The sequence below is a fragment of the Synchiropus splendidus genome, chromosome 5, assembly GCF_027744825.2.
Source record: "Synchiropus splendidus isolate RoL2022-P1 chromosome 5, RoL_Sspl_1.0, whole genome shotgun sequence".
NCBI classification, from domain to species: Eukaryota; Metazoa; Chordata; class Actinopteri; order Syngnathiformes; family Callionymidae; genus Synchiropus; species Synchiropus splendidus.
In genome coordinates, this window is record NC_071338.1 from 25785908 (window position 1) to 26362623 (window position 576716).

At 41.9% G+C, this 576716-nt stretch overlaps 18 protein-coding genes across 39 annotated transcripts; 4 read left to right on the forward strand and 14 right to left on the reverse strand.

Moving 5' to 3' along the window:
* Window positions 1-494: 494 nt before the first annotated feature.
* lmo1 (LIM domain only 1) lies at window positions 495-27130 on the reverse strand. The gene is made up of 4 exons (XM_053866642.1): window positions 26576-27130; window positions 10448-10661; window positions 4263-4388; window positions 495-1311 (listed from the first exon to the last, which is right to left on the reverse strand). Exons 1-4 carry the CDS (start codon window positions 26595-26597, stop codon window positions 1206-1208), a joined length of 468 nt encoding a protein of 155 aa, XP_053722617.1. The 5' UTR covers window positions 26598-27130; the 3' UTR covers window positions 495-1205.
* A 132559-nt stretch (window positions 27131-159689) lies between these two features.
* stk33 (serine/threonine kinase 33) lies at window positions 159690-174281 on the reverse strand. Its single transcript, XM_053866034.1, has 14 exons — window positions 174185-174281; window positions 167434-167550; window positions 166946-167059; window positions 166788-166892; window positions 166585-166723; window positions 164749-164834; window positions 164379-164466; window positions 164125-164200; window positions 163943-164055; window positions 163797-163882; window positions 163649-163721; window positions 161341-161498; window positions 160894-160962; window positions 159690-160206 (listed from the first exon to the last, which is right to left on the reverse strand). Exons 2-14 carry the CDS (start codon window positions 167512-167514, stop codon window positions 160075-160077), a joined length of 1320 nt encoding a protein of 439 aa, XP_053722009.1. The 5' UTR covers window positions 167515-167550; window positions 174185-174281; the 3' UTR covers window positions 159690-160074.
* Window positions 174282-175199: 918 nt separating this feature from the next.
* trim66 (tripartite motif containing 66) lies at window positions 175200-192608 on the reverse strand. Of its 6 annotated transcripts, XM_053864315.1 has the most exons (19): window positions 192378-192606; window positions 188475-188627; window positions 187770-187932; window positions 185234-185264; window positions 185135-185167; window positions 184828-184944; window positions 184618-184732; window positions 184159-184305; window positions 183777-183894; window positions 182772-183484; window positions 180757-180963; window positions 178927-179053; window positions 178809-178854; window positions 178588-178747; window positions 177723-178489; window positions 177547-177658; window positions 177404-177478; window positions 177163-177315; window positions 175200-176146 (listed from the first exon to the last, which is right to left on the reverse strand). In XM_053864315.1, the coding sequence occupies exons 2-19, from the start codon at window positions 188481-188483 to the stop codon at window positions 175910-175912; spliced, it is 3330 nt and encodes a 1109-aa protein (XP_053720290.1). In that variant the 5' UTR covers window positions 188484-188627; window positions 192378-192606; the 3' UTR covers window positions 175200-175909. The 6 variants fall into 6 exon arrangements, with proteins under 6 accessions (XP_053720290.1, XP_053720289.1, XP_053720292.1 ...); XM_053864314.1 differs by having other exon boundaries at window positions 185135-185264; window positions 192378-192605; XM_053864317.1 differs by lacking the exon at window positions 180757-180963 and having other exon boundaries at window positions 185135-185264; window positions 192378-192608.
* Window positions 192609-194310: 1702 nt separating this feature from the next.
* dennd2b (DENN domain containing 2B) lies at window positions 194311-230487 on the reverse strand. 2 transcript variants are annotated; one of them, XM_053864322.1, is made up of 20 exons: window positions 229716-230487; window positions 218095-218190; window positions 214040-215272; window positions 213298-213443; window positions 210680-210801; window positions 209575-209778; window positions 209125-209221; window positions 208982-209026; window positions 208458-208642; window positions 207953-208062; window positions 207392-207461; window positions 205784-205861; window positions 204759-204899; window positions 204479-204627; window positions 197234-197411; window positions 197024-197065; window positions 196824-196935; window positions 195230-195469; window positions 195027-195113; window positions 194311-194661 (listed from the first exon to the last, which is right to left on the reverse strand). In XM_053864322.1, exons 2-20 carry the CDS (start codon window positions 218166-218168, stop codon window positions 194627-194629), a joined length of 3348 nt encoding a protein of 1115 aa, XP_053720297.1. In that variant the 5' UTR covers window positions 218169-218190; window positions 229716-230487; the 3' UTR covers window positions 194311-194626. The 2 variants fall into 2 exon arrangements, with proteins under 2 accessions (XP_053720297.1, XP_053720296.1); XM_053864321.1 differs by lacking the exon at window positions 229716-230487 and adding an exon at window positions 226488-226681.
* A 242-nt stretch (window positions 230488-230729) lies between these two features.
* Window positions 230730-235028, reverse strand: tmem9b (TMEM9 domain family, member B). Its single transcript, XM_053864323.1, has 5 exons — window positions 234833-235028; window positions 234375-234466; window positions 234189-234297; window positions 233695-233829; window positions 230730-231406 (listed from the first exon to the last, which is right to left on the reverse strand). The coding sequence occupies exons 1-5, from the start codon at window positions 234902-234904 to the stop codon at window positions 231251-231253; spliced, it is 564 nt and encodes a 187-aa protein (XP_053720298.1). The 5' UTR covers window positions 234905-235028; the 3' UTR covers window positions 230730-231250.
* Window positions 235029-235556: 528 nt separating this feature from the next.
* Window positions 235557-253102, reverse strand: scube2 (signal peptide, CUB domain, EGF-like 2). Of its 4 annotated transcripts, none has more exons than XM_053866066.1 (23): window positions 253017-253102; window positions 251710-251826; window positions 251498-251623; window positions 251280-251414; window positions 250829-250954; window positions 250607-250723; window positions 250094-250183; window positions 249568-249684; window positions 248493-248615; window positions 246969-247085; window positions 246732-246854; window positions 246383-246499; window positions 245512-245601; window positions 245285-245398; window positions 244470-244637; window positions 243972-244178; window positions 240315-240485; window positions 239458-239625; window positions 238669-238830; window positions 238395-238592; window positions 238175-238327; window positions 238028-238107; window positions 235557-236599 (listed from the first exon to the last, which is right to left on the reverse strand). In XM_053866066.1, the coding sequence occupies exons 1-23, from the start codon at window positions 253030-253032 to the stop codon at window positions 236453-236455; spliced, it is 2982 nt and encodes a 993-aa protein (XP_053722041.1). In that variant the 5' UTR covers window positions 253033-253102; the 3' UTR covers window positions 235557-236452. The 4 variants fall into 4 exon arrangements, with proteins under 4 accessions (XP_053722041.1, XP_053722040.1, XP_053722039.1 ...); XM_053866065.1 differs by lacking the exon at window positions 253017-253102 and adding an exon at window positions 252162-252502 and having other exon boundaries at window positions 243972-244175; XM_053866064.1 differs by lacking the exon at window positions 253017-253102 and adding an exon at window positions 252162-252501.
* An 87-nt stretch (window positions 253103-253189) lies between these two features.
* On the reverse strand, window positions 253190-257104 carry sinhcafl (SIN3-HDAC complex associated factor, like). Of its 2 annotated transcripts, none has more exons than XM_053865512.1 (6): window positions 256972-257104; window positions 255848-256006; window positions 255670-255769; window positions 255468-255582; window positions 255177-255327; window positions 253190-255111 (listed from the first exon to the last, which is right to left on the reverse strand). In XM_053865512.1, the coding sequence occupies exons 2-6, from the start codon at window positions 255973-255975 to the stop codon at window positions 254940-254942; spliced, it is 666 nt and encodes a 221-aa protein (XP_053721487.1). In that variant the 5' UTR covers window positions 255976-256006; window positions 256972-257104; the 3' UTR covers window positions 253190-254939. The 2 variants fall into 2 exon arrangements, with proteins under 2 accessions (XP_053721487.1, XP_053721486.1); XM_053865511.1 differs by having other exon boundaries at window positions 255177-255330.
* A 478-nt stretch (window positions 257105-257582) lies between these two features.
* dennd5a (DENN/MADD domain containing 5A) lies at window positions 257583-283691 on the reverse strand. 4 transcript variants are annotated; one of them, XM_053865128.1, is made up of 24 exons: window positions 283453-283691; window positions 275670-275741; window positions 274836-274945; window positions 272918-273602; window positions 269265-269452; window positions 268263-268577; window positions 266920-267135; window positions 266595-266829; window positions 266382-266532; window positions 266209-266302; window positions 265908-266012; window positions 265300-265431; window positions 264292-264444; window positions 264141-264228; window positions 263976-264063; window positions 262864-262992; window positions 262448-262569; window positions 262225-262370; window positions 260743-260861; window positions 260487-260668; window positions 260303-260385; window positions 259407-259530; window positions 259152-259320; window positions 257583-259055 (listed from the first exon to the last, which is right to left on the reverse strand). In XM_053865128.1, exons 1-24 carry the CDS (start codon window positions 283550-283552, stop codon window positions 258872-258874), a joined length of 3990 nt encoding a protein of 1329 aa, XP_053721103.1. In that variant the 5' UTR covers window positions 283553-283691; the 3' UTR covers window positions 257583-258871. The 4 variants fall into 4 exon arrangements, with proteins under 4 accessions (XP_053721103.1, XP_053721104.1, XP_053721105.1 ...); XM_053865129.1 differs by lacking the exon at window positions 275670-275741; XM_053865130.1 differs by lacking the exon at window positions 265908-266012.
* Window positions 283692-285374: 1683 nt separating this feature from the next.
* On the reverse strand, window positions 285375-289446 carry tmem41b (transmembrane protein 41B). Of its 2 annotated transcripts, none has more exons than XM_053865445.1 (7): window positions 289200-289446; window positions 288032-288149; window positions 287721-287849; window positions 287407-287500; window positions 287069-287173; window positions 286719-286857; window positions 285375-286638 (listed from the first exon to the last, which is right to left on the reverse strand). In XM_053865445.1, exons 1-7 carry the CDS (start codon window positions 289318-289320, stop codon window positions 286469-286471), a joined length of 876 nt encoding a protein of 291 aa, XP_053721420.1. In that variant the 5' UTR covers window positions 289321-289446; the 3' UTR covers window positions 285375-286468. The 2 variants fall into 2 exon arrangements, with proteins under 2 accessions (XP_053721420.1, XP_053721421.1); XM_053865446.1 differs by lacking the exon at window positions 289200-289446 and adding an exon at window positions 288879-289187.
* Window positions 289447-290878: 1432 nt separating this feature from the next.
* ipo7 (importin 7) lies at window positions 290879-302819 on the forward strand. Its single transcript, XM_053866384.1, has 25 exons — window positions 290879-291074; window positions 292587-292668; window positions 294172-294325; window positions 294408-294566; window positions 294643-294799; window positions 294885-294974; window positions 295063-295157; window positions 295229-295313; window positions 295426-295560; window positions 295716-295815; window positions 295891-295967; window positions 296139-296255; window positions 296334-296423; window positions 296750-296915; window positions 296987-297147; window positions 297235-297363; window positions 298887-298953; window positions 299081-299206; window positions 299366-299463; window positions 299527-299622; window positions 299697-299917; window positions 300004-300212; window positions 300296-300502; window positions 300572-300688; window positions 301752-302819. Exons 1-25 carry the CDS (start codon window positions 290991-290993, stop codon window positions 301847-301849), a joined length of 3120 nt encoding a protein of 1039 aa, XP_053722359.1. The 5' UTR covers window positions 290879-290990; the 3' UTR covers window positions 301850-302819.
* A 4949-nt stretch (window positions 302820-307768) lies between these two features.
* sbf2 (SET binding factor 2) lies at window positions 307769-372490 on the reverse strand. Of its 2 annotated transcripts, XM_053864730.1 has the most exons (42): window positions 372160-372490; window positions 365344-365429; window positions 352344-352481; window positions 349542-349670; window positions 349186-349296; window positions 348749-348854; window positions 347214-347346; window positions 346647-346755; window positions 346407-346520; window positions 346064-346141; window positions 345815-345928; window positions 345081-345209; window positions 344843-344941; window positions 344557-344761; window positions 344374-344483; window positions 343539-343688; window positions 339630-339698; window positions 333427-333594; window positions 332897-333165; window positions 329958-330130; window positions 329721-329794; window positions 327943-328138; window positions 327649-327776; window positions 326477-326652; window positions 326266-326399; window positions 325975-326176; window positions 325495-325691; window positions 325271-325411; window positions 323377-323460; window positions 320302-320376; window positions 319260-319432; window positions 318819-318995; window positions 318401-318502; window positions 314877-315062; window positions 313892-314018; window positions 313423-313550; window positions 311169-311393; window positions 311002-311109; window positions 310749-310939; window positions 309170-309257; window positions 308966-309097; window positions 307769-308898 (listed from the first exon to the last, which is right to left on the reverse strand). In XM_053864730.1, exons 1-42 carry the CDS (start codon window positions 372212-372214, stop codon window positions 308800-308802), a joined length of 5688 nt encoding a protein of 1895 aa, XP_053720705.1. In that variant the 5' UTR covers window positions 372215-372490; the 3' UTR covers window positions 307769-308799. The 2 variants fall into 2 exon arrangements, with proteins under 2 accessions (XP_053720705.1, XP_053720707.1); XM_053864732.1 differs by lacking the exon at window positions 320302-320376.
* Window positions 372491-375928: 3438 nt separating this feature from the next.
* Window positions 375929-378165, forward strand: adma (adrenomedullin a). 2 transcript variants are annotated; one of them, XM_053865703.1, is made up of 4 exons: window positions 375929-376047; window positions 376593-376695; window positions 376811-376936; window positions 377024-378165. In XM_053865703.1, the coding sequence occupies exons 2-4, from the start codon at window positions 376601-376603 to the stop codon at window positions 377331-377333; spliced, it is 531 nt and encodes a 176-aa protein (XP_053721678.1). In that variant the 5' UTR covers window positions 375929-376047; window positions 376593-376600; the 3' UTR covers window positions 377334-378165. The 2 variants fall into 2 exon arrangements, with proteins under 2 accessions (XP_053721678.1, XP_053721679.1); XM_053865704.1 differs by having other exon boundaries at window positions 377027-378165.
* A 6886-nt stretch (window positions 378166-385051) lies between these two features.
* ampd3a (adenosine monophosphate deaminase 3a) lies at window positions 385052-390906 on the forward strand. The gene is made up of 15 exons (XM_053866538.1): window positions 385052-385118; window positions 385493-385731; window positions 385802-385979; window positions 386282-386444; window positions 386515-386734; window positions 386811-386940; window positions 387128-387322; window positions 387395-387526; window positions 387598-387761; window positions 387832-387958; window positions 388706-388869; window positions 388950-389070; window positions 389316-389489; window positions 389581-389691; window positions 389761-390906. The coding sequence occupies exons 2-15, from the start codon at window positions 385517-385519 to the stop codon at window positions 389926-389928; spliced, it is 2262 nt and encodes a 753-aa protein (XP_053722513.1). The 5' UTR covers window positions 385052-385118; window positions 385493-385516; the 3' UTR covers window positions 389929-390906.
* On the reverse strand, window positions 390711-392499 carry lyve1a (lymphatic vessel endothelial hyaluronic receptor 1a). 2 transcript variants are annotated; one of them, XM_053866540.1, is made up of 6 exons: window positions 392332-392499; window positions 392082-392265; window positions 391871-392010; window positions 391341-391475; window positions 391196-391268; window positions 390711-391104 (listed from the first exon to the last, which is right to left on the reverse strand). In XM_053866540.1, the coding sequence occupies exons 1-6, from the start codon at window positions 392411-392413 to the stop codon at window positions 391059-391061; spliced, it is 660 nt and encodes a 219-aa protein (XP_053722515.1). In that variant the 5' UTR covers window positions 392414-392499; the 3' UTR covers window positions 390711-391058. The 2 variants fall into 2 exon arrangements, with proteins under 2 accessions (XP_053722515.1, XP_053722514.1); XM_053866539.1 differs by having other exon boundaries at window positions 390711-391107.
* Window positions 392500-396152: 3653 nt separating this feature from the next.
* mrvi1 (murine retrovirus integration site 1 homolog) lies at window positions 396153-418746 on the reverse strand. Of its 4 annotated transcripts, XM_053865535.1 has the most exons (40): window positions 418725-418746; window positions 418137-418243; window positions 417763-417802; window positions 417568-417684; window positions 417315-417495; window positions 416943-416992; window positions 416814-416874; window positions 416571-416729; window positions 415919-416036; window positions 415805-415855; window positions 415650-415727; window positions 415529-415585; window positions 415401-415460; window positions 415218-415273; window positions 414451-414544; window positions 414253-414384; window positions 414096-414175; window positions 413125-413833; window positions 412458-412614; window positions 411205-411233; window positions 408562-408768; window positions 407348-407448; window positions 407211-407272; window positions 406721-406894; window positions 405721-405795; window positions 405616-405653; window positions 405174-405230; window positions 403889-404332; window positions 403726-403804; window positions 403135-403270; window positions 403032-403062; window positions 400615-400755; window positions 400353-400484; window positions 399866-400019; window positions 398982-399028; window positions 398713-398889; window positions 397737-397798; window positions 397217-397327; window positions 396975-397103; window positions 396153-396898 (listed from the first exon to the last, which is right to left on the reverse strand). In XM_053865535.1, the coding sequence occupies exons 3-40, from the start codon at window positions 417779-417781 to the stop codon at window positions 396736-396738; spliced, it is 4728 nt and encodes a 1575-aa protein (XP_053721510.1). In that variant the 5' UTR covers window positions 417782-417802; window positions 418137-418243; window positions 418725-418746; the 3' UTR covers window positions 396153-396735. The 4 variants fall into 4 exon arrangements, with proteins under 4 accessions (XP_053721510.1, XP_053721511.1, XP_053721512.1 ...); XM_053865536.1 differs by lacking the exon at window positions 418725-418746 and having other exon boundaries at window positions 412458-412616; window positions 413136-413833; window positions 418137-418370; XM_053865537.1 differs by lacking the exon at window positions 418725-418746 and having other exon boundaries at window positions 403135-403255; window positions 418137-418370.
* Window positions 418747-418761: 15 nt separating this feature from the next.
* ctr9 (CTR9 homolog, Paf1/RNA polymerase II complex component) lies at window positions 418762-427119 on the forward strand. Its single transcript, XM_053865539.1, has 23 exons — window positions 418762-418952; window positions 419520-419618; window positions 419792-420031; window positions 420113-420230; window positions 420305-420394; window positions 420671-420927; window positions 421007-421114; window positions 421265-421501; window positions 421583-421801; window positions 421875-422058; window positions 422124-422212; window positions 423027-423212; window positions 423289-423376; window positions 423442-423590; window positions 423657-423773; window positions 423847-423992; window positions 424101-424172; window positions 424968-425103; window positions 425184-425348; window positions 425430-425575; window positions 425647-425743; window positions 425831-425943; window positions 426012-427119. The coding sequence occupies exons 1-23, from the start codon at window positions 418908-418910 to the stop codon at window positions 426367-426369; spliced, it is 3459 nt and encodes a 1152-aa protein (XP_053721514.1). The 5' UTR covers window positions 418762-418907; the 3' UTR covers window positions 426370-427119.
* Window positions 427120-428271: 1152 nt separating this feature from the next.
* On the reverse strand, window positions 428272-433822 carry eif4g2a (eukaryotic translation initiation factor 4, gamma 2a). 2 transcript variants are annotated; one of them, XM_053866348.1, is made up of 20 exons: window positions 433717-433822; window positions 433542-433598; window positions 433083-433202; window positions 432889-432991; window positions 432685-432813; window positions 432552-432618; window positions 432326-432477; window positions 432138-432248; window positions 431884-432066; window positions 431542-431680; window positions 431299-431462; window positions 431110-431217; window positions 430939-431034; window positions 430760-430864; window positions 430479-430694; window positions 430141-430399; window positions 429858-430062; window positions 429577-429785; window positions 429387-429508; window positions 428272-429265 (listed from the first exon to the last, which is right to left on the reverse strand). In XM_053866348.1, the coding sequence occupies exons 7-20, from the start codon at window positions 432407-432409 to the stop codon at window positions 429200-429202; spliced, it is 2067 nt and encodes a 688-aa protein (XP_053722323.1). In that variant the 5' UTR covers window positions 432410-432477; window positions 432552-432618; window positions 432685-432813; window positions 432889-432991; window positions 433083-433202; window positions 433542-433598; window positions 433717-433822; the 3' UTR covers window positions 428272-429199. The 2 variants fall into 2 exon arrangements, with proteins under 2 accessions (XP_053722323.1, XP_053722324.1); XM_053866349.1 differs by lacking the exon at window positions 433542-433598 and having other exon boundaries at window positions 433717-433821.
* A 30888-nt stretch (window positions 433823-464710) lies between these two features.
* Window positions 464711-534227, reverse strand: galnt18b (UDP-N-acetyl-alpha-D-galactosamine:polypeptide N-acetylgalactosaminyltransferase 18b). The gene is made up of 11 exons (XM_053865283.1): window positions 533734-534227; window positions 508581-508776; window positions 508117-508283; window positions 503122-503305; window positions 501980-502177; window positions 501360-501474; window positions 478034-478219; window positions 475108-475245; window positions 470734-470829; window positions 468795-468959; window positions 464711-465355 (listed from the first exon to the last, which is right to left on the reverse strand). Exons 1-11 carry the CDS (start codon window positions 533972-533974, stop codon window positions 465209-465211), a joined length of 1833 nt encoding a protein of 610 aa, XP_053721258.1. The 5' UTR covers window positions 533975-534227; the 3' UTR covers window positions 464711-465208.
* Between the last annotated feature and the right edge of the window lie 42489 nt (window positions 534228-576716).

The following is a 576716-nucleotide window of genomic DNA, read 5'->3' on the forward strand; positions in this document are numbered from 1 at the left end:
CACGGCACACTTACCAGTGTCAATGAAGTTTTCAAGGAAGACTTCAACTCAGCTGTTAGCTCTGCAGGACAGATAGTCTTTGTCGTTGTGGTTCCGACGAGGATCACTCCCTCATTTTGTCATGAAGTGTTGTGTGTGTGGTCAAGTTAGAGGCACATTAGGTTTAAAAAAAAACAAAAAAAAAAACTCTTGTTGCGCATTTGAGCAGCTTCTTCGCTTCGAATCTATTTGATCTCGCGTTGGTACAGTAGATGGTCAACACATTCTAACTGTTCATGTTTTAATGTCATCATATCGTCCACCTCTATCTCCGGACAAGTGAGGTGAAGCTGGATCATGCAGGGAGACACTGCAACTCCTCAGCAAATGCAATTGAACTTGATGGTTTATTTGATCACGCACACAGTCACAGATGACTTGTCACTGCATGTATAGACTCTCTGGCGAATCTGCCGTTTCACCATCAAGTCAGGAATCGGTGAAGCCCGCCAAGTTCACGAGACAGTTTGGAGAAGCATTCTTTTATTCCAAATAAAATGATCATGACTTCATTTTAAACAGCATTTCTAATTCCATCAGAGCTTTGTAAAATGTAATAAAACTGGTTTTGTTGCATCACGTTTGAAAGACGGACTTCAAATATACTTTCTCTTGCAAGGCGATTGACAGCGTTGCAGTCTCGGAGACATGATTACACATCAACCGGTGGGTCGACCTCTCCAACAACTTTGGTTTCGGTACAAGAGAGAAACTCAATATCAACATTTAAGAATCTTTAATTCACACTAGTAATAAAATTGCATTACATTTGATAAAATAAATGTTCCAGTTTATATATACAGAGAAACGAGACTGTACATACCCTCCGATGAACCATTTCCAAAAGGAAAATTAAAAAACAAATTCCACAAAAACATACAAGCAATACAGTGCTCAGCTAAGCAGGCACGACTGTACACAAATTCGTAACTGCTCAGTGTTGGGGTGTGGAAGCGGCAAAAAAATACATTTACAATGGAGTCCTCAGGGACCAATAAAGGGGTCTCAAAAAGTATTGCAGGCAAGCAGACAGACGCTTGTCTTTTTCCAAGTGCAGAACATCCATCTTTAGTGTGTGTGTGTGTTGGTGTGGGTGTGTGTGTTTTTTTATTTTTATTTTTATTTTTTTCTTTGTGGACCCGATTGTGTCTGCCGCGAGGTTCCGACTATTGGACCTGTGTCTCGAAGCTCCCGTTCAGCTGACCCTCCTCATAGTCCATTTGACACAAAATCATGTTGTTTTTCAGGAAAAACTTGTCTCCCACACAAAACCTGGTGGAGGAAAGAGAGACATGGTCAAAATCATAAAGAACAAAGTGACAGACACTGACACTCGGCTATTTCTAGGTTGTGACCCCCAGACCAGATACTGATTCTTGCAACTTGCTCAATGTGGCTGTGTTCTGCTTCAGACGTGGGGAATCCTGATCCAACTCCCCGGATGATTAATATTGAAAACTTGAGTTAATAATATTGTGGTGAGCAAAACCGTCAAACAACACTCCTCTATTTCACACAGTGCCACCACCAGGAGACAATGTTTATTACAGAAAACTTTGACACGCCCCCTTTTATCTGCATCCCCACAACCCTCAACCAACAGGTGAAAACATTCTTCACAGGATTACAACCTCTGCTAGTTTAGATGACCATCATTTGTTTGTGAGCAACATATCTGAAAAGTGACAGGTTTTGATGTAATTCTCAGGACATGTCAGACACGAGAGCTGCTTGAGCTCATTGTTTATTGGATTCGCCGTCTCTGATGCGTCAAACGCCATCTGAGGATGTTTCACAGCATCTCAGTGTGACAGAAGTGACCTGTTTCAATGCTGCTCTTTTTGTTTTGAAGGACAGTTGCGACGGTAGTAGCTGCCTTGTGTAATCTGTTCATCCTGGTCAGTAGGAATTCATAAGACATAGAATAGAGTCTGAGGAGAAGTTTCAAACTTCAGTTTCTGACAGTTCAGTCCAGGTTTTATGTTGACAGAGGTCTGCACTCTCCATGTGCTTCTAGTATATCTGAGGTTTAATTGCAGTAGGACCTTAAATGCTCTGCTTCATTGTTAGATGACACACTCGTGACCTCTGTTCAGGTGTGTACTGTAACTCTACCTTCCTCCTTGCCCTTCATTGAGCTGAGAAAACCAGCTAAAGAATGGAATTGTTTATGAGTTAACAGAGCATTTACTGTAAAAACTTGTACACTCACACTTTCACCCCCTCTTAATTCATGCTCTAAACCTTTCGCGTACATGTCATACTATCTGCTCTGCTCCGCCGGGTAGTTTTAGAACAAAGAAGTGACCTTTGCATTGAATGACATCAGCAAACCCAATGGCTGCTGTCACTACTCAAGTCTTAAAAGGGTATTTCAAGTATCTATATATTTCTTCTATTTCTGAAAATGGACACGGAATTGTGTGTCCAAATCGAGTTAGATTATATCGATTTCCAAAGAAAGCAGACGTGAGTGTCTGCTAGCTTCACTTACTGTGGAAAAAAACACGAACCTTGCAGCAAGTTTCCCTCAAACTTCCCTGACTTTTCACCAGTAATCTCCTCCTCTGATGTGATTCATGTGGAAAATGGAACGTGGCAGCGTCTTCACTTATGTTTGTGCTAAAGACTGCTCCATAATGAGATTGAAGACCGGCTCAGATAAGAGCAGTTTGGTCTCAGTCATGCGCCAGGCTGGTTTAAAAGACACGGTCACAGCAGTGCAGCTCCAGGTTAGACCATGTCGGCCAACGGAGGAGAGAGATGGCCCTTATAATTCCCTTACAGCAGCTGTTCACTATGGTAACTGAATCTGGTCTGCAGAAGGTTAATGGGCTTCTGCTGTGTCGAAGAACAAGGTCACAGCACCCCTGACAAGCATGCAAAGGACGCTCCGCTTCGAAAAACCAGCACCTTTGCCAACAGTATTAACGAGAAAAAGACTAAATTTGGGCTGGGCTTATTAAATGTTAATGAAATATCATTCCTGAGGTCATGTGGCCAATCCAATTTTTAATAGCTTTGGACTAATGAGACACCATTTTACTGAGGCATCCCTTTGCAACGTTTCACTTTTGCTCTACGCAGTGAACACCATGTCACTTTCTGTTCTTTGAGATTTAAGCTCAACAAAACATTCTATTCTTTGGATAGAAATGTAGACTGACAGCAGGGGGAGGAAGTCTGGCTCTTGAACTTGTCTGCATTAAAAAAAAAAAAAACAGCCCATCTTTTTGTTGGTGACACTAAGCTCTTTCATGTGGCCGCTGCTTGAAATGAAAAGACTAATCCTCTGAATGTCCAGAGAAAATGGAGTTTGGGACTTGGAAAAAAAAGTTATATAGAGTTTACATTATAGATCTGCGTCCCTCGGTTTGTCACTTTAAATTCGATTTGCTTAGCGGTTGGAAAGTTATGATTCCACAAAGGGGTTAATAAAAAGATGATGGCTCCAGTTCAAATAAGTCTCCACATTTCTCGGCATTATTCTTCTTATTTATAAGCTTGGCTGCTTGTGTTTGCCCAGGTGATTTTGTTTTGTTGGTGTTGTATTTTGTGGTACAGTCTTGACTGATGGTCGTGAGCCCACAATCTGAGTACTGTTCAGTAGTCGCGGTAGTAGTATTGATATGATGATGTGTCAGTATTGAAGGGCAGATGAGGTTTCATGTAACTGTGTCCTAACTTTCACTAGATGGTGCACGTATCTTAGAAATGGCACCTAGTTTTATTGAAATAATTGCTCAAAACCAACCATCAAACAGCAGACAGTGCCATCTAGTGGCCTCTGAAAACTGGGCCGGTGTGTCATGATGCCTCATCAACACTGCTCTGTTCACGACTGGAGCTGAATGGCCAAGCGAGGTGGCTTCACTGAGCCGACGTCCCGCCCTGTTTAGTTCGCGTCTACTTGTCATCTCTATTTCCCGAGACTCAGAAACGGTGTGCCAGGGGAAGATGCTTATTATAGTAGGGACAGTGAAACTCTCGTTGACATGTTAATGGTAAGGAAAGCTGTGGATCGCCACCTACTGTCCTCGGGAAAGATGTGACTTCCACCGAATTTATGTCCACAATCACAGGAGATCAGTTACTACAGTCTCCGCGCAGCTTGTCTTTGCCACTCGCAGGTTTACTTGGTGAAACCAGAGGAGGATGTTTTCACAAAGCACAGCGCCGAAACAAACCAGCGAAATTATTTGAGAAGCGATTCCGATTCTTACCTCTGATTACAAAGCTGACAGGCAAAACAGTCCAAATGGTAAACATTATCTCTGGCTCTCATCACCATTTCAAAGGCTGGGATCAGCTTACTGCAGGCTGCGCAGTTCCCCGTCGTACCAAAGAGCCTGAAAGACAGAGGCAGAGATTAACTCACCTTCTCTTTACCTTGATGCAATAAATGAGCACACACAAACGTACTGACAGCTCAGGCCTCAGCAGACAGAAATGCTACAGAGGGACGAAGCAGTGGAAGAAGTGTATTTCCCAACCATTTTTTACAAACACATCTTAATTCTTGGCTAATGATCGAATTCAAAACGATCACATGGCTTTAATCTGCCAGGAATTTCTCCCAAGTTCAGTCCAACAACAACAACAACAACAATCTGAGCTAAACTAGTTGACCTGTTGATTTATTTTTGCACTTAATTTGCACCTCTCAGACTCCCTCCCAGCTGGATTACACACACAGGCGAGGTAACTACTTTAATGAGGTCAGTCATCCAAGGTTTTGCTGCTCAGTGAAACTACATGAAAAGTTGTTTGCAGGGCTGCACAGATCGCCATTTATTTTGGCCGATTTTTCAATTTTCCCAAAAAGCAGATACTGGTTTTGCTCACCTAAATCACACACAAAAGTCACAGTGAACAACACTGCACAGAAAACATAGCAACTTTTCAAGCAAATAAACAATAAAAAGGCAAATGTTTGATTCTCTTTTCAATGAACAATGAACAGACCAAACCCATAATGTAAACTTCACTTGTTAAATACTGGAATGTTGCCTTATAACCCGACAGACTGCTCCTCCTTTCATCGACTACTTGTCCTGGGAATAAATAGCTGTGGCCAGTGCGCACTATTAGTTGCGAAAATCGGGTGCTTCTCCAAAACAGTAAACTCCATTAGCATTTGTTTGGCCTGCGGTTAGCATTCGTCCATTAGCCTCTTGGTAGTACATGATTTCAGCTTGGCGATTTGAGGCCATGTGTCCTGTTTTAAGGCTGTGTCTGAGTCTGTGGGTGACACGTTGCAAAGTGCAAGTTGGTGGTCATTTTTCTTGACAGAGAAGTATTGCCAAAACGGCTGCCATCTTGGCTAGCGGCTTTGTTTTGCCATTTTTTCATTGTGATGTACAATTTTAAAGAGTAATAACTTTTCACATAATGTATGAAGATAAATGGTATCCTAAAAAAAACAAAATATAATAAATATAAATAAATAAATCGGCGTTAGATTTGCCATTTGATCGGCCAATCGTGATGAAGGCCCATATCGGCACAGATGAATCGGCCGGTCATCATCAATGCAGCGCATGTTGGTCATATCAGACTTGCAGGTGTGGCACGTATTGTCTGTTGGCATTGAGCACCAACTCATCAACGTGTAATTTTTGGAATTCAAAGACTTAAAATGAACATAAGTTCATTATGTGCGCCGCCATGTTCTGCATGTGTCTGTGTTCCTAACAGCCTTTAAGTGACTCCACCGAGGCAGTGTTGCTTCTCTCTCAGGTTTCTGACAGTGGAGATTAATGCAAAAGAAAAAAGGTCAGCCTCAGAGCAAAGAGTCACTGGGGTAGATCTCCAAACACTTCTCCAAGTCTCATTTACATTTTCATTTTTCCGACTGCCTGACTCCATGTTTAATTTGGAGATTCTGAATCAGAGATAGGTTTAAAATATTTTGCAGAAGGAGAACTTTTCATATCTCTGAAAGATTGGATAAGGAGCCGGGAGATTGTCACGTATAACTTTCTTCCTCCAACTTTTTTTTTTTTTTTCCGTTCGGACAAACGAGTCAGTGGATGTTCTGCACTGTAGCTTCTTGTCTTGTTCAAGCGGTTGAAACTGCTGCTTTAATTAGAACCACTGCGTGAGTGAGTGACAGAAAGCGATGGAAGAATTATGAGCAATTAGACCCAGAAATTCAGCGACTGGTAAATATATGTGTAAATAAAAGTGCTGAAATGTTCTGCAGAGAACTCCTTGAGATTTTTCAACAAACATCTTTCCTCCGCATCTCACTTGATTCCATTATCTCTCCAGTAATTCAGTCAGTCGCAGAGTGCTTTGGTGTCAAGTTTGTTGTTGCAGTTTTACTTCCAACAATGTCAATTCAAGCTTTAAATGAATGATTCCATCAAAGATCTGAAGGGACTCTTGAGTCATGGGCAGACGGCACCGAGCAATTTAACAGCTCCACTGGACCTAAAACACTGCAGTGTTGTTTTTACAGAGGGAGGTGGTCATGTTTAGGGACAGTTATCAGAATCGTCCAGGGTCAGTATCGGTTTCGATCAAGGCACAAATGACAGGATCCACGTGTGAGTGAAGCGTGTCCCGATACTTGTGTCCCAATGATCCCTTCAAACTGAGGGGGGCTCTGAAGCTGAAGCTGAAATGGGAAGATGAAGTGCGGGTAGATCCCCAGGATACCAAAGTGTGAAGTGAACAGCATTTTAGTAACAAGGACTACGCTTCCTTTGTTTACTTTCTCTGCATATTACACGTTACAATACAACATCAAGTATGTTGTATTGTTGTTATTTCTTCTTAAACAACAGTTGGTTAGCATTCAGGCTTAAGTAAACGTTGACATGCCTCTGTACGGAGCTCTGTGCTGGAGCCTCCATATACTGTAGACAAAACACACCACGGCAGCCAATGATGCCGACGTTGTCTTAACACGTGATGTAAGTAAAGTCATAAAGTGCTGTCCCAAATCTAGTCACATGAAAGGAATGAACCAAACAAAAGTGTAGGTTTGTTTTAAATCAGGGAGGATGAAGGTAATTGGCAACACCAACCCAAAGATGTGTCACCATGTTTATGATTTTCGGTTGCCACCTGAAACCTGTGAATCTCGGAAACGCCAAGGGAAATGGAGTTCCGCTGCCAGAAGAGCGTGCCTGACTATAGCCACGTATTGGAACTCAGAACAAACTGACTTCTAACTATCAGAGCTGGACAGAAATACGGGTTCTATGAAGCTAAAGCTACACACCATTCTCATCCCACTGGGGAGACGACATAAAAGATGTGACTGACAAAAGAGCAACTAATTGATTTCCCCATCAAATACATATGTTTTTCAGCCATCTATTCATTTGTTGCATCTTCATTTCATCATGTGGCCTTGCTAATGGTTAGATATCTCCATTAGTGTATGAAGTCTGTGAGTTTGAAGTATATTTTGCATTCAGGTGACACATTTTGCTGTTCAAACTAGGATGTCAAATACTTTCTTTTGAGTTTTAGTAGTTATTTCAGATCTGTATCATTTGTTTATTATAAATGTTCCACTCTAAACAGACATTTTGATGATTAATCTTAGAACGTTTGCAGTCAAGTCTCATTCCTAATTCACTGTGTGTGCAGGACTGAGCTGCTAACTTTATTTATAAAGCAGCCATCTTGAGGCATGAGTCACAGGGAGCTTTATAGTGACATTAAAATAGGAAAGAAAGTTCTAAGATGTGATAAAACATGACCAAATTTGATAAAAGATCTTCATGAAAAACGTTGGTCCATCTATAATTTCTGCAGATTCATCTGTGTAGTGAGGGATCTTCATACTAAATATGTCACGTCAACCTTTTTTTGAATTGACTGAAATGAAAAATGACTAATATCGCTGGTTCACTTGCAGCTGGTCACCTGACCATGCCTATGTATTAACAAAAATATATTGGACAGCCAATAATCCAGATTAACCAACAGAACACCACCACAGTAAAATCAATTCTGTCTTAACCTGTTTCCAATCAACCCATATTATTTCATTTTAGAGTTTTCCATGCATAAATAAACACATTTTTGACCGGTAACTGATAAACTCTGGCACTCTGCGACTAGTAAGGGTAATTCCAGCGTGTTAAAAAGAATGCTTTCTCCATAACTGTGACCTGTTTGGACGTCCTTCTCAGCAGAACCAGACTCTTTCACATCCAAACAATAATCAACCCGACATTTATGTAAATACGCAACATTAAAAACGCGTCCCGTGTTGATTTTCCTCCTCGGCGCCCCCTACCTCCCCCACACTGGCGTGTGACGGCAAGGCTTTTTAAAATATTACATTTCACCTTGATGTGTGTCTTATTCAAGGTGTGCTCACAGTTGCGTGTGTGAGTGCGTTCAGCAACTTTGCAATGCCACTCAAGTGCAATCACAGATGGGGCTTCTATAATAATTAATGTGAGCATGGCTCGGTTCCAAACCCGCAGAAATAACCAAAGTGTGTTTGATCCACCCGCTGCTCTTTAATGAAGTGCGAAAAGCTAATTCAGCCCTGAGATTTAACTCCATTACTGCAGGTGAGGGACTGTTCACATCTTACTACAGAGACCAGGGATGAAATGGGAAAAGAAAAAGGGCCTCCAAATACTTGGAAACTCTCATCTCTAGACTGCCTCTTCTCTTGAAGGGTTTTTTTTTTTAATTTGATACATAGCAGTATTCAAAGCTTTTCCACTGCTACCAGACAACATTTTAGCTCCTATTTTACAATTAAGATTTTTTTTATTTCGTAGACCACAGACTGTTTTTCATCCACTAAATGACCTCACTGTCTTACTGGACTAATGGGTGAAAAAGCTCTTTCCCATCTCCATCGCTGTGCCAGTTAAGAGCTTATGGCTTGGGGGTTGGGGGTTCATGTCCTTTCCCTAGATGTATTTTACCAATCTGAGCTTCATCGTTTTGCCTTTTCTTAGTCATTTCCCCATTTATTATTACCTCATGTGCACCATCCGCCCCTTCTAGAGGCGACTTTAGGTCTTGGTGGACTTCTCGGTGCATCTTAAAAGCATTAACTGTGGGTGGGAACTGATGGATGGTAATGGTCTATCTCGACGCAGCATCCCTTAGCGCCTCTGAAGTGAGCTGCAGGCGTCTTGTGGGTCAGCACTGGGATGCAAGGGAAATGTCATTGAGATCCTGGAGTTAAGAAATAAAAAAATATACGTGTTGATCAAGGTTCTCTTTTACTTTGAGTCCATGGTTTGATCTGGATTCATGTCTGAGTAATGAACTAATCACAAGCCAGAGGCAGAAGACATCAGTGGACGGGTGAAGAGGAAGAGAGAGACGAGCCGCAAAATGAGGGGAGGGGTTCTGAATGCAGGAGAGGGTCTTTAAAAAGGGGGGCTCATGGGCACAGGGATCTCTAAGTCGGCCCCCGGGGGATTCCCTCTTGGATAAATGCTAGGATCTCATTGGGAATGTGACTTAACACCCAGAAATGTTCATGTTTAATTCAGCTGGCAGATGGCTGGGCCGTCTGAGGGGGTCTGAGTCAAAGACACCAGTAAAGCAACAAGCCTGCCTGAAGGTTCCTCACTGCCTCTGACACAAGATATTCCCCGTTCATGTAAACACAACCAAAACCCACTCGACAATAACAAAGCTTTAAAGTGACAAGCTTTAAAGTTCTGAGGGAATAGAACCAAAGTCTAGGTGAACATCGACAATGTTCCTCACTTGAGTTCACATGGATTGATACGGTAACTAACTAACTGGTAACTAAGGACAAACAGGCGCCAGCTATACACTTCCCCCTTCACTGTAGTAGTGCAATTCATCATTTTATTTATTTACCCAACACCACATTAAAGTCAAAATCCAAAAGTATATATTTAAGTATAAAAAATATATAATAAATAAGGTTACTTACAAACACCTTGCATGCAAACCTAATTAGCTCAATCCATTAAAATGATAAACAAAATAGTCCATCCAACAAAAACATATGTATTTAAAATGCATGCAATGTGAAATGTGAATTATATATTTTAATTTAATGTAATGCTGCCATAACAGCAGCAACTATACTGCCCCATTACCTGTGATGGATGGACAATGTAAATTGAATTTTGAAATCATTAAAAAAAAATAAAACTCAATCTGGAGTGCTATAACTAATTATTATTTTTTGTTTTGTTTTGTTTGTTAATGGTAATTTTGAGTAGAGAACCAGAGGGTTGAGAATATCCAGGTGACACAGTACGCAGATTTAGATCCTAAAAGTGACTTGGAAATGTGCTAATTCATTAGAAAACAATATATTCCCCAGTCTATCTAAGGTCTGGAGCGGAGTATTGGCTAGCTAGCTTCTACGTGACTTGGCTTTTCAGTTCTTGACCCGCCCATGTCACTCATGCATGCTTTGGATCTTTCTTGCCTCAGGTAGTCCCTGCGACAGAGGATGAGGTTGGCTTTCGTGTAGAGGGTGGAGCCCACTTCCCCTAGGCGGCAGTCGCAGCAGGCACATTTGAGACAGTCCTCATGCCAGTATTTGTCCAGCGCCTTGAGCAGGTAGCGGTCTTTAATCTTTCGGTTGCAGCCAGCACACCCCTTCTGCTTCCCTTTAGGTTGGACAGAGAGCATCGGCACACCTGTAGAGATAAGGAGACAAACAGCCATGCATGATTTACGGAGCAGGAACACGGGTGACTTTTCTCTTTTTTGATAAGCCTGTCCCTTCTCCGGGCGCGCGACTCTGGCCGCAAACATCCCGGGCTGCTTCATATGCATTAAAGAAAACATTGTTCCATGTAGATAGGCACGGGTCACATTGGACCGTACAGCTTTGACGGTGGAGCATCCAGCAGCGGCGCTGATACATGACCACCTGCAGCAGGTGACACAGTTAAGACTCCGCCGCAACACACACTGCTCCTTCTGCTTACTGTGGTATTTACAGCCGGCCCTCTAGTATGTTACTTACCTTCCATTTCATCAGAGCCCATTTCACTCAACTGTCCACAGCTGTAAAAGCTCCTCATGGGCTTTGTTTGGTATAGATTAACATTAACCTTTTAAAAAGCCTCTGACCACAAAAACGTTGCTACCAGACCCCAGTGAGAGATGTTATGGCCTAAGTGCCTTTTAGCATTCACTCGCTCCCTGTTTTATACATACACACATTTGGACACACTCAGCTACGCACACAAGTGCACACAACAGCCACAAACACACCCACACGGCACACTCAAAGCATTACAGCCTTACCTCCTTTTACACTTATCTGTACTCATGTGTCTGCAATGAGCAGGCCTAAGTTACCAAACTCGCAAATTGCCCTGCTGTCACGCAGGTCCCCTTTAAGTGCGGCTTTTAGCCTCCTAAAGGACAAATAAAGTCCATTTAATAACTGCACTAAACACTAATAGTCTATGTGCGGTTGACATTTGTGTTTGTACTAAGAGCCCCCCTCAGGCCACTGCTGGAACAGAGGCAGGGGTGAGCGGCTCCCCTCTGTAGCACTAACAGGTCTGCCACAGCTGAAAGCACAAGACAACAGCTCTTAAGACACTCTCACACACTGAGATATTGATCCGTCTAAAAGAACACACAGTGGACGCCACTTGCGCCTCTCTGTCAAAACACATTTCTCTATCTCGCTGTGAAAAAAAAAAAAAAAAATTAAATGAATTGGCCACTCCACATCACAGGGGGTAGGCCAGCATTTTGTACGTGTCACTATCAATAAAGATCCATTTTAAAAAGACGTTCCACTGGATTTTAGATTAAATGCCGCCGTCTCGGGGGAATATTTTTGGCCTTTGGAAGTGGAGCCCACTGATCAAGTGTTTATTCTATACTGTATATAGTAGCATGCTCACGCTATAGCTGAACGTATCTTTAAGTGCGGGTGCGCCTGACCAACTTGTTTCAGTTTTCCAAAGAAAAAAAAGTTAAGACAAAAGAAGTTTCCTCCACATTTCATGTTATGTAACTGCATGACTCTGTCAACAACTGCTTGGTAGCTTATTGTTAAATATCCTCATCTTTCCTCAAACATTTAAAGCATTTTTGAAACAGAACAAGTTGGATAGCGACTTAACTTTGTTCGCACAAACACGACACCATGAATCAACACAAACACTCCATAAATGACTCACTTAAACACGAAAACTTTGCTTTCTCCCTGGGAGTTACAGACGTATGAAAAGCCTCAGGTGATTTTTGAAAAATGAAAATAACACATCTTTGTCTCGGTGTAGGTGTTTCAGTCAAGGCCTTGACAGAGTTATTGGAAAGTAAATTCAGATTTAGTCAGCAGATAACAAAGTTAACTTGACGTTAAGATATAAACAATGAACAATAAGGAAATATTCATCAAACAAAGCAATGGAACTGAGAATATAAATGCTCAGTAGTTAATAACAAGGTAAGAATTGTTTTGCTTGGATGTGTTTACAGAGAACAAAACATAAAAGCTGATAGATAATGACCATCAAAAACAAGTGGTTTCATCTACAAAACAGCAAATATTTCCAAGTTTAATGCATATTTTCTGTTTGGATGACTTACCATCTTCAAGGGCAGATGTGAAGGTGATTCACGCGTTGAAACCGGGGTCATTACATACACAGTATATTTCGCATTCCATCTCGCCTCCACTGCACACATGCATGAACTCGCAAAGTACCTTATTGGATCTATATTTTCCCTGCAATTTCTGTCCATTCCACTCATCAATAATTCCATAAATGTACTATAATTAGCATTTCTCCGCTCAAAAAAAAAGCAGTGGGAGAAAAAGCACGGCTTGTTAGTCAAATTTATGGCTTTGGTTTATATGTCAGTAAGTGCTCTCGCAGCCTCGACCTGTCTTACTTCTTTATCAGAAGAAGAAAGAAAAGGCTAATTGGTCCAGTTCTGGTGATGGGAGCCATCAATTAGCGGCCGACCTGCCCTGCAGCTCCTTCACCTCTCTGCCTCCCAAAACAAACCCAGTCAAGACCCAGATCAGAAAACCGGCTATAAATACCAATAGTCCTGTTAATGAAACAAGAAAGCCTTCAGATTCCCGCCACAGAGGCGAAGGGCGCCCGCTCTACCTGCGTTCCACGGCTTGTTAGGGGACTTCTCTGCAGGTACGCCAACAGAGCTCAGCTGACAACCTCAACGGCACGACACAGCGCTCATAATGAGGACTCTGTGTATGTGCCGCAGCGCCCGTGCAGAGACAAATGAAAGCTTTCCTATCATTCCCAGAAGGTTCACAAAAATCTCTAATTTGCCTTTTATGACATCAAATTAGTTATTCCAGGAAAATTCTTTGCTTTAACCAAGAGAACTAATTATAGGAAAAGGTCGTACTTCCTGTAGCAGAGAAGGGCTCCTAATTGGTTGAAAGCCCCATGTTCTCCTTTACCGTTCCACTGACATGTTCTACATCAGGTTTGAAAAGGCCAGCGCTTAACCCACCACGGTAGCTTCTTCGAGATGCTCGCTACCGTTGAGCTAGAACACAGTCTTGTAGCTTTGGTCGCAAAAACGGCTCAGGATATTTGCTGAAATTACAAAATGAATAAGAATTATTAACTACCACTCATTTAAGCTGTGGTGGTAGCCACCATGCGTTCAGAAAAATGCTCTTTATTTTCTCACGTGATCAATTGTATTAAGTTGTGCAGGCTTTTAGCTAGGAGGGCGTCTGGGCGTCTACAAAACATAAAAAAAATGGACGCCCAATTCTAACTACACTAAGGCCAAACTACAGTCGAGAATCTGGCATCCATTTTTTAATGTTTTCCAGACGCCCTCCTAGCTAAAAGCCTGAAACATTGTAACATGTAATGCATCATGGAGATGGACACATATTGCAATACTGTAAGTTCAGCAATGAACTATGTATACTACGATGTATACTATGTATGCTACGATATACTATATACAAGAACCATCATTTTAAGGGTGAAAATTAGCTCAGTCACAGTCCAGTACATTGCATTTCTATTAGGTTTTCAAACAGGAAGTTTCTAGCCCAGAGTAGCTTCAGAAGACAAACTGATGTGTTGTGTGTTGAAAGGGGGGGAAATAACAATATAAACTAATATTTTAAAACCTAGAAAATCAGTTTTTCAAGGATCAAGAAACCAGAACATGCCAATAACATACGAATGAGCGGATTTAATTCCTTTATATTTCCAAACTGCTTACTATACAACTATATTTCACCAACAGATGATTCCATCTATCAGAGTGATAAGAGTCGAGCAGAAGAGCGACGAAAATGAGAACATTCAAAATGGTCTTGCCACAAAATTGCTGTCACCGCATTATCTATTTCTCCTTCAAATAAGCTACGATGCGTGTTTACATTGAACATCCTGATCAGCATCACTGTAAAGCCGTGACTCAGAATGGAGCAACCTTCGTGGGAGCTGACGTCTCTGAGGAAGTGGCTCCCAGTGAAGCGCTTCGGCGGCGGCCCGGTGAACGCGCCGTAAATGCACTAAACAAAAAGGAGTGACAGAAAAAATGATTGTGTAAAGTAAATGTCTTCCCAATTCTCTTAATACCGGGAGACATTTTCTTGCACCTGTCACCACTCCTGGCGCTACATATAAGTAGAGTGGAACAGAACCTGCCGTGCTCACCACCTCAAGCTGCATAATGAAAGGAAGTCGCAGACAAGGAGGCAGCCTCCACTTAATCCAACCCATTTAACACACACAAGTGCCGGTGACCTTCCAGTGTCATTTGATGTCACCAAAAGTATGCCTGTCTACATCACAATTCATTCTCCAAAAAGGGATGCATTTTCCCCCCTCGGAGTGAAGAGGCAGCACTTGCCCTGCCAAATATCCTTCCTGAGCAGGAATTTAATTTGCCATTAGTGGTGTGTTCAAAGGCCTGTCATCCCCCCTTCTTCAATCCATCTCCTTTCTTTAAGATGGTATCTATCAGGAATATGCACAGTTACTTAGCCCCGGCAGTCTGTCAGAGCATGCATTTCCATTACAGAGATAACATCCAATTTCTGTCACACTATCTTCCTTATCGGCTAACCTTTATTTTTAAATGAAAATGTGCTGTTTAAAGCACTCCAGGAAACCAGAAGGATGTCATTTTTACACAGATGTCAGCCTGACTCAAAACTCAGCAGATCAATGAACAGGTGCACATATATGGAGCACATGGATTTCCTTTAAAGATGGGCGTGGCCAAGGCTTTAAGCTGTCATGCAGAACGCACATGGGTCGCTGTTGAATTAACAGATGGATATTGTCTTTTCAGAGCTCTTGTTCTTAGGCAGTAGTGACCAGACAGCTTTCGATCACTGTCACAAACAATATGTTTAATGTTTATGTAAGGCACCAAAGTTTATCCTGAGCACTTTGATCTTTACGTCTTCAACAAAAACTGAAAATGGACTCACAGTAATCGGAATACGCTCCCAGCGGAGCAGCTGCTCTCGTAGTCACTCAACCTTGACAGCAGAAAGGACAGTTGACTCTGAATTTGTGTTTCGTTAAATGCCTTTTTGATCAATTAAAAGCACCAATATTGTGATGCCAGACTTGCTGGTTCACAGGCAGGTTGCGGGTCTTTGATGAGAATCGGTCGGCCCCAGGGAGGGGGACTGAAGGTGCATCCAGGAGCAGCGAGGTCCAGCCATCTGGGAGACAGTAAGTGCTTAGCCAAAGATACGCAGGGAGACATGAAATGGTGCTGTCACAGTGATGTGCAGCCACTAGTTTTTGATTTGTTGACACAAGGAATAGAAACTGGAAGCGGCGCGAACTACAGATATGGGAGACTTGGCTGTAGCGTAGGGCTTTTATTCGTATAGTTTGGCATAATAAAACGCAGAGGAGTCATTGACGAAGAACAAGAAGCCAATATAAAATTCGAATATATGCGCAAGTGCAACATTTGAGTAGGGTCGACGTCAAAACCTGTGTGTCGATGCGTCGAGTTGCTGTTGGTGTAAACACAAACCGGCATTGAGAACTGGCTGTTATTGAGAATCCGTGAGAAATTATCACCTTCTCTGGACTCATTAAGATATGTTAATTTCTGTTCCTATAAGTGGTTCCCGACTGTGGTCCGACTCCAACTGGCCGCTGTCGCTGCGCGCCCCAGGCTCCGCGTCACCACCTCCGACTGACCGCCTCAGTCACAGTCACGGAGGAGTTTGAGCGGCGACGGGTCTTGTGTTCAAAAGTGTGGCTTTGTTTTGTTTGTGAAGATGACGCATCTTAAGGATGAACGAACCCCTTTGACACCATGAATGATGAAAGAGTGTTCCGTGTTTGGTCTGTGACGCCACTCACCCACGAGCTAACAGCTAGCATGTCGGTTAGCACGGAGCTAACTTTAGCTGTAGTGAACTGTCCTTGGTCTCTCCTCCACTTAATAATAACCAGAACTGAACTATGAAGCTACACTGAACATATCATTTTACATTATTATTCAAATAAGACCTTTTGATGCGGATGTTTATCAGCATCATATGAGATACATATATGAACATTGATGATTTTAAATTCTTCTCAAGGACCAACAAAGACCTCCGTTTTACAGAACTGCAGCTCTCTGTCAACTGTTTTATGCTTCATGCTTCACAGGTCAATACATGTCTCTGGATTATGTGTCATGATTTTAATTTACTTGTTCAATATTCTATGGTGTCTCAGTATCACAGTGAGACGATTTAAGCAACTTTAGGTTAAACAGAAATTCAAAATGGGTCCAAACAAAGGTCAATCAGGATTATATGACTTATTGAAAAAATTATGAATAGATCAGTGGACAACTATAACAATTGTGAGTTGCAGCCCTACATTTGAGTCCCCCATCACCCCACTATATGTCCTCTGAAAGGAGGCAGCTTCTCTCAGTAGAATTACGTTTGTGCTTCCCGGTATTTGTTCTCAGTGGGGAAGTGTACAGCATGTTACACTTCCAGATGGCGGCGTATGAATGCCGGGGTCTGTGAGGTGATTTCAGGGACTGTATGCATGCTATGATTACGACACCATTAACACCCAGAGTAAGTGGGAGAGAGCAGCCAGCGCCGCTGCAGATGAGGAGGGGACTGTTCATTAACAAGATGCACTCGCTCAAACTTGGCCGCTAATAAGCCCCGGTGAAACAGAGCCGAGCCGTCCCTAGCATTGACCCTGGCACTGCCTGGGATAAGGCAAGGTTTTGTCTCCTGGAATAATTGCTCTTTTCACATGTTACAAGTGTCCTGACCCGCGTGGTCGGCAGCCACTTTCCCCACCATAATTACTCCTGATCCGCTCCAAATGAGTCGGCTGCAGTAGGGCTGCAATAACACTGGCCCGCCTTCCACAGCGGCATGGGGAGTCTCAGCAGAGCCGCCTGGAACAGGGCTGCCTTTTCTGCGGGGCTACGGTCATTTCCATCACGTCAGAGGAGCATATCTCACACTTGAAGTCAGCGGCGAGGCCCCGGGCCTCTTACAGGAGACGTTGTTGGCTCCCTCCGCTCACTTCGTGCTGTGGTTTGGCTGCAAACGACACCCAATTAACGGAAAACTTCATTAGGCTGTTTTTTTTTTTTTTCACCCTCACTTTTCAGACCCCTATTATTTTTAATTTATTCACATGGGGTTAATTAAAATGAATGTATCATGGAGATATGCAACAGCTTTCTAATTAAATTCATTGCTGATTTTTTTTTTTTTTAAGACACACAAAACTGAGTTTGAAAATTATTATAGAGGGCGACTTGTTTCTGCACTTACTTTTGAATAGTCATAGCTAATGGTTCTTTCTGCACTGTAACTTTCAGCAGCTACTGGAGACACGATTGAGGGAAATACAACTTTAAAAAGTTGTTTTGACCCTATGGCACTAATGGACAGATTTTTAAGTACCACACAAGTTTTCTGTATAGGACGAGCTCACGGCTTGACCTCTTCACCTCAGCGCAATTCCTGCCTCTTAACTATAATCATACAAAATGAAAAGTGACACTCCATGATCTCTCTATCCTAACACTTTTTAATTGATAGCCACTGGGTGAAAACGCATCCACGCTCCCACGTAGCAGGGTCCTCACTTTTGGATGTACATTAATGCACTGCCCGGGCAAAAAAAAAAGAAAATATTTGACCACTGACGTTACCCGACGTACCTGATGTTCCCAGTCGGAAAGAGGGAGAATCGTCACCATCCCGAGTACGCAATCCAAAATGATTCCCCAGAATGTAAACAGGAAGTTTTGAATCAATGAAGTACGCAGAGAGAAACATATTCTGTGTATTTGTGTTTCCTCTTCATCCGACGGGTTTTCTGACAGTGTTCAGCAAGAAGACTCTCATATCTATGTCACTTACTTGACATCCACAATATCTGACAATGGATTCAAATAGAGCATCACACTGCGCTAAAAACATTGTTATTGGGCTGGAAATGCAACAAAGCTTTTCCAATTGTCCTCCCCTTATCCTTTCAAGAGCAGTTAGCACTGCACAGAAAGCTATAATAGCATCGCCCGGCAAGACGCTAATTTCAAAATGGTTGATAGAAAATACAGTGGTGCCTCGATTTTGGAACGTCTCGGAATTCGAACGTCAACAACAAAAGTTTCTAGATTTTTTTGCTTTGGATTTCGAACGAAAATCCAGAAGTTGAACGCCCCCGAAAAAAGACGGAAAAAACATAACGTGCGCGGACCGATCAGCTGACCCATGAGGCGCTTTGTTATTGTGTATAACGCAGCCTCTGTATGCAGACGTGTCCCGTTAGCTACATTTACTGACTGTTTTTTCTTCATATTGAGGTGTAAAACCTTTCCTGTCTCCGCACTGGACCGTGGTAGAGTGTCACAGGGGAGGTGCTCACTCTCCACACCTCCGAGGCTGGAGCGCTCACTCCAGGGTTTGATGTCCTGTTGTGGGCTGGAGCTGGGACAGGGATGAGGCGAGTCTGGGACAGAGCGTGACTTGGTTTATGACTTTGTCACAGCCAAACTGCACAGAAGCGCACATTCAGAGCTGGACACGCACCGGGCACCTCTTCACTTCTGGAGAGACGTCACTCACTCGGCAACCCCTCCCACATGCAGCGGCCACACACATAGAGGAACAGCGCACCTGCAGCAGACACTCTACATTCACTCCTACAAAAGCCTATTTTAAGGCTTGGAACGCATTATTTCTTTTTCCTTTCATTGTAATGGGAAAAATCGATTCCGATTTCGAACAAATCGCTTCTCGAACGGCCGTCTCGGACAGATTGTGGTCGAGAACCGAGGTACCACTGTAGTTCTGAATGCATGTGTTGTATAAACATAATATTACAAGAAGCAATAATACATGCCCTTTTTAATCAAATGTAAATGAAATAAAAGTTCACATCTCTCGAGCTATTTCAACATGTACATCTCAATAGCATTTGCTTTACTATTAGAATCTTATGCACATTCATGTATGTAAAAAACTGTTCACCAAATCATTTACTTCAAAAAAAAAAGGAGAAATATATAATATATAATACATTGCATATTATATATATATATCACAACAGAGTCACATTCTTGATGCTCATTTTCTCTCTTGAGCAAAACATTTGTGCTAGTGGACTCGTACCTACCACCATCTGATGTCTGGCTAAGTGACTGTTGAACCATTAATCCTGTCACAGCCCCCTTCCTTCGGTCGCTACAGAATAATGCACAACTTCTTTTTAGTGCCCATTAAAAATGCATTTAGAAAAGAAGGAATGTAGCCTTCCAAGGTGTGTGTCACTCACAAGGTCAGGAAGTTGTGCACAAATTGTCCGCACTCTGCTGCAATTACCACGCACTTATTATTTGAAAGGATATGGTAGGAGACAGGTGTGCCATTCACGGTTCTCCGTGTGTCAGAAACGGAGGGGGAAGAAGGGACGCCATTCTGCGGCGAACTGCGTGAAGCTCTTTCTTCTTAAATAATGCAAATTCCCAACAGGGGGCAGATATTTAGCAGCGAGGGCCTGTTATGCCAGTCAAACACCAATCCTCACACCTCATAGCGTAAATGATTTGGCTGGCTGGGTGAACATTAGCTGGACTCACCGGATGTTGTCGGCAGGTTTAAGCCTGACATTCGCTGCCTAATTCCGCTATCTGATGGATTCTACTTCAGCTGAGACAAAGCCACAGATTTGTTTTGAACGACAAGTGTACCTGAAAATAACTTCTTCTGAGCTAGTGAGATGGTGGCGGAGTGTGGGAACAGTATATTTCTTTGTCATTAATTCACAAAACATGACAAGTGATATGTTCCGCTAACAGCAGGCTGTGTGATTTATCCTGCAGAGATCTGAACACTTGAAAATCAAAACAGTTTATGAGATCATGAATCACGCACTGGCATTTGTGTTTGGCTGGATGTGAGCGAAGCACAAACAGCAGTTAATCAGCCTGCTCCGTGGCTGTCTGATTTGTAAAACATGTTCTTTTCTTGCCTTGTAATGTTGGATAAAACTCCGCCAGCGATGAACAGCAAATAGCGCCTGCCTCGGTGTCTATGCTTTCAAGGATGCGGTCCAAGTTTGGATCTCTAAGGGTCATCAAAGTAGTTATTATAATGCTATCTATTATAATTTAGTCCAGCTATTTGCCATTTCTATTTAGAACATACCTGTTGAGAATGTTTTATAAAGAGCTACACACACTTCTTAAGAAGCTGTGGTTGCCAAGATCTGGCACAACGATCAATACTTTCTATTCCGAGTGTGTTAGGGTTCATTTTGAAGTTTTGTCTGATTAGAAATACCATTGAAGGAGCAGTATGTTACTAATAAACTATTGAGTAAAAATATAAAAGTTTTATGCCACACATGTTCCTAAGTAACTACGAATAACAGCTGATACAATAAACCTGATTCAAGGTCTCCTACTTACTGAGCTGTTATAGAGTAGCAGACTTGTGTGACATGGTCGGTCAGGTAAAAGATTATACCACCACAGTTTCGACACTTGCTGGGCCCTGAATATTAAAAACAAGGTCCAACAGTGTCCCTGTTAATTAACTTCTGATGTTCAACAGTTCATAGACGCCACAACGGGCTGCTGAAGTTGATTTGGGAAGGTACTTTTACCCACCGCGTCAACATGCAGCGTAGAAGACTGAGTTCTGCATCACTCTTCGATGCTGAAATCCTCTTGAAAATAGTGGCTACTTGACATCTTGGGCGTGAGAATGTATTAGAGGTGGATTGACCCCTCCCACCTGCAGGACGTATCAATGACATCAGTATCCGGCACCAATAGAAACGTTGCTGTAGTGGAGACCACCTAACCTGAGACTGAGTTGAGACTGAGACCAAACTGGATCCAGAACAAACTACTTTTGTTTGTTCCATAAAACCATTTTCAGTTGTTGATGTACTGACACACTATGAATAGGAGACAGGATTCTGTCCTCAGTTTTGCTGTCGGGCTCGACTCGGTCTCTGGTCCTCGAAGTCCTGGACTTCGTCTCTGAATCGGGTCAGATTTTCTCGACTGCAACACTTCTATGGGGTGATATCACTTCACCACCATATTCATGCGGGATAATAATGTCAGTGATTCGTGCCGCAGGTAGGAGGAGTCAATCCGGTTCAACACATTCTCGCGTCCACAATGTCAAATAGCCACTATTTTCAAATAGACTTCAGCGTCGAAGAGTGATGCAGAAGTCAGTCGTATGCGTTGCATGTTGATGTGTTGGGTGTTCAATTGAAGTATGTACCACCCCACGCAGCATTTCTGATGCCGTAGCCAGTGTGTCATGCTAAAGAAAGACACAGGTTACAGGTTAGGGTTAAGCTTATGCCATTAGGTGGCGCTCCTGACTTCTTTGATGTGTTTCCCGCTCCCACACTGCATTCTCCCTCTGCCAATATATTTGTATGATGTTGTAAACATGGGCACCTGCACTACTTCCTGAAGTCGCTGCCAAACAAAAAACATTGATGAGAGGTAAAAGGACATTCTCTGTTCAACTTGTTGGGGGACATTGTCTCTAATTTTTGGTTTAAGATTTTCAAGAAATGACAAAGAATTTCAGCATTATTAGAAAATACATTGTTTTCTGCTGGTCGATTAGCACTCAAGTTAGCATCAGCTAAATGGTTTTAGAGGCAACTGACTCTGCACACTCAAACTGTGGTAACAGCCTTTGACTTGAGCCCCCATCCCTAGATAAAACTATCCCCCGACAATCCAAAAATTGCCTGTCATTTCTCGTATGCTCAAGACTCCTTGCTCACTAACACACTTGAAGAAGTAACAGCTCTTTGTCAGTAGTTGATCAACAATAATTTTAACACTAGAAAACTAGAAAAGCATTGAGAGAGCGCAAACCTCCCCCAAGCAGCTTCAGTACACCCTCACCCACAAAGTATCCTACACGAGAAAAATCCTGGATCCAAATGGTGATCAGATCAGATCGTGAAAATCACTTACTCCCCATCCATATCACGTATTTCCGGAAAATTTTATCTAAATCCATCAGTAACTCAAATTATTTTGAACGCACAAACAAACTGACGCATCAAAAGCATAACCTCTATAGCAGAGGTAAAAAGAGATTTACAATAGACTTATTATTTAAATCAAAATAAAACAGTCTCTGGGGTCTGCAACGTCTCCTCAACTCCATGAAAACAAAAGTGTCTTTTAGCGACGACCAAGGCTTCCATCCTCAGAGCCAAACAGTGACAAAGCAACACATTCAAGAAACTCTCAGCAACAACACTTAATGGGCTGTAAGAACCAGAGTGATGCAGGTTGTAGGAACTGCTTGGAAATGAATCAGCGCACAGGAAATGTGAAACATTTTTGCTGCTGCTAGCTGCATTTTCAATTGAAAGGCAGTGTGCTACTTTGACCACTAAAATAACAAAACAAAAACTCATCTCTGTGTGGTCCATTCATTTTACAGAGACCCAAGTATCCAAGTTGTAGAAGTATCTTATTATTATAATATATACTTACATCTTCAGTTAACGCCACTGTGCACCCCCTTCTTATTATAAAATATTATATGACAATAACACTGGTCACTTTAAAATCGGTAGTAACCATAACAGTGTCGCATCATGTGCTCACAAGTCCCAAGACCGAGTTGCTATTTAATAATTTTCAGAAAAGCATAGGCAAACCACTTCACTTCACTTCACAAAAATATATTTTTTCTTCTTGTCCATATTCCAGAGTCGCTAGAGGAGGGTATATCCTACGTCAGTAAGAAAGGTGGAACGGACAAATTATCACAGAATTTTCGAATATTTCTTTTAGGCTGTTTAGATTTGAGCTCAGCTATAACCTTCTAGGTTTCTATAAACTCCTCACCAACAACCACATGCAGTCTCATAAATTGGGATTATTAACAAACAGTGAATTGCAAATCGCTTTTCTTATTTTTATTTTTTTCTCATTTTAAGCCCTTGTAAAGAAATAAAGTGCAGGCAGAAGCACCCCTTCTTTCATGGTAAAAGGAATAAATGCAATAAAGTTGTAATATTTCTCAGAGCCCAGAGCTTAAAAAAAATGCAATTTCAATATTGGTAATGAGGCAAGTTTAATTTTGAAGTGGGAGCAAACCAATAATACGAGAAAATGGCAAATACAAGGGAGTAAATTGCATTCCTGCGGAGACAGTGAAAAGACTTAAGGAACACATAAAAGCAATCTCCAACTGGAAATTAGAAATCAACCCTCAGAAACCAAATAACAGAAAAGAAATATTACTGTCCACTTTCTAAATCAATATTACACCGCTACAAGACAGTATTACCATGGAAACGCCGCTAAAGAATGAAGCAATTTTTTTTATTATTTCAAAATAAAAATCGCAGCCCGAAGCGGCTGGTTTTATTACAGCAGCTGACAGATCAGCAGTCTGTGTTCATGTGAGGAGACGCTTTTCAATCACATGCTTTATGAATTTACACATTTCTGGGGTCGGGACAATAGCGCCGGCCGTAGATTAGCCAGGAAAGGTGACTTGGAATCCAGGGTTGCAGCTATTCGTCTTTAGATTAAGTTATGGATGAAATGCTGCCATTTGTTTGTTTGTTTTTTTTGTCATTTTGCGTCCAACTCACTCAGACTGGGAGGTTAAAGGCTCAGATCTTTGGAGTCCCTCTTTATTTTCTGTGATGAGAAAACTATAGGGTCCCATGTGTGCAAGTCAAATTGTGCACTTCATTTAGATTTTTCATTCTGCCTCTCTGTCAAGAATCTGACAGGAAGTACACCATGAAATCAATTGACTAACTGAATAATCATGTAACAGACTTGCATCTCACATTCCAAATGGTTTCAATGGGCCAATAAAGAGCAGTGTGCAACTGAAGAGTGGTGAGAATCCACATGTGAAACCCGCATAAATCTTAGTTTCTGTCCACATTTTAGTGTGCTATTTCGCCTCCTTGATAAAACACCACTTTATACTCCATCTTTTCAGTCTCATTAGACACCGTTCCTGGTGAGAAACTTCATTTCCATCAACCGTTCTTTTAATCATGAGTGAATAACAGTGTTTTTCTGCTTAATACAAATAAGTTGGCTCAGTCAAAATGACTTTAGAGCTGCCTTTCGGAGTCTGGATGTGAGTTTTGGCTCCGAGTTTGTGCGCACGTTTTGTCGTTCAGGTCGAAAACAAAGCTGCGATGTAAAACAACAGACGCAATACTGAAAGATATGTGAGGAACGTCCAACTCTGCAGCCTAACTTCCATCGCACAGCTTCCTCTCCAAATCCGCTGATGATCTGTTTAACAGGCCAGAAAGGACTCAAGACTTAAACAGCCCACACAGTGATTCAATCAAGACAAACACATCATAATCATGCACTTATGCGGCCACCCAAAACACAGACCCGCACCTCTCTTTCCTCCTGCATTTATTCGTGCGGGCGGTAAATGGATACATTAGACGAGAGGCTTGAATTGACAAGCCTATAACTTTGGAGCCAATAAACGTTAAGAGGCACCACAGTGAGTGAGACCAGAGCCCGGGCAGCTCCGCTGACAACCTGGCCCAACTGTGGGAGCTGCTGGCTGGCTCCAGCAAATAAAGGGTGAAGCTTTTAGGCAATGAGCAGCAGGTGATCTCAGCTTTTCTGCAAGTCCTAATGCTTCTAAAAGCCACTCTCCCTGCTTCTGTAATTGGGCATCAGTAGTTAATGTAGTATTGACTGCATTACATGCTCTTGTGCATCCTTCCCCACTAATGCCATTTGCATCACCTTGTACATTTACCATATTGCTTAGCCAATAACTGTTAAAAGCAATATGAATCATGAATCACAGGGAGGAAAACTTTTAGCTGGACAGACATTCAAAGCGGACAATTTACAGTTGAGTTAATTTGGGTACATTAGCGGATGATTCAGCCGGACAGAAGAATTTACGTCTCGGCCACAGAGCCCATTGGTTTGGAAAAACAAGAGTGCTCTGCTGAGAGCGATGTAACATCAATTTCCAAGCATTAATAGCATCGCTTGCATCGGTTTTGGAGGGCAAGCCTTCAAATTTGAGCTGGGTGTCTGAGGCTCCGGGGCTTATGATAAATAACACTGCTAATAAACAGGTGGTCGATCATTTATACGCGGAACAGCAACTTTTTTTTTTCCCTTTAAACCGTTTGAAAGTCAGCTGTTGACCTATGGTTTTCAATATACTGCATTTATTTTCCATCTCACTGAGGAAACATTTCATTCATATTTAAAAAAAAAAACCCTCAGACGCTGATAAAAGCAGCATTGATGTTTCCACTTGTGGTGTAAACATGCAGTTAAACTTAAAGTAATCATAAAATATTTTTTTTGTGAGGAAATAGATCAGGAGTATTAACACGTTGGTGATGGCTTGTTTGGCATGGTTGATCATAAAGTGGCTTTGATGGATCAAGCCTGAATGTCTATATGTAATATATAAAACATACTGTCGATGTTTGTATTTGTGTGTCAAAAGCATCGCCCTCACACTTGTTGTCCGGCTTTATGAGTCTGCAAATGTATCACAGTGTCCCGCCAATAAGTCACTCTGCATTAATACGTCTTGAATATAATGAAGACTTGGATGTTGGATCTCCATCCAATGTGGGACGCCATTAGGGGAGAGTTTGATTTAAATTAAAATTAATTAGATTGCCTCACCCATTAACCTAAATACATTGAAATAGATAGTTAATGCAAGGAGGCCTATTTGGCTGGGAAGGCAGTGCGCAGCATTATCCATAATTTGCAATCAAGTTAAAAGCACTCTGCTGTCATCTCCCATCCCGTGGAGATGTCAAAGGCTGCCTCGCTAACTTCAGCAGCGCAAGAAGCACTTAAGAGCGGGAGGAGGAGGAGAGAAGGGGAGCGGAGGAGGAGAGGAGCCAGCGTCTGGATGCGCTCAAAGTCCGCGGGAAAGACACCACGTTCAGTCCAGATCAACCCAAGTGTCCGTAACTTCACTCTCACTGAGAAACCACGGCGGATGCGAAGTCAACAGAAGCGATGGACGAGCTGTTCAAGCGCAGCTCCGGGGGTGAGGGGGGAGGAGAGAGACACTACTCACCCTCTTCCTTGTCCAACACCATGGTCCTGAGGAACGAGGAGTCCTTCCCCGGCCGATCCGTCCTTGGCTCCAGCAGGATGCTCGCTCCGCTCGGAGGAAAGAAGAAAAAAAAAACCGCTTCAAAACCGCGCGGTGCTCGTGAACGCACCACAACCACGAGAGAAAAGAAAAAAAAACCTCGAAAATATCTACCGCTCGCTTTTGCTGCCAAGAACAATTCAGACGCCCGAAAATCCGTCCAGTTGCGGCGTGAATGAATCAAACAGCGTCGCCCGATAAAATTCCATGCGAGTGTCTAAGAGGGAAATGTCAAAGGAAAAAAAGAAAAACAACGCAGAAGCTAGTGTCGTCGCGGAGCGATCTCGCAGCTCCTCGGTGTGGACGCGCGCTCTCTCTCGCCTTGTCCTTCTCGTTTGCTCCGGAGCGGCAACTCTCTGGTCCAACACATCCCACTGCAAACGTGACAAGTGCTGGAGGGGAAAGTCTCGCCGCCTCTCCGTGCGTCCGACTGCCGCGCCGCCGCCGCCGCCGCCGAATAAATGCGCGCCGCTCGCACACACTCCAGGATTCCCCTGTTAATTAAATCAATTCATTATGCTCAGATCTGATTAGCAGCCCTCCCCCCGCCCCCCCCTCTGAATCAATTATTCAATACACAAACATAATTGCTTGTGCCAGAGGTGTCTAACTATGAGCTTATTTAACTCCAAGGACACTAATTACCCCGAGGGCACGGGAACTTTTCTCATTAATTCTGACAAAACACAAAAGCACAGCGAAGGGAAAGGTGCGCGCGCACGCCGCCGATGGGGCGAGTGGGGCTCGCGCGTGATGGGGCTGGTGATGCTCGCGCGCGCGCACGCGGATGAGAGTGAGAGAGAGAGAGAGACAGAAAGAGAGAGAGAGAGAGAGAGACAGAAAGAGAGAGAGAGAGAGATGGCGCGGTGCTGGAGACGTTCACATCCTTCACAAGGTACTCGGTTCAAAACTCACTTGTGGAGCGAGGTGGTCTTTGAAAGTGTGGGTGTCCTGTTGTCTCCTGTTTTTTTACATTTTTTTTTTCTAACGCCCGTCTAAACAGGTGGATTTGTTTGACAAAGATGTTTCATCCACAGGGTTTCGTTCAGGTCCCTGACATGGAGTTGAACTCTCGTCTTTAAGGTGCAAACATTTCCACAGATCCTTTATTCAAACGCGACAATCCAAGAGATTCTCTCGCCAGAGTGAGATTCACATTTATGGAAGCTCAGAGCTGCCAGTGATGGAAAAATGTTTTTGGATTGGTATCACATTATTTCGTGATATGTACCACGTTACTTCATGATACGTACCACGTTATTTCATGTTACGTACCATGTTATTTCATGATACGTACCACGTTATTTCATGATACGTACCACGTTATTTCATGATACGTACCACGTTATTTCACGATACGTACCACGTTGCTTCACGATATGTACCACGTTATTTCATGATACGTACCAGTTATTTCATGATACGTACCACGTTATTTCATGATACGTACCACGTTATTTCACGATACGTACCGCGTTATTTCACGATACGTACCACATTGTTTCACGATATGTACCACGTTATGTACCACGTTATGTACCACGTTATTTCATGATACGTACCGCATTATTTTATGATACGTACCACGTTATTTCATGATACGTACCATTTTATTTTATGATACGTACCACATTATTTCATGATACATCCACGTTATTTCGCAATACATACCACGTTATTTCACGATACGTACCACGTTATTTCACAATATGTACCCCGTTATTTCACGATACGTACCACGTTATTTCACGATACGTACCACGTTATTTTACGATACGTACCACGTTATTTCATGATACCTACCACGTTATTTCATGATATGTACCATGTTATTTCATGATACATATCACATTGTTTCATGATATTTATATCTATTTATGTTATTATAAATAACATGATAAATATGATGAAATAACACCATACTATCGTGAAATAATGTGATAAAAATCATGAAATAACGTCATACTATCGTGAAATAGCATGTTACGTATCATGAAATAACGTGATATTGATCCAAAAATATTTTTCCATTACTGGCAGCTCTGTGCTTCTGTAAAAACTAAAGTAGCCTCTACCAAGCATTTACTTCATATTAGTGGGGTCGATATTCCAGATGTTTACTGTGAGCATGGGCTGTGCCATATTTTTTGTTCGTCGCTGACAAAATCGGTGCAGTATGTGCGCTACAGAAAATAAAACAAATAACAATATGAAATATTATTGATGGCAAATGAACAGCAGGTGGCATTAGTATTCCAGAACACGCTCACACAACACACACAACTGGAGACAGCATGCACTGCTTCGGTCGCTGAGGGAGCGATGGATCCTTCAAAAGATTCCTGGTTCCAGATGGTAATCCTGATCAGAACCAAAAATATAATCATCAGACAGAGCGACAAATAAGTGCTGATGAGCATTTTACCTCACGGGCATCAGAAAGAAACAACATATATATTTTAATTTACATGTATAATTAAAACATGACACACAAACACACACAATTCCAAACAGCGCTCTGAAATGAATGTCTTGTTTATGATGCGCTCAGCATTACATCATCTGAAACAGGCTTGCGAGGAGATACGCCCATCTGAATGTCATATACCAGGATCATAAATTAAAGACTCAAGGAACTGACAGCTAATAATCTGGAGAAGTCAAGAGGTAGCGTCACATCTCTACAGTACAATGAAGGCAACTCATCACTTCTTTCTACAGTTCTACCATAAGGGATTTTCTCGCTGCTTGGAGTGGCGTTGTAGTCCTTTTTTTGGTAAGAAGACTTCGAAGCGCTGGTCCTCATCCCTGCCACATCATACCGAGAGGCACCAGGATGCTGTATCACTTACTTTGAGAGGCAGAGTTACTGCTATTTAGGGGCTGTTGAATGGATAAAGATGACCTCGGTATTTATGGTCCATGGCCCAACCACACAAAGTCCTTGTAAACCAAAACACCAATGCTAGAGTGCTGGGCATTACACGGTTATTCAATGAAATAAGTTCAACACATCCTCCAATGGCGCCAACTGACTTCAAGAGATGTCAGTGAAAAGTGATGTGAGACATCAGTGGGCAACTGTACAACGGAGAAGACATCATTTATATAAATAGACCGACGATGTGATGACTCGTCCTGAGAGAACCATTCCTCTCCCACATGGCAGCAACTTTGTTTTCCTGAAACAAAGGCTGGAATACCTTCCTGGTGCGTATGTCTTGCCTTTCTTCTGCAAAAATAAAAAAGGCACAACTTCTAATTGAGCAGTTAATTAGTGTCCAGGCACAGTTTCGTTTACCCTGCAAGATAAACAGCCTTTCAAAAAAAAAAGAAAAAAAAAATGAGACGACACAACAGATGGGCTGTGTTTTTGATTAGCGGCTAGATGGAATGCTCACTTCTCAAATCTGGTAATATAATTGTTGGCCGTTATTGCCGAGATGAAAGTGTTGCCGTTTCGTGGTGAAGCCTTAAATAGCAGCGCTCTCACTTGCCCTGCGGAGACTGTTAACCAATTACGGGCCAGATCCAAGAAAGATTAGCCATTTAGGAGCGAGACGCAGAGTTTAGCTTCAATAATGTGGGCTCGTCTGCAGCCAGCAGGCCGTCCATGGTGCGAGGCTGCTCAGTCTGTCCTTGCCGTCTGTTGCAGCAGATACTTCAAACTCCCAGCCATCCCATTAACCCTATTATCATTAGCCATTCTGCAATGAAGTCTTGCGCCCACCACAAGCATTTTTCGCCCGATAATTAAAAGTATTAGCTGGGCTTTTCTTGCCGTGTGTGGGCTTGTGAAGCTTCAAAATTGCCCGTCAGAGGTTAGAACAAAAATACAAACGCAATGAGATCTTGAAATTTTGGTGCCATTCTGAAACATCAACTCCTCACCGTTCACAGGACCGAGCTCTCCACCAGCCTTGTTAATGAGTGGCTACAAGTCAAATGTATACTGGCTCACTGTACATCGCCTGTAGGGGCAATTTCAGCCCTTCGGTCAGCAGGCTGTGGTGAGATTGGCTTGGCCCTGAAATCAATGGTCTGATCCCTCTCTGTCCTGCTTCCTGCCTGACATGCCTGACTTTTCATCTTCACGGTCACATAGATTGATGACTTATGACGGAGTGTGTATGTTTGCTGACCTCTAGCAAAGTGAGTGACACACAATTAATCCAATCACGCAGAAAAATGGCTAGAAATGGGGAAAGAGTCATTCGGTGCAATCAGCCCTCGACTTCAAATAGCCATCAAGATTGAATCTGGAAGGAAAACAACTGGAGGTAATGTGGTGTGGTGCATGATGGCCAGGAGCAGTCGGGCACGACACCAATTTCATTTTACGTCAATACCGATCATGGATATCGGCCGATATTAAACTGTTGACACCAATACGGTGGGACTAGTTAATAGTAATAGAACTTGCTTTTGTTTTAGCTGTGGTTGGGTCACGGGGGCAGCAGCCCTAGTCAAGACAGCTAGACTTCTCTGGCCTCCAGTTCATCGCCTTCTTTCTTTTCATCCAGCTACCACCCAAGATACTTGGCCTCTATCACTGTCGCATTTTCAAGACACAGTTTTAAAAAGTCTGTGTTGGTCATGTGACTGTTAGTCGTCCACGATATGGTTCTTTTTTGATGAGAAATGTCAGTATATTTGAAGCATCTTCTCCTTATTTTATAAACGGTGCTTATTGTATCTCCTCACTTGTGACAGACAGGCCCTGACCGAATGACAACAGAGGACAATATTTATCTCAAAATCACAGTGATCTATTGATAAGTTTCGTCTGTCTAGTCAACATGTTACGATTCATCATTTGAAAAATACATAACAGCAGTTTTAGGAAGTAGCTGTAAATGCTCTCCCCTTCCCTGGTTTGCTATGTGTTGTGGGACAAAGCTTCATGTTTGTGTTTGGATATTGTACAGTTTTTCCCTTCACTTTCATTCGGACACATTTACGTGACTGGTGTTCCAGCTGGGGATTGGAGGCTGCTTGTCATGTCAGAGAAGATATTGAATCTATTTCTGAACTTCATTGAACTGTGAATCTGACTTTACACCATCATTTCTTGTGTTGTGGAACAAAGCTTCTTCCATGTTTGTGTTTGGATATTGTACAGTATTTCCCTTCACTTTAATTCGGACGCATTTACGTGACTGGTGTTCCAGCTGAGTATTGGAGGCTGCTTGTCATGTCAAAGAAGATATTGAATGTATTCCTGAATCTCACTGACATTTCAGGAGAGTGACATTTGAAGTCTATTGCATCAGAGACCATGTATCTTGCGCCAACCTCTTTTTCAACTGAGATCAGACGTGGATCGGTGCCTGGGTGGCTATCAGTCACTATAGTTGTCATCATTATAAATTACCTATTACCTTTGTGTTAAGCCCTAACACTCTGTCTTCGACACATGACTCACGTTGGCCCCCTCTCTTTGTCTTGAGTCCACGGCAGTCGCTTTCCCCACTTCACATCCATCTGTGGGGTCAGAACAAGCGAGAAGCAGACATCTAAGTGGGACTCTCTGATACGTAGTTAATTAAAATTCACTGCCGAACGTGCATTAGCGACGGCGGCGTGTTTATGGCGGCCCTCAAATGAAGCCACTACAAAACAGTGCCCTGTAATTAACCCCTTATCAGATAGCACCCCAGTGTTGTGTTGGTCCTGAGGCTCACAGCCATTGGACGGGGAGACGGGGGGGGGGGTTCCGAGAGAGAGGATGAGGCCCGCTCTATAGTTCAGAATAGCTAAGCAGATTAAAACCTCATATCAAACATGATATTTACAGAGGAGGCTCAGTGGAGAGTGCTCCTTTTATGTGGGATGGAAAGAGGCTGCGGGGCTGAGCTTTTAAAGCCATGTCCCTTAATTGTATTCTGGCTAAGTGGGATGAACGGTGCTTTTTAATCAGACCACTGACGGGGCTCTGTGTTGTGAAAGTACAGAGATGACGTTTGATAGTTAGGATGTTGAGTGATATGCTTTTAGCCGGGGGTTTCATCAGCTGCTGGCAATATTCTAATGCATCCTTACATTAAACTGACATTCATGATGGTGTTGTTTTCACGTCCAAATAATTGGAGTGGAAAAAAAAAAAAAAAGCTCCTTACTGAACTGCTTCTCTTTGCATTTAGCTTGATCTCTACAATAGTTTGCCAGTTATTGTGCATTATATGCGGTCTGCGTGAGGACATCAATACCATACTGAACAGATCTGCCTTGCTTCACTGAGATTCACAGCTCCTCCTAGTGGTTTGTCTTTGCAACTATTCTCTCCATCTTGACACAAATGGAACTTCACAAGTCACACTTTTTTTTTTGCTTCCAAATCTTACCGCTGAGTGTACGGCTTGTTTAGAGTTTAGTCGATCAAGATCACGCCAAAAAAAAAATAAAAAAATGTCCAAGTCATTCCACTTCATTTAAAATTCATGACCAACCAAATGCAGACAAGGTGTCATTCGGCGGGGAGGAAATAAGGGCGAGTGAATCCCTTTCCCAAACAGTTAATCCAACTTTAATCCTCGTCATTAGGAATTAGACATGCGGAGCCGTCCGTCCGTGCCTCTAAATTACAATCAAACGCTTACCAATTACACAAATTATTGATGGTGGATTCTCTTTTCAGCTGCAAATGAAGGCTATTAAGCAAGGCTCCTTTTTCATGCAAAAGTGACTCATTAACCAGCGGACGGGAAATCTGCTGCCCAGATATCAAAAAAGTTCCCGGCACACATTGCAGGAACACAAGGGATCCAATTAGTTTAATTATCAAAACAGCTAATTAAAATTGCACAGTTCCTAATTAGTTCTTTGCTTTTGCCTCTAATTGACAGCATGGAGATAAATGGGCTGCCGATGAAAATGGGGAGAGCTGGAAAACAGGGGAAACTTTGGCGGAATATTTATGCTGACTTTATCTCCGTCTGTGTGGCAGCCCTTGAAAGTGGAAAATTAATGACCTTAATTCCCAAACTGTTTTTCCTCTAACCGTGCTCCCCTCTGCGCTCCTGATGCACCCTCCTTTGTATGGGCCTGCCACCCTGCCAACTGCTGGAATGGGAAAAAGGGGGTACTTGGGGGCGGGTTGGAGCCACGATTCTCCTCCTAATGTGACAGCTCCCACCTAACAATGGGAAAAGATGAAAGAATGGAGCAGATGTAACCGCTGGGAGTGTTGCATCATGGGACGGAGGCTCTGTTGGACTTTTTTTGCGAGCACTTCTGTCATGTAGAAAGGCAACTGTTGTCTTCAGAAAGCCTGGACGTCATTGAATAACACCCAGATTGTACGTATTTGCTGTTGACCTCTTATCTACACATCCAGTAGAACGTAGAAATGAAAGGTTGCTATACAATAACTTACTCTTGTTTGTCTGCATTTACTCCCTCCTCACTAAGAAGGCATCCGGTTTGTGGCAGTGACCTCGGTTACATGCAGAGTAGCCCAACTGAGGCAATAACTCGGTCAGAATGCGTCACGTACTTCTGGTTTACATGTACTTGTGAGAGAAGCAAGCTACTGAGTAATGTCTCCTCCGTGACGGGGGGTGGCGTCAAGTTAGAGGAACATGGAGCTGACAGGTAGCGAGGAGACGTTTCAGACTGTTATACTGTACTGTGCTCTGTACACAGCGATCATACTGGCTGATTGACTGAGCTAGTTTAACTAACACCGTCCCCTTCATGGAGCTGTCATCATCATCAACACGCTTCCTTTGGCCTCCTGTACAAAATTAAATATTGACTCTGTTTCCTTTGTATTGCAGGAATGATAGATGTCGAGTATCGATAGCACAGAGTTGAGCTACAGATCATTTCCGTGCCATGACTTACTTACTAAGCCCTGACTTACTTAGCTCCCGTGCTAACGGTTAAAGATCAAAACGACCTTCGAGGTGGTTGAACATAAATCTATGCATCAAATCTGCAGACTGGCATCATCGTGACAACACAGCTGAGACAGCATGTGATGTGTTCGCCACAGACATCGACGAAGATTGCGGACCACTGTCGACTGTCTACTACATGTCTGAGGAGCAGTTTGTTAACTTCCATTGCCCGTCACCTAGTCCGATCAGAGTGGAGCTAAACGGCTACATACAGACTTAGTCAAACCATGAGCCATTACCCAGGTCGTGTAGTCCGACTACGTGAATTTGAATGTCTCTCCCATAGTCAGACTAAGCTGTTTACATACATTTAAATAGTCAGAATGTAGCCAGACTAAGGCAGTATTCAGTTTTCGGAGCCGCTGTGTGTAGCTGTAGCTGTGGTCAGTAGTCTCCACCCCATGTATCGGTTGGTCTCCTTCCAAAGCCTAAAATCTTACTGCGTTTTTTCTGTCGTCAATGTGAGAATTTCGCATTAATGACAGTGTGAAGTGGCAGGACATCCATCCACAAGATTCACCAATGGTCTTCTGTACGTCACGTACGGCAAGCCCACTGCAGACTGGGACCAAGCTCAAAAATTTGGGACGTCAACAGAGTTTGGCTCAAGTCCATCCCCATAAGGCCGGTGAATTGGTCCCTGAGTGGTGGACCATAATCGGTGTCAGATGTGATGCCCAAAAAAAAGCATACAACATAGCCCCTGACGTAAGCAACCTGACTCAAACAATGTTAGGTGCTACTTATCAGTATTTGGGTGGATGCCAAAATACAAAAACAGCTTGACAAAACACACCTCAACACTGGAGTTTTCAGCCACATCAGCAGGATTTGGCATAGAATAGTTCATTGGTTTGTTTATCAGATACAATGATTCTGCGTATACTGCCTCCAGCTGGGCGGAATGAGTACTGAACGAAATCAGACAGCCCGGAAAATAGTTTCACAGGGCGAAGTCGCTGTAATTTCTCTTTTTCAGTATGTTTACCTGGGAAAATAAAATGGTCGTTCGGCCCGAGATAATGCCACTGGGAAGACAAAATCTAATTTTGTAGTTGACCAAAATTTTAACCTTACGCTGGACAAGATAAGATAAAATATGATATGCTTCATGAGGACATCACCCAAATGTTGAAACACGGATGAAGGAGTATCCTGGATGGAGCCCCTTTGTGGCCACAGTTTTGATACAAGAGGTTTCGGCAATGTCTGGAAATTTTCTTTGTCAGTATTTGTTAGGGTTATTGTTCTCATTGCCTGCAAAATAGGAAGACTAAAATCCAGTGTACTGGCGCTTCATTAAAACGAACTTTCCAAGGGAACCTTGTGCTCTCATTGTAGAACAGATGGCAACAGTTTAGGAGCAGTAGTAAAACCAAATGTGAAGGTCTTTGAAAATACTACATGTCCCTTGTCATGTAGGAACAAAACTCCATTGTTTTCCTTAATAATTCATTGGACACACGAAGTCACACTTGTTTATGTCATGATACACATGAGAAATATACATGTTCAAATGTTGTATATTTGATCATGTTGTTCATGTTTGTCCCAGCATGTGATCTGTCACTTCCCCTGCATGCATGTGACGTGCAGGTGCTCTTGGCAAGATGGGTATCAACTAATGTATTTACTTAGGGGCTCTGTTTACATGTAAATCTCATTAATTTCCAAATGATGCGTCCAACAACACAAGGCAGACCAGACCATAGGACTCAAATGCACGGCTCATTCAGTTAGCGGCTTGGACGTGCAGTGTTGATGGACTATGGTTTCCCAGCTCTGGTTCTACTCAGGCGTTCCACGTCTCCTTCTTTGTGTCGGTGAGCCTGGTCAAGCTTTGAAGGGCAGAGGGAAGGAAAACTCCTTGCAAAGCTTCATTCATTGTCCCAGTCATCTGCAAAAGCTTCATACTTGGAGCTCATTTCAATAATCTCCTGAACCTCTGCTTTGAAATACATATCAATTTCCCAATGAGCAGGAAACGGTGGCCTCCAGTGCTTTGGGAAACATTCTAAATGTGATTTATCTGAACCTTCAATCCGCTCTAAAATAACACCCCGAAGTGGAAAGTCTGTTGCAAAGCCATGGCCTGGAGGAGCATGCCGCCCATGACTAACAAACACACGTCTACCTCTAATTGATTGTCTTCTGCTTTATTTATGGCGCAGTAGTAATTAGTGGACAGCATAATGTAAGCCATTCATTAGCACCTGGCTGCCGCTATGGATTTCACTGCTTTGTCTCAGATGCACACATCATTAGGGAGAAACAAAGACGGGAATTTATTAGCGCAGCTTCCTATAAAGTTAAAGTCAGTGTCCTTTTACAGAGGAGCAGGAGCCCGAGAAAGTTTTGTCAGCGTTTGCTCACGGATTCCATTTGCAGCGGAATATGTTAAGGAAGGAGCAGTATAAATTTAATTTTAATTGTTTTGTACACACGCCAGTGGAAAGGAACTGATTGGATACAGTTCAGAGACAGTGTATTAATACGTTATTTTCATATGTTAATTGGTTTGCATAATCTCTTCCTGGGCCGGGTTTGGAAGTACCTAGCATCCAGACGAGACGGAAGAGAATAGAAGACTTCAATTTACATAAAACCGGCTCCTTTGAACATTAAAAAATAATGCATCTGCAAGCTGAAGGTGTGTTCAGTTAGCAGAAAGCACATCTATATAATTTATAGTCCAGCTGTTTCGCTGCTTTCGAGTCAATTTTCCTCCCCGCCTGCTTTTAATGAAATCTTGTTACTGGAGAATTGACTGGAGTGAATTGAGATTTTAATCCCATTGACGCTCCACCGTTGAAACGCACACTGGTGGGAACTCTAATGGTGGGCCCTCTAATCACACGACACTTGTATCCCGCTTCCAACAATAATGAATCTCATCGAATGGCGAAGCCCGGGCTGCGCGTGAGAGGCTCAAATTTCAAGGTTTTTTGACCATCCCCATTCGAGAAATTCCTCGGGGAGTGTGTGATTACTCAAGTTTAGCAGTTTATTGCCTCATCTTTCAATAGTCACTGAAGCACAAAATTCTCATCTTGGTTGCTCTTTTTTTCTCGGCACTTGAAGAACAGGCCAATATGGAGTGCAGAGCTGCTGCTCACATCCCGAGGAAGTGCTCTTGGCACTGCAGTGTGATTAGCTGCCACCGTCATTGTCCACTCGCTCTGTCATTTAAAACATTATTCCATTCATAAAGTCATTGATGCGGTTTTAATGGTAAACACTGTTTCATACATTACTTATACAGTCAATTATTCCATAATGGTTGGAGGTTCATCAAGCAATGTAAACGCAACACATTCCCTGTCGTGGCCATTTAGCAGCACAAACTTATACTTCTTTTTTTTTCATTTGTCTTCTTACGTGTATTAACCACACCAACAACACTGAACAGAGCATTGTCTCTGTGTCTCCTGCTCTCACTCCGAATTTCCTTCTCCTCCATGACAGGTGGATTATGTGCATATTTATTGTCCATTTCCTCCAGACTTTGTCACAGATCATTTAGATTCAAAACCAGAGCCTACCAAGACAGCGACAAGACTTTGAGGGGTCTGGGATCATGTCAAGACCAAAAACCAAGAGGTTGACACCAAGTCCATAACTGAGACTGAACTGAATAAAGAACGTTTGGCTATTAAAAGAATTTAGAAGCCGGCGATAGGTGGCATGTTTATACTGTAGTGTGCGACAGCTTTTTGAAAAATAACATCCTTGCGTTCCATGCTCAACAGTGTAGATAGTGTATCCACGAGGAGATGTGCTGAAGCTCTGCTCACTGAATCACACTTGATGTCAGTTGCTATTCATAACCCCATACGTGGCTCACCTGCTTAGTGACGGTACTGAAGGTCACTGTAAAACGCACGATGGGCTTTAAATAGCAATTGACACGTTATTAAACATAGAATGACTGGAGCGCCGTCCCACTGTTTACCGAGCCCCAACCTCCATCTTTTTTTCACGTGTCGCACTGCCAGTGCGTCAACATGCAATTGCATTTTTAAGCCGGGTGTACCACTGATCTTTCTACAGCGCAGACAGCCCCGTTGCACCCGTAGCTTATAGACCGGTGCGGGTCATGTATGAACAAGGTCTACTTTCCTTCTTATTCAGTGGCCGTGGCTCATATACTGGTGCGCTCTATAGTTCAGAAATTATAGTAATTGATTGCATTTTAACTTGCGGCTTCCGCAGCAGCTGAGTTTTCGACTTGTTTCGATACATAAGTCTTTAGTAGAGCCCGTAACAGGATGTAGTATGAATTTAATTAGCTGAATTGAAGGGCATTTATTGCCAGCTATTGTGAAGAAAGTTACATTTATGAATACATGCAAGTACAGATATAATACAAATACTAGTATTTGTATTATATTTTTTTGCCGAAGTGAAAGACACTTGAACACAGGTCACGTTTCCAACATGCGATAGGATAGATGTCATGGATACGTTTTGTCGCGTGTATTGAGACAGAGAGTTCCACGAAATACGACAAAACATTTTCTTCTGCAAAGGCAGGAAATATAGAAATGGTTTGGACACCATGCGGCTCGTAACACAGAGCTCCTACCGATGGTCCCATTACACATACACACAATGGCAAGGAACAAGTATTATTCAGACCAGAACACCATCCCCCTTGTCCTGGTCCCTACCTCGGTTCACCAACTGCTGATGTAAGAGGTTCAACCATAGCAACAAAGGAGGAGCTTACAAAACCCACTAATGGGTCTGATGGTCATAATGTTATGGCCGAATGGGGCACATTCATCAAGATCATAATTTTGAGAAATAAGTAGCCGAAAGTAGCTGGTCTTTGTGGTGGCACTGTTGCTTTTTCCATTTTATACGTGTCTGTCTAAATGTGACCTTTGAGATAAAAGGAGGTGTCGCTTCATGGGGGGCTGAAGAGGATCCCCACTGTTGTGAAGCTTGTGTCTCTTTGATCCGTCTGTAATGAGTCTAACCAGGCGCTCTGGTCACTGAACACACTGACACACCGCTGAAACTCTCAGGTGTGTGTGTGTGTGTGTGTGTTTCTATGTGTGTCCGATGCCTGACGTGAGCTATTTCCATCTTGAGTGATTCTGTTCTGTGAAGTCAATTCAGTAAGAAAGTCATGTTTGACTCAAATGTATTTGTACAGTGTTATGTTGCTGCCCAAGGCCAGATGTTCTGTGCAACCTGACTCGACCAGTATCTTCTTAACAGTGAAGTCACTGGCCAAGATTATTCAATATTTTCGCTCAAATTGCCGTCTTCCTGTTTAAAAAGTATTTGTTTTCCGCAGTCTCCCGCCGGTGTGATGACCGATATTGAAATCTCAGACTTGACTAGACTTGACTGCAAAAACCTGTGTCTCGGACATCTTCAAAGATTTACGGAGGATCAATTTTGGCCGGGCCTGTCCCCAAGAGGCCCTTGGTAACAGTTACTGATTGCTTTCTGCCGTCCAGGCCATCATGCGAAGCCCGGCACTGGGCTACTGGACAACACTTAACAATCAATCTGAGGGCGCCGACACTCGTCGCTGCAACACGCTCCCTCCTCTGCATCCCCTGCAAACAATAATTCAGGTGCAGACAAGTGACACTCCAGAATCACAGACCACACGTCGCCGCTGATTTATGTGTCCAAGACTGTTTTAGAGTAGAGTCAGAGACTTCAAGACGTAAATTTTCCATTTTTGAGCCATTACCGTTGAAACACTAGTCAGCTGGAAGCAGTTACTTCGTCTCCCGGCGTTTGAACTTTTTGGCTTGGAGTCGTGTCTGGGGTGCTGCCGTACATAGTCACTCCATCAATCACATCGGAGGTTTATTTATATATTTATTGAATGGTGCTTCTGACTGTGAAGGAAAGGGGTCTCAAACAAAATCTCAGTCAGTTATTCAGGACAGATTTTTATTGATATCTGTTTTTCTGTTTTTGTTTTTACACCCCACTATTTTTGCCTTACTACTTCCCTACACTTCCACGTTTTCCTTATCACCAGGGCCTTTTCTTCAGACCATACATCATCCTCTCTTCTCTGATATTAGCACACATGACTCCTGTAACTGTCTATATGAGGGCGCAGGTCACATGCTTGCCTGAAGACTGACGCACCCCGTGAGAATTCCTTTTAAGCTTGTGCCCTAAATAAACATGGAAAATATGTGAGCATGTGTTGCCACTTTAATGAAATCTATGCTTTTTGACACTAAAACACCAACATATTTTACTTTTCCTCAAATCTATTTTGGACCAGCATGTTCTATGGACAGGCCACCACTGACATCTTCCAGAATTATAGACCAACACAGTGATGTCCTTGTTCTCGCATGGTCATCCAACATTTCTGGGTTTCCTTCATCCATGTTAGAACAAGATTCATATTAGATCTGTGGAAGCAAAAACAAGATAAATAAATAGAATAAAACCTTGCCTTAAAACAAAAGCTTGTAACTAGTCCTATAAGGTACAAACGTCTAAATAAGAAAATATAATACCGTATATGAAATATGTATACAATTAATCAAATTGAAATGAAAAAATAAAGCTAGTAAATAAAATAAAAAATTAGAAAAAAGAAAAAAAAAATCTTTTTCTGCCACAGATATCACTATTATTAATAATAATAATTGTAATTTCTGCGTATATTTTTGACACATATTTCAAAATGCGACTGATTTTCTAAATACTTATAGTTCTGAAATAATACTTATTAAAGTACTAAAAGGCCTGTAAGTGAAGCGTGCAGTGCTCTCTGCTTGGTCTGTGTAACTAGATATATTTGCAGCAGAAAGTTTCCCTATTGATTAAGGATTCCATTGACTTAATGAACCTTCAACCCTCCATCGGACGACTAGCCAATATATGTTCTAATCTCTAAAACGAATGTCTGGCCGTGGTTCCTTTTAAATGAATTGATCCACTCAGCTCTGCCCAAATGGGGAAATGGGCAAGTATTGATATGATTCTTGACTCGGTGATGGATGTGTGTGACGGCGGAACACGAGCCGCGAGGCTGGCCGGCAGTAGAATTAGCTGAGATCCAGCCTCACTGGAGCTCCTCAAAGACAAAGCAATAGCATTTGTGTCACTCTCAATACCACCTGTTTGGTCCAAAGTGTACTTACAAAAGAAAATGAAGCTTGATCAGTAGAAGTCCTCCTTTCCTTCTTAAACCTTTTACCGTTTTCATGTCAAGGCTAATTATGTGCATTTTTGAGATTATTTGAGATGGCTGCTTTTATCTTTTATTGATTTTTTTAAAATTGATTTTCATTCCACTTTCAGTTGCGTATTACGTTTTAGAGTTTAGCAAAGTGGGGATATTTGAAGCAAAAGTCACTTGAAGGATAACAACTATCTCTGCAGTGAAGTAAAGGAGGCACTGTGAACGTCACAATTGTTTTCTTCATCGCTCTGACTGCTTGACAAATCTTTATCAAGCGATGTTGCGCCCAGGAGGGAGACGTCTTTATTTATGCAGCTTTTTGCTGAGGTTACACAAATACATGTGTCGAGTGTTTTAGCAGCGCTTCAAAGATTTGAGTTGACACTTTCCAAATTGTAAGCGTGCACGGTAGTTTAAGGCAGTGATTCTTCCTATGGTTGGGCCGTGAGCGCCTCCTAGAGGGCTGCTAGAAGTTTTTTTTGTTTTACACCTTTGGGCCGTGAGGGCGAGATGCTTAGATTTAACTTAGATTTAGATTAGATTTAACACATGAGCCACGTATGTTGGCAGTAGTGAGTCACTGAATTGGCTTGACAGTTCCAAATCTGTAATAGTTACCTACTAAAAAGAAGTTTTTGAAAAGAAAAAAAAAAATGCTAAAGAAGGTGATGCCGCCCCAACAGTAAAAACTGTTCATGAAATCACCTTTCTGTTGTGACTTTAAGAATAAGGACAGAGACAATAAGTCAAAATGAGTTGGACTGATGGCAAAGATGGGTTCACTCCAAATAGTGCGCATGTGCTACCCACCCGTTCTCACTCCCGAAATCACCATGACTGAAATGCGGGTCGGTTGAGACGCTTTATATACCAAGTGACACATTATGATGCCCAGAGCAAAAGCAGCACCATCCCATGACAAACCTTAACACTTATCTCCAACTCTCTTTTGCACGATGTGCTAGCACTCGGAGTCAGGATATGGCTAGGAATGTGGAATGCTTCATTCATTTTATTTGACTCCTTGGGTGTCAGAATGTGTTGCGACAGTCCTGCAACTGGCACCGAATCCCAGCGTCCAAAGTTTCTTCCTGTGCCTCCCAAGTCCAGTTCAAAAGTAATCTGATAAGAGTGGCGCTATCACCTTGGTGAGTCGTGAATCACAACAGTCAGTAATGATCAGCTTCTCAGCCATTTGGCTGATGAATTTTCCCTCCCCGCATATTTGACCTCTCTTATTGGTTTATGTGATGTGACTTGTCTCAACTTTAGCAATTGTGGCCAAGAATGTTATATACTACGTTTCAAGACACAGTCACAGTAGTAGTAGCTATCTACGCCCGTGTTAAGGAGGGTATGGTGTCTTGCCCTGGGACACCATGACAGCGGATGGGACAGAGCGAACTGCCAACCCTCAGTTTACAGGAGCTGCTCAACTACCTTAGCTTTATAGGTACGGTGATCCATCCAAGAGAGACTGGGTGTAGGACCACTGTTCCTCCACATCAAGAGGAGTTCTGGTGATTATTTTTAGAAGACCTCCTTGTACCATCCTGGTGAGGTATTCCGTGCATGTCCAACCTGAAGGAAGACCTGGGTCAGATCTAGTGCAGGACATGCTGGACAGATTAAGTCCCTCTGTCAGCCTGGGAATAAGACGTAGTTTCTGGGGTGAGGAAAGTCTGGGCCTCTTTGCTGTGGCTGCTGACCTCATGACCTGACTTCAGATAATCCGTTGAGGATGGATGGACGGATGTTTGAATCTATAGTTTCAGCTGTAGATTGACATGTCCCCTCAGACAGAATGTCAATTTCTCTATAAATGTTACTATTTAAAAGTAAAAATTGGCACAATCCTTGACTCCTTCACCTTTAGCCACTTCCCAGAGCAGATGCATTGAGAAAGTGTAACTGCATCAGAAAGGTAAAAATATTGAAAAACCGAGGCAGTGAATCGGCTCTTATGGAGGCTCACTGGCTCCATTCCGTGAGAGTGCCAGATTAAAGGCCACTGGAAGTGTAAAACTCACTCAAACCCAGTGTGAGGAGAGAGAGAGTTGCCGTGAAGTTTCAGTTTATACATCACTGTAGCTTCTCGTTGCCCCTGACAAAACCCCTTAAAGGACTAGGAGAGGTTGCGAACTTGCAAAAATTAAAATTGCCACCGCAAGCAAATAGTGCAGCTATTCGAATGTCTTCTTTCACCCCAAAACCACTAATGTCAATGACTTCGCAGTGCAACTTGAATTTCAAAGTTGCTGTGTGTGTCAAATCCAGCAGGATGGAATGGTGCACTATATTTAAATGATACGTTCAATCTGCTTTTCAAAAACAATTTATACCTCCAAAGCAATGTATGTAATTTATCTCTGAGTCTTTCTTTGTCTCTGTAGAACAGTAAGCAAAGTGGTCAGTGAGGACCGGACTTGGTCGTGCTGCAATATATTCAGTGATTTTACCTGACGCCAGACTATGTGGAGCTATGCCACGATATTCTTTCGGTTTGTTTACGTGGATTTTTGGTTTTGGTTTCATATAAGTGTAATTAAAAACCCAACAAAATGGTGATATAAAAATATATACATATATATATATATATAAAAAGTGACCTATTGTGTGTATTTATGTGACTGTGTGTTTACAGTGAGGGTCCGGTGGTACACGTCGTGTTCACAGTGATGTCACGCAGCCTCTCTGCAGACCGGCTGAGTAAGAGGAACAACAGAATTTCAACTGGAGAGATCAATTATAGATAGAAGAAAATGAATGGGAGAAGTAATTTAATAAATTATTGACTTGATGTCTTATATCATGAACAAAGCAAATGAAAAATTAGATTGTGCATTTGGATGAAGTCACATTTAAAGAGCTTCAGAATTATATTTAATTAGACAAAAGGAAAAAACTGTGTCATGGGCGTATGGAGTTTCACTGGGGAGGGCAAATAAATGATTGCATTTGTGGAAGACAAAAAAGAAGATGATTTATGAACTGGTGTGTCAACACATTTCACACACCAGACTAGTCCGCCATAATGTGCTCCTGCCGGAATAAATGTTGGTTTAGCACCACTTTTCAGTCCATTCCAAAGGTCCTTGCAAGGTCTTTGACCTGAATAAATAGCGTGAAAATGCAAAAAATTCAGAGGCAAATTTTTATAGCACATTGTGAGCGATGCGATTAAATACATAACATTCGCAGCACGCAAGTCATTCTAATACTAGGGCCCTAAGATCTCCGTCATCAGGGAATCACAGACGTAATCGTGGAATTGGTTGCTTATGGAATTTACATGGAATGTTGCCGGTGGGAGGGATGCTTGCATTTATCCACCCTTTAGTGCCGACCCAATACTCTGTACAACGGTGCCAGTTCATCAGAATGAGCTTGACTATACACCTCCAAAAGTCGTCTTTCTAACCCTTGTCTTTCTACCTTTTACTGTATGTGTTTTGTCGTAAAGAACTGGGTAGACTGAATAGTGTGAAGAAAGGCCGTTTCGATTGGTTGGATATGTGCTTGCCCCAAGTGAAACTTTGGGGCAAGCAGTCAGAAAAATAAAAATAATTTATCAGCAAAATAACTGTGATGTGCAAGAATTGCAAAACAGAAGGTTTGAAAAAATAAATATTCATATTGAATAAACCTGTCTGGTGTGCAAGAAGCATAAGGGATAAAAAGGAAAAACAAATGTGATCCAATCCTGGAGGACGATGGGTTATGGGTGTTTGCCTGCGATATCATGTCAAAATTTCTGTTTAGTCCTACAATTTCCATGATGCACTGCAATAGTTTTTAATACAGTCATTGTCTGAAGAGAAAAGTGAGGTGATTTTAAGAAAATGCTGTGCTCACGATTTTGACTTGCGTTGATCCCCTATGTAATGAAGTTTCACACTCCCGTGGTCGGAAGTGCCAACACTATCAGAACAGCTTGTATTCTTTCAGATCCAAGGCACATATTTCCAGGCAAAATGTTTTGGCTCCTACACTCAATGCATTTGGATTTAATCTGATCCTTTACATTGCCACCACAGTCTTTAACCAACTTACTGCTAATGTAAACAAACATTATTTGCAGTAGCCTAGTGTGACAATTCGCCAATGTAGTTTTTATTGTATTATTTATTTTATTTTATCTATATAGTCTTTATGGACTGAAATGTATTAAAAGGCTCAGTTGTGTTGTGTGCACTTTTTTTACAGTACATTTTTGTCATGATCAAGCCTGAATTAAACATCAAGATCAAGGCATTTTAAGCAGATTTGCTGGCTCTTTCTTGGGCCCGAGGAAAGTAAATACACATCCACTTTTTTAATTAGCAGAAAAACTTTCACTCTCTCCTTTGCATGAACTGATGAAGCCATGGGACAAATATGGGGGAGCAGCGGGAGGAGGGTGAGACAGCAGAGGGAATTAAAAAAAAAAAAATCATGTTCACTGCTATTGGAGCAACGTGAAATCCTCGAAATGAACTTGGGTTTTGAAAAGAACACAGATGGCGCCACATTGGAGGAGAGGTTGAAAACGGTCTCTTGTCTGTGTTGTGACCCTGTTACACCGTCATGAAACACGTCCTGTGTGCGATGCTGGGCCCCTGGGAGCTGCGCCAAACCAGCTTCCCAAGTGTTGTGTTATTTGGGCAAAACTACGTTCGCGTCCCACTCTTTAAAAGATGAAAGACCATCTTCAGGGAACGTCAGAATTTGTTTTTTTTCCCCCCACCAATTAATTTGTGAGTGTAGTTGCACGCTCCGTGCATGGATTCCCAAGTGGATTCGTTTGTGTTGTGTATTTGCTCAACAGTCAACCTGTCATAGCCCCACTGTTTAGCAGCTTTTTTTCTAAAATGAACCTGCTTTGAACGGAAAAGATCACCAGCAGTGATCAGTACACATTGCATGCATTAAACCAATGACATCATTTCTCCTCAACACTTTCTTCTACATCCTGACTTTTGCAACAGGGTCACCTGTGGGTCAGTCAGGTGGCCCAAATAAATCGTTGGTGTCTGGCTTTTGAGTAAAGTTAGGCTGGTGTGGGATAATGCCCTCTTATTGAGAGCGAAAGAGTCGAACTGGAGGATTTCTGAACCATCCAAGAGTTTGAGCTTCTTTGTCCAAAACATTCTAACACTGTACAGTGGTACCTCGGTTTTCGAACGTCCCGGAATTCGAACAAATCGGAGTTCAAACAAAAATTTCAAGATTTTTTTGCTTCAGATGTTGAACAAAAATCCAGAACTTGAACGCCCCCGAAGAAAGCTGGAAAAACCATAACGTGCGCGGACCGATCAGCTGACCCACGACACGCTTTGTTATTGTGTATAACGCAGCCTCTGTATGCAGACGTGCACTCCAGGGTTTGATGTCCTGTTGTGGGCTGGATCTGGGACAGGGATGAGGCAAGTCTGGGTCAGAGCGTGACTTGGTTTATGACTTTGTCACAGCCAAACTGCACAGAAGCGCACATTCAGAGCTGGACACGCACCGGGCACCTCTTCACTTCTGGAGAGACGTCACTCACTCAGCAACCCCTCCCACATGCAGCAGCCACACACATAGAGGAACAGCGCACCTGCAGCAGACACTCTACATTCACTCCTGCAAAAGTCTATTTTAAGGCTTGGAACACATTATTTCTTTTCCCATTCATTGTAATGGGAAAAATCGATTCAGATTTCGAACAATTCGCTTCTGGAACGGATTGTGGTCGAGAACCGAGGTTCCACTGTATTTGTATGTGCTTCACTGAATATGCTTTAAATTACTGATCCACCATCTCGCTTCCTCTTGGGGGCGGGACAACAACAAACCGGCCAGTTAGAAAGGTTCAGATGATCAGCAAATGCTGCATGTGTTTCAGGTGATGATGATGATGTTTGAGAAGTTAATCTTAAGCAACAGCTAAATGGGTTTCCAACATAATTTAGCCAGATGTTTTGGGCTATTTTTGTCTGTGAAAAAAAAAAAAAAAAAACGACAGTTATTCTAAATGGTGAAGAGAACAATGAATACATTCCACTTCTTAGTCTCTTAAATTCATATACAGTACTTTTTATTATGCCCACACTAATTAGAGAAGTTTAGTTCTTAAATTTGGCGTCTCAGTGGGAAAGTGGGGGGGAAGCTGCATGCCCCCCCAGGCGTTCCTTCAGCCCTGGAACAGAATAAGACGCTAATAAAAAATGTGTGACTCCGCTAATGAAGCCGATTCTGCAACTCAAGCACTTAATTATCATAAGGCATTCACTAATGTGCTCATTCAAATGGGCAACACTTTGCTTGGAATAAACTGTACGGCTTAATGACTTGAGGAAGGAGCATGACAAAGTCCTGCTCGCTTATCAACACTTGCTGCAGACCAGCACGGACTCTGAGCGGACCCCAGGATCAAACAGCCCTGAGGAGGAAACACAACCGCCGCCTGCGTTTCACATTAGAAGAAAAAAAGGATTTGACTCAACATCAGTCAACGGCACGAGGGTAAAATGAGTGAAGAAATGATTAGTTGTTTCATTCCGAAAGGTTCAAATCTGCTCCCTGTATTGCAGGATAGATAGAGGTGCTCGACTGGTGACTTGAAGTAAAGCCAGAGCAGCACCACAGTCGAGGCTGTTTGTCACCCAGGTGCTAGTTAGAATGAGCCAAGGTGATGGTGTTCAACTGTTTCTTGAGAGTAAACATATAGCTGTTTTATCAGAATCAGAAAAATGTTATTAATCCCAAGGGAAATTATGTTCATAACATGCCCTGTATTCAACATATCACAATAAATTAAAAAGAAATGATATGATAAAGTGCAAAAAAGCTATACTAAAGAGCTTAGAAACCATGTGAACAATGTGCAAAGAAATGCAGTTCAAGAAGAATCCTTCATTGTGAGATGAATTGTACGTTTTTATTGCCACAGGGAGAAAGGACCTCCTGCAGCGCTCAGTCTTTGAGTTGGGTAGTCTCAGTCTGTTGGTCCATGTGCTTCTGTAGTGGACCAGGAGCTCATGGAGGGGGTGGGTGGTGTTGTCCAGGATGCTCCTTAGTTTCAGGAGCATCCTTCTCTCCATAATCGTCTCCAAGGAGTCCCCCACCACATCACCAGCTTTGCGGATGAGTCTGTGGAGCAGTTAACTGAGAGAACATGTATGAAATGAAACAAGTCTGAGATACATTTTAATGATAAATGAACTTACACGAATGTCATATTCCTCTACCGTTTGTGTCAGCAATATCATGTGGACGCCATTGTTGGTTTTGTAATTGTTGTTGCTTCAGCATATTAACAAGCTTCAAATTCATGTGTACCCCACCCAAACAAATGGATACAAAACTGGCAGAAAAGTGACTTCACCACACTGCTACAACCCTGTGCTGCTCTTCATCATGTCGGAAGAATTAAACAAATATTATGCACACAGTATACATGAAACACAAAGAGGCAACAGAATGCACAATTAAACGTATTGAATAAATAAATAAATATTTGACTATGACCAATGAATTTTATCTGAGCTGTGACAAGTTGAATTTCCCCCACCTGTTAGAGGACTTGAGAATGACTGCGGGAACATGCAGAGCGTAGGCCGACTAAGGCAATAGCTCGATTAAACCGCTGAGTCCCATGGCGTCTTGTTATGCCGGTGAAATGCCGCACATGCCCCAGTCTGGTCATAGACATGCTACTTGGCTACATGCTAGCTTAGTCCAGCTATGAACCGCGTTATCCAGGTCATGTAGTCCGACTAAGATAAATTCTTTCTCCCCAGTAGCTGCTTACATGCATTTTAGAAGTCTGAACTTAGGTGGACTGACACAATAACTGTGCCGTCATGTGACCGCAGTCAAAAAAGACAGATCAAAGTACGTATAAAACTCAAGGCTGACAGGCTGAATCTGGCCCCAAATTTGTTATTATATGGCCCATAAGAGAACAGAATGTGTATGGTTGGATTCTAAAGTGATTTTGTGCAGGCATTGGCCAACAATAAATTCTACGGAAGTTTTTGTGCTATCTATTGTTGAACCGTCAAGAATGGAATCCAAAATGTCCAAAAAGAAAAATAGATTACACTGAAGGAAAAAGATGGGAAAATATTTTATTTAGTTTAGTTTATGCCTCATCGAGGAAAAGCATCGTGTCATCTGCGTTTTGAGAGTGATGGCGGTGAAAGAGTTCTATTTACAAGGAGAGAGACGTAAGCTAATGCAAGGAAGTGGCGCTCTCAGCTGAGTTTCATACACTGTTCAATAAAAATGAATTTTGTTAAGGCTCACAAAGGACTTGCTCCCCTCTGTGACCGACTTTAACACCCCCGTATTAATGAGACCAAATGGCTTCAGCAGAGCTGGGCGTCCTTTAAGCCCTGCAGCGACTGCACCCACACCTGGCTGCCACGGTGTCATCAGCTGAAGTCGCGGTGCTTCACACATCCTTGGGAAAGCTTTTCTTTCAACTTTAGCTGGTATTAATTGCACTTGAGCATGTGCAGAGTGTGTGTGTGAAGTGTATTGGTGTTTGCCCACGCGCTCTCTCACACAGCCTGTTCAGAGAAGCAAAATTAAATCCATCAGTGCAGACACATGTAGATGATGTGCTTCACTGGCCTGGCGACTCTTTGCACCATTGTAATTGAATATTCGGCAGAAAAGTCATCACATTTCCACTTTCCCCACTCTCCCGCTCTGTGTGTTACATGTGAAAAGTCCTCTTGTAACTACCTGGGAGAGCAACCCATCAGCAGCTGTTAGAGCTGACTTGAAGGTTAAATATTAGGAAGGAATCCAATTTCTCTTGTCTATTCAGCTCAGCGGTGTGTTAGATTGCAGCCGGACTGTGCTTACGGAGTGTGGGATATGAAGTGGGCTAATCAATCCCCTCTGCTTCATTCTCAAATTCCTCTCATATCAGGTCCCTGCCCCCCGGGCAGGCCTTCTGCTTTCCGAAAGCCAATTCCACACGAAATAAGAACTGTGACCTGCAGCTAGAGGGTGAAGTTGAGTTTTCCCTTCATGATTAATCTCTTCTTGGGTGGTTTTCAGAAAAAGGAAAGGGGGGAGGGGGGGGGAGGATAGAGCATGAGGGTGGAAAAAAAAAAAATAAGAAAACATGCAAGTCGCTGCCTTGTGACCTGCAAGTTTTTCCTCTGAATGAGCCCGGTGCACTGGAGCCTGCTTATCTCCCCGGAGAAAGGCAGAATTCATTTTTTGACAAGGTTTTATATTGACACTGAGAAAATGAACTAGCAGATCTATGATTAAACCTCAGCGGCCATAATTGTCGAGTATTTTATTCATGGAATCTAGTTGGAAGATCTCTTCAAATATGATCCTGTTTCATTCCTTTTTTAAAAAAAACAGGATTCTGAAGAGTTGGAAGAAAATGCCAGGGGTTTTTCTGTTAAGTCTTGGCGTTTAGACGTCGTCTGTGAGTGAGAGAAGATAAATAAGCTCTGTTTGGAGGACAGGCACCACGTTTCATTTTAGCAAAAACATCTGGAAAACCAAATCGCTGCTGCTATGATCCGTTAACTCGGCGAGAGTTAACTGGATACGGCTGACGTTTTCCTCCTATGTTGACGCTGAAGCCAACCTTCCATGTTGCGTTCTGCCACATCAGGGTTATCAGTTGAGTCAAATGTTACCTCGCCTGACCTTTAAAAATGATGTCCAGTCTCAGGATGTGGATATGGGTTATCAATCATTCGCTCTCATTTGCTCATACAAGGTATACAAACCAAGAAACGTCAATCCAACTATAACAATCACAGATTATGATTGTCAGTCGCTGTTCTCATCTTATTACGCTGAAGTCCGCCTTCCATGTTGCACGTAGATGCATTGGAATTTCAACAGTAAAATCTTTCCCCTGTTGTAAGACGTTCCAAAGGGTGAGACTGGAATAAGCTGTCATCACTGCTTTAGTGTTGTTACTTGCGACATTTTGTGCCTTGCTCATGGTGTCTCCCAGAAGGATCCCTAAAAGCCCATTTATGCTCAACGTTACATACGGATCCGAATACGGACTGAGCCTTCTGTCTGTGCTCTGCGTTTCCTCAAAGCTTAGGGACACGGTCCAAATGGAGCACTACCACCAGAAACCGTGGGGGGCAGTGTTGCTGTTACTACCCGATATGTACATGTATAACATTGGTATTGCTGTTCACCAACATATCCACCAGGGGCAGCAGCCCAGAGTCAACACCAAAACCAACATGTAGACTCTGGAAGAAGTATTGATAATGTACCTCTAGCACTAAAGGGGATCGGTTCCCGACCAACCGGTCATAAGTCAGATTGGACATAAGTGGAATGCCATTCAAAATAGCCGACGCGAGGGTGATAGGTACTACTGTAGTGGTAGATCGCTGTATGAGAGTGAGATGCTGGGATACTGTGCTGCCGTAACTGTCGTACGCGTTGTCAGGCTGCTACGTGCCGCGGTGCCAGACATAGAATAAAACATTTTTAAAAAAGCATCTGCTGGCTGTGGTCGTAAGTACGAGTGGACGTAAGTCGAGAGTCAAGTCGGACTTGTATTGCAACTGGAAGGCGGAGAATTTTCACCATTCTTAAGTCTTCTTCATGTCTCATTAGAAGTATGTATCGGAACTAGCAACTGCAAAACTGCCCCACAGTTTTTCTTGTGGTACTGCTCCGTTTGGCCGGTATCCGTAAGCTTTGTGGACATGAGAACACGGACAGAAGCCTCCATCCATATCCCTATGTAACGTTGAGTATAAAAGGGCCTTTAATGTGACTTCAGTCTGGGGAAAGTCGTAACTGTTCTGTTCATATTGTGTTTTACCACTCACATAAAGAGCCATTTTTGGCTTAGGCGAATATGTTGGACATGATCTGTTTGTGACCTGCAACAAGGGAGGGCACACGTACGCTCGAGCAGATGGCCAGGTCGTTAAAGAGTAAACTGATATAACCTTAAAGCACCAGTATCACATTTTGCAGGTTGAAATGGCAGCTGTCACTGAGCGAGGAGCCATCACCAACGGTTTGCTAATGTGCTCCCTCGTGCCTCAGCTCTGCTTCCTGACACAGGTTATGCCCATTTTAAAAGAGTTTAAAAGCATCGAGTGAGACTGTGCTGCCATTTGCGCGCCGCAGTTGTCTGCTGTTTGATGTTCCTCTGCTTGCTTATCCTCTTTGTTACAGAAATCTCCCCGGAGAGCAGTTATGACTTGAGTGCTAAATGGTCAAAATTGAAAGCATCAATGTTGAAGAAATGCGTTCGCACAGGGACGGAAAGTGTTTCCATTTTTAATGTCATAATGATGATCCCACGTTCAATGTACATGTTCTCCTCACCCATCCTGTAAATATTTAACATGCGTAAAACACTTCTTTTGGGAAAAGCGTCCATTTGCCCACTACCACCTACCAAACAAATTGGCTCAGAACAACAAAGTTCAATCTACGTATGAATATTTCTTTGTTTGTGTGTGTTCCCTCTTCGGTGGGGCACTTATAAAAGTGTTCTTTTGCATCAGAGATAAGGTAGGCTGGCCCACTGGGAAGTAAGTGAAAGTGGATTTCAGAATATGTGGGAGACAAAATTCTTACTGTGGGAAGTACCTCTGCGACAAGCTAAACAGTGGGCCCGGGTCCTGACACACGCCGTAATGGAAGATTGAAGTAGCGTTGAGTGTTGAAGTGCAGATTTGGGGAGCGGTAAACAAGCCTCTGCCATCTTCTGGTCCAAGCGCACGTAAGTTATTCATTAAAGGTATGTTGGTGCAGGACTTTAGTGAATCCCTCAGAAACTCCCGTCTTTTACGCCGAGCAAAGTCATAAAAATGGCATCAGCGTTGGTATTCGCAGGTTAAACAGGATCTTAGTCATTCCAAATGTGTCCGAAATTAGGGATATGAGCAAGAACTGCATATTTACGACATGTTTTAGGAAAAGGTAATAGTTTAAATCACAACGGAATAATAGGACTTAAACTGGCATTCAGATGCTGATGTTCAGTTGCAGCCAAAACGTTTTAGAAGCTCATTCACAATAAATATATATATATATATTTATAAGAATTATGACATCACCTCCAGCTTTTTAACACACAGGTCCACCCTTCTTAAATGCAGCTTCAGCTAAATGCTCCAAGGTTCTGTCTCCAATCAAGTTTCCTGAAGACAAAAACCGTACAAACCAATATTGATCAATTTCACCCAAATCAAAACCACCAAATACTATTGCATCTAAACTGTTATCAACTAGGGCTGCCAATAGATCCATTTTTAAAATCTCAGTTAGTCAAACTGAGTTTACTTAATGGCAGATAGAAGCCAATAATGTTTACAATGTTATACTTTGAGTACGTTTCTGCGCCTCTTCAGAGCCTCTGAGCTTATTCTAAACAATGTTCTTGTCGGTATCTGTTATGCTGGGTTGGTGGAGTAAACAAATGTTTGCATGAGGAATGACTTAATAGCCACTCTGGAGTTGACAACATCTTCCTCTAAGTTTCATTTACAACAGATACAAAATGTGATTTTAATTTGCCACTCATCACAAGTTAACTCGATTCATTGAGATTAAAATTGTCATCTATTGAGAGCACTACTATTAACCCTTTTGACTTCATGAAGCACTCACATTCCTGGCCTGAAAATGTACCACTGATCCATAGTTGCACTGAGAACGTTGATAGAAGGTCAATGAAGCTTTGGACCTTTGTTGCTGTGAGGGTTGCGCAGGACAAGTATGAGGACAGTGAGAGGGGGGGCTTCAAGGTGAGACTAGGATTACTTCAGTGATCGGGTCTTTTTGTTTGCTATGATAATGGACAGACTGACATATTCGGGTGGAGAAGACACTTCTCTATGGACCAGCATCTTGCTGATATACTGGTCCGTCAAGAGTTAGCGGGAAGTTGAGGTCAGAAGTGGAATCTGAAGTAGGTTGAAATATTATTTCAGAGAATATCAAAGGGATGGAGGCAAAGTATGGAGTCCAAGTGAGGGAGGCCAGACTCAGAGGGTTTGTGTTAGCGGTGAGGAGACAGTGGATGTGTCGGGCAAAAATGTTGGTGATGAAGATCCCAAGCGAAAGGAGAAGAAGAAAAGAACCAATGAGGCTTTTTGATGTGGGGTCCACGCATTGATATACAGTACTGTAATGCTTCCTCGATAAACCCAACTATCCACAACAAATGGCCAAACTCAACCAGTTCTCTCAACCAAACTGAAACCCAATTAGACTGATCTAGTTTCTCTGAAGTTTTAATCCTCAAATTGAGGCTTGAACTATATAAAGGTGCTAAAGAATAGGTCTGCACACACACACACGTTTGTCTTCCTATCTTAGTGAGGACCGTCATTGACATACATTGACATAACCCTTTCCCCAGCCTCTCACCCTAAACCAAACCATCTAAAACAAATGGCTAAACTCAAGCTTTACTCTGAACCAAACTAAAACCCTATGATAAAAACCTAGGTATTTTGTAGTTTTAACCCTCAGAATGAGACTTGACAAAGGCAGGACCAGCCAAAAATGATTAAAAACCCGTACAGGTCCTCACAAAAACAGTGCCAGAACACACACATGCGCTTGACCATTTATGCGTAAGCAGCGTAAAAGTTAAGTTGCAAACCCTGATGAGGGCAGTGATGATGAGGAAGAGTGACATGTTGTCAGTAGCTTTCACAGTGAGGACGAGGTTGCCGGGTGTGAAACAGCACCTGAGTTCCTTTCTCCTCATTGTCCTTTTGCAGCCGGGAGTGTTGATGCCCTCTCGCTGCACCGCGAACAACTGTCATCTCAGACCTCCGCAGCACTTAGTGCCCATTTGCTTTTAAGGATGTCTGACAGGACAGCAGCTTCATATGATCAAACTTTACTTTCAGCCTGCACTTGTGACAGTTCATGGAGAGCCGCTCTAATGTGCCGTCAGCATTGCTCTCCACTCAGCTGCCTTGATTTACCTTCCCCATCTGTCCCAGTAAAACTGCACTTAGTGGGAAATGATAAGAGGCAAGATGGCATGTTAATTTTGGGTTCCCCGGGGCTCAAAGTAAGGCGGCGGATCCATCCCACTGCTCTCATGGTGTTGTCTTCCTCTACCTCTGATCCCAAACATTTAAAATACGAGGTCGCACCCCTTGCACGTCGCGGTGGAGACAAGTGGAACTGCATCAGAGGCGCCTCAGAATGACCTCTGTCGTGCCATGTTTGAAGACTACATCCCTTCCACGATGATCATGAAAACATCCCACTTACCAACCATTAAAAAAAGAGAAACATTTTTGAACCAGCCGCATGTATAGACCCTTGTAAGTAATTACTGACATAATAAATCACTGCCCTTGATGAACTCCACCGCAGATGGAGTCGCTCCTTCTCCGCCTCGGCTTGTTGAAGTGCTCATCAAAAGTGCGTCACTCCTCTTTTGATTCCGAGGTCTTCATTTGGCGTCTTCTTATGGCGTCTTCTTATGGCTAAAGCAGCATTTTTTTTTAGAAGAGGCTACATTTACACGCTGTAATACAAGTCTCTTCAAGGCCCAATAAATATGAAACTGAATAAGATTCCCTTCTCTGGCTGTCTCCGTGCCTGCTTTGATCACGCAGCCCCATGACATATCCATCGCCGGCTTCTTCTCTCCTCCAGGAGTAGGCCCGGCCTAATTGGAGCCACGAGGAATAAATCAAAGCAGGAAACAGCGCTACTTCCAAACTGGGCTCATAATGCACTAAAGAACGATCATGTTTCCTGCGACTGTCCAGTGAGTCTACACGTCACCCCTTGTAATATTTTTCCGATAGCACCCCGGCTGATATATGGCCGATGAATGGGCTGTGGTTCGACATCGCACATCAATCCATGTGAGGTAGCGTCGCCGCTCTCTTGCTCTTTATTCTAATCTTATTTAACAGTCTCAGCCTGACACGCAATTCAATGCAGGCTCCAAGATTGGAGAGTTTCCAAACAATCCTGAGCTCACCCAAGCTTGGAATTGGTTTTCTGTGGAACATCTCCCTCCTCCCTTTGGGCACTTTACCAATTTGACCAAATTTGTTCCATCACTGGCTCTAAGTACCAGAAGTGTTTTCTGCTCACACTTGGACTGGTTTCTCCAATTTGCACATTCTTTGCAGAACATTAACAGCTTTGTCAGGGGCTGAGCTACCGGCTGCTGTGTTTTTGGGACCCCTGTTTCAAGAGTCCTGAAATTATCACAAAGAATTAGCAGCAGTGCAAAGATATATTGATTGTTTTATTTTCAGCCCGTCTACCGTGACTGCACCTTGGGGATAGCCTGCTGGTTGGTCGCACATTCACGTGAGATGCTACTTTGTTTTTGTTTACTCATTCTGTCTCATGAATCTTACTGAGTTTATTGAAGCTTTTTAGAACAACATTTTGAAGCTCTATATGTTTAATCTTGTGCAAGAAACTGGGGACACCCTCGACTCGGGGTCGGGAACCTTTATCACTAGGACAGCCAAAAAAACTCACATATTTTAAGTAAAATATGTTATTTAGAGGCATATATATATACATATAATTAGAGAATTTGTGATGAATTAATCTCAATTAATCGCAGCTCAATGGTGTAAGAATATTTGCCACAAGAAACCACATTTTTCAATTTCAATGAATTTGGTATATTACTGAATTGAATGATGGACCCATACATACATTTAAACAACAAAATATTGTTTATTTTGCATCAGTTTGACAATAAATGATGAATAACGATGGTGACTATATTCAAGTTTTTATATCACCTTATTTAAACTAAAGCCCTTTTAATGTCTTGAAAATATTTGAATAAGAATTTCAGTGTTATAAGAATTTCAAGTACATTCAGAGTAGTGGAAACCCTGGCCATTGTGGAGGGAAAAACATCCCTGAACAAAAGCAGACAGATGCTTTTGTTTGCTTTTGTTCAGGGATTCCTCCATGTTTGTTGTTGTTGTTATCATCCTAGCTCCCACCACTAATATATATACAAGCACTGAATGCAATGAAATTGTGGGCTCGATTAGCGATACTGAATGGTTCTGTGAAATAGTGACAAAAAAATAACTGTGTGTCGTCCCTGACTACAGCACAGCATATCCAACCAACTGCCCTCAACAATTTAACACAGGGCAGAGCAGCACTGGTCTTTCGCTCTCAATTGCAAACTCAGTTATGGTGACCTACACAGTTCCCATGATGCTTTGCAGTCCAGTCAACCAATCACAGTGGTTTATCGCAACAATATGGCTCCACCTCCACAGCTGGTCAGCTGAGCAGTGCAGCGATCCGGGAACAGAAGACAAGTGGGAAGAAGAAATAGAAATACATCGGGATGAAAACGGCTCATTTTAGCACTTTAATATTAATAAAACGCATGTAATTCAGTTGGTTTGATGTGACAAGGCTCAGTCTTAGCAGCATGAAGATCATTTGCCTGCAAAATTCCATATAATAGTGATCAATGACTGTGATTGGTTGACTGGTCTGCATCATGGGAAATCACTGCTACTAAGCTTCATGTCGAGGGTGATGGCACCGCACGTGCTATGTCTTTTGTTGTAGTGGCCCAACAGGGTGGCTAAATTTGAAAAGAACTCAGAGAAACTGCGGTTAGTTGTGACAATATTCTAATGTCAGAGGGCTGTTGAAAGAGCCACGTCTGGCCCACAGGCCATAGGTTTCCAACCCCTGCTCTGCTCTATCTTATTGCAAGACACTGGTCCAGTCTTTTGTGGAAACAGCTCAGAGGAGGAGTGGGGGGCGGATCTGCAGCGGACTGCACCGGGCACCAGTCCCCACCAAAAGTGGAGCGCTTGTTTTTCAATTCACTCATTCACTCAAGGATTGCTGCTGTTTTTTCAGGCATTGTCTCCATATGAATGGATGAATGATGCAGTACAGAATGGGCCGACTCTCCACCTCCAAACGGCACAGCTCATCATCATTTCAAGTGAGGCGCTCTGTGCGGGTGGCTGGAGCCACGCGCGCTGGTTATCACATAATCTTTATCATGCCCTTTCACATGTGAATTCAGTCGACACATTGTGCTTCGTATTGAAAACATTTCCGCGACTGATTTCCCGTCTGAACGATCCACCCTTCTTCAACTTGAAGTGGTTGTATAAAAATGGGACAGCTGTGCATTCAACCCGCTCTCCCTCCCAAGGCGTCAAATGGCAACTAATTGCAAGTGGACTTGTGCGTTCCAAGAGGAGAGGATGGGCCAAGCAGTTGCAGGGGGGGCTGTTCGGGGGCTCTCAACGGTGTTATGACTTGGTTGTCACTTGGTATATGTAGCACCTTGTCTGACTGACGGTGACTCCCAGAAGGAACCGTGACTAAAGCACATGGTCAGTTGAGTTAAATATAAAAAGAAATAAATAAATGAAATAAACATTTGTTTTTGCGTCATGAAATAACCTCAGCATTTTTTAAGCCTGTGGCAGAAATAGCTTGCTGCAGGCTCAGATTGAAAATAGTGGTTCACCTTTAGGTTTGTCTTCAATATTAGGACTTCATTACATTACAAACATAAATTTTCATCATCATTCATTGTGGTGTGAGTTGTGCTTAAGCATTCATGAGGTGATTATTTCCATTTTTCACAGCAGTCAGAGTAATTAAAGTATATTTCAGAGAGTTACGTTTTGAATCGCTGGATGGTGCAGAAGAAGGCCATTGATGTTTCTTGTAGAACCAAGAATACTTGCGCATTGTGACAAATGATAGCAAGTTGTATCTTATGAATTTCTATCTTCAGTGGCCACTAACTTTCATGTATACAATGGAGCAGTACTATGAGTATAGATGGTCTCTCTGTAGCTAAATTGTTTTAACCAGGTACAGTAAACTGGTTAGCCTCACCAGCATCAAGTCACCAAGAGGTGACCAAGAAGAAGTACTGTGTTCACATTCTGTTTGTACAAAAAGGCATTGAAATTTTGTTTACATATTCCATAAATTAAACTGTGCTGCAAAGCTCGAGCCTGCAAACCAGGCGCCATCTTGTTACGTTACCGGAAAAGTTAAGTCTGTAAACCAGTGCGCGTGAGTGCACGGAAGCGGAGGAAGTCGTGAGCAAAGTCAGCAAAGATGTGGTCGATTGTCAGCAGTTTTTGAGGAAGAAGAGCAGGTTAATGTCAACAATTGACTATTTTTTATTCAGCTCACGCCGATCTGGAAGCAATGACTCACGGTTGTCAGGAGGATGAAGGGTCTGACGCTGCGCAGTCAGTTAGTCAGACATCTGTCGGCTCAAAACCAGTGAACTGTCATGTAAAAATATTAAACGTTATACTCACTCAAGAAGGGTCAGCAGTACACAACTCTCAGGCCAAAGCTTCCCGCAAAGTACGCAGAGTACCAACAACGCTGATGGTTGCCACTTGGGCCTCGTTCTTTTAAGTTGTTTCACCCATTGACGCTATTCATCTGTTGGTCAGAAGAACAGACAGCCGCCGCACAGCAGCACAGGATCTCTTCTCTGATCCTCAAGCTCAAGAGCTTGTTTACCTGCACCTTATGGATGCGTCGGCAGCTGCTGACTGTCTTAACATTGTCATTTCCAGTTCCCTACTTAGTGCAAAGAATTTGATTTTCATCTTTGCACTTATGTACGATCATTTCGTACTGCATATTTATGCACGGCTCAAGAGTCATATGGGTGACTCTCTGACAACGGCGATGATGTGCTGCTGGACCTCCAGTTTGTGTTATTAATAATATGTTGGATTCTGTTCAACTTACTGAGTCAAGACAAAGATATTTGTGTTCATCGCTGATCGGATTATATTTAAACATCTGCATTTTACTCCCTCAATTGATCTTTGTTTATATTTAGTTGTCTCTTCCACTGCTTTTTTATTTATTTTAACTGTTACCAAAGTACAACGCAGCTATGCGATCACGTCTGAGGTTGTGATAAGGCCGGAATGCTCCATAAAACACTGCTTCAAAGTTGGGTGATAAGTGCTTGAATTATAAGTCGGCTAATGTGACAGAGTGACTGTAAACTTTCAAGCTGTTCGGCGGCTCTCGTCAACTGCTTCAGGCTCCAAATGTAATTAACAGAAAGACGTAAAATAATTTGAGCTAATTCTCGTCTTGCTATCTAGCGGGAAAATGATGCATTACTGTATATGTTGATTATGAAAACGCTTTTATCTGTGGAGTGAATACCTAATGCTGAGCTTGCCTCTTGGAAGAGGGGCTTCAGGGGGAAACACACACACTCACACACACGTACCAAGTAAAGTCACTCGCTTTACCTTCAGTTTTGTGGGTCTTGAGATCTCTCCATTCTATTCAGCTCACGCTCTTGTACAGAACAGCCTCCCATGAACGTGTTTAAACTTGTCTACATCGCAAGTCCTCATTTCTGTATCAGAAAATGGCTCCTTTTGTGTACTCCAGTTGTTGATACATAAAAAAGCCAGATAGTTTTACATATGTGACATGAATCGCCCCAACGTCTGGCACAAAGACGGACTCTGTTGACAGCCAAAAGATGATTCGTATTTTTCCTCATTCCCTGAAAAGCTGTGGATTTCACAGTTGTAAGTGAGTGACTGTCCCAACTCTCATGTTAGGGACCTGAAATGAAAGTCTTCTTCCATCCAACAGTTTTTGCCGTTCTTAAAGAAGTTGTTTGTGCAACTGCAGTGACGTTGCGTGAACTCAGTTTTACTTATCATTCCCGCCCCCTCTGGCCTGATGTGCGGTTGGCCTCATTTGCTATCTTTTAATGGGCTCAACATCACTTTATCTGTCTGTCTGCATTACAGCGTCCCAAATAGCCGCATAAGCTACAGTATACGTATAAGTGTGTCTGCAAGGCAGCTTCCAAAAACAGCTGCTGCCTGTGTCGGGCAACTTTGACTATAAATATATGTAAATGCGTTTATTTAAATATATATTTTCAGATACATATCACAAGGAGCGCTGCAATGATTTTGTTGTACTAAAAAAAACTTGAATTGTACTGAACATATTTCAACTACATGTTCAAAAATGTTGACAAAGATTGAAGCACACACATATTTACATAGAACCTGGTTTTGCTCATTGGTATTCTGTCTTTAATTATAATATGAACTGCTTAAACATCCCTATTTGCCTTTTCCATGAGGAGAGCGATGACTAAAATGTGTCTTATTAACTTTCAATGTCTGAACCCTGTGCCTATACTGTGGTATGAGGCTGCCGTCTCTTAAGCAAACAGTGGTATATCATTTTGGTGCAAGACCTGTGTAATGATGGACATATACTGTGCGATTTTTGGCCCATTTTGACACCATTTTTCGCTTCGACTGTTTTGGGATTTGGGCCGACTTTTGGCTCAATCGTGCGTCTCACATTGTGTTGTACACATGGTGTAACAATAAGCGATTTACCACCTCCCGATCAGTCGGATGAAAACCAAACCTGAAGCAGTGTCACAAGTCGGTTTTACGTCAACTGTCACACTACACATGCACTAACACATGTAGCTATGGAAGTAATATGTAATTCAGCCGTTGCTGCTTATCTCCAGCTCTCGTTGGAGATCTGACAAGGCCTTACTCCAGGAATTCCAGTTCATGTAAATGCTCGTGGCGCAGCAATGAAAGCTGCCATGCCTTCAGAATTATGACCTATATTTAAAAGATGAGAAGTCACGTGATCACACTTAATAAAACAAAGTGGAAACATTGAAAGAAGCGGAAAACACATCACACTTTATGGAGGTATAATGAAAAAATCTCCAAATAAAACATCATAATGACTAAATGACAGGAGCAGGTCCTTGCAGAGTAAAGTGTAAAGCATCCCGCCCGGACTGACACTAAAAACATTCGTTTTTCCAAGGTATGTCAAAACTTCCGGCTTCTTCTTCTACGTTGCACTTCCGGACATGAGAGTCCGATGTGTTGGATATGGATGAGATCGATTCCGAGCATCGGATAGTGTAGTGTGTGAACAAGAGTCGTGAGCTGTGAACTGTAATTCACTCGTACAGTATGAGCAGCAGCTGAATAAGTATTTTGCTCTGCACCTGAAACCACAGACACGGCAGCTGGTTGGTTAAACTTCAGCTACTTCACATTCCACTCTGCTTTCAGTTAGCGGTTTACATGCATGACAGTCAAAACGGCAGCATTTTGAAATATCAGTAAAAGACATCAACATTGCAAATGAGACCTGTGTTTGCGTTTTGGGAAGGACTTTGGGGCAAACAAGCAGGGGAGAGGGGCACTAGGGAAGGCGAAACAGCCTGGCTCTTGCAGGCAGATGGCCTTCCTCCTATTCCACATCATCCCCATGCTGCCTCTTTCCACCACGTTTTGGGGCTTCACTCCCACTCATATTGTTTTGTATGAAGGCCAACGTTCTTATTTATGATTTTTTTTCCTTCCCAATGTGCTCGCTCAGAGAATAGTGTGGTGGTGAAGTTGCCATGACTTTCATTAAAGCCGAGGCCAAATGAAATATGGATGCGGAGGGAGTGAATTAGAGTGATGGAATGGGCCAAATATTGCTGTCCTGGTGTCTCAGAAATACAGTCTTCAGGGGGAAGATGTTCAGGCCTGTGAAAACTAAGTTTAGCTGGCTCATCAGCAGGGCAGGCTGGTCGCTTTTGCCACACTTTTAATTCATGTTGCGCGAGGACGCGTTTCGATTTTAAATGACAGCATCTGTGGTCATTTAATTTATCACTTTCCTCTTGAACATTGTTCACCTTATTTTTGTTTTTTTACTCCATACATGTGTTTCTCATCCTGTATGTGTGGATATGATGTGGGTCACTACTGAAAAAAAAAAAATACTCGACCTCTATGCACGATTGATTTCATTTGACTTTCGTTATGACACGAAAATTGAAATAATAAAAATAAAACAAAATAATGGCTCATTGTTTTATTATTCATTTCATAAACGAATTCCATTCCAACAAACAACAAGTCGTTTTTTGTGCAGAGGCGTTTGTGCTGAAAACAGAATAACAAAAACGAAAATACTGTGGGGAAGGGTCACTTGAATTGAATAGTTGGTTCTTTTCCTTTGAAGACATCTCCGTGCACCTCATAGCGCCCCTTCATTGTTAGCATGGCGATGTCAGTTGCCTCGGTTGTCAGGAAATACTGCCACGTTGTTGTCATCAGTGATGTACATGCTATGAGTGTCAAGCTGATCAATGTAAAAAATAACCGGTGGTAGTTCATGTTAGAAAAATAGTGATGCGCCTGCTTTCTCAGAACCGCACGAACCGCTCCAAGTTCACCGTTGACACTTGTTGTGTTTGTGTTTCTGCTTGTTGTGTGGTTCCCTTCCGGTTCAAACGACTGTGTTAAAAAACAACTGTTCAATACAAATGACCCATCCCAATAGTATTTTTGTTTCTGTTATTCTGTTTTCAGAACAAGATCCACTGCACGAAAAACGACTTGTTTGTTGTTTTATCGGATTCGTTTCTAAAACGAATAATAAAAAAGAGCCATTATTTGGTTTTATTTGTATCTTTTCAATTTTTGTTTCACACCGAAAATTGAATGAATGAAGCATACACAAACCAGTGATGGAGAAGTCCGGTGTCTGCTTTGCATTCCATTGTAGCATGTTTTGTCTTGCCGTCAACCACATAAAGAAAGATGGAGGATGAAGTTCATCTATTGGTGTTAGTGTCACTTGGTATATATGGTATATATGGCACCACAAACGGCCATGTGTTTGACTCAGCCCCTGCAACTGCCTTCACGTGGGAGAGAGAACATCTGGCTAACTGTGCAAGGCTAACTACAGGGTCAACATTGGACACAAAAGTCCACTAAATTATAGTCACTTTGTGACGCCATGGGAGCGAGAGTGTGTTGTTACAAACAGTTTCCTTGTTGTTAGTCCTTAACTTGCGACATTCAAATTGGCATTGTTTTCTTATATTTCAAAACATGCGGGTCATTTGAAAAGGTCATCTTTCTTTTCTTTTTTTTTACCTACCGTCACCTACTTATTTCATCAACAGCAGTCACTTTCCTGGCGAGACAATATTTTTATTAGTGCGGGTCTTGCACAGATCAGAAACACCCCAATTCGGAAGATGCCATACAGCAGTCATGAGCTGTTTGGGACATTTTTTTGTAAAACAAAAAGTTATTACTGATGATGCAGATTTCATTTATTACGTCTGAATGACTAAGTTATAATTTGAAATAGACAGATGTGATTCAGACAAACACATCTGGTCAGGGAGCTGCCCACTAAACTTGCACTGCATGTTTTGTATGTATGAACAATCACTGTGGTCAGAGGCCAATTTGTTTTACATGATAAGCCAACTGCAGTGTGTCCAGTCGCTGATGTCGCAGTTTGGCTGGGGGGGTCCCAGCTACTGATCCACAGTGCTCTTTTCCAACCTCTCTTTTCACAGTCTTTGTGACTCAAAACTGGACAGATCCACCAGTTTAGTCATATTGCATTACTACACAAAATTACACAAAGTCAAAACCTTTAAGTCACATGCTTGCCTGACGTTCAAGTCTATTTACTTCCTGTAGAAGTGGAACCATTTTAATTCCTCAAATTGTATTAAAAGATTGTTTTCATTATTGTGGCGGGATCTATTAAATAACAATACTTTAAATAGAATACTATATATTTTTCCCCATATTTTGACGCTTGTTCACTGAAACGGTGATGACCTGAAACCAAGTGAATTTTAAAACACATTGCATCATACATTCCACTTTTAGAAAGGTTAATACAAAAGCAACTTTCTTCTCATTGAGCTATCTTTTGTATAAAACCTTTAGTTGTATATTTTCTCAGTTCAAACAGTTAAGACAATTAAAATCACTTGTCAAAGACACGAGCTGGCCTCATCTCTGCGCGCGCGCACGTGTACATGGACAGACTCAATATGTGCGCTAAATCAAAAAGTATATTATCATAGTGTTGCTGATGTGGGGAAGGGAGGCTGAAGTGGGAAAAGAAAGCTTAATTGAACAAACTAATGAGTGCTTGGTATTTCCATTGGGAATGTGCCAGTGAGATTGTTTGACAGTTTATCTGTGATAAATAAATGCTTTAGGAGCTAATTAGCTTTGGGGGCCTCGGGGGATGGCAGCATGTTGAGTGTCCGAGTGTGTGTGTGTGTGTGTGTGTGTGTGTGTGTGTGTGTGTGTGTGTGTGTGTGTGTGTGTGTGTGTGTGAGAACAGAAAGTTAAGTCTCTAAATTGCTATATCTTCAAGTCAACACTGGGCAACTTCCTGTTTCCTTTTCGCTCCACACATTTACTCCCACATAGTTTGCTCCGCCGCTACAAGAAACAAAGGCGTTTAGCTTAACCCTTTATGTCTTACCAACCGGCTGGAGAGCCCCGTATTTGCTGCATCGTAAGTCGAGTTTAAGGTTGTGTATCTTGACCTTCTTGAGTCCTCTGAAGACCTTTTTGGCTTTCTTACACTCTTTAAGCCTCTATAAATTTGTTACCCATTTGTGTGCTGTATTTTGCGCCAGATTTTATTCATGTTTTTCGCGACCCATCCTCATCCCCAAGGCCTAATATATTGGTGTTGGGAAAGTGAACTTGTCCTATTCTGACGAAAAAGGCAGCTTTGGGTGTAGCATGTTGACACGTACGCATAGGTGTTTCAATGGACTAAAAAACCTTCCAGTGTAGCCTTCCAGGTGGGGCAGTGTGGATTGTGCGTTGGGGGAGAGAAAAACATAACTTTCACGGATGTTTATCTGATCCGCTGGCGATTCTCTTCCATATCTCTCAAGCCACTTTGATGATACCCAAACATTGTTGTTGAACACCACAGCAGCCTCCACAACTTTATGCAATGTGTTTTCTCCTGCAGTTTCGACCCTGTCTGCCACTATTTAAGCATTTTTTTTTCACAGCCCCAGTATCTCCGTCACTGTTTTGACTGTGCCTTCACCAAGCCCCTGGACACAATGAAGCACTGTCACCACACTGCTTCTGCTTTCCACTGTACGGTCTTCATCAGAGTGTAAATATTCCTCTTCAGAATCTGCGTCACTCAAACTTGCTCTCCAACCTCCTTCCTCTCCTCAAATGGGGCCAGTTTTCAAACTTCACTTTACTCAAAAACTTGACATAAAATGTAATTGAATTGTATAGCTGTAACTACATCAGGTTTAAACCTCGCCTGTCGCGACAATGGCGCTTGAAGGGTTCTGAAATGTGTTTTTTCTTGCTCGTGACCAATGATTCTAAACTGGACTTTGCCTTATTTTGAAGGGATTAGTATTATAATTGTATACATCCATATCGCCAGGCCATCACACCACACACAGCATTCACGCACGTATGCACATCACGGAGGCATGTCTTTGGACTGTGGAAGAAAACCCGGAGAAAACCCATGTACGCGGAAGGAGAACATGCAAACTCCACCCGGTAAGGCCCACAGCTAGATCCGAACCCTGAATCTTCTTGCAGTGCCAACCATTGTTCCACTATGTCGCCCTATAATAGCTTTGAATGCAGGGTGATGGCTGAGCTCAACTATGGAGAAAAGAGACAGGAACATAAAATGCCATTCTGATACGTGGAAGTGTATTTATTATAGAGGTATAAGTACTACAGAAGAACTGTTGGTTTATGAAATTAATAGAAAAGGTGACCAGTCAGCCCTTCAATGGCTTCGAGCAGATTATCTAAAACACTGGCTCTGACAGAATCTGCACCGCAGAGACTGCTTAGCAGTTCTTACAGGACTATATCTGTGGAAGTGTTGGGAGACGTGTATAGCAGCCTTGCTTGATAAGGCCCTATCTGCATGCTGGGACCACCCTAAAGACCACGAGGTTAGTTTTATCTTAACCTTTTGGTGCGAGTCCTCTCTTGGCACGAGGGTCACTGGTCCCCCGGGTGATGGATGTAAGGCACGATCAAACCATCACTTCTTCAATGACAAATGACCGGCTGAGACAGTTGATGTAGTTCTCATGTGGCCTCATGATGTCCTTGAACTGGAACTTTCACTGTAAATGAACATTGCTTTAATGCATGTTTGAATCTGACTACAAACTGAACTTATTTATATTCATTTTTGTAAACCACTTTACATGAATTCAATGAAATAAACATAGCGTCATTCGGGCGAACTTGTGGGACATAGAAGACTACTGTTAGAGGTGTTCCGTCTCCATATATCGACCAGAAACTACACAAAGAAGGCCGAGTTTGTATTCAGCTTGCGAGAGAGCTGAGCCAAATAAGCTAGTAAAACAGAGTGTGCATGATAATTACAGTGTCAGTGTTGCTGACGTTCGTCAGCCCAGAACTTCCTTCAACAAACGGTGAGAAATAAACAGAGAACATTCTTCTGTTGTGAAGGAGTGTAATCCTCTTGCCTCTCCCTGCTCCTTTCTTTTCTACTGACAATGATAATTACGGTTTTTGTTGGACGGCTTTCAAGGATTTATCTCCTTTTTGTATTAATGGATTTCCGAGGCTTTTAAATCCAAAAGTTTAATTTGTTGCTTTATGGTAGCTCTTGTGAGTTTTCAATTTCCACGGCTTTTGGAAGTTGTGATGTTTCGGTCACCTTGATGTGTTTTTCTTTATATTAAATTGATAGAGATTCTTTGAAATTCAAGACCATAATTCCAGTTTTGGGGTGGACAGGGCATCTCTCTATACTAACGTCCAGATCTACGACTTGTGTCTGTCACCTTCTTTAACCCAAGATTTCTCAAATGTGAAGCTCTTGATGCTTTGTCGCCCTGAACGATAAAGTTTTCACACCAGCTGCTTGTCTCTGTTTTCTCCGCCTCATACTTAATGCAAGGAAATCTGGTCCACTTGAAGACATGGATATTCCAGGATACAAAAGTGAGATATGTGCGACCTGAATCCTGACCTCAGAGTGTTATGGTAATAGAGGCATGTGTAAACAGCTTTGTTTATATTCTGAGTCAAATGATAAAAAGATCAGGTTGTTTTAGTCAATTCTGTGGTGGAGAAATCTTCTACAACTAGAACTGTATGTACAGTAATGGGGGGGTGAGCATGAGGGGAGGGGTTCAGTGGCACTCGAGCACCAGCCCTTTTGCCTGGCATGAGAAATGTGCCCCTTCCGTACCCAATTTTTTTTTTTTACCCCCTTCATTCTTATATTCTTGAGGAGAAAAAGTGACTCATCAGTTTCACCAAATGCATTTTTGGGATCTGATGGGGAATTTATTTAAGTTCCTCCTCCTCATAGGAGGTGGTCCAGTTTACTGACCCCCTTCTGCTGGAGTATTAAGGCTTCTTATTTGGATCTTTCTGCCCAACAAATTTGTGGGTTGTTAAAACCCAGTGATATTTTTGAGCTAATGTTAGCTCACTATACAATGTATTACATCTAAAAGTCCATGAAAGGTCATGAACCAGCAACCTCATGTATATCAGGGATGTCCTCTGACCTCTATGCCAAGTTGTAGACATATATAATAGACACGGGCTAGATATTCTGTCACTGTGGCGCATTGAAATGGATCATTTCAGTGATCTTGTGTTGTCCTATATAATGTCAAATTTTAGAATCCAAATGACCCATGTGGTGGGTGCCATTTTTTCCTGTTTTGTCTGGGCACATGACTGGTTTCTTGTGTTTCAGGCAAATTAGTTGGTGCCAAAAAAAACATTGGTACATTATAAAACAAGGTAAAACTTGCAGTATGACAGTTCCAGTGCTACAGCTTAGCTAGGGGATGAAACGCAGTGTATGCAGTCTCGCCCATCTGAACAAAAACTATGAACGGGAGTCAATAGAGAGATGAAATATGAGCTCTCACCTATGATGTCTGTGAATTGGCAGCAAAAGTTACTTTTGAGTTTTCTGTGATATGCAGGAGGGAACTACAATGCTGGTCGCAGATAGTCAGTCGAGTGAGAGCGAACATGAAGAACAAGCTATACTCGGTCACGGTAAGTGTTCAACAATGTTTGCTCGCTTTCTGCCTTAGCGGAGGAGCAGTCGAATTGTGCTGTCAAAGATGCGACATCAAGCGTGCCATGTTTGATGTGTAGTCCAACTAATTGATAAATAAATCAGAAATGACACAACCAACATAGTGGAAACTCCCATCATTATTGATCATTTCAAGTGAGGTACAGCATGTGTGTGATGCAGTGATGCATGAGGCAAAGCGGACCAGAAAATAACTTTGATCTTCCCATGGATTTCCATTCATCTTTTTCCCCGATGTTAGGTCCCATGGACCGACCGGAAGGGGCGGCGAGCGAGGCCCCCTATTGGCACACATCATAGTTGGGTTTGTTCTGAAAGGAAACTCAAATCAAAGTCCATACCCGGCAACAAAGGCTTGATGGGCAAGCTTTCAAAACAGCCTTGCTTTTGCATTTTCAAACAATGACTGACAGACAGACAGACCACAGTGTGAATCCCCCTAATCTAAGCGTATGTCTTAGAAGCAAGCGGGGTTTTAATCTGACCGAGCCACCTGTAAGGCCCGTCAGAACTTGAGCCCACGGGGCCTGTGATGGGCTTCATTACATAGTCTCTGGTTCGGGCCCAGTCCCTCCTCTTCCTCTATCTCCCAGCCTCTGTTCTCCAGTATCTTCCAGGCATGGTGCAGAAATGAGAGCCGGCTGCTCGCTTCCCCACATCACTCCGTGCCCGCAATTTGTCATTTTTCACACAAGACGAAGCCTTTTATGAAATGAAATGAGTTTCCACAAAATGAAGCGCCACAAAAGCTCCGTGATTAATTTGCTTGTTAGGCTATTGCAGCTGTCACCTGTGGAAGACATCTGGACAGCAGACTGACTGATGCCAGGAGCGGGGCCGGAACATGCCGCTCCCTCTCTCCCCTCCTGCAACACTCTGCCTTTCAGTGGGCTTTTCAAGCCACCACGCCGTTTGAAATAGCCCCTTTCTTAACCAGCCATTAATAAGCATTACTCGTGATTGACATGGTAATTAGCTGCATTAATGTAGTCATAAGAAGCTTTGTGTGTGGGGGGGGAGGGAGGGGGGGGAGTGTGGGCAGCGTCGCCAGTGAAAGAGCAGCGCAACATTATTTCAAATCTAATTTGCTATGTGCCAGCAATGGGCAACATGAGCAATAGAATAATGACCCCGATCAAGATCAACACGACGTCGATCAAGGTTCACTTCGGGGTCACGATCAGTAACACGTTACTATTTCAAACAAAGTAATCAAATTCAAGTTACTTATCTCAGTCACAGTGCGTTACTATTGTTGCCGTTGTCGGGAAGCAAACTATTATCATTCGCTTTCTGCAACTGCGTCTTTGAGCATGACGTCATGTGCGGGACACGCCAGCCACGTTGTCAAGCTGCCGGCTACACGGCAGTAAATAACAGGCGTGAGGAGAGAGATGCACGTTTCTAGCTGAAAATACAGCCACTACTTTGAATTAGCGTCTGCTATAGATGACAGGTTCCACCAATGCGCAGAAAACACTGGTTAAAGAGAGCGAAATAAAGTAGCCTTGCAAATGTGTCGAAAGTGCAGACTCAACAAACTATGCACCAGTTTTTAAAAATTCTCTCGACAGGCGAAGTTAAACGACATTTATGATAGATTTTTAGACTTTTGCAGATTGTGTTTTCTTTGGTGCAGGAAGAAACGCTACTGATGTGATGTACTGATGTTGGATTTTCTCTCGAAAGTCCGGAATAAAATGAAGCTCTGGCGCGACGGTGCGTAGAGGCGACTAACAGCAGCCACTTAAGTGCAAATACTGCCTCCAGGTGGCCATCCCGAGCATGACATACTGACGCTTAAACTTCTGTCTTGTAGTTAAAGAAAAAGCAAAAAAGTAAAATAATAATAAAAATAATGGGGCATTCCCTACATTTTATTATATAAATGACAATATATCACTTTGTTTTGTTTTGCATTCTTGTTGCTTTTTGTGTGTGGTTTTCGCTCCAATGGTTGCAGTGTGTCAAAGCAAAACATTGACTGTACATTCATATCACTGAGACTGTGCTAAACAAAACACCCCCAAGAACTCCAACCTCAAAATTGACATATTGTTTAGGCAATGACAGCTGTAGTCGGCTGCCAAATGTCACTTGACAAGTAACTTGTAATCTAACTTAGTTACTTTTAAATTCAAGTAATCAGTAAAGTAATTAAGTTACTCTTTGAGGGAGTAATCAGTGGTCGGATTACTTTTTCAAAGTAATTGTGGCAACACTGGTCACTATAGGGGTCAGCCTCCTCCGACTATCTTGAGCGACTTCCTTAAGTCTGGAGTCTTTGTCTCTCTCACTACTCCGTCCAACATGTCTACCGTCTTTCCTGGCCACACGCCCCAAACATTTGCGCTTTGTACCACTGTAACCAGAATGAAAACATTTTGTTTATTGTTGTTTTGTTCTGAAAAAAAGATTTTGAATTGTTGGCACGAGGACTGGGTGAGATTGTGACCTATGCCAGGAAGGTGCAAGTCATCTAGCAGTGACCAATCTATACCTTTTACCTCGACATTTGCTTGAGCAGCAGATGAGAGACCTCTGTTTTTTTTTCTTCTTTTAAGCTGAGCCTTCAGTAATTTAACTTATTTTAAAATACATTTCATTTCATCTAGTGAAAGGATTGCTTAAGAACTGTCCACCATTTTACATTTTCTTGAAGCAAGCGACACAAACACGGAGAAGTTGTAGCGGAGCGTGTTTGTTCACCTTGGCTGTTAATTACTTCCACAGGCTTCAGAAACTTGGAGGCACTGATGCCAATCTGAAAGTCCACATCAGCATCAATGGCATTGATTTGGGTCTCCCTCGGGTGATTCCATTCAGACAACTTTTTTTTTTTTTTTTTTTTGTGATGTTGTAGATGCATGCGTTTTACACTTGTGCAGCGCCACCTCTGTTGTCTACAGCTCAAAGAGACTTGTTGTTGATCATACATTCTCAATGCAGGTTAAGAGCGGATGGGTTTTCTCATTTTACTACAAACCACATTTCTTTGTGTGAAAAGTGTGGACCACTTCACCCTCCAGACTCTTCCCCAGCTCATCCCTCACTGGGGTGGAGGCGCTACAGCTTGTTAAATGCTGTTGACCTTGTGCTGGTCTCTACCTTTGCAACTGTTACTTGGATTCAGGTCGAAGCTATAGTTTTATAATGGACAAGAAAATAAAGGGAAAGGGGAAAAAAAGCAAGATGTTAAAGGGGGGGTGCACAACTTTTGATCAGTTGAAAACAATGGTGTATGCATGCCAGTCCTGTAGATGGCGCTGTATAATCCTCCTGAACAATAGCAAAAACGGAGCCATGATGGACAAGCCTTTGCTGTATAGAACCTTGTTGTGGTCTGCTGTTTATACAGGGTGAAATTGTGGATGTATCATTGAATTCAAGGCTTTGAAAAACATATTTAGCTCTTTATTTTGGTTGAGTTGAGTGTGTTTCTCAAGTCAGCCATGACACTTTCATGAGCATGTTTCTATATTAGGATCAGAGATTGTTGCCCACTGAAACAAAAGCAGTGCCGAAGATGTCGAGATGAAAAGATCAGCATCTGTTGCTGTTGTTGTGATGGGATGGTTTTCAGAGGAGGCTATCAAGGTTCTTGGAGGCCTTTATTGTCAAGGTGGTGACAGAGATCCAAATTTACAGCGACAAAAAGTGATCAAATTCTGATTCCCAACTATGAAAAAATGCAAACAATACACTGTGCAACAATTATAATGGGGTCCGATTGCTATAGATGAGGCTAAATATTTCCCTTGATCCATGGACCTGACATGGGCAGTATTCGTTTTGGAATTTTTGCTTTTCAGTGTCTAACAACGGATCATGTCCGGTGTATGCAGAACCTCGATCCAGTTTTACTTGTATTCAGTTCCAGATTTTAGAGAGAAGAAGCAGCTCCCAAGATCCTGTGATTTCCAATTATAGCGCCACATAGGGGTGGACGATATTTGATAGTGAACGATTCAAACATGTTGACAATCTGCCAAATTCAGGAGATGGTTTGTTGTCTGTCTCCTATCGATGAGCAATAGATCTATGCAAATGTGCCGCCCAGACTCTCTGCGTTCTTGTCACCAGCGCACTTGGTCCTGCCACACTCGCTGTTGGACCAAACCACTTGGTCAAAAACGTGACTTTGCCTGCTTTTATCTTTAACCTGATGCGACTCTAACTCGACTACGCACCGTCACGGCAGAACGATGGAGTGTTCCGTGTCTGACCCGCAACGCTCTGCGATGCAGAGCTAACGGAGCTCACGGCTAATGTGGTGTTTATAAACACTCATTACTGTTATGAAGCAATGTGAGCGAATTAATGTGAAAGATTGATCCGTAAACTCAACGAAACTAGAATAAAATGTTGCAAAAGAAGCTAAATAAGTGAGATAAAATTGACCAAATGGTTTTCCTGGCTAACAATCTGTGATCGGAATCTGACTGCTTGGTTGAACATGAAAATATCTGAAATAGCAATATGTTCTAAAGCAGCTGAAAATGACGTGTTGAAGGAAGCAAATAGCCATGTTTTCACAGATATTATATTAAGTTACATGTTTATTGGAAGCCATCTTTAATGTTGCAGTAGTGTTGGTGCTTACCTTTTGTTATATTCCGGTTCTTTTCAATGGTGGCCAAAATCTGTGCCGTTCCCCTTTTAGGTCTGTTTCTCATAGAGAAATATATTTTTGCAATATGGATCACCCCAAGAGCCACAGGACCTGGTAGTAAGATATGATTGACACCCCGCTCTGTGATGTTGCACTCAAGACAATCCTGATTTTGGAGGCGCAACTGCCTCTTACGATCAAACATGGCAGCGGCGACTCACAGTGTAGCGGGTGATGATGCAATTTTTCCATGTGACAACCCTTTCGCTGACACCCACTCATTTAAACTGTGTTAGTCAACCGTCGCAGCAAAGCAGAGCCGCGGTGGTTGTGCATTGATGAAACCAATAACGCTCATTCTTCAGAGCGGCAGCATTGCATTAAAGTGACAAATTGCCGAAACCTAAAACGCTAAAAAGCTGCATCAGTGAGATTATGGATGGACACGTCCTTCCCAGGAAAGTTTCTCAGAGTGATCCAGAGTTGTTGTTTTTTTTCACCTCTTTCACCGATTATCCACAGCTGTCTATTGTTTCCTGGAGGAAAAAAAAACAAAAGAAATGAAGTGGGCATAAACAAAGTCAGGAGCAGAGTCACAGCAGGGTGCGCGCTGAACACAGCAGGCCGGAGTCATAATTAGCGCACCTCACCTGACCTTGTTAAATATAACTCCTCATTACCTTAAAAACAGGAGGCTCTCATTCATGGCCAGAGCCGCAAATCTGTTCCTCTTCATGACACAGAAAAAGAGCTGCAATTATTTTTGAGACGTCCCTCGCTTTCGCAGTCGCTCATGGGATGACATCACCAAACATAAGATATTCCAGAAGAAAAACAGGTTAAAACAGGAATGAAAGCACTTCATTTGATTTCCATAATTCCAGCACTGCAACACAAACAGCCAGTGTCCTCCAGCGCTCTGTTATTCTTTCATATACTTCATATTTAAGATAACAATCCAAACACTTTTCGTTCCCCGCGCTGTGTGAGGTTTAGCAGCCTTTGAAAACCTTGCAGTTGTGTGATGGTGAGCGGCGGCTTATTTTTTAATTATTGAGGAATTAGCGTGAGCACGGGTTTATTTGTGTGTCATGGGTAACAAGGAAATATTTCCTCTCATTTTTTTTCCTTAAGTTGGGGATTTGTTGGCATAACTTGTGTTTGGTAAATTCAAAAACACAGCTGCATACTCTTCCTATCAGATGAGCCGTTCCATAAGAGTCAAGAGAGCAGTGGGAGAATGTGATGGTGAATAGTGTTATGTCAATACATGTGTTTTTTTTCCCATCCAATATTGTAATAATGATGTTATTATTGAAAGTTGAAAACCAATTAAACTGTTGATGAAGTTGGTCATAGTGTGCATTTTTTTTATTTTATTTTATTTTTTAACCAGTGATTTATTAGTTACATAGCATAAAATCACTTTTTTAAGTTCAAGGAATTTTTTAAAATTAAATGTATTTAACAAGAGAATTTGGCGATTTTTGTTTTGATGTTGATACTATTGAGTTCATTGGGGTGAACAGAACATTTACTTATGGAATTAATGAATAATGTCAAAATGATATATTACTTTGATCCAGTGAATAAAAACAAGCAAATATTGCTCTTGAGTATATTGTTTTTCCATGTATTACACTTAAACCAAAACAAAACAGTGCTCCTAATCCCATTCTTTGAAAAAGTACAAATGTAATTTGGTAGTTTATTTAGAAGAAGAAGACATAAGAAGTACTAAACTGTTAGGAAGACACACATGTACTCGCGGCTGTCGCGGGGCTATTGCGATAAGCCAAGTGTCTGTCTTTAATGGCCGGAGCCCAACAGGAAATGATCAGCAAATGAAATGAAGCAGTGGGTTATTACGTACCACTCTGGTGTCGGTCCGCTTCTCCCGCCATTAATTTTATTGTAACTCATTTTTGCAGCCAGAGTGAAGCAGGATTTAATGTTTCTGTTCCCTCTCTCCTGTTCTGCATGACAGATTGTTTTAATAAACACACTGGCTCATAATAAAGCAATAATAATCCGACCAGTCACCTTATATCACTGCGGTTAAATTTTCCCACAAGCCAACACTGCTCACAGTGACAATTACCGAGGAGCCCGTCCTCAGCAAAGCAAACACAATCGACAGATTTAATAAAGTTTGCAAATATGATGAGTGTAGTGCCACCGTATGAGGTTTAGTATTTATACTTCACTTTGGGCCTTTTTCTTCCAGGGGGCAGGTTCAACATTAAATAAAGCTCTTATTTTCTTCCCGCTCACTCTCTTCTTGCAGAATGTCTCCCCTGCCTCGGCGCCTAATGAAAAAAATTGTTGACCGTTAATATTCCACGGATCAATCACCATTTTTAATTTTGCAGATAAATGTGCTCGTGCTAAACACAAGAAGGTTTGTGTGTGCCTTCGCGCACGCCTTGTGTGTCAGAGGTTCCGTTACTTACTGAAGAGCGAAGATATGTTTCTCATAATGGCCACTGGTTATTTGCTCAAGCAATTTTGTGCTACATTTCAATTACAGACTGAATTTCCGTTGCGGCTCCTGGAGTTATTGCCTCGACGTCACGCGGCGACGCAGCAGAGATGTTAAACGGCAGATTACAGGGAAATGCACACTTGGTGAGGCAGGCTGTCCGAGACACATCCAGCGTGAGGGTTAGGAAGTAGTGGTGGAATTACAACAAAAAAATCCTGTTAAAATATTTTAATTACATTTAATCGTTTTAATTTAATTTAATGTAACAGTTTGCTCACCAGACAACAGGGAACCTTTGTAAGTGCAGAGTTCCTGGTCCACTGATCACACTGATGCACAAGACAGGTGGCAGCTAGGATGATAACAACAACAACAAACATGGAGGAATCCCTGAACAAAAGCAAATAAAAGCATCTGTTTGCTTTCGTTCAGGGATGGTTTTCACTACACAATGGCCAGGGTTTCCACTACTAAAATTGAAATTCTGATACAAATATTTTCAAGACATTAAAAGACCTTTAGTTTAAATAAGGTGATATAAAAACTTGAATACAGCCATCGTGGTTTATTTTGCTACTGTCACACTGTTGTTTAAATGTATGTATGGGTCCATCATTCGATTTAGTAATATACCGAATTCATTCAAATTGAAAAATGTGGCTTAATGTAGTGAATATTCTTATAGCATTAAACTGCGATTAAATGAGATTAATTGATCACAAATTCTCCAATTAATTTGATATTTTTTTTTTTATTGAGTCCCAAGTATAATATAGAAGCATCTTAAAATCTTTTGGACAACAATGGATTCATTTATCCGATCATTGAAAGGTGACTGTTTTCCAAGCAAACTGTTCATTTCGTATTGATAGAGAGTGAATTCAAATTGTTTCCATCAAACACGTCGCAGTCGTCTGGCGTTGAAAACCTGCTACTTCTTCATTGAAAGGCAGAATAAAGCCGACACTTCCCGCCTAATGTGCAGGACTCGAGCATCTTGACATTCATGGTGAGAAGTGGAGCGGTGAGACTTTAGAGACCTCCCAGAAGGGCAGGTATGAGGAGAGGCAACCAGAGATGATAATGTCGCGGTGTAAGAGGCCTGTACGAGTGCTTGAAGCAGAGGAGAATCTCATTTCGGAAGCAATCCTCAGCCAGTCCTCTCCCCTTACGACTCAATACCGAGGAGCCGTGTGTCTCCGTGCCGCACTCTTTGTTACTCTTCATTATCAATCCAGCAAATTGGACGCAGCCGTAATCCCTCACCCCAAAATGACACCGCAGCGAGGGTCCTCTTTGTGTTAGAGCGCTTGCTTGCAGCATGTTGGAACACGGCTGCACTGTTTTTCCTGTTAGTTTTAGTCTCATCTCAGCTAATTATTATTTTTGCTTATAGCGCCTAGGCTTCCCGTGGGAGGCGCCTTAATTAATCATTTATAAATCTACACAGCCTCCCAGTTTATTAGTTTCTGCCTTTGGTGTTGGCTGACTGCATTGGGATACCGCAAATGATTAGTTACAGGAATGAAGGCTTCACCCGCCCCCCACTTCCATCCTCCTTTGCATGGCTAGGAGAGGAGGGGGCCCTTTCTTTCCGACATGTTATTCACCTTCTCTCCTCTGTGAACTTTTGCTCTTAGTTTCAACTATCTCAACTCAAATTTACACGTGGTCTTTTGCTAAATTCTGACATCATGCCGTGATTGAATCAGAAGTTAACTGCTGCCGTACGAAACAATTCAACTTTGAACAAGAGAGTTGGAGGAATGTGTGCTTGGACTGGTGATGACTGACCAGGCTTTAACAGCTGAAGAGTTTGAGTTTGATCTAATTGCGTGTGAACAATTACGCTTCACAGAAATGTCAGCTTCACAAAAAGCATTTGGCTTCATGAACAATCGCAGTATTGGTTGTAGGCAACACTTCACCTACAAAGTAAACACCGAGAAACAAGGTGTTTACTTTTAACATGCCTCTCCAGCCTACCTTCCGGGAAAAATCTAGTTTTCAGAGAGTGTTGTTTTCAGAAATGTATACACAACAAGACATTTATGGACGGCATGGAGCTCCAAGTCTTCATTCACTGCAGATCTTCACTCCCATGGACGTGTTGATGTTGGGAAAATGGACTTTTGCGTCGCTTACTGATGAGTTAGGTGTTTCAATGGACACATAGAATGAATGGAGCGCCATCCCATGGCTTGCCTAACCCCACCTCCGTCTGTTATGTGTCGCACTGCTGCAGAAGGCAGGACATGTGTTTCAATTGAAAATCGAATAATTTGAAGGCTGAAGGCTGCCTTCTGCGTCAGTATTGGACCTTGTTTTTCTGCATCACTGCTTGTGTATTTTGAGTCCAACCTCAAGTTAAATGCAACATACTTACGTATCCAGTGTATGTGATAACATAATCAAGTGACTCAGATGGGACTCCCAAGGTAGGCCTGAAGTCTGATACACAACATTTCATTTCACCGCAAAGTACAAGCCGTTCTACATGCAGTAGAAAAAAAAGTAAATTCAGATCAAATAACTGGCTTTTCACACCGCAGACTCTGTCTTGAGACAAAGTATGTACGGGTCAAAAGTCTGACGTGAACATAAGCGAACCGGGTTTTGGCCGCGGACTTGAACCCGTCTGGACAGCTGCACCTCGTCCCGGGAAGCTCTCCACGGGGGTGATCTGACTTTATGGACAGACAAATTTACTAAATAAATAATTTTGGGATCTATCTGACGATGACTCGGAGCGACTCGTAGTGAAGTGACCGAGAAATAAGGTGGTCAAGCCGATGGCTGTGAATAGGTTCGGGCTAGTGACCCGACCGTCGCCCGGCTGATGACGACTTCCTTGAGACGTGCTTCATCGTGGGTCACAAACCAACTATTTTGCACAGAGCACCACCAGCTGAGATGGAAAAAAAGGACATCGCCTGAGGCGTAGAGGTGCGAGGCTGCACAGCAGGGGGCGAATCAAACTTGGGCCACCCAAGACAGAATCTGCAGTGTGAAAGGCCTCCAGTGGATTTTTTAAAACTCAGACAAAAGTTGTGCATTGCACTCCAGGCCCCGCCGTAGACACACCGATTTCACTTGTGTCGCCGTTTGTGCCCTGGTTTTCCCTCTATGCGCTGACATAGCTTCATTTCTGTGGGTTGTCCTCTGACTAAACTGAACAGGAAGGATGTTATTACGACGAATGATATTGCTCCAACACAGGCTGCCTCTGGGTCGGGTCTGTCTTTGGTCACTCATTTACAATCAGGCAAAGGTCAGCAGTAGAAAAGCCATGGCCAAGCACCGGAGCTGTCAGCCTTTTATTGGAAATGAGGCAGTATTTCCATCAGTGTGAGAGAAAATGAATCCACTGAATGCAGCATGGGCGGTTTCCTTCATATTTTCCGGCTCCAGGAAGGAGCGACACAGCAGTTCCCCCTTGTTACGTCTTTAATTCCAACATGATCATTCGTATTGCACATAGTGAGTTGTCAGAGTTTCATCTATACAACTTTTGAAATGTCAAATACAAAAAAATCTCTCATTTCTCCTCCTCACTGATGTTTTTGTTCTGGCAGCTATTTAAATTCACACGCCGGCGAACCCTCGGCCTCATCACGGAGTTATTTGTTAATCAACACAAGGGCAGACTTTTTTCACCGATAACGTGAGCAGAGGGAAGAAAAAAAACCACACAATCGTGAAGATCTGGGAGGCAGATTGAAATAGGGGCCTGACAGCGCAGGTAATTAAATTGCCATTTGTATACAGAGAGATGGTGAGTGTTTTTGTGTGAGGAGCAGTTGAAATGTGCCTGTCTTTCCTGTTTTTTTTCCCCTCAATATGGTCGGGTATGCTAGGAATGTGTAATTCACATGTAACAGAAAAAAATAATGGAAACATATTCATCACCATGAAAGCAATCAATTAGTCATTCATCATCTTTCGCTTTTTTTGCTTCTCATAACTGCGATATTGGAGCTTATCCCAGGTAGCTGGTGTAAAGGGCCGTGGACAACGCTATCAAGGTTCTGTCTCACTGTGAGACTGCAGTCCTTCAGCAGTCCTTCTTTCACGGAGACCTATACTTTAAGTGGCTTTTGTAAAATGATATTGGACCCTTATGTAACACTACTTCCATATGAAAGTGTATAAGCCCCGCCCACCGAAAACACTGATCTGAAATTCTGTTTTCTCACACGCCCACTCCACTGTGACTGGTCAAGAGCCATGGGCAGTTTCTACAGTACTGAGGAAACCCCCACTCTGCCTCAGGTTAAAAGTGCAGGCAGGAGCGTTTCTGTCATGGCCGTCTATGGGATCAGACCCAGTTGCTGAATTGTTGAGGACTGGCAGATGGCTGGAGAGATTGACGGTAGATTTAACAAGGTTTATTAACAACATCAATTAACAAACAAACAAAAAGAAAAACAGGAACGATGAACCAAGGACACCTGTTGACGCCGACCTGAAACAACCTGAAACAGAAAAGAGGCAAATTATAATAAAGCCTAACTAACGGGGACAACACAAACGCACTCAGAATTTACTCATGAGGCCCAATAAACAGAAAGCGCTCGGTGGTGGAATTTAACACACACATATATGAGGAATAACAATGACGTGAAGAAAAACAAAGGGTGAGTTAAACCAAGCACTCACACACAATCTAATCGAGAGATGCGAGAGTGTAGAAAATGGAGCGAAGAGAACCAACTCAGGAGGCGGCAGAAAGAGGATCTAGCACGCACGGAATTTAGAAATATCAAACAAGAGCACGAGAAGGGTCAAGAGAGGGTTTACCGTGAGGACGTGAAGCAACCATCTGGCAGCGCAGGTTGGAACCCAGGTGTAGAAATCAGTCGAGTCTGATCAGCAGAATGGGATCCAGCTGCGCTGCTGTGAAGCTGAGGAAAGAGAAGGAAAAGGAAACGACACACAGGAACACAGGAAGTAACAAAATAAGAGCACATGATAAACAAAACATGACAGTTTCCGATATGAAAACATAACATTTTTTTCTTTTCAAAAACAGTACCATACACCATAGGAATCCTACTCCACACATGGTACGCGCTCTCTTGCGCTTGGCATTTAATGAGCCGATTCAGGTTCATAGGGAGGGAAGTGGCTGACACTCTGGAGACGTTGGTATTCCAGCATTGGGCACATACAGTAGACCACACATCTATATTGAATTACAGTAGAAGCCCTCATGAAACCTCCGTTTGTTTCTGAAACAAATCAGGTTCACTCCAATCCAAGGCTCAAGCTGCATTCTGAGATTATTTCCGTGAAGCTTCTGCAGTTACAGTCAAGACACAATGCTTCCAAAACCAAAAGAAAATGTAGGAACAGTTTTCTTTTGACAACTAGCTTGGCCTGTAATCGTCCGTTTTAATCCAACATAGGCCCACGACACGAGTCGGCTTTTCCATGCGTGTGAGTTGGAACCAGACAGTTTCACATCAGAGTTTCATTGAGGCTGTATCATTTCTGGATTGAAAGCTGTCCTCTGCTTCGCTGCTGTATCGCAATTCTGCAAGTTGTGAGATTCTCCCTGACAATGGAGCATATTTGAATTGAGACGGAAGAGAATTGAAGGTCATGCCGGTCATCGGTCTAATTCAATGTGCCACAGTAGGAGTCAGAATAGCAGATCCATGTATTGACCAGAGTTCATTTAGCAAGTACGTCCATACTTGCACATTTCGGAATTTCATTTATTGAACTTTATGCGTAATTACACTGCAGTGCGTCTGTGCCGAAAGGTTCCTTTGTGTACAAAGCCAAATCAAGAGTGCCAATGAAAGGCAGAGGGAAAGCCTCGGAAATGTAAGTGGGGAGTGTTGGCCTCGCTTGCTCCGTCAGGCGTGTTCTTAAATGATGCCCGTGTGTTTAAGGCCACAGATTAGAAGCTTACGTGAAGCACAGAGAATGAAGAATGAGAGTCACTTGGGCTTCATGCTGACAAAGTAGTGCCACAGTTTTTTTTGCCTGAGCTTTGCTTTTGGTATCTTCAGTTAGGTTTTATCAATGAATGCTGCAATTGATCTGAGAGCAGTTGCTGACACATTCAGTCTGACATTAAAATGGTTGATGTTTTTGGGAGTGAGTTCAAACTGAAAACCTAAATCATACTCTTTCTGTGTTTTAGTTGAGAATATATTTTAACTTTGCTATTTTAACTTAAGCTTTGTTTGTTTTTGTGTTTGTTTTGTTTGTTTTTGTTTCACTTCAAGTCAAAACAGAATTTATTTATTTTCTGCCCCTTATTGCACACTTTCTATGATGACAAAAATAATCATATTTTCTTCGCATTTATTTCTAGCGTTTGGGTAATACCTTTTCACATGAAGGCCACATAAATACAAGGGCCACACTTATTCTCCAAATGTACTCTGACTTTACAAAAGCTGCATGTGGCATCATGACACCTTAATAACATTATTAGTCTTAGTTGTAATATCTAATGCACATTTGCGACTATAAGTGTATTTCTCTGTGAATATTGCTTGTCGTCAGTATGAAAACACCATCAGTACCTCTTGAGCGCCACCTTGTTCAGCGCTCTGTTTAGACGTCACCACGAGTCGAGCAAGATTCCTAGAAGCTCTCCACATCATCTTCCCTGAGTTATGCTCAACAGAATTTCCCTTCATCACATTCTGCTTCTTGAGCACTTGAAATATTCAGTCACTGACATGTAACGGTCCTTTAATCCGTTGCTTGTGTCTCATCTTCACCATCCAGTAGGTGGAAACACTCAAGGTGAAATGTCCCAACACCAGAGGAGTAAACTTGCATGCGGACATTTACTTGACCACTGCAACGTCCACACAGTCAGCTGTTGACCTTGAAATGTATTTGAAGGATTCCTCTTCATCCTCGCATCTATAAAACCCAGTACTAGATGTTTCTGGAAATGGTCATTTGGTAAATTCAAACATATTAGTAAAGTTATGAACAAAAGAGTTAAGATTATGAATCAGAATTCCCGTGTTATATGTGGAGCTACCTCTCAAGCTGAAAGAGAATGGGATACTAAACAGCCAGATATCAGCGTTACCTTTGAGACTTACGAACTTGATCAGATTTTACAGAATCAGTTGCACCGGTGAACGTTTCCAGACTGATATACTGTCCGGAGGAACGAATAGCGGGTAAATGTCAGGCCAGTCATTCCATTTGGCCGACGGCTACACGGAATGGAGGGATCGACTTTAAAGCAGAGGATTTGTGACATGATGTCCACTGCTTTTGTCCTAATCTGCTCTAATAGAATCCTGATTTGTTTCACTCAGAGAAGGAAGTTGCGGCGATACATTTCACAGACGTCCTCAGAGGTCACGACCGTCTCATGCCGCTCCACAGGAAGGAGTGTGTGACGTTTGTCAACCCCGCAGATCTGATGTGCTGTTTGGTTGGAGGTTGTCCTCACAGGTCGTGAAGAACAGATGAAAGTGACGAGAAATATTTGAATAAAATATGTGGCAGAAAAGGGAATAACAAGAAATGAATTATTTCTGCCCACTAAGAAATATGACTTCATTTAACATGACTCACTTGCAACTGACGAGAAATGAGAAATGAATTCACATTTGAAATAGAAGGTCTAATGAGCAACATGTTATTTTTCATTGAAGACATTGAAACTTTTTCTGCCTTATTTGCATAGATTCGTGACTAGTTCTTGAAACTTCACGACAACTCAAATGTTTTACTTTTACTAACTTGAAATTTGTAATTGTCCAAGCTAACTGGCCATAGCTGCCAATGGTGTTGAGTCTTGTGGGGTATTTATACGGTGACAAAGTTCCCGCACCAGACCAGAGTTGCAGTCGAGACTGAGCCAAGACCATCGCATACAGAGACCAAGACAAAGACATACTGTAGTCGCGGCCAAGACCAAAGTGGAGGGTAAGAACAAGACAGAGACCAGACTGAATGAGTCCAGACAACCTGCGAAGAAAAGTAAATTGGGGTCTTTCAACACTCTCTTAAGATCGTGCTCGAAGGTGAGGGTACTTTACTTTGCTCACTACTTAGAAACCCCCAATATGAATAAAAAAATATACGTATATTTGGGATGCACCAATTCCCATTTTTTCCACAAAAATGAGTCATGTACAAGTACTTGCATTTGAGTACTCACCAATACTGTTTTTCTTGAATATGTACATGTGTGACGGTCACAAGTTTCTCTGCAGTACAAACACAAATTTTACACAATTGTCATAAACTGAGATTCAAATACCGCACGCTGCCATACAGTGGTGTCGGTGGCCATTCATGACTACAATACTCAATACGGGTACCAGTTCATGATCACATCTTTATTTGTGACAAAGTTTACTTATATATTTACTTGTTTTGAGGGGAAGACAGAAAATAAAGTGGTTTTATGTGTTGACAATGACATTGTTTATTCATTATTATAAGAGGAACGCATTCACGAGAATGCATTGTTTTGCAGTTCCAGAGTTCAATAAATAACACAGTGTTGATAGTGGGTTTTTTTTCCAACCAGAGGTTGTAAGGGGGCAATGGGGTGCAAAAACACGGCACCTCGCTGATAAAAGGTTGAGAGCCACTGCTTAAAGGGTTAAAGTTCATGTGTTTATCTGCAAGAATTTTCACCTCACAAACACACAGAAGTAAGTGTGTCGCAGAACTAAATACAGTCTCCATTTTTCATGTCTTAATACATATATCTAGAGCTTCCTGCTGGAGCCATTGAGTCATGAAGTTCAGCATGTCAACCTACATGCCTACTAAAGGATGCTCCTCGGAAAATGTAAAAACAGCCCTTGTACATGTGTCTCTACCTTTCCTTTTTTGTTACAAAGTACGTCAGGACAAGAGATGAATGAATATTTGAGATGACTACTAAATTATGCATTTAAAAGGATGGCGAACCATTGTATACTGAAAGCTTCTCGGTGTAAAACCGTAGCGTTTCACCAGACCTTCACAGGTGTCACCGCGGACCATTACAGTGAATCAGGTCATTTTGATAATGGAATTCAATTAGTGCCCTCAGTTGAAAGAATCACAGATTATCTGTATTCAAACTCAACTAATGTATTCTGTCCTCACCAGGATAAAAGAGCTGAGCGTCGCTTCAGCACTGTCCTCATCGGTTCATCAGTGACACTGGCGAACACACACACACACGCCTCGACGCCAATGACATCAGAGGAAGTAACACAGCTGAGAGTCATTTTTTGACTCGGGAGGAACAAGTATACAGACATTGGTGAATAATAACCAGGATATTTTGGTTTTCCCTCCATAAAATAACAACAATCTGTCTCACCAGTCGCGCAAATGCACTCGTGACCATTTTAACTGAACCTGCAATGTTGCTGGACAGTGTGTCGACTTGAGGTCAGCTTGGATGCACATAAATAACGTAGCGCTGCGTGTAGAATGAGGTAAGTGTGTCGTTGCTAATTACGATTGTACTAGCTAACTGTCCAACATCTCAGACCCTAAAGTTGTGATTGGTATGCCGCTTTTGTTGAGCATCTTTGCCGATCTCTTTTGAGCTATTGTGTAGTTTGGCTTCGTTCAGCAACTCATTCTATCGGACACCTCCATCCCAATGGACAAAGACTTTACTCTCTCCCATAAAACCCAGGTCCACAGTGGGAGGATTGAGCTTTATGATGTAACCTGGGGTGCCCCATCATTTTTGGAGATTAAAGTGTATCACGTTATTATTTGCGATTCTCTATTTCATCTGTATTTTCATGCATAAGAGAATAATGAAGAAAACGTTTCCAAAGTCAGCTAAAATTGCCAGCCACTTGTCTCCACCCCTCACTGCAGAAAGCTGGTCTCACGGCGGGTGAGGGGAAATGGCAACTAATGAAATAAAAGAGCCAATAACATGACTTGCGTCTCTTGAGCAGCACACAGGCGTATCTGAATGTGAACGCTGTTTACTCACCTGCTCAAAGACTAACACTGATTTGGCACCTATGTCCAGATTGAACTGGAAAATGACTTGCTAATCTGTTTAGGTATTTGGAGTAATTGGGTCTGGAGCCAGCGAGGGGGATTTCCTTGACTGTTGAAAGTCTCTGCCAGTAGTCCATTCCCAGCTCCTTGGTATAATTACTCTGACAGAGCTGTGGCCACAGGGCCTGTGAACAGGGCTGCTTTTTAAACTGTAAATTATGAAGGATTAGCATTTATGAATTTTAAATCAGGACGGTGGTAGGAGACACTAAAGCAGCTTAGTGATTGCAAACGGCAGCGTCTAAGCGGGCGGCTCTACACCCCTCGTTCGCCAAGCTGTTCACAGTGTCTGTGTCATTCAAAGGTGGCACTACATAAGCAGAAATGTTCGGTCTGGTCTCCCACACTCTTTGCCAACAGGCACCAGCGCAGCCGTACCTCACCCTCAGCCATATTTGAGCCGACGGTGTGTGTGTGTGTGTGTGTGTGATGAACCTCTGGGTGTGGTCGCTTCCAGTGCTCTTCCTTCATTCTTCCTCTGTCCGGGGTTCAAGTCCTGACTAGCGCCTCGCACCATGCCGAATGAGCCATTATGCTAATGTGGGACTTGATCCATGTTAAATTATGCATAATGGATTGATGTGACACAAAGTCATCAATTAGACAGATATCTGCACAAGGAGTGTGACTCAGCATATCATTGTTCCTCTCAGATAGTTTGGTTCTGTAGGGATCATTTAAAGTCAACATTGGCGAGGACGTGCTGGGGAGATGTCTGCACACCGTGGTCAGAAAAAAAATCATTCTATTATGTGTCTATAAGTTCAGTGTCTATCGAGAAATGTAGAAGCAACAGACCAGGGGTGGCCAACCAGTCACATTGTTTTACAGTGTTGCTGAAAAGAGCCGGCGCATGTGTCTTGTGCATGTTTTTTTTTTTTTTTTTTAATTCAGACATTTACCGTGATCCTCCTGGAAATATCAAGCAGCGTAGATAGAAAATGTGCCTGAGCGACGCTGCAGAATGGAACGTATCAACTTCACGCCACTGAATTAAACGGACTTCACCACTTCAACGAATTATTCAACAATAATTCGCTGAATTCAACGAATGAATTATAGGTGAAACACATGCCATACCTTAAGTTTAGGGAACGACAAAGTGAAACATGGAACTGAGTCATGTAAATCGTGTTGATCGTCGATCTAATGACCGTCCAAGTCTTAGGACGGCGACTCACATCGGCATTGAACGTGCGGCGAGGTTTGTTTATGTTCAACGCAAGTCTTTATCGTCTTTGTCTTTTCCTGTATAAATGGTCATCTCAACAGCAACTTGACCAAAATCGCAGACAGTTCAGCGGCTCATTTGGTGAAGAGCCGCATGAAACTGGGGAAAGAGCCACATGCAGCTCAGGGGCTGCGGGTTAGCCAGGCCAGCAATAGAGGGAAGTTTACTGTTGTGTAGGTCCAACATGTTGAAAAACATGGAGAGGAGAGTGAGCAGTAAATTCCATTGTTATACTTCTATTTCTAAATGAATGGCAATTATGAGGGTTGATCTAGCAAAGTATGATGAATATATAACCGAGGAGTCAAGTTCACTGCATGGTTGAGAAGCGAAGATCAAAATAATAGCCCTGCTTCATAAAAACAGATTTAAAAACATTGCGGATGAAAGTATTGGAGGCCACAGGACGTTTCCATGAAACCAATCCTAGCAAAGGCAAATGAACGTGTGTAAACTAGGAGCACATGAGGCTCCTCTCAGAGCATTTGAGCAAGTCTCAGGTGTCACCTTCTTCTCTGGACATCTTTTGTCGATCTCCTTTCAAGCCAGATGTCATTGATCTTTGCTGCGAACATGGCTGACGGACAAGGAGCAGCAGCTCAGTGTGCCACCGCAGGGTGCCGGCCTTCATTTCACCGCTAGGCTGCACGGCCCCACATCCCTTCCTCCACCCCCCCCATCCCCCTCCCAAATTAAACAGAGAGCTTTATAATTATTAATCAATACCATGCAATCATCGCGGATCAATTGGTGCGACTGCTTTTCAAACATCATGAAAAGCACTGCATCAATAAACTTGTGAAAGTGGATCGTGATCTTTTCCATTATGCTGTGAGTAAAGATGAGCAGGTTCTTATGGAAGAGCCAGGGTGGATTTTTAGGATCTGCTGGTTTCTCTCAGTGCACCAAAGTTGAGTAGATCATAAATATATGTTTAAAAATAGAGCATTTAAATCTCACTTATTGCATTATTGCATGCAGTACTGCATGTTCTAAGGCTATGATTGTTCTGTCATGAAGGTTTTAGCAGCAGATTTAGTGACAATAACCTTGAGTCAAGTGACTTAAGAGACTTACCGGACATGTGGCTCCTAGTCTCTGGCCGAACCTCTCTGAAGAAGATGCCAACCACGATGTCAGTTTCAGGGACTCCGATATACAAGTAATATACGACTTACGACCTGCTCGACTTATGTCCCCCGGTACTTACAACCACGGCCAGCAGATGCTATTTTTTTTTTTTAATTCAATGTCTGGCACCGCAGCTCGTAGCAGCCCGGCAACGCCTACGACAGTTACGCCAGCACAGTATCCCAGCATCTCACTCTCACACAGCCATCTACTACTACAGTAGTACCTATAACCCTTGCGTCGGCCATTTTGAATGGCATTCGATTTACGTCCAATCTGATCGATCCCGGTCGTAAGTCGGATGTTACTTGTAACTGTAGTTCAAACTAATCCGACAAGTTTCAACACCCACTTACCGCCATGCAAAACGATTTCTGAACAAATTCAGCAAGCGTTTTGCTAATACTGTTTCCAGAGAAAAGCTCGAGTCACCCTGGTTATTTAGGAGTTTGGACAAGTCTGACCTGGAGCAGTGGGATCTCAGCGCTGCCGAACAGAAGAGTGCTTGAGTAAAGGCAAACAGTATCCGAGCTGAGAGGCCATCTCATCCGCGGCCATTAATCAAGCTCTTAAACAGGACACCTCATCTTATCATCACATCACTTCACACTGGCAGAAGAGGGCAGACCTCTTCCTGGGGCCAGGAGCACCGCCCGCCTCCTCAGAGGACACTTCTCACTGGAAATTACACTGCTCCTCATCACTCCCAAGGTTTTAAAGCCTCTGATTCATTGGGCTTCAAGGGCCTTGTGTTGAACCCATGGAACCTTAAGCTTCTGTTTTTTGCTCCTATGTGTCTTCCATGTGCGTCACGTCAACCCAGATGAGGCGATTCTCCATCTGAAATTATTAGCTGGTTACGCACAATGCAATCTAATTTCCAACCAACGCATTCAACCACTCTAGACTCAGAGTAGCAAGTGGGGTAAATACGAATGCAGCTGTCAAAATGAATGAAGGCTTAGAGAGGAAATTCCGTGCCTGAAATTTATGAAATTATCAAAACATCACCTGCCGTTACGTGTCGGTTTAAGAGCCGCAAGCCAACGTGGTGATATTGAATTTGGCAGAGTGCAAGAAGACAAGCGAACGTGATGCAAGAGAAGCATAATGAGATTCCCATTTCATCCTCTCTCTTTTTGTTGGAGGTGGAATTGGATTATAAGGTACTTATTTGTATGTGATATTGAGCACTGCAAAATAAATTCTCACCTATTCAAATTGAAATCAGAGCTAGGTGCATCAGATAATCCTTTTGAAGATTGCATGAACTGACAGTCCAAGCCCACACACTTGGAAAGAAATAATCTCTCCCAGAACAAAACAGATATATAACCAACCTTGCCAACAGCATTCCACATTTTCTTTCTGACAAATATTTTCCAGTCAAGTATGTGCTTGATTTTTGTTTCTCCTTGAGGCATAAACAGATGCATCCATATTCATAGAGAATTTGAGCCTGTCTCTGAATCATCATGTTACAAAGAGTCTTAGCGAAAGCCCCTTTTCCAAAGGCTCAGTTTGTCGCCCATATGATTTTGTTTGGAATCGCGGAGCTTTTGGAAGATGTCAGGCAGAAGAAGTCTGTGATGGCGTCTCCAGCTGCTCATGAAGCTTTTTTTTTTTTTTTTTTTTTTGAGATGGCTTATTTTTTGTGAAGGAATATGGAGACGTAAGCCTGAGAGAAGGACAAGGTTTAGTGTGAAGATGAGCGGTGTGCGGCTGCCGCGAGGCTGTGATGTGCTGCTGCTGGTGTCAGTGGTTGTGTTGAAGCTGTGAGAGGCTCAAATGTGAGAAGGGATGAAAAAGCGGAAGGGAGGGTGGGTGTTGGTAGCGGGCGAGTGGGTGTAATGCAACCTTGATATGAACCCCAAATGTAACTTTCTGACACATCTCACTGAATGCTGAGGGCATTTGAATGAGCTTTTGGACAGTCATTTCGAATTCCTCAGCACTATTGTGTATATTTTTTTCTTCAGAAATCAAACCTCATGTACTAATGGATTAGAAGACACATTTTCAAAATGGCCACTTCCATCAAAAAGCTCTGTCCTACTGTAATAGATCAACAAGGACTACAAAAATGGCCGATGTGCTGTGTCACAAAAAAAACGTAACCATCACAAAAACATTCTAAAGAGATTAAATGGATTGGGTAGTCAATAAAAACAAAATTGTTTGTCATCTTGGCAAGACGTCAGTTGTTAGCACAGCGTCAAAACTATGTGATAAACATTGTGTTTCTGTTCCGATGTTCTCTCTTCCTGAGCATTGTTAATTATTACGGAAAATCAGAGTCTTTTGACGAAAAAACTTTTATGTTTCGGTGTTATTTTAGTCACCTGAAATAGTTTTTGGTCAAATATTAATTGACAAAATATATAAGTTTCCAGTCACGGGAAATGCTTACCTGTTTACATGCTTGTCAAGTACAAGCAAGAAAGATGTACAGTAATATGTGGCATCTAATTTTGCTTTTTTTATTATAGTGATAAAAAAAGAAAATAAAGCGAAACTATACTAAAATAACTATACTCAAGTATTTTGTTGCTGCTTGTCATAATCCCTATCCACACAAAAACACTGCTCACACAACACAGATAATAATAATAAAATACACTTAAGTGACAAAAATGTTATTAGAATCAATTAAATATAATATGGCCTAAGATTTTTGATCAAGAGTGAATGGTTCCCTGCCAAGCTGTATATGTGTTGAGAAATGTTTGCAGCATACAGTGAGGGGAGTGTGGTACATCCTGGCTGCATCTCGACTCTGAAACTTAATCCACTGAGCCTTCGTAGCGGAGTCTTAAGGAAAGAAAAAAATATATGTCTCTTTCTCTCACAGTGAAAACACGACTGTCACAAAAACATACAACTGCTATAAAGAGTTTGCTTCATGAAGTCTGTGCTGTGGTGGAGGTGTTTAAACAGTGTGGTGGGTCACTGATCCTACAGTATGCGCCTTTGTGGGTCACCAGATGAATGTGGTAAAACATGACTACTACAACTGTGTAGACTTATTACTGCCTCATATATGTCATGGCACCGTTTCATCTGGCAAATTCTTACCGACATGGAAAAGCATCATAGGGATGTTTCTGCCCTTGTTCTCTGGTTTGGTTTTAGATGAGGATGATCGATGCTATTGGCACAGACTGAGTGGGTCATTGAGTAAATGGTGGTTTTTCTTTGTCTAATAATGTTGCTGTCAGCCAAATGGAAACCAGACGCAGGTTCGTAAATGCATACATGCAACACAGGGGTCCGTTTTGGGTCGAAACCCGAAATAATAATGTTTCAAATCCATCTTTTTGGTCTGTATTGGGCATCACGCTGGTTTAGAAGTCCCAGATGACCTTGGCAACAACTGCTTTGTCCAGCCAAAATAAACAAAGGAAGCTCTTGTATAGCATTATCTTCTTCAATTCAAGACCTTGTTTGTGACACGTACAGTGGAAGGAAGTTGTAAGATTTAGAGCCGCACACATTACAGTCCACTTCAGAGGATCAGTGATACACAGAAGTCAAAGATGAATGCCACTAAAAAGTCGGTGTAATCACATGGTGACGCTGGTGAGAAACACTGACTTGGGCGCTTGATGCTGATGGAGATGGTACTAGTCAGTAACGACCCCGTATAAAGGTGCAGGATCATCCTTTATTCACTATCAGGTGACAGCCCACATTGTCGAATTGGGAGCCTTTCCAGGGGTTTGGACAGGGCACTCTCTCAAACCCCCAATCTGATGGCCACCTTTCCACGGCTTGCTTTACACATCCCGGGGGTCAAAGAGCCAAACGATGGCAGTGTCCTTTTCAAACTTTAGGAGTTTGACATACGGTCATCAGGTGGTCCGTCTATCGTCGCACAGGGAGAAGAAACTTCAGCCAGAGCCAACTCGACAGGCTGTCTTTCTCCGTTACCAAGTGTCCCACTTTGGTGCCACAGCAAATGACCTCAGTGATACGGAGACTCTCAACCGTGGAGTCAAAATAATGTCGAGTGTTCCTCGAATCAAAAGAGACGAATCCTCGAGAGCCATCTGCCCAGACCACGATCCAGTTGAGAGTATCTTCCAAGCACTTTAAAGAGCTCACACTGTCAGAGAAAAAGTTATTCGGCTTGTAATGAGTGACCTTTTGGGGACGAAGACAACGTGCATTTTGATGTCGGGGCATAAACAGCTGAGCTACATAACAATTAAGGTAACCTTTCTCTTTGAATAAGAGGCAGTTGCTCAGAGAAGTGAAATAACATGAATGATAAATTATTTTGGTATGTGGCGAGATGCATAAGAGGAATACGGAACAATGAAGGGGGGAAGGAGCAGCGCGCGGTGTCTTGTCTCAATTGCAAGCCCCAGTTATAATGCCTCGTTAAAAAGATTTGGAAAAGCGAAACAGAAGCAGACACAGTCTCTTTCTTAAAGGTAGACAGGTCTCGGTGGGATTCATTAATGTGTGTCCCGGTGGTAGTCTACCTCTTACAGCACAATCGCCTGGGTTAGCAGCAATCCAGAAATTACACCTAATTGGACAATTACTCAAACTCAGAAAGCTGCTGCAATAAGGCAACAAGGCACCTAATAAACACCTTGTCTTCTAATAAAAACAAGGAAGTCATTTGCGTCACCCGAGGGGCCCGATGCTTTGGTGCTGAATTTATTTTTGAGAAATAATTGCTCCTTCTATGAATGAGAATATTAAAAATGTAGCTAAGACAGTGGAGGAAGCGCTTGTGAGGGAGGAAGGTGGCGGTGTTGCCGGGCGGTGGGGGGCGAGAGGGGGGTGCAGCAATGCAAACCCTACCTTAGGCCCAGTCTGCTCTCCCGGGGAAGAGCTCATTTGTTCCACAGATAAGCTCACTGCACACTGCATGACTGTAATATTATTGCTGTCATGCTATAATGAAATAATTACTGTTTTGTGTCCCTTTCAACCAAGTCCACCTCCTTACTCATCCCTTCGGTTCCCCTTCCCGCCTTATAATGAAATATTTCCGTCCCACACACGACGCAACATCATAAAAGAACTGAAATCTGCAGCTTCCCAGTCTCCATCAGTGTCGCAGACCATTATTTTAACAGGAAAATGTCTTAAAGGGGAGCAGCTGTCCATTTTTTTTCTTTCAGTAGCCAAATCTCTCATGTGAATACAATAGTTTGCATTTATATTGCAAAATATCTGCCTCAAATGAAAAACTCAAGTGCATTGAATGTGTTATGTTTTGAGTCATTGTGTTCTTTTATTTTGTCACTTCCTGTGTTCCGGTTCCTTGTTTCCTGTATGTATCTCACTCCCTCCAGCGTAATGGCAGCGCAGCTGGTTCTCATTCCGCTCAAAGCCAAGGATTTCTATCCACGAGTTCCAGTCTGATCTGCCAGATGGTCACTTCGTGTCCCTTTGCTCTCTTGTGACTCTGCTTATATCTCCGTTCTCCCTGTACGCTTCATTGATTTCTATATTGCTTGTCTAGTTTCTCTCTTCGCTGGTTCAGTTTTAGTTTCCTCGATTCGAGTGTGAGTGTGTCGCCTTTTCTATTTTACCGTGTGGTATTTATTTGTGTGTGTGTGTGTGTGTGTGTGTGTGTGTGTGTGTGTGTGTGTGTGTGTGTGTGTGTGTGTGTGTGTGTGTGTGTGTGTGTGTGTGTGTGTGTGTGTGTGTGTGTGTGTGTGTGTGTGTGTGTGTGTGTGTGTGTGTGTGTGTGTGTGTGTTGAACAGCTACAGAGCCCTTTGTGTTTACTGTAGCCTCGTGAGTAGTGTTTTCCGAGCGTGTTTTCAGTTGTCCCAGTTTTCAGGTTTGTACTCATTCGCCTGCTCTTCTGTGTCAAGTTTTACCCCTTCCCTTCGTGTTTGTTCTCCCCGCTCTGCATCCAGTGTCGTGAACTGCTAACCTTGTTGTCCGAGTCGCTTGTATCTTGACAATGACCCTGCACTTGGCTCAGACTCTCTGAGCAAACATGACAGAATGACCGACAAGGATAACAAAGCCTGAGTCTGCTCTGGTTTCAACTGAAGACAAATATCCCCAAAGCAGTTTAAACAAACCTGTTGGCCCGCGTGAAATAGCGACACTCACCAAGTGGCTTTTGTGTCCTATGTTGACGCGGAGTCAGCGTTGCATCTTGACGCATTAGCACGTTCCACTTACTGCGGCATGTCCTGACGCCAGGGCGGCATGTCTGCATTATGAAAGACGGTGGTGGGGATCCGCCATAGGATGGTACTTCAATGTGCCACTTGTTATATAAAACACCTCAAACTACAATTGCCGACACAGTCAGTTATGAGGAAAGCCACATGCCACACAACAAGCTATATATACACCAAATGACATGAGCTTCTATCTCGTCACTAACTTTTGTTTTCCCTCTATTGTAACGTCCGAGGCTCCATTCACTATCAGTATAGAAGACTTTTTTTTAGGGTTCGAGCGTTGTCCTCAAGAGGCCACCAAGTGGAGGAGATAAATATCAGGAATTAATCCAGCAAACTCTAGTCTGCTGTGCTGCGACTCAGTGACAATTCATGTGTTTTGAAGCTAACCACACACAAGTCATGCTAAAATGCCTTCAGTAGTCAAAATGGCCTCAGAGATCAGCTTCTATTCCGACTACTGCGATGCACTGGCAACCCATCCACAGTGTCCCCCTGCTTCTCAACCCAGTTAGCATGGCTAGGCTCCCCTCTGAAGAAAACAAGCAGAAGAATGAATGTTCTTCAGTTGAAAGGGATCATTTCTTGGGTCCAGTCTGATGTACCAGAACTGCCGAATCCATTTTATGAGCTTTTAAAAGCTCATAAAAGAGAACTAAGCAAAACAGTGGCACTCAAATCTGGCCAGTTGCATGGCAATTTGTAAAGATGCACAACCATAAACTGCACACGTAATTCAGCAAAAATGATAAAAATGAAAGTAAAATCACAACACATTTATTCTGCTAGATATAGGAGCAGAGGAGAGCTGTGGCCAGGGATGATAATCTGTAAATATGCTGAATATTCATCTGAATGATCAGATGTGGGACAAGTTAGTTTACTAGAATATTGTGTCCTGCACAATGTTACAGTACAAGGTTTTGCATGAATTGACTGGCTATGGCAACTGTCTTGGCTCTTAATGCCTACAGTCTGATCACAAACCGTTTTGACTGTTGACATTGACTGTAAATGTTTGCGACATATCTGCGATGGTGACGTAAAAGTCCTGTGTTCCTCTGCATGACTAGTGAAGCTAGATACACAGCCGCTAAAAGAGCGCTCACTGCGGACGCAACAGTAATGAGAGTGCAGTAAGACGTGAGAAATAATTAGTCAGTCTGCTCCACTATATTTATTCACTTAATTATTTGTAGTGTTACTCTTGTCATCCCCTGGCTGCTTGTGTTGTTGTTTGTTCCACACCATTTATCTCCGTCCATCTCTCGTGGAGCCTCAGGAAAGTGGTGATCCAGAGAGCCTTCACCGCTGAAGGTGTTAGACCACTGGCCCTGTTTGTGTGAAGGCAAGCTCGATTATTTATTCATCTCCATTTGTCCGACGCTGGTGACGAGATGTGTAAATGGTCGCTATTTATCTGGTGTGGCGGAGTCACACCAGGGTCACGATGGGAACCAGTCAGTTTGTCGGCAGGTTCTCTGGGGGTCAAGGAATGCGGCAGAGGCCTTTTGTAGTTCAGATGCAAGGTCATCCCTGCAGCTACAGCAAGTACACCTGCTCCGTCAAGGTATAACATTCGGCAACTTTGTTTGATGTTACACACCTCGACAGGTACTGCGTGATTACTGCCATGGAAAATCTATCCATCCATTCTCATCCATGGGTGAAGCATCTTGAAAAGGTCACACCGAACGCCCTTCTCCCAGGCAACATCCACCAGCTCTGGCTGAGGGATCCCAAGATGCTCCCAGGCCAGTGTAGAGATATAATCCCTCCACCTGGTCCTGGGTCGACCCCTCGGTCTCCTCCCAGCTGGCCCTGCCTGAAACACCTCCAAAGCCTCCAGGGGACATCCTCATAAGAACCACCTCAGCTGACTCCGCTCAACGCGGAGAAGCTCTACTCTGAGTCTCTCCCGAGTGACAGAACTCCTCACCTTATCTCTAAGGGAGATGCCTGCCACCCGTTGGAGAAAACGCATTTCAGCCGCTTGGATCTGCGATCTCCTTCCCACAGCTCATGACCATAGATGAGTGTTGGGATGAAGACTGATCTTTGCCTTTTGGCTCAGCTCTCTCTTACACACAACAGTGCGGTAGAGCGACTGCAATAATTCTCAGACCAATCACCAACTCCCTTACCACCTCACTTGAGAACAGGACCCCAAGATACTAACTTCTCCACTTGAGGCAGGAACTCATTCCTCACCCGGAGAGAGCAAGCCATTCTTTTCTGGTTGAGAACCATGGCTTCAGACTTAGAGGTGCTGATCCCAGCTGCCTCACATTCACAATGGGTTAGAAATCACAAAAAAATGACGCCTTACCCTGTAAGTAGTCTGATAATTTAACTTGCTTGTTGTTGTTCAGGACCCAGAATTTATATTTGGAATTTTATATAAAATATATATAATAACAGCTTTGGTTATAGACTGGCTTTCTGAACTATTGCGTTGCGTGAACTAGCATATTTTCCTGTTCTAATAATAATACATTATTATAATAAGCAGCACCTCGTGGCGCTTGTGACATACAGGGGCAAATAGGTGCCTGCAACAGTGGAACGTTCCCAGCACTGTGGACACCTTGGCGTGATAATGGTCATTACAGAGTCCTCAGCTAGTTCATCCAACATCAGAGTAAAGCAGCAGTCTGAGGGTGAACTGGTGAACCTTCTCACACAAGGACATTTCCTCAATCACCCGCCAGCGAGTGGCTAATGACAGCAGCTGGGAGACAGACATGCTCCACTTCCAAGCTGATTTAAGTTGAACGAGCCACTCAAGAGTGCTATTGATTCAAATCTATATTCGCCGGAATACACTGGGAGCATATATTACATGGATTCAAAGGCGACTTGGACACACGCTTGTCTGGAAATGGAAGTTAGGGTGTTACGTGATTAGTTCAAATGTTCAACCCTCCCTCTGCTGTTCGATTTTAACAGACATGTCAAGGTGCCTCGGCTCCTGTGTGGGTCAGCGTCCGACCTCTTTTGCTGAGGATGATGTGTATCTACAGCAGTAGAAACGACTACTGGAGCGGTTTGGAGCCGACTGCCGGAGACCTGGTTCTGAGTCTAATGGGTTGGAGGCATCGCTCCGGGTTGGAAACGACTTCCCAGTGGAAGAGGTCTCGTCTTGTCTGCAGGTCTTGTTTACAAGTAAGCGAAAAATGGAACATGACACTCAAAGACGGATTGCTGCAGCGTCTGCGGTAATGAGGATGCTGTATCCTTAGCGTGCCGCGGGAAGTCGGAATTCCTACCTTCACTTAGGGTATCCGGCGTTGGCTGTGCCAGAGATGACAACTGTGACCTTGATAAGCTTCCCATGCACTCTGTTGGAGTCGGGTGTGAGAAGCGTGTTCATCCAGGAGGATCTGGGAGAGACAGACAGAAGGCCACCGTAAAGAAGCCTGGATGGATATTGTTTCATCAGTAATAAGAGACCAGGAAAATAGCTGAAACGGAATTGAATTACAGGCAAAAGCATGAGAGAAGCAGAACGCACCGTGATGTGAATTCCCTGATCCGAGTGAGACAGCTTTGAGCTGCAGTGGAAGCATCCTAATTTTCCATCTGTATCCTAGTTGTTATGATCTTTGAAACACTTTCCCCCTCATGTTAAGCCATGTGAAACTAAATTAAAAATGTCTTCTTGATTATGTGCACTTTTTGAAGTAGGGATAACAAATATTTTCATAATTCACCATGAGTTAGAATCTGTTTTCCCCACCGAACCCACTGACAGCTTCCTAATGCTGCCACATTAAAGTGGTTTTCCAGCGTGTGTGATGCAGCTTTAACTAGGTCCCGGGGGCATTGTTAGTTATCATTGCCTACTGCTGGAGTGAGCCCCTCGGAAAGCAATTTTAGCTTCCCTCCTAATCAGTGGTGCAACATGAGAGATGGCCAACGAGAACAAACGCTCGCTTCAACACTCTCCTCTGCCGATCTTATCTGAAACGCTGCTCCTGTCCCGAAAGGGGGCAACAGCCCCAGCCCCTACCTTAAAAGAGACATGAGATGATTTGCCCCAGGCTCCTCCAATTCATGCAGATACTGGTAAATTAGACTCATAGAAATGGACCAAAACGTCCTCGGAGGGTATTAGACATGAGCACTTATGCCGCAGAATATGTGAGAGGCTTTGCTGGAAGTGCACGGGGCCTGATCAAAATACATGAAAACGCCATGATAAAGTCTCACCACAGCGGAGGGCTCGCATGCATCTGGCTCGGCCGGTCGTGCACGTTCTACACTCAACCCAGGGGCAAGGTAAATTCAAATCAAAGCCATTGATTTTCCTACCTGCTGTCTGTGATGTATTTATTTAATACAGAGAGAGAATCTGCGCTCCGACACATCAGAACATTTTCTCTCACCACACGTAGGAGGCTCTTCCCTAAATCTCCTCTCACACAGTTTAGCATTAACTGGCTAATGTATTTGATCTGTCTACACTGGGTGTTCAGGTTATAGCCGCTTGCAAGATACTCAACAAAACTTGCTGCTACAAATGATGTCATAATGATAAATGATGTCGCCCTGACGGCGCTGGGCAGCACCTCCAGTGGCAGGCTGATCCACCCTCGCTGCACCAAGGAGCCATTTCCACGCTCCTTTCTGCCCCGTGCTGTCAGGTTTTACTGTAAAACCTGACAGACTATTGTTGGTCATTTATTATCAATCTATTTCTAGATATATATTTGTATTTATATAATTTATTCTGATCTATGTATTATCTATTTACTTATTTGTTAATATATTATGGGTATTTATTTATCTAGAAAGAGGTGAAGAAGCGGGTGCAGGCAGGATGGAACAATTGGAGAAAAGTGTCAGGTGTGATGTGTGACAAAAGGGTGTCGGCAAGGATGAAAGGGTAGGTGTCCAAAAGGGTGGTGAGGCCAGCGATGTTGTATGGTTTGGAAACAGTGGCACTGAGGAAAAGACAGGAGGCAGAGCTGGAGGTAGCAGAGATGAAGACGCTGAGGTTCTCAGCTCAGGGAGTGAGCAGGATGGATAGGATCAGGAAGCAGTAGATCAGAGGGACAGCACATGTGCTCAGGTGTTTAGGAGACAAAGTCAGAGAGGCTAGATGGAGATGGTTTGGACATGTACAGAGGAGAGAGAGCCAGTACATTGGTAGATGAAGATGTTGAGGTTGGAACTGCCAGGCAGAAGGTGGAGAGGAAGGTCAAAGAGGAGATTGATGGAGGTGGTGAAGGAGGACATGAGGTTTGTAGGTTTGAGAGAAGAGGAAGCAGAGGACAGGGTGAGATGGAGGAAGGTGATCCGCTGTGGCCACCCCTGAAGGGAGCAGCCGGAAGAAAAAAAAAAAGATCTTGATGCTTTGTGGACATCTTTGACGTTTGTTGTGTATCTTTAATGTCTTTGGTATGTGTCAGTGTCTTTGTTGTCACTAGCTGCTGTGACATATATTTTGAGGTGTGACTTGTTGAACTATGGTTAATGGATCCAGTTTTTTTATTTTTTTCAAATCTGAGGCAACAGGTTTAGTTCAGTGTTCTGTATTGTTGTTGCTCAGTAATTTGTGTATACTGTTTTCTTGTGACTGGACTTCAAAACCTCCCAGGCTTCAGTTACAGGTTGACTGCTGCAGAGTCGGACTCGGGAGGTGGGAATCTGTTGGTGGTCCATGACTTAAGCCTCATTCACATCAGATGCATATGTGTTACGGCAGTTTCACAGAGCTTTTACTCAACATGACAACTCACACCAGCTCTGTTGCCGATCCGTCTCAAACTTGAGTCGCAGTTGTGCAAACTATGTTCATCTGACCAGCTGACATGACCCAACAGCGCCACATTTGGTGGAAATTGGGTTTGGACTGTGGCCAGATGGGAGGCAAATGTATCTGTTGGGCTTCAGCTAAGCAACAAAAGAGGGAGTAGAGGGACTAGCTGATGCTAACAGTGTAATATATTGATATATATTTCTACTAATTTCCAGTTTTTAGTGAAGGTTATTTCTGTGTGTATTGGTTGAATATGCTATTATTATGGTGCTTTATAATTGTGTGGGTGCGTACATGAGGTTAGAGTCTCCATCTCCGAGCCAGAAAAACTGAACCTGAAGCTATTTCAAATAACCAATGTGATAAAAGAGGTGTTTCCAAAATGCTGTTAGTGCTGAGTAGGGTGATGGCAGTCACTGCTTCCGGAGATTTGAGTATATGTTTAGCTTAAATTGTGCATCTGAAGAAAAAATCAATTTTTGCCACAGTGTGTCGTCGTTGCGTGGCGCTTGCTGATTAAGACGGAAACACGTCGCGCACGGAAGCAAATGACCCGCCGCTGCAATGGGATGGCACCGCGATTAATCCTGGCTGAATCGCAGAAATGTAAAGTCAAGATAATGACTGAATCACCGGCAGGATACATCGCTCTGATAGATTTCTGTTGCTCACTCTCATTGCTGCGAGATATAAGGCATTAAATGGATTAAATCACAGCATTTTCAGATGGATTACAACTGCTTTTAAATAACCGCGAGAGCAATTTCATCAGCGCCACAATTCGAGGAGCCACTGACAGACACTGCGTGATTCAAATTGAACTTGCTTCTCATCATTTTAATAAAGTGCTTCAGTCATCACCCCCAGCAGGGACAGAATTGTCACACACACACACACACACACACACACACACGTACACACGCATTTAAGTGTACGTGAACGGGAGCCGCTGTCAGAACACGTATATTTAAACCATATGCAATGAATAGAAGAGATACATTCACAAAAAAACTCTCTATTGTTTGGAATTTTGGAGCTGAGGATGGAACTGTTTAGCCATCTATTGATGCACATCCTATATCCACATGCCACAGCATATGAGTCAAGTTTCATTTGGTTTGTTTGAAGGAGGAGAGTAAAAAAAATTTACAGTAAATAATGTCCGAGCAATCAAAGGCATGTGATGAGAGATTTCACACACGGTTATCTGCAGGTCTTCACAGCCAGTTCTCTGTGTGCTGGGAGATTGGAGAAAGCTCGGCCTGCCAAGTGCTGAGGGCTGCAGCAGCGACCGCTCTGTTTTAAAACCATGCTGGCACCGAGCCTCATCGCCAAGCCAAGGCCCGACTCTGCTTGCATCCATTGTGGCATCAATTCGAATAAACATCGCAACCTCCCCAAGCTCCCATTGCTTTTAAGTCCTATTTGACAAGGCCACATCCAAACTGCAGAAAGAGAGGAGTGCCCACATGTTATTGCATTTATTTATTCATTTGTTGGCGGACTTTTTTTTTCTTTTTCTTCCAACTGTTTTAACATGGAGGGCTTTGAATGTTGCTGTCCAAGTATTGGGCTCTCTACGGGGAAACTGGCAACATTTTCAACAAAGAATGGAAGTGAGCCTAATTGCTAATCTGTGCTGCTTTTATTTGCATGGATGGAACAGAATAAAGTGCAGTTGTGTTGACAAATGGAGCCTACTCATCATAATTCATATTTTTTTATCTGTTTCTGGATGACAGGGAAGAACAATTTCATGAAGGAGACTCAACTTCTCTCAGACAGACCTCACTGACCTCAACATGTTGCCCTTGTGTTGACGCTCTCCTAAGTATCTGGTGCATGACTATAGCTGCCTTCTAATGCGCTAGCAACTTGTTAACATAAATAACTGAGGAACCAAACTATGACTCAAGAATAACTAGGACTATGACTCTGGTACCTTGGTTTTCGAACGTCCCGGACTTCGAACAACAATTTAGAGATTTTTTTGGCTTCTGATTTCGAACAAAAATCCAGAACTCGAGCGCCCCGAAAAAAGCCGGAAAAAGCATAACGTGCGCGGACCGATCAGCTGACCCACGACGTGCTTTATTTTGTATAACGCAACATCTGTATCCAGACGTGTCCCGTTAGTTACATTTACTGACTGTTTTTCCTTCATATTGAGGTGTAAAACCTTTCCTGTCTCCGCACTGGACCGTGGTAGAGTGTCACAGGGGAGGTGCTCGCTCTCCACACCTCCGAGGCTCCACTCCAGGGTTTGATGTCCTGTTGTGGGCTGGAGCTGGGACAGGGATGAGGCGAGTCTGGGACAGAGCGTGACTTGGTTTATGACTTTGTCACAGCCAAACTGCACAGAAGCGCACATTCAGAGCTGGACACACACCGGGCACCTCTTCACTTCTGGAGAGACGTCACTCACTCTTCAACCCCTCCCACATGCAGCGGCCACACACATAGAGGAACAGCGCACCTGCAGCAGACACTCTACATTCACTCCTACAAAAGCCTATTTTAAGGCTTGGAGCACATTATTTCTTTTTCCATTCATTGTAATGGGAAAAATTGATTCAGATTTCGAAAAATTCGCTTCTCGAACGGCCGTCTGGAACGGATTGTGGTCGAGAATCGAGGTACCACTATATATATATATATATATATATATATATATATATATATATATATATATATAAATAAATGACACATATAATTATTGCATATATTATATTACGCAGTTGGCCCCTCTCAATAGGCTTTTTACAGTATGACACTGAGGCATCTTGGGAGTTCTACAGACATAAGCAACATATTACTCCATCATAGATTAATTTGCTCTGCTCCTGCTAATGAGAGAAAATAGATGCGCTGAACTTGCGCTGCAGAATCGCTACCTATTTCATTTGCATCTGTTGTAATGAAGAACGAATATTTTAATTCAAATGAATGAATGCCTTTTATCTGCACGCAATTAATGAAATTGTGTTGTGTGTCTGTGAGTGTGGCTGCATCATAATAAGAGCAATTATTGGATGCATAATGATTGAGGAAACTGTTTCAGATATGCCAGTCTTTATACTTCATTAGAAGTATATGTCATAGCTGATGCACAACTGATGCTGTTGATGCAGCACACAATAGGAATCAATACAAATGAGCTGATGGTGAAGAGTCTAGCATTTCCATTAGCAATGCAAATTGTTGTACTCTATTATTCTCTGTGGCCAGAGACGGATACAAAGCGTACTCGGATGTAATTTAGCGAACAAAGCGAACTTCCAGGGTTAACAAACCCACTCTTAAGGACGAGGGGAGACTGTTTCTGCTTTAGACTTGGATTTACTCCACGGCATTTGTGTTCACCACATTGTTAGAGACAGATGAATTTGATCCTGATCTGTGGTTTGGAATGCAAAGAGGTCACGTTCATAAAGTGGAGCAAGCAGTTTGAGAAATGTGTCTCTCCGCTGCGGCCGCCCTGCCAAAACAAAGACTGTGTGGGTCGAACAGGAACAAAAAAAAAAAGAGACAAGGAGAGAGCCAACGTCACAATAGCCATAATGGAAGTAAATTCAAAACAGCAGTGGCCAGGAAGAAATATCAATTCACGTTTGTTTCTCCATTTGCTGCGTGGAAGCAGCAAAGCGTGTCTATCGTGTGGCTGTTCTTCACCAGAGCAGTGCTACTTTCTAACTAGGCCAACTGTCCTGACACTTTGAGCGGTTTGAACATCTCACATAAATGAAATTCAGATGATCGTTCCAATGATATGATACACAAAAGCAAGTGTCAACAGGCTGTCACGCCTGCCTTGATCCCCTTTGGTGTGGAGTCACTCGCTGTTGGCTGAATGGACTCTTTCAACTCCCCTGCTTCCACACAGACGGGCAGCTGACTTACAGGGACAGGGGACATCTATGGAGATACAAGTTAAGGGGCGATCAAGAGCAAATACATCCAAAACATTTTTTTTTTTTGGGAGCTACAAAGTCAGCAAGACTTGACATACAAATACTCGTCTTAACCCTTTAGGCGGTAAGGCTTCCCAATGAAATATTCAACTTCGATATCACAATTTCAAAAGTGTGCGGCGTGAAAATAGTTTGGGATAGTTTGTGTATGATGGCATCACCAGACGGCAGCCATCGTTTTACAGATGTCTATCTGATCCTACGGAGATTCTCTGACTCACTTTTTGTTAATGGTAGGGCTTAGAAAAACTTTGCTACTGGCCCACTATTCACAATGTATGTTTTCCCACAGCTTCTGCTGCTATTTCTGCATTTTTGGGGGGTTTTTTTTCTTTCGCAGAACCACCATGTTGACCATATCACCACCTTGACACAGGAAAAACACTCGCTGTCACTACACGCTGAAGAAGCGCTGCTTCACCTTCTGTCTCACTGTACGATCTTAATCACAAAGTGAATATTCTTCATCAGATTCTCATCAAATTTGGTCTCCGGGCCTCACTTTTCTCTGCAACCTGAGGGCTGTTTTCAAACACTATTTACTACAAAACTTTGATAGAAACACGTCCACAACTGTTGCTCTGACTGAGGTCACAGGTGTCCGCCATCTGCTTGTGTAAAGCAGTAACTACATCAGGCTCTATATTTGCAGCTAGGCTTCTTTAAATGCTTGCTATTTTACATTTTCTGCAATTAAAACGGTTAATACTGTTGCTATACTCGTCCAACTGTACCACTCACTGAATTTCTAGCGTCTTTCTGGCATGTTCTAGAGCAGTGTTTTTCAATCGCTGTGCCACAAGAGAGTTTCAGGTGGGAAATGATCCAGTTTCACCTTAGAACATGTTGGTGATCTACCAACGTATGGACTCGTTCACATTCTTTCTATACACTATAGGTCTATGCTGCGGCGTTGATTTGTTCATCGGTCGCAGCTCAGCTACACATGGTGCTCCTCAAAGCAAAGAAGCTAACCGAGCTAATGGCTAATGTGACGTCTCACTTCAAACCTTTATTGACACTCGTAGGTCTTCAATGTTTGCTTTGTGGTTTAGAAGTTGGCTAAAAGCCAAGTGCAGAACCAAATAAATGCGCTCCAAAATGTGAAGATAAGAAGAAGATTGTTGTTGTTACGAAGCTGAGGCAAAGAATGTGGAAGATTTGTCTGGAAATTCCTCAAACTAGAGTAAAATCATGCAAAACAGAATGTGATGAAATCCAATTTTAAAGTAGAGTAATAAATCCTGACATATTTTTGCCAATCTAGACCACCTCTTTCTGGAGACGTTTTTAAACAAATTCCAGCAAATCCCATGCCAAAATAGCTGAGTGTCAGTCGCTATAATTTTTCACAAATTAAAAGGGATTTTCTCCAGGACGTTCCACTGAGCACAATTGCATATTGGCCGAGGTTCCTCTGGTGGTGTGACTCTGGATGTTTTTCCATGAAGGAAGTGTGCCGTGGCTGCTGTTGAGGCCTTGATCCTCAGCTCTATGAAAAGAATGATCTCATTTCCCCCTGTACTTTTTATGTTTAATACCAGGAGAGTGTCGAAGGGTAGAACAACTTTCGCTCCCCTCTGCCGTTCTCCGGTGAAAAAGCTGAGCTTATCTGAGCCCTGCCATCTGACGGAAGGTTTTAGAGGCGACGGGGGATGTGGTTCTGGATGACAGATTTTAATTACAGGAACACAGGCTAGTGACAGTTGAATGGCCAGTCACAGCTCACCATCAGCCAATCGCCACTGATAAGCAGATGATGAGCGCGGAGGGATCAATTAGCTGTGAAAGGGCAGCAGTGCCATGTTTACCTGACACGGGACACATAGGAATCTAAACTTCCATGGATCTTGTCAGGAGACTCCATCTTTTTGTTTCCTCATACGTGGGGTCAATTTATTTACTTGCTGTCTGAGATGTTTCGACCGTAAACCACGCTGTTTCAAATGGTTTGAGTCAACCAGAACAACAAGTCAAGTGCAAATGGTCAAAGCGATGCATCGGCTAATGTGGTCCCCTTGGTGTTTTGGGCAAGGTGAGGAGAGTGAAGGGAGATAGGGGGATCTCTCACTCTGACATTTTTTACCTGCTATGACCTGAGCAAGTGTAGGTGCTTCGGTGACATTATTTATACGCTCGTGTTGAGCTGTGATATTCTCCGTGAAACACTCTCCAAATAGCTGATACCATGGACGTTGTTGCCACATCTCTGTTTTCAGGGATCAAGACGAGTTTTGCACCTCAAAAATAAAACACTTTGACTCACAAAATAGCTGTGATTCTACAAAATTATCCCCCATCTTTTCCAATACGTACCTGATAAACAGAGCTGTCTACTTGTAGTTGTAGCTTACAGGTTTGAGGTGCTGAAAGCTTCAATGACCAAAACGCCCCTTCCAAAGTAGAGGTTATAAGAGGTTAAATTCATGCTCTGTTATTCTCAAAAACGCTGTTTTGGCTAACTATAAACGGGTGATTCTTTTTACGAAATATAAGTGAAATGGGATTCCTGAATACTGTCTGCACAAGTGAGATGTCACTTGCAATTCACTTGCAAGCCACACACAAATTTAAGGTTGAGGAAATAGTTTAGGCCTCAGTTCTGTTTCTGAAGTGATAGTTTTAATAGATTATAGAATTATGTCCTCTTATTTATTGTATCTATATATACAGATTTATATATATATTGTACCTCCAATGCAGGACCAAGTGCATTTACTTCTTGTATGATTAAAAAACTGGATAAAACTTTTTAAACGTTTTAAATGAACTAAAAAGTCAGACTTGGGTAGCAACAGATGGAGTAAAATCCAAATATTGCTAGTGGAAAGGAAACTCAGCACCTGTTCCGAGGCACATCAAAGTAGAACGGAATCGTAAGTCTGTATTTTCTTTCAAAGCTGGTTTTCTTTCCGAGCAAATGGCTCCAAGTTAATGGAATATTTTAGCGAGAATTTTCCCGTAGACGTCGCGGTCTCACGGCTTGGTTGTTCATGGGTTCATTTTTGGAGATATTTACCGTGCAGCAGCAGCTGGTGCTGTTCAGGTAGAGGCTGCGGAGTCTTCCCGTTCATGCAGTCGCAGCCCACTGGTTTGTCTGTACACAAGTGTTCGGGCCAGTGGCTGCGAGATGTAACACGGACACGGGACAAATTACAAGGAGCGCACGGAGGAAGCGCTCCCCCGCTGAGCGGCGGTGGCATCACAGTGGTGGAAAATGACAATCCGTTGAAAAGGTCATACAAGACGCCTGCGCCGTGATACGAGGCGATCTGACAATCTTAATTCAAATCATGACATTCCCCCCCAAAAGTGGAACGTTTTCATCTCCCCATGTCAGAGCAGCCGTCTGACCTTTAGCATGGAAGAACTTCAGCGAGTTTTAACAAATGCTAATCAGAGCCCTTCATTAATGGATCATGTTCCCGTTTCACAGACTGACCCGTCTGCCATCTTCACATCTCGCACGCAGATTCAAGAGTAATAGGATTTCTGTGATATTCTGGAACACGCCCAGATCATTTATGAATTGATCCATCTAAAATGAAATAATAGCATTTGCTGTGATACAATAGGTCACCAGGAAATGAGGAAGCCTTTTGTCACACGCTGACATTTCTTTTTTTCTGACTGAGACTCTTGAGTGATCCTGCTTTTTTTCTCCTTCTATTCTTCTGCGCATTGAGGTTTTTCAAGACTATCAAGTTGCATTTCTATGGAAAGAAAACGATTTCCCCAAACTTTATTTGGCTGTTTCTCAATTGTTGTTTAACTTTGTTTTATTTACCAAAAGCTTTAGCCGACCGTTCATCTCTTTATCTACATTTCTGTCCGTCTCTCCGCTGCCCTGCGTAGGCTTAAAGTAAATATGCTTCCTAATCCATTTGACTGTCAACCTAAACTTCTCAAATAACGGACAATTTATTCGGGCCTGAGCTCTGATCGTTGTTGCAGGGAGGCGATGACGGGCCCGCGATGAAATCCAAACACGGACATGGAGCTCCTGTGTGGACCAGAGGAGATACGACGCGCCGTCGCCTCACAGCTGGCTGCTCAGATTAATAGCTAAGATAGATTTCATGGATTTGTTTACTCATCACTCTGATTGCAACAGTCCGCAAAGGAGGCTTTTGTTTGAAGCGGTCAGGATTCCAGACCTGCTTATGCCTGGCTAAAACACCGAAGGACCTCCGTCTCCTCTGAATATTTCAAGAATCCTCACGATTTCTCTGCACTCCAGAGAAAAACACAGACAGGTCTGTGTGAGATGCCAAGACTGTGGTGTCAGTGGCTAAGCACAGCCTTTACACGGCGATGCTCTTTAAGATTTGACCCAGTGACACAAATATCCACTGTCTCATTGTAGCATTTCTTTAGCCGGGGGTTAATGAGCTCGACATCTGGTGACCTCAGTCTTGTCAGCAGAGGCTTTTCAAGACTCCGTCCTCCAAGAGCTCTATAATCAGCCAGTGCCGACACGTATATCAGAAAAAAATGCCTCAGCCTGGAATATCTTTCTTTTTTTTGTCTTATTCTGTAAAGTAGGAGTTAGTTAGGAGCCATTATCTGTCCAACAGTCTGAATGAATGATAGTCAGAATTATTCATTGCATGTTGATAGTTTTCTTCCTGAATTATTATTATCTTTACTATTCGAGCTGGTCCTCCACTAGGACACTGTTGTCTGACTAGTAGTGTGAACAAACCCTCAGAATATTGTACAGTAAGGTCGATGACGGATAAGTCAGACTGTGGACTTTTACTGACACACAAAGACATTGGGAATTAACTGTCTTCAGATATCTGGCGGAAAATATAGGGAACATTAATGACTATAATTTTTAGTGACCTTTCTTCTTTTTCGTTAACTGCCACCTCCACACATGCATTTATTTTTAGCTGTTGACAATTACGTGAGAAGTGAGTGCAGCAGTCGGGTGTAGGAATTAAATTGTCAGATCGACAACTTCACATACGGGAGCTGCGATTTTGCTGTTTTTTATTTTTTATTGAGGGAAGGAATCTTCAAATGAAGGATTCGATGGGACATTCTGCTACAGGGAAAACACTTATAATAGCAAAAGACCATAGTTGTCAAGCAGATCCGCTTGACAAGCATGTGACGATCAAAGCATTGTTGTTGAATGTGCCGCATCGTAGCCACAGACTCATTTCTTAAGGGTGAAAAGCCAAACCATTCTCACTCCCATGGCGTAATATAATGTTGTAGTCAAGACCTCACCAGCTGAGAGCAAGGCATCTTCGAGACTGGAGAATATTGAGAGCGAGACAAGACCAAGACAGTCGATATAAGGAGTTAACCAATCAGGTGACAGCTGAAACAAGCAGTACCAGTCTGACTAACATCAGTCTTCAGACTCCTTACTGGTGTTTGGGTCTCCTCCTGGTTAGTTAGAAACTAAAACATGCTCCCACTGTGGCCCTCTAGAGGATCATTTGAGACCCATGATCTCCATCTTTTTTCAGATGATGCACTGCCCACTGCATTTGCATATGCTATAGAAGGAGGAACATGTGCTTCAGCTGAAAACCTATTGCGTCAACATGCAACGCTGAAGGCTGCCTTTGGCTTCAGTATGGGACGCAAAAGTCCACTTTTCTGACGTCAATATATTACGCCACGGCAGTGAGGCTGGGTTTCAGCTTATTCATTCAATCGCATGTTGATTTTTATTTTTGTGTGATATTGAATAAAAGCAATGACCCGTATCACAAGGTGTTCCGTTTGGCAAATGACCTGCTTGATGAATATCATCTTTGGCCGATAAATGTTACGGTACGTGGTGGAAAGCGCCATCAAATCATTTGAAGTTACTCGTCAAAAAGTCAAATAGCGACTGCCGAACATTCCACAAAGACACATTTTACACCTACTGCACACCAGTAATCCTTAAGGATGAATGGGAATGAATATACAACTCCATCTCAGTGTCTACATCTGAACTCTTTTACATAACACAGGGAATGTTTGTGACCCCTTTTTTCCCCCAAATCTTCCATCTCAGTGTGTCCCTAACAAATGAATGTCCCGTTCTCTCAGGGCAATTAATAACCATTCGAAACATTTCTTTCATTGTATGATTTAATGATGAGCAAACAGAAGCCCATTGAGAAGACCAACCTTCAAAACTGTGGCCTCATGCATTTTTAATTGAACACGATTGTAGCATTAACGGTCGAATATGCAGCCGCTCTTTTCCTCACACTTGCCTCAGCCTTAAGTGAAAGCGCCTTAAATTAAAAGGCTATAGAAATCAATATAAGTGGCATCCGCTGGAGCGACTGTCTGCCTCCTAATGCATCGCTCACCACATGCTCCCCACCTGTGGCTAAAAGCACTTAATGTGCGATAAGAACCTGCCCACCTCAGATGTTGTTAAAAACTAAGGACGTCTCGACTGAAAAAGCTCTAAAGTTTCTCTAATGCTGCATAGTGGATTATGTTTTGCTGACTGGGTTTGACTGGTGGAAGCACAAAATGTATTCAACAGCAGTAAGCTCAATGAAAGGTAAAGGCAATACAAGCTTTAGAAATGTATTCCCTTTAAAATCATGTTGTTTTAAGCTTATTGTGCTCCAAATATTTTTTATAGAACGCTCAGAATATTGTGAGGCTTGTAATCTTAGGTCGAGATGTTAGTTGCAAAGACGATCTAGGCCATGTTTAACCTGGAATACGAACTCTAATCCTTAGACTTGGACTACCTTTAATTGTCATTGCACAATGAAACACAGCAGTGAGACCTTGGCAACGAAATGTTGTTGCTTGGCAGTCCGGATCAAATAATAATAAAATACTAATGAGTGCAAAACTGTTATTATAAGTGCAAAGAAAGTGCAAGTAAGGTGCCAAACAGAAAACAGAATAACCAAATGACCAATATGTAAACTACAAACAAAAAACATGTAAGGTTAGCTAATGCATCCTAGGACTTGTCGTGTTAGCATGTTACTGTCTGGCCATTAAGAGTCAACACATCCTCGCTCCCATGGCGTGATACGTCATCATGTCAACCAACATCCACATAGATATTCGGGATATCGGGAGAGTGGACTTATGCGTCCTATAGTGACACCAAAGGCAGCCTTCTGAGTTGCATGTTGACGCATTAGTGTATTGTCTTGTGCAATGACAATAGTCTAAGTCTAAGTGGACGTCTAAGTCTGCCTACCGCGGCATCGCCTGACACTGTGGGCAGCACGTCACATAAAAGAAAGATGGAGATTGGGTGCGCCATGGGATGGCGCTGCTTTCATTCTACATTTCATTTGACAACAACGTGACTATTGCTATTTAAAGACCCTCAAGTGGCCATGTGTTTCTGTCATGGTGCATCAGGTTGACCAGTGTTGATGTCGCTAAAGACTCCTATAGGAGGAGAGCTACATGGAAGGCTGCCCTTGTCTTGGGATGAGTTGAACTGGGAGAAAGCTTGGGACATGAAGTGTTATTTTCTGGTCCAAATGTGGGCCTCAGGCCTTGGCTTTGACGTCTTGATGGAAGTTTTTAGGCAAGGTTGAGGCCCTTCCTTCTCACAAAACCAAGACATACACTTCATCACCTTGAGATTATTGAAGGTTCATTCCAACCTTTCCGTCTATCACAAGCTTTGTGCAACACCTTTTCTTCGAGCCTACAGATTTGTCGGAACAAAAGAGTGAAGCTGCTGCACCGTTTTTAGAAGGCAGCGTGAAGAAAAAAAAAAAAAATCTCTCACATGAAGTGGCTCCTCCGTGCTTTGACATGATTTCTAATTAAATGGGAGGCTGTTGTCATACAACACTTTTCCTAATTGCCACTGCGAGTGCGTACCCTGCACACGCCCTCCTTCCTTAGTGAAACCTAAAAAATGGATGAGATCTTTGTCACTCAAATGGCTGTAGGTTTCTTAAGTGCAGTCAGCGTAGGGATGAGGCCGACATGCATTATGGAAGACGTTCCTCAGCAAGCGCCCGGGCTCGCTGCCTGGTCCGACGGTACAACGCCGTCTAATGGAGTCGAGCACTCATTTCTGTGGCTAGCTAAGACTCCACAATATTATCTCAAGTTGGAAGCTAATTAATCTCAGCGGTATATCACCGGCTTAAGATTTCCGTCTGCAGTTGTTAATTCCTTTCATCTGGGATGCTGAGAAACATAAATGGGAATTTACCAGATTAGGCCCAGACATGGGATCTTCAAAGGAAGTTGCTTGTTCACCACAGATTGGAGATCTGTCACCTTTCGCCGGGCATTGTGGGCGATATTCCTATCACCCCCTATTGTGCGCTCCAGTCAGCGGGTCCACTCGCCGGCTAAAAATGTTAAGGTTTTGTTATTTATGTAATCCATATTTCCAATTACAGACTTGATAAAGGCTGCACTCTTTTAGTGGAAGATATGAATCTGGCTGAATTAAAGCGTCTGGTTATTGCCACCACAGTTGATCTAGGGTGTTTCTAAATTAGAACACACTGACGGCTCATGGCAGATTTTAGTGAATATATTTAAGAATTATGCGATGTTGTGCCGTGGGCTTGTTCTTTGAAGGTCATCTGCTTAGTTTATGGAGCGAAAGCACAGGAAATAGACTTCTGTTTACTTACTTCACTGATCAGGCTATTATCCCTGCAATATTACATTTGACAAATTGTTTTCCTTCCTTATTATTAGTGTTGGAACAAACTAAAGCACAGGTCAGGTAGGTTTCATGGCCATTCTTTTTGAGCAAGTAGCGAATCGTGAGCGTTTTTATGGAGCGTTTCCTTTCCTGATATCGGACGATGAGAGGAGAATGTGACAGCTACTGCCATCGTGAAGCATCAGCGCAGGCTTCAGGGGAAAACTCTCCTCCCCTGCAGATGCACCTCCAGCCCACCGGGGTCTCCTCCTTCTCTTTGTTCTCCACATCTGTTCAGCGTCTGGTGACAACAGCGATCATCCTCACACGGGGTCTTAATAAGACAACAAGGGGACAAAAAGACAAACACCAGCTCACCCGGCAACAAGATTTCATGCTCACATTACCTGACTGTGGACCGTGCTGTTTGCTTTCAGCTCTTATTATAGGAGTGAATGTGGACTAAAAGCCATTGTTCACCTCAGCCTGACACTGTACATCTGTGTTCACACTGAACAGACACTTCTAAGTTGACTCAACATAATAAATAATTTGCACTTAATTCATTTATTTCATCAAAGGAACTTCGTCCAAGTCGCACTTCTAGAACAAGTAATTTGGCCTATTACACGCAATACACAATAGAAAGCACAATACAAATGGTATAACAAACGGTGTGTAAGAAGAATCACTTAGAGTTCATAAATATTACAGTCGAGTCAGAAATTGAAGCCTCAGTCATGGCTTCATTTAATACTGGCTAAGTATTTAATATTATACGTTTTTATATTACGATTCATCACATCCTTATCTTACCAGGGGTTGGTTTTAGGGACAGCGTCTCCTTCAGTCGAGATACAAAACCACAAGGTTTTTTTCTTTCATTGTAGTCAAAATATATGGGAGTCTGGGGTAGGCGATGACATTTCCTGAAAGGATCAGGGCTCAGCAAACTGTTCCAGAAAGGGCCACAGTGAAAACATTGAAACCACCCACACCCACAGTGGCCCTTTCTGGAATACTTTAGTGACCCCTACTCTAAATTATAAACCGTGGCTGTTGTGAGGGACAAAAGAATTATAAAGAGAGTTAAGGACATTATAAAGAGTGTGTTCATGTTACTGGTTTTTATTAGAACTATAAAACAAGGGCAATATCATTATACGACTTGAAGGTTAGTTGGTAATATTTAATTTTTAACACATTTCATACTAAGATTGTCTGTGTAAGTCATGTGCATATTGCATGATTCTTTTAAGAGGTGAATATCTTGTTAACAATGTTATGTCACACGTATGCCACTATGATATAAATGCAGTTTATTGCAAGGTGTTTTTGAGCTGTCACAAAAGAATCTGCTTGAACTCAACATTTCAATATGATTAATAATAGCTATGGGAGGAAGAAAACTAAACTATGTGATCAAATTGTAATGAAAGATGAGGACAAGCATAGTTTCTTTTGTAGTTTTGCTATGACCCCTGAAAGCTGCCTTTACGCAGGCAAGGCCTCTCATGCGGGCTGCACTTTGTCCACGCCTGTCCTTCAAGTTATCATCCTCAACCTGATGAATTTTCCGAATTTATTCTCATACAAGTTCCCGCCTGGCCTTCTGGCTCCACACCAAGAACCAAAATGGATTTGAGCCACCAATAAGTTTAGTTAAAACTAGGTGCTTGGTCATTTTTAACATCCATCAGGCTGGTGTTCATAGTTTAGTGGTCCATGAATTCTTAAAATGCAGCAATTTCGGGCCCGATAATTATGCTTTTTCATAGTAAAATGAATATTTCAGATGCATAGTTTCTGGCGTCTGACCGAGGATGCAAATCCCCGCGGTGCGGAGGAGAAATAAACATTTCAGTGTTGTTTTTAGTCACACAGTTGCGAGTGGGTGTGCAGGTTTAGCTTTCTGCAGGGCTGCGGTGAACTTTTCCTCCTCGTCTTCCTCACTGCCTCCTGGCGGATGCTCCTCACTCTGATATGTGTGTCCCAGCCCACCTGTTCGGGCCTCATTACTGTCAAGCCTGTGTTAATAAATATCCAGGTGTAGAGCGCTGCAGTGTGCCTGTAGTTCATCACCAGAAGCTGAGGCTGCCGGGCGCACCTTCCTCTCCTGCAGCAATGCTGACAGGAACCATGATTACACTGTAAGCACTGTAGTTATTCACCTTCTGCCCAAACTCCGACTCCGCACTCCATCTTGCGCCCTGGCATGTACACACACGGCTAATGCACATGCATCAACATCCCACCGGTGTCCCACACACACACCTACACACACAGGCAAACAAACACTCGTAGATATTTGTGCTCTCACTCGCATTATTTTTCCCGTCACTGCAACCATGGCCGTGCAGGCAACATGTTCCACGCGTCGCCATTTTCACTCCAGCAATATCCTGACAGCAATGTGGTTCAAGTTTTCTCACTCTCACATTACTCAAGTGGGGGTCCTTAATATTTAACCATACACATCAAGCTGCACTTACTTTAGACTTTAGATTTATGGATCCAAGAGGAAGAATGCAGCCAGAAAAGCAGCAACAAGTGCGACAGAAAAAAAATATTTACCGTATTTTTCGGACTGCATGGCACACTATTTTTTATTTTCCCCTCCAAAAATATTGGTGCGCCATATAATCCGGTGCGCCTTATGTATTCATAATGCTTACTGACCATGTCACTTCTGGATGAATTTCCAGACTTTTTTTCTTCTTTTCTTTACAGCGCTGCAGCTAAAGCGACATTCATGCTCCCTTTGCATACAAAACTCTGATCCATCCATTTAAAGTGATGTTATTGTCACTGATCACATGCTTCATGCATTCTTTACGGAGGTATTGCTGTTCACTAATATATCCACTAGGGGGAGCAGCCCAGAGTCAAACGTTTATGAGAGCAAGAAAACCAAAACCAACATGGCAACTGTGGATGAGGTATTGATGATGTGCCCCTTGCTCAAAAGACAAAAAAGAGGCAGCGTTGTAGGAAGCGGAGGTCAGTGAGGCCGTTAAAAATATCGCGACCTAAGGACCGAGAATTTTCTTCTTCGTGTCTCATTAAAGCTACATATTGGGTGGTAATCCGGATCCGGATTCATGGGGAACGTTGGGTCTTTAAATGGGCCTTTAATAAGCTTCATGATACCAAGCGCCCCACGCGGTTGAAAAAAATAGAACACTAAGACCTTTACTGTAAACAAAATACCTGCTTTAATGTTCTGATTTACTCTTTTGCTCTCAGCATTTTCCGTCTGGGTCTGCAATGACTCATTGACTGCATTGGCACCATGATGTGTGTTCAGAACATGCCAAGTTTGTTTTGTTCATCGGTCTTGATGTTCAGCTTCATTTTCAAAACTGGTTCAGAAGTTATCCTCACACATCTTAAAGCCGGTACACAGAAATCGCTGATATTTCTATGGGGTGGACTGCACCGCTGCACCTGCTGCCTGTAGCCCGGTGCTGCTTATTTGTGTACAAAACCCATTTTGTTTTTAAACTTGGGTGGGTGTGGCTTATATTTCAGTGCAGAGTCTATAGTCCGGGTATGATACTGATTTATCACCTAGTTTAATGTGTTGACGTCATGTTTCTATCAACCAAATCACACTAATGTACTTGACTCATACAAACATAAGAAACAGAAATTCAAAAAAGCAGAGAAAAGTACATTTCAAATGGGAACTGCAGCTCTTTTGACTGTTTATTGGCCAGCATTTTAATTCATTTGCGTCAATTTCATTTGCTCTTCGCTTTGCCCCAAACCATGACGCACTCACTCAGTGTTTCCGACACTTGTCACAGTTTTAATTTCCCCATCTTGTCTGTATTCAGCTTCAAGCGCAACACCAGTTTAAAAATTTGAACTGCCCTGGGAATAAACAGAAACTTCAGGTGTCGCTTCAGCTCAATCATGCTGGTGTTTGTAGTCTCATCCATGGAACTTCCTATCTGTAAGCGGTCAGTGTCATTTGCGTGGGAGGGTGGTTGACCCGGGCCTCTGCAAGAGCTCTTATGTCAGCAGCTCCAAACCGGCTGAGTGGCAGCAGAACCGGCCAAGGAAATGACGGGGAGGACACAAGCACTCGACTCTTGAGAAGCAATCAGACACTATGGGGTTTAATGCACTGCCTCTGGGTCGGAGCCACAGCAATCGGTTTTGATAGCCGTGTCATTATGAGAGGAGGACGTCTGGAGGGCTTCACTGGCCGGGGATTATAGCAGAGGAAGGGGATGTAGAGACGAGGAAAGTAAAGAGTGGGTGGTGGGAAAATCTGCATCCGCCACTTTGGACAGACCTGTCTTCATCCCGCCTCAGAAATGGCAGTGATGCTTGTTAGAGGTCACATTCGCAATGTGTTTTTTTAAAATTCATGCACCTGAGTTGGGCTTTATTCTGCACTTATTTGGTCTCAATATGAGTGAATATCATGGTAGAAAGGTGAAAAACACAGGATTACACTTGGGATTGTTCATCTTGAATCTGGATGAGCTGTTTGGAAATCTGCCAAAAGTGAAAAGTAATTTTGCATAAACTCCAACTGGACAGACAGTTGATTCTTAATGACTACATTTTTTTTAGCATCAAACTACACAAACACTCACTGTCCCCTCTGCTACTGTAGCAGGTATTTCACTCAGTGATACATGGAACGAGAAAGGTTGATGCAGAGTTTGTCAAACAGGAATCAGCTTGCTGGAGGTTCCTTGGAAGAACATTGATGAAAAGCAACTGGACTCGGACTTAAGGACTGAAAAAACAACTAGAGAGCTGAGAGCCCTGTCAGCTCCAAAGATAAAAGAGGTGATCTGTGTTTGAATCCTCCCAATAAACCCCTCTGTTTTCCATGTTTTAAGTCACTCTGAACCTCAACCAAATGTGTCTTAGATCAGGAGAAGCTTCACGAATGCGAGCGTGTAGCCAAGAGAACAAAGAGTCGGTGGCAGATGCTTGAACACCCCGCAACACAACAATGAAAATATATAAATTAATCAGGTAAATAAATAAATAATGTGGAGCTAATTAAATGTGTTTATTCCTGTTATCATATGCTGCCCTCATTTCCCCGACTTGAAGTCATGAATCATTAAGTGGCTGCTAAATTGGTCTCTGGGGCCGTCCTGGTGGCAGGGGGCGGTCAGATGCTGTCTGGCAGAAGGCAGGTGTGCGGCGGCGGACGGACGGACGGCCCGTGCTCTCGCCGTCCTCGGACAGCGGCGGCTGACAGAGGGGAAGCAGGAGTCACGCTGGGAGGCCAGCGGCCGGAGGAGAGGCGGAGGCAGAGCGGCTGACAAGAGCGCCCGTCACCACGCAGACTCCCCTTTGATTAATGAGGGCATTTGAAAGACAATTAGCGGGAGCAGATTTGCCTTCAACTACCTTATCAATCAGAAGTCTTTTAATTCATTGTGCAGCACCCTCAGCGCTGCAATAAGAGTGTTTCAGCCAGGAAACAGCCTGCTGCTCAATAAGGGCTGAAGAGAGGGGGCCTGTCTGGGAAGATCTTTTTCATCCTCGCTGAGATAATAACTGGTAATAAGCCGGAGATAAGCCCCGAGAAGTGACACGTAAAACACCTTTTCTCTCTATTTTGGAATTAAAGCTAAGGAGTCTGTGTTTCATGAATTTCATTTAGAGTCCTCCACAAGGGAGTGAGTGTGAAAACACTACAAGTGTTAAACAATGGCAGCAGGAGAAAAGAAAGAAAGTTTTGTGGACAACATTGTGAGGAAATTGTAGGCTCCAATATGCCGGGTGTGAAAACACTTCCCATTACATTGAATTTCTTTGTATGTGGGGTAAAACCGCATTGATTGTTCATGTGTGAGTTTAGCACCAGACTTGTTCTCACTGTCTTCTTCTTTGCTGCAGAACGTCAAATGTTGCCTGACCTTCATGGTTGGGTCAATTTGGGCCGCTGCAAGTATTTCTCTTCTTCAGCTGACTGTTTCCTTGTCACCTCTAGCTTTGCACATTAGGGTTGAAATGGTCATGGATCATATTTAACATCCACATAAGGCAGAATATAACTGTAGTAATGGTTAGCAGAGTTGCTTCTCAGCAAAGAGGTTCAGGGTTCGAATCCAGCTCTGGACGTTTCTGGTTGGGGTTTGCGTGTTCTCCCTGTGCCTGCTTGGTTTTTCTGGGGATACTCAGATTTCCTCCCACAACCCAAAGCTCACTCGGTTAATTGGACACTCTAAAATTGCCCATAGGTGTGTGTGTGCGTGTGTGTGTGTGTGTGTGTGTCCTGCGATGGACCTGTCCAGGTATGAGAATTGTATCAAATGTCCTGGTAATGTATGCTAAAATATCAAACAGAATTATCTGGGGGCTAAACCGCAGTGTTGATGGTCATTCACAGAGAGGTGCCAGCGTACTTAAGAGAGGAAATATGTGTTTTCATAAAGCTGAGAACAAGTGAGAGGAGAAGTGTGTCTATTGATCCTCTGCCTGTAAATAAAACAGGGGCAATGGACAACGAGAAACAAACAACTCTGCCAAAGAGAACACGGGGAAAGAAAATCGATAGATTTCCTCAGTTGTGGGTCTTGTCTGGTCAGACAATTCTCTCAGGGTTATGTTGTCTGCCGACTGCAAAAAAAGTCAGGCGAACTGCATTATATCCCTATTTCGTTTTTTCTGCCTCATGCACCATTTAGCCCATAAATGTCCAGACTTCTCAAAGTGCCCTTCATAAAGTTCTGATGTAGAACCACCTGAATCTTGACCCACAAGTGAAATGCATTATATTGGTGTTCCCTTATGTCTTTGTTTGACGCTACGGTAACGCTAGTGCTTGATTTATCGGGTGGTTGACTGTGGCAAATGACTGACTAAACCGATAATAAACAATATGGGAGTCGATTCCCCAACAATAGACTGATCAAAGTCCAAACTTGAAAGACCAATTTTGTCATAGTGCTGGATTTAGTTTCCTGTTTCTGTAAGTCAATGAAACACGACCAAATGTGCTGTGGAACTTTTATTTTCAGGCAGGTGATCAAGTGAACCAGTTTTTGCCATTGCTGGCGTCTTCTGCCAGCTGGTCTGCTTCCTCCATGTCAACTCCAGTGACGTCAAGCCGTCAGGTGCAGACTTGACTCGTGGTTGTTTCCAACCCCTCGAATTTTAGGATCGCTCTTGTTGGTTGGTCGGGGGGAAGGCAGAGTACATGGCCGGGCCAGCGGGTGCGACGTTGTGCACCCAAGGTAGATGGTCTGGGCTGGAGCGTGCAGACTCTTCTTGCAGCCGGAGTCTTGTTTTGGAGCCACTTTTCTGGAAGTTGGAGAGTAAATCCGGAGCATCGTCTTGAGAGGGATGATCTGGTGTTGCAGAGGGACTGTAGGGCTGATGCAGCCAGGGTTCGTCTGCGGTTCTCTGGGTTTAGGTCCCCATTGTATGTCATTATGGGTTTCTAGACCGGCTCTACAGTGTCAATGTCAAGGCACAAGAACAGTGCCGTGAAAAAAGGAAAATGTCCGACATCTAGTAGCTCATAACCAAAGAAAGTGTTGTCCATAAGTCAAAACCAATATTTTTACAATTCATTCAGACAGTTTTAAAATGCTGGGAATGAGTAATGGATCTTGGCGCCACTCATTGTTTTGTGAATTGCCTTGTTTGCTTGGAAAGATCAGGGTCTGACCTTACGAAGGCGTCCACATCGTCCCAGCTTGAGCCAGCTGGGATCTTGCCCTCTAGTGACCTTTGTTCAAATAACACAATTTCCGATAATGGACAAAACAATAAAAGTGGCTGACAACTGTCACATGGCAACATCAAATACATCTGGAACCTGACCCACTTCTGAGGCTGCAAGGTGAATGTGTCTTCAGTCTGGTTGAAATTGGTCCAAATGTGGACATTGAGTAGCTCAGCACGCCTGCTCCACTAGTTCCAGCTTAGCAGGCAGCGAGAGGAACGCTGCCCGCTGGCCTCCATTTCCCATTAGCTGTTTTATTTCATGGAAAATTTGCTTCCTGCTTGCTGTAATTGGTATGCAGGCACCTTCTGATTTGGGAATTAGGATTTTTAATACAATCTTTTACACAGGTGAGAGTGTGCATATATTACCCTTTTAGCTGCACATTATTTGATTGTCATTCACAATTATTTGCCTGTTCTCCGTGTGAAACTAAATTAAAGATTGTGACTAATGCCATTAGTGCAGTGCGAGTCAGCAGAACTTTGTTGTCACACGCTTGTGCACACAGGTTTGCACATTACACCCATACAGAATGAGCTGCTTTTATGTTTTATGGTCTAATGCCAGTCTCTTTCATTCACTGCTCACTTACATCTAGAGGACAACTATCTACAGCACTACTATGAACAACCACACTAGCACATGCTTCTGCTAAGCGAATAGAAATAGGAGGCAGAGAACTAATAAATTAATCTTTTTAACATACAAGTAAGTCACACTTCTTCAATATGCATTATATATGGAGTATATCTTCTTGTTTTTCTTCCGGCTTCTCCCTTCAGGGGTGGCAACAGCGGATCATCTTCCTCCATCTCACCCTGTCCTCTGCTTCCTCTTCTCTCAAACCTACAAATCTCATGTCCTCCTTCACCACCTCTGGCAGTTCCAACCTCAACATCTTCATCTACCAATGTACTGCCTCTCTCTCCTCTGTACATGTCCGAACCATCTCAGTCTAGCCTCTCTGACTTTGTCTCCTAAACACCTGAGCACATGTGCTGTCCCTCTGATCTACTGCTTCCTGATCCTATCCATCCTGCTCACTCCCAGAGAGAAGCTCAGCATCTTCATCTCTGCTACCTCCAGCTCTGCCTCCTGTCTTTTCCTCAGTGCCACTGTTTCCAAACCATACAACATTGCTGACCTGGCCATATATATATATATATATATATATATATATATATATATATATATATATATATGGTACAGTAGCATCATTCCTAGCTACATATCACAGCTGTTCTTTCGCATGATGGTCAGGTCTTCAGAAGGGCTACCACACACTCCTGCTCAGCAACACTGAGAAAGCTATCCTGCAAAACAATATCCCGATCAAAGTCATGTCTTTCAAGGACATGGGGAAGATCACGTCCAGTCCCAGGAGCAGCTTTGCTTTGTCTTCATGTTCCGTGCGTGTTCTGTGTGTGATAGAGATGCACGTCCATTTGCAGTTGCACACATTGAATGTATGAGGGTTTTTTTGTTTCTGATCAAAATATTTGTCCAACATGCACACAAGCATTACTTGACCTATCTTTTCAGCTGGAAGGAAAACCAGCCCATGTCAAGCCAAGAAAGGTATAAAGCCGAGAGGTAAGAAAATGGGCACTTTTGCTTTGGCTTTTTCATGTGTATTTCTGAAGCTTAGTCAACTGCACGAGCATGTTTTGTGTCCAAAATGTCCATTCCAAGCAGGAGACTGTTGTGCTTTCATTCGGTATATAGCTGCAGGTCACTGGCTTGTTCACAATGGAGGACACATGCAGCTGTGAATGGCAAGAACTGAGCTGGAAGTGGGTGGTCAAAAATGATGTCCACTTTCAAACAGGAGGCCATTCTAATGGGCAATTAAGCCGATCAAGTCAGCCAAGATGCACGTGAAGACGTGCGCGCTGGTGCCAGCGCTGGCTTGTCCTCTGTCTGGGGCTCCTTCACGCACCGGTCGAGGCTTTGTCTCCTGCGTGTGCACAAGTAGCAGGGGAAGGGGAAGGAGAGGAGCCGCTCCAAAAGCACAATATAATTGAACTTTCCACATTATTTCTCCCTAATATGTGCTGCCACTTGCTCTCATTAGTGGAATGATGTGCTCTGCCATTCTGGAATGAACTCTTTGCCCAAGTAATTAAGGCTCCTAAAGTTTGGAGTCCTTTGTTTAAAGAATTCGTCCTTGTGCTCTCCATGCCCCATCAGCTGCCTAATTAGCAGGGCCTTTGTGTGATTAAAAATTCTCACAGAGATTCTGTCGGATATTTTCCTCTGTTAATGAGTGTTTGTGGACAGCTGGGAGCGGACACGGGCTCCCTCCTCGCTGGACCTCCTGCGCGTCCGGCGGACCTGTGTCAGGGCCCGAGAGTGAGAGCTGTCATTCCCGTAATGGGGATGGAAATTGCTCAAACCCCACAAAGGTCCCTGCTGGAATGGAAATGCCTTGAAATATAAATGAGGATGAATATTCATATATCTGCCACTTCAATGGGAAAGTGCTGAGTATTCACGTCCGTGTCTGTCACTTTTAAGCGGCAGCAGGAACTTATTGCGGCGTGTCTGCCCATTAACGCCGCCCACTGCTTCATTTACTATTATCCTCAGGTTCTTCTCCTTCCTGGAGTTGGGGTCACCCTCTCCACTGAGAATCACACAGCCAAGGCTTTTCTCTTTCTTACTGTTCTCCCACTTAGTGGGCGCTTCTGAACAAGAGAGACAGACTGAGCGGAAGAGCCAGAAATACATTTAATGAAAGCGACTCGGAAGTAAGGTAAGCAGAGGTCAACGCCGAATGAAACAGGGATTCCTGCTAAGTGTGCAGTTGGAAGGCCGTGGAAATCCAGCGGGAGAGAACAAGAGCTTGGAGAATACGTGATATGCCCAAATAGGAACTAGTTCAGATTGTGTCAATGTTAAGGTGTTGCATTTCATTTGTCTGCTGCAAGGGTGCAGCCTCCGACGTGTTCACATGTGTTTCTTATTTAAATGTCCCCTAACATTCGGAGCTTTCCTGCACTCCACAGAAGCACAGCTAAAATCTCATCATCTTCTCACAGTGATTTTCAGGTCTTCCCATGGACACGCCAAAGTTCGGCAAGTGTGCGAGACTGCCAGCAAATTCAAGTCGTTGTCATTGCCATTTTGCATTGAGGACATCCAGAGATGACATCACACAGAGCCCTTTCACATCAACATCCTTCTGGTTCAGGAACCGGCGTCGATTGGGATTCTCAGACCCCCGGTGCTTTCTATCGAACCAGCCCACGTTCATAAGAGATTAAGGGGAACTAAAGAGGGAGGGCACTAAAAAGTGTCACTCAAGCAGAAGTATACAACACACAGGCGATATGTTGTGCAGACATAACAGAGTTCATGTTTCAGTCTCACCTCAGAGTGTACAAAACACACATTTAATTCATCATTTCCCGCACGTTCTCTGTAAGGGATTTTTCAACCTTCTTCTTGCCATGGCACCCTAGGTTCATTGACAAAATCCCGAGGCACACCAAAGGAACCTGGCCAAAGAGCACTTGTGCTTAAAGTCCTATAGAAAATCCCTATTCGTTTGTGAAAAACTGCAGAAAATATATTTGTTTCAAATGTGTCCAGAAAGGGGTGGGCAATATGGCAAAGTATTTCAGGATTTTTTTTTTTTTTACATACTTTAAATAACTGTTTCAATTTTATCACTTCCCTTTTGCATGATTTTATTGTTGTTTTGAGTTTCTAGACAAATCCTTAGCATTCTTTCCTTGAACTTGCTTCATAAAACACATCATTCTTTCTATCTTCACATTTTGGAGCGAATTCATTTTAGTTTTTCGCTAACTTTTAAACCACAAAGCAAACTTTGACAGTCCATGAGTATCAATAAAGTTTTGAAGTGAGATGTCACGTTAGCTCTGTTAGCTCTGCGGTGCAGACAGTCTTTGGTGTCGCGGGTCCGACAAGGGTCCCTCCCTCCATGGTTCTATGGTGAAAGTGTGTGGTCAAATTAGGGGCGCATCAGGTTTAAAAACAGCTGGAAGTTGCGCATTTGACCGGCTTCTGCGCTGTGAGTTTGTGGGAAGAGGGGCGCCGTGCACCACAGCAGCGCTGATATAGAGCAACTGATGCTGCTCTACATAAAACATGTTCAAAATTCTATGCAGACCTCTTGCATTTTCAAATGAAACCAGGCTTGTAGAGTGTGATTAAAAGCGCCTCTGAACCTGGACAGCGGTCAACTCCATCACAGGAACAATCCCTAAGAACTGGCTTCCATTTGTATGGAGGTAAATTTCTGGGATGCGTGGAGCTGTGGGTAAGTTGTTTGTTTTTAATTAAAATCTAATGTCGCCTTCTGAAGGCCAGGCAACTCTGCAGCTCTGCCCTGTGACTAGGGGATATTTAATAAGCCGCCGTGCTGAAAGTTGTTTCATTAGGTGTGAAAAGGGGCTGATAACTCAATAGCCAACAGCCAAACATCCTTTCTGTGTTGGTTTCCTGCCTCTTTAATCTGTTTTTCATTCAGCCTGGCACGGCGCAGCAGTACTTTGGACAAAAGCGGAGAAAACATTCATCTGCACCGGGCCTCCTGGAAACCAGGGTGACCGGCCGAACAGGCCGCTAGCTTCCGAAGAGGGAAAGTGATTTCAATGTAATGAATGAATGGCTGAATACTTCCTCCACTTTGAAGAGTCCTCACATGTCTTTCTGCTTTGAATTGCCCATTGTCCGGCAGAAACTTCATCAGCAGTGCTTTCAAAGTGAACCCAACGAGTTTACCAATTAGTTAAAAGGCACAGTCAGGAGTGTAGAGTTTTAAATATTCAACGGCGATAACTCATGACACAGAGTCCCATAAATCAAAGTAGTGAGGCGAAAACAAGTTATGTTTTTTAATGCTAATCTGAAGTGTTCTTGTTACACAGCAACAATGTTCGGAAAAGGACACGCCCTTCAGTGAATATCCCTGGCAAGAGCTACTCAATGTGTGGCATTTTATATGACACAGTTGTGTATTTACTACAATTATAGTCCTTTTTTGCATCAACACAAATGTGCATGTCTGTATTTACAAGTAATATTTAGATAAAGTTTTCAGAATGGCTTACTGTTTCCGTAACCAGAGGTTATTGGTGTTTCAGTACATGGCTAGTTCTTCAGGAAAATGCATGTGTGTCCCCCTCACAGTCACATGCTTACTCATCTTTCAGGTAAATATTGAACATAACCCCATAAAGAAGTCTGTCTGTTAGGTTCATCGGTGCAGTGGTGGAGGTGTTTACACAGTACTGTGCATCATCGATACAGTAACTCGGTAGATCACTCAGAAAACACTGAAGAGCACAGAGGGGCCCTCGTAAGTGCAGTTTTTTTTATTCTAAATACGGCTCTATTTAGAATACAGGCAGCACAACTTTGTTTAAAAGATGCATTTATATTGGAAAGTATGGGCGGATATATAAAAATATTCTGTCATTACATGTGTCAGGTGAGAGTAATGGGAGATCACATTTGATGGTTGGAATACATATACATTCATGGGAGTTGTCTGGTATATTGGAAATATATTTTTGTTGGTAAAATAAAAATGTTCAATTTAAAAAATATGAAAAGAAAACTAACTTTATTCAAATCAGCAACTATAAACCAAAAAAAAACTAGCATGCATATTGCTGGCAACTGCAAACTGAAAAGCTAGCATCTATGCTGCTAGCAACTGCAAACTGGGAAAATAGCATGTGCTTCTAGCAACTGCAAACTGGGAAAATAGCATGTGCTTCTAGCAACTGCAAACTGGGAAAATAGCATGTGCTTCTAGCAACTGCAAGCCGGGAAAATAGCGTGTATGTTGCCAGCATCTGCAAAATGAAAATCTACAATGTATGTTACTAGCAACTGCGAACTGAAAAACTAGCATCTATGTTGCTAGCAACAGCAAACTGGAAAAATAGTGTGTGTTTCCAGCAACTACAAACCAAAAAACTCGCATGTATGTTGCTAGCAACTGCAAACTGGGAAAATAGCATGTATTTCTAGCAAATACAAACCAAAAAAATAGCATGTATGTTGCTAGCAACCGCAAGCTGAAAAACTAGCATCTATGCAGCTAGCAACTGCAAACTGAAAAGCTAGCATCTATGCTGCTAGCAACTGCAAACTGAAAAACTAGCATCTATGCTGCTACCAACTGCAAACTGAAAAGCTAGCATCTATGCTGCTAGCAACTACAAACTGAAAAACTAGCATATATGCTGCTAGCAACTACAAACTGAAAAACTAGCATATATGCTGCTAGCAACTGCAAACTGAAAAGCTAGCATCTATGCTGCTAGCAACTACAAACTGGAAAAACTAGCATCTATGCTGCTAGCAACTGCAAACTGGGAAAATAGCATGTGTTTCTACCAACAACAAACCAAAAAAAATAGCATGTATGTTGCCAGCATCTGCAAAATGAAAATCTAGCATGTATGTTGCTAGCAACTGCAAGCTGAAAAACTAGCATCTATGTTGCTAGCAACTGCAAACTGGGAAATTAGCGTGTGTTTCCAGCAACTACAAACCAAAAAACTAGCATGTATGTTGCTAGCATCTGCAAACTGAAAATCTGTCATGTATGTTGTTTGCAACTGCAAATCGGTAAACTAGCATCATACACACCAATTCCCCAAATACCAACAAGCGCTATTAAAACTAGATATGTGTTTACAGGGGCAGATCTTACAAGCACAGAGAGGACCCATGATCGACTCTAATCCTACATATATTCGTATGTAACGCAAAACAGTTTACAATGCTATTTCTGACCTTTATTTTGGGGTGTCCCTGATGGAAAAGAGCTCAATTTGAGGCACCCACTTAAGTACATAAATGGTGCACTGGTCCTTTTACAGCCTTAAGAGAAGCGAACTCCTGGAAGATAATAAATACATTTGGCGTCAACTGAAATGTCACTGAAATATTTCGTACACTCCTGAGAAAGATCCCTTGTTCCTCTGATTTATTTCTTGTTTGTTGGTTTCAATGATTCTAATAGAAATCTAATAGCAAATGCGGAGTGTGTCATTTCATCTTCCTTCCACAACGAAGCGACAGTTTCTAATTTGCTGCCCGGGCCTTCGAGGCCCTCCCTCCCCTGCGTCTTCCTGAAAAAAAAAATCACAAGCTCTTACTGTAATAAGGTGACAAGTATTCCTTCATGTGTGGAACGACATCATGCTCACTAATCCTTGTAGATTGAAGCCGCCCACTGATTTAGATTGTCATTATGTGTTTCATAAACGTTCCACTGAGAGGTTTTATATTCAAAAATTGTGGAGGGCTGTGGGTGAAATAGACGGTGCAAATGGTCTTTTCATTACTGCTCATCCCTCTGTGTGTGGAGCTTAAACAGGGCAGCACTCACTAGCTTTGTTCCACCTGAGATGATGGGCTATTTACACCCGCCCGCGATGGTGGTGGTGATGATGGTGATGATGATGATGATGATGGTGGTGGTGGTGGAGGGAGCCGCTGATGTTTCCCAGCCCGTTGTCATTTGACAAGCTTTGTGGAGCACATTGTTCAAGCTCTGCAGACATTGTGACCATCACGCATAATTGATCAGAGGCACTTGCTCTAAAGTGAGACATGAGTTGAACAACAGTCGACCACTTTGGCCAAATACAATGAGCAATGAGGACGTTAATGCTCACCGGGCTCGGCTCGTATCGATCACTTCATCTTACAGGGAGAATATTTGAGGGCTAGTATTTAAAAAAATAAACTTGTTCACTCTTTCAATAGTCAATACTCGATAAATATGTGTCAGGAACAGCTGTCTGCTGTCATGACAGAAGTTTGCTAAAGATGCATTGGAGGAATTGGACTGACACTGTTGGGTTTCAATAACCGTAAAGAAGGTGAAATAAATTTAAAATTGATATCCCTTAAGATTTTTGGATTTTTTTTCCTTTTGGATTTAGAGCTTCATGAACAGTCCTTTTTGTTTGTGGATTATTTATTTATTAGTTACTTCTATCATTATTGTTTTATTGTTATTTTATTTTTTGTTTATTTATTTATTTTGTTCATTATTGCACATTGTTCCAAAGCACTTTTCTAGTTGGTGGAATCCTCACTGACCTTGGCAATAAAGCTGATGCTGATTCTGAAATACTCCTCTATAAACAACAATAATAATACAATAATTACAATAATTAGGACATAAATGCGTTTTTTTTCATATTCTTAGTGATGGTAGGCTTCATACTGAACGGAGTCTGGCTCTGCAGATATGAGCATAACAGACTTCTAAACTGCGTAACTTTCTCTGGACGACCCGGCAACGGGCATGACCTGAGAATGATGCCACAGAGATAAGTTACGGCAGCAAAGCAAAGTCAAACGTCATTGACGGGTCCAAGAAGAGAAACAGCTACATCCCCCTGGCCATCAGACTGTTAAATACAAAATGGATGTAACTACTAACTACTATTCGTGCAACAACCCCCCCAGCTGCTACAATGTTTCTGTTGTTGTTTGCACAGTTGACATACGGGTCATTCTGTTATTCTGTTTTCTGTCTCACACTTTACTTACTTACGCTTACTTTGCACTCAGTAGTATTAGTTTTTGTAAGTATTATTATTGGAACCGGAAGCCAAGCAACCACATTTTGTTGCCGAGGTCTTACTGCTGCGTTTTCTTGTGCAATGACAATAACAGTTTGAAACACGCTGAGTCGTGATGTAATAAAGCTGGGCCGGAAGTAAAGGTGCACCTTCTTTCTTTATTATTCTATGTTCGCGTTCTTTTGTTTGTGAAGCAATTTATGAACGACGTTCTGAAACGTGCAGCCGAAATAAAGTTGTATTTATCTCTCGCTGGATCCTGGCTCTCCTCACTGGCTGAATGACGGAGTTCAATTCCTGATGTTGAATGACAGATGTTTCTCTTTGCAAGTATTTGCTTGACACTGTCGTGTATGTTGCAAACTGTGATTACGTTTTTTGTTGTTTCGCCACGGTCTTTCCTCATAAACAAATGTGGGATTGGGGGAGGGCGGGATCAAGAAGCTCGAACACAGTTAGCAATTACACTGTTTTAACAACAGCGCCGCCAAACACAAATATCCTTAAACTATGCAATGTTACTTTAAGGAACAAATATCTGAGAGGGAAAGAAAGAGTTAGACAGGTAATGATGATAATGTGGCCACTGCAGTCAAATTGAAATCACTTTCAGAACGATTGAAAAGTAAGACTGCCATCACTAGCCATGAGCCAGACTGAAGGGGGCAACGTTTGAACATCCAGGTTGATTGTCCCGAATAGGGCAGGAAAAAAAAGGTCTAAAAATGACCCGAATTCTGGATCAGTCACCAGGAGCCCAGCGGCGAGCGATTTTGAGACACTCCATTCAGCAGCCATCACAACCAGCTGGCTGGATGGTGACGTTGACAATTGTGGTTATTTCTGACCCGATCAATAACCACATTGATTCCATGCATGTAGCAAATGCCATTCCATTGATATGTCTCAAAGCCAAAACCACAAAAAAAAACACTTTCTGCCTCTGCTGAATGGTTTGGAATGAAAAGCCCGTGTGTTACTGGAAGATGGGGAGAAGACGGACATAAGTAAAAGCTTCGTGCCACAGCTGTGTAGTTTGAATTGTTTATATTTTAATGTTTATTTTTTGGTTTTCAACATTTTGTTAAGCCATATAATGGAGTGAATCTCAAGTTTTGCATGTCAGTTTATAAGCTAATTAAAACCAACTCAATTGGACCGGAAGAAAACTGTTAAGCCAGAGGGAACACTTTTTTTATTTCTTGTTTCATGCCACGTTGATAAGTCGATCGCTGATAAGTCTTATTCATTTCAATAAGAAGGGCCAATTAAAAATTAAGCTTTATCTTTGTAATAGTTGGGATTAATTTGCAAGAGTTTAGAATGAAAACGTTCTGTTAATGGTGTGGCTTAATTTGATTTTACACTTTTTAGAGGAATATTGGATTAAAAAGGATTGATACGTCTCAAGTCCTGTGGGTATTTAATTATCCATGCAGAAATGTGGATGAAGAGAAACCCCAGAAAATAAATGAATAATCAACATTTCTTATGATGCCAATAATAGTGACAGAGCGTGTGAGAAAGTGTTTGTGACTGCAGATTAAAACTGCTCCACAGCAGAAATGTGAAAAAGGAAATTGAGAACAGGCTACAGTTTTTCATGAATAAGGTCAAGGACTGCAATGTGACCAAGTTCCCGTCATCAATTCAATGAGAGTGTGAAACAGTGTGTGGGGGGGATCCGTGGGGTCATTCCTTTGTAATACACCCCTGGGCTTTTTTTTATTATGACTTCATTTCCCGGTGTAATGTCGGAGCGTCTCTATAATTGTAAAAGTGTAATAGACTCTAATATAATTTCATTTTGAAACCTGAATGGTCCACGCCATCTCTGCTCAATTTGAGTAGAATAATGATTTTTAATGTCCACACATGGCTTCCTGTGACCTTATTCAATCTCGTGGCTGATCAGGAAATATATTGATTCAATTACAGTGCTGATGACAAGCGAACAGTGCGGAGGAGAGAAAAAAGGTCAGCACATATTTGAAAATGTAAATCTTAACAATGTCTTTTGGGTTTCCTGAGGGGGGGAAAAAAGGCCATTATCAAATGCCTCTTGGCTGCAGTGGCGTCCAGTCCGGGGCCTGTTTTCTGCCGGGGATAGTTTGAATATTTAACATTTCCTCACTTTACTTTTCTCAGCATGTCGACACGTTCTACCGCTATTTCCGATGATTAGCCGAGGCATAATGGCAGACATTATTTCTTTGGTGAAACGTGTCCACCGGCGGCCTTGTTATGACTCGGTAAAGACCTTAAGGTAATGGCTTTCTGATGTGTTTGTTTGCGGCTCGCTCTCCTTCGGCTGCACGTAAATTAGCTTGTTGGTGCTCAAACACTGAACAAAGCTCTTAAATTCATTCCTCCCCAAATGACACACTCACATACACACGCGCCACACCGGGCTCTCTCCACTAATTATTTGTTTGGTCATTAAAAACTCATTAAATTCAAATTGTTCATTTGCATATCGCAGTGTGTTGCATTATAAATTATTAATTGAAGATAAATAAATGAATTCAATTAGGGAAAAATAAGTAACGCAACACATGAACTGGCAGGGATTTTGTTCCCCGGTTTTATTTTGACATTGAGGCTTTTTCCCTCTGAAAAATGAACCGCAGTGGTCCTCATCTCAAATCTATGTATTCATGATGCTAAAATACACACACAACTATAACAATACCAATCGTTCATTGTAGGGAAACTACTTGTCCTTTGTAATGCTATAGACCGACAGCAGTATAACATGGTTCATCCACACAATGGTTTTAGTTTAGACTTCGATTTGCTTACAGTATCTCTAGAAGGCAAATGATCAAGACAAGCGGAATCATAGTTATTGAGTTCAAAATAAATGATATGGAAAAATAATCTCAAACGTACGCCTCTGCAGTTCATACAACTAGCAGCAACACATCCTCACTCCCATGGCATCATGTATTGTCGTGGATTTTGTGTCCTATTCTGACACCAAAGTCTACGGAAGCTCACAACTGCCATCGCGATTGAAACATTTTTGACTGAGATTTCTCGTTCGAACTACAAAACATGTGGGAGCGCAAGCTAAATGCTACAAACAGTACCCTTTCCAATAATGCCGCATAGTGTAGGCATGCACAGTTGCGACAAAATTGGATATTGTGCATGTAGCGGAGTGCCTCAACCGCTGTATTACTGGAGTAGCTAAAGGTATTCATTCATTGCTGTTTTTTTAACATTATCATGATCATTCATTCTGTTTGGTCTGAGTCTCATGACGTCAAAACAACGTCCCTTACTTGTTGAGCACAATGGCGGCTGCCCATTACCGAGGCAGCATGTCGCACAGGTTTTGTGGTACGTTAAAATGAGTTTGCATCACGTTCGAACGAGACAGCCCAGTCAAAAATGTCTGAGCTTCTGGAGAAGGCTGCCTTCAGCCTTCACAAAAGGCCTTCAATTGAAGCATGTGTCTCACCTCCTGCAGAATATCCTGAACCCATTGGGCAGCACTCGAGACAGAGGTTGAGGTGAGGTAAGTGTGACGTGACATGCTCAATTCATACATGAAACAATGTCCCGACTGCAAATTAAAGCCCCTACAACGTCTATGTATTTCAGTCGCAGTGACTTTCACACCGTCAATGAGGAGGAGAGCCACAAAAGTGGATATAAATAGCAACTGTCATTGAGGGTGACTCTGAAAAAGAAAGTTTCTAACCTTTCCCTGTGTCCAATGCCCCTCACTTCCTGCCTACACAGGAAGCAAGACATTTTTTACTTCATTGAAACGCCTATGCGTCAACATGCCACGTGGATTGCTGCCTTTGTCGTCGGTATAGGACGCAACAGTCCCCAACGTCAACATACCACACCATGGGAGTGTGGCTGGGTTGCTAGCAGACGTGATAGTAATAGAATTATTGCTGTCCCAAACCCAATAATTATTAAGTGTTAGAAGTAAAAAAAAAGAAAAGACTTGGACGCCACCGTCTCTGCGATCCTTCAAAGTTGCTGTCGGCTCGGTGAGTTGTGAAGGCCACAACCACTTCTATTTTTCTTCTTGTTGATTATTTTTTTTCACTGTATACATCACAGTAAAATCTAGGCTCTGATCGGTCAACTGTAATGCTGCTTTTGGCTGTGTAGAGACAAAAGAAACAAAAACGGCATCAACTTGCAAAGGACCACTGTATACTAGTCCCCAAAGGCAGGTTGCATGAGTTGAGACGTGCAAAAAGGAGGCACGTCTGACTACTCAAGTCGACAGGTCTCAACTGACAAATCATCTCGCGCCAACTAGTGACAACCACTAAACACAACACAATAAGAAGTCTTCACATTTCGGTTGTTGCCCAACGCCCCACAGTCTGTCGCTGCAGATCAGATTTTTCAACTTGAGTGTCCCATACTACAGATTCACAGCCGTCCACCGTCCTGTTTTCAGTTTCAAAACTTGTGACTTACGACATGACAGTTTCAGATTCATTTATTTATTTTGGTACAGACTAAGGGCACTACAGGGTACGCACATATCTTCTTTATGTGGGTGCAAACGGTGCGAATGTGTAATTGTGTATACATGGATGCTAGGGATGGGCGATAACTTATCGTACACAATATACCGCCAAACACAATCTCCACGATGACAATTCTGCATCTCACGATAAATTCGATAAACACGTGACACACTCTCGGCATTGGACTTGCACACGTGAACATGATGAGACCGTGATGGCGAGCCACCCTCTCCAGCTCTGCGGTGTTTGACAGCTGACACCAGCGTGTGACAGCTGTGGAGAGTGTGGTGGACTCTCATTTTAAATACAGGGAACCTTTGATATTGACACTTGTCGACTCTGAGTCTCTGGATCAGTGTTTATTTTATTAGATGATGTGGTCCTCATAGGTTCTCTGACGCGGTCGTCTGCCTTGGGTCACATCAACACATGCACGTCTCCTGCTGTGCTGGCGCCTCGGCGAAACATCGTGGTGAAAATAGTTCGACGGACATCTGCTCCAGTATTGGCGGCGTTCTGCGTCCCCATTAGGGTTCACTGATCTCGAACACACTCTCACAGGCAGCGCTAATGCTATGACCCGGCATCAGTTCTCAATTCTAAAATGGTAAAAGTATGAGTGAACTCTTCAATAAGGCAATGGAAAACAACCATTTTAGGAGAGAGAATTGTGAAAAGGTCTTTCATCACACAAGACAAAGGACTGACAGTTTGTATAATGATCATTTATTCACATTTTTGCTAATATTTCTTCAATAGCATCTAGGAAATGTGTCCAGACTGGTCCATAGTTAAAGTCAACTGTTGAGAGACATGAGATACAGCAGACAGACGGCTCAATTTAACCCCTAAATAAAACTGGCAGAGCAGTCTGTCAGACACCAGCGGCTTCTACCAGAGATGTGAAACATTGAATTTCTCATCTCTGCACTTAGTTAACTATTATATTCAAACATGAACAAATACTGATGTTGGAGACAAACTCCACTGATAGGTTTCATCATAAAACAGTTTCAAGAGATACTGTAGTGTGTCCAACACGTGATAAGTATAGTTATCGCCGAAATTACAACTTTTATCGCGGTAACTTTTTTCGCCCATCCCTAATGGCTGCAAGCGCCAGTCTGTTGTGTCTAGTGTGTTCCACAGTTACCAACGCTGTGAGGTTAGAGACCCCATTCTTAAGACTCGCCCTCCCGTTCAGAGTCTTTGTTTTCCAGGTTTCCTCCATTATATTGCTCGATGCCGAATGCTTCCTAGTTACCGGAGGTTGGTAAATGTTCAGCCGTTCCCCATTCACGTCATTAATCAAATGAAATTGAGGAAGGTTCTGAGCTAATGGATTAGACAAAGGCAGGTTGGTTCAGGCCCTTCACCAGAGGTCACATTTCATTTGCTGCCTATGTCAAGCGACCAGCGCCGGGGCCTCAGAGGCAATCTAATCAATGTCTGCGTGCTGTAGCCCTGAATGAATCCATTAAAGTTATGTGGATGCATCCTGCACAGAGAGGAGAGGAAGTCTCCTGATACCTCTGTTAGAAATTAGCCGTGAATTAGACGAGAGGCTGGGCTCCTTCTGGACTCAGGCCAAGGCAGAATTAATAGGCCATCACAGCCTCTTGTGCGATAAATCCCATTTGTTCACCCTGTGGTACATTAAAGCTCCTCCTCTGTTGCTGGTGGCCTGGCGTGAGACCCCCGAACACCCACCGCAAACTTCACACATTAAATAAAGTTGTGGGAGGAGACGAGGCAGGGAGGGCTGCGGACAGAGGAAGGAGCTGTAATTGAGGCTATTCTGAAATGGGTCTGAGATTACATTGGAGGTTTGCATAAATCCAATCGGAGTCCAGGAACTGTCTAAGAGGAATTAAGCAGGACACGGGGAGAAAGCTTTTCATGAAGCCCTCTTCAAATATAACTCAACAGTGTCCTATAATCCCTCAAATTGATCCTCAGTGGTTCTGTGTTTAAGTGGAGAAAAAAAAAAAAGCTTGGACCAAATCCTTCCGGAGAGGACGTCTGAAATGCCCAAACCTGTCAGCGGCAGAAGTCTCACTAATGAAACATTTCCAGCTCAAGATCAATTTTTTTTTTTTTTTTTTTTTGCCTGAAGAGACAGCGTTCCAAAAGATAATTACCAAACACACATGTTGCTCAGAAAGTTGCAGCTTCTGTTGTTTAAGACAAGAGGCGGGATTCTTGTCAAATCACTTTGGCTGTTTGGTGGAGGAGCCGCATCTGCCCACATTGTTTTTGATCAGTTTGTTTGCTCTGTTCGATGTTAACAGCTTGCGGTGTCTGGTTTGACTCAAATGTTTTGTTTGTTTGCCAACAGCAGAACTCAAAAAGTTGTAAATCAGTTTCCATGAAACTTTCATCAAGTGGGCAAAGATCTTCTGCAGTTCCATGTCTATTTCGGAAGGTTGCAGGTCGCTCACTCACTTGTACAGGAGTCACAAGCCGAGCTCTGTTGCGAACTGGCGAAATTTCATCAAACTTAACTTTATAAATCACAATAGAAACATCTTCCATGTGATAACTATCATGGCTTGTCAAGGATGTGGAACCCAGCAACTGGATTGGTGCAGGTTTACAGAAGACTCGGGAGCGCAAGAATAAATTTACAATTTGTTAATATAAATAATATAAACTCAAAGATATAAACCAAGAGCGTCAATCACCAAACGCTCAGTGAGGAAACATGAACGGGGGAAGGAGAAACCTGAAACAGAAAACAGGCCATCAACAAAAAGCCTGACTAAGGGGGACAACACAAGACGCACTCGGAAGTTACTCACAAGGCCCATGTAACAAACAGTGGTGGATCTAAATCACACACACACAAGGAAAAACTCCAACGCGCGGAAACGGAAAAAGTGTGTCTAATCAAAACACTCACACGCACAACAGCAGCAAGAAGTAAACAAAGATGGAGGAACGAGACTAACTAAAGAGGCGGCTGAGAAAAGACGTCAAGCACCCACAGAATTTGGAACGACAGGGGAACGAGAGGCGCAAGGGTCGAAGGAGTTTTACCGTGCGGACGCGATGCAACCATCTGGCGACACGAGCTGGGACAGAGGTATTGAAATCCATGTGAGGTGGATTCGCAAATGACTCCCAGCTGTGTTGCTCTGGAAGCTGGAAACAAAGAAGGAACGAACAGGCAACAACAAAATTAATGCAGAAAACACGCGCATGACAGCAGCATTGTTTGTTCGACAACATGTTTTACAGCAGATGGAAACATCTTGCATGACAGCAGTCATGAGACACCATCCAAGTCTTCATTCCCGTCTGCTACATTGACGTCTCACGACACATAGATTGTTGCACTGGGCCTTTAACCTCATCCACTTGGTCTCAGTAACTGTTTCCATGCAATCCATTTCTCACTTTCTTCATTAAGTAATGATGGTCAACCAATACTATATAGCTCTATCGCAAACCCAGCGTTCCCATCTCTATCTACCAGTAAACACACAAGTTTGCTGTCGCACACAAGAGGTTTCAAAAGGTCCCGAAACATCCTGTTCCATTGTTGTGTTTTCATGCATCTATATCTAAACCCTTTTTAAGTCAATTCATTTCCATAATTTCATATAACATATGCTGTTACTTTGTAGTGACCAGCTAATGAAAAATATAACTTTTCTCTTGAGCAAGTACTTACAAACGTGCTGGGAAGTTGGTGAGTCTAAAAACAGACTCACCTTGAGGAAATCATCAATAACTCCAGCATGAACTCGTCCTATCCAAATTAATCATTCAAGCAAAAATGAAAAAGCTGTTCGGCTTAAAAGACACAGCTGAAACCTCAGTGAAGTTTGCATACCGAAGCCACTGGGGGGCCATTACAGCTCAAGCGTCCTCTTCACTGCGCCGATAAACAACAATTCCCAGAGTCCCACAGTCCAAATTTACATGACATCGAGGGGCTTCTTGTTGGAGGTCAAAGCAGGAGCGTGCACACGTGTTCCAGCAAAATAATTTTGAAGCTTCCGCCATAAGCAGAATTTAATGAGACACTAAAGAGCATCCTTGAATGATCTTGATGTTTTCGGATGAAAAGGAATCGATGTAGTAGGCACAAGGAGTCATGCATTTTTTAGGCGTTAAACCAGGGGTGTCTTGTTTTTGTTCTAACCAACCAAGTTCTCACACACACGTTTGTATTTATATCTTTGAGGGGATTGGTCATTGACATAATGCGTTCCCCAGCCTCTCACCCTAAACCTAACCATCCAAAACACATGGCTCACCTTAACTAGGACTCTGAAGCAAACTACAACCTTTTTATAATGCCCAGTTATTTTGAAGTCTTCGTCCTCGAATTAAGCTTGTGGGGTCCAGCCAAACGTCCCCACAAAGTCATACGGTCATCACACCCCTGACTTAGACCAACACATTTCCTGATAGTAAAAAGAATTTTGATTTCTCAAGGTCTCACTTTTCAGCTTGTGTCCAAGAAATAGGCTGAAGAGGTCAATAAAAAATAGTGGGATCTCCTTCTTCCTCGTCCATCACTTCTTCTTTCAGCCACCAGGCTTTGCCACATGAAGTCTGCCATTGCCACTTTAACCTAACCTGACTTTAACCACGAACCATTTGATGTCTTTTCTCATTTATACCTGGAGTCATCATCTGAACATCTTCACTCTGTCACCTCACCATGAGACTAACACCATCTGAGTCTGGCCTCTCTAACTCTGCCTCTTAACTTCTCCACAAGTTGTGGTTGTGATTAGATTATTGTTGAGGGTGACCTTACTTCGTGTGGATGTTGAGTTATGAAGCTGTCAGGGATTCCACTAACACTGCAACTATTTTCTCACTTGACTAGTCAGTGACTAGTCAGCTTCTGACGCGTACGGGTGGACAAACATGCCGACGTCTGACTGTAGTGCAGAAAATAATAATAAAAGAAGAAATAAAGATAGGTAAAAATTGAACCCCAAATGTTGTTTTGAAACTTGTTCTTTTTGGGGGGGGAGGGGTTCCGCGTTTTGGGTGGCAGGCATTTCTCTTCCTACTATGGCTTGTGCTAAATCACACAAGCTCATAAAAGAGAGTCATGACGTCACTATTTGCAGACTAAACGGTGGATTACAGTGACAACCCTGGAAGCCACAGACAAAAGAAGCAAGTGCAACACCTGAATGGACTTCAGTAAGTGGAAGCCTGTCTTAAAAATATCAATGGAAATCCTGATATAAATTCATCTCCTTGTTTGCAGTCAATTTTTTTCTCCCAATTTTGTGGTGCGTCATCACATGATCATCCATATATATATATAGTGCTTTTCATCTGTTGTCCATCAATGTTGGAGGTCCCCATACCCCAGTCAAGTGAGGTCACATGCTAAATGATTATCCAGAACTTTAAAGGCTTTTCGTTCTTGAAAGTGTCACGGTAAACCTCCTAGAACAAGGACAGTTGCTGTTTGGACTCACAATGTTTCACACTGTACAGTGACTTAGGCACAGTTCCAGACAGACCATATGCAAATGAGATCTAAAATGCCTCTCATGCTCGCCCTCTTCCCCCGGTGCCAGAGTCACGCATCATTGTCAGCAGCCGGCAAAACAAGATGAAATAAAATTCTAAGCCGTCCTGGCAGTCAAGGACACCATTCCCTCACCGTAATAGCCTGTATCGCCTCGCTACTCCATGTGTAGCTTTTCTCCACTGCTCTGGGCTTTTATTCCTGGCAATAAGCTCTTTATCACTCCTCAACACAATTCATTTAAAACCACCGTCAAGAAGCAATCAAACCTTAAGTAAGAGGATTCAAAGTCAGTGTGTTATTGTTAAGCAAAGTAGCATTCCTTCATTTCCATAATGCACACGGACTGGGATCCAAAATAGGTAGTCAGAAAGAGCAGTTGGAAAGAAAATAAACTGTTAATTTTCTCTTCCTCAGATCCTTTTTTTTTTGGGTCACTGAATTTAAATCCTGATCCGTCTTTGTCGTTTCCTGCTTTCTCCTCTGCCTTCAGAATGACTTTGTGTTTGGGTTACTCGCTGTCTTGGACACCTATGATTTAGCAATTCTTGACAAATCTATTACGCCTCGCAGACTGGCTGCTCTCTGTCTCTGTGTGTGTCCCGCCGTCCTATCGTAATGACATATACCCTTCCATTTTTCCTCCGCTCACGGCTTCAGCGGGATCTAATTTCAGCTGCGACCCCACACTACTTACTGCGTTTATCGAAGAGGCATCAAACCTGACAAGTCTTTTCTTTTATAGTGTCTCAAAAAAAAAGCAACATTTCCAATTCTCCCTGACGTGATATTGATGTTCCCACTATATAATTTCCTCCCTGTATGATCTTGTTTTTAAAGGTTGAAAAATGCTTCACTTCAACATAATATATATGGTTTTATGCTGATTGCTACGTAGAAGCGCTTTTCTCCTCTCTGGCTGAGGTGTAATCAGTTTTATGGCAGTGAAAAAAAAGAGCCAATGTCATCGTCTCCTTGATCTTTATACTTATACTGGATTTGAACTTGATTCTGTTGTCTATTTTCTTCCTGAAAGAGATTCCTAACTGGTGGCCTTGAAACGTCTTCAATGGCATCTGCCATATAAAAGCAATATCAAATGCCACATTCTTTGTGCCACATATTTCGTAAATGATTCAATTGGTAGCGTTTTTGTAAATATCCAGGCAGTGATGTTAAATGTCTGTGCATGGGTTGATTTCCTGCTGATCCTTGAAATAGCTTTAAGAAGCAAACAACATCCAGAACACTCAGGAATCTTTACTCAAAAGTTGAATTCACGTTGAAAAAGATGCAAGCCGTGGAAACCACGATCTCTCTCTCTCTTTTGTCCCCCATTGTTGTCGATGAACTGAAGCTCATGCTATTGTTGTATGAGATGCACGTTTTCAGACGGAAGCATCCACCACAGCTTTGAACGTACATCAGCATCTGTGGCTGCAAGTGAAGCCACTTCTACTCACGTCTATCTTTTAGAATTGTCTGTGCAGATCATCCAAAGCTAACCCTGTGCCAAGCATGGCAAGGTTGTCGAAAGGTTGTCCCCAATCTCCTGCGGTGCTGAAACTGACTGAAGTGCGTAAAATGAAAGATCAGACAAACAAAGGAGTATGTTCTTGCATCCACTGCAGTGTAGCAGCAACTGCTTTTATAGACCAAACCCGAGTCCGAGTTGATACCGAGGATGGGTGAGGCAACGACCGAATCGGATACGGAACAAACTAGTCGTTTGCTCATATGAAAGCATTTTAGTTTTTGATTTAATTTTAATGACTACAGTTTCCTTGGCAGTAAGAGAAAAGTGTGTGTGTTCATATGACTAACAGCCTTCTGTATGCTGTAAACGGTTTGGTCTCAGTCTTGGTCTTGGTCTCGACACTCATTGACCTAATCCAACATTAATCCATTACCTTCTAAATGTTAACTTCACATCATCATTGCTTCTAAAATCCAATACATTTTGGTACTGTAGACCTGTGTTTTTCAACCGGCTTTTCAACCTCATGTGTCTGGAGATAGAGGTGTGTGAATGTGTTGACAGTCTACCAACATGAGGAGATCACATGGATTCGCTCACATTCTTCCTATACACTATAGATCTATGCTGATGCATTGATTCGTTCATCACTTGCTGCTGGGCTCCTCTTCCCACACACAGTTGTTTTTAATCCTGATGAGATTCTAACTTGACCACACACACTAAATTCAGGGCCAAATAAATGTGTTTCACAATGTGAAGAGTGAAAGAATTGTATTAAAGCTGAGGCAAAGAGTGTTCCCCATAAATCCCCCAAACTACAATAAAATCATGCACAAGAGATTGAACATGTATTTAAAATAAATAAATATATGATATATTTTGCCATATTGCCTATCCGTTTCAGGAGGGCTTTTCTACAGGACTTTCAGCTAAGCACAAATGCACGTAGGCCGAGGTTCCTTCGGTGGTGTGACTCAGGAGTCACTCAAGTGTGCCACCGCTTAAAAAGGTTGAAAAACACTGACAATGTTTGTCAGCGACAACAACTGAAAATGAAGCTCAAGAGGGGGTCTTGGGTGACCAAAACATTGCCGATACAAGAGGCCAAAATGAGTTTCTCTGCTGGGAAGCCAGTGAAGTCCGTCTGCATAGTTATTTATCATAGTTATCAAAGAGATCCAATTACTGGAGCTGGGAACATCCAGCAGCATCCACTAACACAGCTGCTGGTTCACTATATTCAGGGAAGATAATATTTGCACTATTACAATTTTGGCCATCATCACCACATCATAGAACAAAGGTAAAACAATGTGGCACAGTTTGCCTCGTGAGCAAATCCCCAAATTAAGTGGATTTTCCATCTGTTGGAGCCTCAGTTTTCGTAATAAACCAATAAATAACAGTGGCATGTTCAACTCTGTCCACTCCTCTCTCCCTCCCATGACTTCTATTAATACACCAACCTCATCACTGGGGAGATTAACACTAATGCCTAAAAGAGCAAAGCCCCAAATTGAAAAGAATTAAGTGTAATTAGCATGCTAACAAATGGCTAATTTGTGTTCTGATTGGAATATTTCTGTTAAATAACCTGTAATCCTGCGCTTGACGGCCTCCTTTTAAATGATGCCAGACCTCGCCAGGGTTATTTATTTATTTTTATTTGACTTAGTCTGCTGAAATGATTCCTTTCTGATGCTGCCTTCAGTGAACAGCCTCGGATGTGTGGAGGTCAGCGTCTGCTGTCTTCTGAAGTGAATCCGGTTCATTGAGCGTTCAGAAGTGTTTTCAGTGCACATACACCGGTCAGAATCACGTTCATTTTTCATGTGCATAATCTAGTTCAGTGGATCTGATCAGAGTTTGTAAACAGTCATGGGGACATCCTCAATCAAATTGTCAGCCCCACATAGGAATCAGATTTGCTCATTTCCTTCGCACCAGATCCAGGTACCAGACGTATATGCACTGCGGAATTGACTTTGGCCATATTTAGTCTGGGCCGTATGTCGCCTGGATACGGTACATTATTAACTCAATTTTCCTACTTCAGGACTCATCTGTTGCAGCTCCGTTCAGGATGCGGTCCATTGTTCAAATGGTATGTGGCCCGGTTCCGAGACCTTTGCCACCAGGGTCTTTCATGGCTGAAGTACGGCAATATTCCAGCAGCAATATGCAGGTGTGAGTTGCTCAAAAATGTTGACCGGGTTTAACTTCCACATCCGCCTTGACATTGAATTTTAAGAACTCAAATCTGGGGGGAAGATTCCAATTCTTTACATACAACAATGAAACTACTTTATTGTGTTGGCTTTCATTGACTTGTCTGGACAGCCTCTCCGCACTTCCACACCCGAGGCATCAACTGGTCACCATTTTCAAATGCTCTCACTGTGAGTGACGCTGTAGTCAGGCTTCTGCATTCCATGTTGCTGTATTAGACTTTCCCTACATACCCCCTGTATTTCCACTCTGGCCCTTTGAGAAGAATATCTACATTGTAATTGTACAAACACGTTTATTCCAAACCATCCTTCAAGACTATAAAGTCTGACACATACCTAAATATACAATATTAATAATAGATGATGCTTTTCCATGAACGGGCAAATCTCCTGCACTGTTCTTTTTGGATTTAATTCCTGTGATATGAAACGTAGCAACACAAAGATGACTACTCAGGCTCCGACAATTCACCTCCTGTTGGTGTGTGTTGCATCTCTTGATGTAAACAATGTAATAATCATGAGCCAATTTTCACAAAGAGAGACGATAATGTGGGAACAGATATATTAGCTTTGATAGTTATTACACTGCCTGTTGTTTTTTTTTCCCCTTCGCCATGTCCACTGTCTGGTTGCTGCTTCTGCGGCAATCGTCTTGTCACTGCGGCAATAATGACAATAATAACAATAATGATAAGAATAGCGCTTCAATCTCACTTTCAGTGATTACATTGTTCCAGCCGTTTCCGTTTCTGCTTAAATTATATTTAACTTCATCAGCTGTGGTTTGCAAACAGGATTACTGGTACTTATCTGAAATGAAAGTGCATTTTTAACGCAGTTTAATAACAAGAGTGGAAAATCCTGTCCGTGGCAATAAACCTGAAACTAATTCATTTCAATGCCTGTCGGCGTAAAACCGCTCCGATTCCACCGCGCGTGCAGTTTGGGCGCGAGCGGCGGTGGCGAAGGGATGCGAGCGTGAGACTCTTTATCTGATCCTAAAGGTCCTCTTAAGGCCAACTTTTCTGACGCGTGTGGAAGGCGCAGAGGTGGACGACTGGGATCGGGCAGACAGGAACTTGGGCACGTCCTCCTGCATCTTAAGTGGTCAGCACTTTCGGTCTGCTCCGTGCCTCTTGTTCCATTATGGAATAGTAGCGCGGCAGCCTGTTTGCTCGGCAAACACAATTAACAAGGTTTCTGCCGCACATCAATACTGCTATTTGCATAGAGTATTGATCGGCGCTCCTTATAATCACAAAATGTTAATTGCACCAATTAATTCTCAATCTGCTTGTGCCCTTGCCTGGCCACATCGAGCCCTGAAGGTCAGTGTGAAAATGAACTGCTCTTTGATTCTCCTCCAGGAAAAGATTTTTCCCCAAGACAACACACTTTGCTACTCCAAAATCAAAAGGCCCCTCCATCCTTTATCATAATTATCATTCCCAGTGAGTAGCGGCTAATAGGTTTGAAATCTTGTGATCTGATTTGTCCTTTTAAAAAAAGCTTTTCTTCTTGTCTCCTTCATTAACTGCTGCCGCCTCCTCCTCCTCCTCCTCCTCTCTGTGGAGCAAGACTATTTACACCTCAAAGACACCCCTTTTTATATTGACTAATAAGTCATTTTCCGGGACAATGAAGTGGCTGTTTGATTCATGACCTGATCCCATTGTCTGCGAGTTTCCTTCTGTCTCTGGTCGTGCCACAGCGGCGTGTTATTACATGCAGTAGCATGACCTCCTGTTTTACTGTCTGTTGGAAATGATCGAGATCATAAGTCAGAGCTGTCGAACGCTGCGACGCCGACCTGCTTCCTTGGTTGTCGAACTGTTAGCACGCCACGCCGGTGTTTCATTAAATCAAGTGTCTAGTGTGACATTCATCCTTCATTTATTTTCACGCTCTGTACATTGGCAACGCACCTTTGATCAACTGTCTGAGTTTGACCTGAGGAGGTGCAAGATGAGGCAAACGCAGTCCCAAAGGAGGCCAAAACAAAATAGGATGATCTGCCCATGTTTCATGTGGAATACACGTTTCACTTGGGGTTGATGTGCAGGCTCTCATTGTGGAGACTTCTTGTGTTTTCTATAAGGGTGGTGACTAAATATTTACTGCGTACCACATAGGAACACATATCAAGCACGACTTTGTCAAGTGAAACAACAAGCTGTTTCCTGCATACCCAGAAAAAGAGGACAGAAGAAAAAACATGGCGATGAAAGGGCCCAATACAATACAACAGAAAGAAATTTGGTGGTCAAATGCTGGGGAAAGGGAGAGGAAATAAGGATGGACAAAAAAAACACATCCTCACTCCCATAGCATGATATTGTATATTGACGTTGGGAAAGTGGACTTTTGCGTCCTGTTCTCGCGAAAAAGGCAGCCTTCAGCGTTGCATGTTGACGTATATTCCTAGGCGTGTCAATGACCTAAAAGAATGTTGTCATTGTGTGGCGTTCCATGCGGGACGGCATGGAGCACTGGTGAGAAAAAAAAGAACATGTTTTGGTTCCATATAACTCCTGGCGGGGATCACAGAGCGACGTACTGAAGCACTCTTTGGCTGATTCACACTGGATGTCAGTTGTTATTTATGACCCCGTACATGGTTCTCCTCCTTAGTGACGATACTGAAAGTCACCGTGACTAACACGCACACGTTTGATGGCCTTTAAATAGAAATTGATACGATGCTAAACATAGAATGAAAGGAGCCACCTCATAGCTTAACCCTAGCTTTTTTTTTTCGTGTGTCCCACTGCCTAAGCATCAACAGGCAGACGCCTTTTTTGTCAGTACAAGTAACCGGGATTGGTTCCGACCAACCGGTCGTAAGTCGGATTGGACGTAAGTGGAATGCCATTCCAAATGGCTGACACGAGGGTTATAGGTGCTACTGTCGCGGTAGATCGCTGTGTGAGATGCTGGGATACTGTGCTGCCGTAACTGTTGTACGTGATTCCAGGCTGCAACGTGCTGCGGAGCCAGACATTGAATAAAAAATAAATAAATAAGCATCTGCCGGTCGTGGTCATAAGTACCGGTGGATGTAAGTCGAGCAGGTCGATGTTATAGGATGCAAAAGTCCACTTTCCTAACGTCAGTATATTACGCCACGGGAGTGAGGAGGGTTTGTGGGGACATTGTCAAATAGAACCGCTGTCTGCGATCAATCTAGCTTTCCCTATAGCATAGCTTTTTATCCGCGTCAAAGGGAATCAATCCACTTCGGATTCACAAAATGCACTACACTGCTATGTCACAGTTGACGAATTTGCGAGGTCATTGTTCTGCCGTTCATTTGCCGGGACATGGACGATCTTCCTGATCATCCTGGAAACAGATGAATACAGAATCCTGAGAAGGATGAATTACAGTCACACCTGCCGGGACAGTGCCATCGACAATAATCTAGAAATGCACGTCTTAAACGCATAAAACCACTTCCACGGCTAATGCATTACCTCGCGGCCAAATAAATAATTTTATTCTGCTCCTCAACCTGCGACCTTATGATCCGCTCGAGCCTTCTCCAACCGCCCTGAAAGTTTTATTGAAGCACGCCAGTCGATCTCCCGGAGTTATTCTGAGCAGACGCCCTGGTACATGAGCAGCGCCACCCGGGTATTACCCGGGAGGTAATAAAAGCTTTCACTCGCTTAATGAAGTAGTAGTCCAGAATCTTATATATAAACAGGTATCTCAGCCGACAACATCAAAAGTAATACCGAGCCAATTATTTTCCTACACCAGCTGTATTTACCGCTATTGATCGGAGTCAGCGTTAATTGCTTTTTCCCCTCATCTTGATACAATCACCGACAGGAACACAATTATAGGTTTTCGGCGTGTGTTTCTGGCCCTGACAGCCGAGCGCGTCAGCGGAGGAGGACTCCCCGTCTCCGTCACCCATGCCTGAGCACAGCCAAATGACAAATGAGCCACAGCGTGTGAAAGATGAATTTCAATCCACTACACCTGTGCCACAGCGCCACATGAAAGGACGGCTGGCCTCCAGTTGCATATTTAAAAGACTTCATTCCTCCATTAAGAAACCTATTTACATGAATTAGGGACAATTAGCATTTTCAAACCCACTTCAACTTTGTGCGCTCTCGTCCATTAACATTTAAAAGTGTCGGCTGGCAGACACCAGAGAAGCCCTCCATCTGATTTGTGTTGACCTCCCGCGACGGCTGTCTGGAGGAGCTGCTTTATATTGCTCCCACCTCACGGAAGGAAGGGTCCGACCCCAGGTCTGAAGGAAGTCACCTCATTACGCTTCATCAACACAGGCAGGGAAGCAAAGAAAACAGAGTGAAGGTCCGGGTGGAGTCAAGTGGGCACCATTAGCTGCGGCTCTCAGACCACCTTCAATATTCTGTTGTGTTTATTCAGGAAACACGCCTGATATTTGACTGCGTTCTGTGCTGTGGGGACCCCTGCAGGTCTGGAGTGTCATTCCCTCTGCACTGCATTTGTTGACAAGCTGAAGGAGCTTGACAGGTCCAAACATACTTGCATATATATCTTCAGTTAACTTAGTCCTGGTCAGGGTTGCGGGCAGTGCTGGAGCCTATGTCTGCAGTCATTAGGTGAGAGGCAGGAATACACCCTAGGCCCTGTTGAATTTGTCATCAGTCTTTGTTGTTTGTGGGTTTTATTTTTATTTTTATTTTCGCTTATTTTCGCTTTTTATTTTGTTCATGACAGCACTTTATTCCAAAGCACTTTCCTAGTCGGTGGGATCCCCACTGACCATGGCAATAAAGTTGATTCTGATTCACAGGGCACAGGGGCAACTGTGTCCTTTGGAGGGTGGGAGGAAACCAGAGTACCCCGAGAAAACCCACGTGGGCACAGGGAGAACATGCAAAATCCACCCAGAAAGGTCCAGAGCTGGAGTCTTGCCGAGAGTCAGCAGGGGTTCAAACATGATCGTCATTTCAGACTAAAGTATTGAGATTATTTATGAAAGATGATGCAGCTCCTGGTTCAGATATTGAGCCGTCTGAGATCAATCGTCAATAATTGTTATTTTAAAAAAATAGAGCACTGAGACTGGAACTTTTTTACTTCACAAAGGTGGAAAGGTGCATTTGAAGTCAACCTTTTTGTTCTCATTATGTTAACTGAGCTTCAACTCTGAGTCCTTCTCCAGTTTGAAATACAAATCTAATCTTTTCTGTCATCTTAGAAAAGTTTTGTTTTTAAAAGAAAATAAAAACAAAAAAGGATTGTTTTTGAAATGGCAAATATTCTTCACTTATAATCGGTGTATTTGATACTGGTGACAGACGGTGAACTGACTCCTCCGTCTTGTCTCTCTCTCCTGAACAATGCAGCTTGACAAACAGACTGTATGAAATAGTTCTATTACTATGATGATTGAGTTATTGATAAAACATAACTCACTTTGTCTGATTATGATCACAATTTAACATTGACTTTCGGCGTGAGATGAATTCAGCCCCCTCGGTGTCATTCTTGTTGACTCGTATGATCTATGACTGGTCAATACCATCGATCATCCCAAAGTTCATCCAAAACGCTCAATAGCGCCACATCAGTATTTTACATAAAGGAGATGGAGGGGAGGCAATCTGCATGTCAGCGAAATGTCACCGTAATTGAGCGCGGCTCATGTTATTGTCCTTTAACGAACTTCGGACTGTTTTATAAACAGGGCTGGGACAGCAGGCGCCGGTCACCAGGGAGACTGTTAACATCAGCAAGGACAACAAAAGAGGGGGCGGAGCACTTGCTCCGTCCATCACTTGTCAGGTGACACTTGAAGGGGTTATTAGGAGCGCTCTTGTTTTTATGCTAGCACCAGCTTTGGCCTCTCCTGCTGTAGCGCTTCAGCCTTCTGTCTTATAGTAAATGAAACTATGTCTGGGGTGGATGTTTGGGATGCAGCAATGACTGGAAAAGCACTCGGAGAGTGAAGACGTCTGCCAAGCTGCTCATCTTCACCCAATCTCATTGTCCAACATGTATTTTATGTGTATAGTGACATCACCAACTGTGAAATTAAATTGCGCTGATTTGGACAGCAGGTGGCAGCAGCCTCCAGGAACCCCTGCACAGTAACCCATTTTTACTCATGAAGAAGTATGTTGGCTCAGCGCAGCGATGAATTGTTCAAAAGATCAGTGGGTCTAGATCAGTGTTTTTCAACCTTTTTCTAACCGCGGCACCCTGTGTTCATTGAAAAAATCCTGAGACACACCACCAAAGGAACCTCAGCCAAATCGCACTTTGTTTAAAGTCCTATAGAAAATCCCTATTCATTTGTGACAAACTGTAGCTACTGACACTCGGTTGTTATGTTGTCAGGCTATTTGCTGAAACAAATGGCAGAAAATGTATTTTTTTTTCAAATGTGTCCAAAAGGGGCGGGGAATATGGCAAAATATATCATGGTTTATTTCTTTATTTACTTACTTTAAATAACTGTTTCGATTTTGTCCCTTCTCTTTTGTATGATTTTATTGTAGTTTTGAGTTTCCAGACAAATCCTCAACATTCTTTGCCTGAACTTACTTCATAAAAACAATGATTCTTTCTCTCTTCATATTTTGGAGCACATTTATTTTGTTGTGCATTTAGTTTTTCGGCAACTTTTAAACCACAAAGCAAACTTTGACAGTCCATGAGTATCAAGTGAGACGTCGCGTTAACCGTTAGCTCTGTTAGCTCTTAGCTCTTCGACAGTCTTTGGCGTGGCGGCTCTGACAAGGATCCCTCCCTCCATGGTTCTGTGGTGAAAGTGTGTGGCCAAGTTAGAGGCGCATCAGGTTTAAAAACAGCTGGAAGTTGTTGAAGCGTGTGAGCGGCTCCTTGGCTGTAAGCGTGTGGGAAGAGGAGCGCTGTGCACCACAGCAGCGCTGCTTTGACTTTTGACGGACAGATCAGCGCGTCAACACACTGTAGCTCTACAGTAGAGTGGAGAGAAAGAATGTCAGTGAATCCATGTGATCTCCTCACCTTGGTTGCTCTTCGACACCTTCTAATTGTCATGATTTAATGTCATCATATCGTCCACCTCTATCTCTGGACAAAAGAGGTGAAACTGGATCATTTTCCCATGACACACCTGACAGTCTCCCACTTGCGTGCCGTAGCAGCCCAGTTGAAAAACACTGGTCTCGATGGTCATACAGAAGCAAAATGTAAACATTGGTTCCTTCCACCGTTATCAAGGCTCCTCCCATTTAAATGCATCTACTGTAAGTCATTGTTTTCTCTTATGACGGCTGGTGTGTCCAAGGCTGTTGAAATAGTGTTGCCACTGCAAGATCCTCCTCCCTGGTCACACCTTCTCATGTCCTCCTTTATCACGTCCATGAATCTCTGTAGTCGCCTTCCTCCTCTTTTGTTGCCTGGTACCTCCATGTCTACACGTCCGAATCATCTGAAGCTGGTCTCCTGAACTTGTCTACATCAGCCTTCTCTCTGTACAGGTTTCCAGGCTTGTCCCTCCCAGTCGCTCTCCGTGAGAAGCTGAGCGTCTTCAACTCTTGACACTTCTTCTTCTTCGTGTCAGAGCTCCCTCCTGTCAATTAATCTGCTGTGACTTCTGAATATTTTTACATTCTCGGTTTGACTATATTCATGGCAGAGGACATATGAAATGTGTTCAGGGGCTTGAAAAGGTGATGTTTGGCAAATTACATTTTGTGCGGCAGATTTATTATTTTGTGACCATTGGAAATGATCCATTTATGTCGCGTAACATTTGGTAATGGGTCATAGCAACTTTACCTTGAACTTTCAAAGTAGGTAGAACTGCAGAATTGTGTAGTCAAATGAAACACACAGCTTCATACAAACATACAAATCTGAACCATTATAAAATGAAGTTGTAGCTTAAGTGCACTACACAGTCATGACATAGATACATTTTTTACCTATGGATTTATGGTCTTCCAGCACATAGGGGTTGTTCTTTCTCTCCTGAAAGGTGTGCCCCTGATCGGTAACAGCCAGTGCAGGTGTGAACACACATGCAGTCTTGTTGTTTGTGTGTGAACCTGCCAGTGACAGCGTGCTGCCCTCACAGGTCTCTGGACATCCAGTGTAAATCCAACACATTGGAGCTGTGGGGAGAAAAGGCCAATAATATGTTATTGCAGCCCTGGTCCCCCTGTCGCAGCTCCATCAGAGCAACACTGTCACCTCACACATGGACCCGGGTGTGATAATGGACAATAACGCCGAGTTGCTCCGAGTGAGGAGGCCGGTCTGACTCCTGAGTGGCGAAGGGCCGCTGCATAAGAGCTCCCGACTCCAGAGCCAAGCCTGGTGCTGATAACTGAAGGGAGGGAGTTAGACTCATGAAGAAAAGACACTAGTTAGTGTTGAGTTTTCTGTTTCATTTTGCGTCTCTATGTATTTTATATTGAGGCATTTTCTCCTAAGAAAGCAAGTCAGTTATATGAAGTAATAACCCTTGTTGTCAGTGGTGGAGACAGGCAGTGTGATTTTAGCCATTTCCACATGAACAGCAGAAGGATTTTAATGTTGGAGCCCAAAAATAAAGGAACCAGTTACAACCCAAGGCAGGAAGAATAAATACTTTTTGTACTGGTGCGCACACAGCAGGGAGGTCCTTGGGTTTGTTTGTTTCTAAATGCCACCAGTTCAGCCATCATTTTTGCTTTGCAATGCCAGCGTCCAGACGGCAGTGATTTTGATGTCTAAATAAATGTAGTAAATTGAATTCGACTGCTTCGATCAACCTTTATTTACGAAGCGGTTCGTCTGCAGACATGCGGCTCCGAGTGCTCCCAGCAAATAAAACGCCTCAATTTAAAACTGATCCAAAAAATGACCGAAAAAAGAGAAACAGAAAAAAGTTGCAGAAGCATAACTCAAATTATTTTCATGATATTTCAGGATGAGTGAGGAACTTGGTTAGAAGTGGCGAGATTTTGGTGCTGTTCTGTGGGTCCTTGTGGATCTAGGAAGGTCTCGAAGGTCTTGTGTTGACTTGCACAGCGACTCACCGCTGCTGCATGCTATATTTATATTATATTTTGATACACTCTATTAGGATGTAACAACTGATTACTGAAGAGAAAAACACATGATGGGCCCTTTAAAAACTGGATTAGGCTTCTATGCAACTATTTAGCTTGACTAAGATTGGACCAGGTGATCCGCGCCTCTGCAGGCAGCCACCAGTTACATTATGTACAATACAGACCTACTGTATATTATATTATCAATTGTATAATTAATTAGTTGCTCTCTATCACACACATACGTGTCTTTGTGTGGACCTCTCATTGCCATAACCCTTTACCCAGCCTCTCCCCCTAAACCAGAGGTGGGCAATTAAATTTCACAAAAAGGACCACACTAGAAACTGTAATGGCTGTGAAGGGCCAACATGAACAAAAGAAAGACAGTGATCACTACAAAACATGATGGAAAAATATCCTAAATATATACTTACGTAACAAGGACAAAATGGGCCTAAGAAGATGAAATTGCCATTAAGGATATCGAGAAGTGTGAATATGCCGTGAAACCTATTGAAATAGTTCATTTTATATGCATTTAATTTGAACATGAATCAACAATACATTTTCAATATTCCTTCAATGTACTTTGAGGAACAAGAAAGACGCACAAAAATGGCCAATAAAACAATTGATCTTAAAACAAGAACATGCTGTATTTACTGCTGAAGTGGTGGTGGTGACTGAAAGAGACAGAACAAAAAACAAGGCAGAAAAATTCCAACATATTATAGTGTTAGTCTGCCGTCAAAAGGGCCATAAAAATACAGGCATGGGCCGCATATGGCCCCCGGGCCACACTTTCCCCAGCCCCTCCTCTTAAACCTAACTATCCAAAGCAAATTGCTAAACTTAACCAGGACTTGGAATTGTGGGGTGCAGCCAAATGGTCCACACCTTAGCATGAGATCCACACAGGGATAGTGTGAGGATCAACCAGAAACACACACACACACACACACGCTATTCATTGAAATGTCCTTTGATCTATGATGGTAATACAGCAGATGCTTCAAGGAAGGCCAAGCGCTTATGTTGCCGTGCTTCTCTTGAATCATACGCTGCTTGACACACGCTCTCAATTCGCTGGAGCTCACGTTATGCTAACACGCAATTGACATGTCGGCCAATAAAGACCTGTTGATAGAACATCCTGGTAGTCATTGTGACTGTATCCACTAGACGGCAATCAAGGTCACTCTTTAACAATGACGTAACGTGAAATACATGCTTTTGAACGTTCAGGATGCTAACGTACTGTTAGCGTGGTTGCAGGTCCTAGGGATTATTCAATCTGGACATCACTTGACGTCACTTTCAGCCAACGTTTGGCCAGTGGATGATATGTGTGTTACAAGTAGGAGCGTCTCCAAGGAGGGAACAATATCTACATACATTCTATACCCTTTTAATCCTTCCAAAGGGAAGGGAGAGAATGGTGACAGAATCCTCTCTGAATAATTTGTTTCATTCCGAAACCTGCAAGTTCATGTCAGTCGATGCTCCCTCTAGAGTTGGGACTACTGACAGGTGCGCCAGAAAGACTCAAAAGGACACGGCACCAACCTCGGTCACGTAGACAACATCACTCAATAATTCGGTTCACTTGTCGCTGCGTGTAAACCGGGACCACCCACTGTAACCCGGCCTCAGCGGCTTAACCCAGCTATGGGCCGCAGCCCTGGTGGTGGAGCGCTGGTCATGACACTGGTTCAGAACCTTGTCCAGGAACAGCCAACGCAATTCTTGAATCTTGGACATCATTCTGTGTATTTGCTTGTAACTGCATGCTGTTTTAACAGCATCTACTGTTCCAGTACTGCAGCTCACTGGCTGGAGGATAAACCATGAGAAGTAAAGGAGAAAAATGAAGGGGAAAGTGGAACTTGAATATCCAGACATTAGCCACCTCAGTCCTCTGCGAGGCCAGAAGAATAGATCTGGTCCTTTGGGTCACAACCTGTTCGTGAAGGCGGAAAATTGACTGGAGTCAAAATCGACAGAGTCATAACCGAGTCCTCCAGTGGCAGCGTGAGGGAACCATCCAAGTTGTGACGTGAATTTGCATCTTGATTTCATTTAGATTGATGCTGTTTATGACTAGTTTATTATTTCAGAGAAGCTCTCAGCCGCCCTCCGCTCTAATTGTAGTCACTGTGATGTTAAGAGGTCGCAGGAGGCATTTTATTTTCTGTCAGAAGATTGGATTTCTGCCCTTCTTCCATGATGACTTGTATTTTGGTGCGTGACCACCGCCTTTGTGTTTTCTTTTTTCTCCAGCCTCGTGGGAGCAATTCCCATTATTTACTTGACTGCGACCCCGTATCATGACCTGGCAAGTTTCTCATCCTCCACTTTTAAAGTGCCCATCTTCACTGGAGAGTGCTGCGCTGCGCCGCCTGCTAAAGGTGGTGGAGGGGATTTTTGCCGTGGTGGCGGAGGTGACTGGATCCTTGTCCCTGTCTTGTCTCCAGGCTTCCCCACAGATCACCAGTCAGCAGTCTCCACCTGCTCTGATGCTGATGTCCCCACTCTGGCTCTGGTGCGCCGACAGAGTGACTGCACCAGAATTAACTGCTCCAAATAAATGAATTCATTCTGGCAGAGATGTGTCACATGACCTTTCCGCCGCTCATTACACATGGAACAAATTACAGCGGAGAATTGCTCCTGTTGTCGGTGCTCTTTTGTTTCCCTCGCCCGCCCCGTCTCGTGACAAGGGGGATGGCAATTAATTGAAATCATTTTCGCGTGTATTGACGCGGAGATGTGGTCTCGCTGGGCGTGTCGGCGGATCGATGGATATTTGGAGAGTGTACTGGAGTCAGGTGATAAGCACTGCAGGCAGACTGTGTTAAATGATTGCTGCTTAAGACTGTGCAGCAGCAGCAGCAGCAGAGTGAGGACATGTCGGACGTGCGGTCGGAGACAGGCAGGTTTGACTGGCCAACTCAAGGCTCGTGGGCCTCACATGGCCGGCGGCCCTACTTCCTGGCTAGACAGGAAGGATATGTTTGGCTGTGCAAAATAAGCCACTACTCATTCCACTCGGAATCTTGATCGCCACCTGCCGTCCCCCGAATGTTGGCGCGATGTGAAGGTGGGCCGCAGCGACTCGCTGGTGACTGGAGGCTGAAGAATGAAGGGGATCAGGAACATCAGCGTGGGCGATGAGCTCCCGCAGATAACGTCTCCACAACATTTCCATGACATTGTAGCCGCGTCGGCTCATTACCACAATGTCACCGCCGCGGCGCCAGGATGTTTGGGGTTCAGCTGCAGGTATCAGGCTTCCGCAGATGAGCTGATTAATTAAAGGCAGCTCAATTAAGGTTATTGAAATGCACCCCCCTCACCCACCTCCCGTGCCTCTCAGTGGATAAAGACGGATGGATCGGAGGGGGGCCGGGAGAGGGGAAGCACTTTCACATCTTTGACATTAGCCTGGGTGCAACCACTTTACACACCCTGCTAGTCTCGCCACAAGTGCCCCCCTCCTCCCCATCTCTGCAGCGGTGACACTCTCTTCAGGCTCCAAAACAGGGCCTTGGAGTTTTAATCCCTGCAGCCCGACAAACCCTCCCACCCGTCCTTCCATCTGTCAGAAGCACCGCTGGAGGTGTGTGTGTGTGTGTGTGTGTGTGGAGAGTGAGAGTGAGGGGGTGCATCTCTTGTTCCATCCCAACGAATTTTCTAATTTCCTTTTGCCTCCATGCTTTGTCCCAAATTCACGCCCCTAACCTATCCACCATACAGGCAGGGCCCGTTCTGCCTCTCTTCCTGCACATATCCCCCTTTTTTTCTCTTTTTTTTTGCCGGTCAAAAGAGGGGAGAAAGTGAAACTTGTGGTTCTGGTTGGTCGGCACCACTTTATCAACTTTTTCCATTTGACTACAGATTCTTCTGTGTTTGGGCAGCGCTGGTCAAATGTCTTACCTTCGCAAATCGATGTGGTCTTTTTCTTCTTCTTTACTCTGTAATGAATCCCCCGGAGCCGCGGGACAGTGACCGCCATATGTGAAGTGGCACCATCACCCGGCTGACAGCAGGTGCCAGGTGCTCACACGGGGTCAATGCAAGAGGCAGGTATCATCACTCATAAGAGGGTGGCCTCACCCCAGTGGAACAACAACACAGAGACACGTGATGTCACTATTTACTTTCCGTCCGACTGTGATGGAAGTGATGGAACATCATATTAATCAGCGACAACTTTCATGGACATCGGCGCTATAATGGGCAGCAACTCGAGCAATCACTTCTAATTACACATCTTCACGCGCAGAGGCAGGTAGTGAGCAGCAGGGAGAGGTTCTGCTGTCAATTCCATCTGCTCACCACGTCCTTTCAACTGAACTGATGCTAGTTTGACAGCGGCAGCACCTTTGGATCTCATATTTACCCGATTGCCTTTTTTTTTTTTTTTTTTTGGGCCGATACGTATTGCCGATATTTTGAAAGTCCCAACAGGCCAATACAGATTTTTGGTCACATTGCAATTTTTAAAGCAAAATAACTGACAAATAAACAACACAAAAGGCAAAGTACTTAATATAAAATAAATTTCCTTTTCAATGAGCAATAAACAGATGAAACCCACAATGTAAACTTCACTTGTTCAATACCGGAATGTTGCCTTATAACCTGACACAGGGCTCCTCTTTTCATCGGCTACATGTCCAGGGAATGAGTATCCGGGGTCCAGGTGCACTACTAGCTGCTGATATTGCATCTCTGGTCTTCAACAACAGAACTTAGCTGCTCATCCAAAACAATTAGCTCTATTAACATTGGCTTAGCCTGCAGTTTGCGTCGGTTAGCTTTTGTTCCTTAGCCTCTTGGTAGCACTCAGTTTCCAGTCTTGTTTTAAGGCGGACATGTTGCTAACCGCCTTTCCATTGTCATTTTCCTTGATGAAGAAGTATCATGGCTGGCTCCCTGTCTGCAGGTCTGTAGGTGGGGCTGCAGCTTCACAACTAGCAGTGTGATTTCCCAGAAAAATGCCTGCTTTGTTTTCTCATTTTTACAACCTGATGTCATTTTTTTAATGGCAATACTATTGCTGTCATTTGACCAGCCAATCGTGATGACATCATAAACAGCTATATCTGCAGCATATATCGGCCGACCAACCACCCTATATATGACCTGAAATATTGGCAGACCTCAGTTCATTGCTATAGTTGACAAAAATAAGATAAAAAAAAAAGTTGTTAACCATGGGACCACAATTTTGTTGTCTTGTTCCATTTGTGGTTGATGTATGCGAAGACAAAGAACAAGATAAAGAACTGAAATCTCATTTTAGCCAAGAGCGTTCACTCAGGAAGCTGCCTAAAGCTGTGTCTCTTTATGTGACAACATTGCTGAAATTCAGGAACTCCGGTTCCCTCCTACTCTACTGAAACACAAGTGGCAGATTTAGTTGAGGAAAATATGCCCCTGTTTGCTCTTGCTGCTGACCTGATGGACAAGTTGGTCCAGCTGAAAACACCTGCTGTAGTCTTGGCTCTCTGCTCGAAACATCGTCTTCTGGGAAACATGGTTCCTTTTAAGCTGAAATGGGTCGCACATCTTGCCAGTGTGTGACCTCTGCTGAGGCTCGCCATCATGGACGGAGGACCCAGAATGCACTGGGCAGGTCCTTCTCTCTTGGTCTCAGGAAGACCTCAGCATTTAAATGACGAGTGACAGACTCACGCCGTGTCGTGTCAACAACCCGTTTCGCACTCTTGAGTTTGAGCAGGAACACAGGGGCCCATTGTTGCCGCTTATTCACTTCCAGATGCAAATTGGTGGATTTGAAATTCACCCTGTGTGTGTTATGCTTGACTATTTAATATTGTATCTTTGCTGGGGATTATTCGCTCTCCAGTGGAAAAAAAAAGAGCTTGAAAGGCAGCACTCTAAAGTAGCTTCTTCTGCTTTCAATGGCTTCCAAACCAGATTAGACCCGCGGCTGCCCTCTGTCCCAATCCTCTGCATTCAGATGGAGCGTAACCAGCCAGTGTGACAGTTTCTCTGTTTTGACAGCGAGTGGGTGCAGCCGCTGCCGTGTACTGGTCGGGTCGGAATTGAGAGGTCAGTACAGACAGAGGAAAAGCAAATCCCCAATCGTTCGCTGAGATGTTAGGAGCCTGTGTTCAGGGACATCTTTGGATGAACGCTCAATATTCAACTTGAAAAGTATAAAAGTTGAAATGGATATGCAGCTGAGAGTTATGAAAAATAATGATAATAACCACCAGAAAACTCAAAGCTAATCATGTAATTCCCCATAAAACCTTCCGTCTTAAAATGCTAACAAAGAAAGTCTAATTGAACCTTGTTTTCAGACCACTCCCGATGGTTTGTGTGCTCACACATTGATACAAAACAATTTAATCTAAATATGCAGGTGTAATTATCATTTCTATACGTCTGTATTTTTTTTAATTTATATTTATTTATATAATATATATTTATATATATTTTGTGTTGCCAGGTATAAAATGAATTTTGCTTATTTTGTAAAATATTACATTTCTCTTTGTATATTTTTTTTATCAATTTCTTGACTGAAAAAACATTATTTTATTTTATTATATAAATTATTTCCTGACAATTTATAATTATAATTTAATGAGGTCTATTGAATACAGTTTTCATGAGTCACTGTAGCTTCTACCTCACGGAACACGTACCTCACCTTACCTGTTTTCAAAGGGCATGACTCAGCGACTGTGGCTCCTGAAGCTCTGAGGACGCCAAGTCCAATGCTTGACCCCATCACGTAAATGAAGAGGGGGAGTTGATATGGTGAGTTCATTCATTTCATTTCATTTGCACATTTATTTACCAAGACATTTGGCATCACACTAAAATCGGCTTCACTGGCAGCAGAAATAAAGGATGAATTCCACCATTCATCTCCCCATTCCATAGCAATGGTTTTATTAAGCTCAAAACACGTTCACAGTTTCTACAAGAGGCTGATAGGTAAAGCAGCGGGTAACAAGCTTCAGATTCAGAAGAACATTCCACAAAAAACGTCCCCAACTGAAGGAGATGTTTGGCACAAACAAGTGGATGCTGACGGACAGACAGTGTTCGCTCCATCCCGGGAGGTTTTGGCAGCAAACATGGTTCAACTTCAGTGGTTCCCTGCGCCTCCGTTGTCACAGTGCATATTTGACACAGTGTTTACATTCACAACCTGCTTCATCACAGTGTCACCAAAATTACAGTACCTCTAACAATATACCATAAGTGTATTTGTACAGCAGTTTTACTCACCACCTCCACCTCCTGATTTAACATGTCATATCAGACTTCTGTTGTTCAGTGGTGGCTCAGTGGAAACCAGTCTTGTTTTGGGGAGACGGTCCGAGGTCGTCTGCTCTGCTGAGATAAGACACTCTCTCATCCTGAGGTTGGGAGATGTTTGCAGTGGACAGCCTGCACAGTTTCACACCATCCTGGCCCTGTAGGGTTAAGCAGACTCTATAATACAGAAAGCAACCTAAAGTGAAGGCTTTAAAGCAGCCCTGCAGGACACAGCTTTAATAGAATTTGGCGCCATCTTGTGGTCTTTCAGGGAAAACTGACCAGACTCCTCCATTAAAAACGCGGTCATTTCGCCCTCAAGCTACGGGCAAGCCAAACCATTACATTGTGTTCGCTCAATATTATCATGTTTTTCAAGCCACATCAATCTACATTGAATTTTTCAAACGTATGTGCTTTGACTGCACTCATATTGGAGACAAGGCTTGCTGTCCTTTCAGTGTTTTTTTGTACGATACAGTATTGTGTTTTCATACAGAAGGTTTACTAAACCATTTTGATATGGAATTGCTACTTTGCTACTCATAAAGCAATTTCTCCCATTTAAATAGTCATATGCAGCAAATAAACCACTTTATATTTTTAATCTTTTAAATAACATACATTTCTTTTCATACACTTAAATGTGGTTAGATACTGGTTGCAAGAGTAAATAAAAGATATCATATTATTGGTCTCAAATCTTTTGACAATTTATCATTTCAATCATTTATAAAGGACGACCCTTATTTTAGTAGCTCAGAGTGGATGTAGAGAAATCCAAAAATCTCCATCTATCTTGAAAAGGCGCCATAAGAAGGAAATTCTTGGTCGGTCATGCTCACCTGTGCAGACGTGGTGCGAGGTAGAGACCCGTTTTTAATTTTGGTGGCGCCGTTCTGGTCACTGCTTTCCTAAGTGTCCAAAACGACAAACAAAGAAACATGAGAAATCTCTACCAGGATAACGTGACCATACATAATAGATAAAGGCCAACTTCCAGATCACCTTGAAGGAATTCAGCTCTGGTTTCTACCTGAACAACACACGGATCCCATTTTAAATATGTATTTCGTGTATTTAAATATGTATAATATGTATTACGTGTCATAAATCCAACTGTCTTTTACGTGAGCCTGGCTTTCAGAAACTGTTTTATTGTTGCTGGCTGCTTCTTGTCTTCATGAGGCTGATTCTTTTCTGGGTAAAAATATGAACAGAACTAAAGAGACAAAAGATTATACAACAACATCCAAAGTTGTTGAAGTCCCATCAGGTCACCATCCACGTACCAGTTTAGCTGCTGCTTCACAGAGGCCGTTCATTTTTGCGGGACAGATCTCAGCATCTTCCTGACACGTGCGGGTCGCGATAGTTGAGATGCTAGAGAGTGGTTTGTCCACAGCGTCCGCAGCAGATGTGATCCATTCATCCTTCTGGTTTTGTGAATCTGACGTGGCGATCACATAAAAAAAAAAAGAGTTGAAGTAAAGTTCAACGCATCCACACAGACTAAAGTGACAAGCTCAAACCTTGGCTAACAAAAATACCAGTGCTGGATATATTACTTCATCTCCAGCAGCTATAATATTATTGATATTTTTATAATTGTTTTGTCCGATAGGAGTATGCATGGTTCTCATGATGAGTATTGATGTTTTTTAAATTACAATTTCCTGTGTTAGGAGATGAATAAAAACTATAAATATGCTGTCAGTGGATATAGGGTCAAAGAAAGTGAAGGACAATAAATGTTTAATAAAACAATCAGAGTTAATATTTGTTAATGCTGTGACAGTCAGTGAGAGGAAAGAAGAGGTGGAGGTTCGAGCTGGAGAGGAGAGGAATGAACATGTGTGTGAAGTATATGGAGTCAGCCATGTGCAGTGATGGACAGGAGAGTGTGGGCAGAGTGGAGCGGGCGGAGACGACTGTCAGGTGTGAACTGCAATAGAGGCTCTGTAGGACAGTCGTGAGACCTGCCATGATGCAGGGTTTAGGGCAATGTTTTTCAACCGTGAGAGAGTGTCAGGTGCGCAGTGGAAAATGATCCAGTTTCACCTCATTTGTCTAGAGATAGAGGTGGGTGACATGATGACTACCAACATGAGAAGATCACTTGGATCCTTTCTATACACTACAGATCTATGCTGAAGCATTGAGACTCTCTCCATCACCCGCAGCAGCGCTGCCATGGTGCTTCACTGCAAAATGTGAAGAGAGAAAGAATTGTTGTTATGAAGCTGGGGCAAAGAATGTGAAAGATTTGTCTGGAAATCCTCCAAACTACAATCAAATCATGCAAAAGACATCATGATGAAATGAATAAATAAATCCATGATATATTTTGCAATATTGCCCAGCGCTTTCTGGAGACATTTTTTAAACTCATACATTTTCAGCTATTTGTTTCTGCAAATACTGTATCATGCCAAAATTAAAAGGGATTTCCTACAGGACTTTCCACTAAGCACAGCTGCGCTTTGGCCAGGGTTCCTTTGGTGCTGTGGCGTGGGATTTTTTTTTCAATTTACAAAGTGTGTCCTGGCTTAAAAAAGGAGGAAAAACACTGGTTTAGAGACAGTCGCTCTGAGTGGAAGATGCTGATGTTTTCATTGAGAGGAATGAGGAAGGTTGAGATTAGAAACTTTTCTTTTTTATTCAGATCCTGAATGTCTTCGGGACTGTATTAAATCTGCATTACAAAGATCATATTTGGATGTAGAAATAAAGCTGCATGCATGGCGGCAGAGACCCCATGAGAGGGAGAAGCGCAGAAAAAAAAACAACTACATCGCTCTGCGCCCTCCCTGTCTGCTGTGCCTACAGTTCACACATGGACCAATCTTTGTTTTGATAAACTAGAATGTTTTCAACCCAGAGAAAATATCAGAAGCTTCTATATTATCTGACTTTTTTGACAAAACATTTTTTTATTTATTTTCTCTCCTCTCTCTCTCGCTCAATCTATCTATCTAACTATATATATATGTGCGTGTATATATCTATATATCTATATCTATATATATATATATATATATATATATATATATATATATATATATATATATAGAGAGAGAGAGAGAGAGATAGATATATATATATAGATATATATATATATATATATATATATATATATATATATAGATTGATAGATAGATATAGATATAGATATATAGATATATATATTTTCATCTTAAGCCACCTGTTCCAACAGGGTTCAAGGATGTAGTTAGTGAGGGCAGGCGGAGGAGTGACTCAGGGAGAAAGGTTAAAATAGACTGAGGCGGAGGAGAGTGAATTGCTGTGGCGACCCCAGAGAGGAAATGTGGAGAGCAGACGTGACAATAAAGCTCTTGATACTTCAATGAAATTTACAAAAATAATTCAAATCAAAAGGGTAAAGAAAGAGAAAGGAGGAAAAATGAATGACACATGATGATAAATGGCTTTCAATAATGTTGAAGATGAGAATTTTCAACGGCAGGACCATTGAACAAGGCAGCTGTCAGCGCACAAGCCGCAGAAGCTTCTGTGTTGGTGCCACACAAATAATGAATAACAATGAAGCAATAAGGTAGATAAGGATGATCATCTTACTTTCCTCCTGTTCCAGGTAGTGATGCATCAACTCAAGCACATTGGTCGGAAGTGCGGGACCATTCATATCACCCTGATGGAGGACCAAAAAAATCCTGTGGTTTAACAAAGAAGTGTACTGTTATTTTGCTTGGTGTGAGGGTGTTACAGTGATCCAGGGGTTTTCCAGAAGCTGACTGGCCGACATGCGGTAGCCAGGATCCACCTTCAGGAGACAGGAGAGGAGCTCTTTGGCTGTTCAGAGACATTAAAGTTTATTGTGACTGGAATGACAGTGGATCGCAATAGCCTCACCTGAACGGCTGACTGTGCTCCACACGGGTCCGTCGTATTTGACTTCTCCCTTCATGATCACCTCCAGTAAAGTTGTCTTTGTTTTGCACAGGAACGGAGGTTCCCCGCAGAGTCTGGGGACACGGCCGACTCTTTGAAACGGTGCGTGTGATTGTGTGCCAGCCAGTGTGTACCGTACTCACAGTGTGTGCATGATAACACCCACACTCCACACGTCACACAGATGGCTGTAACCTCGCCCGCTCATCATCTCAGGAGCTGAGTCCACAAACACACGAGGATTTAAGGTGAGGTGTCATAGAAGGAGTCATTTCAGCGCATCAAAAACCATACAGACAGATAGAGCTTGTCATTGCTGTTCAAAATAATGTGAGCTTGAAAACAGCCCAGGAATAATCCAGAGGTCACGCACTGGGAGCAGAACCAGGTATCATACCCATGTAGGTCAGAGTCCCGCATGCGTCCCGCATCATGTTTTCAATCCCCACACCGCCTGTCTTGATGGCTAATCCGAAGTCTGTCACCTGGGAAACAGTAAGTTACATTCACTGTAGCACACTGGTGATGATACAGACCTCAAACTCCTCCTGACAGTAGTTTGTTTGTGTGAGCACTAACTGGAGCCTGCTGACGCAGCGCTTTGTTTCGCCGCCATCGACCACAGCACAGAGCGCCACTGACTATTTGCTTTAAGATACTTCTTTACCGTTGAAAGCCCAGAGGGAATCCATCTTAACGATTCTCTGACAGGTATCAGTTGAGCGCAGACAAGATCTCAGTTTCACAGCGATGCACAACAGTCTTACCTTGATGTTAATTCTGCTTCGATCGTCTTCGTTCAGAGAGTTTTTCACAAGGATGTTCTCAAGTTTCAGGTCTCGGTGAACGATGTCTGGGGACGGAAAATAGATACGTTTACAAGGGTGGAGTTATAGTTATGCAAAGTACCAATCTCTCAGGAGAGATGCATGAATTTTGTCGAGGAATTGCATCCATCACACATATTAACTTTCCTGTCAGATGAATGGATGCTAGAATCTTCCAGCTTATTCCCCGTCATGTATTTTTATCAATATAATTTGTACGTACAATCTACCCAATAGGACTGGAGGTGACAGTGGCACTACAGCAGCGATGACTCAGCGATCCACATTCAAAACCTGGGTAAACTTTTTTAGTTTCAGTGATCTGACTGTGTAGCGTTTTGTTCAGTCATGTTATGGTTATGTGCATTTTTCAGTCACAAAAACAAAGGAGAGCTTTTGGGAAAGTGTCAAAATTCAAAACGCACCAACAGAACTCCACCGAAATAAATAAAATAACTTTCAAATCACAGTTTTATGGAAATGTGTTTGCTTATTTTATAGTTGTTCAGGTCACAAACAAACAAACCACCATGATCAGTGCTGTATGAAGGATGTTGCCTCTCGGTTGCCAGACTTTTAGATCAGGATTAGACCCATAGTCCAGGACTGAATGAATAAATAAACATATTGTGGGTCTGTGTTACTCACAATACAGAAATACTAAAAGTTTTCTCCGAAGTTAGCGCTACTGGAATCACAGTCACACATGCTCCGACCAGCTACGGCAACTCTGGAGGGACCAAATTCTCCGATACACTAGTTCGCTATTATGATCATTAAAAGGGAGAATGTTCAGAATGTTCAGAGTCAGATTTATTGCCATGGTCAGTGGGGATCCCACCAACTAGGAAAGTGCTTTGGAATAAAATAAAATAAAATAAAATAAAGGCTTTTCACGAATTCAACAGTCTGACGGCCGAGGGGAAGAAGCTGTTCCTGTGACGGGAGGTTCTGGTCTGGATCGGGCGAAGGTTATTTGGCCAGCAGGACCTCACATATACGTCTCTTTCTTTTCACCAACCAGCGTTCAGGGAGTGTCGAGTGTCGAGTGACAATGTCAGTGTCTCTCCCTGCATTGATCATGTGGTTTCAGAGTAAAATGTAAATATATTTTTTCACTTGGTTGACTCTGTAGCACATTTCTTTTGGAGTTCTAATAACTATATTACAACTATATACAGATATATTTTTAAACATTAAAAGAGTTGAGTTTTATTTAATTTTACACTATACAGGAAGAACACAACATTTCCTGTGTACAGCAATGCTTAATACATTTATAAGTTGACCCACACATGGACTTCTGTTTTTTTTTTTGTTTGCGTTCAGTTGTTTTATTAGGTCGTTTCTAAATTTTATATGATACATTTTCCGGCTCGAAAGAGTTTTTCTCAGGCAACAAAGGTAACAAAATGGCCGGGCCACATCTCAACCAACGGTGAGTACCATAAAGACGGATGGCTAGTGGCACAGACACCAGCCACATTAGTACTGCAACCGGCCTTCTGTGGACTTCAATATGTCTAATTTCGAAAAAGCAGAGGTCTGAAAGTGATCCATAAAGGTGCCGCAGTGGGTGCGGGTCTTTGTTCCAACCCATCAAGCATGCACTGCTAAACCAATCAGGTGTCAGCTGAAACAAGCTGCACATGACTGACGTTCCACTACAGTCTTCAAACACCTGACTGGTGAAAAGGTCACCCACTGTGGCCCTTAGAGGACCGGTTTGAGCCCCTTGATCTCTCACTGAGACGAATTGGTGCTGATACGACACACCTCTCTTGTGCAGGTAGACGATGGCGTGGGCTAAGCTGCCGATGATCTGCCGGGCCTCGTCCTCAGTGAAGAGTTTTTTCCTCTGCAGCAGGTGCCTCAGCTCACCTCCGACACACAGCTCAGTGACCAAGTAAATCTTCTAGAAATCAAGAACATCCATCTCAGCGGCAGCTCTGCATATACGCGACATACACGTCACTCACTTTGGCTGTTTCATAGACCTCCTTCAGATGAATGATGTGAGGGTGGTTCACTTGTTTGAGGATTTTGATTTCCTGCTCCAGGAGTTTGACCTTTGAACTCCCAGGCTGTGGCAGGAAATAATTAGCGGCAATATTTACGGTGAACAACTTGAACTCACCTCTGGTCTGCGGACCTCCTTAATGGCCCATTGTGTTCTTGTCTCGTTGTGTGTGGCTTCGTAAACAACCCCAAAGCTTCCTTGACCCAGTTTCCTCCCGTAGGTGTAGAGATTCTTCAGCAACAATAAACATCACAGAAGCAGCGCTTTAAGTCAGTTATCGGCTTTTTTATTGAAAGAATCATCATGTGTAATCGCACTGGAATGCGTCTTAATTTCAAGGCCTCTGGAGTGGCAGGATATATTTTTAACCAGGTTACAAATGATGAAGTTGCTGCCGCGGCTCGTTCAATCTCAGGTCTAATTAACTTGATCATTATCCGTGTGCATGCAAGGCTGAGCACTGGCTGCTCCGGATTGAACAAAGGCAGGCGTGAAACCCCCGGATGATGAGGCCACTCGGCAGCAGCTTCTTCTTTGGTGAAAGTTTGTGAGTTCTTAAGTGCCAATTACCCAGCGGAGACTTTGGACGGCGCTTGAGTCTGTACCTTCAGGTCGGCGTCAGTCCCGAGGCGAACGTGAGGAACCTCCCTTCCCGCCGGTTCCACGGTGGTCCGCAGGGACTCCATGATCCGGCCTCATGCAATCACGACAGCTGGAATCATCTGAAGAGAAGAAGACGGCAATTATCTCCGTGAACTTCTTCATCAAACTGGAGTAACTGTGTCCCTTTGTCTAGTCAAGTCACTTTTGTGTCTGAAAATGAATTATCGTGACGAAGAGACGGCTACTATTAAAGACGATTGAAATCCTTTATGCAATCGTGACTTTTTGCCTGAAGTCGATATCCATTTATGTTGCTGCCTTCTTTGGGGCTTTTCACACGATAGGTTCTGTCTCAGGACTCCGATTCGCCCCCTGCTGTGCAGCCTCGCACCTCTGCGCCTCAGGTGATGCCCCTTTTTCCTGCTCAGCTGGCGGCACTCTGCAGAAAGTAGCTGGTTTGTCGACAACCTATTTAGCACCATCGGCTAGACCACCTTATGCGCTACGAGACGTCGCCACCTCAGATATGATGGACGAAACTAAACATGAAAGAGTCTTGTCATGTTTATTTTACAAGCAAATAGCGTAAACAAACGTAATACGGTGCGTCTTGATTGATCCACGCTGCTCTCACAACACCAAGCAGCGTCTTTCCTCCTCGCAGTCCTCCTCATGCAGACAGCTGCGCTGCAGCCACATCGCAGCAGTTAGAACAGTTACTGTAGAGCGCAGCATTATTCATTTAATCAAATCTGTCGGTCAATAAAATCTAGTGTTTATCAGGCTAATAAAGGCGAAAACACATGACTTATCAAACACCCGCACACATCGCGAGTCCCGGACCACTGCGCTCCCGTTCCCAAGCACAATTTTCCTGCAGCTCCCAGCACCACATGTCAGTGTTCTGGGAGTTTGCAAAGTTGTTTTTGAACGATGTTGTCTGCCCTTACAGTGATCTGACCCTTTGCTGCCCAGCATCTATCATGTTTGTGTGGACTTGCGCTGTACACATAGTTTCTGGCATCTAGCGCAGAGTCGCCTGAGGCGAGAAGCTCACCACCGACTGAGAGTTTCCAGAGACAAAGTGCAGCTCTCCAGCCAGGATCAAGTACGTGGCCAGAACCCAACTCACTTGTGTTCACATCTCGGACTTGTGAGCCGGAAGAGCTTTGTCTCGAGACAGAACACACAGTGTGCCCTTTGTCATGTTATGCATGGAAACCGTCCGATCATTTCTCTCACACCACACGTCTTTTATCATGACGGCGAATCAAACCTTTGCAAATGGCATCCCATCATCATGAACCTCATGATGAATTAAATGAAATAAACCCACCAGCGTTCAGACATTAATCCGAGGCCTCATATTCATCACCACTTCAAGATATCGCTCCCCTGAACTTATATTAACTTTGAGCTCAATTTACCAAGGTCTGAAAAAAAAGAAACTCTCTTCAAATTAAATGTAAAGCAATTATCAAGTGATGACTGGGAGCGCTGAAGTGGATCCACCACACGCACAGCAATGACTTATTCAGGAGGAAGCCGCGTCTTTAACCCCTTGGCTCTGATGCATTGTTTTAGCAGCGGCGGGCCCCTCATAACAGGCCTGTCTCTCAAATTATTTCCCTTCCAATTTCACATCAAAATGATTGTGACAGCCTCGGGAAATTCCAATCACCTCAATCATGGCTCATTTGTGCGCGACAGACGAGTGTGATGAGTGTATCACTGTTGTTGTGCTGAGGTGTCTGTCTCCAGTCCTCAACCCGTGATGAACAGGAAATGAGATACCGGGGTCAGGTGAGGGTGAGAGGCTTCACGGCTAGAAATGGATTTCATTTTTAGGCTATTGACTGTTGTTTTAATAGCTTGGATAAAAACATGATGAAGTAAAAAAAAATGTGAACTACTGCAAGATTGCGGGGGGGATTGTATATACAGCCTGGAGGTGGCAGTTTGATGAGAGACAAACTTGGTCATAGGTCTTGAGACTACTGCCCACTTGAAAGTTTGATGATCAAATTCTATTCCATTATTTTCTTGTTCACTTCCTGTAGTTTAGAAGCATTCTTGTTTCTGGGTTTAGACAGTCTTAATGCACACATACGGAATCATGCTATCCCATCCCATGGTGTAATATATTAGCATTGGAAAAGTTGAGTCCTAAACTGACGAAAAAGGCAGCATTCAGCGTTGACGCATTGAAAGTGTGACACATAAAAAAGACCATTCATTCAATGTTTGATAACATGTCAATTGCGATTTAAAGTCCATCAAACAGCCGTGCATTTCAGTCATGGTAACAGCAACTGACATCCAGTGTGATTCAGTGAGCAAAGCTTCAACATGCAATGCTGAAGGCTGCCTTTTTCGTCAGTTTAGGACGCAAAAGTCCACTTTCACAACGTCAAATTATGACGCCAAGAGAGTGAGGATGTGTTGTGCTATTAATGGTCGCAAGAATTATTGTCATTTTTTTAATAACTACGTGATTGTTATGTTGTTATGTAATACCTTGAGGTCTAACTGAAATCTTCGATATAAATAAGCCTGGTGACACATGGAAATATTAACATTTTGTGGAGTAGATTAGAATTGGGGGCTTGGAGAGCAGCACTCATATCATCGCTAACTTGGTCTCCGATAATTCATAAAGTCCAATTGAGATAGACAAATAGATAAGGATGAAGTTGGAACTGAGTGGTATACGAACGATCAAAAACATGGATTTTTTTTCATATACCACTACTAAGGATTCAATGGTACAGCCACTCGGACCGTACCATTTTGGTCCCGGGTCTCCCAGATGAAAACTCTTCTAGTGAAACACAAACAAATATCCCTCGCAACCAGTGCCCTACTTCCTCAATACTCCAAATGAGCTGACGCATACTGTCCGGTCCCCAAGCTTTCAACACTGTTGTTTACTTTGATATGAGCAAACACAGTGCTCCTGCTTGGGCGAGTCGCAGAAGAGGGTGCTCATGACGTCCCCGTCTCTGGATCGCTGGGGACTCGAAAAAAACTTATAAGTGTGGGAGGAGACAGCAGTGTTTATGTCCTCTGCATTACTGGACTCTGTCTCTGAACCATTTCACCTACGTGCAGTTCTATGTATTCGCTCACTCGTGCTCACATGTTAATGAAGATGATAACAGTGTGAAAAGCTGAACTCACTTCACACTTTACATCGCACATCTGCTCCCTTGCAAACACGTAATGATAGGCTCATAGCATCATGGAGAGGGAAGACATCAACATTTGGAACTTATGAGTAAGACACATCGAACCTGTAGGAAAGGTCTCCTTTAAGTCACCTGGAATTGGTCAAAATGTGGGCTGAGACGGAGCAGAAGTGGGTTGAGAGTTCACTGACTGGACACAGCGCTGCTGCTCATGATCAGGACAGACAGAAAGTGAAAACACAACGCACTGAAAGGCCGAGGAAAGGGAGGAAAAAAGTGTCAAGTCTGGACACGTTTCAGTGTAGGACTGAGTGTTGACTATGAAAGTCAATATAGCGTACAGTAGTCACCTGGATGTGACTTCAGTTCTGAGAATGCACGTGACCAAATCACGTTGGACAAATAACAAAAAGTATTTGTATTTATTAAGCATTTATTAAAGATACTAATCACTTCATTGAAGAAAAGTTTGTTTTTTTTACATATGCACCAAACCTGACATCTGTGTCAGCGCCTTCAAAATGAGAACAGTCCAACCAACATGATTCAGCCCTTTTGACGTTTCTTTTCTTTTTTTTTTTTATTTGTTCACACCACCTCAGAGAAATACTTGAACTACATGGCCTGAATTATTGGAGGCTGAATTATTGGGGACCCACATTATAGTCTGGCTGGAAGACAAGCACACCCTTCAAATCAAAACACACAGCCGGAGCTCCACCTTTCTTCACTCCTCAGTTTCCTCATCTCCAGTTTCTGCAGAAAGCAATTAGAGCCAGTGGTTCATCACAAGTCAATTCCTCTGCCTCCCCATCATCCTGTCAGACTCCTATTTCTGTTTATTTAGACTGGTGTGTTAAAAAAAAAAAAAAAGCACAGGCCCCATTGACTGTCAGAGTGGACGCATTATCTAAGCACGGAAATCAATGTCACCGCGGATCAAAGAGAACAAACAAGGTCAAACCTTTCTAGCAGATGAATATTTTGGAGGTCCACATTCCACTTAATCCACATTTACTTTGAGAGAAAATACAAGTGGAACAGTGAGGAGACTCAGGTTTCAAACATCGGAGTGTTTCAATTTCTGCTTATGGAGATATAAATAGGAATAAAAAGCGGATATTCAAGAATTAATAAAGTGGATCACATCTCCATCTTAACTTGAGCACCAACAAAGTGACCACTCCACTTGTGGAAAATTAATATATAATCGATTTTTTTTTATTTATGTCTTTTTACTTAGAAAATGTAGTGATAAATGAAAGTATCAAAAGGATGAGATGAAGCAGCTCCCTCTGAGAACCAACACTTGCTCTTAAAACTGCAATATCCTGTTCAATGACCTTATTAGCATATTTTTATAGAAGTCAGTTTATCGCAAATCATCATTTTAATTAATGCACGGGGTCATTAGCAGCCTTTAATGAGTTATGTAGGATACAAATTGGTTTATCCGGCTCTCAGGCTGAAATCTAAGTCAGACATAAACAAGATCTCGTCTGCGGGAATCCGAATGTCGGCGCTGGCGGCTTGAACTGGAGCACAAATATTACATTTTCCTCATGTGAAACTTAATCATTTATTGACAGCTTGCCTTTGATGACAAATGATAAACTTCACAGTCCTAATGAAGCGTGGAATTACATTACCTGATGAGGCAGGAAATTGCATGTTTAGAATGCAAATACAGGGCTCATCTGCTCCACTAAGTTAGAAGGTGAATCCTAATATTATGCAGGGAGATTATCAAAGCGCCGCTGCTAAATGTGGTATAATATTATCGGCGAAAATCTAAATGAAAATGGACTCTTTCGAGCGACCGACGGACCAGAGGACTGTCGGTGTTTGCATTCCTGCAGCCACAACACAAGAAATGCATGTCGAGTTTCCAGTAAACAAACATTTAAAGCCCCCTTGAAGAATCCCCTCTGTCTTCAGTGGTCATGTTTGATAAGTGTCAATTGGAATGAAAACATGTTTTTTTTTTTTTTTTTTTTTCGCCAAAAGCGAGCAAAAGATCAAATTGTGCCATTTGCTCTGAGCACTCCACATGTTGCTGGGAGATAAGAGGCAACAAATTCAAATTTTTCTCATTGGTTTAATCCTGGTTCAAGCTAATCTCTGCCCTTGCTGGTCTCAGCCTTGGGAGTCTACAAGAGCAAACGTTTAAAAAGAGAAATGTGGGCCAAAGCAGGAACAAGAAATGAAACATTTTAATTGACAGCCAGAGAGAGCGGCTTTCAGCGTCAGATATAAATGCTCACCGGTTGTAAAGTTGACAAGTAAAGAAGCCGCTAATGAACTTTAAAAACATATTGACTGGTTTTCCTCCGGCCACACACCAAGGGATGATGTCTCCCATTTTTTGCATAAATACTGCCTGGGAACAAGTCAGTTTTATCACCACGTCATGATGCCAGATTATGTACTTAGTGCACCCAGTTTCCATTTAAAGTCCAAAAATGTAATGAGGAACAAAAGAAGAGACAAAGAAACGTCTGATGGTGTAAAACTATACAGTATGTTACAAACAAAATGGAAGATCAAATAACAAAAAGGCAAATCGTACTTTTCATGCCTTTGCACATCAACACTTCATAAAACCATTCGATATATTTTCAATTTCATGTGAGGTGCAATGAGTCCGACCTTGTTCACACTAGTATTATTAAGGACACTTTGGCAACCAGAGATTTTTTTTTTTCCTGTGAGACTAGTAAGGAAGCTTTATTTGCTTTATTTGCTGGTGGATTTTTCATTTTAAGGTCATGACATTTTATATATTAGCGGCTCTGGGAGGTAATCTTCCTTTAGACACTACTTTAGACACAGCGATTCAGTTCAATAAATAAAATTCTGTAATAAAATAAGGCTGTCTCAAACAGGCACTCAATATAGCCATTCAAAAATGAATAATAGAAGTATAACACGCTTCTAAATGAGGCAAAATGAAGAACCGTTGAGATGTAGATGTTGAGATGTATATATATATATATATATATATATATATATATATATATATATATATATATATATATATATATATATATACACACACACACAGAGATGCACATTGTTCAAAATATATGGTCTTGTTTATTGTATTTGATGGGCATTATTCAGCAAAACAAGCATCAAAACCTATATAAGATTGCAAATTTACAATAACTGTTCCACCAAGACGAAAACAAACATCTTCTAGCAAGATTTCTTGCTGCATCTTCATGTTTGTATCTTTCTTTTCTCTCTGTCTTTAACACTTCATCTTACGTTACACTAAACATTCGAAAACCAAATTAAACTCTTTCAACTGTGCACGTCATATGGCGAGACCATCAGTATTTGAAAGCAATTTCAGAGTCGTTTCTTCTCTGTTAAGACCTAAAAAAAAACTTCAGAGACTCCAGTAAATCCTTTTACAAGGCTGTAAGTGGAGCATTAGCCACGGCACGCGTCGCCATGGCAACCGAACCAGACGCCGCAAAAACTAGAAAGTAGTTTCTCCGTAGTCGCGACAAACGCATCCTTAAAATAAAAGGAGCCGTTCAAGACTAAAGAGTCTTACCTTCCGGACGGAGCCATGTGGTATTTGCCTGTGAGCCTCTGCTTTAGATTTGAACTTTTCAAGCTTGTGGACACAAGCAGTCCCCCGGCTTTCTTCTTCTCTGTTTGCGATCTGCAGCGCCCCCAGTGGCTGTGACTGTAACGGTCCGGGCAGTGACTCCTCTTTCCGTGGTTGAGCTCGGCGATGGGGTTGAATATTCTCTGGTTAGAGGGCTCCATCTAGTGGACAGTCTTGTTATTGCACAATGACAAATTGTCCCATAAGTTTAATGCGTTTTTGTACTGTAAAATTGTGCAATATTCATGTTTATTAACTGTGTGCGTGGCACTTAATAGCTGAGGTCAAAGGTCACACATGACATTTTCAGTGTTTCATCACAGACTTCCCAGATTCAAACATTAAATGACACACCTTGCGCGTGTGTTGCACATTCTTTGAGTTTCAGTCTACACTTTATGAAAATAGGATGTTTGTGACCTACGTTTCTCTTCCGTAGGTTATTAAAGTGAATTATCGATCATCTACACGCCAACTCTTGAAGGACTTTGATGTGTAGCTGAGTGATTTTGGCCAAAGTATGAAATATGATGTGTCATCACTTTTGAAACATATACTTAAAAAAGGTTTAAAATGCGAATGATGTTTTAAATTCGTAAAAACCTGTATATTTCTAACATGAATAAAAGTTATTGATTTTCAAGTTCTGTTGAAAATGTTAGAAAACAATTTCTTCTAAATAACTAATAAAAAGTTTGATTTTTTTTCAAATTCGTATTGAATGAATATTTTCAAATTCTAAACTCGATGGTAGAATTACCCCACCATCGATCTTCACTAGCATTGGATTGAATTTTTTGCCAGCTCCATTCCTTTTGAGAGTCAAAAAGGTCGTGTCAAATTTCTCAAATTTTCAGGACCAGACTCGGCCCCGGGACCTTGAGTTTGACACATGGGTGCTACATCTTCCATGAGTGTTTGTATCCAGCTATAAAATGCACCGCAGCTTTGCCACCTTTCTTCAGTCATCTTTATTGACATAATGCATATTTAAATCTATCCAGATAAAAATGATGACAGAAATAATGCCCCAAACATTCAAAGAATAACAACATTAGATACAAACAACACTGAGGCAAATCTTATCAACTGTTGCCAACTTAAAGACGGAAGCTACAAGCCAAGTGCACTGCACTAAGAAAGTCTGAACCATAAAGCAACAGGCAGTTACAGCAGTATGATACTTATCAAAACAATATAAAGTACTCCTGAGTATATTTAAACATCATCTCTCAATACTGGTTGCACAAACATGAACATTCAGCAAAACAATATTTGGCCTAAAATACAAACATTTTTGATTATGAGTCATACAAAATCAGGGAAGACCTCTTGACCTTACATCTTAAAATATTGTACTTACATCAGCTGGTCCTGTCGCATTCACTGATACTGGTACATATTATGGCATGTGCTTATCATGATAAGAAAAAGGCATATGCAATAATAGAGTATAACAAACACTGACATATATCTGACGTGATCAGCTACAGAGCATGACACAATAATCCTTCTAGTACAGGAAGCAACGGTACAGCATGTGATCGCCAGCTTTCACAATTGTTCCTAGGAAGCCCAAAGCATGTTGTTTATATCCCAAATGATCAAAGTCTAACATGCAGAATATGTTTTTTAGTATTAAATATTGAACAACAACTGCAAGGGGCTTCAGAAGTGATGCCTCCTTGACCTCAGCGAGTGCCTCCTCTTCCTCTTCCGGTAGGACTGCTCTCTCCTCTCCGGCCAGGGAAAGCCGCCGTCGGCCGTCCGACACGCTTCGTCGTACTCGTCGCTCTCACTCTCTGAGCGCGAGGAAGGGAAATCTCTGTCTGGGAAAACGTCTGCCAGTTTGGAGGTGAAGAAGACGGCCAGGCTGCGCCCTGCCTGCGCCACCTCCGAGTCGGGCTGCGGGGGAGAACACGTGAGAGCAGAGGTGGGTTTGTGGGATATAAAAGAAGGAGTATTTAAATACACACGAGTTTCAACACAGCTTTAGTTTTAGTTAAATTACATTCAAGGGTCACATGTCCAGGGGTCATCCAGCGAGGGCCGGACTAGATCCAGGCACTGGGCACAAACTCTATGAGTGAGCTCATCAGTTATGAGCTGTTCTATAACTAACTTATTTATATCTGTATGAAAGTCAGATCCTGTTTTGCTCATACAGATACAAACGTCGAGGGGCCACAGAGCCTTAATATTTAAGACAGTATAAATACGACTGTGAAATTCATCTACTGTAATTTCCAGACTATAGAGGGCACCGGAATATTAGCTGCACACACTATATTTAAGGAGGAAAATAGAGCTTGTTCGTACATAAACAACAGGTTCAGTGGCGCTGTCTGCGCTGTAGACATCTTTTATTCACATTAAAGCCCTCAAAGTGTGCTGTTTTCGCCCGCGTGCCCAACGTTCCAACACCACTGCCGGTCTCAGCTGCTGCTTCTCGATTCCCAACCTCCAGGAGATCGACTCTGTTAACAGAGCTGTGGACATGTGGGCAAAAACAGCACATTTTGAGCACTTTAAGGGTAAATAAAAATCCTCTGATGTCATTAATTTCATCGCCTCTGATTTAATCTAGTTTCAGCCGTGCTGTTATATAAGCAGCAGGGTCAGACTGCGAGAAAAAGTTTTTCTTTTACTGTAAATTTACTGTATTTTTATTCAGATTTCAGCATAAATGTGAGGTAAACAGCCCTCGGTTTTGACACGACCTGACAGCTTTATTGGGGAGGGACATTACACACCTCCAACTCTGTCATCCATCTTGACTGCGTACAATACAATTTCTCTCAGGTCATTGAAGGAAAGGCACATTTTTGGACAGAATTATGACTGTGAACGTTTCAGAACAGTTCAACAGTTTCAAAACCAAACCTCAGTTTCAGTCTGGCACTGACTAATATGTCACTCACGTAGTTGAACTTTGCACAGTTGTGGAACATGAGGTGGACGTCAGCAACGAACTGCTCGGCCGAGTGATAGTGGTGGGGATTTTTCTTGTGGAGCTTGGCTCGTATCACAGACAGGTCCATGGGCTTCTTTATGATCTGGTAGTAATGGCGGGCCTGCAGTGACATTAAGGAGGTTTCCATTATCAACATGCTGATGCTCGCTGCCGTGAGGGAGAGAGTCTACGTTGTATTCGCAGCTCACCAGCGGACTGACAGGCTCGTGGAACGGTGCGCTCAGGATGTTGCTCAGGATCAGCAGCGTCAGCCGCTCGCATTTCTAGAAAAGACAAACGTCCTTTAGACGAACCAAAGGCTGTGATGGTGAGGGCTGGTGGGCCGACGTACTCGCTGGTCACACGCAGACAGGCCACTCCTCGAGGAAGGTTGGCTCTTGTCGCAGTCGTACTCCACCTCTGGCTGCTCCACGTCTCTGCACAAGCTGCACAGCCAGTCGCCTCTGAGAAGCAGAGCAGACTGGGTCAGCTTTAGTTGGATGGCTGAGTCTGGAGAAGGGAACTTACGAAGGGAAGGTCCTCAGCGGTGGGACGTGACAGGACAGATGGAAGACCTTCGGGCAGCGATCGCAACACAACAGGTCCCCGCCGATCATGCACACCGCGCAGAAGTCTTCGCTCTCGTTCTCTGGGTTGTCTTGCTCACAACTCTGGCTCTCGGTGACCCACTGCGCCACAGGGTTGGCGATGAGAAGAGGCCGCTGACCGGGTCCGAACGGGGAATCGTCCTCATGGTCGGAGCGCAGCGGTTGTGGCTCGTCATTGGCGGCTTCTTCAGCATCTGAGCCCATATCCAGTTCAGATTCTTGAGCGTTTGGAGAGTCCTGACGTGGGTTTGATGAAATGTCTGAGTCCGGCTGGACTTCTGACTCCTGACCTCGACCGTCGTCTGACTCTGAAGCTGACTCATATTCCAGACTTGGCTCGGAGTCTCTTCGCGGCTCCGGATCCTCGCAGGGCCGCTTCCCTGCAGACTTCTCTTCCGCAGGAGTCTCTGCCTCTGATAAGGAGTCTGCATTTGGGTCAGATTCTGATGCAGATGCATCTGTGTCCAGCTGCGCATCAACCACTGGGCCCCGCTGAGAAGCAACCACCAACACAGACCCGGAGTCTGGGTCCGAGTCCAGCTCAACTTCCGGGGCATCAGCAGAGGGACGTGGCGATGAATGAATGGACCCAAACCTTCCACAGTGAGTCGACTGTGTGGAGGTGTTTCTCTCGGCTGACGATTCCACTGGTGGTGTTCTCCTCGGAGACACCCAGGGAGACCGTTCCTACAGATGACATATAACTGTCAGGCCTCCATGCTCTTCTGCACTGCACTGCTCTGCATGACTCAAACAGTCTGGTGTGTTTACAGCCCAACTTTTACCTCTTGGCAAGTTTTCTGGTTCTTCTCTGCCGAGCTGGCAGACGAGGGGTCACTCTGCCGTCGACCGTGAGGGGGCAGCTGAGACACCAGGATTTTCAGTCGCTCCAAGCACACCACCGGGACTCGCTGTCTGCCGGCGTCTTTCCCACTTTCTCTGATGCTTCACACCACAAAGTAGGAATCAGATTGTTTTTGTTTCATCCAAAACTCCTCCAACTTACATCGGACTCCTTCTCGACGCCCTGCCTCCTTCCGTGGCCTCAAAATCTGTCAGAGAATCAGAAGGTGAATAGTTAAACACTGCCATGTGTGATTCAACATTCAGGATGACTTCAGTACCTGGCTCTGTTTTATACGACAGCAGAGGAGATCGACTCCCCCTGGTGGCGACACTGTCAGAGGCAGGTTGGGTGACGCAGAGGACACCATCAGATGCTCTCCTCCTGCTTTGATCCACACCAGCACACTTAAAAAAAAAACAACAATAAAGAGACCGGATTGCAGTGAGGGACAAGCCAGACTGGATGGTACAAGGACGTGCAGTCGGGGTGAACTGGGGTGCACATTTTCACACTTTTTAGACGTTAATTGGCACAGGAGTGTTTCCTGCATTTGTCCTCCGCAGGCATGGGGATGATCACGACACGTTTCTGAGGCACGAAAAAGCAATTCCCACTTCAAAAAGAGAACAATCCTTTCCCAAAGAGGTGAAAGTTAATTGACTGTGGGTCGTCTTTGCAGTGTCTGGAAAACTGAACTTGAGCTAAACTGAAAAGGCCATGAAGCTTAAAACGGCTCTGACTAGAATATGCAGACGCTCAGAGACGTGGTGAAGAGCCCGTGGACTGTTGACCAGTGTTTTTCAACCTTTTTCTAGCCACGCCACCCTTGGTTCATTGAAAAAAAACCAGGACACACCACCAAAGGAACCTTGGTCAAAGCCCACTTGTGCTTAAAGTCCTATAGAAAATCCCTATTCATTTGTGACAAACTGTAGCTACTGACACTTGTTGTATGTTGGTTGTAATGTTGTAATGTTGTCAGGCTATTTGCAGAAACAAATGGCAGAAAATGTATTTGTTTCAAATGTGTCCAGAAAGGGGTGGGAATCATGGCAAAATATTATTTATTTATTACTTACTTACAAATAATTTTGGATTTTATTACTTCTCTTTTGCATGATTTTATTGTAGTTTTGAGTTTCCAGACAAATCCTTAGCATTCTTTGCCTGATCTTTCTCTCTTTACATTTTGGAGCACATTTATTTTTTTGTGCATTTAATATTTTGCCATTTGCCCTGGTCTCTCTTCATTGTTCCCACAGTAAGAGTCAAAACATACTGAGAAACCTCTTCCACGGTGAGAGCAGCAGAGAGAGCTGATGTTCTTAAACTGAATTTAAGAGTCATGTTCAAGCAAGGAACTTTTTTTCATTTGACCTTTTATGGTGCTTTGGAAACTGAACTTTCTGAGAGAACATGTCATCTTCATGCCTCTACATACACGGCAAACTGCCCTAATGTTTTGTATTTTGTTTATTTATTCTCTAGCCACAATTTTTTTTGACATCACTCTTGTTACCAAACTTGGTGACGCCCAGCCTGGGACACCATCCGGAGCCATGGATGCCACGATTACCCCATGATTTGACCCCACAAATTGTGTGGAATAATCAAAGTGAAATATAGTTAAAGTTTTATTCAAAATGAAAGAGGATGCTGAAGATAGGCAAAGGCAGAGGAGCCTTGTTTGCAGTGGAAGCCTCAGATAAGAAGGCTGAACGACAGCAAAGAAGAATATAGAACAGGGGCATCAAACTGATCCATGGGTTTTGTTCCATCCCTGCAAGCCCTTATAGTTCAGGTGTCAGATGAAACAAGCAACAGCAGACACCTGGTTGGAGAGAAGGTGTCTTCTTGATTGATGGAACAAAAGTCCCCTACTGTAAAAGTGAAACCTGTCACAGTAGCTTCTGTCCCAGGCAGTGTTCTCAGAAGCAGAGGTCCAGTTCACAAGTAGATCTACAACTGACTGTATTGAACTTTCAGAAAATGACTATGTTTCATTTAATTTGCGTGGTTTCAATTCCCTTGAAACTCTGATCCTTCGGAGCAGGATGAAGTTAGGAAGATAAAGAGTAACGTTCAGTGGTGGATCAAGATGTTTTACCTTCTTTTCCGCTCCAGCCAGTGGGGCTTGTGTGTGACCCGCGGGTTTCTCCGGATCAAGACTAATGGAAGCGGCTGCCAGCTCTGAAGGGATGCTGAGCGAGCGCTGCTTCCTCCTCGCACAGGCGGAGGTGAGGCTGGCCCTGTTTCTCTGCACATCAGCTCCACTCCTGCAGTCTGTCAGCGACACCTCCAGGGATGTGGATCTCTGTCAGAACCACAAGGAATGCTGTAAGAGACCCATCACACGCACAGATGCACCTGCTCATGTGCTCAGCGGCGTGATGTGAGTGCTCCTGCTCTCAAGTCACCTCTTCTCCAGTTGCTCTTCAGATAAAGGAAAAGGGCATCTCTCCACTCTTCACTCCTTCCTCCTCAACAGCCCTCCTTACTTTAGCGCGCCGTCATGCATATTCAGGTGGCGCTGACAGTGAGCACATGCTCCGCGGAATCATGCGATTAAAACAACTTACCTGGCACGTCCCCCTGCAGGAGGTGCGCAGGAATAAAGTGGAACATAATCCCTCTCACTCCAGCAATGGGGGATGGAGGAGTTTATCTCAGGGTATGAACCAGGACTCAAATCAAACTGGCAGCTTCTGCTATTCCCTCAGTGACTCATTAACGGCGTGTTTCATTACATAAACGACCGCACCCCACTAGTCCCGGTGTCGCTATCTGACGGCATCCAAGTACAGAACAATGTCGAGAGGAGAGGTGATCACATGTCAAGTGAGAATTCTGGCATCCGGTCGCTTTATGTCGTGTGCGTCCTGTGAAGCGCCAAACTTAAATTTAGCTGTGTTTCCCTGTCATCTGTTCCACTTTAAGGCAGACCATCTGTTTCCAGACCTGCTGTCGTCCCGAGGAAGTGATGCCACTACTTACATCTCTAAAGTTGTGCTATACAGCACATTAGGTAAAGCTTCATCGTCAGAGACGCCGCGCTTTTGAGTGGATTATCTTGTGCGCGCTGAAGGTCTTTTGGTTTCTTCGCTTTAGCGAGTGATCTGACACAGGAAATGGCTCGATGTGTTGTGGTTTTGATACCTTTTTTTTATGCATGTTCGACTCAGGGGAGTTAAAAAAAAAAACACGAGCTTTTCAAAGCCAGCTGTGTTAACCTCAGAACATAAAGAGGACCGGGACTTGTAAAGCAGGACACATTAAAGTTAGATTTAAGGAGCAAATGTAAGGATCAACTGGCACGAGATAATAGACAACTGGCTTCCTTTGATACACTTGGCTGTATAGCTGAATATTGAGGGCAGACAAGCAACTGTTCTGCTAACATTAAAGTGTTCGTAAACGCATCAGAATACAATGATGTCATTTTACCACTGTAGAGTTTGACCTCTGCTCTGTTACGTAACAATAGAATAAGAAGTCATATTTATTTTACAAAAAAATGTGCAGATTTTGTTTCCTTTTTTGCACTTTATTTATTAGTTTCTCAGTTCTCTTTCAAATACTAAGGTTTTTATGATGACTAAAATTGAAATAAAGGTCTAGAAGAGTTTACATGTTGAAATGTATCTTGCTCTGACTGACTAGTTTCTCTTATGATATTCACGGGATTTGAGGTTTTTTGTTTTGTTTTTGAAACTATTTTCATTCTCATTCATATATGCATGTTTACAGCCACTCCTGTAACCTGTTTTTCACAAAAATTGTTCCATTAAATCATTTTTTATTATTTTCATTCACTTTTTCTAACCCAATTGGCCTTTTATAATTTCTTATTCACCATATTTGATCATTTGTATTCAGAAATGTTATTTAAAAAATCATTCATTTTCTTCCTCTTATTCCCTCAACAGGTGCAAAGAGGCGTGGAGCTGGGGCTCCAGCGATAAAGGGACACCCTGGACAGACGACAACTCACATGCACTCACACCTTTGGACTATCTTCAGACACCCATTTTTGGACAACGGGAGGACAAGCATAGGAACGTAGGTTGGCTCCAAGCTGGAGTCAAACCTGCATCCTCTAACCACAACAAGCACTTGACTTACCCGTCCATCTCTGTGCCCTCTGCTCGGCGCTTTAGTTCCCTCCTTCAACTCCAGCATGTGCTGCTGCGGTCTGATTGGGCTTTTATCCCCTCGACGCGGCTCTTCATCCTGAGAATCTTCATGTTCAACACTCTCTCCACTCCGCTCCTCTGCTCTCTCCTCCCAGTGCCTCTCTGCTGTCACTTCCTGGCCTGCAGCAGAGTCGGCGGCCAACTTCCCCTGACTGTGGACGAGAGCTTGGTTCTGGTTCAGTCCGAGATGCTCCGCGGCGAGCAGAGAGTGACTGTCGGGAAATTCCTGGTGGCAGAGATGATGTTTGGCCTGCGACTGGACAGTGGCAGATCGGGTTCCGCGCAGAGGCAACGGTGACACCGAGCCTGGACAGTGTGAGGACGTCTGTAACGATGAGGAGGTGTTCTGATCCCAGCACCTCTGCAGAGACGAAGGGAGGAGAGAAGGCTGGAGGCAGCTGGAGCTGTACAGTGCTGCCCCCTGCTGGCCCTTCTCCACGGCCGAATGGTCCAGTTGGGAGGGGAAACCATGGAGGCAACAGATCTGAGGCTCGCAGCATGTCTGGTACCCACAGCCAGACTCTCGCGGCCGGTGACACCCGGGCGGCAGAGACAGGCAGGTGAGTGGCTGAGGCCTCAGAATGGTAGAGGAGGGCAAACCCTGCGGGCGGGAGCAGTTTCCCCCTTCAACAGTGAGCAGACCTGCAGTGCAACAGACACACCTCAGTCGGGACCTCTTGAACAACTACAGCCACTTCTATCTGTCTTATTTTAACAACTCCTTTGCCTTTTGACTTACTTTTTTCCATAGAAATTGTTCCATTAAACCATGTTTTCACACACTATTGGCCTTCTATGATTTCTTGTCCCACATATTTTGGGATGAATATCTGAAATCTCTTTTTTTTTTTTTAAGGACAGACTTGACCTTAATTTCGTCAGCGCACGGTGAGTCAAGTCAGAACTTCTTCCTATGACCACTGTTCTTTCATACCTAAATCAGAAATCTGCTTCGTCCAGTAACTTGCATCCCAGTTGAACTTGATCTTCACAGGATTCCAGGAGTCCTGATGGAGCGAGGACTCCAGCAGGTGCTGCATCTGGAGCGAAATCTGAAGAAGAAGTAGTTTTCAGTATGTATTCTGGATCGAGGGGACGAGTTCAACTTTGGAGGTCCACCCAAGACCGCATTGATTTCCTTCAGAAACAATTGAAATCTGTGAGAAAGTGAGTTCAGCACGAGAGCTGGAAGAACACACACATCCCTGAGTAAAAAAAATGGAAGCTGGGATTCCAAGAAAAACTCCAATATGGAAATCTCCAATATGGTCCTGTTAAAGTCAGACAGTTTACATGTCCGAGGAGGAGGGGGTTACCAGCGTCCTGCTGAAGATCAGGGGTCCTCGGCAGTGGTGGGTGGTTGCCCAGGTGATGAACTTTTGCACGTGGTCCAGCTGGCCGCACGTCTCTATCGCCCTCTGCAGCTGCTCCTCCAGACGCTGCTGGAAGTCCTCGGAGATTTTCTGCAAACAAGTCATGCATAATGCACTTTGGGCAGCATTTTGAGGGGAGCTCACACGCGTGCAGCCTGACAGGAGGTTATTCAAATGAGCGGTCACTGAGGCAGCAGACAGACCGTCATGTGACTGAGAACGGATCTGCAAAACGGAAGAGCGCTTGCTTGGACCTGAGAGCTGAGGAGCCGTTGACTGAAACGTTTCCTTTTCCAGCATGGAACGCACATTTGTGCTGCCTATTGGGTGTGAATGGTGAATGAGTGGATTCTCTTGCTCCAACTGTCACGGTGTCTGAACAGCGAGTAGGAAAGTGATTACCTCCAGTTGCTCTATTAATAGGTTCGCTCGCTTGTTAAGCTCGTTCATCATAATCATCTTCGCCATTTTAATCTGGTTCTCCGCCTTCCTGTGTGCGACTTTCACCCCGTGAACCCTGCAGACAGAAGCCGTGCTTTCAGAGAGAAGAACCTGTGCGTCCGTTTCTCAGCCGCGTTATTTTTAGCGGCTTTAAAAAGCAGCAGCGACTACCTGTCCTCGATCTGCTTGGCGTTGCTCTCCACCGCCGCTCTTCTTTCCTCCACCTGCAACATCAAGTTCTGGAGCAGCCATCGCTGATCGTGCAGCGCCGTCCCGACCTGCACCACCCTGCACACAGGAGAGCTGCAGCATCAGCAGGCAGGAAGTTCACTCATTTAATCCTTGAGTGAACCAAACCAAAATTAGACTGGACGCAGGTGAGCAAGAGAAAACAAAAGGGTATGAATACTAAACGCCAGAGGAAGTTTTGAACGCGAAGTTGGCTCCGGTCTGCTGTGTCCTTGTTCTGAGGACTGACCTGTGGTTTTTGTGGGAGGACAGGTGACAGATGCTGCAGCACAGAAGGTCACATGATTCACAAAACAGCTCCAAGGGCTCCTGTCTGTGAGAGTGGCACCTGAGCAGGGAGCAAGGATACGACCCCGGGCCTAAAAAAACAAGCAGACAAACACAGGAAGGGAGGGATGAGTCGGACACGGAGACAAACTTAAGAGAGGCTGCCAAAACACACACTCTAAAGCTATCAAAGCATCACACTATTTTAAGCCTTCTTGATGATGTGAATAAAGCTGCTTCCACAGATTTAGACGCTTGGCAACTGATATTTATAAGAGCATCTATCAGCTGCAAATATGTCAAGGACAGGTCAATACATAAAAATAAAATAGAGAAAAGGCAAAAGACTGAAGATGTTTTCATTTCAGGTGCAATGTCAAAATTCTAATCCAGTGATCCGACTACAGTCGATTGAAAGACATTATTGTTGCGTATAATGGGGTGTCAGTTCAGTGAGCAGAAGGTCACGACATTGAAAGACTCTCATCCAACCTTTCTTGATCTTCTTCATTTACCTGGTGGCCCAACGTTCTTCCTCCACCTCTCTCTCCACGCAACCAACCCCCTGAACCTCCCCAACTTGGTCTCCAAACTTGGTCTAAAGTTGAGCTGAGTTGTCTTGAGTTGTCTCTCCCTTCATCTGACGGATATCTAACTCTGCTTCTTGTCTTCACACCAGAACCATACACCACAGAAGGTCTCACTATTGTCCTGCAGAGCTCCCGCATTCATATTTGAATCCTTTCTAATTGATAACTGGTGAGCTGGACACAAGCCCGAAACATCAAAGAATTCAGCACTACAAAGGAGAAAAGTGTGAGGTCCCTCAACTAAAGATGTAAAATACAATCCGGATGGAATCAACAAAAGCTAGAAAATATCTAAATATTAAAATAATAATATATCCAAAAATGTCATGACAATACGACGAGACCCTACATTCACAAGCAGGGATACGTTACTAACTAACTTACTTAGTCACTTCGTATTTTGTTACACTCATATAACCACGTTTCAGATTAAAGTTCCTTATCTCAGTCACCGTGCATTACCATTGTTGCCATCGTCAGGAAGTGAAATATTAATATTTGCTTTCTTCAACAGCATCTTTGGGCATGACGTCACGAGCGGGACACAGCAGTCACGTTTTCAGCGCACCGGCACTTCACGCGTCGAGCTGCCGGTGACATGGCAGTAAATATCAGAGGAGTGGAGAGAGTTAAACAAGACTCGTGACAGATTTTTTTGTCTGTTGTAGGTTATTTTTTGATTCGGTGCAGGAAGAAGCGGTACTGATGTGATGTTCTGCTTTCTACACAAGTCACTATAGTAAGCAAAATAGTAATAAATTCAGTAGACCTTCCCTCATAAGGTGGAATCCAAAAACGGTCAAAAACTGAGTCATGTTGCTTCCCGATCCTATCCATCCTGCTCACTCCCAGAGAGAAGCTCAGCATCTTCATCTCTGCTACCTCCAGCTCTGCCTCCTGTCTTTTCCTCAGTGCCACTGTTTCCAAACCATACAATATTGCTGGCCTCACCACCCTTTTGGACACTTTCCCTTTCATCCTTGCCAACACCCTTTTGTCACACATCACACCTGACACTTTTCTCCAATTGTTCCATCCTGCCTGCACCCGCTTCCTCACCTCTTTCTCACACTCTCCATCGCCCTGGACAGTTGAGCCTCAGGACTTAAAATCCTCCACCTTCTTGATCTCTACATCCTGTAACTTCACCTGTCCACTTGGGTCTCTCTCATCCACACACATGTATTCTGTCTTACTGCGGCTAACCTTCATTCCTCTCCTTTCTAAGACAAACCTCCACTTATCTTCCACTTGCTCCCTGTTCTCACCTCAGATAACAATGTCATCTGCAAACATCATCGTCCAAGGGGCTTCTTGTCGAACCTCATCTGTCAACCTGTCCATCACCATGGCAAACAAGAAGGGCCCCAGAGCTGAGCCTTGGTGCAGTCCCACCTCCACCTTGAACACCTGGTTTACATGTCCTGCACCACTCCAACATACTCCAGACTTTCTCATACAATACCACAACTCTTCTCTTGGCACTTGTCAATTCATGTTTAGACGATAAGAAGCAGTAATTGTGAACAAATGTGACCTGTGGGCCGCAGCAAAATAACAATCGAAATACATCTTCTCCAGGAAGATGATACATCCATTTCTTCCGTTCTAGAATCAGAAGCAGGAAACTGGGTCAGATCTCAGTCTGGTTGAAGAAGGTGTGTGAAAGCTCTCGCACACTGTTACCAGCAAGCTCATGACAAATTTGAGCGAACAACAGCCTGACTCACCTTAGCAACTCGGGCCTGCCTGTTCACACTGTGGTCTGTGGCCAGCAGCGCTGTGCATCAGCTTGTATGCATGAACCCCACTGACCACATCCTGTCATTCATCTCTGGAGTAAACACACTTTCTTCTTGACTGTGAAGATCCAACGCTCACACGCGTCCTCACACACTCTTTAAATAGCCTCACGCTAATATTAGCAATCAAACCTTTGGAGAACTTTGAATCTGGGACAGCTGCTCGCAGCAGGCCTGTGAATGTAGCAGGGAAAAACATGCTCGCCTTGTCCAGGAGGAAGAGAGTTGGCTCCGGCGCCGGACACCTGCGCCTCATGGAGGTCGGCGTACTGGTGCTGATGCAGATCTGTGCACTGGTAGCACAGCCACTTGTTGCAGAGTGTGCAGAGACTCTGTGCAAGCGTCGTCTCGGAGCACTCGGAGCAGCTCTGACAGACAAAGCAGATCCTCGTGAGACTCACACGCGCCGACACACACACACGCTCATGTGGTGACACATGTCAGGGTGGAAGACAAGTCTCCACAGAGTCAGATGTGCCACAGTGTGTTTCCATCCAGCCAACAAGCTCGCATGCATGTCACCATGTGGGAAGCACTTTCAAATGCACTTTAGTGGCTCCAGGAGTTCAGTAGCTTCTTCTGCGGTGGACTGACATCTGTGCAGTAGCAGAAACAACAGTGCGAAACTGAAAGAGCGGTGAAGCACAGGTTGTTATGCTCTCGACGCAGGGCTCTGTCCGGAGTGACAGCGGTAAAAGGCGATAATAATGCGTCTCCCTTTAAATCCACCGTCGCAAGAGTGAAGCACAAAGCGTTGAACAAACTGCATAACAGGTATCTTTAGTGGTTGAAGCCACCTCAAGCACAGAGAGGAGCAGAAACCACAAACAGACTTGAGTTTCATTCCCAGCAGCAAAAGTACCAACAGCAGAGAAAGAAGACTGGTCGAGGACACAAAGAAAGCACATACCTTCTCCATCGCGCTGCTTTGCCGAGTCAGAAGGGAGAGAGGAAGAGCAGTTGGGTGTCTACTGAGGCAGGAAGCAGATCGACGCACCCAGAGGAGCCGACTTAGAGGACAGCCTCGCCGTGCTCGCCCCTGTCGGGGACCCGCTTCCTCTGCCTTCAAATTCACAGGGTGGGAGACACAAAACCGGGAGAATCTAATCACCTTTTATGAAGTGAGCCTCCGCATTATAATTGGAAACGAAAGAGACGAGATAATTATAATTTGTAGGACAAAATATCCCCCCAAGCCTGATCCAAAAAAAATGGCGACGGAAATGACCTCCAGTGAGAGGGAGAGAAGGTAAGTGGATCTGCAGCAGGATGGCAGGCTTGTTCTGGACCGACCGGCCTTTTTCGTCCTCCTATTGTCGGCGTGAGGAAGGGACGGGTCCCAGCGGGGACGCACACCAACGGAACTCACCGAAAGAAACCGGGTCAGGCTCCAGATGAGGCCGAGATCCACTGGCTCCGACACGGTGAAATCAATTAACAGTTAAATGGTCAGACGGGAGAGGACTGGTGTGGCTCAGAGGCCGGCGGATTATGTGTCCGCCACATAAAACCTCTGCATAAGAACAGGAAGCTGAGAGTCCCGTACTTCCAAACTGATAGAACAATCTGATAGCCCCATCTGCTGAGCCGTCAGTTTTAGTCTGCCCGACAACAACCCCCGGCACCATGACCCACAAATGGGACAGGGTTCTTATTCCTGGGTGCTCCAGCCCCAAGGACTCCCATCCCCTGTAGAGACGCTGGAGACCCACTTTAGAGCACAGAGACAGCAGCTGCCTCCTGGTGGATTCAATCCAGCTGAAAACTCATGGACCTTAACGTGAGAAACTTAAACGCTTTGCAGAGATGTGAGGAGCCACTGTGTGGAAGCAACTCATATCCATGTGGAAAACAGTACTCACATCACTGTGCGCTGTTAAACTTGTACCACCAAGACAGTTGAGACAGAAAACATGAAAATATTTTTACATAGTTAAATAGTGGCTTTACGATTGAGTCATACACATATTATTGAGGTCCAATTTTTACGGATGTTTCCATATTATTATGTTATTATAATTTAATATAATAACAATATGTTACAATATGTAACACAATTAAAATATGAATTTGCTGTTTGCACTCACTCTCACTCTTGTTTTTCTCTGCTGGGAATCACATATAAAAATCACACCATATAACTAACCCATTTATTTCATTTATGTTTGTACAAAGAATTACTAAAAACTAATAATGCCATTAAAGATTACAATGAACTGTAAAATATCCATTTCTCATCAGAGATTTTTTTCCTTTTTGCTTACTTTATATTTTTGCTGCTGCTATTTGAATGGCCATGAAGTATTGTGTGATTTTTCCAAATGTATCTTGAGATTATTTTATTTCCAATATCTGCATGGAAAGTACGATTTTTAAAGCTTTTTTGTGTGTTTTGAAAAATGGGGCTGTGAATTGGATCATATATCTGAAGTCTTTTCACACCAAACTAGTAGGTGTCATCTTTTTAATTTTTTTCAGCATCGTGTGTCATCTAAAGTGATGTTGGCCCTATTGAACGCATCACTATGTGTCTGTTGGATTTGAAATATTTACAATAGAAAATGTGAATGAGCCCCAGCCACGCCAACTCTGCTGTGATTAGTCAGGAGAGAACCTTCAGCCCGCCTCTGCTCACAGGTGCTGTCCATGAAGCAGCACATTTGGAAGTGAAAATCTCTCGCAGCCAAAGCCCCACGTGCTCATCAGTCCCAACAAGCTGACGGCCACCGTCCAGTCCACACTTCAGAGATGAACATACACAGAGCTTCTGCAGTAGTGGGGGAAGTCAGGGGGAGGGATCTAGTATCACCTACGAGGGTATGTGTTGTTCCTGCGCACACAAAGTACACGCAGTACGAACTTGAATCCCACATTTCATCTCTGAAAAACAAGCTCTGTGGTCTGTGTGTCCACAATGATGCCAAACTCCAGCCTTTAGAGGACGTAGCTAGATGGAGCTGCTTACATTAATTTTATTTACATGTTATTTTATTTTTATTTTCATTTTTAACTGTTTTCCTTCTCACTAGTTTTTCTATTTTTTTTATTAATCTTTATTTTTTTACCTGATTACATGAATTATATGATAATTATTTTAATATTTTGTTTTTTTATTCACTTATTTTTATTTAAAAAATCTGTTTGCTTTATATCGTGACTTTTAATCTAATCTCATTTTGAATAAAAATCACAAATTTTCAAGGATTAATTTTCATTATTTTTTCTGCATTTAAATGATTTTTTAAAAACTTAATTTTCATTTGACTAGGTTAACTTATTAAAATTTCTTTTACGTATTTTTCATTTTCTTTCATGATTTTGATTTTTTTATTATGCAAATCATTCTTTATCCTAGTATTTTATTCGATTCTTATCAATTAAATTATAATTTTATTTAAGATTTTTTCCTTTTCAGGTAGCTTTACTTTGATCACCTTTTTTGATGGCTATTTTAAAATTTGGATTGAGCACTTTTTTTTCCCTTGATTTTTTCGTTATTTTTGTGAGAAAAAAATCTCCTTATCTTTTCCACTTTTTATATAAATATAATATATTATATAAACTTATATTCTAGTGATAGAAAACTTGCATGAATAACTTTTTTAGGTTAGTCTATTTTTCTTTTTTTTTTTTTTTTTTTTTTTACTTATTTGTTGTTTTGTTCTTAAATTAATTTTATTCCATTACTTACTTACTGTTCAGCTTAGGCACTATTTTGCTTATTGAAATTTCTTTTTTTAGTTTAGCTTCACTTGACCTTCATGCATATTTTTACTTGACTTATTTTATTTTTTTATTTTTCCATTTCCATACATTTTTTAACTTTATTACCTTCCTTACTGGATTCCTTTTTTTATTCGACTATTTTCACAGTCAAATATTTAGGGTCAATTTGTATATATTTATTACACAATTAATTCATTAATTTCACTTACATTTAATCAAATTATTTTCATCATATTTTTAGTCAACTTCGTATCATTTTTGTCTCGTTTATTTTAGGTTTATCTGATTTAATTACTACATTTGTTTTTATCAGTTACTTGAACTCAACCTCTTTGTATTCAGTTACTATTTTTAATCACTTTTCTCTCCTACTTCAGTATTTTTGCTACAGATTTCCTTTTTTCCTCACTCAAACAAAGAATTTTTCCCACAGTTGAGTGTGTGTGTTTTTTTGTTCAGGTCTAGCAAAAGTAAAAACAGACAACTTGACTTAAAAAAAAAAAAAAAACATTCAAACGAACTGACAGGTTGAATTATACTGGTTTTTCCTGTGAGTCATTGCTTACAAAGACACAAGACTTTGACTTTTTAAGTCAAGTCTCCTGGCTTCCGGCGGGTATTTGGAGCACAGAAAGAAGATGTGAACTCTCGTCCACTCACGGTCACTTCGTTGCTTGGACTCATTTCGAGCGCCACTAACCACCGCAGGCCAGCAACAAGGGGCTGCGCAGACGACACCAGGACACAGAACACAGTGCTGTCTCAGTGTTATAACACTCGTGGATGTACGTGGTGGATCCATCATGAGGGTAAACGGAATGGCGCGCGTGCGGTGCGCGTGCCATCAGGCAGATATTCCGGGGGACGATGCCTCGCGCGCTGCCTGAGTTGCAGCATCCAGCAGCAGCATCCTCGGTGTTTTTAAAAGTGCGCCAGAGCTTCCGCCCAGCCGCGGCACCGCAACACCACCAGGGCCGAGCACAAAGTCACGCAAGCGCAGCCCGCAGGCGGCAACATCCCAAACTACGGAGGCGCGACCTGCTACAGAGTCTTGTCCCCCCCTCCAAAACAACAAACACGTACACACCTCCGGCGCTGGCGCTCCGTCACGGGCGACTCTCAGCCGCCCTCCGCAACTCTTCCCCGGCTGAGGCTCCGGCCGCAGCCGCGCGGCTCTTCCGTTGTTCACAGCTGGAGGGTCGCGTCGCTGGCGAAAGGTTTCCCAACATCTGCGAGCGGTGACGCTCCGACATCGGATGACGCTCCAGCGAGAAATTTGGGGGGATCACAAGTCTCGCAGTTAATCGTGAGATTTGATATGAACTCTCTTGGTGACGGCGTTCTCGCACGTCAGGTGCGCAGACGAGGAGACGACGAACTCGCACGTGGGCTGATGAGCGCGCGGGGCTTCAGTCTCACTTAGTTGGACTCATTCATTGTTGTGTTTTCATGTGTCACTGAGCTCAGGTGAAAAGACTGGACATCCTCAAACGCGAGGTTTCGCTTACTGTTTTCTCGAGGGGCCACGACTGTTTTTATATTTTAAATAATGACGACATTAATAAATGCATGTTTGTATTTCAACAGCCCAGTTATATAGTCCATCAGAAATGATATTTATATGAAGATTACAAACATCCCTACTCTCATTTTTTTTACATTACATTTTTAAAATGACATTTATCTTTTGATTCTTTGTCCCTTATTCTTATTTGTCTATATTCACAATCCAAAGGTAAAATGTATATTTTGTCTATTTACACCAGTAGTTCTGTTTTTTTCTGTTGACTTTTTCCGCTTCTGTCGCCTTATTTTCTTCATTGCTTTATACAAATAATTGTCTCATCCTATTCAATATGGTAATTTCTGTAAAATAAATGAGACATTTCTGAGGTTTTATTGCATCAATATCTCTTGTGATTTGTATCACAACTCTTTTACATTTCATCACACCGACTTGGACTCAGACCTAAAGTCAGCTGTTGAAGTGAAGAAGGATCTGAGCCTCTGGATTTTGCTGGTCGATCTCAAGTCACACCTTTGCTTGTGCTTATAATTGTTACCGAGTGTCAGTAGCTCGTCCATCCGGGAGAAGCTCACAACTTCTCTTTGACCTGACCACGGCCCACCACAGAAAGGGAAGAAATGGATACTTTCATGGTCATCATCAATGAACATGAGCTGAATGAGACATGATGTCCCACCATAAACCATGAGCCATGTAATGCCAGACACTGAGACTGATAAATCAAAAAGTTACAAACTGACTCAAGGATTAAAAAAAAAAAAAAAAAAAATAGCAACAGATGTGGAACTGTTTAAAAACGGCACGGAATCCTCCTCAAGTTAGAGGCCATCTTTGTTGTGTTGAAGGTGCGTAAGAGAGGGACCTTCCAATAGCCTTCAGTTAACGGGAGAATTGCTGTTCAATTTCAGATCGACTTGTGTTGTTTTGGGGAAAAAAAGATTCAGAAAGCTTACAAAGATGTCGACATGCTAATTTAAATGAACAACTTCACAATCTTCAGGAAAAAAAATGTCACTTCCGGTGTCAAAACATGTTATATTGCTGTGAAATCCAGTGAAGACACGGATCCCAGAGCAGCTGGAGAGCAGGGAGTCCAGTTCAGGACCTGTCAACGTTGTTCTAAAGGCCACCAAGAGGCTGACAGTGTGGACAGTGAGAAGAGTGAGCAGGACGACTGGCAGAGACGGCCACCACAGAGATGCGCGGCGACATAATTAGGTTAAGGGCAGCATGTGGTCGTGGTGCCAGACCAGCCAGCCAGCCAGCGGGGAGAAGACGGCTCGCTGCAAGAGTGAGCGAGAGGTAGAAACAGATGACGGAGCGGACTCTCTTCATGTCACAGTATCAATGGAGGTGAGGACAAACTGCAGCCAGATGACCTCTCTGTGTTCACACGGCCCTGGTGAATCCAGGGGGACGCAACTGAGGAAGAAATATTTTAATGTTTTGTGAAAAAAAAAAAAGGCCAAGCACAGTTTATTTTTTGGTTTATTTTATTAAAAGACTGTAAAAGTTCTTCATAGTTCTGGCTGTTCAGTTGACTGTGGTGAAGAATACAAACTGTACAACAACAACAACAACAACAACAACAACGCTCATCTCTCGACACAGGTCACACGTTTAAGGAACATCAGTGGTTACTTTTCGGCTCACACATCATGTACCCATTATTATTATTATCGTCATTATTATTTTGCCAAGTCCTATAAACAAACAAAAAAAAAAAGAAGAAATAGCTGTGAATTATGTACAAGATTACGATGAAAGGGATCAGTGACAGCGTCCGGCTGCTGGCGGCAGGATTTCCCTTAGTTCTTTTTGTGCAGAAACTTCATTTTATTTCCTGGAAAACAGTAAAAAGATTTATTGTCTCAAAGCAAGATGCAACAGAATTTCGTTTAAAACTTCATTAAAGACAGAATGTCCTTCAACATTTTGAAAAAAATCCTTTTGAGTTGTAAGTGCACACATCAAAGTACTAAAAGACACAAATCATTTTGTTCAACTTTTCAGAAAGGAGCGGAGCTGTAGATGAACTGCCTGACATCCATCACCAGGAGCCAGGACTTCATGGGCTAAAATGCAGTGACTTCAATACGTGCTGCCCTTTCCACACACATACGCACGTCTGACTTTTTTAAAAAGGCTGTGAATGTGGAGTTTGACACACGTAAGGATTCATTGTTTAAATAGAAGCCTCAAACTCACCAAGACCTTTGAGGAACTTGTTGACACCGCTCTGCTCTGTGTCCGGTAGCTCCTCAAGATACTGTTCCACCCGCTGCTCGAAAAGACCTGAAGAGAATTGAAGTGAAAAAAAACTTTGGGTTAGGTCCAGCCACTAGAGGGCAGTGTGGCTACAAAGTCGACATGGGAACCAGGACTATGACGCTTTTTTGGCACTGACTGACCTTTGGCCCGAGTCTTCCTCAGCTCACGGTCTTGAATGAAGCCTGCAAACATCTGGGACTCCATGAAGACCCCCAGGAACCGGCGGATGCTCTTGGATGCCACCGACTTGCGGAAAGCCTCTCTTTGGAAAACACGTTCGCCACGTTCATTCTGAGTGATGAACAAGGAGTAGTGACCGATGGTCTCCAGGAAGAAGCGGATGAACGCCTCCGACACCAAACTGTTCAAGGAGTTGTACTCTGAAGACCAGAAAACACAAAGAAAAATGATCAAATAGCATTACACATATTTAGAGATCAAATTAAGTTTCTTTTTCAAATGAAAACAGCCCAACTTTCTTCAATAATAAAGACAAAAATAATGGAAATCAGATTTGCAAATGACAATTCTTTTTCCAATGCTTATTCCTGCATGGCAGAGTAAAATATATTTATGATTATTATTGTAAGGAGGAGACTGGAAAACCTCAGAACTTTCCCAAATAAAATACTCTTTTGAAAAAGGGGGAAAATGCAACGGCAATAAAATCCAAAGTCAAAATGAAAGCGGCTGCACAACAGAGCAGTAAAAAATAAAAATGAAATCATGAGGCAAAGACATTTCCCCAAACCTTTTTCCATAATTTCATCAGCAAAAAAATGACTGAAGGAATCAGAGAGAGATCAAGCTAGAGGTGTAAGAGAATAACACATGAATAAATCTGTAATTTAAAAAATAAATATCACGTCATACTTCGCAATTTTCCCATCAATTGATCCATAACAGAATAAAAGTGTTCCAACTGCAAAAATAGATCAGCTAATTCCGATGACAGGAGTGAAACAGATGTTCAGTCTGGTCAACCAGAAAAACCAAGCGGAGCTCTGCAGAAACCTTGGATACACAAAGTGTCAGACAACAATGAAAGCAAAGCTGAGCGTCTGTGCTGCTCTTAGAATCTGGCTTATTCACGGAAAATATTTGGACTTCTGTATTAACCATGTTTATGGAACCTAAAAATAAAACAGGGGCTGACAGTATTTTTGTTAACAAGCGTTTCTTCACCGGCTATTGTTCAGTGCTTCCCATCTGAGTTGTATTTACACAGTACAAAACTGACCTCACAAAAATGTCTATAAAAATAGCTTTCTTTTAAAAGTAATGAAGTAATATTATATTACATCTTTTTCAAAGGAGCAGCTCTCATATTTGCAACCTATTAAATGGAAACAGGAAGGGGTGGGAGGGGCCTGCCGACCTCCAACACCTCACATCTCGTGTTTTTCACCACATATCAAAGCTGAATCCAAGTCTGTTTGCACATGTCTCCATGGAGAAAGTCCTTGAACTCACAATGTTGACTTGACTCCCCAAATTAGTATAGTAAAATGAGATGACCTCTGATTCCTTTTAGCACTTGTGTGTGTGTTTTTAAATAAAAAAATGATAGAAACGACTGTAGTGGAGTAGCTCCATTTGACCCGATTTGTTGGTGACTAACGGTCATGAGAGCAGCACCACAGAAACTATGACCATGTTTCAGTCGAAGACTGTTGCTCAAGAATATTCCATCCAAACAGCCGGCGTGTTGGGACGAGCGGCTCATTACTTCACCTTCGTCTGACTCGCTGTCTGAGTCCTGATTGATGATGTCATTCCGTTGCTCCAGGGCTTGCTCAAGAGCGGCTTGAAGTTTCCGTGGCAACAGCGAGGCCTCGTCGTCCATCTGTAAACAAAGGCGCACTCAGCAGTTATAAACACGTGACAAGCCTGAGCGGAGCAACATTTGGGAGTCATGGATTTAAAGGCCAAACCTGTTTGATGAAGCGGTCTGTTCCCAGGTCCACCATTAACGCCTGTCAGAAGAAGAGCAACACACATGAACAGTGAGAGGACTAAAGAGAAGAAAATGACATGGCAACAATAGGACACAAACCGTCTCCACCTCCACACAGCAGTCGCATTCACAGATCAGTGCTGTCTGGCTGCTACTAAAAACACGGGCAGAGGTCGGGAGGACTCACTTCTTCAACAGGCAACTCTTTGATTTTCGGCAATGAACTGGAGAGCAGCCCGACGAGGAAAGGGGTGGGACAACAGACGATGTCCAGCATGGACCCGGGCAGGACGGGGATGAAGGTGTGCTGCCAGGAGAAAGGGTAGAGCAGCGCCACCACCGCATGCATGCAGCTGGACAAGGTACTGTTGAGCACAAGCACAAAACAAAAGCTGAAATGCAGTATTAAACAGCGAAAAATATTAAATGGAACAAACAAATTGAACATCATTATTGTAGGTCATTTAAAAAGACCTGAGAGCAGTGGAAAAAAGGATCACTAATTCACTAATTGTGAATCACTTAGTACGCAATTTGGTCATTTTTCAGATTTTTTAGGGCCAAGTCAATGGTAATATTAAGCTATTCAGGGTGTCACAGGTAGTATGATGATGTCACACAGTTGTTTCATGAATAGGCTGGTGAATGCAGAGGAAGAGGAAGGTAGTGATACTTGCCTTTTTTTTACACAGTAAGAGAATAAAGTTCATGGAAAAGTGAAGAAGAGGGTGCAGGATGGGAACAGTGAGCAGCAGCAGTGAGTTCAGTTGAAAGAAGACCTGAAAGACTCAAAGAGAAGGAAGACTCTGTCATGAGCTGAAGAAGGAGGAAGTCCTGTACTTGAGGAGACATTCTCAAGAACAATGTAAGCGGAACAGAAATGATGTTAGAGAAGGAGAAGAAGCAGGAAAGAGGTTTTTCTAACACAGAGGTGGGCAAAGTGTGGCCTGGGGGCCACGTGGGTCTCCTGCCTGAATTCATGCTGCCCTCATGAGGTCAGAGTAATGCCACAGTTACGCTTCAAAAACCAAATATAACACAGTCCGAATTAGATCATTTTAACAAGTAATGCTCGCTTAAAAAGTACTTTCTTTCCGACAAAAGACGTTTCATAAAATACCTTGCAATAAGTTCTGTTGCCAAGAAATGCAAGATCTTCTCATTTTTATGATTTAAAGTGAAGATCTCTGAATAAAATGTACATAAAATAAATATACAATCAAAAAACTTTTTTCTTCCTCCCTTCTGCATTTTGGCTTAATGGCCCCTCAGGGAACATAGTGTGGCCCCACAGGAAAATGACTTGTCCACCCCTGATCTAAGTCATTGGAATACAACACAATGTGCAAAAGAGCAATGAAAAGGTGAAGTAACAGGAGTTTCATACAAGTCCCATCTTCATTTAGCCTAAAATTCCACGCAGCGCTAAGGACGACTTCTTATGTTGCTAATGTTTAACTCGAGGTTTGTTGACAGAATACAGAGGAGCAACATCTCTGTTTCAATTTGGCAGCCGCGGTTTAACATCCACATCCCAAATAGCAGCCCGTCGTTCTCACGATCCGTCACTTGTTGACACTAGCTGACCCTCCTCTCCCTCATCTGCCCTCCACATACTGATCCGTCCATGTACAGAAAAAGAGTAGAAAAAAAATAAACACAGTTCAATCACACACTCGCACAGAGACCCACACAAACAGTGGAGCACTTGATCTGAGCGGATCAAGGACAAGAGCGGGGATCAGACATGGTATGCTAGCTCACCCCCACGTGAAATACATAACTGCCTGATGAGGGACGCTGTCATTATCGACAAAGGCAAAACGCTCAAGTAAACAAAAGCAGCTGTATTTATGTGCCTACGTTCACACAGTAAAGTCGCAGCACTTTGAAGAACAAAAGGAGTCGAAATGATTTCTGAATACATTTCCTGTGAAACTCTCCGATGTTTCTCTTTGCTGAATCTGCATGTTTGCCATGGATCGTTTCAATTCAACATCCCACGAGAGCAATTGCTAAAAAAGATAAAAAGCGTTTTCACGAGAGTAAAAGGACACCAGTAAAACCCAAAATGCAGAAGTAAACCACAGCATTCTTTTAGAGCCTCTTCGATTCACTCATGACATAAAGCACTTGCAGTTTTGCTTTTTGGATTCCATTTGCCCGAGGAGGCTCGGTAATTCCTTGCAGATCCCAAGACTGCTTTTGCACGTTCCAACAAGGAATGATGGGGCACAGATCTCCGAGAAACCTTTGCCACGGGCTACACAAAGACCCACACATCACTGATACCATAAGGATCTATTACACTCAACCTCAGACCGCACACTCTGGGGAAAAGACGAACTTGCTATGAAAACACTCTGCGCTACCAGAGGTTGCCACTCAACCCTAAAAAGAGAGAGAGGGACATTCCCATTCAATTCAGCCCACGACCACAAGAATACATGTGTCACAGTACAAGCCAAACCGAAGTCAACTGGCTGAGAGTTTAGAAACTAACACAACAATAACTCTTGCTTCTCACATGAAGACGGCGTGTCAGACTTCATTTCTGCAAGACATTTTCCGATTAGTTGGATTTGGTTGTTGGCTCAGAATCCAACATTACGGGCAGATAAATCTGATTTCAACTGTCTTGGGTTGGTGTCCCAAATCCCATGCTTTACGTCAGCTCCTTTCATTTATAATACCTTAAATACATTCATGTAATTTGCCCATACTTTTAGAATCTCCTCAATACAGCACTGAAATTTCATAACTGGTGACTCAGGAGCTGACTTGTTATGGCAACCAATGATGGGAAATGGCACACGCTTCTTCTTCTAATATCTGTTCCCAGTGAGAAATCGAAAAACCAAGCATGAAGAAATGTTTTGAATGTTTTGAATTTTGAAGTGTACATATTCATATTGACTATTATTGACAACTGACAAACTGAAATATTGTATTTTATGCTGTTGTTTTAATCAGATAATCCTGTATTAACCGTGTTTAAAATGTCCCATCACATTAATGCAGGGGTTGGCAGTTCAGCATCCCAAGGGGCCACATTATCATACTGTGACTTTGGAGACGGGCTGACAAGCCCTCAGGACAGAAGAAAGAGTTCTTAACGCTTAACTGTAACTTAAATTTGGTTACATAAATATCCCAAAATAGGAAAAAAAGTAGTTCATAAATCATCATATAAATCAGATCAGATCTTGTTCATACATGACACTGGTCTATAAGCTGCGGGTGTGGTGGCGATGTCCTCGCCATAGAAAGGTTAGTGGTGCACCCGGCTTAAAAATGCATGAGGATCAATTCTGAACTAGTTTTGAAAATGGGGTCCTGCATCCAGACTGACTCAAGAAACAAACTCAGCAGAATTTGAATCATTAACTCCTCACATTAAAGTGCTCAAAATGCCTAATATAAGTTCCGACACCACAGCCGGTCTCAGCTGCTGCTTCTCATCTCCAGTCCTCCGGGTGATCGGCTCTGTTGGCAGAGCTGCGGGCAAAAACAGGGCATTTTGAGCGCTTTAAAGTCAATAAAACACCAGTGATTTCATTGTTTTGATGTGATGAGGCTCAATATTTTGGCAGCATGACGATCTTTAACCTGTAAAAATCCATATATTAGGGGCTGCATTTTGCCTGTCTCTGCATTAATGCCTTCTTTCCAGCAGTCCCTGAACTAAAGGTTCTCTGCCAGAAATGTGTAAGAGTAAGAAAGTCTCTACCTATAAGACCACACCTCATGTCAAGTTTATTTCCCAAGAAAACTCCAGCCATTTCAACCTCTTACGTCCATCCTACTGAGGACTGTTTGTAAATAGGATTTCAGTGAAGAAGTCAGTCAAACGTTGGGTTCCAGCATCGCGCCTGTGTGAGGTCTACACAAAACCACACTCCTGACATATTCGAAGAATTGGAAAGCTTTATACTGTGTGGCTAATCAGAGCACACACTCAAGGAAACACGGCTTGTGGAGCACAGTATGTGGAACACAAGTGAGACAAACGCCTGAGTCACCACATGCTTTTCGTAATTCAGGACAAATGAAACCACAGCGCTCCGTCACTCTGGATGTGCCGCAAATCTCCGAAAAGCCCTCCTTAAACGTTCGCTCCAGTCCAAGGCTTTAAATAAGGCTTGAGCCAATATACAGGGCATTAGAGAACACGTAGGCCCATGGAACTCCACGTCATATTTCTTTCACCAGCCATGTCTGCCATATTGTTTTCTTTCTCACTTCCTGTCTAAAATAGTCTCCAGATCCACAGAAGACTGAAAGACTCGTGAGACTTCTCACAAATAAATGACTTCCTGGTGGAAAAACCCATAAATGTTCGTATAAGAGCCACAATAAAATCGGGGTTTGATCAAAGCAATGGAGGGAGCAGCTGAATATGTGCAGGTGCTGAGTGTCTGTATGAGTGTGAGGTTGTCTTCAGTCAAGTGTTACACCTCCACAAGAGCCACTGATGGTAAAATCAGCTGTCCAAGGCTGTGCTAGCTGCCAAGCTCTGTTCCCTCACCGTCAAAAACAGAAACATTTCACATGTTTTCAGCGTGTGGTTTTCACTACCTTTGAGTTAAATACCACATGGGAAACAGGTTACGTTGTTAAAAGCGGTCATGGCCCACTGCCAGCAGGAAGATATAAACACTGCATTGTTGGAACAGAAGCTGAAATACAGCGCCATGTGACTATTTCCATTAAAAGAATTCTATTTAAACTATTATCAAAGTATCAGACACAAACTGAAGAAATGAGTTTCTTTGACCTGGCGCCTTATCTCTCCCTTGTTCTTTCATATAATTCACCATTACTTGATCAATCGCTTTCATCTCCCTTTCTTCCTAAAAGTGAACACACTTCTCTTGTAACTATGGATGTTTCTGTCCACCTACTGTAGCCCTTAAAAGCAGACAGGAAATTGACTTCATTTCATGTTGGCTCCCTGTTCCGAAATGGAGACAACCGCAGTTGTACAAAGACAAATACACTTCCTTAGAAAAGAGAACTGAGCGAACAAGTTCAATCTGCTGGTTGATCAAAGTGTCTATCCTCACCCACGCTCACAAGCTTTCAGTAGAAACCATAAGTGGTCGACATCAGTTTCCTCCACAGGATGTCTGGACTGTGGAGCCTTGTTATCGCGGAGAAGACAATACCTCTGCCCTTAAAACTGATGTCATTTTAGATAGCTCTCATGAGTAGTTAGATGCCTTCTGTGTTCATGTCCTGTCCTGGTGGGAGGAGGCCCTGGGGCACTTCCATGACATCTCACATGGCATCAGCCTTCAAGGGGACCAAGAGGAGGTTTCTGAGGAGGGAGAAACCTGGGCCTGCTAACACAACTGACACTACGACCTGACCTCCGCCATGGATGGATGGCATTCAGGCGTCTACCTAGAGGGACATGTTCAGCAGGACGGCCTAAATTTCCGATCATTAGTGCCTGTACAGTTCCCTAAACGTAGTTCCATCATACTAGTTTCCATGAAAAGTTGTTACCTGAGAATAACTGTGAACCGGAGAAAAAAAAGTCACCATGAAAAAAAGTGTAATTTAACAAAGTTAACAGACAAAACTCTTGAATGACATACACAAAAAATATCCCTCAACGTGTCAGTTTTGGACAAGCCAAGTTATGTCCACAGAGTAATCTGTCGAGAGAATTAAATCTGGGGCAAGTGCCAAGAAGCAACTTTTTTTTTTCAGGAGAAAATGTGCAAAAGTGAGCTGCAGCCGTAAACGCAACACAAACTCACCCAGAGCCTGAAATGCTGCTACAACAGGTGCAAATTCTGAGGTTATGTGGTATGTGCGTGAAAAATGACTTCCTAAGTCCCAACTTGTCAAGTTCTTGGGCGTTATCGCTCTTACTCTTATACAAACATTTGTTGGGATTTCTCTTAAGAAAATGCTCTCACGGTCACATATAGGCCTCTGAAATGCATTCTTGTTCCCAGACCGCTACAGAACATAACAGCCATAACGTTTCCTGCCAAGAATGGAATCATGATTTGGGTTGTATTAAGAGCCACATGTCTTGTCTGTTGTGCAAGCCTTTCAATACCAAAACCTGTTCAATATTGTGATGTTAGTTTGAAGTAAATAGTGACATCTATCAGGCATCTCAACCTGTTTTTTTCTGGCTACAAACATGAATAGTAATAAAAATAAGTAGCGACTTGTCGATCAATATCCTTGAAAATATATCACTGACTGTGCCATTAAGTATTGCTCTCCATTCAACGTCACTGTAGTCACCAAAGTTTTGTCCCTGCACCGTCAGGAACACCAGGAACAAACGGTACTTCAAACCTCTACTACCATCAATGACAGAAGTGAAGGCAATCACCAGTGAGACAAATGACAGGAGAACATGGAGAGAATTATTGCCTAACTTGGCCTTTCCTGTCTGGGGTATATATTTCCAAGAAGAAAACATACATCATGTTCAGCTGAGAATGTATTTTGGGAGAAGTGTATCTGGCGCAGGAGGCTGAACTGCAGCAGCAAGGTCCCCTCAAGAGGTGTCGAATTAAGCAAATGATTTCTGCATGTTTAAATGTTTTACACATACTTATATTCAACACTTCTTTTATATGGTATAAAACATTCATCATTCTGAAGTAGGCTCCAGGAACAGTTTGAATGTTATATATACATTTGCTTCTACTCATTATGTTTCCTATCAAAGCTCTTATTTATTCGAAAAGAACACTGAAGCGCTACTGCAAACAAATCTCCATATCTGTGACAGCTGAACCGAAGATCACACAGCACTGAGTCGCACACAGGAAATGCATTCCGTCCCCTCTCTGTCACTGACCCTAGTGATGTTTATATAATTGGGCCCTGATACGTGAAGAGATTAATTCTTAGGTCAAATCTCCTCCCATCCAGTGATACCCTCCTGCAAATCTCGCCTTTCCTCTAACGCACAGACTGGATCCTCAGAGACTTTGTGATCATTGCCTCCACCCTGAGTGTCCTCTTCAGGGGGACTTTTACAGCGGTGGCTAACTTTGCACTCATTGCCAGAAATAAGTTCCCATAAAGATTCACTTTGATCACCGGTAGTCCTTTTTGAGTGCACAAATAACTTGTTATTATGTGGCTTGTTGCTGGCAGTAGGACAATTACATTTCTTTACGGGCCATCGTGTCTAAAAAAGGGGGAAAATTGAGGAGTAATTGTTGTGTACAAAAGGTTGTGAGGTTACATGTTGGTATTAATATTGTCCACTCAACTTGGCGCCAGCTGCCAAACTGAGGTCATTACAGAGGTTTGGTCAAAGACTTAGATACTTGGCGAACAGATGTAATTGTCAACTCCTCACACAAACAACATTTGTAAGCGTTCAGATTAGACTGGTTTGCTTTGAGGCAGTTTTATGTATGTGTATGTGGTAATAACATTGCCTTACCTGAGTTTATCAGCCACAAAAATGACTCTGCGTTCCAGCAGCAGAGAGGCAAACACCCGAATGACCTGACGTACACTGAGACAACTAAACAGACTGTCAAAGTCAACATGTTCCAGTCTGGAGTCAGTGGGTCTCCGCAGTTCAATGATCTGAAGAGACAAAAAGAAGTGGCAACATAAACTTTGAGACTGTTTTACCACCAGGTATTTTCACATCAGAGCTACCAGGAAAAAAAAAAAAACAATGGTCACGGAATCAAAATCATGAGTCCAGCACTCGCCTCGTTTCCAGCACCAGGCAGGAAGGTCTTGACTTTGATGATCTTCCCCGGAGCAGGGAAGGGTGACTCCATCAGACTCCTCATGAAGGGATAAACCAGAGCGGCTGAAATGCCCCGCCGCCGCTCCACTTCATCCAGAATCTAAACAAGAGAAGAACAGAGTGTAGTTTTACAGACTCACCTGAACAGCACATAGGCAGAAGTACTTTCACACACTTCATCATTAGAAACATTATATGGGACCAAGTTCTCCAACACGCATGCTGAAAATTGGAGCTTGTTTTTGTTTGTATCCAAGCATCAATTTTCTGAGTAATTTAAAAATTCCATCCACTCTGTTTTCAGCCTGTTTTGGTTACAGCTTTCCACTGAGTGGAAAGTTGATTAGAGAATCAATTGTTTTTATGATATACACATTTCTGGTGTTCTCTATTCCCTACTGTGTCTCAAAAACAAGACATTCAATGTTACTTATTCACGCTATTTTGAACTTTTCATTCTACATAAAAAAAAAAAATCATTATGAATAATTTTGCAGTGTAAAACTGAACTGAATGGATGGACTAATACAGTTATTTTTCATAATATACACACGTAAGAAGCGATTTGTTCCAAAGGTCTGGACTCAGTCTCTCAGTGCCCGATAAGACATAAACAGCAAAAATCTCTGCCTGCTCTGTTTCATGTTTGCAGTTCTGACACCACAGAGAAGGAAATTATCACTTGGGAAATTATACTGACGGAAGCCTGAGAAAACTCAAACACATGAAGCCAGAAAAGTAACAGTTTCCAGGCTTGTGAATCTTCCACACGCTTGCATTTCTACTTTTCAGAAAAAAAATGTGTTCGAAAAATGCAAATATTGTAGATCATGTCTTTTGTTTCACATACTTGATATCAATAACATTTTTGTTTAACAATCAAATCAATATCTTTTCAAGAAGCAGCATAACACTGGCGGAGATCAGACCACTCAACAATACATGCCCCTGGACTTATTTGTGAAAGCAGATGACTCAATATACCGTTGAGAACAGGTTAAAGCAGCCCAGCCTGCTGATGACGCAGTAAACTTCAGGAAGACGTGCTCCTTTCCCACTCGGCTGCAAGAGAACATTTGGGAGGTTAATACGACCGTGTTGACAGACTTATCTGCTCATCAGTAGAAACACCAGCTCATCAATGTTCCGATTCCGAAATTGGGAAAACAGAAGCGAAACCACAGACCTCACTTGATATAAATATAGGACTAGCACGAAGTTTAAATATTATAGCTGGAGCATTTAATCTTGTCTGTCATTTGAGGTAGAAGTCTTTCATGTGGATACCAACTTCCTAAACACAGGTGGTTTATCTGCTTCTGAGATCCTATCTTCCTTCCTCTGTTTACTCAGAGGCTATTATGTGCTTCTAGACACCGAGGGTACACTCACTCAAACAGAGACAAATGAACACAAGCGCTTAAGAAACACCAAACCACTTGTCCATATTAGGTATACAATTTTCTCCTCTTGTTTCTCCTCCGCTTTTCCAAATGGATGATTAAATCAACTATGTGCAGCTTGATTCAAGTCCTCAGGAATGCTCAGTTACTGCCAACTGCTGGACGGGAGCAAACAAAAGGCACAGAAAGAGAGCCACTCTCTTTCTCTTCTGTTTTCTATAAATGTGCCTCTATCTGGACCAAGATGGTTCATCAGAAGTGATGATATAGCAACAGCCTTAGCCACAAACGTCTTCATTGGATGTCATGTCTAAACAGGAGCTACTGAAACTGTAAGGTCATCCATATGTGAGGGCAGGACGTGTGACAATATGAGGTTACAGTAGAATAATAACAGTAGTGAAAATAATAAAATAGTAATATTAATATAATTTTAATATTAACAGCTAACTTTATTTGACTTTAATCACACAAACAAAATAGTGTTCTCTTTCACACAAAGAAGTCTTCAGCTGAATTAAAATTGTTAATGTGAAGTTGATGTCCGCTAAGATGTTTCTCTGCTAAACCACTTGTGTGGGAAATAGGGACTAGGGGGAGTCTTTGGTAATTCTAGTCGCACATGAGTTTCTCCCTTGGAATTTTCACTTAGGTGGTCCCACATTTTTCATCCACGACTCGAGAGGAATAACTAGAATTTATAATGTCGTTGCAAGTAATGACACTTGACATTGTTAGATAATTCATTGTGTTTTTTAAAATATATTTTTAAAACTAAATGGGGGCCATCACAGATCAAGTGAAAACATATCCCAATCTCTTCACGTGTCTAAAAACAAAGGAAAACAAAGAAAACAAAACAAACACCAAGAATCTTTGAAAGTGCCGTGGAGCACAAAAAAAACAGAGCACAGCCAATCATACTGGTTATCAATTACTAGCAATATGCTGAAAACAAAGGTGGACCATCTGTAGATGTTAAAAAAAATTGCACATGACTCATCTGTTATCTGAATACTTGCCAATAACACACTGTTTTTTTTAGTCTGTTATCTTTACATTGCCATTGTTGATGCTCATCCACTGCAATGTCATGGCCTCAGGGAAAAATAAATCACATTACATGTTTAAAGGAAGACTGTAATAACAAACAACACAGCAGGGTGTGAACAGAGAGAAGAGGGCTCACCAGAAGCCGCCTGCAGTAGCCAAACCTCCTGCTGCCGTCCTCTCCAGTCAACATGAAGGAAAACGTCTCACTGTGACATGGAATAATTATACAAATTAAAGTTCATAAAACCAGTGGTGTGCACTTGAATTATGTATCTTACTATTGCAAATATATTTTATGTTGACATGAAAATAAACAAAGAGCTCAGCTGTGTAAATAAAGGTTTTATCTTCATGCCCACAGTGAGGGTGGAGTTGTTTTCAGGATTGTCACACTGATAAGCTGTGGTGACGAACATCGCTGTGCAAAATCGACTGTGTCCCACACAAAACGTGGAGTAAGAATATTCTGCATTTTCACATCTGAAAGTGGGATTTTTTTTTTTTCGGTATGAAACAAAGCTTTAAGTTAATAGGAGAATCGCTGTTGCATAAATCTAAGACGAAAAATATACCTTTAGACTTCTGCCCCAGCGCAAATAAATAATAAAGGTGTAACAATAACAATCACGCCCCTTTATGTTTTGCCAAAAAAAAAGGGGAGGGAGGACAGACAGGAAGACAGAGAAGTACTACGTACCTGGAATAGTCAGATACCGGACTCCAGTCTTTGGCATCAGGAAAGCAGAACTGTGGTATTGCTTTGAGTCGCTGTTCTGCCTCCCTGATCTGCTTGGTGTGTCTCTCTAGCTGTGAAGTATTGTAGGGAAGAAATGGTGTTAGAATTAGCCCTGGAAAAACGCAATCAAGACAATAGTGATACCCAAGTCATAATTGTTCCAGAGATAAACCATTCTATGATTCTCCAAACAAGACTTCCACTGCAACTACTGTCGAGTGTGTAAACACTAATGCTGACCAGGGGCAGTCTTTTACAAGTGGCTGAGGTTTTATTAGCTTCTGTGCTAGCATCGCAAAGCACATGCAAAGGCACTTAGGTCGTGTTTACAGACATTATACACATTCCTGTTCAGCAGCATCAGGAGTGAAACTACTGTTTACTTTTAGAGTTATGTTGAGCATGTTTAGTAGGTTATATTTAATGCAGTGATCATTTCAATTCAAAATAAAAACAGTGTTTTTACCTTGGGGAACTGATAGGTCACTTCAGGCACGTAGGAATTTTTGCTGGGTTTCTTTTTCAAAGACACGACCACAAAGTACTCGAAAAGTTCTCGCTCCTGCCACTCAATTAGCTGAAGCTCCAGCGTACGATAGCTCGGGGCCCGGCGAAGGAAGGACTGCAGTTTCAACAACCTCTGGGTGTGAGCTGAGGAAGGAAGACAGTAACGTGTGAAAGTTGCTCTCAGTCAATGCTGAAGTTTAGCTCAGTTTTAAGGGGTTTATTATGCAACATGTCCAGTGACATTTTAAGTGACAGAGGCACGAATAGAGGAATCCACCTGACAGCCATTTAGCTGCAATTCTTATTTTTAAATCATGGTCTCAGGTGAGTAAAATTGCAGAATTCAAACCACCACTGGTATTCCACACCCACTCACTCCTAACCCACCTACTTATCTAAAGCACCCATCTAATTTTCAACCTGCTCTCGAGTCCTGTTTCATTCTCGCAATGACATACGACGAAACAAAAATATCCTACTCACCTTTAAACCTGTCGTCCGAGTCACTTTCACTTTCACTGTTATCATCTAAAGGCAAAATGAGAAACTTGATGTTTTAAACAGCCCAAGACACAAGTGGGACACAGAAATTGACGTGGGAGGGAAAAAGAAAGCAGAGCACTTACCTCTCAAAGATGCCGTCTCAAGATTGGTCATGGAGAGCTTTTTAAGTCTTTTCTTTCCTCGTTTAGTGCAGTAAATGGAATTGATCCTCTGAACCAGCTGAAGAAGAGGAACATATTTTCATTTTGGAAATATCTTACCGTTTATACACATTTAAAAGGAAGTACTGTGGTAGCGACTGCCAAGAACTACAGTTATAAATCCGGTGCGTGTGGCTTGAGAGGTGAAGAAAAATACAGTTGAATGTCTTTAAAAAGGGTTGAAAATCAAACAGTGATTACATGCACAGAGGTGCGGTGGTAAAAATACAAATCTTGCTAAACCAGAGCTTTGACAAGATCCAGGACAGCTCTGACAGAAAGGTAACAGAAACCTGAGCTGCAAGTCACAGAAAGCTAGTCGGGGATCAGTGAGGACTTTGAGGTGTTTGTTTAGGATCGCGGCATGTGTACCTTAGGGATCCTCCAGTGCCTGTGTGAGGCCATGGTATCAGTAGTGGCACAGATGCTTTCATCCAGCAGACCACACTGTAACGGAGAAACACCCAACAGCATTTCATCATGGCTGTGGCGTTTAGGTAAATGTGACAGTCGTGGGGTTTTTCTGTCGCTGGAACCGGAAAGGCGAAGAGACTGGCTGCTGGGTTTGGATGGCAACTGCACGAGGAAGAAAGAAGAGGAAGGACTGAGATGTTTTATCTGGCTTGGTTCCGCTTCACTTGACTTTTATTGCATGCCAGTGGAAATGTTTCGTTTCAAAGGGGAAATTAGCAGCAAGACGATGGACCATCTGCATTTTGCAGATTTTATTTTCTTCTCAAAAGCTGGTGTTTGTACCTTTAGAGTCACATTTAGAGACAAAACACTTTCACCATGACTGTGGAAAGGACCAGAAAAACATCTGCATATTAACATCCAACGTGCCATAGACATTCCATTGTAGATGACACAGTTATTTGGCTCGTCATTGATGTATGCTACGAAGGGACACAAGATTACTGACTGCAGTAATTCAGTTAAGCTATTCTAAAATAAAATAGAACAACATGCTACTCTCATGCACTGCTTCACGTTACATGTTTATCATACACACAATGTCTGTTTTGGGCAGGTCTTGGGATTTAATGTATCCAAGAAACAAAAAGAATTGTTTGCATGGAACCAAATCAGCACTTTCTCTGCTCTGTTTTAAACTAGGCCCAGTGCAACAAGTCTCAAATGAAAAGGAAAAAGAACACATTAATGAGCAGATATATGATGTACTTAAGACTTGCTGGTGCTCTTCTGAGGGCAGTTTGTGTGTCTTATGAAAATACCATCCCTGTCGCTGGTTAGTTAAAGTCGGTTGAGGTGGAGCTGGGGATGCTCAAATGACATTTCTTATGGTAACATTAGAAACACATACATAGAAGTAGAACTGAACTAATTACAATCTTATGACATTATTTGTTTATAAATATTTGTTGTTGTTTTTTATTGCTGTTTTCATACGGAAAGAAAACATCACAGAATGAGAAAACATTAATCCTGAGGATGAGGATTCAGACCTCTGACATACCTGAGGTGGAGAGTTTAATTTCCGCTCTTTTGCCGACCACGACCTGTTGCTCTCTAAATGGTTAGTCTTCCGACCAAAGCTTCTCCTCTTAAGGTCTACATCCTCATATGGGTTCTCCTTCTCTGTAAAGATAAGGTGGGCATTTTGTCAACTTTTTCATAATTGTAAGGGAGGTGTTGCTGATGATGGATAGATGATGGAAGGTTTTGGCAGTGGCAAACATCCGGTACAAGTGTTTCCCGTGTTTTTTTTCTTTGAAAAGAAAAGAGTCACGGGGTAAGTCAAAGGTTGCTCATTGCTTGATGAAGCAACAGTTTCTGCTGGCAGAAGGCCCCATCCATCCCAGTGGACTGAGCTGAAACTGTGAGATGTAGTACTGCCGGTGAGTCACTGTCCAGGCATGTGAACTGTCTGCTCTCACTAAGGAAGAAGAAGGTCATCTTTTACCGCAGCGTTTCACCAAACAAATGGTTCAAAACTTTAGCTTTAGTGCAGATATGAACAGAAAAAAACCCTCTTTAAAATTCAAAAAAGTTAAAATGAGCATTAGCTGTCAGTATAGTGAGCAAAAGTCAGTTTCGCTTCTGAGTGGAAACTTTATTTTTGCAGCAAATAGTTCATTTGTTTATAAAATTCCCTCTTTTTTTTGGCAAAAGTATGTTTTTTTTAGGGGTAAAACTCGTAAAATGGAGCACATAAAACCAGTCCAGCAGCTAATGACGCAGATAGTGCCAAAAGGCTGTTATTTCCTTCTGGTTTTCATAAACAATTTTGAAACCTCTAGCATTCAGGGATCTTGTTTTCGCATGCAGTTTGTTTAAATAGTAAGAATAAAACGTTTTCTAAGCAGGACTGCTCTAGATAGGACTCTGTCAATATATGATGAATAATCTCTCGCAGAGTTCCATGGAGGACTCAGTGACGTCACCTGGCAGAGGCCCTAGTTCAATAACAAAAAAAAAACAGATCATGTCTTTTCATACTGAGAACACATTTTTGGCAAGGTCTGAGGGTAGTTATGAGAAAATGAAGGAACCACACTGAAGGGCTACGACAGAGCCAGCTTATGTCCAATGAGCCATTTGTAAGAAGGAAAAAAGAACAGTGCAGCCTGATCTATACAAATTGAAAGCGACCAGACCTCTGCGTTAAAACAAACCAAGGCAGACAAACCCAGGATGTCAAACACTTAATGCATCACTTGTGTGTTAAAATTTGTTCAAGGTTAATGGTAAACCTGTCGCAGGTGAATACACAAACCCTGTTTTGTGTCACACAGGACTTAGGGTTTAAAGAGAATGATGAGACTTGGAAGCGGGATAAAAGGGTTTCGTCGTTCCCCACCATCCACCGCTCTTCAAGCAGAAGCGGCGCTGTAATTGGAGCCTGCTGGGAAATGATATGCTTGTAAACCGGCTTATGTACTACGGGGTACTAATCAACTCCTCCGATTGCAAACATCAGGGCATTGCAGGGAGTGGACACACCTCAACTGTACACTGTTATTCTGAAGTCTCAGACAATGGGAGCTTGAGGCCAGGAAAAATCCCAGAATGCACTATATTGCTATATAAAAACTATATAAAAAAATGTGTTGGTAGAATTCTTAGAAATGTTAGACTCAGGGATTAAACACATAAATCAAATAAAATAATAAAATAAAATAAAATAATAGTATTCTACACTGAGTGAAAGTCAACCTAAACCTGAAAGAAAACCAACACATGAAATAGAACACAGAAAACATATTGCAATAATTAATAGGTGGAGTGGGTTGAAAAGAAGTAAGTAAAAGTAAGTAAAAGTATAAAAGTAAAAAAAATTTCAATTTGTGTGACAATCAAAACTTTTCCTACAATGTTCGATGAGTGCTTCAACTGACTCAACAGTCAAGAAAAAGAGGAGTTTCCAGAAAAAGCCCAGTGACACATGAGCTCCTGAGAAGCCAGAACAAAGAACTTGCATATTAGATCAACAGTGTAAAACTACATGAGTCACCAATCCACTGTTTCACAGTCCTTTTGCATCAACGTGGAAATGAATCATTCATTGACTCAATGTGAACCAGCTGATTCGTCTGCTTAAGACGACATCCTTCAAGTGAACAAAAATGCGAAATCTCATTCTTTTATTAAATGTTGTAAAAATGGAATGCAATGCTTGTGCCTCTTTGAATTAGATGCTCAGCAACAGAAAGTTTCAAATGGTGTGTTTGGTTTTTCTAAGCGCCATTACAGAATTGGGATTTTTTTTTTTTTCCACATAGCCAAACTACACACCCACTGACACACATATCCACCACAGTGAATCTTCAGGGACTGGTAATTTCACTGGGCAGAAGGCCTGGGGTCATTTGCTAGTGGAAAGGAATTTGGCTTCAACATGTCCAACATTTCATATACACATTATCTCAGAGGCCAATTGAGCCAATCATGCTTGAACAGAGATCCAATTTGCCTGCGATACTGAGGCAGTAAGTTCTCCTCCCTCATTCAAAGCACCACTTATTGTTTAAAAAAAAGTAGTTAAAATATTGGTTTAGCTTTGAGGAACATGACCTGCATAACAGAGACCCTATATAAACATACCTTCCAAGATGTAAAACGCAGTGTTCTTACCTATAATGTCCTCGTAGGCATTCTCTTCTAAAGTGCTTTTGAAACTGGATCGATTTTGGACGTCTGTGGTCAGTTTTCCATTGTCTGTCGGGGAGGACGGATATGAGGAAAGCAGACTTCCAGCATCTTCTGATTCACAGGAATCTCTAAAGATGAACAAAATTTAAAGTGAAGAAAAGCAAAAATAGAATGTGAAGTCAGCCAAGGACAAAGGTTTTACAGCCAGAAAAAACACGTATCGAAAATCGATGAGTACAGGAGTTAGTCCTCCAAGAAAGTTCTATTCCAACTCGCAAGTGTTTAGTAATTACCCATAACTGAAAACAATAATCCTGCCAGTAGATGTTAAAATTGACACCTCGGACATTGTGGAAAGCCCAGCAAATCAAATCCTTGACATTTATAACAAAATTGGAGAGTTTTAGTTTTGCAGCCAGAGTGTTGAACATGAGTGGTGGTGGCCACCTGAATGCTGGTGCATTAATGCAGGCATTTGTGGCATGTTGGTTTCCAGAACAGCATGCGGTTTAAACCACAGTAATGTCAAACAAAGAGTCAATATGGAAATGGATGTTTAGGGTTTTTCAAACTGCTTTTAGATTCAAAGGATTAAGTCTGATTTTGGACACACTGAAACAGAAGAGGGATGGCACAAACTGAAGGCTCATCAGTCTGATTCAGTCTCTGTTTTGAGATCTACATCCCAATGTAACAAGATAATAGAGCAGAACTGGTCTCTTACCTGTCTCGAATTCTGATGGGCATGCTCCCTGTTGATTTTTTCAGACAGGGTGCGGGAGTGGAGGGTAGAGGTGGAGGTGACTCCAGGGCTGGAGGTAGTCCATTTGCTGGTGAAGCCTGCTTCTCTTCTCGTTTGGCATCATACTCAAAAGTGCGTTTAGGCTTGGGTAGGGGGTTAACTGGCGTGCTAATAGCAATCTGTAGGCACTGTGGTTCTGGGCTTTCAGACCTTGCTGAACTCAGACTTAACCTTTGTCTGACTTTAGAAAGCTTCTCTGACACCAAAGCAGTGTCTGGTTCGGTGGCCACGGAGCAGATGCTGCTGCGTTTGCTGGTGCATGTGCTGTTAAAGTCCTCACCGATCACAAAAGACTTTTGTCTCAATTTGTCTTGTGCGTAGCAGTTACTCAAATAACGTGGAGGTGGTGGGCTCGGGTTCTCCTTTAGGGCTTGTTCTATCTTTTGAATCCTGTTCAGGACTGCGGAAGTCTCCTTCCGGGCAGATAGAGAACGCACATATATTCCAGAAGAATCTGTTTTATTGATTCTTTTTTGGAAGCGACCGAGTCCATCCTTGCTGGCGACCCTCTCTTCTTCTTCTGTGTAGGAGCATTCTGAAAACGCAGTGCTCATCCTGCGAACCCCCTGAAAGTCAAAGGCCTTCTCACTGCAGGGAGAAGAGAGCAAACTCGGGCAACCCTCACTGCCCCCGACCCGCTCAGTTCCTAGTCTCTTATCCACACACAAACTCATCCTAGGGAGAACCACTTTCCTGCATTCCCATTCTGAGATTTTCTTGCGGATCGTATCCGGTGGAACGCCGGTGACGGAGCGGTTGAGGGAGAAGGTACGTTTGTGTCCTTGATGTAAGGGAGGTCCGAGGGAAAGAGTGCTGGTACTTAAGCGCCGTCCATTGATCCCTTTGCTTTTAGAAAGGTCCTCTTGGTTTTCTTTCTGTTCCTGGTTTTCTTTACTTGTCTCACACACCTTGGCTTGAGTTGGGGGCTTGTAAATAGAGAGCCTGTTGTCCAGACAACTGATGCTCTTGGACTTTATAAGACGTCCACACTCAGTGTCCCGTCTAGTGCTTTGGAGGTCGGCACGCACCAAGAACCTGCCGTCTGTCCGAGCGTACTTGCTCTGTTTTTTGGAGTTTTCGCCGTCACTGAGAATGAACTGCGAACTCTGACCCTGACACACAGATAGTACAGGACAGGGGGACGTAGAACGGCACCTAAAATAGAAAAAATGTGTATCTATAAAAACAATCCTTTCAAGACACATCTGTCCAAAATATAGTTTTGAAGAGAAAGGGCGGACAATTTCAACCATCAACCAGGCTACATCAAACGAAACTCAATAGTTTAAAAAAAAAAAAAGGGGGGGAAAAGGAATAAAATTTATAATTCTGTCACAGATCAAAGAGAAAAAAAGGGGGAACTGAGCCACATTCAAGAGCAAGAACAGGAGAGTGCAATGTCTTTGGCAGCAAAGGATTAGAATTTAAGCCAAAGGAAACACAGACAAAATTAAAGCGCCACCGTGGTTATATGCAACGCTCGGAAAAAAAGATTCTCACAGTGGACCTCACACAGTAAACTACGCACTTGGAAGGATTTAGTGGTGTGGTCTTACCTGTAAAGGTCTCTCTCTCTCTCTCTCTCAAAGTTTCATGTCTGAAGGCTCTTTGCAATCCCTTCAGCTAAGTGATACTCTGTTCTAGTTCCTGACTCGCCACTGGCTGTACATTCGTCAGCACACGTGTGTCCCCTTCTCACGGTGCTCGACTCATTAAATAGTTTTCACAGAGCAACCAGCTTTCCTTGTAGATCCCCGACACCTTGCAACTAATATTCGTTCAGGAACTTAGTGACGACTGGAAGCGGAGAAAGTGTTGCAAAAAGGAGGCGTTTAGAGATCTGATGTCACAGCACCGGTTAGAATAACAAGCTCAATAGCTGGAGGAAGCTGACGGCTGCGGACATGGATCCTATGTTGCAAGTCGGGACAGATCTTTGTGCCCTTCCCTATTTTCATGAGTTGTGCTCTAAGGTACTAAGACTTAAATGACGCATCAAAAACCTGCAAGCCTGCACAATAGATGATGCCAAATTTTATTCCCGAAGCAGTTGCTCTGCTGTAAATATTTTATCTGGTGGTTCGCATAAGGCTGTTTGACACCACTCACTCTAAAAAATACTATATGAAAGTAGACGCCTATGTTGGTGTGACTTTAAACATGCATCCCACCACACAAAAAAAGCTTTGTTGTTGGAATAAGATATAAAATAGTTGGGAAAATGTGTTTCTCAGTATATATTAGATTAGTTGGCCTTTATTCGTATTGTTCAAACAACAATGTTCAAAAAAGTAGTATCAAAAGTATCAAAAAAGCAGTTGAATTGAATCTAATAAAGCATGTTTTTGCCAATGAAGTGTCAGACTTTTAACAAGTCCCTTGAGTTCCATACGAGACGATGTGAAACTTGGGCGAGTTCAGCGGACTTCAGCTGGGATGGCCACACATACAGATCTACAGGGGGAGCTGTTGCCAGTGGCATGGTCTGCTTCAGGCATCAACGCAGCAGAAAGAACCACAAACCAATTCCTGGCCCTGACCAGGATGGAGACTCCAAATTCTAAAAGAAGCATTTCTGCTCTGTTGTCATTCTTTACAGCTTTCTTTTCCCTCCTCTAATTTCAAAAAAGTATGTCTAGGATTACGTGCCTAAATGCAGTGTTTCACGCTTGTATATACTCTTCCAACCGCTCTTTTTTTGTATTTGTACCGTATATTTGAAATGCTTATTTTAACATTCAATATGACCCAAAACCCCACTGTTTTTCGGTGGGGGTTTTGCAGGGCAAAACAGAGGAAAGAGCAAGGTCATCCACCTGCAACTTGGATCTCAATCAATCTGCCTTGTGCCACTCATTGCCCCAACAGTGAGTCACCCCAGTGAAACTGGCTTAGTTTCATCTGCCCTTGACCCTGAGATTCCAGGAAACTTTTGTCCGAGTAACTGGAGAAAGTGGGTGCAGATCCGCAGAAACACGTGTTCGAATAATTCCACTTGTCTTTTCATCTATCCCCACGTACTGAGACAAACAACTTGTTAACAGACAAAGGCTTTACACGCTACCTCTTTCAAACCACCAACATACTCCTCCAAGGCCAACCACAATAGAGCAGCAATCCTTTCCAGCCATGGGCCAGTACTGAACCTGAACTCATTTAAAACTGGCTTTTTATAGAGACGTATTAAGACCTATAAGTATGTTTGATTTTACTGGGTTTTTTTTGCATGTGTTTGTCTTATTCTTCATGTGACACCACACTAAATACACAACTTAAATGAGAATAACGGTCCACAACTTATGTACACCTAAACATGGCAGGGATGTGGGACAGAAGTTGTTTTGAACTAAACATTTAGAACATGCATCATCTCAATGATAATGACAAAAACGCAGTATTCTGGAAATATCAAGGAGAAGCACTTTCCTCCAACAGCAGACGTTAATGCGCAGGTAATCGCACACTAATAACTGAATTCATGGAGATTTCAGGCACGCATGAATAAAGAGCTCTGAATGTAGGTCAATATGCTCTCGTGAGGCTTGTTGGTTTCTAATACACTAGAAAGACAAATACATTTATCAAGAGAAACAGACCTTAAGTGCACAATCATCACGGGAAAAGAATGTATTGAGTTCTTCTCACATCTATATTCACACCTTTATCTTGGGAATAACTGTAAGCAACGATACTCCAGGAGGGGCATGCTGATTGAAAAACTGCTGTGTAGCAGAAGAATCCTTTTAAAAGTTCATAGTAGATCACAGGAAACAAAGGGCAACGCGAGGGATTTGAGCAGTGTATACCATTCACGCATCACAATGGGCTGTCATGGAAGTGCAAGTTTGACTTCTCCTCAGATCAAAGAGGGCAAAGAGTTTGAAAATGGGAACAACAAACACATCCTCCCGAGTCATACCAAGCCGTATTAACAATAATAGGCAAGATAAAAAGGGTTTGACTGAAATGTTTCTGACCTGTCAGGTATGTCCCGTGGAACTTTACCCCCTCCTGCACGGGGCACAGCCTTTGAACTTTTGTTGGCAGTCATGATCCTCAGTCCACCGACTCGCCTGAAGAGCAAACAGAGCAAGTAAAATATTACTTTTCTTAAACAAACACTCTCAGCAGACAAATTGGGTTTTGAAAAACAGGAGATTCCCTTCCATATCAGTTACTGTTCCAACAGAAAAGCTAATGAACAGTGACGTAAGTGACGTAATAGCACATCACGAAACTAGCGCTTTAAAAATTTGGCATCAGACAAGAACTCCATCCGGATGCCTCGATTGCTATCTGCAGTTAAAGGGAAATATGAATGAGATTCATAAATTATTGGGCTAAATGAAACTTGTTTTACCCTTATATTTATAGCAGTTATGATAATCTTTCATGCAGTTTGCGAAGCATAAAACCCAGCCGTGTACAATACTTAACAACCCGATTTTAGCACAATAATGTTGACAAAACATTGACTTAAAGCAATAAATGAAAATGAAGTTTGACCCCTTTATTTCAGGGTTGATCAAGTACAATGTGTTTGAGTTTATGTCTATTGGATTCTAAAATAGACAGAGGAAGCAACAATGGAGTTGAACGCTATTCCTGATGTAGATTAAAACATTTGAGCTTTTGATATAGGAGCAACTCTTGAGATGGTGCAGTGTCTCCTGCTAGAAGTTAGTTGAGGCCGACACACAGACTTCAGCACTACGGCCCATTAAAAGCTGCAACATTAACCCTCTCAGAAGAGCTTCAAAAGGTCAAAAGGGGATCCCTAGAGATCAGAGGTGGAGAATGGGAGCATGCGCTGCTGCAAAGCTTGTTTACAGGAAGTTGTTGTATGAAAAAGGCAGCCACCCAGTGCTCCAGCTGACTGCTATGGAGACAAATGAGGAGAGAGAGGGAGCATTCCTGCTGTCAGCTATTTCCTGTGGACATCAGGCGTCATGATTCTCCAAGAAGCACATGGAATCATCGTGTGGTGCTGTTCAGGAAATGGAGCCTGTAAACTTCATTACGCAGTAAGCTTTTCTTTCAGCATTTTAAGATGATCAAAATACATTCTGATCACAAGATATCTGTAGCCACCACGATGAAGTTCACCCAAGCCAGAGTGCTCAGTTCACACAGTATAAATTAGTTGTTCAAGTACTTATTTGTAAGGGAATGTCAAATTTCTGGCTGAAGTATACGACACAAACGCCAGTAATGACTGACCGTAGAAAGCTGTGGAGAAAAGCAAAAACCAATAGACTCAATTTGAAGTTTTCTGGCTGGATTACAACAGAAATGAGTGTCCTTTAAAGGTGTCCTTAAAACCCTTATCACAAACCTATAAGCACCAACAGAGTTAAGTTGGGGCATAAACTATAGCTTTAGCTGATAGAGACAAAACGAGATTTTCAGGATTTCCTCATTTTCCCAAAGCTACATCATAGAAATGGGTCAGAGAGGCCCACTTCGGGCCTAGCAGTGTAAACACCAAGGCGTTAGCTAGCTGACTTCCTGAGGTCTGATACCATCTCCTGACGCAAAATAACGCAGTATAAACAAGTACAAAGGAAATACTATATCCCAAAGTTGCACTAGACAAGATTGGCTTCTATAGACTAGTGGTCCACATGCTAACAAAAAGCATGCAGGAACAAGGACAAGTGTGTTTTTCAGTTGACAGATACATGGCAAAACGGCATGGACACAATCGAAGCAGGTCAGTATACAGCAAGAATGCATTTCCGAAATATGTTCTTAGAGGGGCAGTCAACAAGGTTAAAAAAAAGTCATGCCAAGTCAGTTTTATACTACATTCACTCTACAATTCCATCAACCACGTAGCCGTAAGGCAATGAAAAGGTGAGAGGTGAGAAAATTATGAAAAGGTTGGAGAAAGGACTGACAGTTTGCATAATGATTTTGAGAATAAAATATAAAAATTGATCATTTATTCACATTATTTCTAATATTTCTTCAATAGCATCTAGGAAATGTGTCCAGACTGGTCCATAGTTGAAGTCAACTGTTGAGAGACATGAGATACAGCAGACAGACGGCTCAATTTAACCCCTAAATAAAGCTGGCAGAGCAGTCTGTCAGACACCAGCGGGACGTGAAACATTGAATTTCTCATATCTACACTTAGTTAACTATTGTATTTAAACATAAACAAATAATGATGTTGGAGACAAACTCAACAAATAAGTTTCGTCATAAAACAGTTTCAAGAGAGACTGTAGTGTGTCCAACACATGATCCAAGTTATTGCCAAAATGACAACATTTTTGTCATTATTTTTTTCGTCCATATCCCCAGCTGACAGATATGAGCATTTCTGTGTCTGACAGAGAGCGACCAATGCTGCAAAATGAGAAAATGCTTGTATATTTTACCAGTCTCAGTTTTACCTCTAGTATATGCCCAAATAAAGAAAACCACACAATCAGGTTTATTGCTTTCCTTTCTCGGTTGTGGCTAAACAGGTAATAATTATGTAGTTAAAGAGCGGACTGTCATTTCCTCCAACAGGGGATGTCTGGTGAATTATGTTTTATTAGTCCTATGCATTATACAATCGTAAAGAAACGCCACTCAGGTGGTTATAACGGGATGCCATATTGGAAAAAGACATTGACCCCTATTATGCAGCTAAATAAAAAAATGTAGGTCACCTTTTTAGATAGCAGTCTTTAATCCTTGAATCCTAATTTCACCAACATCTTCAAAGAAGCTATAATTTCACTCATGTGACTGTTTTTCTCTCGAGCCAGAGAAACACAACACCGCCCAGCTGCCTCATCGTTTTTTATCATAACATGCTTTGTCATGATCCTGTCCAGGAGCTCTATTAATGAGACATTTTCCTCAGAAACAAGAGCATATTCATGAAGGAGTACAGCAGAGTCTCGCATCAGCTACTGGAGATGGAATAAAGAAGCCTTTGTGCTTGGCATGTCCTTGAAAAAGAGAGAGCTGTGGTTAAAGAGTAAGTCCTCACCCAGGTGGCTGCGAGGGCTGTGTGTGTTTGGGAGGGTGCGGGTGTGTACACATTATACTTAATTGGGTGAAAAGTGCTTCAAAGAGCGCACCCACGTCCTTGACCGTGTCAGTAAACTCGCGGATATGCCGCTCTCTTGACACCCAGCAAGAATCTAGCACCGTCTGCTCGGCCCGTCCGTCGTCCACACTCACGCTACTATGAAGGGGTGGCGGCTTTGAAATGAAAGGAACACACCTGGACTGAGTCTTAGGAGCTTTTTCAGAATTCAACTCAGACAATTACGCTCACACCCACCATTCTGAGGTTGACACAATGGAAGATGTGAAGCTTCCATAATGACCAAACCTCTACTGACCTCAATCGGGATGTATTTTTTAATCACGTAACGCCGAAGAAAATGGGGTGAAGCTTAAATGAAGTATATCCTGCACTCAACTTCCCTGCTAAACACAACTCCAGCACCCCGTCGTAAAGGTTTTTTAAATCACTGACCCAGATTATACGCTGCCAAGAAACAGTGATGACAAGTTGATACTTTAAATCTCTAAAAATTCATCCATTACTCACATTCTTAATCCCCACAGACTCACACGGACCAGCCTGCGCATACACACAGATTCTCAAGACAAACCAGTTCTGCTCACCATGGTGAGACAGTCTTAACAATTATGAGTGTCTTCTAATAACTCATTCATCTGAGGTCATCCTCGTTTCATGATGGAATTCGATACACAATGGCCTTTAAACCTCAAAATGTCAAAGTGAAATTCATGCTGTTATGCACTGATATTTCAGGGTGGAGAAACGCATAACTGTGTCCACACGATGAGCCTCCTCGACTTGCTTAAACAGAGTGAGAAAACATTTGGACTAGACCAAAGCAGACTGTTCTTGAGTCGTGATGGAACAGCATGTCAATATGTCCTGACTGGCGGGAGTAGAATGCAGACACACCTCACGCTTTTATCACTCACTGAAGCCGTGCAGACACCAGTGGAAGACAAGAAATTGCCCCCTTAAACTCCAGCAAAATAAAATGTTTAGTATTTTCTAATGATACAAGAAGTAAAACATTCAAAAAGACAAGCTCTAGAATGAAGATTGTTTAATTTTCATTGTTGGAGCTTCAGCTGTAACAACAGCTTCAACTGTTGCAGCGCACGATGGGATTCACAGGAAGATTAGTGGGGATTCTTTTGTAGCCCAGCCTTGTGTTATGGTCAGCACAACACAAGTGAACACACTGCTCTGCCCCAAAACCACATTAAAATGTATAGACAAGTGAGGGATGCTATGTGTCCTTGAACAGGGATCCAGTAAAGAGAAGAATGTTCAGCTCATCGTGTAGCAGTAAAGGTTTCACGCAGTGCTAAATTGCATGCAGTCTGTAACAACACGTGTCATCTAAAATAGAATACTGTTTTGTTGAAAGTCTATTTTTGACATCTTGAATCTCTGACAATTTTGATATAAAGCACACCCAGATCGGCTGGTGCTCCTGGCAGTCGAATAGAGTCATACCTATATAATTACAAATGCAAATGCCTAAATAGCCTGCGTGCATGCCAGAGTGTGGTCTGTCGAGTGGAACCGTTTCCTCCCTCAAGTCCATTTTTTTAGGAAAGCCCTTCTGTGCAAGTCTGATATGAGTGTGCACAGCTGTTGAAGCAGGCATGTGGAAAACTGGCTAACATCCATCTGAGTAGCAGCAGGGGGGTAGAGATTGCGACCGAGTTGACCTCCGACCTCTTGGACTTTGCCAGGAGCCGAAAAACCCACACTGTTGTGTGTCATGAAATACAGCCCTTTAGAGTTGGAAAAAGAAATGGCATTGAATCTTAAAGAAGAAAATGAAGTTTCTCTGCAAAATTAAAACCTGTGCGCTTCAATTTGTGAGGCAACAGCACCACTATGCTATGAACCAGCGGCATGTCACTGTTACAAAATCATTAAGCCACTGTTTTTAGGAACTGGCTTGTCAAGAATAGAACATGACATCATCCTGTCATGGGTGCGCCACTCTTACAATCAACCTGTCCCAACAAGCGCTGAGGGATTAACAGAGCCGACTTTGTTTGCCGTCACAAAGATCAAATGTTGGGTGGAGAGCAAACACGGAGCGTTTAGCTGGAGATGACGTGCAAAAGAGTATTTGAACTCATCTTCATCCTGCAGCACTGACTGACAAATGTGTGTAATGCTACTTCATTCTCCTTTCAGTCTTTTAAAACAATCAAACAAGAAATCATAGAAACAACTCTACAAATATATGATTTGAACATACAATAACTGTCTTAATGTGCCGTATAAAACATAACCAAGGTGTGATTTCTGCTTGAATAAAATGTAACGGTGAGAACTTGCTGAATGGAACTGCAACTCTACACTAGAGAAATGAATGAAAACATGGCTTTTATCATGCAATATTTTTTCACACTGTATCCTTGTTTTCACAAGCTCTACTTCAATATGCGTTCTCCTCTTTATTTCAGAATAAGATTACGTCCTTTATATGAAATAATGGGTGTGATTTGAATAATATATTTGAATATAATCAGACTTTGTGAGACAGACAGAGACAGAGTGGGTATTTTTTGCCTGTTTATCTCTCCTTGCAGGTGTCCTTTTTTTTAGATCTGGTGTTTCATGAATGAGGCAAAACAGCTCACCCTCGTGCGTATAGATGATTAAACGAAAAGTAGTGGAGGACATTAAAAATGAATTACAAGACACTGAAATCACTTTTGTCTTCAAAAACAAACCTGACCCAATTATGGTTTAAACAGGATTTATTACGGCACTCGGAGTAAGCTTGAGAGGAGGTTGCCAAAGTCATTGAGACTTGATCTTATCTGCCTCCTGAGATATTTCAGTCTAGGCCCAAAAGACAAACAAAGAGAATATGCTTCCATTCCAGGAATACGAGAAGTCACAAGGCTGAACATCCCATACCCAAAATCTCCACTTGGAAAATGCTAGATTTGAAAAAGAAAACAGTAATAATAATTAATAGTTAGGTAAATAATTGTAGGTCAAGCAAAAGAACATCAGTGTCTGATTTAAATATATATTATGTAAGGTACTATCAAGTCAATAATAAGAGGTAATAACCCAGGTTTAACTGATTAAAACTCAAGCTCAGGAAGAATCACGGCAGTTTTAATTAAGATTCCACCCCATATTGAATGAAGAAACAAACTCTTTCTGTGAGGCTGCGTGAACAACGGTCTCTTTGAAAGAGCCTGTTGACATGAGCGTCTGTCTCTGTTGCAGCCAACAGAACAGAAGGGAATCTGTTCAATAGCTTTGTCCGGCCGAAAGGAACTTGCTATTGTTTGATCGGCACAATAGAAAGTCTTTATGGAAATAGACCCTTGCCATGTTAGCACTACGCAGAACATAAATCTGTCGGCGTAAAGTCCGTCGGTTAGCTTGTATATAATGAGCGCAACGTTGGTCAAATCGTTTACATTCATTTCAGGAGTAGAACTACGTTGTAGCAGCTTGTTTACAGCTCATGCTAAAGACATTAACTGGACATCTTAATGACCGACACAGCTGTAGCAGCAGTGGGCCCTATGAATACACTATGTTTGGAAGGTTTAACTGTAAATCAAGTATTCATTTATACGAGGTAATGACATTACATGGCACGACATTCATAATACATATTGTGACGTACAAGTAAAACCCATCTTGAAAGATGATGATGATATCCAGGCACGTTATCTTGGCAGCTTAAATCGTGTTCGGAGTGCAACAAACCTGCCGAGCATTTCTCTTCTCCCCTGTATAACAGTAGATAATGGACTGAGGGGATATTGGGAAAGTATATTACAAATTCAGTTGCATTCAATAGTCACAATACTCACCTACGAAACATTATTGAACATGCATTGAAGTCATCTAAAACAGCTTCATTTCATGAGAAACAGGTGGAATTATCTTTGGACAACAACCCTGACTGGTCAGATATTAAAGTCAGGTTACTGCCTTTCTTATTGAGCTGACAAGATATTAACTATCGCTTCCAACCAGGAACCATCTGCTTGCAATTACTGCTGCTTCTCTCTTCTAAGTAACTGCTTCATGCCTGAACAGTGAGCTCTCGGTCCACTTTCTTGACTAGCTACTTGTTCAGGTCCCACCCCAAATCTCTAGCAACAACCCAATAACTGGCCACTTTTTAAATTTCAGTGGCCTGTTGTTATAGCCAGGCAGAACTCCTAAAGTGAAAGAAAAGATGTGACAGAAACTTTCTTTAAATGACCGTTGACTGATAAAAATGAAAATCTGATTTTGTTCCCTTTTGAATAATAGAGCAGGACACAATTCAAAAACCACAACTTATACTGGAAAGTCTTCTAAAGATGCTCGTAAAAACTATATTTTTGCTTTTCAACTTGTCTATTTTCCATCACAACCTGTCAGGATGTGTTCCACTTGTCCTCAGCGCTGGGTGCTCTTATAATCTCAGCACTTGCTTCCATTTTTGTTGGTAGTGTGTATGTTTGTTTACTTTATTTAAAAAATAAACTTTGAAGACAACATTTGAACACATTTTCTTGCAGGGCTGTAACATAAATGGGAGTCATTGAGCTGTGAATGCTTCATATGCTGTAAAGAAAATTAATAGATAGGTACTAACAATTTTTAAAACCAGAAAAATATATGTATAACTTACACAAGTACTTCAATAAAACCAACTTTGTTTCCTATTGTAGTTGTTATTTGGGATGGTGGCAAGCGACATTCATTCTCATTAGGTTTGTGTCCACATAAAATGACTGTCGACCCATTAAGCGTTTGGGAATACACCTCTAAACTGATGTCACTTTTAAGGTAAATCACATGGCAAGAACACAGAGAGATGAACATATTATCTGAATCATTTTACAACCTGAAGAAAAGGTCTGTTTGTGTGCTCATCTTTACATCAAGGTGATTCAGCATATTTTACAGTCTACATATTTCCATAAGTTACTGGTCAAAGTAAGAAGAAATTGCCAATTTAAATCAATCTAATGTGTTGCACTACTTGTCTTTATCGACCAGTTATGTAAACAAGAGGGACAGAAGCACGTACAGTATGTGTGTTATCTCTTCAGAATAGAAAGAAATGACCTAGAAGTACAAACCCAGTCTGGTGTTAGCACTAGCATGTTGCTGCTCATCTTAGTGAAAACAAGTCGATGACCAAATATGGTCACGTGAGTTCTAAATCGCTTCACGCGAATTTGAAAGTATTTTGCAGAATAGTTGAGCATTCCTTCTATTAAATATCACGTATGCCCTGGTGATTTCACCACTGTTTTCGATGGTTCCCCACAGCAAACATGGAGAACTTCCCTGTCAAAAGTGTAGCGGTTTTACCTGAAGATTTCCCCTCTCATCCATGGCGGAGGTCATTTTGCCGGATTATAATCCCAGTGCGACGCCTCAATCCTCTCTCTCTACACTGAGAAGAAGTTTGGCCGAATACCTGCCCTCCTCACTAGGTTCAGAGTCATGTCTTTCCAAGCCAAGCCGACATGTGAAGGGGGGAAAAGAGAGCGCCCTCCTGCTCGTGCGGTTCCAGCCTACTGCTGAGTGTCGGAGGCTGGACTTGTTGCCATGGTGACGGGTTGTTTGCCCCCCACTTTTGTCAAGCTCTGGCCCCATGTCCTCTGCTTGCCAGCCATTCCCTGCATGGTTTATTGTGGCCGAGGAGTGCGGATGAATATTCAGGAGTGAGCGTTGGTTTCACTCCTGTCACTGAATAGAGTTATTTGACAAAGATCTGGCGCTTATGGCTCATGGACCGTGATGGATTACCGCCTCAATGCCTTGTAATTTCTGTGTAATGTGTTCGAAGGAGAAACACTGCATGCATGATAATCGGTATGAGGACTAATTCCATATCAGTCAAAGCCTCATGAGAGTCAGATCTAAACAGTTTCACCATAGAGTTCATATCAGTCATTTATTTCTTTTTATTTTTAATTTTCTGTTTTTTTTCATGCTTTTGTTGCTTAAAACAGAAGAGAATGGAAAGTAAATCATGCAGTATTTTCAAGACTAAAATTCATTATCCTTAGTTTTAGGGTACCTTAATATACATATACTGTAGAGCAATTGTTCATATTGAAAATTAAAAAAAATGTACTAAATTTTATAACGAAATAAAAGTCAAAACTCACAGCCTTTCAGACTGTTTATCCAGCTGCCTGTTGGTCGTGGTTTGCTTTCAAATGACGCAGGAGTTATAAACGTGCTTTACTACCCCATGGTAGCAGTATATCACCATAATTAATAAGAATCTGATATGATTTTATGCATATGAAAGTCATAAATCCTTCTCTGCTCTCTCCAAAATACCCCCCCCCCCAAAAAAAAAACAAAAAAACAGAGCATTTTGAGGCTTCCACTCAGCTGGAAACCTTTAGTTCGACTTTTCTCACAGACGCTTCAATGTCTCATAAAGATTGTCCTTCCTGAAGACATGTGACGTATCCTCCTCCGAACAAAACAAGAGAACACAGCGAGCATTTGTCGACTCAAATCTTAAACTTGTGGGAGTCTTTTCACCACCATGTGTATCTGGAATTCTACTAAAAACCCACTTCCTTCACTTCTGCAAATATCCACCCACCATCCAGCAAGTTAAATCCTAACATCTGTGTTGTGGATTCTCCATTAAAACCTCAAAACAAAGTCAGGATCTGAGTCTCGTCATTATACACCTGCTAACGCTTCACTCATGAAAGAGAGAACAATAACGGTCTCAGAAAACATCACAGAAAGTGTTTGTCTAGGATTCACTCAAGAGCTGAAATACCTCCAACATTTATGGGGGGATTATTGTTCTGAGACGCCAGGAGCTTCTGCCACCTACACTCCAAAAATGTGGCTCAAATCCTCACTCAGGGCCTGTAGACATTCCCAGGACCAGGAGGTTAAGAGAAAGTGTGAACACATAAACGGAAAGCAGCCTGAGGCGACTCTTAAACTGCTGCTCGGTGGTTTTTAGGATGCTCAGGTTTTAGCTGTGTCACGTGGGGAGATGAGGACTACACTAACTACTTTCCTGAACTTAAATGATCTACTCATAGCAAGACAAACACTACTCTATAAATATTCTGTAAAAATGAATACATTCTATTTATTATTGTTATTGTTGTCACTGTTGTGTGTTATGCTGTTCTTTTTTTCTCCCATACTTTTTTACTTTAAAACAAAGTGTTAGAATTAAAGAGTTTACTGCAATTCTTGAGAGAAAATTGGTTATTAATAATGGCACTACAAGTAACTAGGGGTGTTAAATATAACAAACCTTACAAGTGAGGTAGATTGGAGTAAAAGAACAAAAGCAGATTCATGTTTCAAAATGATAGAAGTAAACATCAAAGCCAGTAACAAAAGAATAATGATATGACGGCAGATAATCTTATTATATACCACATTAACAACTAAGAAACAAATGAAGGAAAACAATGCCAGTCTATAAGCAGTAAGAAAAAGTATTTGTGGAAGTTATAAATGAGTCCCAAAACTAAAAATAGCACCAGCTCTGGCAGGATATGATGCAAAGTTGACACGAAAAACTTCATTGCACAGTTCGCAAACATTTCCAATGCTCTGAACACTGCGCATAAAATTCTCATTTAAAAATGACATTTACATTCATGCTTGCATTTGTTATTATAACTACCTGTTGTGAACTGCATTTATTCTGTCAGTCTTTAGGTAGCATAGTAAACTGCTAAGCAGTACTTGAAAGAAGAATAAACGTCTACCTTTAAACAGCTTAATTTGGCGAAGAGCAGGGTTTCTGTCTGCTGAAAAGATAGGAAGCCACCAAGAAGTCGTGAGGAAGAAAATATTTTTTGACAAAAACAGCTGCGGATAGACTTTTACATGACAGTTTCCTTGTGCATAATGTGTGGTTTATGTGGCAGCTTTCACATCTAAACCCACCTAAGGCACAGATAAACTTGTCAAGCCAGTTGTTCACATGTTCTAATACAGGATTGTACATGTATCACATTTGCTTTCAGACAGGAAAACATCCAAACTCTGTTGAGGTAAGGGATGAGTCCACATTTTCTCAAAGTGTTAAATGTCATTATTAGCTGACGATGAACTTGAATTTATCCACCTGAAGTGATGCCAGAAAGCGACATGTTAACAACTGCGTTCTTCACAAGGACGTTCATTTATCTCTATCATGGTGGACAGACTCAACATCCCGAAGGTCAGCGACCTCAAAGAAAGAACAGAAACCCAGCACAGAACGATGCGGTAAACAATAGACTGAGCCTTATTCGAAGACTGGGACGCCCCCTCTCGGTCAAGACGCGAGACTGCAACTGAAACCCGTCACACTAAAACATCAGGAGATCAGTACAAACATTAAAAACGTTTTTTGTAATGAACGAATACTTCAAAACCGAGAGCATCTTTGCGAGTATTCGCTGACAAACAAGAGTGGAGGTCACATGGGACACTCCTCCGCCGCGCTGCCACATCTGTCACCAACTCTCCTCAAAACGCATCGGAAGACAAAGTGACTTGGTTTTTACCGTCTCGATCGGCGAAGAGCTGAAGGAAAAAGACGTTTACCTCTCGCTTTTGTGCGTGCGCGGACCCTTTAGTGGTCCATTCTTGAGCAGACGGGCTGTGCAGCCAGGAAACTTGTTCTACTGCAGAGGGAAAGTTCTCAGTATCACTGCGAAGAGGGAAAAAAGGGAAAAGTGGAAAAGTGAACTGCACAGGAAACAGTGACGCAGCAGTGATTTCACTGGATAAAAAGACTGAGAAGGTCTTTTCAGAGTGGCTTCCTTCAGCAGATCAATAACTGTGGGCAGACACTCGCTTCACGGTGCCTCAGACTTGGTCATCTCAGGTGTCTGTCTGCAGTGGTCAGTGACTGACCACTCTTAACTGAGCAAAGGCAAAGTGAAAAAGTGCAGAGAGCCAGTGTTGACCGAACTGTTATGATGGCTGTCAGTCATCTATGACTCAAACTGAGGATCAAAACGTTCTGAAATTACTACAGGAGTAAATTAAAGAGCAAAAAACATTCTTTTTCCCACAAAAAAAATTGAGAACATCAGTAATTGTTCAATAAACATGCATTCTGTTGAGTCTGCAGCACTGCAGATGTCTTGGCCTCTGACTTCCCTTTCCAATTCAATAAAGTTTATTTTTCTGCAGACCACATGAGGCACTAGCCATGAAGTTGAGGCTCATCAGTAGGGAAAACGGGAGAATAGGTTAAAGAAGGCACCACATCACATCACACACAAGTGGATTTTCACAATGGGCACTTACCTGGAGACCAACAACATGCAGTGAGGGCCCCTCCTGAAAGTAACATATGGTTGACATACATCATGATGTGTGAAAAAAAAAAAAGAGGTATGTGAAGTGCACCCCAAATTCAGCTCCTCATGACCCTGGCTAGGTGCGACAGCTTGTCACCTGTGGCAGACGCGGATAACAGAAATAGTGACAACAAAAGCTTCATTTGCTGCAAAGATTCTACAGTGACAAAAACACGCACGTACCACAGACCTTTCATGAGCAGACAGTTCACAAGCATTTATAATAAATATTTATTAAGACAGTTAACGGTTTCATGATCAAGATTTGTAACAGTAACTTTCATCTACTACTACATTGATCTCGGAGGGAACTGATTGGTTAGCAAACACAGACTTGACCTTAGAAGGTGAACTTCAAAAGTATGTTACACACAAGCTCTTCCAGTCACCATGCAGCGGACAAAACCGATGGAAGATTATGGTGTCGTGTTAAAGTCACTGTCCACGAAAACCACTACACTGAAAACAGCCATGATCAACATAACATCTGAAAATATTTTTGAAACATTTATTGGTCCCTACCTTCATTTTCCTGGAAAAAAAAAAAAGTCGCATAACTTGGCACACCTGCGAACGATTTAGCTGACAGAGAGTTCTCCTTCTCAGCACCCAACTTGTGCAAAATGTACTCACAGTAATAGTGTGCTGTAGTTGGACTTGAGTTCAGTTTTGATCATTGAAAAGAATACAAGCCACAAATCATAAACAAGTAACAGAGACAGATATTGGGCGAGGATCACAGTGGCGTGTGTGTTTCTACTGCATGAAGCTCTAGCTGAGGACAACATGGCGGTCGAACACAGACTTCCTCTGCTCCTGGACCTGCCTCCTCCAGCGCTGCTGAGCATGTTCCACTTTGTTGAGCATGTTGGGCCGTGAGTGCGACCGAGACAGGACGTTATGAGCGTTTGCAAACGGCTGCTGGTCCTGGGAGACGACAAAACGATAGTAAGACTGAAGCACCGTCATCAAGGGCAAGAAACGTGGCTACAAAACAAGATTACACTCACAATGTTATAAGCTAATGATTTGCTTATCTAATGTCAACAATAAGTATGGCGTTCTATACAGTGAATTTGTGACCAATGCAGGGCAAACGACATCTGGCTGAACAAGTTGTAAAACAGCATTTTATTTATTGTAATAGGGCATATGTTCCCTTAAAAAAAGTCTAATACAAGAAGTAACATGAGCCCATACAGAGAAAAGAGAAAGAGCCACTCTTGCTGTTGGAAATGTCTAAAGAGGAAACAAAAATTCCAAGTACATAATTTAGTTTTTAATGAGGATTTTAGATGGTAAGTTTTAAAAGAAAACAAATTGCACCAATAAATGCCTGAATACATGTTGAAATCTGGGACAGCTAATGCAGCAACAGATCCTGGGTCCAGTCATCCGTAGTTATAAATAGTGCAGTTAATTAACATGTTTGAAATCGGTGTGACAAAGTTATGATGTGTTTTAATTGGGATGATATGATGTGGTCGTAGTAAAACCTGTGCCGAGGGAAGAAGCCATTGTAAGGGACTCCCACATGTAAGATGGAAGAACATTTCACACACTAAACGGTTTCAGTTCTCTGGAGACAGTCTGGCCACGATTTGTGAGCTCTACTTGTCTCTACAGTGTCCAAATAACTTTGCAGCTCTATTTATCTGTGTGACCAAGTTATGATTATTTATTTAAGTATTTTTCATTTCACACCATGGGTGCTCCAAAGGAATGAGGGCCTTGTGGGACTAATATGGAAAAGATGGGCGTGGGACTAAAACACTCAATGGCAAAACCATGAAAGGCCACTTCCGTAGCACATCCTACGACAGACATCAGAGTTTTAAAAAAGTTTTGTGTTGACTATATATTTGCCGTTGCGTAGAAATGTTTAGGGATGTAACAAAAATTCGGCTGACTAACTTTTTTGGGGCATTTTCAGTGTTCAGCTGCACCAAAAAACACACAGTGATGACGCAAGCAAAACTGCCAGTGCTTGTGACTGTACAGATGCAGCCAACATGTCTGCGGTGTGAGGGTTTTTCTGAGAAAGTCCGGTGAACAGCGGCATGTAAGATGAGTAAAATAGAAATTACAAGCGTGAGTGCATCAGCAAAGCATTTGTCTGCGTTGCACTTATTGGATACAGGAAATCATTGGTGCTCAAATGCTGGTCTTAGAGGTAGTGCTGTAGGTGAGGCCCCATGACTGTAACATCGCGACAGTGGATCTTAATAGAGAACATTATCTCTGTCCAAAATCGCATCCCTCTCTGCATCCTTGTTGTCTCCTACACCTACAGTTCACATACGTGTCATGGCAATCTTTGTTTTGAATTGTTGTTTTCGACCAACAGAGCAGCTGTCAAGGTAATCCTATAAGTAAATACATGTAAGAAATGCACACAGCTTGAATGACCTCCGTTTTTATGAGTGAACAAGTTTTATTTTACAATCTTCAGTTAGAAGCCTGTAGATGATTCATGGGTGGGTTAAAGTTTGACAGCAAAAAGTTTTGTGTTCAATTACATTTAATTTGATATTGTTGTTGACGTGTCAGTGTTACAGAAATATTTCCATAATTGTGTTGTTATTGATTTATTATGTGGACCTTGACCACGACATCATGCATTCATTTTTGAGAGTTAAGCACAAAGTGGAATTAATAATTGGCAGAAGACTACTGTTGGCGTTTCAGTTTTCAGCCTTGGATACCTCATTTTTGAATTTTTATTTTGGTGCATCCCTATAATGCAATAATAAATGTGTATGTTTATATTGACAGGCAACCTCTCTATTGCATAGTTCTCGGGAGTCAAAAAAATGGGAAAAAAAGATTTGTCAAAAGAACTTGGATGCTAGTTATAAAATAGTCTTAAAACTCCATCTTTCACCTGACTTTTTCCCTGACTTAGTTAAATCTACCACAATTTGAAAATTTGAAAAAAACAAAACAAAACCAAAAACTTATCTTATCCTGATTTGATGTTTCGCTGTTACGGTAGCCATATTCCATTTTGCCAATTTTTGGTTTGAATGTATTTATTATATAGGTTTTGACTGTGCATACCTTCACCTGCAGTCACATAAGAGTTGCACAAGACCTCTGAGGCAACATCGTAAGGTTTCTTACAAGGTCATGTAAATACTTGTTAAACTTAACCCCAGTGAAGCTCTTTTCTAATAATAATTTACAAAGGCACTGAAAGAAATGATGACACATACCCCGCCATCGTCCTCATTCTGGATGAGCTGCGAGTGTCCAAACAGCCGTCTTTTCAATATGGGCTCCAGCAGGGTCAGGTAGACCATGTAGAGAAGCAGCAGCCCCAAAATGGAGAGGTACATTATGATTGTAAACTGAAAGGACAAGAGACATGTTTCAAGATCAATATCACATCAAGCAATAGATACTCTTACTGAATGTTGAATTACATTTCCCTTGTTTACCAACTCATCATTGTGTTCTGCTGATAAGCAATGTCTAATGTTTACCACTCACTTCTGTCTTAAGGCAATGTTCTAGACAAGGCACGAATGAATTTCCATAATGTGTATTATTTGCAGGTGCCGTTAACCACAGAAAGATTAAACTTGAATTTTAATATAAACGTCAAAATTGACGACACATATTTTCGCCAGATTACAAGAGTAGAACTGACATTAACTTCAAGTAAGTAGCTTCACATAGAAATAAAGTTATTCTCAGCCGTTCTCACCTTAATAGTTCCAGAACTTCTCTCTTCATATTTGCACTCACAGCGCAAACAATATGCCTCTACATCTTTCCCTTCCACTGGCATTGGTTCAACAACATGGAGACAGTTGCTGTAACAAACAAGAGGCAGTGATACAGTGTATCATGGGCAAACATAGCTCATAAGAATGTAGGTGTGTAGACATACCAGTCTTTAAGTGACACGTTTTGTTTGTATATTTGTCCTTCGATGTCCTTGTATGGAGGGCAGATGCATTTACAGCGGTTGTCCTCTGAATTCTGTTTTAAAAGAATAGTGTATCATAGGATCAAAATTTGCTAATGGAAGATAGCACGAATACTGAACTGTGTACTCAGAACGTGGAACATAACACTCATAAGAGTAACTACAATAACAGTTTTATCATTCGTTCTCTGTTTGCTACTTTAAAAAAAAAGGAAAAGACGGTGGAACCGGTTCGTAATGTTTACGCAGCAACCAACTGTGGGATTCTACTGCCGTATGCCTTATTCCAGACGACTGGAAAGTATAAATGTTTAAGGACATGATCATTTAAGCAACGCTCTCACGACCGTAAATACACCAAATGGTTTGTTTGTTAGTGATGCTATCCACCTTAACAGACAAGCTAGCGTTAGCCTTACCTTCGCTGTGACATGGCTCAACAGCGTCAGGCATGAAAGCAAAACGATATTCACCAAGAGTGTGGGCTTCATTGTTGCGGTCTTACAAAACAAATAAAAAATAAACACACATATACCGCACGCCAGTCAATAATTAAAGGTGACGCGACGCAGGGACTCGACAGTAGCCATGAGAGGATAAACAGAGAGTCAGCTGACTTCCGTTCACTATGGCGCTCCGCTTCCGGTGTGGTGGTCATCGACGAAGCTAACCGTAATTACTGGCGTCATTTTTTCCGCTGTTATATGTTTATCCGTTTCATTTTAATTATCATTTATTAATTGAAATGCACGTTTTATTTATTTTTACTCACGAGTTACTTGCGTCGACCAAAAGCACATTCGTCGATGAAGTTCAAAAGTTTATTTTCCTGAATTAAGAAATGCGGAAATTCATTTTTCTCTCAAAATGTAGGCATCTACTTTGATGGAGGAGTAGACTCTTCTTGTTCGGTCGTTCCAAGAAGCTGATTATTCAGTATTATTCCTCCTCCTTATATTTCTTTTTAACTAGAATCGCTTCTATGTTATGTCACCATAAACATATCTGTATCCCTGACGATATTTTTTTCCAATTCGATTCATCTTTAGCCTCACAATGTCCTCTTATAATAAAGAAATGACCATATTGTTAAACAGAGATGTAAACACCAGCAGCACACGAACCATTCTATCTTTATTTACAGCATATCTGATGTACAAAACCATAAAAAATATACATTTATGTAATGCTAGAACATGGAAAAAATCTCTAAAATATTTTACAAAACGTCTTTTTATTCTGAACGTATAACATTTTACATTTATCGTAACGCTCGATTCCCAGAAGTCTTTGGTTGATGGGTCAAAATCTCTGACAAAACACGTGCATTGGCCTCATTCAATGTGTACATATAAAAGGAAACAGTACTGTTTTTCAATCATCTTTTTGCCTCTCAGATTCATCAAAAAAGTTTTTATTGCCGAACATGTGATTCCGCCCATATATCAGTTTTGCATCAAACCTTTTTACATGTCTTCATTTTTCCTCCCCTTTTTTTCCAACTCAGCTAGATAGGGTGAGGTTGTCGGGACACCCTGGAAAGGTCAATATTTTTTACATCATATACAAAATATCTCTCAGAATAATTGCTTTCTGGTCCTACTATTTTCTTAGTAGTAGCATTGTGCTATCGTGTTTTGGCACCTCTCAGTCTCTACTTGTAAAAGTAGCCTATGTTAAAACTAGATGCACTCTATATACAAGTTAAGTATATATTCCCTAGGCTGCAGTGCATTCCAGACTTCTGATAATGTACCATTAAAACTCCTCAGCTGGTCATGAAAGAAATTTAAAGGTCATCACGGGACTTTTCATTTGAATTCTGATTTGAATTCTTATGGTTTGTAGTCAACGTCCAAACATGAATTACTTCGGCACTTCATTTTCAAATTAGCTCTAGTTTAGAGTCCATTCCTTTTTCAAATTCGTCTTTGGATCCCATCGTTCATCCACCTGTGGAGTTGTCCGTGCAGTTCAAAAACTATGACTCAGAACTATGAATATTCATATGCATGTACCACCTAGTCCAACGCTACGTCTTAAGGGCGCAAGAATCTCAGAACTTTGGAGCGCAGGAAGCGGATGAAAGACTTTGGAAACATTTCTCTGGATTCTTGCGCTGTGTAGTTGAAGAAGTTCTGGGGGTGGGCCAGCACGTCGAACAAGGCCTTCATCAGCTTCTTGTCCTGGTTGGAAAACAGATGCGAAACACAGCATTAGAAACAGTCATTTAAGGTGTTACCTGTGGGGGGCGTCACCTTAAATGGAACGTGAGAATTCATTGGTGTTCTGGACAGTGACACTAGGTGCAGTAACATGCAGTTATATTGTTGATTATGCCCATTCAAAAATAGTTGTCTTTTTGAATTCCCCTGTGTCTCGCCATAGTATAAGGTCTCTCAGCAACCCTCTACTGAATTTACATAACAACTGCACACTGTTAATAGGTGTACATTTTTTCAAATTATTTTTAGCGTCTACTTGTTATGTGATTTACACTGAAAATATTTTTGCTTTTATTACCATTACTTTTATTATTGTTTTATCATTTATTATGATTGTTGTTTTTATGACTTCAAATGCCCCTCTGCTTAACGTACAGGGTTTTTACATATAGAACTTGGCACTTTAACTATCGCAGTAAGGACATTATTCGGTATAATTTGTTTTAATATATATATTTTTTATGCTTTTATACTGGTTTTGTTTCGTCTGACCACTTCCTGTTCTCTCCCACCCGTGTTTCTGCGAGCTTTCCAGTTAATGGTTCGTGGCTGGAACCCATCAACCAATCACTGTGCTGCGTGCTGTACACAAGCTCCAGGACAGTGAGTCTGTGAGGTTCTTTTGACAGGTCATTCAGTTTCCTCTCATCGCTTTGTTTGCTTTGACCTCCACATGGTGTTTGCTATCCTTAGATGTTCTGTTTTCTCAGTGTTATTGTCTGTTCAATGAATAAGTATAAATGAAGAAGCCATGTGATGTAAAAATTGCAGAATTGTCATATAACTCATGTTAAACCTTGAAATAACCATTGGATCATTCAATATTTCTCCTCTGACTAATCCACTGAACGCTGTGTGCTTTTGTTTCTTGTGTCTTTCCCATTCCTTTTTTTCCATATATCAGATCTACTCTCTCTTCCGTTCCGAGTGTTTCCCTCCCGGTTCATTGACGTCCTCTCTTCTCCTTCAGGTTTGTCACTGCCACTGTGTACTTGTGGTTCAATAAACGTCCCACAGAACCATTGTTGGCCAAGTCTGTCAGCTGCTGGTTCACAACAGACTCTGTCCTTTACATCGGATGTGCTCTGTTGGGTTGAGCTGGCAGCTAAAGGGTTAAACATTGACTGGCGACTCTCTGTTGTTCAGCCACTCCCATCTGTCATCAGGCGAGAGGGAGTGAGTGACCAGGACATTTAAGGTTCCATAATAATCATTCACAGAGCTTGGGAGTAAATTGGAGTGCTTAGAAAAACAACAGGAGGATGTGGCGAGGGAAAGACTTGAACCAGCTGCAGCTCTCCATTGAGTGACGCCGGCCATGGTCTCAAGTGATGGCATTTTAAATTACCCCATGATCAATGCTTTTACTCCATCTAAGCTCAAACTTACCTTCAGAATTTCCTGATGATTCTCCGAAGCATACAACCGGCCATCTCTGACAATGTCTTCTATTAGTTCTTGATAGTCCTCTGCAGTTGAGAAATAGTTGTTAAATGAAGCTCGCGCTCATGTACCTCCAACAACTCAACTTCTTACCGTCATATGTGACATAAGGGACCTGGAATCCCTTTCCGCTGTTGCCCTCATTGGACCGGAACTGAATCCAAAGCCTCTTGGAGCGAGATGTGAACGCTATGGGCCGTTCGTACGTCTGACAGGTCTCATAGGTGGTGACAGAGTTCGAAAGAGCTGTGAGGTACGAAGACTGTGTGATTAAAAACAGACAAATGTGACAGAGGTATTCGTTCAGACTCACAGCTTTTCCGCATCACCAAATAGTCGCCGCACTCATCCTCAATTGGCAGGAAGATCTCAGGGACGACGATGAGGATCCTGCGTTTAGGTGGAGGGTTAATGGTCCAAGTGCATTCGATGTTGGCAGGATAGTTCCCAGGGTAGTTAGGGGACTCGATGTAGCCGGTGAAGTCTCCCAACTCTCCCCCACAGTGCCGATCTGTGAAAGAACATTTGCATCATGTAACAAAAAGTCACAAACAAACCCCTTTGAGTTGAACACTCCCAGCACTTACTCTTGCACTGCATGATGTTAGTGGAGCCATCAAAGTCTGTGGTGGTGTTTCCAGGACAGGCGATGCAATAGTTCTGTCCAAACTCCACCTGATAGGTTCCCATGGGGCAGCGGATGCAGCGGTGGGTGCTGGTGTTGTAGTAGTGTCCGGGCGAACACTGGACTGGAGGAGGGAGAGAGCACCAGCCAAGAAGCATCGTATGAGAGACAAACGTGTGTGACAATATTAATGCATTGGTCTTGAACATACGGGATAAGATGAGGCAAATGTACTGAAGATCGGAAGAATAAATATTTAATCAATAAATGTTCTAAAGATGATACCATTTCAGAGGACACTCAGAATAAGTGAAATTAAACAACGTTTTAAAGATAGAACAAGACATTGGCCGTTACGGCGTAACTGTTTTAAATGGCCTACAGATGGCAGCAGAGTTCGCAACTACACACAAACCATCTGCTTCTACAAACATAAGTTCGAGCTTTCAAACGCTCTCTTCAAATTGCATGCTAAAGTGACCAATATACGCAACCAGCAGGGGGCAGCACAGTTCGAATGAATACAGTCCATAAGATTATAGTCCCGTCGAACAAAAACAACCTAAAAAGAAACCCTGAAAGAGTCAGCGATTTCTTAAACCAGTTATCAAGACGCTTTAATCTCATGAAAGCTTGAGCTTCCCCTACCGTCAGAGAACCTACTTAGAGCAACAGTAAACTACAATTTTTGGAGTAAAACGGAGGTTGATTATACTGTATGGGTTAAAGGAGTCATAACAAAGCGCCACACCTTTCGTCTCACACTCCTGAAAGGTAACAGCTCCGGTGTGCTTGGTGACCAGGTTTCCTCCGCAAGTGAAGCAAGAGGTGCGTCCCACATCGGGCTGGTAGGATCCCAGTGGGCACGGCACGCAGGGGACGAAGCCATCGTGGGAATACTGTCCAGGGGAGCACTGACCTGAGCACATACATGTGTCGGACCATCAACATAATTCAGTCTTTCAAAGACTGTGTCCATCAAGAGGACCAAAGAAAACGGCAAACATTCATAAACACTGCTTGTTCATTGAAACCTCTGGGTGACTAATAGAAAACTGGGCGCCGCTGCGGCTCTGCTGATACGTCTTCTTGTTTAGTCTGTCAGAGGAGATGGGATTTGGGATTAAGCCACAGAGTGACTGAGATAACAGCAGAGGGGAAGACCAAAACATGGTGGCTCCTTTTGCTTTTGTGCCGCACTGAAAGGCGCCAAGCTCACCTTTTCATTTCTCGTTCATTCAAACACCAATCTTTGACGTGACACAAAGAGCAAAATTGAAAAGAGCGAGATATTTATCAAAGCTTCCTGCCTGGCTGAAATTTTGACAATGGCTTTTTACTTATCTTTTCTTCTTTCACTTGTTGATCCACGGCATATTTCAATTGGATGTTTGTCAGATTAAACAAAGGCTGAGCATTTAAAAATATTTTTGTAACTGTGTATATATATATATATATATATACACACACAATGGCTTTTGACAGTCAATTGACCCACTTCATAAAGAACATTTTGTTTAATCTGCAGATCACTAATGCATCTTGTTCATGATCCAAAGCACCTTACATTATACCCCTTATTTGACATGAATATGAACATGAATTTACCTCCACACTCCGAGACGTTTCGTGCTCCGACCACTTTGGAGACTTCTCTCCCTTCGGGCCCCGGACAGACCTCACAGGACATCTGACCCTCCTCGTCCTGATAGGTCCCAGCTGGGCACAGCGCACAGCGTCCCTGATCACCGTCAAAGAAGGTCCCAGTACTGCAGCTCACTGACAGAAGAAAGAGCCAGAATGTGTTGTTTGAAAGACTCACGAGAAAGAAGCAAAAATATTTGCATAGTTTTCCTCGCTTTCTCTTTGTTCATGTGATCATAACATGTTTAGAATTACTACATGTTGTAAAATGATAAGCATTATTTGGAATTGTACAAGGGAGCGACAGGAAATTCAGGAGCAGTCTATATGGCCACATGAAATATTTGACTCGATGAGACTCAATATTCTTTCCACTAGTTGAGACAGTTTTGACACAAGCTGACAAACACAAAATAGACTGTGGGTACTTAACAGATAACACTCAGGTAAACACAGGATTCATCCTGAGAATTACTGTAATTACTACTATAAATAAAACTGTTGCCACAGGGATTACATTTGACTGTAAATGCCTTCAATAAATCAATGAATGAAACACGTTTGTTTATTGTAATATGTCATAATGTTTGGGGATTTTAAACCATACTGTCACTTTCATTCCATTCATCAAAAGAGCAAAAAAAAGTTTTTTCCCCCAATCTTTCTTTTTTAAGATACATGATACTTTCACCAGTTAAGTAATGTACTTGAAAATACAGTAGTTCTTTTTCATATCCATTTTTCAAAGACTTATTTTTTATTCCTTAATTGCAGCAAAAAAACTCCTGACTTTGATTTGCTTTACCTCTCCTGACAACTGAATATTATCTTGTATATTCATTCATGAGTTCTTGAGACAGTTACACGTCCACTCTCCTCAGATAACCACTCTACAGTTCACTAATCCAAACTGAGAGCTAAAGCTCGCCAAGCTCTACACTAGTCTGAAGGAAGTTGTGCAATGCAGAAGACTCCTACACACAGTATAAACCACTGTCACATTGTATAAACAACTTTAAATGTAAAACACTGCAACACCTCTTTGCTAACAGGAGCAACGTAATACAATTGAAGAGACAAAGGAAGGCCACAGTCGACTGACACTTAAAGAAACACGGCTTTGAAACAGGAAGCTTCTTTTAATTCCACCATAAGCACCCTAGTCTCTTTAAAAAGCAAACACAGAGGTAAATCAAAGAGAGCCCTTTCCTCTTATCTCCGAAAAGTGCCTTGATTAAAGGGACCAAACCACTGTTCTCCTACCACTCACAGAGATGCCTGTAATTAATTTGAGAATTACCACGTCTGTCTGATACTCTTAAGAAGTGGAGTTGAAAACTGAAGCTGATCTCATCCAAGAATAAATCATTTAAATCGCCGGGCGGCTTCTTTGAGCCTCTGAGTTGCCCGTCAGCAAAGTTTCCTGTGCAGTTTGATTTTCCTCCAAACAAATAAAATGTAATTCTCTCAAGAGCGGTTCAATTTTTTTTTTGAAGCCCATTGTTTACTCTGAAAGACCATGAGGATAGCATCATAGCATTGTCCTCAAACAGCTTTTATTTGACAGAGGGAAGCAGAGAGAGAAGAGACACAGTGAAAGTGAAAGAAAGAAAAAACCTTGAAGCCTTTCAAATGCAAAGAACGCTTCTATAGAGTCCTCGAATTGATGGCCCCAAAGAGGTTTAAAAGACCTTTCACCCCTATTCAACTCCTCAGTCTTTGCCTACTTGATGACATAGGAAAACAGTACGGTATCACAGTGGTAAGGAGCTGAACCCAATAAAAGGGGTCAGGTTTCTGAATCCCCCCATTCTGTTTGGCCCAATCGCTGCTCGCGCCCATCAACTAGAGGCCCAAACAGCTGATGCTAATTGATTCCCATGGTGTGGCTGAAGTCAATTCTCTTCAGCAGTTTAGTGGCTGGGGGTCATGCAAAGTGGCCCCGGCTTGGGGGGAAAAAAGAGGGGGTCACAACACTCAAACTGCCAGCCTGAATCAACAGCACTTCCTAAACATCTTCAACATTAAAACAAACAGGAAAACAACTTAAACCCCAAACACTTGAGTCCGCTCTGTTAAATCAACGTCTGGAGCCGTTTACTCACGCCGGCTCATCATCAATCAGCAACCTCATCGACGGGATCCCAAAACAATAACAAGGGTTTCAAAAAGTAAATATTTACAAAGCGAACATACATCATCAATAAACCCGCAGAGAAAAGTGCACAGAAAGGCAGATTTCCTCAAAGGCAGTGGCAGCTGTGCAGTCTTCTTCTGAGGCATGAGCCCAAATGGGTTTTTTCAATGGAGTGGGCAAACTGAAAAGGACCAAACTGCAGCTCTAAGCCAGAGCGGGAGGTGGGGGAGGAGGGAAAAATATAGCTCCTTTAAAAGCTGGAGGTTAAGAATGGCTGTCGGCTCCCCCTTGCTTTGCCCAAATTACATGACTGCACCCCTGCGATGTCCAACAGACCCCTTAAAGTTAAACCCAACAGTCGAGCTGTTAATGGTTTATATTTGCCAAATATATTTGATGTAAAAACGTTGCGCACTCTTGCATCATTGGCTCACTGAACTACAGTCATGTTCTAGCAACATTAGACTCATTATGGAACATACTTTATTTATCTAGGAGGCAATGTTTCCGAACACCCTGGTGACCATGTTACGAAGACAAGTCAGAGGCAGAGACCTTGTGCGAACCAGACTCAGTGAAACCAGAGTTTCAGTCTCTCCAGCTATTGTTTTTGAAAACGGTTGTGTCAGACCTTTGTTTTGTTTTGATCATCCTAGCTTCGCTGACCAACTCGTCCATGAGACTCCGATTGTGAAGTCAAATATTGTTTCACAAAGACACAAGAACAATTCACGACGACACGACAATTCAAGAACAATACGACGACTGACATGACTAACTGTCATTGAGTTTGAGAGATTAAGAGAGATTTCAATAAAACAATTAAGCAGCTCTTTATAGAGGAAGCTGCTGAAACTGAATGAGAGATTTCAAGGTGAAAAAATATGATTTCACATCACCTTGTCTTGCATAAGTGTCGGCAAAAACAAACAGGAACTTGGCATGTCTTTATCTAGTAAACTTGTCCTGTAAGTGGAGGAACGCACTCCAGTGAAAGTTGGTGTTTCTGAGACAAAAGCAAAGCACAGTTGAGAAGTTGTCATTTTGAAACTGACTGTGAGGCCTGAAACCAGGGGCGCCCGTCTGCAACAGCCAGAGAAAACACATGCCAGGCTTCAGCGCGGCAACCCTGAGAGCGTGCGGTTTCTTTTAATGAACATTTGTGCTGTGCACATTGTATATAAAACCCAACCGAGTGGCACCAGTCACCCCCTTACGCTCCATTTGGATCCGCGCGAGATGGAAGATCTCACAGTTTGGAGACCCAACAACAGTTTCTCTGTTCTTCATTGCAAACTCCCGCTCCCTTCCAACCAGCTCATTACAGCACATCTGCGAGCCAAGCATGGCACTCATCTGGCACACACCTGCGCCAAATTCAATTACTCAACCAGCGCCTGTTAATATATTGCACTTGCATGAAGTATTGAATTTATGGTTCGCCATGTGGCCATGCGTTTGCTCCGTGTGCGTAGACAACTTACCACATTTTCTGCCCACCAGTATCTGTCCTGCCAAACATGGTCCATGTGGTTCTGCCGCCTGGACCAGGCTTTTCGCAAGTTCATAGTCAGACCCAGCGAAGTGAAGATGGAACTGCTCCCGGTTGATGGACTTCCTCAGGGTCCTGATGGTCTTCCTCAGCCTCTTTTCGGACCGACGACGCACACAGTTCAGGTCACAGGTCCCTGCTGATTGAAGATAGAAAAAACTGTCTCCAGAGAAGAATCGTCCAGCAACATCCTTTACTTGCATGCACACACTTTTAAAATGGCTCATCAAGATGAGAAGCGAGAACATTGTCAGCCAACACACAAAAGACTTCAGAACCCCACTCCTCAAAGCAGCCCACCACCGAATTAAAGTCAAAACAGGAGATACTTTAAAGGTTTGGTTTTGTTGGATGACAGACAGCAGCCGAAGAAAAAGACAGAGGACAATGAGAGAAGGTTGCAGGCAGACAGAAGCACAGCGAGACCAACCTGTTACCTCCTCTAGATTCACATCCAGCTCAAACTCAGCTGTGATGGATGAGCCGTCCTCCTCGCCGGCTTTCCTGCCGTGGCGGCTTCGCGTACGCTGTCCAGACGAGGAGCAGTGGAGGCTGACGTAACTAAACTGGACATTTTCAGTGAAGAGAAACCTGCTATCTGTGGGCATGGGAGACAACCATCCCCGGACAGTCACACCACACCCAGCAGACAACAACACAAACATAATGGTTAGCTATATCACAACAGGATGTTTTGTTTTCAATGATCATCATATCAACACACAGTTGAGGTAAAACCTCTTCAGTTGCAATTCACCCACAACCCACCTCCACCTCAACCGCTGATGGGCTCCACAATGTTACTTGTGAGGTTTGTGAAATAATGTCTTCACTACTCTCCATGACTCAGACTCTTAAGTACCATTTCGTTGTCAGTGAGGGATGTGAAGGTCATGCCAAGACAGGCAACGCAACACTCCAACGGGAAACAGGCTTGACTGATGGCTGGGTCGGACACAAGTGAAAAGCATGCTATGGCTAATTACATCCTCTCCTGTCACCGCCAGACAAAGTGCTGCACTGAGACGTTCAAGAGCCTCAAAACCACATCACTTTCACCACAAATGTCTTTCACGTTTGCCACTTAAGTTCTGATTTGCTGTGGAGCAACCTGCAGGTCTGTTTTATCTTCCACATGCTGTGGCTTACATGACTTTTTTTTCCAACATACAGAACTGTTCATTGTTTATGTGAAACCAAAGTCTTTAACTTTCAGTTATGCTTCCTGTGTGGCAGCCTCTGTACCTGAAGCTGCTGCGTTCAGGCTCTCCTTCAGTCGCTCCTGGCTTCGCTTTAAGTTGCACTTTGAAGATCCCGACTTGAAAGTTGCGGTGGTTTTAATGCGTGGAGTCAACAGTTCTGAAGAAGAAAAGAGAACCCAATGGTTCCCGAATAACTAAACGCTGCTCTCCAGCTACTGTTATGTACAGCAGACAGGCAAACAAGAGGACGGAGATGTGCTTTGTACTTGCCGATGCAATGCGAGCCGCTGTTGTTCTTTTGTGCGTCACCCATGCAGGGCAGAGGCATTCCACAGGTCACGGTGTAGGAATCCTCTGTCCCTGAAAGCACACAAGAGGCCGTGACATGCAGACCAACGCAGACAAACCACACAAAAGCGAAATCAGAGAGAGCAAACAAACGGCGTGTAGGAACACGACAGGCTCCGCTGCGGACTGATGGCAACAACTGTTGACACAACTGAAGGTTGACTTACAGACTCAATTATGTTTACAATCATTGCTTTATGGCATTTACTTGTTCGCAACTCCTTCGCAAAGTCCGATATGGCGTGAAATATACAAATATATTTGAAACATCAGTTTCACTCAATGTGCTTAATATGTGGCCCCTATCGTTGATATACTAACCCAGGAGGAAACTTACTGCTAATGCAGAGGGGTCACTCGGCAAAGCACCAAAATCCTTCATGGGAAAATGGTTAAAATGAAGACGTCTAGAGGACACTGTCTGCTATTGTGTTAGCAAGACGAAAAAGCACATACAAATGTGTTTTATCTTTGAACTGTCTCCATGTGCAAACAACCCCTCAAAACTGCCATAGATCTGATTCGCAGAAATAGACCTTGAAAACACCACGTTGCTTAATCAGTGGCGAAAGTTGAGTTGTTTGTTCTTGTCAAGGACGAATGAAGGGCACAACACTGTTGACTTCTTTTACAACTTTTTCAGTTCAGTACAGGTCTCCTTTTCAGGTACTCGCAAACTTAATTTCAAGCTATTTACATTGAAGTGCTATTGTTTCATAGTTTCATAGCTGCAGTTCAGACGCTGACAGTGAATATGAAGGATGAATATGAAGCAGACTGAACTTCAACTCACCACTGCTGATGTGAACTTGGGACTGGCAGGTCAGGTAACAGCGGTCCCCTCCCTCCTGTTTACTGCAGTTCAATGTTGGTTTGGAGGTGCGTTTTGCGGGTAGCGAACCCTCAGCCTCTAGATGAAAATCACAAAGCTCCAAGGTGAAGGCAAACACTTGATGGTGTAACACTATCCTCATCCTTACGCACAAAGGTGTGACAGGTGGTAAAAGAGGAAAGAGAACAGTGTATCCAAAGTATCTCCTGTTTTTGTCCCCTTTGCTTTTTGTCCCAAAAGTAGCAATGACAAATTTGCCTCACACTTTCCCGAACAAGGAGCTTCTCATGCAGAAGGAACCCTGGCTTACCAATACAGTCCTTTTTATTCCAGTGGAGCTTATAACCAGGATGGCAAAAGCATTCGTATCCACCCATGGTGTTCTCACAACCCTGCTGGCAACCTCCATTGTTCACACTGCATTCATTAATATCTAGGGGAAAAGAGGAAAGTCAATATTCCCACCTCCAGTTGGAGCGGCTTCAAAAAGCCCGGCAATCCATTTTTTTTTTATGTGCCACATTAAAACTACTCAACTCTGTCTCACCTCCACAGTGGGCCAGTCCATACATGGTGTACCCTTTGTTGCAGAGACACTGAAAACCACCGGGGGAGTTCACACACGTGTGATCACATGTCCGTTCAAAAAAACACTCATCTATATCTGTAATCAGAATCAGACGGATGATATAATAGCAGTGGTTAGTCGCTGGGCTCATCGAGAGGGACTTCCCGCACAACTGATCTCTTCACTAACTTAAACATGTCAGAGTACAGAGCTTCCACTCTCATAGTAATTACAGACGTGAAAACCTCAGTGAGATGGATGTTCGTCTAGTTATTGCAACAGGCTTGAAACAGACAGCTATGTCTTTATAGCTGGGGCTCATTGCTATTAGTAGGCTATAACTGTTGAAGATACTCTCACAGAGTTTTGTTTGAACTCAGGTGTACTTTGGATTTGTATCCCATTATTATTTATTGTAAGAAATTAAGACAACAATTAAGAGTCTTTTTCTGTTTTATTATAGTCTTCAGTCATCAACAAGTAAGTAGTGTGTGTTGTTTACAAACAGTTACTCTAAAAAAAGCTAGCAAACAGATATCATAGACCTGGAGTGACATCCAGGCAACTACTATTCTTTTTATACATACCCATTTTGCTAAAACTCAATTCGGGCGACCAAACTATGGTTTGTATTGATGCCCCTTTGATACACAAATGAAACACTAAAACTACTCTTTTTTTTGAGTGGGATAGAGATTCTGGTCCGAGCACAGTGGAAGTAACCTGACCACTCTGTCACCACATTTTGGATCTTCAGGTAAAGCGACAGGGCTGGTAGAATCTCGAAGTTCAAGGTCATGGTTAAAAGCAATGAATTAATGTTCATCACTCTTCAGACAGAACACTGCTTTTCTTTGAATTGATAGCGACAATGGGTTCAAGTAAAAACTGCTGTGGTCAGAATGTAGCGCAGCATCACTCTGGCTTAAGCAATTACGCAAAGTAGTTGTTTAGAATAGGCTTATTTTGATTAGATGGAGAATCAAACAAAAGATGTGTTTAATGGTAAATTACTCACACATTTTGTATCTTTTCTAAATGTAACTTAAAGGAAGACTGACTCAACACTAGAGTGGCCAAAAATGTTTACAATGTTGTACTATCGGTACGTTCTTTTAACCTCTTCAGTACCTCTGAAGTTATTCTAAAGAATGTTCCTGACAGTATCTGTCATGTTGGGTTTGGAGGAAAGTATCATTGGCCACTCTGGTGTTGATAACATGTTCCTGTAAGTTACATTTAGAACAGATACAAAATGTGTGATTGATTTGCGTTAACTCAGCTTTAGTGCGATTAATTGATATTAAAATAGTAATCTATTGACAGCCATACTGTGGAGCAGGAGCTCTGACGATAAATACAGCATGATTGTAATATTCAATATAGATAAGTAGGACGTTGCATCAAAGCACTGAGATCGTTGAAACTCTTTAAGAGTCAATATATGTTCAGAACATGCCACTGCTGCATGTCACCGTCTCTAAACACCATTACGGCGTCTACCTTGGCACGAGCGCTCATCGGTCAGCAGCTTGAATCCTTTTCTGCAGTTGCACTCGAAGCTGCCGATGGTGTTCCTGCAGAAGTGTTCACAGCCCCCGTTATGATGTTCACACTCATCGATGTCTGCAAACGAAGAACACGCTGTCTCAGAATATCATTCAATAATATAAATTGGGAACATCATTATTATTTATACAGCACAGATCAGACTCACAAGTGTCAAGTGCTTCACATAGTGTTTTTCAACTGCTGTGCCATGGCACACTGGTGTATCGTGAGAGAGTGTCAGGTGTGCTGTGATAAATTATGTAGTTTCATAGAGGTGAGTGATATGATGACATTAAATCATGAACAATTAGAACGTGTTGACAGTCTACCAACGTGAGGAGATCACATGGATACAGTCACATTCTTTCTATACAGTACAGATCTATGCTGATGTGTTGTGACCCTTTCCATCACTTGCAGCTGAGCTGCCATGGTGCAAAGTTCTCCTCTTCCCACACACACTCACAGCGAAGAAGCCGGCCAAATGCGCAACATACAAATGATTTTAAACCCGATGGGCCTCTAACTTGACCCCACGACAGAAAGATGGAGAGTTCCCTGTCGCTCCCATAGTATCTGCAGCGCAGATCTAAGAGAGCTAACGGCTAACTTCAAAACTTTATTGACGCTCATATACTATAAGTTTGCTACGTGGTTTTGAAGTTGACGAAAAACTAAATGCAGACCCAACTAAAATGCGCTCCAATATGGATAGAGATAAAGAATCAGTGCTGTTCTGAAGCTGAGGCAAAGAATGTGAAAGATTTTTCTTGCAATTCGCCAAACTACAGTTATTTAAAATAAATAAATCATGGCCTGTGTTTGCCATATTGCTCAGCCCTTTCTGGAGACATTATCAAACAAATACATGGTGTCGTGACGTCAGATTGTTTTTCAATGAACCAAGTGTGCCGTGGCTTAAAAAAGGTTAAAAAAAAACACTGCATGAAATAGCCTGGATGGAATGAAATACAGTGTCACTTATGTGGCAGATCATGCTGAGAATTTTTAATGAAAACTGACCAACCTTTGCATGTTTTGCCATCCGGCTGCAGCGTGAAGCCGACTGGGCAGCTGCAGCGCACTCCTGTAGATGTGTCTTTGCAAGTGCAGTCACATCCACCGTTGTTTACCGCACAGGTTTCTGCAACGAAAAGTTATCCACAGATCACACAGAGCCCGTCTGTTTCACATCACACAGAACAATAAATCACTCCATCCGAAACAACCCCAAAATCACCTTTATTAAATGCTTACGGCACAAAAAAAGATTCACACGCGGCTCCCCGCAAATGGAAGTCTAACGTGAAATGTACCACACTGCTACAAATGCATATTTTTCGCCGGGGAAAGTGGAGGCGAGTGTGGTGGGGCTGAGTCATTTCACAGTTTGACTAAAAGAAGCAGGAATGCAATGGTTTACTTCACATTACTTCTCTCTTCTGTTTGACACCTCAGAGGTTTCTGGCAGCTCAACACGTCATCTCAGACAAAACAAAGTCGCCGATGCTTCGGCCCTCGGTGACCCCTCTCAAGGGAGGAAATCTGCGTACCCATTAGAAGCCTCCTCTTAACTCGCTTGTCCACTTCAGCGAAGGATGTGGCGTTATGGTCGGCCGAATCCGTGGTGGCTTCGTCTCTTTCTGCAAAACACCACATGGAGCGATTACATGAAAGCAATCCAAGGTTCGCCAAAGTGGTCGTGAAGGTCACCACGCCGAAGTGGTGTCTACACCAGTGGGGTTTTCAGATGAGTCTGCAAATCAGGAAAGTGAATGGAAAACAAGTCTGGTTTTATCTCACGGACCTCACACGCGCTGCTGCTGAGAAAAGAGAAACGTAAAGAGTTTAGATCACTATCTTTCCAAAACACGACAGACGCAGGAACACGCTCTCAGTTTTCGCTCAGGTTGTTGACTATCAACAACCTGATCTCATCTTATGAAATCTAGTCCGAACTGTAAGCAAATATCACAAGAGAACAACTCACTTTGGAAGATTTAAGGACGGGAATTCTCTTGGAAATAATTTGGGACTAGTAAAAGACCAAAGGGCTGAAGACTCACCGACGCACGACCTCCTGTCGGGCTGCAATGTGTACCTCATGTGACACTTGCATATCGGACCGTTCTCCGTGTCTTCGCAGGTGTGCTGGCAGCCTCCGTTGCCATGGTTACAGGTCACTGCCAGATAAACAACAACTGAGCTAAACCGGCTGCTTCTGAGCAACCTCACGTGTGTGTTTGTGTGTGTGTGTGTGTGTGTGTGTGTGTGTGTGTGACACATACAGATACAGTCTCTCTGGTTTCTGGCCAGCTCAAATCCTGGACGACATTCGCACGACACGCCCCCCTTGGGTGTTTCTCTGCAGATGTGGGCGCAGCCGTGCTCCTTATTCATACAGTTGAGGCCCTCTGGGACAGAGAGAGGTACACAATGAAGCTCTCCTACAGTGACTGAGCGGCTACACACAAAGGCACTCATTCTGGGAGATTAGTGTGGCAGAGAGCCTGATTGTTCTCACACTTCAAACAATCCACGACATCAACCACCGTGTGGTTTCTGGCACCTCGAGTGAATATTTTAAGCAAAAGCCATTTAAAGGAAAAAGCCTTGATCTTATGAAGCCTCAGTGTGTTACACTCTTATGTTGATAGGTCGCACAACTTATTCAGTTGGGGGGGGGTGAAGAGAAGAGGTTCAGAGGTCTGATCACTGAAGACCTGGTTATACACTCACCCACAGAGCGATGGATGCATGTGTGCTGGTTGTCACTGAGGAAGAAGCCATGTTTACATCGGCATTCGTAGCTGCCGACGGTATTGACGCAAGTGTGCTGGCACCCACCATTATTGAAATTACATTCATCAACGTCTGCAGGGAAGAGAAATGTGTTATTATCGGTGGGACTTCATTTCCAGCAGTGGCTGCTCATGAGAATGATTCATCCAACGTACCGAGACAGTTGTGTCCATCGTGAGCCAAGTTGAAGCCATCATAGCAAGTGCAGCGATAATTCCCAGGTATATTGTTGCACTCATGCACACAACCACCGTTGAACTCGAAGTCACACTCGTCCACGTCTGTCAGAGAAGATTGAAAAGAACACCTCATCAGTTTAGTGAGTTTCATGAGGAAAGGTTAGTTAAAATAAAGAAGTGAGAAATACCCTCGCAGTGAGTCCCATCGCCTTTAAAACCAGCCCTACAGGAGCACTTGTAAGACCCAGGTGTAGACTGACAAATAGCATCAATGTGACATCCATCACTCCCATCCGCACATGGATCTGCGGCAGAAGAATACAACTGTACACATGAGTATCAACAAAAAAAACTCGTCTGATCGACTCATGCAAGGCATTTGTATGGATTATAAAGTTACCGGCCACTGAAGAGAACGCTTAAGCACGCAAAGTAAGAAAAAAATAAATAATTAAATTATTGTTTATGGGTTAAAGAAACCCAGAAGACCGTTTGCGGAGCAACATAACGGAAAGGTTGAAGACAGTGGATGTGAAAGTATCTTCCGTAGTAACAACAAGAGCGCACTCTTGAAAGCGTGCGCCAAGTCTGGAAAACACACGGACGCTTACACACTCGCTCACACACGCTAAAGTCCCACCTCGAATCTCAGGAAGCGCAGCGCCTTGGCGACTATTTAACAAGAGCAAAAACAAACAAAAGTCCCTCGCAGCCCAAATAGCTCCCATGGTGATAGGATCCAAGTTTAGAGGTCTCCTCAAAAGGACGCGTACGCACTGAAGTCGTGACCGAGCGTCCGCCTCATTTTCATTCTAGCCTGTCAATCTGCCTCACAAGGGCCTTTTGAAAGAGAAAGGAGTGAGTAATAGTGGATGTGTGTGTGTGTGTATGTGTGTGTGTGTCGGTGTGTGTGTTTGGGAACGGGTGCGTGTGCGCGTGCACTTGAGTTTGAAGCGGAGCTGTGTCAAGTTATCTATAAGGTAGCACGATAGGCCGGAAGTTGGAAAACAACAGCCTAGCGGAGCATTTCAAAAGCGTATGTTGGGCTCTTATTCTGGAAGATAGTTGTAGGTCTTAGCGCGAACACTTTTGTAAGTCTCACTACAATTAAATACCCAAGCTAGGACTTCATGAAATTCATAAAATTAAAGGCAATCATTAATCACAGCGGAACAGCCGTTTGTCACCATGAAACATAACAAAATATATTTTCACAATGCGTCTCATAGGTATTTTCCATCAGCTTTTTTTCATGTACGCACCCAACTTTCTGGGGTCCTGAAAATGCTATTCAAGAGATTTAAAGTCAGAAACTAGACCAGTCGCGCCATTTTTGTTTTTGGAGCAAACCATTTCCGATCATCCCCGGGGGGTTATAGGCGCGTCCATTCTGAGGCTTTTCAACGGTACTTGGCTAAATGTTTGACCGGAGTAGCAATAAAGAGTGCCAGACTGAAAATACATTCTAATTTGAAAACATCGTCCTATAACTCACCAATTACCATTTTCATGGCAGCAGTCCCGTTTTTTAAATAATATAGACAAAACGCGATGATCGAAATCCCAACCGTCAGTTCACCTGTGCACCAGGCACGACGATTGTAATGGCTTTGTTCTTGAGCACCACCTAGTGGCCGGGATCAGTAATCCATCCACACTGCTTTTCATTCTTTTTTATTACAAGTCATATCTACTTTGTGTTACAGTATAAAATGCATTAAAAAAAACCATTTACATTGCATGTTTGAAAGAAGTGCACAAATTCAGAGTCTAGAAAACTACACCAGGTTTGTCCTCAAAATGTCAGTTGTTTCCTCAAAAGTTTGCAATAAATAATATAAATTAAAAAGAAAAAAAGACAAGGTCAGGGAATTAAGGCACATTTTATATCTCACAATGTACCTTGAAAAAAATATGGCAACTCCCTAAGAACAAAAAAAAACAAGCTTATTTTCGATCAGGAGGCAACAGTATCTCCTTTCAATACAAATCATAAAACACGCTTAGTATTCAACTACCCTGCCGTATAAAGTGTATATATTAAGCAACTTTACAAAGCATAGCCTGTCAATACAGTAACTTTGAGATGGTTTACAGTAACATGCCTAAAAAGCATTGTCACTGCAGAATAAAATTTGAGACAGCATGCACCATGGCTTTAACTGTGCAATCTGAGCATTAGATAACATGACACACATTAAAAAATATATTGACATTTTGGAGGTCTGACAGAGAAAATGGTTTGATATTGCTAAACCAAAAAAAACTATGGAGTTATTATTATGTAAATTTGGTTGACACCAGACACTTGCATAAGTGCCATATAGCCCGGGAGCATTACTCACATTCAAAACGTCTGCATAGTTTGTATTTTGGCAAGAGAATTTGGAGGAAAAAAAGTTTTTTTTTTAAGTTTTCATGTATCTTGGTTTTGAAACCCTTGGAAATGAATGACATTGGCAATTAAACATGATGCATTTTACTGCTCACCAACGCTGCAATGAAGCGCCTACTTTTCCCTGCAGTCTGTACATTTCTGTACCAAATTTAACCAATAGGCCACAGCATTGCATGCGACTGGAATAATGTGTTGGGGAAAATGGGCTTGTGAAAGTGAGGGAACACAGTTACAAAGAAACTACTCTGGTTTAAAGTCTTCCAGAAACACCTTGTGTACAAAAATCATAGATCGTTCAAGTCCTTTATAGACCGAATGGCTATTTACAACAACGTTAAGAAACTTGCTTTACAACATGCAACTGTCAATTGATTTGTGTCTGTACAAATGAAATAAATACAAAATGTGACACCCCCCCAAAAAAAGTATGGAATGTACTTCATGCACAGTATTTGCCTACCCAGATTACATAGGGACTGTCTTGTGTTTGTGTAAAAGTACAACAGATATCCAACTGCGGTAAAATGCCCTGGCAGAGGCTGAACCGTTGTACTTTCTGCTCAAATAATCCTCAACGAAAGACACAAAACATTGAAGCAACATATGGAGTAATTTAAGCACACAAAAGGAAGATGTTAGAAAAAAAGCTGGTGACTTTCATATGCACTTACAAACAATAAACCATGAACAAAAACGATATGTCTTCAGATAACAAAAATATTTACACAAAACCTGATAACTTTGTACAAAAAAAGCCCAGAAACTGAGGCTGAGAATCCTATAAATAACACTAACGGCCATAAGGTTTTTTTTCCTCTTTTTTTCTTATATGAAAAAAAAAAAATCATAAAAATAGAATAAACTATACAAAAGATTTTTAAAAAATAGACATATAAAAAGTATTAAGGTAAAAAAAGGAACATTTTACTGGTCTAACAAAAGGAGGTGGAAATAGGAAGTCTACCACTGGAGACAAATCCAAGTGGATGTCGTGGATAAACCAGCGGGGAATTAAAGCAATCACCAGCTTTCTTTCATGTCTTCTTGGATCTGAGGCGGAAGTGTTTCTGGCAGACATGTGGCCACTTGTGACTTCTGTTTTTTGGAGCTGCAGCAGGGCTTGAAGAGTCGCGGGTCAATAATGACTTCTCCAAATCGGCCTTTGTAGACGATTCCGCAGCACACCTTTTGCCTGGGGACGGACGAGAGGGTGAGGTTGAGGGTCAGCCAAAGAGGCCGAGTGACAAATGTCATTACCTTTTCCAGTAGGAACGATCCAAGAAAGAAAAGATGGAGGGAGTTGGGCGTCTCTGTTTGGACTCTATGTCGGAGCCGTCGTCAGACTGGTGGCTGTAAGAGGGCGACTGGGCGGGAGACACGCTGGAGGTGGTGCTGTGGGCATCAGAATCTACTTCGAAAAAGAAGAAATAAATATTTAAAACCAGACTAGACAATACCCTGCAATATGTGAACAGCCTCTCAGGTTTGAAAATAAATCAAGCTACAATTTATAGAGAAACAAACACAGTGAGCGTCAGTACAACTTACTTTGCCTCTTTAACTTATGAAGCTTCTTTAGTTTACTTTTCTTCTTTCCATCACTGTTTTTCATCTTCTTTGGTTTTGTCACCTTGAAGCCTGGACCAGCCCTGGCATCCACCACCTGCCATGGAAAGAACAATACATCACCCTGGTTCTGCCTGAGATGAGAAACAGAGTACAAGTAGATGAACTTGTAAGCAACACTTACATGATTCCAGTTCTTCTTTGACCCATTTGGAAGCTTCTTCCACCGCTTCACCAGTAAGACACAAGCATTGCATATGTCTCCAACTCGGTCCTCGGAGAGACTGGACAGGCAAACACAAACAGATTTAAGAAAAAAGGAAACTTGACCCAGATTATGAGAAGGAATGAATGAAACGAACCCAAAACACAGTCGGAACGTCTCCTCGTAGCGACTGCTGTCTGTGAACCGAGAACTGGAGGACTTGGTTTTGCAGATGCAACAGCCGTCATTACTCCGGTAGATCTTTGACTTGTGAAAGCCAAACATATTCTCTCAGTCGGTCAATGTTAAAAACAACCTGGAATGGTAAAACAAAATGAGCAATCGTCCCATTCAGTCTCCCATCAAAGAAGCGCGGCGATGTCTGCAGACAGTCTACTCCACAGAAGGGGGCGGTCCCCGCGCGCAGCGCACGCCACTTCACAAACCAACAACTCTCGACTCATTTCGGACACTTTTCCACCAAAAACATTGAATATACACGGCATTAACATGGACTGAAGCATGCAACGGACAAACCTACAATAAACGCGTCAATAAAATTGGAATCACGTCGACACGCGATAGTTGTAGCAAAAACAAAACGAAAACCAAAGCCTTAAATTGAAAAAAAAATCAAAATCAAACTGTTAAGGGGCCTCACCATAACGCATAAAGTTACTTAGAAAGTGACTTTACAATACGCACGGTTAACAACTACGCAGACACATCGCGGCATCAACAGACAACGGCGACACTTTAATAACGCCCAAGACGCGATCAAGAACTTTATTTTTACACGTTAAATGAAAGCGTTTCGGTGTTAGTGGCGACCCCGTTTCAGTCGTCGCATAACAGCGGGAGGAAAGTCGAAACAAAAAGCGGGCAACAGAAGCGGTCTACGGAGGGAAGACACAAAAAGCTACTCGGCTATTCGGTGAATTCAAGCAAACATTACAAGTTTGATATAGCACAGACATCGAGTTTGTGCAACTCCTGGTGTCGCCAAAAGAATTCGCTAAGTAACGCGAAACGTCGCGATGAAAGGCCTCTTCCCTTTAAATTCAAACTTTAGCCCGCTAAAGCGCCAAACATGGCTCATTGTTGTTAGCCGTTAGCAGCAAGCTAACCCGCACCGCCATGCTGCCGTTCACTTCCACGTTATTCCATTGTCGGCTGCTCTTTGTGCATCCAGCGAGCAGGCGCAGCACACGCACACGTCAAGTCAATAAATGCACAAAGTCGCGTGGCTTCAAGAAAACGAGCGGGGTTTCGCAAACCTACCTTTAACACCAGAGAAATGCGCGAGTACTTGCTGAACAAAAACTTTGAATCTTGTCCGCTTTGATATCCTCCACTGCGCATGCTCTTACTACAAGCGCATACAGCTGGCCATTAAAATGTCATTTGCATAAAATGCCGGAATGAAAGGAGACGAGCGTAGCATGTCCATATAAGGACTGAGCCCATACAATTTGAACCGAGAGTCAGCCAATCACAATCGTCTTAGCAGAAAGGCATGCCGGGATATGCAGTAGGTAAGTGGCAAACAGCCGAGGCGTCCTTCCGTAACGGTTCTCTTTTAAACTCGACATCCCGTCAGCCATCTCGGGCGACGACTCCAAGATAAACAGATGGTTGATGTGGCGCGAAACGATCTTGTTTACATTTTTCCGTTGCGAGAGCGTCTTAGTTAAAAAAAACACATTTTCAAATGTCTTTGCGCAAATAGTTGAACATGAAGATCTTGTGTAAGGAAGGCGAATTCTTTGTAGATTGTCGGAGTTGTATAATTTTGAGAACACAAACGATCACACATGGTTAGCTGTCTTACTTTTTAAATAAAACTGAAGTGAATACAAGTATAAGATCGTGGGTACAACTGAATTACGAAGACATTCACCATAATACATTGCAGACGCTTTATTCTTCAGATATTTTTACACTGTACATGTTTCACTTCATAAACACTACATTATACACCTATGTCAACAAATGTACAACAGAATTGGAAAAAAAATATATAGATTTTTTTTCCTCCAGTATTCTCATGTGGGAGTTGTACACAAATTCCAGATGTTGGCACAGAAATAAGTCGCTCATATGTCAATCTTTCCACATTGATAAGTCAAATGGATCATTCAATGAGAGACTAGATGAAACTTGCAGGGTTAAAATGTTTAACTTGGGTATTGCATAGCAAGAAACCATGACAACAAAAAAATAGAGAAAATAGTCCTTTGCTTCTTATGTGGCGGTTAGAGAGAGAGAGGTCACTGTTAAGCATGAGGAGGCAACAGATACGGTATCGTACACATATAGTGTAAGGAGCATGATGATGGTCGAAAGAGGGTTGGATTAGGGCTATTTACATAAAGGCCGTCATTGCAAACAGCTTTGTTCAGAGGACAGAGCCACATATTCTCTTGAAGAGCTGGAGCAAAAACAACTTGTTATATTCAAAAAGAATACTAGAGTGTGATCACCGGGAACCAGCTAGAATCTCTCATTCTCAAAATCATGCAAAAACAGTCATGTTCACGAGAAGTATGAAACTATTTCATGTAAAATATTTTCCAGGAGAAGGCAGACGTGTCGTAGCCTCTGCCTCAGCTCCCCGATCGTACACATACTTATAAAGCATACCACCTTTGCTTCAAGCTCTGCGATATGACACTGGTTTCTGAGTTGACGACAGAGCAAGTGAGCAACAGAATTTACAAAATAATATTGATTTTCTTTAATAAAATATATGAACAGTTTTGATCCCCAGTGTTGCTTTGAGTATCACCACAGTCAGCAGTTCACTGTCACAAAGAAAATATCAAGCTTTCAATAAAACGTCAGCACAACTTTTTGTGGCTTTTAGGATCAGTCGTAATAATAATAATAATAATAAATCATATTTAAACACCTAATGGCAACATCTTTGAGAATAAAAATAGTAACATATCTTGAAGGCTCATTGCACTTTATATATATATATATATATATATATATATATATATATATATATATATATATATATATATATATATATATACATGTACAGTATATATGGCAAAGTAACAGTAGCTTTAATGTAAGCCAAAAGATTCCTCAGATGAATGCCTGCTTCCTCATACAAAGTGTCACTTTCCTTCCTGGTCTGGAGAGCATTTCCTCTTCCTCTGTTTCATTTGGTTCAGATCCCAACACCTTTGACAAGAGACGCCTCCAGAGTGATGTTGAACTCCTGCAGAGTCTGAAGTACTCTGATCAGAGAGTTCACCAGTGAGCGGTCCTTCATGAGCGCGGCTTCCTCGTACATCTGAGTCGTGATCGGACAGTCTGCGAGCAGAGCAATCCAGTGGTGCAGCAAATGATCCCTAGGAGGAAGAGGACAAAAAGAACAGTGTAACAAAACCATACAATTTATGAAGACAAATGAATATTGAAACGTCCAGAAAGCTTTTCACCCCTACCTTGCTCCGAGGCAGATGAGCATCTGAAACTTTCCATCCTTGCCAATGTTTCTTGACGTGTTGTTTATGGCTCGCATGAAGCGGCAGAAGTGTCTCACTCGGCTTTGCCAGTTTTCGTCCGGCACCACCTCGCGCTGCTCCGCACTTTCAAAGTACACTTGTGCCTTCTCTGTGCAATGTAAAACAAACCAAAAGAAAGGGCCATCAGATCAAGATATACAGAAACACATATTCGCATATGTTGCACGTGATTACCCAAGAAGTCCCAGATGAAGACATTCTTGAAGAGGCGAGGGGATTTGAACCCGTGCTGGAAAACCTGCTCCAGAGCCCAGACAAGGCCGTACTCCCCGCAGAGGAGGAGAGTCAAACTGCCTCTCTGAGAATGACATGTAACAGATAAGCACCATTTACAACTGAACTGAGCTCGATGAAGATCACAAGCCGTAGCAGATGTTTTAGTGTCCTCGTATTATATATGAAGATGTGACAGGAGACAGCAGACTTTACACATGGATCATCCTAAAAGCCTCACTACACACGCAGGTTCTGAACACCTAATCCGTACGGGGGGATTCCCCTGTTAAAACGGTCTTTGAAATCAAAACAAACCAGTCCAAGAAAGCTGTAATTATAGCACAGATAGAAACAGCCGTCTATACTTAGCCATTGGCAAATTCACATTAAGTAATATACCTAATATGAATTCATCAATCATGCTAACATTGTTGACCTTTACAGATAATTGTTCGCAGCACCAATTCTTCAGAATTTGACCAACTCAAATTAAAAGTCAAGTGCAGCTAAACTCTGATATTAATAATAAGAGATAAAATGTCATGTCTATACTCACAAGTTTGGACGATACAGAAGCTAAATAATATGCAGTGAGGTCTTTAAAGACAAACCTGGCCACAAACAAAAGTGTACTTGAACTTATTCAGGCCTTAAAAAGTCACAGCTCAACAACTATGCTGTTGCAGTCTGAAACACACAATTTGGTAAATAAGATAAAAAGGACAGAAAATAATCATGAATGAATTTAACACTTCACACAGCAGATTCTGAGCTGAGGAGAAAAGCTGCTTTTGTACATGTGTGTTAAATAATACAGGTCCATGATGGGGCCTGTCTAGACGGCCGTCTCTCACCTCCTTTTCAGGCTTGTGAAAGTGCTTCACTATTCCATTGATGGCTTCTCCCACTCCCTCCTGGATTTGACCTGTATTTAACTCTGTAAATGGAGAAAGAGAAACTCATTCAAACCCAGAGGAAATAACAACACAGCCTTCCAAAGGCACATTTCCAGTCCAGTGTCTTGATTATGTGACTCACTTGGCTTGCTGTTTGGCGAAATGGTCACAAAGCGCCTCATCATTCCCGGGGACTGCTGCATCGGAGGCGTTCGACACATCCTCTCATCGTTCTCTGCACTTGGCGTCATCAGCTCTCCGACCAGGATCCTCTCCAAGCTGCCGTCGTCAACGCCTTTGCCCAACCACCGGCCGCAAGGAAACCTGGTCACCAAACCCTCGAGTTATCGTACCGCAACGCTGAGATGCTCAACTGGGAATTGGGAAGACTTGCCCACCTGTATGTGTGACCTGTGATCTCGTTGCGGACAATAACACACTCCACCAACCACTTTGCATAGAGTCCGGTGTTGTCATGACCCATCTGGACTGTGGTCAGTTTTCCGAGGTTCTGGCACTAGAAACACAAGGATGCAGCAATGGTTAAGGAAGGTCAATAGTGCAACACCATCAGTGGAAAAACAGCAAAGTAAGGCCAAAATACAAGCAAGTAAATGCAAAATACAGATTTGTTCCTTCTGTTAGAGGTCACCAACACATGTCCATTAGCAATACAAATCTGTTTCTAGCTCTATCTCTCTATCTATTAATTGTTAGCATGGTGATTTAGATTTAGATGCAGCACCCCAGAGCATTACCCACCCACTTCTACTTCCTAAAACTCAGGGGATACTTAAGACCAGTGGTTCTTAAACATAGGGCACCGGCCCACGGTTGGGCCGCGAGTGGCCCTTAGATGGCCACTAAAAGTTTTTTTATTTCACGCATGTGGGCCATGAGACGTTCAGATTTAATACACGGCCCCAGCATTTCGCTGTGGATATGTGCCATACTAGTATCAAGGAAGTCATCATTAGCTGGGCGACACTAGGGTCGCCTTCTTAACACTACGAGTCGTCGTCGCCTCAGATATTAACTGATGACGGACCTCCGCCACGGCTGTAATAGAATGTGGTGTTTCAAAGCCAAAAGAAGACACAAAAGAGAGCTATGGTGTTTATTTTACAAGGAAATAGGGGAAACAAGCTGTGTAATGCGGAGCGTCTTTAGTCATCCACACTACCCTCACTTCAAGTTGAACAAAATGAGAGAGATCACCGACGATCAAAAAGATTTTTATCAGTGAAGTACAAATCTATACGCCAAAAATGAGCAATGAATTGCCTGATAATATTCAATAATTTAAGCAAACCAGCGACAGCTGTGCAGCTGCAGGATCACAGCAGTGAAAACACTGAGAGCCCAGCATTATTCATTTAAGTAAATGAGGACTTGCATTTAAGAAGGTACATTTCTGTCAATAAAATCAGATGTTTATCAGCCAAACAAAGGCCAAAACATGTGAGTTATCAACCCGCACACATCGCGAATCCCATACTGCTGCACTCAGTCTCCCGCAGCAGCTCTCCTGGCAGGATCAAGTCCGCAGACAAAACCCGGTTTGCTTGCTCGGAATTCTGAGCCAAACAGTCTTGTACCGAATGTGTGAAAAGCCCCTTATATCTTCTTACAGTTTAAAAACAAACAATATATTACATTTATTGTATGATATTTAGATCTTAGATTAGATAGACTCTTTTCGTTTTTCTTATATATATGTATATATGACTTGATCCTGGTTCTGCTGCTGGTTGGAGTTTAAGTGTAAGCAGATTAAATACGATGACTGAATACGAGTGAACTCAAGCACAACATAAGGAATTCAGATGTATTACTTCTTCTTCTGGAGGTGGGCCACATGTAAAGAATAAGATTCAAACCTCAAAAGTGATATCCTGAGTATTCCTGGGGACTTGCAGAACCCCTGTTTCTGCCAGCTCGCCCGAGACACACACCCAAGGATTGGCTGTGAACATGGAGCCACCAAGCTTCTTACTGGGAACCACCACTACATGGTAGGGGATCACTGGAGAAGGAACAAATAGAAACATGATGAGCAGTTATTTCAGACTGGTGGGGGGATTATTGATCAAACTAACTCACTAATGGTGGTGAAAACGTTGGTAAAGCAGAAATAATCCACAGCGTTGAAAGACAAAAGATGGTAGAGGAACTGCTCCTTCTCATCGTCACATCGCAGGAAGGCGTACCGCTTGTACAGTTTCCTGTAATCAAAGTAGCCAACGCATTGTTGGAAAAAGGTAACAACAGAAACCCCCCATGACCCAGTTACCCTTCAGATATTAATAATAAAGAAGCATGTGAATTATTTATGCACTGGTGGATGACCATATGATTCTGGCAATTTCAAAAGAGCATATGTAATATTTAACAGAAGCTCAGACGTCATGTTGAGCCAGACATTCCTCAAGGAACAATAACATGTGTATAAAACATACATATAAAGAACACAGTCAGAAATATACAATGAGAGATTCAAGGTTTCCATTTTTGCTCACTTTGTAAGCTCAAGATCAGACAACAGCTGCTTCAGGTGTCTGGAGAGAAGCTTCTTCTCCATGGAGAGGCGGACCCACGCCCTGGCCTTGCCCACATCCGTCTTGATTTCGCTTATATTCTGAATATGTCTGTGAATTAGATCATGAAGATTAGAGAGGCACTTTAGAGAGGTCACAATGTGACGATAAACAGAGCATCAATGTACAACTCAGATGGAAAACAACTCCAAACTTGACTTTAATCATTATTAACAGCTCACTTTTCCAGAGGACTGAACTGAACCACAGTGGTTTTCTCCAACTGCAAGAGTTGCTGCTGTGGCTGGTAGGATGGTTCCCTCCCTGCGGTGGCATTTCAGACCAGACTCTGTGTGTGTGACGAGTCAGTCGCATGTCGTCCCTCCGAGCCACTATCATGCCTGCACTGTCCAGACACATTCCCTTCCACTCCACCTGTGCCATAAGCTTGTCTGCTTCAAGTGAACGTCTCCTCTCTCCCCACCATCCCCCTCCCTGTCTCCACCCTTCACAACCACCCAGAGTAACCCAGTTTTCCATCCTCCTACAAAAGCTATGCAAAACATGAGCCAGCTAATTAACCCAAACCCAAATCAATAAACTCACTTGTATAATAAGCTACTTGATGCGCGGCTTTGATGAATGCATTAATTGCTGTTAACTTCAGAAGGGATCAGGGCTCCATACACAGTAGTGCTGAGCGGCCATGACCTGAGTTGACCCCCTTCCTCTGTTTACAGTGAAGCCTGTGGGGGTCCAATAACTAGAGTGGAAGTAATGTGCAGTTACACCCCATCTCTTTCTTCATGCCCTGACTCCTCAACCCCTGTTTTTCACTCTTGACATTGTTAAATTGAGGCTGCCATCAAACATACAAGCAAACATTAAGCGCCAACACAAACATGGATATGTAAGCCCATGAACATCACGTTCCCATTGTCTCTTCATTTCACCCATTCACTGTTATCTGTCTGCTAACACGGCTGTGTCGCATTATAATTTTTGGCATGTTGCAGGGTTATACTACTCTGTTTATAATTTCAACCTGAATCATTTATCAAAAGAATCAAAAGAAAAATAATGCAAGCTCTCACCTCATGTCCTGTATGAGGGAGATTTTCAGAGGAGGCATGGCCGATCCACCGCCGTCAGATTTTCGTCTTTCAGGATCATGAATAAAGCCTGAAGGTACAAAAAAGAGAGTTATAGCTTAACAAATACATTTTGGGTTAGGATTAGGTTTGACATGTTCACTTTACCTGGGGGACCAAGACCAGAAGGAGTTGCATTTTTCTTTTCTTTGCTCTCCTGATAGTGCAGCAAGTGGGACCATAAGGCGGATTTGCCCTAGAAAACAAAGAGAGAGGATGTTTAGTCCATTTTTTTTCAGAGGAGATGTTGGTTTCTTACCTGTTTAACTTGCAGCCCATGACTCCAGATTCGCTCCAACAGGTCGCACAAACTAGCGATCAGAGTGTTCTCCTCCACACCAGTGATGCTGACCTCTCCGTGACCCAGCTCCACCGCCTCTCGCCCCATTTTCTCCACGAGCATACGCTTCGTCTACACACAAGAGGTTGTTTGAATTAGTATTACTAATATTAGCATTCAGCAATAACTGAATATCTACAGTGAAAGAGGATGCACTGCTTTAGTGCCAAGTTACAGGTAAGTGAAGATATGGCCTGAGGACTCATCAGACCATAACAGAAATAAGAAATGAATCCCTGAGTGATAGCCACATGGGCTTTAGAAAGTTGGAATGCCCATCAGCTTGGCAGAATACTGGAACACAGAGTTTTATGACTCAAGTCTGATGAGCAGAGCTTTAGGCAGCTGGACTGATGTGCCAGGAAAGTGTCTTGGTGGAGGAGTTAGATCCATTCAGGGCTATTGGAACGCAGGTAAAAAGAAAAGTGCTTTATCTTCAGTATCTGTGAAGAACTGCGGCCTGACAGCGATCAGTCAGACATCCTCTGGCAAGCGTGAAAATAAGTCCTTTGTTTACATTAACCTTCTTCCATAAAAAAACCCCAGACAAATCGCTCATTACTAGCTGATATTGCACTCCGCACCGGTGTTTACAGTTGAATACTTCAGTTCCACCACAAGATGGCGGTAGCGTTTGACCCGCGAGCAAGAACCTTGTCAGAATCATAATGTCATATCCTGTGGTGTATGGAAAGGGAATTTCATTGATATTTTTTTTGGTATAAACAGAATGAAAACACAGTATTTCTTCCTTCGAACTAATCTATTGGTTGAATTGATGTTGGTGTAACTTAATAAAAAAAGAATCATCTTAAAATGACCAAAATAATTGGGTACAGTGGCACCTCTGATGTCAATCCAACATGATAATAACATGATATATATAAATAAGCGCAACTGTTAGTTTAAAAAAACATTGGCAATTACCTTGTTCCTGCACTCCTTCAGCAGACCTTCAACAAATTTCCAGTTGGTCTGAGCGATAACAGATGGCGACAGGTTGGACAGTTTGGGCTGTCTGATGGTTGTGCCCAGGTTTCTGGCTTCTTGGATGTATTTCTGAATAAATATACAAGTGATTTAGAACCCGAATGACCAGCAGACAACGACTAATACCTAGAGTCCATCATCACCAATTAAAAGCGTAGAAGTTTGAGAGTTACATGACTCTTATAAATCAAGCACTGAATTCAATTGAGGAATGATAAACAAATAATGTAACAACATAGCATTATTAAAAAAAAGTATTTTCAATAGACAACTAAACACAATTATGACTGCTCCCTTTAATTGAAAGATTCAAAAATAGTATGAAACATCAACACACAACTGAGCAATTACTTATGCAAAAGTGAAACAAGGCTTCCATAGAGATATAATTACACTCAGTTAAAACTAGATTTTCATGACACTAGTGCATCACCAGTTAGTGATTAAAGCACATGGTTAGTTCAGCTGGAGGCAGAGATGGCTAAAGAGAGCTAATGACAGAGGTGGGGAAATGTCATGCGGTGGCAGTTGCACAGAAAACATACCACATCCACAGTCACCGACTTTAAACAGGGGCTGAAGGACTGCGAGAACCAGTAGTAGTCTAGAAAGAGCAGGAGCTGCAGCTCCCGAAACATGCAATCTACATGCTGAATGTGAGTGTGAGTGAGACAGGCAGACACAAAAGAGAAGAGAAAGTAACGAAAACAAAAAAAAAAAAATCAAACAAATCAGATAAAAGCAGAAACAGTCATGCAATTAAGTCATGTAAATAATAAATATCCAAAAGAAAGAGGAAACTGAAAAAAAGAAAAAAATGAGTACTATAAATATGGGACTGCAAACCTCTCTCTGGTCATTGTCAAGACAAAGGTGCTCTGTGTGCTGCTTTTGCCGATCCCGCTTCCTCCACTGAGCAGGAGCGCTTCTTTTGGTCCATCTGTGACACAGGCAAAAGAACAATTCATGTGGTGTGGTTTTCACTTGGTGCTGTGACTCAGAATAATGAGGAAACACACTTATTGCTAATGGGTCCAGTGGACAGAACATCCGACTGCAGTCGTGGGAAGAAACCTTGCTCGTATCGTCCCTGACCGATCTTCATGTCCAGCAGGTGGGGGTGCAGAGCTGTGTGGTCAATCTTGGCCACCCTCATCTCAATGGCTTTCTCTGCAAAATGCCATGCCATGTTTTACTGTGCTTCATGAAAGATCACTTGTTTGCCTGTTTACCTGAGTCTTCAATGTTTGTGCACTTCTGGTACATGGAAGTCCTCAGAGTGGGGGTGCGGACGTTTAACATGCGGATCTTATCCACACGGGTGTCAAAGACTCTCAATGAATTCTCACGCTCCTCATCATCATGACAGAGGATCTTGCTGTCAATGAAGGACGCAAACATCTGTGTTTCCAGAAAGCGTGACAGAAAAGGCAGGTAGGGCTCGGGCTGGTCAGACAGGAAAGATGCCTGCAACAGGACACGCACAGAAAATGAACATGACAGAATCACAGAGAGGAGTTCAGTCCTAAGTGAAATATAATAACATATGATGAATACCTTGTCAAAGTTCTGCATCTGATCCCGATTAGTGAACCAGGACTCTTTGTCTTGACTAGGCTGGATGACAAACACCTCATAGTCGGCGAACATCTGCGTGAAGCGGTTCGCGAACACCTCGCGTACATGGATGTTGATGCGGTGCATTTTCAGCTCTTCTTCATCACACTGGAACCGAATGTCTTTATTGCTGCTGGCATCTTCCCGAACTTCCAACTGCAGGTGAAAAAAGAAGACGCCCACAGCTAAGCGTCAAGTCATTATGACCACCTTATGGCTTTACTCCTAATACAGTTAGCTTTTGCCAAATATAAGATTTAATACCCAACTACTTACACACACATTCAGCTGCAGTAAGAAACATCTTACTCATAAAATGACCTTATTTTGGAAAGTAATGAATAAGCGAGAAAATGCTGTGAAAGAAAGATTATATAACTAGACTAAGCAGGGAACATATGACATGTTATCTCATCCCAGCTGTTGTCAAAAGAGGAATCGAGGAGAAGTTATGGCCCCAGGCAGGGGTACGGAAAGGAAACCTTTCTCTTTCAAATGTCACTCAGTCCACTTAAGACACTTAACAGTTGCACGCCATTGTCAGGTTGACAGTAACAAGATGCTTTACAACAGAATAAATTATTTCCTTTTTAAAATAAATTACATTGTCTAAGCACTGTCACATCTAAAAAATAGTGGATGCAGAGTGCCCATATCTTTAATAACAAGCTCTTTAATGAAGAAAAAGCCTATAGAAATCTACCAAGAAACACAATAAAGCAGAACCATAAACCTAAGATAAAACGGTCAGTGGAGCTTCTCTATTGCTGAAGCTAAGAGCTTCACCAATTCCTGCACAGAATAATGAACGGCATCAAGGTGTGTGTGATGGCTCCCCCTTGTGTTAGATAGAAGACAGAGTACTTGTCTTTGGAATTTAACTAGCCCTTTAAATATATATAACATTTTTTTACAGTCATGAGAATCATTTGATGTTCTCCCAGTTATTTTAATAATAAAAAAAACACCTGCAACATCTGAGCACTGCTGAAGTCAAATGCATCTACTCTGAAATTGAATATAGAAACCAATAAGAAGACAGGGTCAAATAATGGGAAAAACTTATTCACACAAAAACAACATGCTTACGAAACTCTTGAGGCTAAATGACAGAAAAAATATGTAATCGAGCTCAAATTGAAAATCGATCGAGTGTGTGGAGTTTTTGCCTGTGATTGTCTCCAACATGTGAAAAGTAAAGAAGGTAAGAATCAGGACAGTCAAAGAAGTCCTTGAAACCTGCCAAATGTTTTGATAGAATAACACCACCGTCGTGTTCCTACCGTCTCAATGCCAGACAGCCCCGTCCTCTTGACAATAGCCTGCAGTCTGGCGATAGTTTCATTTTCCCTCAATAGGAAGGAGTTGACTGGAGGAGCCAGGTTTCCATTGCGCTTGTCAGACACCATGTCAACCGATCGGAAACCTCTGTACTTGGCCTGGTTGTCGCTGGAGGCAACGTTTCCGTCCGGAGGCACACCGAAGGACATGAGCACCTCTGAGATCTCCTGGATAAACTCGAGCTTGTTGGGGAACTGGGGCAACTCCTCTGGCAGCTCAATGAAATGGTTATCGATGTCTACAAAACATAAGTTTGCCTGGGGAAAAACAGGTTACAGGAAGTGAGGATGTTGTTTTCAATTAGTGCAGATTTACTTCTCAGATAATGTGAGCACAGACACTGCTAGATTGACGCATTCACAAACAATAGCCATTTTCCACTGCTCCCACTGGTTCATCAGTTTTCCATGTGTTTATATTTCTAAATGTTTTACTATAGCTATCACAGCAATGAGATCACTATAGTAAATTTAAAAGTTAGTTGCTCAGTTGACACATTCTGTTAGCTCGTGGCTAAACACTGACACGGACTTATCCACTCCATTGTTGGGAGTGCTTCAATTGTAAACAAACATACCTGCTGGCACTTTACCAGCAACCAACCCTACAACAAGCTCCTATTTGAAGACCAAAGCTCAGAATATGTGGAATAACTTGTTGCTCAAAAAGACCTTGGAAGGAATGTAACGAAAGACTGATGAAGGCTTGGACATCAGGTGTGTCTCCAACTCAACAAAGAAGTTACACACAAAGACTGTCAGAACAGATTTTGTGCAGCCATTAAAAAAAATCCAGCAAGTTGCTGAATAGTTTGTGCAGCGTGCTATTTTTACTGACAACCCTTTCCTTTCGGTAAGAGTTTGTCATAATGCATGGATTATTAAACAGTACCATTCGTGCCAACTCCAATTTTAGAAAGAGCACTGTCAAATTTGGTTGTGTACCTCTTGCGGGAGCTCGAGTTTTGTGCGGTCGTCCTGTCCATTAGAGTGCAGGCCCATTAGGTACGGCACAGGTGCATCCAGGAAGTGGAGAAGTGAGGCGGGGAGGATGGGAACGTAGACGTGCTGCCACTGGAACGGGAACATTAAGGCTGTGATGCTCTCCGCTACCGTCATCAGCCTCTGGTAGTCTGCCATGAGAGAAACAACATTCACTATTGAAGGTGACCTTCAAATACAAAATTGAAGTGATCAGATTAGATCAGTTTGTCTTATTGTAATTGCTGCTTTTTATTTTTCAGAATGACAAAATTTTAAATTTTATATATTATATTTTATATTTAAGTTTAGACACGTGCGCTCACTTTTGTTTCACATTTGAGGACAGGCCAAAATGTCCTCACAAAGGAAAATGTCCTCACAAGAATGGGTTGTCAAGACTATATGGAAAAACATCCCCACATACATGCGCACACACACGTCATTGGCATAATGCTTTCCCAGCCTCTCACCCAAAACCTAAGCATCCAAAACAAATGGCCAACCTTAACCAGGACTCTGAACCAACCTTTAACCCAATTACAATGAGATTGTTATTTTGAAGCCATCATTCTCAAATTGAGGTTTAACTTTGTATGGTCACGCAAAAAAGCCCCACAAATGCCGTTGTTTTAAAAAGATTTAACCGTTACCAAGAGAATGTCACGAACACCAGAGAATGTCAAGGACCCCAGTTCCATATGCAAAAAGAGTCATGGGTTTTGACCATCTGACTTGATACAGGAGGGTGGTAGCCTGTCACACTGTTTAAATTCAGCTACTATTTGATCAGTTTTATTCAATTTTATTCTGCACCATTTCATCTGGAAATGTGGATCTCTTTTTTTGCTGAGGCCCAATTCTCCTTTATGCATCCTTTAGTCTTAGTTTCACAATGTTTCCTCATGATATCATCGTCCACAGGGTCTTCAAAATGGACACTGCTGTGTCACACAGCAAAACTTCCAGCTCATTGACCTACAGCAGCTCTCCCTCAAATATGCGGCTACACACTTCAAGCCAAATGCCTGTCGACATATGGCTCCTCCTTCTCCTCAACTGCATTCCTGTACTATCATAACCTCTGCATTCACCCGACTCCCCTTCACTCCTGATATGGTTCCAAAAAACACCATCACTTTCTTTGGTCATCTGTTTGCACATGAGAGCAGACAAACAACTTCCTGACACCTTTTATCGTCTGACAACGCTTTGCTCATGTTAAGGTCTCGGGGAAACTATTAACAAGTGAACTATTTTAGGTACTGACTTATGGAATATTGTCATGTTTGCGGTAAACACAGTATTGTACGAAGAGTGCTTCACGATGAGATCACTCAAGCATTCCCGGACAAACAAAGTTTCCACACTAACTAGGTAGGCTATGTCTCATGGACTGAATTGGCTGGGGAGAGAGATTGATGACATAAAAGACGGTGCAACATCTGTTTCAAGATTGTAAAAATATCATATTTTTACAACAACTTCATATCATGTTAATCGTGTTGAACAAATCTCTGTTTGACCCCCTTGAAATTTCACCATCCCTTCCTTCCTGTGTGCCTCCTGATTTAAATGTTTGCAGCAGGACATGCTACAAAAGCAGGTCACACAGTCTGACTGACCCATTGCAGTGGTTGTGGTCTGAGACCCTGTATATCATGAGCCATATTGGTGCTCGTTGTTTATAAATCAGCCCTGACTTACGTGGCTATTTATAACTTGACACTGATTCCTTTAATTGTAGTATTCGACCTACTCGGGGCGAGAAGCTGTTCTCAACAATCCATCATTCCCTCCCATTGGACGATCGCCCGTGCTTAAATCTACACAACCTTCACACGTTCTGCAGTGTTAAGTCTCAGGAGAGGAGGGGGGGGATCAATGGCATGATGTCACTTCCAACCAATGATCCTCATCCTGCATCATTTGTGTGCTACCGCTCGTCTCCTGGTTGCCTAGCAACACCAGGGCATTCTCCCTGAAGAGGTTCTCCCACAGCTCTGGAGATTTAGCAAACCATTAGCCCTCTCCAGCTATTGTAATGGATCCAAACATTACACCAGCGTTGGCTTCCTTAAATCACTAGACTCTTTGTTTTTGCATGCACACACACACACAGACACACAACATATCTGGGTTGCAAATACCAATCTGTTTTTTTTTTCCAATTAAAGAGCAAATGAGAAAAATTAACACCAATTAAAATGCATTAACCTGATGCTAGCTGTTCTAGAATAAATTACATTTACCAAAATGAAACTTCTGTCTGAAGAGAAGTTGGAGGACACAAACAGGAACTTCTCTTGAATGAGAAAAATACCCCCAGCGTTTTTAAAATGTCCAAAGAAGGAGCATTTACATAGCAACTGAAGGAAACTCCCATAGACAACAAAGGCCTGTGTACATGAGTCCCAGCACAAGCAGTGGCCTGTGATGGGTTGGGGGACCGACGTTTACACAAGCTGGTACACACTGCATCAGTTAAATGGAAGCCTGCAACAGGTTACGTAATCCTTTGGGTAGTGGTTCCACCATGCATATCAAACATGTTCTCTAGCCTCAGGTTACACTTTCAGAAGACATTCTAAGTCCAAAGGTTTTTGAAGAGGGACGTAAAAGAAATCTGACGCTGCGCCAGACAGTACAACATTCTGGGTTTGCACAGTTCTCCATAAATCAATGTTCGAGCACAGGACTGATGCTGCCAAGACATGACAGCTTTACTCCCGACACAGCTTAAGGCGGCTCATTTTCACTGCTGCTGAAGAATGGTCTGATTCAGGAAGTGTTTGTTGTGCTGCGAACAAAAAAAAGAAATTGCAACAAATCCTTCCTGCAGTTGAACTCTTAACTCTAAGGCCACAACAATGTGACGTGATTGAGGAAAGGCAAGATAGTCATACAGACTCTCAACATTCACACAGTAATTTTAAGACAGTTATAATCATGAATCAATCAAGACAGCAAGAGAAAAACACTTCAGATTGGTCAATAGAAGTTGAGATAAATCAGCTAATAACCAAGGAAAATAGTGTCAATGTTCAACTGAAAACAAGTGTCTGGCACTTAAAAAGTCAAATGAGCAATCACTGCTGGCAAAGCAGAAGCGGATAACATGAAGTAACCAACAAATATTTACTGGAAACATCATTAACAAAATTACAGCTACAACTTCTTATGAATAAAGACATGTATCTGTGTTTGTAGCTTCGATGGAATTATTGGTGGAGCCAATAATTACATGACAATGTACTCTGCAACATTTGTCTACAAAAGTATACCCTCATTTAGACTTAAACAATGGGGCCAAGTCAGGGTTGGCAAAAACCTTGACATATTTATCCACTAATAGAAAGTGCCTCCGATCCAAAACCTGCTCATGCTGACTCAGTGTGCATGTGTGGCTTACCTCCGGACAATCCAGTTCTTCCAAACAGTTCAACATTCACACTGAAAGTAAACAGTAACTGTCTGTCACAGCGACTAATCGCCTGTTATGTTGGCATGTCTGTCTTAAAGTGATCTATGCATACGATTACAGGTGTATTCGACACACAGACATAGGTTTTAGTCAAGGGTTTCACCATATTAAATGTGTCAGATGAGCTACTTACGCTGTGAGTAGAGCAGGATCTGCATCTCAAGCAGGGCGCAGGTGAAAAGCTGAAGAACGTTCTCCACCCCCAGCAGGTTAAACATCTCGCTGATGGCAAAGTCAAAGAGCGGCAGCTCTGCTGTGCTCGGCCTTTGGCAGACAACAGGCCCGTAGACGCCTGAGAACTTAAGGGAGCGTCCAGATGGAGGCAAGGGAACCTCATAGAGGATGTTAAATATGTAGCTCTCAAGGGGAAGCGGTGGAGGCTGGGGTGAGCTGACAGCCTGGTGGAGTTGCTGCAGCACCTTCCTGCAGGCCTGAGCAAAGGCCATCGGGGTTATGAGGCAGATGCATTTGGAGACGTAAAGAGTGTCACGACTGATGTCGTAAGAGTTGAAGCGCTGCAGACGGGAGATTGCAGGAGCAGCATGGAGCACTGGACGAGTATGCAGGTGTTTCTGCCGCAGCTCCTCCGGTCTGTGAGGCGAGGTGGGGGTGTGCAGGATGTCGTACTGCTCTGCATTGTGCATATGGTAGAGAGTCTGCATGGCACTGCAGATCTGCTTACTTGTCACCTCTTCAAAGAATGTGAGAGCAAACCCGTAGGTCCGAGAGCCGTCCTCTCTGGTGATGATGAACGAGTGGAACTGGGGCTCCCGAGAATCCACCTGTGTTCGGAAGGATAATCCCTTTGGCATACAAAGCTGTGGGTGGATACAAAGAGGCACTATGAGACATAATCAAAACTGACATCATTGGAGAGGTAAGACCGAGGCTTTGAAAAGTTTTGGTCAAAGCAGCAGGCGACTAGACAAAATTTCCAACTGTCACCAAGTGCTAGAGAAATGTTTATCCCGAATTAAAACAAAAAGTGATTGAAAGCCTTTTAATAAAATAACCGTACTCGATTTTGCTAGAGAGTATCAGCAAATGCAAGGGAACCGGCATCGAGAATGAAGCCAAGTCAAGGTGCATTACAAGAGCAAAGGATGACAATCTAAATGATTGAGGCAACAAACAACAAACAATTTATTGTAAGGCGTGTACAAAAATATGAATATGCTTAAATAATGTGCAATATCGTATTGATATTTTTGCTAAAATATTGCAGTACTCGATTGTGTGATATTGTCTTGATACTTTTAGTAGGCAAGATCAATATTATATACAAAGATATTTAGATATGCTGCTGCATTTGTGACATGTAATAATAATATTTCTTTCGTAAATTGGAGTTATTTTGTTGATTAAGGGAGTGAGTCATTCCTCCGCTTGAAGCACAAATTTTAACTGAAAGTCTAACTGGACTGACTTCAAGATAATCAGCTTGTTTTCATGCACATTATATTGTACTTCATTATGTGATTTATATTGCTGATCTGATCTGATCTGATGACAGTATTGCAATGCATCGCAATGTATCATATCACCACTCCTGTATCGGTATACGTATCGTATCACAAGATACCTGTCAATACACAACCCTAATTGATAGTATGACACTGAAAATGATGAATAAAAAAGACAAGCTTGTGACATTCCTATTAACAGAACACAAATCACAAGACAGACTTGAAAGGTTTAGCAAACAGGAGGTTAGAAGGGGTGAAAGCTCATCACATCCATCTTGTGCGGAAAGAATTATCAACTCTTTCTTTTCATGATGGAAAAAAAAATTGTTTTGGTCACAGTTTTTGGTCACATTCAACACATCAGTCCCTTGGACACAAAAACTACTAATACGGTATCATATAATCATTGAAAGGAGTCAGCGTACTGACTACTTTAATTTAAATTATATATGATGAATATATGATGAGCAATTCTTCTCAACTGGTCAGAGCTTTCCCATGTTCCTTGACAAAATCAACCCCAATGCTTTACCCCACCCTGACATTGATTCATGGGTAACAGCACAAGTTTAAAGTTCATCTTACCATGCCAACTGCATCTTGGTCAAATGGATTCCACTCCACATTGTCTGGATAGTGAGCTAGAACCTTGGATTTAAAGGTTCTCCGAAGTGGACTCTGCTCAAAATTCTCACCTAAAATGTTTGAAAGGGTAAGAACAGAGAGGGGACAGTCAGAGCCACACTAGAAGGAACTCGGGGAGAGTCTGGGCAAAAGCAAGACGCCCCAGACACAATTCAATAAAAGAAAAAAAAGCACATCAGCATGTTTGTCTCAAAGAGAAGACTGCAATACAACAAATAAAGCTGCCATCTGCAAGGAAAAACAATTTTAGATGGATTTGATTGAGCATAACAAACATGTTCTGGATTGAGAAGAAGCAAGCTGTAGAGACGGTGGTAGAATTGGACAGCTTTAATGGAAATACAAAGAAACACAGAACATAATCGGAACATATTGAGTTGATTTGAACCCAGAGTGAAGCAGAAGTGATGCACGCACCAAAGCAGGACTAAAAAGTTCATTCAGAGTGTAGGGAGAGAGTAAACATTGACCAAGCGACACCAGGGCAAGCAGCACTGGTTTTGAGTGTGTGTGCGTGGAAACAGAAGCGGTGATTGTCAAACATTAGCATGTAGTTCAGCTGCTGCCCAAGGATGTGAGGGGGGGAAACCAAAAAGGAAAAATTAGAAATCAGAGAAGGCAGGTTCCCAAACCAGTGCAGAAAATATGAGAATTGGACGCAAACAAAAGAAGGCTGTTGAGGATATTTTGGAAGGTTTCGCCGGGTTAAAGGTGGAAGGATTTCTGTGAAGCGCAGGAGAAATGAGGGGAGGGTACGGTGGGTTGGGGGGTTACCTTCGTTTGCACTCGCCAATTTTCCTCTGGCCCCATCTCTGAATTTAGTAGCTTCTATATACTGGCATAAAGCTACACAACAAATGAAGCAAAAAAAAAAAGAATCACAAGTTTGGTTCTGGATGGGTAGCGCATCACTTCTCAGGTTAACTTGCTCTGGGAGATCCAACAGCGTCTGAAGTGTTGACGAATGAAGTACATTTTATTGCATCAAGACAAAAATAAATGTGGTTTCCTCTGCTGCTGTGGATAAGACAAGTAAACTTCACAGACACAGAATTCATCCAAACCACACGTAGCGTGAACAAGTGGTGAACAGAACCAAGCATTGCTTTACAGGAACCTGGTTACAAATACATTGAGCTAGTGCTTGAAACTGTCGCCTCTAGAAATATAACTATCTGTTTCCTGTTTTTATTGATCGTAAAACACAGTGGCGTGAAACACTTTGATCTCTTCCACTATTCAGAAAAAAATCAAAGTTCATCTTCTTCATGCATAGCGAGTTCATTTCTGTAACTCTGGGACTAGGAGGCAGGGGTTAAAAGCACAATTGAAATAAAAAAATTTTCATATTTTTGGTGGCAACATCAGATGGACAAACGTCACAAATATGAATCGAAACCTTCTAAAAACAAATTCCTCTTGAGGGCAACAGAGAGGTGAATTTGTCCCGAGGTGAGCAAGACAGTGCGTGACATTAAAGTATTCCTGCTCAAATCTTAAATGCGACAAATGTCTGCCAAACAAAACTCAGTCGATCAAGCAGACAAATATTTAAAGATTCTTATATCAAATATGGTTGGAAAATATACTTGCTTTAAGGAAAAAGAACTATTTGAAAATACAACATGTCAGAGGACAGCTACAGTTTCTGCTCTCACAGGACACAGAAACAAAGGTAGCACAGTTACAACTAACCCAGCAATTGCTTACGCTTTAGATTGAGGGACATTTATTACCACAAATAAACCACTTACTCATATTTGTATTCGCAGCATATAATTATAATAGTAATTATTAAGTATTGATTAGTGTCTTGCTCCGATTGCATTTTTTTTACTGGGGACAGTCAACAGAAGTTCACTCTAAACAACTCCATCATCCATCATGACTGAGTATAAACAGTAAATAAGCAAATGTTGTTCCCCAATCTGAAGTGCTACTGTTAGTTCTCAAAGTGGAGACACCAGGGATCATGGGGATGAAAGTTCACATGATTAAGGACAGTGGCTTCCTGCTTTCATGGGAAAGCTCAACATTGGCTACTGAATTTATCCAACTGCAGTTTTCATCCTTTGTTTCAGAAAGAACATCCGTCGTACTTGTTCGCTGAAAGACTGAGCTGTTGATGTGTTGTGAGTTATCAGAGTAACTCAACAGTTTGATAAGGCGACCGCATCCTACCATTCAATACTTATTTTTGAGTAAATTACTTAAATATTACAATTTCTTAACTAATATTCAATATGAGCAAAAACGATTCAAAAACACAAAAAATATTTTTGGATTACATTTTTAAGAAAAAAAATATCTGCATTTAAATGGCTGGGACGAATAGACTTCAAGGTTATCAATCAGGATTTTTTCATGTAGAACTATAATTGTATGTTTGGAATCACCTCTCACACAAAATGAAATATAAAAGTATGACTTTTTCATTTAATAAATCATTTTGTGTATCTCACAAGAGAATTTAAACAATAATAAAGAGTAAAAAACAAACTTATCCAAACACTGAACTTGGCCATACAGTGAAATAACCCGGTCAAGGGAATGAGGTTTTAAGGATTAAAGAGTTTAATCTGTTGATCAGATTCACTTCGAAACGGCCCACAGAGAAGAAAGTAGGCCGGCATCAAAAGTGTAAAAACGTCACTAACCACAGACCTGGGTCAAGCGGGGAAATTGTTGTCATAAGGAGACAGAAAGAAACTGTTAAGTTCATTCATTTTTACTCATGGTATCATCCCGATGACCTAATAAGCTGTAGGGCAAAGTGAACTCTTGGGTCACCTTTCTTAAATGAATGTTTGCGTACTGATTGTTAAGATCATATAACGTTCGATGGAGGTCTCTAAACATGCTACAAGGCCCAGAATCCTGCTACACCAGCATATGAGCGAGGACTTAAACATTGAGGATGATAGTCCAAGTTACTCACTCTAAACCAGAACATCTTCTCTGGATCCATATTTCAAGTACAAGCATTAGATTTTGCAAACACACTTAAATATCTGGACCAATTTAGTTTCTTGGAGGAGTGACTTTTTTAAGTTGCTAAAGCTTTTCTCAACTACAGCTTTATTTAAGATATAAATAAGATATCAAAGTATTCAGGATCGTTCCATCATTTAAATTACATACTACTTTAATTATCACTGTATTAAGAAAATAATTTCAACAGAAATATAAAACAATTCTTATGAGAAGAAAATCCTTGAATACTTTATGCTTCTGTATATTTCATTTCTGGTGATTTATTTATTATTTTAAATAGAGTTACTCAAGACGTTTATTATACAGTTTGGCATGAAGGGACTGCTGTCAAATAAACAACAAGAGCGTGGAGCGGAAGCAGTAGGAGTAATGCATCAGCAAGTTTCTCATCTGCCAGTGACCACCCACGGATCTGCCTCCTGCTGAGTGAACACTCTGAGCGAAACACTTTCAGTCTTTCAGCCTGCAAATGCCTAGACGTCAAGGCATCGTTCTATCCTTTTAAACAACCAAAACGTTCATTCACAATGCGATTTAGATTACTGAGGCACATTCGGTCCAAAGTTGAAATATCATAACAGCTAGTTCATCCAGCGTAGCATGACCGCTCGCTTTCATGTCTTTAATGTCTATTATCGCATAATACATCTAGTTATCAAAACTAATGTCAGAACTTTTTACTGCTTGTCACGACAGGGTGTAAACCCAACAAAGCAGGTTGAGAGAGGATGTACAGGAGATTTGGACAAAACAACATCTAAGTGAGGAGGGGGCATCTGCATTTTTTCTGCAGCTTTAAAGTGAAAGATGTATAACATTTATACATCCTCATATGTCACAATGAAGGGATTCACTCTATACCATGATTGAAGCACGCGTCCAACACACCATAACTATTTCTGCTTTTTTCTCTTATATTTCAAGCACAGAATGGCTACAATGTAACAAAAGAATGTAAAGCTGGCTGTATCTGCAGCTCTCCATTTCAACCTGTCGAACAAGAGTGGATGATGTTTTTACAAGAACAATTCAGAAGGCCAAACATCTGTTCAGGGTTGTGTTTAAAGGTCCAGCCCAGAGAAAGCAGACTAGCAGCTGGGAATGTGCAGGTCTAATTGCTTTGGTCTGATGGGAAAGAATGTGTTCACTTAACAAGTGGGTCTCAGCAAATCTTAGATGTTTGACCATCACACGGTGGAGAGCCTCCAACTCCAGGGGCTTGGCTTTGGTCCACCTCAAGGCTTTAGGTGGCCCAATGCTATTCTTTTAGTAAAAGATTGGAAACAATAAGAAGCATATCACCAACCTAAACAACCAAATTACCAATGACGAAAAGGAAAGGTCGAATCCATCCAGTGAAGAAGAAAAAGTCACTAGCACACGCTGTATGAATCATACGTAGCAAATCTCACCTTATCTGACCTTACACAGTACATTATTTTAAGAGACACACAATGGAATTATTAAGGCAATATACATTAGTCATTGCATTCATTTGCAAAACATGTTTCTCTATCAAAACAAAGTCATTGCTAATTGCAAATAATAGCTTCATAACAAATTCAATGTTCAAGCTTTGGCTTTCGGCAATGTTAAAAAAAGTAACCTTAACGCTGCCAAGATTTGTATATGTGTAAAACTATAAAACCCTCAATGTATCTAAATGGCCATGTAAAGCCTTTCATCCACATTTGTTTGCTGAGTAGGATCGAGTGAGAGGTTTCCTGACAAACTCAACAGGATATTTAGCATTTGAATAAACAGCCGTTGTGTCGATGTGTGTTTGTGTAAGAGAGAGCGAGTGTGTGCACTAGTGTACCCTGAACTTGCTGTGTTTCAGTGTCTAGTGGGATGCGAATGGTCATAAATATGCAAATTAGGTATTTACTGGACACATAGGGTTATTTCATTGCTCGCCACTATGCAGCGGCCCCCCAAGTGTGTCCTGCACTATGTTCTGCGGCCTTTTTTATGCGCACATAATAATCTTTCGTTTCCTACTCATCTTCCTGATTCAATATGTCATTATGTATTACATATGCATTATGTATACGGACCTTATGGTGCATTTCCACCAAGTGGTCAGGGTTAGCACACGTCGGTACAGTTCCCATTTGTCCCTGGAACCCTTTTTCTACTCTATTTATTTTATTTGATTTTATTTATTAACAGCACTTTATGTTGACGCACTTTCCTAATTGGTGGGACCCCCACTGACCATGGCAATAAATTCTATTCTGATTCTGGTAAGTGATATGTTTTGTGGGATAACACCTACACCTTTGAATGGTGTAGAGATTAACGTAAATGAATATGGAAGCGTGTGAGTAAGTAGTGAACTTCAAGCATTCTTTGGATAACCTAACTGTGGACAAGAAGTATATACCTAAGAAACTAGTAGTGCACAGATGGCATAGATTTCCACTACATGCAAACCATTGTGGTGCTCCGCCACGGCTTAAATGAGAGACGCTCTGCCTTCAGAAAAATTATCTCTGTAAAGTTTAAATCTCACGTCAGACTCTCTGAAAGTAAGAAACATCACATGCACATGATTAGGGTGGTTTTCTTCATATTCAGAATGAAAAAAAAAACAGAGAGAGATGTCCGTTGCTCATGAACTTAAGACGTGCACTGTGGCCGGACATATAAAGACAAGGATTGCATGAGGAAGGCTGAAGATTGGAGAGAGATTTACTTCTCATATGGGTGTGCCTGTGGCCTCGATACTTGTGTTCATTGACTTTTATTTGGGGGTCATATATAGTGGCAGGGTGACACAATAACTGAGAATGAATAAGCATGTCTGATTACAATGAGATATTCGTGGCTTCCCGTCGGCTAACAATTTTTTTTTTCAGATAGTCATGGTAGGAAGCAGTTTTGTCATGGCGGCGTGTGTGTTTATGTTTACATTTCGGGGTCTTAAAAATGGAAAAAAAATCTTGACAACCAGTGTTGGTGTGCAAGATCCAGATCTTCATTTTCAGCAGCATTCTTCAGAGAAATATTTCCAAATTAGTCTGAAAGTATGGTGGGGAGACTTAATAAGAGAGCAGTTTTCACATGCATGTCTTTGGTTTTAATATTTGGTTTTGTTGACCCAAGGTTTATCCCCTAATACGGCAGCTGAGAGGCTCAGAAATACCCACTTGACCACCCCTCCCAATCCTTTTAGGAGCTACCTGGCACATTTTCAGCCTTTTCTGATTTAAAAGCCAAACAACTGGCATGTCAACCAGAAGCAGATGTTCGACACATTTTTAGTAAACGCCGCCACAAAGGAATTTCCAGCCCATTTTCACGAAACTGATTCGGCAAACCCCAGATAGCGATATGACTTGTAGTAACAAAAACCCACGCAGTGACCACAAAAGAGCGACATTCATTCAACTTAAAATTACAGTTTGATAGTGTGAAAATCGCTGGGTGTTTTTGGGACAGTAACTACTGGATAAAGGAACTGTCAGATGAGTCTGTTCAGAAAATCATCATCATATAAGTGTATGTGCGTGTAATGCATTGCTAAAACAATATTAGAATATTTGCGAGGAATAAAATTTTGAATATTTGTGAGGCTCGGTTTAACAACTTTAATACAGATACAGCATCTCGTTCCAATTTGAGTGAGGATCAGCCATCAACCGGCTTTGGCAGCTTGTGCTCTACGTGTCAGTTTATGGCTTCACCAATCCTCTCTTTCCATATACAACTGCAGACCAGCGGTGATGTTTGGATGGCAAATATAGGACTTTACACTATTACACTATTTACACTACAGTAGTCAAGTTACGGCTGGTGTTCTTGTTATTGCAAAAACAAAACTGAGCACCAGAAACAAAAACACCAAGTGTTGAAATTACCCGCATGTGTTTGTTAAATGACTATTAAATCACAGTTTCTTAACACTTTCTCTGATGTGCCCCCACATCATGAATCACAAGTGAATTTGAAGTAAACAGGAAGTTTCGTAGAACGAGGAAAAAGGAAGTTAAATTATGACAATACGAAAACATCTGACTAAGGTGTACAAGAAATGCTGATGACGACCGAAAATAGTGGTTCTTAACCCTTTAAGGCTGAACAAAGGCCAAATGTCAGGTAACAAATAATGGCATAACATTGATTGCTACCATCCATGTGTACATTGATCGGAAAACGAAGAATTTACATTCAACTAAGACGTTAAAGAGCCGATGAAACCTCTGATGAACCACCTGAAGACTTCTGTCACCTGTCATCAAAGCCTTAGCTATTTAAAACGGTTACAGCCGCAGTTCAAGTCTGTGTGGGTGATGGATATGATGCGGAAAAGAAGATTACCCTTGCAGTGACCTGGTCACAGACAGATTAAACACCTTGGGATTGTGAATCAAACAGGACTGAAGATTGTGTGACTCTGGGTTTACATTAAATAGATGCTGCCCACAGCTTAACCACAAACACTTTCACAAGTCATTTCAAGGAACCGACAGTGAGACAAAATGACCAAGAGGAGTTTCCTCCATAGTCTCATTTTTTACTTTGACAACTGTGGAAAAACCCTGACATTATTCATTTGAGTAACAGTACACTTTGGCTGGCAATGAAATCGAGCTACTACTACAATACAAATTCCCCTAGATGTCTTTTTATGTCAACATAGTTTCAGGTAAAAAAGAAAAAGAACAAAACGAAATTGAAGAAAATTAAGAACATTTTAAGACCCAACAAATACACAACGAATAATGAACATATAAGGTACTTTTGTTTTGATGACAATGAGCTTACAAAAACAGACATATATTTATATATAATGCTGGCTGCTACATTCTTATTGGCCAATCACAACAGTTGCTTTATCATCTTCAGCAGAAAGGGTTTATCTTAAATTAACGTTGTCAGACTGTTATCAACAGGAAACAATAGTAACGGGCAAAAGCGACTCATTTGTCTTTACAATATTATCCAACCAAGAAATTCATGGAACTTCAAATTTTTACTGGGACTTTTTTTTTTATTACGAACACTTCCATTAAACACTACCTCGTTCACCCATGGACCATGTTAGTTAGTTATAAGTCAATATCATTCGGTTATTTCTAAACTTTGGAAGGGTTCATTTCTTTCACGAAACACCACAAAAGAGCCAAAAGAACCACGTGACGTTCCCGAGGGTTCATAACGTCTAATAACGCATAAAAGCCAACTGTATGTTGTTGTTTACAAAGGCCGTATTGAAGTACGAATTGAATCATTTTAAAAAACGTCGATCTGGACGCTCTCATTTTTTTGGATTTAGTACCGAGTTGTGTGGATTGTAAAATATCTCTTGAGGCTTTAAATAGAGAGCAGTGTCATGGTTTAATAACGACTCAATAATCCTCTTCGACGAGCAACCAAACAAACTGGCAACGTTAGCCGGGCCTAGCTTCAATGGTACACACACCATGGAACACCAAGGAAAACACACACACCATACATCAAATGGATGTCATTTATAAGCGTAACGCCAACACTTCAGCTGTGGTTTGCTGTTTTTCTTCTTGCTCTAGCATCATTGCGCGGAGGCTAATATGCTTACCGGACAGTTCGTCGGGTTCCAGCCCGCTTTCGGTGTCGAGCCCGCAGATCACAAAATAATCTGCGAACCGGCAAGAGGCAGAGCTGAAGCCGGTGGTCATGGTGTGAAAGGTCCGGTGGCGCTCTGCTTTCCTCCACAGGGAGCATATTAGACCAAGTCGGAGGCGTGATTTCTCTCTGCCATCACGGATGCTTCGTTACAGTGAAGCTCGACAATCACATCCGACCAGCGCTACCCTGTTAGCGTCAACCAGTGCTGGTGCACTTCCGCTCTGCACCCTTCACAATAACACTCTATCACGACTAATTCCGTGGCGAGCGGAGCCGCTGTGAATTCATTTAATGAGACAACGTAAAGGTAAGGAGTTGGAATTAAAATACATTAATTTCACATTATGTAGTATTCAAGTCTCGTATGGAAAACTGAAAAGTACAGAATTCAGAACCGGAGCTCTTAATTTCACACAATTTTCTGACTTATTTCACAAGGAGAAGGTAGTAACAGTCAAGATGTGGATTGTAACATTCCCAAATTCTTTTTTACCATTGTTGTGTGTTTGTGTGCTCGATTATCAAGTCAATAATTCCAAAACAGCTTGAGGGCTCCTTGGATACAGAGGATTTTAGCTGATTTCATTTTGCAGGTTTGTGTGGATGTATCAGAATCAGAATCAGAATCAGAATAGAATTTATTGCCATGGTCAGTGGGGGTTCCACCAACTAGGAAAGTGCTTCGAAATAAGGTGCTGTTAAAAAATAAAATAAAATAAAATAAAATAAAATAAATGTACAAACATATCCCAATGCATTTTCAGGACAGATGGAACATGCAGTCACATGACCAGATCTGTTGAAAACAGGCTGAAAACAAGGCAATTTAATAATTCATTATATTACACTCATTCACATCAGTGGCATAAATCAATTCTCACGTATTTGTCATGATACAGTGAGGATTACTTTCATCCCAAGTAGAGCTCTGTCTTCTTCACGTCTCTCATGTCTTACCAAAACTCTGTCGTGCTACTGCCATCTGCTGTCTGTTAGTGCTCATAACACTCGTATTTATTTTTACATCACATATTGATAGGTGAATGCTGGAAGTAAATGAGTATCTTGGCGAGTGCTCTGCTAGTTTATCATCATTTTTTGTTTACACGCACAATAGCGGCTACACGTGTACATGAATTGACAATTACAGTATAATGATTTGTTTTAACAGTGAGTGGAATGATTTTCACATGACCCTCGAACATCCATCCATACATTTATTTCACTCTGTCTCATAGAGTAGAATTCCTCTTTTAAATGGCTGGGAGGCGTCGTCAAGACTCAGAACCATGATTTAGAGCCTGCGCTAAAATGTTTGTTATCTGTTGATAGGGGATCGATCTTTACTGTTCACATCGATATAATTACCCAAAACGATTTAAGTCGTGTCATCATATTATGTTTCTTTCCCGCTGATATACAGCTGGAGATGCTTTTAAATCTTTTAGTTACAGAGTTGATTTGCTTTAATTCTTTTCAGAGACCAATATCACCTGCACCCTTTTTATTTTACTTTATTATCTTTCCATCACTGTGTAGTGGGACAACAGTGATTCTCTGGAGGAATATCATTCTTCTTGCCACTAACGTTCTTACTGAAACCAATAACTACGAGTTGCCAATATCTCGCAGTGCTTGATAAGTCATTTTAATTTGGCATGATTGTTACTAGGATAGTATGTCGACAAATGGAGGTAATTGACCAGAAATGATCGAAAACTCAATATTATTTATCACAATAGTTATGACAGTGATAGAAACGTATGGCTGGGCAGACATGCCTCCTCACCCTGGAAAAGAGGTGACAAAGTACATCCTCACTAGAACAATTTTTGTTACATCAGCCTTCTAAACAAAAGAAAACACAAGTCGTAGCTTTTTAAAATGTATTTCATATAGAACTTAAAAGGTATACATGAAGGTAGCTGGTTAACAGTCAGGACTTTTATCCTTACATTAAGACATCAGAAAAAATAAAAAGATTTGGCAAAACTCCTTCGTGAATGTTAAACAGAAAAGGTTCAGGGAGTGAATGTTAAGACCAACAACACTTCAAATTACTGTTGATGAGCTAAGAGGATTTAGTTATCTTAAACAGTTAATAAATTAGGCAGATTTATTTAAAATCAATAAACTGTGATATATTCAACTTTTCTAAAAATAGCTCAGCCCTCATTGTGATTTGGCCCATAAACAATCTGAAGTACTAAGACGATGTGAAAGTTATTTAAAATGGCTATGAGATGGTCGGCAGTGAATTCAGTCTGAGGCAAGCAGCGGCTCCTTTTTCAACAATTATAACCCGCAAAATAAAATGAATACATTTGCTTGTAAGAAACGTGATCAAAAAATAAAAATGTGGAAAGAAGGCGCATCTAAGTGGTTACCTTCTTTACGTAACTGTACCAGAGATGCAAACACTTGCGTTTATACATCGTGTTTTCTAAAATAATCCTACTCACTAGCAGAAAATGCGTTTTGACAATCAGAAACTCTAACCACAGCTAGACCCTTCGATTGATTACACCAAATGAAATAAGAAAACTAAATTGCAACTTTTGTTAGGACATCATTTAAAACCCATATAAAAGCTGAACCCAATCCATTCATGCAAGCTAATGGTAGCACCTCTTCAGTCCCTAAATATAATAGCATTGTTTTATTTTAAATAAGATCATATGAATATTTCCTTCACAGTATGTGCCAAAACAACATTTTTGACAGACATAAATAGGCAAAAAAAAACAGTTGGAGGCTGCAGCCAGTCAACACCTCAGTTCAGTTACAACCCACTGCTGCACGCTCTTAAGGTCACCGCTCACTGCGACTCCGCAAGGACAATATTTCGACAACACAGCAGTCTGACGCAGAGCAGCGTGACTGAAGATACCCGTTCCTGAGATGATGAAAGTGTAGGATCTGTCCCCAGGTGAGGGTGGAAGGTGAGGGAAGGAGGTCCAGTGACTTTATTCCAGTTTGTGTTTCAGCTTTTTTTGATAGCAGACCGGCAAGATGGCGATAACAGCGAAGACGCCGAGAATAGCCAGGGAGAACCAGGACACGGCCTCGCCGGCTGTTGTGAGCTGATACAGTGTGGTTCCAGCCTTGATCGCCACAAAAGATGGGGGCGCCACTCCTGACAACACAACGGAGAATTGGTAAGAGAGGGAGGGGGAAAATGCCTGAAAATACCACTGCCTTAACAAGGCATCTCACCAAGGAAGGTCCCGATGAAGAAGACTCCCAGAGGCACGTTTATTACAGGCGAGGTGATGTTGATAAACCAGTTAGGAAGAAAGGGTGTTATCCTCAGAAAGATGATGTAGTTGATCAAATGGTCTCTGTTATTTTCAACCTGCACAGAAGACAGTTAACCACAGTCATTCCATCCATCAGTTTTTTTTTTAAACCAAATCTTCAACATCATTTTTGTAACTTTTGTAAACAATATATATATATATATATATATATATATATATATATATATATATATTCAACCCTACTGAGTCACACTTTGCAAGAGTACAGCAGAACTTCCTGTTTTAGCAGATGCAAAGAACTCCTACCTGCTGCGACCACTTCTGTGCTTTCTCCGAGAGATATTTGTAGACCATGGGCCGGCCCACCAGGTATGACAGCAGGTAGCAAAATGAAGCACCCAGACCGGAGCACTATCAATAAATGAGACAATAAAACACAAGAAACAGGAATTATGACATAAAAAAAACTATTTCAGTCACTTTGCTATAGCAAACCGAACTGAATGTTCAAGTAAAAAAACATGAATTTTAAACAAAGCTCAAGCTTTATCAAATAGATATAAAATTATGTGACATACACAACTCAGACATTCAACTTTTAATTATGTTTTCGAAATGCAACCTGAGTGGCGTCGACGACTTACCAAGCAGACCAAGAACAAGGCCAAGGGGAAAGGGTAGAGATAGCCAGAGAGGATGCTGAGGAAGATGGAGCCGGGGATTGCAAATGTTTGTAGACTGTTTGCAGAATTAAGGAAATTATCACGACAAACAGCAGAATTTGAAAGGACAATTCAACATGACTGTAATTCTTTTACACATGCTATCTGGAATTGAGTCAAAAGACATCAAATAATATGCACTTGCTTCTTCAGACAGGACAAAAAAATTAAAATAAATATTTATGAACCTATGAAAAACAACAACAAATGAAGAAAAAGATTTTCTTTGAGGATACAAGATGTATGTGGCAAAGTATGCCACTAACACTTGGGCGTAGTATGTGTCTTTGTATTTTGACAACACAGTTCCCAAAGCTTTGGCATCTTCCATGTCCCTGGGAATCTTGATTTTCTCCATTTCATCTCTAAGAACAACATTAGAATGTGCAATTAGGGTGATCCCACAGCTGTAGATAGGTTTAATAGCATGATCAACAACAAGTTACTCCATAAAGCACCTTTGCGTTTACCTATTAGTGAAACTTCATTGTGCTCCTTGTCTGCTGTAAATGTATGTACAGTATCTAGTCAACCATTCCATACTTACTCAGAAAGCTCTGGGAAATTCCTGTAGACAAGATACATGAAAGAGGCAGAGCAGGTAAAGATGGCCAGCAGTATCAGTATTGACACACGAGCTGAGCCACCTGCCGCATGTGGAGTCTCTGTGAAGATGAAAACAGGCAAAACCCGGTTTTAACAAGAGCAAAAGGTAATTCAATATTCCATGGGGCGAGGATCTAACATTCAGTGAGATTAGCGAGGTGGATACCAAATCAGACACACCATCAAGTAAAAGAAAGAGATATTAAGCCTGACAAAGAACATTGCAAGTCCCCTTGGTTTTTCTGTTTCAATTGGTGTCAGATTGTCCTTAAATCATTTGCTGACTTTAGCCAACTGAACCTACTGCCATGGGAAATAAGAGAAGTCAATCATTATAGTGAGGTAAAGCTTTCCTTGTGAATGTATCAGTCAACAGAGACAAACGTTTACGTCGTAAGTACAAAATCCACAAATAACAAAGACAAAGACCCTTGAGGACTTAATGTGAGGTTATTTCTTTTGTGCACTAGATCTGAGATTTATTATGTATTTTGTAAGTATTTTATATGAATAGGAATTGCGTCATTTAAAGTCATTTAAACAATCGGCAAAAACTACTGTAAAAGAAAGAAAGTAAATGTGGACAACTTATCTTGAATAACAGTTTAGAGAAGCAGCTGTTGTTTTTGCTGGTACGTTTCTGGGTTCAATTACAAACAGTATTTCTATTTCAGGCAACCGAGACCTCTCTCAACTATCTGTTCAAGCAGCGACAAGGCCAACATTTCTTTCTCTGTTTAAAAGCCATCCTGTATTTTGAACTATTATCAAAACATATACACAATTACCTGGGACAGCGCGTTTATTTAGTCGCATTGCCGATCTTTTTTACACAATTTACAATCGGTTAACAGGGTTGATGGTCGATTGTTGAATATGCTCTACATTGCTGTGAGCCCGTGAATATCAACATTCTCTGCTAAAGGCTAGTTAAATTAGCTTGGCTTATAGATGTCATAGAAGTCGAGCATTTTCAGACTAAAGACAGCAGTTGCTCGCTAACTCTTGCTTTAGTAGACAAGACAGTCAAAACCACTCATGTGCTGCCACAGCCTTTGGTGAATCACTCCTTTTGTATTTGTTATTGTCCGTGTCAAATCTGAACGTACCTTTCGAAACTGACGAGTCACTGTTATCTTTATTTACCAGGCCGTCAGTATCTCGTCCTTCCCTCCGCTTCTGGACCGTTTTTTGAGACGACTGGGCGACGTTACGCTGTATGGAAGGCATGTTTTCAATATACTAATAAACTTTAACTACATATAAAAGTTCGGAAGTGTCAGACCATTTTTACACCTCCCTGCTCTTTTACTCGGTTAGCTAGCCCCACAGTCACAAGACAGCGACAGCGCACGCGTGCCGGTAGTTGTCTGATTGGTTGAAACAACCCTTACGTTTACATTCACCATTCGTCCCCATCAAAGCGTGTGAACTACTCAGGACGTAATCAGTTTTGCACTTTCAACTTCGTCCACCAACCACGAGCCAATACAAACCACGAGATTATTTAAAAAACAAAAAAACGCCTTGTCGTGTAGTAAGGTGTTTCAGATGGAAAAACATATCTCCTGATTAATGTCCTTACCAAAGAAATATTGCAAGCTTGCTTCGAAACGTTTTATTGAAGGAGTAATAACAAAAGGAAATTTGTTTTTGTTAAAAAAAAAAAAAAGAATGTCCTTATTCATGGACAGTGCTGTTATTATTAAGGTTGGGATAATTTTGTACGACTTACTGTATTCATACTCAACATGTCAATAGCATTGTTTATCTTGTTGTTTGTTTTCTTTCAGGAGCCGTTGCATTTCATTCACCTTTTTGTTGTCATATCAATACAAGATGCTGTGGGCAGTTTCCCTAAATGTGGCCAGTATCAAGAGGAAAGTACCACGGTGCTGAAAGACAAAAATGTAATCTCCATGGAAGGGGGAACAAGGAGGACAAAAGAGAGTGTGGTTCATGTTCAAATCTGACATCTGTCACTACTGGAATTTGGGGCTTAGTAAATGATGGCAATGCACCTTTCTTGGAAAATCAGGAGGGCTTCTATTTCTATCTTTTGTTTATTTATGCTTTTTTCCACTCACACATCAAATCTTCTTCCACTCAATGCCCTTCCGGGGCCACAGGGTAAGCAACCTTTGATAGCTATGTGGGACAAGAGGTGGAGGTGGTGGTGGGGCAGCCTTGACACTGTTGCCTGAGACTGAACATTGAAATATACTGTATCATTCCAGATATTAGGGCAGAGAATTTGCGGCAAGTTCTCTAAGAGCAGCCGGTCAACATGGATCCTTCTTGAATGCAAAATGTTGTTTATGTAAACTGTGAAATTATTATGTAAAAATTATTTTAAAAAACTCAACATTTCTGGACACAACAGCCTTTGAATTGTGGATTGTTTACATTGACCACATTTTGTTTACACTTTCGTTTACAACACTTAAATGTAAAATACTCACCAAATTAATTTGCTCAGTTACTCACAGTGTATAATTGTTTGCTAGTACTCTATCAAGCTGGGAGTTCTTGGTTGAAGTGGATGGAAATGTATAAACGTATTACAATAATTTGCTTTGGTACTTGTTCTACTCATCAACCAAAACACAAGCTCCACAAAAATAAGATTAAATATTTCATAGTTTTTTTCTATAGGAACAGTAACAATAATAATAACAACAACAGTTAGAGTCATAACAATCTGGAAAAACTACATTTCCCAAACGTACCGAGGCAGCCGGATGTTGGTGTTGCACAAATTTGGCGCTGATCTATCCGGGTACTTCATTCACTGCTTCCTTTCGCGCCGGGTAACCGGAGAGCTGTGCGTCCATGTGCGCAGTGACTGGAAATTGTTAAAGCCTGAGCGTTAAATCCGAGCTGTAAGCAGAGTTTTCAGAATGGATCCCGAGTCTTTGGTCGAGGCCCTTCGGGGCACGATGGACCCGAACCTGAGGGAGGCCGCGGAGCGACAGCTGAATGAGGTAAAAGTGGAGCTGCTCTGCTCATGGGTGATGGTTGTGGCGCGGTCTCTGTCCGGGCCTCACAACATCAAGATGGTGCGCTCACGCAGCCCGTGCTCGTGATCGATTAGCGCTCTATAGTTATGATTCAGACAGTGACCTGTTGTTCTAGCCTCACACGGGTCATGCCCCGTCACCAGAAAGCAAAAAAGTGAAAGTGCTTTCCCCCTTTTCGAAGTCGTTAGCTTCTTCTCTGAGCCAGCTGTGTTGCTAATGCTAAGAAAGCTAACTTTGTAGCGTGTGAGCCGAAGTGGGAAGTGTTGTGTACCGGACTAAACCCCTGTCAATTGTTGTCACATAGCGACAGTGCATACGTACATGAGCAACTGCAATTGTGTCAGTTTTCATTTGTTTAGAGGTGACTTTGTATCCGGCTATCGGGACTGAGCTAACTGGCTAGTGACTACAGTGTGCTACATAGCCGCTGCTCACGTGTCACTGTCAAACCGAGAAGTGATGACATCCTTCTGCAGAAGCTGCCTTATCAAGACAAATAAAACAATCGCTGTTCGTTGATCTGTCGTAAGCTCGAGGGGTTTCGTCCTCGCAGATCAAGTTTTCGAGTCGGACTTGGCTGAAATTTGCTGACAAACAGAGGCTCCATGTCGCTATTTAACTCTTAAATGTTTTCCACACAGAGTTTTACCATTTTTTTATTAGGACTAGTTCACGAAGAATCTAAGACGGGTGTGAACCCAACGCTCCATTTGGTTACTCGTTTGAGTGGCAGTGTCTGGAATGTGTATCTGTAGGAAAATATAATTGTCACTGTAGCATAAATGTCACGTGGCAAAAGTGCATCACGGTTATTGTTTTATATCAAAATCCATGCGTCATAATTGTACTGTTAACCAATTAATGTGGTTAGTTTATCATGTCGATGTAGTTAAATATGATGTATACTGTTATGGGATGGACCTTATAATTGAAGGAGTATAAGTGCATGCATCTAAACCTCTCATGGAAGATGCATATATGTTTTTTAAGGGAGAAATCCTAATAGATAAACGAGTATGATGATGTAGATTTATCATCACACGTGCAATATATAGATTTCTCAGCGGTTATTGACATGACAGTACAAAAGGTTCTTCTTGTCTCTTTTTTCTTAAACCCACGCATTGAGCGAGTGATGATTCACGTGAATACCACTGTGAATGTTTTGTTCACACAGTACATGCGGGAGGTATCAATCCTGTACAATGACTTAAGGCATGTATCATGGGGGAGGACAGAGTCATTCCTTTGGAGTGCTCTTTCTAAATCCAGCCCAATGCTTAGTCATGAACTCTCGCTGGTTAGTGTTTTAATGCAGGATGGCCAGCACAAGATGGAACTGAGTTCAACCCAATATCAAATGTAACCAACAGAACGGAAATATGCTTGCTGCCTTATTTATTTTTTTCCTTTGTAGTGCTTCTCTTATGTTGAAGTAACAGTGCTGTACTGAGCTGTTTCTAATTGTCATTACAGGGTCACACCCAGGTAAACTTTGTGTCCACTCTGCTTCGTGTCACCATGTCTGATCAGCTGGATTTGCCTGTCAGACAAGCGGGTAAGTCTCGCCCTTGACTCGAAGTGTAAAAGTCAGCTTCCATTACAAAACAAACAAATATGAACACTTTATTATTGTTTTATGTTTTCCATACTGCACGCCACATTCCTCCATCCACATAACCTGTTGGTAAAATTTGAGGAAATCTGCATTTTAAGGTCATAGTGAGGATGTAATGTGTTTTGGGCTTTTGTATATTCTGTATATTTTTTCTGTTATATAGTTTATAATTGTGTATTCTCACTGCATGTTTCAAGTGAAACACACGTGTCAAATATATTTGACTAGGATAAGTTTGTGGTAGACAGTTGCTTTTATATTTGGCTAAAGCGTGTTGTGTTCTACTTATCTAGTTCCTTGTTATTGGACGTCTTAACTTTCCAAGACATGACGTACTTGTTCTTGGTTTGTTCAAGAGAATTTTTTTTTATACACTTCATGTGTAAGATGATTGCAGAAGGCATGCCTTGCTGTTTATGAGAGTAATTTCAAGCTCAGATTTGGTTTATTAAAATGTAGCTCCAGACAGCTCAGTATGAAGTAGCTGTAAGTGCACTTTGATTGATGGTGAATTTTTGTATGTTTATCTGTTAGACTTGATGCATTTAAGTCCAGCCTTGTTTTCTCCTTAGATTTCTTACTGCATAGGCTGTTGACTATTGTCATTGTAATGACTTTTTATGGAACGTTTTAACTACTTTGTTATGGTTATTGTGTGGAGGTTTTGTTGCTGGTTAAGCAGTGATTGGTGAGATTACGATTGCCCAAACAGCAGTGACGATGTATGTGTCAGCAGTCTCTCCTGTCCCCTGGCAGATGTCACAACTGAGCCCCGTGTTGCTGGTGTCAGAGCATCTATTTCCTACTGCAGCTGTGCACTATAGACATGGAGTATGGTCCAGAGACACTTGCTCCGACACAAACACAAGAAGCAAAGTTAGAAGTGTCAGGGTTGAAGGTGCTCAGGGTTGCATTGTGAGTGACTTGCAAGGACAAGATTAGAAACCAGCAAAGCACAGGGACAGCGAATGGTGCTGGAGACAAGGGAGTTATAAATGGAAGTAAGGGAAGAGGAAGACCACCAGTGAGTTTCATGAAAAGGGAGGATGGGAAGTGGATAGCTGTGACTTGGGAGGAATAGCAAGATGGACGGATGGTGGAGATGCCTGACTTGCTGTGGTATCCCTGTTGCTGAGAGGCAAAGACTCATGAAAAAACTGTACTGACCTTTGTTGAGGATAGGGAATTATCTGTTTATTTTCGGTTGTCATGGGATTCAGCGACATTAAATTTGATTTCATTTTGTAAAACAATTTTAGCCCAAGTAGATCCTCAAAAATTCCCAAAGTCATAATGGGTCACTTGACGCTTGGTTTACTGGCTGCCTGTGTGTAGTCTTCTTCCCCGGGGAAGTGGCTTGATTTTAGAGATTAGATATTCCTGCAGTTGTGTGATTGTAAGTCATGCATTGCATGAGAGTAATGAGTTCTCTTATTCACCCAGGCGTTATTTACCTAAAGAACATGATAACCCAGCACTGGAATGAAGGGGAGTGTTCAGGCTCTGAGCCACCTGTCAATAACATCCCTGAGGAAGACAGGCAGTTCATACGGGACAACATAGTGGAGGCTATTATTCACTCTCCAGAGCGCATCAGGTGAGCACGTCTGGTCTGTATTTTTCTACCTTTCACTGAACCTGTGCCTTCATTTTGATCACCTTGCTTCCAACCCTTCCAGGGTCCAGCTGACAACATGTATCCACCACATGATCAAGCACGACTACCCTGGCAAGTGGACCACTATCGTGGACAAGATTGGTTTTTATCTTCAGTCCGACAACAGTGCAGGCTGGCTCGGCATTCTGCTCTGCCTTTATCAGCTGGTCAAAAATTATGAGTCAGTGTCACAACCCTTTCACTCGCATTGAAGCCGCCCCGGCCCTCGTGTTGACTGTTTACTCTGCATTCAACAGATACAAGAAACCTGAGGAGCGTCAGCCATTGGTGGCAGCCATGCACATATTCATGCCTATGTTGAAGGATCGTTTCATCCAGCTTCTTCCCGACCACTCCAGCGACTCTGTCCTGATACAGAAACAAATCTTTAAAATTCTTTACGCCCTCTTTCAGGTACTTTTGCTAAAAGAGCAGCTGTGCTGGTTGCTGTGTCGCAGCTCTGTTTATAGTTCTAAGCTGTGCTCTCCGCTCTCGACAGTATAACCTCCCACTGGAGCTCATCAACAGACAGAACCTAACAGAGTGGATGGAGATACTCAAGACAGTTGTTGATAGAGACGTTCCCCTGGTGAGAAGGCCTTTTGGTCCGGCCTCATAATTAACTGACTTGTTCGTCAGAAGTCAAACTAAAATCTCACTGGGATGGATCTTTTTAGGAAACCTTGCAAATTGATGAGGATGAGCGGCCTGAGCTGCCATGGTGGAAATGCAAAAAGTGGGCTCTGCACATTTTGGCCCGGCTGTTTGAAAGGTATTTTCTAAAGTTCAACACGCTCCATGAGGTCATCAGTATTTGTTAGAAATAATGTATGTCACCTCAAGGTATGGCAGCCCTGGAAACACGACCAAAGAGTATGCAGAGTTCGCTGAACTTTTCCTCAAGGACTACGCTGTTCCTGCTCAGCAGGTAAGAAATTCAGTCAACATGGATGCCTGCTAATATCATTGTTTGGCCTCAATATTCTTTTTTACTTACTTGCGTACCTGTACTTACTTACTTTCTTGTGTCATTATTTTAGGTGCTGCTGAAAGTCTTGTATCAGTACAAGGAAAAGCAATACGTTGCTCCAAGGGTGCTTCAACAGACACTGAACTACATCAACCAGGGGATCGCACACGCTCTGACGTGGAAAAACCTCAAACAACACATTCAGGTATTGTTCCCAAGCTCCGTATGATTTTTAACTGCTGCACTGAATCTGGGATATTTTTTTTTTCCAACTTTGTTTATCATATAAAATGAAATAGCAAGTCCTCCTTGTTCATCCATGCAGCCACTGGTGACCATGATTTGTCTTTTCCTCCACAGGGCATCATCCAGGATGTGGTTTTCCCGCTCATGTGTTACACGGACAGCGACGAGGAGCTGTGGCAGGAGGATCCCTATGAGTACATCCGCATGAAATTTGGTAACTTGGAAAAAGTGAAAGCAAAATGAAGTCAGGACTCGGATGTGCATGACTGACCCCTACTTTCCCCTGTAGATGTTTTTGAGGACTTCATTTCTCCCACAACAGCCGCCCAGACTCTTCTCTTCACTGCCTGCAACAAACGGAAAGAGGTGATTCTTATCTTTAAGCTGCCACTTCACTTTTCGCTTCATAAGGGAATCCCCTTTTTTATTTATTTTTTTTTAAACCCTGTATGAACCAATTCATCCCTGAAGATTAGGCACTCACTATCTGGTCTGTACTGCAGGTATTTCATCTTTGACCTTGACTCTCCCCACCAGGTTTTGCAAAAGACAATGGGCTTCTGCTACCAGATTCTCACTGACATAGCCTCGGACCCGAGGAAGAAGGACGGCGCTCTTCACATGATCGGCTCTCTGGCTGAGATCCTGCTTAAGGTAAACTGGTGCCAGATCATTGCACCTTCAGACAGTTTTTTAGTGATATACAACTTTTTTTTTTTTACCTTCTTACAGAAAAAGATTTACAAGGACCAGATGGAGTTCATGCTGCAGAATCACGTGTTCCCTCTCTTCCGCAGCGAACTGGGCTACATGAGGGCAAGAGTGAGTGACCTGTGAATTTCAAACTCTGGTTCAGACTATAAGTAAGAAGCACTGTTTGGATTTAAGTCATGTATAATTTGTGGGGCAGCCAGAGAAAATATTTGTTGAGAATTGGCTTATGTTATGTACAGTTTTGTGTTTTTGATGCTGTATATAAAGGTCTGAAGTGACTTGGGGATACTAACAGAACTAGCAGATATAGTTTCCGTCAGGGAGTTAAGCTGATGGAAACTTGAGTCACAGCAAAGAGACGACTGCAGTTTTATAGTTATATTTTTTTCAACTGCGATTTAGTTTAAATGTGTGCTCTGTTTGTTGCAACACAGGCCTGCTGGGTTCTGCATTACTTCTCCGAAGTGAGGTTCAAAAGTGACCAGAACCTGCAGACGGCCCTTGAGCTGACCCGCCTTTGTTTAATCAACGACAATGAAATGCCGGTGAAGGTGGAGGCCGCAATCGCGCTGCAGGTTCTCATCAGCAATCAGGAAAAAGGTAAGGCTCTAGTCTGTTTTTAAGGACGGAGAAAATGGATTGGTTGTTCAACCGTTACCTTCCTTACTCAGCCAAAGAGTACATCACCCCCTACATCCGGCCGGTGATGCAGGCACTGCTGCACATCGTCAGGGAAACGGAGAACGATGACCTCACCAATGTCATCCAGAAGATGATCTGCGAATACAGCGAGGAAGTGGCTCCAATTGCAGTGGAGATGACACAGCACTTGGTGAGTAGAGGCTTGTGTTATCTGTCTTGACTATGGCTCCAGTGAGCGCCAGTTTTTATGAATCTTTTATGGTTGTTTCCCCGACAGGCGATGACGTTCAACCAGGTGATTCAGACAGGACCTGACGAGGAGGGAGGCGACGACAAGGCTGTGACAGCCATGGGCATCCTCAATACTATCGACACGCTGCTGAGTGTGGTGGAGGACCACAAAGAGGTGAGTAACGTGTCCAGCGAACACGCCTCCCACACGCAGCTCAGCACTCATCTGTCACTTCCTCTCTCGTGGTCCGTCTGCCAACACGCTGCAGCCTCCCACCAACTCCTTGGAACATGCGCTCATCCCAGCGTGTTTGAAATGACTCAGAGGCTGAGGCAGGAGCTAGAAATAGTGCGAGGACATGAAGTCATTTGCTCTGACCAAGTGTTGCTCTCCAGGAATAATGGTTGATTTCTGGGACGCAGTTGGTCGTGCAAGAAGCCCACACACACGTTGGTTCAATTAATTCACAGCATAGAAATCACTCAGTGGCTCTTATTCAGCTGCACAATTCGTGTTTGTAGGAGGAGGAAAGGAAGAATGCTCAATAAAATCTACAGTTCCCTTAAACTAAAATACAAAATGTTGTAGAAGGATTGCAGAAAAAAACATTGATTTTGCAGGGAAAGCAAGATGTTGTCATGGATGACCTAAATTAAATACTTAATTTTCCACGGACCGATGCAAACCGGCGGCAACAGGGCCCGCTCTATCCGGTACATTCAATATCTGTCATTGAGTTTTAAGAACCACCATGAATACAAGATAAACGCCAATTGCATTGGCATTCGAGCCTTTGGTTTTCTCCTCACATTGTGACACTTCTCTCTTTAACACCCAAAGTCACACAAAACGTACTGCGTGAAAGATTTATTATTATTTTACAAATGATGCACAGACCTGAGGGATAGGGGCAATGCTTTTGCCAATTCAGGCTTGGTGCTGACCTTTGACGTTAATGGAAGGTTATTTTTCTTAAGAGGATTCATCATCAAAAAGAGCCCCCTGTTTTTAAATCTTGGGGTTCATGAGGGCCACAACTGTGAGACATTACAGATACGCATTCAAAGTATGGTTCTTTTCAGTTGCAAACAAATGAAGCGCGTGTGTGGCTGGTGTGTGGCTGGCTGGGTTCTGTTTATACTCGAGGTGTTTCCATGTTCAAAATGTTGTCGATTATTTTCCAAGCGTCTCGTGCTGTCCTGAACTGACCTGGGTGGCAGTTCAAAGTGTTCGATTGAGCAGCAGTGCGACCTGTTCATCTCTGTCTTTTGTTTACCTTGTTTACGAGGGATATGCAGCTTCAGAAATGACAAAAGTTTGTTCATTGGCTTTGCAGTGGCCCTTTTAACGGTGAACTTGCTGTTGACATTCACTTCAGCAGGTCACAGGGCCTCTTCAGATTTTAGTCCAGCTTGTATTACCATGTAGGTTGCATGATGAAGCTTTCATCTGTTGGTAATTTCAATAGAACAGTCATTTATATTTTATTAATTGGGTAATATTTAATGTGATTTTCACCTCTTACTTTATATCATTGTTAAAGGACGGCACTATTATTTGACATCACGAGCAATAAAGTTTATTCTTAAATTTGATATATTTGTCAATTTCTCCTTATACTGAGCGCTTGACAATAGTAATTTTCCTGTAATGTTTTTTTCCTTGATTTTCCACTAAAAATGCATTTCCTCTTTCAGATTACGCAGCAACTTGAAGGCATCTGTCTGCAGGTGATCGGCACTGTGTTGCAACAACACGTACTGGGTGAGCGTCTGCTTCCATCCGGCGCTGCCACATTCCACCTGCCACTTTAAAAGAGATCACCATTTGCCCATAAAGGCGTCTATATTTAGCAGCAGCAGTTACTCAGCGTTGTTTTCGCTCTACCCAGAATTTTACGAGGAGATCCTGTCGTTGGCTCACAGCCTGACCTGCCAGCAGGTTTCACCACAAATGTGGCAGCTGCTTCCACTTGTATACGAAGTCTTCCAGCAGGATGGATTTGACTACTTTACAGGTGTGTATGGAGCTGCACGCTTGTTTACTACTTATATATAGGAAATAGTATCTTGTGGTGAAAGAATGTTTCAGTTCAGCCCCTAACATTGTTTGATGGAACGTTTGGGTCAGAACAATCATGGTTCATGCTTTGACTGGGCTAATGTTTGGGTTTCAGATATGATGCCTCTTCTTCATAACTATGTAACCGTCGACACGGACACCCTCCTGTCTGACACCAAATATCTGGAAATCATCTACAGCATGTGCAAGAAGGTGAACAAATACGTGAGCTGTGTGTGGCTCTTGATGGTGTTTGACACCGTTTCTTCTCAAAAGGTGCTCACAGGTGATCCAGGTGAAGATCCCGAATGCCATGCGGCGAAGCTACTGGAGGTCATCATTCTGCAGTGCAAAGGTCGTGGCATTGACCAGGTCAGGATGGAAAGTGTGGGGTTGTCACTGCCGTCGGGAGTTGGACAGGAAATGACTGTGGTGTTGTTGTTAAGGTTGTGCCTTTGTTTGTGGCTGCGGCGCTGGAGCGTCTGACGCGGGAGGTGAAGACCAGTGAGCTGCGCACCATGTGTCTGCAGGTGGCCATTGCTGCACTTTATTACAGCCCGCCGCTTCTCCTCAACACTCTGGAGAATCTGCGCTTTCCTAACAACACTGAGCCAATCACAAACCACTTCATTTCCCAATGGCTTAAAGATGTCGACTGCTTCCTGGGGTGAGAGCCACAGCCGCCGTGTCGAGAGTCGCTCGCGCCGCCGTCTCCTGAGCCAAACGCTTGTCCTGTCTTTCCTCTGAAAACAGCCTGCACGACCGAAAGATGTGCATCCTGGGCCTGTGCGCCCTCATCGACCTGGAGCACCGGCCCCCGGCCATCAACCAGGTCGCCAACCAGCTTCTTCCCGCCGCCATATTGCTTTTCAGCGGCCTGAAAAGAGCGTACGCCTTTCGAGCGGAACACGACAACGATGAGGACGACGACGATGAAGACGGCGAAGAGGACGAGGACAACGGTGAGGCACTGATCGAGTCTTGCTGCCTGAAGCCATGTGACTGTTTTAAGTTAGATGTGCAACTCCCTTGACCCTAAATTCAGCCGAGCTGGGCAGCGACGAGGACGACATTGACGAGGAAGGCCAGGAGTACCTGGAAATGCTGGCCAAGCAGGCGGGAGAGGACGGAGACGACGAGGACTGGGAGGAGGACGATGCCGAGGAGACGGCGCTGGAAGGCTTCACCACGGCTGTCGACGACGAAGACAACTTGGTAGACGAGTATCAGATCTTCAAAGCCATACTACAGAGTAAGAACCCAGACGGCCCTCGTCCTGAGCCTGAAGAGCAGGGGAATCTGAGCTGCGCTTGTCCTGCAGATATTCAGAGTCGTGACCCCGGGTGGTATCAAGCACTAACACAGACCCTCGACGAGGAGCAAGGCAAACAGCTTCAGGACATCGGCACACTGGCAGACCAGAGGCGGGCAGCACACGGTGAGGACCGCACTCTCGTCTCCTCACTTGCTTCTCAGAAGAGGGAAGGTGTGTGGTGCTCTGTGTGAGACCTGAGAGCAGGAAAGTTCGATGTGTAGCGCACTGAAGAAGGTTGGCTTGCTGACGATTAAATAGATTTACAGATGCCTTTGTCATTTCTGCCCAATATTGCAGTGAAAATGGTGTAAGAAGGAGCACTCGCTCAAGGATTCACAAAAGCTTCACTGTCGGAGCCCCGATAATCTTTACGCAGCACACCACAGCAGCACCACACCACATGTAAGCCATGGTGCAGCACCGCCATGGCTTAAACAAGAGCCGCCTCACAGTCAGAATTTTTTTTTATTCTTTAAATAAAATCTCACGTGATCAAACATTAAAACAAAGTGGAAACATCGAAACAAACTGATAAGGTATAGTGACTCATGTAGATGGAGTTGAATATGACCAATCCCAAAAGAAACACCGTACTGACTGAAGTCCCTCGGTCGTGGAACTCAAGTCGCACATCCAGCTGGACGTGTGAAGAGATGGATCGCTGCTGACTGCACAGAGATTTACTTCTCATGATTAAAAACTAGTGTTTTTATTGTCACCATTCATTGTTACTCTACTGGTTCTTGGTCAGCTCCATTCCATTCCATTTTCTTTAAATTTAATTTAAATTTTTTTTTCTTGGTGGGGCTCGGGGCTGTGTTATTTCCAAAAGTCTTGGCTGAAATTCTGCATGCACATGCAGAGACCTCAGCCCAACCATCAGCTTGTCCTCCAAGCCAGAAGTCCACCGTGATCATGTGTTCAAACAAAGTGGAATACACAACACACACCATGGAAGTGGACACGATGATGTCCAGGTGTTTTTTTTTTTTTTTTTTTTTTGGGGGGGGGGGGGGGGGGACAGAAAACCCCCATAAACGTTAGTAACTGACAAACACTCTTGTTATCCCTATTCGCAGCTGATAATCGGCACAAAAAATATCCCGATTATCGGCAAATGTCTGCAGCTGCTACGGTTGTCTTGCCCTCTCCATTAATTTCTTCACGTTTGTGTGTGTGTGTCCAGAATCGAAGATGATCGAGAAGCACGGCGGCTACAAGTTCACAGCGCCAGTGGTGCCACCGACCTTCAACTTCGGAGGCACCGCTCCGGGAATGAATTGAGTCGTCGCGTTCTACTTTTTATTACTCTGTGACTGATTGTAGTGAAGTGAAAAAAGCTTGTGTTCTTCCCTTAAGTAGTGGTTCCAGAACTGGTTCTTCTCAGTCATTCTCCAATCTGTCAAGTGGAAAAATAGCAGCAGGCGACGCGGGAAAGCAACCAAAATGCAACCAATGGCTGGGGAAAACAAACCAAGAACTTGAGCATGATGCAAGAGAGGAAGCTCCGAACTATGGTGTCTTTTGGAGTCCGCTGTGGAGATAAAAGATGGCAACTCTTTTGTTTGTTTCCCGATTAAACAAAAACAAAATACAGGTAGAAATTGATAATGGGACTAAATATTGCATTATCACCGTCGGCCGACTGGCTGTCATAGGATGATACCTCTGGTAGTGCTGATGTCTGTTTTATTCTCTGCATAAACATGTGTTTATGTCCAAACAAGCCAAGGTCATTGAGTTTTTTTCCAGAGCCTTGGCACGAACTGACCAGAGGTGTTTGTAAGGCGTCGACAACTGTATTCATATGTAGCATATTGGATACTTCATAGTACTATGTGATGCCTGATCGCTGTAAATTAATGACTAGCACTTTCATATTGTTCAGGTCTTCTAGCCTTCTGTATCAGACTGCAATTTTTTAAAAAATTGAAGACGATATAAATGAACACCGCCGTAACTTTAACCGTTACCGGGCGAGCGGCCGCCGGAGGGCCCAGGCGTCCGGCGCCGGATCAGGGGGAACCTCGGAAACTTGGATTTTCAGGAAAACTAAAAAGAGAATGCTCTCCGTGTTCAGGTCGACGTGGCTGCAGGACGTGTTTGCGAGCGCTGAAAGTACAATTGAATACATCAGTGATGCATGTACAATTGGACTTGTCGTGAAGGTCTCAAGCTTTTGGTTGGTGTATGGATGAACCATCGATATATACACAACATATTAAAAAAAAAAAGCTAAGGGAAAGCATGACGAGTGTGTGTTTTATTCATCGGAATGTTGCGTGTCACTGACTTGCAGCTGCTTTTCTGTTCTGTGATGGTATTTTTAGATGATATCTACATGTATTTTTTTTAGTTCATCCACAGAATAAGATGACTTGGGCTGCTGAAGGGTGATTTTTTTTTGGTTGCATCAAGTCGAGTCTGAAAACTTCAGATGTGAGGAGCAGTGTGAGGTGTCATTTAAGCTGAGTCTGAGGAGAACAATGCTGGAATCGCAGTCACCAGTCAGGACATTGAAATGTGTTCTTAAATTGTGTGGGTTTCCTCTGTTGCTCCTTCCCCTGTCCCAAAACAAAAGTAGCTTGGCGTCATTGTGAACCTGTTGAGTGAATCAGCAGGAGAAATCAACAAGTACACGCAGCTGCAGTTTCAAAAATATTGAGACAAATTTGCTCATGAAACGTCCTTGTCTGTCCACTGCATCGCCGTTCTCCCTTTGAATTCTGGTCGCACCAGGTGAACTTTGACCTGGATTTTTTTACAAACAAGTGGAGGCGCTTGTGACTGTTTCCAAATGTTTAAATTACACCTTGACTTTCTTAAAGGTTTAAACTGACCGACCTAAGACACTTCTTCCATTTCCGCCTTTAGAGAAAGATTCAAACATATTTGAAGGAAGGAAAAAAAAAGGTCAATTTGATTGTGTTCATTTTCAGTTCTGGAACTTATTTGGTGATGATAGACGAAAAATCCTTGAGTAAATACTGCCGTTATTGGACAAATGAAATAAAAACAGGATGAACGGACAGTTGTTCCCACGGCAACATACTGGCAGCTACTGTCACATACTTTTTTTTTTTTTCGTATTTCTGAAATGATGCGTCTGTTTTTGACATGACAACATCTAAGTGTCCAACAATAGAGGGATTTGATTTCCTTGACCGTATTTTTTGGTCAATTGAAATGGCTTTACAGCACTAAATGACCCTTTCATTTAAATGTGATTTTGACACCTTTTTCCCTCCTAAATTCTACTATCAACCATGTTCTATGTGACAAAACAACATGATAGATTTAAGCCACTGACCCGCAGCAGAGGTCTTGTGTGTCCGGTAACACTGGGCTTCATGAGTGAACTCTTATGAACAACTTTCATATTTCTCACGGAAAAAACGCCTTTCTAAGGCAAAACAACTAGCAGTGACTCATCCATCTGACTGTTGATGTCACGATGTTTCCACTAGATGGCGCAATAGTTCGGGTAATCGGACGTGAGACGCTCACGAGGAACAGGATCTTTTTTGACGACGGACGTTCCCCTCTTGTCAGACATTCCTTCCGCGTTTCCGGTGAGAAGTTTGAAAATAATTTAAAATGAAAACACATTTCCACTTATTTATGAATCATTACCCAGTTAAATTAAAGATTATTTTTGTAAATTAAGCAATAAAAATGAAGCTTCGCTAAAAAAAAAAAGCTTTGCGGAGACAATATAAGTAGTTTGAGGATGTCCATCGCATTCTTTGTCACTTCGCTCATGTGGAGTCACGGGGGCAGCACATGACTTGAAGAGGGCCAGACCTCCCACTCGTTCAAGTCTTAACAGCTGCTGCTGGTGGAACTATTCAGGTGGAGGAGCTGCCACGTCCCGTTGTGACAAAATCAATATGGAGGAGCAAGTCTCTGTGCCGACTGCGAAACCCCACCTCACCGTGTCCCTGAAGAGACTCGCCACATCCTGAAGGGAGTGAAACGCCTCGCGTCTGCCTCCAGTTCCACTTCCCTGCTGCTCGATGCGCCACGTTTTCCCACATTTGATCCATGAGATGGTCAAGCGTCCAACAATTCTGAGAAAATATTTGTTTTGCAACATTGGAAGACTCTAATCTTCCCCAATTCCCATGCTCTGGTCCCTCGGAAGACCGTCCTTGCCACATGTCTGCCTCCTGTCAATCCTCGTGAAATCCACATCCACCCTCGCGGGGTCCGAGCCGCATTCCTGGGGGATCATCTGCCGCTTTGGGCAGACGTCCGAGTGGCTCACATGGTGGACTGGGCTCAGCAATGTGAGGGTCAGTGTGATATCAAGAGTGAGACTCAGCCAGACCAGTGACATCAGCATCTCACGAGAGGAGTCACTTGGGTCAGGACTGGATCGAAAGCAGCTCCTTCCTGTTTGGGACACCCAGGAAATGGGAACTTCCACGCTTCCTGATCCTCCCAACGGCTGCAGGATTGAGAGCAGAGATAAAAGAAATGTTTTCCACACGTTCCTGTGCAAATCCTCGGCACAGTGGTCATAATGAAAAGACAGGTTTTTATGTGCGATACCAAACATCGCTGAACTCTCAAGGAGACGCTGGTGTGAAGGACCCTCGGATGATCCGGACGGCTGCAACTTTCAGCTTCAAATCTCGACCACGATCTAGAGAGGAGCCGATGAAGGTCTCCATATCTCCAGCTGGGTGAGGGTGGTCGCCATATTTCCAGCTCTGACTGAGAGCAGTCTCCCTGATGCCGATGATGAAATGCATCCACTTGAAGAAGACAGAAAAAGGAGGTTGACTTTCACGCCGGTGTTGCGTCTCTCTTGGACTTCACTCTGTGAGTGTTATGGTTCTCCGCTGGGTCCACACACTCACCACCCCTGTTCCTGCCACCTCTTTGAAGGCTCTTGAACACCTCATCATCGCCTGCAGCTCTGCTGAGTTCTTTCCGAGTCATGACACGTTCTTCCAGTCCCAGAATCCTCAGGTTTGCAGGTCTCTCTGGAAGCTATTTGTGACCTCATCCTCTTCCGGCCGGAGCAGCTGAATCTGTCGATCCCTTCTCTCAGTCGGCACTGGGGTCAAGACTTCTGCCTTCTGGAAGAAGTCACAGAGATGTTTTCGCTATGTCACTCTCCCGAAGTGCCAGCGATGCAGCTTCATTGTCAAAGCACTGGTGTCACGCTTATATAACACAAAAGTCGAATTACAAAAAAAAAAAAAAACAACAGAATCTCTCATTCCAGGTCAGTTGAAGACAACTGGCTATTGAGTGGCATGAATTCCTCAGCTTCCCACTCCACATTCACTAGCAAACCTTCCTCCTCTTCGTGGCTTCCTGTCCTAATCTCTGTCCCCACAGGGGCCCGAGGCTAAATATGGACCCACGCTCCAGATGTTGACCTCCTGCAGCACCTGACATCAGTTTAAAACAGAGACTCTTTATTGTTCCGCAGACATGGCAGAGCCTTCGATGACATCCTGCTGTTGTAATGCAGCCAGGAATTCTTCACCAACTGCTCATGTGGCTTCTCCTCGCACTTGTGTTCACAGCAGAGCTCCACCAGAGAGCCTTCTGTGATGAAGCTGAACTGGCCACAGGAGGAAGAATGAGAGAGAAGTGGGGCAGGAGAGGCTGGTGAGGTGCTGTGCCTCGATGCTGGAGGTGGGTTTACACTGGCTGAACTTCAGGGAGCCTCCGCGATGGATCGAGTCCAGGTACTACAGATGTTCACTCCTCACATATTGACTCTGCACACTTTCCATTAAATGCTTCCCCTCCAGTGGCCTTTTGTGGTGTTAAAAAAATAAAAAAATAAAACAGTTGGGGTGAGGACCAGGGGGAGACTAGCATGATACGTGGTACAACACACAGAGTGAGAAGGTGATGCAGGTACCGGCAGCTCAGGCTTAGTTCCAATGTGCTGAATATTGAGGTCAGAAATCACATCCATGTCTGCGCCATCCAAAGGAACCTCGGCCAAAGAGCTTAGACCAAAGTCCAAAAGTTCTGTAGAAAACCCTTCTAGTGTGTAGCTACTGACGCTATTTTGGCATATTTACAGGAACAAATTGCAGAAAATGTATTTGTTTAAAAATGTCTCCAGAAACTGGTGGGCAATGTAGCAAAAATATATATGATTCATATGTATTAAGTAACTATAAGTTAACTTTTATAACTGTTTGGTTTCATCAGAATCTGTTCTGCATGACTTTATTATTATAGTTTGGGGAATTTCCAGACAAATCGTTAAAAGTTCTTTGCCGCAGCTTCATAACAACGATTCTTTATCTCTGTATGAAATGAATTCATTTAACGCGTCAATGAAAATGAAATGTCACTTGTACAATGCAAGTAACTGCAAAAACACTCTCATATCATTTGAACAGACATGAATTGCAATTCCTCCTTCAATCTTCAGTCTTAGTTCTTTTAACCAAGTGTTATGGACGGTGTGTAGCTCGCTTTCTTCGCCACTTTGGACACCATTTTTTGTTGGCTGAAATTACGCAAAGCATTGTGGGTAGTCTGTGTATTCCTCAATCCTAAAGTAGGAGCAGACGATTGTTAAAAATCGAGGGAGATACAGTGGTACCTCGGTTTTCGAACGTCCCAGAATTCGAACAAATCGGAGTACGAACAAATATTTAAAGATATTTTTGCTTCGGATTTCGAACAAAAGTCCAGAACTCGAATGCCCCCGAAAAAAGCTGGAAAAACCATAACTTGGTTTATGACTTTGCACAGCCAAACTGCACAGAAGCGCACATTCAGAGCTGGACACGCACCGGGCACCTCTTCACTTCTGGAGAGACGTCACTCACTCGGCAACCCCTCCCACATGCAGCGGCCACACACATAGAGGAACAGCCACCTGCAGCAGACACTCTACATTCACTCCTACAAAAGCCTATTTTAAGGCTTGGAACGCATTATTTCTTTTTCCATTCATTGTAATGGGAAAAATCGATTCAGATTTCGAACAAATCGCTTCCGGAACGGCCATCTGGAACGTTGTGGTCGAGAACCGAGGTTCCACTGTACTTTCCTCAACGTTGCTACTCAACCTACTGACTCATTGAATCCCACACTTCGGTCCCCTGAGGCGGAAGTAGATGGGCGTGACTTCCCATTTGCCCCGCCCCTCTTTGCTCTCACAATGAGAAAAATCCACTCCCATGACTCAAAACAGTTGGAGCTTTTAAACAACCTTTCGGTCAGATTTTAAAGTTGGTTTCAAGTATGTTTGATTTATTTTGACAAAATTAGTATCACGACCAAACATGGCACAGAGGTACATGAACAAAAAGCGTCTTTGATAGTGTCCTTTTTGCTATTGAGTTTGCTTCGTGAAGACACACATCAGTTCGTCCACAACACACACATGGGAACAGGCCACTCAGGTATTTGCACCATAAAAGGTTTAAGAAAAAAAAAAAAAAACAACAATAGAAAGAGGGTTAGAAAAGTCAAGTTCAGAACAGACAGGATATAAAATGAAATGTCACACTTGTATTTACAGGAGAACGACAAGCCACAGCACGAGTAAAGGTCAAATAAAAAATAATAATTTACACGAGACAAGCTTTTAACGCCGATAAACATTCAACAAGAAAGTATTTAAATATAGAAAAAACACTTCTGACCTCGCTGTGCAAATGGTGTTTCTGTCGTTTGAATCTTGGAGGAAACGCGGTCACATGGCGGTGCACTGTGGGCGTGGCGCCTGCGACCTCGCTGTGCCATATCGACGCTTGGATTGGAGTGCAGACGTTGCAGTGCAAACAAGATGCCTTTCTATGTTGTGCATTAAAATCTCTGAGCTTTTGGTTCATAAGCAGCAATAACCGTTCCTCGTAGCAAAATAGAATCATTTCAAGGCTAAAATCCTATAGTTTATCGTCTGGAATTGAACCCACAGTTTGCCTGGCCAGTGATATTGCTTTCATCTATTTACAGCGTAAGTAGGACAACATTGACTCGGTAGTGCTTGGTTTGCCAGCTTATATCAGCAGCTCCCTGTCTGACACACCGACCTGACAGCAGGCACAAGTCGCCCGCCGACTCCGACTGACCTGTCAGGCGAGTCATGTGAGGGGCTGATAAGTGTTGACCCGCCGCTGCCAGGCACTTTGTTCACAGTGGTCCCACTTCAGATCAGTGGGGAGCCTCTTGTCACACCTCGGCCTCCAGCTGCTCTCCGACACCTCCGCAGTAGGCCACATGACGTGATAATCTCCACGTCATGCGTCAGAGATGCAGCTCTGGATCTTGTCCATCCACAGCTGAGCGCTGGGAGCGTCTGAGGCGCAGAAGTTGTAGACGCGCTTACTGGTCTTCAGCTGGAATGGAAAGAGAAGAGCAGAGTCAAGTCTCTGTTGCTGGAATCTTCACCGGTTCAAAACTCACGTCAAAGAAAGCTTTTTCGCTGATGTGCTTGGGCGCTCCGATGGTGGGCGCTGTGATCACCACCGACTCCACCTCGGCCAGATCGATATGTCCGCGGCAGTTGGTGTCCTCGCCCGTGTCGTAGTACCTCAGCTGTGGTGAAACAAATAGGTCAGCGTCCCACCCTGGTCACAGCTGGACTGACTGGCGTGTTTGGCAGTTCACCTGGTGTTTGGTGATGTCCAACACAAACCAGCGAGGCTTCCATCCTTTCAGCAGCGCTCCACGTTTGTACAGGATCCCCTCGTACGACCTTGGAGACAGTCACGTTTCTATTAAGGAATCTTGGTTGTCAACTAGAGTCAACTCATCGATAACGTCGACAACAAAAATTTGTCAACGGCAAAATCTGTGTCGATGTGTTGTGTTGCTATTGGTGTGAACACACACGGGGCGCAGGATGGTCATCGAGAACTGGTTGTTCTTAAGAAACAGTGAGAAATCACCTTCTCTGGGATGTTAATTTATGTTCCTTTCATTGGTTCCTGACTGAGGTCCGACTCCAACTGACCACCCAGGCTCTGCGTCACCACCTCCGATTGACCACCTCAGTCACAGTCACGGAGGAGTTCAAGCGGCGACGGGTCGTAGTGTTCAAAAGTGTGGCTTCGTTTTGTTTGTGAAGATGACGCATCTTAAGGATGAGCTAGCCCCTTCAACACCATGGTAGAATGATGAAAGAGTGTTCCGTGTTTGGTCTGTGACGCCACACACCCACGAGCTAACAGCTAGCATGTCGGTTAGCACAAAGCTAACCTTTAAGAGGAGATAGATTTGTTTTCAATGATGTCACACACATCACATCTGCGCTACTGGAGTGATTCGTTTTTTTTTACAGTGATGAAGTTAAGTGTCCTCAGTGTCTCTCCTCCTAACAATAATAACCAGAACTGAAGGAGGAAGCTACACTGAGCACATCATTTTGGATTATTATTGAAATAAGACCGTTTGTTGTGGATGTTGATCAGATATTTTATATGAGTTACACGTCTGTATAGTGATGATTTTAAATTCTTCTCAAGGGCCAACAAAGACCTCTGTTTTAAAGAACTGCAGCTCTCTGCCAACAGTTTGATGCTTCATGCTTCACAGGTCAATACATGTTCCAGGATTATGTGTCATTATTTTAATTTACTTGTTCAATATTCTATGGTGTCTCAGTATCACAGTGAGATGATTTAAGCAACTTTAGGTTAAACAGAAATTCAAAATGGGCTCAAACAAAGGTCATCGCGATTAGTCGAAAAAATAATGAATAGACTATTCGACAACGAAAATAATTGTTAGTTGCAGCCCTATTGTCAACCATCACACTGACAAACAAAGGCCAGATGGCTCTAAACATAAAGGCTGTGGGATTTATTCTTCACACTTCTCACTCTGATTTGGTTCATTTCTGGATGGTGTCCTACATAACTATCATTTGAAGACATCAACTAATATTAGCGTGATCACCTGGGAGGATTTTAAGAATGTTGTTCAGCGTTTGTGGAGGAATCTCAGGTTTATTTTCATGACAATAAGTGTTGCAACTCTCCGTGTCTGTCCAGGGTTTTTATCATTCCCGGGAAAACAACCCTCCCAGTAATTGTAAAATCCCGCCGCCAGGATTTAACGCAGTCCAGGCCGCCCGCATGACCTCAGCGTGCCGCTGCGCTGACTCATCCGCGCCGAACAAGTCTCCCCGCAGCTCCAGTGAGTGCATCACATGTGGACTTATTGGTTCCAGAAGTTCATGACCCACCTGTTCTCCTCGCTCTTGGGGGTGAACTGGTTGTAAAGTGTTGCAGCGCGCCGGTTGATTCCGTTGGAGACCGTGTTGCTGCGGTCTTCGCCCAGTGTGCTGTCTGGCAGGTGCAGCATGGAGCGCCGCTGGAAGGCCTGCAGGCTTGACGTCGGGATCAGGCCGGAGATGGAAAGGGACTGCTTATTAAGCTGTGAAAACACAGAACAGTAAGTTCAGGACACGGAGGTCCCCACGTGTTGCCGTCCTTTACGTTTCCCTCCTGCTTGAGGTCTTCCTGAATGCTGATGCGGACTCGGTCCAAAGTGGTTTGCCACCGGTCGACGGTCTGGCTGAGCTCTCCATCCAGTCTCTCAATATCCTGCGGGTGAAGAACTGTGGTCAGCAGAAGCACTGAAGAAGCGGCGGAGGAGCTCTTACAGCCAGCAGCTTGGTGATGGCGTCAGGCTGAGCGCGGCTCACGCTGCTGTAGCACGGCCACACGATCCTCCGCTTGCTGTTGGACAGGGTTTCAGCATCCTCCGAGTTGTCTGCTCGGGCCGCCATCATCCTCCAGTCGTAGCAGGGGCCTGTCGACAGTGTCTCCTCCGTGAAGAGGTCCCACTTACTCAGGCAGGGGATGCTGACGGACGGCTTCAGGACCGCCTGCAGAACAGAGACACACTTTGGGGGGGATTTCTTTTTCTTCTCATCAGACAATACATGACTCATTTGTTCTGTTGTATCCAATGACTTGAGCAGGTAGTAAATTGGACCAGTGCCTCAGGATGAGGAGGATTAAATGAGCAAAGGGAGTCACATTTCTGAACAGAAACCGCAGAGGCAGTGGGAGAAAAGCCGTAAGACAAGCTCATAAAGTCGTAACAGGAGAGCAGTAGCTAAAACAGTCACAGCTTCATGAACTCAGCTCGACATTTATACTGAGGATTAAGTGAGTTAATCTAAAGACCAGTTCTGAACTGGTGCACCAACTGACCTCTGGGAAATGTGTGGTGTGCTTGGCAAACAGAAGTCAACTTTAGAAGTGAGTCATCGGATGTTGGAAGAAGAACAAAGAGTTTTGTGAATCTATTGAAGTTGCATCAGGGCGAGTGATATAACAAGGGCTGCTGCAAGAACTCGCTTGAGTTGACCCTCCGAGTTTTTTTTCAAACAAATATTTAATTTAGATATCATTTTTTAATGTGATCCACAGAAGACATTCTTCCTCATCTCTGAAGCAACAACGCAGATGACGACGATGGCTGGGCATCATCCTCTATTACTTTCACTGCTATTTCTGTTTCACAGTTTCATTGTTTTGTACAGGAGCGTCACATAAAAGCTGTCTACATCTAGTCTGCACCGTGCTGTTTGAGCTCTCTTGCTCTCTGCCTATGGGCGATAGGGACAAAAAAAGTTATCACGATAAATGTAATTTTGGCGATAACGATAATTATCACAATAGATACATTTTCATTCTATGTTGGACACACTAAGTCTCTCTTGAAACTGTTTTGTGATGAAACTTAATAGTGGAGTTTGTCTTCAACATCATTATTTGTTTGTGTTTAAATATAATAGTTAACTAAGTGTAGAGGTGAGAAATTCAATGTTTCACGTCTCTGGTAGAAGCCGCTGGTGTCTGACAGACTGCTCTGCCAGTTTTATTTAGGGGTTAAATTGAGCCGTCTGTCTACTGCATCTCATGTCTGACTTTAACTATGGACCAGTCTGGACACATTTCCTAGACGCTATTGAAGAATATTAGAAATAATGTGAATAAATGATCATTTAGTCATATTCTATTCTCCAAATCAATATAGAAACTGTCAGTCCTTTGTCTAGTGTGATGAAAAAGCTTTTCACAATTCACTCTCCTAAAATGGTCGTTTTCCATTGCCTTATTGAAGATTTGGCTAATACGTTGACCGCTTTAGAATTTGTTGATGCTCCCTAACTGACGTAGCATTAGCGCTGCCTGTGAGAGTGAACGATCAGTGAACCCTAATGGGGACGCGGAAGAGGATCCCGCCGCCAATACCAGAGCGGAGGTCCGTCCAATATCCAACACTTTTCACCAGGGTGTTTGGCCGAGGCGCCAGCACGGCGGGAGACCTGCATGTGTTGATGTGACCCAAGGCAGATGACCGCGTCAGAGAACCAATGAGGACTATGCCATCTAATAAAATAAACAGATCCAGAGACCTAGAGTCGACCAGCGTCATTATCACTGTATTAAAAATAAGTTTAAAACTACGATTGTGAACCAAAGTCCACCACACTCTACACAACTGCCACACGCTGGTGTTGGCTGTCAAATACTGCAGAGCTGGAGAGCAAGACAGGTTCAATGCAGCAAGTGCGCTGCGTGTTTATCGAAGTTGTGGTGAGATGCAGAATTGTCAATATGGAGATTGTGTATGGCGGTATATTGTGGACGATAAGTTATCGCCCATCACTACTGCCTACCAAGTAATTCAGCCTGCCTTGTCTCCATCTATTTACTCCAAAACTGTGATAGAAACACGCCTTCAAATGTTGCTCAGATTGAGGTTACAGGTGTCAAATTTGCAGCTGGGCTTCTTTTCTTGCTGTTTTGATACTTTTTGGTGCCCAAAGGGTTACATTGGTGACACTTCCATCATGGATTCTTGGTTTAACTGTCCCTGAAAGACCTGAAAGGCAAACTCACGTCATTCTCCGAGGGGCTGAAGAGATAGTTGTAGAAGATGGGACTCCTGCGGTGCATCCTGCTGATGCACTCCCAGATGCAGATTCCTTTCCGCGCCTGTTTGTCACCCTTGTCCTCAAACAACAAGCCTGCAGAGAAGCAACAGTCAGAGGAATCTGAAAACCTCTTTTCGATGTGAGGGAAGGATCTTGTTATCGCCTCAGACGTGTTTACAGTGGAGTGTTCTGGAGTTGCTGGCACGCGTAGCAGCTCGGCGCTCTGGGTCCTTTCATATTGAAAGCTATTACGGTACATTAACATTTTTTTGCTGCCTGTACATTTATTTTGGAACAAAAAGGATTGCAATCATTAGTCTTGGCTGACAACAAATATTTAAACTAAGCAGATCAGCAGTGAAAATCAAGTATTCCCCGACAAGCGAAGAGGAAAATTGAAAAACAACCCCTGCTGGACTGTGGGGAGCACTGACCGTGTTCCAAGCGCTCGTAGTCTGAGTCCAACAGGAAGTTCTTGAAGCGGTTGGAGATGTGATGATAGGCCAGGAACTTCAGATAGTACTGATTAAACTCAAACTCCAGAGGATGTTGCTCCAAAACCTGCAAGGACACGAAAAGATTTTGGGGGGGAGGGTCTTTGTGACAGCTGCATAGCATCCTTTGATTTTTATAGCACCAACAGAAAGGACTCATTAGGAACAGGAAGACGCTCTTTGGTCCTCGTGGGGCCGACGTTCGTATCGAGTGATATCATCACAGCCAGACACCATCTCGGCTGAGCGACAGGGAAGCAGCCCCATTGTTCCTCTCCAGTGGTGTCAAGTGGTCAATGAAAGCGAAGCTGAATATCTGAGGCCACCTGGGTCCACTGGCAAAAACAACAGCTGCTTTGGAGATGAGACTCTGCTATTTTCAGCTCCTCTCCAACACTGTTCTCTCTGTTTATAGCCCTCCAGACCCCAAACCCTCGCCTAGCCCTCCTTCGCAGCCAAGAGTTCATTTTCAAAAGACAGATGCTGAAACTATGTGTTGATGCAAGTGTCTGGGCGTGGGTCGGCGAGTCTCTGGAGAGGAGCACAGGACGTTCACGGAATTTTCAGCATTTCAACCATAATCTGAAGCGGGGATACGAGTCCCAGCCACCCCCGCCCCCCTGCAACAGACCTCATCCATTACTGAGCATTTACATGTCGGCCTCTACACGCGCTGAAACATAAAGAAGTGCTGAGACGCCGGGGAAAACAGATGAAACAATCATCTCAAACATCTGGGCAGCACTTGCTTCGCTGCATGTTCTTCCTTTCGACAAGAACAAATTTACACAGAACGAAGTGACAGCTTAGTTTAGCCCCTTAAAACCACTTTTGTGGGCCGTTTTATTGCCACTCAAAGAAGGTAAGCTCAGGTCAGCGAGATGAATAAGAAGGGAGGCAGAAAGAAGAGGAGTTGATATGTCACCTGGTGAACACAGTCCAGGAACTGCAGGAAGATGGGTGTGAAGCCGCTGCCCTGGCTGCTGGGACTCAGGTTGGAACGCTGGCTGAACTTGTGGCCAAACGACAGCCACTCTTTCTCCAGAAGCACCTGAAAGCCTTCCAGTGTTCGGTAGAACGGGTCGCTGAGCAGCTGCACCAAAGACACCAGCTGTGGAGAGAATAATGGCAAAGATTAGAGACAGAATCGCTGAGAGACTCTCTCACTTCACATCAACATCCAAATGAGCTTTGGTACTTGGTGAGGACAACATCAGCCACATCCCCACACCTCCAGAGAGAAAACACTCGTGCGTCATTTAACCATCTGCTCTCTTCGTACACTATCTCTCGCGTCCCTCACACCAAGGGACAATTAAACCAGAGGCTCCACGATACACATGGAACACAGCCGGTTTTCATGGCCTAACAATCCCACTCCTGTCACCATTTGTCACAGTGAGGAGAACAACCAAAACAGATCGGCATGAGTAAAACATTCCTAGTAGAATCAAGGAATGTTAGTGATTGACACCACCCAGTCTATGATCCGGAGAATACAGATTTGGGAAAGACTAACCGATTTTTTTTTTCACGGTTGATTGTGATGATGTCATAATAACCCAAAAATTTAACTATAACTAGACTCATTTTTTCACTCATAAATAAGCAGGTAATATGAAGAAATATTCACGCAATGGCCATAAATAATACCTTTTCATCCGAGGTGAATCATGAAGTTATCAGAGGGAGCATCCATAACAAATTCATTTTTATCTGCCTTGTCACCATTTAAAATAGGAGGATGTATTCCTACCTACTATGAGCCTGCAAGGTTTTATCAGCATATGATCACTTTTTCAAGTGGCTTCTCTATCAAAGATAAAATCAATGACGTCATCACAAATGGACTGTGAATGATCCTTATTCAACGAAAGGTTGTTAAATATGTAATAGGCTATTGATATCTTTGTATAATAACCTAGTGAAATACATTCAAGGTTAATTCCACGCAATATCAGTCACAAGAATAGTGACAATAGCAGTACAGTCTGGGCCGACTTGCTGCCCCTGTGAAGTTTGTAGCTCGCCTCCCGGCTTTTCAAGAGGGAGCTGAGGCAAAGAACAGCTGTGGGGATGTCACATTGAGGTGCGGGTGTAAAGACGACAATTCCAAGACATTCAAGTGGGAGTGATGCACGAGCCATGAGGAGTCAAGACATGTGGAGCCCATTTGCGGCCTGATCAGAAGATGGCATGACAGAGCAGTGGCTCGTGGATGAAGACGCTGCAAGCTTAGCACGTGCCTGGCACAAGGGGCCCTGAAAATTACACACTTAAACAGCAGCCCAGGGCTTTTCAAACCCTGTAAACACTTGGAGAGACAACACACCCGCAACACAAAAACTTTACCAGGTCAACATGGAAAATGTGAGGAATTAGGGCCGGGACCAAGAAACACAGCCGATATCAGATAAGAATTGAGGAAGACAATTCATTTATCGGCCTCAAAATCAAAACCACAACACTTCGTGACTGAAAGCAGTGACATAAGGCTGCATGACTCCAATTCTTTTCTTTTTTTTTTTTGTTATTCATTTCTGCGCATTTGCTGTGCGGAGCGGCTGATTAGATAAAAGCAGTGTGTCAGATTGATGAGTCACACATGGCCCCCTCGCACCAGGATCTACTCCGATAGCGGCTAATCACTGTTGAAATAAAAAGATCAAATTTAATAAATATGCTTGGGAGTTTGTTGGAGACATGAGGCGATCCAGATCATTCATCATAGATCTGCACACGCATAGGCTGAATTTGTAAGGGGTGATCAAGGTCAGAAACAAAACATCACTGAACTAATCATTAGAGTCATATATTCATATGGATTTTAGTAATATACCTGCTATGTACTGGACAATGAGGTGGGGCCGTGTGGTCAAGGTGCCGCTGCTACTTGTCAAGCAGCTTCCATAGGGGCACTAACTGTCATGAGCTCAGGATTGTGCTGCTTTTATGGCTTGTGTTGCAGGATATTGTTGACCTAAAAACACAAGCAGGGACGACTTGTTCTCTCGCTATTGGATCAATGCTGCATAAGGATTTTAAAGGGGACCACAAATGGTAACCCATGAGTTATCAAGATGAAACTTCACCTTAACTCAGTCCTTCTTAAATAGTTGGGCGCGACGCCCGGGGGGGGTTTGGGGGAGTAATTATTGTAAGTTGCTCTATATTGCTTCCTTTTTTTCTTTTCTTTAATGTTAACAAGGATACAATGTTAAGGAGAGGTGGTGGAGAGTTGGGGGGCGCAAAACATTCACTCCTTGCTGGGGGGGCAACAGAAACTAATTGAGAAGCAGTGCCTTAACTGATAGTGTCAGTGTTTTAAACTATGTTCATCCATTTGTAAGTAATTTAGTTATGTAAACATATTGGTACAAAATGTTCCATTCGAACCTTCACGTCAAGCTGCTTGACGTCACTAAGCACGTTCATGTGACCCGGAAAGAATCATGGAATCCTCTGTGCTCGCTGCAAACTTCACGGAGCATTGTCTTGAAAGATGAAGAAGTGTGTTTGAACTGAGAGGAGGAGGAGGAGGAACATGCACGTGCCATTCCTAAACACAGAAGCTCCGTTAATAAGACCGTGCTGCTGCAGTGGAGCCTCTCACCAAGCAGCTGGGACAGCGCATTGAACTCCGATGTCAGAATCTGAGAATCTCTTCACTGTATCTGCTGTCACTGCAGTGAGCACTATGACTTTGTCATGAACTGAAACACCAATAAACTCCACTTGGATAAATCAAACTTTGTGAACGGAAGATTAACATTGTAACAAATGACCTCCCTTTTATTAGTAAGAGACTGTTACACACGCTTAACTTAAAGGAACAGGTGAATGAAAAGTGGCTGAGGAGACGACATAGAAACCACAAATCCTCATGTGTCTATATTAAATCAACAATTGAATGATCAGCTAAATAATGAAACCAGTCAAATGAGGAAGTAAGTGTTATAAGGAAAGCATCTGTTTAACACCTTAAACTGGGCAACAAGCACTTTCTGTGCAAGCACAGCTGCAACTGCAAACAGGTATGACAGATGACTGTCCCTAGACACTGGGGTCAATTGTGCTCACATGGTCTTCATTGGTGCTGGACGACTCCTGGGATCACAGAGACAGTCTCCCCGCTTTTATTATTAGCCGTGTGTAGCGTCAGTGATGGAGTCAAATATTTGTGTGTCTGCACTAAATCAGGTGATTTCATCCCATTTCATGGGCAATAAGATTCAGGCCTTCCATATTTATTGCCCAGCAATCAACCCGTCAGGCTAGGTGACAAAACATAGCCACACCTTGTTGAACTTGGCTTTTTTTATCAGCTAAAGAGCAACCGCTACATCACTGCTTGCTACAGACAGTATAACCAAAGTCACCACACAGCAGTCCACCTAAATAAGCTAGAAGTCACTGCATGTGACTGGAGTGTTGCCATTTTAAACTCACTTGTGTTGTAATGTCCCAGCCGTCCTCCAGGCTGAGGAGAACGGACGAGCCGCTGTCCAGAAGCTCCACCGCAATCAGAGCCAGCTGTAGGATCTTGTGAAGCTGTGGGAGATCAGATGTGAATTTAGAGATGCAGACACGCACGCTCAATTAATCTTCTTCCCGCATGCAGGCCGTGTTTGTTCTGCTTTCATTTGACATGTACAATCTACAGGCGCAGGTTGCAGATGGTCAGCCAGATTACCGGCAGATAAGATGCCATCCATGGGAAGCCCTTCCTCTGGGGAGCGCGGCTTCAAACTGGATGTATGCATTATTTGATTTGAGGGTTGACTGGAGGGTCGTTCTTAGACAGGGACTAGAGCTGTGAAATTACTCCCTAATAATGTTCTTAAAGTCTGGGACTGTGTTTGTTCACCTGCAGGATCCATTCCGAGTCTTCTAGGGCTTTGAGGAAGGAGTCTTCTGAGTCGGAGGAGGTAGAGCTGGGAGCACAGGCCCGCAGCAGCTTCTTAAAGGAGGCTTTAACCTGCCGTGTGTCCACAAAGTCCACCGGCACTAGTTCACAGTTCAGAGAGGCGTCGACTCTGAGGCCCTGGCCACAGACACAGAGAGTCAAACCAACAGGGCTGGAATGGGTAAACAATGCATGTTCAGGTAAGAGGCCATCCATGGACAAGCAGGGGACACACTGGTGAGTTGCCTGTCCATCACAGGGCACATATAGAAGACAACCACTCACACACACACACTCACAACTATGTACAATTTAGAGTCATCTCTGAGTGATTTCGGGCCATGGGAGGAAACCAGAGTTCCCACAGGACTTATGTTCCTCACAGAAATGATAACTAATTACCCTCAAATGTGACTTTTCTCCAAAGATGTAGAGGGCAGCTTGGTGCTTCAGAAACTGGGCGTGCAAACTCCCTGCAGGGGGCGCCACATTATTCCCTGCTAGCCTGGCGCCAACATCTGTCGAGGAGTGGTGCTGGCTGAGCCTGCTGCTGGAGCGCAAGCTGGCCCACATGCCTGCAGACACAGACACAAACAAAAGTGACAGTGAGACGACGGCCGCTGCGTCTGATGTCCACACGATGTCAAACAAACAAACGTCGGAATGATGCACAACGCATGACATGCAGCCCGTGCTCACATGCACTACACCCACATTATTACACCTCCAGTCCAGCAGCAGCCTCTCTGGAAATCAAGTGGCAAGATATTAGAAGCAGAATTTCCTGGAATGTTTTTAGTAACATGACTACAAGTTATTTGTCTACTAGGACTCAAACAGCTGCGGGGAAGTACATGGATGCTTTCTGGTCGCTGTCAACAGCAACAACAGGAAGTTTTTGGACGTGATGTCTCTTACACACGTCTTTAGAAATGCCTGATAGTCATAGTTAGAGCTTAAGAGCAATAGGGATACGAACACGCTGTAGTATTGTTCTTTTTTTTCCAGAACCAAACTGGAATAATTCACTTCAGTTACATTCGAGCCATTGTCCTTGCTGTAAGACTGACCACATGCCATCGGGAGAGTCTCCGAAGTCCTACGACTCCGTTCAGGGAATAAGCTATAATGAATGAGTTAGTAGAATGAGATTTGCTTGATTCAAGACTGGTCTGCTATGACGAATATATTCCCCTTCTCAGTCTGGACCCGGCGCTCAAGCGCCCGCAGTCTCTCTGAGACGACACATTAATGATAGAAAAGGCCACATTACGGCAGCTGCCTTGGTTTGTGCAACCACAATTCCCAGAAGAGCGGCCCATTAAGTCAGTCATGATTAGTGCGGTGCAGAGTAGTACGTGACCTGGTTAGTCCGCAGCCAGTGAGGAAAATGTGCAGTTAGAAACAGGCGAAGCTGAAGGAGGAAGTGGTGTCTCCACGATACCTTGGTGCTGGATTTTCTCCTTAGTGGCAGGTTTTTGGTGTGAATGAGTGAAAAGTTTATCTCTGTACTCAAGAACTTGAGTGGTGGAGGTGTGGGGGGGATGGAGGAGAGATTGATCAGAGCATGGAGAAGAGACAATAACATTACACAACATTCTGAACCCTGTCGCACAGCTGAGGAGGTTTATATGAAGATGGAAGCTGAACATGGAGATGAAATTATCATTCCCGTTGACAGATGGAGATAGTTACGTATGTTAAGTATGAGCAGTGAGTTTGACACGATGGATTGACATTTTGCATGTTGTAGCCTCAAAACAGGCACAGGTGAGGAGAGGAATATATATCTATTATACTATAATAGATAGATTATATTTTAATCTAAACTGCTGGATTTCAGATTTCTCATTTTAAATTTCATATACGTAAAAACGAACACAAAATATTAAAATAAAAATGTAAAGCACACCAGTGCACTATCAGAAGCTTTGAATTGCTGACTTCAGAACAACTTATTGAAAATAAATTTAACAACTACAACAAACGGAATCACTCAGAAGTAATCACTCAGCATACTCAGGTTTGGTGCTACGACCATGTCACATTTCTACTCCTCTATTTAAGTCAATTTCGGTTCGTTTATTTTAAAATTGAGTGTCCCACAAATATATCAAAACAAGAAAATGAACTGCCCAACAATCATCGTCCACTTTCCCAGGACGAATAAAACCACAATGACTAGGCCACATTTGGGGGATAAAAACTGCTGTCATTTTTAAAATTGTGGAGTAACTAAATGACTAACTCTTCATGCATCCATCAACACGTAGCGCACAAAGGCAAAACAAATCAGACATTCTTGGTCCACCGGTCACAATGTGGAGTGAGTCAGACGTGTAACTTAAACTGACTCTTACACTGATTTATTTGACATAAAAAGGGACTTTAGTTTTTAACCATATAAAAAGGCATCTGTCAAGCCAAGAAATCCTTTAACATTTTCCATTGAGGAGGCAGGCCCAAAAAAGACTGTTGTTTTATGGAAGCGATGCCGTCACACAGAACTTCAGTTATAGTGAACCATGTTTATCGCAGTCTAACAAATTGTTAATTTTCTGCATCACATTGTCTCTTTTAGATTATAGATTACATAAAAAAATGGAGAAGGCGTTCAACCGTGTCCCTCGCGGTGTCCTGTGGGGGGTGCTACGGGAATATGGGGTGCGGGGCCCTCTGCTAGGGGCTGTCCGGTCCCTGTATGACCGGAGCAGGAGCATGGTTCGCATCACCGGCAGAAAATCAGACTTGTTCCCGGTGCATGTTGGCCTCCGCCAGGGCTGCCCTTTGTCACCGTTTCTGTTCATTACCTTCATGGACAGAATTTCTAGGCGCAGCCAGGGGTCGGAGGGGATCCGGTTCGGGAACCACAGAATTTCATCTCTGCTATTTGTGGACGATGTTGTTCTGCTGGCCTCATCGGACCGGGACATTCAGCCTGCACTGGGGCGGTTTACAGCCGAGTGTGAAGCGGTCGGGATGAGGATCAGCACCTTCAAGTCTGAGGCTATGGTTCTCTACCGGAATAAGGTGGTTTGCTCTCTCCGGGTCGGTGGAGAGTTCTTGCCCCAAGTGGTGGAGTTTAAGTATCTCGGGGTCTTGTTCTCGAGTGAGGGAAAAGGGGAGCGTGAGATTGATAGACAGGTTGGTGCAGCGGCAGCAGTGATGCAGTCGCTGTATCGGACCGTCGTGGTGAAGAGGGAGCTGAGTCACAAGACGAAGCACTCGATTTACCGATCGATCTACGTTCCCACCCTCACCTATGGTCACGAGCTTTGGGTAATGACTGAAAGGATGAGATCGCGGATACAAGCAGCTGAGATGAGTTTCCTCCGCAGGGTGGCTGGGCGCACCCTTAGAGATAAGGTGAGGAGTTCGGTCATCCAGGAGGAACTCGGGTTGGAGCCGCTGCTCCGCCACATCGAGAGGAACCAGCTGAGGTGGCTCGGGCATCTGATCCGGATGCCTCCCGGACGCCTCCCTGGGGAAGTGTTCCGGACATGTCCTACCGGGAGGAGACCCCGGGGAAGACCCAGGACTCGCTGGAGAGATTATGTCTCCAGTCTGGCCTGGGAACGCCCCGGGATCCCCTGGGGAGAGCTGGAGGAGGTTTGTGTGGATCGGGAAGTTTGGGCTTCCTTGCTCCGAATGCTGCCTACCCCGGATAAGCGGCAGAAGAAGGTGAAGGTGAAGGTAAAAAAATGCATTTAAGGGAAGGAAACTCATCAAGAAGCAAGCCAGGAGACTCATCATGAGTCTTAAGGCCCGAGTCAAGGTCCAAAAGGATTAAGCTGGTGCTTTGGACACCAAATTAGCAGCCATTTTCCCATTACCCAGTGACTGGCGTGGGTTGATGCTAGGAAAAGCAATTTTCCAACAGCAAATGAAAGCAAACAATTTTTTTCCTGTCTGTGAGTTCATCAGAATCTCTAAAGAAACTAAGTACACCGGTTTAACTGGATACTACAGTTAACTATATTCGTACAACAGACGCCTGCTATTGACAAAAATCTTTCAGGGTTCTTTGTTAAGGCATGACAGTGTCCATTAATTTACTAACATGATGACAGTTGAGAATTAAATAAATGTCCTGGTATTATCAGTTGATCCCTCATCTGCTCACAATTTTAATCAGAAAAAATGTCTCTCTCACATCAATAAGGTGAGACTTTGATAACAAACCACAGCTCCACGCGTGGTGAAGTCAAAAATGTTTGGCGAGAGACTTTGGTTTAACGCAGTGCATCAGAACTGACTCCGATCAAGACCTCCTCCATGTGTTTTTGAGGTTTGATATCAACATGTTCTCTCTGATAAAAGCCAAACCTCACACAAGCGGACTCATTTCATTTTCCGGGTCTCCTTTGCTTCACCTTTGTTTAGTCAATAGATAGAATAACAATAGATGTTAATTTATCAGGTTTTTGTGCAACAAACTTGGGATCCCTATCAATGAAGTCAAGCTCCTCCTGTGTCACAACTGATACAGGATCATATTTTCAGTGGAAGAGACACTCACCTCCTCTGGTGAAGCTGTTAGCAAACGGAAGATCCAGATGAACAGGCGCCATCTTTGGTATCCTGGACGTCCTCCTTTCAGTGGCTGGCGAGAAAACACAGACACGCAGACAATAAGAGAGTTGAGTTAGCATTTTGTGGACAAATACACTACTTCATCAACAATAGAGCGTGGTGAGAAATTTCATTTAGACCAGCCCTTTTTTTTTTAATTAAGGTTCAATGTAAAGATGTTTTTAAAAACTTCAGACATTTGAAATATCATCCCTGGAATGCACCTAAAACTTCCTGGACAATCCAACAATGAGAGTCTTCAGTTGGGTCAGAATCACGCCAAGTTTGTGAAGATGGATGACTTGGTCAGTAACCTCAGATTGTCTTGTGGTTCTTACATAACCTTTTTTATTGTCCACATTTCCTGCCAAATGTTACTAAATAACTGATACAGTGTCTCCCACACAGGCACGCGCACATACATCCAAGTGCTCCAGACACAAACAGTTACGTGGGCGGGAAAAAAAATCTGATGACTGGGTCAAGAGACAAAAGAGAATGACTGGCAACAAAACAGGTCTGCTGAGACCAAAAATAATTCTGGAGAGTGCAAGTCTGCAGTTTGTGTTGTTGTCGAAAGGAATAAACTTGACACGACCTTCAGTCACAGGCAAGCGAACCAGAGTTTTTTCCCACGACACACAAGTCCAAAGTGAAATTCAGGTCAGGCACAAGCAGTCAGGTGACAGTGATTTAGATCTGGGAGAAGTCAACTGTGACGAAACTGAATATGTCAGAGTAACTGGACTACCTAACTGCAAAAATCCCTTTATATCAAAAAAACGCATGCTCCACAGGAGTCCATTTTGTGAACCATGAGTCAATGATATGATCTGTTCAACTGCCACATACGAAATGACGCGTCATCTGATTACATTAGACATGATAAAATAACATACTATTATGCACTACTTAATGAGAAAAAATTACACATTACAAAATATTGTGAGTTTCATGTGAAAAAGAAGACCAATGTCAAACAAAGCACACAAATGTTCTGATTGATCAGAACTGTGTAGGACAACTTGTAGCAGGAGTTGTAAAATTTAAGTGGTGGAATTAATGCATTAACAAAGAGAGGTGTGACTGGTAACATTATAGGCTGTGGTAAGTTATTTGAATGATGAACTCCATTAAATTATGAAAGTTATCATGAGCTTATGTAGTTCAGCAAACACTTGTCCTTTAGCTACAGAAAGTAAAAATGATCGCATTAAATCCTCCACTTAGAAAGTCGTGTAAACCTTGCTATAATGACTATATACAATTATAAACCTTCATAATGTCCTCTATAATGCCATATCAATGTATTACAGAGGGTGATCAAAAAGTTGAATGCAAAAATAATAATTAGGAAATAAATGTAAACAATATTTTGTGCATAGCTTGTAGCAAAATCTTCGCCAATGTAACTTAACTAATTATTTTTGCATCAGCACAATAAATGAAATTAACGCTGGTAAATGATGATAGAATTTCCCTACAAGACGCTCAACAAACACCTATACAGTCAAGACAAGTACGAGTTTGAAACGAATGGTTCAAGGTGTCAGACGGACGGATGAGATAAACAACAACTCCTGTTACCAACTGACTCGACTGAAAGAAATCAATATGACTAATAAAGAAGACGGTTCAAAAAAAGGGGAACTTATTTTCCCAGCATAACTGACCACTGAGAAGCAATAATGGTGTGTGTGCAACTTCAAGTTTAAATTTAGAAGTGTATCTTTCGACACCACCGGTAAACCAGTATTTGTGAAATTCATTAATTGTGTAAAGCGTGTTTGCTGTTCCACATTTGAACATAATAGAGAGAGAGAGTCAAATGATCGTCCAACCTGGTGAGAGTCCAATGAGAGAGCGGTTGGTGAGGGTGTTGTGTCCGTTCATCTTGAAGTAAATGGGGATGGAGTCGAGGATGGCTTGGAGGTACTTCTCTTGTTCAAGACTGCTGGATGAATCTGAAGACGATGCAGGGGCTGGGACGACAATGTCAAAACAAGATCAGCTGTTACTTACAAAAAGAAAAAAATCCTCACGCTCCTGTCCTGAGTGCACACACCTGATGAAGACTGGTTTTGTGACTTGAACAGTCCCACAACACTCTTGCCGTGAAATCCTCCAGAGCGCAGCAGCACAGCTTTAGTGCGTGGGTGTTTCCAGCACACGACAGGCAGACGATTGTGCCTGTAGCAACGTGCAACTTTGTGTAAACTGCTGTCCTGCACAGCCTGTGGGACCACCAGCAGCCCTGGGTAACTGCAGCACAATAGGGGAGCAGTGAAGCACAGAAGGAAAAGCCAACTGAACAAAACAAAAACATGGAAAACTTGTGGATATTTTGTCTTGGAATTGGATTTTTAAGATAATAAATCAGTTGTGATAAATTAGAATCATCAACTTGGAGGTCATAGCCTCATACAGAATACATCTTTGAAGCCAGCATCTTTCTCTGAATTACTATTACAAACAGGAAGTCCTAAAACTGACACTACATCATGCTGGGTTAGCGCGATGCAGCCAAAGAATAAAGGTGACGTACCTGCGACAGAGCGAGTACAGTCGGTTTACCGCAGTGATTCTGAACTGATCCCCCGACTTGGAGCGAGACGAGCTGGCTGTGATGGTGCCAAGACCGAGCCTCTGGTAGTCACGGAAACAGGACTGCTCCACCAGCTGCTCCATAGTGGACTTTTCAGATGTTCGCAAAGTGCTGCTCGGCGGGGGCTCGCCATCATCTGAGACTAATAATCACACAGTTGGAATGTCACTCACAGTGATAACAACACATGGATCCAGCACAACATTCCAAAGGCAGAACCGCTTGTCCTACTTGAGATGTCATCATCCTCATTCCAGGTCATCCGGGAGCTGCGGTCATTCTTCTTCAGTGTTGACTGGCTACCCCGACCCATTGTGATTTTTCCAGCTCTCCTTGCTCCCTTGACAATTGTTTTGGACAGAGTTCTGCGAAAAAAAAAAAAAATCAGATCAACAATTTGGACTCCAGAACATAAAAGTTTGTGGAGCAGTGTAGAGCAAACCTAAATCCTGTGTTCCTCTCTTTTTGCTTGGGAAGAATCAACTGGGGAACTGTTTGCCCTGCTGCAAAGGCAAAAGACGTGAAGATGGACTGAGGGTAGCGGATCCTCTGGAGGTGTTTCCTGAAGATCTCCACCATCTCTGAGCTCACTTCTTCATCGAAAGCCACCTTTATTAACTGAACAAAGAAAGTCCAGTTATAGTAGTATATAGTATGTCAGTCGCGACATGTCGGACTAACATTTATAACACACCAACTGTAAAAATGGGCCAAGAAAACACATCTACCATCACCGTTCCTGACCATAAAACACTTGCTGAAGCACAGTATAAACATTCCTCTCCAAAATAGACAGCGTTTAGTTTCTAAACACACCACATACCTATTAAAACAAACCCAAGGCGAAGCAACACAATGTGGAGTCCCGTCACGTGTCAGATAGTAACATGATTTAAAAACTTTTTTTGCCTTTTTTTCATTGCACAATGTGCCAGAGCACTTTCCTAATTGGTGGGATCTTCAATGACATTGGCAAGAAAGCTGATTCTGATTCTGGTGATGGAATACATGCATAACTGGCTTTTTGATCAACTCAAAACCAGAGCTAATTAAGAAATGATTCTAAGAAGCGCTCTTATGCAACCCAACTTCGTGCTGCATGGTTGTTAAATGTGACCACATTCAGCATGAGTAACTGAATTCCATCAGTTTAACAAAATGTGTTATGAAATGTGAAGCATATGAAAAACTGTAGTCACACATGGAGCGACAAAGGAAGTAATATATTTCTGATCCACTATCAATTTGTTAAAAACACAGTTTAAGTTTATGCAGTGTGGTGAAAGCCAGAATTAAAAATTTTAATCGATGTTATTAAAAAAGTTCCTATTTAGGAAATAAGACTTTGATGCTTTATTCAGAACTCTGTTAACTTATGGGGAGAAAATGATCAGCCTAATACCTAAAATATTCAATACTACTGCTAAACATGTGACACTTGTAACGTCTTGCACACAAAGAACCCGAGTTAACAAAGTTCATTCGTCATAGCTGCAACACTTGGGTCACGCTTCAGACTTAGGTTGATTAGATTCACAGCGCAAGCGTTACACACATTTTCAGGTTCAGTTCTGGTTAAACTCAAAGTTCTGTGAGGAGGGTTTCATATTTAACCTGGAAGGAAGCGGAGCGAAGCTGCAGTCCTTCCTGCATATTCTGCTGGAGCTGGTTCTGGACGCTGATCTTCTTCTCTTTGGTTAATGTAGACACTGGGAAAGCTCTAACCACGGTCTGCTCACCCACTAAACACAGACAGAAACAAAGAATCAGCTTTATGTCTCAGTGAGATGTGAAAAGGGATGAAAGGCCATTGAAGAAAAGCATTCATAGGTTTGAAAAGAGAATCATTGTTCGGAATTAGATGACTGCTTGCAATGAACCAACAAAATGAATCCTTAATAAAATTACCCAGTGGGTCAAGTGGAATGCCTTTGAAGATGATACGGTATGTAGTGAGAAAGAGTGCTCCCTCTGCTGGCAGGATGTGTGGCCCCCCGAGAAGCCCCCCTGTCGCCTCCTCTCTGCCATCAGGATCCAGCAGCACCCTGAGGCCCTCTGACACAAACTCCTCTCCAGGAAGCAGCACTGGGCTCAGAATCTTCGGCTGATGGGAACACACGAGAAAACAACAAACAAATCAAAGTTGACGGTCGCTGCTTACGCACAAACTGAGCTGCTATTTTGTCACAGACTGTCCAGCACTAATGTCTGAATGGAGAGCTTTTAAGAGGCCGGGACACACAAATCACTGCACACGGATAAATCATGGAAACATTTGAGTAACTGAAAGCCACAAAGCTGTATCTAAGGCCCACTCGCCAACAAAAACAACTCCATGCATTCTTTGGAGAACAATTATGCATGTCATTGCTCAGCTCTGGACTTAAGTACTGTCCCTTTGTGTTGATTTGTGGACGACTGACTCATGTTTCTTTACAGTGGGAACAGCTCACATCTCAAAACGCGGGGTTCTATGACATTTTAATTACTTTGCTAAATTTCTTGAAAGAGTCATTTATAGCTTAATGAAAAGGACAGAGTGAAGCCAAGGAAAGTGGACGTGGGAGAGTCATCTGGACGCATATCTAAATAGCTGTGAGGTCGTGTCATTACCACAACTGGTTGCTCATGAGGAAGGCCAATAAACCCATCATTGCCAACAGAGTCACTCACTGGACGATGAACTGTGGTCCACTCAGTGACATGACCCTTATTTTCATGGAGCAGATATTAAAACAGAGAAGGACTCTCCAGAAGGAGTAGCTTTTGAATCACACTGAAATCGAGAAAATTCGTAGTTGAAACAAGGCCCGTTTCCTAACTTTCCGAAAACAACTTCAATGATGGTTAAGTCGTTTACAGAAATGTTTTCACAGAATCGATACTCTAACAGTAGTGAAGCTGGAAGCCGGATTGTTATTGTAGTAAACGTGATCGTTGACATGCTGCTTGCAGTGAGTCAGCAATCCCCGTCAGTATCGTGAGCCAAAACATAAACCAGTCCAAAGTTAACCACAAGATCCAGCCGAGGGCTCACCAGACTGTCCGGGTTGCTCCCAGTGTTGTTCTAGACTGTAGTTGGTCTGTGTGTGCGAGTGTGTCAGAGGACCAAGGGAAAAAAAACTGAGATGCAAAATAACGGACTTTAAGGCCCAAACTCAAGCAATCGGAGATTCAAGGCAGAACTATGATTGTAAATACGAATATTGTGTGACATTGGAGAGTTAAACACTAAAAAAGCTCAAGCTAACAAAGGTTTGGAACTAGCTGCTCGCTGTACGTCACCTAAAACATTTAGTTACCAGATGCTGAGCTACAGAAAATGGAAATCAGACAAAGATAATGATGTCATTGAACATCCTTTCTAGTTTGAAAAAGTGCAGACATTTCGATTTGAGGTTGAGCATGAGAAGGTATTTTAGATCTTGACACTACAGCAGAGCCAGGTAAAGAAAGTAAATGAAACTCGATTTGTACAAAACGCTCAGAGAATCTTTATCAGAAAATAACTTGGTGAACTCAGAGATGACTCGCACTGTCTCTGGTTGAATTCTAAATTATCTTTGTGAGTAAGGTCATGTGACATAATGGTTCTTCTGACATTCTTGCAGGATTACTATCAAGGAATTTGATGAATGTTGGCTGCAGTCAAATGGAAGAACAGAGACACATTTCTGAACACCCACCTTCTGAATTGGCGGTAACCTCCGGCTCTCCCTGTGAACAGCCTCGAGCGCCTCCATCTGCATAGCAACGATGCCTGTTGGTGAGAAAAGGAGACGCCATCTATCCATACCCAAGTGCAACACGTGTGTCTCCCCACATTCTTCAGAATGGAGAGCCAATTCAAGATTGACCTGCCGTTTAACATGTCAGGTGTTAATGAGCTCAGTAGCAGTGTGAATGACGAGAGGCTAGTCTACCTGGGATCATGCTGTGGAGGCTCTTGATATGCTCCTGGGTTACCCCACTTTCTGTGCAGACCTTATCAATGAAGCGGGCAACAAATCTGACCACAGAGTTGGCTGTGTCGCTGGTCTCGGAGTCCTCAAAACCACTTTCTGTGTCGAAACTCTCAGCCACACTCCCGGCAATACTGAAAAACATAGGAAGACACATTTATGAGATAAGAGGGACTGAACTTGAGTGCTGCAGCCGGTAATAAAAAACAGGCAGACAACTTGGCTCCCTCAAGGTTTCAACAGCCCGAACCAAGCCAAACTGTTGAAACCTGAATCAATCTTTCAAGCTCATTCAGCCGAGAATGAATGTTACTCATGAGACCGGGACAGAAAGTGGAATACCAAAGAGTGACAGATGAGATCTAAATGTCTTCTCAATTAAATAAACAAATCTGGGATAGAAATTAGAAAAACTTTCCTTACAAACAAATTCTTGGCTGTCCTCATTTAACTTGTAATTCATCTGAATTACTAGTTAAATATTAACACAGTGTTCTTGAGGTATTTGAGCAGCTCAATGATTAGTGTGGCAGCCACACAAAACCCACTGTCCAGGGGTCGGTTCTGTTACGTGGACTGGAGTCTCCAAGTTTGACTTCACTCGGAAATTGAGTTTGTACTGCGGTTTGCTGACATTAGGTGACATACTGTACACAGAATGAAGCCATGGACCTTTTCACACAACCAAGACTTCAGAGGTTGGCCCTGAGCAGACATGTGACTGGTCCGGCATCAGGTGTGTAGGCCATCACTTCCTGGCACACATCCTTAGGTGATATATATATTCAGCCCCAGGGCAAGCATCTCTCATTTGTAAACCAGGGTTGAAGCATAACCCCAGTGTCTGTAACTCTTCCAGTTTTTGCTGGTACTCAAGTGTCCAGCCACTCCAGAAACGTACATTAAAGGGAACATCTTCATTAGCCTCACACACTGGAGGAAGGAATTGAATGATTCTATGAACATGTAATTTGTGATTTTAACAAAAACAATATTTTTGAGATAATATGAAGCCCAATGTTTTCATTCGCTGTTGCAACAGAGCACAAAGAAACCATTTTTACAGCATTATGTTTGGTTTGGGAGGGTGAAGTTCAGGTCCATTTAAGAGCTCTTCAAGAGTTTTAAATTCCATACACGCTATCATAGCAATAAAGAAACAAACCCCAAAAGGACAAGGACTGACTGGGATACAAAAGCAATCTTAAGAATTGGCTAAAGTAGACAGAGCCATTTATCAGAGAGTGTGCTACAGAAACCTCCTGAACTACTCATCACTACAATATATTGGGGGATACATAACTACTCTAAGTCACTTCTTTAAAAGCAAGGAGAAAACATCTAACACAAGCTTTTTCATCATAAAATCACATTTACTTCAGAAAGACTTGAACATTCTTAAACAGTCCCTGTCCCTAGTCTGCACGTGTCAGAATGTCCATAACTTTCAACCTCTCCATATGAGCTCTCGCTTTGACATCCTCCTTTCTGATTTTGTCCCCCCCAAGTCCCTCCCAAATACAGCCAAAGCATCTGTGGCTTTGAGACTAATAACGGAAGTGACAGCAAACATTTTCAATAGAGCTATTGCTTTCTTCAACACATTTTCTGAAAGGGACCCTATTGTGCAATCTTTTTTTCAGTAATCAAATCACACATAGTTATACAGCAGCTAACAAATAAAAAAAAGTAAATGCATGTCAATTTTAAATTTAACAAAATGACTGCCTCACTCGAAACTCTCCATTAGCACTGCATGTTTGAGTACAAACATGGACAATGAGTTGTGCCCACATCATTAAATGAAAGCAAAACGGAAGTCTTGGCAAGACGTTATACTGTATTAATTGAGTGTAACACTAACATCATGTGATGTCACACTATCAACTGAGACGCTGATTTGAGGAGAGCTGTTCCAGTTGATGTGCTCTCTTCCTACCTCTGTTCATGTTTGTCCTCATTCTTTATGTGCAAACCATAAAGTTCACTGTTTTATTCATTTTCAAAGGAGTTTAAACTCATGTCTCCACTTCAGCATCAGCAGTTAGAGAGGGCATGGTCTGACTCCATTCTTTGGACTCCTCTAAGACAAGAATGTGTCTCTGACAAAGCGCATCAGTGGTTTTCCATGAGATCTGTAATGAAACGGGTCATGTCTGTGAAGCCATCTGCAGTGAAGCGCATCATGTCTTGAATGACAAACAATCTACAGCATGCCTCTGTCGCAGAGTTTTTAGGTAAGGCAAATACATGTTCCTCTCCCTCACAGTCAAAAACACCCATCTTTCAAGGCAATAGTTGCAGTTACTTATCCAGTGAGGTGCACCATCAATCCCATCATCAGTTGTGGGTCATATGATTGAGCTTTCGTGATGTCAGTTCAGTTGTTACAAACTGAAACTGTAAGCAAAGGAATAGCCAAAACGGTGAGCTTAGTATAGGCACCATATTATGTATTTTCAAAAGGACAGGGAAAAACATAATTCCTTCACACTTCAGTATATGATATTTTTTCATGTGAAACACAGAGGACCATCTTCCTCCATCTCACCCTGTTCTCTGCTTCCTCTTCTCTCAAACCTACAAACCTCATGTCCTCCTTCACCACCTCCATAAACCTCCTCTTTGGCCTTCCTCTCCACCTTCAGCCTGGCAGTTCCAACCTCAACATCTTCATCTACCAATGTACTGGCTCTCTCTCCTCTGTACATGTCCAAACCATCTCCATCTAGCCTCTCTGACTTTGTCCCCTTTTCCTCAGTGCCACTGTTTCCAAACCATGCAACATTGCTTGCCTGACCATAAGGTATACAGAATGAATTTGTGTTTGCTGCCATAATCAGTTTGATGGAACAAAAAGCATGTAAGAGGAAACCACACAACGCAGTGACTGAGCAAACCTGTTTGTGACGATGCTGTTGCTGCCACTCTCCCAGTCAGCAGTGGGCGTGCTGCGCAGCAGCTTGTTCTTGCTGGTATCCAGAGGAACCAAAAGGTAGACCATGAGGCTTGCATAGTGGATGGCTTGGCTGAACACAGTGCTCTCCTCGTTTTTCACAAGTTCATGCTGCTTCTCCTTCGTCAGTAGAGGCCATGCGTGAAGCTGTTCAGCCCCCAAATCCATTGCAGTCTTTTCCTCATCATTTCCCGCAGGTGTCTGGCCAGCATCCTGCTCAAAGGAGGTCAAGAAAACATACAGTGCAAATTGAAGACAGGTCAAGGTAATCTAGTAAGATTACAAATGGGCCACTTGACCATGACAACGTGTTCCATCTGATCAAAGTTTAACTGATAGTTACGGCAGAGAAAGAATGGTCCCTCAAAACATATTCAAGCAAAGGCCAGAGAGCTAGGGAGCAAATACAAAAACCAATACATGGGGATATATGAAGTGAAAAGAATTGAAGCAGCCATTTTTTGTGCAGTTTACCTTTGACTTGGCAGTGATGTTGCCCTTATCTGGAGTGTTAAGATACAGCGCTCGAATCTGGCCTTGGACTTCGCTATAGAAAGTAGCTTCCCAAAATTGCTGGTTGGTCCAAATGGGGTGGTCCTGTATGCAGGTGTAGGCATACTGGTTCACACCTGCAACCAGTTTCTGTGAAGCACAGGTAAAATGAGGAATTAGAATGGAAAAACAGTCTAAGTAATTTGGTGAAGGAAGCTGTATGATGAAGCAGACCACGCAATAAACTATACATTTCAAATGGCTGCGTCCCACTATGGACAATATTTGGGGCAAATCTGTCTTACACCTGTCATTATAAAAGCGCCTCAATGTGACAGATGAACTGTTAAACATTATGAGCATTTGTAAATGGTGAGGGTTTATTATAGGGTTATCAAAACATAAAAGAATTCATAAGAAGTCAGAGTTTATGATTTAAGTCCAGTTAACTCATGTACACTTGTTGCTCTTCATATAGAGAAGAATTCAAACCAGATGTTGTATTTTCGTCAATGTTAAAATCTGTTTCTTCAGGAGCAAAGCAATAATGTACACACTAGCACCTGGGGATATAAATCAGTGATGTGCCGGACGTTTAATTTTAATTTTTTAACTTCCCCAAAGTTGCAATTCCTTCCACTGTACATCCCAAATATGTCTCCATTACCCACAAGACAGAAGGGAACAAGACCATGAATGAAGAGCAAGAACAACATATGAATGTATGGAAACCATTGCTGAACGAAAAGGATAAGAATCTCACCCAAAATATAATCAAGATGAATTTTTATCATCCAAAATATTAAGAGCAATAAATTAACAACCCAGACAAGCTTCCAGTTGTAAATCTGTTGGTCAGCATATAGGAGCATGTAATGGTGTAAAAGACCACCCCTCACAAGTTTGCAGGGTTTTTAGAAACGTAATGTTGTTGTTCCCTCATGTGGCGTGGAGCATTAAGCACCTGCTGTTTGCAAAAACAACCTCAGACGGGAATGTGCCACGCTCAGCTTAAAGAATTACAGTTCACTGATACATACAGTGAAATTCCAGAGAGTCATGGGGGGGAACCATGAAAGAATTTGGTTTGAAACACAACTGCCACGAGTGTCAAAGCAATTGTTTATGACTGTCTATCGTCATGGTGAGGTTCATTTACATCTCACACCAGTAATTGGAGCAGCGTCCCGAGCCTGACACGACGCAGCATATTCTTTTATTACCTCATATGTAAGCCACGCTGGACAAGAACCAGAGGAGTTAATTGTAACAGCCAGAACCAAACAAATCTATTTCTAGCTTGATGGAACAAATGCCAAAAGCACAGATAACGGAAAGGACGGGGTGAGAACAAACGGTGATCCCTCCAGCAGGTCGGCCTTTTTATTAAGGGCTGATTCAATTCAAAATCTCAATAGAATTCTGAATACAAAATATTCAAATTGAGTCTATGAAGAAATGAATAATGAATTACAGTACAATAGTTAGAATACCGCGGTTTTTGTCTGGTCCCTCACTAGACGTGTTTTTCATAGGATACCTTATGCAAGGCTTACAAGCCTCTGACTGAGTTTTACACACCTGGCTTAAAGTGTTGTGAAATACTTGAACATAGAGTCATGTTTTTTTGTTTGTTTGTCAACACAGAGGTGTATAATAATGGACAGATAACTTCTTAAGTTTAAAATGAATGCTAAATTGACTGACCAGTCAAACAAGGAAACGTAACATGAGTTATGTGATGGTTGCCTATGTGTGTGTACTTCTATGTGTGTAAAACCTGGCATAAGGTTTTAACCTACAGCATTATAGCAATGATGGTCCTCACTACAATAGAAAGACAAATGTGTGCGTTTGTTCGTCACTGCATTAAACACTTGATCATTTTTTTGTTTTTGTGGCTGTTAAGTTATGCCCAGGTCACTGTGACCCAGGGCAGTACTTTCCAAACTGATATACAGCAGGGATACAAGGAAACTGATGAAAGATCAAGAGGGAAGCAGGAAGGGAAATAAGAAAGTAATGAGGTGGGAGGGAGTATTTCGCTTTTAGGCTCATCAGTGTGTGGCTAGTGAGGAGAAAGTATGCAGGATTGCAAAAGAAGGGCTTTGGAAGAGAAGCAAAAAACAAGTGCAGTGCTGTGAGGTCAAAAACCCAAGTGTTACTCTTTAGATCGCAAGGTGCCTGTCAGAATGACCGCCGTCTGCGGAATCAGCTGGCCCTCGCAAATGTCATTTTTCTGACGGATGCCTCGTCTGTCTGTCTCTTCAGAAAGTTCCAGCATCTGATTTATTTTCAGAAATTCGGCTGCAACAATTTTGGAAGAATTCTGAGCATTCCACAATTGTTGATCCAGACACAGTCATTAATCCTGGACTTGTCATTTGTGAGAGAAAGTGCGTCTTACTTGCACGCATCCATCTTCCTTTTTTTAGTCAGGCAATGGTGAGGAAGATGTCGACGTTTTGATCAAAGCATTCACTGAGCAAAACATGATGTGCAAGTCACAAAAATGTCCAAAATCAAAGTAAACACAGCTACAGAGTCAAGCCCTGGACATTTCCGAGATATTCCGGGGTCAGCTAGTACGTCACTGGATGAACAACAACATAGCAAACAGCATTTTGACAAAGCAAGATACAACCCCCTCCACCGTGCAGGCTTACATAAACTATCACAGAAAGAATGCTAACAGTTCCCAGCTCTTGATGAACAAGTCATTGACATTCGTGTTGTGTGATGTTTCCATCACTGCCATTGCAGAGAGGAATTTAACAATAGAAAATGACTCCCTGTCTCACTCTGAATAACACACAGGTCATCGAAAAAGCAACGGCGATAACCTTCCAAAGATCATGTACATCATTATTTATATTGTGTACTTATTCTGTATTTATGTATTAATATGTGAATGTAAAAATCTTTCTTTAATATGACCCAACAAGCTTGTGGTATGTGGATGCTGACATTTGTGCATTCATCAAGATGATCTGCATTTCGTATAGAAATTAATCCGAGTTGGTATCAAATGTCCGCAAAGATACGAAAGCAACCTTGTGTCCATATTTATGAATTATTCATGGAAGCAGAGTGCAGGAGGAGTGGAATTAGAGTGGACTGCCCCGGCCTCAAATCCCCAGTTACACATGACTCAGAATACAGTAATGGTTCTTAAGGACTTGCTCATTTGAGAGTGACGAACATTACACATAAAACATGACCCTTGTTTAGTTAGGAACATAATGCAGAACTAACTAACTTGTGTGGATCACTGATCTGATCCAGGTGAGACAACCGTGTCTGAAAAGACAGGCCAGAGTGAACAGACCCACAACTTGATCTAAAAAAAACCTAACAGACTCAGAGTCTAAGTAACTATTAGTCTCTAGTACAAAAAAAGTAGTGGTGTCAAGCAAAAAAAAAACTTTTTTTTTTTGAAGATTTGAACAGTTGGTGCTCCAAACATTAACATATAGCACCAGGGAGAATATTAATAAGGCACCTCATCTTGATGTAGTGATCTCGGTTGTGGAAGTGGTGGCCATGCATTGACCGGAAAGTTTTTATTAGATTTGCCACAATCACTTAACACTGAGCCAGTGCTGAGAGCACCGTGGAGTATATTTCTGAATTAACTCGTCCGAAATGTGTGAGTGAGTTATGGAAGCCTCACACTGCAAAATGTATTTTTTTTTTTTTTATGACAATAGAGTGCATTATCTTAAATGACCTTTATTAGTTAACAGTGACATTGAGAGGCATTATAGACTTAGAATACTGAGAATTTCTATTCTTTATAACCAGGCCAATATAACTTCAATGTTTTGTTGTAATTACATGAAGCATAGCAATTTTTTTCTAAAATCTCAAAGTAATTCAACAATAATGACATTAACAATAATAATTTATTATGATGATTTCAGTAATAATGAATCTTGAGACAAAACAAAAAACTACAACTCTATATAGTTTGCCAATTCAACAGGCTGTAAGCAATTCATCTAACTATTCTCATATTACGTGGGAACAGACTGTTATATAAAGATGTGGCTTCCCGTGCTCCCCGCCAAGAAGTCCGGACGACCAAAGGGACAGGATTATTTGTTGCATGAATGCAGAAGGAGTTCGCCAAAGTTTATGAATGCCAGCCGTGTCATGACAGAAGTTTTCATATGCATTGTTTCAAGATAAATTCCGTTTTGCTTTGTCCCTCTGATGAGAACTAAGTCTCAGGCTCATCGTTTCATGAAGTAGGTCATGTTTTTGGTCTGTAAATGATTGGATTCTTCAGTCATATATTTACTTTTCCACCAAAAATCTTAATCTATTTTTCAATAACAAGGTGAATGCAACTGATGAAAATCGTTTAAAATAGTATTCATTATTGGAATAAAATGGTCAGAAACAAGTGCTTCTCACCAAATTGATTGAAATAAATATCACTTGAACAATCTTGTTGTGGAGCAGTATGACACAAATTGGCAAGAAATTCAGAGTTTCTTGGCAATAATCCAGACTTAACTAATTGTAGCATTGCTAAATTTGACATTGACGGTTGCAGTCATTGGCTCTGTTTGGCCTGACATGTCAGCTATACTCAAGTTTACAAGAAACCATGTCAGACCAGTCCATGTGGTCTGGTTTTTGTAGAGCCTTTCAATCCACATCAAGAATGGCAGCTGCTGGGAGTTAACCACAGGGTGCTCCAGATGTAAACATTATTGCTGCCTCATTTATGTCATTTAATTCTTATAAATTGGGTAAAAACACTTCTGTGAAGTACAAATTACATTCTAAATATGATGTGTTTTGTGGTGACATTTTACCTGAAAGGTTCCATCCTATCGTGCATTTTAATGGGAAATGAAACTGAAAATTGGAACAAGCACAGATATTGTACAATGAAACCAGTAAGGGGAAATGACTGAATGTCCTGTAGAGGTTTTGAATGCAGTTTAGATCTGAAATACAGTCTTCCATATTAGCAATGAGCATGTGAACTCAACTAGTCATGCACCAGCAGGCAGGGTCCCAGAGCACCCCCTCACAGGAGGGCAATGATACCCAACAAGCTGCCCATGCTGACATTGTGTCTGTCACCATAGCAACAAAAAATGGTGGGAAAATAGTTGTGGCTAGCATTACGTCTAAAGTGGCTTGGATAGCTGACCACATCCAGTCAGACTGAAGAACAGCCAAAGGTCGTCTGTTCACTAGCAGAAACTCAACAACAATTGCATATTTTCAGGAATGTCATGTTGCTTTTATCATAGTAGAAACATTGTTCTTTTTTTGTGTGTATTTTATCGAGGACATTTACTGCTATCTAAATGGGCATGGAATTGGATTTGTCTGCACCATTGAAATATTTAAACCTGACCTTAACTGAGATAGATGATTATATAAACATACATACGTGAAGTGTATTAATATGGTTTTCATAAATGATGCTCGGGGCATTACATCACTCAGTCTTCAGCTAGGCTGAATCGAAGCGGGCATTTTCCTTTTCTTCAAGGACAGAGTGTGCAGGCCTTGATTAGACGTGGCACTGAGAGGGTTGTTTTCACCAGATGGGAATGAGGCATTTTCTGAGTCTTGTCTGGACAAAATTAACAGTGGAATTCAAAACTATTCTCAGGACAGAATCATTACCAAACTGATTTGAATTTATATGCCGTAAAGAATGCCCGTGACAAGTGCATTGATGTTTCATCACGTACAGTTGCCTTTGTATTGGAGAAAAATGTCTATTAAACACAACACGACTGACGCGAAACGTAATGCGAAAATTGTTGCCTTGTTTTTATTTATTTTTTTGATGCTGGCATCAAAACTACTACATTTCACTCGCTCCCTTTCTTCAAACAACTACAACTGGAAGAATTCAAAGAGCTTCAAAGCAACAATTATCTGCTCAAATAGGCGAACAACTCTGGTACTCATGCGATCCGGATAGCACGATCCATCTTACATAACCTTGCCCAAAGTGTGAAGAGTAGACTTTTCAATTGGGGGAAGAGATATAGTTGGATTGGAATTGCTTTTTAAACTATTTGTCTGTTTTCAGGAGGTGTGAATGGCTATTGTTGTGCACTTGCTAGCTCACCATAGGATGGCTCTTAACCCTGCACCCCTCACATGTACATTTCAACATAATACAAAAAACAAGATGGGGTTCTTACCCTGTAAAAAGCTGTTGACAGGGGCAGCAGTGCAGAAGCAACAGTATATTCTTCTGAACTGGAACAGTCCTGTGGGTCAAACAACAGGGGGACGTGTAAGAGCGGCACAAAAGTAGCGGGGGGTGTGTTACAAAGCTTTAAAAACACCTATTTTACCGGAGGCCCAAAACAAGCAGCACAGACTCCCAACAGAGAGGTCATACATACCAGGGCCACAGGGAAAGACATCCGTTTTTATAACACTTTTTTGGAACATGTTCTGAACCACCAACTGAGGACTATCATGGGGACTATCAGTTAGACTATCAGACAAAAGGGAGGAATTTAATGCAAACAGTGAAATCTGGCACAAATCCTTGATCCAAATGCGAACCAAACCGATGAAATCTTTACAGACATATGCTTTCAATAGTCTTATATAATCTTTTGTTGACATGATTATCGATGACAGCAGCCTTCGACTTTGTTTGTTTCGCATTCCTGAACTGCAGACAAAGTGCAGGTTACATGAAATTGATTAAACCTAATAAAACATGTTCATTTTATGCTCTAAATATTCAAAGTACAACCATGTCGACAAATACTGGAAGATGCACTGTCTTTGGGAACATTTTGAGGTCAAAGAGGAAACCATTAGCAGGGCATTCAGAAGACCTCTGTTCAGATGAATTGCACATTAAGAGGCTTACAACATGAAGCTTAGGGGCCCAAACAAAACTTAGAGATCAAGCACAATGATGAGAACAGAAGTAAAGGATCAGAGTTGGGACTCAAAAGTACTTCATTCACAGGAAATTGGTACTTACCTGTGCTTTTTTTCTTTTTTTTAATGGCCTGAGGAAGCTTTTTAAAATCATGTACAACCAACCAGCATTCGCTCCACAGCATACTCAACATGTTAACTTTTTTCACTGAAAACATAAACTACAGTACTCTACAATCAGCTTTAAGGTCTTAGCATAAGCAGCTTTCTAACATCAGTCTGTAATAGAAACTGTGCTGTTCCTATTCCTAGAGAGAAGGAAAAAAAATAACAGGACAGAAAATACACAACACGAGGTCTGCAGGCATACATGAAAGTCTGCCCCCCACGGACTGAGCAATGTACTTGGTGCTGGTGTTTTTCTTCATAGTTATTTGCGCTGCTGTAAAATGTTCCCATTTGAAGCAACAAAGCATTGTTTACTGGCATCCTTAACAATGAAGCGGGTCACAAGAGTTTCTGGAAACGAGTCATAACAGAAAGACAGAGATAAAAGCATAAGTATTTAACATAAACACAAAAATCGAGTGGTGCATGTTATCCATGTTTACTGAAGAAATATTTCAGCGTTTTCACTCAGTTTCGCCATCCTGGAATATGTGAGGAATCATGAGGGGGGAAAAAAAATCACCAGAAACTCTTGTGTCAACAACAACAATAATAATAAAAAATAATAAATAAATAACAAAATAAAAAGATAACACAATAATAAAAGAGAAACCACAATATTTGATCGTTGTGTGTTTACAAGGCTATAGAAACACTGTTTGCGCTTCCTTTTTCCACCTTAATGGATAATATCTGCGATATCAAAATGCTGGATGATACATCATAATAATAGTAAATAAATGGGATATTTCTGATCACACCAAGTTAGTGTCTAACGTGAAAACACACTTGGCTAATGGTGTGAGCAGCAATAGAAATAGCAATGGAATGAAAAGCCTCCAGAGTCCTTCTTAAGCGCTAGCGCTGTCCAAAAAGTGACTGTTACTTTGGATGAATATCGGGACTTCAAGTCTTCACGTATAGTCTGTCAATTCCAATTGAAATACAATCCAATTATGTAACAGAAGATGGGAGCTTGACAAAGGGTGTCTGCATCGTATGGAGCATGATTGAGAGGGACATTTAACTGGGCCTTTTGAGGATTCTTGTGAGCAGATATCTGGACATGGTAGTGCACTCAGCTTTGCTACATAAATACACTCTCCTCGCCTAAAAACCAGCTGTGAACCTGACCTGTTATGTAAGCGAGTCATTGAAGAAAGCACATGCTCACATAATGTAAAAATGAATGTTAAATTTAAAGACAATCAATGATGCTTGGTGGACATAAACGCAGAACACGTTCGTAGCTGCAACATGGACAGTATGGAAAACCAGTAGTCCATATGTTCCTGGAACTTTTGTGATTAAATCCAGAAACAAGATTGAATGTTCTTTCACACTGTTCCAACATCAGAAAGTCAAACTCATGTGGAACTTATGGACACCATGCTGCACGCTTCCCATGAAACTCCCCCCTCTAATCCCGTCTCCTAGTAAACTGCCATCAAGAGTGTGTTACTGAGCACCATCATGAGGCCCTTAGCCAGAAGAGCGCGGAGCGCAGAGGGCTCATAATCCTATCTGGCAGGAAATTGTTGGGATGCCAGGAGACATCCGCAGCAGGACACATTCCCCCACATGGTTTTTTGCAATGTTCACCACAGTCGTGACCAGTGTGCCCTCACGGACAAACAAATAAATGTGCAATTAGCTCACATGTCTTAATGACATTCTTGACATGATTCATTCATGACTGCGCTTATTATAATTGCTTCAGTCTAAACAGGAAGAATGTGTCACAATAAACCTTGACAAACTAACACAATCCAGAGAGCATATCAACATTTATTCTAGATTTATTTACAGCTTTTGATCAATAATGTTTTATGCTAAATTATGAGAAAAAGTCTGGTACTGCACCAATAATTTTAGTATGACAACATGTACATATGTTGGGATTTGGAAAAAAAAAGAATAATAATTGCATGCAAAAAGTGCTTTAATGAGGGCTACATATTTGAAACACTGCTGTTTGTCATTATATCGAGGGATCAGGCTGACATTATTGAAAGAAGATGAATAATAATGCAATGGCGCACACACACGCAACAGCACACATTATGTTCATTCAACTATCATAAAGGTGCATTTTTTTATCTGTTGAATATTCATGCTATTCACTCCCAAAATCAGGCACAGAAATGAAACTAGAGACATGCTCTCTCTGAATCTGGGACATGCACAAGTATATTTCTTTAAAACCAACACTAAAATGCAAGTCATTACTTTGGCGACAGTCATTCAGGTGAAAACATGTTTGGTGTTCTGCATCAGGTGAATCCGGATTTAGGTTAGATAACTTAAGAAAGTGACTGTGTTTCCAGTCTGGCAGACATACTTAACTTTCCATCAAAGGAAACAACGAATAACAGGATTTTAGTAAACTACGCGAATACAGCACTTGGTTCAGACATCTTGTAATGATTAAAATCTCTGGTAAAGGCGGATTTGAGGCTGTAAAACATGAAGCACTACTTATGAAAGCCTGGCTCCATTGGCTAAGGGACGGCTCAGTGACTTTTTATGAGCTTCACTCAAAAAAAAAAATCAATTATGAGGGAAAGAGGAAAAGTATATGATATATTTAGGTGATTGTGATGTGAAAAGGAAAGGAAGCAGCGAAATATGGGTGCAAGTAGGGGTTTTTAAAATGACATTTACTCCCTCAAAATACAAAATTGCACTCAGAATAACGTTTGTAAAGTCAGTAAAATCACGCTTGCATCAGTCCTTCCCTGCTGTTGTTTCCAGTGTCAGGCAATAATTTAGTTTTGGTTTCAGTTTCTGCCCAAACGACTTAAGCAGTGCTTAGTACATTTCTCTCAGTGTTGCATCATGGAGGAACTTTGAAACAGATGTGAGGTACTTTTGAACAGAGTTGAAATTGTAAATGCCATGCTTTCATTGACATTCATCAAGTAAAAATCCTTTTTATTAACTAAAGAATCTCACACAACAAAGGCCAATCTTAAATGTACTGTAGACTAAAAAATATAGAGAAATTGTCATATCTTAAGTATATTTAAAAAAATTACCTGCAGTGCACAATTCATCATGCGTATGATGTAGTCGAACTGCTGGTGATCCAGAATGGCACGATTTTGCTGGACATGAAGACTCAGCTCCTCAGTGAGACACTGGCGAGCTGCTTTGCCTTTCAGGGCTCGCAATGCAGCTGGAAGAGACTGTTTAAATAAAGGGATGAGCTAAACATATTTGACACAGAATTGAGACCTTTCTGAAACTTCCAATATTATCAGCCTCATAATGATGGCCTATCTAATGATCAGCTGCATGTTACTCAATTATGAATTGCATATTCAATGAAAAATTGAAGACCATTGTCCTTTGTAATAAAGCTAGATGCCAAAAATGTTAAGGACTGTTGAATAAAATATAACTTGTTAACTGACTAAAAGGCCCATTGTAACCCATGTAACCCACACCATATATTAACGTAGTGTTGAGGTCAATAATCGATTTAGGTCAATTTAAACTACAAACCAACAGTTTCAAACATGATTTTTTACTCCAACATAGAAATTCAGAAGGAAGAAGAAATGATTCACATCAAGATTATAAGTAATATATGGCGGGACTCACTTAATTGAAATTAATCTCTTCAAGTGCATTCACAGTGAAAACACAGTTTACCTGGTATGTGTAGTATAATCATATATTAAATACTTAATATATTAACATCTGTTAATATATTAATACTTGTTAAATACTTATTAAGTACTCTAGACTACAAAAAAATAAGAAACTGCAATATCTTAAATATGTGTTCTGATTGAAGTATATTTACGAAATGTAAAAGTAGTTGTATGCAGCACATAACAAACTCATAAGAACAGCATTCAGGTTTACCTTTTCCGTCTCCAGGGTTTTGTTGTCAAAGATAAAGGAGATGCAGCTCCTCACCACCTCCAGCCGACGAGCGCTGTTGAAAACTGAGCATGTCTTCCCGGTGATAGACACTGGATTAGGAAAAACAGACAAGAGATTAACAACAATAAGAAACTGTATTGGGTCTTGTTGTTTAAATCTTACCAACAGGTGGCCCAGCAGGTACCACACATTTCTTGTCTAATCTCAAAGTTGAAGGTGCAACATTGTGCTTGGCCACAGCCTCCTGCAGTAGATTCTCCACCTTGTCGTCATCAAGCAGGGGAAAGGGAACAAGGTGAACCCGCAAGTGGGATCCTTCAGATGGTCGAGGCACTTTCTGGAATGCCATGTGAGGATTTGGATTTTCCTGCACGACGAGCACATAAGTGACACAAGTCACCACTTTGAAGGCAGATGCAGACAACTTATTTCTTATAAATCACCGTACGTTTCGGTATAGCTGCTCTGATATGTTCCTGATGCGCTTCAGTAGCTTGGCCGTGTTGACATCTTCTTCCCGAAAGCTTTCAATGTCTAAGGCCACCAGCTTGAAATCACAAATTTGAGGGAACGCAGTGAAATATCTGAGTAATAACACCACTTAATGTGACAAGAAGAGTTGTGTAACAAAACATCTCCATTTTTCACACGCAGGGTTGCTGGAATGACATTTTTTGGTGCAGTACCTCATCAAAGAGATCGCAGGCTCTGTAAGGCGGACCTCTTTCTGAGACAAAGCCAGCGAAGGCCATGCCATCCAAAACCTTTGTCAGGAAATCATTCTCAATGAGGCCTCGCTGACCGAGAAAGGCAGTCTGGAAAATGTCAGATGTAGAGAGGTAGAGAGTGTCAGATAGAGTTAAGCCATCATGTTGTTGTAGGGATTCATTGTACATAGTTTACATCAGTCATCAAGGTTATATTCGGAACAACAACCACAAGGGACCGTCGGACAATTAAATTAATAATAACCCCAAAGCGCTTTAACGTGCAAATAAATGATCTGACCTCATCAAAGAGCTTAAATATCTTTTATCTGTTCATAATCATTGTCTTGTGGAGTAGAGATGACACAGAGTTCATTGGAGCCTTCACCATGTTGGAATTCCCGCTGTATAAACTGCGCATTTGTCAATAATAGAATCCATGTGGGGTACTATGAAGATGACGGGTTACCAGAGAGACAGCACAGACACGAACAAACAAAAACCCTGGCACAAAACTGAGATGTAAACCTGATACATTTCATATGGTGCACTGGTGGCTTTGCTCGAGGTTAGAGGATTCAGGGCAGAAAATAACGCATTACGAAAAAATGTGGAGCTTATACAACCAAACACAAACACATATGCAGAAGGATTTTATCACTTAACTTTTTAAATACCAGAGTGTGTTTTTTTTGTTAATGGCGGTAACTTGCCTTGTGGAAGTGAATAACAGGTTCAGTGTGGATGCGAATGAGCTGCAGACATGACCTGTAGCCCTGGAAGAGTTGTGCAAACAGTCTGAGGAAGACAGCCCTCGCCTCCTTGTCCTGGAAGACACAATTGCACAAGAAAACCATCACAAACACATCACCAGTGACTAATGTCTAATATAAGAAGAAGCTTCTGTATCTTCAAAGTTCAAAGTTCAAATCAACTATAGTTAAGGATATGTGAATACTCACCATCAACTTGAGATTAGAGGGTGCATTTCGAAGAGGAGGGAAAGCATTATCTGCTATCTCCAGGTCTGGATTCAGCACCTTAAGGGAGAATGGGACAGCAGCATTGAAGTTTTCAATGTAAAAGACTCTCTAGTTAACATGTCCGAGAGATGAGTGAGGCAAAGCTTCTCCTGCATTTAAGGTTCACTTTCGATTGTAGAGTGAATAGAACATGTAAACAAAATGACTGTCTGAAGCATGATCTCAGTGCCTCTGGTGAGTCAGAAGACAAGAGTAAGAATGTGTTGGTAAAGACGGCAGTATGCATCACACCTGAGGAGAGAAAAGAACTGTGCTTCCTTACCAGAGACAGAGCAGTCTGTGTTTGATGTAACAGCGGTTCAGGGAGCAACGACAAGTGGATGCATTCTGGGATTTTGATTGTTCCACCATCCAGGTCGGCGATAATAACATCTAACTGTTGTGTAAACATACACAGGCATTTGAATAATGATATATATATGAAATATTGTAATTTACAGCACAAAAACATTTATCTAATTTAAAACATGACCATCTTTATGTGCTAGGATGATGCACCCACCAGATCTTGGATTTCTGTCTGAAACATGGAGTGCACTCCAATGATGAAGGGAGTCGGGGAGCTCAACACCTCCAGGAGCCGCGATGGCAGGATGGGGATGTAAGGATAACTGCACACACAGAAACACTTGTTTACTTCTTGTAAAGCATGTGACCTGCCTCGTTCTAGGAAGTGATAGAACAGTTGTTTCGCGAGTGCTGAAGAAAATAGATCATTCCAAACAGGTGGAAAGATGAATTCCTGTAATGGGAAGACAAAAAAAAAATCCCAAAATTGCAGCTGAAGTTGTTTACGTTTATCAGTGATCAGAGAAGGCAAACAAACACCCACCGTCTAAGTTTAGGACTGAGTCTGATCACAGGAAAAAAACTTATGAGAGCTAGTAATTCTTATTGGGTTTATTAGGTTAAGTTTATTTGGTTAGTGTGTGAATATAAGACAAAAAAAAACGTAGGAAAAAACAGACAAACCCAGTCGGAATGTGTTATTAAAAACACCTGGGATTATTTGTTCACAAATAGAGTAATTCAGTGACCTGAATAACAGATAGACAACAAATATACTTACCTGTATTTAAGGGGAAACATAAGGGCTTCCAGGGCTCGACAAGCTTCTCCAAGCCTTTGGTAGCTCGTGGAGTGGAATAAAACTTTGTGCTCTGTCAGAACTGCACAAAACAAGCTTAGGACATTTTGGATTCCTGGAATAGATGAAAAAAAAAAAAAAATAAACAAAAAATAATGAGGAACTTGTTGAAAAAATGATAACATGATGTGGCCTTTCTTTGCAATTGCAAGTGTAAATTACATTTGAACTAAATTCCTCTCGATATTAACTTTGGTGAAGGAATTCTGAGTTCACAGTTCCTGTTATTGTTTCCTATCAAGCCACCGACAGATCCATTAATCAGACATTGGAGTGATAAAGAGTACCGGCAGGCAAATGTGAATGTAAGCACTTCAACAATAAGCAGGGAATTGGATTCAAAATAAATCTACGACTAAATAACAACCATCAACAAGGCAATGTCAAATTTGCTTATTTAATTCCAAAAATGGTTCTTAACAATTTTCTGATGCTGAAGCATCATATCCTTTACTCAGGTGTTTTCATGCCTTGCGGAAGCAGTTGCACATTTCCGAGCTCTCATTCAAACCTGCAGCCCTGGACAACAACCAAGAAAAAACAAAGGCAACAAACAACAAACAGCAAAACTGGTGATAGCCGGTTTTATCTCAACTCCTCCGGGAATGTACTTCCTGTGCTGCCTGACATGTATTGTGCACATTCTTCTTGTATGACGAGTGTCTCGTGGACAGTCACTAGATCTTCTATTTTCGAGTTTTTTCCAGGCAGTTTGTTCTGATATTTAACAGCAGCAGTTCAAGGATTTGAAAAATAAGGTTGTTTTATTTTTTGTATTCTTTTTTTACACCATCCGAACTTACAGTCCTGAAGTGTGGTGACGATTGATGTGAGGAATTATCTGTTTAGTCTTTGCTTCGTAAATCATTGCTTACAGCTGACTTCCACACGACTGTTATCATACGCGTATCGTGCATGGACCCCCTTGTGTAGTCAATCCAAATAAACAAAGGCTGGTGTTAATTCACACAGGAAATAAAATCAAATCTGTTTTCAAGCAAATTCCTCTCATCAAATGAAGCTAACTGAGAGCCAGATTTCCACTGCAAATCAAAATTGGTCTGACTACATGTCACCCCAAGCACTTTAAGCGTTACAGCAAAATTCCTCGTTTCTTGTCAGAGGTTTTCACAAGTTTAAATGCAATGGCTGCATTTTTAATCTTTGCCAAATGGGCTTTTTCAAAAAGAGTTTTCAATGGCCAATCTTCTGAGTTGTGTGCACCTATAACACATTGATGACTAAGGAAGTGTCGCAAACACAGCAAGTGCAAGCCAGTAAATTGCATCTTCATCAAAGTTTGGTGAAGTGCTATCTTAACAAATTAAAAACCACACAAGCCTGATGCAAGTTGGTCATGACTCATTGATGAAGTATCGCATTCGGGGAATTAACATGTGGCAATCACACAAAAAACTCTGAGCACTCTGAGCATGTTGGAAAAGCCATGAACTGACCGAGCTGCTGGAAGAGCAAAGCAACGCTCTTTCCTGTGACGGGCAAAGTGTCATTCAGTGGTGTTTGTATGAGCTGTCGGTCCCCTGCTCCCAGACTGAAAAGCTTCTGTTAAGATGGAAAAAAAAAAGAAAACTTACAGAATCACAGAAATACAACATGTATACGGGACATTTTCTTGAGTATATGATCCTACATGTTCACAACTAAAACATACCAGCATAGACAACAGAATTTCGGATTGGAACATTGTTCCTGTAGGCCATCCAGAAACATGTACTGTTGAATCAGCACCAGATCAAAGTATGTAGCTTGAACCCATAGGAAATTGTCTGTGCCATTATCAAACATCATATACTGTTGCAGCTAAATGACAACTTCCAAATACAAGCCAAAGACATGTAACTAAGGTAACAAAATGTAAGAGTATTCAAACAACCTGTGATCCACCGGCAACTGGAACTTGAAATGAAAAGAGATTGGCCACCAGGCCTTCCAAGGGAAAACACAGGCTGTCAATGTAGACGGTGTAGATCAGTCCCAAGCATCCCTGTTGAGAAGAATGTCACATCAAAATGGACATTAAAGGTGTGCCAAAATCAACCAAAGGGGAAAAATCATTTCAGGTCCCCTGTTATGAGGACACTGCTTTCATTATGTATTCACATTTAAGGTTATAAAACTTAAATTTCAAACATCTGAGTCAGGAGGATAATCGTATTTCATTAAAACTGTGACCAAGATAAATCATTGGGACCCTTTCAAATCAATGTTGATCATGTGGTGTCCATTTACCCTGAATATTTCCGGATAATCCAGCCTGGATACAAGAATGAGACTCTTTGGGGCAAACACTTGAGCTGGTTGGATCAGGCCATCTTCTTCTTCCTCTTCATCTTCATCAGCTTCGATATTCTTTGAACCCTGAATTTAACACAGATGTGTGCTCATGTTTAAACAAATGTCACCGACAGCAGTCCACCAATGTTGCAGCAGTCACCACAGAGCATGTGTCTTCTTATTAAGGGCTTCTTATATTGTAATAACTGGGTCCTTTAATATGTATGATGAAAGAGCACTTGTGATTCTAAAATGCTCTTTCCGTTTTTAAATAATAAACTGCAAGAAAGGAATATTCTCAGAAACCTAAAATATTTCATTTTAAATTGAAAAACCTCTCAAAAGTTGTCGTATCCTTCCTGCAGCCTCTCACGTGAACCCTCCATCATGACACTGACACATCAACTTCTTGTGCTCATTCTGAACTAAAGCTCTTATCACGTCTGGTATATTTCCATAGTCAGAGAAAACATGCCAAAATTGCTTCAGTATCTCTAGCCAGAGGAGCATGGGATGAAAATAATTCCTGCAGATGGGGGTTACATTTCATCATTATTCTTAGGATTTACTCCAATTATTTGACAAAATACATTCCTCCTTCAACTGTCTGGACCCTTCGTGGAATCCAATAATGCAGATAAGAGTGTCAGATGAGACAGTAAAGACTGTTCAAACACCCTCACGTTTCAAGAGTATCTTAAATGCCGTAGTCTGAATTCAGGAATGTGTTTGTTTTATTTTAATACACACTGTGAACACGTCCAAATATAGAAGGATTTCCTGATTAACACAAGGAGGTCAGAAGATATTGTGGTGACAGAGCGTGGCCAGATCACGTATTCAGAGGTAGAAGAACATAGTTAACTGATTCTCTTGTGGGCAAATTAAGAAATAGATGAATTATTGTGACGGCTTTCTCAGGTGGCGAGATACTGCTAAATGTGCTACCCTTTTATATTTATAAAATAATCCACGATGAATGTACTATTATTATAATTATATTATTATTATTATTATTATACACAATAACTAGACATACATTTATATATCTTTTTACGTCAGAAAGTTTAAAAAAACGTCATAATCAAGATACTTATATTTAAGTAGTAAATAAAAATTTGTGTTATACAGGTGGTATATATTGATTTTTGAGGGACTCAACAGTATATAGTCAATGTCAAAAGCAGTGTGTCCCTAAATCAATGAAATCTGTATCTGGGTAATCACAATTGAAAAAAAAAGAACACACAGCTAAAAAAACAAACCCCACAAACACCTTACTTTAATGGGGCTTAAGAATGGTTAACCACATCTGCATTCAGCAGCATGGTAATGGGATCGGTCTGTCACCTTTTCCTTCCAAAAAGTACCCCATTTCCAGTTAATAGCAGGGATTTTTTTTGGGATGCTTTCAGCCTTTGATGAGGAACTTTGCCCTAAATTCTTCCTTTGTTGTTGAAGCAATGAGGAAAAATCTGCCCAGTAAAAATAACCCCTGAATGCAAGCAATAATGGCCTGATTCATGTCCCACGTTTAAAGATGCTGATACAAAACATTTCCAGTAAGCGGTCTGCCAAATACTTAAAAGCTGATATTGATTTCTTATACACGACTGCATCTCAACAAGGACCTTGAACTGGTCCGATTGATTGAGCAACCACATAATAGACGACTGCCTTCCACATGTGTAAGGATGTTAAATCAATGGGCAGAGGGACAAGAGTCATTTACAGGCCCCCTATAAAGACGAACACAGTGAAACAATTAGTTAGGTATTCTGTGTGCTGTTGATTCCGAGTCATTAACAAACGCGTTCACTAGAATCAAACAATTATGGCCAGACAAATCACAAATGATTAATTCTCAAGAATGAAGCCAGAAATATGCAGTCACACTGGTTTTCGTCAGAAAACTAAATGTGCTCAGGGCACTTGTAGTACGACGATCATCATTTTAATGGCACGCTCCTCGAGCCAGTTCACTTTTATTAGGCTCGCGTGTACACGCTTTTGTTTTTCTCTTTATGAAGTCAAAATTTTGGACGACAGCCCTGCGACAAAAATAAATAAATAAAAAAGAAGAAGAAGCGTCAAACGAGAAACAAGCTTAAATTGGGAGGAAGAAAAATAAGAAACATAACGTCCTGACTGTGATAACCCCTGCTACTTCTGAGGGGAGAGGAACAACACAGACGGAGACCTGAAACTCATCATGAGTATGTACCGAAAAATGTGATGACCTTAAAAGGGGGTGTGGCCTGAGCTGTTGATGCAGCACGTGTGGAATGAATTCCCTGCAACAGCAATTCATGTATTGTGGGCTTCCGCTTTGTACTGCCACATAAAAATGTTTGCTATATCTTAAGCTCAAGTTAAGTCAACTGCAGGAGACAGGGAGGCTGCTGCTATCACACAATGAACTACTTTGCTTATCTTGTAATATTATTGTAGATCCATGAGCAAAGGTGACTGAATTAATTTAAGTTTATTGCAATTAATATCAGATGAAATGGAACAAAAGCTTTTCATTTTATATTCCAGGCTTATTCTTGCCAAAAAACAGTGTTTTGATGGTTTCTCAGTTTTGCACCATAGATGTCTAAACATATAAAACACAGAGAGGCATCAATGAAATTGTCCAGGAGACAGTTCATTACTTAAATGACAAATACGTGGACATGTTATTCCAAGATCCAGGACAGAGTAGGTGAACAGGAAAAAAGCATAGCACGAATAAGTGATGGTGTTGAATCTTACCTGAAGATTGATCTCAGCCTCATAAAAAGTGAGGCAGGAGCAGTAGTGTCGGTCCGAATCAATATCCGTCAGAATAACTGTGAAGAAAGTAGGTGCTCTCCGCTCCCTTGACAGCCTCCAACCTCCAGGCTGGCAAAACTGTAAGGGACGACATTAAACAGTTGATATCACGATTTGACGCAACAGCTGATAACAAACATGATTCACATGTAAAAACAAGATCCAATCGTGGGTGCATTTAATCCATAACTCAACAAATCTTGACTGATTTTCTCTCAGAATTTCTGAGGTAAATTACACATCATGCAGTCAGACTTGTACTGTTGCTGGACGTGTGTGTCGCACCAAAGTCCAAAAACATTGTAACAACTAGAATATATTTGTGCATTTCAGTCTGCATATATCACAAAAGCTCAGGAACTGTGACTTATGTTTATTGTAAAATATAGACAAGAGATACAAGAGTCTTCATAAAGCATTGCATAACAGCTGTTATGTTTAGACTGTTTAGAAAATGTCAAGTAGCCTCTGTTTTTGTGTTTCAAGAATGACTTTAATTTAGAGGTTTGAGAAACAGCTCCAACTACTCAGCCTACACACATTATGGAACATGAAAATTAGATTGGGAAAAAGACATTGAGTCACTGAGAGTGTGGTTTAATTTCCATCTGAATCACGATTCGAATGATGGTATTTAAAAAAAAAAAAAACGGGATGACTACAAATACAAAACGCGAAGTGACAAGTTCTGGGAGCGTGACACAATGGTTTGCAGGAAACCTCTCAAGCCTCCTCAGCCGAGTATGAGACTGTGTGTGTGCTCACGTACACAATGAAGGCAGAAAAGATCCAAGGACAGGCGCAGATAACTGTCCAAAAGTATTCCAACTATGCCATTGAATAGTGTCTAGCAAAGACACAAACACCTTTGGGACAGCATACCTGAGAAGATCACAGGCGATACAACATCCTCTGTGTCTTTGGGGGTGTGAATGTCTACGTCTACGAGTGTGTTTGCAAACTATGTGGAAAATACATATTGGGAAAATATTTTTGTGGTTGAAATTACCTCATTAAATAATGCTACCTAATCAAATTGAGTTTAATATTGTGCAAATCTAAATGAAACCATGTGCAGAAAAGACTATCTTACCATTAAATATTTCCACACATTTTTATTCACTTATGACATTGCGTAAGGAGCCAAAAACATTTTTGAAAACATTTTAAAAATACAATCAGATGTGCTTCTTCAATCTGCAACAGAGCTGTTTCTGGGCTGTTACCAGACAATTCGGCTCGAGTGTTGACAAAAAGCTGCTGACAATTTTTACATCAAGGTGGTGGAGTTAGGAAGAAACTGTGAGCTAAAATAGAAAAACAAAAGTAAACAAACCAAATAATAACCTAATCTAAATGGGCACCTAAAGAAATTGCTTGTCTCCTATTAACTATCATAATAAGACATTTTTCCAGTCTGTAAATATTCATTATGTGACAGTACCTGACCCAGCTTCAGATTTATGCCCTATATACAATATTAAATGTCACCCAGAAGTAAATGGAAAACTTACCCTCATTCTTTAAATGAGGTTAACATGTATAAACCTCATTTGCACTCAGAATGTTGACAATCACCGTTTAAGGTAATCACAACCAGCAGTGGGCCAAGGAGGAGGAGCGGGTGTTTTTCCTCTCCCTGCCTTTCAAGGTTCGGTTGACACATTTATTAAAAGCTATCTAATATTATCTCTTGGTCACTGCCCACTGCCATACACATAAGCAAAGTCATATAGTTGACAATGCATCAAAAGGAACACGAGTTCAAAACTCAACCAGTGCTAAGATTAACTTTCAGGAAACCTTGCTTTTAAGCAAGAGCTTAAAGGACAAATTCCCAAATTAGACGACAGTCAAGTGACAAAGGAACTCTGGGACACATCTGCTGTTGATGTAAAAGTGGGTAACTCGTGCCCTCCAGCCTTGCATTTACTTATCACATCATGTGCTAAAGCTGTGACTTGCTCACACCCAACTCCACTATTCCACAGTGACATAAGATCTCTCGTCTGACCTGCTAAGCATCATCAAGTGCATGAGGCAGCAGCAGTAAAAGTGAAGAGTACAGCCCTCATGCGTGGTCGCCCTGTCCGGTTAGGACAGCGCTGCATTCTCACACAGCCACAAATGAAAAGGCCGAGTCAGGCTAGCCCGGGCAAAATGTGACTGATGCCGTTCTTTTTTAGGATGACTCGTCATGAGCAGCTTTCTGGTTTCTATGCAGCAGCAGGACACAATCGGAAATCGTTTTTAGTGATACGCTACATATTCGCATAGAATAGAATTGAACTTTATTGTCATTAATGATAAATCTGACGGTCTGAGGGTTGGGACTGCTGCACTTGTCACCAAGACGTTTCCAGTCGGGACAAGATTTCAACTACTAGATATTTCAGGGTCTCTTCACTGCTGCAGTGATCTGCACCATGGTGATCAACAGTGTTGTTGTCATTGTAGAAAGCTCAGTTTGTTTTCCACTTTAGGGGAACAATATATAGTCATTCCCATGGAGGCTGCATTTTTTTTAAAAAAGCAACTGTAATGGTGAAAACAAGTTATGAAACCAAAAAAGGGTTTTGAAGTCAGGAGCAGCTTCAACTTTGCAAAAATGAAATCTAATATGTTTAAACTCCAGTGACTGTATTGTACACATTTTTTCAGCTTTTATTCTTGCTCAATGTGAGGTGACATGTCAAGTATGTTTACATGGCCATGGAAATAAATATTTAACAAGGTACTCTCGCTACATGTGATTTTCTAACATTAACACAAGTGACATCATAGGATTCGAATTGAATCGAAACTGAATCAGGCCGCAATCTAAAGAATCGAAAAAGGCTGAAAGAGGGGATGTTTATCTTCATGCACTTTTTATGCAAAGACAAACATTTAAAAAAAAAAAAAAAAAAAAAAACACCCACTTTATTATAAACATATTGTTAAATGGGTCTTTTCATTACTCAAAAAAAACATTCGCAAAGCAAAAAAGTTGAGTTTTTTAAACTATTAAAAACGATTCATTACCATTACCATTAGTTTACTGGTAAATTGTTACGGTATTAGCAGATAAAAGGTGAGCACAAATGTGTTCCCTGAGGCAGGTAGCTGGTATTTCCAAAAGAAAGAAAAAGGTGTTGGTCAGTGTGATGAGTGATAAGTGCGGTTTAGGCTGTTATTATATGGTGCAATTACACTGAGGTTTGTGAAGCAGCCTCAAGGTAGCACCACCTTCTTTTGTGTATTGACTTCCCAGAGCTGCTTCAATTTCCTCCAACTATTATTTTGTTTTAAACAACAATGTGCACCTAGGTCAATTAACAAATATTTGATATATTGACAGGTGTTTGTGTGTACATACTGCAGGTGTAGTTGTCATATGGGAACGTGACTGTGTCGATTAATATAAAACAATTGTTCAACAATGACAGCAGTTTTTAGATGTTTGACAGACCAACTGAGCCCTCTCCCCTAATACTGCTCAAATAAATAAGGGGTTATTTCAATTGTCAACATTTACTCAAATGATGATTTAGGATGATGGATTCAGACAGTATGAACCATTATGAGTTACACCATCTGAAGAATAGTTTTGAAATGAAAACCAGATCAGTGCATCCTTTAGGGGATTTAGAAAACAAATGAAATGTAATTGCATTCCAGAGTATAAAACAACGACAACACCGGAAAATCAAATGTGATGATAAAAACAAAACGTGCATTTGAGAATGCCAGCAACAAAGTGTTGGGATATCCAAGTAGTGGAGCAAGAGGTAGACCATGGGCCACTGAGGTCAACTGCAAAAAAACCCCATGACTTTCTGAAATCCATCGGCATAGTTCCTCAAACACTAAACCGGAAGGCCAAATGATTCACCCCTCTTTATCAGAGTTGTACCTATGTAATGCGTCAAGAAAAAGATACACTTGATGCCTCCTTTACTAATACAAGTTACATGACAGTTAAGAGTGTGATCAATTATTTTGCACCTCAATTATTACATTCACAGTAAATCCCAGTCTTGCAAAGGGCAATGTTTTAACAAAGCTTCATTTCCAGTCATGAACAAGTTGAACGAAAGGTTAAATATCGAAAAGCCAAATGAAAAATGCAATAAAGAGAAAAGACAAGCATGCAAAATTCCCCTTCATCAAAAAATCCCTTTCACAATTCATGACAGCTCCAAGGATTGTACCACTTTGAGAGGAAAATCAGGTAGTAAAATTAATACTTAACAACATGAGACATTGTAAAACATTCCTAATCCTATAAATTTTCTACTGCACGATTGGAATCTGTCAGAGGCTGAAGCTTGAATAGCTGTGGGATCAGCTTGATGACGTGAGCAACAAAACCACCTCCGATAAAAGAATGATCTGTGCTTTCATGTGCAAGCATGCCTGCTAAAGCTACCGAATTAATCACAGTCTGTCATAGCACTGTATTTTTTGGACGGCCGGAACGTCTTTTCAAAGATGGTTAATAAGTGCAGAGTTCCACAACTATGTGAAGTGTCTTATATATTAAACAGGGATCTGGCTAAGCCGCCCTGCTGCCCTTCCAGAGTAAACTATTGTGAATTTCTGAGCTTCTAGTAGATAAGTGACAGTCCAAACATGTGGCACATGAAGACAAACTTAAGGTATAACATAGCTATGACAGACAGAGCCAAAGAAACTGATTACATCAGCAATAAATTGTCCATCACAGCTGTTGAAATTCTAGTATGTATCATGACATGCAAAACCAAGAGGCAAATGTTGCTCGATGAACAACAGGCTCAAGCCAGTAAGTTGGGTTGCACTTCCTCTATTTTCAAGTGAACAAATTAATCCATTTATTGAAAAGAAATGCACATCACCGCCAAGGTTCTCATTGCACAACACAGCATGCAATCAAATGAATAGAACAAAATTCATTTCATTATTATATAGTCGCGCTTATTCACCACAACATTTGTTTGCTCACATCAAAAAAAGAAGTACCCTAACAGGGAATTGAATTTGGAAAGTAATATTTTCTATTGATTTTGTAAGCTCTGAAGGTCTTGTGTTTAAAACATACAGACCGTGTTCTGTCGGCTTTGTTTTGGGCATATATATATATATATATATATATATATATATATATATATATATATATATATATATATATATATATATATATATATATATATATATATATATATATATAAAATGATTGACATGAAGCCAGTCCTTGACAGCTTGAATACACCAAAACTTCTCTTAAAACTTCAGAAAATCAAAACTTGAGCACGTGTTGGAACGAATGAAAGAAGAAGTGTAAACAGGGTTATCCTGGCCTTGTAGACTAGCACAATGGTCGCTGTGCGTCAGACTTGATAGCCACTGATAATAACCAGGCACAGAAAGAGCAGGTGCTTCCTCAAGTCACTTGGTCTCCTGCAGCTAATCGTCTCAGTTTCACACAGCAATAGGTTTTCAAAATGTAAACATTGGAATGTTTTCCAAACAAACCTTGAGGAATGCAGTATACTTCTGAAGATGACGAGTCAAGCTGTTATGATGCAGGACTAGCAAAAACAGAAAGTGTTATTCTAATTTAAATAATGTAAAAACATACCGAGTCAAAGCAATTAAACTTAGAGGCCAAGGTTGATGAGCATTAGCATAAACAATTCTTCAACTGCAACAGACCCTCGGAACATTTGAAAATAAAACAAAACTGAGCTTCAGACGAGTGTGTGTGAGCATGTGTATGTGTCAACTGTATGAGTAAATCATCTTGTAACAATTTGTAAATTGGACAAAAACTGAATCCAAATTTAAACCTGAAAGAACAGCATATTCCCTTCAGTAATCAACATATTTATTCCAATAACATTTATTATTTAATTTAAACTGTAACCTTGAAGACAAGAGCGTTCAAAGCATGCTTAACTTGCAGACTTTAAATATTTTATATTTCTTTTTGTCTTTCATTCTGCTGAGTAATATGTAAAACCACTTAGATTAGAAAAATACTTTGTATTCCATGAGCTGTCTTCATGTCATCCTGTGTATTCCCATTTCCTGCTGAGCTCATTGTGCTTTTCAACATGGAAAGTCCTGCTTGCCGGCTCCAAAGTCGTTTCCTGATTTGTTTAGCTCTACTGGCGCGCTGACCATTGATTACTCATGTGTGGATCTTCCTGACAAACACATGATCCATTCGGTGACAGGCTGGAACGGCATCCTGCTAATGGAATGCAGTGTTTAGCGTATTTGTAGAAGTTTTGCAAACATTTTGAGAGAGACGTGCCATGCGACATGTCATGTTATGTCGTCGCCTCATCCAAGCAACAATTGGGGACACGTCTTATGTGACTTATGCGACTGTGGCAGAAAGCCAAGAAGTGAATAATGCTGTTTTAGTGAAGATGAGCAATGCCGGTCGTGACATTTGCTCATATACTGCTTTGAGGCAGAATAAAGCACAAGCTCAAATGAGCCAGACCTTTTTAATTGTGCAAGCTCAAATCATGACACTGACTAAGGTTAGTCATCCAAACAAATAGTCAGAATACCTTCCTGCAAAAGGCGGAGCATCAGTCAACACATTTTCTGAATACCACAAGCATCCTTCCTGTAAGTGTGGGACACGTTCCTCATTACAGCGAGGTATAATGGAGGAGGGGTCGGGTTCATGTTCTATACTAGAGACATGACATATGTTTACAGTCTGGTCGTGTCAGGTCAAATTCCATTGTCAGACAAAAATTAGCCCTCAGACTATAACATTTTTTTACCCAGAGGTAAACAACAATGGGTTGTTTTTCATGTACATACTTCATGCATTTTCACTTGTACCTTGTAAACTTAACCTTCCGTGCAATTAACGGTAAACCAATAATATCTTCAAAGCATTGCCAAACAGATTAATTTTAATAATTCCCAAGGGGAAATTACTCATTGTCACAGGCTCCAACTTGTTCAGGTCAACCGGCAACAGTTCATCCGTTAAATCCTTAAATTTGTAAATTTTCTATGAAGAGCTTGAAATACACATTTTAAAAAGTTCATCCGTCAGAGTGTAATGCTGCATTCAGGCTGTCATGAACTGGCGAAAGAAAATGTTACCCTTGTCACACAAGTATTAAAACATTTACAGAACTGACATTTTTAGATGAAAACAAAAAAAAAACAACAAACATGAAATACGAGAAACCCTAACTTTTAAGGGTCTATGGCAGTAGAAACAGCAGGAAAGAATTTGCAGTCAGACTTGTGTCTGGCGGCTAGTTTACTGAACGATGAACCCCCATGTTCTACGTTGAACTGAGTAGCAGAGTGGAATGTTTTTGACCCTTCAGACAGATGACAGAGCATTTCTCTTCATCTCATCTAACACACACCAACACCGGCAGGCAGTGAAGTACAATCCAAGCATAAGCATAAACAACAATATGTTTCCATGGCAGAATACAAGTGCAATGACATTATTTTTAAACAGAATTTGACCACCAGGAACAGCTGCATATTTGACTGTTGAATGCCCTGTTGACAGTTCACAGTATTTAGTAAACATTATTGTCACCATACCTGGTACAGTAAGTATGCAATGAACATTCTCCTAACAAGAACAATGATAATTCTTCTTGTTAGTTCCTGATACCTCAAAAAAAAAAAAGACTTTAGGAAAACGGAGCACAACAGCTTTGCATTCATTTTTCTGCCAATACAGTAGGAACAAAGACTTCCATCGTAGCATTACACAAAACACATGCTTCTGCCATTTTGGGAGCTTCACCATATAGTAACTACGAATATAAACGGCAAAGACATCACACCTGTCACACGAATGTTTGAGCCCCGTATGAATTCACCATGCTTGATATATGTGTTCAATTATGTTTGACTTCGTTGTGGGAGCCAAAACATGTACGCATCGTGACCAGACACATCATACAAAATATGACTATAGGTGAAAATTACATACAGTACATTTCTTTTCTGCCAGTATTTTTAGGTAGGGGATAGAAGAATCCAATTAATAAATAAAAAAGCAGCAACAATTATTAGAGCATGACATGTTTTTTTTTTTTTTTTTGCAAAAGGAAAATGTAGAAGTTCTTGGATGGCCAAGGCAGTAATCTGTTTAGTTTGTCGCCCTGGTAGTGAAGTAATACAACTTATTTTAGGGTGGAAAGTGAGTCACTGAAAGCTGGTATATTATCTGCTTTTTCCTAAACCTTGCTGACAAGTGCAATGACTTAATAACGACATAATTTAATCTGGTTTCATTTCAACACAATTTTTCAATTAAAACATTTGCCATGTCAATAAAAAAACATTCCAAACAACTATGTGTATTTCATGGATGGTCATCATCATTATCATGAACCAACACATAATTAGAAAGAAGAACTACTGGGTTTTCATTCAGTGTATACAAACAACTAAATCGAATGCTGTTTGCAGATACGGCCATAAATTGCATTGGGATTGCGCCAAGGTTCACATAGGTCATGGGTCAAACGCCAGTGCGCTATGCTCTGAAGCAGTGGAAGTGGTGGCTAAATCGGCGAATAATGAGGGATTGTTCAATGGTTTTGGGGTTTTTTTTCCCTCCAGTGACATCACAAAGTTAACTTAGAAGTAGATTTACACTTGTTTAGCATATATATTTTTAGCATAACATAAACAACTTTATAGACAATATATGATCATTTCATACTGAATATTAATGCATTGTTACATGTGTCTGCGACACTTCAAGCATCTCTCAAGAGGGTCAGTCCATAGCACCTTGGAGTAAAGCCTGTAGTCTACCTGCTCAGTGAGATCTTCACACATGTGACTCCAGCGCTACATCATTCTCTATTTTGGGTACAAACCTGCAACAATCTACAGCAAATGAGTATGAGCAGGTGTGTAAACAACTTAAGATGAATTGGATAAAAGAGATAGAAATCATAACAGTTTGGCAAACATTACATTGACACAGAGTCTAGTCAGTCATATAAAAAATTTTGGGAGCATTTTTAAACAAGGAAATAGGCAAATCGAAAAATATTTTGAACATTAGTTCTGGGACCAAACATCAACTTTCGGTCAACATCATCCTTTATGTCACTGATGTATTTACTTACAACCGAAACTACAGTACATTTGTTCTGCAAGCAAGTTGTCCTTTCATGTGTTTTTCCAGCATTCCTCACTCACTCAGCGGCACACGCACTTGTCTTCTTGTCACTCGTTTGTAAAATCTGTTTTATAAATATGGCTAAATGTTTTGCTCAGGTTTAGAAGAAAAACCATGTTATGTCACAGAAACCACATGCACATTAGTCATGGGAAACATGCAAGTTGTTCTTGTCTTCTTTCACAGATTGGCTCAAGCTGAAAACAGCCAACAGAATAATCTAACACATACTGAACGAATGTCTAATTCCATACACATTACTTTTGAGTGAAATGAAGCAAGATTTTGTGCCTGCTGAAAAACAAACAAGAGACAAACCTCAAGTAGAAAAAATGGAATCTGCAATAATAAGGTAGAAAACTGTGAAAAATGGACCTCAAAAAAGCAAGTTTACAAATTAAGGGCGCCAAACTTCACACGAGAAAGTAGCATTAACAGCTCATAAATTATAAGACCAATCGTGTGCAACTACAACACGTGGTCCTATTTCAAGTTGCTCTTTCACTGTTCAGTACTAACATTTCTCACTTTTGTTAATTGTGTAATTGCACTTTAAAACTTCTAAAAACGTCCTAGACATCCTGCCTGGTCTCAGAAAAATATTGAAGGTATAAAAACTCCCAAGAGAGCAACTGCGCTCCAATTGCACGTGGATGACTAACCTCTTTCACCCATTCCTAATCCAAGATGAATTCCATCATCAATACAAAGATATTTTGAACATATTGAACCTTTTCAGTCAATAATACCCATTTACAAATCAATGAACATTCTTCTTTCTCAACTTCTGAACTCAGCAAACTTAGATTCTTGTGGCTTTTTTTTGGGATGACTATTAAACTCCTGATGACAAGGAGATGGAGAACCATTCAAGCTCTCTGTCTGTCTTATTTCAGCTTCTTGGATTCACAGCCATTCACATGTACTAAATTGGCTCCCGATACGTGCTGGGCTCAATGGTTTTCCGTCAATAAAATATAAAGAAGTAGGAGGGTAACGTCAGCTCAATTTCAACTGTACACAAAACAGACATCGCAATACCATATTGAAAATAGGTCAGTGCAAGTTGTTTGAAAAGACAAACAAGTTTGTTTACTACGAAAGTTCTCCACCGACTCTTTGTGTTATTAATTAGTCTTGCAAACTGTTTGTGTTTATTTCATAAACAATGTTCCTGTATACGATGAGACTTGATAAGCGCAAGGCGGTGGAAATGTACTAGATATGCAGTGCAGTGACCTCCATCTACAAATCTGGCTCATCCGTAACAGATGAGGACTTGAGCTGGTTCCTATCATGATCACTTGCCTGAAAAGATTGGAAACACATTTTTTTGCGCGCACAAGTTGTAAACGCTTTTTAAAGTACATTCCTCATCTGTGGTTGTTTAGTTTGCTGGGGGCCTGTTGTAACCACAACATGCTTTTCGTGCTCAGCCCATCCACTGTTTTTTTCGACGGATGTGTGTTTATAAATGAGTCATTTTCTTTTTCATGGAGTCAGAAAAATCTGCAAATAATAAAGGTTTACATACCAGCACGAAACGGAGCCAAATGCTAATTGCTTAGTGGATCTGTAAAACACTATGGTGTACCTTCATTAAAGCATCAAAGATACATTTATTTGGCTGGCAACCAACAACCAGTTGTTGCGAAGTGACAAGTTACTATAGAACTCCACCTAGCTGTTTTTTTTCTGTTACATTAGGGAACACCTGTCTGAAACGCATGTTTAGAATACTATATGAATTTAGTTTGGGGTGCGCATATGGTGCCCTAAAATGGTATTACATGTTTGAAGAGTCACCTACAGTGTAAGCAAGATGAAAGGTCACCAACAGATTTCTTAGCGTCATTAGTCCTGAAGTCATCTTATACACTTTTTGAAAGAGCCATCCGCATTGGAACAATTGGAAAAAAAAATCTGAAAATAAAATGTGTTCGGCGTGTCACATATTTCTCACCAAAATAATTTTGGCACAAATATATCAGGAACTCACGAGATTCAGAATCAAGACAATGTTGTAATGCAACTTAAAAACTGCCACTTTTGACAAACAACACAAAGCAATCGTCAAAAATAGCTAATAAAAATGATATGAAACAAATCCCTAAAAGACATTCTCCTTAGTCTGGCTTTGGCCATCTTCAAATAAACAAGAAACATGCCTTATGCTCTCATAGCCCACAGGGGATTGTAGTATGTCTCAATTTAAGTCAGTTTGACACGCTATGATAAAAACTTGGTGCGCATCCCTTTAGGAGGATGGAACTGTTAAATTTACACACAAGAACACTGGGATGAGATGGTATGCAAGTCCTCAATGACATCTGGAAACACTAAGGTTGTAGACTGTGTTGAACTTGTGCAAGTTTCTAAATATAAACTCCAGGAAAGCATGACAGGGTGTTTAACAGATGATGCTCAGTGATTAGAAACATCCAGGTTTCGCCCAAAAGAGTCAGCAAGAGGCTGGAGGTCCGTACTGGATTTCCTCATCGTACAACAGAATTTTTTTGTACAATGAGAAGTACATACTGCAGCATTCTTTGAGTATTTTTAGTTCAGTAAATGAGGTTGATCATTACTCTGTAGACAACAGTCCAATACTTTTCTCTCAGAGTACATACATAAAAAAACACATTAGGCCTCACAGTATTTTGCTAAAAAATATTTCATTCATATTTCATTTTTTTGTAGCTGAACTTGTTATACTTAACAGATAGAATGAGTAACAAATCCTCACAAACACTGCAGGTTTATTTACTTACGCAGTATTTACACCTCATATTTACCAAATAAAACTGACTTCTGAAACACGTTTGCCTTGATAGACATTAAAACAGATATTAACAGCTTGATTTCAGTGTGCAGAAAGTCTGCGAAACAAAGGTTGAATTGTTTTGTAGAGAAATACAGTTATTAGACATTTAGTTTTTATTTCAATAACTCTTGCATATAACATAAATTATCATCAGCAAATCAACTTAAAGACAATAAATGGAATGTGTTCTTCTAACTGGAAATCTGCAGCATACAGTTGAACTTGAACTTATTTAGTGACCATCAGGGAAGTTTTAAAAAAAGAATTTGATTTTATAATGTTAATGTTGTTAATTACTGTCATTTATTAGGGTTCTGTTTGTTTGTCTGTTTGTAAGCCCAATAACTCCAAAGCTAACAAGCATATTTTAATAAAACCATTGTTGGAAAATGGGCGTACTTGATGTTTGGTGGTGCTCTGTAGGCTTTCTTCAAGAGATGAGGACTGCAGTATAATTATTGTATCTATAACCGGCAAAGAGCTAGCAAAGAATTTTGTCACAGACGTTATTTCATTAATTTAATTGTATGCAGTGCTTTTATAGACAGATGATATGGCACTAGTATGTGCTGTACCAGAGCTTTCCTCGTCAGGTATCTGCTCAGTTTGACACCCTGCTTCTCATCTGCAATATAACTCCCAGACACAGACTTGTATCTGCACAGAAAATCGGCCGCATGCCGCAGAGTCAACTAAACTGAGTTTATTTGAATGAATACATTGCTGGGGCATTCATATTGGGCAATTGCAAACACAAGCCACAGTGAATCTGGACTGGAATACAAATACTTTAACATTAAGATCACCATTTCATCCGGGAATTATTAGTGTTTGGACTTATTGTTGGTAAACTAGGTTAAAAAAAAACATGGTCAAGTGTTTGCGAAGCTCACATCAACTGAAAATGTGTGAAAAAAATAAAAATAAAAAAGACATTTTAGTCTGTCACTCACCATTTCGACTCCCTGAGGAAAAGCCGTTCCCTCCCAGTCCTTTTTGGGAAACCTTTGAATAATCTTTCCACATCCTTCTCCTGATCCTGTATAGAAAGAGAAGAAATGAAGAGTCAATGAGCACTACATGTAAAGATGTTTCTGACAGAGCTGAATGCCCATGACCCGTTTGACTGAATTGAAAGGTGAGATTATCCAGTGTGCTGGCTATTATCTGTGTCGCAAACTTTTCATTTCTTATAAGCATTTAAGGAGCTAGATACTCCACACGACATTCATCTTATTTATACAGACTGACTAGGAGGAAGAAAAATCTACAGGTGACATTTTGACAGCTAGCGGAACCCAGAAAGAATCAACAACAGTATGTAGGGCAACACATCTCACTTACGCTCCAATGTAGGTCTGAGCGTGCTAGGAGGCAGACATGCTTTCCATTTTAGTGGGACAGTACGACTATAAAATATACAGAAAACAAAACCGCAGCTGTGGAATAAGGCTTGTAAGTCGAGCTTTGCCCTAAAACCAAATCGACATTTGAAAATGTTGTTTACTAACAGATGTCCATGTTCAAAAAAATGCAATTTGATCGCAGTCAAATTCTGTTATTTCAGGTTGACATGCCTGCATGCCTAATTGTCTGTAATTAAGAATGCAAACAGAAAGCAAATGTAACACGAATCATGTTTTGAGATTCATAGCACGAGAAATGCATCGATTTGGCAAACTATTAAAAGAAAATCGAATCTAGTTAGAGAAAACACATTTATCAGGCTGCCAAAAACAACGTATTTTCCGTTCCACAATATGTAATGTGTCACAGTGCTGTGTTTGACCCAATGACTTCACCTCACTGTTATTTTAAACTCTTCCACATTTTGACAGTTAAAACGGACAATTTATCAGTCGGAACTAAGGAATTGATCTCATATGCTTGATGTTTGGTATTTGCTCTTTCCATGAGACAAGAGGTGAGCAAATGTTCGACACTTAGATACCATCATGTAATGAACTCACAAGATGTCAGAATGAGCTCACACTAACATTTTCAAGTCAGAGGTGAAATAAACTTCTCGGCATGTGTACAGTCCAGCCAGACATCACAGCAGAAGTTTTAGCGCTTGAAAATACCAGCACGGCAAACTGATCACTCCTAATTATGAGTTTATTGTGTGTACATGGTGACAGTCTCTTGTTGCTGGGGAATCAATGTGCAGTCATTCACTTCATGATTAGAGTGCACAAATCATACTGTTCTACGGTTTGGACTCATCCTGTCTCATGACTCACCATTCTGGAGAAGTGGCTGCAAAGACAGCCGTCTTCTCTGGAGACAAATATGTACTGCAGAGTAATTTCACTGTTGCCACATTTATTTAATTTTGGTAAAACAGTTTAGAAACAGAGTTGTGTATTCCCTGTAATATAATAAAGAGTTCTATTCCAGGTACTGTATCGCAAGAATCCTGGCAACCTCTCTCACAGAAAACGCAGTGCAGTATATCAGGAATTATGAATCTCACAAGCGTGTCACAATAAACAATAATTCAATTCATTGAACGATAATAAAAAATGAAAAATTTGCAGGCCTCGATTCATTGCCATGTGTATCCTGTGTTGTTTGATTTCCTCATCTCCCGTGTCGACTGCTGCTTCCACCTATCTTTGCACGCTGACCGGAGGAATCACAGCATCGGTTTTAGACGCATCCCCGGCACATTTGTAATACCGCAAAATGAACAAAGTGAACCCTCTTGGCAGTCATGTCATGAGTTAAGGCAGCAAGTAAGCAGTAAGTAGTGAGGGTCTGGAGGAGAAACACATGACAATGTCGTAGAAATAAAGCAAAGAAAAAGAATGTGGGAATATTTTGGCTTCAAACCTACTGAGCAATGTGAGCCCAACAACGTGGACAAGCTAGTTTGTCGAATCTGTTCTCGTGCGGTGCCAACAAATAACACATCAGACAGACATGTCCACAGAGCTGTTGAACTAAATGTCAGTTTGTTAAAAAAAGATTATGATTTTTTTTAATTGTGGTTGATTATTTTCATTATTTTAACAGTGGTAAAAATACTGATAAATAAAAAAAACAGTCAAAAAGTGTGCCTGTCTTATCACTGATACATTAAGTTAGTGATTACTTCAGTCGAAAAACATTATACAATATATATGACAATAATCTTTTTTCTGCAACAATTTGTGTGACAATTAATAGACCAGTAAAATTCAAAAGTTAAAAGTGAAACATTTATACTCTTACAAGACTGTAGGTTTAACTTGAGGTATGACGTTAATTCTTCCACAAACGGCATCACCACCGTGTTTGTCAGAATCACTTCGCCATGCATGACATCTGGATTTTCAAGGTCACTTGGAAGTTTGTGGACGTGTGAGAATGCATCGAGTCCTGACTGTTAGATGGCTTCAGGTCCTTCTTTCCAATTTAATTGAAATCACATGGTTACACTCACAAGTTGTAATTTTCAACCGTGGATGAAAATAAATGACAGAATTCCTCACATTCCACAGAGCTCCTCTCTAATATTAAAACAAGCTGGGCCTTTAAACACTGCCTCCCTAATAACTATAAAGAACCCCAGCAAGGATAATTGAACCCAGGCCTAAAACAGGAACATGGTCATTTCAGCATCTGTCAAAACACAATGCAGATTCTAATCAGAAATACTTCATTTAACTTTTGAGGTTTTGCCAACATGTATGCTTATTGATGATGCGTGCTAAGACATGCTGGGGAACGCACATGTTTAGCACTGTAACTACAGTTTTTCTTCTATTCTGGCATTGAATTTGAACACCTTAATACAAGAGATGATGGACTGAGGTGATAAATGTAACCATTGGCCAATTCTACATATTCATAATTCGAACCTCTCATTCATGGAACTTTATTATTCTGTTGTCTGGTGGGTCTACAATATTAACAAGCTATTGAATATATTGCAACTTCACAATACAGTATACAGTACAACAAGTATCAGTAGTATTTGTTTGAGCTCATATGGACCCACTGAGACTAAAAGAGGTTTTTAGTCTTGATTCACCAACTTTGTGTCCAGAAGCCAATCTGCTGACAGGACAGTGGCGATGGAACATGAGTTCATGCAACCACCACAACAAAAACACCTATGACAAACATTTGATGGAAGTTTTTTCGATAAAAAAATAAATAAAAATGAAGCAGTAAAACACATGTAAAACAGCACAACTTCCATCTTTCATCATCTGTGTTTGGTGACACAGCGCACTAACAAAGTTGAGTATGTGTGATTCCACAACAACCACTTCCAAAAACACACCAAATAGAACCAAGAAACACTGGCTGACTCATTCAGCAGACAGGAACCAAAAACTGAAAAAAAAACGAACATTGACAAAAAATAACTGATGCAGCAACAAACAGTAATATCATGGTGACGATGCCATTTAACTAAATGAAAGTCGCTTGGTTACTGTTAGAAAGGGATTTTTGAATTAATGTTGAGTTGACAGTTCATTGCCAACTGCCATTTTTTACTTCATAAACTCATTGGAAGCTAGTTTGCACTTTGAATTGAGTAACTTCCTATGAATATTACAAAACCTATTGACTCGTTGACAAGCCCATCTGCTATTAAGTTTCATAAATCAAACACAATAAGTCAGTCAATTATAATGAATCATAAAAAAAAAATGCACTTGACCCATTATCTGAGCTCAGAATAAATGGGCAACTTAGAAAATGCCAAATTTGTTGAGGGCTGATCCGCTGTTCCCAGCCGACAAATGCACATACATAAACTGTGGGGCATCCAAAGGCTGCAGTAAATCACACGTTAATTTAAATAGAACAACAATGGATGAAAAGGGCTAGAATGACCTTTGTAAGCCCTCAGAATCTTTTCTTATGTAAAATATCTGTTTCAAATTATGTAGTTTCAAGGATTCAAAAGAAGGCAGCCATTACCAAAGGCCAAGGAATGAAGCCGTGCACTTCATAAAGTCAAAGGCAGAAAAGTGTGTTGAGATTTATTTGAGTCACAACTTGTAATTTCTTCATTTAGCTCAGATCACAGTATGAGGAACACAGGTTTTAACAATTACAGGGGTAATTGAAAAATTGTAAATTAAACAAAATTTTAAGTTACACAAAATTCTCAAATGATACAATTTTAGAATTGTGAAAAGATCACATTTTTGCCATGTCTCTTTGCTTGTGGGAGTAAAGCAGTGGACAAACACATCTTTCTTTGAGGAGTTCTAACAGAGACTCAATTGACAAAAGGCTGAAACGATAAACCCAGCACAGATGCACGAGTTCCACAAAGAGGCAATAGCTAAGCTGTACTTTAAACATTGAAACTTCTCTAACTCTGGAGCATTAAAGAAAAACATACATTTTAGGGAACATGTATGAATTAAAATGCACATGGAAGCATTTTTGCCAAAAGTCAGTGCATTTCCTTTTTGTTTTGTGCATGATTGCAACCTGTTACATAAGCCTTTTTCTAAATTCAGACCAGATACTCTAGACTATAAAGTTGCAAAAAGATGGAACTCTGTTAAGCACATTCCACAACTGTTCGAATCAATAAAGAGACATGAATGGTGTGGAAAACAGACGGCGAAAGGCATCATTTTTAATGTGGCAATAGTTTATGGAGAAAAACATACATGAATGAACATCTGTTGAAATACTAGGATTTCATTGTCCCAGTTTAACACATGGAAAGACGGTTCACATAGACTCTGAGACAGCTCAACCACCTTTCATACCCCAATAGCCTAGTACTTTTTGAAACAAATTTTGCTGTCTAATCTATATTAGATTATATTTGATTATATTAGATTCAGTTCACAGAACTTATCTTGGACTGATCTCTGAGTGGACATCTACACACCATCTTATATTCAACATAAGAACTATACAATGGTGGAATGGAATTTACTGTGTGGTCATGGCAGGGAAACTTTTTTGTTCAGTCATATGTTTACTTTGATAATTGATACCAACAATGTTGAGAACTGACATATGGAAACTGTCAAGAACATTTTTGCTAGCTTTTGCTAAAAAGTTTTTGTAGTTTGTAGTTTTTGTAACAAAATATTGTTTGTACTTGTGCATGTCTGTATAATGCAGCCAGACCTTTTAAACACAAAAATTGTTCCAATATTTTTCATAATATTTGAGATTGTGTCTGCAAAGAACCTTGGTATGATACCTAACTGACAACTCTTCCTGACAGTCAATGGCTGCTGTTTATGCAGCACACTATCAGACACATCGATGCAGGAGGTCGAATTGTCAGCTACACGCTGAACATTATAAAAAAAGGTTTGCTTCAAAATGAAGCAAGTATGCACTGTCGAATTGGCTCAAATCTACGTCGCAGATCTACTGTTTTTAAATGTTTAAAGTAAATTGTAGAGGATTTCAACAACACATGGTTTATCCAGCATACAGATGCATCAAGTGCGAGAGCTGATTTATAATAGAATTTAATTTAATTAAAAAAAAATATATATATATATGTTTCTGGGACCAAGTTGTTAAATTCAAAAATGGAAATACATTTACAACTCTGCATTGATGCACACAAATGTTTCAGATTATTTAGAAGTACATCGAGAAATTCGCAATCGCAAACCACGCTAAAATTTGGAACAAAATAAGGTTTGGAAATTCGTAAAGATTGAAAGTTTTCATTGAATTTCACCGTCAATTGTATAGGAATACATGACAGCATTTTCTAGTGGGGCCTGTAAAAAGTGGGACTTTAAAGCACCTGCTGTAAGTGGAGGTTTGTGGTTGCAACAAAGGCAAACATGAGGGCACTTTTCAACACTTCTCAAGTTTTTTCTGTACTATGTGATGAAAGTAACTGCGAGTGCACAAGTTCTGACAACAGGGTAAGAAATGATAAGGCGAGTCACTAACTGGACACTATATGTTATTGGAATAATGTTATCCTACCTAAGAGTTGTTTCTACTCTTTGGACACCTGTGTCCAATAATTGATGTTCTGGTATCAAAGATGAGAGGCACAGACAATGTAGATGTTGACACCCTGTGCATGACAGTATAAACAAAAGTTGCGGGGAATGAATGTGAAAACGAACATGTGGCTCAAAGTGAGAGTGGACACCAGGACAACTTCCTGTTCATTCAATAGTGGAAGGTGGGCCGTGGTTCTCAGAATCACAAGTGGGGCCGTCTTTCGCTGCAGCTGCTAAGAAACGCCCATTACGGCACACAAAAAAATCTGAGAAGTCTTCCGCTACAAACAACAACACATCAAATCAATGACAAGTGCATCTCCAGGAGTAAAAATAGTCCGGAGCTGGACACACCAGCGACTGACATTGCGCAACTAGCGTGAAGACGAGGTCGCGAACCGTGTCTTTTTCACTCACTTTGACACGTTTTACGAACAGTTGCATTCATTTGCTTGTTTAAAAAGATGAATTAGGGGCGCCTTCATGCGCGGTTATCCTCTGGAGAGTGAAAGCTATCGCGTCAGTGGGATGATCAACAGGGACAGGATGTGGCACACTTTGAATCCATGAAAAGTTTCGGTTGTTCCAAGGCATAATTATGGCCAACCCAAAATATTTTTGTAACCAAAGCATATCTAAATTGAAATTACATCCCACCAGGAGACAGAAGCACATCACACGGTACTATTTTATAGGCGGAATGAAAAGATGTTCCCAGCCTTCCCTTCTAGCTGTGTGGCTAAGCTAAAGCTGCTAAGCATCAACATCAACACACACAAGCGGCCTCGGCACAACTGTCCGTTTCAAACTCTTACTTACCGGCCTTTTCATGGTCGTATCCCACGACAATAAAATAGTCAGCAAATCTGGCCATATCCGATGCTTTTCCCGAGCTTTATCAGCACAAATCAGCATTTTTCCTGCTTCCAAAGCTCAGCCATTTTTTGACAGAAGGAGTGTCACTGCGCCTGCGTGTGGGAGCTGGAGCTCTCCATATGGGCGTGGGTCCGCCAGTTTACAAATAAAGCTCTGTTGCCCACACTACGAGTATTTTAGGACTGTGGGGATCAGCTCCTATGACACATCAACAACACCCCAGTTTGGCGAAATTCCATTCACCGATGCTTTCTGTCATGCTTTGTGGTCCCTTTGGCCCGATCAACTCACGTTATTAATTTGAATATGTAAACAATTGAACTGCGAGACAAATTGTGCAACAGAAATGTATATAAAATTCACCTTTATTGTCAAGAATTTCCATACAAGTCATGTGACACTTTAAGTGGGAGATCAAGGATGACTTGAGAATTGTCAGTAAGAAAAAACTCAGAGTCAGAATCAGAATCAGGATCAGAATCAGAATAGAATTTATTGCCAGGGTCAGTGGGGGTTCCACCAACTTGGAAAGTGCTCAGAGATAAAGGGCTGTTAATAGATAAAATAAAATAAAATAAAATAAAATAAAATAGCAAAGGCTGATCACAAATTTAACAGTCTGATGGCTGAGGGGAAGAAGTTATTCCTGTGTTGGGTATTATGCTTTTTTATGTCTGTTTTGTCTCCTGACAACCCTGTTGCATGTAAACTGATACAAACAGCATTTACCAGCCAATTTGATTTTTCAAACAGAGGGCTTAAGTGATGTCCACAACTCAAAGACACGAGAGTTCCAATCCCACTTCTCACGTCTTGATGATGCTATTCATTTACTTGTCTTTTTCAGAGTCCAAAGGCAAATGAAAATGAATAGTATGACTTAATAGAGGTAAACAAACATTGTCTCACAAAAGCATGAAAGGTACAGCAGTCTTTGCTCACCAATGCTGACAATGCTGAGATCACTTTTCCACATCCCATCCATCCTCATCTGCTTATCGGTTGCCCCCTTTTCCAGGGTTTTGTGCCCACCTTCTTTTCCAGGCTTTTACTGTGATAATACTGCAATTAAGGTGTATATCAAATGACATCACCTTGGAGTTGCAAAGCTCTTATGAGTTTAAACAAAAATGCCATGGCATATTTAAACAAATATTAATATTAAAACTAAAACAGGTTCCTTATCTGATCATTTACAACTTTACATCTCAACTGTTTTGTTTTCCGTTACTACTGAGACCAATTCCTTTTCACTGAAAACAAGAGTGTTTATAATGCAGCACAATTTATATTAACATTGACGAACAAGTAAATAAACTGAAACAAAACTCTACTTTTGTAGAGTACAGGAATCAAAGAGTTAAAAATAACACGAATACCTACTGAAACACCTTCACAAACATGTAGGCATCAGATACATATACTCAAAATAATTGATCCAGCCGAACAAAATCTCTAAAGTAAAACTCATTAACTGAAGCTGCCAACTCAGATTTCTGAGAAATGTGTTGACAAGTTTTCATCAGATCTGCTTAACTGAAAATGTGCGGACGTCACCTGATGTATTATTTTCTGTTATAACAGACTAACCAGCAACCAGTCAGGCACGTGCTTTAAAAACACATTGTAATACTTTCCTTCATAGAAAATAGGAAAGAATCTGATCTGATGACAACTATCTTTGCCCTGTCTTTTATGGCTCCCGTCTCTCTATGAGATAGTCACTGTCAAATAGCACGATCAGAGCCAAAGCGTGTAAAAATAACAGGAAATAACACGACCCCCAGCATCTCGCATTTCCTCAAATTCTTTTGACTCCTGCAATTACCTGGGTTTGACACACTTGTTTTCCTGGAAGAGATGAGCGTCAGGTTTCCTGCCCCACGTACAAGTCAGTGCTCCGAGGCGGCACATGTGTAATGTCATAGAGGACATGCCCAAGGTTCCTAATGTGAGGACCCAATGAGAAAGCAACATGTTTTGTTGCCTGGATTGCACAATATCCTATGGTGCGCTCTTGTCAAGGGGATTACTCGCCTGCCCGAGGCAATTATCATAACAAAGTGCTTACAAAACAGTTGTTGGTTTACAGCACATGTGTTGAACATTTATGAGCCTTTTTAAAATAAATAAATAAACAAAACTTAAAACCATATGTGGAATGAAGTCACATGATGTGAATAAAAGAATGATAACTATAAGATTATTATTATTCCCTGAGATGATAGATTGAATTATACATCTGTTGAATTCTGAGAATCATTTTTAAAACATTTGTCTTATTATAGTTGAGTCTGATTTCGGTTCGCCCTTCCAAACCTCGGCTCATCAACGTGCCAAACACTGAGGACAAGTATCAGCATGTCTCCTAATTAGGTCTTATTCGATTCACTCTAGGAAGTGAAAGAACACTCTAATCACACTCTGGTATTCGATGGCAGGACACTTCAAAATATTGTAAATGATACCCTAAATAATTAGCTTTATTTGCGTAAATTAGAACTTTGTCATTTTGGAACTCAGTGTTGTCATGGCGATTCAGTGATGAACCTTACTTGTGTTGCCTTCGCCGGCATGTCCTTTAAACACATGATGAATGAATTTCTGAAACATGTTTGTTTTTGTTTTCCATGGCCTATATGATTTGCCAATTTTGCGTTTTCTTTAACCCATTAAACAACACCAGCGTACATCATCCCAGTCAGAGGAGATGAAATTGTGGGCTGCACGTGAACTTAGACACGCTTATAAATGGAGCCAACTCAGGAAAAGTTCATTCAAATAAAGACAACACATTGAATTCCAAAAATGTCTGAGAAAACATGAAGACATGTCATGGATTGTTTGGAGAATTATTTTTAGGTAATTGTAAAATTCCATTTGCACCTAGCCATCTAAAAGAAATTACACAGCCGGGCTGAAGTCAAATATTTGCCCAGGACAAATAAATATGGAGTGAATGGGTTTCAACTCTATTTCTAATAAGTTACCTAATACTGTCTCTTTCTAAAGGCCCAATTCATCATCCTGTTTTTTTTTTAATGTTCGCATGTGTCAAGGAGTGTCTCCAGGCGAGTAGACATGAACAAACACTCCTCGCTCACTGTATGAACAAGCGATTGTCGAGAAAAGGGACAGGGATGAAATGTGATCATAACAAAAGTAATGATTCATCCTTGGGAGGAGGACAGATGCTGCCTGAGCATTAGGACCATTGTCAACTCGCCACCCATGACTCTTTTTCTTTTGATTTGCTCAACACTTCACCGTGAAAGAATTTTATTTCAAATGTGATTTTGGTCATCCAGATTCCATCGGCGTCACTGGCAGCTGTGACGCTGCATCTCAGTTCTGAGTCTGTCTTAGAGAAGATCCCTTTGAGTGCCACTATAATAACATTTCCAACAGAGAAGAATGTCTGTTCTGTTCTGTTCTGTTTTACTTTAACCCCTTTACGCATTGGAATCATCTGAAGATTTCTTTAAGTAGTAATGTATGATTCTAATACAAGAATGATGCACAAAGTTATTTGTTTAAGTATAGAAAATACTCCCAAAGATGCTTGAAACTTTGCATGATGCTGCACATTCGTAACGTATGAGCAACAGCACGCTGAAAAAGTAGTGGATGGGGAGGGGGAGAGGATGAGAGAATCTGTGAGTCTGTCAATGAGTCCCCTCCCACCTCCTGTATAAAGGCAGCCTGTCTGGAGTGTAAAAGCTATTAGCAGAGTGACACAGCTGCCTCACAGAACCAGAGTCCAAGTAGAAGAAACCTGTGGAATACACTTTTGTAAAAGAGACCTCGCAGCGACTCAACAGACAACTCCAGGTATGTACACTTCCATGACAGCATACAGTAGAGCTCCTCTCCTGGCTGATGCCATTACCCTTGGTTTTTGAGGTCAAGGCAAGTGTGTAGAACAGGTTATCTGTCTGGTTATATAAGTCCTTCAGCTTTTCGTGTGTGCCTCTGGGAGGACAGCGCTCATTGTTCTGGAAACCCCATGTTTCTTTAGATATTAAAAATCACTCCAGTAAACCAGGCAACTCAGTTTTAGTTCTGTTGACTTTGTCTATTACGGACCCCTCACTGCTAGATAGCGTCCTTCACACTGTTGGCCAGGCGCCCAAAGCATGGTTGTAGGTTTACTTAGCCCAGCAAAATGTGACCTTAGCTTAACTTCTTAAATAAATGAATGATTACATTTAAAATAACTTGGCTTTTGGACTCTTGAGCAAGCGAGCTCAAGTGAATTTCTTGAAGAGAAATAATTTAGGAAAGTTGAAGAGCCATAGAATTGAAAATCATGGAATGTTGTGTATTGATTTTTTGGGGGGGCTGAATCAATAACTTCATGTTTTGTCCTTCCACAGATTGTAAAATGAAACTGATCATCCACTCAGTCCTGTATTGCTGTCTACTGGCAACAGTAGCGCACTGTGCTGAACTTGAAGACAAGTCAAAGCTGAGAAAAAGGTGAGTCATTCACTTAATAATTGTTTTTTATAAACAAGTGTCAGACCGGAGGGCTGTTGGCAGGCCTCACCTGTCTCCTGAGTTAGCACTAATGGATCCGCTCCTATTTTTCCAGGTTGAGTATATGGCCAGGGAGCAGATTCAGACGGAATGTAGACACAGTTTCTGCTGAGACATCTGCAAACCCTGAGAGCCTAGTCAGACAAGAAGACACCAGGGACATCATGCTGCCACAATCCAGGTACTTAGGGGAGAAAAAAGAAGCATTTTAGTTATTATTTCCCAGGCCTACAATAGAAACTCACTTAAAATCTTCTTTGTCATCCAGCAGTAAAACCAACATCAGATCCAAGAGGTCTAAAAATACTGTCAACCAGACAAGATGGCAAGGTTGTTCCCTGGGCACCTGCACCGTCCACGATCTGGCTCATCGACTGCACCAACTCAGCAACACCAACAGCAAATTGAAAAATGCCCCTGCTAACAAGATGAGCCCTCAGGGATACGGCCGGAGACGTCGAAGATCTCTTCCAGCACACCGAGTCATGTTGAAGTTGGAAGAGGGAAGACTCAGAGCCGTGTGGAGGAAAACTGACTCTCAAGTCCACAAGCTGGAAGCACTCCTCCGGCAGACATGAGCAGGACTTCACAACTGAGAGCAAAAGCAGAAGAGTAAATCAGAACTTTTCATTGCTCTGTTCTGAAACGCTCAAAAATGGTCTGCCAAGCATTCTCCAGCACAACGTCGTAGGCGTGAAGACTCAGTAAGCCACGGAGGGAAGAAGTCCACGCAACTGCTGCTGGCACTGACTGAAACATTTAGGAGCGGCTACAGGTGCTGATCTCTGCTTGGAAGAAGGAACGGAAGAGTTCCTCTTCCAGGCAATATAAGTGGACTAGTCTGTTGGTCTGAATAGGAACCTGTGAATGTCTTTCGCTGGTCCGGGACTTTGAAAAAAGCTATGCTGAAAGGATTATTCCACTTTCATCAGTCTGTGTATGCACTTTTTCATCGGGACTAGAAGTCAAAGTAATCATCAGGAAAATATATCTTGTCCACAATACCTTCTGAGGAGATAGGAAACAAGTCATACTCATAAGTTTTGGACACTGTATAAAGGAAAAAAGCCTTTGTGAGATTTGTAACAATCCGAGACGGATTGAAATATACTTGAAATGTTTGTAAAAAGAAAAAAAAAGCATGTGCAATCTATATTATTTTTTTACCGCAATTATTTGTATATATGAGCTTTTTTATTTAAATATGATATGAGGTTTCATTAAAGTACTTACAGATTGAAATATTTTTGTACAGGAAGATTTATATATGTGTGTGTGTGTGTATATATGGGCATTGTACCTTTTGTCATTTTTCTTTTACAAGCTGTGGTAAGAGGATATGTGGTTATTATATATTTGTATACTATTTTATTTGTGTTGAAGCTATAACTGTGTCATTTAATAAACCATTTGCATACAAAACAAATCCTTGTCTGGACTTTTCCTACTTGAAAGTGGTTTTCGATCGCCTCAGTTCAGGAGGACATGAAGCACCTGGTCTCTGTTTAGTGACAAGTCTCCTGGCTATTATTCCTCACCCTTAAATAAAGTACTACAGACAGGGTGCCAGGCAAATTCCTGCTCTATTCAGTGCGTATTTGTTGGCTCTATCTTAACCGCAGAGGAGCCCTAAAGCTATCTGCCGAAGCTTTGACTCCATCTGTATTTAATGTTTGATGGTCAGGACACATGGAAACAATGCAGGGGGGCTACAGTCTGACATTCCACTGAGAGCATCCTATTAACCACAATGAAATGATCAGAAAATATTTGGAAAAAGAAAAGTTTTATGAGGATGTTCATCACAAAGCCAAGCCATTTCCACTGCTCTACTCATTGCAGGGTTTTGTTTACTTCATATTAGAGGAGGAAAATGACAAGATGAATATAGAATGACATTTGGACAAGATTACAATCGTCCCTATGCTCTAAAAATAACAACTGGCAATGACCTATTTTGAAAAGGTCGACGATTGAAAATCAGTTGCAAGTCCTCTGTTGCCATCTAGTGAGCGGATAATGTTGTTGGCGGCTGTTGCACTTCGTTTGTGGCTAGTGTGATTTCTACGCTCAACACAATGCGACTGTTTATTTGTCATGATGAATACATGGCATCTAATGTATTTATCTTTTGAAGGTTCGTTATGTAGTGCAGTAAGAGCATAGAGAAAACTGCATGTACTGTATAAAATAAAGGGACATGTATAAAGGAACAGTGATGAAATTGAATCACAATAAAAAAAAACAAACAAACTAGAAAATCCCTCAGAGAGCACAGACCTCCGCCAAGCAGCTTGATCCACCCCCAACACAATCTCCAAATGACAAAGTATTCTTTAAATTAACCATGGTTCTTCGTCATAGTTCCTTTATTACAACATATTCTTTATTAGAATTAGCACAATCAACTCAACAAGTTGCTTGATCGATGGTGGTCCAAAGCAGACAAAAAGTGAGTTTCACTAAAGCGGGTTTCATGTTTTTTTTTAAGTTATATTGAACTGAAAAGATGTAATAAGCCTGTGTCGCAGATGCTTTTATAGAAGCCTAAACTAAAGCGATACCCATAATAATCCTTGTCCCCACCACTACTCAAAACAAACTGATGCCCTTGCTATCTCCTAATGTTAGAAAAATCCTTGCCCAGGAGTCAGTGGGTGTCCATGGTGGACACAGGTCTGCTATGGACTGTGAGAGATGGAAGAGCTGGGTTTCCTGAATCCAACAATCATCTTCACAGTCGTGAGCATGCGGAGGATCCAGCTCCACCTGTGATGGACTTCTGGCAGGTTAACACCCGGAGTTCAAAGGAGTTCATTGCTACAGACGTCAGAGCGACTGGTCTGTAGTCATTTAGTCCTGTGATGAAAAAGTAGGGGATGGGGAGAGGATGAGAGAACCTATCAGTCCATCAATGAGTCCCTCCCACCTCTTGCATAAAGACTGCCCATCTACAGCGTCAACGCTGCCAACAGAGTGACACAGGTGCCACATAGAACCAGGAGAAAGTTGAAGAAACCAGTGGAATACACGTTTGTGGAAGAGGCCTCGCAGCGACTCACCAGACAACTCCAGGTATAGACGTACAGTAGAGCTCTTCTCCCGGTCGATGACATTACCCTTTGTTTTTGAGGTGCGTAGAACAGGTAACCTGTCTGGTTGTATGATCCCTCTTGTGTGTGACTGCGTTTATTAGAGTCTTGATATATTAAATACCTTCCTATTAAACCAGGCAACTTGGTTTTAGTTTGGTTGACCTTGTCTATCATGGAGCCCTCAGTGGTGGATAGTGTCCTTCACACTATTGATCAGGTGCCCAAAGCATGGTTGTGGGTTTACTCAGCCAAGCAAAATGTGACCTTAGCTTTTACGACATTGATGTTTAAATATAAACTAACTTGGCTTTTGGACTGTGAGCTGTTTGAGCAAACAAAAACTATGCAGAAGTTGAAGATCCATAGGATTTAAATTGAAATTATAGAAACTTGTTACTTGTCGATTTTTTTTGTTCCAGAATCAATAACTTCATGTTTTGTCCCTCCACAGATTGTAAAATGAAACTGATCATCCACTCTGTCCTGTGTTGCTGTCTACTGGCAACAGTAGCACACAGTGCTGAACTTGAAGTCAATCGTGAGTCATTCGTTTAATAGTAATTGGTTTTAATAAATACGGCTGTTGGCAGGCCGCACCTGTCTCACTAATAAATCCGCTCAAATTTTTCCAGGTTGAGTATATGGCCAGGGAGCAGATTCAGACGGAATGTAGACGCAGTTCCTGCAGAGACATCTACAAACCTTGAGAGCCTAGTCAGACAGGAAGACACCAGGGACATCATGCTGCCACAATCCAGGTACTTAGACTTAACATAGAACTAGGTACAGCACCAGCCTTGTAGTTATTATTTCCTAGGGATACAATAGAAACTCACCTAAAATCTTCTTTGTCATCCAGCAGTAAAACCAACGTCAAGAGAGCAAAAGATTCTGACCCATCAAGATGGCATGGTTGTTCCCTGGGCACCTGCACCGTCCACGATCTGGCTCATCGACTGCACCAACTCAGCAACAACAAATTGAAAAATGCCCCTGCTAACTAGATTTCCAGTAAAACATCATAGAAATGCAAGCCCAAATATGCAACATGATACATTAAATAAAGAAATAAATTATGTACCTTAAATTGGAAATGAAGTGAAGAATTTCTGATATCCAAGTTATCAGTGTTCATTTTATTGATGTTACTGTCAGCTGGTGTTTTTGACAAAACCTTACTGAATAGAAAATATTAGTCATTCACAACCTCATTTAGGCTTTGTAAAGATGGGATCATGTTGATTCGGTTTTTGATTCGGAGGCACAACATTCGCCCTGTGAAGCATCCACCTAGCTTGTGTGAGAACTTCCCTCCAACAGGTCTTTAAAAAACGTTGCATTCCCTTCGATTAAATGAGACGATACAATAAAGGGCACGTCGAATTCGTCAGGAAGCAAAGAGATTAAAAAAACAAAACAAAACAAGCCATCTACTGGAGGATGAAGTGGGGATAAAGGCTTCTTAATGGAGAAATGAATAAGGTTCTCTATTAAACAGGTAATCAAACACAAAGTAACATCTGAATACAGGGCGTCAGCGAAAAGCACTTTCCATGTCAGTTGCGTTGCACCAACCCAGCAGAACATGAACCTCTTACCATTTTTAAAACTTCTGCAGCAATTCTGTTTTGCGATCTTGTGTCATGGCTCCGCTTCCAGGCTCCGAGTCCTGGTTTTGCTTCTCTCCCTCTGTTCCTTTGGCACACGGCTGGAGCCGATTATCCCCTGATTACGGTCTTCAAGAACACCTGGGCTCCAGCAACGTGTGCCAGATCGTCGTGTGTTTGTTTCCTGCCACTTCTCGTAGTCCCTGTGTGTTTTCCACGTTCCCTGTGATGTTTCCTCTGACTCCGGTGTTTTTTGGACTTCTCGTTCCCTGTGGTAACTCCTGGTTCTCGTGTCACTCCCTGTGTTCGGCTCCTTTTGTTTTGTATGCAGCTAGCTCGTTTAACTCCTGGTTCTTATTGTTTCTGTCTCTGATGCTAGCTAGCTCTTTTCTCCCGGTTCGGTGACGCTTTCTGTTTTGACCTTTTAGTCATGTTTGTGCACTTCTGTTAGTTTACATTCTGCGTTTGCTCTGTTTCTTCCCGGTTCGGTGACGCTTTCCGTTGTGTTTTCTTGTTTGGTTAATTATTAAATATTATTATAACTCGTTCCTGCCTCAGTGTGACTTTCACCACTCGCGTTTGGGTCCAGTCTCCACGTCCTCAATACGTGGCTCCCGCTCCTACTTCCAACTTCCCTTGATTCGTGACATTACGATCTGGCCACCAGTAAATATGGACCCAGCAGTGGTGAAAGGCTGGCAGGACGACCTAAATACTCGGGCCGCCCGTTTAACCAATTTAGAGAGGACTGTTCAAACCATATATAAGATGTTGGACCTTATTTCTGAGGCAGTTACACGGCCGCCTCCCGTGGACTTGGGCGCGGCTCTCAAGCCGGCGCCTCCCGTGGTCTCCGGCGCGGCTCTCAAGCCGGCGCCTCCCGTGGACTTGGGCGCGGCTCTCCAACCGGCGCCTTCCCTGGTCTCCGCCGCGGCTCTCAAGCCGGCGCCTCCCCTGGTCTCCGCCGCTGCTCTCAAGCCGGCGCCTCCCCTGGTCTCCGCCGCTGCTCTCAAGCCGGCGCCTCCCCTGGTCTCCGCCGCTGCTCTCAAGCCAGCGCCTCCCCTGGTCTCCGCCGCTGCTCTCAAGCCGGCGCCTCCCCTGGTCTCCGGCGCTGCTCTCAGGCCGGCGCCTCCCCTGGTCTCCGGCGCGGCTCCTAGGCCGCCGTCTCCCGAACCCTCCTGTGCGGCTCCTAGGCCGCCGACTCCCGAACCCTCCTGTGCGGCTCCTAGGCCGCCGACTCCCGAACCCTCCTGTGCGGCTCCTAGGCCGCCGACTCCCGAACCCTCCTGTGCGGCTCCTAGGCCGCCGACTCCCGAACCCTCCTGTGCGGCCCCTAAGCCGCCGACTCCCGAACCCTCCTGTGCGGCTCCCAAGCTGCCGTCTCCTCCCGAGGGCCCCTGTGCGGCTCCCAAGCTGCCGTCTCCTCCCGAGGGCCCCTGCGTGGCTCCCAAGCCGCCGTCTCCTCCCGACGACTCCAGCGTGGCTCCCAAGCCGCCGCCGCCCAAAGACTCCTGCACGACTCTCAAGCCGCCGTCTCCTCCCGAGGGCCCCTACGCGGCTCCCAAGGCGCTGCTGCCTCCCGACGTCTCCAGCGTGGCTACCAAGCCGCCGCCGCGGCCTCCCGAAGACCCCAGCTGTGACTTCCCACCCGCCACCTCCCCAGGACCCCAGCTTGTCTTCCGGCAGCCCGGCTCTTCCAGTCGCTCCAATGGGCCTCCTCCTCCCCTCGTCTACGACGACCGTCCATCCAGGACTGGTAGAACACCAAGAGGTGTTCTTTAAGGGGGGGTACTGTCATGGCTCCGCTTCCAGGCTCCGAGTCCTGGTTTTGCTTCTCTCCCTCTGTTCCTTTGGCACACGGCTGGAGCCGATTATCCCCTGATTACGGTCTTCAAGAACACCTGGGCTCCAGCAACGTGTGCCAGATCGTCGTGTGTTTGTTTCCTGCCACTTCTCGTAGTCCCTGTGTGTTTTCCACGTTCCCTGTGATGTTTCCTCTGACTCCGGTGTTTTTTGGACTTCTCGTTCCCTGTGGTAACTCCTGGTTCTCGTGTCACTCCCTGTGTTCGGCTCCTTTTGTTTTGTATGCAGCTAGCTCGTTTAACTCCTGGTTCTTATTGTTTCTGTCTCTGATGCTAGCTCTTAACTCCCGGTTCGGTGACGGTTCTCGCGTCTCTTCCTGTGTTCGGCTCTTTTCTTCTGTTTGCTAGCTCTAACTCCCGGTTCTCGTGTCTCTCCCTGTGTTCGGCTTCTTTTGTTCTGTTAGCTAGCTTTTTGGAGTTCTCTGTGTTGAAGTGCCTGAGTCAGTGTTTTCTTCCTGTTTTTGCCGTGTGCTCCCTGGTTTCTTTTGTAGTTTTCTCCCGGTTCGGTGACGCTTTCTGTTTTGACCTTTTAGTCATGTTTGTGCACTTCTGTTAGTTTCGTTACTGTTTTTACATTCTGCGTTTGCTCTGTTTCTTCCCGGTTCGGTGACGCTTTCCGTTGTGTTTTCTTGTTTGGTTAATTATTAAATATTATAACTCGTTCCTGCCTCAGTGTGACTTTCACCACTCGCGTTTGGGTCCAGTCTCCACGTCCTCTTTACGTGGCTTTAGCTCCCTCGTCCCTTCGTACACGTGACATTTTGGTTTCATTGGTGTTTTTACTTTGTGTGATCTTTGCACCAATAAAGTGAAAGATAAAAAAAAAAACTCTGCAGCGGAGGAACGCAATACTGAATGCTCATGTTGATAAAAATACAGAAACAAAGATCTCATTGGACAGTTATGAGGAGAGAATAGCCTACTTGAAGTCTGAGTAAGAGGAAAGAACATGGAGATACAGTGCAGTGCCAGAAGACATGGAAGCTGGGAACTGAATTGAGGCGAAGGTGGGATACAAAGAGGAATTTGTTATCTACTCTGCACAGAGGATCAGGAAACATCACCGTCAATTGATCAGACCAGGAATACATTTGACCACAACTACCCACAACAGTTTCTAATGACAGGAAGACATGAGTGGCAATGGGAAAGAAGTGAAGGCAGAGGCATTGCATTCTATTGCAACAGATGGTACACCATGACCACTGTCTCATTGCAAGCAAGGAAGAGGAATGACTGAGAGCTACACGATCAGAACAATTCAGTCAAATAATGTGAGCAAGACGAGTAACAACATGGTCAAAAACATGAATGATTCATTCACATTCTTAAAGTAACAGCATTCGTGCTATTACTGTATTTAAAATCAGAGACACCTAAAGCAGAGTGGGAAAAGAAAATTCAAAAATGGGGGCACAAATGTGAAGAATTGATCTCTCTGCTCCTTTTCTATCACTCGGATCAAGTGGAAATGAAAGTGTCCTCATATGTATGTTTGACATGAGATTAAATAAATAGTCATTCATTCGTAAATCATAAAATATCTTGTCCAGCTTGTGACGTCTGCAACTGCGTCCGTGAGGACAAAACCTGACATGCATGGGTTCTTCCAAATGTTGCCTTTGATACTCAAAGGTCCAGCATGATGTGCCTTTGTTTTCTCTTACTTCTTTGTTCCAATCAAAGACTGACGTGATGCCCTGCAACTCTAAGACTATAAATATGACGAGTCTCAGCCTGTCAGCAACTTCATTTTCATCCGCGCAGAAAGTCAGTTTCTCAAAGGAAAAGCACAACAGGTAAAAATGGCCGCTCTTGTTTGCAGATCTCTGCCCTGCAGGTGGTGGTATAGCACCATGCTGTGTGGTCAAAGTAGACTTAGGCCCTTAATATAACATTAATACAACATTAATTTAAAGTTAACACCCTTTTGAATGTTGATATATTGGGCTGTGTCAAGCAGATGTCTTTCCAGAGAACAGAGATGTAACAATTATTTCAAAATGTTTCCACTAGAACAAGCATTGGTGCAGATGAAAGACAATCACACAACTTTTTTTGTGTTTGCCTGACAGACATATTTGTGTTTTGATCTGTTCACAAAGTTATCGTTTTAATCGAGGCTGTTAAACATGCTAACACCGAATTGTCGTTTATGCGTGACTGTGTCCAGGACCTGCCGTGTCTACTTGCAGAAATGCCGAAAAAATTCCCCAAAATCGACCTAAGTCCAGTGGATGAGGAGACGGAGTGTCAGGCAGAGAAAGAGTATGAATCTGCCCTAAAAGAAGAGGATGATGGCTCGTCCATGTACGCGGTGTCTGCTGACTGCCCCATCGAAATCCAGCATGCCATGGAGGAGGAGATGTTCAAGGAGATGGCTGAGGAGCAGTCGGAGCAAGGTTGCAAAAGGTAGACTTCAGGGTTACGGTCCAATGCCATTTTCACTGCTCATGTCTGGCACAAACGTTCATTTATGCAGGAGGAAGAACCACAAAAAGATTCGCTCTCACACAGTGTCGCAGCAGTGCCAAGAAAAAGCAGAATGGGCTGCAACAGATGTGGATCAGATGTCTTCCACCTCCAGCTCCTTGTCCAGTGGGACTGATGGTCGTCCAGATTACCAGAGAGTGACCATCAGTGGTGACTATTGTGCTGGGGTAAGTCCCATGAACATGCATCTCAGAAGATGGTGTGAATGGACTGACTTTGTCGGACAGAACAGGCATGTCAGACTATGAATCTAAGAAGGATAAACCATAGTGTGACTCAAACTTTACATTGGAGTCGGTGTTTGGATCAGTAATTGGGTAGATTAGGATTATTTCTACAAATATATGGAGAAAGTTTAAGATGACATGAGGAAGAATGCTGGAATGTAATGAGAAAAAAAGACAGATTTCGGATGACTGCATCTTAAACAAAGCATCTGATGGATATGTGTCCCATGTTTTCACCTCAGATCACAGTTGATGATTATGAGCATGCTGCGAATGGTTTGTACAAAGCTCTGCTGCTTCGTGAAAAATACTCCAAACTAGCGTACCACAATTTCAGCGTAACCACCTCCCAGTACCTGCGCAGGGCTGAAAAACAAAAATGGATCAGTGATGATATTTTACCAGGTGAGCACAGGGGTTTTCCTGGGGATCCAATGTGTATTTTAATCTATCTAACCCTGTTTCTGGCCACCAGATATCCCCCCTTTCCCAGGTCCTGATGAGGATCCATACAGCTTGGAGGGGATACCAGAGAATCTAAAATATGAACTGAGTATGAGGGACGGATTAGTGTATGTGTTTGATGATAAGGATGCGCTTCAGGAGAACCAGCCTCGCGACCTCCCTTACCCCGACCTGAGGACGTTTGCCATCGATGTGCGTCATGTGCTGGCGATGATCGCAGATGGACCCACGTGAGACCCAAAACTAGTCAAAATCTATCGCTGAATTGAGCATTGAGACCTTTTCTCTTTCCTCTCCCATCCTCAGGAAAACATACTGTCATAAGCGACTGAACTTTTTAAGCTCCAAATTTCACTTGCACGAGATGCTAAATGAAGTCGAGGAGCTGAAGGAGCTGAAAGGCGTTCCTCACCGAGACTTCTACAATGTCAGAAAGGTTTGTCGTCTGAAGGCTTCATGTTCTCAGGCTTTGTCTTTTGGCATTTCCTCCATCTCATCCTTAACGTATGCACCCTGCCTGCTCTCAGCAATCCTCTTCATGTACTTCCATTTCTACTATTCTTGGAGTTAAACTACGGATAAGACCGACCACAATTTGGGTTAAACTTTGTGTGTTCATTCAGGTGGATACACACATCCATGCGGCCGCCTGCATGTCTCAGAAGCATCTTCTCAACTTCATCCAGAAAACGTATAAGAAGGAAGCAGACCGTGTGGTGCTGGAGAAGGACGGGGAAAAAATAACTCTCCGAGAGATCTTTGACACTCTCAAGATGGATCCCCATGACTTGACAGTGGACACGCTGGATGTGCATGCTGTGAGTGACGGCAGATAGTGAATATTATCTCATTGCTTTCATTGAAAACTCTTGCTCTGAATATGAATGCAGGGGAGGCAAACATTTCACCGCTTCGACAAGTTCAATTCGAAGTACAGTCCAGTTGGAGCCAATGAACTTCGAGAAATCTTCCTGAAGACGGACAATCTCCTGAAAGGAGAGTATTTTGCTCGCTTGGTTAAGGTAACGCAAAGGGCATCACAAGTTTGCATTGAAATAAAGACAACTTCAACTGTTTTCCCGACTGTCCACAGGAAGTGGCCCGAGACCTGGAGGAGAGTAAATACCAGCACGCAGAGCCACGCTTGTCAATTTATGGACGCTCTCCGGATGAGTGGGAGAGTCTGGCTAAGTGGTTCATTAACAATGACTTACATTCCCCGAACCTGAGATGGATGATCCAGGTGCCAAGGCTATAGTGAGTGGGAAACCTCCATGGGAAGCCGAGTCATCCTTTAAATGTTGACAATGTATCTGACGCTTTCCAGTGACATCTTCAAGGCAAAGGAAGTGGTTCCAAATTTTGCCAAGATGCTGGAGAACATATTTCTCCCACTGTTCGAGGCCACTGTGAGACCGCAAGATAACAAGGAACTGCACAGCTTTCTCAAATTTGTAAGTATAGGAGGAAGGGTCTGGAGTAGGGCTTGAAAGGTTTAGAGCAGCGTTTTTCAACCGGGAGGCCACAGAGTGTGACGTGAGTGATGATCCATGATCCAATTTCACGTCATGTGTCCGGTGATAGAGGTGGGCGATATCATGACATTAAATCATGACAATTAGAACGTGGTGACGTCTCCCTTCAAAGATTTTATTGATACTCATAGACTGTCAAGTTTGCTTTGTGGTTTAAAAGTTGGCGAAAAACTAAATGCACAGCAAAATAAACGTGCTCCAAAATGTAAAGAGAGACAGAATAATTGTTTTTATGAAGCAAGTTCAGGCAAAGAATGCTAAGGATTTGTCTGGAAACTCAAAACTACAATAAAAATATGCAAAAGAGAAGTGGTAAAATTGAAACAGTTATTTAAAGTTATCAAATAAATAAGTCATCATATATTATGGTATCATGATATATTATGGACACATTATATGGACACATTTGAAACAAATACATTTTCTGCAAATAGCCTGGCAAAATAACAGCTGAGTGTCAGTAGCTAGTTTTTCACAAATGAATGCGGATTTTCTATAGGACTTTAGGCACAAGTGTGCTTTGTCTGAGTTCCCTTTGGTGGTGAGCCTCAGGATTTTTTCAATGAACCAAGGGTGGCGTGGCTAGAAAAAGGTTGAAAAACACTGGTTTAGAGCAACTTTTCTCAAGATTGAGGTAACCTGACAAATCCGGGTGATTCTCCTCAGGTCTCAGGATTTGACTCCGTGGACGACGAGTCCAAGCACAGCAGTCACATGTTCTCTGTCCGGAGCCCAAAGCCAGAGCAGTGGACTTTCAAAGACAACCCGCCGTACAATTACTACATATTCTACTTGTACGCAAACATCATGTTGCTCAACAATCTGAGAAAGTAAGAGACGATTTATTGCCATCGATCATTCACTGTGTGCTGAACTTGCTTAAAACGGTCGGAGTGTCTGTCTCCTCCAGGGAGCGTGGGATGGGCACCTTCCAGTTCAGGCCACACTCTGGAGAAGCCGGGTCAATCACTCATTTGATCTCAGCCTTCCTGGCTGCTGACAACATCTCTCATGGACTCAACCTGAAGAAGGTGAAGAAGAGTTTGCACTTCATTCAATTTTGATATTCATTTTTGATACAGACCTTTTGCCAAGCGGTGAAATTGTTTCAGTGCTGAAAAATGTTCTTTGCTTATTTTGGGTGAATTCCAATTCCTTCCTGAATTTTCAACCTTAGTCCTCAACCCTGAACCCGTCCACTTGTCTCCATCTGATAAACATTCAGCATTAGCCAGCAGTAGTAACCGTCACACTGTGCTTCGTCTCACCTCTGCAGAGTCCAGTCCTTCAGTACCTGTACTATCTGGCCCAGGTGCCCATTGCGATGTCTCCTCTCAGTAACAACAGCCTGTTTCTGGAATACTCCAAAAACCCCTTCAGGGAGTTCTTCCAGAAGGGCCTGTGTGTGTCCTTGTCCACTGATGACCCCATGCAGTTCCACTACACCAAGGTAGGCAAAAATACATGGTCAACAAATGTTGTCCTCAGAGTCCAAAAACTCTGAGGAAGGTAGAAAAGCATGTTCTGAATTGTCTCCGCAGGAACCTCTGATGGAGGAGTATGCTATTGCGGCGCAACTGTGGAAGCTCAGCACCTGTGACGTGTGTGAAATAGCACGAAACAGCGTTCTTCAAAGTGGAATGTCTCATCAGGTGTGACATCAATGTTCAATATCTGCACGGAAGTATTCAGAATTGACTGTGACGCTTTGGTGTTGGCAGGAAAAAAGCAATTTCTTAGGTGTAAATTACCTGAAAGATGGACCTGAGGGCAACGACATCCATCGCACCAACGTGGCCCAGATCCGACTGGCGTACAGATATGAAACCCTCTGTAATGAGCTGAGCTTCATTGTAGATGCTGTGAGCTCACAACAGGACATGTCTTAGATCTGCTTTAAAACCCTGCTTCAGCCTCCTGTGGTGTCCATGAATGCACCACGTTCCAGATATATGATAGGTACTAGTACTGTAAGATTAGATTAGGTTAGATTAGATTAGACTACAATAGAATAGAATAGTAGGGTGCCTTTATTCTGCATACAGTGGGGAAAGTTTCGTTGTTACACAGTTAAAATGTACAAATGAACAGCGATATGATAGGAAGTGTCAAGACGATTTCACCGTTGATATTTTGCCAGAATATACATTACACCACACCAATGCTCTTAATCCCAGTCAAATAAAGCATTTGTCATTGCTCCTGTCAAGGCTCTTTACTATTGTCAAGTAATCCCGTACGTACCACCACTGTCCCTTAAACTGAGGCCTGGCCATTAAAATTCACCTAATCCTTGTACAATTCACTACACTGATTTTAAAGTGGGTAAAAAAATAGATCTTTGCTTGAAAAAATGGCTGAAATTGCAGCAAAAATGCCATTTTTCTTTCAAATAAAATAATGCGACTCAAGTGTCCTTTCATTTGTTTTTCATATATGAGTCAGGTAACTCTGGAAGTTGTGATCAACGTAGTACATTGATGCATCCCTGAATACAAGTTTAGTTAGTACTATGACTTTCTGCTGTTGTTGCAGTACATTATGGGAAAGTACGATTGTAGTGCGATTGACAGTCGTCATTACAACATGATGCTGTGCTGTGTGAGTTATCAAGAAATTCATTGTTGTGATGGAGGATGTGAGCAGAACAAACATCACAGTTAACACTGAACAAGTCTTCATCTTTATTTTTCCAGTTAGAATTAAACAGAAACAGCCATCGGCAACATGTCAGCGCAATGTTTGCATATTAAAAATGATTGCTGAGTGAAATATACATTTTTACATTGTAAATATATTTGAATCATTTGGACAATATGTTCTTATGTGCAATTAATGAAAATGTGCCTTGTTTATAACTCACTGAAAAATTAAATTGCATTGTAAAGTTGCATTGTAAAAAGAGCGACCACAGAGTTGCTCAATAAAAATAGAAATAAAAAGCTAGCTATTGGTTATTGATTTTTCGAGCATTGTTTCATCTTCATCATCATCGTCGTCGCCGTCATCGCTTCGCCACTCATTCTGCCTCCATGTCTTCCTGTTGGCGGTCAGTTCTTCGTCTCCTTCTGTCGTAAAACAGAACAAACCTGGTGATTTCTTTCATGGTTGTGAAAACGTGGCCTTGGCATAAGTCTGAATAACAAATCTACTTACAATTTCAAGTATACTACGACAATGACAGCGACGAGGAAAAGCCCACATCCCGCTGTGATGAGCACGGCCTTTCCTGCAGCAGATCCACAGAGCCATGTTAGATGTTCAACACGATCCTAACATTTCAATAAAGCGAGCATCTCACCTCCGGAAGAGCGTTCTTCGCTGCCCACTAACCGAGCCGACAGTTCTGCCTCCTGGAGCATCATGACCTCTGTGACAACATTCATGGACTTGACGATTACTTCTGCTGTGTCGTTGCTTGGTTCAGCGCCTTCAGCTGCATGGAAATTGAAGAGTGAGACGAAAGTGCTTGACAAATACATGCAACAATAATTTTAACCATAGTAAAAAAAACTCTGTGAACTCAAATTGTGAATAATGTTTGGCTATGTGGTAAAATGACTGAACAATGAACAAATAAGGAAAACGCTTCTCCCCATCTCCTACTTCTAAACATCATAAAATCACTTAAATAATATGAATATCATTGGAGAGAAGACAAATCATTCTTTGTCCTACCACTCGATTGATGATCTCACAAATCAATGAAAACATATGAAAGCCACAATCACATTTTTTGGGAGACAAATCAGCATCAGCATTTTTTTTTTAGACCTCCACTAACACAATGCTCCTGTTTACATGAGGAAATCAGAGTCGCTCAGCTCTTACCTGAGGAATTGTAGCAGAAAACATCAAACTCTTTGGCGACATCAGCTCTCCATGTCACTACTCCTTCCCCGCCTTGGCCGCAAATCTTTCGAGGATTGATGCGAGGAACCACTGCGATTTGTTCGTCCACCCACCCAAATCTGGCAGAAAATCCAAAACTTGGCATCATTTCTTTCCTTTACAACTCAGAGTTCCTTCAGCTTGTGCTCACCTGCAGGTCTCCAGACCCCTTTTTAGCGCCTCCTGCACCTGAGCCTTGGTGGCGATCGCCAGTCCGAGACGCTCACACAACTCCCTGGCCTGGGAGGCGTTGTAAGCATACTGAGGCTGCTGCTGGTCATCCATCCGGGTGACCTGGATGACTCCAGCCAGAGTGCTATTCGGAGCTGGGTAAACTGAAAAAAAAGGGCGTAAATACAGGGAATAAAGAGAGAAGCTGTTGTAAAAATGAAGCCACTCACGTCTGAGGACGTGTACGATATCCTCCCCATGAGCTGGAGAAGCGGCCAGCACCGCTGCAACGCAGAGCCAGAGGGTGATCATGTTGACTGGTCAAAGTAGAGAGGGATCACTGCCCAGGGTGACAAGTGTTGCAGGCTTTATGTGCCTGAGGACAGAATCATTGGGTACAGAGGTGAGTCGGTTCAGTCGGATGCAGGTTTTGGCAGAAAGTCGAGGAAAAGGAAAAGGGAAGTGCAGTTCACGGGTCACATCAAGAATCAGTCCCTGTGCTGGTGATAGAGCGAGACACAGCCACTAAAGTAAAGCAGAAGAAACAGAGAATTAAATGAAAACAAATCTTTTTTTTTTTTTTTAACAGTTAGGAAAGAAGCAATTTTTTATAGAAAGTGAAACTTCACGTGCACTCTCCCCAAATTAGAAGCCAACAATAGTGCTGACAAGAAAGCTGTGAGTGTGGCAGATGAATAAATAAATACCAAATTTTATTTATAAAATTAATTGCACTAAAGCTGAGTTAATTTGCGATTAATTGAAAATGACACACATTTTGTATCTGTTCTAAATGTAACTGAAACATAGGCCAATAATCCTTACAATGTTATGCTGACACACATCAAGTGTGGTCATAACTAAGTAGAATAACTTAACTCACATCAAGTGAGTACATATATACAAATATTCATAATAAAATCGATATATGTTCACATATATCCATATTTTATGAATGGATAATAAATGAATAAATACATTCTTGAAAAGTAAAATGTCATATTATACTTATTCTTATTCTTATTTTTATTCTTATTTTTATTTTTATTCTTATTCTTATTCTTATTCTTATTCTTATTCTTATTCTTATTCTTATTCTTATTCTTATTCTTATTCTTATTCTTATTCTTATTCTTATTCTTATTCTTACCCAAAGATTTTCTTTTGTACAATTCTCTCAGCACAGCACAAAACTGAAGCGTCAGCACACTAAATCTAGAGCAGTGTTCCCAGTATTAATGACATGGATTGATCAGGGAAGGACTGGAAGAGAAAAACAGCTCTGGACTCTGACCATCCTGTCAGTCCACAGCGATCGATGCCTGCACTCACAGTTCAGCTCCTCCATTTACACCACCACCAGAAACCCTTTGCTTCTAAACGGCTCTTATAATATTTAAAAAGATGAATCTCGTCCAAGCGGTGACAACAAAATAATAAGGCGGTGTATGGCAATTACAGTATCAAATATTTATCTATATACTAGTGTTGCAGTCGATACCTCACCAACTGAGACCAAGACATTATTGAGACAGGAGAGTATGGAGACACCAACAAGACTGAGGCATTTGGAGGTCGAGACAAGACCAAGCCAGCAGATATAAAGAGTCTCAAACTGATCCACAGATGCGCTGCACACACTGGTTAACCAATCAGGTGTCAGCTGAAACAAGCAACACCAGTCTGACAAACAAGAGTCTTCAGGCTCCTCACTGGTGTTTGGGTTTCCTCCTGCTTGGTTAGCAACAAAAACCAGCTCCAAATCTGGCCCTCCAGAGGGTCAGTTTAAGACCCATAATGAATATCAAAGAAAAAACACAACAAAACGGTCGGTCTCGACCAGTCTTGAATAGAAATGCCGAGTCGCCCAGTCAGAGGCCGAGACAAGACCCTGAAGAAGTGGTCGTGAGACCGGTCTCAGGACCAAGACTGATCTGGAGTACTACAAAACTAGTATATGTCTTAAACTGAAAAATCTATTTTTGAGTTCACGATGGACTTAGTCATGGTCGATCAAGAACTAGGGCAGCAGAAGGCTGGTGGTGATGTTTCATCACTCATCCCTATCTACATCATGGCCATGAACTCTGAGTCATCATGACTGAAAAAAAAAACCAAAAACTTGTTGGCATCAGTTGCCGGCAACAATACAGACGTGAAAAGCGACATGAAGCAGGTCAAAGCAAGAACCGAGAGAATCTTTCACGTTGTTTGATGAAATGGGTAAAGTGAGTTTATACCCCGAATATTTTTCTCTTCCTGGAACGTAGCAGTTTAAATGGATCGATGATCAATGATACTGTGCAGCAACTACTGCAAAACAAACAGTGGTGCTGGAGTGTGTTCGAAGTCTGCAGCTGGGCTGAACTCATCTCTAACACTAAAGAAATGCACCCACAGACTGCACACCTCGGTAAAGCAGCTCATTTGGTCTCCAATGGGATTGTTAGTTGTCACCATAGCCACGTCCTGTATAATGGATTTATTATTGCTGCTTGAACACACGGCGCACTGAACGCAGCAGAGCGCTTCAACTGTCTCTCAACAGAGAGAGGCAAACCATTCAATAGATCCTGAACACTGACAACCATTGCTGGTTTATCCCTTGTGGATTTAATCTTTATTTTTTATTATTATTTTGGAAAATTATTAGGAATAATTTTTTGAGCCATTCTGCTAACAGATACACAGTGCGATGAACACCAGCAAAAAATAAGAATACACAATAACAACATGACCCTCAAATGAAAACAGAATTTTTAGATTTGGAGAGATCACATGTGTTTTTATCTTTTTATTAGTTGAATTTATCAGTAGCATAATGCACTTCCAGTTGCATTGCAAATCATTTATGATGGGTGGGAGAATTTCGGGAAATCCAGCTTCCTCAAAAACATTTCAAAACAAACCCTGCTGGCAGGAAGCGATGCAGAGGGAAGCGTGATGTTGACGTTCCTCATCATCATGAGGTCAAATGATGAACCATATTAGCATATATCATTTCCTGCAATAAATCTATGTTTTGACAACGCAGACTTGAATTGAATTTTTTATCTTTTGTATCTTTTCTCATCACATCAGCCTCCTGAATATCTTGGTCGTCCTTCCAAGTCACACTCATCTTTTTTATCTCATGTGTCGAAGGATTCTTTAGCGCGTTTTTCTGTTCACTCCGTCCTTGAATCTGCATTTTCTTGCACATTGTTTCTAAGATCTTTTGTATTGCTTTTTGCACTTTATGACATTATTTCTTTTTCATCTTATTGTGATATGTTGTGTACAGAGCATGTTATTATCCTTTCCTTTGGGATTAATAAAGTTTTCTGACTCTGATTTCATGACTCATCACATCCTTCAACCCCATTGGTCGATTTGCTCCTGGCCTCCTAACAAACGTCTGAAATATTGAAATATGAGACAGCTGTTGCTGATGACTGCGACACAGATTCACAGATTCAATGACGTTAGCAAAAACGCTTTTGTTTGATGTTGCAATTGTCCACTGAGAAAAGCAAAAGGATGCGTACACTGGAGAGAAGTCCATCCTGTGTTGAACCTCGGACCAGTGAGCAACACAAGTGCTGCTGCACCTGAGCAGAGAGCAGGAAACACCATGGCTGGACATGAACTGAACAATAGGAGATCTGGCATCTGCTGATGAGTCGGCGTTTCTGCGGCCACATTTGGGAGGTCAGGTCAGAAACTGACGTAAATACCGGCCCATCCTTCTGGGATCAGTGGTGTAGGCCCCCCCATTACCACCATTAGTCTGGGACAATGATATTCAGCTGGTGGTTTTGGGGCCCGTGAGTGGATCCTCAAGACTTTTCCTGGGCAAAAGAGAACGTAATTCAAAGAATAACTATTATATTGTGAGGTTTAAACTGCATATGCTTTCTTGGATGTGGTTGAACTCAAGGCCACACAAACTTGACCTCTGACATAAAACTCTTGCAAAATCCATTTAAAACTTTTTTGTTTTATTGTCCACCAGGGGCTCCACCACATCTCACAGGAGAATATAATAATGGAGTGCTTCCAACATATTGACATGCAGTTTGCCTGTACTTTAAATTAGTACAGGATTTAAAATGTGGCCATGTGTAATGACTCGATGGCCTGGATTTGGCCCACAGGCCTTGGCTTTGACAAACGACTCATGTGGCTAATGAACGCTGGGATGACTATCACAAGTTCAACATTTATTTTAGGTGAAGTGCAAACAAAAAAAATCCACAATACAAAAAAAGACAATGTCAACACAGATGTGCAAAGATACATGTACACAGTGCCCACAAAGAAGTGGAAAATCCAACCAGTGACCTGCAGACGCAGAATTATTGCACTTGACAACCTATTTTGAAAATGACTTACTATATAAATAGTGTACAAAACTGAAGAAAAACACTAATATCCAGAGATCTGTGTAAGACAGCTAGCAAGTAGCTGCACGTTAACTGTGCTATATTTACCATGAAGAAGTATAAAAACTACAATGACAAATAAATACAGTGTAATTGGTCCCTAAACACGTGTTTCTCCAAACAACAGCTACGGTCAAACACGTCCAGCGGTGGTGAAGCGGGAACGATGGTCAGAATCTTTGGTCCAAACGAGTAAAGTGCTTCTGTGTTTTACGTGTCCTCGTGTCTGTTGTAGTAATCGCTGAAGAAGGTGAGGATGCTGATGACCAGACACATCACCAGCAGGACCGTCAGGATGAACCACAGCAGCCGTCTGCTCCAGGAGATCTTGGGACAGATGCGGCCCAGAATAGCCAAGACTTCCTCCATCCTCCTGCAGAACGTGGTCGGATAAACATTTGAGCTTGTGATGCGATACTCGCTCGCACGTGTGGGCGAAGTGACATCACCTGTTGGTGATGATCTTTTTCCCGCTCTCCTCGTCTTTGATCTTCAGCTCCATCAGCCTCTCCAGAGCATCTTCATCTTTGAGCTTTTCCTCCTGCAGGGCTTTGCTTTGCTTCAGTCCCTCTTGGAAGCTGGCGTTTACACATTAACCATGAACGTTACGACACACTCAGGGGTGAATGATATGAACCGTGTGCTGCCGTGCAAACTTCATCACCATCATGTTGAGTTTGAACAGTCTCACCCTCGATTGTAGGCCTCCTCCTCGATCTTTGCCTTGATCTCTGCCCTGATCTCCTCCAGGTTGACTGGCGGAGGAGTTGATTCACTTTCCTGCTCCGGCACACTCTTTCCACTGCATTGTTTCAACAAGGACTTCATAAATTCTCACAGAACACAGGATAGAACTATTTGACTGACCAGGAGTGAAAATGATCAAAAAGCAGTGGTTTAAAAGGGTTTTACAACTGCGACACACAGAGAGTGACTGTGAAATTGGGCTACGACGAGAGTCGAAGGTCTGGACTTTGTCAAACAAATGTTTACAGTGCAACTTGGGTTAGCAAGTGCATCGGTGCGCTGGCGGGTTTGATTAAACTCCGACTGCAACACATCCTGGAAGTCGCACAAACACACCTAGCTGTCTCTCTGGAGAATACAAGTGTTTTTGATAAGCAAGATTCGAGGAGCCATTGTTTCCAGAGCAGCGTGGCGACCTTGCTCACTTTTACTGCAAACAACAATATTATCAGGGAAAAACATACCACTCCTTAGCGGTCGGTGCCGCCTCTGAAGAAGCGTTTCCTTTCACATCGCTGGCTTCACTCTGAGGAGAAAAACATTTCTATTTCAGTGTTCCCGTAGATAAGAATCCAAAGACTGTCAACAACACACCTATAGAATTTCGTTCAGATACACAACTGCTCCCACAAATAGTGACAAAAAAGGACTCGATTAAGCAATGAAGTGGTGGTTTGTTTGGGCAACTCATTCTCACTCCCATGGCGTCATATATTGATGTTGGGAAAGTGGACTTTTGCGTCCTATACTGACGACAAAGGCAGCCTTCAGCGTTGCATGTTGACGCATATGCATCGGCGGTTCAATGGACTAAAAACAATTGTTTTCCTTCCTGTGTGGTGTTCCAGTCACGCACATGCGTCACACGCTGGATGGTGGGGTGTGTGGGGCATTACGCGCCTGTTGGGGTGTGAGGGGCGTGTGGGTGCTAAAAAAACTAAATCCAACCTGCGCTTTTTTTTTCTGTTTTTTTTTGTCAGTATAGAACGCAAAAGTCCACTTTCCCAACGTCAATATATGATGCCATAAGAGTGAGGATGTATTTGGGAGGAACTCAAACAAAACATTTGCAAGCAACTGACAGTTTTTACTATAGACGAGAACTTAATAATAAGGTCTCATCTATGCATTACATTGCATTGCATACATTCATAAGGCGTTATTATGCATTAATAACGATAGAAGATGTTGAGAATGTTTATGATCATGTATGACAACTTAAGACAAGGTTTCTAAAGTGTTACAAGGGGCAAAATGTTGTAGAATTATCATCTCGCTTCAAGATCGAGGGACACCCGAGGGACAGCTCTCCAGCAGACAGACCAGTAGGAATGTGTGTTTTTGTGTAGTGGGAGGAACACTGGGGTGAGACTGAATCAATTTTAATGAAAACTTAATGCATAATTTGATAAAAGTCAATTGATCAAGGAGACGTTGTACCAGAGCAGGAAGCGTGTTGCCAGGAGAAGTTCCTGAGTTTGGATTTAAAGCTGGATTTGGACCAGTGTTTGGACAAGGGTTTGGAGTGGGACCAGCTGTTGGAGGACTTTGACCAGGGATATTTAGGAGGTTGAACTTGGGCACCACTGCGACGCTTACTCGTCGCCTGGGCAGAGCCTGCAGAGACAGAGAGAGAGACCTTATCTACTGAGCAATGAAGGCCCGGACCTGCGATGTGATCATGTGACACGAGCACAGCCAGATCATACCTTCCCCATGGTGAGAGACATAGATCTTGATGAGCGTGATCCGTCATCTGGGAGGAGAGACATATGAGTTTGTTTTGCTGGAGTTTACCTCACAGCTGCTGAGGGTTGCTAGTAATTCACACAAAGACGAAGACAAAGTCATGTGGGGTGGTGTCGCCTCAAAATAAATCTCACTTAGAAACACTATTTCAACCCTTTTGCTGTGAGTAAACACTGAACTGATCGTGTGTAGCTTTGTGTAAAGTTGAACATCCTCACATGACCTGCAGGAGATGAAATACAATGTTGTCTCAGTGTGTTTTTGGAGGATTAAGCAAGACTTTATTTACAGCTCGACATTTTATCTTTGGGTTCTCCTTGCTCCACTTCTGGCTCTAGTCCTGTGGGGACTTAAGGCTTTGCGGAGCATTTTGTCAGACCACGCAAAACTAATGGAGCAATTCCAGCTTGGTTTTCATCACCCAACAGTTGACAAGTGGCCAGATCAGTCCAACTGAAACTGGTATCCAAAACAGCGTGTGCAGAATGAATCCCTGTACTTTGACCTAACACACTTGACCAACCATCTCTGACCTGACTTTTCTCGGTTGAGCCAAAAATCCTCAGGGAAATTCTCAACACACATGAACAGACTTGGCTGCCTTGTGCATTTGAAAACTCATCTTTTTATCCCGATCCAGAGCACTTAAAAAGTCCATAGCTCCACCTCATCAAAGATCCTACTCGGATCAAACCACTGCTGTCACTGTGAAGGGAAGTTCCAACAACTTCCTTGTTTATCTCCATTCGTGTGAAAAGAGAAAAACAAATATATTATTGTCTTACATAAGGTTCTTTTGCCAGGAATGAAGTTCTGGTTTGTCAGAATGAAAGTTTGGTCTCACCCCCGGACTCCGCCGACCCTGCATAGCCACGGTTGGAGTTCTGGTTGGCCAACTTCTTAAACTCCATCAGCTCAGCGTGGTCTTTCTCGTACGTCCTCTTGAGATTGTCCACATATTGCATCATGACCTCCGTGGCCTTGTTCATACGTTTCTCCTACACAAGACGACAAACACAGTTAAAACTGGTGAGAGTTCCTTCATTTGTCCTGAGAGCGGAAATTCCAAAACACACTTCATTCATTTTTATTTGTTTTTAAACATGTTTTATAGTGTTATCAAATCAGCTTATTCAGACTCTCTGCCAACTATAACAGGGATCAGCCTTGTAAAATAGGCAGCATAACTGAACCAATTTGGGTCGAAACTAATTCAGTTTAAGACCAATAACATTAGTTTTTTTCTTTGACATGGTGCAATGGAGAAGGATTAATCATCATGCTACTTCAGGTGGATGCAATTTAGATTTTATATCTATACATTTCACTACCTGTCGCACTGCTCCAACTAACTCGGCTCGACTGGACAGTCGCGTGGCCAGGCGGCGCAGCACTGACAGGGTCTCCACGAGCCGCTGGTAGGCTTCTCGCTGCTCCATGTTCTGCCACTGCGGCGAGGTCATCTGCATCAAATACATTATTACCCCACACTTCGTCCCTGTTTGGACACGATAACTCTCCCCTGTGGGCTTAGCAACACGCCTGTTTCCTGCACATGATGATGATGATGGTTTGTTGTTTTCAAAGACTGACCTTGAGCATGTTCTTGAATTCCTCAAGTTCTTTCTCGGTGTCTTCCTCTGTCAGGTTCCTCTCCCTCTCTGCCTGTTTGAGTCGAGTCTCCAGCGTGTAATTGTCGTTACGGAACGCCAGCGACAGCTGCACGAAAGCGTTCTGTGGGAGGAAAGTTTCACCGGTGTAACCCTCAGAATGGCGCATGTAAGTGCGAAAGACCTGAGCCGGAGTGACACCCAAGCCTCCGGTAGAGACACCTTGAACTTGCTAGATGTTCTCACTCACACAGTTCTGAAATCCCAACTTTTGACCTCAACTGAATGATGACTGTCAGTGTTTGACATCAGCGCCAGAGAGGAAATCTACGACCTCTGACTGTTCTGATCCAGCAACATCCCGGTGGGAGAACCGAGACGGACTGTCAGTACGGCCAGACAACGTCACCACTGTTTGTATTATCTCCACAGGAAATTACCCCACACGCACTTTGGCCTGAACCCCAACACCGACCATTTCCCAGTCAGCAGATGATCTCCAAATCCAGGCAGTACAGACTCTTAACTGTGCATCAAAGCCGATTATAACAAACTTGGGGATTCACGCGGCAGATGCTCAAGTGAGAGAAGAAAAACACATCTGGCAGCGCAGTCGGAGAATGAAAGCCATTTACAGCTCACTGGAGGCTGTTCATCATGCACCGCTTTTTAATGATGGTTAATCCAGTTAAACAGCTTGAGAAAGAAAAGAAAAACCACATTAAAAGAAACAAAGCATGAATAAAGCACGACTTGAGACGACGTTGGCAAGGGCCACTATGGCCAACTGAAGGCCTTCAAAATAGAAAGGTCAGCAAATGAAAAGAGTTAACAGTTAAAAAAACAAAAACATTACAGTAAATTCCAGACTATAAAGTGGATCGGAATATTTGCCGCAGGCACTAAATTTAAGGAGGAAAATAGTTCTTCTTCATACATGAGCCACACCAGACTATAAGCCCTGGGTGCAGTGGTGCTGTCTGCAGCGTAGAAAGGTCAGTGGTTCACCCAGTTTTAAAGTGCATGAGTATCACTTCTAAACTAGTTTTGAAAATTAGCTTGAATCATGAACTCCTCACATCTTTCATTCACATTAAGTTAGTTCGTTTTCTCAGCCGGTCTGAGCTGTCGCTTCTCTCTTCTAAGAGTTCAGCTCTGTTGTCGGAGCTGTGGACAAGCGGGGAAAACGGCGCATTTTGAACGCTTTAAGGGTAATTTAAAAGCCTGTGATTTCATTGGTTTGATGTGATGAGTCTCAATATTATGGTAGTGTGACGCTCTTTAGCCTGTCAAAAACTCCATACATTAGCAGCATCGTTGTACAATCCACAGGGATCAGACCACAAGAAAAAAAGTGGCTGTTTTTTCGGTTCAGTTAGATCTAATAATATTCTTCATTCCTAGTACTCACAGTCACATGACATGGGGTCTATCTGTGCATGGGCCTGGTCTTAGTTCAGTGTCTAAGAGCACACAGTTAGAGCATGTGAAGACTTGCTTTTTTTTAGTTAATTTTAATTACAACCTGTTTATTTGTTTTCTTGCATTATTTATCTTAAATCCAAAAGGGTTTCTGGTATTTTAGAACATTCTTTTTCATTTATTTATTTTTTCTACAAGTGAGATTTGTTTCTGATGAAACATACATTTAAAAACACAACATATTTCTGCACAATATTTTTTTCTCATACACACTTTCAGGGATTTTGCTATTGATTTCATTTCCCCTCTCTATATCACTGAAATAAATCTCTGAAATTTCTCTTCTTTCATTTCATTTTCTCCTCTAAATGTAGTCAAATGAAGTGCTTGAGGATGTGTACATTTTTTTCTGGGGCACATTTTTGTGTGACTCAAACCTTTTCCAGTCCTCTGGAAAGCACAGCTTTCATCTGTCATATCTCTGGCATAGGTTAGGTTAGTGTCTTTAACTCGTGTGCTGACTATATTCACCGTGGTAAATTTACTTCATTCAATTTACTGCATTCTTATCGTACCATAATATCGGACTTCATTGGGTTTAGATAACTACTAGTCAAGAACTTGAATAAAATATCGGTATTAGTGCTTGCACACTTATCACAGCAGACCAACAAATGCTCACTTTGTTTTCTCATGTTCAAGCAGGAGTGGGAAATCCAGTCAGCACCCCGGGTCGGGTGGTGCAAGTTTTTGTTCCAACCGATCAAGCACACACTGTTTACCCCTCTCAGGTCTCAGCTGAAACAAGCAACACCAGACTGACAATGAACTGTTACACTCCTAAGACACCTGACTGGTGAAAAGGTGTCCTCTCGATTGGTTGCGCCCACTGTGGCCCTTTGTGGAACTAACTGAATAAAGCACTCTGACAGATGCAACAATAACAGCGTGAAAAATGTGAGGCAATAGGGTACAAACCTCCACTTCTTTCTCTGTGAGTGGTGGAGCGCTGAGGAAAGAAAAAAAACAGGTTGAAAACTGAGCATTCCGAGGAGCTCATTGATAAGTTTGGCAAACTGACCATCCAGGAAGACCCTTGTGAAGTTTAAGCTTTCTCAGCATCAGGTCTGAAATGTTGGGCATGGCGTCTGACTTTTCCTTTCGCTCTCCACTGCCGGAGGAGTGTGGAATACCCGGAGAACCTGCACACATATTTCCTATGGGCTCAGTGACAAACTGACCATCTAACTCACATGCCGTTTGTAACATTTGTAGCACTTCTCTGTCGGACGCTAGACTGTATCTTATGCTTCTGTGTTGTGCTATATCAAAAACATTAATGTCAAACATTTTTAACTGAATCCTTAAAGTGCTATTTTTCAATTTCACACTTCCATTACTATTTAATTTAATATTGCTCAGCATACAAACATTAACTCAAGGTTTCAAGTTCTAAAAATCATGCCACCTGCTGTCAGAACCTGGGAACAACATGGATCGTGAGCTTTCCAAAGAGGGAGCAACAGGGGAATAAAACAAACACAGATGACGACCATCATCATTTTCTCACTGAGACAGATTTTCCCAGAGATACAGGAAGTGAACACCCACTGTGACATTTTGTCCAAAGTACTGTGTGTCACAGAACAATAAAGCAGACATGGAAAGTAACCTTTTTCCTGTTCAGAAGCTTCGCTCAGGTCCGGTAATTTGGAGCCGGTGATGCTCTGCGTACGTATCAGCTTGTGTTCCTGCACATAAACACAGAAGTGGAAAGTATTTCCTGTGCTGCTCATTTCACCGACAAACAAACGGAGATGATGACGAGACGATACCTCTCTGATTTTGGTCAGTTTCTGCACGGCCCCTGCTGGAACAGGGTGGTCCTTTGGCCCTGAGGGTTTAAAGACAGTTTCCCTGGCATCCTCAGCTGTGGGAGGCAAAGCAGGCGGTCCACCTCTGGGGCCTAAACCTCCTCCAACCGAATCCCAGGAAACAGCTCTCATCAGCGGAGGGAAGGCCCCGATCGTCTTGATCTCAGCCGTACAAGGGGCCTGTTGGGTGGGGGGTCGGGGCACTGGCTTAGCGACCCCTGTGGCCGGGGGTTGGTTTGGATTTCGACTTGGACATGATCCCTCGTCACTTTTGCTGCCGGCTGGAGGACTTTTTGGCGCAGTGGGGTTACAAATTTCCTTTTGCACAGCATATCGGGGTTTAAGACTCCCAGAGGAAACTTTCCTCTTCTCAGGAAGCTTCCAGTCCACCAGCAGTCTGCTGGTCTGAGGAGAGACGGAGGATCAACTTTTCCATTGAGAAAGAAAAAAACATTTAACATTATAAATAATCGCGATTAATGCTAGTTGGATGATCACATTTAATTTAAATCTGCATCCATAATCTTAAACATCAGGATGGAAATGCTCCATGGATGAGACAACGCTTAGCTGCTTAAAATGCTCAGAACAGCATTTTTTGTGCTTTTATCCTCTTGTTGTTTAACTTAGCCACACCCCGTCCACAAACTCACTTAGTCTCCTGGAGACTCCCATCACGGATGTTTTCAATATAACCTGGAATTGATGCACTGAAAACTGTTCCCCATAAAGGAAATACACGAGTGATCTGAGTTATTTCCTTTTACTGTGATTAAGTAAACTAAGTAATGTGTTTAGCAGCTCTGATATAAACAATGGCAAATCAAGTATTAAAACACAAGTTCATATTAAAATGTTTGTACACTTGAATGAACAAATGTCAACGGTTAAGTTATAGATTGACATTTTAGATAATAACATGAAGCAGTTGAATCATAGAATGTGAAATGAAAAGCAAAAAAAAAATCTTGTAAAAGTGTCTTGTAAGAGTCTTGTAAAAGTAGAATTAGAGATGTGTTATGGTAGTGGTCTTTCTACATCAAATAGGGCAGGTAACAAGTTGAATAACACTTTTGTTTACACAGTTTCTCTTGAGATGCGATTGTGTAACGTCATTACACAACATTTCATGGCTATTAATGTGTTCCTGGCACCATAGTCAAAATGTAAAAGTACAATACTAGCTGCTCAGATGAAATCTGATCTTGTGCTGACAAAAGCAAAGCAAGGAAATCATTTATCTGACCTCTATGTCCTGCGTCATGGCAGTGGGCTGCTCCCGCACTGGAGGAAAATCCAGATACTGTAGCGGAGTAAAACACAAAAAATACGCTCAGAGAAACTAATGACTGTACTGTGCGGTAAGTTCTTAGACAAAATTTGTTATCCTGCTTCAGGCTACATTTCCTTACATAATTCCAATTCTGCAACACGTTTCCTCGCATTAAGATTTATTATTGCGTAACTATTAAATAGGGAAAGAACATTTTAAATGTAACATTTTTTCAAAATGACCATTCTGTTACCAAAAACAAGACATAAAATCTCAACAAACTTCAGTGAACTAATAGTGAAATACAAAATAATGAATATATATATATATATATATATATATATATATATATATATATATATATTCATTATTTTGTCTTTGTCTTTGTCTATTTTTTTGTCTCACTGAAGACTACCTTCGGGCTGACACATGTCCCCTCAGAGGATCCTGGACCTGTAAACAAATTACAGAGGTTGAGAAGATGAGGTGAAGTGAAAGGTCTGACTCAGATGACAAGTACCAGTTTTAGGCCCCATCGACATCAAGCTGCCTCTGGGAGAGAGAGGCGAAGATGGAGTTGGAGGTGGAGACAGGCCTTGTCAGAAAACACAAAAATCAAAGCCGCATCTCAGATTATTGGTTGATTATGTTTCTACGCGGTTCAGTTGATTCACATAAACTCAAGGAACAAAAAGGTACATCTGAGTCCACACAGCCAAAAGCCAGAGATAGGGATTTAAAAAACAAACGAAAAACAAACAAACCTGCACTCCTGCATTTAACTTGCATTTAAATCAGAGCCCCCCACTAACTGATCACACCTAAAGGAATCTATAAAACCAGCTCCTCTCTGAGTCTCTGAGGAATATATGGTTTCTTATATTGGTCAAATAAAGCCCCATTTCTTGTAGCAGTGACTTCATTACCTGTTGAAAGAAAGCATTTTCAAACTATAGAGTTTTTCCTTGAAGCAGAACTTTTTGTACCAAGACAGCACCAACAGGTCTGTCGCCCTCATTGATGATGAGTATGAGGCACTATATATCAGCAGCACATCGAAAGACTATAGACTCATAAAAAGTGAGGGAAAGCAACTTTAGAATAAAACTATGAGTACTTCAGGAGTTTGGACTAACACTTCTGCCCATGGAGAAATGCAGCTAAGAACAGTAGCTTTGGCCACTACTCTAACTCAGCTTCAGACAAAAAAATGTGGTGTATATCATATGCATGAGAGTAAAAAAAAAGGTGTTTGTGCCTAGAGGTTGGATGGTTGTGCATTCTGTGCTTGGTCCATATGATTCTTGTGGTGTCTTCGAAGCTGCAGATTATATATATGTATGATGACATTTGTATTATATTATTATTATTATATTATTATTATTATATATGGTGACTTATGTCTTTTGGCCTCCTGAGGCCACGATAGTTGTCACAATCACAACTCAAGGCACACTGAGGAGTGCAGTACATTTCAGAGTGTGTAAACTGAAGTTCAGCTAACCTAACTGATCACATACCTTGTGGGACATCACTAAGGCTGCTGGTGGAGCGGCGTCCGCGCCGTGTCAGAAATCGATCGCTGACCCTCTTGGCTTGCTCGAGCAGTTCCAGGTTCCTCCGTCGATCCTCCTCTGAGAGCTGTGGCTCAGGGAGCGGATCCTTGACCAGGTCAATGACTGCACCTGAGCTGTCTGAGGAAGTCCACAATGTTTGCTTTAAAGCCATTTTTCATTCATTTGCGATGGCAGAGTGAATGAAATCTGAAATGTTGCACATTAACAATATCTAGATGGTCATGTTTTACCTGAACTGAGAAAGAAAAAAATCATTTTGAAATTAGTTTTCATGCTTAAATGTATATCTGAACATAAATCAAGAGTCTGTTCTGAATTTATGGATCAGTATACAAGTATAATTTACAGCAGAGTGTGTCGATACATTTATTCACACTTTAAACATTGGAAATGACACGCTGCATCTAGGAAATGTGGCGTTCTAAGGCCGTACCAATTGTAGTGATCGGACTTCCAGATGAATTCCGAGGCACGCGGGATCTGGGACTGTGCGGCCTGAAAGGAATGAAATTACAATGTTTAAAAACAGCATTGTTTTGGTGTTTGAACAAATGTTTTCTGTTCAACTACGTGGCCTGTTGACGTCCATCCTGCTGAACGATGGCGGCCTGTTGCGGGTAGATGATGGTGGGAGCAGTCATGACCACAGCTCGACTTTCACAAGGAGCAGGCTGTCCAGAAAAAGACATCGATGAAGAGTATCTGGTTTCATTCTACTTTTATGAAGATGTGATCAGCAGCTGGTGTTTCTGCTAACTGTGCTGGATTAAACAGAACGATCAGTGTTTGACACTGACAGTATCAAACAGGCTTTTAAAAGCTGGGATTAAGGACGATCGCCCACAACTGCTTTATGTGAGGTAACAACCAATAGGACATCAAGGTTCTGAAATGTTGGTCCCCATCGATAAATGAGTGGGTCACTTCCCTAAATGGTTATTACGATGAATTAATTACTACAAAAATAATTTAGTTTAATAAAATTTAATGGAACAGTTTGCTCTCCAGACAACAGGGAACCTTTGTAAGTGCAGGAGTTCCTGCTCCACTGATCCCACTGATGCACAAGACACGTGGCAGCTAGGATGATAACAACAACAACAAACATGGAGGAATCCCTGAACAAAAGCAAACAAAAGCATCTGTTTGCTTTTGTTCAGGGATGTTTTTCGCTACACAATGGCCAGGGTTTCCACTGCTCTGAATGTACTTGAAATTCTTATAGAACTGAAATTCTTATACAAATATTTTCAAAACAATAACAGAGCTTTAGTTTAAATAAGGTGATATAAAAACTTTAATATAGCCACCATCGTGATTTATTGTGCTATTGTCACACTGATGCAAAATAAACAATATTTTTTTGTTTAAATATATGTACGGGTCCATCACTTGATTCAGTAATATTACCAAATTCATTGAAATTGAAAATGTGGCTTCTAGTGGCAAATATTCTTATACCACACCACATACTTTTTTAATTGAATCCCACCTCTAGACGCAGGATAGAAAAAGATGATGGAAAAGGGGTCAGGAAGTTGAAGATGAATGAATGAGCTACAGACATTCAAGCATTCGCTCCAGTGATGAGCATTCAGGTGAGCACCAAATGGTTTTTTACCTTCAGATATCCATCACTCAGCAGATCGTATCGTCCCCCACCCAGTCACATCTCCACACAAAACCCCTCCTCATGAATCTATCTGACTTGCTCAAGTTGAGTTACTGTCATCTTCTATGATCTGACAAAATGTTCACAGGTCAAACTGAAAATGTCCCCTCACCGTGCTCGGAGAACTTGATGAACTGTCCAGCTCCTCTGGAGAATCTTCTTCTTCCTCAGGCAGAGAGGGCATGGCAGGGGGGAGTGTGGGGCGGGAACGGGTTTGGGGGAATATGAAATGACTTTCGGCAGCAACAGAATGGTCAGTTCCTTTTGTGGTGTAGTCAAGCAGAGACCCTAGAAGCAAAGGTCTTTTGGATTCCTGGACCTGCAAAAAAAGTTGGAATTTTAACCCACTTCAGATCAGTCAAACACAGCCATTTCATCTGCAAACATATTGTGAGTGTGCATGTGCACACCTCGACCACCATCTCAGGCGTTTTCAGAGCTCCTGTCTCAAAACATAAACTTTTAACTGAGCAAAAATAGTATTTAGCTGTTGTTACATTTTAGGTCAGGATACAGTATGTGTCATTTAAAAGGATATCAAGGTGCCAGGAAGTGCAAAATGTAAATGTATACTATGCATTATATTATGAAATATTAAGAAACAATAAATTAAACAGAAAACATTTTTTAAATAGATAAACAATGAATTGATCAACTCACTTAAATCTTTTCTAAAAGATAAACTTCTATTTACTTGGTTTGTGTACTTATACAGTCTTGCAAGGGTTTGACTGTAATTCAAATAATTTCCCCTCTCTTTATGTAAATGAAAGCCCATTTGATCAACCTGGCCTCTGTGCTCTACCATTTTGATCTCACAAATTAACATATTACACAACTCCAATGCAAATGACCGGCCTGACTTCTTTCGTAAAAGGTGCAGCAAAATAATGATTATTCCAGCGGTTTAATGCAACAAGTTTCCCCAACCATCAGGAATGTAATAAACTTGAAAGTGTACGTTCTCAAAGGAGACAGATCTTCACTGAAGAGGGGAGCAGTCTGAAGTCTGCGAGGCAGAAACACTTCCTTTCATCTGTCGCACGAGTAAATGTTTACATATCTCTGAGGTAAACAGTTTATAATAAATCCAAGTTCAGTTAAGCTTCCAAGTAAAATGAGAAAACCAACAAAACAAGATCTGTAAATCTAAAAATAACTACATTATTGTTAGTTTGGTGCCTACTGTAATGCTTTATGGCAACAAGCATGTAGCAAGGGTGCAGATAAAATACATATTAAAAACTAGTAAATGGTTTGACATTAAAATATGACATTAAAATAACCATATTGATCAATGACGTTCAGCCATAATAACGTTTGCTAAGGAAGCCTGGGGGGAAAGTAAAAATAGATGTTTCAATTTCATGGATGGAAATAAGAAAGCACAATTAAAATAAATAAAACTAAAGCTGGTGACCCCTAACTTTAAAGTCCATGAGAGGTAACTTCTTTATTTCTCAGCTGGCGGCGACATGAGGAGCACTGTTTCTCAACACTTCCTCTTCATGGGTTACGTAAGCGAGCGCTTGCCAGATATGTTTAAAGTTTGGTTGTGCGAGGAACAGCGGAAAGACTAGGCAGCAGAGCTGCGTAAAGATAACAGGATGGAGGGATCAAAACATCATTACACTTCGAAATCCACGATCAGAGAAGAGGATACGTAGCTTCCTGACTCAAACTAGATCATGTAAACACAACACAGCAGCAGATAAACCAACAAACTATTCTGCAGCACCTTAACTGCCACTGCAGCCAATCACATGACCCGGTGTGGATATTACCTGAGCTCACCGCCGCGGTGCTGCGGAGACGCACTTCTGCTGAGTAAATCCCGCCAGTCCAACTTTCCCCTGATCTGACAGTGTCAGCCTGTTGCTGTGGAACCCTGACTCGCCTGTGGGCTTCTCTTCCTTCTCCCATCCCCTCCGTTCCCTGTCTTTTTTCAGCAGCTGCCTCTCTTTCACTCCTGGGAGCTTTGACCATTTAAGGAGAAGGGCTCTGAATGCCTCTTTGGATGGTGTGTGTGTGTGTATGTGTGTGTACAAGTTCTTCAGCTCCACTGATCAACTTTCATGTAAAATCTGGAGAAAGTTAATAAACCTCGCTTTAACCTCCATCTTATCGTCACAGTTTCAAATGATCTTGGACTGTACATTTGGAAGAATAAGTTAGAGATTGTGCTGAAATCCAAAGAGGAACATTTGATTCACAATTGCCATGAAGAGCTTCTTTAACCGCTTTGGTAAGCACAGCGCTCTCATTGTGTGTGTGAGTGCAGCTGACACACACCACAGTTTTATTCCAGCTGCTTGTGTTCAAGGTAATTCTGGTGCACAAAATATGCTTGAATAATTAATTCTTACATAAGTGTATGGATTTGTTTGATCATCAGACTAACCTCAAAGCTTTTAAGTTGAAGCAGTCACTTTAGCTCAGTTAATGTAAGCATGCTGCATGACCCTGGTTTAGAAAGTTTTTATCTAGTTTCCTTTGGAAAAGGGACACATATGTCATCTGCAACATATTTAACAGTTTTTGCAGTGGATTCCTCCACCAGTCCATAGACAGGTCAAGTGATGACTACGTTTCTCTGAGTCTGCATGAAGACAGGCTCCATCCCCAACCAGACGTGGAAACGTTTCTGGACCTTTTTTTCTAGGAAGTAGAACGATGTTTTGCAGAACATTGCACAGCACTGTGTGGACAAGCCTGACGGCTGAAACATGATGCAGAAACAGCGGAAGTGTCTCACCTTGCTGCTGCTGCCATGCTCTCCTCCATCTGAAGGAGCACAGAGAAAAAGAGTGGTTAGATTTGCACCATATGACAATGTGCAAGCATCATGAACAACCAAAGATGACTGTAATATTCACAGTAATCGTTCACTCCATGCTGTCCTAGATTGTACTACCGCACTTGTACAGCTGCTTTGACCTTTCAGGGTTGAGTTTGCGCAGGTTTTCTCCGGGTACTCTGGTTGCTCCCACAGCCATGTATGTGTACTTAAAGCATGGTAGTTAATGCTAAACAGCATCCTTCTGCCACGGTAAATATTTGTAATCCATCTTGAAATCTTGCTGTATTTAAAAAGCACATACATATATTGAATAGGCTAATGCCACGTTCACTGACGTACACATGAAAATACAAACTTAAAGCAGAAATACCAATGAATTTGATTCACAGAAATGCAATTTCAACATAATGTTGAGAGGTTTGGCTTAAATATGAAAAAAATACTATGCAAAAACTGCAATCAAACATTTTTTTCCAGCATAATTTGAAAGGTATAATACATTTAATGATATGTAACAATACATGGGTGATGTAAACTTATGTGCTACCAAGACAAAGAAGGGAGGGGAAAAAAGGAATGGTGGTGTGCGCACGGGAGTGTATCTGTGTGAGTCGTTGAGCAGGGTTTTTTTGTGTGTGTGTGATGCATAACACTAGAAAAAAATACCTGTTTTATTTGTAATTAACAATAAATATAATTATAGCATGATGCACGGTCATCAATTCAAACTTATAGGTTTGAACTAGAACTTGGCTTTTGTATGAGCTTTTTGTGAGAGCACCATTTAAGTGCTGTGTAAGATGAAAACAGTATCAGTTCAACTCATGTAAGACATCAAGGTGAAGACTATCTACCTGCCCTTGTTGGTCAATAACAATAAATTCAAAATAGTGGACTGCAAAAGGACAGTTGGGAGAGCTACTATTACTAGTACTACTACTACTACTCATGATAATAACTGCTATACTATAGATTTTTCACTTGTGACACATCATCTTAATCGTCCATCTTAAATATCCAGAAAATAAAAATACCAGAGCAACTAAAAAAAGCAGGACCACATGTGCGTGGAACACAGCGCCTATCTCTGCGCAACAGAATGTCTATTCTCAGTCGTCCTCTGGGACAGTTGCAGCGGGAAGTGATTAATATTTGTCTTCCAGCCAACTGTACAACCACCAATATAGCCTGTGCTACAACGCTCGTACCGTTCATGGGAAATGCTGAAAGCTTGCAGACTTCTGGGACTGCAGGAGCTGGAAGACAACCATGAGTACTGTCTTCAGTTTGTGGCTCTTCATCAAACACAGACGTGAAATCGGTTGCATCAGTTGTATGATCAGCTGATGCTTCTGTGCTGGATTCCTGTAAAGTCAGAGCAAAGTTATTCCATCCTCCTTTTACTGTAGTGCTCATGAATGTATGGCTCCTACACTGGAGGATTCAAGTTTAAGGTATCAGTACACACGTTTTCACATCTGATTATTGTGTGTCTGAAATTTGTCCAAGTATTACACGGTAAAATAAACATGGAAATGCGTTACTCCTGTGTGTTGCTAAAGTGTGTAAATATTTATACATTCTCTCATGACTGGGAAAAGCACCACAGGGACGGCTGCCAGATATGGTATCCTTTGTTAAACCCGAGGGGGCTGCAATGCCGTTCAGCTTCAGTATGCGCTATCAAGTGTAATACCAACGTATTAGCAAGGATTTCATGGCTAATGTAGTTTGGATTTTTTTTTTTATTAATTTAAATTAAGTTGGTAACTAATACATTAAAAAAAAAAAAAAAAAAAAAAAAAATATATATATATATATATATATATATATAAATACAAAGGCATTTTGGCTGTTCACACCTCGGACACTGACCTGACTCTGAGCATTCTCTGCAACCTGGGCCTCCAGGTGACTCAGCTGCTGGTCGGTGTTGGCTGCTCGCCCCAGAGCGGCCTCCACTTTCTCAGTGATTCTCTCCATCCTCACCCGGACCTGGTGGACCCTCTGCTCACTCTCTCTCACCAGCTCAGCTGTCTCCAGAGCGCTGCTGACCATCGCCTCCATCCTCCTGAGGTTCACCAGAAGTTTGTCTGCAGTCGCGTGGATGTTTGTCTGCTGCTCCTCTCCGGCCGCGATGTGCACCGCTTCCGTCTCCACCGCCGCATCCCTCTGTCCGTTCACTTGTTTCTCCACAGCTTCTTCTCGGTCTGTGTTGGTTTCTCGGTTCACAGTAAGAACTTGACTTTTGGATTTTTGCTCGGCGACACACTCCTGTGCAGATTTGAGAGCAGCCTGCAGGTTGCAGATCTGCTGTCTCATATCAGAGATGGTCTGCTCTGCTAGCGGGAGTTTGGTTAATTCGGCAGGATCGGAGTTCGGGTGCGAGCCTCGATTCTGCGCTTTAGCTCCCTCTGCACTGAAGGCCTTCCACCAATTCACCACCGCCACCTTCTTGGAGTGTGTCATCTGACTCTGGCTCCTAGTCTGGACTTGGTTTTGCTCGTGGTGGGTTTTCAAACGCTCCTCCACCTTGTCCGCTTTCTCCTCCCACACGCACTTCTGAAGCTCAAGTTCCTGAAGCCTGAAACCACCACCACAGCTCTGTAAACAATTGCTTGACAGTCTGGTCCTCCTGCAGGTACAGAGGGCTACTAAAACGGCACTTATCCCTCTTACACACACTGGATGGTAAAGCCTGCGCGTTGCGTAACAGAGGTGCCCAATAAATACACTGTCAGGACCAGACACCCGCTTTACTAGCACAAGGAAGCTTCTCAGGACAAACTAACATCAACCATAGTGACTGCGCTACCATAAGAGGAGAAAAGGATGTAAGAACGTACACATTGACCAGCTGCCGCTTGATGCTGGCCTGTTGCGGGTGTGGGAACGGCCTCTCCTGTGTATCTACAGGAGCAGCCTCCTGAGTGAGAGAAGAGCCAGAGCCTTTAGACACACATGCCAGTATCGGGGTACTGACACAGTGCTGCACTGACTCACAAACACTCTCTCAGAGTTCTTATTTTGGAGGTGAGCCTTTTCTGCCGATTTGAGTCTGAGGATGATGCTGTGAATGCCATCCGTGTGTGAGTGAATGGTCGGAAGAGTGACGTCCTCCAGGGGTTTGTGATGCTGATGGCGAGGACAAAGTTGGTTAAGCATGAATTTGACTTATTAGCAGACAAGCAGATCCCTCACCTGCTGCGTGTCCTGCATCTCACTCTGCAGAGAGCGAAGATTCGGTGGCTCTCGAGCGCTCAGACTCTGAGGCCTGATGCAGAATCTATCATACCTGTAAACAACAGTTTGACAAGGGATACAACTGTCAGATCGATTGTTGCTTTTAGAAAAGCTTGACCAGCTGATTCTGATCGTGGTGAAATTATTACTTTATTTATGTATTTATTATATTATTTCTATGTATTTATTTTTAAATGTATATATCAGCATACACCTCCATGTTTGAATCTTAATATATGGAAAACAATATATTTACAATATATTTATGGAATAGAAAAAAAAGAAACACGCTTTGAGGCAGTTAATAAAATATAGCAAAAATAAACTTGTTAAACTGCAACTTTTCAGGACAATCTAGCAAAATAAAATTTTTGGCTGTTTTTTCATTTATCAAAAAAGCCATTTTGGGGGCATTTAAATGTTTAAATATTGCTTAAATATCTAAAAATAACCAACAGCTTACATGTGAACTGTTATTTTAGCATAAGATGAACCATAAATTGCTAGCAACGTGCTTGTTTGACTCGATAATCAATGGTTATCAGCAGCAGGATCCTTGCAGGGATCGATGAGATCAGTCGAGAACATAAGTGAATTGGTGAATTCTGACCACAGATGCAGGTTGAAAAGTGTAATAACACACAACACAAACCAATAAGAAATGCCTGTGCAATGTTTTGGCTGCAGCCAACCACACATTGTAACCTCCATAGCAACACATGTACCTGAGCAGAATTTGGTGAGAATGTTCCTGTAGCCGCATCAGCTCTGACTGCAGTCCCTGTTACACAACATCCAAACGTTACTTTTGTGTGAAATCTAAGGCACCGAGTTAGGGAAATAAAGATTGAAGTTACTTGGTTTTATACATTATTAACCCATGAAAATAGCCGTGTGCGTTTACCAACCTCAATAATGTTGTAATTTTCGGCATGAGAGCTTTTAAGCTTGTCCATAAGAATATCTTTCTGCATGGAAAAATTAAAGAGGCAATTAGAAGAGTTCTTTTCAGAGAGAAGCCTGTTGATGGACTCACCTTTGTGACCTCTCTGTCACTCAGACTCAACATGACCAGGGTCTCTTGAAGTTCAGCCTGTGAATTCCAAGTACGTCATCCCATAAAAACGTTTTATTCAGTCAAGCATGTTTTCATTTACCCTCAGATCTGCGTTGACTTTACGCAGCTTATTGATGCTCTCCTCTGAACATGATCTTTCAAAGATGAGCTTTTCATTCTGAAGGGAAGATTTTGCAGTCACTTATTTGGGACGTTCAAGCGCACATATAGGAAATCCTGTCTAGCAATAATCACCTTTTCCTCGAGGCGTCTGATGTGACCTTTCAAGTTTTCAATCTCATTGCTCTGAAAGAGAAAAGAATGTCACTTATGTTTTCATCATTTGGTGTTGGACAGAGATGGGATCACCAGTTTGGTGCAGCCTGACTGCGTGCGACTAATTCTCTCCTGAGCCTCAATGAAAGCATGACGTGTCTCTTCCAGCTCCTCTGTAACTGCTCTCGCTCGAACTGCTGCCCTCTGTGCGCTACAAACAAAAAAATCTCTTTGTACATTAACTGGAAAACAGTGAAACAATTATACCTGGCTGTCACCATCATTTTCCAGTGTCTAATTTTTTTAACTGATATTTTTTTATCGGTGCACAAATGAAATTCAGTTATTGTATTACAAACTTGTAACAACGTGAAAAAAAAAAGAATATGATTTTATCATTAGTTTGACTATCAAGTGACTTTCTTCCATATTTGTGTTATGTTGCTCATTTGTGTTGTTGTGTTGCTCAACATGTGCTCATGTATGCTCATATTGAAAGACTAAATTGACAAAATAATTTCAATCCTGTTTAGCCTTTGAATATTGTTTCTTTGTGGCAGAGTTGGTCGCCTCTGTTTAGACAAATAAAATTGTGCGGACGAAAACTGAAATCATGAAAACGTTTGAAGCCTTGAGGGACCTGAGACAGCATGGCTTGTTTGGTGTGAAGGAACAAAAAGCACACAAAAAATGTAATTAAAAACAAAAAAATAAATAAATAGATGAACAGAACAAATGTATTCACCTGGCCAGTTTTGCACGCAGCTCAGTGACCTCCAGGGTCAGCTGCAGGTTCACATCTTCACACTGGGCGACTGTCTTCATCAGGCTGCTGTTCTGTTCACTCAGTTTACGCTGAGCCAGTTTCAACTCTGACACCGTCCCTGACAGGTCTTCACCATTGCTGAGGGCAAATAAAATACAGGAGAACGAAATATCTGAGCATAAAGGAAGTGACACAAATGACTGAAGGAGTCCGGTGACTCACCAGCTACAGCGGTGGTTTTCGGACGATGACGCTTTGTTTTCAGAAGAAAAATAGTCCAGGCCTAAGACAGAGCATGTTACAGTCATTACAGCCTGGAAAGTGTTTTCCCTCAAACTCTTCAGTAATTACCATTCAGCTGAACTTCCGAGGGTTTGGGGAAAGATGTGTCAGCAATATGCCTGCAACATCAGATCACACATCTCTTTTGACATCAAAAACAGGCAGCTTGGTTTGAAATAAACAAATGTCTTAAGAAAAACACTTTGTTGTAGCACATTTCTGATTCACTTCACACCTAAATTTCAATAGGACTAAATACAAAAATGACATATTAGTAAATTATTAATAATTTATAAATGTATAATTTTCTTTTCTGGGCTTTACATCCTCTTCGTCTTGATTGAAAACACAAGAAGGGAGAGAAGCTCTAATAAAGGAATGTCATAAACAGACTACCAGTAGTGTCACAGAGTTATAAGCAACATTCAGAATCCACCCTACTCATCCTGGTTACACTGGGAAATCCACTCCCTTATTGTTGAGTGAAACGTTTCCCTGCTGATTGTTGAGTCCGTGAAGTCTGGATCAAGAAGAAGCCGAAGAGCCGTCAGTCTGTCCTGGTCTGGACTTTCAGCCATCATGGTTTCTAGATAATTTATAATTGCTGACGCTGGCACTTCTCCTGAAAACCAGCAAGAAGAAGCTGTGGTCTGTAAAAGGAATAAGGCACAAAATAACTCACAAAGTAGGTTACCTGTGCCCGATGGGTTGCAGGCATTATACATGATGTCAAGAAGCTCTTGATCGGAGAATCCATTTGCGATTTTTGCGTCCTCAGACACATTGACAGTCCCCGACGTCTCCGACAAGTCTAAAAGACACATTGGAAGCAAACAGGTCAGCTGCAATACTCTGAAACCTCTGACATATTTCCGTGTTTGGCACTCACCATCATCACTTTTAGACATGTTTATTCTTTTACTGGGATCCTGGAAATGAAAGAGTCAGAATTTGAATGACTGAAAGGTTGGATTTCATTGCTCCATTACGCTCTGAAAAGCGAATCAATATTGTACATTACAAAATGCTCCTGACTCTGCGTATGTCTATCTAAAATGTCTTAAGGCAACCATCAATTCATTATTATTATGCTACTGGATTTTATGAATATGCATAAAATAAAACGTCACATGAATCAAGATTTTTAAAAAATCTCATAATCTCAGACATAATATATAAATTACACATAGGCTGTACATCATAAAAAACAACTTTGATTTTGATGTGATCCTGTAACACATTGAGTAAATAAGAGTATCCTACCTTTGAGTGAGAAGGCCAGTGCCGTCAGACGGTTACATGGTATATTTATCCAACAACAATCAGTAAAATAACGACGGGTAATTCTTATTTCTTAAGCTTGGTGCGGTCTTCTCGTGGGAAAAGAAAGAGAAAATATAGTGAAAATTAACTTCGCCAGGTCATCTTGAAGAGCTGTATCCGATTTACTGTGTGGACACATTAATCCTTCAAGATGGTGTTGTTTGTTTTCACTGCTTGACATCAAAACCAGATGACAGTCCTTCTTCCCCAGAGCCCCCTCCTCACACTCTTCTCCCCCTCTTCCTGCCACAGAGCTGTAACGATTTATATATATATATATAGAATTTTAACAGCACAATCATAATGAACCAAAGACTGTTATGCGCGCACGTTTTTAAATGACGGCTGCGTGTTAGAAATTGCAGTCAACATAGAAGAAGTACATTTTTAAACCATTGGAATGAGTCTATAAAAGAAAAATGTGAAATGGTTATCGCGTCGGTTATGATCAATACCAATATTTATCTCATGTAGACGCAAAAAGAGGACTTACACCGGAAAAGTTATTCCACATGAATCAACACGTACCTTACTCAGGGAGGAACCATTGTAGGCCGATCTTATTTCCGCCCGGACAGCATTTCATAAACACCTTGTGTGTTTGTGTTCTGTCGGTCGCATGAAATAGCTACTGGACGTGAGCGGAGTTAAGGCGGTGTTCATTAATTTAGCCAAAAACCAAATAAGTGGTGGACGCATCTCTCCGCAACCATGTCCCGGGGGTCAATTGAGATCCCCTTGCGGGACACAGATGAGGTAAAGCTCCCAGAAACCGAGTGTGCGCCATGTTCCGAGCTAGTGTTGCTAACAGTAGCTGCTACGTAAACGCCAACTTTTCATTATCTGTTCACGTTAAACTTCATAACATTCCAGTGATTTGAACGTATTAAGATTGGTTTCGCAGTCTTAACACACTGCACGCAGTCGCTACTATTAACTATTTGCTGGGGGATATGTCAAACAGGTTCTCAAGACTGGTAGCGTTTTTGAATGAGGCGGTCAAATGGCCGGTGTTTACTATATCTTTTTTTAAATTAACGTCTAACTCAACGTCATATTTTAAATGCCACTCCATTAGCGATCTGACCTTTCTCATGTTATTCTGCTTTTAAAACATGAGACTGGCAGAAATGTCAGGGATCTTGACATTTTAATTCATTTGTCGTCATTGCGTTTTCCAGATTTGGAAATCTGAGTCAGTATACTCAAAAGTTTGCTTGCTTAAAGAGAACATCTGACTGCTAACACTCAGAGTGAAACAAAAATAAACAATTATACTTTCTACTGGTGAAGCATCATAACTAATTTATCCTTATTTTCCAGGTTATTGAGCTCGACTTCGATCAACTGCCTGAAGGAGATGAGGTCATCAGTATCCTGAAGCAGGAACACACTCAGCTGCACATCTGGATAGCCTTGGCTGTAAGTGCTGTCATGCAATTGATATTTGATTGAATAAAATGGACGTTTTTGACAACAACAGTGATTCATATACTTACTTTTGACCTTGCATTTGATTAAAAAATGGCTCAGGTGAGACACATATGACTCTTGTTATTAACGAAAGTGTTGCTTCTGGTGTCTTTCCTCCACAGTTGGAGTATTACAAGCAAGGAAAAACCGAAGATTTTGTCAAGCTCTTAGAGGCAGCTCGCATTGATGGGAACCTGGACTACCGAGATCACGAGAAAGATCAGATGACTTGCCTGGATACCTTAGCGGCATATTATGTCCAGCAAGCACGTAAAGAGAAAAACAAAGATGCCAAGAAAGAACTCATCACGCAGGCGACACTGCTCTACACCATGGCGGACAAAATCATCATGTATGATCAGGTACGGAACCTAGCGACTTATTTGCTTGTATGGAAACAGTTGTGGTCTCTTTTGTAAAATGCTATTTTTGCTCTCATGCAGAACCACTTGCTGGGCAGAGCCTGTTTTTGTCTGCTTGAAGGCGATAAAATGGACCAGGCAGACGCTCAGTTTCACTTTGTCCTCAATCAGTCGACCAATAATATACCGGCTTTACTTGGTGCGTAGAATATGAAGTGCGATCCGTATCACCTTTTGATTTGAATTTTAATAACACCGCTTATTGGTTTCCAGGTAAGGCTTGCATCTCCTTCAATAAAAAGGATTACAGAGGAGCACTGGCGTATTACAAAAAGGCTCTGCGCACAAACCCTGGCTGTCCAGGTCAGTGTTTTATTTACCAGATTTACCAACAAACATTAAATAACCGAAGCATAATGAATACCATGGTTTTGTGAACTCTTTTCGCATAAGTTAAAAGTTTCCTCTCCAACATTTTGCTAAAAAGTTGCTGCCCAATGATTTAAATCTAAGACATCTGGCTTGTTTTTGTTATAGTAACACTCTTGCATGATAATGATTTATGTTCGGTTTTTACAAAGCATTTTTACATTTCATTTATGGAGATGGTGTTAATTGATAGGTTTCTCTTTTGTATAGCTGAGGTACGGCTCGGGATGGGTCACTGTTTCGTCAAACTCAATAAGCTTGAAAAGGCCCGACTGGCCTTCGGTCGGGCTCTGGAACTCAATTCCAAGTGTGTCGGCGCTCTTGTGGGTTTGGCGGTTTTGGAGCTCAACAATAAAGAAGCCGATTCCATCAAGAATGGAGTTCAGCTTTTATCACGAGCCTACACTATTGATCCAAGCAACCCCATGGTGCTCAACCATCTGGCCAACCACTTCTTCTTCAAAAAGGTATTCAAATATTCTGTAGTATTGTTTTTCATTATGTTGGCAATTTTCTCATAATGGCTTTTTATTCTACCTATATCAGGACTACAGTAAGGTGCAACATTTGGCCCTCCATGCTTTCCATAACACTGAGGTTGAGGCCATGCAGGCTGAGAGTTGCTACCAGTTGGCCCGCTCCTTCCATGTGCAGGTAAGTGTTAGCCCAGACTACTGCATAATTTGGCCTCTGGTGACTCTTGGAGGTCTTTTTCTTTTTTGTAGAAAAGCATTTTTTGTAAATGCTCCTTATACACGTGTGAGACCTGTCTCTTCACCAGCTTCTTGCCTCTTCTTTCATCAGGAAGACTACGACCAGGCCTTTCAGTATTACTACCAAGCAACTCAGTTTGCTTCATCCACCTTTGTGTTGCCCTTTTTTGGCCTCGGCCAGATGTACGTTTATCGTAGAGACAAGGAGAACGCTGCCCAGTGCTTTGAAAAAGTCCTGAAAGCCTACCCTAACAACTATGAAACCATGAAAATCCTGGGATCACTCTATGCGACATCCGATGATCAAGAGAAGAGGGACATCGCCAAGGTAGTTTTGAAGTCAAGCTTGTTTTATTTCCATCGCCGGTGTTGTCAGTGTCCCCTATTAATGATTGGTTTCGCTGTTCAGGGCCATTTGAAAAAGGTTACAGAACAATACCCGGATGATGTGGAAGCTTGGATCGAGTTAGCTCAGATCCTGGAGCAGACTGACATCCAGGGAGCTCTGTCAGCCTATGGTACAGCCACCCGAATTCTGCAGGAGAAGGTGCAGGCTGATGTTCCACCTGAGATCCTCAACAATTTGGGAGCTCTTCACTTCCGTCTCGGCAACCTGGGCGAGGCAAAGGTAGAGACTGCGACACACATTTATGCCATTTTTGCTTAATCATCTGGTCATTCATTGTCGTTCCCCCGGACAGAAATACTTTCTTGCATCTCTGGAACGTGCCAAAGCAGAGGGCGAGCATGATGAACATTACTACAATGCCATTTCTGTAACCACCTCCTACAATCTGGCTCGTCTCTACGAAGCCATGTGTGAGTTCCACGAGGCTGAGAAACTCTACAAGAACATTCTGAGAGAACATCCCAACTATGTGGACTGTAAGTGTGTTCAGCATTCATCACGCCGGGAGAACAGAGCTCTCTAAACACGTGTCATCCATTAGGCTATTTGCGCCTCGGTGCCATGGCTCGTGACAAAGGGAACTTCTACGAGGCGTCAGACTGGTTCAAAGAAGCCCTTCAGATCAATCAGGTAATATGTCTGACATACATGTAAGCCGCCCGTCTTTTCACACTTTTTCTCTGTCCATTAAGTTTATGACTGTCTTGTGTCTTGTAAGGTAAGCTAAGGTAGATTTATTGTCTGCTGTATTCTGCCCTATATATAGCATATAGAGAATTGAAATGTCATTGCTCGGCGGTCCGTGCGGTGACGTATACAACATTGAACTATGTATAAAATGCAACATAAATAGCAAAACATCAACAACAAAAACACAAGTGTTGAGTTAACAATGGGAGTGCAAACAGTGCCACTAGGAGTTTGTTCCCCTGCACTAAAATATTCCTTTTGTGTCAGAAGAAAACCAACTTTAACAATTAGAGACAGATGAAGCAGAAATAGCTAAATGTATCTTCTGATGAGATCCAGTTTCCCCCTCAATATTCTATTCATAGCCAGCATGCTTTACTTATTACGGTAAGTACTGGGGAACTGTTTTTGTTGAGAGAATGAGAACTCATGAGGTGCTGTGATGGGACAGACTTTTTTTCACTCTTTTCATCACTTTACTTGTTGCTTGTGTTGTTAGTAACCAGTGTTTGGGCTTTTCAAGTGTGGTTGCTGCTGTTTCTTTGTCTTCGTCGGCTGCTGTTGTGACTGAACAACACATTGCTGTTCATCAAGATTGTTGTGAGAACTGGGAGGTGGCTTGGACCAAAGAGATCCTGGCTATTGCCATTAGCCATGTTTACACTTTACTGTCTAATAACTCAGAACAAAGACCAGTACGTTTCTACTTGTATCATATACTGTACTCCTTCTGACGTTCCCTGACCGTGTCTAGGATCATCCCGACGCGTGGTCCCTCATAGGAAACCTTCACTTGGCGAAGCAGGAGTGGGGTCCTGGACAGAAGAAGTTTGAGCGTATCCTGAAGCAGCCGTCCACTCAGAATGACACGTACTCCATGCTGGCTCTGGGTAACGTCTGGCTGCAGACGCTGCATCAGCCCACCAGAGACCGAGAGAAGGTGCGTGGATTGTGGCCTGGGATGGTGCTGGCCTGTTCGCTGGTCGATCAGAAGTCAAATGTTTTTGTCTGTGCAGGAAAAGAGACATCAGGATCGAGCCTTGGCCATTTACAAACAAGTTCTCCGAAATGATTCCAAGAACCTTTACGCCGCCAACGGGATCGGTGAGTTCGGTGTCTGCTCTCAGTCAACTGAAGCCGCAGTGGTGAAGAGGCTGTTGTGCGCGCAGGTGCCGTCCTTGCCCACAAGGGCTACTTCAGAGAAGCTCGGGACGTGTTCGCCCAGGTGAGAGAGGCCACTGCTGACATCAGCGACGTGTGGCTGAACCTGGCTCACATCTACGTGGAGCAGAAGCAGTACATCAGCGCTGTGCAGATGGTAGGAGCCCAGCTTTGGATCTCACTCCCTTCTCTGAACTAATGAGTAGACGCTTCTCGTTTGAAGTACGAAAATTGCCTGAAGAAGTTCTACAAACACCAAAACACAGAGGTGCTGCTGTACCTGGCCAGAGCGCTCTTCAAGTGCGGGAAACTGCAGGAGTGCAAGCAGATGCTCCTCAAGGTCCGTTTTGGTGAAGATGTTTAGAATGAAATCCCAAATAGTCTGAGTTGACTTTGTCTTTGCTTTGAACAAGGCGCGTCACGTGGCGCCCAGTGACACGGTGCTGATGTTCAACGTGGCGCTGGTGCTTCAGCGACTGGCCACTCTGGTGCTGAAGGACGAGAAGAGCAACTTGAAGGCTGTGCTCAGTGCCGTCAAAGAGCTGGAACTGGCTCACAGGTAAAACCGAGGGCTCATGTTGACTGGAAGAGTTCAGTGTATTAGGAAGTACTTGAAGTACTCCGTCTTCCAAATCCTGTAACTTATGTCCCTCTTCTACGACTTCAGATATTTCAGCTACCTCAGCAAAGCTGGGGACAAGATGCGCTTTGATCTGGCGCTAGCAGCTTCTGAAGCCAGGTCAGTGAAACTGAACCCCGTTTTGTGGCCGTCAAACCGGTTTAGCTTTGGGTGGTGGACATTTAATATTTGAACATGAATTGTCTTGTTGATAATAATAATAATAATGTTCTTCAGATGAATTTGTGAACTGCCAATGTTGCTTGTTATCTATTATTATGTTTATTTATTTTTATTTTTATATTATTATTATTATTTTTTTAATCAAAATGTTTTTATTGTAATACAAAAGGTCAGTGTACATTACAAGTTGAGGTAAATGGGGGAAAAAAAACACAAAACAACAACGACAGCAACAACAAACAGCATTAAAAAATGCCAGTAGCCTTAAAACTATGCATGATCACCACAATATGGAGATTTTGTAGATGTTGTCAAGTCAGTTCAGGCTTTGTCATAGAAATATTGCGTAGAATATTGACCACATAATAATAATAATATCATGTATAATAAATGTAAAAAATAAAAAACAATGAAGGAAAAAGAAAAAAAAAAAGAAAAATCATGAGATATTCAAAGGGATTTCAAAGAGATAATCCATTGGATCCACTGACATTTGCAACAAAGCTGATTCTGGTTCCATTAATATTTAACATGTGTCATGCTTCTATACTCCCATTGGCTGCTCTTAAACAGAAGACGACAGATGAGCAGTTTAAAAAGTCAAACGTAGAAACAAAGCCAAAATTAAAAAGTACTTTTTCCCAGGGTCAAGTTTGAACCTTGGCCTTCGAGGCCTCCTCTCATATTTGGATATTGCTATTCTCAATCTCCTTCCATGGTTGTGACTGGCAGGCAGTGCTCTGACCTCCTGAGTCAGGCTCAGTACCACGTGGCGAGAGCCCGGAAGCAGGATGAAGAGGAGAAAGAACTCCGAGCCAAACAAGAACAAGAGCGAGACTTGCTGAGGCAGCAGTTGATGAAAGAGCAGGTGACACTTTCAGAGATGAAGTGGCTGCTGGTTTGCCTGGTGGTCCGCTTTCCTCATTCCGATTTCACCAAACTCTGCAGGAGGAAAAGCGAAGCAAGGAGGAAGAGGAACAGAAGAAACTTCTGGAGCAGAGAGCGCTGTTCCTGGAGAAAACCAAGAACCTGCTCAACTTTGCAGAGGAAAAAGAAATTGCCAGAGAAAAGAAGAAGGGAGGTGGTGGTGGTGGTGGCGGCGGCGGAGGACGTGTAAGTCGTGTGACAGGGGTTTCGTCTTGACATCACCTGAGGCACAAATGGATGACTTTTTTTTTTTTGTTTCACTCCAAGCGTAAGAAAGGTGCCGACATGGATGAGTTTGTCAATGACGACTCGGATGAAGAGCTGCCTGTGAAGAAGAAGAAGAAGAGGAAGGGCGGCAGTGGGAGTGAGCCGGAGGAAGAGAGCGAGAGGAAGCAGCGCAAGAAGAAGAAGAGGTGAGTCTCAAGAGGAGTTCAGAAGTCAAGCAGCTGATGCTGGGAGAGAGTTGAGTCCGGTGTGTGGACAGGGTTGCTAGAGAAGGTGGCGACGACAGCGATGAAGAGGAGGGAGGTTCACGACCCAAGAAGCAACGCAAACCCAAGGAACGGAAGAGGATCGAGAAGGTTGGTCTTCCTAGCTTTTGTTTGGCAGAAACTTTAGTTGAAGTGTGTTTGGTGTGAGGACTTGTCTTATGTGTTCATCGTGCCCAGCCTCAGCCTGAGCGCATGCCGCCCTCGCTCAAAGGAAAGATCAAGTCCAAGGCCATCATCTCGTCCTCGGAGGACTCTTCTGATGAGGACGGCTTGAGAATCGCAGAAGACCGGTACGGCCCCGAGACGTGAGGCTTTGCTGCTTTGACTTGAAGAGCTAACTTGAACGTCTCCACATCAGGAACCAGCGGGACAGCGGGTCGGGATCCGACGACGACGAAGGTGGACACACCAAGCGCATCGCATCGGACAGCGAGTCCGAGGGCGGTCGGAACCGCTCTGGCAGCGAGGCGGGCAGTCCCCGCCGCTCCGCAGCGTCGGATGAGTCGGGCAGCGACCGGCCAGTGAAGAAGAGAAGGATCCAACAGCAGTCCGAGTCTGAGCAGTCGGACAATGAGAGCAAGAAGAGTCGGTCGGGTTCCGAAGACCAGTCAGCGCCTGAGTCGCCAGCTCCGGCTTCCGATGCTGGATCGGGATCACCAAGGCGATCGGATAATGGATCGGAACCAGAGGGCTCGAACAACGACGACAGCGACTAAACTCTCAGATCACAGAAGAACTGTTTTGTTTGTCCCACAGTGCAGATTTTGTAGAGAAAACAGAGCAGGTCAGACTTGTGCTCCATGTCAGTGTGAAGAACAAGTTACCTGGGGATCATCTCTATCCCTTCAGAGCACGCTGTGCTCTATGTCTGATCAAAAGTGGCTTCAATAAAAATCATGAGAAGTGCTGGACTCCTCATTGGAAAAAATATGGATTTCATATATTCTGAATTGTATAACTGACTTTTTTTCCTCAGCTACTAGTTTATTTGCAAGGTGGAGGTGGGACTGCACCAAGGCTCAGCTCTGGGCCCCTTCGTCTTTGTGATGGTGATGGACAGGTTGACAGATGAGGTTAGACAAAGAAGCCCCTTGGACGATGATGTTTGCAGATGATATTGTGATCTGAGGTGACAGCAGGGAGCAAGTGGAAGATAAGCTAGAGAGGTGAATGGAGGTTTGCCTTAGAACGGAGAGGAATGAAGGTTAGCCCCAGTAAGACAGAATACTTGTGTGTGGATGAGAGAGACCCAAGTGGACAGGTGAAGTTACAGGATGTAGAGATCAAGAAGGTGGAGGATTTTAAGTACTGAGGCTCAACTGTCCAGGGCGATGGAGAGTGTGAGAAAGAGGTGAAGAAGCGGGTGCAGGCAGGATGGAATCATTGGAGAAAAGTGTCAGGTGTGATGTGTGACAAAAGGGTGTCGGCAAGGATGAAAGGGAAAGTGTCCAAAAGGGTGGTGAGGCCAGCAATGTTGTATGGTTTGGAAGCAGTGGCACTGAGGAAAAGACAGGAGGCAGAGCTGGAGGTAGCAGAGATGAAGATGCTGAGCTTCTCTCTGGGAGTGAGCAGGATGGATAGGATCAGGAAGCAGTAGATCAGAGGGACAGCACGTGTGCTCAGGTGTTTAGGAGACAAAGTCAGAGAGGCTAGATGGAGATGGTTTGGACATGTACAGAGGAGAGAGAGACAGTACATTGGTAGGAAGATGTTGAGGTTGGAACTGCCAGGCAGAAGGTGGAGGGTAAGCTTTTTTCATATGTTCTTTGTATGTCTAATACATTCAGCTTTCTCATCCAAGCTATAATAATTTAATTGGCTTTCAGCTAAATTGTTGCACATGACTAAATTAACTTGCTTTTTTCAACTTGATCAACAGGAGAGCAGAACAATCTGAGAACATTGTGACGAAAAATTGAGGAAACAGGACACGTCACAAAGTCAATCCTCAACTGTTGTTACGGTAACCCCATTAGTCCAACAGTGCCAGCTCAACACCCTGTCAAATGACTTTGACTCGGTCACCATAGGCCTAAAATCTCACAGATGCAATTTGAAAGATGCATTTGAACCCTTTAACTGTTGAAGCACGTCACCAGTACATGAACATTCTGAAACCCCTGAATTGATGGGGTTAGCGTTACAGCTTTAGAAATGTTCTCAGAGCTGGAAGCAGTCAAACTATAGCATTTTCTGTGGGTTGAACTCATGATGGCTGGTTCAAATTCAACATCAGAAATGCGCAAGTAAATGAAAGAAGCAAATTGTTGAAACTCAAAAGCCGCTGCATCACATGATCCTCATTTTTTGTGCTGCATTCAACTGCTTACAGCAGGAATGAGTGTTCTGGATCCTCTAGTGGTTAAAGAGGATGGTGGTCAGGCTTGATCTTACAGAACATTGGCTCCAGGTCACAAAGTCCTGTGTTTCATCCAGTACTTCGCAATGACTCCAACTCGAGATAAATATTTGTACGCCGCTTCAAATCAGGGATTGTGACATATTACAAAAACAACAGATCTGTAAAGCAGCCTCGAGTACCAAAACAAGTCCTTCACGAACCAACATGTGGTCGCAGGGAGAATGGAAGTAGCATAAATAAGATTCTGAAACCAAAATGCATTAAATGAATGATATTTTATTAAAGTTTTTGATCTGCTGCTACTCACACACATACACACTTTGAAAACTTGACATAACAGCAACACATAAAGAAAGTAATGTTACCAAACCATACATTCTGTGTAAATTCTTGAAGATAAAAAATACCATTTTAAAATACCTGACAAATTCAGCAAACCGACAAAAGTGAGGACATGAAACTTTGGCTGTCTCGACTTGATAAAAACCAGACATTCAAGTATAGTCAGAGATACATTAGAGGTATATCCATTTGAATTGATAAATTAAAGGCCACAGAGATTCATTCCACACCAAAAAAAAAAAAAAAAAAAAAAATTCCATACTCCAAAAATACTCACGTTACAGTTTAAAAAGAGGGAAACATTGTGCACATAAAACGGAGAAAATCCCAGATGAGGGGAAAAAAGAAAAAAAAAAAGGAAGTCAGTTACCGGTTTCCCACCAATATGATCTGGTGCAATCTGGCGCACCTTTAAAAACTGTCACCAAGTGATAGAGTTAAAATTGCACAACTGCACACAAGATTGTTTTCTCAAAAAAAATATTGCAACGAGTGATTCCGCAAAGTGCATCAAAAACTGATTAACATTTAGATAAAAAGTTTTTGCATTAAACTTAAAGGATTTCTGTTGTAAACCGTTAGTTTATGGCAGCACGTGACCTCATTCAGATGTAGGAGCAGGTCTGGTGCGATTCCTCGCCCGACAAAAAAAAAAAAAAATTAAAACCTTGGACTGTTACATTTAGCAGATCTGATGGGGGATGACATAAATACAGTAAGTCTGACGTGAAAAAGCATCTTAGTGGAATCGACTGTAACAGTGGTGGAGAAACACAGAAACTACAAAAGGTTTAAAAATAGAATCGCTTCTTGTATCAATGTGGTTCTGGGCCAAGCTGGCCTCAGTAATCCTCCTCCTCCGACTCTTCCTCCTCGGCCGTCTCCAGCCAGGTCAGCCACTGGTTCACCTGCACAGAGCAAGCAGACCGCGAGCCTTAGTCAGGGTTACCATAGTATTCCAACTGCAGGTTTCATGTTTAGTGTGAAGCACGGCAGCTTCCATGCTGGGTGATGGTCAAGAAGACAAACCTGAAATAATGCTTTTCCTTTGCCTGGATACTCTTGAGTGACGTCTTCCTTCCAGGACAAGAAGGCTTCCTCCTCGATGATTTCCATGTCGTAGAAGTTGACAAAGTAGCGCAGCAGCATTCCTGGAAGATGAGGAGCAAGTTAGTTTTGGAGGTCGGGGGGAAAAAAAACCCAGAGTCAGCATGCCTACCTTTGGGGAACTGCTTGGAGTTGCAGTGGACCTGCAGCGCGTACAGCGCCTCCACCTGCAGGTCGATGTGGTCGTGGAGGAACTTCTGCATCACAGGCTTGAACGACAGCAGCAGCTGGTTCTCATCCTCCTGCTGCTCCTTGGTGGGGCCAGCAAACTGCTCCTCATCGTTGTCGGGGTTAATCTCATAGGCAATGAACTGCAGGAAACTGAGAGCAGAAGCTGCTTACTGAGGCGCTCTGACTCCGAGCGACGATAGACTGGTGTGAGCCGGTTGCTACCTGGTTGTCAGGATATTGACAAATCCTTTGTCAGTGTGGAGCTTTGGGGAGATGTTATCTTTGATCCACTTGTAGATGGATTGGGGAGAGGGATCCACTTTGATTTGCTTCAGGAGCTCCTTCTCCAGTTTCATCAGCGGAAACAAGAAGGATAGACCTTTCCCCTCCAGAATTTCGAGCATCTTGTCTTTGTTTTGATCCATTTCTACACAAAAACGAGAGCTGCATGAGCCACTCCTTTGATCCAGACACACCACACGGGGTGCGCAGAGTTGGAACCTACCAGGGAGCATCTTCAGCATGTTGACTTTGCTCTGCTGGAAGATGTCGGTCAGCCATTCGCGGTCCTTCAGCTTGGCCATCTGCTGCAGGCAGAGCAAGAACAGGGGGAAGTGGGTTCCGTTCTCCAGCTGGTGGGCCAAATCCGCAATGCTGATCAGGTCGGCGACGGCTGCCCGCGCGGCAAACTGCGCCAGGTACGATTTGACCAGCGGGATTTCTTCTTCGATCTTCGGGCACTGGTCGAGAACGCTGAGAAACGCCTGTCCAAAACAAAAGGCCAGTCATTACAAAGAAGCACTTGAAGAAGAGGCGGCACTTCCTCCGGCGCACCGAACCGACCTGCAGAACGTTCTCGCTGCTGACCAGGGAGTCCCGGGAAAGTTCATAGATCAGGGAGGACACTTGCTCCTTGTCGCTGTCCGATCGATCGAGGGAATACACCACCATCTTGCTCAACATCTCAGACAAGAAATGTTTGGGGGCCCTCATCTCCTTCACGGCAGCTACTGCGTCGTTGACATTCCCACTGGTCAAGTAGTCAGAAACCAGTTTCTCCTGAAGACACGTGAATGATTAACCCTTGCCGGAAGCAGACATAACAGGCAGATGTGTGAACTTACAGTCACTTTGAGCAACTCTTCCTTGGTAGGAGGCGCCTTCTTGTTAGACTTCGCAGGTTTTTCCTGAATCGGAGGAGGGTTGGTTTTGAGACCGAGCTGTGGTGCCTTCAAATGGTAAAGCAAAAGTCAAGCCTGTGTCTCACAGCTGCGTTCTCCTTCAACAAGAGCAGGCTGCTCACCTGGCCCAGCGGCGACGACATCATGGACATCTGTGGCGCCAGCTTGGGCATCTGCTTCTTATTCAAGAGGAAGGACTGCGCTGGTCTCAGACTTATCTGCAAAGAATAACAGACCTCTATATTTTAGATTCCATAAAAAAAACAAAACACGTATTTGTTATTTGACATTACCTCATCAGCATTGAGCTTTCCTTTCTTGGAGAAGCGAGGAGCCATATCTTTTGCCTGCATCTGGACCGAGATGTTCTGTTTATGGTTGAACACTGGTGAACCCTGTCCCTTTAAAAGCACAATGGAAAAATGAACCATTACAAGTTGGCCGGCAACATTTTAGCAAGAAAGCTTTTTGAGAACACGCACCTGACTTGGCTTGATAAAGGGTTTGCTTCCTGTGTCGAACTGAGGCTGGTGCGAGCCATTGCCGTTTCCCATGTGGCCGTTGAACATTGGGTTGGTGCGGTGACGACCCATGGTTGGAGAGTAGTGATCCTGGATGACTCCCGGTCCAGTACCAATGCCAATTCCTGCAAATAAATGATTTATAAAAAAAATGTGTAAAGGTGGTCCAAAAATGTAAAAAAAGGTGAGGGGGAAAAAAAATACCTGGCATTTGACCAAACATATCAGCCAAGCCGCCGATAGTTTCCTTCTCAAACTTCATCCTAGATGGCAGGAAGGAGTTCTCCATGAAGAAGTCATTCCTCATTCCATTAGTTGGAGGTGGAATAAAAACACCTATATCCTGGTAGAAAAGACAAAAATGAAAATGAAGTCAACCTTAGACATGACTGTAACTATTCAGGATGCCAACTTCATTGACAGTAACTGAGCTAATCTTAAAACAATGCTTTGAACAAATGGACAGCAAGTTTAAAAATAAAAAACATGCAACAGAAAGCACGAGGTAAAAAGACGTGAATGAATCCATGAAAAAATGTTGCAAACCTTCACAGCGTCCTGGCGCACTTGACTGATGGTCTTCGGCCCGTTGTCCACGTACGCTTTGCGAGGAGCCCAGTTGTCCTCCCGCAGCTCCACAGTGTTCTGCAGCAGGAAGCGGATTCTTGCTGGCAGCTCCTTGTTGGTGGTCAAGGCTTTCATGCGGCCAAAGTACTGATCCATTAGAGACTAGTGGATGCAAAAACGGATCATTTAGAAAAGCACATCATTTCCGGGGTCTACATTTTCACCCAACTCACCTTTGCCTTGTCATGGTCCAGTTTAGGGCCCACGGTTTTCATTATTTGACAAAGGCATTCAAGGTCTTCACCCATATCCTTGAGCTGGACCTTCTTCTTTTTCTCCAAGAGCTGGAAACAAAACGAGGAACAATGAATCAATACACTGCATCAAACCCCATCAAAACCAAGTGTACATGAAAACTTACTGTTTTGATGCACCTATGAAGGATAGACTCATGAATGAGGTGAAGTTTGCCAAGTTCCCCAATGAATTTGATGTTGCCCAACATCTTGATCTTTGCAACGGCACGTTGTTCCTCCTCCTCAGGTGTGAGTGGGGTGTCGTGTTTGTCAAAGACTAGCGGAGGAGGGGGAATGTTAATACGACACCTCAATACAAAATTCCGGGCACACAAAATCACATTCACCAACCTTCAACATTTTTGGCACGGTTCTCAAACTCATCTTGAAGCTTAGAGATCAGCAGTCTTCTGAAAGTCTGCATGGGAACAAGTTGTTAGGACCAAAAAAGACAAGGTCGACAAGGAAAGCGGTCGTTTCTTACGGTGTTTTGCTTCTGTGACTTTTGATTTTCACCAGACTCTTCAAAGTTCGGAGCATCCTCTGACAAGCGTAGACATAGTTGAGCATACAACTGGCTGTACTTGGGCTCTTCAAGGGCTTTGTCAACAATCTAAGGAGGAGGAAAACATTGGGTCAAACAATGATATTATCAATGTGACATTTAGAGGAAATAAAGTGAGCTCACCAGTAAGATTGTTCCTTTTAAGACGATTTTTGAATCGACACCCACATTGAGGAGCTCCAGGCAAAGTTTGTCAAATTTCTCAGGGGTCAGCTTGTTGAGAATGCTAGAGAATTTAGAGAATTATACTTTAATGATCGCAGGAAGGATGGGAAATGACCAGAGCCATAACAAAGACTGGGTAACACGTGACCTACCCTCTCACTTTTCGGAAGATTGCATCATGTTGTCCTTTCTCAGAGTTCGCATCTCGTCTAGTGCGTCGAGAAGGTTCCCATCTCTGAACGCTAGAACCTGGGGTCTTCCCCAGGGACTCGCTGAAAAGAAAAAAAAATTTATGGAAGACAATACGGAGCTCAGCTTCATCTTCACTGCATAATATATTCTTTAATTAATGTGGTCATGTGACAGTTTCCTTCCACCTGCTGATGAACTTATTGATTAGAACTGAAAAATATGGCCATAAACCCATACTAGGGCTTCTTATGCCAATTTGGATTCCAGCATTTAAAGGCCTCGGCTCCATGAAAAGGCATTTGATGGGTCATTCTTTTTTCTTCAAATTTTCAAAATGAAAATGAATGAAATGTAAATGCCCTGAAAGATGATTTGGCGGAAGAAAAAAAACAAAAACAAAACAAAAAAAAAAAAATCACCTGTTGCAGACAGTCTTGGGATAGTGCTGAGCAGCACCCCCGCCTTCTCCCCCTACACTGAGATACAAAAAAAGGATTGGATTGATGCTTACCCCGAGATAAGTATTGAGTGCTACGTTTGTTCGTGTGTAGGGGGGAGGGATCTATGAAATAAGACTAGGTACTTATTGAATACCTGAAACGAGAAGGACCCCCTGGTGCAACGACACTCTCCACTTTGGCGGCTTGGCAAAGAATATTAGGAAAGAATAATGTTCCGGGAAGTGTGACGGGGAGGAAGCGACCTGGAAGAAAAGACATGCGTCACTGAGTTGTTGACAATTTCAGCAAAATCAAAACAGCGTTGTAAAACACAAGGGCCGTCCATTCGTAGCGTTCTTATCACCTAAATGGAGGCTTAAAAGCACATGAGGGGTGCACGTGTCTGTACAGAGCATTATAGAGCGTTCAATTTTTACAACAAAGACGGTGACACGGACTCACAGTTCACCACGAAGGTCCGAGAGCCAAGTGTACTCGATCTGATCGCACCATATACGATCTAAATCCAGGTGACCCAAATAGGGATCCACTGGCGCTCGGAGGGTTTCGACATGAGACCTGGACGGCATGTGCCTCGGCCGAGATTTGATTAAAAAAAACATGCTTAATCGAAAGGACGACAGTAAAGTTAAGACGACTTAAACGAATATAAAATAGACTGAAAAAAACAAGGCAGATTTTCGCGATACCGTAAAAACGTTTGTCGTTATAACGATTCCTACGAAACTGTACCACGAATCGAGTCTCGTATTTTCTCGTTACATCGATTTATCGAATTAACGTAAGACTTCACCTCGTTTTTTGTATGTTATAAGCGACGACACAAACAAAGAGGCAAATTTCTATCAGCTGGTTTTACGAGGCCTTTGTTAGAAAACCGGAAGTCCAGGCACGACGACAACCGGCAACCTGACCTACTAAGAAAACAACCGTGTTTAACAAAGAATATACGGACGAGTCTCGATTACAACTCTTAATATCAACCCTGTAGTCACACTAGTACATATAAAAGAAGGAATTTAGCCGAGTTGACGGATGATTCACGACCAAGCCGGTACGGAAGCTAACGTTAGCATAGCAGCTTACCTTCGTTAAAAGGACGTCAGCTTAGTGGCCGTGTAGTCGACGAAGAGAGAATAGGAATAATAAATACGAGAAAGAGGCGTAAACGGTAGCGTGAGAAACGACAGGTACGTTTCTGGAATTAGAAACAGCAGCAGCAGACCGGGCTAGGTTGGCAGATGTTGCTGCTCTCTGCTGTGAAAAGTGATTCTGCTGACTGCGACGTGGGGGCCGCGTTTTTTGTGTGGGTTACAAGTGACGTCACCACCACGTCACGGACGGACTGGTTTCGCAATCCCATTTTCCTGGACGTGACTGACTGAAAAACTCGACACTATCCAGCGACGAACGTCTGAATAACTACAGTTTTCAGAGGTCAACAAACAGACACGATTGTGAATATGATTCCTAATGAAGATCCAAAGCCATTCCAACGTTTCCGGCCCCCTCCCCCACTCTGTTTGACCCCTGACCTCAAATATGGTGTATTTTCATTTTGGATTTTATTTAGATATTTTAAAACCTCAAATAAAGAAACCCAAGTTCTACTTCTTTTTTTAAAAAACAAGGATTATATGTCAATGTTTTATATAATAACATACCATTTTGTATTTAATGTTCTTGCTTAAAACAGACGTGAAATCCCCCCAACATAACAAAAGGTTTCAGCAGGATAACCAGACCACATCTTTGTCAAGTCCATTATAAATGCCGCCTTTTGATCCCTCAAGGATCCTGCCTCAGTCATATCACCAGCTCTATATAATTTCCTATTGTTTTGCTGTCTGAATTACACTATCAAGACATGAACAAGGTTTTAAAATGACTAGAAGAGATGCTCATATCTAGTAAGTGGTTCAGCGCTGTGTCTTTCAAATTTGCATGGCATTTCCTCCCACACACAACACAGTCATGCATGTGAATTGGACTCTCCTGGGCGTGAATGTGTTTACTGGTGACTGTCTGGCAGGTCAACCAGGGTGCTGCCCTTTTCCACAGGATGAGGAACATAAGATGGCTGCTTAAATAAACGTACGCGTTTAAGAAACCTATCTACTCGGCATCAACCGAAACGCTTCAAGGTCAAATGTGAACAAGTTTTTCAGGTGACTCAGGGTGAACAACTGAAAATACTGGTCAGCCATGGACGAGTTATTTAAAAAATGGGTATCAAAAACCAAGTTTTGTGAGCTGCTGTGAACTGAATTATAATTTTTGTTTTGCATTTCTCTACGAAGGAGCTCAATTGAATACCACTCAACCCTCAAGACAGACCCTGTCGTCCGAAACACATTTTGGACTTTGTCTGATGGTGTTTTCTGTGAGGTAGTTGGTAGTTAATGGTTACAGTTATTGTTTTTCTCTTCAGTATTCTTCTTCCATTAAGCTACTTCAAGCCACTGTAAAACTGAGGGGAGGGAGAATGAAAGTGACGTTGAAGCGATGAGTCCACTTATTTATCTGGTTCTACTATCTCATGTAGTACTTTGATACTTCAGCCTTCACTGTCCTTCAAGATGAGATTATCACGAGAAGAAGGTAAAGCTGGATGATACATTCATAGAGAGAAATTTAAAGTTGGCTTTGCTCATGTATTTACTAGGGGTGGGATTTGATTAAAATTAATCTAGATAATTAGAGAATTTGTTATGAATTAATCTCAATTAATTGCAGTTTAATGGTATAAGACTATTTGCAACAAGAAACCACATTTTTCTATTTGAATGAATTTGGTATATTACCGAATCAAATGATGGACCCATACATACATTCAGACAACAAAATATTGTTTATTTTGCATCAGTTTGACAATAGCACAATAAATCAAAATGGTGGCTATATTCAAGTGTTTATATCACCGTATTTAAACTAAAGCTCTTTTAATGTCTTGAAAATATTTGTATAAGAATTTCAGTTTTATAAGAATTCCAAGTACATTCAGAGCAGTGGAAGCCCTGGCCATTGTGCAGTGAAAAACATCCTTGAACAAAAGCAAACAGATGCTGTTGTTTGTTCAGGGATTCCTCCATGTTTGTTGTTGTTGTTATCATCCTAGCTGCCACGTGTCTTGTGCATCAGTGTGATCAGTGGACCAGGAACTTCTGCACTTACAAAGGTTCCCTGTTGTCTGGAGAGCAAACTGTTACATTAAATTACATTATTGGCATAATTTATTAATCGTACTAATGTTGTAATTAATTAATCATAATTAACTCATTAAAGTCCCACCACTAGTATTTCCTTTATGTTTTCAATAACGTTTTAAACGCATTGATTCACTAACCACGTATCCAGACAATTCGTGCTTAACTTTCAACACAGTGATTGTTGAAGGTAAGTATTTTCACATGAAGTATTTTTACAACAGTGACAAAACCACAACAAAAGCTGTACTGCTGGTATTCTTATTTCTCAGGTCTTGTTTGAAATGTTTCAACCATTTTGCTCTGAAAGACGTCCAACTAGAGGCAGGTAATTTAAATACTTATACTGCTGGTTGCCTCTCTGAAGAGAAACCACAAAAGGATCTGTTGCAGCATTGTGATGTGAAGCAGCACACAGCAATTGAGGCCATGGTCTTACAAAACAGTCGCCCCATCAAAAACCATTCCCCCCTTTTGGAGAAAGCTCAACAGTCTGTCACTCTGAAGGCCTGAATTTACATGATGGGTTGCCTTTTAACATCTCAACTACACCCTTTAAATGTCTTGTTAATGTAGGAATATTTAAGCATTGAGACCGGAGCAGAGAAATGAAATCTATTGCGACTGGGTTAATTCAATTTTTGAAAATATATATGATAAAACATGTCCCCTAAAACTTTCTGGTTGCTTCATCAAATTGATATATATATTTTTAAATCCCTTTTAAATCACTTTTGTGTCAGCGGCTGCCTCCATTTTCAGCTCACCTTCCTCAACATGCATTGAAGCTTGTAAAATCACGCTCATCTTTCAGTGACGACTCAGTAGTTTCGTAACTGGATTCTCTGTACGACTGTTCACATTGATCTGAGGTGAGGCAATTACGTGTGAGTGTTTGTAATTACACAACAAGGCGAAACACGTCTGGTGGCTGCCTGTCAGCCGAGGACACGGTGCTGCCTTTGAATTTGACCTGGAAATGTACAGTGATCCATTAATCGCAGAAGAAGAATTCATTGTTTGATTATTTGTATTTAAAGTTTCTTTGACAGAATACCACCAATTCCAGGTGCAGCACAATATAGAATGTGATGTCATCGCCAAGATGATGAAAGAGACTAAATGAGATAATGATGGTGGATGAAAATGTATGTCAAAACTTAAAAACAAATAGTAGTTCTGGGCGCATAATACAGACAAGAGTTTACCTCCACACAGAAGGACATCAGTTGAGATTCAACTTAAATGTTTGGAGACAAATCTGAAAACGTGGGTTATTGCAAATAATAACTGTGAAGCCTGTAATAGCTTTCTTCTTTTTTATCGAGTTGTTACTTTGAATGTGCAAGTGGGTTCTACATATCTACTATAGCTCACTGTTACGACACACCTCAAAAACTTACCGACGATGACAAAAAAGGCAGTATTGACACATAAACCTAAATCTTAATCCTGATGCCGTGGGATCAATGTTTTCAGAACCAAAACTCAAATGAACGTGCAACTCTCTGAAATGTCCTCTGTCACATTTATGAATCTTCTGTCTGACTGGGCCAGTTAAACAACTCCAGTCAGCACTGAGGTCAGAGCAGAGGCACCTCCGGCCACCTGAATATCAAGCCGAGGGCAGAGAGGAAAAGGGCCTCAGCTGCCTTCTGTGACGTCCACACATGATGAGGAAAACACTTGTACAGGATCAGTAGAACCACTGTTCTCGATCAGGTCTGACACTGCTGTCCCATCAATCTCAACAAAGGTCCAATCAGGGGTTTATGGGATTTGTTGTCGTGGAGATGGTCCGTGATGGGGAGACTTATTTAATCACCCGCCTCTGAGAGTCATCGCGTATTCAATCAATCAAAAGCCAGTTGTCTGCAAACGCTCCGGTTCATGAGTTAATCAAAACAAGAGCGATTTCCTTCTTTGCAGTTGAGGAGAATCCAGCTTTGACTTGTGTGAACAAGACAGTGGAGCTTCCTAAAATCACTATACCAGGAAATAGATCGTCTCCTGAGAACAGAGGTCTGACTTCACCAGTAACAACTTTACTACATATTCAGCGACATTATATGACTTATATATATATATATATATATATATATATATATATATATATATATATATATATATATATATATATATATATATATAGACAGATAGTATATAGTACATAGATAGTATATAGACTTTCTGATCTATCTCTGCTCTTAGCGCAACACTTTCATCACAGCAATGCGATTCTGGTGACCAAAGAAATGATTTCATTGTCTCTCTTCACATGACTGTTAGTTTATTTTTACTCTGTCCTGTCAGCTTACATGAATCATTAATGGATTCTGTCACCTTCCCTCCCTGCTCTGAGAGGTCAACCAGGCTCCTGCTTCTGACCCGCTCTGTCTCATATTCGGCCCAATCCGTCTCCCTCTGCTCTCTTGCGATCAGCATGTTTCAGTCTCGTCCTGGATTTCTGAAAGTCCAGCAATGTGGCGCATTGAAAATGAATGAAAAAGAAATAAGATCGACAGTGTGACAGAGTGAGTAAACATCCCTCAACTCTAGAGGGAGCCAAAGTACTTCCTGTGACGTTTTGGTCCAATAGTGTTCGAGCACTAAAAAAAATCCAGTGTTTTTGTTTGTATATTTAAGAATCATATATCAATATAATTAAACTTACCGTGTAAATATGGCTGGTCTACAGCCCGGATTGACAAATTGAACACATATTGGAACGTGATCGAAAACCAAGCTCAGGTTTTAATAAACTCTCAGACTCCAGAACCTGACAACCACAGCTAATCCAGAGAAGTTGACCCTCTTGAGTTGCAGGCTCTCATCTCATCTGAGGCGTTATTGGGGGCACTTCCCTCCCAAGTCCTCCGTCCCAGCTTATATCCAACAGATTGATTTATTCATACATAGCAAAGCGGGAGCACGACCTCACGCGTCATTGTGAAACAGCCGAAAGGACTTTGCTTTGTCATACGGACCCTGTTTTCATATTCTGGGAGCATTTCTCATGAAAATGCTGAGGCGGTACCTGTGGCCGTCTTGTTTGGCTGGAGGGAAAATGAGACCGGAGAAGGTTGGATTTTTGGCTGCCAACATTATAGCTGGCAGAAATGCACAGAAAAGATTTTCTCAGATAAATGTATTGTATGCCTCAATTAAACAAGGACAAGAAAAGAACTTAGATTAGATTAGAGCAGCCAATGATGACAAAGACACTGACAAACACCACAGACATTAAAGGTACACAACCTACATCAAAGACGTCCACAACGCATCAGCAAAAAAAGTGAAGTCACAAGCTAGCAAATAACAGGAGACAAATAAATAAATATCCATAATCTATAAACAAATGACAAAATAAATAAATATCCATAATCTATAAACAAATGACAAAATAAATAAATGAAAGGAACATAAGGGGACTGTAAGTTGGACACATATGTTTACATATGTTTCTGTTCAGTTTCAATTGTCAACTTCCTGCGTTCCCAACGCTTGGCTAACTATTGGCACACACTGCTGGAACTTTGTCTTCTGTTCTTGACTCAGAAATAACAATGAAAACAATAGCAGATCTAAAAATGAGCTAAGCCAGAAGGCAAACGTCTGATGCATCTTCAGTCTTACCCTCAGCTTTAGATGTGAATCATAAAGAGGATGCTGCCGAGGGCCACTGACTCATCCACCAATGACCACTGGAATTCACTGACGCTCTTCTGCCCCAGCAAGGAAATGAAAGTAATGAGGAGTTGCTTTTAAAGTTGGCAAAAGTGACATCTCACTTCCCTCAGATTGAAATATTAAACTTATATACTGTAAAAATATCTGAAAACTACTGGCTACAAGTGTTTTTGTTTGATTTCATAGTCACAAAGTCACCCTTGTCTGAAGTTACTCGCTCAGTAAGAGCTAAAAACGTTGATATATTTGATTTGAAATATTTGATGGATTTTAACTTTGATTTATCACACTGTGAAGAACAGAGGGAATATGTCCAAGAGAGTCAAGGACGTTCATTCAACATGTCACATCACAACACAACTGACACGACCTTGTTTTGGGAAATTTTCAAACCAGCCTGCAAGCAGACAATGGCCTTGTTCTTCTTCTGAAAATAGATTAGCCCACTAATCCAGATGACAACTTGATAAAGCCAAAAGCATCGCTGTGAGATTTCCCTTTGAGAAAATGCTACATGAGACCAGAGTGACTAATGAACAGACAGCCGAAGGTGCCGCACACTCTTTGGACAAAAACATTCTCGCTCCTTGTCCACTCAAGTCATCCATCACCATTTTAGAAGTGTATACTCAGCGAGGGAAGTTATTTGCTGCAATGACTCTTTACATACATAAATGGCATTTTGTTTTTCATGTTCCAGAGACCAAATTTATGGAGGCCAGAAAGAAAATTGGAGCTACAAAATGCTACTGCTACACCCTGCTCCAAGACATTTAGACATTTCTAATTTCCAAAACCTGACAAAGTACCAACGTCACCAGGAGGACAATAAACTAATGGACAATGTTTGATGAAAAACGTGAAAGGAGGGATATTCTGAGTGCCAGGGTGAAAAAGATTCCACCATGGTGTGGCTTCAGTTGAAGCAGCTGTGCTGGTTTGAGTTCCAGATGTTCCTATATTGTTTGAAAAGATGATCATATATTTCAAACTGTGAAACTAAGTAAAAGTCCCACCATTATTTGCCGTTGAGATACTGTCAGCATTAAAAGTCTACTTTATCATTGAACCCGATTAATGTTTAATTCTGAAGGCAAACAGAATATAACTCAGACGTAAGGGCCTTCTGTGTGGAGTTTTATGTTCTCCCACAGCTTTCGAGACCCTTTTATGAAATTGCTGGCCATTTATTATGTTGTTTTGCTCGTGTGCTCATCAATATTTCTGGAGCAGTTTTATGACATCAGTAAACCAATTGATTATATCAACCACCTCTCTGGAACGGCCCTTGCTTCCCACTGTACAGCTGAGAAATGTCTCAATATTCTCCCCCTCTCTTCCGCAGAGACAGCTGTGGTAAAATGATGCAGACGTCTTCTACCCACGTGATTCTATCTTTAGTTTGGTTTAGGGATTGACGAACACCAGTTGACAGATGTCTCACTGTATAGACTCATGGGACACGAGGTCTGAGATGAGGACAAACTAAAATGCTGTGAGTCGCCCTGAGACCATTGGCTTGAATCATCTGTAGATCTGTCTACTTTCACAAGCTGCCAGCGCAAATGAAATTGTCACTCGCACGCATGGATGACTGGCGATTGGAGGTTTTTGATATTTGTACCAGAAGCTTTCATACTCCTTCAAAAACCTTGCATTCACTGGTCACACTCAAGAAAGAAAACACTTCTCTCCTGAAGCGAACATGTAAATACCAACTGACGCGGTGTGTGTCATTTTGCTGTTACACAAAAATGCTCTTTGATCTTTGTCATTTTGTGTGTTTGTGATTCCCCATGGCCGATGACATTTAATATTAATGTTAAATTCAGGGGGATTTTAAGACCTTCTGGAGGGAGGGATCTGACACAGTTAAAAACAAAACAGGATGAATCATTACACATGAATTACATAACATTAACATCAGCTGAGTTCACAACAACATTGTTTGTTTGACAAAAACATTTGCAGAAAGTTCAGCTGTCATTTGCCAAAATCTAAAATACAGTCATATTTCAGACACAGATCAGTTTCAACAGAGCGAGTCGACATTGTGGTCAGGGTAAACATCTGAAAACAAAAGCATTACGCTGCAAAAAAGAGAAGATCAACAACTGCGCAGAAATAACATCTCTTAACTTTACTATCATATAATAATATAATGGTGAGTAAACTAACTGTTGTTTGCTGCGACAAAATGGCCTGTTTTGAAGTAAGCGAGACACATTAAAGTTCCCCCTTCTTTTCTCATCATCCTAATGTTTTCATGTCCTTTTCGCAGGGCCTGATGGATGGATACTCTTCATCATTGCGGCTTTCGACTTCAAGACTAAGGGACAGCACGTGGCAGCATTGAGATGCCATTGCTGTGTCTCCAGTGGCTTGTAATTGTATAGCTCTTATGGTGCAAAATCACCATCAGACATTTATCTCGGGGAGCCCTAGCGACCAGCAAAGGGCCCCATGTGGGACATTTCCGAGGCTCATTTTCATTGTTTTCTACAGACGGAGATGGTCCTGGATGCTCCCAGGCAATTGTCTTTGCATACCGTGTTATGATGCCCCCGGATAAATGATAGTCTGACAAGTCATTCCTTCTTTCACGGATGGACCTTTTTGAGCGCATTTAATTTAATTCAAATAAATGGAGAAGTGCTTTCACATTAGTTACTTCGCCAGTATATTCGCCAATTGAAAAAAAAAATCACATTTTTACAGTATGGGAAGGGAAATGTTTTGCACATAAAAGGAAAAAAAATCTGAAAACTACACACTTTGATTTTACACCCCCTTTGTCCTTATTTAAAAGTCTTATTTTCCCATCCGTGTAAGACTAGATTATTTTGCTTCTACTGTTTTTTGTCTTGACATCCCCTCACAACCTGTCCAAGGCACCTCACTCCCATCTCTGTTAAACTGAACGATGACTATAAACAACACAGCAGGAGCTGCTAAAAGCTCCTTCTTCCCTGGTTCATCAAAAATAAAATGAATCTGTTCATGTCTTCACTCTGTTTCAGAGCATCTGTTTCACTTCCATTTTGGTATTAGCCATCATGTCTGAGAGAAAGATGAGAAGGAACATTATCATGAACAAAATCATTTATGGGATGGTGAGAGCAAGCTGTCTGGGAAATGCTTCTGCGGGGTTCAGAAGTTCATGATTCCATCACCCAGCATAAAGAAGGAGATGATAACTGGGTAAAAAGTTTTGCCACTGGTCTTTAGCAGATCGACAGAACTATTGCTATACAGGCAAACAGGTTGTATATAGTTCAGTGAAAAAAACTAAACAAAAACAAATGACCAGATGGGGACAAGCAAGATTTGGTGCGCTAGTTTGGAATGTGAAAAGCAATGATGTGTTTGGAGGAACTATGAGAGAAGGAGACCACTGATTCAAGAGTATGGATAGTGATCAAAGGTGAACAGACGAAACATGAAAAGATTGAAGTAGTTGTTCAAAGCAAAAATACTTAAACATCCAACTAGAAGAAAATTTATGAGGCAGTTTCACGCTATGGGTGCTTGAATTTACACTGTAGAATACATTAAGTTGATGAGTCCTAAAATAATAAATTATTAATATGAATGAAATATTAATAGAAAATTGTTTGTCCCCCTGCCAAGTAAGTTCCATATAATGTCATTAAATATCCATTAAAGCAAAACAATTAAAGATTAATCATGAAAGTTTTGTGGTGTTTCATCTATGTTGGGATGGTGGATGAATGTGAAAATAGATCAATGAAACATAAGCATTTTAGCTCCTGAGTGGAAGATATTGACAGCGGAATTCTCCAAACTCTGGCTTCTCTCAGTGAGCATTGTTGGAGCTGACAGACTGAGAAGCGTCAAGCAGGCTGTTGGTCCATGTGTCAAGCCACTGGACGTCTGATCGTGTAGCTCTGTTATGTGTGTAGACATCAGAGGAAAATAGTCTAAGGGCTGTTGTCTGTCTGATTTCCACCACACACTTTTCTTTGAAAGATGAAATGAAGCGGTGAGACTGGAACACATTAACAAGATTGCAAGTTGCCACAGTGTCTTTTTGAATGCATTGTGCTGATTCGGTTCAGGAAATAAGCCATAAAAGGCATGTCAAGCTCAACGGGGCCTGCATCAGCCCATTTATAGCTTTATATATAGATATGTTTCATTCCTAGTCCACCCATTAAAGCACTACAACGATCTAAGGTTTAAAGGTTTAAATAAAATTTATCTCCCTCAATTCATTTCAGAAATTTCAATGTCTTGCATTTCATTCAGGCATGAAACTCTTTTGTGTTTTTCTCTTCTGAGTCCTCTCTCATTGAGTGTGACTCCTGAAAGGCAAAGTGTTTTCATCTTAATCTTCTATTACTAAATCAATGGTCTCAAACTTGCGGCCCTCAGGATGCAGTTTTGCGGCCTGGCCCTGGGCGCCCAATTTATCATGGGTGTGACTCCCGACAGGGCACCATCTCTTTGTCCAGTGAGATGAATAGAAAACACTATATAAGTCAATTCCAACGGATGACATTTAGACTTTACCTTGGAATCCTGTACTTATACTCCACAAATATACTTAAAGTTTTGTTACTTTTACATCTGTGGTTAACCATATCTTTTGTGCCAGGGAACAATGACAATCAAACACAAATATATTTTCATCATCCTTGATAGTAGGACTCCTTTGTTATGGTGCAAAACCATCTGATGCACATATGCGTTGTATTTGAAGGCAACGTAATCTGGAGCTGGTGATCTCTTTTAAAGACGCCTTTTCGATTGATCTTCATTGGCATGAAGTGGATTTACCAACAAGTAATCTATGCAAATAAATACCAACACTAGAAGATAGAAAATGACCAATGCTAAAAACCTTAATTCTGCCGGGCTACACCCCCCATTCATTCCAGTTTGAGTCTAAAAATACTATTATTATATTATATTATAGACTTGAATAGTGGTGCAACTGAGATCTGACAATGAAGGTGAGTATCATCAGATTTGTATGCATCATCCAGCTGTTTTGTTAGCTGCTGTGTTTTTGGTGCTCTTCTGCCTCTGTCAGTTTTTCAGAAAAATACATTTTAGTTGCTTACAAAATGTGTTTTTTTGGGGGGAAAAACTATCCCTGTTCTTATTGTACTACTCGTTTATGCTTGTTCAGTTACAGCAAAGCAGCCACTGCACATTAATTGTCCAAATAATAAGTGCAGAAAATGAGAGACAAAGTTGAGCTGGAGGTATTAAAAATAACTTTGTCTCTGCCATTAGTGTGCGGCATTGTTCACAGAGATCATCAAATGCTCATTACGACTCTCTAAAACAAGCTGAAATGGAAGCTTTATAGGGAGAAGATTGGCCCATTTCTGTGGAAGCATTAACAGAAAGACATCGTAAGATGGAAAAAAGTAAGGTCTGAAAGGGATGTTTTAAAATGTCGCGTCTGTCAGTAGGTGCAGTTAAACACTGAAAGCTTCTTGTCACCATTAGGCCTTCACCCGGAGCCGCTGGAACTAAACAGGAATATCATCCTTGAAGAAAAAGAGGATTTAATCGTACTGGCCTTTCTGAACTATGGCAGCTGAAAATCCAATGGATTTCAGTTCATATATTTACTATTTACAGAAGATTGAGTATGATGACAGAGTACACTCTATAGCCTTCTGCTGGCTGATATGAATGGTCCACTTCAGGGGTAGAGTCTCCCATTGGTTGCCTTAGCAACTTTCTTCAGGTGAGGAAGATCATTACCTTCGAATATTAGGATCTGTTTCATTTATAAACGGATGAACAAAGTCTGTTTAGTCCACATTAAAATGGTGCTCACCGGGGAGTTTGCATTATATCCACATAGTCTTACAGACATGTAGCGCATAGCAATAAAGGTCGCAGAGGATACATTTTTGAAAAACCCATACATTTGAAAATGTAAATGCACCAGCTCAGTATATTGCTACCATCCATCCTTATTTGTCTGTGGTAGATTAAATTATACGTTTGACCAGGGCAGGCAAACATATACATCACCACAGGACCTGCTTCAGCACCAGTATGCATTTATATTCTCAAGAAGAAATATGTTCTAGACATTCCGAAAGACTGGTCTCAAATTTGAAGATCATGCAACAATTATGATCTGAGCATCCGACATAGACGTTTTTTTTTAAAGCAGATTTTCAGCTCTATGACTCACACAGCAGGAGGCGCCTCCTTTGTTATTAGTAAGTGCCAGTACAGTGTGAACTTGTGAACCTGTAACTTCATTTTCTTTCATCTGATGTGGGGATTATATTATAGTTTAAAATTGAAAACAAATGAAAAAAAAAAGAATAAATAAATACACAATTATCTTTGAATATTTTTCTTTTATTATATGTGCCTTACATAGTTTTTTTTTACTATTAGTTTACATTTTTTTTATTACATAGTCATTGACAACTTAAATAGATAATTAATACATATTATTTACAGTGACAATCTTCAAATAAAACAGACATAATGTAAACTATTTAAATCATTATATCACCAAGTTTCAATGTGTGATTACTTCTGATATTAATATCTGCATTTCCATTTATTAGATTATGTATTTATAACATAATGCATATACATAATAACATAATAATTATGATACATCTTTGGGCCCTTGAATTCCCCAAGATGGACCACAGATTTATGTCGCGACAAAGAGTATGGACCCCTCCCTGGCCCTGAATCTCTTGTGTTGTAAGGATACGGCGGCTGCATATGGTTGGCTTCCTACTGGATGTTGTGTTGGTTAGCTGAGTCAGCGAAAATTTTTAAATCTGTTTCGTTTTAAAATAGTAAATAATAATCCGACTTGGTCATTCATTTAGTGTTTGTATTCATGTTGAAATCGCCAACCTCATTTGAAAGTGGTCCAGGACCTCCCTCTCATTTGACCGAATCTGCCCGCTTCTATTAGGAGACCACAGTGTGCCTCAGTCTGCTGTGCTCCATTTAACCTCCAATGTCCCCCTTCTGTGTGAATTAAGGCTCTAATGTCGCCGTCAGAGCAGATGTATTTCCACAGTGTTGAAGGAGGGACAGTCTGAACCCATCATTCTTCACCAGTTCCAGACATAAAAATAACACTGAAGATCTGATTTCAAGGTTTCTGAGCCCATTGAGAGGATTGAATATAACCTTGATGGAGGTGTTGAATAAAGTGTTAAATCGTGCCATTAAATAGGGCAAATTTACATGACAAGTTATGTTGTGTTTTAGGATGGACTCAAAAGCACTCGTTCATCTCTCTAGCTGAACATCATTATGTTTATTAAGCCCAAGCTCCATGGTACTGCTGCAGTAAATCCCGAGGGAGGGCATTTTATCGCGCCTGATAAAACACTGCAGGTCTGGTGAATTCCAACTAAAGCTAGCAGTTTGTTTGTCTACCTCCAAGTTCTGTCACGCTTTCACTGCTCTCACTTGAGTTCTCTGACACTAGCAGACTAGTGACCAGTGAGATGCAGCGTATGTTGGGACTCATGCTTCAAGGGTGGCGTGCGCACTTTGTGGGAGCTGATTTCTTCCTGTGAGTACTTCTTATATTGTTGCATTGGATGCCTGAGGGCACTCTGCTTTCCTCCCACAGTGCAAACATAGACAGCGCTTAATGAGTTGCGGCGAACTGTTCTCAGGTGTGATTGTGTGTGTAATGCTCATTTGCACAACCTCTTTTCGCTCAATATAAATAAGTCAATGAATAAAAGATACTTTAGAGCAGGGGTTCTTAGCCTTTTTGATCTCGGGGCCCACCTTTCCCAGAACAAATGGACCCATTCAAGTACGAGAACTGATTCATTACTCTTGATTTCATTTGGGATCAACAACCATATTTAATCTACTTACCCGAAAACAAACCAAAACCTTGTGAAATGAATATTTATCTGTCATCAAAAAGTCCAAACAACAGCAGAACCAGGTACAAGTCATATTCGTCAAATTTACTCAAGAATAAAAAGAACAAACTGTTGAGAAAATTGGAAAAACTGAATAGAATTCTGAATAAAATTAAATAAATAAAACCATATCTAAATATCATAAAAAATATATTTTATTTAAACTTCAAACAAGATATAAGCAAAGTGCAAATGAAAGTATTACCATAAAATGTTCAAAACCGCGACAACAGGTGCTTTCAAGAACAGTTTTTACTGTTGGGGGCGGAATCACTTTGTTTATCATTTAACTTCTCCATTGTTGTTTACTATCAGAGATTTGAGCTCAATGCAGTGACTCACTACTGCCACCATATGTGGATAATGGATCAAAACTGAGTGTCTCGTGGCCCTCGCGGCCCAAAGGTGTATAACAAAAAAACTTTGTGGCAGACCTTCAGACATGTGGACAAAAACAGTGCATTTTCAGTGTTTTAATGTCAATAAAAGATGTGAGGAGTTTAAGATTCAAGTTCAGAACGTTGGCCAGCTTGTTTCATGAGTGAGTCTCGATGCTGGAACTTGTTTTCAAAACTAATTTAGAAGTGATCTTCATGCATTTTTAAGCACCTGCGGCTCATAGACCGATGCGGCTCATGCATGAACAAGATCCTAAATTTAGTGGTTGGTCCAATATTCTGGTGCGCTCTGTAGTCTGGAATTTACGGTCAAAAATGTTACTGGAATAACATTTGGAGATAATGAAGAATGTTTTCAAGCTTATAATGTCATAACATAATTTGCACTTGTTGTTATCCTTACTTGCAACGTTTGATCGTTTTTCTCTGCCTAAGGTAGTTTAAAAATGTCCAAAATAACATAAAAAATGTGATGCGTGTTAAATAAGTTGAGTTTCTCTATCATATTTACGAAGCTATAAGGCTGCAGCGCGAACTGATTTGAGTCCAACTTGATGCGAATGTGACCTGATTTCCTACTGTGTGAAGTTATGTTGTTGCGTTGAGTGGCCACTCTGCTTTCCTCCCACAGTGCAAAGACATCCATCGGTTGATCAGTCACGATGAGCTGTTCACAGGTGCCATTGTGTGTATGTGCCCCCCCAACCCCCACCCTACGACCCGCTGCCATCCTTGAATACCAGAAGAAAATCATCTGACAGTGAATAAATGAATGGTGAATAATGTCAGGGCCAGTTCTGACCTGAAGCCGATGTTCCCCTAAATTCCAAACCTTTCCTTCTGTCAATCATAATATGACCGTCTTCCAGCGGATGAATGTCATTCAAGGCTCCGAGGTGCCAAAGTCACTCACTAAATCAAGCATTGTGATTTACGATCCAGCCTGTTCTGGGTGGTACAAAACGCTCACGATTCCTGAGAAGCTGTTGCGATCACGGCATTATTCACCTCCTCGCTCATGACCTCTTGGTTCCATGCTGGTGGTGTCAAACACAGTCATGCATGGTTCGGCACTGTGGCTGCAGGAGACGCTGGAGCGGTGAGCTGTAATAAAGGTGTTCACAGGAAATGCTGCTGTATCACGAGGAGTCATCATACGTTGGAGAAGGTGCTCCAAAGTTTTAAGGCAGAAATGACTGCGTGTTTATTCCAGTCCACTTGTCTTGATTTCATGCTTCACATAAAATCACAGTTGTTTTTGATGCCTCCTCTTGTTTATTTTTAACTGCCTGAATTCATTACCATTTCAAACATTTCCAGCCTCCATCACTGCCCTCCTTTAGTCGGAGGGATCAGGGTTCCCTGTATCATTGAGTCATGCTGCTTATGTTGTTGTTATTGGGGATGCATACGGATGTTTGTGTCGACTGGCTTGTGCACAGTTTTGTAAATGATGATTGTAGAGGAATAGCTTTAGAAACATGATCCGCTGGGGCATCATTGGTGCAGCACAGTGGACAGTGGGTGTGGCTGCAGCCTCACATATATACAGGGACTGAAGCGTTTAACTCCATGTGGGTTCCCTCTGCACTCACCCTGGTTAATTGATGACTACACTGTCTGTACATGCCTGTAAATGTCAACAGTTATATGTGACCTGCAGCGTCCGAGGGATCTGTCTGGGGCCGACGTCACCATTGTTTGTTTTTCTTTGCTATCAGCAGTTATATTCAAATGTTTAATGAGATAATTTTAATGATGAATGCTGAGAAATAAGTAGATCAATAAATAATAACTACAAAAAATAAAATAAATCTCGGACTTCGAACAAATGGGAGTTTTTTGCTTTGGATTTCGAACGAAAATCCAGAACTCAAACGCCCCCTAAAAAAGCCGGAAAAACATAACGTGATCAGCTGACCCACGACGCGCTTTGTTATTGTGTATAACACAGCCTCTGTATGCAGACGTGTCCCGTTAGCTGCATTTACTGACTGTTTTTTCTTCATATTGAGGTGTAAAACCTTTACTGTCTCTGGACCGTGGTAGAGTGTCACAGGGGAGGTGCTCGCTCTCCACACCTCTGAGGCTGGAGCGCGCACTCCAGGGTTTGATGTCCTGTTGTGGGCTGGAGCTGGGACAGGGATGAGGCGAGTCTGGGACAGAGCGTGACTTGGTTTATGACTTTGTCACAGCCAAACTGCACAGAAGCCCACATTCAGAGCTGGACACGCACCGGGCACCTCTTCACTTCTGGAGAGACCTCACTCACTCGGCAACCCCTCCCACATGCAGCGGCCACACACATAGAGGAACAGCGCACCTGCAGCAGACACTCTACATTCACTCCTACAAAAGCCTATTTTAAGGCTTGGAACGCATTATTTCTTTTTCCATTCATTGTAATGGGAAAAATCGATTCAGATTTCGAACAAATCGCTTCTGGAACGGCTGTGGTCGAGAACCGAGGTTCCACTATATATATATATATATATATATATATATATATATATATATATATATATATATATATATATATATATAAAGAAGAAAGCAAAAAAGGAAAATAAAATGCACATCTGACATTGGCACTGTGCTGTAAAACGTTTTTATCAGAATTCCAACATATTTATTCACTGAAGGCTTTTCAAGTCACACCTCTTCCTTGATGGTAATTAGAACCCACAGGCCTCACTTGTAATTATCCAGAGCAATTCAGTGAAAAATAATGAGAGAACCTGAAGGTCTTTATTACATTGTGCTTGTTGTTTGTGATTAAACTGGATTTTTCTTTAATTCTACAAGTGAATGCAGGAGATTCAGACCTGCAGATAATAAATGGAAATGACAGTTGCTACTTATCAACACAACAAGGAAAGCCAAGGTTTCTGCGGCGACATTACGCTCCAATAGTTGGAGACAGGAGAGAGAAAAGGGTGCAAACAAAGGGAGGCGTGCTGCCAGAGCGCACGGGTCAAGTTGATTTTATATAAAGTCTCCGCGTGTTTAGAATCCTTATTGTCCCTGTGTGTCAGCTCACAGACAGATTGTTTGTCTGTGCTCCATCTATCAGTTTGCCAGGGTGGATCCATCCTCTTACCTTGCCATGATTGGCTCATGAAGGCAGCAACTGTCCCCGTGATGGATTTTCCAATTCCACAACAGACTTGTGCATTTACTCCCTGTAAGTGAAAAGGCTAGCACTTGTCGATGAACTTGATCTTGAGTCCCAACAACAGAAACTGTCCAAACCAGCCAATTGGACCTTTCTGTGTCAGCACATCAAGAGGGTGATGTTTTTCTGAGATCAAGTTTCATTCTTCTCACTATCATGAGGACAACATTAACGTTAGATGTGGATTTGTCTTGACCTTTGATTCAACCTCGGATGCTCTCCACTCCCCCAGAATCTCTCCTCCGTCTCACATTAGCAAACTTCCTCCCACTATCAATGACCTTCTGCCACATAAACACTGTGTCTTGTCATCTGATTTGTTGACCGATTCCTCATTCACTTCTGCAGAGGACGTATTTGCCAACTTTGTGCTTTTATCCTCCCACTGTTGAGACAACATCCTTGAAGACAACAGTGCAACTCTACTTTAAAGCCTCCATTGTCCATTGTTGCCTTCAGCTTGGTTTTAAGTAAAATGTAGCTTTTGACAGCCCAAAAATAAGCACTACATATAAAATTTAAGCAGAAAATATCTGGTTTTACGATGATTTTTCTTGGATTATAACGTTTAACAGCCCCAAAATAGGTGAACTAAGAATGTGATGTGGCTGTGTCTCAGCATGCTTGAAATAAGAGCAATAATAAACAGTTGAATTAAGCAACTTGAGTTGGTTTCTAAATTTCAAAACTGGATTTATGTTTTATGAAACGGGGCAGATATGGAAAATATCATATTGTAACCGTTATTTACTTCATGATCGTTATTTACTTCATGATAGTTATTTACTTCATTTTATGAGTTTTGAGTCTGTGATAGACAAACAGAGAAGGTTATGCTTGATTTAATACTTTAGTGAAATGTGGAACGCAAGAAATATGAAAATTACTTTTAAAACAGGATAAATTATCTCAATAGAAGTTTATTTTTTTGGTCTTGTTAAAAACCACATCATTTGCAGTGAGTGTGTTAAGTGACTGTAGCAGGTTCAATGAAAGCTTTCAGTACAGCGCGTTGCTCCGCACAATCCGCCCAACATATTCCAGCCTGATGCAAACACTGCTCGGCGCAGCATGAGGCGAATGGATCTCATAGGGAGTCACACATTTGGCATGCTTCTGTTAAGAATTCAGTGACTCTGAAATGGTTTATGTGAAGGTGATGCTTCATCTTGTTAACATTGTAGATAAAAATGGAAGAGCATAATAGGTCACCTTTGAGTTTTGATTTATCAGTGATAAACCTCTGAATCTTGCGGGAAGGTCTGCGGAACCGATGATACACTGCTCCATTATTCTCAGCTAGACACTTAAACACCTTAAGAGTGACAGAGATGCAAACATCTGGACTGTTGCTGGAGACAGCAGCCACACTCTGAAAGCAGATGTCAGTTTCACTGGGTCAAGCTATAAATATAGGCTTCTCAGGAAGTGTGGCTCCAAACTCTCAAGTGTAATTTCTGCTTTGGTCTTTGGGGCAATGCAAAACTGGGAACAAATCTGGCCGAGAAATAGTTTTTCTTAAACTACCTTTAAAAAATAGGAATTAAATGTCATATTAATTGTTGCAGTTGTGTCATTTCCTCTCTTTTAATAAACCGGACTCTTTATTTAGACTGCCTTCCTCTGAAAATGCAGGTTTCAAGGAGGTGATTTGTGTTGTGATTGTAGACTCAGTCTGTGTGGGGGGCTAGAAAGTGAATTTAATTATCAAGACCTTTGGCAAAAAAACCCCAATTTGGTCTTTTAGCATTGCGAGCAGCTCGACGAGCATTTGAAAATGTTGTGCGAGGACGCGGAGAAATGGGTTATCGATGGGTTTTCTCCAGATTACTGCTCACTGATGTGGTGTGTACCTGTGAGGAGTTCAGAGGCAGGTGGTCCCTGAAATGAGCCTGTCTCCCACAAACCCACATGGCATTAGATTATTTCTCTCCATCTGTTTGACAGATGCCGTTTGCCAGTAATGATGAATTTCGCATCTGGGTCAGTGTGTGTGTGTGTGTGTGTGTGTGTGTTCCAGAGTGGGAACCTCAAGTACATAAAAATGTCTTCCAGCACAGGAATTCTGATACTGTAGAATTACCTTATCTTGAAGGAACCATTCGAAAATTAAATATTATTTTTCCCACATCATTGTGTTCTTACCCTCAATGTTGCGTATTTGAGTCACTGACGGCTCAATGAGGGTCACAGCTGCTTCTGTGGACATCCAAGTTAATTCATTTGAATGAAATGTTTTCGGTCTTCTTGATATACTTGACTCATAGCAAAGCAAGGACCTGTCAAGAGGAATTACATTGTTAGATCTGGGTCCACTTCCTGCAGCCAATGCTCCAAAAACGAGAGCTTCTCAAACAGCACCTGTTCTCCTAGCTGGAGAACATAGCTATAGCGGACTACTCTCGTACTCTAGACAGAGATAGAGGAAATATACCCTGAAATTCCGACACTGCTGTTGCAGCATCCCAATAAGAACTGATTTTCTCTCTTATTAAAGACTTCTGCACATTTGTACGATTAGAGCTGAGCCAGAGGGCACATCTCTATTATCACACAGATCAATTGCGAACCACATTAAATGTTTTTTATTCCTATCTTTTCAATTGAATCTAATCTGCGGTCGCCATCGCTGAACGTCACCTCTGTTGCACCACAATGTTTTGTTTTAGGCCCACTGATGTTTTCACTGAAAAATGACAGAACCAGAAACAAGGGCACAGACGATGACTATCCACCATCTGCCTGACGTGCTCAACATCTTCAAAGACAACCAGATGATATGAAATTATTTAGTACCCAGAAGTGTGCAACCGACAGTCCATTTGACATTTTTTAAATGGATAGCTCTTGATGTTTATAGAAAACTATGCAATACTGGGCATACACTGTGCGATATTTGGTACAATTTGACAACATTTTATACTGTAACTGTTTTGGAAATCGGGCCGACTTTTGGCTCAATCGTGCGTTCCGCATTGTGTAGTATACATGGTGTAACAAGAAGCGATTCATACGTCACAACCAACTCCTGATCGGTCGGATGAAAACATGTTTGAAATTCTCTTGACCCTTGTGAGGCTGTTGAAGCAGTGTCACAAGCCAGTTTGATCTCAGCCTGTCACACTGCATAAATGTAAACGTGTAGCTATGGACGTAATAGCTAAGTCAGTCAAGTTGCTGCTTACTTCCAGCTCTTGTTGGAGAATTGTCAAGACCATACTCCAATGAACACCGATGAGAGCCACCATGCCTTCAGAATTATAATTTCTCTATAAAAAATGACAAGTCACATGATCGCTCGTAACAAAACATAGTGGAAATGTTGAAACAAGAAGAAAACACAACACGCATGATGGAGGTGTAATGAAAAAAATCCTCAAAGAAACATTATAATGACTAAATGACATGCACAGGTCCTTGCGGAGCTAAAGTTGCACATCTCTCCTTGTGAAGAGATGAACTGGGTGAAGACGGCTACAGAATGGGCTGAGATTCACGTCTCGTGATGAGAAACTAGTGTTTATATTGTCATCAATTCAAGGTATGTCAAACTTCTCCCACTGCTTTCCTGTATCTCTGTCGAATCGCTTACCTCTGCGCTACGTTCCAGTTTCCGGTGTTCTTCCAGCTTCTTCTTCTACGTTGCGTTACCAGACACAAGAGTCCGATGTGTTGTATATTGAAAAAAAATAAATTGTATACAGTGTATGTCCATCTTCATTAAGGCGTCTATTCAGTTAATTCGATTTCCCACAAAAATGATTGGCAAGTGAAAATTAAATATTTAATATAAATGGATATCTCCAGTTTTCTGCTCAGCCTGGATCTTTGCTCTCTACTATTATTTTAGAAATCACTTTGTGAAATGATGGATGACAGCCAGCTGGTGCTCTGAGAGAGAAGCCAGGCCCATAGACGCTCAACCAATCTGCAGCCTAAACTGCAGTGATACATGGCTAAGAACCTCCAAGCTAATAGTCCCCTGGATAATTCAGTCAATACCCATTTTCACTATTTTGCCTGATTTATAGGCCCCTGAGCAGAACCTCATCCATCACTGTCGAGAGCCTGCTAAATTGTTTGGGATAGAAAACCACAAACTTCACGTCAGCTCGCTCCTTAGCATTTATTGGAAATAACATGAACAGTGCAAGTAAAGTACATTAAGATCCCGGGTGCCAGAGCAATGAGCCTTATCGCCGGAATATCTACCCGGTGTTTATGATTCTGTGGAGCACGGGGAGCAGAAAATCAGCGCTAACTGTTTTAACAAGTTCAGCTAGTGCAACGCTGATCAATATTTGCAATATTGTGGAGCTAAAAATCATCATCTGTGCTGTCAGTCTGCCTGCAGCAGCAAGCAGATGGTTGGAATCAAATACTGCTGAGACACCAACTTGACTCTCTGGTGTTCAGTGAGTGGCACTTCCAAACACAATTCGACCCTGTAAGGCATGAATGTGACTGTAGCTCGGTTAAAGTGAAGCCACTTGTGAGGCTTGCTGAATCAAAGAAGGACTCAGCAAATGTTTTTTTTTTTTTAATGATATTTCAATTGAATATTGAATAAATATCTCTCTTGATTCATACGCTGGAAAAAGTGAAACAGTTCAGCTTAAAAGACACAATTACAGCATACATTTGTCACAGTGCCATGGAGGAATTTACTGTTATTTTTTACTGCTGAACCCACTACCAAGACTTCTATTGCATTTATTGTTGCTACTAATATCGTGTTTATTCTGTTGATCCGTCCTCTACTGTTTCTCCTATTGATACTGTGAGTAATGCTACATTACCTAAATACTGATGCTACCAGTCAATATATATATATATATATATATATATATATATATATATATATATATATATATATATATATATATATATATATATATATATATATATATATATATATATATATATATATATATATATATATATATATATATATATATATATACACACATATATATAATCAGAGCACAGGATCAAGAACAGAGGCCAGTCATGAAGAAGAGTTACTTGTCCTGGTGAAGCTGAACAACTACTCCTTCTAATGCACCTGACCTCGTACAGTATGCTGCATGAAGTGGTGAAAGTAAAACATGTGTTCATGTCAATTTGCACCCCTGGCAAAAACTCATTTGCTGTACACGAGGTCGACATGTACATCAATATAAAACTGCATGTCCTTCCTCCTGCAGGTTGGGGATCACTCTGTGGCTCATAAGCTTCTGATCCAGATCTTGTGAAGTCGACTGCAACATGCAAGAAAGACAATCTGTTTTCAAATTCTTTTGCCTCTTGGGAACATGTGCATCTTTTCAGTTTGCCACTTGACATCATCCGAGCAACCTTGAGTCACTCTCTTTGCTCCTGTATGGAAGATAAACAGGGCTGTTTGCAAAGCGTTTTTTTTTTTACTTAATTAACAGCAACAATCTTTTCAGCCGCTTTCATCATGTTCTTTTGGGCAGAATATCTGACTCAAAAAATACATGATCTGAGTTTGTTAATGTCTAACAGCTAAGTTAATTTTAGAGCTATTTTATTGTAAATAGTGCGGATACCATGGAGGCTGTGCCGTGTGTTTCATTGACTGGTCATTCATCTACTGAAGCAGCCGTTTGGGAATTTTCGGTTGCTTCCAAAGTCATCAGGAAGCATTTCTGCTCTGTCTACATCAGCCTCTCATGAACCTTTAAGTAGCATATGTTGTTGTGGGTTCATACAAGGGTCGCGTATTGAGACTGTGGGGAACCACTTTCAGCATGCATTTATCTGACCCTCATGAGGTTGTTGTAAAACACGAGTCAGTTTCTTCCACATTAAACTGTGCTCATCCACTGTATCCTCTTCTCTAACATTCCTCGTCCAACTGCCCCTCCTGTCCAAGCGTCCAACTCATTGGTCACCATACTTGAGCTGTCCCTCTCATTTCTGATGTCCTTCTGAATGACATCCAGAACGTCTCCATCGCTCCCACATCTAACTCTACTTCTCATCTTTGAGTCAGAGCCTGTAATCCATGCATCATGGCGGGACTCCCTATTCCCCTGTAAAGGCCCTGCTCTACAGTATTCAGTAGCTACACGACTGAAACAATACTTCTAATTTGTCACTGCTTGACTAGATTGTCAAACTTGATTGAGACACGATATTCATTTGTCTCTCCCAGTGGACATTCAACACAGACTTCAGTTGCCTCAGCAGATGTGATGATTCTCCTGGAGGTCGTTCAAACGCACAGGGAACTGTCATGGCTGTCTGAGGTTAGACCCAGGTGCAATGAGTGCTGGACAACAGAAGGCGCAGAGACAAAGTTAAATTAAATAATTTAATGAGCAAGACGAGGTTTTGCGCAGACGATCAGGAACGATGAACGAAAGGCGCCAGAACCAGAACACGGACCGGGAGTTACATGACAGGACTGGGGGAAAACCTGGAACAAAAGAGAGGCGAATCACAATCAAGTCTAATAAAACATGGAGAACACAAACGCAATCGGAAGATACTTGTGAGGCCCAATTAATATAAAACGCACGGCGATGGAATACAAACACACACGAGGAAATAAGTCTATCCATGAGAAAGTAAAAAGTGAGAACTACAAAATACTCACACCGAAATCTACCGGAGATGGAAAGTGAGAGCAGAAACGAACTGAGAAGAAGTGAGAACTAAGGAAGCGGCTGAAAAGGAAATCAAGCGCGCACAGACTTCAGAATATGCAGAAACATGAGAGGAGTGAGGGTCGAGAGAGTTTACCGTGCGGACGCGAAGCAACCATCTGGCAGCGCAGACTGGAACCCATGTGTAGAAATCAGCAAGCTTCAGCTGCGTTGCCATGAAGCTGGAGGGAACAAAGGAAAAGGAAATGACAAACGAAATAACCATGCTTTTGATGCAGAGCCATTAAAACAATTCAAATCCAACAATAAAACTCAACTGTCCATAAGAATCCATACAGTCTCTGTACATTTAATTAAAGTCCACAAATTTTCCACTTATTTTCTGCTGTTTGTGATCATATGAAGTAGTGGCTGTAATGGGCTTCTACTTAATTTGTAAAAATGAAAGTCATTGGAGGCGATTAAAACGAATGAGGTTAATTTGCTTCTCAAGTTTTTAATTTTCTCTCTCCAACAACTGAAATCAATCATACTGTGTCACACAGAAACCTCCGTCTCCTGTGTTTCCTTGGCTACAGAGAAAGTGTTTTTCTCAATACATACTAAATGTATTTAGTATATGTATGTATAATAAACATGTATTAGTATATGTATACTAAATACATATACCTGTATTTCACTCTGTGGCTTTGTTTTTCCGACACCTTCCAAAATGAAGCTTCCCTACTGTTTCCACGGCAACAGTCACGTGCACTTCTTCGGCACATTTTCCAACTCTCGATCACTTCCAGTGTTTTGAACACACGCCTTTCTATTGGGACATAATGTTGACTTCCTGACCTGAGAGGAGAAAAAGAAAAATAAAGCCTCATAGTTCAACAGTTCTCCAGCAGGTACACGTGGCCGACCTGCAGGAACAGCGGAGGAGAACACCTCCGCACCGCATCTGAGGAGGTGCGAAGACATTCTCACATCTGACAAGCTCCTTCCGCTCACCATATGGTAATCACCACTCAGCTGATTCCCCCCGATCACGCTTCATCTGCTGCCAGGAATACGCTTTATCCTCCTGCCTGGGGCAGAAAATAATGACAAGATATGATAGGTTGACTGTGTAAAGTTCCCTCTCCAGAGGCAGGACTAGAAGGAGTTCCACAGTTCGGAGCGCTACAAGAGATAGCAATTAAATATTCACTGCACTGAACTATGTGCGATATAGCGAGCGCATGGAAATACCCGCTGGATGAACCTTTAAGATCATTTCATCTAAAAATATGTTCTTAAGGCTGCCATGATGAAGAGCTCTGTGATTCATAGAAGACTTGGAGCAGAGCAGCAGCTGAGCTGTGAGTGGGAGGAAAGGGTTAAGAGGACGACTCGAATATAAGCGATTCATTTGTTTTCTATGTATAAAGGAAAAGAAAGAGATGAAGAATTAAATCAGTGCAACTAAATCACAGATGTTGCTGAATAGTTACTGATGGTTACTTGTGTAGAAGGGTGGTGGGGAATGACTATTTAAAATTGCAAAGTTATAACCCCTGTGCTCACAGAACTCTCTGGTAATCTTATATTTAAAGCTAAAAAGCTGACATATTCTTAAGATATTGACTGGAAATTAAGCTGTTTACTTTAATAGACGCATATCCTGTGGCAGGGTTGAACTGCTGGGAGTTCCCAGTGGTGAATTATGGGCCCGTTCTTATCTTTTTTAAAAGGAGGTAACAGGACTATTGTTAGGCTTGGTGACCAGTCTGTCAAGACGAAGCAGGCCAATAGGCCAATGACAAGCAGATGGGGGTGGAGCAGGTTCGCCAGATGTTTAGTTGACAGGTGTGTGAGCGACGTCTGGCTGTAATGTGCCTCACCGCAGTCCAGAAGCATGACAGAGCATTTTGATAGAATTAAAGGAATATTTAAGGAAAAACAGCAGAGGGCCCAAGATGCAACCTTGTGACTCTCCGTTGTAGAGATTCACTAAGCATGAAGTTACTGATTTCTGTGGAAAAACTTGACAATGACCAGCCGTGAACCATTACAAGGTTGTTCTTTTCATCATATATATCAGATGGTCTTTGTTATCGGTCGCTTTTGTTGGCACATTGTTAGAGAAGAAAAAATGATAATATTTATGCAGATTGTCATGGGTTCAGGGTCAAGGTAAGAGGTCAAAAGTTCCTGCACATTCTTGCAGAGCGCTCATGACAACAATAGACTGTGGTGTTCACATAAGAACAAAGCTTTCAGGAGACGTCTTCATGGCTCTGTGCTGGCTGTGAGTTGTGGGTATGATATTTATTGAAGGTGAGCAATAAACCAATAATGACCGGGGCAAAAAAATGCAATGAAAAAACAAAACGAAAAAACTCACTCCCCAAAATATCAGCTAAAGAAAATTATTTATGGATTAAAAAAAAAAAAAAAGACAATGTTGCAAAAAAACAAATAGATGAGAAAAATGCATAATAATTGTATTACAGTAATAATAACAATCCAATAATAATCATTGAGTTTTTAGAATAATAATTCTACACATTTGACTTATTTAAGTAAAAAAATTTTCACAGCTCAGCTCATTTTTCAATTCTTCTTAATACATCTGACAAAATACTCCCAGAAAAATGACCTCACTGCAGTTTGCCTCGGAGTCCTCCACATCTAGATCACTATGAAGCAAGGCTTTATCAATTCAGCTCCGCTTTAATCGTCTGCGCTATCGTTTCATTTCCCCTCAGTTTTCCTTCCTTATTTCCGTAGTTTCGGTTTCTCTCCGATTGCTCTCCCGACTGAGGCAGCTCCCTGGCTCTGAAGAATACTTAAATCAATTACACAGCTGAGAATGAAAAAGTACGATAGAAGAGGCGAGATATCTGTTTTGCGGGATTTCTCCTTGAGTAGTTGACGCCTGCTGAGCCTCATACAGCATATATTAAAGTGTACGTGAGGGAGGTCCTTTGATGAAATTGGGTTTCTATGTATATTTAATGCCGTGTGCTGCGGCGTACTGACTGTGTGGATTTTAATGGTGACTGGCAATCTGAAAACAGGGTTTGTGTTCTGTCTCCTCCCCAGGTGCTGACGGCAGCCGGCGGAGAGAAAAGGTTCTGTGGTTCTGTCCTGTATTTGTCTTCACAGCCAGACTGAATTCTGCTGCTCTTCCTCGTGACATCCTGCGAATGAGGCTGCATATTTTAAGTGTTTACCGTCGATAAGATTTGACATTAAAAGCAGTCAAGCCTGACAGCTCAATGCAAGATGTTGTTTATTAAAATACTCACAAGTCTAATTATGCTCGACATAAGTGGGTGCGTGCTGTCAGTTATCTTCAGCCTCGGCAGGATCCTTGAGAGTTTGCCCCATCAGTGCTGTAATTTTAAAGATTTCATTTCAGCGTTTCTTTATTTTTTTGTTACATTGGAGGATATCTCTGTGAAATTGCAGCTCAGTGCTTGGAGCTTGGCGCCTTTCCCTTCACTGACCCTGAATACTGCACTACCAGGTTAGATGAACAAGTTGACTGGACAAGATGTGTTACGTCTTGCTTGGCCTGAATTTCCTCCCATGATTTCCTCCCATCAGGGTCACTTGTAAATTGCTCCCAGGTCACATCTTCCCCTCAGGCCTCAATTTCTTCCCTGCAAGACCAGCGCTCCATTTTCCCAGAGACAGTTTTCCTATTTCTGTGGAACTCCAGGGATGATAATATTGTGTCCACCAAACGTTCCAATCCTCACAGCTGAGGACGAAATCAAAGCACTTTTCTATTCCTCATTCATATTCCTGTTTACAACCACAGCACCATGATTTCATTCAGTCGAATATCTTTTGTTCGTTTTTACCGAGGCGCTGATCCACTTTCCTGATCCACACCTGAAGCCAATTCTTCACCACCACATCTACTTAAGCCTGTTCAGTATTGCTCCACTCGACAGTATCAGTTTGGTTTCCTGATTTAAATCTGTGTTTGCAGCCTTTCTTCTTTTCATTTGACTTGTTTTGTTGTCAGTTTGCTGACTGCAAATGGAATTTCCCTTTATTCTTTTACCAGCGTGTTTCTTGTGTTTATAGCTCCCGCCCTTCTGAGGCAACGGTGGAGGAATAATTCCGCACCATAAACAAATATCAACCACCATCGCCCATTGTGGTATTTCACGACCGCTCTCAATCTCTGCAATTCAGTGGTGGCACCATATTTTGGAAGAAACTGGCGCAGCATGCGGTACCAGGGAAGAAAAACAAAAAGACCAAAGTCAGAGATTAAAGTCAGAATTCTGACTTTAATCTCAGAATTCTGACGCTGAACTATGAATTGTGGGGAGGGAAACGTCAGACTGCTGTACATAACTGACACAGCACCATAAATGAGAACATTATTATTTACAAAAGGTATAATAAGTATACATTTTTTGTCAGACACTACATTATTTCAGTAATTTCATGCAGATAAAGTGGCTGATGGAGGCTACTACTCACACAGAGGTGGCTGAAAAGCCAGATTTGGATGACTTCAATAAAGCAATAAAGAAACCAATAAAGAAATATTTGCTGTCGTGGCACATCATCAGACTTCTCAGCTCAGACAGACTTAATTTGTGTCGAAGAAAGAGCCAGTCAGAGATTAAAGTAAAACATTCTGAGATTAAAGTCTCACTTCTCAAATTCTCACTTCTGACTCACATCTGAGAATTTCTCCCTTTTAATTTTATTTCTTCACTGGCCTTAATCCTCTACTCTAAACGATTTCACATCTAATTTGGTGAGTTGGGACATTTGCCATCAGTGACTGACGTCACCACAGAAATGATGAACTGCTCCGCATCTTAAAAAAATGTTGACTGCAGACTGCAACTTACAACCCTTCTCACTCAGCTTCTGGTCGATACCCTATTGCTAATCTAGTTTCTCCTGCCTCCACGCACAACCTGTATCCAGGGTCAGGTTGCAGGGTCAGCAGCTCATTTAAAAGAGGCCTGGACTTCTCTGACAACAGACACTTCCTCCAGCTCTTCTGGGTAAACATGAAGACGCTGGCCAACTGTGAAACTGTACTACTATGGCAACCAGGAATCATCCTGACTGTATATTCACATCAAATGCGACCTAAGTGTTAATCGCACCTGAGTAGTGGCAGCATTAGGTTTTCAATAGCAGCACATGTTCCACCTTCCGTGACATAGCCTGACACCGTGGATAGCGCCTCACATAAAAGAAAGACTGACGGCTTCTTTAAGCCATGGGATGGCGCTCCTTTTGTTCTAGATGTAACAATGTGCCAGGTGCTATTTAAAACCCCTCCCACGGCCGTGTGTTTCACCTCTCACACCGTCAGTACGGAGGAGAGCCCAGAAGGGGATGAAAATAGCAACTGACAACCAATATTTAAGGCTTTGAACGTCTCCTCCCCCGCGAACTACAACCCCACCTGGAGCGTGACACTGGAAGGCAAAAAATGATGTACTCCATTAAAACGCCTGGGAGTCGTGGTCAGTATAACACGCAAAAGTCCACCTTCCCTCGGCAGGAATCGTGAGAGTTCGTCCCCACCAGTGGTGGAATTTTAAAGTTTTAATCACATTGTTTCTTTCTTTTATTTTTTTCGGCCACAACCAAAGCAGCTTCCCCCTTACTCTCAAGTCACATTAACACTGTGGGACTAATGTCATCTCATCTGCTGGGAGGCGTGTCTGAAGTTAGTGGAGCATCGGCTGGTTGGAGAGGCACAATTGTGGCTGATTATTTACTATGGAGCAAAAAAAAAAAAAAAATTTGCACACTGCGTTATGGGTTGATGAATTTTGCATACATCGGCGACTGGTTTACGCGCCGCAACTAGTCGCTGGATTTCAGAGTGTGCAAACTCAACTGACAACCTCAGGTGAGAGAAGACAACTTTGCACTTTGCCTTTGGGTTCGACTCCTTCCTCTCCACGACAGTGCCCTCCCAAAGTACTGGAACTCCTCCACTTAGGGATGGATGACAAAAAAACTACAATACCTCCTCACTAGCAAAATAGGAAACAATATTTATATGTAAAAACAATCATGTCTATTGTTGTTCGGACAACAAAACATCTGTCAAATAAATAAAATAACTTGCACTCAGTAAATGACACCAGTTGTTCTTTTTAATATAATACAAATATTTAGGGTATTTACAGTTGCAAAATGTCCTACAGTATCTCATGGTTTCTCCACAATGTTCATGTGAATCACATCATAAAGCTACAAACCTGAGACACTAAAAATCAAAGAGAGTTACAGCAGAGACAGGATCAGAAAAGCTCGCTACACAGTAGCAGTTAAAGACCAAGTACAAACCCATTGTATAGTTTCCAGTCAATGAAAATCTGACCTGCTGTATTTTACACAAAATATAGTAAATAATTGTCAACTCTTTCATTGCAAAATATCTGCCATCTGAGGCCACTTCAGTAGGCAAAATAAAAATGTTTAACATTTAAGATGTGATGCTCATCAGAGGACGCCGTGGTGCTCAGAATGAACAGCTTTTCCAAACCTCCTCAGGGCTTTTGTCCATTCGCACAAAGCAACATGTGCTCAATAAAAACGACCGCGCAACAGCGCGTTGTCCTCAGCAGCGTCGATCATAAAGAAGAGCCAAACAGCACGTTTGTGATGGACCACTTCTGTCCCGAGCATTTCTGCAGAGCCAGTTGGAATCCAAACTCATTGTCACTGCTCGCGACCAGCTCCAGGCATCTCTTTGATTTCCGGTTCTGAATGGATCCACCCTGAGAAGAAAAGTAGGATGGTTAGAGCGCTGTTGCAGAAACGTTTAGTCACACAATCGCCCCCGACACTTTCATATTCTCACCGCCGTGAATGGGAAAATCTGGTGGTTCACTCTTTAAAAATCATCAGTAACTCTCTGCAATGCCATTTCTTTTCAGGTCAAAGGTACAGCATTAATAGAAAATGTAACAAAAGCTTTTTCCATGTAAAACTTCTTTAAAAGTAGGCTTTCTGCTAGGATTTCAAACATGACTAAATGTCACACCGCAGCCTCCTTTCACTGTGACTCAGTTGACAGCCTGAAAAATGTCCTTCCATCCCTGGAAAAATGGATCATTAATAACTTTGTTGTTACGCACTGATCCAGCCAGCGGGCCCTGAGCGGGCCTGGGCAAAGTGTGGCCCTCATGAAGTCACTGTGAAACAGATCATTTACTACTATTTAAAATTTTTGTATTGGCTGTCTATTAAATAAAATAATAATAAATAAATAGAAACAATTGAGAAAAATGCTAGTTGACATTCAGTCATAGTTCTTTTACCTAGATATTGACCACTTAAATAGAAAATCAAACAGTGTTCGATCTTCTTACTTTGACTTGATTTATTTACAAATTTTTTTCAAGTTTTTGCATGAAGGGTTCATTCTGTTTTTCTGCTCACAATATATAAATTCCAAGCAAACGCTAAATCTGAGACAGTTTAGTTCATCTGGAAGGAAGTGAAATCACGATATCACCTCAAAAAAATAAAGAACTTCCCCAACCATTCTACTACTGATTTATAAATTCTTATATGTTTGCATCTCTGGTTTCACCTTCAACTTAATTTGTGCTCATGTACTTGATGTCATTTCGAGGCTTCTAAAATGTTCACTTTTTAGCTTCCTTGTTAATGCATTGCAGACCGCATTTCTTTCTGGTAAACAGTAAACTGTGCTTTCCAGGGTGTCCTTCACCTTGAGCTGGATAAGAGTGGCAGGTCATGTGACCTGAACAAACCACGGAAAACGGCTGGGAATTGTCGGTTGGCAGGTATCCAAATCTGTTTCATGTAACATCATTTTCCATATTATATCTCATATTATTTCACAACCAAAACTCAGACATAATTTTTCCAACCACAGCGTTTTAGGGGAAGGTGGTGTTAGAAAGTGTTCCACTCTGGATGGCCTTAATACCATTGATACCAAAAAAAGTTCCAGTCATAAGATATTGAGAGAAATAAAGGCCCACAGCGACACCATGTCCCCGTTTTCGCTCCCTCATATTGTCTAAAATCAATTATTCACAAGACAGGCAATATTTGAAGGATATGAGGATGAGAAATACAGAGCCTGCAGCAGGAGCAGACATTTTTTTTTTGCCTAAATGAAAGCAAGGTCCAACAATTTAGTCACTTTAAAGTGACATCTATCATTGGGATGTGAAAAGAAATCTTTACAGCATCAATATTCCAGCATGTGCTGATGAAACGTGGCAGGATTTTCTCATTAATGTGTCAGCACAGACAAAAAGAGTGATTGAAGAGCGAGACTTGAAGCGGCCCTGAGAGGAGCAGATGAAATTTGGTTGTATAGCGCGTCCAGATCGGAACAAGTTTGAGGGTAGTGAAGGGATTAAACCAGGTGATACAGACATGTGATGTGTCACGTGGCTCACAGTGGACATTCACTGAACGTTGCTTATGTGACCATGGCAACTGAACAAGAACAAAAATAAGATTAATAACACTCTAAAATCAGGAGCACACATTTGATTCAAGCTTCATCTGTATTAATAGTGCCGTCTGTTGCAGTGCATTATGGGATATGTAAGATGAGGAGACTTTTTCCATGGCAATCCTTTAACAATAGAAATTCAGTCTAATTCCTTGGTTCATCCTGATGCCTTTTTATTTACCTGAGCGGCTCCATAGCCAACTTACCTTACTTACAGTGCTGACATTAAAGTTTCAACTCGTGTCTCAGTGAGTGGAAGGTTGAGAATCTTTGTAGGATTTAGTGAGGAAAAAAAGCTCATGTCGAGTCGCTGCCAGTGGCTGCACATTATGCTCTTAATTATTTAAACCGTGTTGCCTGTGAAAGTGGATAGTGTCAAGCGCAAATGGGAAAAGGTTGCCAGGATGCCACAGCAGTTTGTAGAGCGTCACAACGCATCAATTTTCGATGCAAACATGTCACGGCTGGCATTCAAATGTTGGGCTCTCCAGCGCCGACCTGTTTATGTTCAGTGTTCTTTAAGCCTTTGAAATTCAAGACGCTTATCCTGCGCCGTTTCATTGAGGAGATTTAATTAGACGGTGAGGATGTGTGAAGCTCTGCCACATGCTCCTCAGATGTTTCACGCCGCGGGTGTTACTGAGCGTCACCTCGACGTGTGTGCGATGGCGTTAATATTTCCAGTGAAACTGATTGGATTTTTTAAATAGCGCATATGTTACCTCATTGTCACTGTCGCTAAATATGATCCAGATAAGCTCAATATGATCCATACGATCCCATGAATATGATCCAGATAAGCACTCCAGTGATGGTTCCGTCCTCCCATTGGATCCATCTCCTTCCTTCCCAGCTTTCTACATTCTTAGATTAACTTGTTCTAGAAGGTGTTCATCTCAGAGTGGACCCATAATGTGTCAATTGCTATTTTAGTCACACTTGATGTGCCACGCATGATCCACACCGCCCCTGCCTGCCCCGCTGACGGGAAGGAAAGTGCTCCATTGAAACACCTATACGCATGTGTCAACATGCTACGCTGAAGGCTGCCTTTTTCGTCTGCATTAGACACAAAGGTCCACAAAAACATCCTACTGTTGAATCTTGTGTGTTGCCTTTGCTTCCCCGTAGATCAACCATATTATTGAGGAATATGAAATAACAGTGGTCTTAAATAAACTATAACATATCTAGCGCTGAAGTGGAGAATCAGCTTTCTTCTCTGGCTCCATCCCCACAATGTTCTGCAGGAAGTGGTGGTCACCACTCATCACTTAAGGCCCAATGTAAAGTCAGAGACAGCACCAGCTGAACTACCAACAACCATCACCCACCCCACCCAAAACTAGCCACAGTCTCTGATGTCACAGTGAATTTGAATCTTAAAATGATCAGAATTCAAAGGCCGTCTCACTTGCACTGGTTCACAAGAAATGTTTTACATGCACTCCCACACCTTATCATACCTACTCAGAAGTGCCGATCCTGGTCTGGGCCTTTTGCAGACCAGCCTTGATTTCCATGAGTTTCTGAACTCTACTCACTTTTTTCTCCAATGTTTGAGAAACTCCTCGTCCTACGTGACTTTAACATTCATGCCTGCTCATTTCAAAGTCACCAGCCAAAAACCTTTTTTTGCAATTGAATACAGAGAGAGGAAGACCGATTGAAACAGTTGTTGTGATTACTCTGTTACAGCATGAGACCAGTGTCCTCACCTGAGTGAAGAGCCAGTGCAGCTTCATGCGTTTGGCGGCGGCGTAGCCACACTCGATGAGGCGAGGTCGGCTGTTCACATCCACCAGGCACTTGTTGTCGTCGTCATCTATCGTGGGACTGAGGAGACCAACGTGGATCTGATGGGTCCGTGTGTAGTACACATTCTGAAACCACCAACATCAGACACTCATCTCTGGACCCCAGTCACGCGCAGCTTCTTCATATGGATGATCAGAATGTTCACTTAGGTAACGTAAAGTCCCTATGATACACACTACATTTAAGTAGAAAAAAACCTCAAATATGTTGGTGTTTTAGTGCACAAGCAATTGTCATTTTTATTTTTAATTTTTTAAATCATTATCTAGAAAATGTCTTTACAAAAAGAGAAAAAATAATGTCTTTTGTAAATGGATAAATAAATATATGGTAACACTTTTGATTGAGGAGCATGTTAACTCTCAATAAATAAATAACTTGCTTACTAGTTGTCAGTAATCTGAGATTATGATGTTGTTTAGTGTGTTTTTGAGACCAATCCTGGGTAAAATGAACTCAGGCATAACAAGATGCTAATAAGTACTTTATAATGATTCACTCCAGGCCGATAAGATGGTACTACGCGTACAAAGTATTGCAATATATGTTCACAAATCTTAAGACGAAATAAATGAAAAAATCAGCAGTTCTTGAATTTAAAAATATTCTGGTAAATTGTTATTGTGAGGTAGAGAATTGTACAAACATCCGATTTGCAACATAAATGAATGTCACCTGAGCCTCATGAATACGGATGCATAACTCATAAAGGTGACAAAAGAGGAACCATTCAGGTAAACACTGGCTGCATTGAAAAAGGCTGCGATTTAAACGCAATGTTTTCTGAATGGTCAGCAACCGTACTAGCTTTCCATATAATAACAACAATCTAAGCATGTGCTGATACCAAACACCTTCTGCTGTTGCCAGCACACTGTCACACCATTTCTCTATTTGTGCTTCTTCTGTTCGTCTCTGTGTAATCTGTTGGTGCAGAACTGCCTGTGTGCTGACAGTAGTCTTGTAAAATCCACCACGTGTCACATAGTGAGCTTTGTATTCCCTGTTCTTTCATGTTCCTCTGTGAAATTCCTTTTAACCCATTTCTAAAATGAGACAAGACATGTTTTTTTTTTTCAACTGCACCATTGATGAAAAGGAGCTGCCACTTATAGTCAGACGTTCCGAATCCGAACATTCGATACAGCTGCCCAGAAACAAAACAGGAGCTGTTCTCTGCTGGAACATAAAAGTGGAATGCTCTCTCCGTGTCTTGTATGACGTGCTGTGAACATTATAAATGTTTTAAAAGCTTTTCTCGTAGTAACACCATGAACACGCAGGCAGGAGTGTGTCTGTGTAGATCTTTGGTGTGGGTCTAGTACTCAGCTGTGGGAGAAATTGTGCGCAAATATAAAATATAATTTGCATAAAATATGGACTGTTAAAACATAGGTTGTGTAGAGCATCTGAAGCAAAGTTATAAACAAAACTAGTCATGTGCAGATCCTTCATAATGATCAACAGACTGCAGCCAATCTCTTCACTTTTTTGTGTCTTTCTGTCATATTTGTTGCAGACATAGTATATATTATTCTAGTACTCCTGGATGATTTACTTTATTCAAGGGCAATTCTATGACTGCCGGACGCTGGTTTTGTATGCATCAACACATTGGACAATTTCAAAACAAAGTAGAATTTATTTTTAAATAAGTTTGAGTGAACAATTCGTCCATCCTCTGTGTCTCAGAAATAAAACTACCACCATCAGCGACACTTTCAACTCTCAAAGGATACTTCAGCGAAAGATGGAAGTGGAAGAAGACAGCAGTGTATTATGTCTCGAGGTGTGATATTACATGGAACATGACAGGCCAAAGAGAGGGTGGGAGCTCACCTGAGGGGTCATGCCGTGACAGAGATACAGGATCGGGACATTATCGTTCTCCGGTCCCTGGTCCAGACAGAGATCATTCTTCAAAGAGTTTTTCAGCTGCGAAGGAGAGATAAATAACATGTTTTAACAATATTTATGTGAAGTTCAGCACTGAATATAATTCATAAAAAATGCCCTGGGGTCAATAGAATGGAAGTGAAGTGTTCTCAGAAGTTTTCCAGTAACATCAAAATGTTCTGCTCATTTGAAACCTTTCAGTTCTATTTTGTTTAACTGCATCAAGGACGTCACAATATGTGCCAGGCGTTTTGTTGGCACCAGCCTGCTGATGTACGCGACTAACAGGAAGTTGAAGCCAATAAACCCCATAAATCAAAAATGTTAAAACAGCAACACGACAAAATGAAGCTTATTAGTGTCAATCAAAGTTGACGTGACACATTTTAAACGAAACACCATCAGGCAGTAGCGGAGAATAATATAAGACTTTTGAAAAAGACTGGCAGTGTTTTCGACCTGGCTGTCATGTTCACAACATTGAAAAAGCTTCCTAACTATCAAACTGATGCCTGGATGACAGAATGGAGCCTTGAAGCAACATTTCTTACGTTATCTGCTCACAAATGTTCATACATTCTGGGTCACAAATGAACACTGAGGATGCTGTTTTCCAAGACGTCAAGCTTAGATGCGGATCTGTCAAGTGAACTTCAAATAATCTGCTTCACTTCCCGGAAGCCTCCCCTTTGTCTGAGGCAACTTTAGCCGCCGGGAGCGTGGACAGATTTGCTTCTTCTTTTGCTGGATTCAGGTCAATCCAAGATGTTCATTTTAGCCATCGAGAGCTTGCTCAAAAACGTCTGAACTCTTGAACCAGCCGTGCCAGGACTCAACTCATTTGGGACTCTCCTTTTCAAATACTGAATATACTTTGGACTTGAATGTTTTGCTGCGCGATACTGTCAGGTGTGCCGTGAGAAATGATCCAGTTTAACCCAATTTGTCCAGAGATAGAGGTGGGTGATATGATGACAATAAATCATGAACCATGAGAATATGTTGAAGTTACCAAGGTGAGGAGAGCACATGGAGTCACTCACATTCTTTCTATGGACTACAGATCTATGCTGATGCATTGATTCGTCCATCAGTCGCAATACGGCTGCACTACTCTTCCCACACTCGAACAGCAAAGAAGGCGGTCAAATGCGTAACTTCCAAGTTGTTTTTAAACCTGATGCGTCGCCAACTTGACCACACATTTTGACAACAGAATGATGGAGTGTTCCCTGTCTGCACTGCAGAGCTCACAGCTAATGTGACGTCTCACTTCAAATCTCTTAAGATACCATCAAAGTTGGATAGAAACTAAATACAGAACCAAGTAAATGTGCCCCAAATTGTGACGAGAGAAAGAATGAATGTTGTTATGAAGCTGAGGCAAAGAATGCTAAAAGATTTCTCTGTTAATACCCTGTGATCGTGATAAAATCTAAAGAGTTATAATAATATAATAAAGGACCTTTGACTAAGCACATTTTGGCCAAGGTTTCTTTGGTGCCGTGCCTTGGGAGTCTTTCAATGACCAAAGTGTGCTGTGACTTTAAAAAGGTTTAAAGACCTTCATTTCATCAATGCTAAATATTGTACTCCTTGTGTTCTTTTCTCATTCTGCCCTGGGGTTTTGTACAATATTCAAGTTCACAATATTTTAAGTCAAGACAATTTCAATTAAAACGTTCACTTTGTCACTTTAGAAAATGTGAGTCCCATTTGAATGTGACCTCTTGTCTGTGACTTTAAAGGGATCAAGACGAATTTAGACTCCCACATACTCATGATTCATTGATATACCTCCCATCTCCATTTGGGGCAGTCAAGTGTCTTTAGCAAGAACATGTCAAGACCAGAGATCTGAAGCAAATTGTGCCGTTGAATTTCAGGGACTAGTTTTGGTCTAGTTTGGGACTAGTTTTTAGTCCAATCTGAACGTCTCCTTCCCGGATAAAGCTCTGTCGGGAGGCATCCTAAAATGTTCTCTAGGTAAATATTATCTGCTCTCTCTGTCGCCGACTACCTCGAGTTCGACTCAGCTGAAAAACTGAAGAAAACCACACTAAAAGCCTCTTCAGCTGAGGGAAAATATAAGTAGCTTCAATCTGAATGACTCTGTCTTGTCAATTTTCAGGTTCTGTCCAATAATCTCGATTAGTCACAAACCAAAAGTCTAATCGCATTAAGACAACCAAAGGTGGTGCATCATTTCCAGTCCAGAAGAAGTGGTTAGCCTTGAGTTTAAAGACAGAAATAGGATTCTGGGACTGGGAATAAATTTGTGCTTCATAAAAATGCAAATCGAAGCATTACGCCTGACGGACATGAGTCAGAGTCGGGCGGTTATTCGTGCGCCTCATGACAAAGGTCTGCCTGATTGCCAGATACAAACGGTGCCGTGGGGAGCAGCAGCAATACTGTTTTTTAGGAGAAGTGAATTAGGTAAAGAGATGAAAAGAACATGTGCAGGCATGCTTCAGCCCTCCAACGGCTCCAGAGACTTCAGTCGGCTAATCACTGAATCCACAGGCATCTCATGGTTCTACCAGGCTACGTACGCCGAGTTTAATTGTTTTTGGAGAACAATCGTAGCATGAATATTGAACAGGGAGGCTGGGTGACTCCGATCTTTGGAGTCTCTGTCACCAACCAAAGCACCACCGTGTCGGAAAACATCTAATATTGGTTGAATAAACAAGAACTGGGACTTTTAGAAAGAGGAGAGGCAGAATTCACACACTGCGTTCCTTTCTTTATTCTCAGCTTTTCACAGCTACAAAGAATTTTTGTTCCTTTTTTCTAAAATATGTTTGGTGGTTCATTAAACCTCAAACCGCAAATGCAATGAAGGTGTGAAATAAAGATGATGCTCAGTCAGCAGCTACAGTTATCGACACTTCGTAACAGGATTCTTAACTGGTGGGTCGGGTTTAAGAATGTTTTGAGAATCGTGGTCTGGAAAACCGTCAAATATTTACATGCCTGAAAGGAAACCAAACTTTGTTGTTGAGATCATCTTTTTTCACAGACTGTTGGTCGCAAAGAAGAAGGTAAAATGCTCATCTTTAAACCGATTTTCACTTGACAATATTCAACATGGACACATTTTGAAATCAGATTATTCGACGTGCTGAACTGCTTCAAGACCAATGATTACTACCTCTCTTTCCGAATACGATAAACTAGGAAAGCTCCGATCATGATCAGCCGATATCCACGTGATCGGTGAATGCCGATGTCACGTAAAAAGGCTTCAACAAAACAAAATAAATGTACTTTTAAAGAACATGCCCTTGACAGAGCACTGAGTTTCCGGGGCTCAGAACATGAAAGTGAGAACACTGGTTCCTCAGCAAAAGGCTGTTAGCGCAGCTAACGCTTAGCGACACCCACCTGTCCGAGTGTGACATTTGCAATGCTAAACAAATTGCCCCCCAAAATTCAAATTCCCCTCTCAAATAATTATTAATATGAATTATTTTGTTGTGGGAACTTTCATAAACCCAGCACTCTCTCTCTCAGACCCATGCTACAGTACTAGCGGGCCAGTTTGATAATATTTCACAGACATAGCTAAGTCTGCCCTTTTGAAAGAATAGTTGCTGCATTCTGCAAGGCTGTTTTTCTTCCTTGAAGAGGTATTTAAAAACATATGTCCAAGGTCAAATGATTTAATGGTTCACATCATTTTGATTACAAATTCATAGTCTATCCATGTGATCAGTATCAGTGATCGGCAGAAAAAAATGCAGCATCCCCACTTCAAACATTCAGAAATGATGAGGAATAAAAGCTAGTATTTCAGTTGGTAGGATAATGGCTCATTTAATACTGACTTTAATGGCCAGTACCACAGTAGGATAATGAGGTCTACAGCTTAGAAAGTGAATATAAAGCTGCTCATCGTCCACGCGTCAAAGAGGAGCTGCAACATTGCAGTCTTTATGGCACTGTCTATTAGAGGCATGTGAGCGATGAGAGGTGGGAGGACTGGAGATATAAAGCAGCTGGAGAACAACTGGTGAAACACTGCCAGCATGTCTCTCGGTAACCGAGGCTCTTCGAACTGACTTCAAAGCTCCCAGGCAGGATGTTGTATCTCCATTTGAGGTAAACCTCGTCTTATCCCAGCGGCTTGCTCCGCTGACAAACTTTAGAAAGGGAAAGTTGAAGGAAACAAACCACATGTGTGTGTGTCCACGACAGCCGGCATCGGCTTTTAAGCAGCCGAGATTAAAAAGGTCTCTTTTGACAAAGTCGAGCTCAGTTTTTGAATTCCACCAACTTCCTTCAGAGAGGGAAGGAGATGTGAAGGCTTACCACTCCGTACGCGATGGTCTCGCTGTACATCCTCATCTCCGGATAGATGTTGACCAGATACCATCGAAAGGTTTTACACTGCAGCCGCTTCCTCAAAGCTTTTCTCTCAGAGATGTCGCCAATGTCGATCCCCGAATCCTAAGTCAGACACACACAATGTAACAATTGATTAGCTCAGTTTATGGAGAGGTGAATCAGATGCTGGACCACTGAGACGCAGAAGTGGTGCAGTCATTTGTTCGCTCCTTTAATGGCCTCAATAGAGTTTTGATTTTTTTTTTTTTCTCCACCGGACAGAAGAAGCCGCCTTTGTTCGACCGCCTCATGGGCTTCCCGTTGTGCTTCGATTTATTTGTCCACTGCATGCAAACCTTCCCTCTGCAGAGCGTTCAGGTAAAAAAAAAAAACCTATCTGCTGAGGAGGGTGATGTGCAATCATACGGAATGCTGACCCACTAATGATTTGTTAAAAGTAAATGAACACTGGCAAATTCTGCGGTGAAGTTTCCTCCCTGGGCTGAATTTTATGCTTCATGACTGCAAATTCAAAAGCGTCTCATCGGTGATTGAACGAAGCGCCTGCAGATGTTCGACTATTCATAAAGTGGATTTATGCATTCAAGACGATTAAGTGCAGGAAGAAAAAGAGTCAGCAAACAAACATTTGACTTCGCCTCAAAGGGACGCTGCACTTAACATGACAAAGATTATGTCACGTCACCAACTATATATATATATATATATATATATATATATATATATATATATATATATATATATATATATATATATGGTTCAGTTGATGCACAGTACCGCAGCATTTCTAGGGTTGTTTTTAAAGGTTTTTCTGTCTCACCAATTACTTTGGGCCTGTTCCTTAACCCGCCTCCAAATCTCACCTCTCACCGTCAGCGACCTTGCTGTGGCGACCAGAGGTGGAGACTCCAACATAAATTGAAAGCTAAATGGAAGCTTTCACCTTGAAGCTCATGTTGCTTTTTTTTTTTTTTAAACACTTCTTTCAGTTGGTGCTGAACCTGATCTGACTTTATTCCTCACTTTTCAATTAACCTGACATTGAGCCCGAGACATTTGAGCTCCATCAGCCCATTAATAATGTATTTGTGTTGTTAAAAGTGTCATGTGGTTTTTACAAGATTACATTGGTCTGGAGTGGAAAATGAGTCGGTGTCTGCAGTTAAAGACCATTGTGTGTTTCATCTCATTATTCTTGCATATAAGTCAACCAACACACATCCCAGAAGTGATTCATTTGTCAGTAATAGGAGCCTCCACAAAGTGCAGCGAGTGAAGGGCGCCATGTGGAGGCGTCTTCCTTCTGAGCTCTCTGCTTCATATAGCAAGTGCATTCTTCCCTTCTTCTAGTTGCATGGTTTCGTTGTCTAAAAATACAGTGTGATCCTGACTAATCTTTGAGCCAAAACTTAATTTTATTGCTTCAGTTTTGATATCAGAATTTATATTCTTTATAATTGATGTTACAACAGATATGATGTTAGCTAGTTCTTATATTGGTTTGTTACTAGTATGACAAAGTAAGACCCTTGGTGAGGACCTTGTTTTTCAAACAGTCAGCAGCTATTGATCAATAAATAAATAGGAATCATCAGCAGAAATCAAAACTTCAAACACACCCACTGTACAATTATGACAGGCTCATCCAGTTCCAATTGAACCACCACACAATAGTAGTGGCGCAACAAAATGGTAGCCTCACAAAACAGTCCAATACACTGTAGAATACAAGGAGCTCAATACAAGATAAGAAACATGAAATAAATAAATAAAAAAAATCTGTAAACACAGATAACAAATTTGACGTAAAACAATTTCACTGCAAAAGATTAAGCACAGCGTTTTGCTCTACAGCATAAATAAAAGTAACCAGTAAAATGTCTTCAAACACATCAGTCATGCGACAGATACTATCTTGATCTATGATATATGATGATTGTTTCAGCAGATCTTTGCAAAATGGTCATAAAGTCAAATTTAAAGTTAGACGTTCAATATATGTAAATTAGAAACTAAACATTAAAGTAACTCTCAACTGGGGCTGAATGATATGGACAGTATTTCACATCTCGATATTGCGTGCCAGATTATCTCGATATCAAGACGATATAGGCTGTTTCTCTCAAAGCACTCTTTCTGAAGTGGTCAGGTGATGGAACTAGTTTGTTGTGCTGCTTTGCTTCAACTACATTTTGGCGAAGCACAACCTGTACAACACCTCACTCTGCTCTGCGTCCTCATTTTTTAGTTAAAAATAATCTTTAAAAAAACTCCTGCTATTGCAGGACGAGCCAGAAAAGATTTGATATACTTTTAATGATGTTAATATTGTGAATGCTTTGAATTTTTCACATCGCGATATAGATGCGCTAAAACTATTTCATTGCACTCTACTCTGAACTCGTATCTAATGGGAATAATTCCTATTTAATGTGGAGAAATTGAAATAAAATGTCAATTAAAGTTAACTTCAAAGAAAAATTGAATCATTTCTGGAGTTCAACAGAATAATTTACATGAAAAAAAAAGGGAGGGAGACATTTCTTCCACTCAGGTTTGTCAAACTACAGGCACCGGCTAAAGTGCTCAGACCACTGAGATTATTGGACAATTGCCGGGTGCATCACTAAAAACATAACTTAGTCACAACTGTTTTCAAAAATGAAAAGGTACTTGAAATTCTGAAGAAAAGAAAAAGCTAAACGCCACATCAATACAGACCTGGAAGTAAGAAGGCTGGAACATTGCGTGTTTGCAGCAGGGGTGTCAACGATAAAATAGTTAGCTGAGCAAAATCAATTGAGCAGATATACGTTTTATTTTATGTCGCACCACAAAATGTTGTTCAAACTTAAAGACCCCATGGAGGTATCCACAGATGATGACTCACCTCTGGAGGGATATTCCACGCCATGTAGACGTGGCTCTTAAATTCATCCATCCACACCTCCGCCACCCTGAGTGCGTTTCGCCGCACATGTGAGGTCAGGTCGTCCGTGTATGGTTTATGAGCGCGTTCGATGTGGGCGATTCGAGCACACGGCAGCACCTCCACGCTGCCGCCACATTGCCACACCTGAAACCACACAGAGAAACATAGTTGCTGAGGGGCAAGCAAGATGTCCGCAGGGGTGTGAGGGTTGCTTTCCGCTCGGTGCAGGTCTACCTGCCTCCAGAGCAACGACCGATCGCTTCATCTTGCTGACGTCACCTTCTCTCTTTATCTGCCTCAGCTCTTTTCATTCGTGCTAAGCCTGTCCTTCCCCTTTCTTATCGTAACTCAGTAATAACCATGAATAAAGGCGTTTTGACCTCTGGCTGTAGCCGGGCTTTGAGTTCTCTCGCGATTTAACTACTACTCTAATTCACCACTCTATATCAAGTCATTCCCTTGGAGATACGTAGAGAGCCGCTCACTAATACACGCACATTAGCGACGTGTTTCAGTCAACGGAAAACAGACAACATGTTTTGTCTTTATGGGCCAAACATCCATACAGTCTCTTTCCCCGGCTGTGCTCAGCAGTGGGCCATTATGGCATCATTTGTCGGAGGATGTCAAGGAGCAGAGCTTTTTTTTCTTCTGTCACCTCAGCTTGTATCCTTGACCAGACAGAAGCTGCTGCCACGATTAATAAATGTGTCCCTGAGGAGAAATCCAAACTTCAAGTGAAGCTATCTTTAAAGTCCAAATGTATTTAAGACTGCAGTTCATTTAAATAAAAGGAATCAGATCACTCACTGACTCAAGTTTTAATTAATTAGATAATAAATACTTCAGTTTTAATTTCAATCAAGATAGAAGGTGGAGAGGAAGGTCAAGATTTATGGAGGTGGTGAAGGAAGTTTGTAAGTTTGAGAGAAGAGGAAGCAGAGGACAGGGTGAGATGGAGGAAGATGATCAGCTGTGGCGACTCCTGAGGTGAGAAGCCCAAAGGAAAAGAAGACAATATTGAAAATATGTTTGAATGAACACGACAAATAATAGACATTTGATTCAATGCAAAAGGGAGCTAAAATTGTGACATTTGTTTTGTTAGTTTGGTAGTTCGCTGAGCTTTGTGCAATGTGTCGTTTTTGGTTCGTACGGCGACCGAGTGGTCATCACTCTCATTTGGAGCAAGAAGGTTGCGGGTTGAATTCCATGATCTATCTGCCTGGAGTTTCCCAGTGTTCTCCCCGTGTGCCTCCATGGGTTTTCTCAGGTTTCCTCCCAAAGACACGCTCACACGGTCAATTGGACACTCCAAAATTGCCCACAGGTGTGAGTTTAGACAGTTCCTGCCTCTCAGCCAGTGACCACAGACATAGGCTCCAGCCATCCCTGTTTCAATTTGTCGGATGGATGATGACAATGGTTGAACGTGGGAAAAGCGATGAAACATTAGCCACAGAAATATATATAAAATCAACAGAGTGAGGAACCAATTATGTGGGCCTCTTCTGCGCGTATAATTGCAGCGTAAAATCTTGTAACACAAAGATGGAGCGATTATGATCAGCCATGATTCAGGCAGACGGTGTCTCGACAACCACTTAAACCTCCTGTTTTTTAGAAATTCTCCGGGAACTCCTGCTGTGCCAGCATGAATAAGAAAGAAGCTGTCACACTGAGCTGTGATATCGGATCGCAGCGCCGGAGCAGACATCCTGCATTTAAATGAAGAATATCATTTACTTGAACAAACCTGATGCAGAAGAGCAGACAAAGAACCAGGCTCCGGTAGGAATCATTAACACGAATAAACCTCTTGGAATTCAAATGGGGATGAAGACACCATGACGCAGGAACAAAGTCAAAAATGACTTTGACTTGCAAAACAACACCTGTTGAAAACAGGGTCTGTTGAGAGATTAAAACAATCTCTTGTATGGGTTAAATTTGCTCTGGCAACTTCTTCACCTCAGATCCACCTTGAGCGAGGCGATATGACTTCAAATCAATATCACAATAAACTGACCTGCACAATAAATCCCCATTTCAGTGCTGTGTATAGTGGAAAACCTGGTTTACTGAACATATGATGGTGTGGTACAAGAGGTGCACCACACTATCGGACTTCAACCTCCAAGCTTGGTCTCAGTTGACGCATTCATCCCAATATCATATTGGTTTATTAGTTAGAAAGAGTATTATCGACTCTTTATAGATACACAAAGCTGTTTATGTGTCATAGCTAGGTGCAATAGCACCTGACAGTAAAGTTATGGAGTCTAATTCCAATGTTGCAGGAACAACTGCATGTCAACAAAAGCCAGTGATACCCTTTTCATTTACAGACAGGAAACAGCAGAGCCCACATGTTCCAGCTCACCGTTGATGTCTGGCATAAAATACATATGAAGATATTTAGTTTCGTTCAGAACACACAACGCGTTGCTTTCCCAGTGACGTCACTATTCAGCAACAATAACATATTAACAGCAAGCTTTACTTTGCATATTCAGTGCAGGCGAACAAATTATATATATATTAAACGCTTTCAAAACACTTCACATGTCGTATCCAAGAACGTAGTGAATGTATTCGCTCACACTTTAATGTGAATATACATTGCTATTTGTTTGTGTGTTCAATACACATCTTGTTGTAAACAGCTTTCCAAAAACACACTGTCGCTGAATAGAGGCGTCGCTGGACATGCAAAGCGCAGTGGCCAACTTCTCAATGTTTTATTTACGATGCGGTGTATAATTTTATCCCAAAAAATAATTTGCCTACATCGGTCCTCAGGCTGGCTGCGGCTGTTGTTCAGCGACAAGCATGTAACAAGGTATGTGACTGGCCGGTGTTTCGGCACTGCTGTGTAGGGAGAGCCCAAAAGTGAAGTTGATCACTGTCGCAAGAAAAAGGGGTGAATGATATGGTAAACTTTGTGATGATAATATCTTGAATGTTCCTCTGTACCCTGTATTAAAGAGAAATGCACTTTGCCAGCAGAACACAGTCAGAACAGACGAGAAACTTTTATTCTTGTTTTGATTAAAATATTGAATTTACTGACATGCACAAAATGATGTCAGTGATCATAGTAACTGTTTGGTAACAGAAAAAAAAAAGGTCTATCGTCCAGTCTGCTGCTGATGGTCAGGTTTACATGAAGCTCCTGGTCTGTCATCACTAAAACAACTGTTCACACCTCCTTCCTAATTCACTTGAGAAGATTTAATTAACTAATGAATGCGTATTTTATTGACTCAGCTAACTGCAAGTGTCATAAAAACCTTTTGAAACACCATCAAATATTCAGGCGAGTAAATGAATATGTGCAGGAAGAGTTACGCTTCCAATGTAATGCCTGCTCGTGTACGCACACGAAAAACACAAGATTTTTAATAAACAAATGATGTCACATCATGTCATATCCACCTGATTGTTCTGTGCATAATAAATAAAATTTGTATCCATATGTCACATTGCAGCTAGTTTGTGTCGTCAGGTGATTCAAAAGTCGACATGAGGCGTCAACAGAGAAGACTCTTCTGCTCTTTAAGAGACATCCAGTTGCAGCAGCCAATAAGATTTAGAGTCTGTGACACCAAGGTTAGCAGCAATGTATAACATAAATAATAGGTGCACAGAGACGGTAGGGATGAGTGCCTTCAGTCACTGACGCTCAAACGGCATGTTTTGCTCTTGCATATTCTCAAAAATGTTGGTATCTTGGTCAAACTTAACTTGAAAGAGCTACTTTCATTTTCATGTTTCGACAGCCCCTGTGATTTTAGTATTAAATAGTATTAAAGTGACATGTCAGTACAATTTTGTATGGATCCCAGGGCCTCTAACTGATCACTGATCAAAGTAGCGGCGACGCTTCGGCTGAGCCCATCTCTTCTCCGTTGGTTCACCAAACTAAGTCAGATTATCAGAAAAAACGTGAGAGCTGGCGTTTCCAAAACGCCTACAACACTCGATAGTGACAAAGACAGACCACGGACCCAATGATGCCAGCGTTTGTCTTATGTATGTAAAGTGTAACATCATGGAGTGCAGTTCTTAGGGACGGGAATCACTACTCACTTCATTGTCAGAGGGCGCTTCATAGTGGAGGGCACTCAGAACCAAGGGCCTTCATCTTCCCACTTGGTTTTAAGTCATCTCCACAGCCCCCTCAGTTTGAAGGGATTTAAAGTGAATGAATGGCGAGTGCCCTTGGTCTAAGGAGCACTGGAACACATTACACTCACACGTGAACGTGCAACACCCGGTGTTAAGGCTAGAAATGAGTGCTTGGGCGAGAATTGGGACATGCCCAAAATGTCTTTATTTTGCCTATCTTGAACTTAAAACTCTGTTCCTGCAAAGTCAGATCTACAGTGGAGGCTCCGTCAGCTTCAACCTGAGATGACTTGTCTCGCTGCTATCGTCATCATTTGCTGTGGAGACGAGCAATCTTTAAGCATCTGTAATGGAAATGTAATGTGGGAGGAAGTGCTCCGTCCCTTGCAGTGCCAGTTCCTAATCGCAGCATCTTGCGGATGAAAGTGGAGTTAGATGGGAAGCACTAATGAGGTTTTTACAAATGAATCAGGCTTAACAGTGAAAAGGAACCAGCCAAATGGTTGAAGTGAAGCGAGGGGCAGGAAGTTTTGATGGGCAGATGCACGCATTAATAACCAAAAGCTAAATGGAGGTTCCTCAGCCAAATGCGTTGGGCTACACTACAAAGAAAGCGCTTTTCAAAGCCTCATAAAATGCTGTTGTCTCTTTGCTGGCGATTTCACTACAAGAATAAATAGAGCTTTTGAAATTCATGGCACAGAACTCTCAAAGTTGCTTCCCAGTGGCAAGAAATCGTGAAGATCTGAAGCCAGTCGGCGAGGAGACAACCATGGCAAAGGCCAAGACACGACTGTGAGCAAGTCTGTCACACTTTTTCCACTGCATTTTTTCCTTTCTTATACTCATTTGATGCAGCGAAATATAACTTTCGGGAAAAGACGAGGACAAACTATTGAGAAATAAGTCAACACAGGTATATATATATATATATATATATATATATATATATATATATATATATATATATATATATATATATATATATATATATATATATATATATATATATATATATATATATATATATATATATATTCTATTTGGAGAAACAAACATAAATCAAACAGAAAGGTCACAATTTCGGCCAAACAAAAACAGAGTCCAAGTCACTGACAAGGTGTGTTTGGAGTGGTGGTCTTGAATTTCACACGACTGATGTTAGAAAACCTATATGGTTTTGGTCAAAACCATTTGAGCATCAGTGCTAATTGGTTGTGTTTGACAGCAATGTGCTTTTAATTCCATTAAAAAAACAAAACAAAACTGAGCTTTAAGGATGTTCACCATCCTCTGTCAACATTTTAAAAAACTATAGGTCTTTTATATCCAGTTAATATAAACACTCCAGTCATGAGCATCACTGTTAGTTATTGTGTTGCTGAGCAACTTCTCTTTAAAATTCACTGTGCAGCACTTGAACATCTTTTGTAGCTGAGTTGTGCTCTTTGTAAGTAACTCAACTGAAGTGGCTGCAGAGACGTAGTTTCAGAATTTCAGAGGAAACTCTCATTCCTGCACCCTCATATGGACAAACCAATAAAAACAAATATCACACATCTTACTCACAAGTGCACTTGAAACCGGACACACATTTGATCACGTTAGTTTGAGGAATCTATTTAAAAAGGTCACTTACAGAAGGAGGCGGCATGAGTCAGTCTGCTCTGAACCTGAACGTGAGATGACGGTGAGGGAGACCATGATGAGGAGCAGAGCTAAGTCCATCTAAGAAAACACCTCCCTCCAGTACCGTGATGAACCACAGCAGATGGGGAGCACCGTCTGTCTCCGACTCATCACCCCACAACCAGAACTCAGTGTCTCAAAGGCTCCTCTTGCCAACAGCATCCGGAAAATACAAATGGGCTTGAATCTTTCAAGGTGACTTCACTCTTCCAGCCCTCGTCTGAGATATAAAATATTATCTTTCCCACCCAGTGTTTCACAAGCAAGCCTCAAATGTCAGTGTCAAAATTCACAACTAAGGTTTGAAAACAGAAGCTTTATTTTCCTCCTGAACAGCTGTGAAGGTTTGGGGCCCCCCTCTCCGGTGACCTGTGCCGCTACTCTCACAAGATCTCCTCTCTCCTTTATTCTTCCAAGTGTTTCCCTGTTCCTGATAAACCTCCAAGCTCCTGAAAAGTGCATTCAGACTCTATAAAGGGATTTGAATATTTGAAAAGTTTTTTAAGGACTATCCCAATGAGCCTGGTCGTTCATTTCCTCATTTTCTCTGACCGTGGTCCGGATAAAGATCTCCTCGCTCTTGTTAAGGAGAATCATCATTATTTCTCACCAACAGCACGAAGGAAAATTCCTCTTTTCCAAGGCACAAAAACCCACTCCATGAATCTTTAACGGTTTTACTCAGATTTTCAGCACTGGACGAGACTTTAGTTGGTCTTGATCCGTGTCACTCTGCTTGTTGTAGCTAAGTATTCTGTTTAACAATTGGGCCTTTGAGTCTCGGTGGTGGGCTTCTGCTCCGACTGCAGGGTTGTCTGCATATCAGCTACACAAACCTTTGTAAGCAGATGTACGGGGTCTGAAGGGAAACGACATGTGAGGACATGTAGGGTGAGGAATGTGGGTTATAGCGCTGTGGAGAAAAGGTATGGCAACCAATGGCGTTCAAGGCTGCAGTGAATGATTTTGAATGGGGGGGATTAGGGTGGATGATCAGGTGAGGTGAAGGTGACTGACCTGCTCATGGCCTCAAAAGCAGTCGTAAACAAACATGGCTGACAGCGAGATCCATCTATAACAGCGCTGTTTCTGACCATCTACATCCCGACCCTGTGTAACATGTCACCAGTTACTGTTTTAATTCACTGTATTAATGAGCCACAGAAAAAGTCACACTCACCTAAACATTCTCCGTCTCCTCCAAATAACCATCAGTCACCACCCTGGTGAGGAGCTCCATAATAAAACGAGTGCAATTACTCTCGGAACATCATAATAAAAAGGAAGTACTTATTTTATCATCACTATTTTGAGTTAGTTATTTACTGTCTACGAGTGGGTTAGTTGCACTTGAAAATAAATGTTTTTACCTAATAAATTTGTTGAAATCATTGCAGACTGGAGCTTTTTCGTTTTTTTAGGTCAAAAATGACTGTGGTTTTTCAAAAAATAATTTGCAAATTTCATGTTGTTGCAACTTTCACCACATAAAAAAACAATCTGCCACAAAATCAAGGATTTTTGTGACCGCAATAAAAGAAAGTCCATGAAATCCTGGAGGGACTGACAAAGCGCCTTCAGAAATCAGGGTCATAACCTAAGAAATGAATCGTAATGAAAATGAAATAACTAATCACCTCTCTATCCAAATCCAAATTCAAATTGCCTTTATTGCGCATTTATATGCGCTAACTTCATCTGACTTAAATAAGTTTCAATTACTCATAACATTAAGGTAAAGACATGCTGACGCGCTATTTGCTTTATTTCTCTGATGCATCGATACCTTTGGGAAAAAAATAATAAATAAACAAATACGCTCGGTTCAAATGGATGGAAAAAAGGAAAAAAACGGTAAAAGTAATGGTATTTTTCTACTAAATGGCACAGTAATAACTCTTAAGTGACATGGCCAAGCAAATGGAGATGGTAATTTTGTATCATTTTGTATATTATTTACAATAACATTATTTACAATGCAGATTTTCACTCATGGTCTTTTGTTGTTTTTATTTCTGCCACGTCATAAGTAGTTAGTGCAATTTTGTAGCTGGTGTGGTAGTAAAGAAATAATTTAAAAATAGAATAAAATCCAATAACAAATGGCATTTTGTATATTTAAAATACTAAAAACATTTTGAGTAGAATATTAATGAAAGATTTTAGTGAGTAAATTATAGTAAGAGAAAATTATAATAAAATGGAACAAGTTAAGAAGCTTCCAAAAAATATTTTCAGATACGTATATAATATAAACATTATATTTATATATAAATCTTCATAAATATAATTAAATATGATTAAACAACAAAAAAGCAAAATAATATTTTTAATTGTAAAACCAAAAACATATAAATACATGAATAAAATATATCTTCCTAATGGCAAATAAATATATTTACTCTAATATACATTATAAAGGTATAATTAACTTACATGTACCACCATTGGACTGCTGAAGGATGAAACAAGAATCACCAGAGACACCTCTGTGCAGCACGCTAATAGAATTTCTCCATTTTTTTCATGGCGCGAAATGAAAGTGACATTTAAAAAGGCATGATATAATGATGCCGACTCATTTACAAGTTGTTGTGCACACATCAGACATGAGTTCATCTGACAGTCGTGTCGTGTGCCATCACTTGAAACTGGAGGAGCAGCACGAGGCGGAGCGTCGTCGCGATAAACATCGGCTCCTTTCAAAAAAAAAGCTGAGGCAGCTGAACATCAGAGGGAGGCTTGATAAAAAAAGAAGCACGGCTCCCTGGGTGATGCAAGTGCAATACCTCCTGGAACAAACAACAAGAGGTTTACAAAGTATTATCTTTGATCCTTGTAAATTGTGAAACTAGATTTGGTGCTTTGATGTGGGTTTTTTTTAACTCAATGTGATCATCAGATGTATTCATCAGGCAGCTTGTTTTTATCTGAGCAAATAAATCGGAGGTGAAAAAAGACATTTTCAGTCAAGTGGACACAAGTACGAGGAGGGTGTTGATGTCAGCATCTTTTTCAGAGAGTTTTATCTATTTATAACGTATAAGTGGGAAGATCTCAAGGGGCCATGCAGACACTGTTATTGTTTTTATTTAGATTTATTATGTGAGAGTTGATGGATATGAGCACTATGTCCTCCAATAAGAGATGAATGTCAAAAAACGTGTTATTTTTTGGAACCAGATATGCTCTTTTCTAGGTTTTTCTATTTTCATTTTCATTCGTACTTGTCGATCTGGCTGAAGCTCTTTTCATCTTCTCCACCAATTCTGCTTTTCATTCCTCAAAACTCTTCCAGGATTTAAAGTAACCTGCAATATTTCCAATTGCATCCATTTCACTTTCCGCGCAATTCAGCGATAATAAAGCCCTTCACATCAAAGCGTAGAGCCACTATTATGGCAAGGCTGGTTTCCTCTTCAGCTGCCAGATCCCATAGATGAAGAGCTTCTGACAGTCACTGGAGCACCTCAGCTGTGTGATTCATCTCATTCTGATGATGAAAAAGGAGGAGGAGTTTAAAAATGGAAGCAGCTTCAATTATAAAGTTAGTATTATTCTGCTCACATGAGGAAATAAAGGTTGCTATTTTGGATTGTTTAGTCTCACACATACCCCCACACAAACCTCAACCAGCACACATACGGTAGATGCCAATAATTTGTGTTGACTAAGAGAAATTCTAATTTCTCTCCAGTCGGACTAAGCCGTTTACATGGATTTTGAAAGTTCAAACTAATGCAATAATTCGGTTTTCTGCACTCTCATGTAGCCGACAGTCAGTGAGTAATAATTCTAATGTCGTCTTACATTATATAGTACTTTCAGTGATGAGTCAAAAGACTTCCTCTGATCTTCTGTGCTCTATTATCATGCTAAAAATATTCCAAGGTCCACAATTTTTTTCCCCCCAATGGCTGACCAGAGCAGAGAGGTGGTGTGGTTTCGATGCTAGTTATTTCAAATGTGTACTTGCGTCACTTAAACCAGCGTTTTTCAACCGGGGTGCCGCGGCACAGTAGTGTGCCGTGAGAGACAGTCAGGTGTTGACAATCTTTCTCTCCACTCTACTGTAGAGCTCCAGTGTGTTGATGCGCTGATCTGTCCGTCAGTCAAAGAAGCGCTGCTGTGGTGCGCGGCGCTCCTCTTCTCACACACTCACAGCCAAGAAGCCGAATGCGCAATTCCAGCTGTTGACTCTTGACCACACACTTTCACCACAGAATCATGGAGGGAGGGATCCTTGTCGGAGCCGCCACGCCAAAGACTGTCTGCACCGCAGCGCTAATATAGCTAACGGCTAACGTGACGTCTCACCTCAAAACTTTATTGACACTCATGGACTGTCAGTGTTTGCTCTGTGGTTTAAAAGTTGGTGAAAAAAACATAAAAAATAAATCTATGTCTTCCAAAATGTGAAGAGAGAAAGAACAATTGTTTCGATTAAGCAAGTTCAGGCAAAGAATGCTAAGGATTTGTCTGGAAACTCAAAACTACAATAAAATCTTGCAAAAGAGAAGAGATAAAATCTAAACAGTTATTTAAAGTAAGTAAACAAATCATGATATACTTTGCCATATTGCCCGCCCCTTCTGGACATATCTGAAACAAATGCATTTCTGTGATTTGTTTCGGCAAATAGCCTGACAAAATAACAACCGAATGTGAATAGCTACAGTTTGTCACAAATAAATAGGGATTTTCTATTGGACTTAACACTGACTTAAACTACTGTAACCATGTAAGAATCTATTCTAGCACTGGCTTATTGAGCAAAGACGCCGAAGAAGAGGACGTCACAATCCCAGTGGACAAACTCTAAGAAAGTATCAGACCAGAAACAAGACTAAAAGTGAAAACACTGATGTGAAATGGAAAGAACTTTGGGACTGTCTGAGCCTGAACTGGAATCAGAGTTGGCAGGTCAGCAACCAAACTAGTCTAGGATCTCTCCAGTGCATTAGCAGGATAGGCACCCCCAATGGTCACATCCTCTCTTCAAGGGAAAATCTCAGCGTATGGGTGAGCGATTTTGTCAACACAAATTGAAGCGTGTCTCGCAATGTCAGCTGCCTTTTAAGGTAGACCTTTAAAGGATCTGCATTGTGCTCTGTCGTAGCATATCCTGAGAAATATGCCCATTATATATCTGTATGTAACTGAAGGACAGCCACATTATTTAAGTAAGTGAAGTACCCTGTTTCTTTATCCTATCTTCGGTATTCCCATTTATCGACAAAATGGTGGCTACAATCGGGCATTCATCATAGGTGGAGCGATGATAAGCGATGAATATCGTGAACGCAGAGCAGCTCCAGACTGATAATTTTGGAGTGAAAAATGAAACACTTTGAATGTTTATCACACCACATTGATAATAACACTTGTGATACTGAATATGAGATTACCTGCAGAGCTGATGTGCACTGCTGAAGAAAGGATTTCTTTTATAAACAGCATATGAGAGTAGATCGTCTCTGCCGTGGAACATCTCTTTAATGAGGTGCAATGTCGACAATAAAAGCTAGAAAGTTACTGTTAAAAAAATAAAGATGGAAGCAGACGTGCTGTTATTGTGGACTTGACAGCTGCCGCAGAATGGTAATATGTCGAAAACATCAAAGGAAATGAAGATGAATAACTCCTCATTCTTCACAACATGTGCAAAACTCCAGTGAAGTGAAGCAAAACAAATTCCTACCTCTGTCGGAATACCATGAATAGATGAGTTTCCTGGCTAATGACTTGTGCTGACAAGAATTCATTTCGCTTTCTGTTTTAAGTGCAAGATGTTTATTGACTCCACGACTCGCAGCCCAAATTTCTCGAGTGCCGTATTTCCCCCTCTCCGAGTAACACACCTCCTACATCAGCACACAGGTGAGTGAAGACGGAGCAGGGAGTCACCTTGTCGAGGCTCTCCATCTGCCGACTGTGACTACGATATTGTTTCCATGGGCATCATTGCTTCTATGTTCTGCTGACCCTCACAATCTTCAGAAGATGCCCTTGGACATTAAACTGAAATGAAGTATAAATGCATGTAAATGTAAGCTGTAGCCAACAGAGCAGCAGTAATGTGTACAGACAACCATTTGAAGCCTCATCGGCCTGAATTATTTATGGAGCACTTTCCATCACATCCTGTCCACATACTGGGAGCCGTCGCGTGTGGGGATGATACCTCCAACTTTCTTATCTTGGACTTGCTCAGAGTTCCATGCATAGTCCATAAATCAGTGCAGATGAAGCCAGTGCTGAATGAAATATAGTGATAAGTTTGCCACTGGGAAATATCAGCGGGTGAAAAAGAAGTATGATTTATGCGGCCACGACGGCACAAATCAGGTTTGTGTTGTACTGTAGCCTCAGAGCAAGAAGGTTGTGGGTCCCAATCTTGCTTGAGGAACCTGTGTCCTTTTCATCCGGTGCTTCTAAGTCCAATAACATACAAGGTGAATTGAGCTCTATATAGTCTGTGGGCATCAGTGAGTGTTATCTATATGAACACTGTGGTGGAAAGACAGACTGTCCAGGGTGTCCCACGCCCCTCGCCTCAGGTTGCTAGGGTAACCTCAGGCCTGTAGTGCACTTACAAAATAATGAGTTGAAACCTTTATATCTGAAAAAAAAACTTTTGACTGGTTAAATTAAGTGTTCCAGGCTATGAATCCTAAATAGGCTATTTGTCATGGTCGACTATAATCGATCGCCGAGTTGTGACGTCATTGCTACCAGCATATGGTGTCAAAATCACAGCTTGAGGGGCCCCACTGCTGCTAAAGCCCATGGGAGAACACTCAACACATTACAGACTAAAGCGAACATTTGCCAAAGATACCGTTCAAACCACATTTTGAGGAATTTTAAATCTTATGATTCAAAACAACATGTAAAGGCCCATTTATGCTAAATGTTACGTATGGAACCGAATATGGACGGATACTTCTGCCTGTGCTCTGCATTCAATTCATATTTCTGCACGTTTCCACAGAGCTTATGGATACGGACCAAACGGAGGGGGGCAGTGTTGCTGTTACTACCCGATACATAGCTCAAATGAGACACGAAGGAGACATAACACGTACAATATATTTAACAGAGTAACAGACCACCGTTTGAAGTTTGTTGTCTTAAACTTTTGACTGTGGGCTGCTCCCCCTGGTGGATATAATGCTGAGCAGCAATACCAACGTAAAGAAAGTACGCAGTAACAGTAGCATAGTTTACAATGGACAGGTACAATTTTGAACGTGAAGGGAGCAGAAATGGGCCTTAAGCACATTCCGGTCGGACATGCGAAGAGACGGACTTCTCATGATCAAAAACTAACGTTTTTATTGCAACCAATCTGTAAAGCAACAAAAAGTCCAAAACTCCACCACAGTTTCAAAAAGTCCTGGGGGAAACCCTGGGATGCGTGGACGCGTTCAACAACCCGTAGTCAATAGGTCAAAATGAACATGGCTGCACGTCCCAACCCTGGACTCCTGCCAACTCTGTTTACAGCTAATTCCTCTCACTGAAGACACAATTTGCTCTGATTATTTTGTTCATATATTAATGAACTGAAGGCCTGCAGCTAATCCTTTGCTCCGACCTTTATACGTGCCAATGATGCTTTTCTAATCTAATTCTGATACACTTTCAGACATGAGTATGTTTTTCAATTTCCATTTTGAATTATTGTGGTCACTGGAGTTATGGCAGGGTAATAAACCGCCATATTAATTAAACGTGTATAGACACATGCACATAACACTGAAAAAAGTAGTTTAGTCAGCATAATGGATTTCATGCGTAAATGTCATTCGCAATATTTTTTTGTATTTCAATTCATTGAAATCAAACAATGCTTAACTAACCAAATATTATATTCCCTCCTCAGACAGTAAGTGCTAAATGTGTGTCATCTAAACCGAGGAATCTGATCCAGCCTGTCCATGGGGATCCATGTTCAGGATTTTAGTATTCACTCCGAGTTCAGAATCCATTCAGAGAATGACAACTGGGCGACTCCAACACATCTCATTCCACACAGATTTGGTGCCCTCAAACGTTCCTGCGTCCCTCCTTCTCTCTACAACACACTGGTTTGAATTAATGAAAATATACGCTCGCGCTTCCGCTGATGCATGAAGACCTTCGGTCATTTCAGATTAATTGGTGCATCTATACGGAAATCTTTCCCTTCTCATTGGATTCGATGCCTTTGAAATCAATATTTCAGCTTATTTCCAACAAAGCGCTACAATCCTTTGAATTCTATCACATTGATTTTTGTGTTAAATGAAAATACACGGCAAGATTCAATATCTTATGCAGCTCAGGGACTGTGAGGATCGATACTTCTGTGTGCTGAGAACAAATTCATCCAAGCTTCCTCGATACGTTCAAGTGAGAACTATGCCGATAATATTTGCATGTAATTGAACAATAATAACAGTCTGGTTATGAACAAACTTCTCTCTTTCTGTATCTTATTTTTGATGTTTATCGATAAAACTGTGGCAAACATTTGTGCATCTTTAATCCAAAACACATGCATCCTAGTTAGCAAGAGGTTGTTTGTGCCTCCTATGTTGCACTGCATGTCAGCTGAATAATGGGCAAATGCCTCCATTTGAGTGAGGACTGGGCAGAAATCACAGGTGGAGGGGGTGAACAAATGGCCTTGAGGCGTGGTGCTCAGTGAATGATGCGATGCTCGACTCGGTAGTCTGGTGTTTAGACGTGATTTGACCTGAAGATGACTTGTAAACGATCCAAACAACAGCGCAGTAAAACCAAGGTGAACACAAACTCTTCAGCAAACTCTAAATCGATTCCAGATACATAGAATGAAGAGAAAAACAAACATAGAGAAGTGCAACTGTGGTTCTTAAATTTAAAAAAATTCCAACACATAACAAAAAAGTGAAAAAGTGAAACATTGGCTTTCAACCACTAAAACATAAATAGCAAAATAATTTTAATTGGAATAAAATAACAATTGGAATAGGAAACACTCAGCTGCAATGACGCCACTGAGTCAAACTTGTTTTCATTCTGGTTTTAAACCCCTGAAACTGTAATGCAGAGCTGAACAGTCAAGGTGAACTTGACGCTGGAAAAAGATAAATCATCACTTCATGTCATGTTAATGCCAAGAGACGTTTCTCTTACAGGAAACACCTTCCGTGCCTTGTTCCTTATAATGAGCAGCAAATTGAATATTACAATTTTGAAACTTGGTCTAGACGTCTGGAACAAATGGTGCTGTGGTGAAGCTCACTCATCCTCTTTCTGACAATTTGTGATAATCTCTTAGCAACTGTCTTTCACTTGAATAACAAGTATAATCTGGAACTGTGAAATCTGACTTTCAAATTTGTGATAAGGTGCAAAAAAACCTTCCACAAACTACCACATGCTCTCAATTATCTAACACATTGGTTTGGGAAAGACAAATGGAAACACAGCCCACTGAAATGGGGGTTATTTCATATGACGAACACATCCAACGGCCTCTCTTCAATTCAAACTAAATGGGAACCTTGGAGAAGACTTGTAGCTGAAGGCAACAGAGAGGATTAACACCGCCTCTTCCTGTTCAGGACTTTTAAAGTCGTCCATCAAATGCACCTCTCAGTGAAGCAAAATGTAGTCGGTGCAGCATTCAACAATCTTTCAGAAGCTCCTAAAATTGAAATGCATCCCAGCCGGCAAAAAATATTGATACTATTGCTTTCTCTACTGAAGGCCACATTGGTTTGGATGAAAGTCCAGATGCCGGGAGAAAATGAAACATGCACTTCCAGGATGTGGCTACAAATTTACTCAGAAATGGCATCCTGTTTACATATTTCACCATTTGACTGAGAGGCCATCTTATAGTTACATTGATACTAGAGCTGGGAGTTTGTAGTAGAAATACGTAGTTTCGTTCATGGTGCACCACATTCTACAATGTGGTATTACCATCAAAACATCCATGGCGAAGGTGACTAAGTGAGATTGATGTAGTTTAAATAATCCTCAGGATAGAAGGACAAGAAGTGTTGCTCTGAGCAGAGACTTCATTCATTGCTGGAGCACTTCTACTGGATGTTGGAGGTTATTTGCACATATTCAAAATGTGATTTATCACCATGAATTGATTCTAAAATGGGCAATGATTTAGATAAAGCACAATTTTAATTGTGTTCCATCCCGAATATATTTTATTTTTTTCCCTTTATTATTCATTAATCCGTTGCATAGTACCCAAGTAAAAGCGGAGAATAACACAGTCTATGACATTACAAACACAAGATTGTTCTGCGCAGTATAAGCTCAACCATCAATGTGCCTTCTTCGTCTTGGTTTACTGCATGTTACAGCGCCACTTATAGGGCTGGCATGTGAACTACAACACGCCTGAAGTTGTGTCACACTCTTGCACATCATGTTTCCTTGTTTCTCCTCATCCAACATACAAGTCTGAAGATTCAGCACCATCACTTCACAGCGACTCACTCAGTGCTTCATCACAGTTATGCAAGTCAGTTATTCGACATTATACAACTTTTAACTCAATCAAAACTAGTAGATGGTTTATTTAAAAAAACTATTCCCTTACAAATGATTATTAATATCTCTCTGCTTTATATTAATATTGCACAAGGTCACCTCATTATTGTTCCTCATTTCAAAGCAACCATCCAGTCAGGCATTATTTCAAGCTCACTCCGCGGAGCCACTTCACACAGTCGCTTTGAGTGTTTCAAAACACTAGTTGAAGGTCTTCGTCTGGCCATTTAATCAACTATATGTTGTGAAAACGACTGCACAGGAAGTCTGGTGAGTTCCCAGCACCGCCGTCCATGCTGGAAATCAAACTGCGACTGGCGACATTTTTAATTTGGCTCTGCTGAGCTCAAGCTGCTGAAGTCACAGAGTGGCCTCATAAAGAGCCGCCCCTGCTTGAATAAGACACTGCTTTAGGGATCAGCATCTGAGATAAGCACCGAGCAGTCGCCACAAAAAAAAGAAAAAAGGTCTGTGATTGTTCTACTTTGCATCTCAAACACGTTTTAATGCTTTTGCATATTGATAATGTGTGAAGTCAAGATGCTTCAATAGCTGTACTTTATTAATACTTAAAAGCCTACTATTAAACAAGTTTACATGCTGTGGTGATTTGATTGGGTGCGGAGACTCCCCGTCCAGCTTGTCCAACATCATGTGAACTTCTGACAAGCTTTGACCCGTCATATAAAAGAAGCATGAAAGAATGATTTTAAACCTCCTCTCTCAGCATGTCGCTGTACAAGGAGCGACCCATTTCTCAACAACCCCGCTCAACAAATCAATACGTCTCCTGTTGCTTCTGTACATTTGGATCAGCAGTGTGACACGACCGGAGAGCCGCTTTCATGTATGGCCAGAGCCTGGCGCGGGGTGGGGGTTTGCAGCCGGTGACGTACCGGCAGGAGGTCTGGAGGCATAACCGATACACCTCAGAGCAACACTGCCAGGACAGCGCAAGACTCCGAGTCTGAGTCATGCTGCGTTTGAGATCTGAGCTCGCTCTGTCACCACCGCGTTTCAAAACCATGACTGAACTCTAAACTACGCCACCCTGGGAGCAAGGGCACATTCCTTCAGGCCTACGCAAACACAAGCAAGTAAACAACATCCATTGTGAATTCAGAGGCTGATCCCAACGCTGCCAACGTGATTCATTAACACAGTCAACCAGGACATATTCATAATGTATGAGCTACAATCTTCAGCAAGCCCAGTGATAAGGCGCATTAATAGTAAAAACCAACGCATTCCTGCAGGGAAATGACTTCCACCTCCATCTGGTCTCCATCATTGCATCTCTGTCATTAGCAAAGAGGGATTTCCAGACCGAGAAAGCCGGTCGTGTACTTCCCTCCATTTGCTCCACACTTTCATCTTCCTCTTCCTCGGCTCGGGCCACTGTTGAAAGGACAAAGTGAATTATCCCGTTATCAACACGACAATCTCCATGAACATCTTTTTCACCGTCTGCTCTGGTTTCCTGTTCACAGCTCCTGATGGTAGCACAACAACAAGTTGCCGTCGGCGACAAAGTTACGCTCCCTGCACATGCAGCACGTTGGATCGGCCTCATTCAGTCACCGCCAAGGAAGGAAAGAGAGCCGTCTGTCAGTTAGCTGCATAGCATGAAAAGTAATTCAATGATTTCTTTGCCATAAATGCTGATATTGGGACGAGGAGCAGATGAGAAGAATTTGTTGCTGTCTGACAATAAAGCTGCCCGAGAGTCTCTGGTCGTATTCTCTCCCGTGCAACGCTGCTGTCCATTCAAACCCATTTCAATGTGACCGTTAACGTTATCATTAATAAATATACATGTATAATAGAATAATAACAATAATCATGAGTTGAATGAGTTGCAGGGATTGACGGAACATGTTAGCTTGGTGGCTAATGCCACAAACGTATCCTTACATTTTTTTGTTACTAAAACATTACAAAAAAGGTAGAAAATTAGCTATAAAATAAGTTATTATATTATATATTTTTTCTGGTTAATATACCTTTTATTCCCAATAAGGATCATAGATGCTTTATAACGACATACTGTACAGACACCTTATCAAAAGGTGTTTTTTCATTGCATTTTATTCCTGCTTTGACGAACTAAACAGAGTGTTAAAATGAGCATTCCTATTTAAAAGAATCAAATTTAGCCAAATATTTCAATGCAATATTATTAATAGCTGTGGGGGAAGAGGAATATTAACATATATTAATTTACTTTCTGTCTTTATTTTCAATGACCTAAAAATAAATAAGTTACAGTCAGAGTGGTGCAAAAAAGTGCAGCATTTCTTTGCTCTGTTTCTGCTCAGATTTGTTGAGGGCCCCATAAATGAAGGCAAAGGGCCGCATATGGCCCCCTGGCCGTACTTTGCCCAGATCTAGACTGCACAAAATGCACGTGCTATATTTTGGGCTGGCCCTTTTTCCAGCCTTTATTGTCTTCAGTCATATTCAGAGTACGACGGTCTCTAGTGGACAGGGACGAGCAGTGTTTAGTTGAGAGAACAGGTGACCAGTAAACAAGAAAGAGCAGAGGTTTTCCATGCTCAGGTACTGAGATCGTAGCATCCCAAGGTGGAACTGAGGTGCTTTTCTGGGTAACAAACGTAAACTTGATAATGGTGTTGGAAGATTCCTGCCTCCAACATCATTTCTAAGTGTCTATATTACAAAGCACTCACACCCCAAGGACTGCGAGTCCCACAATGCCCTGCAGCAGTTGAAGATTTTACAAGACTGAGCATTAAGAGAGTCAAAGGTTTCAAAGTAATTAGAATTCTTGTTCAAAACTGATGATTTAAAAAAAGGTCCAGTTTGGTTAGCCAGTTTGACTAATTAAGCCTGACACCAACTCAAAAGGATGAATAGTGTGAAACCAAATTTGGGGCAAAAATGGGTGAAAAACAGGATAAGACAGCAGCAGAGAGACTTGCCTCCTGGAGAACAGATTTCCTCCTTCAGATTGATCTAACGTACAACAGAGGGGCTGGGTATCAGACAGTTCCTTGAAGCGAGACATTTTTGGGTCCGAGTCAGATAAATAGACATTGTTGTGCCTTGAAGCGTCCCAGCTGCTTTTTTTTCCAGAATCCAATATGGGCTTAAACAGACCAACTGAGAAGAAAGTCTATTTTCGTGCCAATATTTACTCACATTAGAAAGAAGTGCATCCTAAAAAGCGTTGTTCATTGGTGCCAACTGGAACCAACAGCGTCGCAATTCACCCCCACTTGCTTCAATCTTTATTAGCAAACAAAAAATATTTGTAGGGATTGCCATATTTTGGCCAATTTTTCTCAAAGTCCCAACAAGATGATAACAATGTTTGCTGAATGGTTTTTTTTTTCCCCCGAAACTAAATGAGACACAGAAGTCCCTTTATTTTTATTAATGAACCCACTAAATAACAATAATGCTGAACCACACTATATATAAAACATTGCAACTTTTAAAACAAACAAACAATAAAAAATGCAAAGACAAACACTGCATGTTCAGGGAATGAGCAGCTGGGGTCCAGTTCTGCTTTTAGCTGCTGACAGAATACCTCCAGCCTTCAACAGCAGAACTTGGCTGCTCATCCTAAACAATAAACTCCTGCAGAGAAACCAATGCCAATGCTTTCTCCGGTTAGCATTCGGTTAGCATGGCTCTAATGTCTGCAGCTGCAGCACTACTCTGCAGGTGGGGCTGCAGCGTCACAACAAGTTGTTTTCCTTTGTTTTGTCATTTTTGTCATAATTTTCATGAGCAAAAACATTTCGCATCATATGAAAATATAATTATATTTATATAAATATAAATATCAGCTTATATTTGTCACTTGATCGCCGATCACTATAGTGCGATTTGCACTTACAATGTCATGTATACAGTGTCATGCATTTGATGGTTTGAGATTCCAAGTTCTGTCGTCCGTCTGGCACTTTTGCCACCAGGTGGAATGGAATGGTCTGATTTTTGACGTCTTGGCATTACAGATGAGGGGTGTAAAAGTATCGGCACACTCAATTTCTGTATCAATGTTTGTTGTATGCCATATCGCTAACCTCGACATCGAATAGCACAGGCCAGGACTGACGCATTGTAGGTGCCACACTAGAGTCAAATACCTGGATACCTAGCAAATCAAATTTTTAAAACTGTTTTTTCCCCTTAAAATAATAGCCTATGTTAACAAGTATCACAATACAAATAGCTGAAGTTTGAGTATTGTAATCTAATGTATGTGTATATGTATTGTATTGCCAGATTCCTGCCAATACACATCCCTATTTCACATTATTAAATGGGGATCCTAGTGAGGAGAAATTTTGAAACCAGAGGTGACCCCCAACTCTGGGAAAGAACAGCATCCGCCAGCCAAGATTACAACGCTTGCCACCACAATTCTACCTCTGGAGTTAAGAAGGGCAGAGGACGAAGGGCTGCCCAGCAGTTCTGACCCCACACTTGTCGGAGCAGCTTAGGCCCGCTGTTCTTGTCGCTGTGTGAGCGGCTGACCTCACACAGATGAAGGTTGAAGAATGGCCAAACTGGTGACAATAGTGAGAAGCGTTTGTGCTGAATTATTTAAATTCCAACGGTTCCCGCAGGACAGATCAAGTCAATGGCAGATTAAGAAACAAGCTGATGTCAATTGATCAGTCAGGGTACCACTGCACCAAAAACCCAGAGCTATCTTTCATATCAAAGCAAAGCATAATGCATTTTTCATCACGTTACAGATTCAGACAGAGATCCTCCGAATATTTGCCTCAAAGAAGTTCTCGATTGCCTCACTCTGTAAATGCTGTTTTCTGTACCCAGTCTGTGCTGCAGACAGTAATATGGACGCAAAGGTATAAGCAGTGTGTTTCAAAGTAATTTCATATGCAGCCAGACCATTATGTTTACAGCAGCCTCTCATGTGGGCGCCTGTAATAGCTGCAGCCACCTTTCTGAGTTTTTCTCATTAAAACACAAGAAAGTCCTTTTTTTCCAGTAAATCTCCAGCCAACAGTCTCTGCTTCATGTGAGTTTCATAAAAAACAACTGACAGTTCTGAACTCTTGTGAAGCAGATTCCGACGCACCTTCTCGCCCGATGTAAACAGGCACAGTAGGTTGTCACGCAGGAAGCATCTCCTTCAATCAGTGTCAGTGTTTTCATCAAACACCAACTTTCAATCTCCAACATCTGCCTCAGTGGATGGAGGCAAACGCTCAACCTCAGAATGAATTAGTCATTATTTATTCGTCAGAGGCGACCTCGTCTTCTGGTAACACATGTGGGAGGAAAATGTCCTCATTTTGTCAAAGCCATAATTATTTCAGATGGACAGCCTTGAAAGATCTGTGTGATGGATTCAAAGAATATCTGTCATTACCAATAAACATCATATGAATGTATACAATATATAATACCTACAATAGATTTTCATGTGTAGCAATGTATATCATTATTATTCTTATTACTACTACTACTTGTACTACTGCTACTATCACTACTACTACTACATTTGTAGTACGTTTGCATATATATACAATATTTTAAACATATTTATCTGTATACATTGGCCAGATATTTTAACATCGCTGTATGTAGCTGGAATATCTGTTTGTTTTCATCATATTCTCTTTCTTTTCTTTTCTTTTTTTAAACATGTTTTATGAATACATTTCTTAAGCGAACCTGATGTTTTTCTTTTTCAGGTAAACATATTGGTTGCAACATTTCTGGTGTCAATATTTCATCTCAAAATAGATTCCATTCCAAATATTCAGGTGCTACAGTACATGTCCAACGGTGCTTGACAGATCACCGTCAAAACCAGCAAATAGAACTTGTAAACCACATGACCAGCCAGACCTTGATAAAATGTAAAAAAAAATGGAGGATGAAAAGTCAACCCCTCTATTATTCTGCTTTCAGTGTTTCCAATCAGTTAATATCCTCCTCCTTAACCAGTCTTGAACATCCACCCTTGTCAAAATGCTGCTTTCCATGATAACCAATCTCATTCAGCAGTGATTCCAGTTTCCTTCACCAAGATTTGATGTCTAACTCAAACCACTAACCACTCACACAATAACACAACCTCATATTTTGCTCGCAGACAGAACACAACTTGGAAAAAAAAAAAACGTGTCCTCTGGCAGACTGTTCCACAGTTGAGGAGCCCAGATGAGTGAAGTCTTGACTTAGGGACAAATAGCAAGGGCCCACCTGAGGGTCGTGACCGGCTTGTAGGGGTCAGCATTTCTACACTGAATTCAAGGGCACGCCCAGATGGGCTTTAGAGGTTATTAATAAGTCAGGACAAAACACATATCCAGTGCAGTTAGCCGTCAGCATGTGTGAGCATGGGCTTGACTTTGATATCATCTTTAACTGAGGTGTTTGTGAAGATGACGTCAAAGGTGTTTTGTGCCATCGCAGCGGTGATACCATCAGGACATGCAACACTTTCAAAATCCCATATTGCAAAATGGGACCTAAAATAGAACCCTGAGGAACCCCACTGGTAAGTACAGCTGTGTGGGAAGAGAGTCCCTATGGGGACTAAAGACATCCTGTGTCTTTGATTACCATGGTTACCGCCAAAGTCATTCATGCCCCTCTCTAAAATAAAAGCCGCCACTAAGAGCTCATTTACCTTTAGGTTCCATTTGGAAATCCACCATAAGAGGCAACATGAAGGACATCCACAGCAGAAATCCCTGCAGCGTAAAATCTTCTCCACACAGGCTTCAAATGCACAGCCCTCACACACATTTTCACAAAGTCTTGGTTTTGAAAAGAGGAAGTTAAAAAGCCTCAGTGACCTCCAACAACCATAAAGACTCATTTGCATAGTTAATTTGCCACATATTACCTGGATGAAGAATGGCCCCTGGCCCTGGGGAATGACGCCATTACTCACCCTGATGCCCAGCTCCACGTTCTCTCCCCCGTACACCTCCATCCCCTCGTCCAACAGTCCAATCTCTTCAAAGTACAGCCTGTCTACCACGAAGCAGCCAATCAAGGCAGGGCTCCTGCGGGATTTCAGGAGATCTGTCGTCACCATCATATCTGGACTATAAGACTCTACTTTTTTCACACAATAGTAAATAATGATGCAGCAAATGTATGTACTGTAGATGTATTTTTAGGAGCAAACATGATTTTTGCCGTCAAGATATTGCTCTTCGTGACAGCACACAGACGAAATTACAGGCATTTTTTTTTACATTAAAACGCGCTGTTTCTCTGTTTGTATTCCAAGTGTTTCCGGAGCTCTGCCACCACAGTTGGTCTCGGCTGCAGCTGCTCCAGTGCCAGTTTACCATTACAGTTACGATGATGGGCCCCACTTTCAGAACTTAATCCGACTTTTCTAATCCAACAGCTTCTTCTTAAATGTTATGGCCGTGGCTCATATTTAAGCATACTGTGTAGTTGAAAATTCTAACCTCAGACACATACAGTACTTCGGGTACACTACTACTAGTGATACATAACTAACAAATTTTAAAAAGTAGATTTTTCACCACTGCTTACTGTATCGGAGCGGTCTTGTTGTTTCTGTGCCACCAGGTCTTCGGTGGGTTGAGGTAACGGCACCACAGTTCCCAGTCGAAGCCCTGGGCTGAGAGTGGATACTCTTCAATCTCAAACGTGTCATAGTTGATGTTGTCAAATGAAGGGGAGATGATCCTGGTTCTATCTTCTTGAATTCTCTGGAGGATGGGTTCAGCCCTGTCAGAGAGGAAAGACATTATGTCATTGTTTTTAGCCATGGAACCATGTCTCAAATGCATAACCAGTAGAAGGGATGATCGGATCCGAGTCACTGGAGCGACTTCAGGTCCAACCAGGCCAAACCAGGCCTGGACTCATCTATTGGATCCTTTGAAAGAATCTGTCCGTTGCAACAAATAAACATTTTTTTTGTTCTAAATGTTCACCACTGTACTTGCACCAACATGCTCTTTTATTTATTTTAAATATTTGAATGATGCATGTGGTTACAAGTGCTGGAAACCCAATAAAACATTAACAGTCATGTGGTGGTTTTAAGCTTTTTTAATGTCTTATTAATAATTAATATAATTATTAATATTAATATTAATATTTGTATTTTCAAGACATTAAAAAAGCAATTTTCTAGTTGTTGGGATCCTCACTGCCAAGGCAAAAAAGCTGATTCAGATTCAGATTTTGTGAGTACTGGTACACTTTGGTGTACTGGCTTTATTTAACATCCTTATTCTTCTAATATCTCATCAATTCAAGTGAAGACATAAGCAGAAGACGGCAATATCAGCCCTGTAAATATTACATTTTATTTCATCGGAAATAAAATGATATATGAGTCACAGGCTTGCTTGAGGGGGACTGAACATCAGGCTGACAAATTCACATCAGGATGCTGTTTCAAATCCCATGACGGACATGTGGGACGCGAGCAGTCACAGAGGGAGTAGTAACTTCCGTATTGTTGGTGATGACACGGGTATGCGTGGAATAATGAGCGCACTAATGAATCCACAAAGCCACTGACACCAGTGCGCACACCACACCACATCCCATGATTTGGTTTCCAACAGTAATTTCTTTCAGCAAGCCCACACAGCTATGACTCGAGTGCTGGTGTGATGATCTGTTCTAACCCCGTGCAGCTCTCATCGGGTGTGACTCACCAGCCAACGTTAAACTCAACGTGGGCATCAAACAAGGCAACAACTGGAGCGGTGGCAGCTCTCCATCCGCTCACCCTGGAACGGATCAGTCCCTCCTGCTTGCTGTGCCGCACCACTTTGATGAATCCAGGACGTTTGCTGTTCATTTCAGACACAAAGTCCTGCAGCTTCTCCTTCAGCTCATCTGCAAAACAAGTGAGATATTTTAAAGAGATCAGCCATTAAACTGCAGAGGTAATTGAGCGGCTTATGGTCTCGCTTCCACCCACATGACACTAAAGTGTCCTCCTTCAGCACGGAAGATTTTGTGGGGGAAATGGCAAAAGCATTAGGATTATCACGCTCACGGCGGAAAGGCAGTTTGAGAACACTCATAATAAAATATTGCAATATTGTCTTACAGCAAAGCTGGAGGAACTCACGGGGATAAGAGCCAAAGAAAGTTCTTATTGTTTCATTCACGATTCAGCTCCAATATTACCACAGAAATATACTGTGTGACAAGTGAGACGCAGCAGGACTGGGAGGTCACAGGGAAGCAATTTTAAAATGCCACATCAGATTCGATGGCAACATACAACAAGAATACATTTTAGCCATCAACATAATGTCAAATATTTAGCAAAGGAACTGTAAATTCTTTCATCTAATGCTGATTTAACAGCTGATCCTGTGAGGCCTGGACTAGCTTAGACGTTATATTTACCATAAAATATAATGGCACAAATACACATATAATGATAAAGGTGAAATGTATTTTCACTGAATTCCTATTAAATCCGTTTTGTACAGTATTTGGCCATGTATCAAACAGTGACCCGTGTAGTGTGAAACACTAATATTCATCATTTATTGACTTTCAATGAGAAGATGAATCTGAGTTCATATTCAACTTCTTTGGGTTCAAAACATTGAAATGAGGCAGCACTCATCACTCCCCAGATCATTAGCACAGCAGATGGTAAGTCAGCATGGAATCCAACTCAAAGTTGCATCAGTGTCTACACTAGACTTTTTTCAGTCACACAAATCAGTGGCTGTGAAAAAATGTTAAAAATATCTGACTCTCATCTCCTTCCAAATTACACCAGTTGACGTTCAGATCCATCAGAGAGCTGAACACGTTCAGACCACTAATGATGCTGAAGATGGTGTTGAACATCACCTGCTTCACCCCGGCCTCCTTGCTGCACAGTCATTAGAAGTGGCACCTGCAGTGAGTGACAGTTGGATATCAAACAGGAAAAGGCCTGCAGTGGGCTGTTGCAGGAAGTTGAAATGAACGCGAGATCTTTGCTGTCAAATCCCACAAACTGCACGACATCACCCTTGTCATACAGCGTCCAGTCAGTGATGAGCTTTCCTGAACTTAAATAAAAAATGTAGATCAGCTTTTATACAAGAAACAATATTATGGCTGACGGCTATATAAACCAGTCCCAAATATTTTGAAATTCACTTGTATCTCAGCAAGAAGCTTCACGGCATGAATCCAGCTCTGGACCTTTCTACCGACCAAAAGCTAGAGGCAAGTCAAAATGGCGAACTGGAGAAGCAGAATTCTTCCATTTATCACCTGTTGATGTGCATTTAAAAAAACATTCAGAAATATGGTCAGTCAATGATCTGAATGGGAACTTTCAACTTGAGCATTTGAAACAGCAAATTGTTGCCTGAAACATGCTGCTAGTAACCCATTGATGCTGCAACCTTGTCGCCTGAATGTGTTACATCCCAGGCATTCTTGCACTCATGGCGTAATATACTGATGTTCACAAGCGGATTATTGCGTCCTATGCTGATGCCAAAACCCATCTTCCTTCCCCATGCGACGTAATGGGTGAGAGACGCGCATGATCCAGACTAATTCACATACAGCCCCTTATGTGGCTCTCCGAAAGTTGAGATCAATCTTGTTCCTGAGATGAGAAAATGAAATAAACACTGCTGTAATCCTGGCTGGCTCCCAACGTGTACTGTATTTCATAGGAGTCAGCTACTGATAGTTGACAGTTACTATTGTCAACTTTATTATTTGTCTCATTGTAATACAGATTTTATATAGTTCATGTCAACAAACTAGAAACTACAGTGGAACCTTGGCTCTCGACCACAATCCGTTCCAGAAGGCGGTTTGAGAAGCGATTTGCTCGAAATCTGAAAAGATTTTTCCCATTACATTTAATGGAAAAAGAAATAATGCGTTCCAAGCCTTAAAATAGTCTTTTGTAGGAGTGAATGTAGAGTGTCTGCTGCAGGTGGCTGTTCCTCTATGTGTGTGGCCGCTGCATGTGGGAGGGGTTGCCGAGTGAGTGACGTCTCTCCATAAGTGAAGAGGTGCCCGGTGCGTGTCCAGCTCTGAATGTGCGCTTCTGTGCAGTTTGGCTGTGACAAAGTCATAAACCAAGTAACGCTCTGTCCCAGACTCGCCTCATCCCTGTCCCAGCTCCAGCCCACAACAGGACATCAAACCCTGGAGTGTGTGTGGAGAGCGAGCACCTCCCCTGTGACACTCTACCACGGTCCAGTGCGGAGACAGGAAAGGTTTTACACCTCAATATGAAGAAAAAAACAGTCAGTAAATGTAGCTAACGGGACACGTCTGCATACAGAGGCCGCGTTGTACACAATAACAAAGGGTGTCGTGGGTCAGCTGATCGGTCAGCGCACGTTTGTTTGAAATCAGAAGCAAAAAAATCTCGAAATCTTCGTTCGAACTTCGATTTGTTCGAAGTCTGAGACGTTCGAAAACCGATGTTCCACTGTATATGATTATTTTAAAGCCACAATCCTTCCTACCTTTACTGCATAAAACCCATGATATCCCATTATGGTACATTTCATGACAAATAGTATCACAGTTCAAGACAAATATCACCTTTTCTTCCTATGTACAAATACATGTCTCCATGCTAACGTCGAGCTAGGCGCGCCCTGACATGACTAATGCAAAGCCGATAATGGCTAAGTGCTAAGCGCTTTAACCACATCACGGGTCAGCAGGCTAATGACAGTTAGCTCCGATTATGGTGATAACGACAACACCAAACTCATCCGCCGGGGAGCGTGGACCATCACAGTTAAATGCCATTAGCTAAAATGTCAGCGTGTGACTGGAAGAGAGCTCAAGGGGAGAATCGCCCTGGTTCTCAATTAAGAGATGAAATGTTGTTCATGCCACAAGAAGAAAAACAACCCGAGGTGTTGGAGGACTGACAAAACAGACTCCTTTCAGATTCGTCCAAGTCCATCTTTCTCATCGATTACAACTCATTTCCAAAGCAACATAACAAACTACTAATCTATATTCAAATTGCTGTCGGTGGCTTTTTGTTATTGATTTTGTTAAGATGTCTGTTCCCAATATCGCTTTGGCGCATGCTTAATTTCCCAAACGGCTGTCGTGGCAGGAATTTGCCAGATCAATTCAGAATAACAATAAACTACTGACACGTATCTTCATCTCATGTTCGACACGGTCAAAAACATGCCGAGGTGTGTTGAACTATTTTACTTATCGCGGCTGATTTAAATAACCCGGCCGTGATCTGACACTCCAGCATCGCTTTAATAGGGCGAGGAGCAAATACACGCTGTCAGCAAATATTGAATCCTCTCCGCCTGCCTTTGTTGACTCTTCATCCAGTGCATGTCGATGTAAGCATTAGCAGTGTCAACGCCGTATAGACGTGTGAAGAAACCCTGTGACTTTGCAGGGGAAGGCTCTGCATCTGGGAGCTTGACTTGAATGAAATGGATTTTTCCCCGAGTTGGACATATTCATTTTTAATGGTTACTGAGTTGGTCAAGTTAGAGTAGCTAGTTAGCATCAAAACATGCTGTGCTCATCAATTTCTGCATTAAATTCTCCATCCATAAAAACACAAGTCACATACATAAGTTTGGATTTTTTTACCTCTCGTTTTCCAGTCTTTATTTATTCGTTCATGTTCTTCTGAACTCCCCAAAATAAGTTTTACCTCTGCCCTTGACACTATTTTTGTTGGGCTGAATTTTAAGATCAGTGGTCTGGCGAGTCTTTTGATGTTAAACAGATCTTCTCTTCCGATGCACCTCTGGAGAAGGAGGTCTGAGAAGCAGTCAGTGTGACCTTCTGCTCTGCTGTCTGGCAGGTCGCAACGTCACTCAGTGCGTACATCTCCTCGACCAGCCCATTCTCTCCTCCATGGCGTAACACATTGCTGTTGGGAAAGTGGACTTTTGCGTCCTATACTCACAAAAAGCTTTTGTTATGCATAGGTGTTTTTAGAATGTTATGCATAGGTGTTTTAGTGGACTAAAAGAGCATTTTCCTTCCATAGGGAATGAGCGAGACAGGGACTCGTGATGAGACATGTTGAAGCTCTCTTCACTAAGTCACAGCGTATGTCAGTTGCTATGGCTCTCCTCCTTAGTGACAGTAAAGGCGTTAAATAGCAATTTGACACTTTACTAAATGTGGAAGGAATGGAGCGCCATCCCACCCTAACCTCTGTCCTTTTATCCGCATGTCGTGCTGCCAGTGCACCAACATGCAATGCCTTTTTCATCAGTATAAGACACGAAAGGCAACTTTCCCAACATCAATATAGGACACCATGGGAGCGAGGATGTGTTTCCAAGACAATGACAACAAGCTTCTGAAGCACGCTTAAGTAGGCAAATGAATTTGTAACTCATGTGAGGCCGTAATACGTAAGTACCATCAAATTGTTCGCAAATAAAAACCTGCCATTAATGCTTATGCGAAGAGTGCAATAAGTTCCCTGTAAATATTTGGAGATGGATATAAACTTCTATTCTATTCTAAAAGCAAAAAAAAGTCTAATTAACAGATATAATGTGACTATTTTTATTTCCGTCTTAGCCCCTTTATTTCAGAGTCATGGGACTCCGTTTGGCCCATGAGTCACACAGGGGAGGGTATACAAGAATTGCGCTTCAATTTGTAATTGAAACTGGAATCATTTCAAACAGGTAACACTGCTTTCTTACTGTTGTTGCTGTTGTCGTCCACAAGAACGATCTCCTTCAGCAGGTGCGACGGTGTTCTGTTCATGGCGGAGTGGATGGACCGCAGGATGACGGACAAGGCTTCGTTCACGAAAATGAACACGATGCTCACTTGAGGGAGGTTTAGAGGATAAGAGATGTTGGAACACCTGAGAAAAAGAGAGATCCCAACACGGACAACGTCAGAAATCTGTCGCAGCTCTACAACGAAACACGACTTTGTCTATCCACACCAGGATTTCCGCCTGGATTTTTTTTAAACTGTGGCAGAGCCGCCGCACTGAATTCCGAGAGCAACCGACTTCAGTCATTATGACGTATCGGATGTGATTTTTCTGCAAATAACACGACGAAAACTTTTAAGCTATTCACTAGCATCACGCTACTGAATATGTGGCAGAAACCATGCACACTCTCTCTCTCTCAGTATTCTCCAAGTAGCTTACCCAGTTGGCCTGAGGTCTGGGATTGGTCTGTCCAACGAGAGACGATCGCTGAGATAGCCGTTATAGCCATAGTACTGGAACATCTTCAAAGCCACCCGTCGATTGTCCGGACTCAAGTCCTGGCCCCAGTGAGCAAAGAGGGACGACTCGGAGAACGAAGACTCCAACTGGTTGTCGTCATCCTTCCCTGGTGTCTCTGCAGAAAAAGATAAATGTCAGCAGCATGTGTCAACCAAAGGTTGTTAACAACAAAGAAAGAAGATGTCAAAGGATGCTGAAGGGTTGTATCTTTCCCAGTTTGGGAAACTACAGAAGATAGACAGACCTTCAACATCAGGCGGAAGCCTTGTGAACAGTGCTTTTTACGATAGATAAAACATTGAAATAGCTAACATATTCTACTTTTATTTGAACTAAACTGCTGCTTGGGCTACACAAGACTTGCCTCCCTTCAGCAAAAGCCCTCTTAACAACTGTTTGGGTGTTGTGACTGAAGAAAGACATTCACATGAGCACAAGCAGTCAGACAAACGGTGTACTCCAGCGTGTTGATCGACTGCGTTCATGTACCGACCCCATAAAATCTTCAGAGACTCCTGTTAAAATTCAGCGCTGCCTCCTGCAGCTTGTAATGCTCCGCAGAGGTGTTTAACAGTCACGCAGCTTACCTGAGGCCAAACAGGTTGAAATGTCACAAATGCTTTATGGACAAGAGAAAAACATGTGCACCTGCATGACTACAAATCTCACTGACTACAAAGCTTCTCATTCCAACGAACAACAAGCCATAACATTGGAACCATTGAGCGAAAAAGTGAAAAGCTTCTCATTATAATTTAACCTTTACCATACAGCAAGTGAGTCATTTAACAACATTTTGAGGAGCAAAACAATAAAGAGAGAGAGAACTTAGCTTAAAATGTGATTTTTGTATGTTTTCATTTCTTGAATAATAACAATAGCAATAAAAAGCCAAGATGCTGTAACTAATGTCAGAGGTGTACAGGAGTGATGCATATTTGAGGGTAATGAATGTCAAAAGTTGACGTCCTGCCAAGGTGGGTGAGAGCTGTGGTGGTTGAATTCAGAAAAAGAATTGGAGCCGGTCCAGGTGACCCAGCTGGACTCCAGTGCAGTGGTGTGAGACAGTGAATGAGGGTTACTGCTTCAGGGAGTAAAATGAAAAATAACAACTCCGTGTATATTGGCAGTCAGAGGAAAGAAAATGTACAGCGGTGTGATGAAAATAAATCAGGTCTTTGATTCGTCACAGCTGCAGTATACATGATCAATTTCCGTTTTCAAAAGGTGAATGACATCAGGAACATCATCATCAAGAATCAATCCATAAAACACTGGCTGCCTTCTGGCAAAGGAGAGTGTGTTCCCTCACACTGGAGCCATGACAGAGTAGTTCTGCTGTTTTAGATGCTGTTTTGACACCCAAATTTGGTTTCTTTGTGCAAGCCTGTAACCAACATGACAGAGTGGAAGCAGTGTCGTCTCCGACCATGGTGGACAAACAACAACCTCCTCTTGGGTTACTCTGTAGACCCAGTGGAGGAGGTGGGAGACAGGAGGACTGTGGCCAAGCTGTCATCCATGATGGCCAACCTGCCTCACCCTATCCAGGACACCCTGACGGCACAGTGGCAGGCTGATCCACCCTCGCTGCACAAAGGAGCGATTTCGACGCTCCTTTCTGCCCAGTGCTTTCTGATTTTACAACAGTAAACTTTGATGGGAATCATTGTATTTTTTCTCACAGTTATTATTTATTTTTGTCATGATATTTGTTTATATATTATGGGTATTTATTTTTTATTGTCTTGTGTTGTTTGATAGTTTGTGACTTCACTGTGTGACTTTATATATGGTGATGCTTTGTGAACATCTTTGATGGTTGTTGTCTATCTTTAATGTCTTGGGCGTCTTTGAGTCTTTATTGTCATTCACATTCAATTTTCCCACTTTGGGACAAATAAAGGACATCCAATCTAACCATAACAACAACACAGCACACTAAAATTTTAACGTGTGTATTCATGAAATTATTTTAGAGTTTTAGAATTCCAAAGTGGTCGTTTTTTGCTCCATAAAGAACTTAAAGAACTACAAAACTGGCCTCACTCTCAACAGGTTTACCCAGACAGAGATATAATGTATTAGTTGCTGAAGTGTTTGGTCATAAACAAACTACACAGGCTTCAGTTTAATAACATGGCAGCACTCTGTATGTGTCTGTATGTGTTTGACCCCGAGTCCACAGATGATTAAGCGGAGGATGATGCCATTGGTCACCTTCCTCCATTTATAAAGCATATTTTTTTTCAACCCGTAAACACAGTTCTAGTCTTGTACATATTTATTAAATAATTGCTCGCGCAGAGTCCGATAGCGAGCTACTAGCCATGCTAACAACAGCTTATTTTCGCAATGACCTGGCGTCAAAGTGATGCAATAGCTCCCACATTGAGCCTCAGTTTTGTAGCAAAAACTGAAACTGTCTGCCACAAAATGTTTGTTACATGTGAACACTTTCGACATAGAAAAGCAGAGTACACTGAATTCTACTACGGGGTGCACAGTGAGGTAGTAAACGCTACAGCATCTTGCAGTGTACGTGCTCCATGCTCGCATGGTTTTACTCCTGGCACTTACAATAACAAAGCAAGTAAACCTCAGTTCTTAAAAGTGGCTGGTCAGTTAACTGTCACTCGATACTTTACCAGCTAAAACAAAATAAAAGCAGACTGTGAGACAGTTGAGGTCTGAGGTGGGCTAAATCTACACTTGACCTTCAAGTGACATTGAACTTTGTGAATCACCTGCCTGTTATTTGACAAGACAGTTCTGTGATTACAACAAGGACAAAGTTGTGGAAGTCTTGCCAAGCCTGCCTTGAGGCCCGTTCACTTTACTGGTGCTGGTGATTAATGAAGCCCAGAGAGACTCTTACCGCGGATGAGACTCCCTGAAGTTGATTTTTTGAGGGCTTTTGGGAGTCAAATAGATCAGGTAATGTTTGAAAGTTGTCTGTGTTGTTGTCCACCTTGAAAGCCTAGTCTTCAGGTAAATGGAAATCGGTAAAATATTCTGTTCTTTGCAGATGGATTTTCAGATGATCCATCATTCCCCATATACATGTGTACAGATTTTTAGGGTGCAGAAGGTTAATTTCTCTATATTTTATGCTGCCCAAAGTTGCTGGAAAATGATTTGACACCAATTGAAAAAAATCCCTACATTTACATGTGGTTAGATCTGCGTCCTTTCTATTGAATGGTCTCTCGTTTCACAGTGAAACACAGAAGACCAGTCCTCCTTTCATCATACAGACGGAACTTCTGTTTCTACTTCACAACTCGGCCACGCAGCTAAAACTACTGCTGGTGGGCTCATAACAGAAGCAAAGAGACACAATCATATTAGAGCAGTTTTATCACCCGGCACAAGCCTCCTCTGAGAGTTGGAATCACTTTAAGGATTGATCATGGCTCCAAATCACATCGCAGGTCCCCAAAGAGCCAGACAGAGAAGTCTAAGATCTGCCAGAAACAGCTTCCTTCTGGACGGGAGTCTGAAGAGAGCAGTGTTTTTATGGCACCCCCTTTTTCATAAACCAACACTTATATGATTGCTGAGAGGAATTTTATTATTACACATTACATAGGGAGGTAAATTTTACAGGCTGCAGACACATTTTCAGGGTAAGAAACATTTCAGGAGACAAACTACACGTTTCCTAACACTTATACAATGCAGTACGTGATATACTTATGGAAACTTCTGTAACATGTTATTGCTATTATTTAACCGTTATCTTTTTATGACTTCAAGAGTCTCCACAAAAAAAGAAATCTGTCCATGTAGGATCTGGTTAACTTGGTGGCAAATACTACAAACAGACTCTATAATCCTCTTCATAAGTTGCCAAAAACAACAACAAACATTAAATAAAGACAGACAAGCAACAGTCAGTTTCAGCACAAGAGCTCACTCCTACAACAACAGAATGCATACGATATATTTCATATTCAGAATATGGTGACCTCTGTTAGTCAGGGAGGAAACTGCTGGCAAGTCCGTGTTTAATCGTGAAACTGGGTGACGGCCGATAATCGAACTTGACCATAAATGCTGAACGATTGTTTATCAGTTAATCACCCAGCCCTAGTTGAAGCACAAATGCTAGCCACCAGGTGACATTCCAAAGCAGCTTGCAATGGATCAGAAAGTAGTGCCAAGGACGAGGCCCAAGGCCATAAACGCACGGTGGCCATCGTGCCGCGTTTTAGCTAAAAGACCATATTCTCTATGACCATATACCATATTGCACGACCTACAGTTGAGCACGACATGCTTCCTCACAATGGCACACTCAGATGAGACACAGTGACACATTAGAGACACACGCACACTTAATGCGGGAAAGCATTAAGTGAGACATCCGCAACAACAATAACCACAACACAGCAGATCAGCAGCAGAAAACTGCATCGAGAACCAGCTGGACAGGACTCATAAAAACTCCCAAGTTAACAGGAAGATTTGTGACTATCTTCGGGATCGTAGCTATAAGCGATGCAATACCGCAAGTCACTCAAGTTGCTCAAGGTTGATGTCGTGTGTCAGGCGCTATGATGCCATTCAACATGATGACGTAGGTGTCGGAGTTACCTGTAGTGTTCCAGAATAGTGTAACTGCAGGCCTCAGGAAGGTGCTTCTGACAATAGCTCCGCATGGTTTAAATGGTCTCCGATGGCTACCTGACTGCGATTGAACCTTACAACATCCTGATCTAGTCATTCGTGCAATACCCAATGACCTAACCAGTCACCAAATGTTTCAAAAGTTTACATGAATTTGGAGCAAAACAAACAACAATGGAGCTTCTGTGACCTGCTGAGGGTAGAAAGGAAGTCCCCTCATTAGGTCGCATCAGACGCCGGCACGTCACCCTGGCATTCAGAGAACAAACTGGGCGCGCAGCATTGTTTCCTCTTTGTTTCTTCCCAAGCGACAATGTGCGGTGCCAGAATAAAAAAAAAGGGTCATGTTTGTTTGCGACACACTGTCATCTCTACTCCACTGAGTTTTCCTCATTGATCCTAGAATACATGAACATCCTTCAGCAAAGCCTGAAGGGGGTCTTTGTTCGCTTTCCTACTTGGTTATGAACGCCATCCATAGTAAGTAATGAACCGTAATGTTCCCTTATTTCCTTCAGCAGCTGCCACTTTGAAAGCTTACTTTTTCATTAAGCGTTTAAGATTTTGATCCTGAGCCCTTGAGCGCTCCTGTTCATAAAGCTGGATTTGTCATTCTGTAGGATTCAATCAGGCGATGTCTTTTCCACAAACTCTTCAGCTGGCTTGTCTTGCGTCCGCGGCTTTAGATCCAATACTTCTTCAACTGGCAGGTCACATCTTTGGCCTTCATTTCAAACCTTTGTCATTCAGGGGTGTTGTTTATTTCAGAGGAGCACAGGACATAAATCATTTCCTCACCAGTCCTCAAGGGCTGAATACTCGGGTGGCCAATTGGCTTTGAAAGGTTTGGGGTGAAGAGTGACACTAATTTACAGGGAGGGCATCAATCTTTCTAAACCAATATCCACTGCCAATGCTGTCACGTTAACATGACGCGGAATAATGAGGGCAAGTCAGTTGAAGCCACGGCATCAAGGTTATAACACATGACATGTTCAGTCTCTTTCCTCCACATCTGACTTCAAATCCACATGGACAAATGAATGAATTACATGAAGAAACAGCTGAGTTCTGTTGTTGAAGACTGGAGGTGCTCTATCCACAGCTACCTGCCCACCTGGACCCCAGATAGTCATCCATTTAATAAGTGAACTTTACATTGAGGGTTGATCTGTTCATTGGTCATTGAAACGGGAATAAAAAATATTTTAATAAAAATATTTTATTAAGCAATATATATTATATTATTATATATATTAAGCAATTTGTTCAATTATTGGTTCAGTATGATATTTAGTAGGTTTGTGAAATTAGTCTTAAGAAAAAAAAGGAAAAGGAGAAGGAGAAAAAAAGAAAAAACAATTTGAAAAAATCGGAATCAGCCTGTTGGACAGCAACTGGTATCGGCCAACAAAATGGCGATCGGTGTACCCCGACTTGTAAAACCCGTAACCCGTGCTTGCGGCATATATGGACAAAATGAAGGGATTTAATTGTGTCAGCTACAAAGCCTTGTTCATTGGTGGCTTGTGTTTCATGCTTCTCATAATAATTGTCATATCATTTAATGATGTCAGTATATTGATAATACTCATCTATTATAACTCTGAATAAGGGTGACTAATGTATGTTGTCAAAATAAAGCATAACAGAAAGAGATGACTGAATTTACTTTGTGTCTCTGAACTGCACTATGGAGAGAAGGCTTTTAAAAAGCGGCGATCCTGAAAGGAGAAAGTGACAACGCTGTGTCAAAATGTGATGAGTCACGAGTCACGCTTTATAACTGAGGCCAACTCTTCATATTTTGTCTTGGCTACTCTGCCTTACATGTCCTTGAGATATGCATGGTAGGAAAGAAAATAGCAGCCTTTGATACATTGAGTGGCAAAAACGCACCAAATATTTCCCATGAGTGAAATGATTCTCACCCCGACTTTAGTGAAACAGTCTTGGCTATTGTTCATTTGCTATTATTGTTCAGCATGATGACACAAAAAATGACTCAGGCATCAGTCTGAATATACCCTCAGTTTTTCGGACCTTTCTGTCCCGTACTCTTGAATAAGTGGTTTCAGTGTGTTGTCTCATTATAGATGGTTTGCTTCCTGATCATAGTTGCTCAAGGGCACAAAGCCAAAGACAAAGTACAAAATAATTCAACAAATATGACCCCTTGAAATTCATGGACTGTGACGGATATTTCCAGGCTCTTTCCAGTGAACATGGGTCTGTGAATAATTCACATAATGAGACAAATATGATACAATTATTGATCATTTAAAGAAGATAGAGCAGCTGTTAAAGTTCACTATAAGATGGAAGGACCAGCTACATTGTAAAACATCTGATTCTATCCTGAGACTATGGGTCACAGTTCTAGCTAGTCGGTTCTTGCGATCATTAAACCATCAAGTGTGTAACACCAGCACAGTTCACTGTCAGCTTGTGAGTCAGCTGTCATGCTGAGTGTGAAACACAATGAAACTTCGCTCTTCTTCAAATTGTGCCAAAATTGGCACCGAGTCTTAAGATTGATTTTTCTCTTCTTTTCTTTTCCTTTTCTTCTTTTTTTTTTTTTTTTTAACGCAGGGAACTGACGTTTCGTTGCCTAGAGGACTAAATGGACCAATTATCCAAGACTCGATGATATGGGCTGCTTTTGGTTGGTATTTAAAAAGCAATTTTCAACGGTCACAAACAAATGTGTTATGTTTCAGAAAATGGAAAAAAGTCTTTTCTATTTTTTGTACTTTGCAACAATGCACACGTTACGACATCTATTTATACATTTTTATTGATATCATTTATTATTATTTATGTCTATTTTACTTATAACTGCTTATATTTTATTAATATAGTCATGATATATTATGGGTATTTAATTATTATTATTATTATTTGATACCTTGTGGCTGAACGTCTGTAGTTGATTCTGTATCTTTAATGTCTAATCTAATCTAATCTAAAAATCTAAAAACATATTGAAACGCAGTATTTCATTCACATTGTATAATATTTATTGACCACTTTGATCTTCATATATTTGATATTAACCTGTCTTTGAGCCTGTCTTTCCAGAAATGAAAAAAAAATAATGCTGTCGAGCAGCACCCCAGTTTGAGCCATGTCTTGTCTCTGCCACAGAAAAATCTGTCTTTTTCTGAAACGTAAAACATCTGAGGACATTTGAAAAATTCAGAAAGCTTCTTAATATTTTACCAACAAAGGAGCAAAAGCATCCTAAAAACGCTGCTGACTTCGTCTCTTTTTAACTTAGTGGAAGCAAAAGAATTCTGCGCTGTGTATGAATGAAGCCTCCACAGATTTGTGAGCAGCCCTTCCTTCATTCTGAGCTCATGTTTTGATCACAGGCTGTGATGTGGAGACAAATATTTCATTGAATAATTCAGGTGTCAAACTGTTATACAGACCATCATCTGGCATTTTAAGAAAGCACAGCAATTGCTCCAGTCGAAGGAGAAAAGAAATCCAAGTTATTGAAATGGCTGCTTTCACTGTGGAAATCAAGAAATTGATTCCGTTTTCAAGTATTGTTTCCACGAATGCTGAATCATTCTTTGAAGTTTTAAGCCCACATACCTTTCCAGACATCTTGACCGTAGGAAAGAGTGAAAAGTTGGAAGAAGTAATCGAATATATGGATTACATTTACAATGGCGGCTATTACACATGGTCACTTTAACATCCTTCTCATGATTGGATTTCAGGAAACCCATGAAAAAAGTGCCTTTGAGAAGGCACCGCAGAATCTTTTCATCCGACTCACTGATGAGGTATACATCGGATTCAGGTCTGACATGTGGGGTGTGGAATTGGTTCTTTGCAACAGCCAGTACCAACAAAAAAAACAATGTGGAGAGACTCTGAGAGACTGTGGTTCAATCTCATACATACATATATATATATAGGATGCTGATATTTGATGATGATGATGAATGTGGCAGTAGTTTGCATCACTAAAAGATAGAAAATAAAAAGTATTAAGTCCTAAGCAGGATCCAAACTCTTAACTCTGTGAGACATCTGTGCAACAAAAATAGTTGACCTGAATTTTATTCTTGATTTACTGTTATACGGGTGCGAGAAAACACGAGTCGGTGGAGAGATTGAAGAATCAGTGTGAAGCGTTCTGTCAGATTATCAGTAGAAGTCAAACACATCCATGAAACCCTTGTGGCACCTGGAACACAGCGAGGACGTCTGAGCAAAGCGCTGTGACAGAGTAAAGTCCTCTGTTTGGGAAGCGGAAGCTGGAAGAGGAGACGTTTGTTCTATTTTGGAGTAGATCAACGAATGAAGAGAAAGCCAGGAATATGTTTTGTTCACATTATTTTCTGATATGTAATGTTGTCTGGCTCCCATAAAGAGTTGTACTGACACTGTCTTGGGCTAGAACCGGGCCAAGGTCCACGGAAGCATCAGCTCTGTAGCAGCATTTATCAGCGTCAAAACTCACTTCCTTCCTCTTGAAGCCAGCACAGACACCCAGCCTCGGAGCGAGGCTGTCAGAGAAAAGAGTCTTGGATCCTCACATTAAGGAATTCACGTGAATACCAACGGATCAGCCTTCAAATTAAGTATCTTGTCGGCAGAAGAGAAAAGAACAACAGTTGATCCGGCAGTCCTTGAAGGCTTTCATGGAGAATGTCAGTGAGAGAATTCCTGAAGTGCAGGCAGATGCCCAGAGAAAAGCAGAAGAAAGGAGTGAATGACGCTGGCAAGGTAGAAAGTCACAGAAAAGCATGGGCTTGGAATCATCTTCAACAGCCACTGAATAGCTGCAGCTGACTGACAGAGAATGATTAATGAAAGAGGGGCAGATCGTTTTCAAAGGAAGTTATTGACGGTAAAATAGTTCCGAGATATCAGTTCAAACTCTGTTTTGATTGCACAGATTCAATGGCATTCTCAGGCTTTTACGCCTAATCCTTCTGACCTGATTCCAAAGTATGATATTGTTACACTCAGCTTTTCAATTGAAATTCAACACTTATGCCGAGATGGCAGCCTGAGCCGCCTCTCACATCTCCAGAACCGCTCGACCACAAATGATCATTTCAGTCAGCGAGCGCATTGAAGCCCAGGCCTGGACATAGAGCTGGAGGCTGAAGTTTAGAAAGACAGTCCAGGTCACAGGTCAAAGAACATACATATTGACTGAAGCGTCTTTAGCAGGGAAGTATGAGTTAGAGACACTTATATTCTCTGTTTTCTAAAGAACATCTGTCAAATAGCATGGAATCCTGACGTCAACAACCACTGCAGGTAAGGCTGGGCAACTTGGACTTAAATTCATAACCTGATATTTTTGGGCTGACTGGCAATATCCGATGTTTTAACGTTGCAAATGTATAAGAAGAATCGTACCACAACCCATTTCTATCTATAGAGCTTTAGCGAAAGCACAAAGAGCAGTTAGAATAAATTACACAAGAGAAATAGGCTGCTACTCCAGTTGTTATTGTAAGTGTGAACTAGTGTCAAAGAAAAATAAGTGCCGCGCTACACACAAAATGTGGGAATCACAGAAGTAAGTAGGGATGCATCGAACATTCAAACAGAGAAAAAAAGGAAACATGCCTCAACATCAAGTCCCTGTCTCTCTCAATATCAATTTCCCTATATGAGGTGATCTAGTTTTTTTGGTGAGCTTTAAATTACCAGTGAATTTGAGCCTTATAAAGCCACATAAAATCACTTGGTGGGCCTTGAGTTTGACATGTGACCTATAGCTTGTGACATTATGTCTATCATACTTCTCGTTAATACGCTGATGCAAAAAGAACACCCATCACTCACACTGCAGACGCCCCTGAAAGACCTCATGACAGTTTATATGAAGTGGGTTTCAGGCAATTCAATAAACGCTAACCCAGATAACCAGAGAAGCGACTAATCCAGTCAGATTTGGGTGGAATGAATTCTAAGAAATTGTCACCAATATGAACGTGGCTGAATGGGAACAGCTTTTATTAAGCATTAATAGACCTGAGTTGGAGAGCAATGCCTGGATCATGTTTCAGTTCTGTTGTGATTTCAACATTTGTTATCGAAAGACATGCAACAAACTAAATGTTTAATATGGATTCAATATGATGAAAGTGCAATTTCATGCAGGAGAAATGGATCGAACTACCACAGTACATTCCCACTTCGGTTATATGACTCGGACCTTTTTCATCAGGCAGTAATGTGGAGGAATTCATCTGAAGGGCAGAGCTGAGTCCAGGATGACCCGCTGTGAAAAATGCTGACGGTGACAAACTCGAAACTGAGAGTACAGTCACACACAGAGTATTAATATTAACCATGCGCTGGAGCGGCCAGCAGCTTCAACTGCAGCTACACAGACGAGTGATCACATGACTGTGTCAACCAGCTGTGAGCTTTAACAACAATTACATCAATTTCCTTGACTTTCAATAGCAGCGAATGGACTTGTTGGTGAATCCACGCTACATTATGTGTGAAATGAACACCATTGTTTCTATCCATGGCAGTGAAGAAGTAGCAAACAAAACCTCTTCATAATGTCTGATTTTACGTTCCTCTCAAACCACCACGACCCACAGCTCTTCTGATGTCCTCTGACTGACTGCACTTTCATGTCCGTGTTGGTGGACATCAGATGAGCTGTCCACCACCCCATGCAGCTCGGATGGTACAAAACTATGAAAGTAATGTGAAGACAGGGTCGCTGTTTTACTACATAACAATCAGTGGGTGTTCCACTACATTAACTGGTGCTTAACAAACTCAGCACAGTCCTGCAGTGTGCTGGGGACGCTGAAGACGCTACCTTTATTCTCAGTTAAACTCCAACGTACTGCCGTCTTTTCCTACTAACTGACCTTAAAGACTGGCTTATTAATCTCACCCTGCTGGGTTGAAGAGCCAAAAACACACTGATGAGCCGAATTCAAGCTCTAATACTTTCAACATTGAAACATTGCAGTAATAGTTTTACTGATCTGAACACCGCGAGCAACTCCAGGCCCAGATGATAAAAATGTTTGATACATTTTATATCAATTTTAGAATTTTCAAAGGCAATGATGAAACACAAAATAACAATTTAAAAAATAGTAAAATCAAATGGTAAAATAATGTTGCTTCTTTATAAACTTTTATCAACATTTTTTTAGTTATAGCTTCATTGTTTTTGATGCACTCCTGGAATTTTTTTGAAGGCACTGATGTCAGATTAGACCTGGGATGGAAAACCAGTCAGAGACTAAGAGTCACATTGTTTTACTGTGTTGCTGAAGAGAGCCACATCCTACATGGCTCATGTCTCCAATAACATGGCCCTGGTCTGTGTGTGTGAGCGAGGCTTCAGCATCTCATCTTCACTCCACTGAATTAAACACGACGATGAACAATGAATAATAGGTGAAACACATGCCATATGTTTAGTTTAGGGAACTACAAAGTGAAATGTGGAACTAAGTCATGTAAATCGTGTTGATCGTGGATCTGATGACGGTCCCGACCGCAACTCACATAGGCAATGTGGGGCAAGATTTGTTGTTTATGTTTCAAAGTTAAACGCATGTCAAAGTCTCTGAACAATATTTTGACATTTCGCCGGAATATCTCTTACTTTTTCGTCTTATTTCCTGTATAAACAACCATCTAAATAGCAACTTGACCAAAATCCCAGTCAGTTCAGTGAAGAGCCGCATGAAACTGGGGAAATAGCCGCATGCCTCTCGGGAGCCGTGGGTTGGCCAGGCCTGCTCTTGACCCTCTGAACATCTTCAACAAGTCTGAATAAAGAGAAGCCGAACTTAAATCGACAGCCTATCTGACTTCATGCATCTGTATTTAATGACCATGACTCACATCGACATTTATCTGAGTTGCAAAGCAACATTTGGAACATTAATAGGAGTTACCTATTGTGATGAATTCCATAATCTAAGCAGCAAAAATCAAACATATAATCTAATATTGTATTACTTGAGATCGGTCTCCAGACCGATAGACCGAGAGAGAAAACTGTCATCATTGGTAAAGGAAGGATTCTGGCTAATGGGTCAGTTTCGTTCAAAATGTCTCAAACTGATCCACCAAAGAGCCACAGTGGGAGCTGTTTTTTATTCCTCACTAAACCCAAACACCAGTTGTTTGTCAGACTGTTTCTGCTTATTTCAGCTGACACCTGATTGGTTAACCAGTGTGTGGCTGCACCCACTGCAGCTGGATCAGTCTGAGACTCTATATACCTACTGTCTTGGTCTTGTCTAGGCCTCGATACTCTCCAGTCTCCATAGTGTCTTGGTCTCGGTTGATGTGGTATTCAATGCAACACTAATACAAACCAAGTATTTGAATGAGATATGTTTTTAAAATAATTTAAAGCGATTCCCCTCACACATTTTCTTTCTTTCAGTCTTCTCCCAATGGGCTCATTTATCAATGCGGGAGTCACACCCGCCTCAAAGTGCCTTTTGAAATTCATCATTTTGGCTGTGAGAAGAAATCCACCTCCATGAAAACAGATGTGAGAGTGTGGTATGTGCTGGATTTCATGCAGTTATTGCTGTGTTGAAATATTTTTCCAATTATTAATTATTGATACTATTGGTACTACTACTTTTCAAATTTTCACTGTGTAAAATAAAAATAAACAATAATTCTATCGACTATTTTTCAACTGCGCTCTCTCACAAACATCACTACACACTGATATTATTATTTCTCCACTATTTTCTTTCCATCCAGACATCATTTGGCTTTTCTTGCTGTAAACAAACCTCAAATTCTCAGTCAGCCCTCCTTCATTCCACTTTTCTCCTACAGACAACTCACTGTATTTTAATCCGCTTCTGACATCTGCCCAATTAACCATGACACGTCTCGACAACCTTGTTGACTATGGAAAGGAAGAAAGTAGGTCAGTGGGCCTTTAATTATTAGTGGAGTTCAGTGAAAGAGATAAGAATAATGAGCACCGCACGAGCGAGACCATCAAATTCAAATGTTCCAATAGCTCCGTAAGAAAGGAAGCGTCTCTGCTCAGGTCAGAGTGAGATAAATTCCCAGCTTTCTTAAATTAAAAGGCCTTGTTTCACGTTGGAAGGATTAGGTCAGGTGTAATATCACCTCATCGCTCTCAGAATAAGAGAACCAGCGATTCATCTTTAAACAAATGTATCAATTATTCACGTTTCAGTGAGCACGCCGCTCCCTGGAAAACCATCCGATCCTCGGGTACTGAATCATGAATTTAATTTGAAAATCTCATTCATACTTTGCTCTTGATGAATATGCTTTCACCACATCTGTAATTGACTCGTGCCCGATCATGTCTCGGCCCTCAATTCATCACTTCGCCAGTAACAGCTGACATCAATCTACATTTATTTGCAAGTCTGCTCAGACTACAACAACAACTGTAACATAACCATGTCCTCAATGAACTACAGGCTTTGTTGTTGTTTCTCTTCAGAACCCTTCAGACAGGGTTTATTGCCGGAAGACTGATGAAATGGTCTGATCCCGTTTCCCCATGTGCTCCGATGTTACACCTCTCTTCTCTCTCTGTGTCGTTGTCTGGAGCTGAGCTGGGTTATTCTGGGATTCTACTTGGCATTGAACACAATTTCAGTGCATCAAGCAATGGGCCGCACGCATCAGCAGTAGATCAGACCTTGTTCGGAACTGCACTCATTCCCAGATTTTCTGTTTTCACTCAGTGGTACTCTGCTCCAGCCAGCTTGATGACCATTGTTACTAGCAACCAACCAAACAACCAACTTTCCTACAGGTGAGGAAATGTTCAGCTCTTCCTGGTGACGCCACAATCCTATTTCTAGCGGTCTGTGTCCACCCACCCAAGCTTCTAAGCTCCCCAAAGTTAAAGGGGCCCTGTTGTGTTTTTCTTTTCCTGTCTTTTTTCCTTCAGTAATTAAATCCAACACACTCATATAGTGGCCTAAAATTTGTTTAATCTTTGTTGTTTGAATTTATATTTAATAGAAGTTTTCAAAAATGGCTACCTCCCTCTAAACAATCTGTTTTACATAACGTGAACTACAAATATGGGAGATATACACTGCATTATCCAAGTTTGACAGATCGATGGTGCGTTCCAGTTGAGTGGGAAATTCCCAGTTACACGCTTCCCCGCTTTCCCCGAGTGACGTCACCTGCTGTAGGAATTCCCAGAGAGAAGGTGCTCAATCCAAGATGGCTTCCCCAAATCCAAAGATGAAGCGGAAGTTTTGTATCAAGGGAAAATCCGCATTCATCTTTCATCTTAATATTGTGGCGTTTCTAGTTTCAAAAGGAGCGCAATTTTATCAAGAAGTTGCTTATATCCAGAAAAGGCAAGCGTGAAAATAGCTTTTGTGGACCTATTTTCCGACGTCTCATTCCCATTTCTGAGGTAACTGCAACTCAAAAATATCACTCATCATAAGATTTGACTCAGCTTTAACTACAAACAATTAGCATTACACTCCCTACTGACTCTAGTTTGAGGACTCATGCAGCATCGCTGCCACTGTGCCACATTTCCTAAAAGACTGAACTACCTAAAAATTTGTCCAGAACCAGGACCCGTCCATATCGAGCTCAGATATGAATCAGTCATAACATTATTCATTCTTTTCTGAGACAATGATCATGTTTACTGATTAGATATCTGTCTGCAAGCCCAGGCCTCGGCACAGAAACTTTATCTGGTTTCCCTGGTGCGAAACTGAGCGGGCGATTAGATTGGATCAGTTAACAAGGAGGAGAGCCGGGCTGCTGCGCTGCGAGGAAAGACAAAGTGCATTTGTTCATACAGAAGATAACACACGCTTTATAAAGAGCAGCCGCATGCTTCCTCACACTGTGGGCTCATTCCAACTATGCCAGTGCAGACAAAAAAAGCCACTGCTAAGCGATGCAGAATTTGCAAAGCTAATTCTCCCCAGTTTGCACATCCAGCTGTTGTTTTGAAGGAAGCTTAAATAGCACATCGCGTCTCTCATCCTCAACGCTCGCTGTTATTTAAGTTCCATTATGAGCAAAACAATGATTCTCCATATTAATTATTATTTTTTCCCAGTCATTTTCCATTAGCGCGGAGCCTTAACAGACAAATTGGAGGCTGCATATTTTCAGTAAATGAGCTGAAAAAGACATGGCTGCACTGCTGCTCATTACGATTAGCAAATGAGCAGAATTGAAGAGGAATGGAGCCGAAGATGAACCGGCCAGAAACTTCTCCTTCATTTGTTTTCAATAAACGACGGCTGCATTGATCGGTTGGGCGATTTATCGGCACCGATGTGGTCATTTATGAGGTCAATATGATGACACTTGGGCTCAAATCACAGCTCCGAATTCAAGAGATACCAAGAGGCTAAGCTAGCTAACGCTAACAGGAGGGAACCAGAGGCTAAACCAATGCTGTTTTTGTTTTGGACGAGGAGCCATGTGCCGTTGTGGAAGACCGGAGCTTTCTGCATCTATATTTAACAATGTGTTTAACAAATGATGAGTGAAGTTGACATCTGATCTGTTTTATTGTTCATGGAAGGAAGTTTATTTTACACGAAACACTTTTTTTCACAACGTTTGTTTCAATGACGGTTTTGAAATACTTACCTGCCTCTGCCTCAAAACAAGACTCAAAACACAGACAAACGGCAGAGATGTGTGGTGTAAAATGCTGGCCGGTTTGAGTCTGTCAGCTTCAAATGATATTTATTTTGCTTTAAAAGTCGCTGTTTTCTATTCAGTGTTCAGCATTATTGTTAATAAGTAGGTTTGTGTAATTAATAAAAAGGAAAATTGTGACTTCTGTGTGTGATTTAATCAGCCAAAAATCTGAATCGGTCTGTTGGGTATTTCAAAAATATCACCCAAAAAAAGGACGATCAATGAATTTGTCCTATTATATCATCAGTTCTTATTAATTTATGATGATTGATAAGTCTGTTTTCTGGGTTGCTTCTCCTTTCCTATATAATATTCCTCATCTGTGTGTGACTGTATATGGCTCATTATCTACTTCAAAACCTTCACAATGAAAAAAAAAAAAAAGTATTAAGTCAACAATAATGCATGAGGGGAAACAGACATGAAGAATATTTGCCAACTGGCTGATTCCAAACAAACAACCAAGAGACACGTTTCCAATCCCAAATCATACCACGCGGTGTCGGTAATTTATTCTCCCTCTAGAATCAACATCGTAACTGCATTCATTAACATTCATTCTCCAGTAAATTTGCAGTCATGATGATTTCCCTTCCTTTCGGAATGTGAGTTTCTAAAAGTATTTCTGTTCTAAACTTGACAACCCATCACGCGTCCCCACGCTCACAGGCTGCCAGCAGCAAGTGCTGACAGATGATCTGATTCCTCCATGAATATGCAGAAAAATGTTCACTGCGTTTTTAGAGTTTTGTAAAATAATTCCGAACAATAAAAGAATCAAATGTTTCTCGAACATCGAATGACCTTGAGAGTCTAAGAAAGTCGCTGATTTCTTCTTTCCTAAAATAAAGACGCGACAGCTGTCACCGGCAGGAACTCGACAGCGACGATTCTCTCTCGCAGACAATTCAGCCTGCTTTTCTGTAATATAACTCCGGCGCTTTCTCTTCACTCTGCCTCTTTTTCTCCCTAACCTGATCATCAGCTGTCATCACGTCGTTCCCCAAATTCCCTCAGCGATATGTCGGCGCACAATTACAGGGCTGAGGCGGCTGTGACCACTATAAATAGCAAACTGCTGTTGAATCAATGTAATGGTGATAGTGTCACTTATGATTAAAGGGCAAAGGTCGGGTGTTATTGTGTTGACCTTTTTTGGGGTTGTTTTCTATTTTAACGTCCATTATGCATGTCAGCAGCGGCGGCACGCTGAGACAAGCCAATTATAACACACCACAACCTATTAAACTGCCGAGCCTGTCGGTGGCGCCGTGTCAGGGGAATCACAGGGTCGTGGCTTTACTTCCCACATATAATGGATCATATCAAGCTGTTAACCTTTATGATCAAATAACTTTTCATTTCAGCCTCAAACTCGTGTATAAAAAGACGTTCCTGGAGAAATATTTTGAGGAGAATATATAGCAAAGACGTGACCGACGAGCCGGCAACACCATCACAACACAAAGAATTATGGGTATATTTGGCCGTGGAAGTGATCGATCCATAGACATTCCCTTTATCATTTAAAGATGAAAACCATGTACAAAATGCAGCGGGCTCAAGACAACAACGTCGGACCATAAGGCCTAAAACTACATCCTAATGCATAGTATAGGAAAATATTAAGGGCATCAAATGGCTCGATCTTTGTGAGCACAGCGACTGGACAGGTGATGTCAACCTGCTGCCCAACTTCCAGCACTCATATTAATAAATATATACGATACTAAGTGTGAGAGCACACGCATACATGCACTATTATAGCATTTACAGAGGGATCTGAAGATTGTAAAAAGGGGCATTAAAATGACAACCAATCTAATGTTTTTAGCACCACAGTCCATACTGTTTGCCATCGAGCTTGCTTAACGTAAGAATTCAACAAAACAACGTCACTGACTTAGACAGACACATCGTGCACCAGATAAATGGTAAGGGTGTGGAAAATTGGGTTTGTTTAATGTTATTATTAAATTCTTGCCAAACACAGTAGTTGAAGCTACTGGTGCTGGAGGCTTTAGGATGGTGTTTGACTGTATGTGTTTTCCACGGAGGGGAACGAAAGACAACGATTGGAAGCTTATAAAAACGAATATTACACTGAATAACTCAGCCGGTTGACGGCACCTTGAGCACCGCGGTCTTCCCTCCATGCCATCACTGCTGGCACCTTCTGTTTGGCCGCGGATTCCCACAATGCTTTGCATGCTATACCAGGAATACATCATGATGACGACACATTGGCAATCTCTATTGTTGTTGTTGTTGATGTCACTGACCAGACTAGTCTTCGCTTCAGGGGATTCTTATCGATCATAAGTCAAAGAACACATAAATGATTTTAAAGAACCTTTCTATGTAGGGCAGAATCAGCCATCTTCACCTGATACTGTAGCTACACAAGAAAAAAAAAGTGATGGATTATAGACAAAGGACAAGATTATATTCATTATTAAGTGAGGAACATTGAAAAACTGAAACAAAATACGGTATATATGAAGATCAATTAAACAGATGCAGTCAATTGATCCTCTCCACTTAACATTTCCAGGGCAGGGTGACAGGTGACTCAAGCCAATCCTCATCTGTCATCCATCTTCCGTGAGCTGAAAAGCTTTATGGGTGTTCTTCCCTTCCAGAATTTAAGTAGTGAACTCCCCATAGCTGCATACCAACTCGCTGACAGAAGCGTGCTGCAGCATGCACACCTAACTGTAGGATACTGTAGGAAGCGTACAGGCGCTCCTGTCCTCCACAGTAGTCTCTCACCCTCTGCTCTGCCACTGTTACCATGTACAATAAAAAAACAGCTAATTAAACAGATTTGACTTTCCTCTGAGCACTGAATTATTTAATATATATTCTGCTAAAAGCCATCTTGGGTGCTGACGGAATCCTTTTAAAGCTGGGAATGTGATAATAAGAACTTTCAAATGTCCCATGGGCAATTTAATCAACATTTGGAAGACTGAAAAAGTTGGAAAAAAAAATATATATACATATATATATATATATATAAACTTATATAAACCTTCTTAAAATACAGGGGGACCAAGGTTAACATTTCTATATAAGAGAGTTTTGTTTTGTTTTTTAGCATAAGTGTGGTTCATACTGTGTGTTGTGTGTTGTACTGCCTTGTTGACACGCTGCCACAACTAGTGCATAAGACGGAGGAGTCAATTATTCCATGTAAACTGCCACCAAACATGGTGCCTCCATTCACCTGACACATTTCTAAAGACTGCATCCGTGCTCATCTTCACTTTCTTCAAACAAAGCTACATGTGAAGCTGCAAATTTGTTTTGAATACAACATAAATAAGTCGGAACATTCATAAAAAGGGACACTAAAGAGTTCCAAGTGATGAATGAAACAAATCTTCCAAGGACCGATGTTCTGACAATGGATTATCCAGATTTTGTCCAGATTTTGATCTTCTTTTTCTCATTTGCGAAATTGTATTGCAATTATTTGGATGCTCAGAGCAGCTGAGGAAAACCTTTCATTTTGTGATACCGATCCAGTTATTTTGTGCTTCTTGGTGTATTTGAGGCCCGATCGGCGAGAACTTGCGAGGACAGACGGTCACAGTGCAAGACCATGCCGAGGTTATGACTACGTCGGCTGACACTAAGGAAGTTCTCATGTCATTTCAAGCAGTAAAAGTAGAATCATAGAATCAAACAACCAGCCTTTTCTGGACAGTGAGGACCACATACTGCAGCACCTGAGCCCATGATACAATGTGCAGAGCCAGAGGTACCAGAGACATTTGAAGCCAGATAGAAACTCAGAACACTTTATTTGCGGTGTTTTGTAGTTAGCTTGTTCTCCAAATTATTTTTATTTTATGCCTCACTTATTAATCTTTTTAAAAGAATAATACTGTTGTACAGTTGTTTTTCAAACACAGTGATCATGTGAACAGCACATCCCTATAAATAACCCTTCAAATGTAAAAGACTCATTATTTTCTTCCAAACAAACCTAGACTCCCTCGTGTGACAGAAAGACAAAATCAGGTTGCCAAGTAGATGAGTCAGAAATAAAGAGGTAATTTGGTAAATTTCATAAAAATGAAACCTCCTAAGGATGATTCAAGCGAAGCCCTGCACAGTAGGTGGACATGCTGACCTGCCCACCGGTTCATCTACTCATCATCCACTACTTTTCTGGAACCTGACAGGAACACAGGACGTTGGAGCCAATCCAACCTGACATTTGGCAAGAGCAGAGACACAACCTGGAAAGGTTACGACTGCACTGCAGGGGGACACACAGCCCTGCACAGTCACTTCAGTGGACAAATTACAACATGCTCCAGACAACGGGACTAAAGGAACCTCTCTATTTTGGTGTTGAGCCGTTAATGGTTGCCCCGGCGTTGGTATGTGAAAAATATTTAAATTGCATTCTTGAGAACACGCTGCAAAACTTTTACACCCAGCTGCTTTAGATTTAAGAGAAAAGAGCCCCAATGGAGGGCTTGTATCAACTTGCTGCGTCCAACTATAATTCTCACCGGCACACAGCAACAGTCACTCTTAGTGCTGTTGCCAAGCTATACGGTCCTGGTAACAAACCACTTAAGTCCACGGCACATTTACAGTAGCAGGTTATTTCTGCCTCTTTCCTGAGAAGCTGCTGGACACCAGAGATGCGTCTCCACGCCGTCCCAGTGACTCAGCGGCAGTAAATATTGAATTTCTTTCACATGCAGTAAAGCTGTATGATGTGGGAGCTCAGGTTGGCGGTTGCTGCACTAAAATGAAGTGAATGCGCTACTTCCTGCTTGTTGACCACTTTGCCACCGCCATCTTCGCAGTGAGAGGAGTGAAGGTTAAGATCATTATATACAAGTGAAAACAGTTGAGTTGGAGAGCAAATCAATGTTACGCCTGAAAGACAACGCCTGTTGATGCCGTCGGCAAATGATATACAATATGTGGCCATTTCAAGATGATCTGCGTATCAGTCAACAACCAATGCAGCTCATTGTCTTTCTTATTAAAGCGGGGTAGAAACAGCAGGCCCCCTGCAGACTATCTTTGTGACAACAGCACCATATTCCACAATAAATTGGTCTCTTTCATGTCCCAACAGCTTACATCAGGCCTCGACAAACTGTTTGGTGGCATAATAAAAGTACAAATATCTATAGCAGCAAATAATGAGACTCGCTGAGTGCGCAGCTCTTGAGGGAATCTGAGAGAACAAAGTTATTTCATTCGTACAGAGGAATCCTGCACAATATTTGCTGGCGTCCCAGTTTTAACAGCAGTTACCTGGTGGACATGTGACTTAACTGGCAGGTGGTACAGTATATACATTTATATTATCTACTCATGGTGATTTATTCCAAACACTGCAGTCGACTGGACTATTAATATTTCATACTGGTGAAAGTGGAAAACGTGTCACACTTGGTGAGATAAAGGCACCTTTGAAACTGCTGCGCCAAATTTCAGAGTAGCTGTACACAAACACATACCTTCACGTCTGGGTGATGGTATGTGCCTTGTCATCCACCGCTGCTCTTTAATGGTATTATGTTTCTGAGCTACAGCACACGCACACACAGGTGTGTCAGAATTTTGAGCTTAGAATTGGAAGTTTTTAAAGTGTTTTCTCAACCAAATTTGCTTCTTGACTACTTCGCAACACAGACATTTCATGTTAGACTGAGAGGGGCCTCACTTAATCTATTAAGATTTAAAAGTTTCATTGTTCGTGCCCTCTTTTTTTTGTACTACTTGAGCTCCACAAGCAATGGACTTCAGTCATTATGATCTTTCTCTCTGGATTTTTCAGTGACAAACATGCAGATTACTTGGGGAGTAAGAAAATATCAATACACTCAAATATTGTGATACTTGATTCCGCGTTGCAGTACCGATATTTTGTTTCAATATACTTGATTGTGTTAAATTGTCTTGATATTTGAAGTTGTCTCAATCAACCAAAAAAAAAAATTTTTTTTTTAAATTTATTTATTTATTTTTTTGTTTGTTTGTTTTAGCAGAAACCCTGCAATATGTATTATGACAAATTTAATGGACCATCAAGCTGGAGGGTCAAAGAAAACAAAATTAAACATGGTATAATTTTTATCACGTTTTGTTTCTTCCCAATGTAATTAATAGATAATAGAATATCTTTTAAGACTGAACTAAGGGTAAAGCATAATTTAATATAAAGGCACGTCAAGTATGCTTTTCAATATATTTTATTCATTTATTTTGATAGCCAAGAAACACGAAACTGCCCATTAAAAGAACTTGAATTTGAAAAAAAATAAGGGTCCATTTTTTTCCAATGATGACAAAAAAAAAAAATTCTCATGAGGCCCGCAAACGTACAGGCAAAGGACAGCATGTGGCCCCCTGGCCACACTTTGCCCACCTCTGACTTAGAGTGACTGCAGCCTCATCTGCTTTGTATCTCACTTCAAGTGTATCCATACTTGGGCTGCACCAGCACTACTAGCGGTGTTCAATCACCCTTGTAACTTGTAGAAACAACACAAACAGCAGCTGTGATACTGAGCATTTGAACAAACCAGGGGCGCACACTTCTCTACCTATCTTGCACGTCATACAGCGGAGGAGCCAGTGACTAGCGTGGGGGATGGAGAGATGAGAATCGGGTTCTGTGAAGGGATTTGGTTTATACTATGGAATGAATTTTGGATCATATCATGCCTCCTTACACAGAAAGAATGATGCCGAAGGGCATGCAGAAAACTTTTTGAAATTTCTATTTTAAGAGTATCAAATGAACTTCAATGTGAAACAGTCAACAGCCGTGAACAATTCACTAAACACATTTAAAATCCACATTAAAACGGTCAGATCCTACCAACATCAATTTTATAAAAACCTCTGATGCATTTGAGGTGAATTTACAGAATAGACAAGAAGCGCATGCTGCATATGTTTCTTTTTTTTTTTTTTTTTTAATCGGATGGTGGACAGGGACTCGTTCTTGACCTCTCCACACACTATTTGTTGACTGAGCTATCTCCAGCTATCTCCAGCGAGGACGTCGACAGGTACAATGTGTCACATTTGGCTGCAGGACGATGTAAATAAGTGATTTTCAAACATCACTTCCTCCCGATAGACTCTTTTAGCGGGCCCCTTAATTACAATCATGACACAAACTGAAGTAAAGATGGCAAGACTCAAAACAGCAAGAGGCCTGTCTCAGTTTTAATTCTGCGCGGTGCCACTACAACCTGGGACATGCCCAGAACAAGCCCCCCTGTGAAGCTGAGAATGGCTCTTTCAGCAGCGCTCAGTGGAGGGAAATTAACCGTGTGAGATCAAGCGTAAAGTAACAGTACACCAAAAGTGGCAGAAGGCTTGAAGGAATTTGTGGGGGAAAGGGGATTCCTGACATACCGCGAGCTAAAGAACTAGACTAAGTAGCAGTCTGTTAGAGAGACAGCGTTTCATGAAGCTCTTTGGACCAAGAGGAGATCCACAACCATCACCTGCGCCTCTCTATTCACTGCAGACACAAATGCTTGAATTCCTACTGCATCTCATTCACCAATGTTAAACACACAGAATGTTGGACCATAATGAAATGTAAAGCAGCTCAAGAGCATGAATTCAAGGTAACTTTGGCTGCAGAGGACCGAAAGAATTTGTTTGTTTAAAATGAAATATTCAAAACCTGTTTAGATAATAATGGTTCCTTTCAGAATCTGTACACAGTGTAAATGAACTGCTAACCTTGGGTGAATTATGAGTATGTATTATTATTTCTACATATCTTTTTAATCTCGTGCAAGGCCAGCATTGATCATGTCTGACTTACAGTAGATATTCATATATTGTAATGGAGTGATCTTTTTACAAGGTAAAGCATTCTATATTATATTATTGACATTTTATACTTTTCATAATTCTCTCTCTCTCTCTCTCTCTCTCTCTATATATATATATATATATATATATATATATATGTATATATATATATATTTACTTGTATTTCATTGTACTTTGTAATCTGATTTATAGGATAATAGATAATAGGTTTGAATAGCTGAGGTGCACATTTTCCTTGCCATGTCACATCACTAATGTTGAAACGGTAAAGATTTCTGCGCAGTATTTACCAGGCACATCCAAATGTTTTTGGGACCTGATGAATGGCTCAAGTCCAGGTCCATGGATCTCAACAGAAAACCAGTCCAATGCTGCAGCTCAGAAATGAATGGCATTTATCCTGTCAATGTTGCAGCATTGAGAGCTCCACTTTTTTTTTTTTTTTCGAATGAACAATTTAGCAAGGAGCCAATGTTTTCACATGACTTCACATCATTGGTTCGTACATTACATGCATCTGTGCCATCTGGTCCGGAGCAGAGACGAGGCATAGACCCACAAGTTCACCAAACAAACCGTTTGAATTGGACATTAAATCTTTTCAGTCACATCCCACCATTGTGGGCCAAGAAACATATTCCAGAAACATGTTCATCGCCACTCTGGCAGGGGGATCTCTATCTGACCCACAGTAGCCAGGTGATTGGAAGACTTCAGAAAAACAAATACTGGGGTGAATCAGCACAAGAACTGCTTTTAGAAATTAAAGGTTTGCGTCTTTGGTTAAAAAAAAAAAAAAAAAAAATATATATATATATATATATATATATATATATATATATATATATAGTAAGTTGGCGCGCCATCACTTGTCGTTTTAAACAACATCTGGACGTGAAAGGTGAGAGTATTTTACCTTGGATGTGCTGGTTCACAACGTTCTCCAGACGGTCCAGTCTCTCCATGATCCGGAGAGTCTCTCCTCCTCGTTTGTCGTCCTCTAACTTTCTCTCCGACACCGGCATCGGCACTTTGATGTAGATATTAGCGATGTAATTGGTGACCCATCCGACATACAGCAGGCAGACGATGTTGGTCATGCCGCTCAGGATCACGCACGTCGACACCAAAGTTTTGGTTCTCCTGGTGCAAGCCATGCCGACATCCCTCCATGCAGGTCGCGGGATCCAACAAGCGCGGATCACAGGGCGACAAGCGCCCGATGGAAGATCAACCCGAAACGCGCAGTAATTTCCAGTGGGATCCACTCCAGCCTTCTCCTTGACGCACGGCTGGGTTTTAAATATCTACAGGTGAAGGGTTCCTCTTTCGCTCCATCGCAAAGTCCCGTCGCCTCCGGTTGCATTTGCGGTTGAGAGGAAGTGGAGAAACGCCGCGCATCCCGCTGCAGCCAGTGGGAGGCGGTGAGGACTGACAGCCTCCGCGATGCGCACTGGATCTGACCATGTGCGAGCACACGATCCTGGGAGAACAGCGCCACACGTGACGGCCCTCTGTCCTCCTTACCTGAGCTTCCGCTCACCTGCGATGTGATGTTGAGATACTTGACTCTCAGAAAACTGTTATTACGCCTGGTGCCTTCTGTAGTTTACGTTGATAAAAACACGTATGATGTAGTGCGGTGGAAGAGTGCAGCAACAGATGCGTATTAATGGCTCCATAACTGATTCAAACAACTTCTACAAAAGGAGTGTCCGACTGAAGGAGCAGTCAAGTTACTTCATGTCACCTCTGAAGACCTATGATGGTTTTAAAAGGAGCGTCAACACCAATTTAAAGAGCAGCAGAATCTCAACTCCAAACCACGGTCCACAAAGGATTTCTGAGTTTAATACGTGTTGAACAGTGAGGAAAAGACACAAATAAAACAATATTATGTACAATACATATCAACCCTTAATCTGTGTTAAAAAAAAAAAACCCAAAGTGGAACTACAACATCAAAAATAATAATAATAATAGTGATAATAATAATAAGCAGCTGAGGGGAAATCGATAATTAAAAATTGTAAAGAAAAGAGAGAAAATTATACTTAAAAATTGCAAATTGTTCAAGAATTTATTTTAATCTACACATTTGACATCTGACTTTATCTCCTTTATCTCCTCGTCTTGCTTTTAACAATCATGTGTGACTGAATTATCATTCGCCGTCCTCCACTTCTCCATTACCGTTGACTACTCTACCGTGACCAGCAGAAAAATCGGACTCCAAGTTTTCCATGTAGGAACCACACAAATAAACCCAACCTTTTTCATCAAATCAGCACCAGCTTCAACTGAGGTAGTTTGACCTCTTGTCTGCACACGACATGCCAGCAGACGCACACACGACGTGAACGAAGGATCAGAAGCAAGGCGTCTCTTTTGTAAAGAAGATTGAAGCTGACAGAGTCACAGGCTGCTGGATCCAATCCCAGGTGACATTTGGCAAAAGAAACATTTCATGGACAGGTCACTGGTCCTTTGCTTGGAACATGTTCGCTGTAAGGTCACAGTGTGAGGTGTTTTTGCTATTGAGAACAGGAAAACCTCAGTACTGCAGTTGTACACTGCACAATATGCCACAATAGAATGCCATGATATTGTACATTATTTCAAATTTGTTTTAACTGTCAGTCTAGATTTACATCTCATAGACAGAATGGATGTGGAAATATGAGTTTATTTGTAGGGCAGCATTCACGTGAGACAAAGCAAGAAGAAAACAAAACATGACATGTTACACAAATATTAAAGGAACGCTAGATGCCTAAAACAGTAGAGGGAAAGTGACAGACGATCTCTGCTCTTCTGGAGGTGCTCCACAGGAGAGCTGTGCACTAAACATACAGCTAAATGTAGCTTTACGTTGTTCGATCCTGGACCGAGGACTCTCAAGCTTGGATGTATTTTAGTCCATTCAGAGGTCAGTATTCTGTGCCAAGAATAAAACTTGGATATAGATGCAGTGTGTTTACTCACAGGCTGCCAGTCAAAAGTTCCTCATCCAAAATCTGTAGCAGTGCTGCATGCTAGTATGTGCTACATGCAAAATTCAATGGTGAGATATTAATTTTCAACTACAGCAATAAATATATCGTGGCCAAGAGCAGCATCATGAATTCTTATTTCCAGAGAAGATACTGTATCATGTAAAACCACGAAAGGAGAAGGATTATGAGAATTAGATTCAGGAAGGGCCACATTTGATGCCGTGAGCAGCCATATAAAATATAAAATGTCTGTTTAATAAAGGGATTAAATTCTATTGTTAAATGAATGTAAATTTACTACAGATCTGAACATTTAACAATATGTTGTTTAATAAAGATGTTAGGGAACTGACTAGGCGAGGACCCAAATGCAGGAGACGTGGCCAGAGTGTTATGATCCGCTTTTATTTTGTTCCCTTGACTCCCGTTTCTGTTTCTCCCTCCTTCCTTCCTGTTTGGTGGCACGCGGCTGGAGCCAATCATCCTTATCACCTGTGTGTAAGAACACCTGAACTCCAGCAACGTGTGCCTATATTGTCTACTTTGTTCCTGTGGTAAATTGGCTCTCCTCGGTCGTTCTCTCTCTGCCTGCTAGTTTGCTCCTTTTGGACTACTCTCTCTGAAACCCTGGTGCCTGAGTTAGTGTTTTGTTCCTTTCTCTCTTTCCGTGTTTTTCCTGGTTTGTTCAGTGATTATCTGTTCATTGTGCTTTCGTCTTTCCATTTCCAGATTTAAGTTTGTTTGACTCTCCCGGTTCAGTGACGCTTTCTGTTTGGACTCTTATTCGTGCCTGTGGACTTCTCCCGGTTTGATGACGCTGTATTAACCAAAAGGAGCACCACAAAAGGAGGGCGATGTAAAAAAACTCAACACAAATCAACACAAATCCACAATAATCCAACAAAAGGCGCTTCACTCAGAAGGAAGAGAACTCACTTGACTTGACTTGAATCCACTTGACGTGACACAGACTTGAAAGCAAAACAGTCCACACGGACAATGAACACAGAAGCAGAGAAACGGATCAGGAAAACAAAGCAAGACACCAGGTTCAATCAGTTACGGCATCAGGGTTAAATGCACACAGGATGAACCCCATCAAAATAAATCAGGAAGTGGATGAGAACAAGACAACAGAAGGTACCAATTAAGATTAACTAACTCTGCCTAAACATAACAATACTTAACGTAATGTGATGCATAACCAAAGGCTACATAATCTAATCCACATTTTTAGTTGAAAATATTCAATAAACATTACAAGAAAATGACAAATAACACAATGTAAATGTGATGTAACATTATTTATGACTGAAAACCAATATTCTCTCCATTAACAAGCCAAACAATAAACATTTATTCAAATATTATTCTCCTACAAGGGCCATATTGTTTGACTCCATAAGACCTTTTGTAGACATGATTTGTTTACCACTTTTCCATAATAATAATGTAAACGCCTTTTTCTCAGACGTTTACATCTGTGTCAATAAACACAGTAGTAACATCACTTTCTACCATTTAGCAGTGAAGTGTCATCCAAAGCTTTCCTGCTGTAATATCCACACAAGATAAAACGAAGCTCCTATTTCCTGATCTCAAACTGTGATTGAATTGCAGGTGGCATGGCTGACTGCCATCATATTGTTCCACTCCTGAGAATAATGGTGAGGGAAAAGGAACTGACAGTGAGGAATGTTCAGCAGGTTGAACTGGAAGGACTTACAAAGTGATTATTTTCGACTCTGATGCACATCACTTCACTGCAAAAATGCTTCTATAAACGCTGCTAATATATTCTGCCAGTCGGAGGACATCAGCGGTGTGTTCACCTTCACCCTCAAAGTCAGAATCTACAAACACCACCACCTCACCTGGCCTGTCTGCTCCACTGCATACATTTGTGGCAGCTGCTTTATCCACGCAGGAGCACTGACCATTCACTCATCTCTGCAAACACACATCTGCTGCACGCACATTCAAAACACGGGATCAACATTTCTTCCATCGTCCTGCATGTGCAATGACCGCACTGAGGAGAAGTTGTTCTTGGAAATAAAGGTTCTAAATTATTAGTATGTTTAGAAGCTTAGGTTCAAAGACAACGTGGCAATGTTCTGAAGTGTACTTCTAAAGGTTTTGAGGACTTTCAGTGTGACAACACACACCATTGGTTGCAACAAATAATTCACAAAATTAACATTCTGAAATTTTAGCCATTATATTATTCCATAGTAGCTTTAATGCCGCCTATTTTTTTCACTGACAATTGGTCTTTCTTGGTTATTCCCGGTCCCTTTTCCATTTGTGTTCAGTTATTTGGTCCTTGTGCTTTTATTGTCAATTTTTTTTGTGAGTCAGTTCTGTTCTGCCATGTGCTTCTCTCCTTCCGTTCTCCTTGTGTTTTCTGCCGTATGTGCGTATTTTCACCGTGAGCATATTGTTTGTTCCTTATTCTTAGCTTGTGGGTGTGTTTTTCACCACCACATAACTTTCTGTTGTTTTTACTGGACTTTATTTTTCACCACAGTCCTTTGTCAGACTGTCGTGTGTATTCTGTGTTATGGACTTGTGCTCCACAAGTGAAATCGCAGCGTGGTTGTGTTTGTGTTCTGATTCTTGTTGTGTTTCCAGATTTCTCTTCTTTCTCCTTCCTCCTTGAGGGGATGCAGTCTTCAAGTTCATTCATTCCAGCAGAGAGAGAAGTACAGTGGAGCCGGTGCAGAGTTGTTCAATAGGGAGTCGTAGGTAAGAGCTTGTCCAGGCGAGGTAACACAATGTAGCTGTTGGAAGCCTTCAGCTTGGATCGTGGAGGCGCGACTGTTCCTTTATAAATAGAAGAAACTGTCTCTCTCAAGATTGTCCCTCATCCTCCTTCCATCAACATATCATTGATGTTTGAAACCTTCAAGATGCCTGATGAATTGCCATAAGAAAACACAAGCATGAGTTAAGAACTTTACGGAACTATAAAATGCAGTGATGTCTAAATTCTTTTGACCTCAATTTCACCATGAACTCTGAGTCCAGAGCGCGAAAGCTCTTGAGCGAATTTAATTTTCACTGGCTAGATTCTTTTGAAAAGGTGAGGAGTGCAGCAGAGAAGTACCAGAGCTGTTTGTGTAGATATGGACGTCAAACTAGCGATTCCTTCATAGAAGACTATATATCACTCACCATCACTATGTCAGATTTAGGATGTTTTCTATCGTCGGAAACACTCTGTGTTGCACGGTCAACTCATTGGCATGAGAGCCGTCCCGCAGGAAGCAAACAGACAGGAGATAACAATTAAAGTAAATTGAAAATATAATGAGTAGAATCTTATCTCCAGCTCAGTCACCAGACAGTCACATTGAGATGAGCTTGTCTTTCTGCTCCGTGAGACATGATTATTGAACACTTTCATCTGTGCGTTCACTCACGCCCTCTGCTCTGTCAAGGGCAAAATAGAAGAGCGTGATAAGGAATCACGCGGTGCGCTGAAAATACGCTGACAGTCATGTTTACTTTTAATTGAAGCCCCATAAACGGCTGCGGGATGTAAAACTAGCCGTTTTTTTAATGAAGTGAGACTTTGAGGTTGGCTTGACCCGCGATAGATCCTAGCGGCCGCGTCAGATATCCAGCGCGAGTAACCCCTGGTGATTAATGACGGCGTGCAGGAGGTTATCCTGTAATCATCCCTGGGAGGTGCAGGAGACAAAGACGTCGGCAGCGTGAGCTCTCAGGTGGTGCCGCCACTAACCATTAATCACACGCTTAAAAACACTTTGGTTGGAACGAGACGCTGAACGATTATCAGGCATTTGAAAAACGGACGTAACGTCTCACAACTGTGACGGAAAATAATCCGTTTATCTGATAACTGTTTAATCCCCGACTGACCGATTCAGATGGCCAGATGAGTCATCCTGGAAACACCATGACTGCTAGTGATGGGGAAATGAAGCATCATAAAGCGCTTCGACACGATGACACACTGTGCTGATACTGCGTTGATACTGAGTCACAGAATACTGACACCTGTTGGACATTAAAAATCCATCCCTGCAGGCAACCTACTGTACTGACTGAATTGACACAGATTTGATGACCTATTGTATACAATAATACGAAATAACATTTAAGTCTTTACGGTCATTTTTCCATATCTTCAAATAATGTGAACATGTAATGTGAAAACGTAATTGTATTTGGACTCCCTGTTTTTACAATTTTTTTTTTTTTTTCCCAATGTTTTTACTTTTTTCTAAATTAAATTATACCATGGAATTAATTTGAATTAGAATGGAACAAGACAAGTCGAAAATCTGTGACAAACTGTGTAAAGATTAAAATAAATACATTATTCTCAGATAGGTGATCAAAATGGTCCCACACGGCAGACAACTTGCGTTTCCCATGGAGCTGCCCCCTAGATCCACAAATGCATTCACAAGGAACCATGAGATGAAATTGTTTCAGCAGTTACATCCTGTTGTGGCGGTTCCTAATGTACAGTTCGGAGCGTTTTTTTGCGCACCTCCAGCCACGAGTCCGTGAAGCTGATCAAGTTTGCGGATGACACCACCATCATCGGGCTCATCTCAGATGGAGATGAGTCGGTTTACAGGAGGGAGGTGGAGCGGCTGGTGTCCTGGTGCAGCCACAACAACCTGGAGCTCAACGCCCAGAAGACAGTGGAGATGGTCATAGACTTCAGGAGAGTAACAGTTTCTCTGTCCCCTCTCATGTTGGCTGGTTTACCTATTCCTATTGTAGACTCCTTCTGCTTCCTAGGAACCACCATCACTGAGGACCTCAAATAGGAGCCAACCATCAGGTCCCTCATCAGGAAGGCCCAGCAGAGAATGTTCTTCCTGAGGCAGCTATGAAAACTACAACAACTACAACAGCGCCACCTCCCGGGACAAGAGCAGACTGCAGCATATTGTGCGTTCTGCAGAGAATGTGACCGGTTGCAGCCTGCCACCTCTTCAGGACCTGTATGCCTCCAAGACCCAGAGACGTGCAGGTCGGATCAGAGCCGACCCTTCGCATCCTGGACATGGACTGTTTGCTCCTCTTACCTCTGGCAGGAGGCTACGGTCCATCCAGACCAGAACCTCCCTTTCCCTCGGCCGCCAGACCGTAGAATTCGTGAACAGCCTTTGTTATTTCATTTTTTTAAATTTTTTCTGTGAGCAGTTTATTCCAAAACACTTTCCTAGTTGGTTGGCTCCCCACTGACCATGGCAATAAATTTAATTCTCATTCTGATTCTGACTGACACGGGGATTGCTCTGTGAGCTCGGCGCGTGCCAGCGCATGGGTGTTGCGTGACCCATCACTAATTACCGCTGACTCGCTGAGATTCATTGAGAAATTCAAATAATAAAAGATGACTTTCTGCGCTCATCATTGAGGTGATGCAAACCTCATGTTGCTGATCTGCGCAGTCGACAGACACACGACCAATAACAATGCCTTCCATCATGAAGTGGTGTGGTCTCAAGCTGCGGTGGTGATTCTGACGTGTCAGTCAGGTCCAGATCAAATGTATTTATTCATGGAGCTTATCAAAGGCTGATCTTACACAGGACGGTAGAGGCAGACGGGATGAACTTTCTTTATCACTTTAATCATCAATCACGCGGTAACACAAGCGGCTGTAACACATGATGAAACTGGTGAAATTGGTGGAAATTAAATTCATGACACGTCAGTCATGTCGTCGTGTGAAGCTCGCAATGATCCTGGGATGGAAACCGTGTGGAAAAGAAGCCGGCTCCTGGTCTGCATCGGATTCATTGCGGATTCAGAGAACAGTTTTCAGGGAGAAGAAACGGCTTGTAATCTATATATAAGGCAATAACTGTGCTGCTGCTGAACAAGATTACATTGCTCTGCTTAAGGTGATTCATGATGCGGTGTTGGTCAACTGCACTCACAACAGTCTGTTACCTAAAACCCACGTCCTTGAAACCTTAGACGGCACACATAGCCGCCTTCTCCTTACAGCATATGCTGCGAAATTGAAGTCCTCCTTCCTCCGGTACTTTCATAAAACTGTAATTGGAAATGAACTATGAATAAATGAGGAGCAGTTCATGCACCACGAGCACAAAAGTGTGTCACGAAGGTAAATGAAGCAAGACAAAAACACATATTGAAAGGTTGAATTTGAATCGTTGAATAAAACTAAAAGTTGAAAAACATGAACTTTCACTTAAACTGATCAGGTGAATTTTATGTCACGTAGCCCTTAGATTGACATGTTGAGTTTGCTACCTGTTTGCTTTCATTTTTGCCTTGCTACACCCTGTTCCTCTGCAGCATTTGAAAGGTTTCTGTGGGGTGCAGCTAGTTCCTGTGTCTGCCAATCAGACCTCACGGCGAGTGAACTCTGGACCAGACGCTGTGCAAGTCATCGCTCCTCAGATTTGTCTTTGGTTTTGGACAGATGATTTATTTCACTTGTTTCCCCCTGATTTGTTTGGCATCTCTTAGTTTTTTAATTCATGGCTTTTTGTCACTCACATTTCATTTTGTGTCTTCCTACACCAAGTTGTCCAGAGTCTCCTGCCTCTTCCAAGCATTGCACGACACACTGTTTTTCACCTGGTCCTGTGATACTATAAGCTCAAATGTAAATCCTACATACCAGTGTCCTGGACTTCTTTTCTTTCCCTTCAGAGGTTGCCAGAGCAAGTCAGCAGTCCACCTTCTTAGCCTTGTCTTTGGCGCAGCTTGGCACACTTTCCACCAGTGTCCTTTAGGCTTGCAACACCAAAGTTAACCCAGCTGATTCATAGTGGTTTCATGAATCCTGATTTTCGTATTTGTTCTTGGCAAAGTAGGGTTGGTTTTGAGCCGGCTGCCGTGCCTGACTCTATCCCTGTAACAACGTCCTTCTGACGTCTTACTGGGGCCTCAGTGAAAATTAACGTCTGAACTATCTTTGTGATGTGCTGTTAACCTGCTTCTCAATGAAACATGAATTCGCCGGCTACTTGGATACACCTCTCCTCGCTGCCCACCAGATGACCCCACGTTCTGAATCGGACTGCAAAGACGGGCCAGTCCAAAATGTAGCGTGTGCGTTCTGTTATCTGAGGAATGGCCTTCTTGGAATGTCTGATACTAATATTCAATAGATTTATTCAAACAATCCATCAGACTGGTCCCTTGTTTTTGGTGAAGTTTGCTGAGAATTGTGGCGTCTGTTTTAGGCATTAGCCACCAGGCTAACAGGTTCCGCCATGACGTCATCCCGACTTGATCCTTGTGTGCTGAACGGAAATTGTTTTTAGATTGACTTCATTAGCTTTGTTGCTGCACGGTTCTCTTTTTTCTACATTTGTGGGGTGTACATGTCCATTGTTCTTATGTGCATGCTTTGTATTGTTTATATATTATGTATGCGGAACACGGACATCACCACCACGACACGGTGATGCTCAGGGGAAAGGCCGATGTCCTTGACGCAGGATTAAAAATTCTGAATGAAAATGCAGTCCAAACAGGAACTTTGAATTCCCTTAACAGTGTGTGCGACTGAATTCTGTCATTACTTTCCAGAAAGTCCAATTTACACTGGACGTGTGATGCCTTATTCTGGATATGTTGTTAAAATAGACTGTAGCTGAAACCGAACTGATTGTTACTACAAAACCATAAAAAAATGAATTGCCTGAAACTAGTGTTGTCATACTCCAGATTGGTCTCAAGACTCTGCCTCAAATACATTTGTACTCGCTCTTGTTTCGGTCTCGGACTCGGCATATCTGTTCAAGAGAGAAACAGAAGAAAGAGAGATTTTTGCTTTGGTTTAGTTTTGTTATGTTTTTTCTTTGATATTTATCATGGGCGTCAAATCCCCTTCTGTTGTGCTTTTATTTTGTGTGGACACTTCCTCGTTTCCTGTATGTGTTTTGTGCCTAGACAGATCAGGCACGAGAGGCAGCTGTCTTTTCTGAGCCCCTTAACAGTGGGTCTCAAACTGGTCCACAAAAGGGCCACAGTGGGAGCTGGTTTTTGCTCCTAACTTATCAGGAGGAAACCCACCAGTGAGTCTGAAGACTGTCAGACTGGTGCTGCTTGTTTCAGCTGACACCTGATTGGTTAACCATTGTGAGGCTACACCCACTGCAGCTCATTGGTGGATGTCTTGGCCTTGTCCCGGTTTCGACCTCCAAATGCCTCGGCCTTGTCTCGATAATCTCTTGCTCTCGGTTGGTGTGGTCTTGACAACACCACCACCTGAAACTCCTTCCTTTGTACTAGTGTCCAGTCTTCAGAAATAGTTTACTAGATAGAAAGAGAGATTAGATGTCTTTTATTGGTCACACAGTGGGGACATTCAGTGTCTCACAGCAGCACAGTCAGAAATTCACACCAAATCAATCTGAGTAAATCAAGTAAAATGTTGAGTTCCCATTACAGAACTGGAGGGAAACAAATTCAGCAAAACAGTGATTGCAGACGGGTAAAATGATGCAGTGGTCTGGTTTTGGTTGATAATCTATGGAGAAAAAAAGTAGTCTGTTCCTGAGGAGGAAATAGAGTTCACAAGTTAAAGACACACTTTGTCTGTGGAAGGAGGACGGAGTCAAATGAGGTCTTCAGCGTTTTCGCCCAAGGTAGATGTGTAGATGTTCTGCTTGAACCAGAGCTGTGGGGAAAAAAAAGAGATAAAGCACATGGAAAATTGACTGTCCGACCCAGAAAAGTGGCTGGATGCAGTTTAAATGGAGACAGATCATTTGTGGAGTGTGTTAGAAAGAAGAAGGTCTAAACAGAAAAATAGTTGAAGGAAGAAAGTGCGTCGACAAATTCCTGCACAGGAAGAAGCACCTCATGTGTGCAATAAAATCACTTACTATGTTCTCAGGTTTATTTATGTGAGTGGTGTGGAGCAGTACCAGAAGCCAAATCAATTCAATTTCCGTCTATAAAATGAACCGACTGGATAATTCTTGACTTGAATAATTTAGTGTTTTATTGATCAGACTGCAATGATTCAAATGGGATTTTGTTTTAGAATGGATCAAGTCACATCAGTTATTTATGCCAATATTATTCACATTTGTACATGATTTTATTCACTCTAGGAAACACATTTTGATTTTTTTATTATCACTCGCAAATACTGTAATGTCGTGAGAGTTCAGCGCTTGTTTAAAAGCCCCAAAATGCACTACAACACCTAAAAAAAGATAATCTTATACAAACTAAAATTCACATATTTCACTTTTTGTGGAATAGTTGTGTCAATAAAGTGAATATTGTCATGTATATATTATTATTTTTAGTTTCACATCTTTGTCAGACAAAACTCTGATGTGTGTCTATCTTACTGATATAATTTCTCGTCAGATTTTGCTTCTCTTCACATACTTTCATCATTCCATCAAAATAATATGTTGTTTGGCCCAAAAAATGCGGTTGTTTCTCTCCAATATGCCCCCATTACCCCCAATAAAGTACATTTCCCTTGGAGTATTATACTGTTTTACATCATAATAATTTGGCTATTACCCAAATGTTTTATTTTATATCCATATTTATATGTTATTATATGTATAATGCTTTCCTCATTTGTATTCATTTTCTTCCACTCATAGGGGTGATGGAGTTTTTACTGAAAACGCTCCTGGTTTTCACACAGTAACAAGCTATTAAATGCTCTTCAGTGTGCATTGCAAGCTGCACTGCTCTACAAAACCTGCTTGCACTACAGTAAAAAAGTGAAAAAGGTTGTGTATAATCCATCCATCATCTGCAGACCAACCACTTGAAAGACTGACACAACGTATGGACACATACTGTGTGTCAGCAGACAACAGCCCTATTGTATGTTCGGAGCAGATGCTGAACGAGCAAATCACAGGCTAAAATTGTGTGTCGAGCAGAAAGCAGCGTACAAGGTCTAAGCACCAGGAGTGATTTATGGGCTAATTTTTTTTTTCTTGGAGCCATTGTGGCGTAATAGATCGGCCTCCAGTTAATGATGTACTATTTTTGTCTATATTGTATAAAAGAAAACATAATTACAATGGCTACTTGGATATCAGCCAGCAATCGTGCAAATCTGGCTCCCGGAGGCACCGAGAATGGGGCTTAGCGAGAATCTGGGCTGAGCAATCTTGGCTATTTTAGGGTCCTCGGTTGAGGCAGTGGTTATTTCAGGCGCTGTAAACAGCTCTTACCAACCTTGAGTATAATGTGTTGACATGGCACGCACCTGTCTTGTGTTAAAGGGAGAACAGCTTTGGGAGTGATGGAGCTTCACCTGCGCCAGCCGGGCGAGAGCAGCTAATAAAGTGGTCGCATTGACAGGAAATACCCCCATCGAACAAATGTGAACAGTTTAATCAACTCAGCTTCGTGATTAATGAAAAATGAAAAACGAAGCTAGCGGCCGTCGGACTTGCTCTCTCTTCCACTCCTTTCTCTGCGTCTTTCATTCTTTCCTCGGTCCCTGCTGTGCTGCTTTGAAGTGTAAATCAGATTCCACTGATGTATGAAAGCGAAGTGAAGACTTTACACCGGAGACCGTTTTACAGCACTGAGGGCAAACACGTGTAACTGTACCTTTTCCAGGCAGGGTGCGGGTCAACTGACTGAAGCGCGTGTGCATGTGTGTGTGTGTGGTATTTGCAGATCATTACATTCCATCTGCAGATTTCATTTGCCAATGTGTCAGAATCAGAAAGCTTTATTGCCAATGTCAGTATTCCACCAACTAGGAAAGTGCTTTGGTACATCGTGCAAAAATAAACACATAATCATAGTAATAATAAAAATAAAATAGATTAATAAAAAGCAATAATAGAAGTAAATAAAGAAGGCTGTTCACAAATTGATCAGTCTGTTATCAATACCAAGCTGTCATCGATACAGTTGACGTCCAGGTACTCCCCTCAAGATCATAAGTGTGAAGATGTATTTCCAGTGGATCCCCCAAGAAATAAAGGAAGACATCATTTTGCTCAGCTGACTGCTTTTAACAGAGAAAAAGTGACTCGCTACTCATCCCGGGACCCCCAGTCAAGCTTGCTATTGTCCTTTGTCCTCCAGACCTATATTTCATGTTCCCAGGCAACAGCAGGATTGCAAATTGACCTGATGTCACAACTGTATTGACCCAGCTGAACCCAAATACAGCACAATTCCTCAGAGTCCAATGGAGGTTTCAGCATGAGAGGTTAGAGTCGAGAGGCATCTTTGAGTGACCTGAAAATTACAGTGGTATTCGTTGAAGAACTGCCACCGCTTCAGGCTAGCTAGAGAGCAGGGCGGTTAGCGACACGCTAGGTTTATCATGACACAGAACAAAACTACATGTAGTGTTGGCTGAGCTAATCTAATGGCTGTTTTGAATGGGCACTGTCAGGGTACAGGGTGTGTGGGCAGAGGATTGATGAAATCGCTTCAGATTTAGAAAACAATGTTCTACAGTGCAGTGTTTTTCAACCATGAAGCCACGGCAGAATTTGTTCATTGAAAAAAAATACTCAGTCACCCCACCAAAGGAGCTTTGGCCAAAGCGCAATTGTCAAAGGTCCTGTAGAAAATCCCTTTTAATTTGTGAAAAATTGTTGCTACTAACTACTCAGCTATGTTATCTGGAGAAAGTAAGTAAAACATTGATTTGTTTAAAATGTCTCCAGAAAGGGGTAGGCAAAAATCAGGATTTATTTATTTTAAATAACTGTTTCAAATCATATCATCATTTTGCATGATTTTAGTCGAGTTTGGGGAAATTACAGATAAATCTTTTACGTTCTTTGTCTCAGTTTAATCAAAAAACAATAATTCTCTCCTCACATTTTGGAGTGCGTGTATTTGCTTCTGTGTTTTCTTTGCAGCAAACATTGATGATGTGCGAGTGTCAATAAAGTTGTGAAGAGAGACGTCACGTGAACTGTGAGCTCTGTGGTGCAGACCGTCTTTGGTGGCGCAGGACCAGCAAGGAACCGTCATGAAGGTGTCTGTAGCCAAGTGAGAGGCATGTCAGGTTTAAAGCAACTCAAAGTGGCAAAGTGGTAGCATAGATCTATAGTGTATAGAAAGAATGTGACTGAATCCATGTCATCTCATGTTGGTCCACCCTCAACACGTTCTAATTGTGCATGATTCAGTATCATCATCTCCAGACAAATCAGGGGAAAATGGATCATTTCCCATGGCGCACCTGACACTCTCTCACAACACACTAGTGTGCTGTGTCACCGGGACTGTGTCTGGTATTCAGTAATATTATTGACACCACACTATCAAGTGCAAGCTCTTAAAGAACTTGTTGACTGACATTTAGCATCACAGAAAGCAGGATGGATGTAGAAGACTTGACATGAGGACAGAAATACACTTCATTTGATTTCTGATAAACTGTTGTCTTCAGAAAGCCTCTAGAAACAGACTGCACACGTTTTCCAGCCAAGTTCCTGTTTTCCCAGTGACTTCCCTCCCTGTCTTTTCCATCAATTCCTGCTGGGCATTAACAGTATGAGACTACAGAGCTGTGAAACACTTTTTCTTAAACAAGCCTTGTTCGATTTTTTTTTTCAGCACAGGTTTGAGTAATTAAACTGGACCCCAAAGAGATGGATTGGCCCAAATCAATTGAAAACCACAAAGAAGCTCGCTCAGTTTTCCCTCACTAGTTTTTAGTTGGTGAAACCATCTTGTGCAGCTGAAACATCGCGGTGAGAGTGGAGTGCAAGTGAACCAAAACGGTTAAGTCCAGGGCCGGACAGGAGATCAATAGAGTGGCAGTCACATCATGTTCATGAAAATTGAAACAATGCTGGATGAGCCTTTCCTGTCACTTTATCAATAAAAAAGTGGCACTTTTGCTATTGCACTAAACTGAATTTTGACTGGTGTCTTTGGTGCCTGGTGACTTTGCAAATCATGCTGCTCAGATAAAAGTCTGGAATACGCTGTGACTTTTTTCAAAAGGATTATTTCACATATATATGACATTAAATGTATAAGCTTAAAATATATCCATATATCTTTTCTCACACTACTGAGAATATGTATTTATTTATGTTATTATGCCACATACCCAGCTGTAACACATCTGGTTTAGCATGCCAGAAACTGCCCAAAATATTGACTTTAAACATATATAACAGAGCTGCGCACCTGCTTTCATAGCCTGCAACCAAGATTTATAGGAAATATTGTGGCAGAATTTTCAAATTTCGAGGTGTCAAACAAATGACAGAAAGACTAAACTAAAAACTACGCCCTCACTCGCAGATTCAGGACAAGATTCAGTATTTCAAATTAGATTTAAAGCTTTGGTTTTATAAAAGACCAGGAAACAGGAATGCATGGCCGTAAAGTGAAAAGTTCCTGGCCATCTCAGTTGACCGAAGTGTACAAGGAGGGGTCAAGACTACACTTATTAATTAGTGTTTTTTTTTTTTTTCATGGCTTTTTATGTGCGGTTCAATAATTACCTTCCACCTGCCGGGACCTTGCTTCCTGACTGGATCCTTCCTCTCGTGTCCTTCCAAACCAGCGCTGCTGCAAACCATGACTCAGACAAGCTGAGATTTAAATAGCCGTGTCTCCTCTTTTACATTTTAGATGCAGTTGCCCTAAATCCCTAAAACTCCCAAATGCACAATATAGTATCTTGGGATCTCAGTGAATCAAGCATTAAAAGTATAAAGATCCAGCAATGGAAAAGTTCTTCTGACAGCCCCTCAACATGCATAGGTGCTGCTGAAACTTTGCTTCCTCCAAGAACTGCTGTGCCGCCACCGCTGTTTTCCTCCGTGGTCTTTTGTGCAAGAGCACTTTTTCTCTCAGAATAAGGATGTTTCCGTCCTTGAAGAAAAAAATGTATAACCAAGCAATGCCTCGAACAGATAACAGCGCTCCAACTTGGATGCAACACCGTCGGCAGTGTTTATAGTTCATTGAATCTTTTTCCCAGTGGCTTCCTATGACAGTCTTTTCATGCGGCAAATCTCCCCAGGGTGCACTCATCTGAAAACATTACAGTTCGGGCCCTTCATTTGCATACTTTGCCTTGCAAAACCAATGAGCATGTCCTCAATTTTTATGTTTGATGAGACTTCTGGACCTTTTTTTTGCTGAAGGTCCTCTGGCTGGCATGGACTCCATCCATTCATCTGTGGAACCTTTGGAGGCAGATCCTCGATGTGCACCAGACAGAGAACCATTGCTGCAACTCCCACAAAAGATTTTTCAATGAAAGCTGTCAAGCTGTCAAGGTTTCTCATGATAAACTCATGCAGTCTCACACTTCCTTCAATATGTGGCCATTACATCTTCTTTTGGAATATGTAACACATAGTACAGGATGTTGCAGCCTGACAGCAAGATGGTTGTAGGTTCTATTCCACCTTGAGACACTGCCTTCTTCACCCACTATCCAAAATCGTATGGATTCTAAATTGCCTACAGGTGTCTGCATGCACGGGTGGTTGTTTGTCTGCATGTTGTGCAGTTCTGCCTTCTGCTGTAGTCGCTGGGATATGACTCAATCTGTGGCCTTTAGTGGGAATAAGCAGAAGAAAATAAAAACATGAACATTATTTGATGATACTGGGCTCAACCTTTGCCCAAAAATGCATTCCTGTGCAAGCATGCCGATGTCATCTGTTCCACTTTAATTTATCTTCCAAATGTACCATCTCTGTACGCTGAAGGGTTGTTTTAGTAAAAGTTCTTTACTGCATGAAAACCCATTGTACAGGTGAGAAAAGAAACCTTTCACCTTTCAAAATGCATGATAGTCTATAACTCACTTTGTACCTTTCGCATTCCACAACATATGATTTGGGCTGTGAGTGTGTGTGCGCATGGATTAATATTCTTGTGTAGACCAGTCTTTGACAACACACTGATCTCATGAGGGCATTTTGCTTTGTGAGGACACTTTGGCCGGTCCACATAGAGTTTTGAGGGTGAAAATATCAAAATAACTGGGTCATTATAAAGTTAAGAGACCTGGTTATGGTTAGCTATGTGTTTTGGATGGTTAAGCTAAGGGTGAGAGGAAAGTGTTATGGCAATGAGAGGTCCTCACAAAGGGATAGATACTAGTATTTGTGAGTGTAGCATTAGTTTATCGATTCTTGTTCAGACCAATTTGGGTGAAAACCCCTCCTTGTGAAGACATTTGCTTAGTTAGGACGGTTTTGTCAGTCCTTACAAGGTTAACTTGGTCATAATAACTGGGTTTAAGTTTGGCCTTGATAAAGGTTACCCATGTGTTTTGGATGGTCAGGTTTAGGGTGCGAAGTTCCAAAAGTCCTAACAAGGAAAGAAATACAAGAATGTGTGTATGCACTATAGGTCTCACAGACACAAACATGCATACCATCAATGAAAGAATAAATCTTTTAGCTGATACGATCATCTTGTTCTCTGGCATTAGAAAGCAGCAACCATTTTCTCTGGCTGTGTTTTCGTCGTATAAGACTAAGTGTAGCCATTTGTCAGAAGTGAATATACCAACCAATATCAAGAGGTGAACAGGCTACAAAACATTTGAGAAACATTTAATCCCGAGGAGGAGTTTATATTTCACAAAAGACTCTTTACAAACATTCCGTCTGGTGATGACAGCAGCAATGAGGTTCAAGCGTTTGTTTCTCAGGGCCTTAAAAGGTGTGAGCTTCTATGACTCACACTTCTGTTGAGAGATGCAACATCACTTGAGTCCAAACACATTTTCTCTGTCAAGCGGGAGTGAGGGGGAAAAGAGACACTTTTATTGTGGTAAATGGTCAGTTCTGTCTAAGCGATGTGTTATCTACTGTTAGCTAGGATCACCACACAACTGCAAGTACTTCAGTGAGCTGCAAAACCGTCAACGTATTTACAGATTTTAGAGCTCCTTAGTGCAGTGGCCCTAGAAAACTGGTGAACGAAGCGGCTTTACGTGCAGAAATTAAAATGAAGATGACGAAATGTAAAACATTCCCATGAGGCCAAAGTAGATGGGTGGGACTGAGGCTCTCACATAGTTATTGCCTTAGTTGTGGACGTCCTCAAGTGGATACAGTGGTACCTCGGTTCTCGACCACAATCCGTTCCAGACGGCCGTTTGAGAAGCGATTTGTTCGAAATCTGAATGGATTTTTCCCATTACAATGAATGGAAAAAGAAATAATGTGCTCCAAGCCTTAAAATAGGCTTTTGTAGGAGTGAATGTAGAGTGTCTGCTGCAGGTGGCTGTTCCTCTATGTGTGTGGCCGCTGCATGTGGGAGGGGTTGCCGAGTGAGTGACGGCTCTCCAGAAGTGAAGAGGTGCCCGGTGCGTGTCCAGCTCTGAATGTGCGCTTCTGTGCAGTTTGGCTGTGACAAAGCCATAAACCAAGTCACGCTCTGTCCCAGACTCGCCTCATCCCTGTCCCAGCTCCAGCCGACAACAGGACATCAAACTCTGGAGTGTGCGCTCCAGCCTCAGAGGTGTGGAGAGCGAGCACCTCCCCTGTGACACTCTACCACGGTCCAGTGTGGAGACAAGAAAGGTTTTACACCTCAATATGAAGAAAAAACAGTCAGTAAATGTCGATACCAGAAGACGTCTACATACAGAGGCTGCGTTATACACAATAACAAATGCGTCATGGGTCATTTGATCGGTCCACGCGCGTTATGTTTTTTCCAGCTTTTTTCAGAGGCATTTGAGTTCTGGATTTTCGTTCGAAAGCCGAAGCAAAAAAAAGGCGAAATTTTTGTTCGAACTCCGATTTGTTCGAAGTCCAGGACGTTCAAAAACCGAGGTACCACTGTATATATTGCAGTGAAAATGTGTGTTGTATTCCTTTGGTACAAACTTGTTTTTGCACTAGTGTTAAATACAGATCCTTCGATTGATTTCAGTTTGTTCTTGCTTGTTTCACTTCAACCATTTGAAGTCATCAGTCAGAGGAACAGGTCCGCCCTCCGTACAATGCAACATAACAGCTAAAATTCAAATATATCTGATGTTTTTTAGTCTCACGTTTCCCCTGTCTGCACAAGCCTAAATGATGCACTCATTTAGGGCCGAGTCACGGTGGCAGCAGACTGAATCACACTGAACCTCCTCTTCATGGAGACACCATTTAATTTCCCTTGAGAATGATGTGAAGTTCCCAGATCACACTCGCACACGAGTGGAATTCTCATCGTATGACCTTATTTGATTCGTGACGGCGAGAAGTTGCAGGGGTTTGTAAAGCTTCTGCTGTTATTGACATCTACACTGAACTATTTAGGAAAACCCATGTACATTTGTGGCAAAAGTGCTGCATTACAAGCAGATACAGAATTATAATCAGTGTTGTCAGATCCATTCCCATGAGTGTGTACAGCATGTGGGAAAGTGACATCTCTCTATGCTCAGGAAACAGACTTCAAATAGACATTTGCAGATGCCCAACATCTTTGTTATGTCAGTATCAGCATCCAGTCTGCTGACTTGGTCTTGAATGTTCTGCAAGGGATCTGACTCAGGGACCCTGCATCACACCGCGCCAGCTGTGACTCAAATCAGGAAGTAACTTATGAGCAGTTCAGTGTTAGCCAAACGTTTTTGCCTTGAATTAAACTGAACAGCTTTCGAAAACATCAAGGTTTTCTTTGTGCTCTTACACACCATTTGCGGCCAGTGCTTCCTCATACAAAGAACAATGGTTTCATGTTGCGTCCAGACCTATTGGGAGTCTTTGCATCAAATGTACTTTTTTTTTGTTTTTGCAGTCATGCGGGCAGCTGTCAGTTGTGATGCACATTCTCCAACTCTGGCCCTCAGAACAATAATATACAGGGCAGGTAGGAGAAAATGTCCTCGACACTCGTCTCACGTAAGCAACATGACTTTGTCATGTGTTTAGTTGTGTCCACTTCTTTTTCCATTCCCTTCAAAATGAAAGCTGGAGCAAAGTCCCCCGTGACCATGAAGTCCTGACTGAGAATCGAAGCTTGAAAGGCATCAAACAGGTCCTCACAAGTATAGCTAAGTGCACACGCTTGTTGCAGTATCTTTGTGGGAACCTCTCTTTGCCATCATGCTTTCCTCAGCCTCTCATCCTTAACTTAACCATGGTTAACCTTAACCAGGACCAGAACCAAACCTTTTGAAGTCCTCATCCTCTAATTCAGGCTTAACCTTGTGGGGTCCAGCTAAAGGTCCCCCCCAAAAAAAGGATGTGTTTCCAACAATGAGTATAGATATATATTTTTTTCTTATCAAAAACCCATGGCCTATTCATTCACAGGGGAAAAGTTGTGGTGCAACCACAGTTCAAAATATCCCATTACTGAAATGAAGACATGGACCCCAGATGCGTTCACAAACTAGTTTCATCCTGAGAACAAATTCAGCAGCAAGCCTGAATTGGCTCCATCAAATCCCAACATAGATGTTTGCAAATAGGAGGTAATGGTGCCTTCACTTTGGTGCTCTAAATGGTATTCCCCACCCCTAGGACACCACCCCCCACTGGCCTGCCGCGGGAGTTTACACATGTTCAGTGAAGGCATCCATGAAATCCTGGGTCCCTCTGATGGAGTCCATTAACAAGCGCCTTCCTCTGTAGAATCTGAATCTGTTCTCTCAGTTGAACTCTGCTGGCTGCAGCCAGATTCCGGAGCATTCAGAGTCACACACAGCACCATGAGTGAATGAGCAGCATCATGAACTTCAGCTAGTGTCTGTGTACTTTGTGGCACTGCCGTCCCTCCATCATTCTTTGGTTGAGTTGAAAGGACATGAAAGTCTCATATGCAAACAATTAGTTTGGTCATAAACCTTTAACTAGGATTGGAGTTTTGCAAGACTGACTTCCATTTGAGGCAGGAGTCATTATTGATTCTACCAGCGCAGTCAAACGTGGTTGAGTGATGGTGTTGTCATCTGTCTGCACGCTGAGTGGCTGATAGTTATTATGCACGTATTAATGAGATTTATAGTCGAGCAGATTTATGAGGATTACTGGACGGTGACCTTGAGGAGCTCATCTTACCAAACTCTTTAATTACTTCTCCCCCTGCTCCCATAAATCAACATGACGCAGTCAGACAGACAACAGATGCCGTGAACCCTTGAGCGCCATCATCTTTAAACTGCAGAGATAAAAAGAACAATGTGTTGGTCAGAATACGAGACAGCGGTGTGGATTGACGAGGATGTTCAGTTGTTTCATTTATGGGAGGAGATTAATGGCGACTGCTCGATTCTCCGGTCCATGTTTCATGTCTTTATAAGACTTACGAATGAGCTACCTCCCTCAGCACACATTGCACCACTTGTTACCCAAATAGGTTCTGACCAGACTGTCAGACATTGACGTAAACAATCTGTCTCCTCAACTCAGGGAAAACTTATGAATCTGCTCAAAAGAGAAAAAAATGCAGATTGCATGAAAATGAAGCTTATTCATGTTCATGCTCAGAAAGACAAAAGAGTGGTGAAAGAGAGTTCCACACATGGGATAAGTGGCCCTTTTTTGGAGCCTATTTTGTCCTCCATTCATAAATTCTCAGGGAATACAAGCGAATATGTCACCATTTCCACCCAAATGGACATTTATTTGAGTCAGATTGAGATTTTGAATTGGCTCAGGGAAAAATGCATGGAATAGAAAAAGGCGCTAACTTGTGACCTAAATGTTTATAAATCCAAACAAACCAAACTAAAAACAGCAAGCAGTAAATTGATAAAATAATAATGTTATAATAACATAATAATAACCATCATGTCCGGAACAGGTGACCTTTTCAGCACTCGCTTGTCTGAGCTGGCAGCTAGCTGATCTACATTCATATTGCTATGTTGGTTATTTAATGATCCATGACTGCACCTGCCTCTCTCTGTTGACTGCTGTTGACTAACTGATGGATGGGATGGAAGCGAAAATAGCAGATCAAAGGAAAAGCATTTGAAAGAGAACATTAAAGTGATTTTGTCATTTCTTCAGCATTGAAGTCAAATTACATAATTCAGAGTTGTATCTCAATCATCCCTGCAGGATCAGGTGAGCAACACAGACCGAATCTGAAGCTCAGTGAATAAAATGTGGAGTATTCTCAAGGAACATGAAGCAAATGTATATACAACGAATGAAAGTTCTAACAACACCACACATCAGTTAAATTAAATATCAAAGTAAAATACTATAAGATGAAGCATTTTGGTAAGACGATGGCAGTGAACTGGGTTAATATTTGTGAGGCATGGACCAATGAGCAAGGTCCTTCATGGGCTTCAAGTCCATCTAACAAAAGAGTTTTTCTTTTGCCGTGTCCTCCTATCCGTGCTTCATCTCAATGGATCTAAAGTTTCCAGTCCTTTTCTGCACTGTTCTTGCAGGACCGCCCAGTAGCCTGTGTCTGACCCAGGAGAGTTTTGTTCAGGTGTTGACCTGAGACTGTGCAGCTTCGCTTACCTGATGGACCCCATTTCTCCATCCCCCCCGCACTAATCCTCTCTCTGCCGCATATTAAAGGCCGGCACCTCAACAAAGGCCGTCCTTCAAGACTTTATCCCCAATGACTCTGGCAAAGAGGTGAAATTCAGAATGTAAAGCCGAACACGTCGTATACATTTCTAATGAAATTCTAGCCCGCAGCGTTGGAATAATGTGCGCTACAGTGCCTATCCTCCATTGTTGGTTTAAGATTATACTTAAAAAAAAAAAAAAATCAAACACATCCGGGGTCCTCACATGTGGTAGAGCAGCTTTCAACCTATCATTTATAAGCCTTGTCTTTTCATATGTCAAAGTTTTGAAGTCACACTCCTTGTTTTTCAGCTAACAATGTTACTGTACGGTACATTTGTTTATTTGCAACGCTGAATAGTATGACAGAGAGGAATAGGAAGTGAAATAGATGCCACTATGGACTGAATAGTGATGTTTCATTCGCCTTTTCTACATCTAAATGAAACTCCAAAGGTCGTGCTATGTTCACATCTTGATCTTTTTGAGCGAAGCAGCTTCTAACTGCAACATCATATTAAAATTAGAATGAGGAAGTGATGCGTGGAAAAATCATTAAGAAGTCAAATCACTCAACTGACAACATCTGTCGGGTTCAGACATTGCCGAACTGTGCAAACTTGATGATGTAACGCGTTCTGCACGATGAGGTCTGCTGTACAAGTCGCATCAATCAGCATGTGCATCTGCTTCTCTGCTTGAATCGTGTCATCTGCTAATGGAGAAAAGAAACACAATTAACAATGAGGCAGAAGTGAGACAGCTTTCAGTGAAGGAAAAAAAAATGAAAAGAACGTCATTGTCAGTTTGGGAGAAATGCTTCATCTTGGCAGCAAGAAAAAAAGGTTTCAAAAAAAGGAACCACATGGCAGCGCTACAATTAGATCATGAGCCGGACCAGCCTTCCAGCCAAGTCCTCCACATCTCCAGTTTTATTAGCTGTCAGACTCAAACTGAACGTGTTTCCTTCCTTTCATTTCCCACAACGAAATAAAAAAGACACTATAAATGGCTTTCAGTGATTGATCTCTTGAATTCCATCCACTTTGGTTTGCTGCTGGTTTCCTTTGAGCTGAATGGTGCACAGGTTCAGAGTGACATTCGGGTGAGTAAAGCGAACTTCTTTCAACAACTAGAGATGTTGAAGTTAGAGTGCACTTGCTAACACAGTGGATGAGGGTGTCTAGTCAAGAGTCTAAAAAAATACAATTATTTTGAATTGAAGACTCCTATTTTTTTTAAACATCCATGTTAAACCAACTCCAAGGTGAAGTCCAATGTCACAAATGTCTATTCTCAGCTTACGTTGCTTTATATGGTGCGGTGGGAGTTCGACACTCCAGTTTCAAGTGTCAAAATAAGAGTTATACCCGACCACTTTTTTTTGTCGGCCACAATGCGCTAGAGTGTGCTTACACTTGAAAAAAAGTGTCCTCTTGGTGGACTTAAAGTAAGTGTGCACAATAAAGAAGAGGCGGATTTGGGATGGAAGAAGATCGTGACCTTAGCCCTGATGAGTGAAGGAGCGTGTAGGAGGGAGATTTGTTGTAACATCAGAGGTGACTCAGGCAGGCAACTTTACTTCAGAGACTTTATACTCCCAAGTAAAATTCAGAATCAGGGCTTTTCAGAAAACGACTGGAGCTCGAGCCCAAGTAGCCACGCCAAACTTCCTCAACATCCTCTGCTCCCCACGCAGCCATTGACTGGGAGCTGCAGGTCAAGTCTATATTTTTTCACATTTTTTTCAATTATATATTTTTTAACTATATATGTGTTCCAAAATACAGTTCTCACTATAGTAATTTAATTGAATTATTTGGAATGGTTGTCAGTTAATCTTACTGTTGATGAGTTTTTCTTTTTCTATGTGAGTAGGAGGCAGCAAACGGAAAACCTTGGCTTTTTCTCACATGATTGACAGCTTCTCAACACAACTACAAAACACAAATTTCACTTAGCTATTGAATTTCACTTCATTGATTCAGTCAAAACCTGTTCAGAATTTGAGAATGGCAGTCAAATGTAAGTGAAAAGTAAGTGAAAATGTTTCATCTCATGTAATGTCATGAGGTTCCCCAGCTATTGTTGATAACATATCAGACCTGGCCGAGGCATTTCTCCATATTATACATTTGAATATGAGGCAAGATCAGATCAGATGAATGAGGCCCTGGGCTTCTGATCAGTTTGGGCTGACAGGACTGGCATTTGCCACAAAGACAGCCATCAGAATTCCTGGTGGATAAAACTGGAATCACCTGATCCATTGATGACTGATCATTAGAGTCTCCTCCCACAGAAGAAGCCCTCGCTGCGTTCATGTACGACATCAGATTTGCATTCCTGGTTGGCATCTGTTCATTTGGAAATAATCCCAACTGTAACACGGAATGATGTATTCTCCCTCTTGCAGCATATGTGTGGGCGGTGTTTGCCTCATGTCGGTCTGTACTGGAGCTCAAACCACACATTCAGAGTTTATTTTGGCAGTAACCACATGTGAGTGGCTGGCAGTCACACATACCCTCTGATCCTGTTTCATTCTGATATAGAAGTGTTAGCAGGTTAATGATGGAAATAACCTGAGGACCCCGACATCTTCTCGCTCACATTTTGAAGGCTATTTTGATCTGTCAAATACACGTTAGCGTGTTGACCTTTCTATTTTTCAGGTGATTCTCTGTGATTGCATGTGGTGTGGAAACATTAGAGCAGTGATTCCTAACCATAGGGCCGGGGCCCATGGTTGGGCCGCGAGCGCCTCCTAGAGGGCCGCAAATTTATTTTTTTTTTGTTTTACACCTTTGGGCTGTCAGTTTTAATACATTAGCCACGTATGGTGGCTGTAGTGTGCCTCTGAATTGACTTCACAGCTGCAAGTCTGTGATAGTTACCAACTATGGAGACGTTCTTGAAAAGAAAAAAAAAATGAAAAAGTGATGGCGCCCCAACAGTGAAAACTGTTCATGAAAGCACCTGTTGGAGCAGTTCTGAAATGGCGATACTTTTATTTACACTTCACTTATATCTTCTTTGGAGTCAAAATAAAATATATTGTTTTTATTTTATGATATCCACAGTGGCGACCCGTGAAGGGAGAAGCCGAAAGAAAAATAAGATTTCATATTTAGATATGGGTTTTATTATATTTATTATACATATTTTTTTCCTTTTTTCTTTAGTAAATTTGATGAATATGACTTGCACCTGGTTCTGCTGCTGGTTGGACCTTTCGATGACAAATATCTTTGCAAGGATCATATGGTTTCATGTGATTTCACAAGGTATTGGTATTGAATGGACCCCAGGCCCCATTGATTCAGGGAAAGGTGGGCCCTGATATGAAAAAGGTTAAGAACCCCTGCTGTAGAGTCAGAGCAGGTTAAAGGGGCTAGAGACTAGCTCAACTTGCATTGCACTTTATGTTGCTGCAGCCTTTCCTGTGTTCTACCACTGGAGGAATCTACCACACAATGGCATCTTGACAAACACTTGACGTCCCAAAATAAGTCACCATCAGGATTGTTAGTGATAACTGAAGCAGGAAACTGGAGCAGCTAGCTGCAAATACAGTAACTGTCAAAGCGTGAATGGAAAGCTTTATCGGCCAGACTGATTCTTACTTCATATCAGTTGCATTTACAGGGACTAGTCTATTCGGATGAACTGAATCTGAATGAAAAAGCTTCATGGGAAAACACCTTTTGAAGTGAAATGATCTGATCCAGGTGAAACAACGTTGTGATTGAGTCACAAGGTTATTCGAGTAGACGCAAAGTAACGAAAGAAACAAGACATTGTGTGCCATTATTATTTGAGTAATTCTTTCATTCCTATTACCAAGTGATGTGTTGTGGTATACAGAGTGAAAAGAGCGCCATCCCATGGATAAGCCTAACCCCAACCTCCATCTTTTTTTTCAAGCAACTTGCTACTCACCATATCAGGATGTGCCGCGTGCTTCAACTGAAGGCTTTATGGATCAACATGCAATGCTTGAATGCAGAGGAAGCAAAAGTCATTTGAAGAGAGTCACTATTTGACGCCTTTGGAGTGAGAATGTGTTGGTGCTTCAACAGCGAAAGCACCACAAGTGCCAGAGCACTCGGGCACTTCAAAATAATAAAGAAAACCAGATATGCATAGATGGAATAAGGTAATGCACTTGGCTGAGATGCAGGAGGATCCTATGCTTGGCGGAGGAAGTGATGTTATGATAGTCTCTTCTTACGACGCCTACACATATAGTTTTTGACGCTACCGCACATCAGCAGTTTGCTTCTGAATAACCGAGGGCTGCATGGGCTGCATGTCTTTTAATGCACATACTTCTACCTAACAGTCTCATGTAACTGTTTAAGGTTAAAGACGTTAAAAAAGACAACTCAGCATTTTATTTTGGTCATGAAGTGCGTGGCAATTTCTGTGGCGTACAGAGGCAGGTCAGAGGTGACACTGAATACGGGCAGAAAGTTTTCTTCGGACCAAACTATAGTGGACTTTCTCCTCGTGATTTCCCTGAACGAGCAGATCCACTCAAGCAGGACGTTTTCCTTTTAACTGCAGAGACCCACAATTCTTCTCCTTAATTGCATTCTGGGATTCTTTTGTTCTGGTTTTATCTTCAGGCCTTTTTTTTGTGTGTGTGGGGGGGGGTTCTTCTAAACCATTTCATTCACCACTGACTTGCTGAATGGCATCACACACTGTTTGGGGTCGGGAAATTACCTCAATTAAACTAATTAATTCGGGGAAAGAACCGGCTGTGGATTTATCAATAATTGCAGTCGTCCAGAAAGGAAAGCGTTGGACTTCACCAAGGAACTAATGAGTCAGGTCCAAATTTATGTTGACATTATGCTGATTGGATAATATATTGCACAATATTTGCATGGCAGAGAGGAGTGTGTCTGAGGTTTTGACACTGACTTTGCAGAAAGTCAAACCTCTTCTATCGTTATTTTAGTCAGTTAATAATAAAGTTAATAATGTTTATTATTAAGTATAAAGCAGCTGGGATGAGAATCAGCACCTCTAAGTCTGAGGCCATGGTTCTCTACCAGAAAGGATTGCTTGCTTTCTCCAGGTAAGGAATGAATTTCTCCCTCGACGGAGAAGTTTAAAGATCTTGGGGTCTGTAAGAGGGAGCTGAGCTCTATATTTACTGATCGGGCTTCATCCCGACACTCAACTCTGGTCATGAGCTGTGTGTCATGACCGAAAGAACGAGACCTGGATACAAGCGGCTGAAATGAGTTTTCTCCAATGGTGTTTCCTTTAGTGATGGGTGACTAGAGAGTCAGAGTTGCGCCACTGCTTCTCCATGTTGAGAGGAGTCAGCTCAGGTGGTTCTCATGAGGACGCCCCCTGGAGGCCTCCCTTTGGAGGTGTTTCAGGCAGGGCCAGCTGGGAGGAACTGAGGGGTCAACCCAGGACCAGGTGGAGGGATTATGTCCCTACACTGACCTGGGAGTGTCTCAGGATCCCCCAGTCAGAGCTGGTGGATGTTGCCCAGGAGAAGTGTGTTGGGCACAACCTTTTGAAGCTGCTGTCCAACATATTCTGGGGTAGAGAATTCATTTGGCCCTCAAAACTTTGCCCCACAGTAGGGGAATTCCATGTATATATTTTTAAATGCTAATTTAAAAATATTGTATTATTTACATTTCATTTAGTAAATATTTACCTAAATACGAGTTGACACGACGAGAATACACAAATAGTGTATGTGAAACACATGCCTTCTGAAAATGAAAATAATATTATTTCTTTTATTTTAGTTTGTGTGTCCATTTTTTTTAAATACAAAAAAAAAGAAGACAAATCTTTTCCTGCACATCCGCAACTCTAGCTCACTGGTCCGCCATCTTGGCTTCCAACTAACTTTAGACACGCCCACAGAAGATTGACCATCAACAGTGGAGTCAGTCCCACCAGGTTTTACAGTTGTACAAGCTGACAGTACTGGGCAGAAAGCAGCGTTGAAATCGCACGTCTCTGCCTTTAAACATTGAGATGAGTTTCAATTCTTCCAAAGCAAAACTCATGATTACAAAAAAATAAAAATGTGAATGTAGTTATAGGTGAAAACCATGTTCCAACTAAATATTTTGCGAAAGCTTTCCGTTTAAAATGTTGTGGCTTCAACTCTGGGCAACGTTAAATATTTAAATGTCCAAGTTTGACAAAAATGTAATTAGTCTTCAGCTTGCAAAAGCATGCACCAGCCTCCCCTACTATTTTACCATTTATATTCGCTAACTTTAATTGGTGGTCGTCTCGTATCTGCAGGCATTGCTTCGGGCGCGTCATCCAAATGGGTTATGTTGAAAAATTTGCAAGTGGAATGGAACATTTTGGTTGTATTTGCTCTTCACGTTGCTAGAGGTCAGTCGTGTTGTTGCAAAATGAAGAAATGTGACACAATTGAAAGCACCTCGCAAGAAGGCAATGATCGTAATTCACTGTAACGATCCCACATTTAAATGTGGCTGCAGGGGCTGCGCTTGAGAGAGGAGTTCATAAAATCCAGTGGGTTTATTCCCATCGGATGTGTGACTGTGCCAATAAATACTGCATGTTTGACCCGAGGCTGGGGCCGCGGGAGCCTTCTCAGAGACTTCTAATCACAAGGAGTCCATCCTTCGGAAACTTCTAAGTGTAGTGGCCCTTTGATGAGTGTGTGAATGTAGCCTGACAGCTGAAGAGTTGTGTGACCATAACTGCCTCTTGGTTGATCTGTTCTTGTGAGGGCCAATTCTGGGCAAAACGGCTGTTTAGTTGTTAAGTTATTTGTTCTGTTAGTTCAGTTGTTTTTAGTGGAGAAGTTGTTTAGTTATTTGTTCTCTTAATAGTACTTGCTTGCAAATCTTATTTTATCTTATTTTACTTTATTTTATACTCTTAACTGTGAGGACTGCAATTTCATTTATACTGGATGTCTTGCATTTAGTATTCATGACAATTAAGTTGACTTTGACTTTGACTCCTTGTAAGAGCATTTGGCTAAGTTTTAGTTGTTGTTTTCGATGACGAAAACGGTGCACTGATGCGTGGCCATATGTTACTGTGACGACTAGTCAAGCATTAGTCGTGATACATGCACAACTTTTCCTACATACCTCTTGGTGCAAATGAGCTGCTGTTGGGTTTGCAATATCTTGGTTCACACTGCTGATCTCCAACTTCAGCTAGCTTGGTTGTGCTAAGGTCTTTTCACTTGCTTATGTGAGACGAAGCTCTCGATTTACCGATCCATCTACGTTCCCATCCTCACCTATGGTCATGAGGTTTGGGTCATGACCGAAAGGATGAGATCGCGGATACAAGCGGCTGAGATGAGTTTCCTCCACAGGGTGACTGGGCGCACCCTTAGAGATAGGGTGAGGAGTTCGGTCATCCGGGAGGAACTCGTGTTGGAGCCGCTGCCAGTACCCAGGACTCGCTGGAGAGATGATGTCTCCAGTCTGGTCGGATGAGCTGGAGGAGGTTTGTGCGGATCGGGAAGTTTGGGCTTCCTTGCTCCGAATGCTGCCTCCGCGACCCGAAGAAGGTAAAGGTGAAGGTGAGGAGTTTTCATCGCCTAAAACTAGACCAAAACTTTTACAAGTAGACATGACTAAAATGTGACTAAAACCAATAACTAACTTTTCGTACAAAAGACTAGAATTAAGACTAAAACTGAAATGGCTGCCACCGGTTTATGCCTCAGTTAGAGGGCAAAGACTTCATAATAACTAGGTAATTAATTGTAATGTATGTGTCATGGCTCCGCTTCCAGGCTCCGAGTCCTGGTTTTGCTTCTCTCCCTCTGTTCCTTTGGCACACGGCTGGAGCCGATTACCCCCTGATTACTGTCTTCAAAAACACCTGGGCTCCAGCAACGTGTGCCAGATCGTTGTCTTTGTTTCCTGCCAGTTCTCCTAGTCCCTGTGTGTTTCCACGTTCCTTGTGATGTTTCCTCTGGTTCCTGTGCTTTTGGACTCCTCTCGTAACTCCTGGTTCTCGTGTCTCTCCCTGTGTTCGGCTTCTTTTGTTCCATTTGCTAGCTCTTGTGGTAACTCCTGGTTCTCGTGTCTCTTCCTGTGTTCGGCTTTTTGTTCTGTTTTGTTCTGTTCTACCAGCTAGCTCATTTAACTCCTGGTTCTCTCTGTTCTTGGTCTCTCGTTCTGTGAGCTAGCTTATTTTGGATTTGTCTGTGTTTAACTGTGGTTCCTGAGTTAGTGTTTTTGGTTTCTTTTGTAGTTTATTCTGGGTTTCATTTGTGATTTAAGTTCATTTAACTCCCGGTTCGGTGACGTTTTCTGTTTTGACTTTTTACTCATGTTTGTGCACTTCTGTTAGTTTCGTTACTGTTTTTACACTCTGCGTTTGCTCTGTTTCTTCCCGGTTCGATGACGCTTTCTGTTCTATTTTAGTTTGTTTAATTATTAAATATTTATAATTCCCTCCTGCCTCCTGTGCCTATAACCACTCGCACTTGGGTCCTACACCACGTCCTCTATACGTGGCTTTAGCTCCCTCGTCCCTTCGTACTCGTGACAGTATGTATGTAATGTAAAGTTAGCATCATGGTGAAGTTTAGCGTGTTTGTTGTGGATGGTAAGGTTTAGAGTCAATGTGTCAATGAGTGTCCTCACAAAGTCCTAACAAGGATATAATGTGTGTGTTGAATTAAAAATGTTCTAATATAATATTGTAAATTCAATTCCTCCTTCACTATTAAATCATCACCAATGAAAACCATTATTTGAAATTTAATTAGAGACGGAGATCGGGATTAACTCAATTTATTATGTAAGCATTTGACGGACAGCACTGTAATTATTCGCTGCGTTTGACAACATAATGAAGTAACAACCGAACAGAGTGTTCCGCAAAGGTCACTAACAAGAGCTCCGCTTCACAGAGAAGACGGGGAAACTTTTAAACACTTCTATCAGATGTTTGGTTGGAAGCGAAATCCCCTGAGACGCCCTGACTCAAAGATTTAAAGCCTGTGGCAGCTAGAGACTTGCTCTTGTTACTGTACGTGCTGCTCTGAATGCACAGCCAGAGGAACTGCTGATGCTGAAACTCGCTCGGCTAAATCTCCTAAAGCGGCCGTCCGACCTGCAGCTGCAGCTCTTGTGCATGAATGCTCTTCTTCCAGACAAAGACCTGTCAGAATCGCTAATCGTCAGAGTGAAGACTGGCCATTTCAGTGTGATTTATACGCAGCCAAAAATGAATCATGGCTGGAGCTCTGCTGAGGGACATGAAAGCTGTCGACCATTTCAGTAGAGCTCAGTAGCGTGATGCTTTTAAAACGTAAAGTAGGTAAAATGCAGTATAATTTGAAATAGCTGTGGAACCATGAAGTTAAAATTGTGTGCAATCTAAGTGCTGAATGAGTCATTTGATAATCTGGATTATATTTTGAGGAAATCTGTCTTTCCATCGGGAGAGGACGCAGGAAAACGCAGACGCTGCACTAACTGCATGCGTCAGTGCCCACAACGACAGGGACTGAAGACTCAGTGTCCCACACCAGGCTGTCGCAAAGAGGTGACTCACACCAGAAGCGAGTTCTTTGAGTCGACGCACATCACCGGTTACACAGGAGTCACAACACTACAAGATCATTGATACATTAAAAGGCTCCGACACACTTAAAAAAGTGACATTTCTTGTGCAACACACTTTGACAAGCTTGTTTAGTATGCGAGAACGTCTCCATGTTAAAATGCTATTTCTTTCCATTTTTGACCTCATTTAACTGCTGTTTTTTTTGGGTTTTTTTTTACATTATTAGCGTTTATTTTCGCACTTTCTGACTTCCTGATGTAAGTGCCTGATTGTTTCAGCTGGTCCAGTCGGCTCAGGGTGACCACTGATGTTGGATTAAATGATTGGTCATACTCTACCGCACTGTTGTGTGTAAGAGAGAGCTGAGCCAAAAGACTATTTACCGATCCAAGCTGTTGAAATCTGTTTTCTCTGGCGTCTCCCATAGAGATAAGGTGAGGAGTTCTGCCACTCGGGGGAGACTCGGAGTAGAGCCACTGCTTCTCCACTTTGAGAGACGTCAGTTGAGGTTGTTATATCTCCTCACTGGCCTGGTACCGTCACAAGCTGGTGGATGTTGCCCAAGAGAAGTGTGTTTGGCGTGACCTTCTGAAGCCCCTGCGACCCAGTGACAGTAAGCAGATGAGGATGGATGGTCATACATCTGTAATGTCACCACAAACCATCAGAGAAACAGAACTGACGGTGATGACGCAACAATAGTATTTTACATTTTTACCTCGCAACCTTTGCATACAGACACACAACATTTACAGCCTGCTGATGCCCCTCTAACTAACTAACTAACATGACACCTTCATGACAGAATAATGGAGTGACCCTTGTCAGAACTGCGACGCCAAAGACTGTCAGCACCTCAGAGCTAGCAGCACTAACAGAGCTTACAGAACTAACGGCTAACTGGACATTTCACTTCGAAACTTTATTGACGCTCATAAACAATCAAAGTTTGCTTGTTTAAAAGTTGGCTAAATGTAAATGCAAAACCAAACACATGAGATCCAAATGTGACAAGAGAAAGAAGTTATGAAACTGAGTCTGAAGAATGGAAGTTTTGTCTGGAAATTCCCCAAACTAGAAGTTCAGTGGCCTAAATTATCAGAAACTTGGACGTTAAACAAATACATTTTCTGCATGTTTTTTCGGCAAATAACATGCCAAAACAGCAGAGTGTCTGTTGCTAAATATTTTCACAAAATAAAATGGATTTTCTTCAATGATGCCAAGGTTCATTTGGTGATGTGCCTGGGGATTTTTTCAATGAACCAAGGGTGCTTAAAAAAAGGTTCTGAATGGTTGTTTTGAAACTACCACAAACGGACTATCCGCTATATTCTTAAAACACTGGCGTAGACTACCGCACTGACCACATCTGGAGTCTGTCTTTTACTGCAGGTCATGGTTAATGGTCTCAAACACTTGTCAAAGGAAAACAATGACAAGCTCATTGCATTTGAACTGTGGACATGCAAGAAAACAACACAAACAAATCTTCTAAATAAGCTCAGGTTCTGATTGACGATTTACCACAGCAAGCTTTTTTTTAGAATGCTGGGGCTTTTATCTGTAAACATATTATCTACATATTATATTTTAAGGAAATAGTGGGTTACTGTAAATTGTAAACAGATCTACTGTAACATATTTTTTTTGTCATTTTCAAGTCATATTTTCAGTGATTGTTGTCATTTTGTTACCATTCATTGAGCTCTCTGGACATCCAAAACACTAAAACTCTACTGAGAAGAGAGCTAAAAACGAGAAGAAGCTCAAATTCTCCACATCACAAGCACCAGATCTGAGAGCTGTCAGTGGATGTCATAGCTGCCTGAGTTCATAACTACTGCAGCGTCACACAATAATGTCTTAGAACATATTTAAGAGGAGCAGTGTTGACATGGAGGGGTGACAGAGACACTGTGGAGGAGGCAAGCGGAGAGAGAGCTATCAGCTGGATGTGAGGAGACTGACGGCTGAGGAGAGGTAAGGCAGCATTAAAGATCAGAACTGTCTGAGATTGAGAGTCAAGCTCATCATCTAAAGCCCAGGATATCAACAAAGACAGGCAGCGCTGACGAGGAACACTTTGGTCTCATCCTGGGATCAGGGTGCCACATGGGGTCTTCAAACACGGCACTCTCAACACATACTACACCTGAACGGGGAAAGAACAACAAAGTTTTTCAAAACGCATAAAAGCAAGATGCCCAACATTTACCACTATTTGTGTCCTAAACCCAAGGGTGGGGGACTCAATGTTCAATGGGGATTTAAAAAAAAACAGTCCTCCATTCTCTGCTTACCCATACATTACATTAAAAAATAGTTTCCCAGCTTTATTCACTATAATATTTACTTAAATTATGCATGCTATGGCATCAGAAGAAAAGGAACTTCAAAGCTTTTTCATTTGCTTTTCTTCAATTTCCCTCTGATGGTTTCCGGTTTTGGTGCAATCCAGTCAGCACTGAAGGAAGAAAATGTGAATGAGTTCCTTGGTCGTGTTTGAGATTTACTTCTTTGCAGGCTTGTCTCAATTCAGTGAGGTCAATGTCTGCACTATTTGTCGCAAAATGTGATTAAAACTGAATGTGCCATTGTTTGTTGAGCTAAATGACGTGCCTAACCTCCCTTAACTGGCAATGAATTCCTCAATTTTTGGGGTATATCCGATGGTTTCTGTGGCCATGATGGATCCTAACCCAAGGCTGTTATAAATCCACGAAAATTTGGGGAGAAGTTTTTTGCCCTGTAATACCCAAAATGAATGTCATACCTCTCTGTTTTGGACTTGCTTATTTCGACCTCCTATATTTAGTCTGAGACAAGGTAAAATGAGGGATGAAATTTTGGCAGTGTGTGGGACACGATACTGGATGCGGGGCCCCGCGGCAGGATTAAAATGGTACATTACTGGAATATTGAAATCTGCCATGCAGTGTTCGAAAACTATACAAAGTTACAATTTTCAACTTTTTAGTCTGAGGACAGAATCCAGTGCCCATTTCCAGCAGAGGCTTCAAAAGGTTGTAAAGTGAATAATGACTTCTCAATTTTGGTCTTCCCCTCAAGCTAAAGGGAGAAGGACTCATCGACCTTCTTAGTTTTCAGTCTGCTGCGCTACACTGTTTGTCCACTCTAATTCGTTCAAAAGAAGCCAAAAGGCTGTTGCATAAATCTAGCAAAAAAATAAAACAGTTTGAAAGCTCAGATGCTTACACAAGGCAGGAAGAGGGTTTAGTATTTAGAGTAGAGAACAAACACCAACATAAACGTGTTCATACATAAGGCCAGATCAAGAAAAAGTATGTTGCCTAAGCTGGTCCTGATGTGACAACCAGGCTGAACAGATGGTGCAGATCTCAACCTGACGTTGACCAGGTAGCCATTCCTGAATATTTCTTCTAATTTCTAACAACATTTCAGCAACATGAAAGCCATCTTTGGCCCGAGAAGCACCTAATATTAGCAACTAGCCCACAATGAGTTGCTACGTGACATGAGAGACATCATTACGCTCGGCCTGCACACGCAAAACTAATCACGTCTCCTTGCCTTTTATTTCTGAGAAAAGTTTTCAAACAAAGGACAAGCACTTTCAATTATGTCTCAGCTACTTTTATTCAAGACTAGCTTCATTAAAGAAATGATTTTATCTTGTTTCACTGATGTTTTGATGAGCAACACTCATTTGTCTGTTTCCCACACAAGCGCACGATTTTGTCCTTGTACACCGGTGATACACTCAAAAACGCTGCATTCATCCCGTTTGCAGCAATATATATATATATATATATATATATATATATATATATATATATATATATATATATATATATATATGTATATATATATACACACACACACATATATATTTACGTGGCGGAAGCCCTGTTGTACTCTCATTTGCACAGTCTCAGTTGCCGACAATGGCAGAACAAACATGTCAGAGTAGAACCACACTGCTTGCACCAGTGCGCCCAGTTATTAACATGTTTATCAAGAACAAAATAAATATCTGAAACGTTTGCACCCACCAAGCGCTAAGCCTGCGGTGGCCACCTGATTGGAAGTGGCGAACTTTCTCTGCCTGGTTATCTCGCCGGTGTAGATGCCGGGTAAATGCAGGGGCGGAGAACAGTGTGATACACGCTGGAATGTCACCAAACACCTGTAGTTTCATTGCTCTGAAGCTAGTTTGCTCATAAATATCCTCATATGTTTAAGCCACAGGCTTCCGAGAGCGAGAAACGAGTAGCAGTTAGTCCTAAAATGACGGGATGAGAAGTCAGTCACAGGACGCGTACAAGTCACGTTCAACGAGAGGCCAGCTAGAACGCCTTGCTGTCCCCAACTCACGATCTGATTGGCTATCGCAACTATCTATCAACTATATGTGTCCGTTCACTCTGAGGGCACCTGTGCCTGCACTGTTGCTGCTGAAGGCCTTGGACATGACCACACAAGCTAGCTGAATTCTGATTGGACGAAAACTCTAACCTGGAAAAACAAGACTGGGATATAATGTACAGGGATATGCCATGAGTATGATTAATATATATAGTATATATAATACTGCAGACGGCCCGCCACTGATATATATATAGATATATGTATTAGCATTTCCACAGCACCACCAATTAATTAAACGACTCAGCAAAGGCTACTGTTCCCTGGCAACCTGCACCATCAGCACTTTTAAATTATTGTAGGATAACTGTTGTGTTGGGTTTTATTTTTTAGGTTTGTGCAGCACGGTGCAAGATTTATCAAAACACAAGAAGGGGTTTGAACTAAAACCGAAGTCTTAGAGGAAGGAACTGTGATACTGGTGTGGGAGAGGAGAGCATCGGGGAATCCATGAAGGAAACACTTGTTCTTGTTTAAGTTGGGTCTGACCATCAACTGGAACTGAGGATGTGTGTGGTTGCTGTGGCAACACTGGAGAATGCTCATCAGGTGGAGTGCACGACGGATGTGGAATCATGTCATCACTTTAACCTCCATGTCCATGACAATGGCCTCTGAGAGCTGTGTTTGTGTGCCACAGTGTTGTTGTGATCTTCCGCCATAAAGTGTAATATGATCTTGATACCATTTATTTAAATGTTCAAGTGTAGCTATTGTTGACAATTCATAACCAAACCTCAATTGTGAAAAGTGTGTGTGTTTCTTAGGGCTGAACCAAACCAAAATATTGTTTTCAGAATAGCCTACATTTGTTAGTGAAATACTTGTGAGGGGGAAGAAACTAATAATAATAATAATAATAATAATAAGAAGAAGAATTGTTTATTTAATTCCCTCTTTGTAGTAAGTTTCCCGTTTTGATGTCACAAGGAGCAGGAAGAAAAATAAATCTTATCAAATCTGTCGATTGTCGAGTTTAGATTATAGTCATAGAAGGTAGAATTTCACGACTTACTTCCAGGAGTAAATGTGACCAGTAACGTAGTTTTCTTTTGGCATAATTTATCCAGCAATTCTCAGACCAGCGTTTTTTTGGAAAAGAAAAATGCCCCATTGCCCTAACCCTCGGGAGAGAGTCCCAAGGAGAGAGTCCCAAGGAGAGAGTCCCAAGGAAGAAGTTTAAAAAAAAGACAATGTCACACAGAAAGGGTCACAATAGAACAGGTTTCTCGGAGGACACATGAGTTAGCGGCACACTAGTTACATACATTAGTGACCCTGTGTAAGGAGCATATAGTGCAGGACACACACCTCAGTCTGCAGTCTGAAACTACTACAGAGCTGAAAATAGATATTTATTATCAAAATTAAAGTGTAGTTACAACAATTACAGACTCATCGGGTTTTGGCACACAAAGAATTTGCCTGGCCCCTAAAGAGCCTTCCTCACAAGTCCCTGGCCCACAATGTTAGATCCCTAACAGCTTTACTGTCACATTATTGAGCCCGCAACACATCGAAATTAGGAATGTCACAAAATGAAACACTACTGCATTGATTAATAAAAGATTCCATCTGTTGCATATTCACCACATGTAAATTTTCGCATCTGAGTCTCAAGGGTGACTAAAGAAATAGTCTACTCTAAAATCCAACACTTTCTTCGCCGATGTAGCAAAACAAACTTTGTAAATTTAAAGTCTTTCCACCGCCTCGATGTGAAGACATCATTCTGTATTAATGAATAAATCCCCTTGGTGGTTTTAATGACCTGGCAGTGATAAGTCTGTTTATTTACTCACGCAGATTCCTCCAGCTATCTTTTTTGGGAGGGTGCTTGGCAGCAGCCACCCTCTCTCCTTACTGCCGGAGTTTTGTGCGGCTCATATTTATTCATCATGAATACTGTTTGCTTTTTTTCCTCGACAAACATGGCATTAGATATCCTCTTCGCTGCTACACCCACAACCACTTACTGATTTCTAGTTTTTGAAATGCCGACGATCTCAGAGCGGAATAATGATTTTGTTGAACTTTCTCCCAGAGATACCAAATATGTTTGACTGCAGCCTTGAACATAGTCTTTTGTATGCTATTTTAGTTGACAATGAATACCTGCACTTGTTTATAAGGCAAGGTTCTTAATATTAATGTGAGGATTTCTCTTGTTCGATGAAACCATTTTGCTTTCACAAGGTTTATGTATCACCACGTGTCCCATGGATTATGAGAGAAGTTAGTGTGTGTCACCATTTATCAAAGACTGAAAGACAAAGGGGGTACGCAATGGTTAGCACTGCTGCCTCTCAGAAAGGGGTTCAGGGATCAAATCTCTTTGCCTGCGTGGGTTTTTTCTGAGTGCTCTGGTTTCCTCCCACAGGACAAAAACATGCTCACTAGGTTCAATGGACACCAAATTTTATTTTTATTTTATTTTATTGTATTTTATTTTATTGCTGCAGCCGCAACCGCTATTGATGATAATACTAGCCAGAGTGACGAACAACTGACACTGTCAGATTAGATTATCATAATACTGATGCTGTATGTACTATCAACGTGCACAACACTACTGTTACTTCTGCTACCACTACTGCTACTTAATTTAACTAAGTAAATGCAGAAGTTGCATGTGAAAATCCATGCTGAGTTCTCACCATTATACACCAGCATTTGTCCTTCTAGCCGGGAGGTAGTCATAAATAAAGTAAAGTACACATGAACCCAGTGTGAGTTACGATATTTCAAGTCAAAACCTGCAACAGAAAAATGCTCGGAAGCATCACATTTAGTACATTCAACGTCCTAACTCTAATCTGAGTCTTTCCCCTGCCTTACAATGTCTTTTGTCTGTTTGGTCCACACAACACATTCACCATATCTGGGTTTGGGAACCGCTTCTTTATTGTGCTGTGTGAGTCTGCTGTCGGTGTGAGAGCGTGTTGTTGTCTGCCTCTCTGCACTCTGCTGCCTGTCTCTCTTGCCCTTTAGACACCTGAGGCGTACGGAGAATTCATGTGGAGGTGGCAGCCAATATTGGCCAAAGTTTCCGTCTGCATAACATTTCAGCTTTTCTCATGTAGTTTCCTCACGTTTGAGTGTTTTGCAGTTTAAAGCCTGTTGAGGAAAAAAAGGTGGACACATTAGTGTGATCAGAATTTCCATTGAAGTGAATGAATATTATGAGCATGCTTTAAAAACCAATCCAAATATACTGCTGTTTTGTCGGCTCTGAGTTTCCAGGTTAGCAGTCTGTACTTGGAATCCTCCGGTTCATCCAAGCATTTTTCCACTACAACTTGCGTGACAACTGCTTCGGAACTTTATTGCTCTTGTACGACACGACAATGGTGCTTTGCTCAGCAAGACACGGAGTTGTGTTTTCTCACTGTTTGCAGGAGCTGGACGTCCTGCGGCTGCTATTAGACTCCAATTCTTGTTCTCTGGCTGCCTTTCTTTATATTGCTGGGAGGAGCTGACCAGTCCATCACGGGGTCAACGCACAGTGAAAGTGTCTGCAGACCGCTCACAATATAGATATATAAATATAACATAACGGAATAGTAGATGGGTCCATTAATAAAACACTGTATCCCTCATAATAGCACTCAAAGCACTTTACAATAAAGCCTTAGTCACTCTCAGAGTAACTCACTGGTGGCGGAAGCTAGCAAGCCAACCTCATCATCTGTTGCCACTGTGGGACCAGAGTCGCATTCAAGGACATTTTGTCGGTAATAGGCCCCGAGTTTGTCTAGTTCATTAGTGTGGTGAAGATAATAGGCAAATTGTTTATCTTCCCAAAGGGACACATTAGATAGTGAGCGGAAGTGGGGGATAATGCAGTACATAGTTGGACGAAGCTAGCGTGTAGCTCTGGGTAGCTGGCAGGACTGGGTGATGTGCGGCTGCGCTACGCAGCGGGAGTAAACAAACTCCCAGGCTAAACATGTTCTAATGATGTCTAATAAATTTCTATACCAGACCTGCGCAAAGCGCGGCCCGAGGGCCATATGCAGCCCGTTGCCTGTGTTTTTGCAGCCCTCAAAAACTACACTTTTTTTTTTTTTTTTTTATCCCGTATTAGCCAGTAACAGTGAATACAACACATTCCTGACTTAATTTTTGTTTCTTCTTTTCGTTTGTTGTTTTTATTAGGTTCATGCCATATTTACACTTCATAATATCCTTGCTTTCATTGAACCTTTTATGGTTCATTTCGTCCTCATTACTTAAGATTTTTTTTCTGTCATATTGCGTCATCAACAACGCCTTCCTTTTGGTATGATGGCCCCTCACAACAGTCACAGTTTATAATGTGGCCCTTTAGGAAATTTAACTGCCCACCTCTGCTGTGTATGTCAATGTCTGCTGTGAACACACGACAAATCTGATATTGGCTGTGTTTTAAAATAATTAAAACTTATTAATCTGCATATGTGCAGAATTCAGGTCTCATAAGATTAGAGGGTGTGATTTGTTGGTTTTTAGGAGCCGACATTACCATCACGTGAGCATCCATTAGCATAGTTGCTAAGTTAGCCGTGGCTCAAACGCAAGACTGTGCTTTAGTTACTTGACATATATGAGTCTTGTAACACAAAGACAACTGAGTCTCTTGAATATTGAATTTTATTCAGAAACTTGCAAGATTGATCCAGACATCTGCCGAAGCCAACTGCCTGTTAATGTTTACATAATACGTAACAAGAATGAAGACCTGTTTATTCACTTCAGTGGAGGAGAACAGTCTCACAAACAAAGCCCACTGCAAAAGAGGGATTCTGTGTTTATGTACAGAGGAAGAAACTTACAAATAACATGAATTAGGTAACAAAGGGTAATGACTGTCTCTCATGGTTTATTTGTTAGACTAAACTTGTTGACTCGCAGGTTGGTTAATTGAAACAGAAACATTTGCGTTGGTGTCGCTACAGATTCGCCACAGATTCTAGGTTGTCGGGAACAGCATTGTCAGCAGTATTTGGCCATGTCTTACTTCGACCTTATCGAACCAGTGACACAAGACGTATGACTGAACTTACACTGAAATATAACGTCATGAATACAAAGATTTAAAATGTTGCCTGGTTGTCTTTGGTTATTTTATACCTTATGCCTTTGTACAGTTGTTTGGTGTCTAGATTTCTTTTCAGTTTGATTCTTATGTTTCCATATATTACTCCTCATCTGACAAATTCTTGTCTAATGTCTAAAATTCTCACCAGTAAAAGTAGCCAAACCAGGCTTTATGAACCGCTTGGCTACCATGGCAAAATTAATCTGAATAAGGAAAATGTTTTCTTTAAAAATGGGTTGTCAGAAGGTGGACTCCACCACTGTTAGATAGTGAGTTGCACAGCACTAATAAGTAACAATGATGAATGAACTGTCAGATATTATCAAGCTGTCCTCATTATTTTTCATTCCGTTGCCACTTTTGACACATATTGTAACAACAGCAAAACCACCTTACAGCTGCTCCCGCATCAAACGCACACAATCACAGGGGAGCCCTAAAACTCCTCCACCATTCATGTGGCACTTTGAATAATTTGTCTTCCATTGTCAACTTTCCGGAGAGACTTTTTGTGTCATGTCAGCATAATGACGCATCTTAAGCACTTCTTAAACAGGACAAAAGGGTTTAGCATTTTAACAGAATGTTAAAAGTGGCCTGTAGTGAGGCGTGTTATTTATTTTGAGGGCATCGCAGGAGACAGCAGGGAGACGGGGCAAAAGCATGATGCAGAGGTTGTGTCCTCAGCCTGAGCCCAAACTCTGTGACTCTCTCTCTCTGAGACTTCTAAATAACATGGCGGGCCGAGACTTTCATTTGTTACGCCTCTTCAGCTCTTGGTCACCATCTGCCAACGCGCTCTCTGCTCCAGCGTGTTTGGATAAGAAATCATTGACGCTGAAATGGCTCCACAATATTGATGATGGCTTTGATAGGTGAAATATATATATATGTATGTGGTGCAAACACAGCACTTTTGGGCCTCACATGTCCTCAGCAGGATAAATGGCAGATCCTGATTGGACATCATGCCACCAAAATGATTTAAGACATTCCATTCTGGCTCCCAACTGAAAATGAGAGATGGGGCCGTTTGAGCCGGCGCCGGCGAGACATAGCTCCATCAGAATGATGAGGCTCATGCTCCGTGGAGGTGTGGTTCTGCACGGATGCGAAGATCCTCCTCTGGGGTCATTCATCCTCACCCGAGCGTGACCTCCAAACTGGATGTATGCACATCATGAACTAGGAGTTTGGTGTCAGATAGCCATCCGTGATATTAGACCACACTCTTCCTCAACAGTTATTGCAGTAAACTTGCTATGACACTTGTCTGCTCTCCTGCTGACCCCTGCCTCACACACTCCATTGAATAATCCTAATTAGTCACCATGCTCCTCTCCAGAGTTGTTTTTAATTACTTCTCTGCTGCCAC

Bases quoted from the DNA above. Each gene is read 5' to 3' on its own strand.
- adma (XM_053865703.1), top strand. From the start codon at position 376,601: ATGAAACTGATCATCCACTCAGTCCTGTATTGCTGTCTACTGGCAACA. The intron at 376,696-376,810 runs GTGAGTCATTCA...CTATTTTTCCAG, and splicing joins AAGTCAAAGCTGAGAAAAAG to GTTGAGTATATGGCCAGGGA. The intron at 376,937-377,023 runs GTACTTAGGGGA...TTTGTCATCCAG, and splicing joins ATCATGCTGCCACAATCCAG to CAGTAAAACCAACATCAGAT.
- lyve1a (XM_053866539.1), bottom strand. From the start codon at position 392,413: ATGATCACCCTCTGGCTCTGCGTTGCAGCGGTGCTGGCCGCTTCTCCA. The intron at 392,266-392,331 runs GTGAGTGGCTTC...CTTTTTTTTCAG, and splicing joins TATCGTACACGTCCTCAGAC to TTTACCCAGCTCCGAATAGC. The intron at 391,108-391,195 runs GTAAGTAGATTT...GTTTTACGACAG, and splicing joins GTCGTAGTATACTTGAAATT to AAGGAGACGAAGAACTGACC.
- lmo1 (XM_053866642.1), bottom strand. From the start codon at position 26,597: ATGGTGTTGGACAAGGAAGAGG. The intron at 10,662-26,575 runs GTGAGTAGTGTC...TTATCTCTACAG, and splicing joins GGTGTTGGACAAGGAAGAGG to GTGTGCCGATGCTCTCTGTC. The intron at 1,312-4,262 runs GTAAGAATCGGA...TTCCTCCACCAG, and splicing joins TGTCAGCTTTGTAATCAGAG to GTTTTGTGTGGGAGACAAGT.
- stk33 (XM_053866034.1), bottom strand. From the start codon at position 167,514: ATGGAGTCCCTGCGGACCACCGTGGAACCGGCGGGAAGGGAGGTTCCT. The intron at 164,835-166,584 runs GTGTGTCGTATC...TTCCGTCCCCAG, and splicing joins CGTCTACCTGCACAAGAGAG to ACATCGTTCACCGAGACCTG. The intron at 164,467-164,748 runs GTAAGACTGTTG...ACTGTTTCCCAG, and splicing joins GAAGCAGAATTAACATCAAG to GTGACAGACTTCGGATTAGC.
- eif4g2a (XM_053866348.1), bottom strand. From the start codon at position 432,409: ATGTTGGGCAACATCAAATTCATTGGGGAACTTGGCAAACTTCACCTC. The intron at 430,865-430,938 runs GTGAGCAGCCTG...TACCATTTGAAG, and splicing joins TGTCGTCGCCGCTGGGCCAG to GCACCACAGCTCGGTCTCAA. The intron at 429,786-429,857 runs GTAGCAACCGGC...TTCTGCTCTCAG, and splicing joins GTCAATATCCTGACAACCAG to TTTCCTGCAGTTCATTGCCT.
- ipo7 (XM_053866384.1), top strand. From the start codon at position 290,991: ATGGATCCCGAGTCTTTGGTCGAGGCCCTTCGGGGCACGATGGACCCG. The intron at 295,561-295,715 runs GTATTGTTCCCA...TTTCCTCCACAG, and splicing joins ACCTCAAACAACACATTCAG to GGCATCATCCAGGATGTGGT. The intron at 297,364-298,886 runs GTGAGTAACGTG...TTCCTCTTTCAG, and splicing joins TGGTGGAGGACCACAAAGAG to ATTACGCAGCAACTTGAAGG.
- galnt18b (XM_053865283.1), bottom strand. From the start codon at position 533,974: ATGGCTTGCACCAGGAGAACCAAAACTTTGGTGTCGACGTGCGTGATC. The intron at 501,475-501,979 runs GTAAGCAGTGGT...GAAATCCCGCAG, and splicing joins AACAAGACCGCTCCGATACA to GAGCCCTGCCTTGATTGGCT. The intron at 478,220-501,359 runs GTGAGTAATGGC...GTGTGGTTTCAG, and splicing joins ACGTGGAGCTGGGCATCAGG to GTGTGGCAATGTGGCGGCAG.
- ctr9 (XM_053865539.1), top strand. From the start codon at position 418,908: ATGTCCCGGGGGTCAATTGAGATCCCCTTGCGGGACACAGATGAG. The intron at 421,502-421,582 runs GTAGTTTTGAAG...TTCGCTGTTCAG, and splicing joins AGAAGAGGGACATCGCCAAG to GGCCATTTGAAAAAGGTTAC. The intron at 423,591-423,656 runs GTAGGAGCCCAG...TCTCGTTTGAAG, and splicing joins ACATCAGCGCTGTGCAGATG to TACGAAAATTGCCTGAAGAA.
- mrvi1 (XM_053865535.1), bottom strand. The intron at 417,496-417,567 runs GTAACCTACTTT...GCTGGTTTTCAG, and splicing joins CTGCAACCCATCGGGCACAG to GAGAAGTGCCAGCGTCAGCA. The intron at 413,834-414,095 runs GTACGTTCTTAC...TGGTGGTTTCAG, and splicing joins AAGCGGCAGCTGGTCAATGT to GCTTCAGGAACTTGAGCTTC.
- tmem41b (XM_053865445.1), bottom strand. From the start codon at position 289,320: ATGCCTTCCATACAGCGTAACGTCGCCCAGTCGTCTCAAAAAACGGTC. The intron at 287,850-288,031 runs GTAAGTATGGAA...TGTTGTTCTTAG, and splicing joins AATTTCCCAGAGCTTTCTGA to AGATGAAATGGAGAAAATCA. The intron at 287,174-287,406 runs GTAAGTCGTCGA...ATTTATTGATAG, and splicing joins CCTTGTTCTTGGTCTGCTTG to TGCTCCGGTCTGGGTGCTTC.
- trim66 (XM_053864314.1), bottom strand. The intron at 183,895-184,158 runs GTAACCCCCTCC...CTTCTTCTTCAG, and splicing joins TGATCTTCAGCAGGACGCTG to ATTTCGCTCCAGATGCAGCA. The intron at 177,316-177,403 runs GTGAGCTGCGAA...ATGTCACTGCAG, and splicing joins ACGAGCCTGTCAGTCCGCTG to GCCCGCCATTACTACCAGAT.
- dennd5a (XM_053865128.1), bottom strand. From the start codon at position 283,552: ATGACCACCGGCTTCAGCTCTGCCTCTTGCCGGTTCGCAGATTATTTT. The intron at 275,742-283,452 runs GTAAGCATATTA...TTTGTTGTGTAG, and splicing joins GGAACCCGACGAACTGTCCG to CTTTATGCCAGTATATAGAA. The intron at 264,445-265,299 runs GTAATTGCCAAT...TCTTGTGTGTAG, and splicing joins TGAAGGAGTGCAGGAACAAG to ACGAAGCGTATGCTCGTGGA.
- sbf2 (XM_053864730.1), bottom strand. From the start codon at position 372,214: ATGGCCAGATTTGCTGACTATTTTATTGTCGTGGGATACGACCATGAA. The intron at 328,139-329,720 runs GTGGGTGTTCAG...TGTTCCCATCAG, and splicing joins GGTTACCGCCAATTCAGAAG to CCGAAGATTCTGAGCCCAGT. The intron at 315,063-318,400 runs GTGAGTTTAAAA...TTCTCTCCACAG, and splicing joins GCTGGGACATTACAACACAA to CTGGTGTCTTTGGTGCAGCT.
- sinhcafl (XM_053865511.1), bottom strand. From the start codon at position 255,975: ATGTTTGGCTTTCACAAGTCAAAGATCTACCGGAGTAATGACGGCTGT. The intron at 255,331-255,467 runs GTAAGTTGTACT...TCTTTTTCGAAG, and splicing joins TCATAAGTTAAAGAGGCAAA to TAGATTCTGATGCCCACAGC. The intron at 255,112-255,176 runs GTAATGACATTT...GTCCGTCCCCAG, and splicing joins GATCGTTCCTACTGGAAAAG to GCAAAAGGTGTGCTGCGGAA.
- ampd3a (XM_053866538.1), top strand. From the start codon at position 385,517: ATGCCGAAAAAATTCCCCAAAATCGACCTAAGTCCAGTGGATGAGGAG. The intron at 387,323-387,394 runs GTGAGTGACGGC...ATATGAATGCAG, and splicing joins ACACGCTGGATGTGCATGCT to GGGAGGCAAACATTTCACCG. The intron at 387,762-387,831 runs GTGAGTGGGAAA...GACGCTTTCCAG, and splicing joins ATCCAGGTGCCAAGGCTATA to TGACATCTTCAAGGCAAAGG.
- tmem9b (XM_053864323.1), bottom strand. From the start codon at position 234,904: ATGAAGCCCACACTCTTGGTGAATATCGTTTTGCTTTCATGCCTGACG. The intron at 234,298-234,374 runs GTATGTCTACAC...TGTTTGTTACAG, and splicing joins AACGTGTCACTTAAAGACTG to CAACTGTCTCCATGTTGTTG. The intron at 231,407-233,694 runs GTATGTGTCATC...GTCGTCTCCCAG, and splicing joins AGAATGAGGACGATGGCGGG to GACCAGCAGCCGTTTGCAAA.
- dennd2b (XM_053864321.1), bottom strand. From the start codon at position 226,507: ATGAGAGGGGAAATCTTCAG. The intron at 208,063-208,457 runs GTAAAAACACTG...AATACTTCACAG, and splicing joins TGACCTATCAGTTCCCCAAG to CTAGAGAGACACACCAAGCA. The intron at 197,066-197,233 runs GTGAGTCCTCCC...TTCTTCTGACAG, and splicing joins AAGAGTTGCCTGTTGAAGAA to GCGTTAATGGTGGACCTGGG.
- scube2 (XM_053866064.1), bottom strand. From the start codon at position 252,249: ATGGGAGCTATTTGGGCTGCGAGGGACTTTTGTTTGTTTTTGCTCTTG. The intron at 245,399-245,511 runs GCAAGTACAAAG...TTTCTTCTTCAG, and splicing joins CAGCGGCTCGCATTGCATCG to AACTGTTGACTCCACGCATT. The intron at 238,831-239,457 runs GTGTGGCGCTTT...TCCCTCCTCCAG, and splicing joins TCAGGAGTGTGAGACGAAAG to TCCAGTGTTCGCCCGGACAC.